General features: G+C 55.3%; 144 protein-coding genes across 144 annotated transcripts in view; 68 read left to right on the plus strand and 76 right to left on the minus strand.

Annotated features, from left to right (window-relative positions):
* Positions 1 to 1,503: 1,503 nt before the first annotated feature.
* KVR01_005511 (uncharacterized protein) lies at positions 1,504 to 3,444 on the minus strand. Its single transcript, XM_044790638.1, has 2 exons — positions 3,207 to 3,444; positions 1,504 to 3,140 (listed from the first exon to the last, which is right to left on the minus strand). Exons 1-2 carry the CDS (start codon positions 3,376 to 3,378, stop codon positions 1,855 to 1,857), a joined length of 1,458 nt encoding a protein of 485 aa, XP_044645956.1. The 5' UTR covers positions 3,379 to 3,444; the 3' UTR covers positions 1,504 to 1,854.
* A 224-nt stretch (positions 3,445 to 3,668) lies between these two features.
* Positions 3,669 to 5,846, minus strand: KVR01_005059 (uncharacterized protein). The gene is made up of 4 exons (XM_044789117.1): positions 5,291 to 5,846; positions 4,711 to 5,239; positions 4,184 to 4,604; positions 3,669 to 4,073 (listed from the first exon to the last, which is right to left on the minus strand). Coding segments are annotated over exons 1-4 (972 nt in total). The 5' UTR covers positions 5,293 to 5,846; the 3' UTR covers positions 3,669 to 4,053.
* A 2,577-nt stretch (positions 5,847 to 8,423) lies between these two features.
* Positions 8,424 to 8,657, minus strand: KVR01_005723 (uncharacterized protein; the record flags this gene model as incomplete). The annotated part of the gene is made up of 1 exon (XM_044790442.1): positions 8,424 to 8,657. The coding sequence occupies one exon, from the start codon at positions 8,655 to 8,657 to the stop codon at positions 8,424 to 8,426; it is 234 nt and encodes a 77-aa protein (XP_044646168.1).
* Positions 8,658 to 9,787: 1,130 nt separating this feature from the next.
* KVR01_004893 (uncharacterized protein) lies at positions 9,788 to 13,062 on the plus strand. The gene is made up of 10 exons (XM_044790581.1): positions 9,788 to 10,188; positions 10,253 to 10,671; positions 10,733 to 11,145; positions 11,219 to 11,318; positions 11,383 to 11,680; positions 11,742 to 11,857; positions 11,928 to 12,098; positions 12,192 to 12,268; positions 12,328 to 12,408; positions 12,463 to 13,062. Exons 1-10 carry the CDS (start codon positions 10,120 to 10,122, stop codon positions 12,675 to 12,677), a joined length of 1,959 nt encoding a protein of 652 aa, XP_044645338.1. The 5' UTR covers positions 9,788 to 10,119; the 3' UTR covers positions 12,678 to 13,062.
* A 3,848-nt stretch (positions 13,063 to 16,910) lies between these two features.
* Positions 16,911 to 19,222, minus strand: KVR01_005491 (uncharacterized protein; the record flags this gene model as incomplete). Its single annotated transcript, XM_044787984.1, has 1 exon — positions 16,911 to 19,222. The coding sequence occupies exon 1, from the start codon at positions 18,993 to 18,995 to the stop codon at positions 16,911 to 16,913; it is 2,085 nt and encodes a 694-aa protein (XP_044645936.1). The 5' UTR covers positions 18,996 to 19,222.
* A 2,479-nt stretch (positions 19,223 to 21,701) lies between these two features.
* On the plus strand, positions 21,702 to 22,220 carry KVR01_004992 (uncharacterized protein; the record flags this gene model as incomplete). The annotated part of the gene is made up of 1 exon (XM_044785212.1): positions 21,702 to 22,220. The coding sequence occupies one exon, from the start codon at positions 21,702 to 21,704 to the stop codon at positions 22,218 to 22,220; it is 519 nt and encodes a 172-aa protein (XP_044645437.1).
* A 511-nt stretch (positions 22,221 to 22,731) lies between these two features.
* KVR01_005675 (uncharacterized protein) lies at positions 22,732 to 26,821 on the minus strand. The gene is made up of 2 exons (XM_044787216.1): positions 24,170 to 26,821; positions 22,732 to 24,098 (listed from the first exon to the last, which is right to left on the minus strand). The coding sequence occupies exons 1-2, from the start codon at positions 26,417 to 26,419 to the stop codon at positions 23,817 to 23,819; spliced, it is 2,532 nt and encodes an 843-aa protein (XP_044646120.1). The 5' UTR covers positions 26,420 to 26,821; the 3' UTR covers positions 22,732 to 23,816.
* KVR01_005513 (uncharacterized protein) lies at positions 22,808 to 23,620 on the plus strand (the record flags this gene model as incomplete). Its single annotated transcript, XM_044789352.1, has 1 exon — positions 22,808 to 23,620. The coding sequence occupies one exon, from the start codon at positions 22,808 to 22,810 to the stop codon at positions 23,618 to 23,620; it is 813 nt and encodes a 270-aa protein (XP_044645958.1).
* Positions 26,822 to 27,343: 522 nt separating the features above from the next.
* KVR01_005489 (protein-arginine N5-methyltransferase) lies at positions 27,344 to 28,770 on the plus strand (the record flags this gene model as incomplete). Its single annotated transcript, XM_044782493.1, has 2 exons — positions 27,344 to 28,655; positions 28,736 to 28,770. 2 exons carry the CDS (start codon positions 27,344 to 27,346, stop codon positions 28,768 to 28,770), a joined length of 1,347 nt encoding a protein of 448 aa, XP_044645934.1.
* Positions 28,771 to 28,907: 137 nt separating this feature from the next.
* Positions 28,908 to 31,404, minus strand: KVR01_005378 (uncharacterized protein; the record flags this gene model as incomplete). Its single annotated transcript, XM_044784070.1, has 6 exons — positions 28,908 to 29,331; positions 29,390 to 29,844; positions 29,899 to 30,309; positions 30,375 to 30,400; positions 30,461 to 30,583; positions 31,359 to 31,404. The coding sequence occupies 6 exons, from the start codon at positions 31,402 to 31,404 to the stop codon at positions 28,908 to 28,910; spliced, it is 1,485 nt and encodes a 494-aa protein (XP_044645823.1).
* Positions 31,405 to 33,056: 1,652 nt separating this feature from the next.
* Positions 33,057 to 34,672, plus strand: KVR01_005636 (dolichyl-diphosphooligosaccharide--protein glycotransferase subunit OST1; the record flags this gene model as incomplete). The annotated part of the gene is made up of 3 exons (XM_044781957.1): positions 33,057 to 33,394; positions 33,470 to 34,324; positions 34,390 to 34,672. The coding sequence occupies 3 exons, from the start codon at positions 33,057 to 33,059 to the stop codon at positions 34,670 to 34,672; spliced, it is 1,476 nt and encodes a 491-aa protein (XP_044646081.1).
* Positions 34,673 to 34,981: 309 nt separating this feature from the next.
* On the minus strand, positions 34,982 to 38,138 carry KVR01_005465 (MCM DNA helicase complex subunit MCM4; the record flags this gene model as incomplete). The annotated part of the gene is made up of 3 exons (XM_044791963.1): positions 34,982 to 35,563; positions 35,618 to 37,734; positions 37,793 to 38,138. 3 exons carry the CDS (start codon positions 38,136 to 38,138, stop codon positions 34,982 to 34,984), a joined length of 3,045 nt encoding a protein of 1,014 aa, XP_044645910.1.
* Positions 38,139 to 38,891: 753 nt separating this feature from the next.
* KVR01_005678 (coatomer subunit zeta) lies at positions 38,892 to 39,754 on the plus strand (the record flags this gene model as incomplete). Its single annotated transcript, XM_044787160.1, has 4 exons — positions 38,892 to 38,945; positions 39,080 to 39,106; positions 39,176 to 39,224; positions 39,282 to 39,754. The coding sequence occupies 4 exons, from the start codon at positions 38,892 to 38,894 to the stop codon at positions 39,752 to 39,754; spliced, it is 603 nt and encodes a 200-aa protein (XP_044646123.1).
* Positions 39,755 to 39,865: 111 nt separating this feature from the next.
* KVR01_005487 (threonylcarbamoyladenylate synthase) lies at positions 39,866 to 41,496 on the minus strand. Its single transcript, XM_044794857.1, has one exon. The coding sequence runs from the start codon at positions 41,404 to 41,406 to the stop codon at positions 39,943 to 39,945; it is 1,464 nt and encodes a 487-aa protein (XP_044645932.1). The 5' UTR covers positions 41,407 to 41,496; the 3' UTR covers positions 39,866 to 39,942.
* A 172-nt stretch (positions 41,497 to 41,668) lies between these two features.
* KVR01_004926 (uncharacterized protein) lies at positions 41,669 to 45,310 on the minus strand. Its single transcript, XM_044793540.1, has 2 exons — positions 45,000 to 45,310; positions 41,669 to 44,796 (listed from the first exon to the last, which is right to left on the minus strand). The coding sequence occupies exon 2, from the start codon at positions 44,539 to 44,541 to the stop codon at positions 41,959 to 41,961; it is 2,583 nt and encodes an 860-aa protein (XP_044645371.1). The 5' UTR covers positions 44,542 to 44,796; positions 45,000 to 45,310; the 3' UTR covers positions 41,669 to 41,958.
* A 2,191-nt stretch (positions 45,311 to 47,501) lies between these two features.
* Positions 47,502 to 48,296, plus strand: KVR01_005548 (uncharacterized protein; the record flags this gene model as incomplete). The annotated part of the gene is made up of 2 exons (XM_044785264.1): positions 47,502 to 47,613; positions 47,668 to 48,296. The coding sequence occupies 2 exons, from the start codon at positions 47,502 to 47,504 to the stop codon at positions 48,294 to 48,296; spliced, it is 741 nt and encodes a 246-aa protein (XP_044645993.1).
* Positions 48,297 to 48,537: 241 nt separating this feature from the next.
* KVR01_004884 (uncharacterized protein) lies at positions 48,538 to 49,132 on the minus strand (the record flags this gene model as incomplete). The annotated part of the gene is made up of 2 exons (XM_044793530.1): positions 48,538 to 48,599; positions 48,706 to 49,132. The coding sequence occupies 2 exons, from the start codon at positions 49,130 to 49,132 to the stop codon at positions 48,538 to 48,540; spliced, it is 489 nt and encodes a 162-aa protein (XP_044645329.1).
* A 1,109-nt stretch (positions 49,133 to 50,241) lies between these two features.
* KVR01_004950 (uncharacterized protein) lies at positions 50,242 to 51,487 on the minus strand (the record flags this gene model as incomplete). The annotated part of the gene is made up of 4 exons (XM_044783048.1): positions 50,242 to 50,565; positions 50,628 to 50,727; positions 50,773 to 51,180; positions 51,408 to 51,487. The coding sequence occupies 4 exons, from the start codon at positions 51,485 to 51,487 to the stop codon at positions 50,242 to 50,244; spliced, it is 912 nt and encodes a 303-aa protein (XP_044645395.1).
* Positions 51,488 to 54,364: 2,877 nt separating this feature from the next.
* KVR01_005438 (uncharacterized protein) lies at positions 54,365 to 55,452 on the plus strand (the record flags this gene model as incomplete). Its single annotated transcript, XM_044788532.1, has 4 exons — positions 54,365 to 54,423; positions 54,486 to 54,603; positions 54,674 to 54,762; positions 54,846 to 55,452. 4 exons carry the CDS (start codon positions 54,365 to 54,367, stop codon positions 55,450 to 55,452), a joined length of 873 nt encoding a protein of 290 aa, XP_044645883.1.
* Positions 55,453 to 56,546: 1,094 nt separating this feature from the next.
* Positions 56,547 to 58,386, minus strand: KVR01_005414 (uncharacterized protein). The gene has a single exon (XM_044790682.1). It carries the CDS (start codon positions 57,417 to 57,419, stop codon positions 57,132 to 57,134), a length of 288 nt encoding a protein of 95 aa, XP_044645859.1. The 5' UTR covers positions 57,420 to 58,386; the 3' UTR covers positions 56,547 to 57,131.
* A 3,984-nt stretch (positions 58,387 to 62,370) lies between these two features.
* On the minus strand, positions 62,371 to 70,185 carry KVR01_005434 (uncharacterized protein). The gene is made up of 4 exons (XM_044785260.1): positions 67,852 to 70,185; positions 63,661 to 67,799; positions 63,511 to 63,600; positions 62,371 to 63,453 (listed from the first exon to the last, which is right to left on the minus strand). The coding sequence occupies exons 1-4, from the start codon at positions 69,535 to 69,537 to the stop codon at positions 62,859 to 62,861; spliced, it is 6,510 nt and encodes a 2,169-aa protein (XP_044645879.1). The 5' UTR covers positions 69,538 to 70,185; the 3' UTR covers positions 62,371 to 62,858.
* Positions 70,186 to 71,288: 1,103 nt separating this feature from the next.
* KVR01_005485 (uncharacterized protein) lies at positions 71,289 to 71,669 on the minus strand (the record flags this gene model as incomplete). Its single annotated transcript, XM_044785453.1, has 1 exon — positions 71,289 to 71,669. The coding sequence occupies one exon, from the start codon at positions 71,667 to 71,669 to the stop codon at positions 71,289 to 71,291; it is 381 nt and encodes a 126-aa protein (XP_044645930.1).
* A 6,080-nt stretch (positions 71,670 to 77,749) lies between these two features.
* KVR01_004989 (uncharacterized protein) lies at positions 77,750 to 79,485 on the plus strand (the record flags this gene model as incomplete). The annotated part of the gene is made up of 1 exon (XM_044793379.1): positions 77,750 to 79,485. Exon 1 carries the CDS (start codon positions 78,025 to 78,027, stop codon positions 79,483 to 79,485), a length of 1,461 nt encoding a protein of 486 aa, XP_044645434.1. The 5' UTR covers positions 77,750 to 78,024.
* On the minus strand, positions 78,558 to 80,853 carry KVR01_004977 (uncharacterized protein). The gene is made up of 2 exons (XM_044791344.1): positions 80,062 to 80,853; positions 78,558 to 79,955 (listed from the first exon to the last, which is right to left on the minus strand). The coding sequence occupies exons 1-2, from the start codon at positions 80,293 to 80,295 to the stop codon at positions 79,737 to 79,739; spliced, it is 453 nt and encodes a 150-aa protein (XP_044645422.1). The 5' UTR covers positions 80,296 to 80,853; the 3' UTR covers positions 78,558 to 79,736.
* Positions 80,854 to 80,957: 104 nt separating this feature from the next.
* On the plus strand, positions 80,958 to 88,101 carry KVR01_005088 (uncharacterized protein). The gene is made up of 5 exons (XM_044782663.1): positions 80,958 to 81,525; positions 81,600 to 81,694; positions 81,745 to 81,865; positions 81,928 to 82,026; positions 82,084 to 88,101. The coding sequence occupies exons 1-5, from the start codon at positions 81,355 to 81,357 to the stop codon at positions 84,010 to 84,012; spliced, it is 2,415 nt and encodes an 804-aa protein (XP_044645533.1). The 5' UTR covers positions 80,958 to 81,354; the 3' UTR covers positions 84,013 to 88,101.
* A 1,307-nt stretch (positions 88,102 to 89,408) lies between these two features.
* KVR01_005680 (uncharacterized protein) lies at positions 89,409 to 91,210 on the plus strand (the record flags this gene model as incomplete). The annotated part of the gene is made up of 2 exons (XM_044787606.1): positions 89,409 to 89,768; positions 89,801 to 91,210. The coding sequence occupies 2 exons, from the start codon at positions 89,409 to 89,411 to the stop codon at positions 91,208 to 91,210; spliced, it is 1,770 nt and encodes a 589-aa protein (XP_044646125.1).
* An 812-nt stretch (positions 91,211 to 92,022) lies between these two features.
* On the plus strand, positions 92,023 to 92,518 carry KVR01_005601 (uncharacterized protein; the record flags this gene model as incomplete). The annotated part of the gene is made up of 2 exons (XM_044791140.1): positions 92,023 to 92,078; positions 92,155 to 92,518. The coding sequence occupies 2 exons, from the start codon at positions 92,023 to 92,025 to the stop codon at positions 92,516 to 92,518; spliced, it is 420 nt and encodes a 139-aa protein (XP_044646046.1).
* Positions 92,519 to 93,076: 558 nt separating this feature from the next.
* On the plus strand, positions 93,077 to 96,492 carry KVR01_005211 (MutS family protein MSH5; the record flags this gene model as incomplete). The annotated part of the gene is made up of 5 exons (XM_044795003.1): positions 93,077 to 93,644; positions 93,697 to 93,926; positions 93,979 to 94,584; positions 94,638 to 95,067; positions 95,125 to 96,492. 5 exons carry the CDS (start codon positions 93,077 to 93,079, stop codon positions 96,240 to 96,242), a joined length of 2,952 nt encoding a protein of 983 aa, XP_044645656.1. The 3' UTR covers positions 96,243 to 96,492.
* A 96-nt stretch (positions 96,493 to 96,588) lies between these two features.
* Positions 96,589 to 98,632, minus strand: KVR01_005024 (uncharacterized protein). The gene is made up of 4 exons (XM_044790976.1): positions 97,610 to 98,632; positions 97,266 to 97,494; positions 97,123 to 97,215; positions 96,589 to 97,039 (listed from the first exon to the last, which is right to left on the minus strand). The coding sequence occupies exons 1-4, from the start codon at positions 98,070 to 98,072 to the stop codon at positions 96,700 to 96,702; spliced, it is 1,125 nt and encodes a 374-aa protein (XP_044645469.1). The 5' UTR covers positions 98,073 to 98,632; the 3' UTR covers positions 96,589 to 96,699.
* Positions 98,633 to 100,258: 1,626 nt separating this feature from the next.
* KVR01_005050 (uncharacterized protein) lies at positions 100,259 to 103,412 on the plus strand (the record flags this gene model as incomplete). Its single annotated transcript, XM_044783628.1, has 8 exons — positions 100,259 to 101,019; positions 101,130 to 101,161; positions 101,285 to 101,361; positions 101,434 to 101,574; positions 101,660 to 102,005; positions 102,073 to 102,175; positions 102,238 to 102,327; positions 102,427 to 102,631. Exons 1-8 carry the CDS (start codon positions 100,742 to 100,744, stop codon positions 102,629 to 102,631), a joined length of 1,272 nt encoding a protein of 423 aa, XP_044645495.1. The 5' UTR covers positions 100,259 to 100,741.
* Positions 103,413 to 104,447: 1,035 nt separating this feature from the next.
* On the plus strand, positions 104,448 to 106,026 carry KVR01_005202 (uncharacterized protein; the record flags this gene model as incomplete). The annotated part of the gene is made up of 1 exon (XM_044791986.1): positions 104,448 to 106,026. One exon carries the CDS (start codon positions 104,448 to 104,450, stop codon positions 105,927 to 105,929), a length of 1,482 nt encoding a protein of 493 aa, XP_044645647.1. The 3' UTR covers positions 105,930 to 106,026.
* Positions 106,027 to 108,471: 2,445 nt separating this feature from the next.
* On the minus strand, positions 108,472 to 109,020 carry KVR01_005056 (uncharacterized protein; the record flags this gene model as incomplete). Its single annotated transcript, XM_044781420.1, has 1 exon — positions 108,472 to 109,020. The coding sequence occupies one exon, from the start codon at positions 109,018 to 109,020 to the stop codon at positions 108,472 to 108,474; it is 549 nt and encodes a 182-aa protein (XP_044645501.1).
* Positions 109,021 to 109,342: 322 nt separating this feature from the next.
* Positions 109,343 to 111,876, minus strand: KVR01_004896 (uncharacterized protein; the record flags this gene model as incomplete). Its single annotated transcript, XM_044784851.1, has 3 exons — positions 109,343 to 110,310; positions 110,802 to 111,167; positions 111,249 to 111,876. The coding sequence occupies 3 exons, from the start codon at positions 111,874 to 111,876 to the stop codon at positions 109,343 to 109,345; spliced, it is 1,962 nt and encodes a 653-aa protein (XP_044645341.1).
* Positions 111,877 to 112,358: 482 nt separating this feature from the next.
* Positions 112,359 to 115,604, minus strand: KVR01_005325 (uncharacterized protein; the record flags this gene model as incomplete). The annotated part of the gene is made up of 3 exons (XM_044789975.1): positions 112,359 to 112,821; positions 112,891 to 115,513; positions 115,598 to 115,604. The coding sequence occupies 3 exons, from the start codon at positions 115,602 to 115,604 to the stop codon at positions 112,359 to 112,361; spliced, it is 3,093 nt and encodes a 1,030-aa protein (XP_044645770.1).
* Positions 115,605 to 116,277: 673 nt separating this feature from the next.
* Positions 116,278 to 117,654, minus strand: KVR01_004938 (uncharacterized protein; the record flags this gene model as incomplete). Its single annotated transcript, XM_044793424.1, has 3 exons — positions 116,278 to 116,874; positions 116,939 to 117,299; positions 117,365 to 117,654. 3 exons carry the CDS (start codon positions 117,652 to 117,654, stop codon positions 116,278 to 116,280), a joined length of 1,248 nt encoding a protein of 415 aa, XP_044645383.1.
* A 2,227-nt stretch (positions 117,655 to 119,881) lies between these two features.
* Positions 119,882 to 123,641, minus strand: KVR01_005410 (protein phosphatase 2A regulatory subunit CDC55). Its single transcript, XM_044785637.1, has 6 exons — positions 122,487 to 123,641; positions 122,293 to 122,333; positions 122,127 to 122,224; positions 121,406 to 122,054; positions 120,761 to 121,341; positions 119,882 to 120,703 (listed from the first exon to the last, which is right to left on the minus strand). Exons 1-6 carry the CDS (start codon positions 122,528 to 122,530, stop codon positions 120,680 to 120,682), a joined length of 1,437 nt encoding a protein of 478 aa, XP_044645855.1. The 5' UTR covers positions 122,531 to 123,641; the 3' UTR covers positions 119,882 to 120,679.
* A 233-nt stretch (positions 123,642 to 123,874) lies between these two features.
* KVR01_005642 (uncharacterized protein) lies at positions 123,875 to 130,313 on the minus strand. Its single transcript, XM_044781705.1, has 7 exons — positions 129,774 to 130,313; positions 129,371 to 129,717; positions 129,180 to 129,314; positions 128,768 to 129,129; positions 128,682 to 128,705; positions 128,146 to 128,610; positions 123,875 to 128,034 (listed from the first exon to the last, which is right to left on the minus strand). The coding sequence occupies exons 1-7, from the start codon at positions 130,118 to 130,120 to the stop codon at positions 127,789 to 127,791; spliced, it is 1,926 nt and encodes a 641-aa protein (XP_044646087.1). The 5' UTR covers positions 130,121 to 130,313; the 3' UTR covers positions 123,875 to 127,788.
* On the plus strand, positions 124,299 to 125,336 carry KVR01_005622 (uncharacterized protein; the record flags this gene model as incomplete). The annotated part of the gene is made up of 1 exon (XM_044786314.1): positions 124,299 to 125,336. The coding sequence occupies one exon, from the start codon at positions 124,299 to 124,301 to the stop codon at positions 125,334 to 125,336; it is 1,038 nt and encodes a 345-aa protein (XP_044646067.1).
* On the plus strand, positions 126,429 to 127,205 carry KVR01_005106 (uncharacterized protein; the record flags this gene model as incomplete). The annotated part of the gene is made up of 1 exon (XM_044785777.1): positions 126,429 to 127,205. One exon carries the CDS (start codon positions 126,429 to 126,431, stop codon positions 127,203 to 127,205), a length of 777 nt encoding a protein of 258 aa, XP_044645551.1.
* A 1,341-nt stretch (positions 130,314 to 131,654) lies between the features above and the next one.
* KVR01_005166 (cytoskeletal protein-binding protein SLA1) lies at positions 131,655 to 136,107 on the plus strand. The gene is made up of 4 exons (XM_044787610.1): positions 131,655 to 132,539; positions 132,613 to 134,098; positions 134,150 to 135,949; positions 136,032 to 136,107. Exons 1-4 carry the CDS (start codon positions 132,342 to 132,344, stop codon positions 136,055 to 136,057), a joined length of 3,510 nt encoding a protein of 1,169 aa, XP_044645611.1. The 5' UTR covers positions 131,655 to 132,341; the 3' UTR covers positions 136,058 to 136,107.
* A 3,299-nt stretch (positions 136,108 to 139,406) lies between these two features.
* KVR01_005386 (uncharacterized protein) lies at positions 139,407 to 142,320 on the minus strand. The gene is made up of 2 exons (XM_044792740.1): positions 141,411 to 142,320; positions 139,407 to 141,351 (listed from the first exon to the last, which is right to left on the minus strand). Exons 1-2 carry the CDS (start codon positions 141,888 to 141,890, stop codon positions 140,782 to 140,784), a joined length of 1,050 nt encoding a protein of 349 aa, XP_044645831.1. The 5' UTR covers positions 141,891 to 142,320; the 3' UTR covers positions 139,407 to 140,781.
* Positions 139,635 to 140,350, plus strand: KVR01_005396 (uncharacterized protein; the record flags this gene model as incomplete). The annotated part of the gene is made up of 4 exons (XM_044793246.1): positions 139,635 to 139,859; positions 139,938 to 140,078; positions 140,153 to 140,249; positions 140,304 to 140,350. The coding sequence occupies 4 exons, from the start codon at positions 139,635 to 139,637 to the stop codon at positions 140,348 to 140,350; spliced, it is 510 nt and encodes a 169-aa protein (XP_044645841.1).
* Positions 142,321 to 142,661: 341 nt separating the features above from the next.
* KVR01_005405 (uncharacterized protein) lies at positions 142,662 to 144,813 on the plus strand. Its single transcript, XM_044783590.1, has one exon. The coding sequence runs from the start codon at positions 143,125 to 143,127 to the stop codon at positions 144,436 to 144,438; it is 1,314 nt and encodes a 437-aa protein (XP_044645850.1). The 5' UTR covers positions 142,662 to 143,124; the 3' UTR covers positions 144,439 to 144,813.
* A 14-nt stretch (positions 144,814 to 144,827) lies between these two features.
* On the plus strand, positions 144,828 to 146,262 carry KVR01_005067 (uncharacterized protein). Its single transcript, XM_044794430.1, has 2 exons — positions 144,828 to 145,093; positions 145,163 to 146,262. Exons 1-2 carry the CDS (start codon positions 145,054 to 145,056, stop codon positions 146,128 to 146,130), a joined length of 1,008 nt encoding a protein of 335 aa, XP_044645512.1. The 5' UTR covers positions 144,828 to 145,053; the 3' UTR covers positions 146,131 to 146,262.
* Positions 146,263 to 146,306: 44 nt separating this feature from the next.
* On the minus strand, positions 146,307 to 148,494 carry KVR01_004934 (uncharacterized protein). The gene is made up of 3 exons (XM_044791206.1): positions 148,300 to 148,494; positions 147,075 to 148,242; positions 146,307 to 147,009 (listed from the first exon to the last, which is right to left on the minus strand). The coding sequence occupies exons 1-3, from the start codon at positions 148,311 to 148,313 to the stop codon at positions 146,491 to 146,493; spliced, it is 1,701 nt and encodes a 566-aa protein (XP_044645379.1). The 5' UTR covers positions 148,314 to 148,494; the 3' UTR covers positions 146,307 to 146,490.
* A 446-nt stretch (positions 148,495 to 148,940) lies between these two features.
* On the plus strand, positions 148,941 to 151,143 carry KVR01_005606 (uncharacterized protein; the record flags this gene model as incomplete). Its single annotated transcript, XM_044784047.1, has 4 exons — positions 148,941 to 150,021; positions 150,087 to 150,156; positions 150,218 to 150,704; positions 150,760 to 151,143. 4 exons carry the CDS (start codon positions 148,941 to 148,943, stop codon positions 151,141 to 151,143), a joined length of 2,022 nt encoding a protein of 673 aa, XP_044646051.1.
* An 824-nt stretch (positions 151,144 to 151,967) lies between these two features.
* On the minus strand, positions 151,968 to 152,382 carry KVR01_005497 (uncharacterized protein; the record flags this gene model as incomplete). The annotated part of the gene is made up of 3 exons (XM_044793000.1): positions 151,968 to 152,071; positions 152,151 to 152,278; positions 152,375 to 152,382. The coding sequence occupies 3 exons, from the start codon at positions 152,380 to 152,382 to the stop codon at positions 151,968 to 151,970; spliced, it is 240 nt and encodes a 79-aa protein (XP_044645942.1).
* Positions 152,383 to 152,747: 365 nt separating this feature from the next.
* Positions 152,748 to 156,428, plus strand: KVR01_004860 (RNA-processing protein PTA1). The gene is made up of 6 exons (XM_044781217.1): positions 152,748 to 153,734; positions 153,906 to 154,068; positions 154,131 to 154,261; positions 154,329 to 154,532; positions 154,584 to 155,809; positions 155,871 to 156,428. Exons 1-6 carry the CDS (start codon positions 153,394 to 153,396, stop codon positions 155,990 to 155,992), a joined length of 2,187 nt encoding a protein of 728 aa, XP_044645305.1. The 5' UTR covers positions 152,748 to 153,393; the 3' UTR covers positions 155,993 to 156,428.
* Positions 156,429 to 157,006: 578 nt separating this feature from the next.
* On the minus strand, positions 157,007 to 162,220 carry KVR01_005157 (uncharacterized protein). Its single transcript, XM_044782733.1, has 4 exons — positions 162,002 to 162,220; positions 161,816 to 161,927; positions 157,702 to 161,727; positions 157,007 to 157,612 (listed from the first exon to the last, which is right to left on the minus strand). The coding sequence occupies exons 1-4, from the start codon at positions 162,064 to 162,066 to the stop codon at positions 157,412 to 157,414; spliced, it is 4,404 nt and encodes a 1,467-aa protein (XP_044645602.1). The 5' UTR covers positions 162,067 to 162,220; the 3' UTR covers positions 157,007 to 157,411.
* A 393-nt stretch (positions 162,221 to 162,613) lies between these two features.
* Positions 162,614 to 164,430, plus strand: KVR01_004922 (uncharacterized protein). Its single transcript, XM_044794078.1, has 3 exons — positions 162,614 to 162,959; positions 163,022 to 163,833; positions 163,898 to 164,430. The coding sequence occupies exons 1-2, from the start codon at positions 162,803 to 162,805 to the stop codon at positions 163,597 to 163,599; spliced, it is 735 nt and encodes a 244-aa protein (XP_044645367.1). The 5' UTR covers positions 162,614 to 162,802; the 3' UTR covers positions 163,600 to 163,833; positions 163,898 to 164,430.
* A 3,824-nt stretch (positions 164,431 to 168,254) lies between these two features.
* Positions 168,255 to 169,906, plus strand: KVR01_005007 (uncharacterized protein). Its single transcript, XM_044787569.1, has 5 exons — positions 168,255 to 168,363; positions 168,737 to 168,781; positions 169,140 to 169,203; positions 169,281 to 169,498; positions 169,568 to 169,906. Exons 3-5 carry the CDS (start codon positions 169,146 to 169,148, stop codon positions 169,589 to 169,591), a joined length of 300 nt encoding a protein of 99 aa, XP_044645452.1. The 5' UTR covers positions 168,255 to 168,363; positions 168,737 to 168,781; positions 169,140 to 169,145; the 3' UTR covers positions 169,592 to 169,906.
* A 378-nt stretch (positions 169,907 to 170,284) lies between these two features.
* Positions 170,285 to 174,310, plus strand: KVR01_005443 (uncharacterized protein). Its single transcript, XM_044793443.1, has 6 exons — positions 170,285 to 171,905; positions 171,984 to 172,910; positions 172,981 to 173,092; positions 173,161 to 173,288; positions 173,367 to 173,528; positions 173,619 to 174,310. The coding sequence occupies exons 1-6, from the start codon at positions 171,806 to 171,808 to the stop codon at positions 173,684 to 173,686; spliced, it is 1,497 nt and encodes a 498-aa protein (XP_044645888.1). The 5' UTR covers positions 170,285 to 171,805; the 3' UTR covers positions 173,687 to 174,310.
* KVR01_004986 (uncharacterized protein) lies at positions 174,288 to 176,590 on the minus strand. The gene is made up of 4 exons (XM_044790573.1): positions 176,327 to 176,590; positions 176,080 to 176,177; positions 175,803 to 176,006; positions 174,288 to 175,728 (listed from the first exon to the last, which is right to left on the minus strand). The coding sequence occupies exons 1-4, from the start codon at positions 176,377 to 176,379 to the stop codon at positions 174,422 to 174,424; spliced, it is 1,662 nt and encodes a 553-aa protein (XP_044645431.1). The 5' UTR covers positions 176,380 to 176,590; the 3' UTR covers positions 174,288 to 174,421.
* A 243-nt stretch (positions 176,591 to 176,833) lies between these two features.
* On the minus strand, positions 176,834 to 178,427 carry KVR01_005185 (uncharacterized protein). The gene is made up of 2 exons (XM_044784874.1): positions 177,991 to 178,427; positions 176,834 to 177,911 (listed from the first exon to the last, which is right to left on the minus strand). Exons 1-2 carry the CDS (start codon positions 178,291 to 178,293, stop codon positions 177,390 to 177,392), a joined length of 825 nt encoding a protein of 274 aa, XP_044645630.1. The 5' UTR covers positions 178,294 to 178,427; the 3' UTR covers positions 176,834 to 177,389.
* Positions 178,428 to 178,463: 36 nt separating this feature from the next.
* Positions 178,464 to 180,746, plus strand: KVR01_005359 (uncharacterized protein). The gene has a single exon (XM_044788004.1). It carries the CDS (start codon positions 178,885 to 178,887, stop codon positions 180,589 to 180,591), a length of 1,707 nt encoding a protein of 568 aa, XP_044645804.1. The 5' UTR covers positions 178,464 to 178,884; the 3' UTR covers positions 180,592 to 180,746.
* A 2,109-nt stretch (positions 180,747 to 182,855) lies between these two features.
* On the minus strand, positions 182,856 to 184,238 carry KVR01_004959 (uncharacterized protein). Its single transcript, XM_044784331.1, has 3 exons — positions 183,969 to 184,238; positions 183,600 to 183,892; positions 182,856 to 183,501 (listed from the first exon to the last, which is right to left on the minus strand). The coding sequence occupies exons 1-3, from the start codon at positions 184,147 to 184,149 to the stop codon at positions 182,962 to 182,964; spliced, it is 1,014 nt and encodes a 337-aa protein (XP_044645404.1). The 5' UTR covers positions 184,150 to 184,238; the 3' UTR covers positions 182,856 to 182,961.
* Positions 184,239 to 184,635: 397 nt separating this feature from the next.
* Positions 184,636 to 186,315, minus strand: KVR01_004974 (uncharacterized protein; the record flags this gene model as incomplete). The annotated part of the gene is made up of 2 exons (XM_044791649.1): positions 186,191 to 186,315; positions 184,636 to 186,130 (listed from the first exon to the last, which is right to left on the minus strand). The coding sequence occupies exons 1-2, from the start codon at positions 186,223 to 186,225 to the stop codon at positions 184,636 to 184,638; spliced, it is 1,530 nt and encodes a 509-aa protein (XP_044645419.1). The 5' UTR covers positions 186,226 to 186,315.
* Positions 186,316 to 186,696: 381 nt separating this feature from the next.
* On the minus strand, positions 186,697 to 187,394 carry KVR01_005174 (uncharacterized protein; the record flags this gene model as incomplete). Its single annotated transcript, XM_044792937.1, has 3 exons — positions 186,697 to 186,852; positions 186,978 to 187,223; positions 187,347 to 187,394. The coding sequence occupies 3 exons, from the start codon at positions 187,392 to 187,394 to the stop codon at positions 186,697 to 186,699; spliced, it is 450 nt and encodes a 149-aa protein (XP_044645619.1).
* A 1,015-nt stretch (positions 187,395 to 188,409) lies between these two features.
* Positions 188,410 to 189,548, minus strand: KVR01_005089 (uncharacterized protein). The gene is made up of 3 exons (XM_044791341.1): positions 189,319 to 189,548; positions 189,158 to 189,230; positions 188,410 to 189,053 (listed from the first exon to the last, which is right to left on the minus strand). Exons 1-3 carry the CDS (start codon positions 189,398 to 189,400, stop codon positions 188,843 to 188,845), a joined length of 366 nt encoding a protein of 121 aa, XP_044645534.1. The 5' UTR covers positions 189,401 to 189,548; the 3' UTR covers positions 188,410 to 188,842.
* Positions 189,549 to 189,755: 207 nt separating this feature from the next.
* KVR01_004968 (uncharacterized protein) lies at positions 189,756 to 191,204 on the plus strand. The gene is made up of 2 exons (XM_044788839.1): positions 189,756 to 190,259; positions 190,347 to 191,204. The coding sequence occupies exons 1-2, from the start codon at positions 189,902 to 189,904 to the stop codon at positions 190,970 to 190,972; spliced, it is 984 nt and encodes a 327-aa protein (XP_044645413.1). The 5' UTR covers positions 189,756 to 189,901; the 3' UTR covers positions 190,973 to 191,204.
* Positions 191,205 to 193,536: 2,332 nt separating this feature from the next.
* On the minus strand, positions 193,537 to 194,801 carry KVR01_004970 (uncharacterized protein). Its single transcript, XM_044791786.1, has 3 exons — positions 194,432 to 194,801; positions 193,869 to 194,361; positions 193,537 to 193,802 (listed from the first exon to the last, which is right to left on the minus strand). The coding sequence occupies exons 1-3, from the start codon at positions 194,682 to 194,684 to the stop codon at positions 193,565 to 193,567; spliced, it is 984 nt and encodes a 327-aa protein (XP_044645415.1). The 5' UTR covers positions 194,685 to 194,801; the 3' UTR covers positions 193,537 to 193,564.
* A 1,685-nt stretch (positions 194,802 to 196,486) lies between these two features.
* Positions 196,487 to 200,936, plus strand: KVR01_004928 (uncharacterized protein). Its single transcript, XM_044792635.1, has one exon. The coding sequence runs from the start codon at positions 196,793 to 196,795 to the stop codon at positions 200,132 to 200,134; it is 3,342 nt and encodes a 1,113-aa protein (XP_044645373.1). The 5' UTR covers positions 196,487 to 196,792; the 3' UTR covers positions 200,135 to 200,936.
* Positions 200,937 to 201,248: 312 nt separating this feature from the next.
* KVR01_005039 (uncharacterized protein) lies at positions 201,249 to 203,308 on the minus strand. The gene is made up of 2 exons (XM_044791165.1): positions 202,539 to 203,308; positions 201,249 to 202,390 (listed from the first exon to the last, which is right to left on the minus strand). Exons 1-2 carry the CDS (start codon positions 203,012 to 203,014, stop codon positions 201,409 to 201,411), a joined length of 1,458 nt encoding a protein of 485 aa, XP_044645484.1. The 5' UTR covers positions 203,015 to 203,308; the 3' UTR covers positions 201,249 to 201,408.
* Positions 203,309 to 204,017: 709 nt separating this feature from the next.
* On the minus strand, positions 204,018 to 206,121 carry KVR01_005384 (uncharacterized protein). Its single transcript, XM_044790157.1, has 2 exons — positions 204,470 to 206,121; positions 204,018 to 204,410 (listed from the first exon to the last, which is right to left on the minus strand). Exons 1-2 carry the CDS (start codon positions 205,160 to 205,162, stop codon positions 204,342 to 204,344), a joined length of 762 nt encoding a protein of 253 aa, XP_044645829.1. The 5' UTR covers positions 205,163 to 206,121; the 3' UTR covers positions 204,018 to 204,341.
* Positions 206,122 to 208,709: 2,588 nt separating this feature from the next.
* On the plus strand, positions 208,710 to 211,175 carry KVR01_005300 (uncharacterized protein; the record flags this gene model as incomplete). The annotated part of the gene is made up of 3 exons (XM_044783731.1): positions 208,710 to 208,905; positions 208,983 to 210,998; positions 211,051 to 211,175. The coding sequence occupies 3 exons, from the start codon at positions 208,710 to 208,712 to the stop codon at positions 211,173 to 211,175; spliced, it is 2,337 nt and encodes a 778-aa protein (XP_044645745.1).
* A 733-nt stretch (positions 211,176 to 211,908) lies between these two features.
* On the plus strand, positions 211,909 to 213,227 carry KVR01_004920 (uncharacterized protein; the record flags this gene model as incomplete). Its single annotated transcript, XM_044787623.1, has 2 exons — positions 211,909 to 212,212; positions 212,278 to 213,227. 2 exons carry the CDS (start codon positions 211,909 to 211,911, stop codon positions 213,225 to 213,227), a joined length of 1,254 nt encoding a protein of 417 aa, XP_044645365.1.
* Positions 213,228 to 213,496: 269 nt separating this feature from the next.
* Positions 213,497 to 219,095, plus strand: KVR01_005718 (uncharacterized protein). The gene is made up of 2 exons (XM_044792459.1): positions 213,497 to 215,027; positions 215,092 to 219,095. The coding sequence occupies exons 1-2, from the start codon at positions 214,143 to 214,145 to the stop codon at positions 219,019 to 219,021; spliced, it is 4,815 nt and encodes a 1,604-aa protein (XP_044646163.1). The 5' UTR covers positions 213,497 to 214,142; the 3' UTR covers positions 219,022 to 219,095.
* Positions 219,096 to 219,109: 14 nt separating this feature from the next.
* On the minus strand, positions 219,110 to 222,835 carry KVR01_005060 (dynamin-related GTPase DNM1). Its single transcript, XM_044787645.1, has 4 exons — positions 222,367 to 222,835; positions 221,915 to 222,307; positions 220,243 to 221,856; positions 219,110 to 220,140 (listed from the first exon to the last, which is right to left on the minus strand). The coding sequence occupies exons 1-4, from the start codon at positions 222,463 to 222,465 to the stop codon at positions 219,829 to 219,831; spliced, it is 2,418 nt and encodes an 805-aa protein (XP_044645505.1). The 5' UTR covers positions 222,466 to 222,835; the 3' UTR covers positions 219,110 to 219,828.
* A 523-nt stretch (positions 222,836 to 223,358) lies between these two features.
* KVR01_005177 (uncharacterized protein) lies at positions 223,359 to 223,906 on the plus strand (the record flags this gene model as incomplete). Its single annotated transcript, XM_044793885.1, has 4 exons — positions 223,359 to 223,408; positions 223,481 to 223,515; positions 223,600 to 223,714; positions 223,795 to 223,906. 4 exons carry the CDS (start codon positions 223,359 to 223,361, stop codon positions 223,904 to 223,906), a joined length of 312 nt encoding a protein of 103 aa, XP_044645622.1.
* Positions 223,907 to 225,803: 1,897 nt separating this feature from the next.
* KVR01_005314 (uncharacterized protein) lies at positions 225,804 to 230,753 on the minus strand. The gene is made up of 6 exons (XM_044793590.1): positions 230,377 to 230,753; positions 230,264 to 230,318; positions 230,107 to 230,206; positions 229,467 to 230,051; positions 229,023 to 229,406; positions 225,804 to 228,945 (listed from the first exon to the last, which is right to left on the minus strand). Exons 1-6 carry the CDS (start codon positions 230,577 to 230,579, stop codon positions 228,761 to 228,763), a joined length of 1,512 nt encoding a protein of 503 aa, XP_044645759.1. The 5' UTR covers positions 230,580 to 230,753; the 3' UTR covers positions 225,804 to 228,760.
* Positions 226,118 to 228,652, plus strand: KVR01_005375 (uncharacterized protein; the record flags this gene model as incomplete). Its single annotated transcript, XM_044783055.1, has 4 exons — positions 226,118 to 226,129; positions 226,295 to 227,174; positions 227,367 to 228,492; positions 228,526 to 228,652. The coding sequence occupies 4 exons, from the start codon at positions 226,118 to 226,120 to the stop codon at positions 228,650 to 228,652; spliced, it is 2,145 nt and encodes a 714-aa protein (XP_044645820.1).
* Positions 230,754 to 232,424: 1,671 nt separating the features above from the next.
* KVR01_004912 (uncharacterized protein) lies at positions 232,425 to 236,310 on the plus strand. Its single transcript, XM_044794007.1, has 2 exons — positions 232,425 to 233,236; positions 233,322 to 236,310. The coding sequence occupies exons 1-2, from the start codon at positions 233,140 to 233,142 to the stop codon at positions 235,877 to 235,879; spliced, it is 2,655 nt and encodes an 884-aa protein (XP_044645357.1). The 5' UTR covers positions 232,425 to 233,139; the 3' UTR covers positions 235,880 to 236,310.
* Positions 236,311 to 237,227: 917 nt separating this feature from the next.
* Positions 237,228 to 237,967, minus strand: KVR01_005556 (uncharacterized protein; the record flags this gene model as incomplete). Its single annotated transcript, XM_044787871.1, has 3 exons — positions 237,687 to 237,967; positions 237,449 to 237,643; positions 237,228 to 237,296 (listed from the first exon to the last, which is right to left on the minus strand). Exons 1-3 carry the CDS (start codon positions 237,846 to 237,848, stop codon positions 237,228 to 237,230), a joined length of 426 nt encoding a protein of 141 aa, XP_044646001.1. The 5' UTR covers positions 237,849 to 237,967.
* A 7,485-nt stretch (positions 237,968 to 245,452) lies between these two features.
* On the plus strand, positions 245,453 to 248,986 carry KVR01_005269 (uncharacterized protein). The gene is made up of 5 exons (XM_044787390.1): positions 245,453 to 245,712; positions 245,833 to 245,887; positions 245,970 to 247,988; positions 248,051 to 248,342; positions 248,401 to 248,986. Exons 1-5 carry the CDS (start codon positions 245,710 to 245,712, stop codon positions 248,852 to 248,854), a joined length of 2,823 nt encoding a protein of 940 aa, XP_044645714.1. The 5' UTR covers positions 245,453 to 245,709; the 3' UTR covers positions 248,855 to 248,986.
* Positions 248,987 to 249,442: 456 nt separating this feature from the next.
* KVR01_005117 (uncharacterized protein) lies at positions 249,443 to 251,790 on the minus strand. Its single transcript, XM_044783221.1, has 6 exons — positions 251,488 to 251,790; positions 251,385 to 251,425; positions 251,242 to 251,332; positions 251,093 to 251,175; positions 250,907 to 251,036; positions 249,443 to 250,847 (listed from the first exon to the last, which is right to left on the minus strand). Exons 1-6 carry the CDS (start codon positions 251,675 to 251,677, stop codon positions 249,547 to 249,549), a joined length of 1,836 nt encoding a protein of 611 aa, XP_044645562.1. The 5' UTR covers positions 251,678 to 251,790; the 3' UTR covers positions 249,443 to 249,546.
* Positions 251,791 to 251,957: 167 nt separating this feature from the next.
* KVR01_005195 (RNA-binding ribosome biosynthesis protein MAK21) lies at positions 251,958 to 255,327 on the plus strand (the record flags this gene model as incomplete). Its single annotated transcript, XM_044794056.1, has 2 exons — positions 251,958 to 252,782; positions 252,844 to 255,327. The coding sequence occupies exons 1-2, from the start codon at positions 252,105 to 252,107 to the stop codon at positions 255,325 to 255,327; spliced, it is 3,162 nt and encodes a 1,053-aa protein (XP_044645640.1). The 5' UTR covers positions 251,958 to 252,104.
* A 169-nt stretch (positions 255,328 to 255,496) lies between these two features.
* Positions 255,497 to 256,113, minus strand: KVR01_004942 (uncharacterized protein; the record flags this gene model as incomplete). The annotated part of the gene is made up of 3 exons (XM_044786592.1): positions 255,497 to 255,784; positions 255,862 to 256,014; positions 256,111 to 256,113. The coding sequence occupies 3 exons, from the start codon at positions 256,111 to 256,113 to the stop codon at positions 255,497 to 255,499; spliced, it is 444 nt and encodes a 147-aa protein (XP_044645387.1).
* Positions 256,114 to 256,675: 562 nt separating this feature from the next.
* On the plus strand, positions 256,676 to 258,267 carry KVR01_005343 (uncharacterized protein). The gene is made up of 3 exons (XM_044790910.1): positions 256,676 to 256,996; positions 257,103 to 257,821; positions 257,900 to 258,267. The coding sequence occupies exons 1-3, from the start codon at positions 256,888 to 256,890 to the stop codon at positions 257,927 to 257,929; spliced, it is 858 nt and encodes a 285-aa protein (XP_044645788.1). The 5' UTR covers positions 256,676 to 256,887; the 3' UTR covers positions 257,930 to 258,267.
* A 1,495-nt stretch (positions 258,268 to 259,762) lies between these two features.
* On the plus strand, positions 259,763 to 262,798 carry KVR01_005148 (uncharacterized protein). The gene is made up of 2 exons (XM_044787083.1): positions 259,763 to 259,865; positions 259,930 to 262,798. The coding sequence occupies exon 2, from the start codon at positions 260,430 to 260,432 to the stop codon at positions 261,543 to 261,545; it is 1,116 nt and encodes a 371-aa protein (XP_044645593.1). The 5' UTR covers positions 259,763 to 259,865; positions 259,930 to 260,429; the 3' UTR covers positions 261,546 to 262,798.
* Positions 261,845 to 262,672, minus strand: KVR01_005265 (uncharacterized protein; the record flags this gene model as incomplete). The annotated part of the gene is made up of 1 exon (XM_044794638.1): positions 261,845 to 262,672. The coding sequence occupies one exon, from the start codon at positions 262,670 to 262,672 to the stop codon at positions 261,845 to 261,847; it is 828 nt and encodes a 275-aa protein (XP_044645710.1).
* A 1,654-nt stretch (positions 262,799 to 264,452) lies between the features above and the next one.
* On the plus strand, positions 264,453 to 265,170 carry KVR01_005128 (adenylyl-sulfate kinase; the record flags this gene model as incomplete). The annotated part of the gene is made up of 2 exons (XM_044789503.1): positions 264,453 to 264,460; positions 264,552 to 265,170. The coding sequence occupies 2 exons, from the start codon at positions 264,453 to 264,455 to the stop codon at positions 265,168 to 265,170; spliced, it is 627 nt and encodes a 208-aa protein (XP_044645573.1).
* Positions 265,171 to 265,357: 187 nt separating this feature from the next.
* Positions 265,358 to 266,773, minus strand: KVR01_005293 (H(+)-transporting V1 sector ATPase subunit C; the record flags this gene model as incomplete). The annotated part of the gene is made up of 5 exons (XM_044785347.1): positions 265,358 to 265,564; positions 265,624 to 266,116; positions 266,169 to 266,260; positions 266,320 to 266,414; positions 266,473 to 266,773. 5 exons carry the CDS (start codon positions 266,771 to 266,773, stop codon positions 265,358 to 265,360), a joined length of 1,188 nt encoding a protein of 395 aa, XP_044645738.1.
* Positions 266,774 to 268,208: 1,435 nt separating this feature from the next.
* KVR01_004964 (uncharacterized protein) lies at positions 268,209 to 271,767 on the plus strand (the record flags this gene model as incomplete). Its single annotated transcript, XM_044792413.1, has 2 exons — positions 268,209 to 268,224; positions 268,307 to 271,767. 2 exons carry the CDS (start codon positions 268,209 to 268,211, stop codon positions 271,765 to 271,767), a joined length of 3,477 nt encoding a protein of 1,158 aa, XP_044645409.1.
* Positions 271,768 to 272,923: 1,156 nt separating this feature from the next.
* On the minus strand, positions 272,924 to 274,623 carry KVR01_005499 (uncharacterized protein; the record flags this gene model as incomplete). The annotated part of the gene is made up of 2 exons (XM_044792873.1): positions 272,924 to 274,187; positions 274,247 to 274,623. 2 exons carry the CDS (start codon positions 274,621 to 274,623, stop codon positions 272,924 to 272,926), a joined length of 1,641 nt encoding a protein of 546 aa, XP_044645944.1.
* A 6,638-nt stretch (positions 274,624 to 281,261) lies between these two features.
* On the plus strand, positions 281,262 to 285,202 carry KVR01_005284 (uncharacterized protein). The gene is made up of 2 exons (XM_044787331.1): positions 281,262 to 283,274; positions 283,375 to 285,202. The coding sequence occupies exons 1-2, from the start codon at positions 282,446 to 282,448 to the stop codon at positions 283,623 to 283,625; spliced, it is 1,080 nt and encodes a 359-aa protein (XP_044645729.1). The 5' UTR covers positions 281,262 to 282,445; the 3' UTR covers positions 283,626 to 285,202.
* KVR01_005228 (uncharacterized protein) lies at positions 284,263 to 285,101 on the minus strand (the record flags this gene model as incomplete). Its single annotated transcript, XM_044790063.1, has 2 exons — positions 284,263 to 284,767; positions 284,845 to 285,101. 2 exons carry the CDS (start codon positions 285,099 to 285,101, stop codon positions 284,263 to 284,265), a joined length of 762 nt encoding a protein of 253 aa, XP_044645673.1.
* A 139-nt stretch (positions 285,203 to 285,341) lies between the features above and the next one.
* Positions 285,342 to 286,682, plus strand: KVR01_005508 (uncharacterized protein). Its single transcript, XM_044792444.1, has 5 exons — positions 285,342 to 285,459; positions 285,523 to 285,681; positions 285,760 to 285,869; positions 285,925 to 286,042; positions 286,104 to 286,682. The coding sequence occupies exons 1-5, from the start codon at positions 285,432 to 285,434 to the stop codon at positions 286,148 to 286,150; spliced, it is 462 nt and encodes a 153-aa protein (XP_044645953.1). The 5' UTR covers positions 285,342 to 285,431; the 3' UTR covers positions 286,151 to 286,682.
* Positions 286,390 to 288,375, minus strand: KVR01_005130 (uncharacterized protein; the record flags this gene model as incomplete). Its single annotated transcript, XM_044785061.1, has 3 exons — positions 287,945 to 288,375; positions 286,949 to 287,886; positions 286,390 to 286,906 (listed from the first exon to the last, which is right to left on the minus strand). The coding sequence occupies exons 1-3, from the start codon at positions 288,080 to 288,082 to the stop codon at positions 286,390 to 286,392; spliced, it is 1,593 nt and encodes a 530-aa protein (XP_044645575.1). The 5' UTR covers positions 288,083 to 288,375.
* A 416-nt stretch (positions 288,376 to 288,791) lies between these two features.
* On the plus strand, positions 288,792 to 291,327 carry KVR01_005023 (origin recognition complex subunit 1). Its single transcript, XM_044794678.1, has 3 exons — positions 288,792 to 289,301; positions 289,374 to 289,825; positions 289,877 to 291,327. Exons 1-3 carry the CDS (start codon positions 288,897 to 288,899, stop codon positions 291,273 to 291,275), a joined length of 2,256 nt encoding a protein of 751 aa, XP_044645468.1. The 5' UTR covers positions 288,792 to 288,896; the 3' UTR covers positions 291,276 to 291,327.
* Positions 291,328 to 291,467: 140 nt separating this feature from the next.
* Positions 291,468 to 293,435, minus strand: KVR01_005200 (uncharacterized protein). Its single transcript, XM_044787835.1, has 2 exons — positions 291,904 to 293,435; positions 291,468 to 291,838 (listed from the first exon to the last, which is right to left on the minus strand). The coding sequence occupies exons 1-2, from the start codon at positions 293,143 to 293,145 to the stop codon at positions 291,614 to 291,616; spliced, it is 1,467 nt and encodes a 488-aa protein (XP_044645645.1). The 5' UTR covers positions 293,146 to 293,435; the 3' UTR covers positions 291,468 to 291,613.
* A 560-nt stretch (positions 293,436 to 293,995) lies between these two features.
* Positions 293,996 to 295,109, plus strand: KVR01_004848 (uncharacterized protein; the record flags this gene model as incomplete). Its single annotated transcript, XM_044783461.1, has 6 exons — positions 293,996 to 294,047; positions 294,114 to 294,139; positions 294,217 to 294,345; positions 294,420 to 294,522; positions 294,591 to 294,709; positions 294,831 to 295,109. The coding sequence occupies 6 exons, from the start codon at positions 293,996 to 293,998 to the stop codon at positions 295,107 to 295,109; spliced, it is 708 nt and encodes a 235-aa protein (XP_044645293.1).
* A 200-nt stretch (positions 295,110 to 295,309) lies between these two features.
* On the minus strand, positions 295,310 to 297,946 carry KVR01_005722 (uncharacterized protein; the record flags this gene model as incomplete). The annotated part of the gene is made up of 3 exons (XM_044784791.1): positions 295,310 to 296,248; positions 296,304 to 297,706; positions 297,781 to 297,946. 3 exons carry the CDS (start codon positions 297,944 to 297,946, stop codon positions 295,310 to 295,312), a joined length of 2,508 nt encoding a protein of 835 aa, XP_044646167.1.
* Positions 297,947 to 303,093: 5,147 nt separating this feature from the next.
* Positions 303,094 to 303,632, plus strand: KVR01_005037 (uncharacterized protein; the record flags this gene model as incomplete). The annotated part of the gene is made up of 3 exons (XM_044787078.1): positions 303,094 to 303,123; positions 303,184 to 303,350; positions 303,458 to 303,632. 3 exons carry the CDS (start codon positions 303,094 to 303,096, stop codon positions 303,630 to 303,632), a joined length of 372 nt encoding a protein of 123 aa, XP_044645482.1.
* A 1,834-nt stretch (positions 303,633 to 305,466) lies between these two features.
* On the plus strand, positions 305,467 to 307,309 carry KVR01_005035 (uncharacterized protein; the record flags this gene model as incomplete). The annotated part of the gene is made up of 3 exons (XM_044791408.1): positions 305,467 to 306,319; positions 306,435 to 306,916; positions 307,064 to 307,309. The coding sequence occupies 3 exons, from the start codon at positions 305,467 to 305,469 to the stop codon at positions 307,307 to 307,309; spliced, it is 1,581 nt and encodes a 526-aa protein (XP_044645480.1).
* Positions 307,310 to 307,881: 572 nt separating this feature from the next.
* On the minus strand, positions 307,882 to 309,822 carry KVR01_005406 (uncharacterized protein; the record flags this gene model as incomplete). Its single annotated transcript, XM_044793955.1, has 5 exons — positions 307,882 to 308,351; positions 308,414 to 308,917; positions 308,998 to 309,308; positions 309,375 to 309,433; positions 309,811 to 309,822. 5 exons carry the CDS (start codon positions 309,820 to 309,822, stop codon positions 307,882 to 307,884), a joined length of 1,356 nt encoding a protein of 451 aa, XP_044645851.1.
* A 477-nt stretch (positions 309,823 to 310,299) lies between these two features.
* KVR01_005671 (uncharacterized protein) lies at positions 310,300 to 312,424 on the minus strand. The gene is made up of 4 exons (XM_044784494.1): positions 311,976 to 312,424; positions 311,841 to 311,917; positions 311,703 to 311,780; positions 310,300 to 311,645 (listed from the first exon to the last, which is right to left on the minus strand). The coding sequence occupies exons 1-4, from the start codon at positions 312,076 to 312,078 to the stop codon at positions 311,325 to 311,327; spliced, it is 579 nt and encodes a 192-aa protein (XP_044646116.1). The 5' UTR covers positions 312,079 to 312,424; the 3' UTR covers positions 310,300 to 311,324.
* Positions 312,425 to 313,820: 1,396 nt separating this feature from the next.
* Positions 313,821 to 315,041, minus strand: KVR01_004952 (uncharacterized protein; the record flags this gene model as incomplete). Its single annotated transcript, XM_044789027.1, has 1 exon — positions 313,821 to 315,041. The coding sequence occupies exon 1, from the start codon at positions 315,015 to 315,017 to the stop codon at positions 313,821 to 313,823; it is 1,197 nt and encodes a 398-aa protein (XP_044645397.1). The 5' UTR covers positions 315,018 to 315,041.
* Positions 315,042 to 317,115: 2,074 nt separating this feature from the next.
* Positions 317,116 to 318,600, minus strand: KVR01_005701 (uncharacterized protein; the record flags this gene model as incomplete). Its single annotated transcript, XM_044794166.1, has 1 exon — positions 317,116 to 318,600. One exon carries the CDS (start codon positions 318,598 to 318,600, stop codon positions 317,116 to 317,118), a length of 1,485 nt encoding a protein of 494 aa, XP_044646146.1.
* A 456-nt stretch (positions 318,601 to 319,056) lies between these two features.
* On the minus strand, positions 319,057 to 319,877 carry KVR01_005028 (uncharacterized protein; the record flags this gene model as incomplete). The annotated part of the gene is made up of 2 exons (XM_044794772.1): positions 319,558 to 319,877; positions 319,057 to 319,470 (listed from the first exon to the last, which is right to left on the minus strand). The coding sequence occupies exons 1-2, from the start codon at positions 319,726 to 319,728 to the stop codon at positions 319,057 to 319,059; spliced, it is 585 nt and encodes a 194-aa protein (XP_044645473.1). The 5' UTR covers positions 319,729 to 319,877.
* A 786-nt stretch (positions 319,878 to 320,663) lies between these two features.
* On the minus strand, positions 320,664 to 323,904 carry KVR01_005006 (uncharacterized protein). Its single transcript, XM_044782951.1, has 2 exons — positions 322,927 to 323,904; positions 320,664 to 322,666 (listed from the first exon to the last, which is right to left on the minus strand). The coding sequence occupies exons 1-2, from the start codon at positions 323,006 to 323,008 to the stop codon at positions 321,288 to 321,290; spliced, it is 1,461 nt and encodes a 486-aa protein (XP_044645451.1). The 5' UTR covers positions 323,009 to 323,904; the 3' UTR covers positions 320,664 to 321,287.
* A 452-nt stretch (positions 323,905 to 324,356) lies between these two features.
* On the plus strand, positions 324,357 to 325,519 carry KVR01_005143 (uncharacterized protein). Its single transcript, XM_044782750.1, has 2 exons — positions 324,357 to 324,767; positions 324,825 to 325,519. The coding sequence occupies exons 1-2, from the start codon at positions 324,690 to 324,692 to the stop codon at positions 325,209 to 325,211; spliced, it is 465 nt and encodes a 154-aa protein (XP_044645588.1). The 5' UTR covers positions 324,357 to 324,689; the 3' UTR covers positions 325,212 to 325,519.
* A 1,318-nt stretch (positions 325,520 to 326,837) lies between these two features.
* On the plus strand, positions 326,838 to 330,131 carry KVR01_005553 (dolichyl-phosphate-mannose-protein mannosyltransferase). The gene is made up of 4 exons (XM_044786136.1): positions 326,838 to 327,084; positions 327,259 to 327,534; positions 327,608 to 329,243; positions 329,297 to 330,131. The coding sequence occupies exons 2-4, from the start codon at positions 327,283 to 327,285 to the stop codon at positions 329,716 to 329,718; spliced, it is 2,310 nt and encodes a 769-aa protein (XP_044645998.1). The 5' UTR covers positions 326,838 to 327,084; positions 327,259 to 327,282; the 3' UTR covers positions 329,719 to 330,131.
* A 273-nt stretch (positions 330,132 to 330,404) lies between these two features.
* Positions 330,405 to 331,451, minus strand: KVR01_004880 (uncharacterized protein; the record flags this gene model as incomplete). Its single annotated transcript, XM_044793166.1, has 1 exon — positions 330,405 to 331,451. One exon carries the CDS (start codon positions 331,449 to 331,451, stop codon positions 330,405 to 330,407), a length of 1,047 nt encoding a protein of 348 aa, XP_044645325.1.
* A 4,292-nt stretch (positions 331,452 to 335,743) lies between these two features.
* KVR01_005242 (uncharacterized protein) lies at positions 335,744 to 340,946 on the plus strand. Its single transcript, XM_044784541.1, has 5 exons — positions 335,744 to 336,338; positions 336,634 to 337,412; positions 337,476 to 337,702; positions 337,757 to 340,262; positions 340,739 to 340,946. Exons 2-4 carry the CDS (start codon positions 336,711 to 336,713, stop codon positions 339,045 to 339,047), a joined length of 2,220 nt encoding a protein of 739 aa, XP_044645687.1. The 5' UTR covers positions 335,744 to 336,338; positions 336,634 to 336,710; the 3' UTR covers positions 339,048 to 340,262; positions 340,739 to 340,946.
* An 823-nt stretch (positions 340,947 to 341,769) lies between these two features.
* On the minus strand, positions 341,770 to 346,281 carry KVR01_005285 (uncharacterized protein). The gene has a single exon (XM_044794348.1). The coding sequence runs from the start codon at positions 344,933 to 344,935 to the stop codon at positions 342,638 to 342,640; it is 2,298 nt and encodes a 765-aa protein (XP_044645730.1). The 5' UTR covers positions 344,936 to 346,281; the 3' UTR covers positions 341,770 to 342,637.
* Positions 346,282 to 349,374: 3,093 nt separating this feature from the next.
* Positions 349,375 to 352,888, minus strand: KVR01_005563 (uncharacterized protein). Its single transcript, XM_044789093.1, has 2 exons — positions 351,821 to 352,888; positions 349,375 to 351,640 (listed from the first exon to the last, which is right to left on the minus strand). The coding sequence occupies exons 1-2, from the start codon at positions 352,307 to 352,309 to the stop codon at positions 350,141 to 350,143; spliced, it is 1,989 nt and encodes a 662-aa protein (XP_044646008.1). The 5' UTR covers positions 352,310 to 352,888; the 3' UTR covers positions 349,375 to 350,140.
* Positions 352,889 to 353,141: 253 nt separating this feature from the next.
* On the plus strand, positions 353,142 to 356,601 carry KVR01_005709 (uncharacterized protein; the record flags this gene model as incomplete). The annotated part of the gene is made up of 1 exon (XM_044788640.1): positions 353,142 to 356,601. The coding sequence occupies exon 1, from the start codon at positions 353,293 to 353,295 to the stop codon at positions 356,599 to 356,601; it is 3,309 nt and encodes a 1,102-aa protein (XP_044646154.1). The 5' UTR covers positions 353,142 to 353,292.
* A 2,456-nt stretch (positions 356,602 to 359,057) lies between these two features.
* KVR01_005664 (phosphate-sensing transcription factor PHO4) lies at positions 359,058 to 362,492 on the plus strand. Its single transcript, XM_044783741.1, has 2 exons — positions 359,058 to 360,469; positions 360,524 to 362,492. Exons 1-2 carry the CDS (start codon positions 359,888 to 359,890, stop codon positions 362,090 to 362,092), a joined length of 2,151 nt encoding a protein of 716 aa, XP_044646109.1. The 5' UTR covers positions 359,058 to 359,887; the 3' UTR covers positions 362,093 to 362,492.
* A 1,136-nt stretch (positions 362,493 to 363,628) lies between these two features.
* Positions 363,629 to 364,641, plus strand: KVR01_005047 (uncharacterized protein; the record flags this gene model as incomplete). The annotated part of the gene is made up of 3 exons (XM_044792701.1): positions 363,629 to 363,697; positions 363,742 to 363,913; positions 364,145 to 364,641. 3 exons carry the CDS (start codon positions 363,629 to 363,631, stop codon positions 364,639 to 364,641), a joined length of 738 nt encoding a protein of 245 aa, XP_044645492.1.
* A 1,101-nt stretch (positions 364,642 to 365,742) lies between these two features.
* Positions 365,743 to 368,112, plus strand: KVR01_005304 (uncharacterized protein; the record flags this gene model as incomplete). Its single annotated transcript, XM_044791409.1, has 2 exons — positions 365,743 to 367,289; positions 367,491 to 368,112. The coding sequence occupies 2 exons, from the start codon at positions 365,743 to 365,745 to the stop codon at positions 368,110 to 368,112; spliced, it is 2,169 nt and encodes a 722-aa protein (XP_044645749.1).
* Positions 368,113 to 369,195: 1,083 nt separating this feature from the next.
* KVR01_005627 (uncharacterized protein) lies at positions 369,196 to 371,346 on the minus strand (the record flags this gene model as incomplete). Its single annotated transcript, XM_044785273.1, has 5 exons — positions 369,196 to 369,413; positions 369,521 to 369,739; positions 369,833 to 370,618; positions 370,682 to 371,013; positions 371,249 to 371,346. 5 exons carry the CDS (start codon positions 371,344 to 371,346, stop codon positions 369,196 to 369,198), a joined length of 1,653 nt encoding a protein of 550 aa, XP_044646072.1.
* Positions 371,347 to 372,663: 1,317 nt separating this feature from the next.
* KVR01_005706 (uncharacterized protein) lies at positions 372,664 to 375,126 on the minus strand (the record flags this gene model as incomplete). Its single annotated transcript, XM_044790497.1, has 1 exon — positions 372,664 to 375,126. The coding sequence occupies one exon, from the start codon at positions 375,124 to 375,126 to the stop codon at positions 372,664 to 372,666; it is 2,463 nt and encodes an 820-aa protein (XP_044646151.1).
* A 2,066-nt stretch (positions 375,127 to 377,192) lies between these two features.
* KVR01_004869 (ATP phosphoribosyltransferase) lies at positions 377,193 to 379,139 on the plus strand. The gene is made up of 4 exons (XM_044788802.1): positions 377,193 to 377,618; positions 377,728 to 377,762; positions 377,846 to 378,415; positions 378,505 to 379,139. Exons 1-4 carry the CDS (start codon positions 377,602 to 377,604, stop codon positions 378,879 to 378,881), a joined length of 999 nt encoding a protein of 332 aa, XP_044645314.1. The 5' UTR covers positions 377,193 to 377,601; the 3' UTR covers positions 378,882 to 379,139.
* Positions 379,116 to 380,511, minus strand: KVR01_005176 (phosphomannomutase SEC53). Its single transcript, XM_044782771.1, has 2 exons — positions 379,664 to 380,511; positions 379,116 to 379,564 (listed from the first exon to the last, which is right to left on the minus strand). The coding sequence occupies exons 1-2, from the start codon at positions 380,209 to 380,211 to the stop codon at positions 379,309 to 379,311; spliced, it is 804 nt and encodes a 267-aa protein (XP_044645621.1). The 5' UTR covers positions 380,212 to 380,511; the 3' UTR covers positions 379,116 to 379,308.
* Positions 380,512 to 381,066: 555 nt separating this feature from the next.
* On the minus strand, positions 381,067 to 387,504 carry KVR01_005260 (uncharacterized protein). The gene is made up of 7 exons (XM_044792054.1): positions 387,037 to 387,504; positions 385,806 to 386,765; positions 385,719 to 385,751; positions 384,841 to 385,667; positions 384,502 to 384,768; positions 382,948 to 384,441; positions 381,067 to 382,883 (listed from the first exon to the last, which is right to left on the minus strand). The coding sequence occupies exons 2-7, from the start codon at positions 386,638 to 386,640 to the stop codon at positions 382,428 to 382,430; spliced, it is 3,912 nt and encodes a 1,303-aa protein (XP_044645705.1). The 5' UTR covers positions 386,641 to 386,765; positions 387,037 to 387,504; the 3' UTR covers positions 381,067 to 382,427.
* A 6,947-nt stretch (positions 387,505 to 394,451) lies between these two features.
* Positions 394,452 to 395,162, minus strand: KVR01_005149 (uncharacterized protein; the record flags this gene model as incomplete). The annotated part of the gene is made up of 2 exons (XM_044790543.1): positions 394,452 to 394,784; positions 394,839 to 395,162. 2 exons carry the CDS (start codon positions 395,160 to 395,162, stop codon positions 394,452 to 394,454), a joined length of 657 nt encoding a protein of 218 aa, XP_044645594.1.
* A 1,016-nt stretch (positions 395,163 to 396,178) lies between these two features.
* On the minus strand, positions 396,179 to 397,401 carry KVR01_005213 (uncharacterized protein; the record flags this gene model as incomplete). Its single annotated transcript, XM_044791811.1, has 3 exons — positions 396,179 to 396,219; positions 396,284 to 397,111; positions 397,179 to 397,401. The coding sequence occupies 3 exons, from the start codon at positions 397,399 to 397,401 to the stop codon at positions 396,179 to 396,181; spliced, it is 1,092 nt and encodes a 363-aa protein (XP_044645658.1).
* A 294-nt stretch (positions 397,402 to 397,695) lies between these two features.
* Positions 397,696 to 399,624, plus strand: KVR01_004876 (uncharacterized protein). Its single transcript, XM_044784690.1, has 2 exons — positions 397,696 to 398,144; positions 398,209 to 399,624. The coding sequence occupies exons 1-2, from the start codon at positions 397,848 to 397,850 to the stop codon at positions 398,521 to 398,523; spliced, it is 612 nt and encodes a 203-aa protein (XP_044645321.1). The 5' UTR covers positions 397,696 to 397,847; the 3' UTR covers positions 398,524 to 399,624.
* KVR01_005214 (uncharacterized protein) lies at positions 398,122 to 399,624 on the minus strand. The gene is made up of 3 exons (XM_044790852.1): positions 399,126 to 399,624; positions 398,851 to 399,072; positions 398,122 to 398,762 (listed from the first exon to the last, which is right to left on the minus strand). Exons 1-3 carry the CDS (start codon positions 399,465 to 399,467, stop codon positions 398,598 to 398,600), a joined length of 729 nt encoding a protein of 242 aa, XP_044645659.1. The 5' UTR covers positions 399,468 to 399,624; the 3' UTR covers positions 398,122 to 398,597.
* A 103-nt stretch (positions 399,625 to 399,727) lies between these two features.
* KVR01_005208 (uncharacterized protein) lies at positions 399,728 to 403,036 on the plus strand. Its single transcript, XM_044781539.1, has 2 exons — positions 399,728 to 400,922; positions 401,004 to 403,036. Exons 1-2 carry the CDS (start codon positions 400,181 to 400,183, stop codon positions 402,557 to 402,559), a joined length of 2,298 nt encoding a protein of 765 aa, XP_044645653.1. The 5' UTR covers positions 399,728 to 400,180; the 3' UTR covers positions 402,560 to 403,036.
* An 864-nt stretch (positions 403,037 to 403,900) lies between these two features.
* Positions 403,901 to 407,341, plus strand: KVR01_005055 (uncharacterized protein). Its single transcript, XM_044783059.1, has 4 exons — positions 403,901 to 405,039; positions 405,303 to 405,510; positions 405,568 to 405,777; positions 405,841 to 407,341. Exons 1-4 carry the CDS (start codon positions 404,619 to 404,621, stop codon positions 406,901 to 406,903), a joined length of 1,902 nt encoding a protein of 633 aa, XP_044645500.1. The 5' UTR covers positions 403,901 to 404,618; the 3' UTR covers positions 406,904 to 407,341.
* Positions 407,342 to 407,673: 332 nt separating this feature from the next.
* KVR01_004874 (uncharacterized protein) lies at positions 407,674 to 410,184 on the minus strand. The gene is made up of 2 exons (XM_044782012.1): positions 409,452 to 410,184; positions 407,674 to 409,357 (listed from the first exon to the last, which is right to left on the minus strand). The coding sequence occupies exons 1-2, from the start codon at positions 409,758 to 409,760 to the stop codon at positions 408,146 to 408,148; spliced, it is 1,521 nt and encodes a 506-aa protein (XP_044645319.1). The 5' UTR covers positions 409,761 to 410,184; the 3' UTR covers positions 407,674 to 408,145.
* Positions 410,185 to 411,249: 1,065 nt separating this feature from the next.
* Positions 411,250 to 419,429, minus strand: KVR01_005448 (uncharacterized protein). Its single transcript, XM_044783887.1, has 4 exons — positions 418,477 to 419,429; positions 415,538 to 418,319; positions 414,798 to 415,486; positions 411,250 to 414,718 (listed from the first exon to the last, which is right to left on the minus strand). The coding sequence occupies exons 2-4, from the start codon at positions 418,066 to 418,068 to the stop codon at positions 414,195 to 414,197; spliced, it is 3,744 nt and encodes a 1,247-aa protein (XP_044645893.1). The 5' UTR covers positions 418,069 to 418,319; positions 418,477 to 419,429; the 3' UTR covers positions 411,250 to 414,194.
* KVR01_005454 (uncharacterized protein) lies at positions 412,628 to 413,233 on the plus strand (the record flags this gene model as incomplete). Its single annotated transcript, XM_044783799.1, has 1 exon — positions 412,628 to 413,233. The coding sequence occupies one exon, from the start codon at positions 412,628 to 412,630 to the stop codon at positions 413,231 to 413,233; it is 606 nt and encodes a 201-aa protein (XP_044645899.1).
* Positions 419,430 to 419,553: 124 nt separating the features above from the next.
* Positions 419,554 to 423,600, plus strand: KVR01_005101 (uncharacterized protein). The gene is made up of 4 exons (XM_044790242.1): positions 419,554 to 420,242; positions 420,301 to 421,851; positions 421,935 to 422,825; positions 422,892 to 423,600. The coding sequence occupies exons 2-4, from the start codon at positions 421,653 to 421,655 to the stop codon at positions 423,476 to 423,478; spliced, it is 1,677 nt and encodes a 558-aa protein (XP_044645546.1). The 5' UTR covers positions 419,554 to 420,242; positions 420,301 to 421,652; the 3' UTR covers positions 423,479 to 423,600.
* Positions 423,601 to 423,628: 28 nt separating this feature from the next.
* KVR01_005032 (histone deacetylase HOS2) lies at positions 423,629 to 425,843 on the minus strand. The gene has a single exon (XM_044782774.1). It carries the CDS (start codon positions 425,467 to 425,469, stop codon positions 423,970 to 423,972), a length of 1,500 nt encoding a protein of 499 aa, XP_044645477.1. The 5' UTR covers positions 425,470 to 425,843; the 3' UTR covers positions 423,629 to 423,969.
* Positions 425,844 to 426,373: 530 nt separating this feature from the next.
* KVR01_005575 (uncharacterized protein) lies at positions 426,374 to 428,555 on the plus strand. The gene is made up of 2 exons (XM_044784880.1): positions 426,374 to 426,658; positions 426,986 to 428,555. Exon 2 carries the CDS (start codon positions 427,020 to 427,022, stop codon positions 428,337 to 428,339), a length of 1,320 nt encoding a protein of 439 aa, XP_044646020.1. The 5' UTR covers positions 426,374 to 426,658; positions 426,986 to 427,019; the 3' UTR covers positions 428,340 to 428,555.
* Positions 428,556 to 428,713: 158 nt separating this feature from the next.
* Positions 428,714 to 431,611, minus strand: KVR01_005390 (UTP glucose-1-phosphate uridylyltransferase). The gene is made up of 4 exons (XM_044788142.1): positions 431,441 to 431,611; positions 430,737 to 431,026; positions 430,357 to 430,452; positions 428,714 to 430,298 (listed from the first exon to the last, which is right to left on the minus strand). Exons 2-4 carry the CDS (start codon positions 430,851 to 430,853, stop codon positions 428,931 to 428,933), a joined length of 1,581 nt encoding a protein of 526 aa, XP_044645835.1. The 5' UTR covers positions 430,854 to 431,026; positions 431,441 to 431,611; the 3' UTR covers positions 428,714 to 428,930.
* Positions 431,612 to 436,749: 5,138 nt separating this feature from the next.
* On the minus strand, positions 436,750 to 439,605 carry KVR01_005431 (uncharacterized protein). The gene is made up of 2 exons (XM_044792933.1): positions 438,617 to 439,605; positions 436,750 to 438,534 (listed from the first exon to the last, which is right to left on the minus strand). Exons 1-2 carry the CDS (start codon positions 439,301 to 439,303, stop codon positions 438,307 to 438,309), a joined length of 915 nt encoding a protein of 304 aa, XP_044645876.1. The 5' UTR covers positions 439,304 to 439,605; the 3' UTR covers positions 436,750 to 438,306.
* Positions 437,482 to 438,244, plus strand: KVR01_005417 (uncharacterized protein; the record flags this gene model as incomplete). Its single annotated transcript, XM_044791597.1, has 2 exons — positions 437,482 to 438,000; positions 438,056 to 438,244. The coding sequence occupies 2 exons, from the start codon at positions 437,482 to 437,484 to the stop codon at positions 438,242 to 438,244; spliced, it is 708 nt and encodes a 235-aa protein (XP_044645862.1).
* A 9-nt stretch (positions 439,606 to 439,614) lies between the features above and the next one.
* On the plus strand, positions 439,615 to 442,941 carry KVR01_005078 (uncharacterized protein). The gene is made up of 5 exons (XM_044790630.1): positions 439,615 to 441,146; positions 441,208 to 441,816; positions 441,884 to 442,321; positions 442,379 to 442,437; positions 442,504 to 442,941. The coding sequence occupies exons 1-5, from the start codon at positions 440,999 to 441,001 to the stop codon at positions 442,696 to 442,698; spliced, it is 1,449 nt and encodes a 482-aa protein (XP_044645523.1). The 5' UTR covers positions 439,615 to 440,998; the 3' UTR covers positions 442,699 to 442,941.
* Positions 442,942 to 443,591: 650 nt separating this feature from the next.
* KVR01_005604 (uncharacterized protein) lies at positions 443,592 to 447,579 on the minus strand. The gene is made up of 2 exons (XM_044786283.1): positions 444,129 to 447,579; positions 443,592 to 444,067 (listed from the first exon to the last, which is right to left on the minus strand). Exons 1-2 carry the CDS (start codon positions 446,882 to 446,884, stop codon positions 443,737 to 443,739), a joined length of 3,087 nt encoding a protein of 1,028 aa, XP_044646049.1. The 5' UTR covers positions 446,885 to 447,579; the 3' UTR covers positions 443,592 to 443,736.
* A 682-nt stretch (positions 447,580 to 448,261) lies between these two features.
* On the plus strand, positions 448,262 to 451,104 carry KVR01_005020 (condensin subunit BRN1; the record flags this gene model as incomplete). The annotated part of the gene is made up of 4 exons (XM_044793219.1): positions 448,262 to 448,365; positions 448,435 to 449,083; positions 449,153 to 450,775; positions 450,835 to 451,104. The coding sequence occupies 4 exons, from the start codon at positions 448,262 to 448,264 to the stop codon at positions 451,102 to 451,104; spliced, it is 2,646 nt and encodes an 881-aa protein (XP_044645465.1).
* A 7,445-nt stretch (positions 451,105 to 458,549) lies between these two features.
* On the plus strand, positions 458,550 to 463,360 carry KVR01_005099 (uncharacterized protein). The gene is made up of 7 exons (XM_044792165.1): positions 458,550 to 459,264; positions 459,436 to 460,041; positions 460,114 to 460,147; positions 460,218 to 460,415; positions 460,588 to 460,642; positions 460,844 to 461,077; positions 461,151 to 463,360. The coding sequence occupies exons 2-7, from the start codon at positions 459,923 to 459,925 to the stop codon at positions 462,278 to 462,280; spliced, it is 1,770 nt and encodes a 589-aa protein (XP_044645544.1). The 5' UTR covers positions 458,550 to 459,264; positions 459,436 to 459,922; the 3' UTR covers positions 462,281 to 463,360.
* Positions 463,361 to 463,876: 516 nt separating this feature from the next.
* On the plus strand, positions 463,877 to 482,012 carry KVR01_004865 (uncharacterized protein). The gene is made up of 3 exons (XM_044786875.1): positions 463,877 to 478,433; positions 478,635 to 480,085; positions 480,179 to 482,012. The coding sequence occupies exons 1-3, from the start codon at positions 464,078 to 464,080 to the stop codon at positions 481,682 to 481,684; spliced, it is 17,313 nt and encodes a 5,770-aa protein (XP_044645310.1). The 5' UTR covers positions 463,877 to 464,077; the 3' UTR covers positions 481,685 to 482,012.
* Positions 482,013 to 482,073: 61 nt separating this feature from the next.
* Positions 482,074 to 485,340, minus strand: KVR01_005376 (uncharacterized protein; the record flags this gene model as incomplete). The annotated part of the gene is made up of 4 exons (XM_044783953.1): positions 482,074 to 482,253; positions 482,340 to 483,812; positions 483,875 to 484,425; positions 484,506 to 485,340. The coding sequence occupies 4 exons, from the start codon at positions 485,338 to 485,340 to the stop codon at positions 482,074 to 482,076; spliced, it is 3,039 nt and encodes a 1,012-aa protein (XP_044645821.1).
* A 1,894-nt stretch (positions 485,341 to 487,234) lies between these two features.
* On the minus strand, positions 487,235 to 488,344 carry KVR01_005537 (uncharacterized protein; the record flags this gene model as incomplete). Its single annotated transcript, XM_044791271.1, has 1 exon — positions 487,235 to 488,344. The coding sequence occupies one exon, from the start codon at positions 488,342 to 488,344 to the stop codon at positions 487,235 to 487,237; it is 1,110 nt and encodes a 369-aa protein (XP_044645982.1).
* Positions 488,345 to 489,099: 755 nt separating this feature from the next.
* KVR01_005552 (uncharacterized protein) lies at positions 489,100 to 489,649 on the minus strand (the record flags this gene model as incomplete). The annotated part of the gene is made up of 2 exons (XM_044792905.1): positions 489,100 to 489,105; positions 489,179 to 489,649. The coding sequence occupies 2 exons, from the start codon at positions 489,647 to 489,649 to the stop codon at positions 489,100 to 489,102; spliced, it is 477 nt and encodes a 158-aa protein (XP_044645997.1).
* A 390-nt stretch (positions 489,650 to 490,039) lies between these two features.
* KVR01_005317 (uroporphyrinogen decarboxylase HEM12) lies at positions 490,040 to 491,602 on the plus strand (the record flags this gene model as incomplete). The annotated part of the gene is made up of 4 exons (XM_044783275.1): positions 490,040 to 490,106; positions 490,407 to 490,448; positions 490,532 to 491,067; positions 491,129 to 491,602. 4 exons carry the CDS (start codon positions 490,040 to 490,042, stop codon positions 491,600 to 491,602), a joined length of 1,119 nt encoding a protein of 372 aa, XP_044645762.1.
* Positions 491,603 to 491,767: 165 nt separating this feature from the next.
* Positions 491,768 to 492,972, minus strand: KVR01_005034 (uncharacterized protein; the record flags this gene model as incomplete). The annotated part of the gene is made up of 4 exons (XM_044792968.1): positions 491,768 to 491,798; positions 491,863 to 491,947; positions 492,007 to 492,088; positions 492,163 to 492,972. 4 exons carry the CDS (start codon positions 492,970 to 492,972, stop codon positions 491,768 to 491,770), a joined length of 1,008 nt encoding a protein of 335 aa, XP_044645479.1.
* Positions 492,973 to 493,063: 91 nt separating this feature from the next.
* KVR01_005713 (uncharacterized protein) lies at positions 493,064 to 494,892 on the minus strand. Its single transcript, XM_044783934.1, has 5 exons — positions 494,214 to 494,892; positions 493,978 to 494,079; positions 493,859 to 493,923; positions 493,733 to 493,778; positions 493,064 to 493,601 (listed from the first exon to the last, which is right to left on the minus strand). Exons 1-5 carry the CDS (start codon positions 494,250 to 494,252, stop codon positions 493,440 to 493,442), a joined length of 414 nt encoding a protein of 137 aa, XP_044646158.1. The 5' UTR covers positions 494,253 to 494,892; the 3' UTR covers positions 493,064 to 493,439.
* A 1,389-nt stretch (positions 494,893 to 496,281) lies between these two features.
* Positions 496,282 to 500,017, minus strand: KVR01_005590 (uncharacterized protein). Its single transcript, XM_044784147.1, has 7 exons — positions 498,465 to 500,017; positions 498,282 to 498,336; positions 498,141 to 498,220; positions 497,815 to 498,080; positions 497,437 to 497,728; positions 496,751 to 497,365; positions 496,282 to 496,680 (listed from the first exon to the last, which is right to left on the minus strand). The coding sequence occupies exons 1-6, from the start codon at positions 498,932 to 498,934 to the stop codon at positions 497,113 to 497,115; spliced, it is 1,416 nt and encodes a 471-aa protein (XP_044646035.1). The 5' UTR covers positions 498,935 to 500,017; the 3' UTR covers positions 496,282 to 496,680; positions 496,751 to 497,112.
* Positions 500,018 to 505,586: 5,569 nt separating this feature from the next.
* On the minus strand, positions 505,587 to 510,206 carry KVR01_005427 (telomerase reverse transcriptase). The gene is made up of 7 exons (XM_044794461.1): positions 509,136 to 510,206; positions 508,740 to 509,040; positions 508,502 to 508,687; positions 508,074 to 508,441; positions 507,657 to 508,010; positions 507,131 to 507,592; positions 505,587 to 507,076 (listed from the first exon to the last, which is right to left on the minus strand). The coding sequence occupies exons 1-7, from the start codon at positions 509,661 to 509,663 to the stop codon at positions 505,724 to 505,726; spliced, it is 3,552 nt and encodes a 1,183-aa protein (XP_044645872.1). The 5' UTR covers positions 509,664 to 510,206; the 3' UTR covers positions 505,587 to 505,723.
* Positions 510,207 to 512,183: 1,977 nt separating this feature from the next.
* KVR01_005536 (uncharacterized protein) overlaps positions 512,184 to 518,672 on the plus strand; it is a 9,853-nt gene continuing 3,364 nt past the window's right edge. The window contains exons 1-3 of the mRNA XM_044790587.1: positions 512,184 to 517,311; positions 517,364 to 518,449; positions 518,505 to 518,672. The exon at positions 518,505 to 518,672 is cut by the window's right edge and continues 3,364 nt beyond it. Coding sequence (XP_044645981.1) covers positions 512,506 to 517,311; positions 517,364 to 518,449; positions 518,505 to 518,621 — 6,009 coding nt within the window. The 5' untranslated portion in view covers positions 512,184 to 512,505 and the 3' untranslated portion in view covers positions 518,622 to 518,672. The remainder of the gene's footprint in view (positions 517,312 to 517,363; positions 518,450 to 518,504) is intronic.

Genomic DNA, 518,672 nt, shown 5'->3' on the forward strand with positions numbered 1-518,672 from the left:
ATTTTAAAAACTTTATTATAATTAATTATAATATAAGTATTATTATTTATAAAGAAAGTTTTAAATATTTTAAAACTTTTTTATAATAGTAATATTAACTTATTTCTTTTAAAAAATACTATTAAATATTTTAATAAGTATCCTTTTAATAAATAAAAATAATACTTTATTATTAAAAGTTATTAATAATTAATTAATATTAATAAACTTATTTATATATAAGAAGTAATTAAGTTAAGTAGTATATATTTATATTAATTAAAAGTTTATTTAATTAAATATAAAAGCATTTAATTAAATTAGTTAAACTTATTAATTAAACTTAATTTATATATAAATATAAACTTATTAATTTTTAACTTTATTTATAATAATTAATCTATTATAACTTATTATTTTCATAATATTAATTATATAAATAAATTATATTATAAAAGTTTAATTTAAAATTATTTTTTATATATTTTATAATAAAACTTTTATTAAATAAATATTATAATTTTATTTAAATATATAATAATTAATTTTAAAAATAAAAATAAATTTATAATATATTACTTTTAAAACTTTTATAATAAAATAATAAATTTTTTAAAATAAAATTTAAAAATAATTTATAAAAAAATAAAAAAAATATAATAAAGTTATTTTCTTTTAATTTTATATTTTTATTATTAATAAATATTAATTTTTTAATAATATAAAATATAATAAAAATAAAAAAGATTTAAAATTCCTTTATAAAAAGATTATAAAGATATATATAAAGTTATTAAAGACTTTATATATAAGCTTTAAGGGGAAGAAATATATAGTTATATAGTGTAAAGGAAAAATATAGTGTGGCCGAAGCCTGATTCCATTAATGCAGGCGAGAAATCCGACACCTTGCCCACACGCACAATAGCCAGCGATCCTTTGACCTTGATGCCCCCGCCGGTATCGTCGACACCCGAGGAGAACTGATCTGGAGCGTCTGCAGCGACTCGCACAGTATCGAAGAGGTAGGAGTCGCCAGTGAGCGGAAACCGTATGACCCCATCCAAGGATGTCCAAGCCCATGAATAGCAAACACTAATGGGCGAGTAGCGAGGTTCACATCCAAATAATCGTTTATCGTGGTATTCGCCCGCCCATTTGTCAACTTTCGTGACATTGATAGGGTTTGGTCTGTTGCAGTCCACCAGTTCAAGGCGTAGGTCGTATTACGTATAGACTCGGAATTGTTGCTTTTTGCTTCTCTTTTCATAGAAGATCAGCTTTCGACCATTATTGCATTCCCCTTTCCACTTCCATTCCGGCATGGCAGTGAAATCCAAAAAAAAAAAAAAAAAAAAGAATTGTGCCCATACCACCAGGCGTAATTATTTCTTTTCCTTTTTGGAACAGAACAGCATAAGTTTGAGACCATCACCAAAACCACAAAGCAGGTAGAAATCAGACCTGATGGTAACGCAGACTCATGTTACGCCTTTGCAACCAGTTGTGATGAGTAGGTGCGCGTAAGTGAGTTCAGATAATGTTAGTTTTAAATTTCGGGGCGTGTAGGGTGCAGCGAAATGGTACGTCCGTGTCTTCTACTTCTCAGTTGTTGTGTGTGTGTCAAGGCACCTACTAATATTGTTGTGACGTGCAACATATGACCACTTTGAAAGTTTGGATATCGATATGAAAATGGTGTGCCGTGTGGAATTATGTCGGAAACTTGCGGTCCGTCCGCACATGTAGCACATACCACCATATTATAGAGATTGAGACTGTCATGATGCGTGTCATGATGCGTAGTAGTAATAGTTTTGTAATTGACTTCTGCCTCGGAAGTAAGATGCCTCAAAAGGCAGGGCAGGATCGCCGTTAGAGCTTCAAACCGTGACCAGCAGCCTGGTTCATGAAGAAGTCCTTCAGAGGTCTCATAGCGTTGACAGCGCTTAGACCCCAGGAACGGAGAGGAACAAGAGGTCCGCTCCCGACAGAATACAGCTTGTGAAGCTTGTCGCAGACACCTAATACTACATGGTTGGCGGCGTACCTTTCGGCATTGTACGTTTCCAGGGACATCTGGGTCCCTATGTCTTGCCCGTGGCTGACGGCGTACTCGATGGTCCTGGCCAGGCTCTGGATATCCCCTTGTCCCTGGTTGAGGCCCTGACCAGCCAGTGGGTGGATGGTGTGGGCTGCGTCTCCGACAAGTGCGACCCGCTCGCCGATGTAAGTGTCTGCGTGACGCAGCTTGAGAGGGAACGATGCCACTGTTCCTTCTTGAACATCGACTACGGGCTGAGGGATGGACTTTGGCTGGACAGAAGTGTGCTGCAAGCGCCACGAGACCTCTTCCGCCTGCCCAGAAGCTTGGCTGTGCAGGTAGTCCAGGTCGACAGGGCTCAGGCGGAAGGCGGCGTTGACCGTGGCAACAAAGTCCGCCGCGGACATGCTCTTGAGCCTTGAAGCTCGGTCCGGAGTCGTCGACCATACGAGTGTCGAGTAGTTCCCAGGCATTGGCAGCATGGCCACAGGCCCTGTAGGGAGGAACCGTTGGTACGCGATCTTGGTGCCCTCGCCGCCCCAGCCCTCACCCTCAAGCTGCAGTGTCGCAACAACGCCGTGTCTTCCGTAGTCCCAGCCCCGAGCTTGAATATCGGCGAACGATCGGACAGGGCTATTGGCACCATCGGCACCAACCAACAGCCTCGCCCAGAGCCGCTGACCGTTGGCCAGCTGGATGACGGGCCATTCGGACAGGTTCAGCCCGTCCTTGTCCTCGCCGAACGCGATGCCCTCCACCCTGGCATTGTCGTACACAGACACGCCACCCAGCTCGTCAAGACGACTGAGGAGACCGGACGTTATGTTCAGGTTCTCGATCATGTAGGCGATGGTCTGCCCCTGGCCTCCGGCCCAGTCGAACTCGATGCGCGCGTCCGAGACGCCATCCCATACCTGCATCTCGTGGTACGGCTGTATTCTTTCCTGCTTGAAGTGCCTCCATGCCCCAATGCCCTCGAAGAAGTCGGCGGACGTCGGTGTCAAGGAGCTGCACCGGTTCGAGAAGCGATCCGGCGGGAGCTTCCACTGGCGGGTTTTTGAGAGGTCCTGCGCCTCGACGAGGGCCACTCGGAGGCCGGATGTGACGGGATTCGCGCCTATGGCGGTAAGGTCAGCAAGAGGGGCTCCAAAGGGTTGATCCTGCACCGCAGCCTTGTCCTTACGCAGAGCAGTGAGCAGACTCAGGCCTGCAGGGCCACCTCCCACGCACACTACATCGTAGATGTCCGGCTGCCCGGCAGTGCTGGCGTAGGAACGCCTGAGAGACCTGCCGACCTGCCATGAGCAGCGTCGACAGACGTAGCCGGAAGAAGCCCGTCGAAAAAGCGCGTCCATGTCGTTTGGGGAAAGGCAGGGTGGTGGCCTGCGAATTACACGATACAGATTCAATCTGCCATTGATCTGACGATGATGGAATTGATTTAAGCTCATGCAAGGGTCAAGCTACCCTTGTACTGCCCCTGGCCAAAGCTTGGCCCGTGCGCCCAATTTGCGTCTGTTCGAGACTCGTCTCACAACATGGACCCATATTTACCCTCACATCGAACATAGTACACTACATTAGTAGGTGGAACAAATACAAATTCATCGAACAACTCTTCAATTAGATATTGGTTTGGCCTTGATCTGTGTCATAGTAACTTGATTCGCAACGAGCATCCTATAAACATGGTGTTATGATCTTTCCATGACTGCACTTAGTGAGTTCTGTTTCTCGATTCGGCTTGCTGTGGTCCGACAGAAAATGAATATCCCAACCGACCTCGAGCCCAAAAACGTTTACCCATCGCTGACCATATTCCCAACCAAGACAATCAAAGCACAGGGCAAACTCGTACAAAACAATCAGACCGTTGCTAAAATAATACTCACCAAGATATCCCATTCTTCCCGCGCTCCTTAGGCAAAATGTTATCTGCGCATGCCAAACCAGGCCACTGCTATCTCTGGTGGTGCCTCTAGCCACCCACGAAACTGACAGGGCTGCCAGCCATCACTATGGTGCTCCCATCAAGCTGCCGATGCGGTGACTGTGCTTCGATCTCAGCGCCTGACCATCCTCGGCGGTGCCCGTGGACACCTTCGGTGATTTTGCTCCAACTCCCACGGCGTACTCCTCTCTGCGCGGATGCGGGCTCACCTTGAGGCTGGGCGGTCGAAGTGGTGTCTGCCACCTCACCACCCGCGGTTCCAGAAACGTTCTGTGCAATTCCACCGTGCGTGGCCTCCCTGGGACTCAGCTCCCCACCACTCGAGAACGTCGGGCTGCTGAGCTCGGTGGGCGCCTTTTGCTCGTGGGACGTTCGTTGCTGGGAGGAGCCTAGCTGTTGGTCTTCGGGCTCTGGCTGCCAATCTCGGAGGTCATCTTCAGCGTCGTTCAGGATCTGGCGTGCCTGGGCGCTGTGGGTGTAGGGCTGGCGTTCGTCGCCTGGCACTACAGCGTGGTCATCCAGGAGCTGGAGCAGGCGGCGGCCGTGGCGGGCGAGGATGATCTGCTTCTCGGCACGCTCGATCGTGGCGAGGAATTCGGCGTCGTAGGATTCCTTGAGCTTCTGACGGGTCTAAGACAGCCGGAGGTTGCGGGCATTAGCTCATTGGCACTCCACGACGGAGGCCACCACCACGGTTTGCGATAGGAACCGACGCGAAACAAGGCGCACCACTTACGATATTCGTCAGCTGAGCCTCAGCAACCAGATTCTCCGCCTCGGCCCTGACAAGCTCCTGCTCAAGAACAACAAGCTTGGTGCTTTCGGGCTCCTTGGACTTGATCTTGGCAATCTCATCAGCGACCTTGCGCTTCCCGTCGCGGCTGGGCTGGACGCTCTTCTCGGTGTTGCGGATCTGCTTCATGAGACCCCTCGCGTCGTCGAGGGCATGTGCATAATTGTCCTCCTGCTCGCCGATCTCGCTGAGGATGACGCCGACCTTGTCGCTGACGTCGCTGATGGCCTCGTCGCCCATCTGCTCGCCCCACTCGGACAGCTGGGTTGCGATGTTGACGCGCTCGCGGCCGGCGGACTCGTGTGCGGACACGACGTTGTTGGAGGTCTTGATGAGTTTGTACAGCTTGCGTGAGAGTTCCGGCTGGATCGAGCCCCGCAGGGAGGACAGCGAGAGGCCGACGCGGTGGGACCCTCCGGACGAGCCGGTGCCGCCGGTGGTCTTGCCGGAGCGGATGGAGAGATTGCGGTGCCTGTTGTTGTTCAGTACACGGGTGGCCTACACAATTTCTGAAAAGCCTCACATTTTGCCTGTTGATCGGGTGTTCTGGCCGGATTAGGGAGGGACTGTTGTTGGACCACTCTGAGCTGGCAGTACGTCCTGTTACTGATGAGGGTCTCAAAGAGGAAGCGAAGGAGTCACGATGTGATCACGTCGTGTTGGAAGGGCAAAGGGCAGGTGGGGTTCAGAGTGCCTTAAGCTAGGGCTAGCAAGATGTCGAACCACAGACTCGGGACAGTGACGAAAGATGGCAGGCACATGTTGAAGGTAGACCTGTCAAATTTCTCGAGGCACCGATGGCATTGATGTGCAAAAGCGGGAAGCGGCAAGCGGCCATGCAGCCGTCATCACTGACATTGCTGTCTTAGATCAGCCCCTCCCTCCCCGACTCCCCTTCAACGTGTCTCTCGACGATAGCGGCATCGTTCCACGATGGTCTGGTCGACGTTGACCGAATCGAGCAAAGTCCAGAGAAAGCGTCCACAGAGGCGTCAAGCCACTGACGTCACGCAGGGAACCCTACAGCTGTCAGGAGGGGTCCCCCTGTTCCCGCCTCCCCTGCCGCTCGCTCGCTCCTGCCGCTCCTGCCCTCCTTTATCATTGTCCCAATCCAATGTCCTGGGGAATATGGCCGGTAGAATTTAGAAGAATTCTACCATTTGACTGATTACTATCCAACTGTGCGAGGACCAGACAGCAACGGGATCCTAAGGCCCGAGGAAGCAACAAGATCCTTGTGTCATCCAACTTCTGGCTCCAGATGTCACTCGGGCCCGGTCTTGCAGTGTGGAAAAACAACGAGGAAGATAGCATGATCTTTTTCTTCAAAATAAAACGCCCATCGTATTTTAAACACTGTATTAAAATTGTACGCTTTTTGGGCGCTGGGCCTTGAGCGTTCACTACTGTATGAAGGCGCCGTGTATGTTCTTGCACGATTGCGGAATAGAAGCGAAACCAGTCAAACTAAAACGCATCCCCCCAGTCCCCCCCCCCCAAAAAAAAAGAAGAAAAGAAAAGACCAGGTTGCCTAGGTATTCTGCTGACCGTTTTCATCAAACTCCGTCAGGTGCCAAGAAAAACCTGAAAGGTATGAAATCCAAGGTTGTCGCGGGGAGGTGACAAGATTGTGTGACCTCAGATGAGGGTTGGAGCCCCGGGGCCCTCGCGTCCCTTTTACTCCTGGGCTCCCCAGGGCCACGCAATGCAATGAATGTATCCGTGCTTGAGCCTTGTCCCAAGCGCGACTGCATCCTGAACATTGTAGTCCGAGCAAAAAAGAGACGTGCAAAATTGCCAGTGGAGAATTGTGTCGCTGTTTGGCTTTGTCCCGCAACTGTGAGGCGATGAGACCATACAGCCGCCATGGTTCTTGAGGCTGCGCCATAGCTCGTGACACACGGAACTGATCTCATTGGCATCTTTGAACCCGGGGAGTCGTACGTCCCAGCCGGTCCTGAGCATTAAACCCTGCCTTGTGCAATATGGACCGTTGGCTCTGTCGATCGGGTCGCCCTGGGTGACATTGGCCGGTGCGTCGCGGGCTTCCATGGCCGATCGGTCCCCAGTGGCCATGGCCATGGCCATGGAGCAGCCGAGAGGATACAGGGAGGTGATGAGGGCGAGCGGTCGCATGACGGGCGGTGTTCAGGAGCTCTCAGACAAGTAGATGATTCAATGTGGCCTCGGAGCATAGGAGTGTTGATGGAATGGGCGATAAATGACTCCAAGTGCCCATCTCGTGAAAGTGAAAGCATACAGGGACCATGAGCCGTTTAGTACGTATTCTACTAACTTATAAGCTATACGTTTGATGTGACCAACGCCGAGGGTGCAAGCATATATAACACTGAATGATTCATTACTTGCGCTTTGATGATAGTCCGGTATTCACTTGAGCGGCGGAATCTGTCAATATCAGGACGGACCGGCCAAAAGCTTCGTCCGTTCGCATGGCTATAACTAGGCCACCAAGAACAGTTTTCCTCTCTAGCTCCTATTGCCTGGTGACTCGACTTCAGGTCCCAGATATCTTGAAAAGCATGAGAACTAGCTTGATCCAAAGGCGGCGGGAAGAAGGCACAGAGGTTGAAAGGATAAGAGTTGTGTACGTATGCCCGCCGGTAAAGGAGTATGGATTGATAATTTGTGCGTGTCGCGGGAGAAAATCCCCTCCCCTTTAAATACCCTGCCGTTGGTCTATCGTACCTTCCAGTCCACAGCCCACAAGGCCCTCAATGTGGGCCGGGAATTGGCGAGTAATGTCAACTTCTGCCTCTATTAGCTCGAACAACACACGTACGAATAGTTCTTGAGCCCTGCGTTTCCTAGAGAAGTCACTCCTAGCCTTCTCTAGCTGATATACGACTGCTTGCCCGGTTTGTAGCTGTGGACTTGAAGAGCAAGGCTGCCACGATCGTGGTCGATTCTTCGTTTATCTCTCTCTGGTTTCACTTCTATTCCGTATACGTCCGAGGACATAGTGACTTGATATGGTGGGAGACGCTTAAGGCCTAGAGTTTGAAAAAAAGTAAAATATCAACAATAGTAGTGAAAATACGATAGGTGAACGCGTGGCCTTAGCCTTGCGACGCACAGACAAGGCTAAGGGGCACCGTCTTGACCTAGGCACCTATACATCATTGATGACGGTCGTGGACAGGTGCATCTCAGTCATTGCGGGGTGGGTTGATCGCGAAAAGTCTCTGTGCCATCCGTCGAATTACTTCGCCTTGAAGTACTGAATAATATTGTTCTAACAATTGGTGATTATACACTTATAAACTCGATTAAGAAATTTCGCGATACGCCATGCCTTCTTTTATGACCAAGTCGCCGTCGAAATCATCATCGAATAACTTCACTCATAGCCCATGTAGTCTTGAAAGGTCTCGTACAAAGCTGCTGCCGCTGCCCTGATGCATGGGCCCCTCCCATGACTGAGACCACTTCCAGTCGGAGTAAATGTGAGGCCATGCTTTCTCTGTGCACCGCCAACATCCCGAGGTCCAGACGGAATCATCCAGGATGTGCACCGAGGTAAACCACGTGGGCATTATCATCAGTGGCCGTATTGCTCGTTTCGATGATGCTGCACCATGCTCAAAGGCAGAGGTGTTTTATAGCATCAAGTTTGTTGTCGTTTGGTCCGGGTCTCATATGTATCGCCGGGACGTGCGCTTTTCGTACACAACAGGGCCGCTGTGGTGGCTGTGGTAGCTAGCCCGCGGGCTGTGGCCGTAATGCGAGTGTCGCGAGGTGTGGCTGTGGTAACTTGCTCTTGCCGGGTGGTGGTGGTGACTATGGTGGTGGTGATATCTTGTCGCTGGTACTACCTCTTCTCGGTAGTAGTAGTCCCTTTTCTTCTGTGGCGTAATACCGAAACACATTTTGAATGGGCTTGATTGAGTATGAATTTGTGGTTGGGTGATTAAGCGAGACCTCGAGGGGAATGAATGGGTTCGCAAAGTAGCACGAGGAGAAGGAGGGTGTAATATGGCAGAACGGGACAGCGTGGGTCTTGTGAGTATGACAGGCGAGGATGTGGATCATATTTATGAACAAGAGATACCTCATCGAATACTCGAAGAGGCAGCACTTGAGCAGCGGCCGCTGGCCGCTGGCTATGCCGGGCGACGCAAGGCCAAGACAAGGACGATCCGGCCGAATGCACCACAAAACCAGGTTTAATCCATGCGAACGCCTACGATGCACACCACCGGAACAGCCTCTTCCCCGTGTGATTGGCGGCCCCTGCTGACCGAACAGCCACTCGGCACATACCTAGACCCATATCCACACACACACACACAATACGTTGTACGTTGTCGGGAGGAACGCGGCCTGGACCCTGGATCCTTCAGCTATGACGACGAATGTGAGGCTCTCAGGATGGACAGGAATAGCCGGTTGAACAGTAGGCCTGAGGGCCTGTTACATGATTCGATGGGCCCCAAGTGCTCACGAGATGAGGCAGAAACGGCACTTTTGCCCCCCTCGTGTGAGTGAAGAATGATTGATGCCGGCCGGACTTGCGACATGCGACGCTGCAGGGCAATCGGGGCATCCGACGACCAAACTCTAAACGAGCCTCCCTGCCTCCGTCCGCATGTCTCTGGTCGGACCCAGATGTAGTCAGGTAGCCAGCCCGGTAGTCAGATAGTGGGCGCGTGCAGGCTTGTTTTTGACGTCGTAGCAGCTTCTTGAATGACACCCTTGAGCAGGGCGGGTGGGTCGCCGCCCGTCCATTTTTAGTGTCGACAGACTCGACACGAGGTGTGTGTGGCGACGTCACCCTGCAGAAACCAAGCACGACTAACAAGAGGCTGCTTGCGAGGCGGCCTGGCGGGCCTGGCGGGCCTGGCGGGCCTGGCGGGCCTGGCGGTCCTGAAGGAGGACCTATTCCGACGTTGACGTGATCTGAAAGACGATGGATGTATTTGACAGGTGACAGCTGAGATAAGGTTCGCGAAAAGAGATGCTTTAGCAGCCGGTAGTTGGAATTTGGGGTACGGAGGACGTGGATGCCTCTTTGGGGACTCCTCAAGCTTCGAGGCTGCTGATGTACAGCAACTCAACTGAACCAAATAGTTAGGCAGGCATGCAATGCATGGTAGGGGACGGATCTCGGTTCCAAATCGGGGCGATGTGGGCCTGAGACCCAGGTCGCGTGGCTGTCCCAGCTGGCTCTTCCTCAGGCGCTGTTGGCGGAGCTTTGGCCGACCCAGACCCTGAAAACGCATGTTGCTACTTGCGTGCCCAAGTGTACGATCTGTACATACCCTTCCTTATTAGGAACGGCGGCCAGGCGGGGATCACACCAAACCACGATCCGAGCCGCGCATATCGAAGATGGCGTTGAAGCACCTCATTACCTGCATTGTGGCAGGTATTGACTACCTTGTGCATCCTCAAATCCTTGTATGTATGATCTTCAGCCTTACTTCCGCCGTACCCAGTCCACAACACCGCTAATAGACGGCAGGGCAGCGTCGAGGAGAGCGTGAGGGCTGACCAGGTCATCCCCGTCGTCGTCCTGAGCGAGGACCAGGTCAACGCCGGCCCCGAGGAGCTTGGCAGGACCCTGCAGTTCCTCGTTGACAACGATGATGTCTGCACAGATGAATTCACAGGCATCATAGTCGTCAAGCCCTCCTCCGCCTCCGCCTCGGAGCTGCGTGGGTCTTGTCCTGGTACATCCGATGCGACTGCCTCGATAGGTTGCCCTTTCACTGTCTATCACATGGCAGATGGCATTGGCACATCCGAAGAAAAGAACTTGTTACCGTCTGGGCCCTATTTCTTGAGCGGGCAGAATCTACACCAGGCATGGCGGCTTTATCCTGACCACCTCGATGCCTTCACTTTCGGCCTACTGCCAGATGACCCTTTCGACCCACAAAGGTATCATCCTTGCAACTGCCCCGTGTGGATTACAAACCTGGCATCTGACAACCCTTATTAGCTTTCAAGCCGTGGCACCGCTATCTTCAGACGGCGTCTCCAAAACAATCCCGTCCCCCAGCCGCTTCTACCACAGTCCTAGCTCGAGCAAACCGCTAGCAGGAAAGCGAGTTGCGCTCACAGACACCTTCGACGTTCAAGGGGCAAAGACCACCCTCTCCAGCCGCGCGTGGACACAGCTGTACCCAGCAGCCGAGAACTCCGCGGCTTACGTCAAGAAGCTGCTCGACCTAGGCGCCGTCGTCGTGGGCAAGACGAAGACGGCCCAGTTCTCCACCGGCCTTCAGTGGGTCGATCACCATTCTCCCGTGAACCCTAGGGGTGATCGGTACCACGAGGCTTCTGGTAGCTCTGCGGGAGCGGCCGCATCCCTCGCGGGTTATCTGTGGCTTGACTTTACTGTCGGGGGAGATTGTGAGTGCCATTGGCCCCCAATGGTATTCATTGTACTAGCTGTGCCATGCTGATATTCCTCCTCCTTGAATAGCCGATGGAGGCGTCCGGGATCCAGCTGCAGACCATGGGCTGCATGCTCTCCGGTCATCCCACGACTCAGCGTCATTGGAGGGTGTCAAGATCAGTTCAGAGTGAGTGTGGCCTAGCCTCCAGAGTAAATCAACCAAGTAGACAACTGAACAGCTATGGGACCAGGAGATACGATACTGTTGGGCTTTTCAGCCGTCGCCTGGAGGACCTGGTCTCTGCAGCGAAACACAGCCTTCAAGTCTCTGACAGAAGTGTCGAGATGCCTCGTCGCATTTTCTACCCAACCGACTACTTTCCTCTCGCTGATGACAAACATCAGAAGTTGATAGAACAGTTTGTCCAGAACTTGGAGTCTCATCTGGATGCCCAAAGGGTCGAGGTGAACATAGCCCAACTATGGCAGGACCATCCCCCTTCTCCATCTCCAACAGCAAGATTGCCCTTGCAGCAATACCTGAGCAAGGCAAGTGTCATGGATACGTATGCAACGCCCTTCGGCAAATACCGCGCTGACTTTTCCACAGGCACCTTTCTGGTCATTATGCCATGACTATTACCATAGGTATGACGAGTTTAGGGCTGATTATAATGATGCTATTGGCCGTGAGCCATTCGTTGAGACATCTCCCCGGTACCGATGGTATGTCTGCCTTGCCATTTCCTTGAGGATGGCCATTCGGGTAGACTGTCGCGCTTACTTTGTCTGATAGGAAAATTGGAGAAAGTGTGACAAACGATGACTATGAAGAGTATCTCACTCGGCTCGACACGTTCAGGGCATGGTTCGATAAGACCATAATGTCCCTAAGCAGCGAGTCCGATGATATCATGGTACTGCCAGCTATCATTGCTGCGCAGAAATACCGAGATGAGTCGCCGAGGTACGTTGGATTCCACGCGACATCGACTGACTGGAGGGTCATTGGGTTATTCGTGGCCGAGAGTCTCATTCCGACGTTCTAATTACTGTCCAGTGAGCCCGAGCCATTAGAGGGCATTGATACCAGACTCCTTTCACCGATCCTTGGAACCCCACAGATAGTTGTGCCGTGTAAGTGCTGTGAGAAGTGTGATCTGACTGAATTCTGTAACTGAAAATGTCTTGCACAGTCGCACAGCTTCCTTATAAGTCCCGTGTGACCGAATCGCTGGAATACAGGCCCGTGAGCGCCTCGTTGATGGGTGCCAGAGGTACGTCCGACACTAGGCAGGAGAAAGCCTCTACTATGCTGATCGTGAATATAGGGAGCGATCTGGCTCTTCTGCGTTTGGTAGAGGAAGCCACGCAGGCCTCCGGGTGGCGGACAAATGTCGACACTGGAAGACGTGCTTTTCCCGTTGGCAAGAATATACGGCACGTGCGGGATCTTGGAGATGATGGCCTCGGAGGCGAACTGTACATTCAATCGAATGGTGCTGGCGTTGAGAGCGGCTCGACTTCGGTCCCAGACGAATTGTAGATCAAGAAACTACCAACAGCGGTCTATGATATGGTGTGGTCACGCATCACCTAGGGCCCTGTTCCCTATCACAATACAGGGATCTCTCAGGGGCACGTGTAAATTTGTTCATAACGAGCTTGATATCATCAACAACCTGATCGCGGTGAAATGATCTCGGCATAATCGGTCCTTCTTTAGCTCTCGTGCGCTTGACTCAACGTTTTGACAGCCGGAGACCGCCTCACGGCGAGGACAGTCGATACCCGGCCAGTCTTGGGATACCTAGGCACTTGTGCTGACGGGCTTTCCCACCGCTACATTTGGTCTGAATTAGCCTTGTCTGTGCGGCTGTCATGGGGCCATTGCAAGCCTGATTTTATTTTTGGGGAAAGCGAGACAAATCCGGATGTTTGAAATTTGCTGTTACCAGCGTTTTAGAGGCGTAACGCTATGCCTTGAGTGTTTACTATTATTGTATGAAGGGTGCCCCTGTAGATGTGTTGGAGTATGTGCACATGGGGGGGGGGAAGACGACTGTCCATGTTGCGGACCAAACAATCCCTTTGATTTTTTTAAGCCATAACACGGGCACAGCAGCGACCGTGTTAGCATTCTGAGGCAGCTTCAAACAATTTATCTTACGAGATATGTAAGGCCAGACTGCCCAGCTACTAATAAGCTGCTATCATGTACCAACACGATTACATGTCCCATCAATCATACTACATCAGTCGAGCCACCAAGACGCTTTGGGCGGGTCGGTGCTGGCGAAAGATATGTAGTCAGCGCGCTGGTAGAGAACCGGTCTGCAGCGGACGAATCTGGCTCAGAGCCCGTATCCCAGGTGGCCATGGTCCTCCTCGTTTCCTGGGCGGATCTCTGGAACGCTGGCGCAGGTGCTGCCGGTACGAACAGGTCCGAGTCGGCCGCAGCGGTTTGCCCAATGGATTGGGCTGATGGTGGGCGCCAGGGGTGGGTGGTTCGCCACGACGTGGAATTGATAGGCGCCAGGTCTGCTTCCTGTCCATTAACATTAGGATCAAAACTGGCTCTTCTCGCCTGGGCCATGCCCGCGGCGCCTTGGACCAAGGATCCCTGGACACCGGGTGTCTGTGGTTGTGAGCCAGCGGTCGCTCTTGTACGGGCAGTTCCCCGCCGCCAGCAGAGATATAGGCCTCCGAGAACTAGGGCGAACGCAGAGAGTGCCGCAACTGTTTAAATATTTAGTGTTGGTTCTGATCGGGCTAATTTCGCTAGGGACCGTACTTGCTATGCCGGCTTTCGCACCTGCGGAGAGCTCTGAGCTGGATATGGCCGGGCTGCTCCCTTGTGTATTTGAAGTTGATGGCGGTGTCGGAACGACTGTCGTCGGTAGTGCCGAGCTGGTAAATGAGGATTCTGCCGGTGATGAGGATGAAGGTGGAACCGAATCCGTAGAAGGAATCGTGAGACTTGTGGGAGTAAAACCTCCTGTCTGCGTAGTGATGGTCGAGATTGTTGATATTTCCGTGGTTGTGAGAATGGAAGTGAATGTCGATGAAGGAATTATGACTGTTGTGGGAGTCTCGATGGAGATTATAGTTGTGGTAAACGAAGGAGGCGGTCCCGGTGAACTCGAGTGATCCGATGGCTTTTTCCTGCCGCCATTGTCCTTGTCGCCATCTGAATACATCCGAGTAAATCACACCAGACCAGACCTCATCTCATATCATCTTAGGGGCACCTACTATTGTTGTTATTATTATTATTGTCTCCGTTGTTGTTATTGTTGTCGCCGTTTCCTCTGTTTCTGCCGCCACCTTGTTCTTCGGCCCTATTGTCACCTCTTCTTCCACCATTGATCCTGTTGCGATCACCACCATTGCCATTCGTGATGCCCTTATCTCTGCGTCGTTCGAGTGGGGATGAGCGATGACGCGTAGTTTCTGAGGCTGCTTGATACCGACAGCTAGCTCGTGGGTCTAGATTTCGTGTTGTCCAATTGCGTAACCAGCCCATCATGTCTGTCGGCCGGTGATAAAGGAGCAGACTGTCCTAGGCCACCTGGGCTGGGCAGAGATGGGACAAGGTAACGCGCTGAGCCATGACACGACGTGAAGTGGTAATCACGGAGAGGGCGAGAAGACAACCATTCTGCTACGCACTCGGACCCCCACTGTCAGCATATGGGCTGGAGCAGCTCAACGGCTCAAAGAGAATCGAGCTGCTTACCTTATTCGGTATACTCTCCCGAACGAGGAAGAACCAAAGCAGGATCGAAGCCAGGGGTCATGAGTCGAGGTCAAGAGCAGCACATGCAACAAGTCTGCATCTGATAATACCCACCATCTCAACTCACGGCCGTTCGATCTCGAGGCTGCATAATGGAACTGCCTGCCTGTTGTCGATTTACCCACACAGGTGTGGGTAGCCGGCCCGCGGATGCCAATCCAAAGTGTCCAAATCCACTTACACCTGGGGGTAATGACCGGGATGTGGCTTATCACGCGCATGTCAGAGAAGGATGAAACCGTGGCGTCTCATGTTCCACAAACCGCCACGGCAGATGGGGCAACCCCAAGAACTGCTGGTAAAAGCTCACCGGCTTGGCAGCAGGGTCGGAGACTCGCCCTCGTCACAAAAATATCATCTGAACTTCTACGGCCCGGCTGATAGGCCACACCGCAAGTGTCTTGGCTACCGAGCCCGTCTGGTGACCGATATGGCAGGTGCTAATCAAGCTCAAGGGGTCGAAACAGCTCCTAGTCACACAATGACAATAGCGTACACAGCGAGCGGATATGCGCACATAAGATTTGCTCCACAGCCTGACACTTTGGCGATTGAACAGTCGTGCGACCACTTCGTGACACTTGCTAATGGATACGCCCTTTCATATAGTCGTTCTCGTCACTCTCACGGCAGTTCGGAGACAGTGAACGAGTCGCATCATTACTGTGTTAGAAGCCTTACCTGTGATTTGGATGCTTCAGCGCTTCTTCCAGTGATGCAATTCTCTTTCTTTCGGGAGGGGTGGAGATCGGGGGCGAATCGTTCAGAGCAGTATCTCCAGTTCTACGCCATTCAATGTTAGACACGTTAAACGGCAGCCTCGGACTGGCTTGGTCCCAATTTTGACGGTTCTAGCACAGAATAGTCCGACAATTTCTGCTAAAAGGCTAGGGGAACCGGAAGAAAAGTACTCATTACCTAGGTAGTTATTTTTCCACGCCATCGACTCGATCTGACCATTTGAAAGACAATAATGATTCAATCTGTCGTGTATTAGGTGTGAAGGTACATTTTGAAATACACCCTCTGATTATAAGCCTCTGAGAAGACACGACAGTCAAGCTCCGTGCGACCTCTCTGGTGCCGTCTTCAGTGATGAGCTTCCTGAAAGTCGACAATCTGAGCATATTCGCCCGCTGCCTGTGACCAGTTCAGACCTTTTCAGAAGGTGTGGAACATACTTTTCATAAGAGATCATAAGCTGCTTCCCACACGACTACTCAGGCTAGGGGAGGGATCTTGAGGCGACACTTTGCTCATAGAAAGTAGCAACGATTGGAACCTATGGGCTCCATGCTTGACGTTGATGTTGTAATGATTAGCATCGCTCCGCCTCTCACTCTGAGCTTTATTACTCGAAGTTTCTTAACATATCGCTCCACATATCTTCAGAAGGCTTGAGGACGAACCATCTAGTCAGACAACCCGTCGTCCTTGCATATCATAGCTTATATTAGTACCTAGGTATGCGGCCTAGTTAGAAACCTTTGTGGGCGGTAGGGTATGAAGAAAGGCGCAGCAAAAGAATTATCTAAGTATACCTAGTCCTCACGGCCTCGTGAAATAACTATGATCACGAGCAACAAACATGCCTTGAATTTTATAGCCAACATGGCATTTGCTCTTGATGAGATTTGTTTTCTGCATGGTTCCTATAGAACCTGTGACCCAAGTAGTAAGTATTAGATGTTATCGCTGTCAAATCCGAAGATTCTTTCTGATGGAGAAAAGATGTACATAGGTCATACTGTGTCTCTGCAGGTTTGTACGACAGTGAGTCAGTCGCCTTCGAAGGATTTAATTAGCAATACTCTTAAGTGTAACTCATTCTATTATTTGAGCAAGTCCATGGATCTGAATTGTCTCTCGGAGCTTCGACGGCACGAATTCGCACTTGCATCATAATCCCATGAATTTGAAGTTTCTTGTTCAAGGGATGATGGTGTTGAGTATGGAAGAGGATAATTGTACCTTTGGTGTCTAAGCTAACCAGATAGTTTCCTGAAAGAACCGTATGCCTCCATCATTCAACGCCTCACCGTCCATAATACCATGGACATAACAGTCGCCAATTAGGCTCAAGCAGTCTTGCTTACCGACGCCTGGAATGTCAATAGCTTTATGTTTATCGATTCTGCGGGTAACAAAGGGTGTGTGCCCCCCAGCCATGATTTGCACCAAGTCTCCTTCAGCCATTGCAGCAGGTCCTAGACCCAAGTAACCTTTCTCTGTTGTGAAGAGCCTACGGCCCTTGATTGCCGATGTAATGGCGAAATCGACCGCGACGTAGGCCATTGCGTCCTGCTCCTCTATCATTTCAGGGCAGTTTGTGTGTGGGATCATGTTTTCATTCATCCACAGTCGCATGGATTTAGCTACGTAGTCTGGTGGACAGCGCGTATAACGATGATGCTGAGTCCACGACCACGACTTAGTCTCCTCTCTGCGCATCGCTCGGACTGTGTCGACGCAAAGGGTGCGCCAGTATGCTGCCATCCGGGTCTCTCCAGTCGGATAGAGAGTAGTTAGTGGAATACTTCCATTCGAGGTGATGAAAGCCCGCCATTCAGCCAACACGGTCAGCATTTTTCCCACCCCGTTTCCACGCACCCAACAAGGTGATACCTCCGCCACTTTGTCGAAGCAACCACCTTTTAGTCCCAGAAACCCGTTCCCGACAAATTGCGAGCTCTCTCCGATGTCTGAAGATGCATTATACAACTCCATACGCTCCAACCGCTCACCCTCGAATGGCGACAGTGGCTTGAAGCACCAGTCAGGCACCCACGTGGGAAGGTCCATGTGCGCTGCCGTCTTCTCCACACTGCCGGAAAGGATGAGCAGCGACTTGTCGACTGAAAAGATCTGTTCTACCGTGGCACGGTAAAGCTCTTGCGTCTCGGATCGGTAGTCCAACAATTTGGCTTCCGTGCCCCGCCCGTCATTCACCAGCGTCAGTAGACCAAAGATCTTGTCCTTGGCATCCGTAACATCACGCGAGCGAAACCTCCAGAGGAGCTGCCGCAATGATATACTGGCGTCTTTTGGCGTGAGCTGGTCGCCTGCCTCTCGAACTCTCACTACTGACCTTCGCCATTGCAGCCGTAGGTCATCCAGTTCCACGACAGAACGCGAGAACGCCTCGAGGGCCTTTGTGTGTTCGTAGTTGAGTGCGGTATACAGATCGGTACAGCAAACGCGACGGTGTTCCTCGAAGTTGCGCGCAGCGTGAGCGAACATGTCCCATGGCGCTACGAAGCGGCCGTAGTAAACCGTAGCCCGCGGCGGCACCACAACCTCCTGAATCACCCACTCGCGCTGCCACCACGGTCTTTTCATGAGCTCAGATATTGCCGCAGCAACTCGCTGGAAAGCATCAGCATTCGAAAGGATTGTGATCTCGCTGCTGTTGACATGTTTGTTTTGGGCGAGCAGACTCATGAAACAATATGCCCACAGGGTGCTGTCGATATGGATGCCGTGCCGGAGTGCGAAAGGAAGCCGATAATATAGTTTCATTTGGCCATTTGAATCTGAGATTCTCTCTGTGTCTTCTTTGTCGACGGTGAAAGCTGTAGGCAAGACCGTAAAGTCTGTGTTCCAAAAGCATGGGGCCACGGCGTCGGACTCTGTGGGTTCTTCGCCATTTATGCCGCCAAGCCAAATCAACACACCTTGACAAGTAGCATATATGTCCCTCATGAGTCCCACTTGCTTATTGCGCTCTGAGATAGCGCTCTGATCAATGCATATCGCATCCGCCCATAATACCCTAGCTACCCTCTGACTCCGGAGGTGTCTTAAAGCTGAGTAAAGGTTTATTCCTACACGAAACTCATGACCGTCGAGTCTGATGGCCTTCAAGCCGGCTTCCTCTTGACTACCCCAGACGTATGAGATTGCTTCATAAGCAGGGGCTGGTTTTGAATCCAGGTCGACGACCTCGAGCTTGCAGCGGATCTCGTCTCGCCACTCTGCAGGTTCAAGGTGGAGGACCCTTGTCTCTCGCTGGTGGACCAGCGGCCGACTGAGATATACACTTTGCCGTTCGCCATGCTCGTTCATTTTTCACGCTTGGTGAATGCCGACGGTTGGCTGCTATTCAAGAATGGAAACCGATATCAATGAAGCCCCCAGTGGTGATTTTGAGCTGCTCTTCGTCGATAAGTGGGAAGGAAAGCAATTCAAATACTGCTCCGATTCACAATGTATGTAGTGCTGCACACCAAGTAGGCAAATGTGGTGGACGACCGGCTGTGATTGCAGCCTAAGACTTTCCCCTCCTGATCAAAATCTGCAACGGTTGACAGCGCACTCTGAGTGGAACTTACCGGCTGAGCCCTGCAGGCGACACTCCCCTAGATAAGAGAACGGAGATTCATATACCCAAAATCGGAAGGCGCGTACACTCCGCTGACTAAGAAAGTATTCTATGTGGTTTCGCTTCTATTCCGTATACGTCCGAGGACATACATGGCGCCTTTATACGGTGGTAAGCACTCAAGACCTAAGAAAGTATTCTATATAATACTTCTCTCGAAAGGGCCGGCTAGGGCGAAGGGGGTGAGCCCTAGAGCGTGAAATATAGCGGAGGGCTGCAAGTAGGGCCGGTAGGTACGACCTAAGTTCCTAGAGGACTAACCCACCCTATTATAGCCCTTAAAATCATGAAGAACACTTATTTATTGAAGTTATAAGGACTTTAAGGCTCTGTCCTCTGATTGGCCGAATAGCTGGGAGGGTACGCGCCTTCCGACTTTAGGTATGTGAATTTCCAATCTCCTAGATAATCCCTCAAGGCAAGCTCACTTCTTGTGTCACCCCAGCAAGCTACCCCGAAGCTCATCTAAAAAGGGAATATTAACTCCAAGAACTGGTAGAGTTGGATGAATTCACAAAAGCCCGGCTTTAACTACTGTTCAGCTGTCATACTGGGTCTTCCTTTTCATTTATCTACATGCTAGTGCTGCTCAGCTTTCTAAGGACATTCACTAAAACTTTCATAACAAACCCAATTTAACTTGGACTTGAAACGTCTTAGAAATATCTCCTTAACTAGAAAAAGTATTTCACCAATCCAACAACACACTTTGATAAATCTGGTCTCCTAGTCTATCTGGTTGAACGCCAGGTTCTTACCATGAAAAAGGAATATTTGCGTTTTGCGGGGTCTGCTAGCTTACAGTTGATGCTATTTAAGCGTATCAACCAGTACAATACTAGGTCTATCACTCCTCTGGAATTATTGTTTCGCGCTTAGTTGCTAGTGAAGCCTCGGACTGGCCTTGCCTGGGAATGTGGCAGTTCAAGGCTGAAGGGCTGAAGCCATAGCTTCAAGGAAAGGAGGATGATCCATGTCAGGGAATGTTCTGGCCCAACCGCCAAGAAAGGGAAGGCCTGTGCCGGCGTACAACCCTCGTACTAACGTCAACTTGTGGCACCTTGGGGTTCTGATACCTCTGTATTTAGGACGCCCTCAGACGGAACGTGCGCATAAAAGAAATGATGATAAGTCGCAAGTCTTCCGATGCCAAACGCCTTATAAACCAGGGCTCTCACCCTTTTATAATTGGTACAATTATCTCTACCTAAAGGTTTTGGAGTACTGCTCGGTCATTGCCAGCGAGACCTTGTGGATTCCAGCAAGGATAAGATCGGAAAGATCCTACTCGGTATCACTCGTTTCTTGACAACAAATACGCTGACAGAATGCCTCTAAATGCTATCACCACCGAATTCGGGCACTCCCTACCACCTGAGGGGCCCCACACAATCACTTTCCACATCCCCGGGTGGAACACCGCGATGAGGTTTCGTGATGGCGACCCCGCCGTCTTCGGACAAATGAAGTCCATGTATCCTCGGTTCTCCCCCTTTGGACCAATCCGCCAGCTCGCCGCGACCGTTGCCCACAGACTGGCCCTGCCTGAGCTGACTGCAGTCCTACTATACACGGACCCGGCGGCGTTTTTCGTCCACAAAGAGCACTCGCAGTTGCCGCAGAGGAAAGGAAACCGGCTTTCAGAAGGGGATTTGTCCTTCAGGATAGTAGAGATCCATGGGGTTAGGTTGTACTGTACCATCTGTCCAGTGGCAAAAACCAAGGGAATCATTGGAGTGTGGCAGAATACGGGGACAGGCATACTTACTCGCCCAGCCCAGGAATTGCTGAAGTTTGTGGACACAGAGTTCAAGGAGGTGTATTGGCAGGGTGACCTTGAAAATATCCCACCCCCAACCTACTACCCGGAATCCGAAGCACACGGGAAGTTGCGAAACCGAATCTGCGAGCTGCTACACAGAGCTCCTCTGGACCCCGAGAAAGTGGAAATCCAACCGGACGACATCTACTTGTACCAGACCGGCATGGCCGCCATCTATAGGCTCAACGAAGCTCTCGTAAAACGGTGCGCCGGAACCATTCTCGTCCTCGGGTCTGTGTTTCATTCCACCTGGCATCTATTCGACGAGACCCCAGGCGGCATGAAGCACTTTGGTGAGGCCAGAAACGATGCGTGGGATGATATCGAAAGATATCTGGAGACGCTCTACAAAGATGGCAAGACCGTGAGCTACGCGTTTGTCGAGTTCCCGAGCAACCCTCTCCTGGTAAGCACCAAGCTCGAGCGCCTGCGCCAGATAGCCGACAAGTATCACTTCCCTGTCGTGGTTGACGACACGGTTGGATCATTCTGCAACATCGACATCGTCCCCGTGACAGACTTCCTCACGACATCTTGCACAAAGTCGTTCAGCGGATATGCAGACGTAATGGCTGGAAGCGTCGTGTTGAACCCCCTGTCCCGCTTCTATTCAGACGTCAAACAAATCGTGGCCAGCACGTTCCACAACGAACTCTTCGCCGCGGACGCGGAGGCTCTCCTCGCGAACAGTAACAACTACCTTTCCCGCTCCACGATCTTGAACCGCAATGCTGCGGCGCTGGCAGACTATCTCACCAACCAGGCGGCAGAGACGGACTCTCCCATCAGGCAGATATTATACCCGACCACGAGCGACACGCGGGAAAACTACGAGGCGTTCATGCGCAAGGCCACGCCAGAGTTCACGCCGGGCTATGGGTGCCTCCTCGCTGTGGAATTCAGAGATCTCACGGCGGCGCAGGCCTTTTATGATAACCTCCAGCTGCACTGCGGCCCGCACCTGGGCGCCCATCTGACCTTGGCCTTACCGTTCAATGCCCTTGCCAATGGAAAGACTCCGGAGGAGGCTGAGTACCACGCCAGTGTAAGTCACGACGAGGAATCGCTTTCCACCTGGGCGATTTAGGAACTCAAAGAAATCTGTGTCCTGCACGTAATGATGATTTGCCATTGAGTCGATTCACTGACACAGTTCCCAGTACGGTGCAAGGCCTGAGCAAATCCGCTTTAGCGTAGGGTTGGAGGATCAGGAAGACATTATAGCAGCAGTCGAAGAGGCGCTGGTTAAAGCAAAGGAGTTACGGAAGGGTAGCAATGCCATTGGTAGTGTGGATGGAGACATAAAGATGTAATTACATATGTACTTAAGTAGGCACAAATTGTAAACAGCCACGAAGCACACTTGAAAAGCAAAGCCCACACAGCAACTCAATTCCGAGATCCACGACCTTTTTGCCAGTAATGAGACGCCCAGCAGGCCAGCTGAAGGTACTGTAGCATTCAGGCTAACACAGCACCATCCGGCCCTCTTCTTCCCCACATTGCGTCACCGTGATTGGCGGCGTCTAGGTGCCCCGACTATCCCGTTCCGGTACTTATATCAACCTCACCCACTCAACCTTATAATACTCACTGCACGACAAAAGGGCAACAAACCTGTCAAGTAAACAATCGACCACCTCGGACCTGTAGTCCCAGCAACAGCTAGACAAAATGCCCTCAAAAAAGTCCAAGATAGTAATAGCCTTCGACCTCTACGGCACGATCCTCTCCACCGACTCCATCACAAAGGACCTGGCGACCCACCTCAACACCAACAAGTCCAAGGCCCAGGCCGTGGCGGCCAAGTGGCGCCAGTACCAGCTCGAGTACACGTGGCGCGTCACCGCCATGGGCACCTACAAGCCCTTCGACAAGATCACGCGGGCCGCGCTGCGCCACGCGGCCGCCGAGGTCCTGGACGGGGTCGACGTCCCGGACGAGGCGGCGGAGCGCCTCATGGCCGCCTACGACGCGCTGGCCGTGTTCCCGGACGTGCCCGCCGGGCTGAGGGCCATCCAGAAGCACCAGAAGCACCAGCAGGGCGGCCGGCCGGCCGTCGAGGCCGTCGTGTTCAGCAACGGCACCGAGAGGATGCTGAGCACCTCGGTGTGGTCGTCGCCGGACCTGAGGCCGTTTGTGAGCGGGGGCGGCGGCGACGGGCTGTTCAGGAAGCTCGTCTCCGTCGACGAGGTGCGCACGTACAAGCCCACGGCCCAGGCGTACAGCCACCTGCAGGCGGAGGCGGACGAGGACAACGATGCCGTGGTGTGGCTTGTTAGTGCGAACCCGTTCGACGTCGCCGGGGCGCGGAGCGTCGGGCTGAGGAGCGCGTGGGTCGACCGGGCTGGCACCGGGTGGGTCGACCGGCTCGGGGAGGCCATCTTCGGGGTCGGGGATGACGTGCGGAAGCGGCGGGCGAGGCCCACTGTCATCGCAAAGGGTGTGGATCAGGCGGTCGAGGAGATATTGAAGATTGGTATATGATGAGGGCGAGTGCACTCGGGTTTTTGTTTGGACATACTATTTACTTTACCTGACCTTATAATAGATAAGACTGCTGGCAACAACACTATTTTCCGCCCAGTCCAGTTAAAAAGCACCCATCAGGAGACCCCGATCCAGGAAAATGCAGTATTGCGACAAGAATAAACACGTGAGCCACGCCAGATAAATGCAGAGTTTACCACCAATGCCGCTCATATCCCTCAAAGGCGAAATTCGCAATGACAGCCAGCACCAGTGCCGAGCACAAAAGAGTAGGTCCCCACCAGTCGTAAAACTTGGCCGCCTTACGGGCACGAATCGAACGGCTGCGGTAGATGTACGTCGCAACCGAGTACAGTAGAGCCGCGATGGCCACAAGGGTGAACATCCCCGAGACAATAAACGAGATCTTACTCGGCTTGTCGCCGAAGTTGAGAAGAGTCGTGGCGATGGTGCCAATGTAGATGGAGAACTCGAGCTGTGAACGGTCAGCATGTACATCTTGACTAAAAAGAGTCAGGGCGAGGTAATGTGAATGTCTGGACATACCCAGTTGAGGAAGGTCCTCTCAGCCGCAAAGTACACCTTGGGCTCCACCCTCACAGGGACGTAGATCTTCTTGCCGGGCGGTGCCACGAACTTCTTGTTCTGCACCTGGGTTGTCCCGTACAGCGCGATCGTCCTTTCATGCACCGGGATCTCACTCCCAGACCTTAAGCTGTTCACAACGCCACCTAGCTTGGACAGACCACGACCAGCAGCCTTGGCCTTGCTCTGAACCAGCGTGGAGGCGTATGTAAGGCCACCAACTCTTCTCGCTTCTTCCAGCCTCTCTTGCTCCTCCTCCTCCTCGTCCGATTCGTAGAGCTCATAAGCGTCGTCATTCGCGGGTAGAAGTCGCGTCTGATCTTCTATATCCGTAGAGCCATCGGCTTGTGCCTGGCGCAACCTGTGTGCTACCGCAGCCCCGTGCGCGCCCGTCTCTGATGATGCCCCGTTGGTTGTGCCACCATTGTTAACATTTTCCTGGCCGCGCGGCGCGCTTCTCGCCTCCTCGTCGTCCGAGTCGAAGTCGTCGTCTTCGTCCTCCGAAGTGCCCGTAGTACCGGAGTGACCAACCCGCTGGATACCGAAATTGTGTGTAGCGGGCTTGCGGATATCGACATCCATCTGGGGCGTCCAGAACGGGAGCAACTTGATCCGATCGGGGAACAAGGTAGCACAACCGTGAATGAACTTGGAGAACTTGGGTACAGCCTCCACAAGGTGACTGGCCACAAGTTGGCGCACCCATTCCGGAGCCTGCTGACCAGCCTGTGTCTGAAGCTTAACCTCCAGCACCGCATAAGGAAACCGGCAGATGTCTTCGGGTGGCAGCTGGGAGAAGGGGTAGTCCACGCCAATATCCATCCGGCGCCAGTTGTCGCCACTCCTCTTCCGACCATTCAAGTTATCTTCGCGGATCAATGTTAGGTCCGAGTCAAGTGAGATACGGACTCTGGCGTCAGCCGGCAGTTGAAAGGCAGTTCGGTGGTAGAAACTCCGGCATACCGGCACATAGCCTTTCTTCAGAACCTCCCATTGCACCTCCTGCGCCAGCTTCTCGTCCTCGTCGTAGGCAGATTGCGGCTTCTTGCCCGACTTGCGTTGCTTCTCCATCACAGCGGCCGGGAGCATCTCGCCCTTCATGTACGGGTTGACCTGCTTCTCGCGCACCTCGAAACGAGCCTTGACAGACTTTTCGCCGGTCCAATCCTCGCGGTGAGTCTTCCTCTCGACGTATATCTTATCGGTGCTCATGCCGCCGTACCACCGCAGACGGATGGCCTCGGCTCCTTCTGTCTTCTTCAGACGGCCCTCGTACAGCTCCCAGGTATCAGGGTTGTCGTAGTAGATGGAGGTGATGGCGGAATCGTCCGGGTGGAATTCCTTGTTGGCGTTGAAGACGAGCACCGGCAAGTGCTTGAGGATAATGAGCTTCACCTCGGTAACATTGTCCGGGTGTACCCAGTACTTTGTCGTGTTACGAACAAAATTTGCCTGGCTTCCACCCGCGGCGCTGTCACCCTTGATGGGGTTACCTCTGGTGCGGACAATGTCGTAGAGCTTGGACAGATCGACCAACAGCTCGTCGTGGTTGTCCTTGTAAAAGGGCTTCGCCTTCATGCGGGCCTCGAACACGGGCCGAATGTGCCAGCCGGTGATCTTGTCGTGCTTCTTCATAATCTTGTAGAACCCGGTGTAATTCAACTGGATGAACTTGGCCAAGTCATTAACATCGGCGATAATGTCGCTCAGATCCTCTTCAAGCACCATGAACTCCTCCTCGGACGGGCCGTCCTCGCCGGCGCGGCGCTCGTTCAGCCTCGAGACAATGTCGTTGACATCGCGCTCGCTGGCCTGGATGCGACGCTGGATCTCGATGGTCTTGAGCTGTTGCTTCTGGTATACCTTCTGCAGCTCGCCCTCGAGCCGGTATACGAAGCGACTCTCGTCATCCTCGGTCCACTGGCGCTTGGCCTTTCCCTTGCCCTTCCTGGCCCCCTTCGCGGCGTCGCCCTGGGCATCTTGTTCGACCACAGGGCCGCTGGACTTCTTAAGGTCGGCCTTGAGCCCCTCGTAGTCGATATAGTACCACTGATACTCCTTTATGGCGCTGGAGCGCAGCTGCTCCCCGAACTTCATGACGACGACGCCGGGCGGGATGCGACTATAGGGCCTGGAATAGGTCGAGGTCGAGTGGAGGCGTCTGGACTGCCAGGTGGTTCTGCTTGTCTTCAGGTCGCGGATAATCAGCATGGGCGCATGGTGGTACGGCAGAAGATTATAGGTTATACGAGGTCGTCCGCAATTGAGATCTATCGCACAGCAATGGTGGCTGGATTCGAAAGAGAGCCGTGGGGTACAGGGAAAGAGAAATGGTGTGAATAGAGTTGGGCTGACGGGTTGAATGCGTGATGACAATCCAATGGCATTCCTTACCTCGAGGAAAAGCGAAAAAACGAAAGACAGGCCAGGCGATCGGCTGGAGGAATTCGGGGAAAGGCAAACCCAGTCCAGTAAAAGCAATGTCCCTCACGTTATAAGAACCTCGGAACTTGCATGGCACCAGCTCGATCGGCCCCAAAAACTTGTCGGCAGCAGTGTTAGTGGGAATTCCTGGCTGGCGTAGAGCTTAAGAGGACATGGCGCGAGATTGACGGTTGGATGATTTGAGGCTCCTGCGGGCTCCAGCCCAGATGGACGCAGCAACCAGCAACCAGCAACCAGCAACTGGAGGCCCGCCCCATGTGACGCTGGCTTGGCTGGGTCGGAGGTGGCCCCCACTTTGGTCGGGCACGTTGTGGCCGGTGTTGTTGCAATTGGCCAATGGTTACAAGCTCCCCTGTCCCTGGGTACTGTTCCCTGTCAGCCTGTGCACTAGCAGACTAGTACACTAGTACTGTGCAGCGCGGGTTTCCACATCGACTCCAGCAGAGCGCGGGTGGCCCAGCCGAGTAGGGCGAAAAAGTTGGAGGGGCAGCTCCGCAGATCTCTTCTGCTGTGGTACAGTCTGAGTCTCTTTGCGGCTGCTGGTTGTATTTGTGCTCGCGTGCTTGTGTTTGTGAGACACCGACAAAAACCAGTTTTCGACAGCTGCTAGGCTGAGCCGTTCTCAGGCCATTCTCATCTCAACGAGCATCGTTTCTGCCGTCCGTATCACTCAACCGCCCCATCGCGACCATGGCCTCCTCCACAGAGCCCTTCGACGAGTCCATCTCCGCCCGCATAACCCCCGAGTCCCCAATCGAAACCTCCGAGATCCTCCTGCGCGCCTGGCAGCACGACACCCCGGCCATCAAGAAGCTGCTCGACGCCCCGGGCAAGGCCTCCGTCCAGGACCCAAAGACGGGCGAGACGCCCCTGCACGCGGCCATCCGGTCCTGCGGGCCCGCGTCCGACCCCGAGGCCAGCAAGGAGGCCGTCGAGAAGGCCAAGGAGACGGTGCAGGAGCTCATGCTCTGGGGCGGCATATGGAACGACGTCGACGACCACAACGAGACGCCCGGCTGCGTCGCGCTGCGCCTGGGCCAGACCGAGCTGTACGAGCTGTGCGTCCAGGCCGGCGTGCGCGCCGAGCTCCTGTTCGGCCTGCTCGATGGCTATGAGGAGCTGAGCTCTGGGTCCGAGGCCGACGACGAGGATATGGCGGATGCAGAGGCAGAGGCAGAGGGGGAAGAGGGCGACGAGCCAGCCCACGTCGAGGTCGAGTACGACGGCCCCACCGGCCCGCCCGAGGACGGTGACGACGCGCCCGAGCTGGTCGAGGCCGCGGAGCCCAAGAAGTTCGATCCACCCAGGCCCGACGCCGAGACGGACGTCAAGAGCGAGAAGTACCTGCGCTCCAAGCTGACCTACTCGGACGGGAAGCTGGTGGACGACGACGGCAACGGCGTGATGATGGCCTGGGAGACGGACATCATGCGCCGCAGCGTCGACGCCCTCCTGCCCGGGAAGGCCCCCGGGAAGAGGATCCTGAATGTTGGGTTCGGAATGGGCATCATTGACAGCATGTTCGCCGAGACGAAACCCGCGCGGCACCACATCATCGAGGCGCACGAGGAGGTCCTCGAGCATACCTCGTCGCCCGGGTCGAGCTTCGGCGCCGGGTGGGAGGCGAGCGGCCCGGAGGAGGGCGCCTACAAGATCCACAGGGGCCGCTGGCAGGACATCGTGCCCATTCTGCTGGAGCACGGCGAGGTGTACGATGCGGTCTACTTCGACACCTTCGGCGAGGACTACAGCCAGCTCCGCAAGTTCTTCACCGAGTATATCCCTGGCCTGCTGGACCAGGATGGTATCTTTGGCTTCTTCAACGGCCTCGGCGCGGATAGGCGGGTCTGTTACGACGTCTACACCAAAGTCGTAGAGATGCACATGGCCGACGCCGGCATGGATGTTGAGTGGAATGAGATTGACGTAGACTTGAAGGGATTGGAGGAGGCCGGCAAGGGCGAGTGGGAGGGTGTCAAGAGGAGGTATTGGACACTGGACAGTAAGTTTCAACAGTTACGCTTGCCAAGAACTTTTTTTTGTTTTGATTCGGCCGGCATCTCTAACACAGCTCTATCTCAGAATATCGACTGCCTGTCTGCACCTTTTTGGGCTGAAGCACTCCTGGCTCAACTCGCACGCTGAAACTGCCTTTAACCCAACAACTTGCGCCCTCCTAGGTCCTTTCGACTGATACGCAGAAATGCACCAGCAACGGCAGGGAAAGAGAAGGCCTCATGAAACGCAGATCCGTCTAGGTGAAGTTCTCAGGGTGCAGGATACCAGCAAGGTTGCCCTGGTTGACCCGCTTCAGGGTCAGCGCAGCAATGAGGGCGGCACCGACACCGGAACCATCTTCGGCAGCGAGGATCTCGATGGGGTCCTCCTCGTTCTTGTTGGCCTTGGCGGGCCAGTCGAGGATCTCACGGAGGGCCTGGGCGCCACGGGCCTTGAAGTGAGGGTACTTGTTGAAGACGGAGCCGTCAGCGCCAACATGGCAGGACTGGTAGCCCTTCTTCTTGCAGATGGCGGCGACACCACATGCGGACAGGCGGGCAGCACGTGTTCCAATGAGCTCAGCCGTCCTGCGGACAAGCTCAAGCTCGGGGCCGTTGGGCTTGATGTCCAGCTTGTCAAGGAAGAGGTCAAAGGTCTCCTGGAGGTTCTCGTACGGGTCACTGGGGATAGCTGTCAGCATATGGGATAAATAGTGGAGACCAAAGGGCCGATACGTACTCCTCAATGGTAGAAAGGAAAGACGAGTCCAAGCTGTAAGCCCTGCGGAGCTTTGCGATGTCCTGGCCGGCAAAGATGTGGGTCTCGTGGTTGTCGTGCAGATCAACAAGGATCAGACGGAAGATCTCGCCCAGGTAGAGACCGGCAATCATCTTCTCGAAGGCCTGCTGGCCGGGACGAGGAGAGTCCTTGTCGACAATGATGTCGTACTTGGTCCGAGGCAGGACCTTGTGCTCGTTGTCGAAGGCGCCCCACTCGCAGTTGATGGCCATGGGGGCATCGGCAGGCAGGTTCATGTGGGCCAGCTTGGGAATGGAGCCACAGTTCTCCATGTAGGCGGCATTGCAGCCAGTACCGAAGATACAGCCAATCTTCATCTTGGTATCAGTGTAGGCAGAAGCAATCAGTGTACCAGTGGTGTCGTTGATCAAGGCCGACAGCTTGATAGGCACTCCCTTTCTCGACGCGTTAGTATGCGCAGCCTGGCAATATGAGGGAATCGGACTCACCCGGTCAGCCAGGGCCTTCTCGAACATGGGAACGACATTCTTGCCCTCGACGCCAGCAATGTCGAAACCCTTTGTCCAGCGCTGGAGGATACCCTCGTCGATGTAGTTCTGGGTGGCAGGGTAGGAGAATGTGAAACCCAGAGGAAGCTGCTTCTCGAGCTTGACGCCGCCGTGGTGGGTCTCGATGAACTGCTGCAGGCAGTCTGCAATGTACTCCCACAGCTCCTCAGAGGTACCAGTCTTGAGCTCCTCGGGCATGCGGTACTTGGACTGGATGATGTCGAACTCGGACTTCTGGTCGGTCAGGGTGATCTCACAAACACGCAGGTTGGTGCCACCCATGTCCAGAGCGAGGTAGGTGCCTGTCTCGTAGCCATCGGGGAAGGCCATGACCCAGGTGGGGTTCATGGGCTGTCTGTCTGTTAGTTTCGAAAATGGTGGGCTCATGAGTACAAGTAGGGTCAGTGTAAGCTCACAATGCTGCCGCCCTCGACACTCAGACCTGTTCCGAACGAGTTAGCAGAGGATCCTGTACGTAATCTCAGTCTTTGTATTAGCTTACCCTTCTCGAGTTCATTCACGAAGTGGTCCGTAATAGCCTTCAGCTTGTCGGTAGGGACTGTCAGCTGCTCCTCCAGAGCCTTGATCTCAGCCAGGAGGCTCTTGGGGACATCCATCATGGAGCCTGTAGTGTTGGGCGAATCACAACTGAAGTCAGCTCCCATGCTAGCCAGTAATATGCAGAAAGTCGCGAGAGATCTTAAAATGTGCCAACAGCGAACGAACTTGTAGAAGAGTGTCTGTGGTGGTGGAAGAAGTGGCCTGCCTTGGTCCTGGGTGACAGGGCCTTGTCGTGGATGGGAAGAGGTGGCATATGGCTCTCTAGCGCCATTTTGCCGGTGATTCTGGCCTGAAAATGAACAATGTGAAATGTTTGGGTCGAGTGAATAGTTCGGACGAGTTCCTAGGAATCAAACGAGGGAAGAATGGACGAATTGGTGAACCGGTGCAAACGATCTTATCGAGCGTGGGGTTGCTTGATATAGGACATGAGGTAGGACGGATGGGCATGGGTGAAGAAGGCCAAAAGCTGTTCTAGGAGAGCAATGTGGGCTTCTCTTCTCATCATTCCAGACATGATAAGGCTCACCAGCAACCCCAAGAGTGTCTCTCTCTGAGACCACCGGTCAGAGAGCCGAATCACAGCTCCGTCTGGGCTACGTGCTCCTTCCCACTTGGGAGCAGGGCATCCCGCCCGATGACCTTCTCCCTGCTCTTTGGGTGCTGCCGGGGCTTTGCGGCCGTCATTGGTCTCCATATCCATCACCAAACGCCCCAAAGAGCCTCACGAGCACAATCGATCATTTTCATGTTCCACCACGCATATGCTCCTCATTTGCGATTGATATTGACTGCAGACCCGGACAGGGCGGGCAAGGAAAGCACGAGGTGTGACGTACCGGTTCCCTTGCGGGATGGCGGCTTCTTGGGACCCAGTCCGACCATCTTGACTCCTTCTGTCTTATAATGATATCTTTTAAAGAAAAGAAAACCGTGAGGCTGTATGTAGTCTGGGTGGAAATGTGAAGAGATGTGTTGATATCCAAAAAGGGACCAAGAGCCGAGGGGTATATGGTCTGAGGCTTATTTATGGCGGCGAGAAGACGAGGTTGGGTGCAGGCCGAGTCGATTGGAGCTCAGTCAGGTTCAAGTAGTCTGGGGCCTGGGCAGGGAGGGCGGTCAGAGTGGATCCCCGAGCTCTTGGTGAAGTAACCCTGACTTGGGGGCTCAGATTCTGATGGGAGATGTCACAAAATATGGACCTTTCTGAGATGCAGAAAGATTGTCACCCGAGGACCCAATTACGTATATAAGTATGCTTGCAGATGCATGTGAGTTCACGTGTCAAGGAAGAGTGCATCTATGCCGAATCTCTCCTTTCCATGTCTTCATTCCTCTCCTCTCGAAAGCCACCCACGGCATGTCCGAATGATGGATATCCGAAGGTTTCCTCTGGTTCCTGCGGTACACAGGCCCCCAGGGTGAGCTTGGCCCGCTCTACCCCGACTGGCCCATTGGGCTCTCCATTGGTGCCAAACCCGGCGAGGCGTTGGACGAGGACTCAGCTTCGACAAGCTTCCAATCCATAGCCCTGCTGCAGCCGGCAGTAAGCTCAGACCACCTGCCGACTGGGTGCCTTGCCTACACTAGGTGCCTGTACCTAGTAGGCTGGTAGGTTCCCGTGGAAAAGGCGTTGTCACTACCGGAGCCTCCCGGGGACTGGTCTTGCCTGCCAGTGCATGGCCAGCAGATGAAGCGAAAACAACACCTTGCTTGCCTATTGTCGCTGGATTTACGGCTTCTTTTATAATTGCCGGAGAAATGGAAGAGCTTATAATGCAACATAGTTTATATTCTCAACCAAATCCTCAGGAATTCCAGCCTGTCAAGCTGAGACCGGCCCAGGTTGTTGGGACTCGCAGGACTCACAGTAGCATGCATGAGTGCGAGGGTGTCTTGGAGCCGGAGAGGTAGTAGGAGGCGACAAACATTGACGAAAGATGCCCTGGGTGGTGTGACCCTGCTCAGGTCCTCGCAGCGAATGGACTTATGGTGGTCTGGCAATCTGGATTGTTGAGTTTTTGAGACCCCGCCATGCCATGCCATGCCATCTCAATTGCTCGCTGAATTGGGTCAGTAATCCCCCCTCCCCCACCTTGTCTCTTTTCGGCTCGGCTCTCACTCCTTGGCACGACAAGAGGGAGGGATTGCAGTCTACGGAGTCAAGCTATGTCATCCCACTTGGAATCGCCTGGCCAGCCACTGCCTGCCGGGCACCAGCTTATCATTCTTATCATCACGTGTGGGCAGCGTTAGCTCCCGGCTTGGCGTCCGTCGCAACGGGCCAGGAGCTGCTGCGACCAGCCTGCCAGCAGAGCAACGTAATCTTTTGGGGGAGCTCCAACGGCGAGCTGTCCTTTGGTTTCCCGTCGCAGAGCCCAGGGTCGATACTCCGAACAAGGTGGTCAACCAAAAGGTGGTGAAGGAGATAAACACGCCGTTATCAATGACCAATTGATACCACTGCTTTCAAGTTCCTTTCCTTCTTTTTTCTACGGGCTGCTCCACCTCATGAGCACTCAATCTGCGTTTCTAAGATGAAGTTCTCAGCACTGCTGCCAGCGCTGGCCTCGTGCCTGTCGCTGGTGTCTGCCGCATCCACCACAACTTCAAAGGTCAACCTGCCCGCCACCTTCAAGCCTCCACAGGTCTTCAAGAATGCCAATCTCGTCCACATTCTCCAGCTGGAGAAGAACTACGCCAAGGAGTTGATCAACGTCAAGGTCGAGAACACGGCCAAGGAGCCCCAGGACGAGTACTTCCTGCCGTTCACACCAGACCAGATGTCAAGGGTCGGAGGATTCGAGGTGAAGGATAAGAAGAACACCGAAGCTGGCCCTTTCACGGTTGAGGCTGTGGACTTTGACCCGGAAAGGTGAGACAATGCTGGAATCCACCATGCCCCCAAAACCGTTCTCAAGCAGCTGACTTGTTTCGTCCGCCCGCACAGCACCGTCCAGTACTACCGCATCAAGTTCCCCGAGCCCCTGAAGGCCGGCGGCGAGCAGACCCTCTCCATATCATACTACTACACCTCCGCATACCGGCCCCTCCCGGCCTCCATCGCCCAAGACGAGAAGCAATTCCTGCTGTACAAGTCGTCCGCCTATGCGCCTTCCGCCTACACAACGTCCAAGCAAAAGACAGAGATTAAGCTTCCCTCGTCCAACGTGCCCGACTACACCAAGCTCCCAGGCAGCGGCGGCGGCGCGTCCGAGTTCCCCGAGAAGCAGGGCTCGAAGCTGACCTACGGGCCCTTCGAGAACATCCCCGCCGGCGCCGAGCTCCCCATCGAGGTCCGCTTCGAGTTCTCCAAGCCCGTCACCCACGTCTCGGACCTGGAGCGCGACGTCGAGGTCAGCCACTGGGGCGGCAACGTCGCCTTCGAGGAGCGCTACACCCTCTTCCACCGCGGCGCCAACCTGTCCTCGCTCTTCAACCGCGTCAAGTGGCAGCAGGCGCAGCACTTCAACCCAAACACCTGGGCCCTGAGCGAGCTCGCCTTCCCGCTCGCCGCGGGCAGCCTCGACCCTTACTACTACGACGTCATCGGCAACGTGTCCACCTCCAGGTTCCGCAGCAACAAGCGCGAGTCCCTGCTCACCACCAAGCCCCGCTACCCCATCTTTGGCGGCTGGAAGTACCCCTTCACCATCGGCTGGAACGCGGATGCCAAGAACTACCTGCGCAAGACCGCCGAGGGTGGCTTCGTGCTCAACGTGCCCTTCCTCGAGGGCCCCAAGCAGGCCGAGGGCGTCGAGTACGAGAACGTGGTCGTCCGCGTCATCCTGCCCGAGGGGGCTGAGTAAGTCCACATGTCCTTCCCTCTGCTGTGCTTGCTATAGCCCAGATTCTAACCCTGCTCCACAGGAACGTCAAGTACTACACCACCGTCCCACCCTCCTCCATCAACAGCGCCGACGTCGAGATCCACAAGACCTTCCTGGACACCATCGGGCGCACGGCACTGATCATCAAGGCTCGCAACCTGGTGGACGACTTCCGCGGCCGCGAGCTGATTGTCTCCTACGACCTCCCCTTCCTGGTCAGCATCCGCAAGCCCCTGGTGGTCTTTGGCAGCATGGTGGCCACATTCGTCGCGGCGTACGTCATCGGAGGCGTGGAGTTGAAGTTCTCGAGCAAGTCTGTGTAGGGCCGGCGCACCGTAGACGTAGGCGTAGGGGGGCGGAAATAGAACGCGCTATTCCCTAAGACCTCGTCGAGGATGAACAGTAACACGGGGCAGATAAAGCTAGCAGGTCATATTCAAAATGAAGCGTGGAGACTCAACAGGACAGCACGAGTCTCACGAATAAAATGTATTTTAAGGCATCGTCTCATTGATCGCGTTCCCGGTCGCAAGATTACAGCGGTATATGAAAAATGACCAACCAGAACATCCAAAACGCCAATTGTTGAAGAAAGCACCAACACATCTAGACAAGCCGGCCACAAACCATGCTTAAACAACAGCGGTGACCCTCCTGATGCTCTTCCTGGCGCCCTCACCTGATACAGTAATGGACCCATCCATCTCCAACGCGCGCACGCACTCGGCAAAATCACTCGGCTCAACAGGCACGCCCGTGTTCTCGCTCAGTTTCCTGGCGACCTCGGCATACTTGACGGTCTGGCCGCCGGCCGTCAGCTCGTCGAGCAGCTGCAGCACCGCGTTCTTCATGTCCTCCTTCCTCTGGCGGTCGGCAGAGCTCGTTCCCTCGGTCAGGAGGGACATGTCGATGCGGCCCTGGCTGTCGGTGGCCGCTGTCTTGAGGGCAGACTTGATCAGCCGGTTGGCCTCCTGGACATCCTCGCGAGTGACCTCGGTGGACAGGCGCATCTTGGCGTGGGCCTCCGCAAGTCGGATCATGGACTCGAGCTGACGGGTGGTCGCGGTGATGCGCTTCTCGGCGGCGCGCACGTCCTGTCCAAGCTTGCGCATCTCGATGTACGCGTCAACCAGCTCTTTCGCTGCAGGCCGAGTGATGGTGGGCTGGATGTTGGCGCGGGCGTACGAGATATAGGATGTGAGGAATTCCACGGGCTAACAAGGTCAGTTCGATGTAGGCTCAGGGATTCGCGGGACATTAGAACTCACCAGAATATCATTCTTGGACTGAGCAGAGTGAGGTGTATCTTCGAGATACATGGACATCAAATGCTTGGCCAGTCGCCTATCGTTCTTCTCATCCACCCGATCGAGAATCAGGTACACAAGATCGAAACGAGACAGAAGCGTTGGGGGAAGGTCGATGTTTTGCGGAACGGGCAAGTCGGGGTTGTATCGACTGCCGATCGGATTGGCTGATGCCAGAATACTCGTGCGAGCATTCAGAGTGGTGATAATACCAGCCTTGGCAACAGACACAGTCTGCTGCTCCATGACTTCGTGCAACACGGAGCGAGTGGACTCGGACATCTTGTCAAACTCGTCAATGCAGCAGACACCACCATCTGACAAGACAAGGGCGCCCGACTCGAGCACTAGTGATCGTGTCTCGGGATCGCGTGTGATGTATGCTGTAAGACCGACGGCAGAAGATCCCTTGCCGCTGGTGTACACGCCGCGAGGTGCAATGCGGTGCACGTACGACAGGATCTGAGATTTGGAGGTGGATGGGTCACCGCAAAGCAGGACATTGATGTCACCACGGTACTTAGGGCTGCCACCCTTCTCGAAGCTCTTGTTGGTACCGCCAAAGAGTTGCAACAGAATACCCTTCTTGACATCGTCCATTTCATAGACTGAGGGCGCGAGGGAACGCGACAGAAGCTCGTAGATGTCATCACGAGCGGCGGTCTCCTTGATCTTCTCTTCCTCTTCTGGCGTCACCTTGCGCGATTCATCCATTCCGGAAGGATTGTCGGTCTGGAGCTCGTCCTCGTCGTCCAGCTCAAGGGTAGTCGTGTCGGCCCCCATGCGCTTGCGATCGACCTTTTGCACGTGCAAGACATCGACGTATGTCTTGTGAACGCTCTTGATGGCCCTCTGGCGTGGGTTCACACGAACGGGGCTGACACGGAAGATACCAGTGATTTGCACCCTGTCACCAGCTTTGCAGAAGTCCACCAGATCGTCGTACACGCAGACAGAAACCGAATGCGGGGTCTGACCGGCTGGCACAGCGTCTGGAGTCTCTTGCAATTTGATCACTTGCTTGTCTGCAAAGTTGCAGCGGTTATGAACAATTTGCATAGAGTTCTTGGAGCCGCAGCGTTGTCGGGGGCACTCTGTGGGCTCTCGGATCTTGCCTCGGTCGAGAGTGACAAGCAGGCCATGGTTGCAGACACTGCACTTGAAGAATGCGTCCTTCATGTCTGGAATCACGGGGGTGGTCCTGATGACGAGACCCTTTATTTGGATCATCCTGTCCATGTCCGAGGGGTTCAGATCTCGGAGGTTGGTGGTCTTGTCCATTCCGTAGGGGCGCACCATGTAAATAGTCTCAGCGACCTGATCCTCGAGAGTTGCCTCTCTCTGTGCCGCGGGACGAGGTGTTGGTGCGTCCTCAGGACGGTCCGAGCTGGGAATAGCAGGCTCGGAGCTCTGCGACGCCTGTGGTGCGGAAGTGGTCTGGCTGCGCTGTCTGGCCATCTCAATGCGCGCAAGCTCAATCATCATGTCATGAACAGACTGATCCATGATGGGAACCAATTCCTGCGGGTAGGCCTGGAGTTGGTACCACAGCTTCTCGGTCTCGGGGTAGGCCTTCAGATCGTGAACATCCAAGTACAACTTGCTTGTACCAAGGGCCAGCATCGTCTCCAGGGCCTCCCAGTAGCATCTTGTTTGGTTTTCCGGGGCATTGACGACGTCATCCGGCTGGTTCTCCTTGATGAGGCGGTACTTGATCTTGTAATTCCTCAAAAAGTTCTTGAAGGCGTTGAATGTGTCGTCGATGGCAATGGTAGTACCCCATACCAAGCTCTGGCTTTGTCCACCTAGGGCATCAGCATCTGATGTGCCCGGGTTGTTGTTGGAAAATGTGGCAGCGTCGGAAACTGGCGCGTCCTGTACAACCCTGCCGTCGGAGCCAAGAACAATGCGGCGCGGGGCCACGGGCGTCCTGTTGGAATACTCTGAGTGAATATCACCTCGTCGTGATCGAGGAGCCCTTCTGGAAGAGTCGACGAAGAGACCGCTGCTCTCGCTTCGCAGATCGGTCTGGGGGTGGCCAGGACTTGAGCTGGGGTCATAGCGGACGGGCGAAGAGTCTGCAACTATATTAGTACCGACAAGTTCCTAGTTCTGTCGATTCAGGGGCAGTCCTACCGCCGATACGCATGCCGCTTGCTCGTGGTGTGCGTTCGCCATCGTTGATAGTCTGGGATTCGGTCTGCTGGCGCAATGGGGAGCTTGGGGCGGGACCATTGTCAGTAGTCTGGGTGTTGCTCATCTGCCGCAAAGGCGAGGAGGGTGCAGCAGCATTGCCGCTGCCATTGGCGGGAGAGGACTCGAAGAACATGGGGCTCGATGCGAGCTGCGATGCGCGCGTCCGACGAGGAGTCTCTGCCTCGGCAGCAGGCGCGGCAGGAGTGCCAGCCTGGGAGCTCCGCGTGTTGCGGGCAGGAGTCCCCGCCTGCGAGCTGCGAGTTGATCGCCTTGCTGGAGACGACATGGTGGTGGTGATGTAGTATTGTTGATGATGTAGGCTGGATAAACAAGGGATCACCAGTGCAACGGAGGAGGGGGAGAATTGGGGGTTTGTATTAAGAGTGGTGGAGGTGGAGGGGGAGCGTGTCTCAGCAACAAGAAATCTAAAGGGCAAGAGAGTCCATTTTTGGTACAAATCTTTGGGCGGCGCGTCGGACGCGAGTTCCCAGCGCCAGACGCGACTTCCTCGCGTCGCCCATTAAACAACTGACAGGGATCTAAATAGGCACTTTCAGACCCGTCGACTTGGCCCCTGCGCCCCAGGGGCTCGTGCTTCGGGCGAGAATAATAAGAAGTACTGTGTAAAAGCCATCCGGCGGATGCATTAACGATGGGACAACCTTGAGAGTTTCCAATGATTTCACCCTGGACATGTGATAATCATTTCTCATCGAAGCAATCGGACAGAGTTTGCCGTCAACTCAACAAGATTTCTGCCCCCGCAACGACTGTGAAGCTCCTGGTGCTGCAGCGCTCTACCTACGCACGTAGTAGGAGGCCCCGCGTTACAGGCATCTCTTTATCGGCCGTTATCAGCTGTCAAGCCACAAATTTCAGGCACTGCACAGCCACAAGGAGCCGGCCGGTCAATCGGTCTTGACACGGAGCATTGAACTCGAACACGGGGGAGCTGTCTACGCTCTGTTCCGTAGCCTCACTTGCGACTCGCCTCATTGCCATCTTGTCAACACCGTGCCCAGCGTCGCAAACAGTCAACATGGCTCCTGGAATGTCGCTCTACTCAGTCAATGCCATCCTCATCCTGTCGGTTGTAAGTGGACACCTGTTCCATCCAGTGCAGCGCATACCTCGACGATCCCATCGCTCGGAGCTTCCTGCGCCCGCAACAAGCAGCTCAGCGTGTCACTGGTTGCTCTCCCGCTGACCGAAGCTGTCATGTCTTAGGAGGACGGCTCCAGACTATACGCCAAGGTAAGCATGTTCCTCTGATCGCACACAAACAGTTGTCGCCGAATCTCGAAGCTCACTTTTATATCCTAGTATTACGACTCACCGCACCAAGCCGCGCCTGCACCAGGGCAGACTGCCCGTATGCTCTCTCCAGACGCCTTCCTGGTGACACAGCCCGATTGCTGACCTCTCGAAGCCTCCAAGAACCCATACCCCGACGTCAAGTCCCAGAAAGCATTCGAGAAGGCCCTCCTGGACAAGACAGCGAAGCAGACCGGCGACATCCTGCTGTTCGACGGCCGGATCGTCCTGTACAAGTCGGAAAGCGACGTCATGCTCTACCTGGTCGGCAGCGTCGACGAGAACGAGGTCCTGCTGTACAACGCCATCCTCGCCCTGCGCGACTCCCTCCACCTCCTGTTCAAGGCCTCGGTCGACAAGCGCACCATCATCGAGAGCTACGACCTCGTCTCCCTGGCCGTGGACGAGATCGTCGACGACGGCATCATCCTCGAGACCGACCCCACCATCATCGTCCAGAGGGTCAGCAAGGCGCCCACGCAGGACGTCGACCTCCGCCGCATCGACCCCTTCAGCGAGCAGGGCGTCAACAACCTGGCGCAATTAGGAAAGGCCAAGCTGACGGACTGGCTGAGGCAAGGGCTGTGATGCGGCGGTGGACGAGCAGTGTTTTAGGGGCGTCTAAACTTTTTAGAGGAGTCAAGGGGTCACTTTGCTTTTTGGGAATCTCCAAAGGACCATGCAAAACGTCTGAGAATAATGACATTATTATCTCTTTGGTGATTGGGCGCAAGTCTATATGCCGGGCGCGCTTCTGTCTATATCGCCATCGCCCTCTATGCTCTAATCTCCGAGGCCGCCTTGCGCAGGCGGTTCATGACGGCTGCCGCGATGTCGTCCTTGTCCTCGATGCCCTCGATGAAGATGACGTCCGCCCCTTTCCTGTCCAGCTCCCTCAGCGCCGAGAACAGGCCCTGGGCGACTGTCCTGCTGTCGGGCCCAAGCCCGATGTCCAAGACCCGCGACGCGTCAACGACAGACGTGTGTATCTCGTAGCTCAGGTCGGCGTCCCCATCCGTGTCTCCCTCCTCTGCGCCGACCTCACGCCCCGGTAGCCTCTCCCACCGATGCGTGCGGACAACGCCAACCACATCCCTGCGCCCCTCCACCCCCTCCAACTCCCGCAGCACCTCCTCGCTCCGCGTCCCCGTCCGGGCCTCGAACAGGACCACCCTCGCCCGGGGGCTGTAATGCTTGTACTTCATCCCCGGCGCGCGGGGGCCCGCGCCGTCCTCCCCGACCTCGCTGGCGTCCTTGTACGCCTTGACGACGCCCCCCCACCCCTCCACGCGCCTCAGCTCCTCCATGCTCACGCCGCCGGGCCGCAGCACCACGGGCGGGTCGCACATTCCGTCGACGACGGTGCTCTCGACGCCGACGCCGCAGACCCCGCCGTCGAGCACCAGCTCCAGCCGGCCGTCCAGGTCGTCCACGACGTGCCGCGCCGCGGTGGGGCTGGGCTTGGTGCTCGCGTTGGCCGAGGGCCCCGCGAGGGGCGCCCCCGCCAGCGCGATCAGGCTGCGCGCCAGCGCCGAGGCCGGCATCCGGGCCCCGAAGGTCGGCAGCCCCGCCGTCACCTCGGGCGCGAGGGCCGAGCCCGCCGGGTTGGGGAGGAGGACCGTGAGGGGGCCCGGCCAGAACCGGCGCAGGAGGGGCCTGTAGATCTGCGGGATCGGGTCCTCGTCTTCCTGGCCCTGGCCCGAGTGGCCATTAGTAGTAGCTGTGGCAGTGGTGCTTGTGCCGTTTGTGTTGCCGCCGTTGGCGGGCCGCAGCAGGCGGCGGAGCATGTCGAGGTCGCAGACGTGCACGATGAGCGGGTTGTCCGAGGGCCGGCCCTTGGCGGCGTAGATGCCCTTGACGGCAGCGCTGCGCGTTGCATCTGCGCCGAGGCCGTAGACTGTTTCTGTGGGGAATGCGACGGGGATATCGCTCTGCTGGAGGAGGGTTGCTGCCTCGCGCAGGGGCGCGATGGTGTCGTGCACGGATGGGTCTGACGAGACCTCCCAGGTGTCGATGCTGTCTGGTGATGTGAACTGCCCGGGGTCTCTGCCCCGGGGTACATGCAGTATCCTTGTCTTCATTGTTGTGGGTTTTGAGGCGGTGGTGGTGTAAAAGGTTCTCGGTTTTGGTGGTGAGGATGAGGCCGATGAGGCGGGCTGGAATACCAGCCGTGGCGTTGTGCAAGATACTGCCCGAAATCGAGTTGGCAGTTGAGGCCGACTTACTCTTAAATATATCATCAATAAGAAACACTTTGAAGTGAAATGGGATACTACGGTGAATGGGAAATGCAGTTGGCGCAAGCTGATAATCGCTGTTCTACATCCCGGACGAATTTTCACTTGAGTCATCTAAGTCTTCAATTTTTGAGGTGCGAAGCTAGGTACATAAGTGAGGTGGCAAGCTCCGGGTCGGCCCAAACCACCACCAGAACAGCGTCGCAACAACAGCAGATCTCGTGCATTCGAATTTCAGATGGACAAGAACGAGTCGATGGATGCATTCAAAGTCATTAGTCTCATATATATATATAAAAAAAAATAATCCAATTGCAGCCATTGCAGCAAGGCAGCGCTCATCCATCCGACAGCTCATGAAACCAACCAGCCAATCCCAACATCACTGAACATCCTTCATAACGTTCTCGCTTGCCTCCCTGAAATTCCATCAAGTATCCATGCATGCTCTGTTTCCTAAATTCCAAATCCGCATTGCCCATAAAAGTCAAATAAAGTCATACACATCACATCACACTAAAATAATCATACAGAACCTTTCCCTTGGAGACAGCCTTACTGTCCATTTTGAGTCTCTTGTCCCCGCCCAGATTTCCTGGTCGGAAGATTCCCCACGAACTCCCCCGTGAAGCTGAGGTGGCTGGTCATGCCCTCGAGCAATTTCAGGAACTCATCCCTCATGAGCTCACCTCCCTCGCCCATCATCACCCTCTCCGAAGGCGGTGCCGGCAATGGTGGCAGCAGGCTGCCATCACTCGCACTCGCCATGCCGTCTCTCTGGTAGGCAGAGTTTAACGACGACATGGACGGTGTCCTGACTGTGGACCCCGTCATGGTGTAGTCGGAATCCCCGCTGGGGCCTCGGCCGTGCTGGTAGCTGGCCTGAGAGCGGGTCGCCGTCGAGGATCCCGTCATCATGTAGTCCTCGCTGCCGTTGTATTCGTCCCCGGAGTAGAGATGTGCGTCGTCGATGAAAGCGCCCGTGTGCCGCCTCTGCCGTTCGTCTACTTCCGGAATTCCGCCCATCATATTGATGCTTCTCGTCTGTCGGTGGCCCGCTAGCCCCGCAAAATCCGACTCGTCCGAGATGTAGATGGATGGCTCGCGGTTTGTGGAGGGCAGAGGATAATATGACGCATGCTTCTCCAAGTCAAAGGCGCCACCTATCTCGGACCCGACGTCCGAGTTGGCAGTTGATGGGCGTATTATGTCTGCCGGTGCGATAGGATCCGGGAGACTCTCATCCAGGTCTATTAGACTGCTGACCGACGCGCGGTTCTCCATCTGCGAGGCTGCCCTGGGAACCAGGAGGCTCTCGTTGTAGCTTGGCGAGGAGCCTAATGGCTCCGTGGGGTGGTGCAACAATGGTGGCCGACTGCCAGGGTCAGGAAACTTCCACTCGCTGGCCGAGGCAGGTTGGTAATCAGCAGGCGCCGGGAATTTCCAGTCGCTTGCTGAGTCCGGGTTGCTATTCCGATCCTCGTTCAAGGGGAAATGAGACATGTCCGCGCTCGCGGATGCTGGGGGTACCATGGCTGGGAATTTCCAGTCTTGCGTCTTCCGGTTGCTTGCAGCGAGCACTATTTCCGGGTCGCTGTTCGGGGCTCTGCTATAATCCTCTCCGAAATCGTACTCGTTTGATCGTCGCATACTCGCCCTCACCGTGTTCATATCGGCAAACCTCGAGAGGTCGCTGCCGTGAAGTGAGGCGTCGAGGTCGATCAGTGATTCCCTCAATGTCGCGTTGTGCGAGCTATCTCTTAGCGGCAGATCTGACGTGAAGTCTGCGGTAGGAGGTGATGGGGGCTTCCCGTAGTACTTTCGAGCATTCTCGTTATAGCTCGTTATGGTGTTAGGATCGAATATCTTCTCTAGCGGTGCCCTCATCACAGGAAGATTTGGCGGCGGCCTTCGCCTTTTCGACCTGTACGGCTGTGGCGTGGCCTCCATCAGGTCCACATTAGACCCATAGACGTCATAAACAGCCTGGGCATCCGTGCTGTTCATGACGCGTTGGTCAAAGGCGAGTGTTGTGCTGAAATTCCATTCGTCATTAGACATGGCTGTTGATGATAGGTCTGGTCCTGACGGTCCTTGGGCTCCGCCAAAGGCGAACAATGATTTCCGACTCCCGCCTTGGGACTCCCAGACTCTGAAAGCCCTGACCAGCATTGCCAGGGATGAGGTAGGGTGTGAGGAGCTAGTATTGTGCAGATATGGATGACGCTGCACATCGTTGATGGTAGGTCTTTGCGCGGGGTCTTCCACCAGGCAGAATGAGACGAGATCCTTGAGCTTTTCTGAGTATTTGTTTCCTTCGAGTCTCGGCGTGTTCTGCTTCAGATAGCCGCCAAGCTGCGTGATATCTATACCAGCCATGACGTTGGGTGGCAGGCCTGAGGCGATTTCGAAGACCATCGAACCAAAAGCCCAAATGTCCACCTCGACACCGTATGAGGCCGAAGGGTCGAAAAGTTCCGGTGCCATCCAGTGTGGTGTTCCTATGAAGGTAGACCGCTTGTCGAACTTTGTCTCGATCACGCCCGAAACGCCAAAATCGCAGAGTTGGACACCACCTGCCTCAGTGATGAGCACATTGGCACACTTGATGTCTCTGTGTATGATACCGGCTTTGTGAACCCAGTGAACGGCTTCGGCGACTTCTCTTAGGATCGGGATGATCCACTTCTCTTGGAGACCTCCAGGAGCTGTCGGCTTCATCAAGGTGGCCACACTCCCTCCGGCGCAGTATTCGGTGACCATCCACATGGACTGGCCGACGGGCAGGGCGTCCAACACATGATTAATGTTCTTGGCTCCGCCCTCGTTGAGCAGTTTGAGTGCATTGATCTCCTTCAGGAACTCAGAGTAGGTGTCGGCGAGTTTCGGGTTGAGGGTGTCGGACTCCTCGATGTCAATGATCTTGACTGCGACCAACTGGCTCGTTTTGAGGTCTGTGGCCTTGTACACCCGGCCGAAGCTACCTTTGCCAATCAGCTCTCTGAGCAGGTACGGGGGCACTTCTTGTTCCGCTTTGTTGCACTCGTCCTCAACCACAACCTGCATCTTCTTTGCATCCTCGATCGCCTTCTTCTTGGTCACCGAGAAGTCGGCACCATAGGTAGATAGATGAGCCATGACGAAGGTGCTGAAAGTCCAGAGCCTGCCCGGCTAGGTTAGAGGCCTCAAACAGGATGTCGGCAGAAGTCCAGAGGGCCAGAGAACGGTTTATTATGCCTGAGGGGGGTGGCTTCAGGGGAGACAGAGAACTAGAGACAGGAGCAAACTCCGAGTGGCGTGGCTTCTCGGAGCCGCACAATCCACCGCGACTAGGGAGGAGCTGATGTCTCAGATTGTCAAGCAGTGACGACCATAACAATAGTGGTTGGGTGGCTTGTCGGCGTCAGCTTTCAGGAATGAAGGGGGGGAGATTACAGATAAGCATTCATGAACAGCATGACGATGGTATGCAAAACTCGTGTCCACGGAAGGGCTGGCCCCAGGCATGAAGGTAGGTGGGGGACAAGAGAGATTCGGCCCTGGTGTAAACATGACAGGGTCTAGTGTAACGGACATACACATTATACAACACTTACAAGAAGATGAATTGTGGGAAGATCACTGCACTCTCGACATGTCTGCAGCCGCATGTGCACTTGCTGGATGGTTCGCTGAAGCACCGACCCAGGTGTTTCATGAGCTGGCCAGTTTGCGCCCGGGATCCGGCTCGGGCATTTGGACAGCCGCCGAAGAGACGTCCTCGCAGGCCAAGGTCGAGATTTCAATGTTCGGATCTGCCGGTATAGAGTTTGTGGGGTATATTGTCTGTCATACGTGCTTGTCCATTGATGTGGGCTTGATGTACTCGAAGGTTTGAGTGGAGCGGGATTGTGGATGGAGGATGACGGATCCTCAGGGGTTGTCACTGATGTTGCAGTCTCAGCCCTGCCCAGAGGTGGGTGGCGCGGCTCCACGGCCACGCTACTGTCCTATCTCTGGCTCCGGATCCGAGAGCAAAACCACGCTAACAGATTGCCGAAGAGCACGGACCAAGTCCCTCAACTTTCTTCTCTGGTTCCAAAGTTTTGCAGCAACCTTCAACTTCACCTCGGAGCAAACTGGATGTCATGGACCTTGAGGTCACCGAGGCACCAATTTCGAATCGTACGAGAGTTCAAGATGTCAGGATATGTGCTGATAAAAACAAAGGACTGTTTGCTACCAGGAAAATCCCAATCCGAGACGGTCAACCTTCAACCGATATCTTGTATTATATTATCCTATCTCACTAACGCTCGCTGGATTCAACTATGCTCAACTGCCTGATGCCTCTATCTCAGCCTCATTACCAAATTAGCAATCCTCCGAGGGTTCTGGCGACTGAGCGGAGCAGTGGGACCGTTGCCTGATCTAGACCGATTTTTCCAGTTCAACTGGCATGACCCACCCACGTGCATCAAACAGCAAGCAAAGCGGATGCACGTCCTCAAGTATCCATTTAGGTCATCTATCACCTGAGTTCCAGCAGTGGGCAAGGTGTTCCGGTCAAAACAACATCTGGAGAGGGGTGTACAGGCGACCTTGTCCATGGGGCCGACGTTGCTTTCGCAGTCACTCCAGCGCCCTCAAGTGCTCACACCTAGGGCCGAATTCACCGTGAGCTAAGTCCGTAGAAATTTGAGGCGGTCAAGACGTAATCGATTAGATTGTATCTATGCCGTGGCAAATGCGGCAGACTGTGAGGTCGATGGCACGCTACAGACATCAGACAGGCCTCCCACAATCCCCGCATTCTGACCACAATAGACACCTCTGTAATGTGAGAATTATGATCTCTTAAAATTACGGAGATCATTTCCAGACAACGCAAGAATCAGCTGAGCGTGCCGTGGTCTAGTTTCTTGAGACAATGGCTTCAGTAAACTGTCTTGGTCTTGCCCTGCCTACAGTGAAAATGGTCCTTGTTCGGTTCGCGTCGAGTTTGGGCAGAAGGGCCGGGAACAAATACATCACGATAATCCGTAGACCCTCTTATTTGACCATTGGAATCTGAAGATACTTCAAAATGGGTTGAAAGCAACAAGGTTACCAAAAGTCTGTATCGATGAAGTTGGGGTTTCACTGAGCGCGTGATCCGAAGCTTTCACCATGACGTCGCAGCGCATGATGGGGGGATTAGGGCCTGATCTGGCAATTGGTTGCCGAACATAATGCAGGGCCAATACTTCTCATGTTGATTGCCTAGTACCAATAACGCAACCCGTAAAAGACAAAAGGAAGCAGCCAGTGTATTTGCATGAAGCGGCTTCTACAAAAACAAGACATCTTCCATTTCAGGTCATCTTCAATGGGTATTTCGTGTCAGGAGTCTCCGAACCGTTCCCACCATGCTCCAGTCTGTGTTCGCCACTTCGATCTCAACACGGGCAGTTTATTGCACCGTCGGAACGTTTCGAAGCCCGACATCGTGTCCACAAAGCCTTAACTTGGCGTGGAGTTGACCAAATGCAGAACCTGAGATTCTGGCCGTCACCTGGGCATTGAGCTATAGGTGAAACAAGAAATATGGGATCTGCTCCGGCCAAGAGAGAACAAACGGTCGAGGCGCCAGAAACGAAGCCCCTAGTGTGGGGAAAGCAAATGATCAGGACTGGGAGGTTGCTGAATAATGACATCGTAGGAGTGGGTGGTTTGTGTTGATCTCATTATAATTCCTCGTCCTTGACTGGCTGTTCAAGGGATGGAGCCACAAATCTCGGGTGAACCCAGATTGACTCGAGGACTAAAAGGCAAAGAATGTTTCTAGCGCCAGGGGGCCTGCGGGACAGTGGAGCCAAGACCTCGGGACTCCGGGGTACTACTGAGAGAAGAAGAAACACGACACAGCGTAGATCCATCTGGGCTCTGGTTTGGCAGGCCAAGCAGACCTCGAACGCCTGAAAATAGCCAGGGGATGTCAGTCCGTCGATCCCGTGGTTGGGGGATAGAGTATAAGTAATGAAAGTAGCCCGACTCAAAAATCAGTTGTTTTAAGTCTTGTTCGCCAGCCAAGAATCCGCAAACAGACCCTTGTTCGACTCAGCGGTCCGACAGACAAAATGCGCTGCTCAATACTGTCCCTCAACTTCCTGGCCCTGGCCGTTTCCGCCTACCCGTATCCACCGGCCTTGATAGACCAACATGAGTATCGGGCACCAAGCGCTAACGACAGTGAGTTGGGCCGTTGATACACAGCATTGTACAACTCAACTAAACAGCACGCAGGCCGGTCTCCTTGCCCCATGATGAATACTCTGGCAAACCACGGCTACGTGGCCCGCAACGGCAGGAACATCTCCCTCGCCGACATGCAGGCCGGCTTCGAGGCAGCCATCAACCTGGAACCGAGCTTCTCCATCGGCCCCTTTGGCGTCGCCGTGACCGCCTCGACCACCGGCCGCAATGACACGTTTAACCTGCACGACCTGTTGAAGCACAACCTGATCGAGCACGATCTGAGCTTGAGCCGCAAAGATGCCTTCTTAGGCGACGCGCTGAACTTTGACGAGGAAGTTTGGGCAGGCACTTCTGCCGTCTGGAGGAACACCAACGCCACTACCGTCTCGATCGAGGCTGCGGCCAAGGGCAGACTTGCAAGGATGGCGATAGACAAGGTTGAGAACCCCGCGTATAACCTTACGGCGGCTGGCGAGGCTGCTGGCCTTGGCGAGACCGGGTTGTTTCTGGTTGTCATGGGTGACAAGGTCGAGGGTAACGCGAGGGTGGACTGGGTCGACATCTTCTTCCGCGAGTCTAGGCTTCCGTTCGCCGAGGGGTGGACGAGATCAACAGAGGTGATCACCTCGGAGCATGTCGCCAACATGAAGGCGAAGATTGTCGAGTTCTCTAGCTAAGAAAGGCAAAACGGACATACCCATAGAATGTATATAGAAAAGTCTACAGCCCGTGCTTTATGAGATACACGATCAGTCGGTCGGCATGAATTGTGCAATGTGATAGGTTTTCATATTTGTATGCCCGGTATCCATTCTATAACGACTCCGTGCCCAGTCACTTCTATGCGGTCAACGACAACCTGGGCAGGGCCGCCCGTATTCTGGTAGAAATCGAAGTGTCCCAACCTTGAATGTAGCATCATGCGGCAGCTTTCGCGTCGTTCTGGAGTCGCTCCAACATCTTGGCGTGGATTTTACCCCCTGTCGAGACATCAGTCAGTTCTGGGGGGAAACGTGTGTCTGGAAAATGCAAGCTCGACTTCTCTCGGTAAAACGTAATAGACTATGAATTGCAAGAGACACTCACATCCAGCCTCACAACGGCCCTTGACCAGCGACATCAATGGCTTTGTGCAACTGATTTCTGCAGCCTGGACCAAGTCCAGCTTGCCACCCTCGGCCTCCTTGATCTCCCAGAGGGTATCAATACGCACTCCAAGAGGACTCTTGACGCGTGAGAACACGCCGTTTTCGATGTTCGTGAACTCATATGTAGAGACGACAGTAGAGCCCCAAATGCCCTTGGGTATGTTCTCAACCTGGTCTGTCACCTCATAAGACCTTGTGGGGCCATGTGCGTTTACACCTGCAGGGATTTGTGGCTCGGTCACTTCGCCCTTGGCCTCATACTTGTTCAGGTGAGGGTCGCACGAGAGGAAGAACTCGTTGTCCTGCAGCATCACGACGCCTAGCTGTCTACTGACGCCGTCCGGCAGCTGAGAATGCGGCTCCATTGTGCTGGTGGCGTTGAGGACTGCAGCGAGGGTTAGGACTTGTAGATATTCCAGACATCTTGTAGCAGGGTGCGCCCCGGCGGCTAAGGGGGAAGGCGATCACACGCGTGAAATAAAGAGCTTACATGACATTCTGTTGATCAAATTGGACAAATTTGTACGCAATCTCACAAAGCTGCCAATATTGGAAGAAAACCAGTCCACAAGTGTGGTACTTGCTTTTCAACAGAGCAAACTCCACGTTAAGTATCTCATTCCCTTCCAGCAGCATGAAATGCCATTTCCCTCTGACATCTTCTGTTTCATCTGCAACCGCTGAACCCATCTCCGCCATTCACATGTGCTCCGTCATCCCGCCAATGATGGCTGTTCCAACAATTTGTATAACCGGACGGATACGATTCCGCCACGGCCGCTTACACATTTTCGCCTCATCACGGACGCATGGGTGCTGCAATAATAGCATTTTGTGGTGCCAATGTATTAGTGTGATTTGCTCAGGGGAATTGGCGGACAAGGCAAAATTTCACCCGTTTTCAGACTCGCACGCGGACTACCCGCCTCATTCATATGTTGAATGAAGACACCAAATTCGCTTACAGTGACCACCACAATGTGTGGCATTTGCAAATTCCATGTTGACATAGAAACACTTAATTGCAAATTTGCTGTCCAACTCACAACTTGAAGCATTATATTTCAGGCTGGTACTACCTCTGTAAACATAAAAACCAGTTGTGTTTCTATTCCGTGTACGTCCAAAGACATAAATAGCGTCACCATTAAGCGTAGCGAGGGGGCTTTTTATGCGAAGCGTAAAAACACCGACGAGCGGAGCTCTCTCTACTACTGTAAATGATGTCCATCATTTCTATCCACGCTCAATTATGTGGGTAAAAAAGATATATCAAAAAGCCCGTGGGACAGGTGTTCTCACTCGTCTCAGTTACTAAGTACAATCACCAACTTGAACGTCGCAGTCTCAAACTCCATTTTGCGCCACTAAGTTATAAACCACTCGCCCAAGCCGTGCGACGTCTTGCGCATTCTAAGAAAAGGAAGGGAGAAAAAAAGGGGGGCACGCTTTACTCTACACTATGCACGATCTTCTAAGCCCAGAACCTCAGTAGGCCCGTCTTAACGACAAAAGGAATAGCGTAGAGTGCCGGGAGCCATCCTAGCGTGTACATATGGAAAGTCATGCGGTCGGCTTTGGCAGTCCTGTAGAGCATCAGGCGGGCGGCGACAAAACCTCCACTGACAAGTGGCCACAGGAACTCGAGGACTCTGGCCTCCCAGTAGATAGGTAGCGCAATCGAGAAAAGGAGGATGACCACGGCTGTCACGACACGAGACCAGCTGTCGCCCAGAACGAGCGGGACTGTTCGCCTGCCGCGGATCTTGTCACCCTCCTGATCCCTGAAGTCCTGGATCTGGACGGTACCTAGGTAAGGAGTGTGTTGAGGCCAAGGAGTGCGCACCACTCGTAGCCCACGTGGCTCATAGATGTGGACTTTATGGCGGCCACCCGCGTGGTACCGAGCTGACCTGTCGTGTAGAAGAGGGCGTTGATAATGTTCTTGCCCCACCACGAGCTGGCACCAACGTAGTCGTAGACTCAGGTCTCCGCCATGAAGCACAGCGCCTCCGGGAACCCGCCGAGCAGCAGGCTGGCGGTCAGCAGCATGCACGTGGCGACTACATACCACTTCTGAGCGGCCTCGATGGTGAGCCTGCCCGACGGGATCGCACGCCAGGGTTTGTTGAGCTTGTCCTCCTCGATGGATCCGGGGTCCTTCTGGTTGCTCAGGTCGAAATGGAAGACATACAGCCAGATGTAAGTCAGCGCCCTAGGAAATGCCGTGACGACGTCGTACCAGCTCGGCGCGGTGGTGGTGACTCCCCCAGATGCCAGGCTCAGCATGGAGAAGAGCGCGACGGGTAGCACATAGGCCTTGATGTTGCTTTCCGTGATGAGGTTGGCGAGGGAGATGGTGCCCTGAATCTTGGACAAGATCGTGGGTTCAATGCCTTGGTGGCCATTTTGTCTGTGAACTTTGGCGGATCAAATGGGAAAGGTGTTATTGGTCCAAAGGTGAACGGTATTACACAGGATTGTCAGAAGTCGGAGCGAGCACAAACGAAACAAAATTCGAACCGAGCCGTCTTTAAAGCTTGAAAAGTCGAATGATACATCGAAGGTTGGACTGAAAGCTCCCTAAAGGCTCAAACCCCCAAGTACGGGATAACTTCCAAAATCGAGTTGTTTTCCTACAGCAATAGGAACCTCTGTATCGCATAAGGAGCGGCATTGATTTTGGCGGGATCCACTCGAGGGCGGGTGCTTTCCTGCATTGTAAGTCGCGAATGTCGGGCATTCTCCCAGAGCTGTACGAGGGACCGCCGTGGAAGGCTGCTCCCGGCCGGCGACTAGTATCCTGATCTTGCGATGGCATGCATGGTGACCCGTATTGTCCCAAAGATCCAACCGAAGATGTTGTCAACGTATCGGTGTGATCGGCTGGTACCAACAGCTCAGCCCACACTTCCCTCTAGAGCTTTGCGCTCAGGGGAAGCCCTGCAGAGCAACGGAGATAGCCCCTTGTTGCCCGAAGAAACGGACAAGTCATCCTAGGAGCAAGAGCACACATTTAAAGTACAAAACATTTACAAAACGTGACATTGTAGGGGGGTCCCGGTCGAGTTTCTCTTCTCCAACTCACCCATTGACCCGTGAGCACCGCTGCAAAACTATCGAGGGAGATCTTGTTTCCGGAGCTTCCTCAAGGAGTCCTGCGTCTTGCCCGCGGCGACAGAACTTGCAATTCGGTTTCGATATGCCTTGAGTTGGTCATTGTGAATTCTCGATGGTGTTTCACGGAGTGCAAGTATTATCATTGCTTGTAAACCAAGGCCCTTGAGAAGGTCACGAATTCTTTCTAAGTGAGACCAACAGTGAAAAGAGACCTTCATCAATAGGGCAGTTTTGCGTAGGTCAAAACATCGATAGAGTGTGATTTCACTGGCAACTTGAAGGTTCGGAAACCCAGGGAAGCCGGAACGGTGATGGCAGCTTCCGCTACAAGAACTATTTTTGCCACGTGAGACAAACCTTACCCATCTCCCGAACGATAGCACCAGCTTCCAAGTTTGAGCTTGGACCGTTCGCTGTTGATGTCCCAATATCACCACCCCAAATCTCGGTATGCAGGGGGGCCGATTATTATTATGGGATTGTTGCGCTCCACCCAGTCAATCCATCTGTCGGCAGCGGCAAGGCAGCGGCATGGCAGCGTCTGAGGTCGCCTCAGATGACGCCTTTTGTGTCGGTCCCTCGAATTCCTTGTCAAACATATATGCAATGGCATGACCGACTGTAGGTAGTGCAGGGGATTCGGTGGTTTCACTGATTGCCACCAGGAGTAAGGTTTACTCGGAGACCTTGTTCAGGCCGGCACTCAGCCCCTAAATTATAGAGAAAGTTTTGAATTTTATAAATATGAAAGTGGCTAATGCACAGAAAGGAAAATCTTCCGTCTGCAGGTACCGAATGCAAAGGAGAGTCACGCTTTCATCATTTGTGCCGGTCCTATGTAACGCAAAGTCGTGTCTCTTTCCATCATCACTCAAAACAAAGCAGTGGCACAGACAGCTATTTTTGACTGCTCTGAACTTTACGGCAAGCTTGTCATACAGGACCTTCAGTACTGTTGTGTCGTGCATTTCAAACGCGCATATCAAGAGGTAGTCGGGATAATATTGCTGTATTCAGCTTGAAATGATCGGTGCTTAGCAAGGCTTTGCTCAATTGACAATTGCCTCGTTGAATACTGTATGTGAAATCTGGGATCCAGCCTTTTTTCAAGTTCAAAATAGTCCTATCAGTTTGCTGTCTCGCACTGCATCTATGGACGTTGGCGTGAGGGCGAGGGATGTAGTCAAGCCAATTCCAGTCTAGTCCACATTGGGACTCTCACTGTCTTGTGACAAGCGAACATTGGAAGTGATTCCCCCCTGGCTCAATTAGGGGTTTCGTTTCTATTCCCCATACATGTAAAACATATATGGCGCCTTCATACAGTGGTGAACGCTCAAGACCTAGTGTTTAAGAAGAGACAATGCCACATATGCAATACCAATGCAGAGAGAATACAATACATCTGAGGAACCCAGACTCGTCTTGACTTGCGTATCTAGGTACTTGGGTAATCAAGAGCACACTGAGTGCAAACACCGCCTTGTGAAACACACTGTAAATCAAGACAAAGCCCTGCGGAGACGGCTGATCTCAGAACATCTCTTCAAAATCCATTTGTGCTGATCCTCACCGACAATGTTGGCTTGTTGCAATAATTTAAAGAAATTCCAGAGTAAAAATGTGAACGAGGACATGGGGAGCACCGCCTGTACAGAATCCTGACGTGCTGGAGCGAAAGCAATTACGTATCATGGAGACAATGTAATTTGAACTCTTTACTCAGAGAGACCACTCAGGTATACATACCTACCTAGGTACTTGGGAACTAAGCACGTAGTTCTGGAACAGGCCTCGGCCATTCCTCACAAGTGCAACAAGACAAACTGCCAGTGGTGACAGGTTTTTCCGACTACCCTCATCGCATGCTCACATGAAGTGCAAGTGAACCTTGAAACAAAGCCACCGCCCGCAGATGGTCATGCTGATAACATGTCGGATTCAATTGCTATCTTGTCTAGATGGGCTCTTTGTTCCAAGCTTCTGACAACGTTGAAGCAACTCTAAAACTCTACGGCATATTATGAAATCAAGCCACCGCACAAGCAAAGCAGCGCAGACATCTACAGATAAGAGCAAGCAAATGTGTGTCACGTTTCGCTAAATGGCTGGGATACGTAGAATCAAATACCGTGTGTGGGCCAGACAATGGACTATAGCCCATTGTTCGCTGCCCAGGTGAGCCTGCCATTGTCTCCTTCCCCCTGTGTCGGTAGCTGCAGGAGCAACGAGCTCTAAATGCCCCCCAATTGTGTTTTGACGTCTAAAATGATTCACTCCCGCCAGATCCATAGCTCCTTCCCGACCCTGTCTGACTGATTTCAAGACCATCGCCCTCGTCTTCACCTCTGTGACTACTCTTTCCAACTGCCTCACCTGTACAACATTTTTCTCGAACAACAGCACCAGGCAACGTTGAATTCGCATCTTCATCTTCTTCGGATAGACTCCTCGCCATCAATAATTGCGTCGACAACATGGCCGCCAGAAACACTGGTCTCCCAATCCACACCCGCCATTTCCGCCCTAGAGAGGAGTAGGTCCAGCAGCAAGCACTGCACCGACACCCGTGTAGCTACGCTGACTGGCGACTTGCAGGCGCACCATCATTTTCAAGGTCGCCGGAGGCGACTTCTACCACGTACCCGTGTCCCAGGTTGGGAAGATCTGCCCTGAGCTCGAGGCCATTACCAATCGCGCCGTTGAGAATGGAAAAGTGAGCGGGCCTTAAGCCCTCCCAGAGCTATCTGCAGGAGCCTCTAAATTGACCCTCGCCAATTCCACAGGTAAGGGACCATGTCTTCGACGTGCCCCGAGAGCTAGAGGGCCACTGGAAGAACTGGTGGCTCATCAACGACTACATTGTCCGAGGCAAGTACAACCCAGCGCGAGAATCTTGAAAGACGGAGAGCAAGTGACAACATTCCACCACACGTCAGAGACACAGTCGCTAACAAGGACACCCACAACGCACGCAGGCCGCGAGCTCTATACCTTCGAGCCGCTCTCCTCCTTCCTGACCGACGCCAACGTGTACATCCTCGCGACGCGCTGCAACTACCCCGCCGCCGCCGACGCAGCAGTAGCCGCGACGGAGGACCGCGCCGCCGACATCATCGACTGCTTCACCGACGCCGGGTGCACCTTTGACCATCACGTCGCGCTGTTCGATCTCCTGTCGCTCGTCGCGGCCACCCGCCTCGCGTGTGGTGGCTGGGGCACCGCTGCTGCTCAACAACAAGACTCTGACTCTGCCACTTCAAGTGCCACTTCAAGTGCCACTTCAAGTGCCACCTCGGAATCAACAGAGGGAGGCGGGGAGGAAGATGGCCGGGCGGGTCTCCGCGCCATGGTCTCGGCCGCGTGCGCCACGCTGGCCCCGCTGCTCGCCGAGCTACCCACGCTCCGGACTGAGGTGTTCGAGGACGCTGAGTTTGCGGCGCTGTGGGAGGGCGTCGGCCGTGATGGGCTGGCGCCAGACTGGCTCACGCCTATGGTGAGGGACAGAATACGGAGGGTCGTTGAGGGTCGTGATATTGTGGCGGTATATCCTGAATCCGGGTGAGGCCCAGGCGTGCTGTCTGGGGACAAAGAAAACCCAAATAAGCTCGAGGCAACTCTTGCGCCAGCTTCAACAAGTTTGAGATGTGGGAAGGGACAGTAAATCAAGACTAGGCGAACAGGTCATATCAAACAGCGCTTTCTACACTTGAGCGGTTGAATACGACGAGTTTAAATGAGGGCTTGGGGAGAATGCTCATTTCCCATTTAAGCTGCGCCATCCTCCGCATGCTGTGCTCACCCAGGTGCATCCAGCGTATACCACGTGAGAAAACCGGGGGTGTGGTATCACCAAGCCCCGGACAACTTCTGGCGTGAAAACACCTCGTTCCGGGCGACGTAGACTGGTGTTGGACACGTGATGTTCAACAGACAAGCAAGATGCCGCAGAGAATGAGATTCAACATGGGAAGAAGAACTCTCAAAAGGCGGCAACCTTGTTGACGGAGAAGATTCGTACTTATCCCCCACTGCCCAAAACCAAGGTCTACGTGTTCGTTCACACGGCAACTACGCCGCTCACCTACTTGTTGATACCGACTTGGCCACAACTACGGAGTACCTTTTGGGGGCTAGAACGGCAGTTCACGCTCCAGATTGTAGACTTCAGAGCTCATGGGAATTAGCAGACAGGAGAACCCCCCCCCCTTTCCCCCGGACGAGAACGCAGGACCGAAAGCCCGACGGCGACGGGGAAGCGGTTGCAGTTGGATGAGGATACCCTCACTCTCTCAGACGTGTCGTGCTGTCAGCAACGAAATTGAAACACCCCATCCAAACCCTTCTCCCTCAGAACCGGGGAAACTATTGGGGGAGGGTGGGCCAAAACTCCCGTGGAGAAGGGGGAGGGGGGTTGTGTGGGTGGGAAGCTCCGCGCGGGTTGCGGGAATCACTTCTGGATTTGGGGCATTGAAACACCCTCAGAAATGGTGGCGATGACGGGGCAATAGATCTTCGGTAATCCGCCCAAAACCCCCTAGCAAGGTGGTGATAGGTAGCTCTGTGCCGGGTGATAAGCATGCGAACACAACAAAATGTACACAAGCACGGAGAGGTCAAACATCACGCGGCACGCATACGCCGAATAAGAATCGTGGGTGGAGGGAGCAGCCCAAAGACCGCTGTATGTCTGAATTTCCTTATGACTCCTTTGCAGTAATAGCCATGACCCGTCGTCTACCGTCAACGTGGTCTCATTCAAGCCATATTGGATGTCATAGACAAGTCCTCCTCCCCTCCCCGTGAACGACTGAAATAATAAGAACTGAACACCTTCTTTGCGCCATTTTGGAAGATTGCCTCCTCCTGTTGTCCCAAAGCGACATAAATCAAAGCTGCCACCCGCCAGTGGAATGAAATCGGGACTGTCACAAGTGACACCCCGGATCTCATCGGGGGGAAGCTAGTACACTACCGTGCTCCCCCCAAAGGCAGCCCCTGAAGTTTTTGGTAAAGAGGTAACTTCAAGGTATCCCCTGCCGTCGACCATGGGTCGATTTGAATGTGGAAAAAAGTTCCATCCCTCTTCATCGTTTGGTATCATATATGATCGTACTTGTGAAACCGCGTCAAGGGTTGGGTGATTGAAGAGAATTTGCTGAAGAGGTGATAAGAATCGAAAGCCCAAGACGCACTCAACCAGGAGCTGTTTGGATGGATTGTGGCCAGTGGGTGGACAACCGACTACAGCGAGGCGAAGCGCTCCTCCATGCTGCCGAAGAAGACGACGGGCCTTGGCTCGAGGATCTTGAGCTCGGAGCCGAAGGCCTTGTGCTCCTCCTCCAGGTCCACGATTGAGGGCTGGCGGAAGATCATGCTGTTGATGGACGAAGCAGCGGACGCCGAGGAAGTGTTTGAGGCGTAAGAGTTCCGGCTGGAGCTGGTCGATGTCCTGCGGTAGGAGAAGCGCGCCCGCGAACCCGCGGAAGGGGTGAAGCGGGTGGCGACTGGCTGGAAACCGAAAGAGTCCATTTTGGTGGTTGGTAGAGCAAGAGCGGTGAGTGCAGGTGGTTGATGCTGGTCAAGTGTGGAGCTTTCCGTGTATTTAGTTGAAGCTGTGCAGATGGGATGGTTGCGGTGCGACAACGGGTTCGACTCTTTTGAAAAGGAGTTGAAGGATTATTAAGAGAGGTGAGTGACGCAAGAAGGCTCAGCCTGAGGGTATATATGTGTTTAATGCCACGTCGGTGGAAGCGAGAGTCTTGGGTGAAGCTAGATTTTGTCTAGCGGAAGCGAGTGAACGATCTGGTCCGTGTGTAGATCAAAAGAAGTGGGCTTTGGTGGGTTCCAGAGCCAGGGGGCGCGGAGAGATAGAGAGTCGTCGTCAACGGACACACACACTAAACTGCGCACGACGGGATGGGGCTGGGAGCTTGGAGCTGCTGGAGGTAGATTGAACGGAAACCGAATCGACGTCCAGGGTCAGAGATGCCAGGCTTGAGGCTTTAAGTATTATATGAAGCCAGGAGTGAGGGAAGGGCGCGGAAGGGAGGGGTGGGCTGTCCAACAGCAGACAAGGGCGGCAGGGGTCGATGTGGGTGCGACGAGCGACTTGCGACCTGACAAGGAGGGCCGGGTTAGCCAGGTTAGCCAGGGGAAAGTCGATGGTCCTCAAACCGAGGGAAAGTGGAACTTGTCGGGTCCCTGGGCTAGACCCGAAATAGCAGCCAGGAACCACGGACGACCCGGACAGGCGATAGGAGATGCCGCAGAAGCTGCAGCCACGGGGTATCTCTTGCTGGCGGGCCTGGGGCCATCCGGGGATGGCTTGTTCCACAGTCGCCTGGCAACCTGTTGCAAGTTGCAACCTGCTGCGTACAATAGCAGGCAGGAGGCAAGCAGGGCTGGCAGGCTGGGCCAGAGGTCGTCTGCCTGGTGCATTCAGAGACACTTGGACACGCCTGACACGGTAGGTTGAGGCAGGTCCGGCCCTCAGTATAACCCGCCCGCCCGCCCGCAGCCCGCCCTGAAGTTGACCGCGCGCGGGAGTGACGGCGGTGGTACTGCACTAATAATTGCATTGGCAGTGCAATAGTATTGGCGTGGTGGGCTTTTTTGGTGGCCCGCTTCTGGTCAGGGGGCCATGGTGTGTGATGACACAGGGAGGAGACGAGTTGATGGGGTGCATGCGAGGCGAGGCGAAGCGAAGCAAGCGAAGCAATGGCCGCACGCCCGCGCGACGAACCCGTTCGACGTCGACTAGTGCGTTGCCATGTTGGGCCGATAGATCAATGCGGATGATGCCACCACCCTCACCACAGTGACCACACGCAGACACGCTGCATCGAGAGCGGCCTGTTCTGCCCTGTCTGCCTGTCTCACTGCGTTAGGAAGGGAACCACCCGAGACCAGGGCTTCGACGGCTAATGTGTCGCAGCCATCCAGCCATCCCAAGCCACGCATGCCATACCTGCAGCACCTTTATTATCGATCTGCAAGCACCGCAGGTACGGCATTGTCGCCACAGCATTGTGTGCACGGTAATAGACACAGGCGCAGACAGTTCTGAGATTCAGGCGCCAGATAAATGTGTGGCAGCCGAAACAGGCCCGGGACAGGCTTGCCGGGCTGATTGACTGACTGACTTGCTGACTGACTGACTGAGTGAATTGTTTACGGTTACATAACCGCATACGAAGATGCACCATGCACCCATCCCATGCGTTTCGATGTGTGGTCGACAGGTGGATGCAAAATTGTGGACCAGAGAGCGCGCTCGACAGGCAAGGGCCGCTGGGCCGGTCGTCCTGTTTGAGCGGCAGTGAAACAAGCTCTCGTCTGGCCCGGGTTCGAGATGCCTGCTGTGGTGAGTTTCTGATCTCCTCGTATCTGGCAGTCTGGCACCCGCCGTTTCTGCGGGCGCCCGCATTATTCTGGGGTATCTTTGGGTATCTTTGTCTTCGTCTCGTCTCGTGTCGTTCGTCCAGTTTGTCGACCACATCTTGCCCCTTCCCGGCATGCGGTTGTCTCAACTACCGGCGATGGTGATGAATGAGCAGGTAAGATGGCCGGGTGTGGTATCAGTCAGTGTCAAGCCGTGTTGGAGGCCCGAGAGGTTGACTGGAGCTTTGGCAGTCTGGCAGCTGTCTGGACGGTTATCTGGGTGGCTGTGTGGGTGACGAGAGAGGCCTGGGACAGGTCCCGCCAGAGTGCAGGTGCATGATCGCCAGCCAGCCCAGGCCCTGGTTGTGATGCTCCGTACTGTCTACCTGCATCCTACGTGAGAAACCGGTGCGGGCAAGTGTACCCGCAACTTTGAGCTGCGGGCCCCGCGATCAGGAACCGTGGTAGAAATTGGCAAGCATGGCGGCCGCCACCCCTCCTTGGCCTCTGTTTCACCTTGACTGCAGGTCCAGTGCAGGACCGCAACCTGCAGGAGAGCTGCAGGGAAGGCGCGACTCCCATTCGCGGTCTGCCGCACTAGAAGCCTTCTGGAACTATTTGACACCCCCAGAACTCCGATGCTCCCTGCTCCCTCGTCCATGCGGACCATGCCTCCTGGCCTCATGATGCCCTCAGACATCCCCGGCCCATCACCATCGGTCCAAAGTTTCTGTTCTTCGGCACATCGCGATTGTCCGTCGAGGCACACTTCAACCACATATCAGCAGCCGTACGGGGTAGTTATCGCCATATTCGCTTCGCTCCTTCAACAGCGCTCCAGCCTCGTAGCACTAGCCCTGCCAAATCGGCTGCGGATCGCGCCATCAGCGGCCACCCGGTCGTAAAATGCCCGGATATTGATTGTTGGTCTGACGAGCCTGAATCAACTCGCCTCGGGCTGGTATCATGTGGCTGCCACCACATTAACACAACCTCATAACACAACCCCGCCGTACTCAACCCGGCTGCCTCGCCGCCTTCGTCTCCCCAATGCGGCCCCATGGCTGGCAGATCTGTCCCGTCGCACCTCACGTATTAGCCGTGCCCTTCTCGAACGCGGTTGGCTCCTCGTCTGCCCAAGCATCCAAGAGTCTGGACGTTATCTGCTCGATCTTCACCAGGGTAATGGGTTGGCATCCTCGACCCCGGTGTAATTCTGTTTTAGACCGAGCAGGATAAAAAAAACGCACTCAGCCATCATGGAGTTGGTTAGCCTTTGTCTCAAACGAGCAACGGCTCCGAGTTACTTCAGATGGTTTAGTACCCTCTTGCCGCGATTTGCTCACCATTCCCCTTCCTAAGCCTTCCTCTTGTCCGCCGCCAACAGGATACGAGATCATCGATCCTCGATCCTCAACCGACGGCCCGCCTCGGTATGTTCATGCAGGACATCAAACAAGTATCGCCGGCCAAGACAGCGACGCAAGGCCGACTCGGGCTTGCAATTATTTTGGAATCTCGCTCTTCCAGAGCGGCGACGGTCCGTGGCAGCTGAAGATGCCCAGAGCCAGCAGATGCCCAGAGCCAGCATTCGTTCGGCGATCCCCATTGCCTGGTGGAAAAGCTTATCCCCTGACCCATCACCGTCCCTTGATGGTGAATGAAACTTTGACAGATTAGAGATCGCCTCTGTCCCCTCCCAGGAGTCCAGGACGAACAGGCGGAAACCCCGGAAGCCTGACTCCCTCGAAGCTTGGGGGTTTTCGGGCTTTTTTCACCCTCTCTCTGTCCCTCGATACTCTGCCTGTGGGACTGCCTTTCTGCAGGGCCGTCCGCAAAAGCATACCTGAAATAGTAGCAGCCAGCCACAACGGAATGCACGAACGTACGTGCGCACGACAAGCTAATAAGAAGTCTAAACTGCAGGCCCACGGACGCACACGCAACCCCAGTCTCGAACGACCGATCCCAACACTACTGCGCTGCTACCGCGGCGCACCAGGTGCTCGGAACAAGGTGACAGCTGGGGTTGACGCGCAGATGAGACTTGTTTGTGGGACTTGGCACTGTGCAGGCTTGCTTCGAGAGGGAGAAGGGGCGAGTCCGCCACAGACGCAATGCAACCCCAAGCTCTGATCACCTCCCAGCTGATCGCGGGGGATAGCCAAGGCTGACATACACTCAGACGCTATCTTGGGTATCTATCGATCAGATTGATATACCACCCCCGTGTTAGCCACTAATTTCCGACTACAGTACTACTACAGCACGCACGACAGTTCTCCTGCGGGCGTCGAATCAGCCGGGAACTGCGCATGAACTACATGCCCCGCCCCGCCCCGCCACCCCTCGATTCCACGGGCTCAGCTCGGCATTGTATAAGAGATAGACGATGATGCCAGCCCGCAATTGGCCTACGCGTACATGCGTGCGTATGTAAAGGGGGCAACTAGAAGCCTCAAACCAATCGGTCTGCTTGGACACCCACTTCCAAGGTTCAATGTTGCCAGCTTGAGTCGGCCGGCCCATTCGTCCCACCGACGAACCGTATGGGATAGATTGAACAAGGCTGAAAGCGGCCCCATTCTCCTCCCCGCCCAGTCGGGCCTTGTTAATGAACAAATGTTTCGCCGCTGGATACTGGGGTTTAGATACGTACACATTCAAACGCTTCTAGAAATAGAAAAACGTTGGAATCCTGGAACCCGCAATGGCAGTTTTCGCCCGAGTCAAGGTGGCGAGGATTTTTTTAAGAAATGGTGCTTTATATGCCGCAGCGTGTACGCATATGGGAAGGGGCGGTTTTCTTGTTATAGCAGCAAAAACATACCAAGGGACCGGCGAAACAAAGCCGACTCCATCCGATCATGTTTGCCAAGGTTTGTTTGACATGACAAGGCGGGAAACTCAAAATAAAAAAAATAAAAACAATAAAAAATAAATCGCGCTTGCGCATGAGAGTCTGACTGACCGGTAGCAGCTGGCACACAACTGGCTTACGCCGTCGGTACCAAGAAGGGGCCACCGACGAGTGCGGCCTGGGTGAGGTAAGTGGATGAGTTTTCACAGAGAGAGGATGCCTGGGAAGGGAGAAATGAATCACAACCATGGAGCCTGATGCCCCCACCCATGTCATTTGTTTATCACTGAATGTCTCGAGGAACCTGTTCAAGACCTGAACACACCCCCGACCACGGTGTCTAGGCAGATATCTACAACCTTTCCGAACCCAAACAACTTCACCACCCCACCCATTCGTGGTAATATGGACAACCAGTATGCTCGCTTCGCTTCGCACAGATTAGGCAGGACAGTAATAAAAAAGATGATGGAAACGCCGCCAGAATAGAGGGAGAACTTCTTCCTCCCACTTCCAGATAGCCGCCGTGAACGCCGGTGTAGTTAGTCCCTGCAATTCCCTTTCTCGCAATGCAATGAATGGCGTATAGCGGTTGGTAGCCAGCAGCCGGCCTCGTCTCCTTTATCCCATGTCCCAGATGTGCATCCCCTCCATTTGTCTTCCCGATCGTTAATCCCATTAGTCCCTCTCCCAAGTGAGATTGGATAGATGAATCTTGCCATCCTTGATTACCACCCCGGCTTCCTCTTCATCGTGGCGCTCCGCCGGATGCTCGCCATCCAGATGGAGTCGTCGAGGATCTGGCTCATCTGGATCGGGCTGACGGCGCTGTTGCTCCTGCTGTTGCGCCTGCTGTTGGCCGCGGAGCTGTTGCCCGACCCGGGCTGCAGCTCGAAGCTGAAGGCCGAGTGCGTCGACTGATGCGCGTCGCTCCTGGCCGAGCTGGCCTCGCCCGCCCGCGGCATGCTCAGCGGGTGCGCGCCGCCCCCGCTGTCGAAGCTGGTCTGCAGCGTGAGGTCCGCGCTCGTGCCGGACCACGTCTTCTGGTTGGCCGTGAGCCCGCCCGCGCCGCCGCTGTTCCTGGCCTCGTTGGGGCTCAGGAACCCGCCGTCCGTGCCTGGCGAGCGCAGGCCCGCCGAGCCGGGGGTCGATGGGCTCTGTTGCCCGTATGGGTTCTGCAGCCGTGCTGACGCGGACGTCTTCCTCCTTTCGCGCTCTTCTTCGTCGTCCACTAGAATGTCCGGCAGGTCGAGCTGAGGTATTGCCGTCATACGCGCGGACCTCTTGCGATCCATGTGCCGCTTGAACTGTCGTGCATAGTACCTATCGATGATTTGTCAGCGCCTATGTCCAGCCGCAGTCGCAGCTATAATGACTTACATGGTGTCGAAGAAGCCGACGACCACACGACGGCGAACCTCCTCCTCGACACGTTGCAGGCGTGCCCGACGACGCAAGAATTCCTCAAGCCTGTTGCGCAGTTGTTAGTCAGCCAGATTCCGGCAGTTTTATTCCACATGTGTCACTCACCGAAGACTCTTGCTGTCGTTGATAATGTTGTAGTGAGCCAAGATCATGAGCACTGTAGTGAACGAGATCCCCCTGTCCGGATCCGCCGAGACCATGACTTCTTCATAGAAGATGTTGTACCTCCTGCGCCTCTCCCGCACCGCTTGGATGTCAATTTGGTTCAGCCGTTCGTTCAGCTTCTTGAGATTGGCACCGCCGTAGACGCTTGATGATGAGATGGACTGGTGGCGGGCAGATGGCACTTCGTTTCCAACATCATGAAGAATCGACCCCACGGAATCGTCATGTGAGTAGATACGCATCTCAAACACACCAGACAGCTCTCCCAGCAGGCGTGGGAAGGCTTCCTTGCTGATGTATCCAGTGCCACGGGGGTCGACTGATCTCCAGGCCTCCTTGAAGCGGCGGATCTCGTCGCGGTCGACGGCAGACAACCCGCTTGAGCGCTGGTACACGTACGAGAAACTCTCGTAAATGAGCGACACGAACAAGTTGACGAAGATATACATGCTGAGGATGTTCCACAATATGAATAACACCCGGGCCCATGCAGCGCTTCCGCAGTCACTAGAATAGAAGTTGTCGCTCTCCACGCACAGAGGCGGCTCGATGCAGGCGTAATCTTCCATGATCTCGTTCCAACCCTCACCGACAGACATACGGAACAGCAGGATGAGTGCGTTGGGCACCGTGCGGAAGTTGATTTGAGTAGTCTCCTCGCCACCGAATCGCGTCAAGCTGAACGTCTGCGTAAGGGCGATGGCAAAGACGAGGAAGAAGACCAGCCATGTTGCCAACAGATTGCCGATAGTCGTCAGACTAGCCGCCGCCGTCTTGAAGAGCTGGTCCAGGGCGTCATTGCGGGGAATGAGCAGGAACACGATGGCAACGAGGAAGAACTTGTGCAACTGGACGAAAGTGTCTTGCGAGGGGAAGATGAGGAAGAGTATCGTAGTCAGGAACGCGCCGATCACAACGACGAGCGAGTACATGTCCCATGAACTCTTCCTGAATCGTGGCCAGCCCAGACCAAACATGCGAATTGCAGTGTTCGCCATGTAGATCAGTGTGAACAAGAAGAATATTGCGTCTCTCGTATTGGTCCACCACCTGGGCTCCTCATAGAACTCGAGGAGCAGAAGCAGCAGATGGAGGCCCAGCACGGCCGTGATGCTGACGTACCACTTGCCCTTCTTCTCGATTGCGCGCTTGTGACACCACTTCTTCCAGCTCTGCCCAGAGTCATCATAAGACGTCTTGGAAGGCGAAATTTGGCGGAGACGTTTGCGCAATTCGAGCCACGACCGTTGCTCTGTCGTCAGATATGCCACACCAGTCTGCTCCGTGTAGTTTCGCATGAAGACGGAGATGAACAGCGTAAGCACGAAGACTGTGCCCAAGAGATTGTAGATGATGAAGAAGACGGCATTGCCTTGGGCGACTCCATCCTGCGGCTGCCTGCCGACCCCTGTGACCGCCTGCGCCGCAAACGAGACATCAATCCAGCCTTCTTGACTGACAACCTGGAACAGAATGAACAGGGAGGAGCCAAAGTCGTCGAAGCTGAAGAATGGGTTGGCGGCCACTCGGGGAGCCAGCACTTCCCAGTTGTATGGAGTACTGTTGAATTCACCAAAGCAGTCATAGAGGAACTCGCCCGCGCTGTCGTCATTACAGGTGACCATCTTGCCCATGAACAAGTTGGTCCCGTAGATGGCGAATGGGATAATCAGCGAAAGCGACACGAAGGCCGCGCTGGCAATCTTCCACCAACCGATGACAATCAACGAGTGAAATGTGTCACGGGCGCTGTCACTGACGTTGAGCAGCCGGAGAGCCCTGAGGGCTTTGAAGGCGCCCACAGCGCGGGACACGGCTCCAGCATTTGTGAAGAGCGTGATAACGTTAATCCAAAGAGTGATCAAGACCACAGCATCAATGATACCCCAGGAGCTGCGGAAGTACGCATTCGGGGTCCAGAAGAACCCATCTGCGATGACCTTGATGAGAGCTTCTGCGGTGAACAGAGTGGCGAAAGCCATGTCGGTCCAGACGAACCAGTTCTCCACGCTGAATTCATGGGTCTCGAAGTATTCCTTCTGGTAAAGTGGCGTTGTAACACAGGCCAAGATCACCATGGCGACAATAGCGGCATAGATGAAGGCCGAAAACGAGTACCACGCAATCTTGTGGGGCTCTACGCCATCAAAACGCTCATTCCCCCGACCAGGACCAACGATTCGTTGGCAAAGGCGGCGGATAGGGTTTCGGGGGGTGAATATGAACAAGGAATTGTTGTAAGTGGGGTGTCGGGCCAGGTACGCGCGCTGGGCCTTGCGTCGCTCCGCAGAGGCAGAAACAGCTTGACGAGCCATTTGCCGCGGGTCCTGGGTCTCATTACGAGATTCGAAGGTGCGATTCGAGTAGAAAGGATTTGGGTCTTTGCTGCTGAACGACGTGACCACTTTGCCCCACACCATGGACATGAATCCAGGCTTCACATTACCAGCCTTTGCAGTAGCGTCGTCTGGAGGTGATTGGCTGCCACTGCCAGGTGTCTCCTGCACGGTCTCGACTGCATCGTCCAGGAAGTCTTTGACAACAGCCTCTTTGAGCAGCATTTCCATGGTAGCCGGGCCGTAATCCAGAGGGTCCTTCTTCTTCCTAGTCTTGCCGAGGGAGAAGATGGTCGAAAGGGCGAGATTGCTCGAACTGCCACCCAGCTCTTTCCGCTGCAAGAATGCGCGGACTTGTTCAAGCCGCTTGACATCCTCGCCGACATCGAAATTTTCTTGGATGACAGCAATGAACATATTTATGAGAATCATGAACGCCAAAATAAACCACCCAACAAGAAACATGGCACCAATCCACGCGGTATGCCATTGCACTGTGTAGCCGGTGACTGTGTACAGAACAGTCGTCCAATTCTCACTGGATAAGATTTGGAACATGGCCTGGAATGAATTCCAGATTGTCGAGAAGTTCATTTTGATGCCCTCCCCGCCTTCGTCCTCCAAAGGTATTTCTCCGCGGAATAGCTGCGAGGCGAAAATTGCCATAAGGAGCGTCATCAGGTAGACAAACAGCATCAGGTTGCTGATACCAGTGGAATCACCTAACACTAGGACGATCAAGTCTCGAGTCATTGGCACCGCAAGGACAACACGGTAGACCCTCATGATCTGAAAAAAAGTCAACCAGGCGTAAACCGTTTCGTGCGATTGGATCGGAGGCAGAAGGATGACGGATGTGATAACGGCGAGTCCTAGATCCACAAGGTTCCGAGTATGGTGACGGAACCCTCTAAAGTCCGCGACTATTCGTAGGATTATTTCGATGTCGAGTAGAAGCGTAATCACAATTTCCACATTGTCGATGAAGGCCTTGCGGTCATTTGACATCTCGGCGCTCTTACATGCTTGTGCAAGCAAGTCGAAAGCGATACAAAGAACCCAGAACAGCCTCGACTTGTTGTATATCCGTTGTATGGAAGATAGCCGTTTGGGTGGCTCCTCCGTAGGACCGTCCACAAATTTGTCCTCGCTGTCGGTGAAAGCACTGGCCCTGCTCTCCTCACGGATGACCTGAAATGATGATGTAATGACAGCGATCAGCAAGTTGACCAGCCATAACAGCATGATCATAATTCCAGCGCCGAAGAAGAGTGCTGCTGGTGTGTAATCCGAATCGATCGTGTAGTACATGAGGTCGGAGAAGGTATTCGCACTCATGACAACGAATACCATCTCGAGTGAGTGTAGAATGTCGTCAAAGTGCATGGTGTCATTGTACGGATTGCCCTGCTGGAGACAGAGCGACCCCCTGGGACAAATATAGCCCTTAGCGTTAGCTGTCCCGGGGCTGAGGTTGTTCAAGTTGTCTGGCGGCTCAGCAATAACCCATGGCAAGTCTTTGCCAGTGGTTTGGTTCTTGTAGCCACCACAGAATTGGAAGTCATTGACAAACGCCGCAGAGATGTTTAACGGGTCTTCCGGATCGATCCAGACACACTGCCGTCTAAGACTTCCCTGGAAACTTTGCACACCAATAATGGCAAAGACCAACCAGAAGAAACCGATCAGGAACGAGACTCGCATCAGTAGAGGTGCCGCTCTTTTCAGACTTCGCAGAATAACCTGTTCTCATATATGAGTATTTCAAAATTCACCATGGCCGGGCACAACTTACCGCGTTACCCTTGGTCAGGGCCAGCAGCCTCACGATCCGGAGACAGCTTAGCATTCTGAACACGTAGAGATGGTGGCGATTCTCGGCGCCTGTGATTCCGATCACAAAGGATATCCAGAATGAGACAACAGCAACGAAATCGAGTCGGTTGAAACCATGCCTCAAGAAAGCTCGCCGGGCCAACTGAAACCTCTGCTGCTCTTCTATGGTCTGAGGGAGTTGATGGCCGCCAAAAAATGTGACAGAACGCTGGAAAGTTGACGGGCCGAAGTCTTGTGGTGGCTTCTTTACCGACTTTTGCCTCTGGGGTTGAAAGACATTCCGATACCTGTCGACGACAGCCGCCTTGACGCCGCGTTTGCGGTCGATGGTGCTATATTCGGAGGCGTTGAGAATGAAACCAGAGACGATTATCCTGGCGATGATCTCTATTGTAAATATGACAAACAGGCAGAAAATGGCCCAGTCGATCGAGGTGCTACCCCATCTGTCTGGCCTGCCTTCGCCGTCGTCGAAAACATTTGGTGCAGCCTCGACACAGAGGAGGATCATTTGGAGCACGATCAATATGAGAAGCAGAGGCTCTGTCCACGGCTGTACCAGGATATCGCAAAGGCGCTTTCGTAGAGGATTCTCAGGACCGAAGATGCCCAGCGTCTTTCCTTTCAGAGGGTTGGCCATGCGGCCGTGTATCGAGGGGGCCGGGGACAGGGGGCCGGGGTCTGAGGGAAAGACGTATTCGGCCTGTCCCTTCTTCTCTATGGGGCTCTGACTTCCATAGAGCTGCGACTTGTACGCGGTATCGATCTCGGGCACCTGGGGCATAGACTTGCGCGGTCCATCTCGGCTCGGCGAACGGGACCGGCGCCTCTGGTTCTCAAGAACCTCGTCACCACTGATGTTCACGACACGCTGGGACATGGCCCGCATGATGGAGCCAGCCTTGAGCAATGCGCCTTGTGTCGATGGCGAGCGGGACCGCCGGTTCCCGTCGGGAGTCAAGTTCTTGCCAAAGCTCTTGTGCTTCTGGGAGCCAATCCCAGACTCCAAGTCGAAGCCCAGCCTGTCCTCATTTCGCACCTGGCTCGGGCCAGTATCTAGATCGCGCACCGTCTGGAAGCTATCCCTTGGCTGTGCGTCGCCGGCAACGCTGAGACCATCGATCGGCTGAGCAGTCTGCGTAAGAGGCACCCTGTCCGACTCTGGGGCGTTGTGATCTTCGAAGTACGACGGTGCCTCGTAGGCCGCGTTCGGAGTAGAGCCGATCTCTGAGAGAGGACGTGGCGACAGCTGCTCGGTATTAGAGAAATCGGGTGGGAGGGCATACGCAAATGCGGTGGGATCCAGGGGCGACTCGGGCCCCAGGTGCCTCGAGGGCTGTTGTGTTTGTAGTGACAATCCCTGGGGTGGCTGCTGCTGCTGCTGCTGATATGGGTTGTCCCAGTACGTGGTTATGCTGGGCAGGTTCGCGGCCATCTGGGCGGTAGTTGGCGATAACCTCTCGTATCGCTGCGGTTGTGATTGTGACTGCGCCTGTGCCCCGAACGGCTGGGCGCCTCCAGCGCCGGAAGTGGACCTGCCTCTCCCATATTCGCCGGGCGGGCCACCAAGGCCGTCCAAGGGTATTGAGGAAGGCGGGGGCGCCCTATTCCCTTGCCGCGGAGGGGATCTCGAAGGGTCTGCCATGGTGGGCCGGGGTATGCGGCGACGGAGAGGATTCGAGTGAGAAGGCGAGGGTGATGAGGTGACTGGTCAATCGCTGCAGTGAGTGGGCAGCAACTTGATCAATCACACAAGGGCTCGAGATGCGCGCTGAGCGCTCTCGGTTCGCAGGAGGCGGCGATCAGGGCGCGAACATGGCCTGGCCGGGAGGGCTGGTTGCAGAGGCAGAGGCAGAGGCAGAGGCAGAGAGCAAACAGATACGCAGGCGATGTCGAGCTGCTCAATTCTAGCTGGGTGTGTTGGTGGTGGGTGGTGGGCTGGTGGGCTGGCGTGTTGGGTTCGCGTGTGGTCTTCCAGCTGAACCTTGGCGTGGGAGAGTCGAGGAATGCGCACAAGGTATGTAGGGTACTCGGATGGACTGGTCAGGATTGGATGGAATGGGGTAATTGATTGAAGTGGTCGATTGATTGATTGCTGACACAGCGAGAGAAGGGCGGGCGGCTGGTGGCGTGTAGTGCAGTCAGACTGCTCGGCGGGGAAGAAGACGACCTTTGGTTGGGGTGGGGGTCAATCTGTTCGGTTGTTTTCTTTGTGTGTCGGCGGTATCGTATCGTATCGTGATGTCTGGTTTGTGCAGTCGAGTTCAGCAGGAATCCCGAGCGAGCCTCGTCCCCCTTCCGCTTCACATGTTCAAAAGCCGTGGGTCCCTTGGGTCCCTTTGGTCACTGCAAGCATGCGGGCACAGGCGTTCCCAGGTCCCCCCAGCAGCCCCAGGTGGTTCCCAATCGCATCTCGCATCCCCTGCATGGAGGTGGGTCAGAGCGTGCCTTGTCTGGCTGCTTCTGCCACTGCCTGCTCGTGTCTCAGTGTGTCAGTGTGTGTCAGATGCTAGCGCAGAAACCAACCCTGTGGGTTCCCTCAGCTTCAGCTGAAGCCTTCAGCTACCTGCCCGTTCCCGTGAAACTGACTACTACCTAGGTACCTAGGTACTCCGTACTTGCCTACACTATGTATCCGCCCCTCTGGGCCGCCACGGGCGAATCAGAGCTTGCCTGGGTCTGCATACTAACCACTTCAGTATCTGCTTGATAGCTTACAAGGCATGGTATATACACGCACTCGCAGACTGTCACTGTGTACACACACAGCAGGTATAGACCGCGGAGAGGAAAGGGCACACACGAGAGAAAAAGGGACCTGTCAACTGAGCCCCAGCGGCGCCCACTTCCAAGGCGATCCGGCTGGACCGGCTGTGCTCATCAAACTGTCCACGCCAAAAACCCCCCGATGTCTCCATTGTCCCACAAGCCTGGCCCCATCTGCCCAGCACTCACGCTTACGATACGACATGTCCATTGCGTGCCAAGCAGCCCAACGGCCGAAGCCGTGCTGCAGTTTGAGGTTAGCCAAAAGCAGCGTAGCACCTTATTCTGGACTGAGCTGAGGTGAACGACGACAACCTGCCAGCTGGCCAGCCTAGGAAATAAGTAACCCACAAAAAGACAGCCCGTGGCTGCGAGATGAAAGTTGCCACTTTTATAAATATCATAATATCATAATGTGTGCGCACTGTGTATTTGTCCGCAGACACAATTGCCAAGAAACCATGTAGATACTTCCAAGATAAATAACTCCTAGGCAATCCCACAAAACCCTGGGCCACCCTTACTCCCAGTCTACACACTGTAGCTCTTATCCACCGACCGCTCCACTCCTCGCGCTGACCAGGTCGCCGACGCTCGCGATGCCGAGCGGGCACTCAGGCAGTCCGCCCATCATGGCAAACACAGCCACAGCCGCGCCGGACTCCCGCCCGATCCAGTGACCCAGTTCCTCAGCTCCACCGCCATCAGCGAGTCCACCCCGTTCGCGGAAACCGGCTTCCCGGGCTCCACGTCCTCCTCGGGCGGGATGGGTGGACATTGCCCGCTGCCCTCTCGCCTGGCGTCGTCTCCCGCCTGGTCTGCCGTCTCTGCCGAGGACTGGCCACTTCCTGCTGCCGCTTGCGATCCGCCGCCCCCGGAGATGAACGAGAAGCCCGCGAAGAAAAGGGGCTGGTAAGGGGTTCTCCGGGTCGCAGGCCAGAGCCAGCACAGCGAGCTGCCTTGTGCCGTCGATCGGACTGATGTCGTTGAGCGAATGCCCGCATTGCGCATCCAACCAATATCCAGCGAGATGGCGCGCCGGCGGGCCAGCCACACCGGCGAGTGGCTCGAGGAGGGTGAAGAAGTCCAGATCCTTGCCGAAAGGACGGTGCAAGTCCCGTGAGGTCTACACCTTGACCCCCATGGCAAGCTCCCACTGCGCAAACGTCATGTTCGGCGTGATCGCCTCTTGGAGCACCGTAGCTCCGTTGATGCAGCCCTTTGTGGGCGGCATGGTCATGGAGCATTCCTCCAAAGGCTGGACAGGCTGGTTGCGTCGGACACATCGCACTTGAGCGCGACGACGGCGACACCGCGGACCTGTAGCTGCGTGGCCACGTCCGTGGCGGCTTTGGGCGAGGCACCTGAGCGAGAAGGAACGATCAAGTGCTTTGCTCCTCGATCTGCCATACAGCACTTGGGTTCAGGGTCGCTCGGCCCAGACCACCGGAGCCTCCAACGATCAGATATGGCGCGTTCTCGTCGAACGTTCAAGATCAACGTTCCTGGATGAATTACTAAATCGGGATGTGTCAGCATATGAGCTTGGATGTGATGAGGCTTATAGTCGTGGCAGATTTGAACTCGCCGGGCCGACGTCGTCAGGCTTGGGAGCCACAATAACGCGGCCCAAGCTATTGCCGCTCTGTAATTGCTTCAACGCCTCCTCGATCTCAGACGCGTCGAACACTCGCACAGGTCGTAGCTGCTTGGTTTGTCCTCTTCCATCAATTGCGTGGTCTTCTTCAAGAGCCTAGTGGCAGCCCCGGGCTCAGCTTCGTGGCATCAACGGCGCAGAAAGTGCCATTCCTAGCCAACAACGCGATCGGCCAGTACCAATAGCTGCACAGCCTCGATGTCCATGATCACCATTTCCGCCCCCGGGTGAACCACAGTGTCACTGATCACATACTTAAGTAGTGGCATGCAGAAGGTATTGACAATTATCAATACTCAAAAAGTATCCTCCACCGGAGCCCCAACTCGTTCCAATCTGAAACACAAACGCCCACAGCTTCTGCTTTCATTGTGCCGCGCAGTCTGTAGTCACAGGATATCGGGATTCGCCAAATTCGTATAGGAGCGGTCGGAAGGGTTCTCAGGGGAGTCGACCAGGAACGCTAGCTTTCCATCCGTAGGCGAGACCGAAACCCAATGACCATAGCAATATAATGAACCATGCTCGGAGTAGTTTGAATGGGTGGTCACAACCTGTGCAGACTTCTCAGTGATGGACGTGTCATCGGGGTCGCTGGCTTGGTCTTCGCAGTCTGGCTTCCGGCGTCTGCAGCGTGCCCATCTGTGATAAATGATCATCAGCGATGGCCAGCATCGACAGTCAATGGTAAGAAACCCCACTCTTAAGATTCTGCGCAAAGATACCGATCTTGTCGGCTTGGGCCTTCACTGCGTCGATGGATGCCTCGGGACCGAACAGGATATAGTGCAGAAGGCTGTTGATACAATCCACGCAGACATGTGTCGCCTTAGTAGTTTCTAAAAAAAGAATTGTTGGAACTCAGCTTTCTGCGATTTTCATGGATATAATCGCTCTGAAACAGGCGGCGTTGGCGCTGCTCAGCTTCAATGTTATCAACAAACTGCCGTCGATAATGTGATACTTTGCAGGCCGAGACCGAGACTAGCACCCCAGTAGCATACCTGTCATCCAGAAAGTCCTTACAGATGTTCAAGTTCAAGTCAAAGTATACCAAATAATCAATGGGCTTACGAAGCAGCAATTTCTCCGGACGAGTGGCCTGTCACAGCTTTTGGGGCTTACTCCGAAGCTCTACAAGAGCTCAACCAGGGCTATATGTACCGCCGTAGACAATGATCGTGCCCATTCAGGTTTTTTAATGTTCTCAAAACTGATTAACCCATCCAGAACAAATGCGAAGATGTCAGTCGTGGCAACCTTGAGGAACGGGAGCAAGAAAGAATAGCAGACCCGGAGGACAAGAACATACTATTCCCTGACCAGCTCCGCTCCTTTGCATACTCAAGACTCAAATGAACGTACAATTGGGTAGGAAACATCTCCTTGACCCGCAAATTTTCGTGTGCACGAAGTAGCCTGGAGTCTCGAGAATTGCGAAAATCCGCCCATGCAGCCCCCAATAGCAACCCTGTGAGAGGTATCGTTAAATCTAGAATATCAGGATTCAAACCAGTAGAACTACAAACATATGCAAGAACCACCGGGACTAGATTGAATATCGAGATGTGGAGAGCGAAAGCCAGCGCCGGGGTTCGTGATCAAAGGGGTGGCTGTCCGGCTGCTTGCATGCAAGGGAAGAGTGGACTTGCGTATCACTGCCGACTTATCAAGAACAAGGTGCTCCGGTCAGAGAAGAGGAAATGCTCTTGACGGCGACAGTTGTGTCACTTTTGTGCGAGACCCCTGATGATAGCACCCCTCCTGACGGGGCTTGATCACATTATGAGCACTGTCGTGGCCCTCACTCCCGCCCCCCCCTCCGGCCCTCGGCCTCAACCTGAACCTTCAAAACCTCGCGGCCACGAAGGTACAAAATGCGATCTGTGTGATCCTGCCTGGAGCGAACTCATGGGACTCGTAGGCAAAGCACCCTGGAAATCCCCGGAATTTGCCCTTGCACGGCCAGGCATTTCTGACTCCACCGTGCCCTAGACTGGACTGCCAGGGGTATTATGAACGTTGTGGCCCATCGAGATGTCACCTTCAACTCATCATTTGTCAGAAACACGTTGGTTGACGTCAGCTGCTGCTGTTTATCCTAGACCCGGCAGGATACTGGCCAGCTTTGCCTCAATGTCGTGAGACCAATCGGCTCGGCTCGTGCAACATGATCGTTCCCTTCACAAGCTGGCCACATGCTTCTTTGGACACCACCAGCACATGTCCATGGGAACATCAGCCGAGATATCCCCCACAAAGTCAAAAGCGCCGGGGTGTAACATGGTAACAGTCGCAGCCGTGGCATGTACTGCGGTCCCATTTGCCGGTAGTCTGCACGACTGCGACTGATCACGAAGGATTGCAGGTTGTCCGACAGTAGAACCGAGGAGGCAGATTCGATCCTTGCCGTAGAGAGTCGGACCAGGCGACCAGACAAGCAGACTGGCAGTCTACAATGCTCGATCACTCAGGAGAGTTGTGGGTAGAGCTGTGGGTATTTGCATCACCAGGAATGGAGATGAGAGGTGGTTTATCAAGCAGTTGGGATCGTCGGGAGGAGCGGGTACATCTGACCACAATCCCGGGCCGCACCGCCCCACATCAAGCCCTGTGGGGCTGATAGGGCCTCGGAAGCGTAGGGGTTGCGCCTGAGCTCGGCTGCTGAGTGGCCGGACAGGCTGTGGTGTATGTGATAATAATTATTTAAATAATACTAAATAAAATTAAACTAATACAATTACTATTATTTTAATTTTAAGAATTTTAATAAAAATAAATTAAAATATTCTTTTATAAAAGTAAATTAAATAATTATATATACTTATTTTATAAAGTATATTTCCTAATAACTTTAACATACTTACTATTATTTTAATAAAATAGAGGAACTTAAAGAATATAAATAATACACCCGTTAGCTCCTACGGGATATGCGCAACATGGTTGACTCGGCAATCAATTGCAAGCGGTGACAATGGCCGGGCCATGTTCCAATCAAGAGAGATAGCGCCCTATGCTTGCAGTCGCCTCGGTGCTTTTACGGCCTGCTATCGCACGTTTTTACGCCAGCCCGATTGCTATAGCTCGGAGCACTATGCTACCTTGCCCCCCCCCCCCTTCTACTATATGTGTTTCTGTTTAAAAAGAAGGCTAAATGTCGAGAAGTTCCCCTGAAATACATGTAAGTAAACTATAAATAAACCTACTCCGGTGCAATGCCGATGAGTATGCCATTCGGCGATGGATTGTGGGTCCGCTCCTGTTGAGATTAAATTCATGCACTTTATCTAATGCTTAAACTTCCAAGGTTCAGTACCCCGTGACTCAAGGCGCTCTACACAGCCCTATGGAACCTACTAGTGCTACGTATCATCCCTGCGACTATTACCGCATCGCTGCTACGTTTCTACTCGTACGATCTATCAAATGAGCTTTAAGAAGGTTTCATCGTATGTTCAAGCCCTGATTTAAAGTGGACAAGATCCTCCGGCTCTAGTGCATGTTCTCTCTTCTGCTTCCTTTTTCGGAACTATAGCCGTGGTACGCGTGTTCGTACGAAGTTGTGCCGTGCGGAGACATTTGAGGTAAATATCATCCTGGGTCTCCAGGCTGGGTAATTGAAAGTCCGGAAAGGGGCATTCCCCAAGTATATAACGATTGGCTGGCACACTATATCCAGCCTGTTCAAGTTAGAGCCCATCCAGACAAGCTTCTGTCAGTCATCTTCAAAATGCAATTCAACATTAACACCATCCTCTTTGCCATGACCCTCGCCAGCGGCGCCCAGGCCTTTTCCTGCTGGGTTAGCGAGTTTGCCTGCACCAACGCCTGCACCGACTGCGTTCCCAACACTGGCCAGGGTGGTGCCGAGCTTCCCCCCGACCAGTTCCCCTACTGCTCCGAGTGCAACGGCGCTTAAGTGGCTGCTTTTCAATGATGACCGGAACTCCATCTCTCGGTACGTGTTGTCAGCTTGGGAATTCAGGGGGATTGTTACTCACATCTGCCAACAGCACGCAAGTCCTCGGCCTTGACTTCCCCGCCCGAAAGTGTGCCTCTCTGAGGTGGACCAGTTGGCTTCTCTGCAGGGTCACATAACAAGGACGTCGTGGAAACTTTGGAATGTGGTCAGACCACGATTGCAGGGTTATAGTCCCGAACTTCATCATTATATATTAGACTACGATCTATATAAAGTACTGTACGACAGTGGAATATATTGTCTATTTTGTGCTTTACTTTCACTTTCGAGATACAAACCTCCACATAGGGTACATATTAAATATTGCTGACTTCATGACTATGCTTTGTCGTATGGACGGGGACTGATCATGGCTGGTTTGCGTACCTACGTGAGCCACAGCTAGAGTGCCTACCTAAGTACTTGGCAGCCACGGGATCTGTGTGATGATTCCGTGAGGCCGCGAGCCCACCCTTCAGGATAGGCCCACGGCAGTCGTGAACAATGTACTCTGTAAGGCTAGTGCGGAGTGGCGCAGAGCAAAATGGGTCTTTTCTAGGCGTATAAAAGTGTAGTTGAGGCACGAGGGCTCCCTTAGGACGTTGTCGCACTTTTCGTAGGCCCCCACTTCTACCCGTGGACGCCACCAGATGTGCCCAGCCGGATATGGCGCCAAGGGCTCGGATCTGTTGGACAATCCTTCCGAACACAAACCCGGGGTTGTGCATCTGACCATAAGTTTTGACAGCTTGGCAAGGATTTCATAGGTCCGGAGTAACTATCCACAAGCCTGTATTCACCACACCATCTCCTATTAGATTTACTCTTATTTACAGCCTTGTACTATAGAGGAGCTCCTCGCGAGGCTAGATACTCTCTATACCTAGATATAACTTTTAAGACTATTAAGCTATAGATATATTTTTTAATCTATTTTAAAATTAAATATATAAAAGTTATAATTCTAATAATAAGTTAAAAGCTTTAATTAAACTAATTATTATAATAATTTCTCTCTTTATTTAAATTTAATATTCTTTTCTTATACTATTTATCTTAAAAAAGTTTTAATACTATTATATAAACTTATATTATTAGTATAAGCTCTCTAGGATCTCCTTAAGTATCTTTATCCTATTTACCCACAGTAGGGCAAAGAACGCAATAGCAGTGGACCTCACCCAAGTTCGGAGGTTGGCACTCTCCTGACGTTACGAGATATGCACTGCCTCTTGTTCACTAAGATCTTGCAGCCTGGCATCTTTAGTAATTAATGTGGATCTTTAGCAATTTATGTGGTCCGGACTCCTCGACCGGGGTCCGGTACCATACATCTTGGACTGGGCTACGAAGTACTGCATCAATATGGCTGATCTCCTTCCCTTAGCAGCCATGTATCAGGCGATCAAGACAACGGTCTCCGGTACTGTCTCCATCTTAAATACCTCGCTCTCCACACAGGACGCGATGGATAATCCAATATTTTCCACTCGATGATGTTCTCGAGGAATGCTCTCGAGGGGTCGAGGCAAGGGGTGGAGCCTTGTCTTGCGGGTCCTGGTGGTGGTTGACATCTGGACCCAGCCAGCTCCGGTCCAGTTCCTGTTCTAGTGGTGACCATATCTGCGCGGTACACCAGGACTGTTCTCTTTCGTGCTGGTCCAGACGAGTACGGAAATACTACTGCGCCTTCTCTTGACTCGAAATACGACACCGTGAATCCCCTGCCCAAACTACCATCTGCCATGCCTAAGCAAGAAGTGTTTCACCTCCACCCATACGGGTGGGAGAACGATCCCGAGGAGGAGAGGTTCAAGGTCAGCACCCTGGACTACCTCACGGTCTGCACGTACAACAACTATGCCCTCTTCTTCAAGCTTGAAGATGCAGACAAGCCAAGGGCTGTCGAGATTCTAAAGGCTGGTCTGGAGCGAACAATTGCCCAGGCCAGACACTATGCCGGCATCATCGAGAAGGACCCTGACATTGGCCACTCGTTTGTCAAAAAGAAGGATAGCACAGTCCGTCTCTTTGTGCAGTATCTTGATGATCCCAGACATAGGTATCCCACTTTCCAGGACTTTGAGGAGTCCAACTTCTCGGCCGTCACCATGGGTGACCTCAAGCTGTGGAGTGTTGAGCCCATGACCTACGGCGAGAAGCCCGAGGCTCACCCCAACAACAGGCCAGTTGCCTCGGCCTTCAAAGCAAACTTGATACCAGGAGGCATGGTCTTGCACATCCACCATCACCACTACTCGAATGATGTAATGGGATGGGCGGGTTTTGTTCACCAGCTTGCCGAGAACTGCTATGCCGTCGCGAACAAGACCTCCTTCCCGCCATGGGACCACAAGAACCTGGACCTCTCCTGGTTCTGCAGGCCGGACCCGCCAGAGGCGTCCAAGGTGGACGGTCCTCCTTTGCAGAGCCGACACCCAGCCCACACCACCGGCCAGTCTCTCCTCTTCCACCTGCCCAAGAGCAAGGGCGCCGAGCTGAAGAAGCTAGCCACCCCCGAGGACGGCACCTGGATCTCGACCTACGATGCCTTCTCCGCATTCATCTGGCGCACCCTGAGCCGCGTCCGCGCCCCGGTCTTCAACACCGACCTCTCCTCAAAGCTGTTCTGGGCCGAGGCCATCGATATGCGGCGGCGCATGGAGGTGCCCTTCCGCATCCAGCACAATGTCATGTTCGCCGCCCTGTCCTCCACCGCGCCGGTCGAGCAGCCCACCGCCGGCGAGGTCATCTCGGAGTGGCCGCTGTGGAAGGTGGCGCGGTACGTGCGGCAGCTGACCGACAGCGTGACCGCTGACAGCCTCTCGCAGACCCTCGACGTGGTGGCCACCGTGCGCGACAAGACAACCCTCAACACCCAGATCGACGCGAAACCCCCGCTCTCCATCCTCCAAACGGACCACCGCGACGCAAGGATCACAGAGACAAACTGGGGCTTCGCCCGGCCCACCACCTACCGCCATGTCATCGACAACGTCGGCGTCGGCGTCATCGTCATCTATCCGCCCCGCGACCCTTCGGCCGAGTCCGACGAGGGACCCGAGTTCGCCATCTTCTACGAGAAAAGGTTGGCCCAAGACCTCATCGATGACCCGGAGTGGAACAAGTACTTTGAGTACCGCGGCGTTGATGCTGAGGACGCTTCGGCCGCCGATCAGGTCAAGTGCGACCCGGTCGTGGTATAATTGTACTTAATTACACATCGCTAGTGTCACTAGCGATGCCCAGAAAAGATGAATAAAGGACAATAAAAAAAGATGAAGTCCTGGTAATACAGTTAGAGAGTTTGCATTATGTGCTTGTGAATGATATATCCCAGTGTTGCAAGGACGACGTGCCGCCTCTCACGTCGTTATTGTCCATCTGCGCAGCAGTTGATCGACACCTGGGAAAAGTCCGGGATTCGGTTGTGTTGCTCCTTGCTCCTGCTGCAAGCTCAGTCGCGAACGACCCAATATATCCTCCTGAACCATAAATCTGCAAGAAACCAGTCGTCGCCATGGCGCTTCCAGGTCTCATGGTAATGGCCTCCACCTGTCCCGTGGCCCTTAGGATCCGTTGATCCCTTTGGGCCGACGTGGTAGATGACAGTAAAAATCGCCTTGACCTCGTTAGGGCCGGTTTGTTCAATCTCACCTGGTCCAACTGAATGGATCTGCCATAGGGTCAGCAATCCATGTACAAAAGGATGGCGGTCTTCTTGATAGGATTCGCAGGGACTGGCGACTACCACCGAGCCGACCCGATGAGAAACCACTTACAACCTGCTGTGTCTCGAGTGCCTTGGTGAATGAGGTGCAGAAGGTCTCCAGATCCTCCCAGGAATAAACGATGCCGTTCTCGTTGAGCACCTCGCCGTCCGGGCCGGCAAACTTGAAGGTTGCGTTGGGGAGTGCGATCTTCTCAAACAGATGGAATTGGTTTGTATCAGCGAAGCGGCAGTACTGCGTCTTCTTAGTACGGATGACCTCCGCGACTTCCGGAGAGACCGTCATGTTTCAAGAGGCAGTCGATGTACGCTGCTGAGATCGTGAAGAATGAAATGTAAATAGTCAACGTCAAGCACGGGAACGCAGGCACGGTGCAGCAGCTAGGATAACAGGAGGCCAGAAGGACTCCAACCAGGTGTGAACCATTTCTCAGATTTGCCTTGAGGAACCCAGAATATTTATATTCGAATGTGTACTGCATGAGCTGCCCAAGTGGGGGGCCACGACATCTCCGACACGAGGGCCATTTGTGGGATTAATGTCTGGATGAATTGTCGAGATCCAGTCATTTGATGGGAGTAAGTGGATAAATTCTGCAATGGGGGACATATCAACCGCAGGTGATGGGTCGACTGTTGGAGCGGGGAAGGGGAGGGGCTGAGATGGCATTTGCCGTTGCCGGTTGTGAACTCATCACCTCACGATCGAACCAGTGGCATACTAACAGCACACGGGCAGGGACTGGGTGGGGGTGCCTTTGAACTCCCGGGGCCCTGCATTGCATGTCAAGCTTTATGCAAGCTCTTAGGTACCTGGGTACCTTAGTAGCCAACGAATGGTCAGATCGCGGTATGGGGAAGGGTACAAGCTGTTGTGCCACCTGCTAAGAGCTATCAACACCCAAGGTCGCGTCCCAGTCTCGTGTTTGACAGCTCTGAACACATCAGGCGCTTGCGCATAACGCGTTTGGGGCTAGGGACCAGGGATCGGAGACACGGAAACGCCTAACCCTGAGGCTCTCGCACCGCGCCCGGCTGACAGGGGCTAACGAGGGACCACTCAAGGCCCGGCCAGAAAAGTGGCAGCGGTCGCGTCTTCTGGACCGCGTGCACTGTTCATTTGCATCATCGTCGCCCATCCAGACAACCTCCCTGCCGCACGTTTCTCGGGCTGCCCGAGCTCACTTCCGTTTCCAAGCCAGCGTCACCCACCAACCGCGATACGACCGACAACTGTGATGACAGTTACTGGCGGCATTTCGATCTTGTTGCCCCTCATCCCTTGTCAGCCATAAGCGCGTTTGTTGTCGCCTGCACCGCCCTCACCAGCAACGTTTTGCCCACAATGAGCTCGAGAAAGCGCAACCTGCGCGAGGCAAACATCGCGTCTCCGCACGAGACCCAGGAGGAATCCTTGATACACCAGCTCAGAAACTCGTTCTACTTCGCAAACCTGTACCAATGGATCTGCATATTCGGCAAGGTGGTCAAGATCGACGACAATCTCGACATCGAGGTGCGCGCCTCTTGTGGCCTCCAGATCCTAGCTATGCTGCCCCGGCTGTGTGATGCTGATTACCAGGGCCACAGGATCTCGAGACCGAATGTCTGAAGCCCGGCTCGATGGCCCTGCAAGATATTGGCCTCTCCATGCTGAAGCACCTCTCGTCGCACCGCGGGCTGACGTATGTTAACCGATCGCATCGGCTCCCTAGCCTGCGCTAACCTCGGCCAGACACGAGCTCTTTGACGAATATACACGACGACAATTCGCTGCAAAAATGCCAAACAAGAAGAACCCTTTCGGAGAAGGAGAGGTCACCAAAAAATTTGCAGACTTCGATCTATTCAAGAAAGTCCGTCTTAGTCCCACCACTCTCCGGCCTTCGGCGCAAACTGACCTAGGCAATACATGCAGCTTCGCACGCTATGGCAAATGACACAGCTCATTATGATGAAACCCGAGACTATTCGACCCAACATGGACGAGCAACGAGTCGATGACCAGACTGGCTGGGTTGGTCCCTTACCATTGTCAGCTATCGAATTTGCGCTGGAGCTGACGTGATCGCAGAGAATCGAGCCGTACGGATGGGACCGCAAAGATCGCGAATACTACGTGTTGGACGACAACCGAATGTACCGTCTCACGGCCGCTGCCCCCCCTGCGGCTCCTCCCAAGAAAAACTCCCAGAAGGCCAGAGCAGCAGCCCGCGCCGCCAAGCGCAGACGTCTTGTGGCTTCTGCAGATGACACAAGCAACAACGGCGACGACGACACGGCCAGCGTTTCCGAAATCAACGAACAGAATGATCACGTCGACGAAGATCCCATGGGCGGGGCTACGTGGGAGTGCATCGCCATCACCCTTGACGAGGTTCGCAGATGTATCGAGCCGTTCAAAAAGACGAAGGACCCCAATGAGAGGATCTTGCGGGAGCAGATCGAGGGACACCTCGTGCCCATACTTGAGAAGCAAGAAGAGTCTCGGAAGCGCAAGATGATACAGCGAGAAAAGGAGCTCCTGAGCCTGCAGAAGATGGCTCACGCGAAGAGATCAAGTCGCCTGGCCGGCAAGGCCGAGCAGCGCAGACATGAAGAGGTTGAGCGCGAAGAGCGCGAGAAGCGCCAGGCGGAGGAGGCGGCTGCCCGCAAGGCTGAAGAGGAGAGGATCAAGATGGAGAAGGAGCGTGGCCATCGGATGATGTCCAGAGAGCAGCGGGTTCGTGACCGCGAGGCCCGACGCATCCAGCACGAGGAAGAGCTGGCTCAGCTCTCAGAGGGAAGCAAGGGTCCTGAAGCCGGACGCCTGTCTGAGCGTCGCCTGAAGGCGGAAATCGAGAAAAATAAGCAGGCACTCAAGGAGTTGGAAGAGGAGGAGGAGGAGTGGACCTTCGACTGCGTCTGTGGCCTGCATGGGCAGGTCGATGATGGCGAGCACTCGGTTGCCTGCGAGCGATGCAATGTCTGGCTGCATAGTAAGTGTCTCGGCATTGCTGAGGAGGAAGCAGAGCGAGACGATTTCCACTTCATCTGCAGCCACTGCCAGCAAACCGAGCGAGAGAGGAAGGAGAAGCAACAACAGCAGAAGCACCCGCAAAAGATCAAGGTCAAGACTAAGGAGCCGTCCTCGACTACCTCAACGCCCGGCGCCAAACTCATTTCTACGACGCCAATTCCGCTGCCGCAGATACCGGGCATGAACTCGAACCCTCACACCGACGTCAGGTCGAAGCAATCTCCACACACCGGTGGAGCACAGCTGAATGGGGTGTCGCTGCCTTCCGCCAGCGCTTCTACCATCGCGAAACCTCCAGAGCCATCTCCACAGAAGCACTCTTCGCCTCCAGCCGACAGCGCTACTGCCGCACAGACGTCTTCAACTGCGCTTCCTCAGCCGCCGTGGGCGTTGCCTGCGCGGAAGTTGTCGCTCAACGGGGTGGCGCACAACCCCTTTTCCTCACCACACCCAAGTCTACTGCCTCCAGACCAGTCACCCAACAAGTCTCGTGCTTATGGCAGCATTTTCAACTCATCCAGCCCAGCGGCCCAGAAAGAGCTAGACACGGACCTATCACTTGGCGATCGCCCGGTCCTACATCCGACCGCAAACGGTGCCGTGCCTAGTTCCGGGACGCCTTCCAAGGGAACAAAGGAGCTCTTAACTGCTTCCCCACAAAAGCCGTCACAGACTCCACTGAGCTCCGCGAGCAACTCAAAAGTCCTGGATCAGGTGTTGTCCTCACCAACATCAATGACAACGCCACGGCTGAGCCCCAGTCGCCCAGAGGACAGTGATCCCCTTCCGCCCTCCCGCGGCGGACTGTCTCCTACAAAGAACTCCCCATCCCTGTCGGCCGTCAAGTCCAGCCCGGCAAATGCTCGGCTGCCACCCGTCGAATCGCTGTCACCCTCGCCCCAGCAGGTGGATTTGACGCCTCCTGTCAAGCATGATGGTGAGCGTTCTCGCCCCGTGTCGCAGCATGGCACGGGGGCTTCGTGATTCTTGGTGGCTGTTGTGTGCCACACGCTAGCTTCGAAGCTCTGCCGCGTATTTACCCAGGAATTCAAACGAGAGATTAGCAAGCCTGTTACCAGCTGGGTCGATGAATTGGCACAGATGAAGGGGCCACTTGCCTGCCTCGTTCCCTCTAGATGGGATTACATGTAGCAAGTGACCAGTGAGAATTGGATAGCTCGGTGCGCCTGGAGATGAGATGGCGCTCGTGAAAAGCCTGGAATTGGTGGTCCCTGGCGCAGAGCAGGAGCATATCGGGGCCGAGATTTCGGACAAGTCATGATTGGTTCAGGAAAGATACCAGTATAGAGGTCATGAACACATCACGAGCTTAGATTTAGACGGTAGTCCAGCATCTCATAAACAAATCAAGCAAGCATGATATTCATCCGGATGACGGTGCCAAGTTTAGCAATCTCAGCTCTCCATGCTCAGCAACCGAAGATCTACTACTTGTATTTTCTTCTCTGTGCGCCCCCAAAAGCGCCTCGCAGGTTTTGCCCACCTCGGAATGCGCTCGTGACCGTGTACGGCTGCACGTATGAAGTGTCGTCGACACGCGTGCGCGCGATGAGAGCAAGGACGGAGCAGAACAACAAGCTCCCATCGCAAAAGCTTCGTGATGAGACTTGCACAATATCGGCAACAATGCCAAGGCGCCGCCTCAAAGCTCGGCCGTAGTCCATCCCAGCCTGGACATCAGCTTACTAGTCAACCGCTCGATTCGGCGGTCCTCAGCCATCGCAAACCCCCAAGCCACCACACCGAGCCCCGGGCCGGGATCTAGACGGCAATCTCCATATAGTGATCGGTGGCGGCCAGCCACACCGCACGAGAGAGGGCTAGGTTGGTCACCCGGCGCCATGGGAAACAGCCTCGTCGATCCACCACGACCTGGCCTCAACCGTTCGTTCCCCTCTCACCAACCTCACGCTTACAAATCAAACGACTCCAAGATATCGAGGATCTCGGCTCAGGCGCTTCCCGGACTTGGTTCCTCTGTCTGCCCGTTCCGCCTCAAATCACACAATCCCCTATACATTGGTGAGGCGGACATTGAACGAATGACGCAAAGGCACGTGGGAGACCCTGCTCGTCCACCATCAATCACCCTGCGACACATCTCATCCCTCTCATCTCAGATACACACAACACAGGAACAAAGAGGTGACAGATGAAACTCGTCCCGTCAGGTGACAGCTCTCACCGACTACTTTCGGGCTGTCATCATTCTCCTGCTGCTCGCTGTCACCGACTGTCATAATAAAAAAAAAGGAAAAAAGAAAAGAGAGGCGCCGCCGCACACGGCGTCTAGAATCAACTGGCATCAGCGCCCGAGAGCGCCACCTTTCCTGTCATCGATCGTGAAAGTGAAAAAAAAAAAAGATGGCAATCTGCAAATCAGATAGATAACCCCTGTGGGAGGGTCCCACCATCTCAAAAGTTTCCGTCTCTCCTCCCGCCCAGGGTTCCCATGTGATGCGATTCTGATCTGATGACCAGATGAACCCTGTTCTTTTGTAGTGTCAAGCTCAAGCCTGTCCATCCCGGGCGGCAAGCAAGCAAGCAATGTCAGGTTTTATTTTCGGGCCTGACGTTGCGAACGGGCCTGATCGCCTGGTTGGTAACTTGATGAAGAGATAGCTAGATACGAGTTATATGCCCCAGAAGGGACATTGCATGACATCGCGAGTCGACTCAACAAGGACAGACAGTCTCGCGGTCTGACTCGGGTGCGAGGCCCGATCAACGACGGCCAGCTGGGGCACGGGGGGTGGGGGACCATAGGAAGGAGACTAAATACAAGGCTCACGGGCCGTGGCCGACAGCTGACGAAAAGAGGTTGGCGGGGGTGGGCAGAGGAGGGAAAGTGCTCCCACCCCATGAGCAAGTGCTTGGACCCGTAGGTCAGGCAGAGGACGCCAGGCCCGACTCATCCAGAGAGAGGCCATTCCAGACCCACACGCTATGTGACTCGTCGGAGAGCATCTCACTAGCCGTATGGACACACGCCCCGCGTGGTACGAACCGTTGGTCAGAGCGCATAGGAAGGAGGCTGGAGACTGAGCTGAGACAGCTGGGAACGCGGACATGTGCGGCGAACGCCTGGGGAAGAGACACAGGCACGAGCGGACAGGGGATGGGAGTATGGAAGCAAGAAGAGAGACACTTTTGGCCCACGTTTTGTTGGTTAGAGCGTGATGGTCATGGTGATGCGTTTGTGGTGGGTTGGATGCCCCGGGGGTTGGTCTCGAGGTGTGTGTGGAACCACATCGGGTTGGTTGTGAGACAACAAGATAGCTAGACAAGCGGTTGAGGCGGCTATGTCTTGTCCAGCCGACGGGGACAGAGGGTACGTATACGGCAAGCAACGGGAGACGAAGAAACGGACATATTGGTGCGGCGTGGTCGAGAAATGATCATAGATTTCTTTGGCAACAGAGATAGCCCCAGAGCCATCTCGCGGCCCATCTCGAGAATCTTTGATCGTCTGCTCGTTAGGGGCCTTTGATATTGGCTAGTGACGGCGGTGATGGAGGAGGTTGTGCGAGAGCCTTTGACGCTCGACTCGCTTGACACGATCGACGTTGTTCTGTGACCCAGAGCGCATCCTTTGAAGGCCTCTTTATCCTGAGATGAAAGCAAAGCACGCATGTATAAAGGTGCAGGGCAATCAACTGTGAGGCCCGTCTGGGGCATCGCGAGAAACGTAGGACCACCACCACACCGGCATTTCTGCGACTAGCAGCAGCAGCGGTGCATTCCAAGCACAGCCAGAGGAGAGGGAGAGACCCGCACATCGCCTGCAGGGGACTTGGGCCAATCCGTTCTCCTGCCTAGCCCAAGCTTGGACTGAAGCAAAGATGGCGATGGACTCAGCCAACGCCATGATGAGCAACTTACCTCGCCTTACCTGCCCTACCGTCCGCATCGGCGGCTCCCGGGCGAGTGCGAGCAACCCCGTCCAGCCTGCCCGAGCATGATGAATCAATCAGGTCAGTCTCCTCCCACTTTCCTCCCCGCCACTAGACTCCTGCTCCTCCTCCGTCCTGTGCGACTGCTGTTCAAACAGACCGGCGCTAATGCAGCCACCCGTTAAGGCGTGCAGGGATGCAGCTGTCTGGTCCAGCACAACAGTGGCCATCTGCAGGTCCAGGCCGCAGCTTGCAGCTGAACGAACACCGCTCCATGAGGGGACGCATCTGCGAAACAGCTTCCCAAACCACCATAGCACAGCAGCCTGTGCGGCCTAGCCTGACACTTGACAGCCTTGTGCCGCTCGACTGTTCGGGACGGCAGAGAGATTGAGCTGCCAAGAGGGCGATAAGGCGGATGTCGCGGCGGAACGGTGGATCGGATGGGAGGAAAGCGACGGCGCACCCCCGGACCGCATTTAGGATTACCAGGCCGTTGCAACTAGCTCACTGCCCCCTGATCTCAAAGGAATGCGGGAGAGGCTCGCCTGTGCGGCCAATCACGGCCCAGGGACGCTTCCGGCAACCAACCAGTGCCACACGGTGGCTCATTCCAACAGACAACAGCGAGCATGAGGCAAGCTGCGGGTGTCTCAGGTACCATCTTGCAGCCAGGCACGCTGTTCAGGTACCGCTATGCCTGGCTCCTCTCGTCTCCAGCGGCGGATGCCCGGCTCTGTTGGTGCTGACGCGAGTTGAACCTGACCTGGAATGGAAAGGATAGAATGGCAACGAGCCTGCTCAGGTGGTTACACCCGTGCCCCAAGGACCAACTCGAGTCTTTCCCACCCCCCTAATCCCCTCCATCACCTGGTCTAGGCGACGGGGAATCGGATCAGTTGATCCAATAACCGAAGCTTGCCTCGGGGGGGTCTCACGGCTGGGCGCGCGAACAGGTGGAGCGAGCAGCAGTGTTGCCCATGCCCATGCCCATGCCCATGCCCACGCCCGCGCCCAAGCACATGCTCATGCTCATGCCCATGCCCATGCCCGAACTTGCAGCCCAAGTACAAACTGGAACCAGTTGACCGTGTGTTGTTTGCAGGCGACCCAACGCCCTTCACTCCAGACCAGTTGGGCCGTCCAGGTGCTACACGCCGAGTTGGTCCCCCCAGCCGACGAGGCGAGTGGCGCGGCTCGTTGGAGGCGCCCCTGGCCTAGACTGCTGAGGAGGAAAGCTCTTTGCCAATTGCATCGTGACAGGACGGAATCTCGTCCGCACATGTGAGCTCCAGTGATGGGGATTTCCCAGCTGTCAGCCCGCAGACGGTCAAAAGTACAAAGTCTGCCGCTGAGGGCCGTCGACCCCAGCTCTTTTGGCGTGGTGTGCGCGCCCTGGGTGCCCGTTAGCAGGATGTGTCCGTGGGCAAAGAGCTAGAGCCCGGCCGAATGCGGTAATCGGCAGCACCGCTACCAGCACATGGCCTTCCAAACGTCCCGCCCACCGGAGGCGATTCAAACCGAGTGAATATACATACACAGGTTCCCTCATAATCTTGCCAAACCCCCCTCTTTCCCAATTGGAAAGTTCCTTTCTTCCAAAAGGATTGCCCAACAAAGGCAACACGGAGTGCCCTTTGCCTCTTGCCAGAACACCCTGGCTGTGTCCCATGTCCGGATTTCGCAAAGGACGAACAAAGAACCAAAAATAACCCGCCAGCCTTGCGGGACATAGCCAAGGCAGCACACGTCTACTAGGACAGGCTTGTAGGAGGGAGCATCCGCTGTCCTTGCGGAGCGAATCTTGTTCTGCCGACCTCATCGTCAGACCAAGGGCGGTATACCCCTGCCACCCGGCTCGTTGCAACAGGTTCGTACCAAACATTTGAAGCCGCATGCTGCTGCTGTCACCGCATCTGCTGCTTCTGCCTTCCATGCTGCCAGTCGTCGGCAAGAGACAAACCAACTCCTGACCATTTCTCAGCCGCACACAGGACACAGAAGAGGATCCACTAGGATAGCGTAGCAAATACACCCTGCTGCAGCACTTGCCACAAAACCCAGGAATCAGACAAGTCAGTCAGTAGAGAGCTTCCAGAAGGCCTGGCGTCTCGGACTGTTTAAGAATTTGCCCCCCCCTGCCACCAAGCCCTACCCAGTGCCTTCGGGTCTGAGCACTCTCCAGGCCCGTCAGCCTGAACTTGGACCGAGCTTTCAACAGGTTTATCAACCAAGGCTCGCGTCGTCTCAATCCTTCCAGGGAGGTGAGAGGAGAGGGGGTCCAGAAGGCAAGCGTGCAAGCAGGCCACTGTCAACCAGCCTTGGACACCGGTCCGAACCCCTTTCCCCTACCTTGCAGTGTCCCAAATCCCCGGTCTCGCAGCCTAAGGCTCTCAGGCCTGCCAGGCCATTCATTCCTCTTAAGAAGAACTGGGATCAGCCTCAGCCACTGCAGCTGCCGCCAATATGATCCAATCTGAGAAATCACCCGACGCGATGGGGACCATGCCCCTCTCCCCCAATTCGGTGGATGACCAACTTCCACACGGATTCTGTGAATTGGTACAACACAACAACTCCGAAGAAGTTCCACGAGAGCAAGATTCAGCAGAACCCGCAAGCGTCCCCGACTCCTCTTATCCACCGTCGAGGCTCTCAACCCCAGGGCCACAAGCGGGGATGAGTCCCCACCTTGAACAACTCGGTGTGCATCAATACGCTCCTCAGGGGACGTACAATCCGCAGTTCTTCCAGCACACGTATGGACATGACGCAAGTGCATATCCATCGCTGCCCGAGGAGTCGGTAAGCAAAAGGAGCGGGCGCGTCGCATGCGCGCAGTGATTAACAGGAGTCAGGTACAACCGGGATACACAACCCCAGCATCCTCTCCATCACAAAGGTCGGACGTGATAAGCCTGCGAAATGGAGCCGTACCCAGATCGTCCAGCATGCGCCCGATCGCGTCCAAAAGTCGTTCAGATAGACCGCCGACCAAGAAGGCGCGCGCTAAGGCGGCCAGGAAGACACCCAAGATCACCACGCCGCTCAGCGAGTCAACGAAACACCTGAGTGTGCCCATGATCGATATCGAGGCGTATGTGAACCGGTCGGAAGCCGAACGAAAGCACGAGGTCGAAACAAGCAAGACTCCAGGCAAGATCAAGCGTCCCATGAATGCTTTCATGTTGTACCGAAAAGCATACCAGGGCCGGACCAAAGAACACTGCACACAGAACAACCATCAACTGGTATCGCAGGTCTGCGGTGACAGCTGGCCACTGGAGCCCGAACAGATACGGAATCAGTTCACCGAGTGGGCCAGGATCGAGCGCGAGAATCACGCGAAGACGTGGCCGGAGTACAAATTTGCGCCGAAGAAGCCAAAGGACCTGAAGCGTAAGATGGAGGAAGAGGAGGGAGAGGACGAGCTGCCTCTCGAGGATTATGACCACGAGACAGGTCGGGTGATCAAGAGGCCGCGTTCGAATCGGACAACGCCTGTCCCGGAGGCGGACCACGTGTACGGACAACAGGTTCCGTACTACACGCAGTACTCGCCGCAACAGCCTGGGATGATGGTGACGGGGCGCGGACAGATGCAAATGTCGGCGTATGAGTGGAGCAACCCAAACAAGCCCATGCCGGCGCCATACAACCACATATCCATGCAGCAACCGACACATTACTTGGCGTCGCAGGCCATGCCGTCCCGACACTCCCAACTGAGGGGCTTCGGGGTGGAGGATGTCGCGTTCCACAAGGCAGCTGCACCAGGAAATCCATACCACTCGCCACAGCAGGCCATGATGGATCAGTACGGGACGGGTTCGCAGCCACAACAGCCAATGGAGCAGAAGGGGCACGCCGACCAGTTGTTCAGCAATGTCCAGTACAGCCAATTCGAAAACCCATTCGACCAGGAGCAGTTCAACCTGCTGTATCAGAACGCGGGCGACGGCGGGTTCGACCAGAACAACCCGCTTCTCCTGCAGCCAAACTCGATAGAAAGCTTCATGGAGAGCCAGGGTGGCCCGGTGACGAGCGAGGGGTTCGGCATGGGGCCCACACCTGCAAACTACGACGGGCAGCTGGAGGGACAGTTGCGTGACCTGTTGACATCGACGAGCACCGATGACTGGCACATCCAGCCAGTGTCTGAGGCGCAGTCTGACAGTCAGTTTGACGTGAACTGGGCGGGGTCTCTGGACCCTTCGCTGTCCGAGCCATACAATGCGCAGTCGGAGCCATACAGCGCGCAGGACTGAGGGTCCATTACAGTGGACATATTTGGCTTTCTGAACGTGGCTTGTAAATTGATGCCCAACCTGCACATTCGATGCTTGGGGCGTTGTTGGATTGATGGGGGTTGGAAGGAAGCCATGGCTGCCTTCGTGTGGACACTAGGGAAGGAAGAGGGAGGTTTCAGTCAGGGGTTCAGGCAAGGCAGGGTGTTGGCGGCTTACATGCGTGCAAATTGATATCTTGCTAACTTAAATGGGTCCAAGACTGAAATGAGAACCTGATAACATGATACGTGATGCAAAAATGCAAAGGGTCCTTCGTGGTCGCCGCCCTGATGAGCCGGTTGCCAGTCGCCCTCGGGGTGGTGGCTCTTATCGCAAGTGCAATCAATCAATGAGCGTGGGTGGACTCGAACACAATGCGATTGTCTTGTGAGTGCAGACACGGCCCTTGCAATGAGTAACGCGTCAAGCCATTGCAGCGAGTGTGGTGAAACGATGTCTGAAATGAATTGCGTAGCGCAACGTGTTTGAGTACCTATGTGATATAGATCTGAATACAGGCTGAGTCGAGAGGGAGTGATGAGTGTGAGTGGAAGAGAAGATTGGCCGGATCACTGGTGGCTGCGAGGTCAACGTGATAGTCGACCTGTGGTCTCTGCCTCCTCGGTAATTGCATACCCGCTGAGCCCAGCCCAAGTCTTACACAGTACGGATGCTGTGCTTGGCCCAAGCTCCTACCTACCACCTAGCTCGCCTACCGACAACACACTGGGCCTGCCACGTCCCCAAGCACAACCGCAAAGAGTCGACCGGCGAATCGTGCAATTGCCACAATGACCTGGATTTCAAAGGCCATCACAACCTTTGGTCTGGTGCTCGTAGCACATGCGTAAGTTGCCCACAGGTGCCACGCCAGGCACACCCAAAAGAGAAGTCCGTCCCTGGCTGACGCAACCTGCGAATAGCTGCTACTCGGCCCAGGAGCACTCGGCGCTGCAATCCCTCCGGGCCACCAGCGCCGCCCTATCGTCCACGCCCGCGTCCACATCACTACCCATCGATATATCCATCGAGACCATAGTCGGGCTGTTCGTCACGGTGCTGGGGCTTGTCGCTGGCACGCCGACCCTGAGGCCGATCCAGTGGCGCGTGTGGGCGGGCAAGGTCGAGCGCGAGGGCGAGCAAGGGTTCCTGAGGAGCAACGGCGAGGTGGAGAAGGACTTTGTCGGGAATCCCTTCCGTGTGCTGGAGACGAGGCCCGGCTTCGTCGACATCCGCACGCAGAGGAAGGAGTTTGCCGAGTGGGTGCGAGCTGGCGGCAAACAATAGACGGGCGGGCTTCAGTTGGCTTAACCTGCATGGGCTCACCGTACGCACGAATGACTGGTTGGGCTGTGAGCATGGGTGGAAAGACTAGGACACACAAACGTGCACCTGTTGTGGTGGCAGCGGATAGCTCGCGTCAGAGCCCAAGGGAGCAAGCATCGTGGGCTATTGAAGACGTGCCCCTCTGCCTAGGCCACCACAAGGTCAGCGGGTGCAGAGCAAGATAGGATGTGGCCTTGACGGATTTGCAAATCTGCACCACAATCTGGGCGTATTTGGGCTACTCGACCTCGGGAGTGAGGACTGACTGCCCTTTGGAGGCTCCCCGAGAATCTCGAGAATGCCTGTGCCGAGCCGGAGGGAAGGGGCGACATGTACGATAACAGACCAGCACAGGAAGTCTAGCACGTACCTACCTACCATGGTAACCTAGGTCGGCACCTACCCACCAAACTTGGAAGTAGACACCGCCTGACCCAGGGAATTCGCAGAGAGTTCTGATCTCGGTTCACCATCTGCAACCCGTGCACCGTCCAGTCGTTTCGGGTCTCAGATGCAAATATGTCACAATCCACACAGAGGCGACCGACTCCGGCCGTGCGGACACCCTCTGTCCCGTCCTCGACGTCCTCCATGCGGCATGCCATGCCTAGCAGCACTCCAACCCGCCGCACCAGCTCACCTCGATTCATCCAGCCCCGTTCCACCCCTCCAATCTTCTCCTCGCCGTCGTTGCCCCCTCACCCGCGGCCAAGACTAGACCGACTGTCTCTCCCTCCCCGGTTGTCGGCAACGCCCTCCACAATACCGGCCGATGGTCATGGCAGAGACGACGTTTCTCGTCCCAGCGACTTCCCCGATAGCGATGAATCAGACACCGTGAACGAGGTCATCATGGCCATCGATATGAAGGACAACGGCACCGTGGGCTGTGCCTACTATGTTGCCATCGACGAGGCGCTCTTCCTCCAAGAAGATATCCCACTGGCCGGCATCGACCTGGTCGAGACCCTTCTCATCCATGCCGAGCCAACGACTGTCCTTATATCCATCCGCAGCCCAGACAACCTGGTTTGGTTCATAGAATCTGGAGCTCAAGACTTTCAGGGGAATCGCAACCAAGAAGAAGGCTAGAAGCTTCCACTCAAGCCTGTCCAATATCATGCTGATAACTTGATCAGGTGGATTCCATGGTGCCTATATACTGCGCACCTTAGGTTCAATCGAATTCAACTATGAAAATGCCAAAGGCCATCTACTCAATCTGGACCTGTCTTCTCTACATCGCCGGACCATGCATTTCAACACCGTAGCCGGCGGCGAAGCTGACGGCGGAATTGACATGGACGATGACAGGCACGCTAGGCTGATGCAGTTGGCCACCTGGATCAATCTGGACAGTCGTTTCTCTGTAAGTGGCATTCTTCATTTCGACCGCTTCCCGTTTCGCTCACTGGAAAAAGGTCGGCTGTGCAGGAGCAGTTCTCGGCGACATACAGCGCAGAAAAGCTGCCGAATACTTGTCCAACGACCCAGATGCCAATTCCGCATTCCGGATCCGCTCCATTGAGATGTTTACCCTCAGAGACTCCCTCTTTGTCAACGCTGACACTTTGGCGTCTCTCCAAATTCTGGGCTCTGAAAACCATCCAAACTCCATGAATCAAGGGCCTGATAGGTCCAAATCAGAGGCAAAAGAGAGTTTGTCTCTATACGGTCTATTCCATGTGCTGGCACACACGGCACAAGGCAAGACACAGCTACGGCAGATGTTTTTGCGGCCGAGCACTGACCTGGAGCTGATTCAGGAGCGTCAGAAAAGCATCTCGGTTCTGCTTCGCCCTGAGAATGGGGCCAATGTTGACGGAATAGGAAAACTACTGCGCAAGATCAAAAATATCAAGCACAACCTTATGCAGTTGAAGAAAGGAATCAGTCTCCCATCCGGACGTGCTTCGGTTGAAAGAGGCACGTGGGCATCATTGCAGGCTTTCTGTGCCTTTACTACTGAGCTTCGAGAGGCAGTGCAGAAGCTCCAAGGTGCAGAAAGTCTCTCTATCACGACGAGGGCAGGTTTTTCGTAGCCTTGAGTTGCGTTTATTGGCTGACCTCAGGGGTTCAGGTCGTTCATGGAATTCGTCAGAGTGATCTTATCTCGGTTGGAGAGCTTATAGCCGGGACTGTCGACTTCCAGCAGTCCGAGGAGGCTCGGAGAACCTGTGTCATCCAGGGAATGAATGCAGAGCTGGACGAGCTCAAGCGCAATTACGACGGCCTTGAATATCTATTGGATGAAATCGCCGGACGCCTGATCAAAGAGATTCCGGAATGGGCTCGACAGTACGTCAAGAACTGTATATTCTACCCTCAGATCGGCTTCTTGACAGTTGTGAGCCTCAACCTGGACACCGGACGCGGAGACTACGAGGGAGAGGGCCTCAATGATGACGACTGGGAGCGTATGTTCGTAAGCGAGGGGAACATCTACTACAAGAATCGATGCATGAGAGAGCTTGATGGGCAGTATGGGGACCTGTACTGCATGATTGTTGGTAAGTCCCACTTGGCCAACGACCATGGTGAGCATTATTCTGACCAACCATTGGTAGACAAGGAGATCGAGATCATTCATGAGCTCAGCGTCAGTGTTCTTGATCACGAGGAAGCTCTGCTAGAAGCATGCGACCTTTGCGGAGAGCTTGACAGTCTTCTCGCCCTAGCACTCGGCGCCGACAAATACAAACTGACAGCGCCACAATTGACCTCGACCAATATGATCCAGATCCAAGGCGGGAGACATCCGCTTCAGGAGCTTGTGGTCCCTTCGTTCATACCCAACGATACGCTCCTCCTTGGAGGCTCTGGTGGCGGCACTGCGGATGAGACGATCGTCTCTGATGCCATGGGCGAGGTACCAAGTATCCTGGTTATGACAGGGCCAAACCATTCTGGAAAAAGCATCTACCTCAAGCAGGTCGCCTTGATTGTCTACCTCGCACACATTGGAAGCTATGTGCCCGCCGAACAGGCGTGTATTGGCCTGACAGACCGGATACTAACCCGTATTGCCACGAGGGAGAGCGTATCGCGAAATGAGAGCGCTTTCGCCATCGATCTAAAACAAGCTGCTTTCTCCATAAACTTCGCAACACGGCGAAGCCTGATACTAATTGACGAGTTCGGCAAGGGCACCAATGTCATGGACGGTGCTGGGCTTGTGACTGCACTTCTTGAACATTTCCTCGGCCTTGGCGAGAATGCGCCGAGGGTCCTCGCAGCGACGCATTTCCACGAGATCTTTGAGAACAAGCTTCTTCCGAACACACCGAGGCTTTCTTTCGCACACATGGACGTCCGCGTCGATCTCGAAGCCGACAGTGTAGATGATCAAGTCACCTTCCTCTTCCGACTCGTGCCCCGTCGGAGTGCATCGAGCTTCGGCAGCAGATGTGCAGCCCTGAATGGGGTAGAGGCTGCCGTGGTCGAAAGGTCAGAGGCGCTGGTCCTCCTCCTGGCGCGCGGGGAGGACTTGCGGGCCGCGTGTGCAAGGCTGTCTGATCGCGAGACAGTGACACTGGAGGAGGCGGAATCTGTTGCCCGGGAATTCCTCAAGATGGACCTCGATGATGGAGAGGGAGGTTCCGCAAGGGACAGGCTGCGGGATCTGGTGAGTGGCTCGAGCTCGACTGAGCTCGAAGACGTTTCGCTTCTTGGGGACGGAGAATGAGCCTTGGAATGTCGGCTTACATAGCCAATCTGGTCGCATGTTTTGGCGTTTCACAAGTGTTTGTGGGCTTTCTCGTCAATTGAGTTTTGACATGATATCTATATATGTATGAGATCGAGGAAGTCGGTGAGAGCTCGTCACAAATTCCTATGTGTCTCATACATCAAGTAGCTTTAGCCAGCCAGCCTTGCCGACAGTGTCTGTTCATAGAATGTCGAGGTTTGAAATTCAAAGTGACTTTCTCCCTTTGTGCAACTGGCGAGCAAGGATATCTCCTTAATCCCTGCGCCTCTTTTCCAAGTGCTCTCCACTGCATTGCCAGCATTCATGAGCAGGAAATGAATTTGCAAAAGTCATCACAAAGACTATAAACTAAGTCAAGGAAAAAAGTCGCTCCGCTTAGTATTCAAATATTCCTGTCGCCAGGGGCTCCAGATGATAAGTAAAGGTAAAGGTTTTATACTTTTCCGGCACAGTCTTCCGGATCATGGATCGAGATAGAAACAGGCGTCGTCTTTTGGCTTGCCTCCTGATCCGACAGTATCATCTCCTCCGACTCGTTTTCAAAATGCCGTCGTCCCCCGCTCGCAGCAGCCGTACTCTTGAGCCGGCTGTTGTACATTTCGATGTCGTTGCCCTTGTTCTTCGTGGCGTGAGCCACACTATCAATGTTCCCGATGTATTTGTTGTTTGTCCTGGGGCTGAGGATTGATGACCCTCCGAGGATGGCCCTAAATAGGGGCTTGAGGCTGGGGATGGAGGCTGCTATTATGGCTGTGCATATCTCGACTGTCGTCCTGTTTGGAGGATCGAGGTCAATAAAGACAAACTGGGGGAAGTGAAAAGGAGGGGCGTCGCGGCAATGATATCTCTGACTCACCATATAGTAATATCTGTACTGTCCCAGAGGAAATCCCCATGGGAGCCGTAGCTGGATAGGTAGGTCATCTTGACCACAGCTGCTACTGACGCACTTTACTTTGTTCAGCTTCGCATCCTCCCACGCGCGAGAACGAGACTTACAAAATACCCAGGGCAAGCACAGCGCTGACAGCAAGTTTAACTTTCCAGTTAAGCTGAACCGACCACAAGATGGGGACCGGCAGCAGTGCAAAGACCAGATCGGTTAGGAGTGAGACGCCTGAATTAAAAAAGGCCGCGAACTTGAGGTCCCGCGCCGGGATACACTTTCCGCCCACCACCGAGTGGTCCCAGGTGAATTCGAGAGGCGTGCACTGAAAGAAGACGGTCACTTTGCTCGTCAGCACGGGGAGATTCACAATTAACACAACCAACCAGATGGCAGGCACCACAGCCGCGCACCATTGATCCAAGCAAGCAAGCAAGCAAGAAAGAAAGAAACTCACAGAAGTTCCCAGCAGCAGACAGCACAGTGAAGACAATAACGCCGCGGATGAACCACACGAAGCGGGCGCTGGGCTTGAGCCTCAGCAGGAACAGGCCCACGCTGACCTTGGCGAGGCACAGGCTGGCGAGGCACAGCGGCTGGGTGACAAAGTTGAGGTGCAGGCCGGCGACGACGTCCGAGGGCGGGTCGATGTACTGGACGTGGCGCCCGGCGCCGCGGCGCACCTCGGGCACGATGACGCACATCTCGGCGAGCATGACGGCGGCCGACGCGGCGATCAGGCTGTCGTCCCAGCCGATCTGCCTCGTTATGGTGGCGCGGACCCAGACGCGCAGGGACACGGCCGCCACGGCGAGGCCGACCATCGTGCCGCAGACGGCGAGGATCTGGGGCCCGCGGTTTATGTCTGGGGGTGCTGCTGTTGCTGTTGCTGTCGTTGTCGTGGCGGCTGGGTCTGCCATCGTGCGGGCTGTGTTGCCTACCCTGTGGGAGGGACGTTATGGTATGTACGTGGGCGGATATAGAGTAGGGTTGCCTGTACGGTATGATACGGGGTCTGTCTGGTAGGCGGGTGAGGGTGAATGCGGAACTCTGAAAAGTTGGGAGACCCCAGGTGGGATTCCTGACCTCGGAATTGCGAGAGGGAGATCACGTCTTTATTTTCTCGACACCTCATATACTTGAATCCTCAGCACACAAAGAACAGAAACAATACAGCCAGCTCTCTCAGCTGGCCCCCAGAGGGCTTGGTCTGCGGGCGTCGAAGCACTCCCCGGTCCGCAAGGAGATTGTGCGTGCACACACGGGGCGTGGTTGGTCCCAAGAGCCCGGTCGAAACCAAGCCTGGCAGCTGGCTCTCTCCCCCATCACGGATACTGTGAGGCCCGACGCGCAGGAAGCTCTGGCCGTGACATTGCGCAAGTGGAAATGCTGCCCGAGGAGGTCAAAGCAGGTCCCCCGTGCGGCGCTGACACGGGATGGCTCATCTCGCCAACCCGGGGGCGTGGGAGGCGTGGGAGACTGGCCGGTGTGTTTTGGTAAGCTACTGGGGGATCTAGGTAGATCCAGGACTAGGCCTTAGGCGACCCTGCAGTCTGGTAAAGCCATGGGGGATTGTGGCGGCGTGGCTTGACACTTCCGAGGTCAGAACTCTATAGCTGAACCCCATCATCCTGTCCTAAGCTTGACTGGCGTATGGTTGCAGGGGCGCGCCAATAGGAATCCTAAAAGATCGCCTGCGCTTACCATTATAGACGACCGCATAGCCATATCTGCATAAGCCTGTTTTCATGTGATTTCGATGTAGGCAACAGCCACTTGCACCGGCCGACTAGGTGACGTTGCGTTGGGCGTTGCGGCCTGCATTTAAGCATTTACCCGGTAAGAGGAATGAAGATTGGGCGGACGCTGATCCCCATGATGGGGTTCGCTAGGTCGCGGGCCAGTATCCGGGGGCTGCCTTCCTTCCTTCCTCTTGCCTATAAGTATCTGAAGCTTGACCCATGTGTTGTTGTGGTGATGCCCTGTCGCATGCATCGTGTAGTATGCTGAAGCGTGACTGAGTCCAGAGAGCCCAGAGATCTTGGGCTCAGTAAGGGGTCAGTTATGTACTCAAGGGATTGTATTGATGCAATGAGAGCTGGTAGTTGGCAAGTTGGCACAGGGCGCTGTTCGTCAAGGATACCAGCAGGAAGCAGCACATTACCCAGGTTCCTGTTGGCTCTGTACCTGAGACGGCATCTTCCGTCAATTGGCAGGGCCCACGGTTTTGTTCTGACAGCCAACAGTTCCCCATGGTCAGGCCCTGTAACCTCGTAATATCCCGGGATAGCATGCATAGGCCGCTGGGCCGTCGAGGCCGGGCAGGATCTAGCGGAGAGCCGGGAAGACGCCGCTGATCTGGGTGGCCCCCGGCCGAGACGTATTCGCTTATAACGGCAAAAGGCCTTGGCCAGGGTGGCGAAGAGCTCTGGTCCCTGGAGCTTGCAAGCCACATGATGTAACGGTGCTCGGAGATCCTAGGCGGGCCGCGTTAATAAGCGTGCAGATCGACACCATGGGAGCCCAAGAACCTGGACTCTCGGCATCGAAAGAGTATTTGTCTTGATGGTAACCTTATATCTTGGCTGGTGTCCTCGGCTGTGCTTCCGTTGAACTAGAAATGAGATGGAACGGTACAATGTTGAGTGTCAGTGCGTGTGGGGAAGATAATGGTGACAGGGAGGAAGCGAGGCGTACGGGGAAAGAGCAAGGCCAGCTCCAACCCACGTACTTGAAATGCAGCCCACCGCCTTGGTGCTGCCCTTGCAGGCCTGGCAGGAGGCAGGGAGGCTTGAAGGGGGCCTACACAGTAGCAGCTGCCTAGCATCGGACGGCTTGAGATCGATCTGCAGGACGAAACCAGAACAGCAAAGGCCTGGCTTGCTTCGTAGTTGTTGTTCCTGAAGGGGGGGGGGGGCAAGGGGGGCCGAATCAAGTGTACAAGGGTCTTGCTGGGGCCCCATGCTACCGGACCCTGCCGCGATTGGCCGAAGCGCCTGATAGAATTTCCCGACGGAACGGCACGCCCTGGTCCCTGTCCCTGCCCTGCCTGCAGAGAGCCAGAATGCTACTGTGCTGGGCAGTCTGGCGAACCAGCAACCTTGTTCTCAACTCAACCACCACTAAAACCCCAAGGACCCCCAGGAGCCTGCATCTCGCCAGTAGCACCTATTCCTGCAGTCTCAATCCCTCCCTCCACTTCCTCTCCCTCCCCTCTCCTTGGCGTGAGACCGGACTGCTGACGGAGGGGCGTACGTGCTGGGAAAGGTCAATGAATGATGCAGGACACTTGTCTTGGATGGCCACATCTGGGGCTTGTGTGTGAGCGGGTGTGTGGCGACGTGAGGGCCATCTACCCGCGAGAAGCGATGAGACTCTCTTAAGATGATATCCTCGTGGCCAGGCTGTACCTAGACTAATTCTCGTCGTCTTCTCCCCACAACACAACACACCAAACGTGGGTGTAAATGACTGTGTGATTCCTTCCAGATTCCCACCCACTCGAGTCACCAGCCCCCCTCGAGTGTGGCTTGCGCACCCTGTCTCAACACAGAGTGAGGCTTGCTTATCTGCTTGCTTGCTGCCCAACATGAAGCCCACTGCGCCCGTGCCATACGTTTCAGCGCTGCTCCTGACGTGCGTCGCGCCGATCCTATGCCTCCCGAGCAGCAGCAGCATCAGCATCAGCAGCAGGTCCCAGCGCCCGCAGCACGGCGACCGCGACAGGGAGCACGTCACCCGGCTCATCAGCTCCATCACGGCCGACTTTGCGAGCAAATTGGATGCCTCCGCGGGCGCGCCCTGCGACGAAGGTGGTCCCATCGCGCCCACCTGCACGCCGGATACTATCGTCTACCGCAGGGAATAGTGAGTTTCTCTGGGGCATGTCTGTGCTCGGGCTTTCAGCTTGGGGGCTGAGGGTGGTATGAATGGATAGTTGGGTAGATGGAGGAGCTGATTGATATATCTCTTCCCAGCGGCTCGCTCTCCAAGGCTGAGAGGCTAGACTGTATGCATATACTCCTGCTTCCTTCTGTTACATGTTGCAACCACACCGTTCATGCGCCTTTGAGGGCTTTATCGACCCCTTTTTCTGTTATGTGACAAGCTACTAACGATGGCCGCATCACAGACGTCAATGCAGTCAAGTGTCTCCAGCGCCTACCGGCTCGCACGCCGGCCAGCGTGGCTCCTGGCGCGAGGTCAAGAGTATGTCCAACACTGATCTGTCTGTCTATCTGCCCGCCCATGAGCAGCGTGCTGACACCTGATATCCGCTAGTTCGACGACTTTGTTGCCGTCCACATCAGCCAGACGCTGACGCTACACTTCACCGGCAACTTTATGCCATGGCATCGCTGGTTTGTCCATGTCTACGAGACTGCTCTCCGGGAGGAGTGCGGCTACCGCGGTTACCAACCTGTTAGTCTTTCCCTCCGTGCCCTCTTCCCCGTCTTCATCGATCGCATGAAGAGGTGTCTGTCTGTGTAATACTCACATGACCTAGTACTGGGACTGGCCAAAATACATGCACGCGCCCCAGGACTCGCCCATCTTCAACGGTGACCCATACAGTCTGGGCGGCAACGGGCAGTATGTTCCGCACAACGGCTCCGTCATAACGCCGCCCGAAGGTGTATCTGGAGGTAACATCCAGCTGCCGGCTGGCCTGGGCGGTGGCTACGTCGTGACGGGGCCGTTCGCCAACATGACCATCAACCTGGGCCCCTTCGGCGGGACCTTTGGGACTGAACCGGGCCCTGACGGGGGCTTGGGTTATAACCCGCGCGGCCTCAAGAGGGATGTTGGGCCGGGGGTAAATGAGAGGTATTGCAATTATACCACCGTGCTTGGTAAGTTGTTGGGACATTTCTTTCTTTCGTAGTATTTGTACCTCCTCCATACTGACCCCATGTCCAGACCTGCTAGAAAAGCCGACCATCAACGATTACCGTTTACTCTCCGAGGGTGTGCCGTATACAGTCGAGATCGGCCCACACGGTGGAGGACACTATGTGATCAAGTAAGCGAGCCTGTGTAAAGAGCCACCGGACCGTGCAGATCGGGATGCTGACACAGCCACAGTGGTGACCCTGGTGGTGACCTATTCACCTCGCCAGGCGACCCAGCCTTCTGGGTGCACCACGGGCAGATGGACCGCTTATGGGCACTGTGGTACGTGTATCCACCCTATTCCGAACCTTTTCTGCCCGAGATCCTTCCCGAAAGGAAGAAGGGGGAGATAGAGGACAAAAACTCACCAGGCCCAAATAGGCAAACACGCGACCCCTCGACCAGATACACTCAGCTGGACAACGGGACTTATGGCCACATCACGTGGGCCAACGAACCCGCCTCGCGCCTCACCGAGCTTGACGACATCATCGACATGGGCTATGCGGGGCCGTCGGTCAGGATACGAGATGTGATGTCGACCACGTCTGGTCCGTTTTGCTATTTTTACGCAGAGTCACGGTAAAGGTGCAGGGCTTGAGCCGCCCGAGGTCGGCACGAAGGCGATCAGGAAGTGGGAGGGGCGTCGAGGAGCACTGATGACTGTATTGCTGTATTGCTGTCACCGTGAGTTCTAAGGTTGTCGTGGTAGGCACGGTCCTGAAACCACCATTGGGCGGCAGGATCGGCTTGGAATATGCAGACAACCTCTAATGTCACCATCGTATCGGTTGGTGCCAGTATTCTGGTGCGACCAGCTGACATGGATGTTCTCGCCGAGATGCAGAGAGCTGTGCCGCCGGGTGTGAAAAAAGCCCGCGTGTTCTCAAGGTGGCCGTCGAAACGAGGCAGGATCGGTCTCATGTACTTCTGCACCGTTGGGTCGGCGGGACTGTAGAAAATTGGACGGTGGATAAAATCGTATGAGAGGCGAGACAGCCGGGTCCTCGGACGCCCGTAGCCGCCGTGCCAGTGCATCTCGGGTGGTTGTCATTGTCATCAAGATTTCCCTTCGCAGCAGCCAAGGCCATGGTTCCTGAGATCCTAGGAGAAGGCGGCCAGATATGGTAACTGGAGCTGTAGATGGTCGCGTGGTGGGCCCACTAGCCCACTTTCGCTGTCGCAAGAAATAGGCCGTGTCCAGATGTGCCCTCCCTTGTCCTGCAGCATGTCATGTCAAGTTGACGATCTTGGGAAGGGACCTTGCGGCGGGTTCGGTTGAGATCCGACCATGTCGTCCCATGTTGCAACTTGCAGTAGTGCTTGGTCCTCGGGCGCACAAGCGCCTCAATCAAGATGCGGCTCTCGTGGTCTCTCCAAATCTTGTTGAAGGATTCTGTGGGCGTGGGGGAGGATCCGTCCAAGACCCCTTGAATTCCGACCTTTCCCACGAGCAGCCTGCCCAAGAAAAGCCCAGGCTCTGTGGCCCACTGGCCCACTTGCCTATTGAATATTATGGAATGTGGGCGCGCGTGCGGGCGCGCGTGTGGGTCCCGACCAGTAAGAAACCCTTGTCGATGTTTGTTTCAAACACCGATTGTCAAAGACACGATGTTTCCCACCCGCATCCTGGCTGGCAGACTGGCTTGAAAAGGGTTATCGGGGAGCCCAGAATGGCTCTTCGGAGAATTTTCCAAACGCTGCCGAGCACCAGGGCGCCGCTCAAAGTGGCAACCAATGTCCGCACGCGCAGGAGCCGTCGCGATAATCAAAAAGTCATCACCTGCATGGGACACATGACGGCAACATGACAGAAACATGGCAGCAGCGCACGGCCTTGGCCCCCAAACCAGACCCCCTTTCCGCGCAGGGAGTCAAGACAGGAGCAGGAGCAGGAGGAGCACGGGGTACGGAGCACGGGGTAGGAGGCAGGAGGTCGACGACGGTGCAAGGAGGAGGATGGAAAGTTCGAGGATGAGGTAGTAGGCTTCACCCGAGCGGGTGGACCCCCCTACCCGGCCAAAGAAAGCATGGCAAGCATGGCAAGCATGGCAAGCAAGGGTTTCGCAAATCCGAAGACCGGTACCGTTCCCATGGTTGTTCAAAACTCGGGACGAATCTGAGATCTCCCGTCCGCACAACCTCAAGCGAGTTGTGACGCCAAGCATCTTCATTCTTTCCCTTTCCCTTTCCCTCCTCCCGTGCCTGTTGATCGCAGCGCCTCAGCAGTGCTTCGCTACGGCTGCTGGCCAGCGCTTCTCTCTCTCCTTCGTTTACGTGACGAGATCTCTGTCGCTCTTTGACGCCATCCTTCCAGCCAGTCCTTCGTTTTCAGCTGGGAGAGTAAAGGAAAAAACAAAAGTCTAAAAACAAAAAACAAAAAAAATCAAAGGTCGAGCAAGATGCTCCCTATCACGCTGCGCAACGCGCTTCTGTCCCTCGCAGTCGTCCTCCCGACCCATGTCCTCGCAGACGGCGATGTCAGCTCTTCTGCCGTCACGTTCCAGTTCTCAGCTTGCGTGAGCACATGTCTGGGGAGTTCAGGCTACAGCATAGACGGAGAAGACAACCAGAAGGAAATGTGCAAGGCCTCCCGGGATGGCCTGCTGGAGGCCATCATCGCCTGTGCAGTATCAAATTGTGTGGGGGAGCTCGTGTCCGTCGAGGCAACTCTTCTGCAGCCCATGCAGGCCGGTTGCAAGGAGCTCGAGAAGCCAGTCTCGGACGACGAGATCGAGGCCGCCGTGGGTGCCGCCCTCGACATCCAGGCCACGCTCGCCATCAGCACGAGTGCGAGTGCGAGTGCCACATCGACCTCTTCGACCTCTTCGACCCAGCTGGCGGCCATGACGCCGACTGGCGGAGGCTTCCGGCCATTCGGAGTCGAGACCGAGACTTCGACAACAGCGGAAGTACCCGCGATCCCCATGCCCACCGAGCAAACCCTGACGGCGATCGACTCGGCAGCAGAGACGACCATGCTGATCCCGACGGGCCCCCTCACGGTGGTCGGGACGACCACTTCTGAGGCCGTCGTCCCGGCCGAGACGCCCTCGGCAACCCCGGAGCCGGTGATTGCTTCCGAAGCACAGCCACCGCCGGAGCCAGTCACTTCCGCTGAGGAGCCAAGCCAAACTTCCTCCGAGGCGGCGGCGATAGTCCCCGTGGCCCAGGCCACCCAGCCGTCAGCCGAGCAGGCGGTCCCAGAGGCCACGACTGTGTCAGAGCCTCCACCATCTCCAACCCCAGACACTCCCCCAGCGCCGCAGCCAACACCAACACATGGCGGACACCAAGCAAGCCAGGTCCAGCCTGAGCCCATCCCGGCGACGACACTAGCCACCACAATGACCATGCCCACCAGCACCAACAACGCCGCCGACACGCAGCCCCAGCACACGCCAGCGGCCCACGAGCAGCCCCCCAACGACAACAACAACAACAGCCCAGTCGCCGGCGCCGGCACGACTACCACCAGCACCGAAGCCTCCAAGACCGAGGGTTCTGCCCCGTCCAAGGCAACCCACACGGCCGACGCCAGCAAGGACTCAGACTCAGACTCAGACTCAGACTCAGACGACGACACCCTAGCGACCGCGACGGGCAGCGCGACGCCCGACATCAGCGGCGAGCTGGTGCTGGCGACGGGCACGCCGACCGCCACCCCAGCATCGTGGTCCGGCTTCGCCACCTCCGTGACGGCCGTGACGGCGACCCCGTCGGCGTCCGGGACCCAGGCGGCCGACTCGGGCGAGGACCGCGGGCTGGGCGGGGGCAGTCCCTTCAGCGTCGTGACGTCCTCTATGGCGCCGGGCACCACGAGGTGTCTGTTGGCCCCTCTGGGTGTTGTGTTTGGTGTTTTCGTGTCCCTGATGATGTTGTGAGCGTCTTGTGTGTGTACTTTTTTTTTTTTTTGGCTGTTGTGACGAGAGTGATACCTACCTACCTATCCTGTGCTGTGTGTTCTGATGTGTCGAGTGCGGACTGACTATTATGATGGAATGTAAAAAACTGGGAAAATCGTGTGATATCTTTTCGATTCTACTGTACGATTTCTTTTTTAGAGTGTATTATAACCTCGTTGTAATGTATATATTACTCACACGACGAATATGTTTGCTCGGTATCTGTGACCCTTGCAAGTGACTGTCAGATTCGTTCCCAAGCAGGCTTTAGAACTGAAGCGTCTAAGAGCATCAGCATGAAACTGCAGGAGTACATGGTCCCAGATCTTGTTTACTCGATGCAGTCCAAGATCCCATTAGGATATCGAAACATGCGAACACGAATAGATTACACCAGAGGACCACTCGGTGTCTCCTGGAGGGTACCTAGATTGCATCTAGCGAAACGCTCTGAAGATGTTTGGAAACTCATGTCTGAACACAGTTCGGTGAAGCACATTGCATGCTTCAACTAAGTGATTCGCATCATAAAATTGCTGGTATCTTATAATTCATGACACTCCTCGGTACTCCATGCAGAAACAGCATCCTCACATGAAAAGCACAAACGTAACCCCCAGCCCAGCAACAGTCACCAGCCCGCCACTGCCAGCAGCCCAGGCAGGTGTCCTCACGGCAACCCCGCCGTTAGAGACCACCGCCGTGGCCGAAGCCGAGGCAGAAGAAGCCGCACCGCTCCCGCCGCCACGGCCACCACCAGAGGGCGATCCCGTCCTGCTCGGCCGGGAGTTGCTGCCCGTGGCCGTGGCCGTGTGCTGCCGGCCGCCAGCACCACCCGTCGTCCTCGGGGCCGTGCCGTTACCGTTACCACCACCACCCCGAACCGCGCCGCCGCTAGGGCCGGCCGCGAGACTGCCCGCTGATCGAGAACCACCACTGCCGCCGGCCCCCTTTCCCGACCGCCCCTCGCCGCTCCCCGCCTGCCCTGGGCTCGACGACCCCGACCCCGAGCCTGAGCCCTGGCCGCCCGGCAGGAAGCCGCCCGGCGTCTGGGACGGCTGCGCACCCCCCGCTGGCGAGGATGCTTTCTGAGGGCTGTTTGGTGATCCCGGACCTTGTTCTGGTTGAGGGTCCTGTGGCTGTTTTCAGGGAGGGTGTTTGTTAGTTCTCTGTCTTGTTTCTTTGGCTTCTAATATGGGGGTGTGTCGGGGTGGTGTATAGGCACATATATAGACTCTAGTAAAGGGGGGCACGGACTCACTTGTGCTGATGCTATTGTGGTGAGGGGGAGGATGATGAATGTGGACAACTTCATTGTGGATGAATGGTGTGTAAGTTATGGAGAAGGTATGTAGATGCAAACTCGAACTCAATGTTGTTGATTGTGACCACTTTTGATCCGAGAATGCACTAGGGTATTACTGAAGAAGAGGAGAGGCCTTGGAGACGTAAAGCTTGATTTGAGAAGTGCTTGGCCAAGGTGAACAAGATAGACAAGACGGTGAAGTTCTCATGATTCTTATACATCGTCCATCCAGAGGCATCAACAAGGACTCCTCCTCACGCCTCAGAAGGCTCCCCCCCCCCACCTGCCGCGAGGCCCTCACCAATGTGGAAGAAACGCTTTGTGAACCGCGTATACAGTACACCAGCCGTGACATGTTTTGGGTAGACATTCGTACGCCCGTTTCAGACATGAATGAAACAACCTGCCAATGAACTCGATGAGAACCCCAGACGGCGGCCTGCGACAGGTGCACGCAAGAGACGCAAAGACGCAAGCTTCGTCAATCTGCGCCCAGCCGCATATCGGACGGTCCAGTCTGACGTGTCCTGGCAGAACCGCGGGCCGAGAGAACGACTCGTCTGGCCTGGGAGGGCCCAGGGCCCCTGTTCCTGCGAATACTGTAAGGCTGAGCTGATCGCGGCTGGACGATCAATGCTTGATGTGGCCCTATAAAAGGCTGGGCTATAGCAGAATATTGCCCCTCTCGGAGGCCCAGACATGTCAACCCATGCCGTGCATGAACGAACCGGCTTGACCCTGGCGGAGATCATTAGCCCGCCACAGGTTTCAGACGATGGAACGCGTACGCACTGATGCAAATACCTGAATACACAGTTTGGTGTGCTGATCCAGGCCAAAGAAAAATGGCGCAGTACTTTGCGTAATGGTAGTATGGCAACTGGCTGCAGAAGAGGGAATCTACTGTTGTCAATTCATGATTGACGAGCAAAGCTCGGGTGTCTGCTACACGACCACAGCATTCATAACCCTACTACCCAACCTCTTACAGAAAAGAAATTATCGGACAATATCTTGTAGAAAAGCTTCTTATAGAACGACCTCTTGTAGGGGGGTTTCCTATTAGAGGATGTCCTATCAGAGGTTGTCTTATAGGACGGCCTCTTATTGGATAGTGTCCTAATCCCCTATAAGAAGCTGTACATGATGACTTCCAAGGTTAAGCCACATCCCACCGAACACATGAACTCCACCGCAGTACGAACTCAGCATCTCTTAAGACTGTTTGGCCTCCCCCGCCCTTGACTCCATCACACATCGACCAGCGCGGGCGTCGGTGAGCGCGACGACGCATTTCTGGAACGGCCCCAGCTCCAGCTCCACCAGGCATCCCAGGTTGAACATGAAGCCGATCCAGGAGGCGACCCTGAAGACGTCCATGATGCTCGCTGCAGCAGGGAGGAAACAGAGGGTGTAGGCGAAGACGAACGCAGCGCCGCATCCCGCGTGGGAGACCAGTGGGTGAGTCGGCTTCTCTTTGCGGTAGTCGAAAATTTGGACCACGAGAGCCATCTGCACAATAGCATCGGCGGCGAAGAGGATGCTGGTGAGGATGTAGATGATAATATCGTCGTCTTCCGTCTTCTTTTGGGTAACGACCACGACCGCGTAGAGGCTGCGCCAGAACATCTTGATGCAGACTTGGGTGAGGAACAAGGAGTAGCGAAGGGCATCGTCCTCTCTGCTTGTGTCCGCAGGTGCCTTAACACCGCCAGGTTGAGTCAGACCACTTCTGGCGGCATTTCCCTCGGTGTTTCCTGCCATCTCTGTTGCTCGGGGATTTTGAGTTTGTTCGGTTGGACGGGCCTGTGATGGTAGAGACGTTGGAGGTTGATGATTCTTGGACGTGGTACATAGCACGGAGTAAGGGCAGGCATTTATCAAGGGCCTTTAGACTTTGTGGGAAAGCTGGCGTCGTCAATGAAGGCGCGGCTTCTCCACCAAGAATAACCAAGTTCCATTTAGGGTGTCTGCATGGAGACGGTGGGTGGGCGAAGCCCGCTATCATCTCGCGGCCCAAGTGCTTATGCCTAGGCTTGCGGCGGTCTGAGATGGTCCATAGGGCAAGAGCACTCAGGGTAGGTACCTAGGTAAGAACAAAGGTCTTGACTTCCTCCTGACGAGCCTCCGCCACAGCCTGACCCTCCATGATGCCAAGCACGAACGCCTCGCCCACGAACTCGCACCTTATCCTTGCGGACCCGGCCTTCCCAGCTGCGCCATCACTGCCTCCCTCGGGCGCCCCAGGGGGCTCTCTCAGCACGAACGGCACAGTCCCTCCCTGCAGCACCGTGATCTTGTCGCCCACTCGGGTCTTGAAGGGCGCAACCCCAATATATCCTCTCTTGGTGATCACAAAGGATCGGCCGTGACACCGAGAGATACAGCAATCGGTGAAGGGCTTGACAAAGGTCCTGCGGATCTCCACCTCGTCGTCCACCCCCGCGCTGCTGTTCCCCATGGCATAAGCAGCATCGACATCCGCGCGGCCGAGCCACGCATCGAAATACCGCCTGTGTCCCAACGAGGTCACCTTGCGGTCGTCCCAGTCGCGGTCCCACATCAGCGCCATCCAGAAGGCGTCATACCGGTCCGCGGTGGCGCCGTATGGGAACCCGTCCCGCCGCCACTTGTCCTGCACGGCCTGCTCCCACACCAGCACGTTGTCCCTCGTCTGCGAGTTGCGCGCCCTGATGTTCTCCATCCTCTCGGCGAGCACGTGCCCCGTGTAATGCCCCATGAACGGGTTGGGCCCGACGTACTCGACGGCGTCCAAGTCGAGGCCGCGGAGGTGGAGCTCCGCCCATGACGCGGTCGGGAAGATGCCGTTCATGGGCAGCTTGGTCGGCCCCCAGCACGACAAGCCGCTCGCGAAATAAGCGTCGTTACGGGTCGCTCTGATGGGCGTGTAGCCGCGCTGTGGCCAGTCCGGCTCTGATGAGTAGTCCGGGCACCACGACGGCAGGCCATGCTTGGGGTTCTTGTTGTCATTGTCGAATTGCAGCCACATGAGGTCCTGGTACTGGATGATGAAGCGTGCCGTGGCGCGCGTGTCTGCGGCTCCGTCAGTCTAGTGGACGTTTCGAGCCTCTCGCAACCAAGGCCATGTTCAGTGATTCACTTGAGCCCATGACGACCGCAACCCCCCCCCCCCCCACACACACACACACCCGGCCGCCAGGTAGCGACATAAACAAGCAAGTTGAACACAAATCATCCGGTGAGGTGGCCCATTTGGGTAGGCGTCAGGTTTCGACTTGTGCCGATGGTCCCAAGTTCAAGCCGAGCCGGCAACCAGTAAAATATCAGCGACGGTCCGCAAAAGACAGAGGTATTTTCTGACTCTTCGGAGGGTCTTTTTGCCCCTCTGATCTCTTTTGCTTCCCAGCCGCGCAAGTATTTATTTGTTCATACCTGACTGACTGATCTTTTGCCCCACGTCCTTGATTCCCTCCCTCTCTGATATGCGCACCATGACCTCCCACACACAAACGGATGCGAAAGTCTCCGGCCAGGCAACTCATTACAAAAGGAAAGGGACTTACAAACAGAAGCAACGCTTTGCGAGTAATCAGGTGCAAGGAACTGCATGTCCGCAGGCGTCGCCAGCCCCAGGAGACCGTAGATCTTGTCCCGCGCATCTGTAGCCTGGAACACATCACACAAGCTTACATATTCAGCCAGCGGCGTGACGCCCGCCCCGGCCGTCAGTTTCGACTCGGGGTAGTCCGTGAGGATGTGCCGGAAGGTATTCGCCTGGATGAGGAAGCGAGTCCTGCCCTCCGCATTGTCGAGCTCACGCTTCTCGGGGCGGACCCAGCCCCGCCGGATGTCGTCGAGCTGGACGAACGCTTCGATGGGGAGCGCTGCGCTGCCGCATCTCATGACTGGTTTGGATGACAGCATCGCCTCTGTTGGAAGAATAAATGGTGTCAACACATGAGCTCCTCACAGGATTATATCGAGCTGACGAGAGAAGCAGGGCGACGTACCCTGAACGACCCAGATCCGAGACCACCACTCCCTTTCCATCAGTGCATTGATCGCCTGGATCTGCGCCTCCGAAAGGGCATCATCATCAGGGAGCACATACGTCCCTGCCGCATACAGCTCCCCAATCGTTCTCATGGCCAAGTCGCTATCGCCCTCCTCCGGGCCGAGCCACACACACGTCTCCTCAGCCTTGCTGTACACGTCTTTCATCAGCATGATCTGGGTGGACTTCTCGGCCGTGTCCGTCTGGTTGATACACAGCGCGTCGACCCAGAGCGTGAAGGTGGACCTCTGCTGCTGCTGCTGCTGCTTATCATTACCATCTCCACCGCCACCAGAAGCAGCAGCATCGGAGCACAGCTGTTGCAGCACCGCCTGGAGGTTCCTCGTTATGGGCAGCCGTTTGGCATGCTCGGGCCCGCGCAGCGTTATGCCCGCGCCGCTGGGGTACTCTGTGCCCCACGTGTACGAGAGTGCTGTGTATTTCGGGTCATCGTCGAGTGAGACCGTCTCCAGCACCGCGCTGAGGTTGGCTGGGTCCGGCTCGACGCGGAGGAGGCGGATCTGCCTGAGAGACGGGTCGAGCGGGCTGAACGGCGAGCCTGCTGGGGTTGATGCTTCTGCCATTTTGTTGGTCAGAATAGTTTGGTCAGATTGTACGTGCTACTTACGCTGGTGTTGAAGTGAAGACAAAAGTTGTCCTGGGGTGGGGGAGACGGTACGTCTCTTATATACTGCTGAGGAGTAACCAATTGGTGGATTTGGTTATTATGGTCTTTTAGCTAGGTGGTCTATGGCGAGGGACTTAGCAGTATTGCCTAATCGTTGCAGCGAGGGCTATTCACGATGTTCGACGTTCCGGCACGATAGAGGCTTCAGCCGCACTCCACAAGCGCCACGCGCACGAGGGCACCCGAATAGGGCCAAGCCTCCGGGGCTGCATGTCAATAGTGTCCATTGCGATGAGTTGCACGCTGCTCAATGGTCCGCATACGCAGGGAACCAAATCCACCGGGTATTCTATTCAGTCTTCTTGTCACCCAAGGCACTAATGATACAGTTGTTAATGCCCACCGATAGCACTATTCGAGGAATCAGCAAAAGCCCCTTCAATCCTCCGAGTTCTCAACGGCTTCTTCCTCAACCTCGTCCATGCCGCCGGAAGCTCCCTTCTTCGCCGTGCCGTCGGCCTCGTGTCCTGACCCCTGCCGGAGGCTGTTGGTCCTCTGCCTCCTGCTGATCATGCCCGGGTAGATGCGCGGCTCGCTGCCCGACAGGGATGCGTCCATCATGGGGTCGATGGGCCACGACGCCGCGGACTGGACGGCACCAGGCCCCGGCGGCGCGGGCGCGGACGTCGGCTGCTGCTGCATGGAGCCTGTGGTGGGGGAGGACGTCGGCGCCACCCTCATTGCGTGCGCGTGCGCGTGCGTTGGCGCCTGCCCTTCCGGGTTGAGGCTGGTCTTCATGATCGTGGCCGGCGACTTGGGTACAGCTGAGGCCGCACCGCTGGGTGCAGCCGTGGCTGACTCGGCCGGGGTCTCTGCCGCGTACGAGGTGTACATCTCGACCCTACGAGTTGTTCCTGGTCAGCCTTGGGGTCATCGCGGACCGCGTCATGTTGAGTGAGAATAAACTTACATCTGTTGTTCCTCGAGCAGGGTGCGGTATCGGAACTCCTCTCTCCTGTCAGGGACGTTGGTCTTGACCATGGTGTTGCCCCTGAACCCGGGCCTCAGGAAGTTGGGGCCGAGCCAGTGCTGCTTGATCGAGTGCTCGAAACCGCTCTGCTTCACCGAGTTCTTGGCGAGCTCGCACATGTCGATGGCGCTGAGCTTGTAGATCTGCGCCGCCACGGCGTATTCCTCCATCAGCGGCTCCTTGGTGTAGGCGAACTGCAGGGGATCGTCCGTGGACAGCGACACGTTCAGGCCGCGCTTGAAGTACTGGTGGAATGGGTTCCGCTCCAGGGCCAGGAACAGCGCGTTGTTGCTGAGCGGAGACATGGCCACGCCAATCTGCTCGAGGTAGAAGATGTACTGTAGCAGAGGCACCTTGCGCAGCAGCAGGCCGTGGCTGATGCTATGGGCGCATTGGGCAGCCACTGCCAGATGCTCCACGTCACCGGCCTCGCCGCAGTGCGGCCGGATGACGAACGTGTTGAAGCCGCGCTGCTTTCTCCAGAAGTTGAGAGAAGTGATATTGGCAAAAATATAATAAATCCAGTAGCTGTAGGGCGGGTTCTGCTTCGTGTCCCAGACCCGGGGCACGGGGTATTTCCTGAACAGGCGTCGCTCGACCTTGCTCTCGTCGTCGACACTGTCGATGCCGACCACCCTCTGCAGGAAGACATGAAGCTTAGGGTGGCTCTGGGGGTCTTTGGTGACCTCGAAGAGCGGCTCGAATATGTTCTTGACGATCTGCTCAAATGTCTCCATGGTACCGCTCGCCTTGTACACGTCATACAGGCGGGGAATCTGGATGAGCCAGCGGACGTTGTGAGAGTAGAGCTTGTTGTCGACAACCCATGCGGCTAGCTTGTCCCACTCATCCATCGACCGCCCATAAATCGAAATACGCCACTCCACAACCTGGTACTTACTCGACTCCAGATCCGCGATGACCTCCTTGGTAATTTCTGCAAGGTAGCGGCCCTTGATCAGGTTGTCCGTCTTCAAAAATATGGTACGCAGGCGGGATTCTCCGATGGGGTTGTATTTCAGATTGAACTTGTCAAATCGATGGAACGAGTCGGTATGGGCGTGCATGTCTAGAGTATCGATACTGAGATCGTATGCCGTCAAGTTGATACTCTCAAAGACCTCTCGCAGGGTGAGGTATTTGCCGTCACGGTGCAGCACCACCTCATCTGGTGACTTCTTCATCTTGCTCTTGATGAAGCGGAGGAGATGTTTCTGGTTCATGCAGGCCGAGTGGTGCACGTGAGTGTCGACCTTTCGGACGTTGTAAAAATCACGGTGAGGCACCTTTTTGGTGTCGGCAGTCTCTTGATACTCGTTCAGGAGGGCATACAGGTTGTATTTGCCCTCCAGGTACTGCAGCCGGCGGAAGGCAAAGCTCTTTGACGGCCCATCAGACGACACTGACAAGATCACATCCAGGTCGATATAATATTCCTTGATAGTTGGAACATTGATGGCCGGCGTGTTGGCTGCTTGAGCTGCCTCATTCTCGAAGACCTGGTACACTCCGTTGGGATCGAGACCAAATGTCATCTCGCTTGGGCCGGGCAGAGGCTCTAGGTCAGCCATGTCGAAGTCCGAACCGATGTCCTCGCCGAGCTTGCGTCTCTTCTTAGGAGTGTGGGCTGCTGCTGGATCGGCCGGCAAAGTCGTACTATTCGTCATGCTATTTGGTCCATTGCTTCCGTGAGCGGCCCTGTCCTGGTCGCCCACCCAGACTGGCTGGGGCGGAGGCGGGTAGATTTGCCAGTTCGGATCGTCCTTAGGGTTGTCTGTCGGGCCCTGGAGGGAGAGGCGGATGTACTTGTGACGGATGTCGAGGATCTTCTGGACGTTTTTCAGGATAGCGCTTAGTTCGGCTGTGACTGAGGCATCAGCGCCGACATAGGAGGCACTACCAATCCCGTGAGGAGCCCCCGTGCTCATTTCCAACTGAGCCTGGTACACCGCATCCTGGGCACTGACACCCAGTGCACTGGGAACCCTGTGGAACTCCTGGTAGCCCTCGGGATGGCTGCGGTTACTGGGCATGGAGAAGTGGGTGGTGTCTTTCTTAGAGCCACTACCAAACACACTCTCACCGCCAACAGGCGAGCCATTCTGAGGCCACGCAGCGGCCGGCAGGTCATACGAAGAGCCGAGGGCCCGCTCGAGTGCCGCTCCCGCTCCGCCGTGGGAGATGACCGGGCTGCCATGGAGGCTGCCTTCATACACCGAGGAACCCCATGGCGGGCCGGCACCCTTCTGTTGGTCGAGCTGGCTGCGCTGGTAGAAGAGTTTTGCGTCGTGCTGTGTCATCTGGCGCTCTGCCACCGGGTCGTAGAAGGCCGTCTTCTTGGGCATGTCTCGAGGGAGCAGGCCGTCTTCGTCTTCTGCCTCTTCTCCGTCCGGGGTGCTCTTGGAAGTTGCGTGTCCGGGGTTGCCCTCGTCTGAGTCTGGGCTGGCGCTCTGGAATGTAGCAGTGTCATCCTCTCCGTCAGAATCTTGGGCGAGAGGCATGGCGGTGGAGTTGAGCTTAGGAGACGTCGAGGCCGAGGTGGGGTCCTCGATAAAAGAGTGGTCTGAGACACGGATGCGTGTAATTGATCAGTCATTGGCATACATGGCAAGGTGGTCGGTCTGACGAGCCGCTGGGCGAGACATACCGGCCATCTTCTCTCCCTCTGCGACTTTCTGTCGGCGCTTGAAAACGTAGAAAGAGAGGGACGGCCAGCACAGTTTGGGCTAGCCGCACGTGGGTGACTCGATGGGGTTATAAATGGTCGAGGGTAGCAGTGCCGCGCCTCTGCGTCGCGGAGTCCCCCGCTGGAATTTTGGAGGGAAGCCTCGAGCCTGTCGGTAGTACCCAGCTGCATCCCAGTCAGAAGCACCTGAGTGCAGGGGTCTGGCCGTATGACGCACCGCGCCTACGCGCGGGTATCGGCCGAACCAATCGCACCCCGAGTCACTTCAGGGGCCGCCTGGCCATTCCCACTGTGTGCCCCCACAGGATCTGCCACGGCCTGCAGGCGCGTTTGGGCATCTCTTGGAGTTTAAATGTCCATGTGCCAGCCACTGCATAATTTAGTGCTAGGCCCTTGTGACAAGAACGGGGACGGCACTAATTGGCAGAATTGGCAGACACCTAGTGTGGAATATGCTGGTGATCAGCTGGACAGGGTGACTTGTTTGCACTCGTGAGGACGAGACTTAGTAGTCGAGGAACCCAAAGATATGTGTATTTCCATATTGGGCCTGGATACGAGAGGCCGAGGTTTCTCTCAAGCGCTAGCTATATTAGCCCAGCTCCCAAGACTCTCGCCGCGGCACCATCTTGGGAGACACGTCAACCAATCTTGGTCGTCCTGGGCTTCGGGGCCACCTTCTTGCCCGAGTCGAGCGAGTACAGCCCCCCAGCAAAGAACACGATGCAAGCACCAAGCAGCGTGCCCGTGGCCAGCTGGTTCCCAAAGAGCCAGATGCTGAGCAGAAGGCTGACCAGCTTGCGGATGTTCAGGACGATCGTCACGGTTAGTGCAGTGGACGCGGCCGCGAGGAGGTTGACGCCGCGGATGCAGGCATACTGCGTCAGGACGTTCATAGCCAGGTAGAATACTTGACTTGGGATATAAATCCTGTCGATGCCGCGTTGCACGTGCTCCGGTATCTTGTCAACGCCAAAGATATCCGCAATCGGAAGGGGCAGCGGCGGGCTGTTTGCCAGCTTCTTGTACTGCCTCCACATGGACGGCATGAACGGGAGAAAGAGCGGCAAGGAGAGTAGGTGCGAGTAGAACAGGTTCTCTTTCCACTGCGGACCGTACTTCCGGTATGTGTCCTCGGTATACAGACCCATGATGGCGGAGGCGACCTGGGCGGCGAAGAGGATGGCGAGGCCGGTGTTGAAGCTCTGTGAGCTTCCTGCTTTCTCTTCCGTGCTTCCCTGTGGCCAACGTGTCAGCTCGGCTGTAAAATGCGGCCCCGTCGTGCTGCACCACTTCTCCTACCTTAGTCTGCGCGTCTGACCAGGCGGCGGTTATGACGCCGACCGTGAGAAGCATGACAGCTATGACCTGTATGCGAGAATATCTCTTGCCCCAAAGGCTTCCCGCGATCATGGTCGTTATGCTTCCTCCGGACCTGAGGATGATGTGGACGGGAACGGAGATATCGTAGCTGAAGGCATGGTTGTTCAACGTATTGATGCTGAAGAAGAGCACGATGTTGATCAGCCAGCGCCGTATTGGCACCTTGTTCGGTCGTAGGAAGAACGGAGGCCGAGTCTCGTCGAACTGAGAGATGTAACCGGTGACGGCGACGAAGAGGAACTGGACAAAGGTCAAGAGAGTGCCACTGGCGGGCTCAACCCTAGGCAAGAGAACAAGACTCAGGTCAGCAACCCGGTTCTAGCGGGCGGCGCGGCAAGAACTGACTTGACGATAGCCTCCAGGGCAAAGACGTTGGAACAGCAACCCCCAAAGATCAGGAGCAGCATGGCACCGACGGTGAGCCATTGGGGAATGGTCTCGATGAAGATGCGGCCCAGCATGCCCATGATCTTGGAGGACATTGGACGCTGGTCGTCAATGCCATGGATTTGGGCCTTCTCCAGCGAGGGAGCGGCGTTGATCACTCGGGGGCTCATGGGCGCGGAGGCAGCCGCATGATGCTGGGCTTTCTGGAGGGAGGTTTGTCGTCGTCGAGGTGGGCGGGAGGTCGTCATTTACACGGTTGCGAGGGTGGCACACCTTTTTTTCTCTCCGCGACGGGCCGGGAAGAAAAAGAGAAACGCGAAACGTGTCCTGTCAAAACTCTTCCAAGGGGGCGTTGCCCAGAAGCATCAGAGTCACTCAGAGCTGTCGCGGCTGAGAGGCATGCGCTGATCAATGCAAGTAAGGAGCACGCTTGGGAGCTGTAAGGCCGGTGCCTGTTGTGGCGTCGGTCGATCAGTGTACCGTGTGTATACGTGGCGCGATGCGAGCAGCAAGGGAGTCGGTCAGTCTGGGTTGTGGCCGCGAAGGATAAGTAGAGTAGTACCCTTGGCCCTGAAAGACAGTTATACAAGAAAGTTAGTAAAGAGATTAGGCCCCAGACAATAGTACAAGCACGAGGCGTGGGCTCCCACCGAAAGTCTCCGACTGGATCTGGCCTGATTTGAGCGCAGTGAAGCTAGCTCTGGCTGAGTTCCGAGAGATCCAGAGGTCCTGGGGACTTTCGCGATTTGATCTTGAGGCTCACCCCCCCCCCCCCCATGTCGTCAATGCATGTTCTGGCCTCTTCCAGGGCCAAGAAAATCGTAATGCCGCTAATCGCCCAGGGGCCCAGGGGTCTTCCCGCCTTGCCGCTTCCCACCTGCCCGCCCACCTGCCCGTCTTCCGGCCAGCCAGCCAGCCCGCCTTGTGCCCCGCAGCCACACCCACACCAGAGGGGACCAAACGGGTGTTCCTGCCGAAACCAACAGCCTAAGGGACAACCCTTAATATTAGCAAGGTTCGGCCGTCCCTGGGCTAGAAGGACGCGGGTACCTGCAAATGCATCTCCCCCAAGATGGGACGAAGCGATGAAACGGGCAGGCAGACTATTATCGACACACACATTGTGGTCCTGCCTGCCTGTATCGTGCAAGCTCTGGGGGCTGGCGACTATCAAGACACACGTTCTCTTATTCTCTCCAGTATTACATATCTGACCGAGTGCCGGGCCTGGAGTCATATGGGAACAACGAGGACCAGGCACCTCCATTCGTGTTTCTCACGCACCTCGTCTGATTTGTTGGCCATTGGCCACTCAATATGGTGTCACCTACTCTAGGAACTCGATCTCTTCGGAGACGGGCAGTATTGTATACTTAGACCACGTACCGCAGCCAAGAACATGAGACAACTTGACGGGTAGGAACGCCTTCGGAATACCTCTTTGAATTTGAGGGGTCCTCCGTCTCTTTCCATCTCGCTGAATCACATGGATCCATGTTATTCCGTCCCTCTCAGAGCTTCTCCCAAGCACAGCGCTGTTCTAGACGGCAAGACGGAGCGCACTGCCTCAAGCCCACATTGGGGATTCAAGTCTGGGGCCCATTTCCGTGGTATACTGCGGGGCCAAGCTTTGAAACCCAGATTGCCTAGCATTCCAGCGACAAGGGAGGTGCATTTTGTGTCAGGCGGCCCACAGACTTCCTACTCGTCCAGCTGGTACGCACTGTAATGTGCCCAGCAGGTGGTGGTGGTGGGCAGCGGGGCTCGGGCCGGGCCGAGGGGAAGAACTCCTCTGCTGCAAGAACTCCCAGACACCCCAGGCCCAGACCGGGGCGGGGGCACGCACACACACACACACACACAACATTCTCTTCCCCTTCTAGAACGTCAATTTAACTCCACACTACCCGCGTACCTTGGAGAGCCTGGTCCCGCGTAGCCGACAGACAACGCCTGCGTGGTACTTGTTGGACCCTGGATGGACCAACCGTCTTGCTCTTGGTCTGTACGCGTAACGCAGAGGATAAGACACCCCGCAGACGTCATTTGTGTATATCGAGAACATATAGATAGGCATTCAGCCACTGCCCAGCGTACAGCTTTACATACACGGTTCGTGTTGTTCCGCGGGATAGGACTCCATGCCCTTCCTTGCCCCTTGCCAGTACCGTCAATCGTTTGAAAACCATCCTCTGATTCTTGAGGAAACATTACCTGCCCGACTGTGTCCAGGTGCCACGAGAGCACTGGAAGCTCCCGCAGCTCGGCACTACACCTTGTGAAGCAAGCCTCTCTGCGACCTCGTGCTAGATGATTTTGGGTAAGCACACAAATATTGCTCATAGCAATAATGTTGAAGACACTCCGGCCTTGACAGATCGCCGAGTGGTCATCTGATGATGGTTTCAAATCTGTCTCTCAAACCAATACTGCGCCCCCCCCCGCCTCTCCAGTAGGCTCAGTGCCTTGCCTGCCACTGGCCTTGCTCATCAAAAATGAAGACGTTGTACTCAGACTCCATCTTGATATCAGCAGAGGTAAAATCTTCTACAAAAACCACTGGCATCATCCTCTCACCACCGCTATGCATATTTTCAATGCCCCTAAAGCTTACATCACTGTATTCTGTTGACATCCCTCCCTAGGCACTCCAGCTATTGGTACCGCATGCCTAGGGTCGAGTTGCCCATTTGAGCTTTGCATGATTGCTTCCATTGGCTTTATTATCTCTTCTCCTAGAACGAGGAGGACACAAGTCCCTTTAAATGCTACTGAACAAAACCACATTCTGCACAGAAAGCACGGCTTTGATCACAAGAGAAAATTGTCCTTCTCAATCTAATCATGTCTCTTATCTGTCTGGGCTGAGGGTGGTCTCTATGCCAAACAACTTGTTTGCCTTCCCTCCACTCTAATGCATTTATCTCGACATCCTCACCCACCACCACCACACTTGTCCCATGGTGTCCCGCCGGCTCGCCTCCAAAGCGCCCTCCCAAGCTCAACGACCAGAGGTGTCCCCACCTCTGCCGAGTCCTCCACAGTTGGTGGTGTCTGACACGAACCCGACCGGGACGGCCCAAGCCACCGCCAAGCTCGAGTCCTCCTGCCGCAAGACTCATGAATGCTTGCGGCCCAAGTGCGTCGTGAAGTCGGGACGCCAAAATGCGAGGATATCCCTGTAAGAGCCCCAAAGAGCAGGAAACAACCAGGGTGGATGCCAGGCCCACACGACAGCTGCCCTTGACGACGATGATTATGTGTGGTAACCGTCTAAAGGGCCGAGAACACGAACAGCTGCGTTGACATGTCAGTGAAGGGCTCGCCCACGTCAAACACGGGGGTCAGGCTTACATTGTTGGTGGCCGCAATGGCGATGCTGTCCTCAAATGGATGCCAGCTCATGTGCAAGATCTTCTTGTTGAAGTCGATCTGGTCCGCGTCCGTCTCCTTGCGCATCCTCTGTCCTGCTCCAGCGGGGCTGCCAGCTCGGGACCCGTTCTTCTTACCGCCATTAGCGGTAGGGCTCGTAGACGAGTTGATCGGCGTTGGCACGCCTACTTTCTTAGCCTTGAATGCCGACTTGTCTGCTTGTAATACGACCTCGACTTCCTTCTCCGGGTCGGACGGGTAGATCATGAAGTTGTTGTTGTAGCTTCCAGTCATGACGTTCTTGGAGTCGCCCGAGAACACAACCTCGAACTTGTCGAAGATGCTATCGTTCTCGTAGGTATCGCACAGCCTAGGTCGGAGGTGCTCGTGGATGGGGATCGTCTTGACCGGCTGCCTCTCCATGTTGACGTCCCAGATCTTGACCGTCAGGTAGTCTCTTGACAGGATGTACCGGCCATCGTATGAAAACCTAACGTCTGAGATCGAGGAGATGATTTCCGAGAAGAACGACCTGGCGGAAGGATCCTCCTCTTGCTCGAACACTGCGCAGCGTATGTTAGTCAATCTGCTGCACCGTCCCGAGACCCACGGAGAGCGGAGACTTACGTTTGGCGTGTTGGTCGCAGAGGGCACTCTCGCGCATATCTGCCAGCTTGATCGTGCCCTTGGAACTAGCGTACATGAACCAGTTGCAGCTCATCGGGTGGAATTCGGCGGCTGTGATGACCTCGGTGAGCTCTTCCATATTCGCAGGCTTGATATCCACAATGTTGAAGCTTTGGTCTTGGATGTTGAGGTTCCAGAGGTTTATGCGGAGATCGTCACTGCTGATAAATGTCTCGCCATCGCTGTTGACCGATATGCTGTTGATGTGGTAGGCGTGCGCGTTGGCATAAGTCTTGCGCGGCACGGCAGCCACTACTGTGTCGTGGTGAGTGAGGCGAGGCAGCTTGAGGTCGGACGCATTCTTGATGACACTTGGCAGGGCCCGGGGGCCGCCACCGCCGCCGGCGATGTTCCCGGGGGTGGCCTCGTTGGACAAGTTGTTCTCGGCCACCACCTTAAGGGACTTCTCGAAAACCTTCCACAGCTTGATCGTCTTGTCATTCGTAGAGAGGAGGTAGTGGGAGGCATTTTGTCGTCGACACCACTTGATCTTGTTGATCTTCTCTTCGATTTCGAGGGACTTGAGGTAATCGAACTCCGGCTCATGGGATTGGAACTCGGTGTGGAATTTGTACTCGCAAGTTTTTTTCTGATCGGCAAGTCAGGCACGTCCCGCAGCCGCACTTTGACTGTGCCCAGGCACCAGGGCCGGGCTACTCACTGTTTCGTTGCGCTCGAACAGGACGACTCGTCCACCCTTATCACCGGTTGCCAGGTAGTTACCTGTATGGTCGAACTCAACGGTAGATATGATGTCGGCTGGCTTGAGGTCAGCATGGTCACCATGGGAGGCAGCGAAGGGTTTGTTCGCCGAGGAGTGCCCATACCCTCCGTAATATCCTCAACATCCCCCTTGTCTCCGAAGCACCTGGCGGGCAAGCTACGTCAGCAACGTGGTTATCTCACCATCCGCGGGTCAAGCGGTGGGTGGCGAGGGCGGCCAGCAGCCGGACCCGGGACTGGGCACAGGGCAGGATGCTGCCAGCAGAGCGGGGCGGCGGCGGTGCGGATCAGAACATACTGGGTGAACTTCCATGTCGGCGAGCCTGGTTCAGCATCTACCATCGTTGCGAGTCGAGGAGGTGTAGGCGAAGGTCGGCCTTCACGCTACGACGGGAGGATGGCAGAGGGTGGCCACGATACGTGTGGGCGGGGTCAGGTTCGTGGTATAGATTAGGTGGATGGGAGGGTCGTCTGTGTGGATACTGGATGCAATTGTTGAGCCGATATGGTGGTCGAGATGGAGGGCAAGGATGGGGCCGATGCTAGGTGTAGAGCTAAGGTAGGTGAGTATGGAAGTGCAGAAAGAGCCTCAAGGTCGGTCAGGGCAGGGCAGGCAGGGCAGGGCAGCGACTGTGGAGGAAGCAGACAAGCTCCTGCTGGGCTTGGCTGACAAGGTGTCCAAGGGCCCCGGCGGAGGCAGAGAGGGCAGCGAGAGCTACTGTTAGGGTTGCGGTAAGACGCAAGGTGGGTGCGTCCGTGGTGCTGCTGTTGTTTGCTGGCGGTGGTGCTGGTCGTGGTGCTGCTGCTGCTACACGCGACACAACGGTCTCTTGTTGCGTGTTGCTTGTTGCGGCGGTCACAAAGAAGGGGAGCGGCGACTGGGGGTGCAGGCAGAGAAAGTGGGCAAGGCAGTCGGGCGGGCAGAGCCTGAGGCGAGGGCAAGGTTGAGGAAGAGGCGAGGCGAGGCGAGGCAAAGGAAATGTGACACCCACCATAGACAAGAGACGGGCCCAGGGCGACTGCAAGATGCGACAACCAACCTTGGAAGCAATCAGGATGGTTTGGTGACGATGATGCGGGGTATCTGAGAAGGGATTGTGATGAAAAGGAGGCGAAGATGTCACCGAGGAAGGGCTTTGAAGCGGACGGTGGCGCTTTTGCTCTAAGCTGCTTTGCTGTACCGTGCTGCTTGCTCTGTGTGGTGTGGTGTGCTGGGCCTTGGGTCCTGTGGGGGGATGGATGGTGGGCTGGGTGGGTGGTTGCTGGCAGTGGGCAATAGGCAATGGTGTTGGCCCCCTTCGAGGTGGGCCTTTTTCCCTAGGCCGGGTTTTTCAGACAACAGCGGTGGGTGACTACTACCCCTCCTCCCTCTTCCCCAGGACCTGACCTTGTCGGGCCTCAGCTGTCTCGGTGGCCCTGGACACACCTGGGCAGTTCATGGGCGATCACCCAGGTGGTCCAAGTCAGCCCCCAAAGATTTCCGAGGTTCAACCCGTGTCCAGTACAACAGTAACTGCATGTAATGCACCCACCGCACTTTTCTCCTACGTGACATGCATGGATTTCTGTCCGGTGCTGAGACCAGAGCGCCGGGTCAAGATCCAGCCTAGCAAGCACAAGCAGCGACAGTGCAGTGAGGACAGAACAGTCTAGATTGACTGCCTCGCCCTCAGCCATTCAACCGAGGATATAGATGCCTCCAGAGCCCGGCTATGCGGACAATACGGGTGCCTAGGCAGACAAAGGACGCCTGTCCCACATTCCCTGCCTCTGCAAGCCAGAGATGCATGGCAATGATATGCATATTTGACCCTGGCCTGGAACCAAACCTTACATGCTTGCATTCATCTTGTGTGTTGCTGCCAGTCAGCCAGCCAGCCCACTTCGACAGCTCGCACATGTCACTTGCTCGTGAAGCACCCTTGTCACCCAACCAATATAACCTACTTCCCCCAACCTCAACTCTTTGCTCTCTTGTCAGGTGACATCCAGAAACTGGGAAAGTTGTCAACCACTTTGACTCATTTCAGTCTGCTCAATTTGTTACCATCATATCAAGTCAACTCGAGAAGTAGCTCTGCTCTCAAAACTGATTCCTGGTCTCGTGTGCATGATGGAGGCTGGGGCTGGAGCTGGAGCTGGTGGGAAGCATGGAGCCGGTGACCCTGGCACGGAACCAGGCAGAGGGAAAGAGAAGGGGAAAGACGCGGTCAGGAGCGAAACGGGCCAGGATCAGGAGTCAGAGACCTCAAGGTCTCCCGAGGCGGATTCGATTGTGTCCCGTGTTGGCAGGTCGGCCGTGAGTCTGTCACAAAGCGTACTGCATGGCAAACCAAAAGCGAGTGATGTTGCAGGACTCTCGTCGTCAGGCAAAGCTGGGCCATCGTCAAGCAGCAAGTCTTCGGCCCTAGGTGAGACATCCTTCCCTTCATCGACAGCGGGCACGTCTGGGAATACCGGTGGGTTTCGGTCGGCCGATGCAGATGCTCACGCCGCGGCTGGAGAGGCTGCCTTCTCCGACTTCTTGGATGGCACACCTGCATTCGTCGCGACGCAACCGGTAGGTCTGGATGAGGCATGGCAGCGAGCCGGTGGTCGTGCTGCAGAAGCTGCAGAAATGCCCGGGACGCATGGTGCGCCCATTCTCGCGGGTGCGCATTCGGTTGCCGCGCAGCAGGCTCAAGACGGCGTGGAAGTGGTGCGGTTGCTCTCACAGGTCACAGAGGAGGCCCCAGACTTGGAGCAAGGTCCCACGATTTCCGATGAGGAGATGAGGAACCTGAGGCAGGCCCTCTTCGAGGAGGGAGGCTCGGGCCAGATGTCGGCTACCGACTGGAACAACATGCTCAACTTTGTGCCAGACTTCTTGCTGGGCGGGACTGCTGGCTCTGGTCCAGGGGCAACTGAGAACAGCCACATGAACCTTGGTGTGACAGAGCCGGCAGAGGCAGGTCAGATATGGCTGGAGCAGTGGAACAGGGTCCTGACGGGCTACACAGACGAGGTCTGGGGCGACCTGGGCTCGTTGGTGGACGAGGCCCGCACAGAGGTGGCGCAGATCAAAGATTCCAAAGACCAGCAGGCGACGAGCGCACCAGCAGTACGGCAGCTGCGAACCATCCTCACCCGCGTGCGAGCCCGTTTATAGAATGCGAAACGGAAACGGCCTAGGGCCCACGAGGCGGCACGGGGTGGCTGCTGGAGGGTGCAGGCACGCCAGGCGGTCAGCAGATCCAGGCACGAGGGCACACCTTCTGGCCGTGTCTTCCAGGCGCGCCAGGACGTGTCGTCCATCTTCACATGCTCGTCCTCTGCCGTGTGGACCACTGCCCGTCACGGGAGTCCAGGCATCCTGACATCCCACGACCAGACGGACCGTGTCCAGCGTGTCTGCCAATCTGCGTGTCAAACCCTACCCCACGCCAGTCACATTGAGGGCTCCACCCCAGGCAGCCCCAGGGCGGGTAGCGATTGATGCCAATTGACAAATGCGGGGTTGGGCCAGAGCTGTCAGGTTGCTCTGCCGACTGCGATGACATCACAACAATACCTCGACCTAGTGTGCAAGGGTCTTGCTCCCGGCCGAGAGAAGCCCAACCAACACCAACACTTATCCGAGGCTCTGGGTGGGTGTCCAAGTACCTCGAAGCAGGCTCGATGGCGTGTGAGAGCAGGGAGCTCTGGGGGGCTGGTTTTCAGTGAAGCACGTTCAGCTCGAGGAGCTCAAAATCTAAAGGCCGCTCCGTGGGCGGGGTGCATCGCTTACCCCAGCCCGCCAGCCCTGCCAGCCCTTGGCTGTAAGTCGTGAGGAAGGTACGGAGTATCGCTGCACACCCAGCCACCTCATTCGACATCGACCAGCCAGCCATCTTTGGGGTTGCTCGCCTCACATCTCACTCACCTCGACATTTCTCGTGTCCATCTGAACCTTTACTCTGCCTCTGGTCCTTCCACATCGACCAATACTAACTCGCCAATCGAGTCATCTGCATCATTATCGGCATTGATTTCATCTCAGCCAAGCTGAAAGACAAAACTGGTGATACCAATAAGCACCAGATAAGCACCAGGCCTCGGGACTCACCTTTTAAGCTCCTCAACTCGTCCGTGTGCCACACACGGCCTAATTAGTCTGCACTGCGAACCGCCGATCACCTCGTCTTTTCGAACGTCCGATCTCTCGACAACTCAGACCCGATTTTCGACTTGGGTCTGTCCCCAGGGGACCCCTCAGATCACGATGAGACGAAGACAGATCCTCTCATTACCCCTCTTCACCACCTCCCTCCTCCTCTTCCTGCCCGCAGTCGCCGCCGAGCCGCAGCCCTTCCTCCCAGCCGAGACAGCCACACCCACGGTGGGAGGCCGGCTCCGAGCCGCACACCCGGTCCACGAGCTCCTCGCCCGCCAGACGGACACGGACGGCTGCATCGCGGGGACGAGCAGCTGCGCGGACCAAGGGTCCGCCTTCGCCGGGATCTGCTGCGCCGACGGGCAGCGGTGCGCCCTCGACGCCGACAACTCCCCGGCGTGCTGCCCCGCCGGCGCCGTGTGCACGGGGACCGCGCCCTCGAGCTTCCGGCCCCCGACCACCACCGCCGTTAGCTACGTGCCCAACGCCTACTTCAGCTTCCCCTACATCGCGACGAGCTTCTCCAACGCGGGCGCCTGCTCCCGCGCCGTCTCGCAGTGCAGCGCCAACTACGAGGCCTGCACGGCGGACCTCGAGGGCGGCGGCGGCGGCGGCGCCGTCACGATCGTCGTGCCGGCCGGGAACGGCGGCACCACCACCATCGGTGCCAACGCGGGGGCCACCTTGCCCACGGCCAGCGCCACGAGCGTCTGCTCCAGCCTGAGTAGTGTTGCCTGCCACTCGATCCAGGGCTCCTACTGCGAGGCTGGCTCGACGGCCGGGTTCACCGTGGGCAGTGCCAACGCGGCGCCGACGCATATGCCTTGTATGGGCGTCGTGGCTGGAGTTGCGGCCGGTGTTGGGTTTGGCATCATGGGCATGTGAGGCGTGGTTCTGTCTTTTATTGGCCAGATGAGATAATGATGGCGGCCCGGGGAGGGGGTTTGCATGGGGACCCGGCACGATATGAGATAGATGACATTGATGGGCCCTGAATCTCACGAGTTACGAGATTTTCTTTTTTTTTCTACGGATGTCTTCTTTCTACTAATGTTTACTTATCCGCAAGTCTGTTCTCAGCAGAAGCAGACTCGTCACAGCGGCATGGATTCAAGTTGTACATGATGGGAGCGAAGGGCTGTTGATATTCCGTGAACGTGAACATAGATATCTGTCCATGTTAGAAATTTAAACTCCGTTGAATGGCCGGCTGCGTACACTGGAATGGTCTCGACTAGAAGTTTGCATCAAAATATCATATATTCCTTGGCTTGAAACCTCAAGTGCTGGGTATTAATTTCGACAAAGCACATCAAACCTCCCAACGCCCTTGCATGTATGCTCCTAGAATTACAACAGTAACGCCACAGCCCTTCGGATCAATCCCTTCCAGCTACAAGCTTCCCTTCCAGTCCAACCACGTGCATGCTCACGGCGGATGTTGGACGCCACCCACAATTGACCAAAACTAGTCGTCATCTAATCGTTTCTCGTCGCTATCCTCGTCTCCCGTTCGCCGTTTGTTCTTCGTCGTGACCCCGCTGGCCACCGTCTTCATCGTCCTCCACGTGCCCTTCTGCATGTTGTTCAGCTTCTCGTCCAGCACGTCAGAGACTATCATCAGCAGCCGGCTGAAGAAGAACAGGCTCATGAAAGACAGCGTGGCAATCACCGCGAAGCTAATCCAGTACGTCCTTCCAGTCCAAGTCTCGCTCTATATTTGGAGAAAAGAGTCAGCCTTTATATGTAAAACGTGTACATAGATGTCTTTCTCCCAAAGTGACGCTGAAGTGATCAAGATGGGAGTTTTTTTGGGGGGACTTACCAGCTCGGGGATCTCTACCGAGAAGTAGGACGTCATGAACGATATGGGGAGGAAGAAGACAGAGAGCTTGGCAAGCAGGGAGGCCGAGCGGTTGAGCTTGGCCGTCGCTTGCGAGTCCTTGAGCGCGAGGAGGTTGAAGTACGTGTTGGACAGCGACGACTTCTCCTCCAGGTACTCGTCAATCGTGTCCATCATGAGAAGCTTGAGGCGGTCGTTGAGCCGTGCGAATCGATCATACGCTTTCTGTGACAGCTTGACACCCCTTGCCGGCGTCCCGTTTAAGTTGGCCGTTGAGTTGTTCACCGGGTCCCTGTCCTCGCTTCCTGTGTCGGTGCCTAGGTCCATGATCCCCTTGAAGAGCTTTTCGTAGCTCTCGAACAGGTGCTTCAGTTGACGCAGGTCTTTGCTTCTCGCGTAGAGGATCTTGATGATGTATGAAGAGTCCCTGTCCTTGTTGTGTCGATCCTACCAGGTGTCAGTGGATATTCTCGCCCGGTGACATGGTCAGCCAATTGGACTGTATTGGAACCACTCACGGTTATTTGAAGTACTTCGTCGGTCTGCAGGAAGTTCAATCAGCATACACACGGAACGATGATTAGTTTAGTAACAGTCTCCTTACCAGCCTGCTTAAGGTCGAGCTAGAATCCTTGAGAATTGAAATGCCGGCAGAGTAGTCTTCAAAAAGGTAAAAGAATAGGTTGGCTGAACCATCGACGTCGGCCTCTGACTCCTTCACGGTGGTCCTGGCATGGGGGACAGCACCGCGCTCGGCCCTGGGCTTCAGATCGGACCGAACACCCTTTTGGGAAGAAATCTTGCGCAAATACTTGAGGATTCCTATCGAGGACAGCTGGGACAGAAGAGCCCTTGTGTTTTTGCGCATACTCTGCAATTCCTCCATGCGCAGCTTTGATTGGTCGACCTTGATACTCTTTGGTATCTCGAGGTATACCGGGCTTTCTTGGATTGATATGACAGTGTCTGAATCCATCAGTAATACGTTGGCAAGGCAGTGCAATGTGAGGACTCACGGTCGCTTGTGAGGATGTACCAAGCCCAGTGCTTCGGAGGCACTAATTCAGCAGATGCTTCATAGACGTTAACCAGTTCTGGTGACAGGAGTTGCTTGGGTCTCTCATGCAACCAGTTGGCTCCTATGCAAATGACTTGGGCACGGTTAGTTTGGGAGACCCTTTGTCTTTTCTGAGCGCAAACCACCTACATTCTGTGCCATGGTCGACGGTCGTGTAATTGTAGGTGCCCTGCAAGAGCTTGAACATGTCCAGATCCTCGTCATTGAGCCTCGGGGTGCTAGAGGTATTTTGCTGTGCTGCCGTTGGGTCGTCTCTGACACCCTGCTCCGGGTCAGACGTCCGCAATGCCGTGGTTCTCGCCCGGAGGCGCCGCCAATGATCCTGCTTGACAGGTCCAGCAGGGGACGATCTTTCTGCCAATTGCTGTCTCGCATCGTCCCATGTCAGGATTGAGTAGGTCAAGCGGGTTGAGAACTTGTAGCGCCCGGCAAGCCGCCGGATGACATCAACATTCTTATTGACGGACCAAAGATTACTGAGGGTCACCGATTAGCCACACAGCCTACAGCCAGGAAGAGCGGTTGCACGTACATCCAAGTCACGGGCAGTTCCTTGTCCCCCTTCCCCGGTGCTGTCTGGTGGATGAGGGCGTCGATATCTTGGTCTGTGAGATTAGTGGCGATCCTGGACTTTTTCTCGCCAAAGCGAACGACGAAGTTGGAGGTGAAGCGGCTTGTAGCCTTTTCCATGTACTCCTCATAAGTGTCCGGGTCGTCGAAGTCGTGAAACTGCTCATGGTAGTTGTTGAAGACCTCATTGACAGGAATTGGCTCCTTCTGAGAGGCGTGAGCGGCAGCCGTTGGCGTATCTGGAGCGTCCATGGCGGGAATGTCCTTGAAGGCAACCGCGTGAACTGTTGTCGGAGGCGACTTCTCCATGATGGCGGGCGGCAGTCCAGATAAAAAGAGGTGGATGGACGTTGAAGGAATGCGCAGCTTACAGGAACGCGCCGGTACGCTATTGTGCCGCACAGCTGCAGGTGGCTTTCTTACCTGCGCTCGACTGCTCCGTACAGGGTCGCGGCCACACAGCCAAGGTGCCTACCGAGGTGGGTGACAGTGTGAGTCTGTGACCGGTCCCCAAGACCAGGGTGAGCTGCACGAGGATCGCGCAGCTGAGGCTGTCAGTCGCCAAGTAACACAGGCATGTTTGCCGCGCCTAGGGGCGGCCTTTCTAAGGTTCGTTAAGCGCCGTGAGTGAACATGCGGCCTCTATTGTACGTAAGTCCCACCGACAGCAATACCAGACAAGGTAGTCTGCTTGTGCATTGTATTGTATCGATGTACTACTGCAAATGTGCTTGTCAACCGAGCGGAGCCCAGGTCTGCGGGACGGGTCCTCCCCCTTAGCGGGAAACATGGGGCACGAGGCTGGCAGCTACCGGGATCAACGATGGCGGGTGAGAGGGCGGTAGGAGCTGTGTGGGAGCTGCTAGTACCTAGGTACTCCGTACTCGAGTATGCTTCAGGGACTGACGCAACTAGCTCCAGGTGGCATGCCGCTGCCATGAAAGTGGAACAGGTTCCCAGAAAGCCGGGTCGCACCACGAGAGGATGCCACTGCAAGAGTCAACATTCATCTCAGTTGTTAAGAGTACCCAAAGAGATGAGTGACGTCTTTTCTGGGGCATATTCCAGTCGACGCCTCCATCCTGAAAGCTTGGCCGGGCGGCTGGCCATAGTGCGCTTGCGCTCTAAGTATAGAAGCGCCGTAGTACTCCGCAAGGGCCGTGGCTCATCCAGGCCAACTGGTGCGGACGCCTGCACAGTGCACACAGCATCAGCATCGGCAAGGAGAAGGAAAAAGCACCCAAGATAGCAAAAGCCCGCATCCTACAGGCTTTGCTCTGCAGTGTCACCCTTCCTTCACGCTGTCTGGGCCACTGTAGGGAACAAGCTCCCAGCATGCATGTGATACGCTCGGCAGGGATGCCGCCCTGGGATGAACATGTCGCACGCAGGTTGGCAGGGTGCACAACTCTGACCAAGAGTCAGAATATCCATTGACTCTCATTATAAGCGTGCCACGGCGAGATCTGGGGAGGATGGATGTGAGATGATCCAGAAACAATGAAACAATCCGTGCAGGACAGTCAGAACAAATTGTTGTTTCCCGTCGAATGCACGCATGGGCTGGTTCATGTGTTGCTGGGGCGGCTTGGAGATTGCAACACTGCCTAATTGTTGATGAACAATCAGAAGCAGTCTTCGCACGTGGTGATAATATACCAATGCAAGGCAACATGACAACAGCACAGTACAGTACGAAGGGGAGGGAAGGGGGGTGGCGTCGTTCGAGGGTTGGTAACCCTCCTGCCCTCCCGCCTGCCCAGTTAGTCGAAATGAGCAATTGGAGAACCTTGGAACCTGGGAACCTTGGGAGAATGCTGGCAGACAGGCCAGGCCAGATGCATTGGCGTTGACCTCATCTCCTCGCCTGCATGCGCACAACTGCCTACCTAGACTACCTAAGCTTTCCTCCAACTCACTTGCATGTGTGCCTTTTTCCTATCGGCCTGAAGCTTTCAATTTCCTGCCGTCTTGCCGTCTTGCCGTCTTTTTCTCCCCTGGTGGCTCGCCAATCTGACATCGGGGCGTTAGTGCCCGACTTCCAAGGTTGACCTGCCTCTTGCTCCATCTTAATCAGCGGCCTTGCCGTTCCCTATCCGCCTCCTTTTGAAACACTCGAGCTGCCATCTCGGATGCCGTGCATGACGCCGCATGACGACCGACTCCCCGCCGCATCGCAGTCTATGAATGCGCCTTTTGCTCCTCGCATCAGTGCCTCAACCAGCCGATCTGCTCTTGCCATCCCGTTCCCTCCCAGCCGATCGACCAGAGGCCCACAGTGTGACGGTCCATCCGGCCGACAAGCTCCAACGGCCAGCTCAGCCCAGCCACTCGGAACTGCAACCAGAGCCACCCCGGCTCGTCCTGCCGACACCGATACCTGAGATCCACAGCGCATTTCGGTCTGCCTCACATAGGGGCATCGCTTGACCTCGTCCTTATTTACTTTTTTCCAGCATAGCCTTTGATTGCTCCTCTTGCAGCCGACAACTGTACAAGGGGTCTCTTCGGGTCCGGCCTTCTTGCTATCATGGGCTTCCTCGGCGTCTACAGAGCCTTATACGATTACGCTCCTCAGTCTGAGGGCGAGCTGCAGATCACCGAAGGTGACTTGCTATATCTTCTCGAACAAAGCTCCGAGGATGACTGGTGGAAGGTCAAGAAGAAGGCCAGCGTGGAGGATGAGGACGAGCCCGACGGCCTGGTCCCGAGCAATTATGTAGAGCAGGTGAGTGTGCTCTTCCATCCTACCCTGGGGTCCATCCAAGTCTTGCCGAGGTTGCTGATGGTCGGTGATCCAGGCACAACCCATCGACAGCGCGCGTGCCCTCTACGAGTATACGAGACAGACCGACGAGGAGCTATCCTTCACCGAGGATGCCGTGCTCGAGGTTTTCGACACGTCAGACCCCGATTGGATCCTGGTTGGCTTCAATGGTGACTATGGCTTCGTACCCGCCAATTACATAGACATGACCGGCGGCGCCGGGAACGACCAGCCTTCGCCCGTTCCAGAGCCAGAGCCTGCGGCAGTACCTGCTCCTCCTAGCTTGCCCTCGAGGCCTGCCGCCCCTCCGGCGCCGTACGCCGAAGACGAGCCCAGCCCGCCTCTCCCAGCGAGAAATATCCCTCCAGAGCCAAGCAGTCCCGCCGCTCCAAACCCGGCCGCAGCCCTCGCCAACGTCATGGGCGCCAGGGCATCGGCGCCTCCGTCCGTCCCTCGCGAGACCCCCCCTCCTCCCGCACTCAACATCCCGCCGGCTCCCAGACACGAAGAACAGTACGAGGAGGAGATATCACCACCTCTGCCGGCGCGGACTCGAACTTCCACGATCCAGTCTACCATGTCCAATGACCGCACGGATAGCTTGTCACCACCTGTGAGGCAGTCTACGTACCGTGACCCATTCCCGCAGTACGAACAACAGCCAAGGCGACAGACCTCCGTCGGGGGCCGCGAGTATGAACCGAGGCCTCAGGACCTGTCGCCCGGTGGATTCCACATGTACAATATTAATGAGATGATATCTATCATGGGCAAGAAGAAGAAGATGCCGACGACCCTGGGTATTAACCTTAAGACGGGTATTATCCTGATCGCTCCAGAGCATGCACAAGACGGCCCGTCGCTCGAGTGGACTGGAGACAAAATGACGCATTATTCTCGGGAAGGCAAGCATGTATTCATTGAACTTGTGAAGCCCAGCAAAAGTGTGGATTTCCACGCCGGCGCGAAGGATACGGCCGAAGAGATTGTTGCTGCGCTGGGTGAACTGGCTGGAGCAATCCGTGCAGAGGGCCTTCGAGAGGTTATTATGGCTGGCACCGGCAGGGAGCAAAGGAAGGGCAAAATGCTTTACGATTTCATGGCCCAGGGCGAAGACGAAGTCACGGTAGCCGACGGCGATGAGGTCATTATCCTCGACGACATGAAGAGCGAAGACTGGTGGCAGGTCCGAAGAGTCAAGAACGGCAAGGAGGGTGTTGTACCGAGCAGTTACGTGGAGATTACAGGCACAGCGCCGGCCCAACCGGCTTCTATGACGGGCGTCAACGCGGGACGGTCTACGGTCGCCCAGAACCGGTTGGAGGAGGAGCGCTTGACCAAGGAGGCCGTCAAGGCAGCTCGTAAAGAGGAAGAGAAACGTGCATCAGAGGTAGGGCCTGGAATGCGTTTGCCAGAACGAGGCAGCAGCTTGTCAGCAAGAGGACAGAATGGTAACGCCTCATCACAGCGGAAGCGCGAGAACGGCCACAGTGGAAGCTCCTCGCGGTCCGGCAAGTCTAGTAAGTATCCAGGTTGCGTTTGCTGGGAATCGACTGACCGGCCTCAAACAGAACCCGATCCGTCCAAAGTGCGAACATGGACAGACAGGTCCAAGTCCTTCAGCGTCGAGGCACAGTTCCTCGGCATGAAGGACGGCAAGCTGAACCTCCACAAAGTCAACGGTGTCAAGATTGCGGTCCCCATAGTGAAGATGTCGATCGAGGATCTTGAGTATGTAGAGCGGGTAACCGGTATTTCACTCGACGAAGACAAGCCTCTGTCAGAGGTCAAGAGAGCCAGATCCCAGCGGCAAAGCGCTCCAGCCGTCGGCGCCAGTATCGAGCAGCCCAAGAAGCCCGAGTACGATTGGTTCCAGTTCTTCCTCGACTGTGAGATCCAGCCTGGGCTTTGCGAAAGGTACACGCAAGCATTTTCAAGGGATAATATGGACCAATCTGTTCTTCCAGACGTCGATGCTTCTGTTCTCCGAACGCTGGGTCTGCGAGAAGGCGACATCATAAAGGTAATGCGATATCTGGATAACAAGTTTGGACGCAAGAAGAAGGGTGATGACGCTCAGGGTGAGGGCGGCCTGTTCTCTGGGCCGGGAGGTGCTCTCAAGAACAACACTGGCAGAGCCCGTCCCGAAGCGAACAGGTCGGCCAGCGATGTTGTCGACGGCAAGGCTCTTGGTGGGAGCGAAGCCTCATCTCCTGCAGTGCTTACACCTGCTACGACCACGTCTGCGGTATCAACAGGAAAGGCGGGCGGCTTTGACGACGATGCCTGGGACGTCAAGCCAGCGAAGTCGCAACCTGCGGCACCAACAGCACCTGAGGCAACACAACCGGCCCCGGCGCCAGCCCCGGCGCCCGCCCAACCTGAGCCCATCAGGCCGGCTCTGACACCGGGAATGCAGGAGCTCTCACTCTTGACGGAGCCCTTACAGCCTACGAAGACAGCCACCCCTGTTCAGACCTCGCCCATGATCACACAACCACCACCCCAAGCTCCCGCCCCTGCGCAGGCCCCGCAGCCTACCGGAGCCACGCCGGGCTTCTTCGCCGGGCTGCCCAATGGTCAGCAGCAACCGGCCACCCCTCTGTCACAGCAATTGTCGCTCGCGAGACAGAGGCCAACTCCACCGACAGGTGTTCAGGGCCAGGCTGGGATACTCCCGCCCCCTGCGCGGCCGATCTCTGCACCTCAGTCGGCACAGCCCAGCCAGTTCAACCTTCCTCCGATGGCACCACAGGTGACTGGCCAGGTCGCTCCCCCGGGACAAAGCTTGCAGGAGATCAACCAGCAACGTATGCAGCAACAGTATATGCAGCAGATGCAGGCCCAGATGACTGGCTTCCCTCAGCAGCAGCAGCCCGGCATGTATCCTATGCAGACGGGCATGCAACCGCAGCAGACAGGCTTTGGCCAGCCTCAGTTCATGCAACAGCCCATGATGACCGGGCAACAGATGGGCCAGAGCCCCTTCGTCGACCCAAGAGCGGCACAACAGTTCGGAGGCATGCAAGCCCAGCCCACTGGCTTCCCAGGGCAATTTGGCCAGCCTGGCCAGCAGCAATTTGGAGTTAACCCAACGGGCGGCATCAACTCATACCTGCCCCCAGCGCTTGAGCCTCAGAGGACAGGGATGCAGCCCATGCAGCCCATGCAGCCGCAGCCAACAGGAATGAGCTTCACACAAGGCTTTGGAAACCACGGCATGCAACAGAATGGTCCGACAGTGCAGCCTCCCGCCCCGCTGATGCCACAACAGACAGGACCGGCACCACCAGTTCGCTTCGGTGTTGATCCTGCAGCCAAGAAGATGATGCCACAGCCAACGGGTCGTCGTGCGAACCTCTCTGCTGCTAGTAAGTGCTCACCGCCGCACCCCCTTTTCAAACTTATTGCAAGCCTCGGGTCGTGATAACGAGAAGCTAACAATTTGATAAGCACCCGACAACCCATTCGGTTTCTAGAATATCACCGCGTACATACGTAAACATTTAATACATAAGCAATTGCTGGACATAGTTTGAAGTGTGCATGCGCGAGTGAAGCATCGCATTACTTTACGGCTTACAGTTCTTGTCCTCACACCGTCCAGGTGCTTGGTCTTCCCTTGGTCATGTGGTTGCGGTGTGACAAACAAAGCTGCTTTCCTGTGCCTGAGTGTGGTGACAAATATCACATGCATTATTGCCGTCTCACTGCCACGCCTTCTAAATGTAAGGCAACTATGCCGTATGCCTTCCACCAGAGGCCGCTCTGAAGAGGCTCTCCCCAAGGACCCCGGAAGGCTGTCTTGTAGGAGGCTGCCCTATAGTAGGGTTTCCTGTCGGAGGTTGGGGCGGATAGATGCTTGGCGAAACCCCGGGAGCCCATATTCCTTTTAGTGTTTGCATACCAGAACGGTTACTTAGTTGGGTTTTCAAAGTGGGCCAACAAGCGTGTACATGTGCCACAAGTATTACAGAAGTGGGAAGAGTCAACCCACTCTTGTTCCCAAGTTGAAGCAAGTAAGTTTTGGAGTTCCTTCCGGGACTGCAGGGACTTGTCCGAGATAGCTGATGGGTATTTGGTACAGTGTAAATGTAAAGGAGGGGATTTTGAGGATCATAATACACTTTTTTGCAGGCTGTATACCATTTACTTGGGACTTATGGAGCGAAGGCCCTCCCCGCCTGCAGATTGAGTTGATGGGTCACTTACACTTGAAGTGGGCCTCTCTGTGCCTCTGCGGTCCCATATGTGTTGATGCCGCTTTTGAATCCATTGTTTTCTTCCTGGTATCTGGTAGTCTTTGCAAATTGTCAAGATCTTTCGGATCTCATAACAAGCCAAGCAGCTGCAGCAATGATGTTTACACATAATGTTCGCCCTCAAACTCAAGGAGGCAGCCCCGGTCCCTTACCCCCCCCCCCTTCAAGGGCTCCACCTCAACCAGATGTAGATGTCGATACCCCAGTCACAAGCGTCAGGAACAGCCCCCTGGTAGCCCGATTGAAGCTGTCGCCGTTTCGGAACTCGAACATCACTGCCCTTCGATCGACAACGCTTAGCCAAAACTGACAGGACCGAATGCTGATGACACGCGAGTCGGGAAGATTATCGATTGTCGCTCTCCTCTGTTTGCCGTGCCCCTCCTCCACCCGTCAAGAGGCGGGCTGAGTGAGAGCAAGCAAGCACCAGTGCTGCAAGCCTTTGTCCCCAAGTGCCGCGGCGGAGATCTTGTTTCGGGAATCCGTCGATCATCCTACCCAAACGTGAGCATCGGTATTTCCCATGAGACAGACTGAACCCTTATTCTGTCTGTGAGTAGCGAATCAAAAAAGAAAGATCTGCATCTCCCAGCTATTGTAGTGTATCTCGGAGGCCTGCCATGGCATGCAGCTGCCATGTGGGAAGAGTCAGTTGAATGTTGAACACGGCTGCGCGCCCAGCCAGGCAGGCGGGCTGCAAAAAAAACCGTATATAGCCAATTTTTCTCCTTACACACCACCTATTACCATTAAAATAAACAAACTTTAACTATATTTTATTTAATAATTATATAATATGTAGTAGTATTTTCTTTAATAAATTAATTTATAATTAATTACTTTATTTAATAATATTATTTTCTTAATATTTTAATTATTATAAGTAATAAGATTAACTAAATTTATTATAATACTTTAAAATATATTAAAATATATAAAGTTTATAAATTCCTTTAAAAATTTAAACTCTTTAACTATTAAAAGAGTTAAATTATTAAGTATAAATCTTTAAATACTTTAATATTAATTTTAAATAAAGTTAATAAATTATTAAATATTATTTTAATAATAATAATCTTAAATTTATTCCCTTTAACTTTAAAGTTATTAAAAGTAATTTTAATATTTAAATACTTATTAATAACCCTTACTTTTAAAAGTATTAAAAATATTTATATAAACTTATTAATATTAATATTATTAAAGTTAAGAAATACTTTAAATATTTAATTAAAAGAATTTAAAGATTATATAAAAATTATTTATTAATTAATTTTAAAAGTATAACTAATATTAATATAAATTTTAAAATCTATTTAACTATATTTTTTATTAATTTAATAACTTTAAATAATATACTTAAATAAAAATAATTAAATTTAATAATAACTTTTAATTAAAGAAGTTTATTATTATTATATTATATAAAAATCTACTTTAATTAATAATAGAACTTTAAATAATATCTTTATATATATTATATAAATAAATAATACTTTAACTTTTATATTAAGTAATAAAGATTTATTTTATAAATTATATTATAAAGAGACTTTATATTTAGTTAAAGATTTATTACTTTAATAAAACTTAAATATTTAAAACTTAAATAATTATAACTTTAAAACTTTTATTATTTAAGTAAATTCTATACTTAAAAGTAGAAATAGTAAAGGAAAAGTATTTTATTAAACTTTTACTATAAAGTAAAAATATTTATATTATAATTATTATTAATTAAAAATATTAAGTAATATATTTTATAAAATAGTAATTAATAATAATAGAAGAATAAATATTATTATATATAAATCTATATATAAATAAATTATAAATTATACTTAAAATTATTATAAAAGAGTATAGATTTAAAGATATTATTTTATAAGAAAATAATAATAATAATTATATTATAATTAAAACTTTTAAATAAAAAAGTTAAAAAGTATTATAGTTATTATTAATATTTATAACTATTTAAAAATTAATTTAATTAAAGATATTAATATAGTTAATAAAGTTAAATAATATATATATAAATATCTTTATTATATATTAAAGAACCTTTAAAAGTTAATATAAAAAGTTTTATTACTATATATAAAGAAGTAATTTAAAGTATTTATAAAAATATACTCTGAGAATAATTAGATTTAAAGTTAATATATAGTTAATAAATTAATTAATAAATATTTTTTTAATATAATTACTATATAAACTGTTAATTTATAGTGGTGGTTAGGTTTAGCGAGATATTCGGCTTAGCCTGGCTGTGTCGGTTTTTTTTTGCAGCTACCCTGTCGGGCTGTTCGTCTAAGTGGTCCTGTCAGTCCCACACAGTCCCGCATGCCGATCATCCTCCCCTTCTGGCGCATCACCGGGGATGGTGTCCTGGGTACTGTTGGTTAGAAACTGTCCCGATGCACCAAGGCTGCGGAACCAGCCAGGGTGACCCACCGGATCGGACAGTGAGATGGAGACTACGGGATGGGGGGCAGATATGCGGGTGTTTGGATGGTCGTATGTTGCGACGAGGGGAAGAGGTCGATACGTATGTACGCATGTACTTCATTCTCACGCGTATATATATCTGTGTAAACGTCCACCATCTAGAATTGACATGTTGTTTGTTCTTCATTCACACTTTCTTCCATCACCCTTACATATCCCTTATTCGAAAGCCAGATCTTTCTAATTCATTCATTCCGAGTCTGAGACTTGTGCCTCTACATCCTTAAATCAAACACACGCTCTCTATTTATCTATCTCTTTATATCTCAACACAATAAACAAGATGTATGCCAACATTGTCCTCATCGCTGCCCTCGCCGCCGCCGCCGTGGCAGCACCCGTCAACGTGCAGGAGCGCCAGCTCGATGCCGTCGGCAACCTTGCCGATGGCCTCACTGGCGGCCTTACCGGCGGCCTTCTCGGAGGCGGTGCCACAGGGACGGACGGTGCCGCCGGTGCCTCGGCATCTGGCTCAGCGGGCGGTTCGGCAGGTCTTTTGGACCCCGTGGTAAGTCCTTTCGCCGCTCTCTTGACATGACCCAATTCAGACCTTGGTCATCTGTGCTGATATCTGATCTCTTGAAAGACTGGCCTCGTCGGAGGGCTCACAGGCGGGCTCACAGGCGGCCAAAAGAGTCAGCTTGGTGGCCTTCTCGGCGGTGCCACGGGCACAGACAGTGCCTCTGGTGCTTCGTCCTCTGGAGGCGCAGGTCTCCTGGACCCTGTGGTACGTGTTGTCCCTACAGTCCTGCCGTCGTGAACGATGGGGGGTTTGAATGTTGTGCTGATATTGGGCCTTAGACTGGTCTTGTTGGCGGTGCCGCCAATGCTGCTGGTGGCGTGGTGGACGGAGTCGGTAACACCGTTGGCAACACAGTTGGGGGTGTCGTTGATGGCGGTGAGTAAACAATCCTCGTCCACTCAAGGGATCTTGCACTGACTTCCATCGCAGCTGAGGGTGTAGTCGGGAACACTGTCGGGGGCATCCTCAAGGAATAGGAGCGGTTTTGGCCTCGTTGGGTGTCGGTTTATGAACTTTCGCCTTTAATGACAATTTCACATTGGATAATGGTGCTTCGAGTAGTTGTCACTATCATCTGTCACTCCAATTCGCCTCGCTATGTTTCGCTGTTGGTGTCACACTAGTGTACCCAAAATCCTTCCTTCTTTGTATATACAAAGACCCTTAATAAGTCTGCAGTGCCGGCAGACTGATGCCAATGCCGTTCGAGTGAGACTGTGCAATGAATCGCAGTTGTTGGGGAAATGCATACAATAGAGTGAACGGTCGTATTAAGTCTGGTTTGGATTGGCAAGGTCGTGACTCGAGAGTAAACCAGCGTTGGCAATGCCGAAGAGATTCGCTGCGATCGGCGCTTGTATTCAGGTGACCATTCCAATCAGCAAGATAGACATGGGGGCAAGTGTATCTACTGCATCGCCCCGAGATCATCCTCGATTTCTGGCACGGGAATATTGTGGCGTCTCCTAACCTCGTCGGCCTTGTCCACAATCGAAGAAGCCCTAGCCACACCGTCGACAGGCTTTCCCTCTTGCTTCGACTCTTCCGCGGGGGTGTCGAATCGCTTGCGAATGGCCTTGATCATCTTCCCGAACCAGATGAAATTCAGGGTTGTGAGAGCAAGGTTGCTGACCAGGTAGATGGCAACCAGCCAATATGGGAGAGGGCCAGCTTCCTTCGCGTACATCATAATATCCTCGGTGCCCGGCAACGTCTCATCGGCTGGTGTGACCGACATGAATTCGGTGTTGGGCGCGGTGAACAGGGCGCGGTACATGTCATACCATACGACAAAAGATTGCCCGACACCCCAGATAAGGCGGGCAGAAAAGAAGGTAACAAGGAGTATGATGCCGTTGTATAGCTGCGCCTTGCTTCCCGTCATGCCCATCTTGTCGAAGAACCAGTGAATGTTGAGGAACGGGGTCGAGAGCTCGTAGAGAATGAAGACGTTGGCGTAGTAGTTTAGAAAGGGTCTCTTCAGGGGCGGTCAGCACACGGCATGGACCCCAGCACAAAGGGTAGGCCATCACTTACATATCCGAACGAGTAGACAAGTAGGGCGCTGGTGGCATGAACAAGGACACCGATACCGAAGACATCGACGAAACAGATGGTTATGATGAAGTCCCAGACGAAATACCCCGCCACGAGGGATTGTATCATGCCGCTGGCACCGGTATAGCCCCATATGCGCTGCTGCCAGTCGAAGGTCTTGCGCTCCTCATCGGCGAACATACACCATAGGGCGAGGATGTTGATGAGGGTGCTCTGGAACAGAGAGACGACATGTGAGTCCCAGCTCGCCCTCTTCCCGCGGTGGGTCGGGTACTGCTTCGGTGCGTACTTCATGGAAAGCCATGGCGATATGACGAGGTGGACGAAGGTGTACATGATGGCAGCGAAAACCACCTCGTGTATATGCTGGGGAAGCACAACGAGGTTAAACCTCTCAGCGAATGGGCGGACCCATTCGCTCAGGGCCGGAATGGGCGCTATTGGGAAGGGATCCTTCATGGCTACTGTGCCGCCGCCGAGGCTTTTTCGAGCTCGAGGATTGGAATGTGAGTATGGGCGATGGTTTGCAGCGGCGGTGAGAGACGGAGACGGAGACGTCCACGGCGCGCACACACGGCGCAGGGCGGAGGTTATAAGGGACCTGAAGCCAAGTGTCACATTCGGGGACTCCGTAAAGCCTCGGAAGCAGTCGTGAGTCTGGGCAGGCACACGACCAAGTCACCCAGGTCGGAAACGATGTGCGTCCAGAGGCTGAGAATCCGTTGGGAATTGCACGCGACTGTGGATGTCAGGGTTGCAGCGGCTTGAGGCCCGTACTGTGCTGTCGTTCTGGGGTGATCAGGAGGCCCAAGAGATGCAGGACGAGTCTCTAAAATCCAAGACAGACGGTATCGGGTCACGCAAGCATGCTGACGTCGTGTGCCACCTCGAAATGGGCTGAAGACGGCGGTCCGCCGGAAAGTTGTCCGTCAAAGAGCTGCATCTTATCAAAGGGTCGACTTGACAGGGACCCTGAATTTGTTGGGATTCTTGGCTCATGTAGCAGGTACCTTGGTGTCCCTGAAAGATACTTTAGTAGATGCGGAGCTGCGGGCAAGATGCAGGGTACTTTTCGGGAGCTCTCATGTCTGCAATTCTTAATGGTAGATGGAGTCTGCACAGACACTACGTATATACAGTATCAGAAGAGCGGCCAGGCAAGTCATGCAAGAACGTGCTGTTCTACTCCGTATGCCAGATATGTTCAGCATGAGGTTATACATTTATCTAATTGTCATATGGGACCTTTTAAGTTGTATGAATCCCACGTACAGGAAGCAGACCGCACTGGTAGACAGGTAGGCCGAGGCCTAGGACGGCATACTGTGATACGCTTGGATGCTTAACATCCCTGCAGACTGTGGTAGTCTAGCGTCCACCTCTCAGCCTTGTGCTGCGGGTGCTGCACGCCAGCTGCCAAGTACCTTGTGCCTGAGTTGCAGCCGAGCTTGAGGTCACGCTGGCCCAATTTACCCAGGCTTGCTTGCAGACCAAGTGTCACCTCCTGCCAGCCGCCGCCTGACGCCATCACAAGGCCGAGGCAAGGCAAGGCAAGGCTAGGCAAATCCAACATCCCGGGGAGCCTCGCTCGGTTTGAGTACCTCAATTCGCACCAGCCCAGCACCCGCTCACTCAGCTGGTGACATCTGGCCGGGCTGCCGCCCACGAGACCAAGCAAGCACGCGGTGACAGGATGGCGGACCTGCTATACGATCTGCTGGCGTCGCAGCCAGGAGCCGACCTGGCAAGGACTCCTGCTGACACCAGCACTCTGGAGTACCTCGACCACCTGGCGTCTCAACCGCTCTCTTCGCTAGACAGCAGCGAGCCCCAGTCCTTGTCCCAATCATCACACCTGTTACTCCGTTCGTTGCAAGGGCTCTCAAAGAAGTCATACCAGCCCATCATCGACTCTGCATCTCATCATGCCTCTCTACAGACCGCACTGCCTGCCCTGGCAGCGAGTACGGCAGAATTGCGACATGCAATTCCCAGGCTGGACAACGAGGCCGTCAAGTTCTCCAGCACCTACAACAAAGCCAGCGAGAATGATGTCTTGGCCAGGAGAAAGCGAGCCCTGCTCCTGTCAAGGAATGTCGAGCGTCTCGTTGATGTGCTGGAACTGCCAACCCTCCTGAACTCGGCCATCTCCGCTTCTCCTCCCAATTACTCGTCGGCGTTGGACCTCAATGGCCACATACGCAGGCTGCACTCTCTTTATCCGGATTCGCCCCTGATCGCATCGATATCGGCACAGGCGGACGAGGCGATGAGGACTATGGCAGCCAACCTCGTGCTCTCCCTCAAGGCCCCGGGGCTGAAACTCGCCGCCTCACTACGGACCATCAGCTGGCTGAGACGAGTCTTACCGGATCTCGAGTCCGCTGGCTCTCAGGAGAAGGGGCACGGCTCACAGGACAGGGCGCTGGGTGCTCTCTTCCTGGTGTGCCGGCTGGCGACGCTCATGCACATGCTTAATGCCTTGGATCCCCTAAAGGAGCTGGCCGACCAGGAGAAATCCAGGCAAAAGTCCATCGGAAGTGGAAACGCATGGTCGGGAGGACAGCAGACGGAGAGGTTTCTGAAGCGGTACGTCGAGATTTTTAGGGAACAGAGTTTCGCTATAGTCTCGATGTACAGGAGTATCTTTCCGCCTTCGGCAGAAGCCTCGCCCGCAGCAGGGACACCACAAAGTGATCCCTTGGAGCCGCTCCCTTCAACACTATCGACGTTTCCCTTATATCTCGTCGACATGCTTCTTGAGACGCTACGGCTCTATCTACCAACCGTCAGGGACCAAGCGTCTAGGGACAGCTTGTTGACCCAAGTACTGTACTGCGCGGGTAGTCTCGGACGCTTGGGAGGTGACTTCGGGCTGTTCCTGGCCGACATGGATCTTGGCAGCGAGGCAGAGGAAGAATGGGTCGAGGTGGTGAGACGACATCGGCTTCTGGCGGGGCGTTTGGAGTCGATAGTCGGAGATCAGAAGGAAAAGGTATCCAGATAATAGAGCAAGTTGAGAGCAGCAGGAGAAGGAATGAGACATGACCACTACAACGAGAATTGTGTGAGACGCTCACCCCGAGTAGTGAGCAGATAGAGCAATGCTAGATACCCTGACGTCGACCAACTCGCTGCTAATGGGGACGTGTCAACCGCCTTCATGTGTCAAAAATAGCCCATATTTTACGATCCATTCAAAAAGCTCACAGCAGGACCCAAGGTCTACCTGTTTAACGCATCGGGTGCCTCCTGGGTGTTCTCGGGAGTGCCCTGCATGAGAGGACCCGGTGCTCTGCGGCCTGCCGAACCGGCGCCGGGTCAGCCGGCGAAATTCAATGCGCCGGCCAAAAAGTGGACAAACTAAAATCGTCTCCGTCATTCTCCCTGAACTTACTTTCCGCCCACTCGGCTCATGACACACGAATCTGCATATTCTGCATATTCTGCACTTGTTCCTCTTCACACAACATGGCCCGCCTTGCGACCTGAGCAAACGTCTGTCGACCGATCTTCGAAGCAAGCCTGAACCCAGGAAGCGATGCTCGAGCTCGCGCAGGTCCACGGGAACGAACCTAGACAGCCACCACCTCCCCGTGCCACTCGAGAATAGGCCCGCGAAATGAGCAGCGATGGCGCCCCCAAGGCCAAGTCCAAGTCGAGTAAGCTCTGACGAGCCTCCAATGCTATTGCTAGGCAGACGGTGTCCGCTGATCACCCACGCTCTCAAGTCTTCCACTTCGTAGCTGGCCTCGGCTCAGGGCTCCTCTCGGCCGTCCTGCTGCAGCCCATCGACCTCCTCAAGACCCGCGTCCAGCAGTCTGGGCATCACTCTCTGACTGCCGCATTCCGCGAGATCCGGGCCCAGCCGCGCTTCCTGCCGGCACTATGGAGGGGCGCGACACCTTCTGCCCTGCGCACCGGCTTCGGTAGCGCCCTCTACTTCACCAGCCTCAACGCGATCCGGAACAATGTATCGCGCGTGCCCTTCCTCGCAGCCGACGGCCAAGGGAGGCACCACTCTTCCTCGCTGGTCAAGCTGTCCAACACGGGCAACCTGCTGGCCGGCGCGGTGGCACGCACCTTCGCCGGCATGGTGCTGATGCCGCTCACGGTGATCAAGGTGCGGTATGAGTCCAATCTATACTCGTACGGGTCCATCGCCTCAGCGGGGCGCGACATATTCCGGACCGAGGGGCTGCGTGGGTTCTTCTCTGGCTTTGGTGCGACGGCAATGCGCGATGCGCCCTACGCCGGCCTGTACGTGCTGTTCTACGAGCAGAGCAAGAAGCGCCTGAGCTCCTTGACAGGTGGTGGTGGTGGCGACGGCGCCGATACTCAGAACCCCGCCAGCACCAGCAGGGCCAAGATCCATGTCCCCGCGATGGGAGTCTCCACCGCCGCGACCATCAACTTCGGCTCTGGCGTCATCGCCGGCGCCGCCTGCTCAGCCATCTCCAACCCATTCGACGCCGTCAAGACACGCATCCAGCTGCAGCCCGGGGTATACCGCAACACATTCCACGCGGCGCGCATGATGGTGACCCACGAGGGTCTTCGCAGCCTGGCCGACGGGCTGGCACTGCGTATGAGTCGCAAGGCCATGAGCTCGGCGCTGGCGTGGACTGTGTACGAGGAGCTCATACGGCGAGTCGAGGTCACGCTGAACCCCAAGAAAAGGAAGGAGAGTGTATTGTAATGTGGATTATGGTAAGGATCAGTTGTATGCTATGTGACTGGTTGGCAGTGTTCATCTATTCATGTTTGGGCGTTTCTGGTCGGGGAAAAATAGGGACAAGATACCACGCCATTCAATGAAATGTTTAAAAGACGTTACCTGCTCGCAATTCCCTTCATGGTTCGGGTATGGTGTCTCGGTTGTGGTTGTTCGTCTATTACCGAAACTGCGATCACACTTATGTAATGTGTATGCACGGTTCTTGGAATTGCCGTACGTTCTGAGTAGCCGGGAAGCCTTCCAAGCTTCCAGGCTTCCAGGCTGCCAGCTACCAACAAATATGGAGTCACCCCGAGGATGCACCAGCAATTACTGCCCCCTTCACCTCGACGACTTCTTCTTCGGCTTGGCACCGCCCTTCTTCTTCCCAATCTTCTGCTTCAGATCCTTTGGTTTGGCGTCGCGGGAGCTTGCGCGCCGTCCCTCAAACACGAAGTCCTCCGGCTTCTTGAACCCAGCGGCGCCAACGCCCGCGCCCGCGCCCGCGCCCGCCCCATCTTTCGTATCCTTGCCAAACATCTTCGCCCGTCTGATCGCCCGATCACGCGGCTTCCCACCTGTCTTCGATTTGCGAGCCTGTGCAGCGGCGGAACGACCAAGTAGCTTGCTCGCCCGGCCGGCCATGCTCTGCTCCTCTGCGGTCAGCTTTGGCACATACTTCGTGCCCTTGTTGCCCTTTCCGCTTGCTGCAAGTGCGGCGCCTCTATCTGCGTTCTTCTTCTCCATGGCCCTGGCTGTCTTGTGAGGCGCCTTGCAACGGCTCACACGCAGCTCTCGTGGCAGCATGGGCGGGAACTTCTTGCCGTTCAGGAGGAGAGCGGACTCCACCGAGTTCCCGTCCTGTGTTGCGCCCAAGTCAGCGACTTTGCACCTCAGTCACTGTCCATAGCTAGGGTTGCACTTACATAGAATTGCACATAGGCGATTCCCTTTCCGACTCTCGTCTTGTCGTCCCTGATAACACGCACACTCTCAACTTTTCCAGCGTGCTCGCCAAATTTTCGCCAGAGACCTTCCTCGACGTCCATGGGCACCTTGGTCCGCTTGCGCTTTTCGGTTTGCTCCTTGCCCTCTTCATCCACTTTGACGTTGAGCACTGTCTCATCATCCACGAAACCAAGGTTTCCCACGAAGACACAGCGCCGGTGATCAACAGGAGCAGGATGCGCAACACTGTCCACTCGCAGGTGCCTGTCTAGCACAACCGTGCCGTTGAGCTTTTTGCAGGCTGCGCGGGCAACCTCTGCGCTGCTGTACACTACGTATGCATTGACAGACTGCGTGGTGGCTTCCATGAGGCTCTTGGTAGCAAAAGCCGCACGCTTCGGCATCGATCCTGTCGAAAATGGGAGGGATCGGAACCGGAGCGACTCCAGCTTCTGAGGCGGCGAGGTGGTTTTGTCGAGGAACGAAGACAGGTGCCCCGTGAGGATTTTCTTCGCCTTCTTGGAGCTAGCTGCCTCGATGGAGACATTCGAGAGGAAAACAGTTCGTGCAGCCTTCTCGATCTCATCAACCTCCTTTTTCTGAGTAAGAGATTCGTGTACGGGTATGTCGCTGTCCGACTCGTCCTCGGCGTCTTTGGTCTTGGAAGCTCCAGGCTCGGCTTCAGACTTCCTCTTCTTGCTGGCAGGCGGCTCATCGTCGCCGAGCTTGTCGAAGTATTTGCTTTCCAAGTCATGGAATTCGTCGTGCTTCCGCTTCTTTTTTTGCTTGCGCTCGTGTGCCTGCGCCTCGGCGAGGATTTGGGCCGCGATTTCACGCTCATCGTCATCGCTTGCCCCCGGCGCAGAAGCATCGCTCAATTCGTTGCCATCTGTACCTTCCGCCGCGGCCTGATCCTCGTCGCTGGCATCAGACAGACCCGCACCGTCCTCGTCGCCACTTGAGAGCTCTGAAAGCTCTTCATCGTCTTCCTCCTCGTTCTCAATTTCTGCCTCGTGTCTGGCTTTTGAGGCAGCTAACTCGGAATATCGCGACTTCGGCGGGGCCTGCACCGGCCCTGAGCTCGTTGAGAAAAGGGCGTCGAGAGCAGGGTCGATCTTCTTGGAAGAAGCCGACAGCACGGCGTTCCTGTTCCAATTAGAAATATTCTCAGGAATGTTGGGCTACCTGATTCCAGTAACTTACTTGTTCTTCCCCATGGCTACGATGAACGAGTGAGAGGGTCGCGCAGCGTGTTCGACTGCACTTGGTTTGCTGAACCGGGATCGCCTTCCAATTTTCCTGCTCCGGCCAAAAGCAGCAAAAATGGGAGATCGAGAAGTTCTCTATCTTTCTTATCGCAGCTATCGATTGGCCGCTAGTGCGTCCCGCGGCAGGCAGCCCGCGCCCACGCCTGTGCGCTCTCTCCTCTCTGTCTCTCAGTCAGGTTGGAGGGAAACTAACTGGGCGCGAGTAGCCAGCGCTCAGCAGAGAGAGCACTGCAGTTCCCTGCCGCCGCCGTTCTTGATTTCCTCCTCCCCTCGACCATGCACCACCCACCACCCCTCTCCCACACCACCAGGTTGGCTCAAAACACTCGACACGACCAGATGTGATCCGACATAGCTTCATGAAACCGAGACGGGTCACGAATCATTCATACATCGTCTGTACTGCCCTCTCTCCTCTGCTCACCGTCATCGTCCGTCCCCGAGCCGTCGACCTGGTCCCTCGTCACCTCGGTTCTCCGCGAGTGCGCCGACACCACCTTGCACACAACACACCCTTCTACAAAGAAAAAACCCTCGTTTCGAGCTTCCCGAGGAGGCGTCATTTCTTCAACAGCCATGGCAACAGGCGGTACGGCGCCGCCCATAACAATGGCCAATCACCCACACTCGCTCCTCGACCAGGACAGCACCGTGTCCAGCCCTCTCAGTGAGGTCGAAGACAAGGATGCGGAGCCAGATGACATGGATATCGACATGAATAGCAATCATTCCGACGGTGACGAGGCTCCAAATACCGAAAATGGTCCCGCGCACAACCCCGCCGTCCAGCCACCACACGACTCCTCCGACTCCAACCTCTCAGAAATCGAAACGAACGACTCCGAGGCCGAGACAGAGCGTCTCTACGACACTCCGCGCAAGAATAACACACACCTGGCCGATCCAATTCCAAATGCGAAAATTGACAAAAGGCGATCGCCTGAGAAACCTGCCCGCACATTTCAAAGGAACTCAAGCAAGTTGCAGGCCAAGACACAGGGTGACGAGTCCGGAGGTGACGACAACGACGCTCTCTCGGACGACCGCCATGATGCCGACGACGAAGATAAGGGCTCCACTGTCGACAGCGAAGTGGATTCTGAAAAAGAGGAGGCAGTAACACGGGCAAAGGGCTCGCAAAACCAGCGTACCAGGTCGCAAGAGTCTCACATCATTGCAAGCTCTACGCTTGCTGGCAGTGGCAGTGACAATTCCTTGGCAGACTCGAAGAAACGCAAAAGATCGCCTGTGGCATCACGGGCCGACTCCAATCAGCCACTTCGGAAAAGGACTGCCTCAATTCCAGAGCCAGGCGATGAATCGTCTTCCCTCTCAAAGATCGAGTCAGAAGACGTTGCTTTAAGCAACATCACGGGCAACAAAAGTGCTGAGCATACTGCCGACGAGGACGATGATGAGACGGCTGCTAAGAACGCAGGAGACATCGCAGACTCTGTGGAGAGGCCGACGAATGAGATTACAAAGCCAAAGAAGTCTAAGCGCAGCACGAAGAAGCGAAAAGCCTCGTCTGAGACAGCCGAGGAGACACACGAGGGAGAAGAGCCCACCGCAACACCGATCCAGACTGTCGAGGATGAGCAGGCCGAAGCGGGAATTGACGAGGAGGCCGAAGCCGTGCATAAAAACGAGGAAGAACGTAAGGATCAGTGTTTATTTACCCGTCTTTTAACTTGCTTCTTGTGACTGACCAGTCGGCTGCAGTGGAGAAGAAACGCAGTGCATTTGACCAGCTTTCCTCAATTGAGAAGAACTTTGCTGTACTAAGGGATCGGTAAGTTGAACAGGGAAAGGATTAAGGCCAATGGAAGGCGACACTGACACGATCATGGCAGACTGTACGAAGAACGCCTCGCGCAGCTCAACGAAGAAGAAGCGATGCTGACAAGCGACAACCCGACGCACCCCGAATATCTGGCTATGATGCATTGTATCGATAGCCGCCGAGATGACAGGGTGAGAGTCGTTGATCTCGAGTACAAATTTAACATGGAAGCTCTGGACCGTTGGGCTGTGGCTCGACGGGCACAAATTCTCTCTCAATTCTACCAAAGCGCACGCGAATTGAGGGAATTTTACGTAGATGAGCTCGGCAGACAATGGTACGAGATTCAACACGAGCGCCGGCGAAACGCCAATCCTATACCAGACTATGGTTTCCGATTTCCCAAGACGAAGGCGGAACAGAAGAGGCACGCGATCGCGCAAGGAAAGGAAACGTCAATACTAGCTGGCATCGCCCAGCACCACGGATTCCCAGCGGCGCCAGATATGCGGGGTGCATCGTCGACAGAGGTCGAAGATGACTTTGAAGCAATGGCTGTAGGTGTCACGAAACCCTGAATTCGTCTGACCGGCGAGCTGACTGTGATGACAGCGAGCGCGACAAGGGGCGCATCCGAGCGCGTCGCAGCGCCTGCAGCCGGCTTTGCATGATTATGCTGCCGCGGCTCAGTTTGGACAACAACTTGGGCCTGCGGGCCAAGAGTACATCGAAAGCCACCCGTGGGCGAATCCAAAACACCCTTCTCATGGCGCGACCTCCAGGCGTCAGTCACACGGTGCTGCATATGCCGGTCCTCCCGCCTTGATGGGCCACGGGAGGGCGTCGCATCAACCTTCGGGTGGAATGTGGTTCGCCAATGGCCAGATGAACGGCGATACCAACCACCGACATCTCACTGCCACAGCCGATCCTGAGCCAACGCACCCCAGAAGAATAGTCGAGACGGTCAAATCCAAGCGCGAGGCGGTCGCATGACAAGAGGCTGGGGAGATGGGCGAGCCGATCGCGGTAGCCCATCTCATCCGCGTCTAATTACATCTTACTTGGACTCGTCGGGCCTCTTGAATCGCCCGTCAGGGCTCTGCAGGAGACGGTCGTATGGGACAATCCCAGCGACAGACCTGCGAATGGCAGTGGCGAAACCGTCTCACGATTATGGCTTACGCAGAGAAGCCCTCTCAATTTGCTCTAGGAAACAAGTGTGTGCTCTGGCTCACCTTGCCTCGAGTTTGGAGTGGACTAGCGCTTGGGGTGGCGAAGGCGTCGTTGCTTTTTTTCTCTCGGATTTCACGATACCCGTGGCTCAAAGGCTCCCTGTTGCTTCATCTTGGAACAGGCGTACTACTGTCTTGTGTCGCATGTGACATTGGCATGTCGGCTTGCTTTCACAACTCCAGGATTTGCCGGGCAGGCCCGTTCGGACACGACCTGACGGGCGGTCTTGGACTTTTGTCGAGGAGAAGTTTTGCATTTTTGTTCTATCATCGACCCGCTTCGGGCAGATCTTGGGGATCGGCGTTGGGGGCACTATCGGAATATAGGCCGGCACCGGGACGAGCTCCCATGTTGTTTTGGGACCCTGTAGATACGTTTTGGTACTTTGTACGTGCGCCTAGTCAACGACACACTGCTAGACGCATCAAGCATCAAACATTCCAGCGAACACACAGAATTAATCCATCTGACCGTCCGTTGTTCCCACCTTCATTTTCTCAGCAAGTGACTCGAGCTGCTTCGCAAGTACCGCCTGTGGGGCTCTTGCACGATGGGGCGTCTAGGATGATGGGCGCTGCTCGGCCTCATTTCTTTGGTTTGTTGGTCTCCTGTGCCTGGTGTATTGGGACTTCGGGAACCTTGACATCCTCGAACTCATCCTGGCCTACTGCCGTGATCGTGTACCAGTCTGGTTCGGTGGTGGAGGAAGCATTAGCCTTTCCGGCACAATTGAAGAATAGGAATTGGGTCCTGGTCGTCGGACGTACAGATTCCCGCAGCGACTCCGGTAATCGCAAGGCCGGTCACGGCATTCTTGACCAGGTATGGGCGGCGCGCGCGGAGGAGGGCGGCGGACTGGGCGTTCTTCCGGGTATAGTAGCTCGAGTGGTCGATGCTGCGGCCGGCCGGCGATGGTCAGTCAGTCTCCTTGTGGAGCTGGAGAAGGGAGACGCATGACTTTGTTGGGGTCGCAAAGAGACAAACTACCTACCCTGCCATGGTGACGAGTGTGAGCTTCTGAAAAGCAATACGTAGAGACTCTGCAGGCGAGGAACGAGAGCTGGGAACATGCGACGACACTCGAAATAGTAGGCCACGGAGAATCAGATGTTCGTCTCCCGTACGAAAATATGGGGTTACATAAGCCTTCTCCAGCACCGGCCGGTGATCTCATGCAGGCAGGCAGGGTGGGTAATAACCAGCAGCACGGCCCAATTACGTAGCTCTCTCCAAACGCGCCGTGCTCCACGACCCGCGCGACCTGGCGACCTGGGCGCTTGGGGCCGCATTAGGGAAGCACCCCGGTAGCTACCCTTCTGATTTTCTGCGGCCGCTGGCCAAGGTACCTTCCCCCCCAGGTGCCAGGCAAGCCAGGCTAACTAACCTACCCAGACCCGACCTGGACTACATACATGGCATTTCATCAAACTGCGAGCTCACATGCAGCCTCACTCCACTCATCCACCCAATCCACCACCACATTCAACCTCGAGGACCTGGGCCACGTCTTGATGGGTTCCCGGTGCAGACTGCCGCGAGAACAAGCTCAAACTCTCTCGCCTTGCCCCGGCCTTTGAGGCCATCCCTCCTCAACCCAGCAACGGCGCAACCATCCCTTTGAAACCCGTCAAAAATAATGCGCCGCCGCTATCCTGGCCAATATCAGCATCGCACCGTACCGCACCGCATTGCATCGCGACACTGTCGACAGCTACTTGCGCAGAGAAACAACTGACCACGCCCCGGCCCTTGTCCTACTCACTCCCACTCACGCGTACCCCTCGCAAACTTGAATGGAATCACACTGACTGGCTCTCTTCTCGCCTGTCCACGCGACCACCTCTTGCATCTCTGGCTGGACAGCTGGGAGGCTTCTTGGGACTTCCCCCTTTCACTTCGTAGAGTAGAGGCGCTTTGAGGCCCGCCGACTTTTGTCTGCCTTCCCTTTGACGCACACATCTCAGAAGAGAAGCAGGCCATCGTTGCCTCCCCCAGCTGCAGCTGCCCATCATGGCCGCCGACACTGTGCAGTCCGTGGGCGAGCAGCTCAAGCAATTGAATGACGCCCGCAAGGCCATACTCGTCGACCCGACCTACTACAAGTCGATCATGAACGGCATCCTGCCACTTGCCGCCCCAAACTCCACGCTCGAGCTGCGCCGCTGGGCTGTTGACTTCATCGCCGAGGCATTCGCGACTCCGACCCTCCCTAATAAGGACAAGGAGGTCATGAGCTTCCAGGTATTGCCGGTGCTGAGGAGTCTTCTGGAAAGCCCCAAGGAGGATACATACGTGCTCAGGAGCGTCATTGCTGCCTCGGCCAGCATCTTCCCACATGTCTTGAGATGGATGTATGTTGGAGTGTTTCCCTTCTTGCAAGGCCGCCCAAAGACGCGCGGTCGCCAATGCTTGTGACGGTGCTGATGACCATGTCCTCCTGCTGCCTGTCCAGCCAGACTGTCTAGGAGCAGGCGCCTCCCCCAGTACTCGCTCGCTTTTGCTGACCTATTGCCCCTTTGCAGAATACACAACCCATACGAGCGATCCCCGTGGGACGATATGATCTCGATCAAGCAGAGAATACTACGGATCTGGGACGACGCCGCCTCGTCCGTCAAGCTGAGCTGCATCAAATTCGCACAGCGTGTAGTGCTCGCTCAGACGACAGCGACCAGCATGGAAAAGGTGCGAGCGAGCCTATTAAATTACAATGTCGTCTTGTTGGAATGGATATTGATCTTGAACAGCGCTTGAATGGCCTTGAGATCTCCTTGGGGATGATCCCGCCTGGCCACGCATTTCTCGACCCCAGACAGCTCGAGGCAGAGGCGACAGGTCTCCTTGACAGGATGCTGAACGTTCTTCAGGACAACAGCAGGTATGTTTATGGGCAATGGTGACAATGACCCGTGTGGCCCATACTGATCCAAATCGCCGTCCTATAGTGATGCACTGATAGTAGATGGCACGCTGAACTGTCTGCCTATCCTTGTTCGCACGCGGCCGTCCACTTCCAATCGTATTCTCAATGCTGTCATGAGCTTTAACCCGCTCAAACTGGCCAACTCACCACTGACCCCAAAGACCCGAGTGCTGGCCAAGTCAATGGAGAAGACGACGCGCATGCTGCTGATCCACCTCTTGAAGCGGTACGTACCCCCATCAAACTAGCAATACAGCGCCACTCTGACTGGTCTTAGGGATCCACACGGCCCGAATGCTCCTCGAATACAGCAACATGTCGAGAGGCTTATGCGCTCTCGAGCAGAGATCATTGACGACAACGGACGGAAACGAGCTCTCGCTGAACAGCAAGCCGCATATGCAGGTGGCGATGCGAAGCGGCAAAAGATTGCCCCTCAACATGTGGTCCCGCAGGTCAACCCGAATGCCCCCGGGCCAAATAGTCTTGCAGCCATCTACACTCTCACAGACAACGTGGGCCTACAAGGCTTCGATGCCACACACGTACCAGCGCACATGACGAACAGAGTCGTTGTATCAACCCTCGCCAGGGTTGATCTTCAAGCCCTTCAAGGGGCTATCCAAGCTGTGCGTGCTCGTCTGGCAATCAAGGAAGCTGCTCGCCAGCCCGCCCTTAACCCAGAGACGGCGCCACTTGATGTAGAAGAGGATGATGATGACTACGAGCCTGATTTCACCATGGCAGAAGACGAGGAGCAGATCAAGAACAAGCTCGACGGCAAGCCCCGCGAGGAAGAGCAACCCCAGATCGATGCTGCGTCTTTGACATTAGGTACCTACAAGCTACCAGCGCCGCCACCGCTCAACCCCGGCAGCGCATCAGCAGCTGGTCAGATGGTCGTAGCGCGCGTCTTTGACGCACTACGGGTCCTGGAGGAGCCTGCCACAAGGAAGATACGCGGAGGTATAAACCGGCTGGCCGCGAGCTCGTACGACAAGGAGTCGATATTGACGTTCATTACGCGACTGGGAACGCGTGCCATGGCTGGCATAGAGGATGTCGAGGTCAAGGACGAGAACAGCTCCGCCCTTGTTGGCCCGTCACAACCGAGCAGCGACGTGATTCGCGAGCGCCTTTACTCATATGTCCTGGAGGACTTCCGCCGGCGCATCGACATTGGCGTCTCGTGGCTGAACGAGGAGTGGTACTGCGACCGCATACAGAAGAAGCAGAATAGCGACGCACCCATGCATTACCCCAAGTGGGCCGCGAGACTGGTCGGAGGCTTCTTTCCCTACCTGAACCCGCAGGATAAGGTGCTCACACGTTTCCTCGGCGAGATGCCGGAGCTCAATCCCGCCATCCTCGGCAAGGTAAAGACCCTCTGCGGTGACCCGTCCATGGTGGAGCTTGCTCTCAAAAGTCTTGTCTACCTGGTAATGATGAAGCCGCCGGTGAGGGACCTGGCCTTGGACACTGTCCAGGACATCTGGGTCGAGTGTAAGTTGAACCCGATAGCCCCCCTACCTTGGCGATACGAGATTGCTGACGGCGCAAACAGACGAGGATGCCAGGCCGATGGCAGCCAAATACCTCTCAAAATGGCGTCCTGGCTTCGTCGAGTCTCGGAGTGCCGGTGGCGGCGGTGACGACGCGCCATACGTGCCCTCAGTAACCGCTTGAGCATCGCTGGCGAATTCATGTTCAGGAGCTCGTTACCGAGCACTGTTATTAGAGACAAGGATTACAGGAACATCCCCAGGCCGGAACTACGGTAGCATTAGCACGGAGTATTGCAGGGAGGGAAAAATTCAGTACCATTGAGCAAGGACGTGTGTCCGGATGGCACCGCTGTCTCTTTTGTGTCCTAAACGGCATATGACATGTGGGAAGGGTTGAGAGCCGGCACAATCTTAGGATCAAGCGCTACACCGTCTGTCTGTCTTGTCGCATTGGAGCGGGATACAGGGTGGATGGCAGAGGACTATATGACATGGTTCAGAATAAGCGTAGTTGACTGCTCTTCCGTCCTGATGATTAGGCGGAGGGCCACAAGTCATGATCTTCCAAAGTAGTGGCGGGCACTGCCATCTGTACAGATTATACCCCTGTCTTCAACTTATCTCCTACCCGGTGCCTCGATTGTGTTGGGGGTATATTGTTGTTCAATTATTCCCAAGGTATTGATTTGGACGTGACAATGGGGTGATGCTTTCCTTTTCCTGTGTTCCCATATGAGCCAGTGGCCAGTTAGTTAGTTGACTGTGCTTGTACCCGCTTCACTGCCAGGGACAAATCATGTAAACCAACCAGTCCGGCGTGTTTCTAGATAGAGAACAACAAAGATTCTATAGCTGGATAGGTGGTGTGCGCACTTCACCGTGGAGACCGACCATTAAGACTACAAGTCCGCAAGTTCACTGATAGGATGAAGACAAACTATTCATAAAATAAAAAAAAAAAAAAAAAAAAAAAACACCCGTGTGAGTCGAGAAATGCACGGGCAAGGAGAAACTTTGGGTTCGTACCCCTAAAGTTTCTCATATGAGTGAGTACAAGCGCGAAATCCTACATTTTCAAGGCCTTGCCTCCACGATGGCTACTTGAGAGAAGGAGAAGCTGGTCCGAGTGACTAGCAATAGCAGGACCCAGAGTTGATCATATTATCATATCACGATGCTGAGATGATCTTCCCGATAGTGCCCCACTGGAAGATCAATGATTGATTATAAGACTCATCTTTGCTTCCCGCTCCGCCTACTCACTTGGTTCCGCCCCGAGTCCGCTCATGGGCAAATCATGTACAGTACACAATACCGATTATCATCGATGGATGCCTTCCCTTGTTTCCCATACTAAGACCGGCCAGTAGGTCATCCTGAATTTCAAAACGCTAATGGGAGGTAAATATACTTAGATATAAATGGCGTAGGTCTGTTCTCATGATGCCGGACACCACCAATGCAATGCACCGACTTTCTATGCCACGCATGCAAAACCAGTCCCCAACGGTCCATCCAACAACAATTATACGAACCAATGCCCGAGACGCCGTGATATAATCCGTGAGCCTCTGCTCGTCATCACGTCGTGGCACACGGATTATTTCCCTTTCCGCCCGCTCTCATAGCTCAGGTCCAGGCTCCAGAGCGAGTCCCATATAACGCTCTTCCTCTTGGTCTTATTAGGAGGTGGGCTGCTGCCCGAAGCTTCTGCTGAGCCGCCATTCGGCTGCTGCTGCTGCGTCAACGGTCTCTGTTGCTGGCGTGCTTGCGCCAGGGTAGGAAGCCGGAGTCGGCGGCCCTGCTAGGAGAAAAGAGAGGGTTTTCATCAGCCAAAATGGTTGGCCTTACTTAGGGCCCGAGCAGGTCATCAATCTTATTGTTGCGCACCTCGGTGCCCGCGGCTGCGCTGTCTAGCAGCGGCCGCTGCCCCTGTTGATCCGCTTCCGCAGCGGTAGCACCTTCAACCTGAGCTTGTTCCTGTGCCTGGTCTTCGCCCCCGCCATTAGTCTGCTCTGTGGTGGTTTGTGCTTGCTGGCCGCTGCCCTCAGCAGGAGGGTCGGGCGAGTCTGCCGGTGCGGCCCGTATGGAATTGGCTTCGCTCGCGAGCCCACTAGCCTTCCCGCCCGCGCCAATGCCGAAGGGAAGGGCCTTCTTAGAACTCGTGCTGGAGCGGCGACTCTCGAGGCTCTTAGAAAGAGTCTTGCTCACCCCGTCGATCCCAGTTGGGCCGCGGCCCCCCAGCCCGAGGCCCTTGCCAGATGCTGACCGGACCTGCGCCCGCTCTGCCACCGCGTCGACCTTATTAGCAGCGACCGTGCTCTTCCCAAGCCCCGGGGTTGAGGGTGCACCGGGCTTGTCCTCGTGGGCATCTATGAGATACCATCGCAGACCATCCGAAAGATCGAAGGGGTTATCATTCTCATCGTCAACAGAGTCTGTCTCGGCGGCGCCATTGCCCGAGGCCTGGTTACTCAGACTCTTGGATAGGTCCACGACTCGTTCTTGGATGCGACTAATGCGGGCGAGCAGCCACTCTCTGTTGCGCAGCCTATGCGCTTCTTGCTCGCGGAGGAAATAATGTGGGAACCCAATGTTGAAAGCCGCCCAAGCTCCGGTCATCTGATTTCGAGTCGGCAGAAACAAGGCCAGGTCGCCATCCTTGAAATTTTTGAAGGCGATCTTGTCATGCGCGTCCTTTTGATGGGCGTGGGCTTTGTCGCGGTAAGATCGAGCATCGCGCTGTAGCTTCCGAGCCATGTGCTCAATGTCCTTGACCCGCTTGTAGATGGTCTCTACAAACGCATCCATGTCGAAGCCGCCAAGCTCCGACATGAAGGCCTGATATTTCTCCGCCTCGGTGTCCGCGTCTGAGTTGTTCATCCAGTACAGCAACTCGAGATCACTGCTATCTGGGGTCTGCGCGAGGGTCCCTGACCGGCGGAGAGAGGCGCCAGGATCCACAGAATCATTGAGATTCTGTACAGACCGCTCTGCGCGGGGAATCTTTTGGATAACCATGTTGCCGTCCTGTCGCTTGACCGAGAAACCAAGTCTTTCCAACAGACGCTTGAGACGATCATTTTGAGTGTAGAGCTTCTGGGTGAGGTCTTTGGCATGCTCTGTTCGCGCCACGAATCGGTCGCTGAGCACAGCCAGTTTGCGCTGCGACTCGTCAAGCTTGCTTTTGAACAGGTGAAGCTCCTCCTCAAGGCTTCCGACATGGGATTGTTTCGACGCAAGATCTTCCGTCATTGTTGTGATCTTTCTCTCGTCCTCTTCGAGCCTCTTTCGTAGGCTCTCCGAGCCGGTCTCCCCGTCTGCGATCTTGACTCGGAGGACGTTGAGCTGGTTGCGCGTTTCGTCGAGCTCGCCTTCAACTGCCGCTACACGAGCTTTCTCTTCGCCAAGCTCCTCTCGCAGTTGCATTGTTGAGCCTTCCTCTTTAGCTAAAGACTCCTTGGCTGTCAATATCTCGGCGCGAAGATCCTTGACGGTGACCTCGGCTGAGTGCAGTTCTGAATGTACCAGGGTAAGGTTGGCCTCTACATCTTGAGCCTTAGTGAGAACATCAGAGCACTTATTAGCCAGACTTTCGACGAGTTCTTCTGGGTCCTCTGGAATGGGTCCTCCGGGATCGAGTTGTCGATGCAAGTCCTGCAACACTCGTAGTTGAGATTCTGCAGCCTTTCTGGCGGCCTCCAGTTGCTGACTGTGGTCCTTGTTCTCGTCTTGCACCGCTTGGTTCCGTTTCTCCAGTTCCTCGACCTGTTCCCGCTGAAGTTTGGACTCTTTCCTGAGAAAGTCGACTTGTCCCTGGTACTTCAGCTCTTCGTCGCGTCTCTCCTTGGTCAGCTGCGCTATCTCATCCTCCAGGGCTTGGACCGTGCCATCGTAACCCGCTTTCTCATGTTCTCGGGATTCGCCGGCCTGCTCCATCTCGTCTTCGGTGTCCTCAAGTCGCGCTTTGAGGTTCTTGATCTCGTCTTCGAGGGATTTGCGCTCTTCGACAGACTCCCTCTTCAAAGCCTCCATGTTCTCCAGGAGATCCTTCTTGGTAGCATTGGCTTCTTCTATTTGGTCCTTGAAGGTCTCGTGCTGGTTTGTGCGAGCATTCAGGTCCTTCTCGAAAGCAGCAGATTTCTGCTTCTCAGCACTCAGCTCGCTTTCAAGCTGCTGGATGCGCTGCATAAGACCCTCTGGAAAGTCCGATGATGAGCGCCTTCGGTCCTCGGCTGCTCTCTGCACGGAGGCGCTTGAGCCGCTTCGCTCGGGAAGTTGCTGGCTTGGGGATTGAAACATGTTTCCAAACGTTGGCCTGGAAGCCTGGCTCTGCCTGTGAAGTAAGTCCTCTAAGCGTCGCACACGGCTCTCCGCGGTCTTGAGTTTGTTTTCGACACGCTGCTTTTCTTCCTGTAGCGATCGGAGAACATCCTCGTCGCCCCGAATCAGCAGACCACTCCTGCCCAAGGACGCTTCGTGGATGCTCCCGTTCTTGAAGGCTTTCAACCTTTTCGATTGCTGCTTTGTCGGATTGTTCAGGTCCACAATCAGTTTGCCAATGTCATCGAGTAGATCCTGTTCGGCCTTCTGCTTCTGGAGAGCCTCGTAGAAGGCTGTCAATTCCTGCTTGTTCATGGTTGGCCACTCTTCCTCCTGCCCTAATAGGTTGACCTCCAGGCCAGCAATATTGCCTTCGCCAGAAGTCGTTTGTGGGCCGTAAAGATTTTCGACAGTCTTGAGCCACTTTTTCCGGCGTTTGATCTCCTCGTCCTGGAACAGAGACATTTCATTTGCCAGAGTAGACGCATCCACCTTGACCTTCTCGTACCAGTCGCCTCGCTTCAAGGCTTCCGCGGTGAAGGACGCGTACATGAAGGGAACTTGCTGGATAAGTCTCAAGTAGTCGAAAGTAGCCAGCTCTTCCTCCGAACTGAGTACGTTAATCTGGGACTTGACGGTGGTCGTGAGAGACGTTATGTCGGTGATACTACGCATGAAGTCTACGGACTCCAAGGCAAGGTTATTCCGCTGTTGGGCTGCGTACCGAAGCATCTCATCCATCTCAAGGGCTCTAGCGCGGATACTTGGTAACAACCGCTCCGTGTGAGTCGCGGCAAGCTTTGAAGCCTGCAGGAGATCTCGTGGGGTGTTTGTGAGCTCCATGGTCGTCTCATGGTCGGCATCCACCTTCTTGGCCACAGCCGCAATATCCTCAAGTAGCTGTGCGGCCTCGCCATCGTGAGACATGGCAGAGCGTTCTATGAGTCGCTCGAAATCCCGAGTGACGTCCTGGCAGTTTTTGACCATGCGTGCGGCCGTCTTTTCCAAGTCGCTGAGGCGCTGGTTGAATTTCCGCAGGGCCTGTGGCGCCCGTTGCCCCGTCATCCTCGTGGTATCCAAGTCCAGGAGATCCTCCAAGGTAGGCTGCCGGACAGCGCCGTTTTTGGAGCTGAAGTTTCGGCCTGTCATGAATGAAGCCATGCCGGGATTTATGGGTATACTGCGGGCCAGACTCAGATATGACTGCCAGTTCTTGACAAGTGTGTTGTACTCGGACTTGGCCGGGTCGGCCCACTTCCTGAGCTCCTGATACTTAGGCTCTACCGTCTTGACAACGGACTCGAGGTTTGCGACGGCAGCATCAAGGCAGCGCATCATGACATCCATCTCGCCGTACCGGTCTCTTGCGGCCTGCGCCATCGAGGCACAGTCGTCCATCGCCCTCGCAGCCCATGCCCGGCGCGACCTGAACAGCTCTTGCCATGATTGTAGTGACTTGGTGTCGTTGATCCGGTTTGGAGGCTCGGGTAAGCTGTAAGGCTTTGGAAGCCCGATCTCGACGCTGACAGAGGACGGACTGCCCGGGGCTGCAGGTTGAGATATTCGGATATCGTAAATATAGATTTCTGGTGTCTGCTCCCTCGGCGATGTCCGTTAATCAGTGACCACAACTCAGAGTCCGGAGCTGTTGCACCAGCTTCCGGGGGGCGGGGAACCCTACCTCGGACGACAGGTCCTGTTGTTTCAGCGGTTTCCCTTGGGGCGTGAGTGCGATGAGGTACTGCGCGGGAATGGAGCTGTTTTTGGACACGGCAGTTTTGAAGTCATCGATCCTGCGTAGAAACCGTGGTCAGCTGGGCGAGACAAAGCAGTGCAACGGCGGCGGCGGGCGAGGGGTCGAACGAACGTTGCGAGATTGGAGGTATCGAGTTGCAGCTGCTGCCCCGAGCTTGAGAAGTAGAGGGTCGCCATCGTCCATGGTAAAGACTGAGCGCATCGCCAGAAAGACAGAAGTATGCAGATATGTCGCCGCCCGGAATCAGGGGGAGGAAAGGTTATGGTCGGTCATTAGGTGCGAGGTAACAAGGTGGAATTAGGTCGATAGACGGACTGCTGTAGAAGAAAGCGGTTGCCGCGCGTGACCTGGGGCGGCTAGTTGTGACTTAGCAGGCAACCCGCCCTTGTTGTGCACGCGCTGCGGCAGGCGCACTGCAGCACAGAATAAAGAGTCAGATGTGCTCGCCCGTCATGGCAGGCTGGCAGGATGACCTCACACCGGAACCACCACTCAGACTCCGTGTGCTTGGCCCTTATCGTCATGTCACTTTAGGTTGTCACGAGTCAGTCTAGAAAGCAGCCCATATTTTCCTCTTAACCAAGAGGGGTGAGGCCTTGTAATGAGAGATAGCAGAATATCCACCATACGAACTATACATTGCTGTAGATACTAGATACTCCGTACAGTCGCGTGTTAGTGACAGAAAAGCACAGTAGCAGCCCAGCTCCAACTCTCCCAACCCGCACTCACCACTCCCCATGTCGGAGCCACCACATTCCACACCAAGGTCCAACGCTCGCTCTTGTGTATATCTGATCATCATCAGAAAGTTTCACATCCAGTCACTGCAGCCACATTGACGCGTCTCCCGTGGCACACGCGTCGCATCGTCCTCGCTCCCGTAGGACATCGACGTCACGCCCGCCCACAATGACGGACCTCCAGATGCAGGATGTAGCTGACGAGGTGGACATCAGCAACGGCCCCTCGTTCTCTGACGAGGAGAAGGAGATCCTGGGACTCTACGACCAAGTACAGAAATTGGAGCTGGAGCTTGCTCTGGCGAAGGCCAGGACGCGCCTCGCTGGTGAGTTCTCGACAGACCTGCCAACGCTGCCGAGTGAGCTAGCCCTGACGGAACGACAGAAGAGGCCGAGAAGGGAGGGGCCGACGACGACGATCGGGAAGAGGACGACCCGAATGAGGTCGAGGAGGCCAGGAACCAGCTCCTCGAGGCAATGTCGCTGTACACCCTCCGCAACGGCGTGGTCAATAATGTCCTGATCACCAACCCGCTGCTCAAGGGAATCCACGGCAGCACGGCCGCGTCCCCCATAGAGCAGGACATCCTCCCCTGGGTCCAAGCCCGCGACAGCGCCTCCCGCGACGTGGCGAAGCAGTCCGCAGCCGCGAAGCAGGTCCTCGCCCAGCTGACCGATGCCGAGAGCGAGGCCCTGCGCGCGGCGCGCCGTAACCGCGAGCTGGCGGCCGAGGTGCTTCGCCTCGCGAGGGAGGCCGACCGTGGCAGGGCCGGAGGTGCTGCGGGACCTGGCGGCGGCGGCGACCCGGCCGCTGAGGCGCAGATTGCCGAGCTGGAGGGGAGGCTCGCGGCCAGCCGGCGCAAATGGAGGGTCATGAAGGGCACGGCCAGCGGCATCGTGGCCGGGAGCGGGGTGAACTGGGCGGCTGACCCGGTGCTGAGGGATGTGGTGCTGGACCCGGAGTAGCAGCGTCTCCGGCGTTGCTGATACGCCTAATGACTGTCGTGCCAGACTTGATTCTGGCTGAGGCATAGCTGGCTCTCATTGCGGCTCTCTACTATGCTGGTCCAGCAGCATTCAACGAGGGACAGGTCACTACTGAAGCTGCAAGGAACAAAATCCGGCGACTTCAACAAAATTTTCACCTACTCGGAGGCCTACTCATGCCTTGAAGAAGGTTGGTCCACGCCGGATGCCAAAGTAAGTCTGCTTCCGCAATGACCGACCAGTGGACATACTCAGTATGTTGACTCGTGTTTGCCAGGTACAGAACGCGTCAGAAAAACTCGAGGAACATGCACAAGTCCATCCTCAGGGCAACCGGTGCATGAAGCTATAACAAACCAAGGTCACTACCGACAACAGTGAAATAATCATGATCGCGTGCTGGCAGCTAGTCATGAGAGTCGCGACTGGAGAAGCCTACTGCCTATAGCACGCGAAGGAAAAGTAGCCCGAGGACACCGGACAACACCCGGACAACCCAACCAGTATGACTTGTGGGCCGTTGTGCGTAAATCACACCAAGTCTTGTAGTCGGACGCCGTGAGAGAACCAGGTCGCGGTAGCAACAACGGGTCCGTTGCCGTCGCGACGCCGGTATCAGATCAGCAGTGCACACCCGCCTCCCCGCGAGCTTGACCACCTGGGCAGCAAGATGCGAGACCGAGGCGGGGTCGATTTGAGATTTTACCCCGGATTCCGAGCTGTCGGATCCTCCAGAAAAAGAGAAGACCCTTATTATGAGATTGGCGAGTTGACCAACAATAGATGATGCCTGCAAAAGAGACCCTTGGCATGTTTGTTACAGTGAGATGTTGTTATCACGTCTTGTAACGGGTCTCGTCTTAGCTCGTGCCAAGACCAGCTGATTCAGCTTCACGTTGGAGCTTGATGGGGGCGAGGCTTTGCAAGCAAGCTCTCCCTCTCGCCTGGCCTCGGCTCGGGAAGAGAAGCTTCTAGGGTTAGTCAGTCCCACGGGTCGCGAGCACAGTGCCCGTGCCGAGTGGAGTGGTGAGCACAGATTGGTCTCATCATTCAGTCATTCCATTCCGTCACGCCGGCTGTGCTGTGGAACTGAAGGTGGGTGGAGGCGAGAGACAGTGCAGCCCGCTCCGTCTCTGTGTGCACACTGCGCATACAAGCAGACACGCTCATCATCTCACACACACGAGTACTGTGTACTGGCCTGGCCCCTAGGGTGACATGTTCTGGAAAGACGCGTCCTACAGTAATGATTTTCTACATTTGTACCTTTCGTGCCCACTACGCTGCCGACAGTTGTAGTTGGTTTGAATTAGTCAGAATATGATCATAGATCATAGAATGGGCGGGGCCCTGCTCCCAATGTCATAAACATATAGACAGACACATTAAGTGAGTGGGTGAGACTGGGTGATAAATGTGGTGATGGAAATGCGCGTCTTGCTCGACCACAACAATGGGGTTTCGCCCACTTCGTCTTATGTGGTATCACTCGATTGAGGATGCAAGGAGGACTGTGATGGAGCACAGAGGGAGACAGGTGTGGTGGAAGCTCGCAGCGGTGCAGGAGTCGCTGCTGGTCCTGGTAGTCGCACAGCAAAGACTGGGCACTGTCCACGGTGCTGTTTGGCGGGATTTGGTGATGATGCCGCTTGCGGGTGAGAATTGTTGTAGCACGGAGGAAGAAGGCGGGTGCTGGGTGGAGAGCTGGTTTTGAGGCAGCGCTAAGGGGGCGCTGGGGGCTGGCTGATTCGAATCCCACGGGCTGGCCTCCCCAAGGAGCCTTGCCCTGCTCACCCATCTCGCTCCGGTGTGCGTGTGCGTCTTCCTGCGCTTGCTCGCTCGCTCGCTCTCCAATTTCTGGTTGCAGGCGACGGGGTTGGGCAAGAGTACGTTGGGTGGGTGTACCTTGGAAGAGTCAGGTAGTGTGACCTCTGCAGCGCATGGGCGCGGCCAATGTACCGGTACGTGGGGAAAAGCGCATGAAAATACATGCCGGTGTCGCATGAAGAGGCGAGGACCCTGCCCAGGTGCCTGGGTGCGCAGAGAAAGGAGGAGCTTGGGCTCGCCCGCCCGCCCAGCCAGCCAGCCAGCCAACCAGCCAGCCAGCCCAGCCAACCACGCACACCCCTCCCTCCACACGCCTGGTCCAGGTCGGCCCAGCTCCCCAAACCTTGGGTGGCCCGCAGACAGGAGGAGCAGGGAGAGCTGTGTGGGCTGGGCAGTGGGCGTCAATGTACCACGATATGGCCCGGTGGGTGGACTGCTTTTTGCTTCCCACTCCCACACCCATCAAAGCAACAGGCTGGATGAAACGCACCTTGTCTCCCTGAGCCTGCCCCGATCTGCCCAATAAAGCGTGGCAGGGCATCTCGAGCATCAGCCAACCCCAGCCGGAAAGGGGGGCAAGAAAGGGCAGGGCGGGCAGGACGGGCAGGACGGGATGGGCAGTTGACTGACTGCAAAAACAGTTGCCCGCACGGCTCGCTGGCTCGCGGGCTGGCTGAGCTGCGTGGAGCCGGCGAGCAACGGCACTACTAGCCCACCCCTGCCATTTGAATCGCGAGCCAGCCAGCCTGCCTGCCTGCCTACCAGCCAGCCTGCTTATCCGGTAATTCGTGTTGTGCTAGCGGTTTGCAGCACCTTGAGACGTCGTCACTCGTGTGTGCTTCGGAAGCAGCACTACTTCTGGCCAGAAACAGCCACGCAGCTGCCATGGGCACGTCTACCAGCAGCCCCAGCAGGAAGCCTGGCAGCATCACTGCGATCTCCGAGCAACGGTGCCCACTGCTTCGAGCAAATCAACAACAATTTCAAAAATAACTAGATACTCATGTCAGCCGTCGGTGGGAGCAAGCAGCAGTGCAGTGTATGTACGCCATACTCGGCTTAGCGTGAGAGCGCGTTGTGTGTTGTGTGTTGTGGGTGTGTGCGAGAGTGAAGGGGTCAGGGCAGGGGGGCAGGGGGTGGGCACTTAGATAGCGCCGGGGGCGAGGGAGATAGTGAACGCTAACATAGGATAGCGAGATACCTCTCTGCCTTGGCCACAGTCTCAGACCCAGACTTGTGACGGTGAGAAGTAGCACCAGTTACGCCCCTTCAGCTGATGGAAGTCCAGGGAAAAAACATACAATGCGCACGGCGCTCTTTCCCGCAAGGCTGCTGTTTTTTCACCCATCGCAGCTGGCCAGATTTGGTGCGGTGAGATCAGGTGGAGTTGAGGGCCGTCCAAGGTGAGAGACAGCAGGGACGGGAGGCTGGATGTCATCCGGCCGCGCATACCAAGCGGGAAGCATCAGGCTGTCTGGCTGTGTGGCAAGTACCGTGTACTATGGGTACGCACCATACGGTGCTTGCTCGTCAATACTCCATGGCCGTGCCTCCAACAATTCTGAGCCGGGGAGCACAAGGATGCTACCCATTCTGTCAGTTGCCATTGGCAGCGCCAAACCCAGACATGCTTTTGTTAGGGGCTTCCTGGAGCTTCCCTTGCCCTTTTCTGGCCCGAGTCCGGCGGCCGGGGCACTGCTGCTCTCCTGGTCGTTGCTGTTCCCCGTGACTTGGTACTTGTTCGAACCTGGCGCCCCTCACTGCATCTGGTCACCAAAACATGAACATTATGGTCCAACCCGTAGATCGTTCGAGTGATGTGTTACCTCTGCGAGCTGTGTGTTTTGCTTTGTTTTGTACCCCCATGGGCTTTTTGGGTAGTAAGCACAGCAGGGGGCAGATGGAGGGGTGCAGCTGCTTGTGGTATGGGGTATGGATGTATGGATGGATGGATGGGTGCGAATATGGATTTGGAGATCAGCTCAACACGGCGCGCTCTCTCGCTCACACGCGCACACATTATAATCAAAGCACACAGCCAGCACCCAAAAGGGGATGGAACAAGGTGGGATGGTAACAGGTAGTCAAGGTAACAGGGTGCAAGGGAAAGTACCCAGGTGTGCAGCAGGCAAGCAAGGTATGGGCAGGTTGGAAGGAAGGTGCAAGCAAGCAAGCAAGCAGGCAAGGTGGAAGGGACGGACGGGCGCAGTGTGGCAGTCCAGGTGTGTGCAATGTGCATGCACCCTTCTCCCAGGCACTAGGCCTGTTCGACTTGCCCTCGACCAGCTTGATGCGCAGACGGGCTGAGATGGATGCGACCGACTGACTGCACTGGCTGGCTGGCTGGCTGGGACTGAATGTGGGAAGGAACGGGATGACTGCGCGACCAGGCACCGTGACTGACTGGCTGGACTGACTGGCTGGACTGGCTGGCTTGCCTTGACTGACCTGACCAGACCTCGTTGAGAGGGCGAGGCGAGAGGAGGCCGACTGACTGACTGACTGGGGGGATGGGGTAAGGAAAGGACCAGTTGACCAGGAAGGACGGCTGGGCTGGGCTGGGCTGGGCCCTGCCTACCTAACCATAACGGCGCTGTGCTGCACCGCACCGTACTGTACCGTACCTAGCTGGGGGGGGGAGGGTGGCAGACAGACGGACTTGTAGGGTAGGTACCTCTGGCCCTGGTTACTTTGGAGGTCCCCGCATAATTCGCGCCTGAGACTTGGAGGGACGGGGAGTAGGAGTGGGAGGGACTGCGACGGACTGCGAGCAGATCAGCAACGGGTAGTAAAAGGGTCGCCCACACACTGCCCCCATACCATTTTCCCTGCTCTCTCTCTCGTCTCTTTGCACTCACTCACCTCACAGCCAAACCACTTCTCTACGAGAGCGTCACCAAACACCCGCAATCCACAGTGAGTACCTTGCTCGCCGCCCATCCCATCACCAAAACAAAAGTCACTACACTCGCCTTTGCGTGCACCTTTTCCCACCGCTCTCCACGCATCATTTTGGCCTCAAAATCACTGCAGAACCCTTTTCCCCTCTTGTCTGGAGCTCACTTTGGCCCTTTGGAGTGGTGCATCGTGAAGCCTGGCTGGACTCGTCGGTCGCCGTTCTGCTTCACCATCCCTCACCCATCATCCACGCTGCAGCTCGCACCGCGTACTGCCCACCACATAAACCACCGCCACCCTGCCCTGCTCCTTATTACTAGATCAACGCACCCAACGCAACCGCAGAGCTGCCCATACACGAGCAAAACTAACAGTCTTGCGCGACCCGCAGTCAATCAACAACACCTTTTCTTACCCAAACCAAAACACTTCACAAGTATGTATCACGCTCTCCAGCACCAGTCTCCCATTTTCAATCGCGTTTTGGCCCGCGGGTGCTGCTTCAATTGCGTTTGCGACCGCCCGACACGTCTCTTGGCAACGAGGTCCCCGCCGACGCGATCAGTCGCGTCGGCCGACAGCTCATCCCGAGCTCCCCTGGAGCTCCGTCGAGCTCTGCCATCTGCCCGACCGCGACGCTCTCACAGCACCAGTCCCGGAAGCGCCACCACAACAATACCCTCAAGCCCTCAACCGCACCACCAGCCAGCCCCCCTGAGCACTTTTTTTTTTCGCGCCACGTCCCATTTTAAAATTGACGCGTTTGATTGTTCCTAAGCTGACAGCTCTCCCAGTTCATCATGCCTAAGGCTGCATCTAAGCGAGGAGCTGGTACCCGCACCAAGCGGGCGAAGAAGGGTGAGTCGGCCCCGGTCCCAGAGACGCGTTTTCCAAAGCGCGGGATGGATCGAAGTGAATCTAACCAAGTACGACAGACCCCAACGCGCCCAAGCGTGGTCTCTCCGCCTACATGTTCTTCGCCAACGAGCAGCGTGAGAACGTCCGCGAGGAGAACCCTGGTATCACCTTTGGACAGGTCGGCAAGCTTCTGGGAGAGCGCTGGAAGGCTCTTAACGAGAAGCAACGTGCTCCTTACGAGGCTAAGGCCGCCGCCGACAAGAAGAGATACGAGGATGAGAAGCAGGCTTACAACGTAAGTGACTCGTGAACTTCTGACACGGCCACCTCGGGCAGCCAGAAGCTAATCAGGCCCCGCCTGCAGGCTGAGGAGGAGGAGGAGGAGTAAAGCAGCACGATCAATCATGCTGTGACTTCACCGACACATTGAGCACCTCATACCCCGGGATGTCGCCCAGCCATCACTCGGTGGCAGTGGCCGTCCGCGCTCTTTTCATTTTCTATCTCTCTGGATGGGTTCGGTGTTCGGCTTGGCAGGGAAGGCGACCATTTGCTTTGATGACGGCACTGGAAGGCATGCATCATGTTTGATGACGATGCCCATGTATGATTAGTTAGGCCCTCTGATGGGCTTGAGTCGAGTCGCTTCTGGGAAGAGTCTAGTCGAACACACGACGTAAATGAGAAAGCAGTCTGCGCTCCGATCTTAAAATGACTTTGGCGGTCCAGTATTGGTTGTATCTACCTGGCCACCACAACATGGTGGACACTCCCTTGGCGGGTCGTGTCCCTAACCCCCGGCCCTGTGATCGACAAGATCTAGACGGGGTTGGTGATCTGACATGGCGTTTCTCAGGGTCCATCCGACAGCACCGCTCTGCAACCTGCCCAAACACCACAGTACAGCCATATCAGTCCTTGGCTCCGATCAGCCAGGCAATGTACCCCGTACCCCGTAGGGATCAACTCACGAGAGTCTCCACTCTCAATCTGCGGTAGCGACGAGGGGTTTTCTATGCCGTTGCACCCACCGGGGAAGAACCCATGTTATTATCAACAAATCCGACCTGTACCGATAGCCACTGCCGACGGGAATTGCTCGTGCAGCGTGACAAGTCATGTCCTGCCACCGGACCCGGCCAGTCTCTGTAAGTCACCAAGCCATTGTGACGAGGGCCGCTTTGCAGGAGGAGGCTATCACCGCCATGGCGCATTCCATCTCCTATTTCTCACCTACCGACATCCCGCGAATCCCAAACTCTTAATTCTCGTTGAGAAACGTCGCACAAGACAGCGACCACGGTAGGAAATACTATGGCCGAAAGCCAATCCCGAAGCACAGGGCCACTCGGCTCGTTCCAGACCTCCCTTCTCGTCAGCGTCGAAACGGGTGGGTGACCGGGGGCGTTTCCTTCCTCTCCCAGACCTGCGGGCCAATGCGACCCGGCCCTTGTTGAGCGGCGGCGCAAGCGATTCGCCCGCCGAAGCACTCGCCCGCATTGGGAGAGCTGCAGGATAGAGTTCGTCCGTCTCGCTCGGGTGCGCGTGAACCCTCTTACCTCTGCTCTCAGGCCAGGGTCTCGACCGTGCTCCCCCATCACGGGACGCACGCACACTTGCCTCGTGTGTGTTGGCTCACCCTCGGGGCTGCCAGACGGATTGTTGTATCTGTGTCTGTGTACTTGTGCTGTATAAGTCAGTTGACTTGCCAAGGCTAGCTTCCCCGTCGTCGCCAATGTTCATCTCACGATACACGACAGTCAAGCTGTGGCGCTTGTCCAGATAATTTTCTCTTGGCTTGTTGGTTCCAAATCGGTGATGTAATCATTGGCCGATGTGAGGCCATTCGCGGAAGACCTGGCGGCAAGTATAACGCACACACGGCCACACGCGCGCCGTCAGCCAGCCAACCACCACACATGCCGCTGCCGCTGCCGGTCTTGGGAAAGCAGCTCACGCAACAATGAGCGCCGCCTGCAGATAGTATGCCCTCTCGACTGTCGGCCGATTGACACGTCAGAGCACAGCAGAGCCGCACAGCAATGACCTTGGGCGACCTCCCGCATTCCCTTCCCCACAAATATGTACCTCGTGCTGCTGGCTTGCTGCCCCTCCGCCGAATGTGCTTATTCAGTGTCGTTATGACCAGCCTTTATCGTCACATCATCACATCGGGCTCACTGGCATTGCTGCAGCATCTTGCTCACTCATAACACGCCTCTGAATAATCAAACAAGTCTTGTATCAGCCTCATTTTCCCTGCAGTCGGGCAAGAGCCGAGTCTCCCACCCCGTGATTAGCAACCTCGGTCAACACCTCGTCGTCGAAGCGGGAAAGGACCACCTCCCAGAAAAGAAGCATCTAGGGACAAGCCTCGCTTCCAGCAAAGATACAAGGGGCAGGGGGGAATTTCCAAGGATCTTTTTCAGCATCTTTGACTCGAAATCCATCACCATGAAAGCCAGACGGCGTCCTCCTTGCCATTGAGTTGTCATTCTGGAAGCGCCCGATTAGCCCGCCCTCGCCATCCTACATGATATGAGCCCCCACCGCGGCCGTATTCTAGCTCAGTGAAACGACAATACATATTCGACGACCAGCAATGGACTGGGACTTCCTTGTCGGGGCGCCAATGCCCCCTCAGAGCCAACTGCTCCATGGGTGTTTTCTCGAGGCCGACAGGGCAGATCGGGTTGCCCAAGGTATGCCCAAACCAGGAGAAACCATCAAAATGAAGAAGGAAAATAATATCAGGAACAAAGACACTGACAAGATCCCAGGCCTCGATGCTCTCCGCCAGTCCCTGGCTCACTCTTTCCACGGGCCCATGATCCTGCTCGCCGAAGAGATCTGGCAGTCCGGGCGGGTGCTCCGCGAGCTCGCCGACCGCGGCCACGTGCACGCGTCCCGGGCGGCCGCCGTCGCGAACCACCTCAACGTCGTCCTGCCGGGGCTGTCCAAGTCGCTCCGGGACATCGCGGGCCACTACGACGACAAGACGGTGACGCGCGAGCTGCGGTGGCGCAGGATGTACCACGAGATGAAGAAGGAGGCCGACGGCATGGAGCTCCTGCACCGGTTCCAGCTGTACAACCGCTTCCTGTCGCTGCTGGTGGGCATGCTGGTCCGGGGCGGCGGCGACAAGGCTGCGCCGGGGGTACCGGCGGTGGCGCCGCAGGACCGCGTCCAGGCCGACGTCCTCCGCGCCAAAATCATGGCCCTGCGCGACAGGCAGGGCCTCCCCGCGCCGACGCAGTCGCCCGTCGCCGAGCAGCACATGGCCGTGGTCCCGCTGTCGGCGCGCGAGAGGCCGCACTGGGCCGAGCGCGTCTTTGCACACCCGCCCAGCTCGCACACCGACATGCACGAGCCGCAGCGCTCCCAGGCCCGGGGGCCCTTCATACCTGCCGCCGCCGCCGTAGGTGGGGCTGGGCCCGGTGCTCCCCGGCTGCCCGACGCCGCGAGGATACTGCTCCGGAGGTCCTTCGACGGGGACAGCCTGGGCCTGCTGCTCATCATCAACTCGGCCGACGGCGGGCCGTATTTCGTGCTGCGGGTGTACGCCGGCGGCCAGCAGCTGTTCTCGTACCGCGGCATACACGAGATATGTGTGGAGCAGGCCGGGAGCACGCTCAGGCTCAAGAGGTGGAGCCATTCTATCCAGGGGCCTAAGCTGTGGGCTGTTCTGAGCTTCGTCACCTGGGAAGGTAGGATCATGCCATGGGTGCGATGAAGCAAAGAGGGATAAGTGCTGACCTGGTCTTGTGTCTTTTCCAGAACTGGTCCTGTTCCACTGCACCTTCATCGCCCTGAAAGCTCGAAACAACCTGACCGTCAGCATGGATCCAAGGGAATACAGATTCCCCAATGAGACGCGGCTGTTCCAAGCGTATGTGCTCAAGCCCTCTCCCACATGGCTGTTTCGTATATCAGTCGTCCCAGCTGACAGACGCGCAGACAAATCATCGACGACGACTACCAGCATTCCTTGGTGGTCTACAAAGACGACCGGACGCGAGGGATGCGTCTCCACGCCGCGGTATGGGACGGCGAGTTGAGGGCTTGCCCTGTGTGGACTGCTTTCGGTATGGCTGTTGAATCCCACGCCGTCGTCGTGACCCGGTCGTCGGGAAATATACCTACTGACCACCTCAATCTTCCAGTGACCCACCAGTCCACCTCTAGCCGCTGGCTCACCCGAAAGTCCAAGCACTGCGTCTGGATCAACGAGATCAAGCTGTACGTCTTCTGCGACAAGTACAAGGAGGCCAACATGCGGCGCAACAAGGTCGGCGCGTTCGAGATTCGTTTCGTCAGCGACGAAGGTACGTCTTAGGCGCGCCCCATATCCTCACGTCCTCTCCCATCTCTGTTCCCCAGGGCTCGCCCGCTAAAGCAAAGAGCACAAATTACAGCCGCCGGGCGCTTCAAGGAGGTCTTCTACCCGGCGGCCGCCTCTGAGCCTCCGGGCGACGGCGAGTGAACCACCGAAACCCCTCGCCTAAACAAATCCCCTCTAGCACAATACCTCTTGGGCCGGGGGCTGCTCTTCCCCCGTCCACTGTGCATATTCCCCAAAACCAGGGTGGTCAACCGAAGCCACCCCCTGACGATGATCTGCTTACGATGATGTATGATGCATGATGAACGACTGAGCCAGCGTTTGTGATTCACTCTGTTTACGGTGATTTTCATGATTACGATTATGATTTTGTTCCGAGCGAGGCGCTAGGGACTTACAAAAGAGAAGAGTCCAGAATTTCCAACTCGAAGGGCGAGTCACAGATTGCATGATACCCTACTCAATTGTTTTGGATCTGTCTCGCCTCAATTGCTCTATTTGCAGCCGAACAATGAGGCTTTGTCTTCCGTCTCTAGCTCTTGGAGATACGAGTCCGCATGAGGTGACGTTGTGTGGGACTTGAAAATCCCAAAGGATCATTAAGGTTTTGTAAGGATCCATATTTCGGGGGAGGGGCTGAAAATGTATGAGGTCTCTTTCTACAACCAAACACTTTTAGTTGTCGTTTTCAAATTCACGCGAGATGGCTTGCAAGTGAACAGTGTCATGCCTAACCAATTATGCCTTTGAAACTAATTGTATTTTGTGGTCTCTTACTACTTTGAAAAGGCTGTACTAATGCATCGTCTCGTTATCCTTCGATTTGGGATATTTTGATGTCTGGAGCCATGATGGTGATCCCTGTTTTCCAACCTCTTACGTCTTGACGTCAGGCTCGTCACGGCCAACGTACTCCTTGAACTTCAGCAGCTCTGTGGCCATCTGGATCTCTGGCTTCAGGAAGTCCTGGGCATCCTGGTCATATGTCGAAGGGTCAGAGCTGTGCTGCTCGATGTACAGACGGATGGTAGCACCGGCAGAGCCTGTGCCAGACAGGCGGACGATAATGCGGCTTCCCGAGGAGAATGTGGCGTACAGGCCCTGGTTGGAGGACACGGAGCCGTCAAGATCGGTGTAGGAGAAGTTGCCGGCGCCGGTGACGGTGCGGTCGCCAATCTTGCTGCCAATGAAGCTCTTGTCGTTGACGAGGCTGCTCAGCGTGCCAACGACCTTGTTGGCACCATCTGAGTCGACGTTCTCGTAGTCGTACCGCGTGAAGAAGGTGCGGCCGTAAATGTTCCAGAAGTCCTTCTGGATCTGCTTGATGCTGGGCGTGACGCCTGGGTTGGCAACACCAAGACCGGCAATGATGTTCAACCAGGCGACAACGGCCCAGAGACCATCCTTCTCACGGACGTGGTTGGAACCGGTGCCGAAGGACTCCTCGCCACAGATCGACAGCTTGTCGGCGTCGAAGAGGGCGCAGAAGAACTTCCAGCCGGTTGGCACCTCGTAGCAGTTCAGACCCTGCTTCTTGGCAACAAGGTCGACCGCACCAGATGTGGGCATGGATCGGGCCAGGCCAAAGACACCCTGCTTCTTGAAGTAAGGGATGAGCTGTGCGTGGTGGGCAATGATGGCCAAGCTGTCACCGGGGGAGACGAAGGCGCCGGTGCCGTAGATCATGTTACGGTCACCATCACCGTCAGAGGCCGCGCCGAAGGGGATCTTGTTCTTCTCAACCTCCTCGACAAGGCTGTGTGCGTAGGTGAGGTTAGGGTCTGGGTGACCGCCGTTGAAGTCAGGCGAGGGCACGCAGTTCTGGGTGGAGCCGGTGAGGCCAAGCTCCTCCTCGAAGATGGCCTTGCCGTAAGGTCCCGTGACACCGTGGAGGGCGTCGAAGAGGACCTTGAAGTCAGGGTGCTCGGTGAAGAACTTCTTGATCAGGGGGAAATCGAAGATGTCCTTCAGCATCTCAACGTAGTCGGCGGTGCTGTCGATGATCTCGACCTCCAGAGAGCCATAGGTCTTGGTGCCGATGGTGGAAATGTCGACATCAGGGATATCGGCAATCTTGTAGGAGGAAAGGGTCTTGGAGACCTCGTAGATCTTGTTGGTCACGGACTCGGGAGCTGGGCCACCGTTGGCCAGGTTGTACTTGATGCCGAAGTCGTTCGTGGGGCCTAGCGAAGGTCGAGGTCAGCGGGCCCGTAGATGAAAGATGCAAATGCTGTAGGATATATGGGGAGCTACTTACCACCAGGGTTGTGGCTGGCAGTCAGGAGGATACCGCCAGTGGCCTTCCTCTTGCGGATGACATGGCTGGCGGCGGGTGTGGACAGAATGCCGTTCTGGCCAACGAGCAGCTTCTTGACACCGTATGCGGCACCGATCTTTGCGATCAACTGGACGACCTCAGGGTTCCAGTACCGGCCATCACCACCAACGACCAAGAAGGAGCCTATTTTGTGTGTCAGCCGTTGCCGGACGTTGGTAGTTCTACTGCCAAGGGGGTGGGGGGAGATCAGGCTTACCCTCTACACCTTCTGGGATAGACAGGAGGATGCTGGTGACAAAGGATTCACTGTAGTGTGGCTGTTGGAAGACAGTAGTCCTCTTTCGAAGACCAGATCTTTGCGAACATCAGCAACGTGTCTGGCATGCGGTGGAAAGGCCAGCTTGGAGTGGAATGGCGTGGGCCAAGCGCAAGCGCAAGAGCAAGAGCACAGCAAGGGCGACACGCAGTGGTGCGGGGTGAAGCTGTTGACAATCCCAACTTACGTTCCGGGCTTCTGGTCCGTGAAGGACGCGAACTGAACCTCCTTGATGCTCATACTGGCAGGATTGAATCTAGGTATTTGGTCTGTTGGGTAAGGAACAGAATGGGCAATCAATGGGCGATCGACGAGAAGGAAGTGGGACAGCAGTGGGAGGGCGTTGGGCGATAAATAGGAGAGGCGGTATGCCAGTATGCTTGTTCACTTCAGGAGCTTACGGTCTGGCCGATGAGCTCCCCCCCAATGGAAGGTGGGGTCTGCGCCGGGACGTCATTGCCACACACTTAAAGTGCCCAATTAGACAGGTCGAGGGGCGGACGTGGCGTGGGGCAGAATGGCATTCGGGGGGGTATTGGACAGGGGGGTTAAGCTCCCTGTTCCCTCATCACTGCACCGTTTTGCTGGCTTCATGTCATACTGTAAGGAGTGAGTGTTAAGATGTTTAGGCACTTCACGCATAAGCCTCCATTTACACAGTATATGGGCCATGTGTCTCTATGCATTTATGTCTCTTCAGTCGGCCAAGTAATCTAACAAATCAGCGTGCTGTGCGTGGTTGAGCAGCTCGCCCAAAACGCACGGATGCACGACCCGCGTTGAACTGTATGTAACAAGCATGCACCGCACACCGTGGGAATTGCCGGATGCTCGCACATGCGACTTCGTATTTCAGAGATTAACTCGGCGGGAGTAACCCATCTAAACATTGAATTCACCATCCCAAACGTTGGGATGCTGTGAGAGACTTCCAACATGAGTCTTTTGTTGGTGGCGCCTGGGATATTTCGCGATTGTGTTGCAGTCGGCCTAGTGGTCGCTCCATTTCTCGTCGCGTTGGAGAAACAGGCCTGTCGGCCGCTACGACTCTGGTTGTATCCGGCCATTTGGACCCTGTTGATCCTTCCTCTCAGTCAGAGTCCTGGCCGCCATGCCGCCCTAGTCCCCCACCATGATAGATATTCAGGTACGATAAGAGACAAAGAAATCCTTTATCCTTTATCAGCCCTTGCTGAGAAGGGCCCTTTTCGGCCTTGAAGGTAGGTTGGTCACTGATCTCGGCGTGCAGCTTACGCCTTCCTCTCAAAGATGGCCTCCTTGTAGAACCTGGCCTCCTCGATGCTCTCCAGAATATCGTCCTTGGCCTTGTGCAGCACCTTCTTTTTTGGTGCATTCTCCGTCACACGCGGCAACCATCTCCTCGACGCCTCCTTCAGGCTGCTGATGTCGAGGATCCGGTAGTGCAGGTGGTCCAAAATCTTGCGGTACGGCCCCCGGTTCAGAAATGCGCGGTCCATGTGGACGCTGTTGCCAGCGAGGATGGCGGTGCGTGGTTCGGGGACATGCTGCTTGACGTAGGCCAGCAGCCCGTCGGCGGCCTGCTCTGGGGTGACGGTGGAGGCGATGACGGCCGCTGTGAGTCCCGTCTGGGCGTGAGTCCGCGTGCACCAGTCGTCCATGCGAGCCATGCGCTCCGTGGACTGGTGGACGACTGTGCCCCAGCCCTCGTTCTCGGCCAGTTCCAGGTTGCCGTTGGTGATCAAGCAATATATCTCGATGATCTCGTCGTTGTCATAGTCCAGACCGGTCATCTGCAGGCTTGGTCAGTTTCTGATGCTGCCAAGAACGTGGCAATACGAGCCATTGCACGGCAGACGGTGTTGTCTCTACCTCGCAGTCAATCCAGACCAATGGCGCAGAGTTCTGCTGCGCCATCCTCCTCCTCAAAGCGCTTCTCTGCCTCCAAGAGGGCACCGCGCTATGCTGACCAGACAGGTAACGGGCCTCTCCAGGCTGGCGGTGGGGCGTATGCTTGCTCGGAAGCGGCTGAGGACCAAGCAATGTTGTATGAGCCGACACCCTGCACCATGGACGATGTGCTCTGGCAACTGAGCTGGCAGCTGAGCTCCTTGGGCAGGCTTTGAGAATGTGCTGGCCGGCGACGGTGACTGGAGTGACCGTGGTGAAGGCCATGAATCCTCAGTACAGGTCCCTCACATGCAAGGCTGAAGAATGAGAGGCGAATCAGGAAGCTTGTATTCCTGCTTAAAACATGGGATGGGACCGGAACCTAAAACCGATCCGTCTTGTACCGCTCGTGTCGGAAAGCCCATCTTACGCCCAGGCCTGGCCCCAGGACTACGGATTGGAAAAGCGGGCCGGGAGGATAAAACACCTGCCGACCGACCAGCTAATCAGCTACCTACTTAAGTAGGTAGTCTAGGCCTTGTTGCAGTTATCTGTCCCGGCTGCGTGGGTGACCGTTGGGACGCGATCGACTAACTAACCACGCGGACACAGACGGGCTGCTACCACCCTCTGGGGATAGGTCGGTGGCACTTCCTTCCTCTCAGATACGAAGAATGTCTTCCTCTCACTTCTCTCACGTCCCTTATATACCTACCTAGCTGAACTACTGTCTCTTTCGGTTTTTCTTTTTTTTTTTCCCTCCTTGGCGAAGCCTCACATATAGAACAGAGTGAGAAGCCTCACTCGCCTCTTCGCCCCCTCCACACTCCCTCCGCCCTTCCCTTCGTATCCATTCGTTCCAAGACTCTCTCCACCATGGGCAAGCAGGAGGACTCACCGCCCATGCGGCCAGTGCTCCCCGAGCCCGGCCCCGTCGTCGTGACCGACAAGGAAGTCACCATCCAGCCCCCAGCCCCCCCGCCTCCCTCCGTCTCCCCACCGCGGCTGTTGGTCGTCGGCGGCGGGTCCCGGGGCTCCGTCTACGCCCACTTCACCAAGCTCGCCACCAACGGCGTAGTCGCCGCCGTCGCCGAGCCCCACGCCTTCAAGCGCGCCCAGTTCGGCCAGAAGTACATCTGGGGCAACCATCGTGCCCCGGCTGAGGGCGAGGAATTCGAGTCATGGACCGACTTCATCACCTACGAGAAGGAGCGGAGGCGGCGCGCGGCTGCGGGCGAGGCTGGCGTGCCCCCGGGCGTCGATGGTGTTTATGTCTGCGTCCTGGACGAGATGCACAGGGAGGTCGTCATCGCCCTGGCTGAGCTGCGCGGCTTGCATATAATGTGTGAGAAGCCGCTGGCCACGAGGTTGGACGACTGTGTCGAGATGTACCGGGCCCTGAGGGACAACGTCGACGAGGCCGGCGAGCGCCGCGTCTTCTCCATTGGCCACGTGCTCCGCTACAGCCCCCACAACATGGTGCTTCGGAAGCTGCTGCTCGAGGACAGGGTCATCGGCGACGTGCTCTCGGTCGTCCATACCGAGCCCATTGGCTGGTGGCACTTCACGCACAGCTATGTGAGGGGCAATTGGAGGAGAGAAGACACCTCGGCCCCCAGTCTGCTCACCAAGAGTTGCCACGACATCGATGTGCTGCTCTGGCTGCTGTGCTCACCAGTCAAGTACGAGGATGGCGGCGAGAAGGCGCTGCCACACCTGCCGTCGACGGTAACAAGCAGTGGAAGGCTGCAGTACTTTCGGAAGAATCGCAAGCCAGTAGGCGCTGGCGATGCGACAAACTGTCTCAAGTGCCCAGTGGAGGAGACCTGCAAGTACTCCGCCAAGCGCATCTACACGGGCGACAAACCCTTCATGGGCCTGGACACGGGAAACACCGCCTGGCCAGTCAACGTTGTACTGCCCGAGATAGAGGATCTGGGGGCTAGCGATAAGGTGCGCGGGGCGCTAATGGCGAGATTGGCTGAAGATTACGGCCCGGATATGCAGGACTCGGAGATTGCGAAGCGCAATTGGTTCGGGAGGTGCGTCTACGAGAGCGACAACGACGTTGCCGACGAACAGGTCGTGACCATCACCTGGGACGACGACCCTGCCTCGCCGCAGGACGGCGCCAGCCCAATGGCTGACCAGCTGGGAGGCCGGGGTTCCAAGCAGGCAACATTTCACATGGTAGCCCAGACAAAGCGCCAGTGTGAACGTTTCACTAGGATCTACGGCACCCACGGAGAGATATATGCGGACTCGTACACCATCACGGTCGAAGACTTCAACACGGGCAAGACCACAACTCACACCCCGCGCATGGAGAGCCTGGGTCACGGGGGCGGCGACCTAGGTCTGACGAGGAAGTTTGTGGAGGCCATTGACCTGGCCAAGAACCACAGAGACGAGGGATGGACCTGTGAGAAGGCCCAGCAGGAGGTCATCAGGTGTACCCTGGATGAGGTTATCAGAAGCCATGCGATGGTCTTCTGTGCTGAGGAGGCCAAGACAGGGAGGAAGGTCGTAGACTGGGCCAAGTGGTGGGCCGAAGAGGTCGAAGGCAAACTCGGGGGGAAGTAATATAGATACTGGCGGGCGGCATTGGTCTGTTGAATTATGCTACGAATGATGACACTTAGCACACACAGCCTTAGGCGCAGGTGGAATTGGCACACAAACTCACCTAGGTAGTAACCTAGTCTACCCGATACTCGTAGTAACGGATTTTCCAGCAATCTTTTGGTCCCAGTCAAAATTCGTGTGCAACACTTCTGCGCTCCCAGCGCAGCTTTAAACCCGGCGTTTCACTCCGCACTCTGACACTTGGGCCTACATTCGCGCTTGCGCATATGTGAGGAACCGTATCAATTCAAACAAAATCATGAATCTCGAGTCGTATTCGTTTCTTATCAGCTTTGTCTCGGATGAAGCATCTCGCATATGTTTCAATAAACTCAAACCACGTGAAAGAATGAATGACTACCTAGTACTCATAAAGTATAAAACGCGTCAAAGCAGCCCGTCACATCCCGAAACATAGCCGCCGTCATCAGTGCCGAGTTTCCATAGACATTGATCTCAAAAAAAGCGATTTGTTTCCTCGAAGGTCTCGACTCACCCTGCCTAAACATCCAAGAGAAAAGCAATTGCATGTGAACCCCGACCTTCCTTTTTATCCATGACATATTGATGCCGATGGGCTTGCAATAGGAGTCGGAAACCTCCGTCCGCAGACGGCCTTGTAGGAGCCCAAACCCGAGGGCTCGTCAAAGCAGTTATCAGGGAGCTGGGGCAGAATGGTCTCGTTCAACGAGCAATGCGCATCCCTGTACACGTACACTTATGTTCCCCAACATGGTCAGCACCGCAGGCGGACTAAGCAGTAATAGGTATCCCATCGCCCAGGAGAAAAAGGAACTTACCAACGCAGCCGTGTATTATTTTCGTGGTGACGGCTGACTGTATATTGGTTGGGAAGGGAGGAGTAAACACGTAGCAGCTGCTCTCTTCGGTCTGCACCAAGGTGAAGTTCTTCTGCGAGTTTTGGGAACAGCCAGGCAGTCCATATGCGGCAAAGTTGGCGATGGGAGGGTCGTTGTTAGGCCAGTCGTTAGTTCCGGCCCTGGTGCAAACGGTGAGGGCTCCGGCGAGGAACAGCTTGTAGAACTTCATGATGTCGATAGTCCGGATGGGCAAGTATGGTATAATTCCTTGCGTAGAGATCAATGCGTCTCTCCTCGGGTCCTGCGTAGACTTAAGAACAAGTTCCGAAGGTGGTATTCTAGAAATGGTTCGGTCTCAGCTCAAGTGGTCAATTCACTTCAAGCTATTTATATTTTTATCCACACATCATGAGCAGGCATGGACAAGCTTGATTTCGCGCCAGACTTATGGGTGTGATACACTCCTCTAACTGACATACAGTGGAAGGCCAATCTTGAATCGACGACGCTTTACGTATGTGACCGAGTTTTCGGTTTCAAGGTGACAATCTGCGATCTGGAAAGTTCTCGGCTCCCTCTCGCTCAAGCGCTTTGTCACGTTGAACGGGTAGATAGGAAACACATCGTGGAGCACTTGCAGATCACCGGCAACTTGCATATACACGAAAGCCAGATCCACGGGTTCTCTTTGCTCCCAAGTCAGATCAGCTTACTTACAGCTACACATTAATCACCTCAGAGCTGGGCTGTGAGGCCTCCACCATCCTTACTGGCAGCTCATCTCAGTGCTGTGCTTCCCACACTACTTCCGCGTCCGTCTCTCAGGGTTGCAAATGCTATGACATATCAGCTCCCACCAAGCTGAGTGTCACTCGTTGACCATCACCGTACGCTGAGTCTCTGTGGGCGGATCCAGTGGCGTTGTTTATGGGTGTGCAAGCGTCGCACAATAATGCACTCAAGCAACCGTGCCTACGCGTAAAAGTAGTACGGTCCTCCTGCTCACGTTCAAGCCATGATACCGAAGGATATCACCTGAACAGGGTCAGCCTCATTCGCGAACCGGCATGATCTTGTGTGGATTGATCGATCCGGAGCCTCCAGTCTGTCGTCATCCTGGGGCTCTGTTCCGGGGTGTTTTAGTCGGCCAGTGAATTGCCGAGGATGTTTCCAAACATGTTGATAACATCCCGGGGCCCATTCCGTCTCCGCCGCATCGTCTACGGAAACAGATTGCGAGGGAATCGCCACTGGAGGAAGCGAGCGTACCAGGAATGACTTCACAGCACCATCAGTATAGCCAAATCGTGACAGCGATGAATGTAAGATCGATGCCCAGCTGACCCGAAACATGGGGGTCCGAATCGGGGGGGCCCAAATCTGGCCAGCGACGGTGTCCAATTCAGCCAGAATTTGTGTGTATTGAGCTACCTCTACGTGCGCACACACACACAAGGCCGACGTGTGAAACTAGCACCATAATCTACAGAGGTACAATGGCATCCACCTAGGCAGCGACGACCTCGACGGTCCTCCTGACGGGTTCGACCTTGTCCCGCCCGACGTGCGTCCTGATCTCGATCTGGAAGCTGCCCACCTTCTCGACCTTGTCGACGCCCTCGGCGAGCCCAACGATGCTGATCTCCTCGGGCTGGACGTGGATCCGCGAGGCCTCCGGGTCCAGCAGCATCTTGTCCTTGATGTAGGACGCCACGTCGCGCACCGACACGGACCCGTAGATCTCCTTGGCCCTCTCAGCCTCCTCCTCGGCGCGGATGCGCTCCCTCTCTGCCTCGGCCTCCTCGGCCCTGCGCTCCGCCTCGGCCTCCTCGGGCGTCTTCTCTGGCTGGGGTCCCTTCTGGGCCTCGAGCATCTTGGCCCGGCGCCTCTCGAGGGGCGTGAGGACCTTGGGCTGCTCTGGCTCTTTGCTCTGTGGTTGGGTGGTGGTGTTGCCGGGGCTGGTGTTTGACGGGAGGTGTTTCAGGTGCCGTTCGATGATGATGGGGTCGGGGATCATGGTGGTGAGGAGTTCGAGGGCGCGGTTGGGCTGTAGATAGAAAGTCGTTTAGCTAGATGCCACCCAGGGGCGAAAGCCAAACACCCTTCGCGGGTGACCATGGTCCCGGGGGGGGGGGGGACACTCACAGCAACATGCTCAATCTCCACAGCTGGCGCAGGGCTAGGTGACTCGAGTGCAGGTTGTCCAGCCGCAGAGCCGAGGGGAATTGCGCCGCGAGGGAGGCCGGCGACCGCCTCGACGGCGTCGTCGATGAGCTCCTCCTCAAACTCGAGCTGCATTCCGAACATGGGATCGCGCTGGCCGACGTCGTCCTTGGTCAGACCAAGCTGCTTCATGCGGGTGTCTGTCATGAACTCGGCCTTCTTGGTCGGGTACCAGAGGTTGCGCATGATGCCTCGTTGTATGCGGAAGATGGAGCCTGTGGGAGATGGGCATTCAGTACAGGCTGTGCCGGGGCCGGGCTGCGAATGCGCATGGTGCTGCTGCTCACTGACCTTGCTTGCCATAGCCCTTCATGTCGACCAGCAGTCGCACGATGATGCCGGTGTTCTTGTTTGGCTTGTTGCTCTTCTTCCGCATCTGCCTGAAGAAGGGGGTGACAGATGCGTTGCCCACCTGTGTTATCCTCCTGAGGCACACCAGGCATGGTGCCCGGTTTAATAATGGCGACGCCATGGCAGAGGGGTTGTCGAGACGCGGGTGTGTCTCTGCCCAGCAATCAATCCAATTAGCGATCCGCCAGAGTGGTCGCCCGTAAGTCGCGCGATGAATATTTTGGAGTCGAGCTCCCGACAGCTCGAATTGGGCGAATCGGCACCTTTGCCGAGACTCCACTCCAGAACCTTAATCCCTGAGCCGCAGTCTAACGTCTTTCAGATCCCAATTGATGACAGTACCCGTGCGAAAATGAACAACAACCACAAGCTAATCCTGCCTTGTGATCTCGTAACTGCCACGGGCTGTGGATGAAGGGTGACAAACCAATGGTCCAATGTGGATGGGGTATACGAAGGATGCGCAACGTACCATAACATCATTTACTTACTCCTTGTTGCCAGCCCCATTACTTATTAGAAATTATTAAGATATTATCTACCAGATATGGTAATCCTCTCGAGCTGTCGTATGCATGGCGAGATGCCAGCACTTACTAGAATGATGTCAAGATACTGACTTCTTGTTCTCGACTATGCCAAAGCTGCCATTGACCTGGAACGTCTCCAGCCACCTGGTCAAATCCTCGACTACACCATCGATCATCGCATCTTCAATGACACCGCCTTGCCAGTTCAGAGTCATGGTGGCTTCGCCCCTTTCCACCCCAGTGACATTGATCGCAAACCCAGGGCCAGCGAGGAAGGCGGGCTGGGTGAAGAATGACCTCCGAATATCCCAGACCGCCAGGCTGCTATGGCCGGCGGATTCGGGACTGATGAGCCCGATGTTGGAAACCTCCCACGTGGCGCCGCGCCGTTTCCCGATCTTGCCCTCCCACCACTTCTGCCAGTCCGTCACATAGTCCATCAGGCCGCAGACGTCGTCATTTGGCAGTGAGGCGAGCTTCTTCTTCATCTCGACTCGCCACGTCGCCGCCAGGGGCCACATCAGGCCTTCCTCCAGGCCCTGGTCTTGCTCGCTGAGTCTGCGCCGCAGGTCTGCGACAGTCTCTGCGTCCCATACTTTGCTGGAGCTGGTGGTGAGAACCGAGAGTACCCTTGTGATATCTTCTATCTCGCTACCAGGTGGTAGTTCCGCCCAAGGTATCAAAGAAATCGGTGTGTCGCTGGAAAATGCAGCCGCAGCTTGAGCGGGGACTCGCTTGGCGACAGAAATCAGAACGAGTACGTGGATTATTGCGGTGAATGTGGCGCCATGAGACCTGCATGCTGTGACGAGCTTCGGAACGACCTCTTTATCGATGGGAATGAGACGCAGGTTGAGCTTGTGTGGCTCGAGTGTGATGGCCTTCCCAGTCCATGGCTCAACCGGCGGCGTCGGTTTGAGCCAAGAAGGTGCGAATTCTTGCCAAAGAGTTTTGAGGAAGAATACCCAGCCTATCCGGAACTTTACGAGCTCCTGCTGGGGCGGGGCGAGGACGGGGGCCCTGTCAAAGCTGAGGACGTGGTTCTTCAACTCGGCCGGCGGACCAGAGCCGCTGTCGGTGGGGCAGTAGTTGAGCTCCCGCAGCAATTCGGTGTGGAATACCATGGTGCTCTTCCCGTCCGAGAGGGCGTGGTGTGTCACAAAGACCATGTCGAGCCTCAGCTGACCCCAATCCTTGGTGCAATTCTGGACGACGAGGAGCCTCCACGGCGGGCGGGTCGCGACGTCCTGCCACAGCTGCTCGAGCCTGGTCTTGGTCACGTCCAGGACGCGCGCGTCAAATTGCGCCTGGCTGCCCTCCTTGACGGTTTCCCACTCGATGAAATCCCTCAGGTCCATGGATGGCACGCTGACGAAGCTGGCCTGGTTGGTGTGCTCCTTGGTGATGCCGACCCTCAGCCCGGCCATGCGGACGATCATGCGGGCCAACGCGACTTCCACAAGGGACTGTGCCGAGTCATAACTTAGGTGGGAGTCGGAGACCACATATCGGCAACAGTTTGCAATTGCTGTGTAAATGCCGATCGCGTGCCTCGAGGTGGACCAATGCTCACTTGGAGTGGTTAGTCGTGGATCACCACCAGTTGACAGGAGCGACGAGGGTTTCACCTACATCGTACCACATTGCCTAACCACCTTCGACTGCATTTTTTTTTTTTTTTTGGTGTTGAGCTTTGATCAGAGGTCACTTAAATTAACACCACCAGAGTCGAAATAAACATACAGCGCGTCTTAAAATTTCCGTGTACCGAGTGCATGTTGGTGATTGGACTTGGCGACTCGGAGCAGCTGAGGGATGCAAACTAACCCGGAACAGGCAACCCTGTGCTTAGATGCGTCCACCAACCTTCCGCTTGGACCCACGTTTTTGTTCCTGGAAACTGGCAAATCGATTCCTAGAATGGAAGCATATCGATCCAGGCGGCCGGGACACCGTTTGCTTTGCTCCTCGGTTCGCATTTCTTGGGCTGTGGTTCAATATCTAGGCTGATGCTAGCGAAATCATCACATTTGCTCGGGTGCGAGTTTCTCTAGAAACACAAGCATTCGATACAATAGGACTTGTTACCATAATGAAACTTGGAACTATGTGGGAGTTGTCAAGCAGGGGTCTCATATCTAAGACCTGTCGTCGGGAACTTGCTGTAGATAGGGATGGTATTCGATCTTATTGATTGCTGGAATCTCGCTGGGGGTCTCGAGGATTGTCTCGATGTGGTTGCGTTGCATGTTAGAGACGCCAATGGCCCTGGCCTTTCCGGAGGCCTTCATCGTCTAAAGGCCCTTCCAGGCGTTCTGGAGATAATGGGCAGTCGGAATGACATACTGGTTGTGCAATAGTGCCTTGAAATATCGGAATAAGATTTCATCTCGGCAGGGCGCCGGTGGTGGGAAACGACTAACAGGTCTATGTAATCGAGCTCCAGATTCTTCAGGCTCTTGCCCATGGCGGCAGGAACGTCGGCCCACCCGTCTTGGACTTTGGTGGTTTTGAACAGGCTCTCCCGCGGCAATCCGCTCGCCTTGATGGCGGCCGCGAGCTCCCGCTCCGTCCCATACGAGTTCGCACAGTCTGGGTGCACATAGTGTTTCACGAGAGCTGTGGTCAAGATGTTGACCAAGGCCGGGTTGAAGGGATTCTCGGGCTAGTCTTTGTACCATGCGGTGCCAGTGACGAAACCAATCCGAACAAGGAGCGAAAGTGGTTAATGCGGGCTCAATTGTTTGCATGCTGGCATGGCCGAGCGGAGCAAAGGGTATTTACTGACCGGAGGAATGGCGACGCCGCCCTTTAGGGGAAGAGTTGGTAGCTCCATCGTGCTGTTGGAAGGGAACAAAGAGGTCTGAAGACAGGATATATGAGCGAGATTGGACCGAACCAAGGTCGGGATAGACAGATGGGCAGGAACGACTGGCAACACAGTGGAAAGAGTCCGCAGCCAACGGCGCGCTGTTAGAGAGAAGGGAAACTCTGAGAGGTTCCACAGCTTTGCAGCTTGTATCTGGACACAGTCCTGAGGTCTGGCAGATTGCTTTCGAGAGCTTGGATGTGGATGGCCAACCTGAGGCAGACGCTACGAAGCTATTCAGTCTCTTCTGCTTTGTGGTCCCGGAGGCCATCCCAGAACTTTTCCAGCCGGAAGACTTGGAACTCCCGGATGACTGGGGCTTTCTTGGTGATGAAGATAGGTCGGTCCACATGCGCAGGCTTCTGGATCTCAGATGATCAGATACTGACCTGCGGTGCCTTGGTAGATTTGAGCATGCGCAGTTAAAGCTGCGTGACATGTCTTTGATCAAGGTGAACGCTGACACTGAACTCATGTCTATTCACCGCTTGATTCAACAAGCTTATTTTGATCGGATTTCCCACGAGGTGCGATGCTCAGCTTTCGAGATAATGTTTCATCTTCTGCGCAAAGCGTATCCCGCCCGTGATGGAAAGACGCACCTCTTTTGCCGGTGGACTAGGTGTCAACAACTGGAACAACATGTTGAGGCCATACACAGGCGCTACAAGTCTCTGAAGGAGGATGGGATGGAAGAGGCAGGGTGCCAATACAGGCAGCTGATTAGAGACAATGCTTGGTGAGTTGCTTTACCCATTCGCAGGACGGTGGGCGTGTGGCGGCGTCGCTTACAAAAGACCTGCGCAGGTTTTTGCTTGAGATACAGCGATTTACAGACCCAGAGGAGCTTTTGTTGGATCTCATTCCGGAGATCGAGAAAGATTCGATCGAATACGCAGACAACACCCAAGACCTCATGGGCATTTACGAGAGAACGGGGCGCAGCAACAAGGCCGTCACATGCGCCAAGACAGAGCTGGACGTTTTTATGAAGCATGATAGTCCTGAAGAGAATGGCCTCGCAAATGTGTACAGCGATGTTGGCTATACTCTATGCTCCGCCTTCAAAGCCGCAGAAGCCCTTCCCTACTTGGACAAAGCGATCTCGATCGCTAAAAGCTTCCCGGACCATGTTCGTGACAGGAAATTCAATATGGACCGATTCTTACGAAACCACGCACGGATTCAGCAACAGCTTGGGAAATTCTCGGGGGCTCTGAATGACTTGGACAAGGCTGAGGCATATCACCATCTCCTGATCATGTCATCTGGTTTCGTTCCGTTCTCTCTGTTTGTGTCATTTCGTGTTGGTGGGCCCGGATTCCATGCTCGCTTTCGCACATTTATTTCACAGCCGTAACTTTTCCTGCACCTTTTCCCCTGTTTCCCTGCAACGATTTCTCTCAAACTCCCTTCTAATTAGTCGCACCTGGGATCTCCTCTATTTTTCCCTTGCTGCCATTGCCGTAATGATATTGCGTCCAGCGATAGCCCTGAGTCACCTGGGCCCCTGCATTGAGGGTGTGGCAGGCGAAGAGGAGATAATTCTTAGGGGTAACGGCCAGAGAGTAACGCATAAAAGTAAAAGCGTAGACTGTAAGGGCGCCTGTCATAGTACCGGATATCCTAAGTATACGAGCAACGGTATTAATCTCACATGTACGTATATTTTCATAAGAGGCTTTTGCTGCTGTGTTCGTTCTGGTCATTGCTGTGAGGTCTCATCTTACATGTCGGGACTTTTGTAGGTATCAAGAATGGCCGCAATAGGAATCCCAAAGTTGGATGCTGGGCCCCAGAAGTCTGCGTCTTGTAAGCGCAGCCCGACACCGGAGGTCAACTTTTCCCACCAAGGGATAGTAAACCGATAATAATTGGATTGTCAACATACGGGTAGAGCAGAAATAATCGGTCACCTTGTTCGACCTTATCTTCTGATTCAAGGCTCTGATGAATGCAAATGCTCTCGACATGGCTGGGATTTCGGTGTATCGTGCTAGTGACTTTCAACCTGCTTTTCGAGGCGTCGAAGCTGAATGAATGAATGAATGCGAGAGAACGAGATCGTGTTGGGAGTCGAGATCTTGGCGGGATGTCCCACTTTAAATAATTATGACTGGGTCGAAGCGGTACGGCGGGATGTACTTGACAATTATGTTCTCCATGGATATGATATGTGATATTTTTACTGTACTTGATCCCCGTTCCAACTGATTGGATTGCGACTAGTGCTGACCAAACGGAGATAATGAGTTCTCTTTGTACCCCGAGACTGGATGGACTGTCCTGACCAATTGGGCTGGATTTACCGGAAGAGAGTGGAACACAGTCTCCTGGTGTCACCTGTCCGGAGGATCATTCCGCAGCCTGCACAGAATTTTCGAAGCGAGCAGGCAGTTTTTCGCAAAGACCTAACTGATACAGCGAATCTGGACTCGCTCAGGAAGTTTGTTTAATTGACTGACGACAGAAAAATGACGAAGTTAACGGTTGTCCGGCAGAGCAATGCTGCTTTCGCAGCCGATCGCCCCCAGTCCTCGGGGCTAGTTTGTGTCTTCACTGGTGCCACCAGTGGGATTGGTGCTAGCACCCTCGAGGTCATAGCATCGATGCTCCATGATTCCACCATTTACGTATTGGGAAGATCTGCTGCGAAGTTCGCAGGCCAAAGAGAAAGAATTGCGGCTTTGAGTCCGTCTTGTCGACTAGAATTCATCGAGTGCGATGTATCGCTTCTTTCCCACGTCGACACCGCATGTAAGCAGATTTCGCCTGAGAAGATCGACCTTCTCTACATGAGCCAAGGACTTGTCCCACTGAATGGAGCCGAATGTAAGTTTTTCTTTTCCCCGGTGTGGATGTCCTTGCCAGCTTGCCTGCTTCGAAGTATCTGAAACTGACCCTGTTATCTTCGGTAAGACACCTCGGAAGGCCTAGAAATCTGCTTCGCACTCTCCTACTACTCTCGCATCCGGCTTCTCACGAACCTGCTCCCGCTATTGAGGAAATCGCCTCGGCCTCGCGTCTTAAGCGTGCTCAATGGGGGTAAGGAGAAGGCCATTCTCGAGGAAGACCTCGGCCTCGAGAACGAGGGGAACTGGTCGACGACGGCAGTCGTCAACCACACGACCACCAGCATGAGTCTCGCCCTGGACTATTTGGCAGAGGACCCGGGGAACAAGAACCTGACCCTCATGCACGCATTTCCCGGCCTGGTGCGCACTGATATCTTTGCGAAGCTGAGAGCGCCCCCGTCCTCGAGCATCTTTTGGCGCATCGGGCTAGCCTTGATCCGAAATGTGGTAGGGTTCTTGATGATGGTTCAAGGTATCAGTCCCCACGAAAGTGGTGAGCGCCACGCATACCACTTGACTAGTCAAGCCTGGACCCGCGGAACGGGCATGCACTTGATCAATGAATCGAGCGAAGAGGTACCAGGAAACGCGACCTTGCAGGGGTATAGGGAGGGAGGACTGGCCAAGAAGATATGGGAACACACGATGCGAGTGTTCGAGAAGGCTCTCGGCCGAAATTTGTCTTCGTAGGAGTCTGAAGAAGCTGGTATGTGGTTTCGCTTCTATTCTGTATACGTCCGAGGAGGACATACATGGCGCCTTCATACGGTGGTAAGAGCTCAAGACCCAGCGCTTGAAAAGGACACGATATCAATAACTATGGTTATAATACGATAGGTCAAATTGAGTTTATATCTCATTAAAACTCGTACAATAAATGTTGACCACTTCCCCACACTCCCGGTATGTAGTCCAGAAGCGTGAGAACGATGCGTGCCGATAGGCGCGACTGAGAAAGACTGTCCAGTGTTGAGTGATACCTGACCTCCTGCAGCTTCAATCGCGGGAGGCGAACGTCCATTTCCTTTGGATCGTCCACAGACCACTCGAGCGTCAAATTTGTCCGCTTCACATCCCTGAAAATTGCCTGACAATTGATCATGATGGGCCTTACAGCATCGAACGCGATCTCTCCCGATGGAAAGTGAGCCGAGACGCGTCTCAACAAATCCTCTCCATCGTCCTGAGAGAGGTACATGGACAGGCCCTCGAAGATGACGAATGTCGGTCTGTCAACCGGCACGTCTTTGAGCCAAGTATCATCGGTCACGGGCGCCTCGATCAGTTTGTAGTCGCCCTCTGGCGTGGGCAGCAGCTTTCGGCGCAGTTCTAAAGTTCTGCCAGTGCAACATCCGGAAGTTCGAAGTCGATCCAGCACACTTTGGGCCCCCAATTCAGTCGTAGATATCAGCTGTCCAGCCCGCATGCCAGGGACACCATGGTCGCGCGCTCCTGGGCGTGTTTGTCAAGGAATGCCGTGGTCCAAGCATCAAGGGACCGCGTGCGAAGAGCGACGAAAGGGGTCAGCAGACTGTCAGGATTAACTGGTGGTCAGTCTTGCCTCAAGGCTTCTAAAAAAAAAAAAAGAAACTGGCTCTAAATTTCGGTTTCCTGCTTTTGAGAAATTCCTAATACAACGGGATCCCTTCTCCAGAAGAACATACTGGCCGTATGTGCTTGGAGAGAGACTAGAGCGCATTATATATTAATATTTGTTTCCGAGTGGGAAAATAAGATCAATATAACCATCGGGCAGGTGTATTGATTTGTGAATACTATTTTCTCATTCTAAAAACCTAAAGATCGTGACCGTGCTCCATAAATTGCCTTGGTAGGTCCAGTCGAATGGATGATATGCGTATTGCGAAATGACCATGTCGGGCTACCCTAGGGTATGCGCCTTCGCTGTGCCACATTCTATGTCGCATGCTCGAGAAGTGATCATCAAAAATTATTGTTTTCTATCTAATTCATACTTGTCTATATTCTACCAGATTGGTGCGACGCGGTTTGCGGCAAATTACATTCTAGGGTCATTTACACATTAAACGTTGAAATCGTCACGGCCTCCCGAACTCAACTAACCATAACACAAACACCAAGCTCCAGGACCCCAAACCCAAACCCAAACACATTACCATCACAAGACTCTTCAAGCTCCTCAAACACAAATTCCATATTTTCTCCTCATGGTATTCGCCTGACCGCGGTTCGGTAGGTATGGTCCCTGCCTAGGTGCTTGAATAGTGGTGTCTGTGCCAATGCGTAGTTAGCACAGCGTTATGGCTATGGACCTCCACGCCCATGACTTTCTTTTGAAGACCTACACGCCGCCTGCGTCATCTTAGACAAGAAATCCCACAACAGCTGCATTTTGCTGTCGTGACCTTGTTCCTGTCACGGTAATACCCACACTCCCGAGGTCATCAAGGAAATCATATACGCCAGCGGTCCAAAATCGGGCATACCGTCGCACCCGCGCTGCTCTTGGAAGACAATCCTGCACAGCCCACACACGTCTCCAGTATACTATCATCAAAAAGGAGCTGATGATTCTCTTCCCATCCCTCTCAGGGCCGGCCGTTCCTGCTCATTTATGTGCTTGTATCGTTTGCTGAGAGCTTGGAGGCACTCGAGATGCTGCGTCTGCCATTCAAGTTGTCTCCACAGTCGCGAAGGCATCCCCCAACTGGGTTACGCTGCGAGCATTGGCCCCAGCCATGTCAACCCTTCTCTAGCTTGGGAAAATATCTTCTCTATCTGTGGCAGTTGTTGCCTCAATTCCTCGGCGGCCCCCTGATTTAAGCACAGAGAGTCCGTCCGGATGAGGAGCAGGGCTGAAGTGCCCTGTGCAGGCTCCAGACATCCACCAGGATCAAGGTGTCGCCGCCGAATCTCGCGAAGAAACTGCCACAAGTGTGCAAAGGACGAAGGCATTTGTCTTGCATGAAAGGTCTCTGAGATAGATTTGCTTCGTCAATCTCGGGTTCTGGGTCTTGAGCGTTTACCACTGTATGAAGGCGCCGCATAATACGTGTTATACTATGTATGGGGATTAGAAACGAGACCACCTTTCACTCCTGTGTTTGTTTCATTTGTGGCACTGGTCTAGGGCAGAAGACTTTGCAAACTGGAGAATCTGCCTTCATTTGGCGATGTCTTTACTCCGAAATATGTGGAGAGGATCCTGCGGGCATGTGTGCAGGAAGGCCATAATATGTACAAGTAAACTCGCGCCCCCCCCCCCACCATCACCGTGACGCCTCATAAGCCTGGCTGGGTTCAGGCACGGGCCATGCGAGACCGGGATGACCAGCCCATCACGGAACGCTTGCTCATCTGGCTAACAGACTCGGCGTAGTCGCTAGTTCCGTTGTCGGGGTCGGCATCGCTGGGAGAGCAGGTAGGGTTGGTCCCGGCAGAGCCGAGCGCGCCGTCGACGGCATAGTAGTGGTACTTGTAGTCGGCAGCGGTGGCGTCGACCATGTTCTTAGCGGCGTCCTCAGTCCAGCCCATGATGCTGCACATGGTTTTTAGCACTTGTCGAATGATTACGCGGCTCCAATGAGGGAGGGAGGAAACTCACAAGTCACCGTGGCTAGACCAGGCATTGCCGCTGGCCAGCTTGATGGGCGCGGTGCCGCTCCACCCGTCGGGCAGGACCTTGCGCAGGTCGTAGCGGATGGAGAAACGCAGCTGGGGCATGGACTTGGAGCCCTCGGGGCACCAGTTGTCGGTGCCGTAGTCGCGGCTCTTGTAGGCCGTCTCGAGCGTGTCCTCGTTGACACACTGGGGGAAGTACAGCAGCGTCTGCAGGTGGGTGCTGCAGGTGGAGCTGGGGAACCCGTTTTCGTCGGCCGAGATACCGTCGTCGCCCTCGCACATCCACTCGACCTTGGCGTCCGCGGGGGAGTCGCCGGCGGTGGTGGCTGAGGCCGAACCCGCGACCATTCTTAGGTCCTGTGGGATGGGGATCTCGGCAGGACTCTCGCCCAGGTTGTAGTAGGCTGAGAAACGCATGACGGGGACGTAGTCGTACGTCTTGCCGTTGTCGTTGGTATACAATAGGGAAGGGACCCCTTGAGATGAGCCAGATCAGTATGAAAACGAGCCAGAAGCAACTGTAACATGACTGAATTGGGATCTTACAGTAGACGGAGAAGTCGTTGGGGTTGTCAGTGGTTGTGCACCCCTTCTGCAGCTCGGCGCTGGTCTTGGTTGAGGCAGTTACGGCATCAGAGCCAAAGAATGAGTGCATGTGTGATTTGCCATATTCGCCGGGGAACACGATAGGATCGACGTTCTTGTACATGAAAGGCGAGGCAACGTTGGCCTGGGTGTACGCATATGCGGCTGGCGCAATAGTGCTGCCCACGAGGGCGGCGCGGAGAAGAGAAGGCATCCTGTGCGATCAACGAAGGTATAAAAATTGAAGAGAGAATGAGAGAACGCCTGCAGGTCGGAAAGACACAGACAGACAGACGGAGAGAAAGATAAATATTAAAAACCACGAGCGAACTACTGAACAGAAGCTTGAAATATCTTGTTACTATCTGGGGGCAAGGCTTCACTTATATTGACGTTCGATGCCCGTCCGTCGCGCTCGCCCTGTCCCCTGCCAGCCCATCCTTCGGGGCAAGATTCGCTTCGACATCATTTGTGGTAACCGATCCAGGGATTGCATAGAAATTCAATCTCTATTCTCTTGGCAAGGTTCCGACCTGTCCCACTTTACTTCCTGATCCTGCTTAGAAGGGAGAAAGAGCCGCTTGCTCCTCGCGGGAGAAAAGCGGAGCTAGCCAGACTGCACAGAGCTTGAGGGAAGAAATACGGGATTTTTTTGGGCACCTGCCGGGGTTGTACCGAGGTGTGAACGTGGAATCTGTAGGTTGTAGCATTGCTAACAATCGTTTCGAAACATAGGGGGGTGGAGCGCGGCTACATCTTGCCAGGGGAGGCGGCATGCTTGACGGCTCGCTTCGGACGATCCTTCGAGTCCGAAGATCCTCATCGACCGTAAGGGTCCGAGTCCCGACCTGCTTCTCATCTCGGACGGGGAATTCTTATACACTAAGGCACCACGGAACTTTGTCATTTCCCCGAAAACCCAGATACAGGCAGGCATATGCGCGACTTCGCTTGTCTTGTTGATGATCGCCGCATATCTGCATTTTCGATGCTGAATTTCAGGACTGCTCACATTTGAACACCTTGAATCAATCCTGTGAGTGTCCAACAGCCTCCAGGTGACAACCCGGGAGCGGCTGCAGCATCTGAAACGGAGGGGGCCATCAGCCGCTAGCAAGTCCTCTCATTTTGATAACACACTGGGGACTCTGTTTGGCAAAAAGAGAACAAGCGCCAACACAACGCAGGGCCCCCTGGCGCTCAAGTCCGTAAAGAGAATGGGCAGCAAAAAGGTGGGCCCCAGAGGAAACACCAAACGGAAGCGAGGGGATCGCGGCAACAGCCCCGGAGAAGAATGGGACGAACCCAGACACGTTGTCTAGCACTATTGATTCCTCGCGCGGGCTACACAACCGAGAGGTGGGCGGCTCCTCCGGCTTCGAGGGGGAAATGACGTCCCCATCTTCCCAAAGGGGGGACGTCACATTGGCAACAGACCAGTCCATTGGCTGTGAACTCCGTCAACTCAATTGTCCTTGACCATAGGAGAAGGCTTAGACCGGTGCACAAGTAGTTGTGTCCGTAGAGCTGCGATATCTAACGAGCCATGATGCGAGCAGAAACGGAATGATGGAGCGACAGAGTCGAGATGTTCAGAATTGATGCTGAGTTTCAAGCCAGACATGTGGCCTGCAGTCAGCCAGCAGTAGCAAGGAATGAGGCATTCAGAGAGCTCCCGTCCCTTGCTCTTATGGGCGACAATATGGGGGATCCAAGAGGCAGAGAAGATGGGATGAGGTCTGAACCAGCCCTAAATGGATATCGCATTGTATTATAGTCTAAGTCGACGTTGCTTCCAAGATTGAGGCTGAAAAGAATGGGCTAAAATGGCCCCATCATGCTGCGTTCCAGTTAGGTACCTAGGTACCTGACAGACCTCAACTGAACATGGCCCGTGCGTCCCGGCCGACCCCGCCAAGTAGTGGGTCTGTAAAGATGGCATGAACCCTGCCCAACCGCGCAGCAGTCGGGCGCGAGTTGAATGTGAGAGATGCAGCCTTCTGGTATAGGATTGGAGACATCCCAAGAAGCGCTAAATCGGCAGCCCAACAACGCTCCTTCATGTTTGCATACACTCTCAGCTGACCTGAGGCCCGCCTCTCATCCTATCATACGACAGCCGCCGGCCTTTTCCGATTCCGAATCTTCGAATTGACCATAGCCGTATCATCTGCGACGCAACGCACGTCCGAATCGCGACCTAGTATGACGCGACGCGACAACCACCACGACAATCACCACCACCATCACATCGCAGAAGTCACGGCTGCCCGCGCTCCCGCTTGATCGAGTCGCAACACAAATCACCTGTCCCGTTCTGGGATGAATGGTGGGGGAGACAAGGCAGGCAAGGCGCCCATTCCAGGTGCTCGCGCCAACGGAAGAATATTCTTGCCATCGTTTGCTCTCAACGCCCCTGCCGACGCGACAAGCAACACCAACGGCGTGGCAGACAACGAGAAAACACAAGCAGCCATGGCCAGTGGCGCGCATTCGCGCAAACACAGCCAAGGCTCGCTCCCCGATGCCCCCGACTCCTCGCGCATCCCCCGACCGTCCTCTCGCGCGAGTCCTCAAACGCGTCGACCCTTCACCATCACTGAAGCCACCGACTGGGCCAAGTCCCGATTAGCTCAAGGCTCACCCAGCCCGGCACCCCGGCCCGCGCGCCCAGGCTCTGTCAACTCGGACCACAGGCCTTTACCAAGCTTGTTTACTCAGAGGCCGATAGATTTGGGCCGTCTCGGCACCAGGCGACCTCCACCACGCCGCGATGGGACCTCCGTCTCCAAGGACACTTTCGGGTCTTCGTCGCACAAGGGAGACGTGTCGGACGATGAGCTCGACCGCAAGCTTAAGCAGTATGAAGAGGACGAGAAAATCATCCAATCTATGAAGGAAGACAAGAAAGGCCTGTTCAACAAGCCCAAATTTGGACTGAATGGCACTGGGACCTACACCAAGCCAAGTAATGCCACAAGCAACGGCGGTTCTGGTGACGGTGGCCCGGGCGGCAAGGACCCTCGCCAGTCATGGGTTTTCGCTGAGACAGGGCATGCCAGACCCGATTGGATTAAGCAATTCAAATCGGAAGAGCAGGCCTTGGATTTCGCCCCGGGCAGGCAGTCAAGGATACAAGGATTCTCGAGCTTTGGAAACCGCGTGCCGGGCTCCAAGAGGATATCGACAAGTCAGAGTCGACCAGAGAGCAAAGAACCGGCCTCGGCGATTCCACGCCCAGCCACAGTGGCGCCGATCCAGTCCCCAAACAAGAGTTACGCCTGGCAAGTTGATGAAGACTTCACAGCTGGGGACTTGCAGGTTTCAAATAGCCCCCCTGTGAGCTATGGCCGTACCAACACCAGGTTGGACGAGATCCGGAGGCTAGAGATTGATGCCGAGCTCGATTATCCCATTGAGAACCATCGCTTCGTGCCCCAGCGCACGAATACAAAACTCGACGAGATTTTGCAACGAGAGAAAGATGCGGAGCGCAAGTACCCCGTTCCCAGGATCGAAGAGCCAAGCGCGGAACCGGCTGGTGAGCTGTTTACGGGCGTCGAAACGAAGAAAGCAACTACAACACCAAGTTTGGCAGAGGCTGGAGGAGGATCCCAACGTTCGCCAGGAAATGATGACCCTCCCAAAGAGCCTCTTCCGTCAACACGACTGAACGGGATCATGGAGCGAGGAATCTTCCGGGCGCCTTCCCCCAAGCCTGAACTGAGGGACGACTTCGGGCGACCACACCAGACCACCTCGCATGTGAGCCACGATTCCAAGACGCAACCCCAAAAGCACGACTACAATGGTATGGACGGCGAGAAGGTCCCGAACACGCCCGTCACAATATACAGGAACAGGTCCCCGACTCAGCCCATTGATGAGCATAACGGCCCTAATCCAAGCACAACCTCCACCACTGTAGAACATGCCACAGCTGTGCCTCGAGCCAAAGAAGACTCTCATGATCTTCTTCGAAGATTATCTAGGGTTTCGAGCAATAGCCCCATTGCCAGTCCTGAAAACGCAGGGACGCACAAGGCCAAGGAAGAGGACAGAGCTGCGTTGTCGAATACGGGTAGAGCAGAAACAGCCGGAGGAGGACTCCATATCACGGAAAAGGCGGATCAGAAATTCCCAACATCGCTAGGAACGGGCAAATCGAATGCTCTAAGCAAGCCCACAATTGGATTTGCAGGTCTCTCTCGGACGCCATCTACTAAGAGTATGTCGTCAACGCAGAGCCGAGCATCAGCAGATCCAACTGCACGAATCGAGGGCGAGATGAAACTCTTCGCGCTCATGGACAACATGTCGGAACGCGGTTCAGTCCGGGCCCCGTCACCTCGACCGGATATCGAATCCGAACCTGAGGATGACGCGGGCAAGGCAGACGAGACACCTCGTGCCCCCAAGTTCGATCCTCTATCCATGCCTACTCCGCAGGTAACGGGCGCTTACGTCGAGACCCCAGTGACTGTCAAGACCGGACCAGTCCAGATCAAAGAGGAGCCGACCGCATCGACTCGAGAGCCAGAGAAGAAAGCCATTTCACAGGCTCGAGAGATAAGCACCTCGCCACGCTCAACGAAATCAGATGGACCGCGATCACACGGGCGATCTACCTCGTTTTCGAAATCACGGCGGTCAAGGTCCACTCCGCGCAAGCGCTTCCCGTTAAGGAATTCAGTCAAGCCGCCCACTGTGGAGGAAGACCTGAAGCAGATCCACTTGAGCAACAACATAGACGAATCTACGACAGATGACTTTGATGACTTCGTGCTTGCTTCCATAAAATCTGAGGAGGCTGGAAACGGAGTCTCCGACTCCGAGGATGCGGATGCCATGCCGCAGGAAAAGGACTTGAAGAGGATGGAACACATGGGCAAGGCTTTGAGCACTGGTCTTGCTTCCATCCGGCAGGCCAAGAAGGGCATCGGGCGTCTCGAAGATCGGGTTGCACAGTCCGAGCAAGCTCCCCGTCCTACCAAAAACGACACCACGGGTCACGAGGCTCATGTTTCGAGTTGCCTTGAATGCGCTGCCGGTCAACATAGCAGTGGCTTGTCAGCTCATGTGGCTCTGCCAGTTCCTTCATTGTGGCGCACACAGCCTAAATTCAAAATCACTTGGCTGGGGAAGCTGTTGCTCCTGCTGACCTTCTGGTACGTCGTGGAGAATAACTTTTACGATCACTGGGGAAGGCAGTATGTGTGCTACCGTGGTTCGCCGTGCAGGTCGTCCCCCGACAATCCCGATTACGGCTACGTGGTGCCTGTGAAGCTCGACGAGTGGCTCACTGGTGGCATGGTCCGCCCGCACGCAGCCTACTGGCTGCAGGAAGCCTGGGACCTATACGCGGATGTTGAGGACTGGTGGACGGGAACAGACCTCCGCGATGTCAGATACGGGGCCATCTCGGACCCATTCAAGAGAGAGCAGTACTTCCGACGCATTCAAAAGAAGGGCCTGCAAGAGCCGTGGACACCAAAACCAGCATACCGGGCCCTATTCGAGGCTTATGGGCGGGAGGCACTGGCGGAGAAAGAGGCTGAGGACCGTGGCGAGCCACGGCCCCCGGTGGACGAGAGGATGGGCAAGGACGATGTACTGCCCAAGACCTCGGAGGACCAGGAGCCGCCACGAATAATCTGGTTCTGATGCGAAGTCTGATTTTTCGCACGGCCAGTCGAGTCGATTTCAAGAGCCCGTTCACCAAGATTCTACCGCTCTGGAACACAACATATTTGGACGAAACCATCCAGGAACGGATACTCAATCCAGTGTCACATCACTTGTACAAAAACCGCAGACTCGTTGCTTTTGATATTTACGCCATGAAGGGAATGGGACTCATGTTATGGCGTTGTCTGGCTTCCATCATGCGTGGAGTTGGCGGTCTAGCCCTGGAATCTTATTCATTCACTCCGAAGATGGTACATAATTTTTCTTGCCGGCCATACACCGGATGGAAAGGAACGGGAGGCGGGAGGAAATGCGCTGGCATGCGCGCCGGAGAGAGAGGGCTTCATGTCCTTAGTGTATCACATCACACAAGACGCTCGCCGATTAGGGAACAACATCAGCAAGTACTCCATGTCATTTCGATCTTTCGGACGATTTGACTTCCTTTATTGCTTAGCTGTCTAGAGCAGCGAAGCGATATACAGGATATGTCTCAGGGGCGGGCTTGATGGATGTTCATGGGGGGAGTACATCAGCCCCCGAGCCCTTCTGTTGTTTCGCTGTCTGGGTCAGCGAGACTCGGCGAGTGGTTTTCAGTGGGCCAAGTGGTGGGCTATCGCTCCGTGTCGAAGCTGCTCTAGCTGTGACAATGAGAAGACTTTGGGCTATGAATATGGCTTGGGGTCGTTGTTGCTCAATAGCTGGAGCTCGCTTGACCGGTCACTGTATTTAGTATCCTAGATATGATTGTATAAAAGGAATAAGATGGCATACATAGCCTGACAGATGCTCTTCTATTATCTTGATAAATGGTCCTAAAAATAAAATACTATTAAATATATAATTTAATAGTTAAATAACTATTATTATAGTCTTAATTAGATACTTATTTTAAAAAATAATATTATTATGAGAAAACTAACTCTATTTTCTCATTTATTTATTTAAGGGAGATAAAAAATGAGGGCAGGAGGGTAGGAGGGAGGAGGAGGGAGGCGGAGGGAGGAGGAGGGAGGCGGAGGGAGGAGGAGGGAGGCGGAGGGAGGAGGAGGGGTGAGGTAGGTAGAATTATATCAGGGAGTCGGTGTAATGGCCAAAAACGTAATGTGACAATCATTCAGCTATAAATGCTGTAGTTGACCCAGCCCGCCAAGTCCAATGCTTCAGCCCAAAACTCCATGCTTCGCGTTGATAAAGCGGCAGAAGAAATAGCACGATCCCGAACGCCAAACATCACCTCCCATCACGCATCACGTCTTCTTGTCTTTCGCCGCGCCGGCAGTGCCCCCACTTTCCTTGCGCCCTGCCTCCTCAGCAGCACTGCGATCCATGTGGTCCCTAGCACGGGCGCGCTGCCGCTCCCACGCGACGATCCCCACATCGGGCCAGTTGATCTGTAGCCAGTCTGTGACCCTGTCGACATCCAGCACGTCCTTGCTGTCGCGCAGCTTGGGAGGTGCAACACCGTCGAAAGAATCGTCGTCGTCGACGATGATCTTCTGCAGCGCCGAGATCAGCACGCTGCGCCACTGCCTCTCGATCGCGACCAGCCTGGCGCCCTTGTCGCCGTCGCGATCACTGGGCTCTGGGAGGTAGGACTTGAGGTCTTTGGGGAGAAACGTCGCCTCCTTGATGATCGTGTTCTTGACCTTGATACGCTTCTCCTCCTTCTTCCAGTCGGTCAGCCTGGCGTCGTACTCGGCCTCCTTGCCAGGGAAGGTCTTAAATGCCTCCTTGCGGACTTCCTCGCGGACTTCCTCGCGGACGGTCTTCCAGGTGCGTTCCTCCGGATTGGGGACCAAGAAACGGCCTTTTGCGCGGCAGGCGGGTTTGAACTCGTCGACCCAGCGGGCAAAGACCGGGCGCTGTTCCTTCTGTGTTCCTTCCTTTTTCTTGTCCGAGGGCGGCTTTTTCTCCTTGTCGGACCCATCCTTGGCGTTGTCCTCAACGTCCTCGTCGCTAGGCCACAACATGAACCATCTGCAACTCGCAGCGCATTCGAACAGGTCGTTTAGAGAGCGGAACTCCTTATTCCAACCGCCGTTTGGCCATTTGAGCCCGAGGAAGGCGCTCGCTTGCTCCGGGTCGCTGGTCAGGAGCACACGGGCTTTCTTCCTGTTCTGCTCCTCAAATTCAGGAATGCGGATGTGCAGGCCAACTTCGTCAGCAGTGAGACCGAAGGGGCGGATGGTCTGGCCGATCATGTTCCAAAGGTCCCCATGGTTGTGCTTGCTGCGTCAATGTCAGCACATTGATTTTCACTTGCTGGCGATGCAGTGAAGGAGATAGGGTATGTTGGATGCTGCACCGATGAAAGGCAAGGAACACGTCACGACGAAGCCGTCAATTGACGCCTTGGCATAGGATGTTCAGCACTTACTATAGACGCCACTCCATCTCACTCTGGGTATCGCACAAGCGAACATCAACCTGGACATAGCGAGGAGTTGGTTCCGCCCCGAGCTCTCTCTTTTGCCCGGCCGGGTTCGAGGCAAACTGGAGAGGCCAATCGATAGCAAAGCTCATGCTGTCAAAGATGCGCTTCTTGCCCGGGCCGGTTGTATAAAACTGCATGCTGCGCTTAGCACCCAGGGACTTCGCAACCCGGTCCCAATCAGGATTTGTAAAATCGGCAGCTGTGGGAGGAAAGGGGACGCTCTTTCCCTCGAGGCACACAAGGATGTCCACATCGCCAAAAGTCTCTTTCTCCGGGGTCTCGATGGGGCTTGCGACGCGGGAGAACTTCAGCTCCTCGAGAGCAAGTTGGGCCTGTCGCTTGACGACGTCGTAGACGGTTGGGGGCATGCGAGGGATGTTGAGAGCGTCATCGCCCTTGGAGAAAACTTTACCACCCATGAGCGCCGAGTGCGTCGAGACAACAGATGCTTTCAGCCAAACGAATTTGGGATCCTGGTAATGGCCGTTGGGCAAGCAAATGATGAGGCTTTGCGAAGGTGCGACGATGGAAGAGCAGGAGTTGGGGTTTTCGGTGTGAGAAGTTGCGAAAATCGCGCTGAGAACAGAGCTAATTGATTGGTGGGAGTAAGCAATGTGAAGAAAGATGCTGAAAAGATGCTAAAGGGGAGGCAATCAGGGTGTTTAAATAATGGAAAAGGAAAATAATTACAAGACAGATGGTTGGACCTGTTTGTAAGTGGCCTTGTTAGGTTGGATTATGACTCTTTCGGTGGGGTTACAGCATGTGATAGCTAAATAAGTACTACTAGTATATACATTTATACTACTATAGAGTCCAGTATAAAGAAACCACATGCAGCTAGATACTAGATTGATAAATAAGTTTTTTTTTAAAGAATTATTATATTCCTAAAGTAAAAGATTACTTTATATTAATTATAAGTTTTAATTTTATTTTAAACTACTTATTTAAATAATATAAATATTATTTTAAATAATAATAGTATATAAATTAAATAAAAAATAAGAAAAAAAGAATAGAAAAAAGAGGATAGGAAAAAGAGGATAGGAAAAAGAGGATAGGAAAAAGAGGATAGGAAAAAGAGGATAGGAAAAAGAGGATAGGAAAAAGAGGATAGGAAAAGGAGGATAGGAAAAGGAGGAAGGCAAAAAAGCGGAAGGATCCTAAGTTAGAATCACACCCAGAGAGTTAGTTAATTACTTAAAAAGTGATGTGGTACTAACTTAGCAATGACATGCCGTAAAAGGAAGTAGCTTATCGGCCGTTTGTCACCTTGAACGTAATGCTAAAATGGTACAATTTGACAGTAGACATCAGCCCAAGCATATATCTGATGTGATCAGAAAGGTCTGCATGGTGGTTCAAGTGCAAACATAAGCATAGCCAACGCATTCAGTAAAGTACAAGCAAGAGAGTCAATCATCCTTGAACTTGGTTGTATTATGGGTCTCCTATGGTGTTTTCTCTTCCGATCCTATTTGTCTCACTTGCCTCGTCGCCGGATCTTCGGCTAGGTTTGAGTGCAGTAGTAGGAGTAAGACTGACTTGGCCCTTGCCAGCTTAGACCGAGCGTCCACACCCAATGCCCATATGTGGTGAGGTATGGTAGCTGCATTTCGGTCTCATATCACGCAACGTGGATTGGGTGTGAGCCTCGGCGGACATCCGATCTGTCTCGCGGCATGCATGTGCCTCATGTGATGTTCTTGGCATGTGGTGTAGATTCACGTCGCCGTCCGCCGCTCACTCGCCGTTGGCCTTGACACTGTATGGCTTGAGGTAGTCTGGGTTGTTCTCGATCTCCTCCTTGACCTAAGTAGAACAGTAAGCATGGAGTCCTGGTTTGCAAAAGACCTGGAGCGCAAACTTACGATATCCAAACCGCCCACCAGCTCCCCATCGATCCATAGTTGCGGGTACGTGGGCCAGTCTGCGAACTCCTTCAAGCCCTGCCGTACCTCGTCATCGGCCAGGATGTTAAAGAAGCCGTACTTGACCGAGTTCTCCCGCAGCAGCGCCACCATCTGCCTGGAGAAGCCGCACTGCGGCCCGCTGGGGGTGCCCTTCATGAACAGCATGACGGACGCCGCCTTGACCAGCTCCTCTAGCCGCTTGTTGAGCTCCTCCTTCGCCTTCGCCGGGTCCGTCTCCGCAGGCTCGTCAACCGTGGCCGTGGCCGTGGCGCCGGCCGAAGCCCCGTTGGTGCCGGTGGCCGCGGCGCCGGGCTTGCCGGCGTGCGCCTCGATGGCGTTGCGCACCTTGACGGCGCTGCTGCCGCTGACGGTCTCGAGGACCTTTGCATCCTTGGAGAGGACGAGGAAGGGGACAGCGGTGACGTCGTACTTCTCGCTGATGTCGGAGAGCTCCTCTGCGTTCAGGGAGACCCACGAGGTCGAGCCGTCGGCGGGGTATTCGGAGGCGAGGGTGCTGAGGACGGTGGCCATCTGGGCGCATGGCGCGGCCCACGGGGCGTGGAAGGAAACGATGAGCAGTGTGGTCGGTGGCAGGGACGCCAGGTGGGCGTCCCACTCGGAGTAGCTGGTGATCTCCTTGATCGTGGCCATGTTGGCGGTCTGGTCGTGGGCTTGGGCGAGCGAACCCGGAGTGGAAAGTCTGGGTTTGGCTGGTTGGCAGATTGAGAAGAGCTCGTAGGTAGGGTGCGACTAGTGCGAAGGGAAGAGGAAGGTTCCTGGAGGAACACGAGATATTACGCTTTCGTCGAGTTGGGCTGCTGCGTCAGTAGAGTTAGTCACTGGCGGTTGTCGAACGAAGCAGCTCCGATTCAGGTCGAGATGCCGCTGCAGTGTTTGCCCCGCCATCTTGGGTCAAGAGAGACTGATAAGCTCTGATTGGCCACATGGTTCTTGCGTCATGGCCTTATTGCTGTTGTAGACTAAATTGTTACGGCGCCGAGTGCTTGGGTAGCATCCAGTCTGGGGGTACATATGTTATGGATGAGTGGTCTACCGCCTACATGCCCAGGAATGGGAATCGTTGTAGTGAAGCAATTTTCTTGCGGCAGCATTTCGAGTGCACAATACACCATCCTCTGGACCCCGGATGGATGAGGGCGAGGGCGAGGGCGAGGTTGCTTGCTATGCGCTGGGGCGGGAACTCCCGCTGCTGTCTCTTGCGAGCTGCTGGTTCTTGAGCCGTTCTAGAAGGGCAGGGGTGATATGCACGATGGACCGATCTGCATCAGACCCTGGGGACAGGACGGTCGTACTGCAATCTTGTCATGTGTGGTGGCATGAGTCGACTTGGATCAGGGGCAGGACGGCAGGAAGGCTGGCAAGCTGGATGGGACAGCAACTGTTTTTTTGCGACTTCGTGCCCCTTGCGGTTGAGTGTCTCTCTGCTGCACCGGGGCAAAATCATGATGCTCCAAAAAGGATCTTCGCCAAGTACAAGAGGGGCCCGCAATGCACTCGCTTCTGCGCCGAGCCTGCGAGACCGACGGGTTGTGGTGGCTGTGTCGAGGAAAAAGAATGGGCACAGGCCAATGAAGGCTCGAGCAGCCGGCCAACCTGTGCCGGTCTGGGAGCGACGCGCAGCTCGACGAAGCACGAGTGTCTCGAGTGTCTCGAGTGTCAGAGTGCCCTGAGTGCCAGAGTGCCAGAGTGCCTGGCTTGCCTGGACGAGCACTGCCACCCCAGACCACCTGCACACCAACCAAATCTCTCTGCCCTCGACTCTCTGACTCCGTATTGTTTGCCTGTTTGCCTCTGAACTAGTACGCAGCTAAGTACCTAGCAAGGCCGACGTCGGCCAGCTTCACCCGCCCATGAGCCTCTCACACGCCTGCTGGCCTGCCGGCGTGTTTCCCGTGGCACCCTAATTCCAGACAGATTGCGCAACAGGGAGTGGCTATGCAGTAGCATTCTGCCGCAGCCATCACGCCCTGCACGCCAGCACGCCTGCACGCCTGCACGCTCGCGTCCAGTGGCAGGCTGGCAGGGCGGCTGATGCACATGCCTGGCTAGCACTGTACCGCGGCGAATGGACGGCGAGCAGAGCCACACCCGATGCGTGGTATGGGGGCACGGTGGTACTTACCCAGGTACTTGACCCACAAGCCAAGTGAGGTGCAGTGGTCAGGACGCCGTCTTAGCCGACCCAACCTATCGCCCAGTCGCCCAGCCAGTCGCCCCATTCACTGTCGGCCAGCTGTTTATCGACCTGCAGCACTCAGTATCAAGGCCCGGCCAGTAGTAGTAATAATAAGTACTCGGTAGTCCCTCAGTCCCTGGACTCATCAACCCAGTCCTGGGATGCTTACCCGCGCCCCACCTCATGTGCAGAGGTTCCCAGACATCATTTGACCTTGTGCCTTGCCAACGCTGATCCCGGTTCCTGGGGCAGTCGCAGAACTTAAAGCCTACCGACGCACCTCTCGTCGCCTCTTCCCTCCTCCCCTTCTCCTTGTCTGGCCTGGCTATTGAAGTTTCATTTCTCGGCACCTCCATTCAGCCCTACCACTGCATTTCTCCCTGCCAAGTCGAGACGAGCCCACTTCCAGGCTTTTTTCCTTCTCGACATCACCGCCCAACTGCTCGATTTTCGCCATACACTCTGCAGACCAGTCTACGACTCATCTCGCAATCTCGAGAAACCACCACAATGTCCGCCAACGATTACTATCAGGGCCCGCCTCAGCAGGGCTATGGCCCTCCCCAGCCGGGCTACGGTCCCCAGTACCCGCAACAGGTAAACAGACCCACAATGCTTTCATTCTGGCCTCACCGCGTCGAGCTGCCACCCCCTTGTTCAAGACGCTGACCGTCTCGCGAACAGGCCTACGGTCCCCCACAAGGCTACCAGCAGCCGCCTCCTATGCAGCAGCCGCAATACCAACAGCCACAACAGCAGCAGGACAGTGGCGGCGGTGGATGTCTGAAGGGCTTCTTCGCGGCGCTGTGCTGTTGCTGCTTGTGCGAATCGTGTTGTGATTGCGCCGAACTGTGTTGCTGATCGAGCTGACGGACGGATTGAGCGCATGCCTTTCACCATGGCGCTGCTGCGATGATGGGGTCCAAGACCAGGGGAAAATCATGGCGGATTGTTCGTCATGACTCCCGGAGTTTGGAAGCGTTGGGGATTCACTGCAGGGCGGAAGAGCAGTACATTCGACGTGACACACGCAATACACACAACACATACCACGCAACACAACGATTGACGGATATCATATGGGGCGATTGATTGTGGTCTGCTCTAGAGGCCAGGGTGCATTGTACAAATAATAATGAGTCTCGCTAGTTACTAGGGCGACTTGGGGAATCTGGACTTTTAAAGGGTCATTGACGCCCACTTCAAATTCAACTGCTTCTGCGCAGTCCACATCCTATACCACGCATTTGTTACCTGATTCATGTTTGTGACATGTCTTGTATAGCCGGTGTTGATGAGACCGCGATACAAACGCGGTGTCTGGAAAGCCAAAGCAGTCCGCTACATCGTATGCAAGGTGCTGTGTAGGACGGAGGGCAGTGCTTCTTCTGATCCTCAGCCATGTCGGGCGGGTTCGTGTGTAATTTCCAGAGGCAAACTTTCGTGATGATCAGGAGCTTAATCCTCCTGCAATTGAGAGGCGCGCATATCAAATTGCCCATCGCCATCTGCGTGATTGGGCATTTCCAAGTAGATCCGGATCTGTTCTGTCCGGGTACTGTGCTCGCCTGTGGTGGCTGGCCTTGGGTTTGGGGAAGCAGCCAGACTCACAGTGCGACATGACTGACGGTAACACAGCTGTGGTTGGCACTCGCACCAATGTCACACTGTATAGGCTATGACCTCAGCTGCAGCCCAACGGTGCCTTCCCCTTTCCCCGGTGGGCCCGCCCCTCAGCCATGTCAGTCAGTCCGTCAGTGAGTGAGTGAGTGACCACCCAGGCAGCTCCTGCCAGCCTGCCATGCCAGCCTGCTTGCCTGCGGACTAACTACCTCATCGTCTCTCTCGGTTGCTCAGCCCCTTCGGCATTGCGCATCTTTAATTACGACTCGGTCTGCGAACCAAGCAGTAACCCTTCCCTTGCACTCTACCATCATACAGGCAGACCTCAGCTTTTACCACCCCTCCTCCTGATGCCCTACGCTGCTTAGAACCGACGTCATGGCATCGCTCAACCTGTCCATCAACGGCCCCTCCATCAAGAGTAGCTACCAGGGGGTCGTCAACGGCCAGCTACCCAAGTCAGACTCCCCGACCTACGCCCAATGGGCCTTGTTCACGGTCCAGGCTCCCCTACTCAACGCCTTCCAAGATGGCGGCGCCAAGGAGAGCATTCTCAAGGTCGAAACCAAAGGGGGTGAGCTTCATCCCATCTCCCCTCCCCGAGACCCCCGTGCGCCCTCATCCTGCTGACAGGCACCTGCGCTCCTCAAGAGGGTGAGCTTGCCGACCTGATCGAAGACTTCAGCGAGGGCCGGATCCAATTCGCATTCGTAAAGGTCAAAGATCCCAACACCGCCCTGCCAAAGAATGTCCTCATTGCTTGGTGCGGGGGCGGCGTCCCCGAACGAACGAAAGGCTACTTCACCAGCCACACAGCCGCCGTCGCCAAAATCCTCCATGGCTACCACGTCCAGATTACCGCTCGTTCAGACAGCGATCTCGAACCCGCCGCCATTATACAGAAGGTCTCGGATGCTTCTGGCGCCAAGTACACCGCAGGTGGCTCCGCACCCATGCCCTCGGCGGCGCCCCCTCCGGTCGCCAAGAAGCCCGTCTTCACCCCCACAACGAGCACCGGAGGCTCCGTGAACCCCCTCGTGGCCGCACGCAACCGAAGAGATGACAATGTCGACGAGGATGGCTGGGGCGCCGATGCGCCACCAGTGACGAGGACAAAGCTGGAAAAGGTGGACTCAGCCTACAAGCCTACCAAGGTGAACATAGCAGACCTAGTTAAGAACCAGGAACCGGCCAGGTTCAATGGCTCTAGCCGACAAGACGACGCGCCTAGTGATGTCGTCAAGGGTGGATACCAGCCCGTTGGAAAGGTTGACATCGCTGCACTCCGAGCGCAAGCCAAAAACCAAGAAGATCTCCGGCCGACTCCCGTCAAGGGCTCGTACGAGCCCGTGGGCAAGGTCGACATTGCCGCCATCAGGTCCCGCGCACAGAAACCCGCCGAGTCGGCTGAAGAAGAGGCACCCCGCCCCTCAGTCTCGGAACGAACATCAGCCTTCAGCCAGCCAGCGCAGTCTGAACGCCTCACCACTCTACCAAAGCCCAAGGTTGCCAAGAAGTTTGGAGGAGCGAGCGCTTTCACCGGCACAAAAGCTCCCACTCCTGGTGGGCTGGGTTTCGGCGCACCTGCTGTCCCTGCGGCCGCTCCTGTCGGTGCTGCTAGTCGCACCTTCGCAGACCAGGGAGGCAAGACTCCAGCCCAGCTGTGGGCGGAGAAGAAGGCCCGAGAGAGAGGCGCTTCGGGCTCGGGCGCGGACCTGCCACCTCCAGCCACGTCCCCTGTGACTGCTCAGAAGAGCGGAGGCGAGTGGAAGAGTGGGTACAGTGGCAAAACCTGGGGTGCTGTCCAGACCGGAGCGTACGGCCGAGGCATCCCCGGACAGAAGACAGGTGACACTGTGGGATCGAACGAGCCGGAGCAACCCGCTTCTCCGTCTGGTGGTGTTTCTGCCCTCAAGGATCGATTCAAGGGAGCAGCACCTATGGGCGCTGCTGCGCCCGCAATCCCTCGGGCCGCTACGGGTGCCAGTGACAGCGCCCCGCCGCCGCCGCCCCCAGAGGCGAGCCGACCTTCGGGAGGATTCGCGTTGCCAGGCCTGCCCTCGCGACCTGCGGCGGATGAAGAGGAGGCTGAAGAGGAGCCGGAGCGGGAGACGTCGCCGATCCGAGTCGCTGCCCCCGTCCCACGTGTTCCTGAGCCGGAGATCGAACCAGCACCTCAGCAACTTCCATCGCGCCCTATACCTGTTCCCGAGGAAGTACCCCAAGAGCGGGATCTACCCGAGGAGCAGCCCGCTCACGACCTGGCCCGTGGGGCGGCAACTGCTGTCGCGGAAGAGGCCTTTGGTCACGATCAAGTACAAGAGACCCAAGCCGGCTCTTCCGGTGGCAAGCGCGCCATCATCGAGTACGACTACGAAAAGGCCGAGGAGAACGAACTCGAGCTCAGGGAAGGAGAATATGTGACAAACATCGATATGGTCGATGATGACTGGTGGATGGGTACGAACTCGAGGGGCGAGAGCGGCTTGTTCCCAAGCAACTACGTCACATTGGTCGAAGACGATGATGCCACGGCTGGAGCTGGGCAGGCTGCCGCGCCTCCCCCGCCCCCCGCTGCTGCTGCCGCTCCGGCCGAGCCCCAACCCGCAGCGGGCGGAGGTGCCGTCGCAACGGCCCTCTTTGATTACGAAGCAGCTGAGGACAATGGTATGTACAGACGCGAAAGCACTCTTGTGACTGGCCCTAACGGTTTTTACAGAATTGAGCTTTGCGGAAGGTGACAAGATCACAAACCTGGAGTTCCCAGACGACGACTGGTGGTTCGGTCACCTCGGGGCCAAGTCCGGGCTCTTCCCAGCCAACTATGTCGAGCTTGATGCTTAAAGTCTCGAGTAGTGGGTGCGTTTTGTGGTGGGGCGGTGATAGCAATCCAACTAGCCTAGAGAACAGAGAAGAATGAAGCGAAGAATGTGTCCAAACCCAGATTCCACCAAAAGCAAGCGGGTGAATGACTGCATTTGCCCGATCGAACGCTGGGTGCCACTTGGAAATCGTTGGTTTTGTCAAGTGGTGCTCAATAGTTGTTAGAATATGTATATTGATGTGTTAGTAAAATCTGGCCTGGCTTTCCGCGTCACCTCAATTAATAACAGGTTGTGTGATGTGATTGGCAAGAAAGTGGGCAACGCAACAACAGTCTCGAGAGCTGTTCGACTGGCCGAACGGGGACCGAGCGCCTTTCCCACGTCACTTGAGAAATGATTCAGAGACCAAATAATGCCTTTGTCTGTGACCATGGTGCAATGAGTTTCTGGCGGCTAAACCTGCGTGGGTAAATGCAATGGGGTCTCGGCCAGTCAGCCGAGGCCTGCTGTGACTTATACGGGTTCAGTCAGCGTCTGTCTCCCTTGCTCTTGAGTGGATTCCAGCTTGTCCGAGGACATCTGGAGTCGCTGTGGCGGGAGCGGAGAAATAGCGTGGACACGAGGGCACTTGCCGAGGCAGCTGACATCAGTCGAACTCAATCCTTCGCTTCGGTCCTATAGATCACCGCTGGGCAAACTTAGTACTTTTCAATGATTCCATCATCAACATATACTGCGAAGGGAAACACACAATGGCGGGATCGGACGACAGCGGCGAGGACCGCCCCCCCTTTGGAGACTACCAGTTGGAGCTTTACAGGAATGGTGTTCTGTTAGGAGAGCCCCCGGTGGTCACGACGAATCCAAACAGGCTCGAGGCTCAGGCTCGGAAGGCCATGGAGCCAGGCCCCTTCAACTATATCTACGGCGGGGCCGGGGAACAGGCGACGATGGAGGCAAACCGGTTGGCGTTCCGGCAGTGGAAGATCATCCCCCGCGTGCTGAGGCCAACCATACCTAGGGATCTCAGCGTGGAGCTGTTTGGCAAGAAATACCGTGGGTCCTCGGCCGCCGCCCCTCCCCGAATCTACAGGGACCCTGGATGCTGACAAGAAGGCTAGCCAGCCCCGTGGTGATGGCCCCGATCGGCGTCCAGGGAGCATACCACCAAGACCGCGAGCTGGGGGTGGCCGAGGCATGCGCAGAGCTAGGCGTGCCCTTCACGCTGAGCACGGCGAGCAACACCACCATCGAGGAGCTCGCGGACGCAGCGCGGGCGCGCGAGCCGCAGCCAGACCGGTGGTTCCAGCTGTACTGGCCGCAGGACGACCAGATCACGGCGTCGCTGCTGCGGCGGGCGCGGGCGGGCGGCTACTCGGTGCTGGTGGTGACGCTCGACACGTTCACGATGGCGTGGCGGCCGCTGGACCTGGACGCGGGGTTCCTGCCGTTCGTGCAGGGCAGCGGGGTCGAGGTGGGGCTGAGCGACCCGGCGTTCCGGCGCAAGTTCGCGGCGGCGCACGACGGCGAGACGCCCGAGGACAACCCGCTGCTGGCGGCGCAGGCGTGGACCGGCGAGGCGTTCTCGGGGCACGCGCACGCGTGGGAGGACCTGGCGCTGCTGCGGCGGCACTGGGACGGGCCGATCGTGCTCAAGGGGATCCTGAGCGCCGAGGACGCGCGCACGGCGGCGCGGCACGGGGTGGACGGGATCGTGGTGTCGAACCACGGCGGGCGGCAGCTGGACGGGGCGGTGCCGGCGCTCGAGGTGCTGCCCGAGATCGTCGACGCGGTCGGCGGGGAGGTCACGGTGCTGTTCGACTCGGGCATCCGCACCGGCGCCGACGTCGTCAAGGCGCTCTGCCTGGGCGCCAGGGCGGTGCTGGTGGGCCGGCCGGTCATGTACGGGCTGGGCATCGCGGGCAAGGAGGGCGCCAGGCATGTGCTCGCCGGGCTGCTGGCCGAGCTGGACCAGACGCTGGGCCTGTGCTGCGTGAGGAGCGTGGCAGAGCTCAACAGGGGCATGCTGAGGAGGCTGGCCTATGGCGGCGACGTGAAGTCGTCTCTGTGAGTAGTCTACAGATACTGTTGATAGATGAGGCACGTACCTCCGTACCTCCGTACCTCTGTACCGTGCACGAGTCCGTCCCGTCTTTAGCCCCTCTGCGGGCACGCCAGATGCCCCACCATACCTTGCCGCGGTTCGTCACTCCGAGGCGGGAAGTGCGGGCAGGTACGTACCCAGGTGCCCAGCCCGTAGCCCGGCAGGTGGTCTAAGGGACTGTAGTCGACACTACATTATTATTGACGCGTTTCCCTTTTCCCACATGCATCATCGTCACAGCCTCTCGTGGACAGCCTTCCCCTTCCTCCGCCGTGCATCACCGCCAGGCATTGATTGACCCGACCAAGTACAGTGCCCCCACGTGTCGGTTTTGGTCTGGGGCTTCGTTCTTGTCAACCGAAGCCTTTGTCCAAGGTCCTCTTGGAGCTGGCTGTTCCAACAGTTTTAACATCCACTCCACCCTGCGTCACCGACCCGAACCAGACCAGAGCCTGATCCTGATTTTGGACACAATCAGTTCTCCCCTCCTACCATCATCCAAGAACTTGGGCAGGTTTCGCTTTTGCAAACATGCGTCTTCATCGTCCTTGACCCTCTGCACCACATCATCGATCCCTTTGGTCCCCCGAGGCCGTCTTGTGCAAGACCTGGTCCAACATCTGCTTTCCGAGCGGGCAGCTTGATTGACCGTCTTGCGAAGCCTCCCACTGCGACAACGGCCTGGACCGTTGTCGCGTCTTGCCCTGCTTCATCCCTCGTCCAATATCCCCAGTCCATACCGTTCAGTGCTTGACAAGTGTTGCTGGGCTGTTTCTCCTTCCTGCCGTCTGATGAGCTGCTTCCCGGCAGCTCGTCTGGCCCAACCCTCTCCCTTTTCTGTTTCGTTTGGAGCACAGGTGCGGCCATTGTGATCCCGACGCAATGGCTGAAGGCAGTCGGTATCCCGCGGCAGTCGACGTCGCCGCTGCTGATCCCGACGCTTCCGCGACTGACTTCCTCCCGCTGGATGATAGCGACAGCAGCAACTCCCAGCCGTCGCCGATGCAGGGCCCGGACGGCAATGGCAATGGCAATGGCCATGACTCCCCGTCCGATGTGTCCATGGAGGCCCAGTCCGAAGATGAAGACGACGCGATCATCCCAACACCTCATACACATACGGTCCTCACTGATGCCGCTGTCTCCACGACCTCCCAACCCGTGCTCGATAGCCAGCCGGCCGGGAGTGTGTCCAAGAAACGCAAGTCCCCAGAGGATACCTCGCAGCCCGAAACTAGCCCCAACACCTTGGATTCGGTTAAAAAGTTGAGGTTGGAGCAGTCTGAGGAAGATTCACAAGGTGACCAACGCTCTGGCTCCGTGGCTGATAGGTCCGCTCTGCCCGCCGAGATCTGGCATCGCATCTTCACTTTCTGTCCTCCTAGAATTCTAGGAAGACTACTCTGTGTCAACCGCCTGTTCAACGTGTATCTTGATTCTTCGTCCAAGATACGCTGCGATCGGCCCAAGTCACCTCCCCGCAGCGCTGTCTCTCCTTTGCAGCCTACTGCGATATGGCAGGCCTCAAGACGCCGTTTCTGGCCCAGCATGCCCAGTCCTCTGCAAGACAAGACTGAGGTCGCCATGTGGCAGTTGTCTGTCCCTACCACATGCCAACATTGCCGTAAGCAAGGTACAGTGCACCAAAAGGACTTGAAGGACTTGCCCGATCCATGGCAGTCCGGCCCGGGAAACGACGGCGTTGCCATCGTTTGGGCATTCGCAACTCGATCCTGTGGCGCTTGTCTCCTGAAAGAGTCAATCAAGGTTTGTGGATATATGCATTGGTCGACCATATGCAACGCCTCCTCTCTAACTAACGTGGCCATAGGAGATCGATATCCTGCTGTCATCGTCTTTTCCCAGCACCCTGGCCGCAGCTCTACCCTTCGTATTCGTCACGCAGGAGCTGAATGTCATCCCGCCAGCCACGGTCGAACGGGCTCAAACACCACCGAGCACCTCGCTAACTAAAATCTTTTGGTCTGAGCATGTTGAGGCTTTGAAGCAAGAATTCCTCAGTGTGAAAGCTCTGGGCGCTGCTACCGTAGAGGAATGGTTGAAAGGTCTAGAAGGCCGTGGCCACGAACGCCGCAGCGACGCCCTTAGGTGGGAGAACTGGGCTGGCTCTGGTGGATTGACCCAGATGAGAAATATCTTATATCCGGGCTACCGACCTTGGGCGCCTGTCACTCTGCGCGCAGCTGCCGGCCCCAAGACGACAGCAGGCCATGGATCCATGGTTCAGATCCCCGGGCTAAACTCCGCTGGCAGTCACAGCCGCACAGCGACCCCCTCGATAAGCTCAAGTCAACGGAACGGCATCACCCCAGATCCCTTCCGTCGCTCCTCAACTGGGACTGCCTCGTCGTTTCCGCCAGGCCGCCCTGAGAGGACAAAGGAGGAAGTTGCCGAGCTCAAGGCTGCTCGGAAAGCCGAGATAGAGCGACGAGCGCTCGCGCTTGATCCGCCTTTGGAGCCGAGCGTCCTGGCTCACATACCTTCCTTTCAAGCTGCTCTCCAGATCATCACACCGTTGGATGAGCAAGCGTGGGAGCTGCTCAAGTCGCGCCTTCTAGCTCAGAGAGCTGAGGCCGAGCAGAGGGAGAAGGAAAATTCTGCTCAGGCGCTGCGGCAACAGGAAATTGATGACAAGCGTAACCTCGCCGCCGCCGCCAACAAGGAAGCTCGAGAAGCCGTGGACGCTGACTGGGACGAAGTCCAGGCACCAGTGCGAGCGCGCATCGCCGGCTTTGCTGATGAGATTATCCGTGATGGCTGGGAGAACGGTGACAAGGTCGACAAGCCCAGCTGTTCCAAGTTCGCGGTGGAGGTTTTGACCTACATTCGCAAGCGCTTCTATGCGGAAGTCGCCAAGGACGCAGCAGCAGCTCGAGCATCCGGGGCCACGCCTGTTATCGACCCACCGCAAGGCCCGTTTACTCAGAAGTTGACGCTGGAGAACATGAAGTGGATTTTCGACATGAAGATCAAACCACACACTGAACGACATCGGAAGGAAATCTTCCTCTGCAACGGTTGTGAGGTCACCGTGAGGTACTATGGCTTCGAAGGCGTCATCCAGCACTATGCTGCCAAGCACACGACATCTTTGAGCATCGGAAACGTAGTCGTGCATTGGAGAGCGGAGTGGCCAGAGCAACCACCATTCACCTCAGAGCCAAGGACTGCGAAGAATAACTTTTATCAAGGCCAGCAACACCCCGCCCACAATGCGTACCATCACGGTCTACCAGCAGCTCCTTCTCAGCCATTCCAAACCCACCCGAAACCTCCAGCACCGGTCTATGGAACAGCTCCGCCCTACAGTGAAGGCTATGGACAGAGCTCGCACACCTCTTATCCAGCCCAGGGCTATGGGACACAACCCTACCCTGCCCCAGATGTATACCAGCCTCAACCTTATCCTCCTGCTCCAGGGAACCCGCCAGGCTTTTCGGGTCCTCCTCCTGCGCCCCCAGGCCCGCCAGGGCTCCAAGCACCGCCTGCACCCTACAATTACAATTTTGGGGCGTACCAGGCCAATGGACAGATTAACTATCAAGCAGTCCAAACGTCGACATTTTCTCCACAGCATCGGGCCCAGCTAGAGGACATGGCGCGCATGGCCCGGGAACTCTGGAATGCAACTTCCAATATGAAGGATACCCTGTCGATTGTCAGGGTCCAAGTCGTGATCCATCATCTTGCAAAGCGCTTCCACGCAAGATTTGGTCTTCCATTGCCTCTGGCGACTTTCATCGAAGGCTTGTCCGACCACAAGGATATGAGACCGGTTCGTAACGTCAACGGTTTGGTATGCAGGGTCTGCCATCAGGGCGTAGGTGGCTATGTCGCCTCTGAGCAAGAACGCAGGTCATATTCCCTGCCACAGCTGACGGCCCATTTCCAAAGCAAGCATGTGGAACCTTTTGTGCAAATGGGCCAATATGGCCACCCACCTGAGTGGACGGTCGACATGGTGTTGTTGCCAGAACCCACAGCGGTTACCAACCTACGCTCGGCTGTGAGCATGGATAGCCAGAAGTTCCACCTGGTGAACGAGGCGGTTCCACATCTCTTGGGACCAGTCAACATGCCGGATCCCGTACCAAACGTGGCGCAAGCCTACCCGAGCCAGACTGAACATCGTCAAGGTTACCAGAACGCGCCTCCGAGTGATCATGCCGCATACTACGGACATGCTCAGGCAAGCGGCTCCTCAGAAAACGGCGGCGCAGGCTTGTATCAGCATGCGCCAGCGCCTACTACACAGTATCCCCACCAGCCACCTGGTACTTATGACCATGGCGTGTCTTCTCTAGTCGGAGTCAACTCGCTTGGTCCTAATGGTCCAGCCCTCCCAGAACCCCCGGCTCCCGTCGCACAACCTGTGCCTGTACCTGTGCCTGTGCATGCGGCTGCAGCTGTACACACGGCGCTGGGTCGAGAAAATGAGCGGCGTTCATCTCAAGGCTTCCGCCAACGCGAGCAGAATGCTCGTCAAAATAAGAAGAAGAATAGGAAGGGTGCCCAAGGTAATGATGGAGATCTATTGAAACGGAATGAGGAGGAGGAAAAAATGGCCGAAGAAGAAGCGGAGCGTGAAGGGGATGCTATTCGAGCAATGTGGGCAGCTGATAGGGCCCAAACTGCCAGGCGAAGTGCCATTCCAGAGGGCGACAAGGTCGAGAAGCCGGCGACAGAGAACACACCCTCCCGCCGTAACACACCCGGCAATGCCTCAGCTCACAATCCTCCCCAGGCCAAAGGATCCCAGCGCAACGCTCACGGTGGCAGCGCTCAACGGCCCAAACATGGCTCGAAACCAGGCACGCCTCAGCAGCGCCAGCGAGTCTATTCTAGACCTCGAGACTCACCGAGCACAGACGCAGCATCTCCCCGTGCTGGCTCAGTTGCGCCTAACCCAAGGGACGCAGCCTATCGTGGCCATCAGCATCGGCTCTCCAACGTCATATATATGGATGGTAACCGCGATGAGCCGGAGGACTATGGACAGTACAAGGAACCGCCCGTCCGGGATGTTCAACCTCGCAGATCCCGTTCCCCGGTCTACACGAACTACCGCCCACCTCCAGCACAGCAATATCGCCAGAGGAGCCCAGCTCGTCCAGAGCACGAATACCAACACATGCCTCCAGCGCCTCCCAGGGACGATCCTCGCTATGACAGACCTCCGCCACGTGATGATTACGACTATCGCGGATATCCCGAGGGGCCAATTCCAAGGCAACCTCCCCAAGAATATGTCGAAATCGAGGTTATCGAATACCGAAGACCGGACGGGACCACGTGGATCGAGGAGCGCCCTCTGCGCCGCATCCCCAACCCCGAAGCTGAAAGGTATTATCGCGACGTGCCACCACCTGCAGCACCCTATGATCGTGGGGACCCTTATGCCCCCGGGCCCCCACGGCGTGAACAGCTCCCACCTCCGCCTGCACAGATGCTCGGGGACCCGTACCGCCCACCATACGAGAGGGGATATTCTCGCGCGCCTGAGGGTCCTCCTCCGCCCCAGCCTGCCGCCGCAGACAGCTATGACCCCCGGCATCCTTCTGACGCGGCCCCAAGGCACTTCCAGCCCCCATCTCGGGTCCCGCCCCAAGGCCCCCCGCCGCCGCCGCGGAATGATGCGGCTTTCTACGAAGAGGAGTATGACCCCCGCTATCCAGCTGGGGTGCCTCCGCCCGCGAGTGCTCCAATCCCCACTGGTTCGAGACTGGCCAGGTATCAATAATGTCGATGGCGCTATGTAAGGTGGCGGGTCTGCGTCCTGCGTTGACCCCCCGGGAGAAGTGTATGTGAAACTTGGCGGGAATATAGTGTAGCTAAAAACAAAATGAATTCATCAAGTCTGACCTAAAGCCCTGAATAGTTATATGCCTCTTTATATGCATTAGTACACTACGTAGTAGGTAAATCAACATGTCCGAAGCCAAACTAGGTTTGACCTTACAATCATCTCAGAAGTTAGGGTCAGCTGGCTCAGACACGGGTAACATCAGTCTCACGGTATTGTCTTAAGAGACGAGTCAACTGGACAGAGGTGTGCTGCGATCTCATAATTGCTTCAAAGCACGTCTTGTTGCTCGAACGCGTGAATCTTGAAAAGACAAAAAAGTCGTCCCAGTCCCGTGTCTGCCTGCCTGCCTGCCTGTTCTATATACAGACGACCTCCCCCCCTCCTGTGTAGGCGGTGTTTTCCTCTGCGCGAACAGATGCTGTGTGGTGTGGTGTGGTGTGGTTTGTGTAGTGTGGAGTTGGTTGTTGTTATGTGGTCCCGCCCAGTTCATGAATGGGCGGGCGGGTGAAGATTGGATGGATGGGTTATGAGTGTGATGGGAGTAGAGTACATAGAAGTACAATTGACACCAGTTTCCGTCTTTCCATGACCTGACCTGCCTTCATCTATCATCATCTGTTCGTCTCTTCGTTCCGTTTCGCCTCGAGGGTGCGTGCGGGCAGCTCTCATCCCTTGGCTGCCCCCTGGGCCCTCCTTCTTTTTTCTTCTCTTCTTTCTGCGCTGCCCTTGTCACTCTGGCCTCTACACCACCTCGCCGATGATCTTGGCCGCCTCCCTATAGGTCTGCAGCAGCTTCTCGCACTTCTCGCGCTCCTTCTTGACGCCGTCGTCCTCGTACAGGAGCTCCTCGAACATCGACTCCTTGTACAGCTCGCTGACGAGGCGGTTCTGGACCTCGTCGCGGCAGTGGTTGACCAGCAGGTGCATGATGGCCTTGGGGACCTGGTCGGCGATCGACTCACGGACTATGTTGAAGTACGACGAGATCAGGGCCCGGATGAGCTCCGTCTCCATCTGCTCGCGCTCCGTCATGGCAGGCTCGCCGGTAGCACCCTGTTGAGCTTGGTTAGCACCATGACATGGCGTGATGCCCGGGGTGAAGGGGTTCCAATTCGACCATACATCATTCGCGCTGGGATCGCTGGGAGGACTCACAAAGTCTGCACCACGGGGCACGGATGAGCCAAAGACGAAGTCATCATCGTGGGAGACGGGTGCGGCGGTTTGAATGGGAGAGCGTAGCACGGGCTCCTGGTGCCTGAAGCTCTGGCTGATGGACGGCTCTGAGCCCTGGCTTACGTGCCGTCCAATGTTTGCGTTGGGCGCCGGTGGCGGGAATGCTGGTGGCATGCCATCCTTTCCAAAGAAGTAGTTCAGGAAAGAATCCTTCGCACCGCCAGCAGCTTGAGAGTTTTGCATCATGGGAGAAGCGGAGCGCGCTCCGTTCAGCGCGGCCGTGAGACCGCCGGCGCCGTTTTCCCTCACTGCAGGTGACATGCTGCGCGCACCCTTGCCCTGAGCCTTGCGGATAGACGCATGCTCCGCCTTTTCGGTGCCGGCATGATCATCTTCCTCGGCCTCCTCCGTGCCATTCGCCCCAAGCTCTTTCGCGCGTCTTCTTTCCCTTCGCTCGCGCTCCTCCTGAATGAGGCGCTTGCGTTCTCTCTCCTGCTTGGCACTGACTACGTTGCTCATGGCGTTGGCAGCACCAAGGAAATTTGGGTGGTTTGTGTTGATGTAAGCGCGCTGTATCGAGATCAGGGACTCGACGTAGCCGGACGCAGGTCCCAACCGTTCTCGCAGAAGGTCCGATACAACTTCAATGAGCTTGGCTTGTAACCTCGGGAAACGCGACAGTTCAATGTTCCCACACGTATGGCAAATCTTGATAAGCTCCTCATAGACAAGCTCAACGCAACGTTGGCTTGGAACCTCCAATAGCTTGATCTGTGGCTTCACGAGAAGATCAAATGCCATCTCAGGAACAAACAAGCTCGGCCGAGGACCAGTCGAGTTCCTGATTGCTGTGCGGATGTCGGACGCAGAAAGGTTGGAGGTCGGGTCGATCGTGTCTAACGAGCTACCAAACACGGAGTTGAAAATGTAGTATATCCTGGCGCCTCCGCACAGCTCCTTGGTGGAAATCTCTGTCGAGGTACCGTCAATCGATGACATAAATGAGGCGGCAAAGCGTGTCATGAGTTGCAGAATCAGAGAACCCCGGTGCTCCCTGCCGCTGAACTGGTTGTTACCGTAGCTCGCGAGTTCTTGCTGGGTCTGCCCCATTAGTGTGTTCAGCCGAGCCTTGATATCAGGCAGGCGATCCCTGATGTGTCCCATCAAAGTAGTGTTCAAGGTCCTGGCCAGGAATCGTGTGCCGCACTTCATGGCGATATTCCTGTAGGCTGGGTGCAGCTTGAAGAAGCTCTCCTCGTCCTTCAGGGCCTCTTCCATCGGCTTGTTACCCTGAATATCCTGCTGCGATCGGTTGACGACACCGATCCACCCCAGCTTCAAGGGGTAGACCCGTCCGGACAGGATGTCCAGGGCATTGGTGCCATGGTCCATGAGATCCACCTTGGTCAGAACACCAATAGTCCTCCGACCCAGGGGGTCGACATGGCGGGCAAGCTTGAGAGCCTCCGAGTTTACAATATCGACGTTGGCTGGAGAGACGGCAAGGATGATACTATTTGGCTTTGCGATGAACTCGGAGATGAGGTTGCGAGTCTGCTTTTCGATGTCGGGGGGCTGATCACCAATAGGAACCTACGCAGAGGCAATTAGCTTAGCACCGAATCCGTTTAGTACGCGCAAGCACACCTACTTTTGTGAGACCTGGGAGATCGACCAGGGTGAGGTTTAGAACGTGTGGAGAATAGATCTTTAGATTGATGGGCTGGCGGGTGATGCCCTTGTTGTTGCCGGCGACGCGGGCTGTCTCATTCTCGATCTCGCGCTTGACGTCGCCAAAGTCAGTGTAGCGCCTGTTGGGGATATGGTTGAACTCGGCCCATTCGCCAGGGCGCGCAACATTTGCATTGTACTGGGAAGGGTGCGCAGGGTTTTGCGAGATGTCGGCGGAGTCGTCAGGGACGTTGATGAGCTGGAGGATTAACGGCCGACGTGTGACGATGCCGCTGCCGCGGGGCAGAAAGTCGCGGCCAACAATGTTCTCGAGGACAGACGACTTTCCGGCAGACTGAGAGCCAACAACGACCTGCAGGATGGTGGTTAGCCTTTTGGGTGGGTAAAGATATTGCTGCAGGTCAGGCGTACAATCTGGGGCAGGTCGAGGGAGTCGTTTCCGATTGTGTTGAAGACCAGGTCCTGGAGCTTGTTGACCGTGGACAAGAGGTCGTCTCCGAGTGCAGCCATTGTAGCTCGTTTGTTGTTGAGCAGGGAGAGCAGTAGGGGCGCGGAGCTTGGACGAGTCAATCACCAGGACTCGGAGGAGCAGTGACAAGGCGTCGAGGTGAGTCCGACAGGCAGGGAGAGGGCTCGATAGCGCGGTGCCGGGGCAAAATCTGCGACCAAAGCGCCCGACTCCTTGAGGCAACAAGAGCCGCTTTCGAAACAGACGAGGACAGCTCTGGGGACAGCAGGATGGACAGGGCACGCTGGACAGGAAACAGGAGGTGGTGAAGCAGCCACCGGGATCAGAAATGCATGCTGTTGTTTTCCCTTTTTCGCCGCGGTTGCGAGTACAGATTGCTGGACAAATTTTGGAGCGTGGTGGAGGGGAGCCGGGTTGAATACAATGTGTCTGTCTGCCCGTCGCGTCTCCGTCATTTTCCAACTTCATGCACGGCATTGCCCCCTGCCTCTGCTTCCGCCAGCACAGCACCGGTCCCCACCTGCATGGGCAGTTGGCCTGTTAGCTTGGCTGCCTCAGGCAATCGAGCACCTGTCGTGTGCCGCCCAGGTACCTGGCAGACCGTTCACGTACCCTGCAAGCCCCAGTACCCGGCGTGTGGTGCGCGTCCCAACGGGTACCCCAGGCGGGCCAGGCTTACTATGTATTAGTCGACTAGACCACATAGTAGCTTCCCGCCACAGCTTCCGTCTGCGATCCATGCCCCATCACATGCCTCGCCGCACAAGCACCTGCTGTGCATACAGCCAGTAAGCAAGTCGCACCCAGGTCAGCAAGGCACAGATGCGGACGAACTGTTGTCGGTGATCTCAGCGATAAGACGGCCCTGGTTCAGCCCGGATCGGATATACGACGTTTGCTCGCCTCTGGCTTCGTCAGAGAAGGATCTTTCATCATGAGTGGTTACGGCCCTGGCGGAGGCCAGATGTACACCAAGCCTGTACCGTACGACTTTCTTTCTTTCCTTCTTTCCCAGGGGCACCTCTCCTTCTCAAGCCGATGCTAACGGCATGGCAGACCACAGAGAGGCAGCTTCCCACTTGACCACGATGGTATGTAGTGTGCACATGCCCGCCCTTACTGCATGCTGCAATATCAGCCCAGCTGACCCGAGTTTGATCTGATTCGCCCACCAGGCGAGTGCAAACATGTCATGAAAAGTTATCTGGCATGCATCAAGAAGGTCAAGGGCGTCAATGAGAACCAGTGTCGGGAGCTTGCGAAGGCATATCTCTCATGTCGCATGGACCGGTAAGTACCAACGTGCATCCCTCCCAAAGGGCTCAGACCTGGCCAAGCAATCCTGCGTCTAACATGCCATGTCATCATAGTGATCTGATGGCGAAGGACGATTTCAAGAATCTTGGCTTCCAAAATGCTGCCGAGGATGCTGCCTCAAGCAAGGCAGCCGGTGGAAGCGACACTCAAGCTAAGCCGGCGTAGCACGACGGCTGCCCTGGGAGACCACGAGCTTCGGGAGCCTCTTTGCACGTGTGTCCGAGGCGCACTCCAGCTTGGTGATCTCATGCAGACTTAAATCACCATCCTCTGCGCATTACAACTGTGCCGTGGCTGGTACTAGCGGCTCTCCTGCCATTCTACGGCGTTGGTCTCGGGCGCGCAGCTGGCGAGGCTACTATGCAGGCACCACAATTATGATAAGAATGTGCAAGGAAAGTACCTACCTAGGTAGTGACGCACAAGAGCACAGGAACTGCCTTCGGCCTGACGCTCTTTCCTTCGTTAGGGTCACCCTTGTCAACAATAAAGGTCGTCTACGAGCCGCTCGGCTTCGCTGAGACTTAAGCACCACCAAACATACTTCTGTCTCACCATCATTCACACCAACAGTGTCTCCCCGTTCTAATATTGTCTTCTGAACCTCTGGCCTTCGGGTTCATGGTCTTCTCGGGTCGTTGTGAAGAACCAGTTTCTAGCGCACTGGCAATGGCTCCTTCCATCCTCGCCAATCTGCAACACTATGCAGCATCTTGGAGCCTCCTGAAAGTTGGCGAAGCCATCCTAGTTGGGAGTCTATGGGCTTACGCCGTTGTCATGGTCTAGGCGTTCGTCTGGCTGGCCATACACCCCAACCAAATAGGAGGGATGTACGAACCTCCACGCCAATACATACCGCTTTTATTTTGGATTTTCTCATTCCCACCTTACTTCGTCTTTGACCTCTTGAGGCAGAGACATCATGGCCGGATGGACCTTGACCAGAGAGAGCATGCACCAAAGAACCGTGGGCGGAGGAACCTTGGGCGGAGGGACCGTGAACGGAGGGCGCTAGATCTGTGGGCACCTGAACATCAGGAGCCAGGGCATCAGGAGCCAGGGCATCAGGAACCGGAACAAGAGGGCTTTCAATGGGGCCATCTTGTTGATCCCTTTCTGGCTCCCTGGCAAATGATGATTCGCCGTCGCCGACACAACAATGAGCGCGAGCAGGAGGAACCAGAACAAGACGAGCCTGGACAGGTGCAGCTTGAAGCGCCGGAGTTTGTACCGAGGGATCCTGACCTTGATTGGTGGAACAGGATCATTCGCTATTTTGAGGACAATAGGGAGATCCCCATGATGCAACACCAATTGATTCCGGGGCCCGCAGACGGCGAGGCCGCCCCTGCCGCCTAAGTGTCAACCGTTGAATTACAAACACCAAGGTTCACAGGGAGGTGTCGGATATGGAGGCACTCACTGTCGAACAAAAGCGTCGCCTTTGTGAGGATATTGTTATGAATTGGTCTGGTTGAGCACCGGGCACTTGCGGGGAACATTTGGAATGAGCCACAGGCTCCAGGTGCCTACACCACCAGCGTCAAGCAGCGATTGCAGGTATTTTAGCAATAAGTACGAGCATCAACCTCATCACACGCAATGGGTCGATCATATCCCCGGATCTTAGATTCTAGGTGATCTCAATTTCTCTGTGGTGCCATGCATAGTCTTGTACATGGCCACAGAAACACCACCACATGCACACCTTCAAAACGCTTGTCTGAATGAAGCCCCTACATTAATTGTCATTTACCTAGTCCATTATCCTCATACCACAGGGGCTTTCCAGTTGAAATTTTACACGGAGTCACTCTAGAATCATTATTCTACAAGATGCACTAAAAGGAGGTTGAATGTTGGAGGGGGGGGGGTTGCTCATTTGATCTATGGTATCAGATACCTAGATAGGTGTTCGTGCTGTCGCCGCGCACCCGAGGAAAGCCTACGGGTAGGCTTGCTCTTTCCCATGGACCATGACGGGTAATTTGGGCAGAAATCAATGACACAACTCTCACATCAAACCCATATTCTATGAGTTCCAAGATTCCTATCATTACCCGCAAAATCAGAGGGTGTAGTCTGGCTGCTTTCCTTTCAAGTCGGCTATATGCTCCACTTGCAAATGCATCTTCCTGATTTAGCGCCCACCAGCCACATCACCTGTAGGATTGATTTGCAAATGAAGCCAGCTGGCCGGCTTTTCGAACTGCAGTCAACAGCGACATCGCAAGTTCTCAGGGCAATACCCTACTCTACATAAGTACGAGCATTGATTTCAGTAACCTTGTCCTCTGACATAAACCTGCAGGCAAGCCCTCAACCACTGTATTCAATGAGGTCGTCCGTGTCGGCGATCTTGTTCCCTCACACAGGATGCAGTCCGCCGTAAGGTCAAGCCTGCGTTCAGCAAGCAGATCGAGGTATCATATGCATCATGGCCACGGCCTCACAACCACACGCCGACTCTTTGGCTCCTCAAGCTGCCGCCAAAACTACGCCGCCACGCTGGGAAATCTCCGCATTGGCTCCAAGACACGCGTTATCTTCCAGGGCTTCACAGGCCGCCAGGCCACCGCCAATGCTCAGGAATCCATCGCATGGGGCACCAACATCGTGGGTGGCGTGACGCCGGGCAAGGAGAGCGAGCACCTCGGGCTTCCCGTCCTGCCGTCGGTCCGGAGGGCCATGGAGGAGCTCAGGCCCGACGCCACGGGGATCTACGTCCCCGCGTCCATGGCGACGCCGGCCATCGAGGAGGCCATCGAGGCCGAGGTCCCCCTCATCGTGGCCGTGGCGGAACATATTCCACTGCACGACATGCTGAGGATCCACAGCATGCTCAAGACACAGAGCAAGTCGAGGCTGGTGGGGCCCAACTCGCCGGGCATCATCTCGAGCGCCAAGGGGGAGAGATGCAGGATCGGGTTCCAGCCGCTGCCTTGCTTCAGCGATGGCTGTGTTGGAATAGCTGCCAAGTCGGGGACGCTGTCCTACGAGGCTGTGGCCTCCACGACGAGGGCGGGTCTGGGCCAGAGTCTCTGCATTGGCGTGGGAGGGGATATTCTGCCAGGGACGGACCTTGTGGAGGCCCTGCAGGTGCTGGAGCACGATCCTAACACCAAGGGCATCGCGCTCATCGGGGAGATCGGCGGAGACGGTGAGATCCTCGCTGCGCAGTGGATTACAGACTATCACGCCAGGACGCCGGTGGCCCAGAGAAAGCCCATTGTGGCTCTCGTCGCGGGACAGCTGGCGCCTCTGGACCGAGTGATGGGCCACGCTGGCGCGTTTTGGTCGCCCGGTGAGCCGTCACCCAAGCACAAGGTCGCAGCTCTTGAAGGAGCTGGAGTGACGATTGTGAATCATCCTGCAAAGATCGGGGTGGCGCTGAGGAGGCTCATGGAGGGTGAGGGTGTGCAACCCCCCGCGGGTGAGATCGAGGACGGGGCTGTTTTCAAGTCCGCGGATGATTTTACCATGGCAGTATCAGGAGGCTCTCCTCCGCAGCAGAGGCGTGGTCTACATACTTCCGCCCGGAGGCCCTCCGGGAACTCCATGCCCAGCAGGTCACGCCTCAAGACGTCGTCACAGCAGACTCGGGGCCTCCATCTCGACACCAAAGCCAGCCATCAGCTCCTCAAGGAAGCCCGACTCGGCGTAGACCTTCATTTCCACCACCAGCCCACCCGCTACCTTGGCCTCGGCATCGACCGAGCCACCCGGTCACAGTGTCTGATGACAGGAATCCATATATACCCAAAGAGCAAATACCAGCCGTCCCGCTATGACAAGATCATGCTGCCTCCCAGCGCGGCGGACGTCCTGGCCCTGGATGGCACCGAGCTGTGGGACGAGATCGTGGCAACGCTGATGGCCAAGTTGAAGCTGAACGAACCAGGCCAGCCCGTGTCGGTTGCCACCCGCCTGGGCAATCTGCTGCGGGACCTGGCCCGCGTCTTCCGGGACAAGGAGGCGAAGCGCGTGGGGTTGCAGTTCGGCGTGCGCAACGTGCGAGGCCGAGAACCAAAGACCGTGTTCCCGGTCTACGACCTGCGCATCGAGCTGGACGACGCCGCGGCCCGCAGCGCGGGGAGGCTCGCGGACGTGCACTACAAGTACTCGGCGAAGGAGGCGCGGGACCCGGGCGCGAGGGAGGCCGAGGCGGAGGGGATCGTGTACCACCGGCTCTCCCCGGGGGAGAGGGCGCACAATATCGGCACGCTGGTCAACGGGGCCGGGCTCGCGATGAACACGGTGGACGCGCTGGCGGACCACGGCGGCCTGGCGGCCAACTTCCTCGACACGGGCGGCAAGGCGACGAGTGAGACGGTGAAGCGGTCGTTCGAGATCATCTTGAAGGACGACAGGGTCAAGGTCGTGTTCGTCAACATCTTTGGAGGCCTGACTCTGGGCGACATGATCGCGCGGGGAATCGTGCTCGCGTACAAGGAGGTCGACATCAGGGTACCCGTCGTCGTCCGGATCCGCGGCACCAACGAGGAGGAGGGCCAGAGGATCATTGCGGAGAGTGGGCTGCCGCTGTACGCGTTCGACGACTTCGAGGAGGCCGCGGAGAAGGCTGTTGAGCTCGCGAGCGGGATGTCTGCTGCGGAGAGGAGGGTGCGCCGGGCGGTTAAGGAGAGCGAGAAGAAGACCGCTGAGCTCAAGAAGTCTATCCAGCTCGCTGCGGAGGTGATGCTGAGGGAAAGGGGGCCCGATGGTGCCGAGGAGGCTGCAGCGCCAGCCGAGTAGACCGCTGACATTACAAGTGGCAGGACCAGTGAGTCTACGGACGATGCTCCTGCACAAAGTGATGTGGCACAGGAGCATACTGGCAGGCCGCAGGACTCTGCAAAGCCTGGGGTCGCTGATACAGTACGGACCCCGGGTGGTGATCATGTTGCCTGAACCATATCGCTATGCTTTCACTGCGCTATGTAGAGATCACGTATGCATGACATAGAATATGTACATTTAATCATATGACAGCGGTAATACTTGCCCCCTCACGATTATTCACACTTTGGTGAGAGAAAAACAAGCTTTCACGGCGAACGCCATTGAAACTGACCTGTGGCCAGCAGGCGAGACCTGAGTTGCCGCCCCGACGGCATCCCGGCTCCGGCCATCTCTCTCTCTCTCCTCCTTGTCCAGCTTGGAGATCTCCATGCAGTGAAGCTTCCATATCCGCAGTGCCCAGACTACATTTGACAATGTCAGCACACGGCTTTTCTAAGGCGGTACAAAGCAGCATGAGTGGGGAAACAGTGCGACTTACGAGCAGCAAATGCCGTGACGAACATCGCCCCAGTGTACACCTGTACATGCAGGTACCCGTCTTTGCCAGGCTCCACGAGGCTGAGGCCAATGACCTCTGCGAACGTCGCAGGTAGTACCAACACGAGCCAGGTGATGGACATGACAGAGGGGAGCAGCTGCAGCCCCACCACTTCCACCGCCACGGGGGCTATGCACGGCCAAATACAGCCCGCGAATGCGCCAAACAAGGCGTAGACGATGGCACCAGCAAAGAACTTGCCCGCAAAAATCCAGAGAAAGAAGGCTGCCACCCCGGCGGTCAGGGTGCTCAGGGCTGCAATGTTGATCCGGCCAACCCTATCGCTGAATAAACCGATTACAGGTCTTCCCAAGCCCTGAGACACTGTTGAATGTATTGGTTAGGATAATTGTACGTGATGAGATGGGGATTGGACCAACTCACAGTTGAAAATAGCCGCTATAATAGAGCCTTGGTTTGCCGTGAACCCAACTGCTGAGGCGTATGATGCCAGCGAGAAGACGACAACGATGTAGCCCAGGATCGAGAAGAATCCCCAGGCCAAGTACAGATACAGCTCGAACTTCTTGAAGAGGTCCTTGTGAAACGCCTGGTGGATCGCACCGACCTCCTTGTTCCTGTCCCGCGCCAGGAAGCTACAGACGCCGTTGACCACAAAAGCTAGGATGGCTAGGATCCTGAAGGCCCATGAAAGGCCGAGGTTCTCAATCATCGCATGCGCGGCCAACGAGTATGTCAAGCCGCCAAAGCCAGATCCAGCAGTACCTATCGAGTTCGCGAGAGAGCGCTTCTCGTGGAACCACTGCGGGATCAGGCCGACCGAGGCGGTGAAGAGGAACCCCATTCCGGCGCCAAAAGCAATTCCCTGGCTAAGAACAAGGTGCCAGATTTCGTGGGTGAAGGATGCGCCGATGAACGCAGCTGTCTCTAGGACCACGCCTATCTGGAGACAAGTACGAGTGCCATACTTGCGTATGCAGATGGTCGCCAGCGGTGCGAGGAGTAAAGCTGAGGGGGCATAGAATTAGCGATGACACGATGAGAGCTTCACATGGATACTTACCTATCGAAATAGACAAGCCACCGACGAAGGCAAATGCAATTTTGCTTGATCCCGGAAAGGCGTTAGAGTTCAGGTAGTAGGCTAAGAACACCGCATATGCCTAGCAAGAAGGTTAGAGCAATGGATCTGAGAATCATTCACAACTGCTGCAACTTACAGAGTTCATACCCCAGGTATGGAAGTTGATCAGAAAAACAACCATAACGACGACCCTGAACTGTGGGTCAGTATATTGGCGACCAGATACGTCTCGATGTGCATGCGTCTTACCAGCCATATCCACCTTCCTTGAACTCTGTTGGAGTCTGCTCATGGTCGCTGGACCCTGAGTCGACCGCAGCATTGTCCTGATTGCGCTTCTCGTCCATGTCCACGGCCTGATCCTGACGAGTATTCGTTTCCAAGATGCCATGCTCGTCAACAATGGTCTCCTTAGACGTTGCGGGTGAGCCCGCATTCGAGAGGGCTGCCATGGCACGCCAGCGACTAGCTGCGTCTGCCGTGGGACTGAAACTACGTCAGGACCCGAGTCCACGTGAATAGCCTCAACCAAGCAGACGATTCACCTGCCCGCGCGAGACAACAAGACAACACAGCACCGAGTTGAGAGAGGCCCGGGCATTACGACGGCTACGGTTGGTTTCGCATGAGGATTCTGCGATGGCGATTGCCGAGATGGCAAAACGGGCACCCAGGCAAAGAATTCCATGACTAAGTGGAACATCCTGACCGACATCGCCAGAACTACAGTACACACAAAAGACCCGGCCCGGCCGGTCGGAAATACGGCGGGAAAAAGAATCGGTGGCGGTAAAGCGCAGGTACAGGGAGAGGCCGAAGAGACGGAAGGGCGTAGTCCCAAAGACGGATAGTCCCTAGCCCCTTTCGACATAGGTAGACTTGGTAGAGAACAACGCCGAGGCTATAGCCGGGGACACAGGCAGACTGGCAGACAGGCTTGACAGGCAGACAGGGTGCCGCGTGACTCTCGGGGGCAACAGGCGTGGTTGTTGTTGTTGATCGCAGACTGAGTCATCCTTTCGAGCTTGTCCAACTTTAGAAAGCGCCTTCGACTCCCCCGGTTGGCTGCCTCGGGATGCGGAGATGCATGGCGGTTGATCGATTTCACAGTCGTCTCATAACCTAGCGGACCCATCTGCAGTACCCTGCTTGTTTGGTATGAGAAGCGTTGCCAGGTGGTTGGGTGACTTGAGCTGCTCGAGCGATGCCAGCCGTTGTCGAGGCCCGAGAACCGGGGTCTGCTGCGGCAAGGTCGGCGCCGATCCGCTGGGACCTGACTTGTGACGAGTCCCCTACATGATAATAGAGGTGGCCGGTCTGCCGGTCTGCTGGTCTGCTGTTGCAAAGAGGCTTCTGGAAACACCGGGGCTGGCTGGCTGGCTGGGCCAGAATCTGCAAAGCCAACACGGCTGCTGGCCAGGTCATCATGCTGTATTCTACGGAGTACAACAGAGTACACACACAGTACTGTGCAGCACTTCTCTCGGTTTAGGGGACGGCCCCACGATGCATTCTGGCCCAGCGAGGCTACCCCTAAATGCTGCTCCATGCACTCCTTTTCCGTGACAGTGCATCTGGCTGACACGAATGCCCGTGCGAAAGCCCAGCCAAGAGTATGACGGCGTGGTGTGCTTTGTTTCGAAGACGGGGGTGGGGCATCTGGCCAAGTACCGCCGTGAAGAGCTGTGCAATCTCCTCCTGAGCTGAGGGCATAGCATCAGCGAATGTTTGTTGGCGTTGCTCTACCCCATCCAAGAGGATGCACCACGGCGTTTTCCGGATGCTCCATCATAAGGCGGCTGCGAGGCATCGAGAGAGGCTCTTGACCAGTTGTCCAGCTGTCCAGTCGTCGTCGTCGTTGTCGTCGTCGCCGCAGCCACCGCTGGTGATATGTCTTGGATAGTCGCCCGTTGTCTCGGTGTCAGAGCTCGGGGGGTGCGACTGGGAGCTCAAGCTCAAGCTCCCGTGGAACCTTCCAGGGTTGTAGCGTGCGGGTGCATCACACGGGCTACCTGGTGGGTACGTGCGGAGTGGCTGGTGCAGGGAGGAGGACAAGGTCACACGCTGGTACAGTATGTTCTGCAGGTGTGCAGCTCAGGGCGCAGTAGCGCGCTGACTACATTGAGGCGGCGAGCAGTTTGGCAGGCCAGTGCTGCGGCAACCAGCGTGGCAGGTCGAGTAAACAAGACTCACCATGGCCGCCCAACAAATCCATCTGGGAAATACGGACAGCAAAGAACAGCACAGCTCGCATATAAGGTGACAACTGAAAGCAGGGCAGTGGGTATGATGGGTATGATTCACACACTTCATCGTTCATGCATGGCTGCCAGACAGCCAGAGCCCTCTCTCTGCTTCTGCCCAGCAACCCAGCGTTAGTGGTTGCGTCTGCTTAAACTTCTGCTCTGCTAGCCCGTAATAATAAACACTCGTTATCGCCCGCTACAACCATCAGTACTTATTACTTCATGCGCCTCTCTCCTTGTCCATCTCCGAGCCCAAGGCCACTCCCTCCTCCCCTCATTTACCAGACAAGACCATCTACATAATCTGATCATCGTCATCTTCTCCATCACCAGTCGCAAAAGTGCTCCTGCATCCTGCCCTGCCTTACAATCTCCGTCTCCTGTATCCGACCGTCGCGGCTTACTGCTGGATTCGGTACTGTGATCCTGACCAGCCCCCGGCGCCCGCAGCCCCAAACTCAACCCAACACACGACTCACGGAGCTTCAATTCCCACTGTGACGAGCAATCTCCACTTCTTGTCGCCCACCCAGCTAGCTGCCTGCTCCCCCGGCCTCAGCTCACCGGCTCACCGGACGGACCACCTCCCAAACGAGCAGCCTGTGCAATTTTATAAACGGGTCTTCACCTCTCGGCCCCCAGGGCCATCTTGGCTCTTCCTTCCTCTGCAACCGTTCTCATTGCATTTGCAACGGGACACAGATTTCTCATCCCAACTCACCACCTTCCGGTCTATTCGGCCTGATTGTGCAAGATCTCTGGAGTCATGTTCGACCGTGGCAGACCCAAGGAATCGGGGCCGTCTTCTCCCGACAAGAAGCCGGCCTCCTCCCAGGGCAGCCACATGAACAATGAGCAGTTCGGTTTGTCTCACCTCCCGCACTGCATCTCCACCGCTCTCCCTGTCGTCCCCGCGCCTTGCTAACCAGTAGTCTTCAACTCTTGCAGCTGCGTACCTCAGAGATCTTCGCAACAATCGTGTCCAGAGGCCTGGTGGTGCAAGGCCTCAACCCCCAGGATCGAGCCGGGCAGACTCTTTTCGCCAGTCGATTGACGGCCGCCCTTCACTGGGTGCAGCTGCTCGTTCATCATTCGGCTCGACTGCTCGGTCTTCCACTGGAACGCCACCCCCGCTGTCTGAGCCATCGCCAGCTCTTTCTCAGTCCTACTCGCCTCCAAAGGTGGACCACCGGGACTTCTCTTCCAGGCCCAGCCTTGCTCCCAGCGTGGGATCCAGATACTCGACCACGAGTGGACAAGGCCGGGACTACTACCCCGACAAGCCAGTAGCTCCGCTGAGGCCTGGACAGGTCGTCCCCAGTTCCACCTACATCGAGAGGGGCCAGAGATGGATGGAGAAAGAAGAGGCTGTTTCGCTCAGGCAGGCTATGGAAGACAAGGCTGCTAGGGACAGCCCTCCGCCAACCTCACCTACCTCGGACGACGGCCGGCTCTACGAGGCTGCCTTGGATGAGGCATCTGAGCTCGTGTGGCAGCACCAGCACGGTGTCAAGCCACCAGAGCCGGGGACCCCATACAGATACAAACCACACATGCGCAGGCAGAGCTATGCACACGCTCGTACTGCCAGTGCTGGCATGTACGGCGACGAGATCGAACCGAGCGGCCTCGCACGAGACCACTCCACACGATCCATGTCAGGTAGTTCTAGCTCCAGCGACGGCTTTGGCTCGTCCCGCAGTCGTCTGTCCTATGCATCTATGAGCGGTCCCCGGAAAAGCCCCAGCCCCCCTGCGCAGTCACGGTCTGCATCGCCACCTAAAGTGTCTAAGCCGTACACGGGCTTGTCTAGCACCTCACGCGGTTCCCTCGCTCAACGGAGGCGCAGCAGCACCAAGCGCAGTGGCAGTGGCGGCAGGCCTTTCTCGGGCGACCAGATCTGGGAAGAGCCTGAGGGTGCTTCAAGCAAGAGGACATCATCGCCGACCAAGGATGAGCCTGCCGCTGTTGATGCCCTACGGACGAAGCCCAAGGGCCCGCTCAACCGCGTCTCGTTCGCCCCCGAGAGACCATCATCCTCTGACTCCCAGGCACAGCCCGCGCCCAAGCTGCACAAGTTCGAGATCCACCGCAACCCACCGTCACAGTCTCGAGACCCGCAGTACACTTCGAACTCGCCGGCTCAGAGCCCCGTTCGCGAAGATGTGCCAAAGAAGCATGGTGTGGAGCTCAGAAGTGAAGAGATTCGCCAGGCAACCTCTATGAGGCTGAAGGATCGCAGTCCCAAACTCCCCACCCCAACTGCTGTGAGCGACCGTCTGGGACGACCCATCGTAAGCTTTGACAAAAACTGGAAGGCTCCGGACGAGGCAACTGATGAGAAGCCAGACACCACAAAAGGTCGTCCGCTCGGGGCCTTCCAGGCCCGACAAGACCACCGCCGCCTCCCAGAAACCCCGCCGATCCCTTCTATCGCTGTTGCGGAGACTCGCGAGCCGCCGGCGTTCCCGAAGCCACGCGGTCGCCCCTTACCCTCTATCCAGGTAGACGGTTCCGGGGCGAAGCCAAGCCAACCGATCCCCAGCATCGCCGTAAACGATGCCAAGCCATCAATCCCAACCATCGCTGTCAGCGACGGAAGCCCGGCAGTCCCGTCTATCGTGCTTCCTGGCGATGACAATGGTGACGACAACAGCCCCAGCGTTCCTATCATCGTGACCCCTGACGACCCCACAAACCAGCCCACCAGCAAACCCACCAGCCGCCCACTCCCGACCCCACAAAAGAACGCCCCACGAATCCGCCACGGTGGAAGGCCGCAAACGCACTGGTCTCCATCTCCTGGGAGCCAGGCTGGCCATCGGGCCACAGCCCGCTGTCATGAGTGCAATTACCCCATCGAGGGGCGTTTCGTTGCCCTCGCGGGTACCAGTGAGCGGTTCCACCCACAATGCTTCACTTGCTACTCCTGTGGCACCTCGCTGGAGGCGCTTGAAATCAGCCCCGAGCCTGATGCTAGCCGTGCTGCCCGATTGGATCGCATCCGCCGTCGAGCTGCAGGGGAGGCCCTAGAGGAGAAGCCTGGAGAGACAATGGCCGAGGACGGTGATGAGCGTCTTAGGTTCTATTGTCATCTCGATTGGCACGAGCTCTTCGCTCCCCGATGCAAGCACTGCACAACCCCAATCCTTGGCGAACACATCGTTGCACTCGGAGAGCATTGGCACTACGGGCACTTCTTCTGTGCCGAGTGTGGCGACCCCTTCGAACAAGGGATGACGCATATCGAGAAGGACGGCTACGCATGGTGCATCAACTGTCAGACAAAGCGCACGGAGCGACGAGCTCCCAAATGCAGGAAATGCAGCAAGGCTGTCATCGGGCAGTACATTCGGGCTTTGGGCGGGGAGTGGCATGACGAATGTTTCCGGTGTGCCACATGCCAGAACGGCTTCGACGATGGGCAAATCTTCCCCAAGGACATCGGGAACGACATGATGCTGGTGCTCTGCACAAGGTGCCGTCAGAGGGAGCTCAAGGGCTAGGAGCCTGGACGTCCATTCATCTGATGACGGTGGCAAGGGTCGTTTGCACGATTTAGTGTGATCGAGGGTGGTGACAAGGTAAGTGGGATCTACCTGCCAGCTCTTCTTCGCAGGAGGATGGTACGGTAGAACCATGCTTACGAAGGTTTATGCGCGATGTGCCCTGCGGGCTTTGATTGCATTGCTTTTGGATCAGTTTGGAGTTCGGTCTGCTTTTGATCTTCCAGGGGAAACGAAACCAGAATGCGTGCTTGCTTGCTTGCTTGCTTGCTTTCGGTTTAATTCGACGGGCTCTGGCCTGCCTCATGTTGTCCGGACACACTGTACAAATATTTGGGCTTCGAGCATCGGTTTGCGTGCATACTGCATTTGATCTGGCTAGAGCGAGCCAGCTGGAGACTTAATTCGAAACAACACATTGCTTTTCCCACATTAGATGCTCCCCGTGCTTCCGTGACTGGTATGCAATACGTGACCTTGTCGCCTTCGTAGCTACAATTACTTGCGTCTGGGAAAGCAGCAGTGGTCTTCTTCAGTCCTGATCTTGACCCAGCCACGGGCAGAATTCTCCGGGTTTACACCTGTAAAATTTAGCAACTGCAAGGTAGGTAGACAGTGAGACTGGTAGCCAAGCGATTATACTAAGTCCTGCTATTCCTGGTGAAATGAATCCCAGAGGTTGTACGACTCCTCCACGTCCCCTCGTGACGGCTTGTGAGGACTGTTACGCCGTATCACCAGCATACATGGAGGATTTGGTTAGGCGCTGCTCGGTGTCCTCACGCGGCAAGTCAGAAACCCGAGTGCTGAGGCTGCAGCCTTGTTTACGTCAGTGTGAAGGGCACCAAAGCCGGTCGTCCGCATGGGCTGGGAGGACGGTTGGAGCCTAATCTGTCAGCATAGTCAGTGTAAAACCGCCCAACGGGTGTGGGCATCGTGGTCGTTTTCAAGAGCACATGGTAGGTAGTTGAAAAGCAAAGCGCAAGACTGTATCATTAGTTGGAATGGGCATATTTCATTCGTTGGAAAGTTCATGATCGCCCATAGACATCTCCTCTTGGCCGCCTCTGAAGATTAGACAGGCCATGTCGCCGATTCGGCGCGCATAGAGAGAATCATAACCAGATGGTGTATTGCTGCCCCCCCTCCTTAAAAAAAGAAAAACATGATTATCCCTTTTCCCTGTCAAACTCCTTGAATGAGAAAAGTTCCTCTGCGGAATATTGAGAGAATCAGACCAAGCGCAAAAGAGGGGGGCGCCAGAAAATTCAAAGCTGGGTAGGTAGGTGGCGTCCGAAACCGAAAAGCAGTGATCCCCCAAACCCGTGGCATCCAACCCAACGAGGCCCTAGAGCAGTCCGCTGCCGCCAACCTGCTCCTGGTGAACTTCAAGGGTGTCGCCGTCTTGCATCTCGAGCTGGAATCAATGTTAGCCAAGGAGCGTGGTTGCGACAACGCGATGACGCGGCGACGCGCAGACTGCGCGATGCGTCTTCTCGCGAGGCTTCACGCGGCGGCGGCTGCAGCAGCAGCACCGAGCTGAGCAAGGGAGGAGAGGGAAAAGCTTACCGTGTCAGGCGTGTCGTTTGGCTGCACTCGTTGGCCCTCGAAAAGGAAGCGCACGGAGTTGACAGTCTTGCCTTGGCGCTCGCAAAAGGCGCCCATCAGCTTCTCCAATTTGGTAGACTTCTTTATCTTGAAGAAGACCTCGTTGTTGTTGTCGGTGACCTTGATATTAAGGTGCTCGGTCTGGGCGGGCGCCTCCTGGCGCTCCGCTGGCGACCCGTTCTCGTGTTGCTCGCTCGACATTGTCACGGGCCTGGAGGCGGTTGAAGATGGAATCGCAACCGTAAAAGAGGAGGAGAAAGGTGAGGATAGGGACCAAGAAACCGAGAAAGAGACTGAAGATAGAATTAGCATCCCATGGGACGACGTCCATGTCGTGCTCAGACGCAATAGCAGTCCTCATTTTGTTGTTCTCTGGAACTGGGTGGTTTCTGGTGATGGTGATGATGTTTGATGCGAATGGGAGGAAGGCTGCGCCATGTTTTGAAATGAACTTACCAGGCAGTGGCTTTGGGCAGGGCTAATCTGCACACTTCGGGGTCGGGGTTGCTGTCGTCGACTGAAGCTGGGGGGGGGGTGCAGAGTGGTCACGATGATCCGAGTGGTGTCGTGGTTCGAGGAGAGCGACTATGATAAAAGGCTGTGGAAGAGCCGCGTTGGGGGAATGGTGGGGCTCTTTCGTCTGAGGGGCGGTCCAGCTTGCACGCACGGGCCACTTTCTGGACACCCAGCTTGACCAGCACCTTCTCCGCTGCTGTGCTTTGGCAAAGTACCAGTGGCTCTTTTGAACTGATTGTTTGACCTCGGGCAAAGAAATTGGCCCTTAAAGGCCACTGTAAATGATTGAATTAGGCAGCAGTATTCAGATGAGCATGGTACATCGATTGGACCGTGGGAAGCTGGGAGATGTGAATCAACCCGGAGAAAGACGGGGTTAATGTGCAGAACGCCCGGATCTTGACAAATCAGTCACTGCCGTAGTATACCCGTCTCTGCATCGTTGGAGTGCAAGTCGCTGGCGGCTGTGTTGGGCGGGCTGGGAGCCCGTGGTTTCCAGTCACGTTCAAATTGACATCATCCAGAACGAAGCGGCGACCAGGGCTCGTAATCTGGGGGTGCTAGGCGGCGGGAGCTACTGTGGACACTGGGACAGAATAAAACACGGGCCAAATTCAGTCCCAACTCACCCAACCCATTCTCATCAGCAGGGTTTTCATTGCCGACCGAGTTCATCCGACCCAAAGATCAAAAAGTGACCATGGTGAGGAAGCACCGTGCATACGGAATCTTGGTCTACCGCGATTTGATCTGACTGACGATGCTGTCGTCCGCAGGGGCTGGAAGAAGATTTGCAGGCGAAGCCTCCGTGCCATCCACGAGCAGTCTGTCATCTCCGAGCACCCGTACCGTTATTGTTGGTGGACGGAGCGGCTGACATTTATTCTAGTGTGCAATTCAAGGTGAGGGCATAGGCCATCTCCACTCCGACACAGCGTCCAGCTAAGACTCGTGGCAGACTGCCTCAAGCGGAACACGTACAAGGAGGACAGGTGCCAAGGAGTTATCGACGCCCTCTACGACTGCTGCCAGGCCTTCTATGATCGCAACGGGGAGGGCGCCAGCGCCGCCAGCTGCCCCAAGCCAGACCTGCTGAAGCTGAAGCTCAAGATGAGGAAAAAGAAAGAGTCCAACTCCCAATGAACTCTCAGGCCGTTAGGCGGCTGGCTGTCCGTCGGGAGCCGTGGGAGCCGCCCTACTTGGGAGTCCTGGATGAGGTGGTGTATCACTGATCGATCAAACGTATGCCCAAATCGAATTTTGAATTCGGGCAACTTGGAACGATAGCGAAATTAATCTTGGCAACCATTAGCGCGCAAAGGGGCCCGTAGACCCAGGACATCATTGATGATTGACGTCCTCGTGACTCTAAATAGGGTTGCCAAATTCGGTTGAAGAAGAAAAAACTCAGGAAAGTGAGTTCGCAAAGATGGTGAGGCTGGTTTTGTATCCCGATCAGACCGGCAGCCGGCCAGGATTTTCCCGGGCCCCACGCGGTGGAAGGCCCGTGCCCCGCCGGCTTATCTTATCCGGGGACCGAGGTCTCCATCGATTCCTCGTCGTGGTCACCCAGCACTCAGAGCTCCCAAACGACACCATCTTCATCCTTCAACTTCTCCCCTTTACTTCTTCCCTTAACTACAGTATTTTATAGCTCAATAAGTACCAACTCTATTTTTTTACTATACTTACCCTTAATTTTTATAACTTAGGATTTATACCTTAGTTTATAACTATAAGTTAAAGTAATTAACTCTAACTTTAAATTAATCTCTCTACTCTCCCTCCCTCTCTTCCTCCCCCCTCCCCCTCTCTCTATTTTCTTTCTTTTTTTTTATTTATTTATTTTATTTATTTTATTTATTTTATTTATTTTATTTATTTTATTTATTTTATTTATTTTATTTATTTTATTTATTTTATTTATTTTATTTATTTTATTTATTTTATTTATTTTATTTATTTTATTTATTTTATTTATTTTATTTATTTTATTTATTTTATTTATTTTATTTATTTTATTTATTTTATTTATTTTATTTATTTTATTTATTTTATTTATTTTATTTATTTTATTTATTTTATTTATTTTATTTTATTTTATTTATTTTATTTATTTTATTTATTTTATTTATTTTATTTATTTTATTTATTTATTTATTTATTTTATTTATTTTATTTATTTTATTTATTTTATTTATTTTATTTATTTTATTTATTTTATTTATTTTATTTATTTTATAATTATATATTTATATTAAAATTAATTTTAATTTTATAATTATTTATTATTAAAAATAATTAAGTTTAATTAAATTAATTTATTTAAATATAAATATATAATTAAAATAATATTTTTAAAATAATTTTTATATTTTATAATATTTATAAAATAAAATATTTAAATAATTTAAAATAATATATAATTAAAATTAAATTAAAGTTTTTAAAATAATAATAAAATAAAATTTAATATATTTTATATTTTTAATTTATTTAATTTATTAATTTTAAAATATTATTTTATTATTATAATATATTTAAATATTTTTAATATTTTTAATTAAATTTAAATTATTTTTAATTATTATTATTAAAATTTAAATATTATAAACTTTTATTAAATATAAATAAATTTAATTATATATATAAATAATTATTAATTTTATTAATTTAATTTATTATAATTTAATTTAATATTAAAATTATAAAATAATAAATTATAATAAATTAATTATTATAAATAATAATAAATTTATATTTATATATAAATTAAATTTAATTAATAAAATTTAATTAATTTAATTAAATATTTTATTATTTAATTAAATAAATTTTTAATTATTAATAATTTATTTTATTTAATAATTATTAATTAATTTTTAATAATAAAATAAATTATTTAAATTATTTAAATATTAAATTATTTTATAAAAATAAATTAATAAAATTATTTTATTATTATAATTTTTAATAAAAGTTTTATTATTATTATTATTATAATTTAAATAAAAATATATTATTTAAATTATTTAAATATAAATTTAATAATTAAATAAAATCTTTTATAAAATAAATTTTATAATTATTTTATTTTATTATAATATATTAAAAAATTATTTAATTATTTAATTAATTAAATAAATAATTTTTATTTATTTTTTAATTTTTTTATAATTATTAATATAAATTATTTTAATAATATAATTATTATAATTTTAAATTTCTTTTAAAAATAAATTATTTATAATTATTATAAATATATATTATTAATATATTTATTTATATTATTTTAATAAAAAATTATTTAAATTAAAATAAAAATAAAAATAAATTAAAAATATTTATAAAAATATATTATTATTAATTTTATTTTTAATTTATATTATTTTAAAAAACTTTTAATATTTTTATAAAGTTTTAAATATTAAAATAATTAATTTAAATAAATTAAATTAAAATTTTTAAAATTTTTATAATAATTTTTATTTAAATATTTTATTTAAATATTTTTTTAAATAAAATAAATATTTTAATTATTTATATATTTATTAAAAAATTATTAAAAAAGTTTATAAAAAATTATTAAAAATATTATTAAAAATATTATTAAAAAATTATTAAAAAATTATTAAAAAATTATTAAAATAATTTATTAATTAATTTATTAATTAAATATTAATAATTAATATTATTTAATAAATAAATAATTAATTAATAATTTAAATTTAATTTAATTTATTAAAATAATTTAAATTTAAATAATTTAAATAATAAATAAAATATTAATTTAAAATATTTTAAATATTTAAATTAAATAAATTATAATTATATTTTTAATAATAATTTTAAATAATTTAATAATTTAATTTAAAATTTATTTTATTAATAAAATAAAATTTTTAATTAATTAAAAATTTTAAAAATAAAAATTATTAATATAAAAATAATAAATTTATATTTATATATAAATTATATTTAATTAATAAAATTTAATTAATTTAATTAAATATTTTATTTTAATTAAATAAATTTTTAATTATTATTAATTTATTTTATTTAATAATTATTTTATAAATAAATAAATAAATAAATAAATAAATAAATAAATAAATAAATAAATAAATAAATAAATAAATAAATAAATAAATAAATAAATAAATAAATAAATAAATAAATAAATAAATAAATAAATAAATAAATAAATAAATAAATAAATAAATAAATAAATAAATAATAAATAAAAGTTTTAATTAATAAATTATAATTAAATTAAAAATTTATATATATTAACTTTTTAAAAATTATTTAATTTTTTTATTAATAATTTAATTAATATAAATTAAATTATATTATATAAATATAAAGTAAATATAAATTAATTATAAGTAATTACTTTATAAAATTTTATTTAAATATTTATAAAATATTTTTTTAATATTTAAAAAGATTTAAAATTATTTATAAAATTTATATTAAAAGGTTTTTTAATTACTTTTATTTATTAAATTTTTAAAAAATATTTTTAATATACTTTTTTAATTAAAACTATAAATAATATTCTTTAAAATTTTATATATAATTTTAATAAAATAAAAGTATTTTTATTTTATAATTTAAATAAACTTTAAACTTTTAATATATATTCTTTATTAAAAATATTATATATAAATTAAAGTTAAAAACTTTATAAGTTTTATAAACTATTTATTTAATTATAATCTTTTTATTTATATAATAAATTTTTAAATATTAAATTATTATTTATTAATTAAAACTTTTTTATAAATAATATTAAATTAAATTAAAAATTTAATAATTAATTAAATATTTTATAAATTTAAATAAATTAAATAAAATTTAATAAATATAAAAACTTTATTTAAAATTTTTAATAAAATTATTATTTTATTTTTATTAAAATATTAAATAAAGTTATATTTAAATTTTTAATTTTTAAATTATTTTATTATTAACTTTCTTTTTTATATTTTATAAATTTAATAATTTTTATTATTCTTTTAAATATTAAAAATAATATTTATATTAATATAAAAATATAAAGTTAATAATAAATATAAAAATATATATTTAATAATATTAATTAAAATAATATTATAATTAATAATAATAACTTTTAAATTTATAACTTTATACTTTATTAATAATAATTTAACTTATTTTAAAAATTATTAAAATCTATTTTTTATTTTATTAATAATACTTTAAAATAAAATAAATTTTTTTATATATATTATAATTATATTTTAAAATATAATATTTTTTATTATTAATTATATAAATATAATTAAAAATAAATTATTATAAAAATATTACTTTTAAATCTATATAATTTATTACCTTTTATATTAAAAATATTAATAATATTTCTTTTTTATTTTAAACTTAATAATATTAATAATTTTACTTTTAAAGTTAATTTAATATTATTTATATTAATATATAAATACCTTACTTTTTTTTATTTTATTAATTAAAACTTTATTATATTAAGTTTTAATATAATTATAAAATATTTTTATTAAAATATAAATTTAAGTTTTTAACTTTATTATAAAAAATTATAAATAATTTAAAAAAATTTATATTAATTTATAATTAATTTTATTTAACTTTATTCTACTTTAAATACTATTTAAAACTTATAATAAATATATTTCCTTTTAAATTATAAACTTTTATTTATTTATTATAATTTTAATTATATAAATAATTTTTATTAAAATAATTAATTTTAATTATAATAATATTATAAATAATTAAAGTTAAAAATTATTATATATTATAATTATAAAATAAAACTCTTTAATTTATTTTAAAATTATAAATAACTATTAATTAATTAATTAATTTTATAACTTTATTTAATTTAACTTTAAACTTTATAAATATTATATTTATTATTAAAAGTTTTAAAATATAAAAAATTAAAAATATTAAAAATAATAATTAATAATAATAATATTATAATTCTAATTATAATAATTAATTTATTATTATAACTTAAACTTAAAGTAATTTAATACTTATATTATTAATTATAATATTTAAAAATAATATTTAAATAAATATAATAAAAATTTAATCTTTAATTAATAATTTTTATTATTTAAATAATTAATTTAATTTATAATTAAATAATAATTAATAAATATTATTAAATAAAAAGATTTTATTAAGTATATTAAATAGGATATAAAAATACTACTTAAATAATATAATAAGGTGGAATAAAGCTCTCTAATTAGTTAGAAACTATTTAGTTAAAAATAAATATATACCTTTTAATTTTTAATATATAAATTTCTATTCTTCTCTTTAAAGGTATAATAGATTATAAATAATTATATATAAATTTTATACTTTCTTTTTTATAAGTTTATATTTTATATATAATACTAAAATAATATTTTACTTTTCTAATATTATTATATTATAAGATAATTGATGAAGAAGAGAGGAAAAAGTCTGCCGGAGGCGCGCTCCAAGCCAGCCTTTTTATGAGCAGCCGTGGCCTGGCTTGGTGGAGCACCGGTTGCACGGGCGTCCCTGGCAGCCCGTTGATATGATTGGCTGGGTCGTCCCGCACTAAGCTAGGAGGGCAGCCCGACTGGAAATGCACGAATCTGCCCTTGAAAAACCGCCAGGACTGCAGTGTGACTGGGAGATTGGAACATTATGTCCTTCCTCATCACTGCGATTCACTTGCAAGACGAGACCTGTCTGGGCGCAAGCTCAAGTTCCATTTGCTAAACTAAACCAAGTCAAGGTCTTCTTGCTGCTGCCCTCACGTATTCAATGTTGGCTCGGACCAATCCATTGATTGGTTCTAGATGTTTGTGCCGCTGTCATGAAAGTCGCCAGGGAATTCATCTAGCAAGCCTGGGGTAATACTCCATGAGCAACAATTCCTACATATGAAAGATCCATACGTTGAAAGGCGGGGCGCCACTTGTTTATGAGAGTCAGGCTTCTTGCAGGCCCAGTTTGATCAAATCACTGCAAAGGATGTGGTGCGTCTGGTAAGGCTGGGAGCGTGCAGCAGCTGCCGAGTACGATGGGACGTTCGCCATAGTCACTGTTGCCTCGGCGATTTGCTGTGGAGTGAGTGGTCTGTCCCGTCCAGCATTGGTCGCTTATTACACAGTACAGGAGGTGACAGGGTAAGGCTATCGATCATATTGGATCCTGTCTTATAAACGGGATGCGGGTAGCTCTCAAGAGCGAGTTGTCGGCTAGAGAAAATGCAGCGAACGAGATGCTTTAGAGGAGGCGTTTATAGTACTTCAATTCATCCTACGCAGGCAGTCCCGTCGTGAGGACGTCCTGGGAGTATGCATGCCACTTCTGTTGGTAGACCATTAATACAGAAGGGTCAGGAGCAAGGGAGGGAGACTTGCGCTAAAAACTTCAGTACCTGGGTACAAAGCTGACTGACCCTTGTCTCTGATCCGCGACTTCCCTTCGCGTTGTTGGCTGCTGTATTCAGGCGCATTCCCAGATTCGCCCACGTCAACTCCGTTTCCCTGTCCCACAGACATCGTGGATGGAGCTTGGATAGGGGCACACATGCAGTCGCGGCCGCTCCATTCACCTCACAGCGCCCAAAACAAACGCGCTCAGCTTTCTGCGGGCCCATTCGACCCAACGCCAATCAGATCAGCGCCCTGCTAGGACCCTCCACCATGGTACGTACTACCGCGTGCAGTGCACAAGCTGCAAGCTTATCAAAAGCTTGGAGGCCCAGGAGCAGTGGAACCTGCCTCCCGATTAAGTTTTGGTGGCTCACACACACACCTGCTTGCTAGGACTTCCTCTCTCCCAAGCGTCGTAGTCTGATTTACGGGTACGACAGCGACGAAGGTTTGTTCGACCAACACAGGCATGACGGCGCGCCCATGCCCGCTTGTCCCTGGGCCTTGACTGACGACGCGCAAAATGTTAGATGAGGATATGGCTCGCCTCGAAGACACGTACCGGCAGAGCCGCATCCAAGCTGGACCCGAGGTAGAGGAGTTTGGAAGATGGCTGGACGAGTGCGGCCTGACCCACGCGACACCCGACCAGAAACGCGAGCGCATACTCAAACTTGTCGCCCGCTACAATGACTACACACAAGAAAAGGCGTCTGTGCTGGCTGAGCGACGGCGGCTGGAAAAGCTGGCCAGAAGCCGGGGATGGGACCCCAACCAGTCCAGCGACGACGCCAACGACTTGGAAATGGACGAGGCAGATGGCCCCGAACGCGTCGACGACGTCGACGAGGCCGCCAAATGGTCGTCAGAGGCACATACCTGGGGGCTCTTGTCCCGCCTACTACCACTGCGACACCCAGACCCTACGGCCAAGCCACCCAGATCGAACCCCGCTCCGCAATCACGCAAGGAATACTGGGACGAGTTCATCCTGTCGGACTCGGTGGCTCAGGAACGTAAGGCTGTTCTGGAGTGGCTGCAGTCCACCGCAAGCACCGGCCCGGATATCGACGAGCTTGTCCACGAGTTCCAGCAAAAGGCAGACAGGGGGGACCTCGTGGCGCATGGCTGGCTACACACCCGGGAGGCAATAAAGCTGCACAAGAGTGTCAACGTTATTCCCCACGTTCTCGAACCCGGCTCAACTATGTCCGACTTTTCCTACGTCACCCAGCTGGATCCGGATGCCACGACGAGACAGGGCCGGAAGCTGGAGCCACACGATGGATATTTCGAGAGGGCAATCTGGGTCGGCTGCTACCATCTCCTGCGGAGGGGAGCTACCTTGGATGAGATCCGCGACTGGTGCTTGGAGAGGACAGAGGTGTGGCGGGCGGCAACAATTTCCGCACTGCCATTAGCAACACTGGGTGACGAGGACTTGCCGGATTTCAACCTGCCCTCTTTCATCCTGTGGAGGCGCATGTGCTACGCTCTGGTGAAATCTGGCGGCACAGACGACTGGGAGCGAGCGACCTATGGCATACTCTCTGGCGACATCGAGAGCGTGCTTGCTGTGTGCAAGACTTGGGATGACTACGTTTTTGCACACTACAACGCGCTTCTCCGGACGCAATTCGATTCATACCTGATCAAGGAGTGTCGCTCAGGTCTCGCATCCTCACAGTTCTTGCCCTCCTTTGATGCTGTACAATACCTCGGCGAAGGTCCAAACATTGCCAGAAAGTTGATCAGCCAACTCGAGTCAGAAGATTCCCATTTCAAGCAGATCAACAAAGAGGCCAACACAGCTGCCAAAGCACTGCAAGGAGCCATCATCGCCAACACGCTTGATTCCTACATATACCAACAGGGTCTTGCATTGTCCGCCGAAGCCAACCAGGAAGGAAAGTCGTACCTGATCCCAGATTACGGGTATGGCTCCTCAGAAGGCAACATCCTGAAATACAACAAGATGTCAGAACACGACGGACTGCGAGTCATCACACACGTCGTTATTATGATCAACGCCCTAGAGTCTATCGCTCAGAGAGGCAAGGACTTCCTACCAGGCCGCCGTATCGTCGGGGAGCATGCCATCGCGGCATACGTCAGCTTCCTGCGCCTCGCACAGCTCGAGCTTTTGATTCCCCTCTATTGTGCTCAACTTTCTGAAAGCCGGCAATACGAGACCTTGAGTCTGAACATCATCCACGTGAGGGATCGAGAGGAACAGCTGGCGCTGCTCAACCAAATCCGAAGGGTTGGCATGGATATCAAGACGTTCCTTCGGGAACAGCCACAACACTTCCTCAAACAGCTTGAGGATTCCCAGGATGGCCCTGCCAGGAGCGAGTTCCGGATTCTTAAGCATAGCGCGCCACAACTTCTCGACGGCCGTGGCATCGTACCGGACTTCATAGGTGATGACGGGCGAAACGAGGTAGTGCATGAGAATTTGATCCGATCCATGGAGTGGCTGTTTGCTGGCGAGGGTAACCTCCTCGAGGCCTGCGAGTTCGGTGTTAAGATTTACAAGTATTTCTTGAGTGAGTTCGCAACCCGTTCTTTCTTCCTTCCCTGCCAGACGCGGCACTAACAGTCATCTTAGAGCACAAACACTTGGGAGCCGCTCGCGACTTTTACGAGAGAGTGAGAGTAGAGGATCTTGTCCAGGTTTTGGCGAACCGAGATATCGCCGGCTCGGTGGAGGACTTCGTCCAAGATCTCCTGACTAATGAGCATGCGCTCCTGGGAGAAGTCCAAGAAGACGAAGTCGAAGATCTCGGCGTAACTCAGACAAGGCTGGCTTTGGCCATCAAGAATATGTGGGAGCTTCAGAGTTTTGTTATGGCCCTCGATGGTATCGAGACGGTGGGAACCTTGGCACAGCTTGCTCAGGAGTAAGTCATCTTGACCCCCCGGGCTTTGTCATATTAAAAGAGTACTAATCAAACCTAGGCCTGAGACGAGCAACCCGCCCAACAGGGAGTACTTCGAAAATCTCGGAACGGCCATTCGCACGGCAAAGACCGGCATGAAGCCAATCCTCAAGGGCTGGCTGGTGGAAACAAACACCAAGGACGAAGATTTCACACAGTTGCGGGAGACATATCTTCCAGAGACTATTATCGCGTTTGTGGCCGCTCTGCAGTACACCGGCGGTACCCTCACCCGTGACAACATGCTCGAGGCGATGGAGCTGGCAGCAACCATCGCGGGCAATGACTCAGATATCGCCGCCCTGTTGGTGAAGACGGGACGCATGAAGGAACTTGTCGAAGCGTTCGCGTCGTGCAGCAAGGCGCTGGCGATTCAATCTGCCGACCACAAGAAGGGAACACACACGAGCGCCAAGAAGATGCGCGAGATGGGATGGTCGAGGGAGCTGTGGACGGTGAAGCCTCCCTCTTGAGGATGTGATAGCATTGCATGGCGAGACAAAAAAGGATCGGCCTGAGGCGGCGCAAATGTACACTTATTGATTTGGCGTTGAGCCACAGGATAGGGATGAAGCAAAAGAATTCATAATGATGATACCTAGAAAGACTGGGGAAGGCGTTGCCTATGAAGTCCCATTAACTCTTCCACTCAATGATGCTGGGCTTTTGAGCAAGAACGTTTCCACGTCAAGAGGCTGTAGCGAAAGATTCTCCTAGATTTATGACTTATAGTGGGCGTCGCATTAGCTGGCCCTTCAAGCTCAAGCGATGTGTGATCACAAATCTCAAGAAACAATAGAGCCATCAAATGTCATGTGCTGGTGAATCCTCTGTTATTGACCAGAGGCAAATCAGAGCAAATCGGTCAAGTGACTGGATAATGTTGAGCCTCAACCAACGCGGCATCAGAAATCTGACCGGTGTTCACTCTCTGCAAATCAAATTCATCAATTTGTGCCGTATACTCGACGATGCTGCTTTGCGCCTGGAAGTTTCACAGCGGCTTCAAGCAAGCTTCCAGTATTTGAAACCCTACAACAGTCACAAAACTCGTCAGCGACCTGGTAGGAGTGAGTATATTGAGTTTGGTTCGCCTATGCTGTTATATGGCTTTACGTGGATATTTTATAAGCTGGGGTTGTCCATCAACCCCCAAATGAACCATCTAGAGCTCACGCAGGAGCCCTTCCACATGAGACCTCAGGCTCTCGAGCGGCACCAAGTCTTTATGACCGAGCCTCCTACACTGCACTTCTACCCGCCCAGACGCCTTCCATTCCCTACCGAGTACCACGATCACAGGATACCCAACGAGGTCGGCATCCTTCAGTTTCCACCCCAAGCTGGCATCCTGGCGGTCATCGATGATGGCATCGACATCATGCTCCCGTCCGCCGGCTACCAGCTGGTCGTACACGTCCGCCGCGTCGCCCGCAAGCTTCGTGTCCTTGGTATGGAAGATGACCACGACCTGGTACGGCGCGATGACGCGCGGCCAATTGAGGCCCCTCTCGTCGGCGAGGTGGTCCGCCACCGCTCCGATGATGCGCGATATCCCGATGCCGTGGCAGCCCATCTGAATATGCACCATGGTGGTTTCGTCTCCGCCGGCCTGCTGGCTGCCGCTGTTCTCGGGCAGCAGCCGGGCGGGCACGCTGACGCTCGCGCCGAGAGGCTCCGAGTACCGCGTCCCGAGGTGGAAGGTGTGGCCCAGCTCAATAGCCTTCTGCACCTTGAGCTTGCCGTCGTCGCAATGGGGGCACGCGTCGCCTTCTTTGATGCGAAAGGGGTTGGGGATGCTTTGTTCGTGGTTGACTACTGGGACGCGCTTCAGGTCGGCAGGGTCGTTCTCGTCGAGAGTCGGTTGTGACCTCATTTCCTTGGGCAGCCTGTCGTCGAATAGGTTGACGACGCGGACCTGGGAGTCCTGGCCGGCCGTGAACTCCTTGATCGCGGCAGCCCAGAATGGCTCGGGATCCTCGACCCCAGAATCGAGGTCGGGGAAAGCCTGCTTCACGGCGTGGGTGCTGATGTCCTCCGCGGAAAACTGGTCAGAGTTGAACCAGACCCGCACGAGGGTCTTGCGGTCCTTGGAAACCCCATGCCATGCTTTCGGGTGGCAGGCACCGTCCACGAAGACGGCGGCGGCCGGACGGCTCTCAGCCAGCTCCTCGTTGGCAACGTAGCCGCAGCTGTGGCAGCTCATAACATGATCCTCGCCGAGCGCGGTGGCGATATGATATTCATGGCTCAAGCTGCCGCCCATGTCGCCAGAGCTCGCCTGGGCCACGAGCACGGGGAGCTTCATCTCTTGTATGAATATCTGCGAATAAGCCTTCCGTACTTCCTCGTAGGTCTCCAGTGCCGCTTCGTTGGAGTAGTCAAATGTGTACAAGTCCTTCATGTAGAACTCGCGGCCTCGAAGAAGGCCTTGACGAGGGCGCAGCTCATCTCGGTACTTCTGCGCTGGTGTATGGTTAGGCATGCAAATATGTAGACAAGAATTGTCAAGGCCCAGGTCTCACTTATTTGGTACAGCCTCAAGGGCAGGTGTTTGTATGACTTTGCAGAGCGGGCCACCAGGGCTGTGATCTCTTCTTCGTGGGTAGGTGCCAGCAGATACTTCCCTTCTTTTCGATCGCTGAACCGGAAAAGCTGGAGCCTTGTTAGAGGATATCAAATAGACAGGACCATATTTTGGAGCAGCATGCCTCAGAGCCGATCTTGCTTAGGCGGCCACTCTGCTCCCACAGGGCCTCGGATGATATTGTTGATAGCTGGACTCGTGATGCTCCTGAATAAACTCTGTCAGAGTCCTGTCAAGCGAAACAGTGCGTTTTGCGAGCCCCTGTGCACATACCTAGGCCGCGCATGTAGCGATCAACGAGACTGACAACCTTGTCATGTACTCTAAGCCCAAGAGGTAGAAGGTGGAAAATGCCGGAATGAGACTATCGCATCGTGAGCCACCGCCCTATACGCACATACGAGGTGGGCTGCAACCTGTCGCAGAAATCCAGCACGGATTAATTTTGAATGCGAATCTGAGTGGTGTTACTATTTTCATGGCCCATGAAGCTGGCAGTGACAGTGGCCCAAGGCATACCTTCGTTCTCACTTGCGGCTATGCCTCCCGATGGGGCCCACTCATTCGACAACCGCACTCTTCCATCAACATGAAGTCTCTGAAGGTGGACCAATGGGGCTCTGCTTTGCGATCGCCATCTCTGCCATGTCAAGCCGTTTCTCTGCGTCAGTGTCGGTCGCGCCGTGACCAGCCTCACGCCATGCGGCATCGTCGGAAAAGAAGCACCTTCAAATCAACACTGCCCCTCAATTGGTCATCAAAACATTCACTTCTATTCATCCATGTAATGAAAGAGGGACTGAGGAAAGTACTGGTGGAGACATCCTTTGAAGAGTTCAAGATGTCAACCTGAACATGAGTTGTTTCTATCTCAGGGTCCAGGACTCTTATCAAGCTACCCCTGTCCAAAGCGGCAGGTGCCCCACAATAAAGTTGGACGGGCTTGCGGCGGGCCAGAAATTTCCCAAAACTTCGCATCGCCAGACCGACAGAGGGCTACGATCACTGTGCAGCGACACCGTTTCTGTACATGCTCACGTCTTCCTGTTGGTCCTTTGGAGAACGGTACAATTCCACACACACAAACTCGTGGCTACCAACTCCATTCCAAAGGAACATTTCAGACCGACACGACAATGGGGAAGAAGAGAACCAAGGCTCAGAACGGGGCGAAGCCTGCGTTTGACGAAGCGGCCCTGTCCAAGTTGACAGCCAAGATCGAAACAGACCTGGCCAACCCCAAGCCCAAACCGAAGCCCAAGGATCAGCAGAAGGACGAGCGCCCTACAAAGAGAAAGCGCAACGAGAACGACGCCAAAGATGCGACCCCAAACAAGAGGCAAGCCCAAGAATCCAAGAGCAGGCCTGCCAAGCCATCAAAGAAGAGCGCAAAGGAGGGGAAGACACCCAAAGACAAGAAGGCCGAGCTACTAGAGGAGATTTTGGCTCTTGGTGGGGACGAGGATGATTTGGACATTATTGCTGGCGTCGATTCCGATGTCGAGGAAGGCCAGCAGTCAAAGCCAAAGGAGGCTCCCGCAGAGATGGACAAGGCGCTGAAGAAGGAACTGGCGAAATTCGCCGCCGGTCTTGGCTTCGAGAAGGTCCGGGACGAAGACGCCGCCACCGACGACGAGGAAGAACAAGTCGAAAAGGAGTCAGAAGTAGACGAGGAGGAGGAAGGAGATGCGGAAGGAGATGACTGGGAAGACGAAGATGAGCCAGAACAACAAGAAGAAGAAGAAGAAGAAGAAGAAGAAGAGACAAAAGCACCGGCTGTTGAGAAGCAAAGTCGCTCCGCAGCTGGTAAGTTGGTCAGTATGCGCCATCCTGGACAGACGAAGCAGCCAAGCACCCGCGACTAACTCGTAGCAGATATTCGAGCCAAGGCCTGATTGGCACGCTATCGGCCAGGACAAACTTCCAGCTCCTTCAGAAGATGATATCCGGAATTTCTCGTCAACGATCAACAGCCTGCACGAATACGCCAAGACCCTGATGGAGACTGATGCGGCTGCGTACAACACTTCCGTGGCGGCATCGTCAACTCGGAAGTTCATGCACACCATCATGACTTCGGGTACCATGTCGGATAAGGTGTCTGCCCTGACTCTGGCAGTTCAGGAGTCCCCAGTACATAACATCAAGGCGTTGGAGAACTTGATGAATCTAGCAGGGAAGAAGAGCCGTGATCAGGCCATCGCCGCCCTCGGCGCTTTGGTCGATCTCCTCGGAAACGGTGTGGTCTTGCCCAACGACCGGCGCCTGCGCCTATTCCGTTTGCAGCCAGGACTCCTTGGAACTTTGCAGAAACACTCTGTTACGGCTTGGAAACCCGAGAAGCCGCTGCCTGGGAAGATCACCAAGGAGCATCTGATCATGTGGGCATACGAAGACTGGTTGAAAGACACCTATTTCAAAATCATCCAGCTTCTGGAACTCTGGTCTGCGGACGAGATTGAGTACACCAGGCAAAGGTCGCTTGACTACATATACGGGCTTTTGAAAGAGAAGCCCGAGCAAGAGGCCAATCTGATGCGCTTGCTGGTAAATAAGCTTGGAGATCGGGAGCGCAAGATCGCTTCCAGGGCATCATATCTCCTATTACAACTCCTTCTGATCCATCCAGGAATGAAGCCTATTGTCATCAGTACCATCGAGCAGGAAGCCCTCCTTCGTCCAGGTCAGACTATCCGGACAAAGTACTACGCCATCATCACCCTCAACCAGACAATCCTGAGCAACAAGGAGCCGCAGATTGCGGATACACTGGTCAGGATATACTTCGATCTTTTCGTGGCCCTGCTCAAGATGGGAGCTCTGGGCCAATCTGGTTCTCCTGACACGAAGAAAGACCAAAAAGCGACCGGTCCCAACAAAGAACCGGTCTCCAAGAAGGGCCAGGCCAAGACGGCTCCTGTCAAAGTCGCCGATGTGCCAGACACGGAGACTGCAGAAAAGCTGGTCTCTGCCATACTGACGGGTGTCAATCGTGCCGTGCCCTTCTGCACTGCGGATGAGGAGACATTAGAAAAGCATCTCGATACTCTGTTCCGCATCACACACTCTGCCAACTTCAACACCAGCATTCAAGCGCTCAAGCTGGTACAGCAGCTCTCAATCACCAAGCAAATCGCCACGGATCGGTTCTATAGGACCCTATATGAATCCCTATTGGACCCCCGGCTTATTCACTCATCCAAGCAGGCGGATTACCTCAACCTTCTCTATCGGTCACTGAACAACGACATTGATGTCCGCCGTGTCAAGGCCTTCGTCAAGCGAATGCTGCAAATCTGCTATCTTCACCAACCTTCGTTTGTCTGCGGAATATTGTTCCTCGTAGCACAACTGGAGGACAAGTTCCCAGATCTCAAGACACTCCTGAATGAACCAGAAGCGGACGCCGATGAGGAGGAAGTGTATAGGGATGCCCCTGAAGAGGGGCAGGACGGAGACGTCCCGACTGCCGATACGACCCAGAGGAAGACGCCCGTGTACGATGGACGCAAAAGAGACCCGCAGTACAGCAATGCCGACAAGAGCTGCCTGTGGGAGGTTGTGCCCTACTTCACGCATTTTCACCCATCTGTATCCGTCTTCGCGGCGAACCTCCTCGTGCGGCAGAAAACCCTGCCCAAGCCAGAACTTGCCAACCACACGCTCATGCACTTCCTGGACAAGTTCGTCTACAAGAACCCTAAGGCCGCGGACAGCAAGCGTGGTGGCTCGATCATGCAGCCGGTGCTCGCAGCAGGCAGCTCGGCGCATGTTGTCGTGCCCGGCAAGTCGAGCGCCAAGCAGCAGCCCACTGTGAACTCGGCTGCGTTCTGGAACATGAAGCAGCAGGACGTTGCGGCGGAGGATGTCTTCTTCCACACGTACTTCTCTCAGATCGGCAAGGCTGGGCAGGCGGAGAAGGGCAAGAAGTCCAAGAAGGCCGCCGCAGGTGGGGAGGATGAGGAGGAGGCTGACGAGGAGGAGATCTGGGATGCTCTCATCAACTCGCGGCCCGAGGTTGGTGGGGAGGATGAGGACGATGTCGACCTGGACATGGGCAGCGACGATGAGGATGACCTCGGCTCGTTGCTTGAGGACATGTCGGACGACGATGATGAGGACGAGGAAATGGATTCGGGCGGTGAGGGTGTAGAGTTTGGCGAGGGCGATATGCCAGGGGAGGAAGACGGCTGGGTCAACGGTGCCGATCTTGTCGAGGAGAGCGACGAAGAGCCTGCCGGAAAGAAGGGCAAGGATAGCAAGGGCAGGATGAGGAAGCGCGAGCTGAAGAAGCTGCCCATGTTCGCCACGGCCGACGACTACGCGGCGCTCCTGGGGCAGGAGGATGACGAGGAGTAGTGGGACGGTCATGGTGCGGATATCAATGTCACGATTTGACTGCATCAAAAGCATTGCTTGGCCCATAAGGGTATCAATTCATATTCACATTCATAAACACTCAGGCGTGTTTGACTTGACTATTCATTCAGCGCAATAGGAGGGCGAGACCAGCACACCTGGGTTGGGTTTACTCATTGAACCACTCAAGGGGATCATCCTTGGTGAAGATGGCGCGGTACTTCTTGCCGCCATTCTCCGTGTCCTCAGCCTCCTCGGTATGGAAGCTGTGAAACTTGGCCTCCTCATCCTTGCCCGTGTCGAAGCAGCGGAAGAAGATGTAGCAGGGGCCGTCCGCTGGCAGCTCAGGGATCCTCACGCGGCCGAAGAGGTGATAGCCATAGGCCGACATGCCGACGCGGACCTCCTCGAAGTTCTCGAGGGTGAAGCTCGTGAGTTCGTGGTCACTCAGATGGGCCTAGACGCGGGGGGTGGTGAGCAATGGCCAGGGGTATGTCGCATGATGAGGTGGGGTGGAGGCGGGGATATACTTACGACGGCCTGGAAGTACTCCTTCTCGTGCTTGTCGTGCTCATGGCGGAGGTGGACAAGCTCCTTCTTGAGGGTGTGCTCCAGCTCCTTGAAGGACTTGATGGACTCGTCCTTGGGAGCGTGAGGGGGGGAGAGGTCGACGGTCTCAGCGGTGGCCTATGTGTGTGTGTGTGTGTGAATTAGCTTTTTGCACTTGTCCGTGGTGTCTGGGAGCCCAGCCAGGGTTCAGCTTGTGACATGTGAGATGCATACCATTTTGAATTCAGGATTGCGATGCCAAGTTTTGTATGAGGATTGGCTCTGAAGCTTGCTTGTTTTGGTATTATGGTGAGGATTCTTGGTTTGTGGATATGGACCGAGAACTATAGTGACAGCGACGTTGAATATAAAGAGAGCTCACACCGCTGTGAGGGCTGAGCTCCCCTGGCCAAGAGGCACTGGAGCTCCGCTGGATGCGAAACGATCGTGGTCGAGCCAATGCGCAAGCTTGGGAGGGCGCAGGGGAGGGGCGTTGCACCCCGCAGCGAAGCCAGCCAAAGGGGTCCAGATTGGCGGTTGGAATTGGAACATGCAAGTAAGTACCAGTGCCACCACTATGTTCTGTGTGTGTACTAGTACGTGCTTGGGTGCATACGTCACTTGTCAAGCACAGGCGCAACGGCTGTTCGCATGTGGCCTCCTTGCCTGCACGACAAAAATAGAGCAGCCAGAACTGCCAGACTGCCAGACTCGGCTTGCCAGACTGCCAGATAGAGCCTGACAGGCCAAGGGTTCCCTAGGCACTAGAAGAACTAGACGCCGACTCGCCTCCGGTACCTCGGCATGTCCCAGGAATTTTCCCTACCCGCCCGCCCTGCCCGCCTGGTGGCAGTCGATAATACACAGTACAATACCCGTCAAATTGACGCGATTCGAATCCGTCTTGGACCCAACAAGCTGGGCCCCTTGTCTATCCGCAGAGATAGATGCCTCGGTTTCAGTGAACTCGCCACCCCTGTCCCCCAATAAAGAGGCGCGCATCCAGCCCCAATGTCTCGCTCTCTGCAGTCCGTGACTCCTTTCGCGCGCCAGATATCACGACGCCCTCACTTTAGATCAGCACCACGCCTTGCCATACGCTCAATTGTAACAGCACATGGTATGTCGCACTGGTCTCGCCGTCAGGATGAGTAAGACTCATCCTGAGGCGGCATGACCTGCGCTCTCGAAGTGGTTATCGCATGCTGACAGCCTCATCCTCCAAGAATCCGCCCCGCCACCAAGACCGTCCAGACTCCGCCGCGCGTTCAAATACTCCCTCTGGGCCCTCGGCTTCACCATCATCGGAACCGCAATGGCCGTGTCTCCCGCCTACCAGACCGTCTCGGGCTACATGACCCCCGTGTCCGACGAGGAAACGCTGCAGATGTGGACGCCCGAGGACCCCGAGACCCAGGCCCTCGAGGACCAGCTCAACGCCAACCCCTACGTGCGCTCCCTGCGCGAGAACCCGGCCTTCAACGAGCACAGGCCGCACCTCAAGATCCCCCCCGCCTGGAGGGTGCACAACCTGACCGGCGGCACGCTCATGGGGCCCGGCAAGGTCCCCATGCCGCCGCTGGCCTTCTTTGATACTGCCGGCGACAAGAAGGAGTACATCCAGATTAGCTATGTGGGCGCGGACCTCTGCGGCCACCCGGGGATCGTGCACGGCGGCTACCTGGCCACCGTCCTCGACGAGGGCGTCGCGAGGCCTGCCTTCGAGGTCCTGCCGCACCGCGTCGGCATGACGGCCAACCTGAACGTCAACTACAGGGCGCCCTGCAAGGCGAACCAGTTTATCGTCCTGAAGGCGCACGTCACCAAGTCGGAGGGCCGCAAGGCCTGGGTCGAGGGTAGGATCGAGACACTGCCGCTGGGCGACGAGGAGCCCGTCGAGCTGGCGAATGCCACGGCGCTCTATATCGAGCCCAAGCAGGCTGCGGTAGGTTTACCCTAGCGACTGACACCAGGTTACGTTATGCAGAGCTGGTCCGCTGACATGTTTGATCCCTTTCCTCAGGCCCTGCGCGCCGCCGCACCCGTCGCATAAGGGGCCTTTAATAAAGTTTGTGGCTTAGGAGTATTGACAGGGCAAACGGCATAGATTTGGCATTTTAAACATTGGGGCTAGACTATTATGACACCTCTTGATTGTGTGAGCGACCTTGGGGCGAAGTATTGATACCGTGTAGATGATAGATACTTCACACTGGCACCCGCTTTGGGAAATACTACCGCGCTGATCCGAGACCGTTAATGGCATAAATTGTGGTCAAACATTTTAAACAGAAAGAAAGACAAGCGGCAATTTGCGACAGACCTTTTATCACCCTAACAAGCCTGGGAACTTGAAGTTATACATCTTAGAATTTAACCAAGTCCTACACGTAACCAAGTCTTTCACAGTGTCACTTGACTCGAATACAGACACCCTACATATGTAGCTGTGCAACTAGTAAAAAGGATAACCACTAAGGTACCGACGCAAAGTGAATTAGTCCTTTTCCAGTGCCTAGGTGATGAATACTCTTATTCGGTAACTCTATCAAGTGTTATTTGCTGAATCTAAAGAGATGTGTGTAATAAATTCAAGCCGTAGCTATATCACTCATACCCTAATCAACATCAGTGTCAAGTTTGGCGAAGTTCATGCATAGTGAATATACCCAATCCCTGGCAACTATTATCATCTAGTTTCGCTTCTATTCCATATATATCCGAAGACAGACATGGAACTATTGTTATGTTAGTGTATCGCAGACCTTAAAGACCTCGGGACATTATTCAAGGTTACCACTGCAATATCTACTTAAGTCGGGGCTCGAGAATTTACATAGTATTGCTCAAGTTACTAGACAGAGGATGAGCGCAATCAACACGTCGCTGCTAGCTCATAGCATGGAGACACGTGCGTATGGGTACCTAGGTATTGGGCTATTTCGATGTACATATTGAATATTGATAAACATTGTCGTGGGTAGTCACAAGCCTTCCAATAATCCCTGTAACGCAATGTTGGGTATATAATCGATCGTTAAGTTGGCTAATCATCAACGCTCGTGTGGATACAATATATTGTATCGTGTGACTACCCAGGAGCATTGCGAAGATCACCCGGTTCCCATGCTTAAGAGATCCGATAATTGGCCATTCGTCAGTATACACTGGGAAATACCATAAAAAAAAAAAAGTACGGATAAGAACGAGTGGCCTTGGCAAATACACTGGCGATAAAAAAACGGGGGGAGAAAACCAATAAGCTGAAGGGGCTGGAAAAGGGAAAGGGAGCTGGGGTAGGAGGGTGCTAGGCAAAGGCTTTTGAGAGAAACTTCACACCTTCGCACGAATAGTTGTGGAAGGATTCTGGGGGCTGCAAGTGCTGGCAGGGCTGTGGGACCAGTGATATCTCATCGGAATTTCAGTTTTCGATCTAGATGGCCGGATCTGCAAGATTGTGACCGACCAGATGCCGCACTGCTGCAGGCTGCAGTGGAAGACACTCGAGCGTCTAAATTAGGAAGTAGGCCTTTCATCATCCCTGACTCGGCTCTCTCCCTATGGAGTTGTTACATAGCTAATATAATTCTATGATATTGAGAGTAAGTACGCTTTTAGCATACTCTTCATGTTCAGTCATACCTAGGCAAAATGACTCTCATTTATCCTGTCTGAGCTTGGTGTCCATTTGTCCACACAGTTGAAATTTCCATCTTCCTTGCTTTGACCTTACTGTGTGCACAGCAACGATAGAAAAGAGTTCCAGATGAGTCCGAGGCTGACCTGTTGGGGCCCACTGCCGACAGGGCTGCAGCTGAACCAATGGAATCTCTCGTGCATGCGCCCAGGCTTCCTCCTCTGCTCCTCATTTCAGGCTCATGCTGTTGGCTGGTCGCACTCGAGGTCTTCCAGTCTCGCTCGACCGCCGCCCACGCCTGCCACGCTGCTGCGCCATGTGTAACTGAGTACTTAAGTAAGTAAGTACCTAGGTAAGTAGTAGCCTTGTGATCTGGAGCTACAGCAGCCAGGACTGCCAGGGCTAACCTTACCCAGGCAAGGGAACTGCCCGAACTACCCGCTAACTTAAGATGTTTCGGCACTTTAACGGGTTGAATCAAGCTCATATGCACGCCCCCACGGGCCAAAAGGTACCAACATAGATCTGATCGGCCGGGCGTCTACGGCGAGGCATGATGACTCGCCGGTAGGGTGAAATGCCCCACGCGCTCGGCGGGCTTTATTAATTTTGTTTCTGAGTGAGCCTCCTTCTCGCATATGTACATAGCTTCGGTTCCGTTCACACCCCTCTCCTCTCCTTTCCTTTCCTTTCCTTTCCTTTCCTTTCCTTTCCTTTCCTATCCTATCCTCATCATACTCCCTGCGTTTTCCTTTGTTTTTCTCGCGGGCGTGGAGCGTCGGCCATAAACCAGCCACAAGTCGACTCGAGTCTCGGGGCTGGCCATCACCAAGCAGACTGCTTTGTCTGCCCAGGCCTGACTGACAAACTGAGTGGGTCCGCCCTCTGCTCGACCACCCAACGACCCCTTCTCCTGATGGAGAAGAACCACAGCGTCACTGGCATGTCCTGGCTCCGGGCTTGCCGCATCCCGTCGCTGAGGAACATTGCCATCATAAGCGTTGTCCTTCTGCTGCTCTACCACTTCCGCACGTGGAGCTTGAGCTACGAGGCCAGCCCGACGCCCGTGCTGTCCGAAGAGCCACCAGTGACAACATCCCCCGAGTCACAACCTCCGCCCTCGCCGCCGCCGCCCACGGACAAGGCGGAACAGCCTCCGCCCCCACCCCCGCCCCCGCCCCCGTCTCCGTCTCCAACCCCTGAGCCCACTGGGATCCCCAAAAAGATATGGTACAAGCTCGGGCCCAAGGGGCTCAGCGACGATGCCCGTGGCTGGACAAACACATGTATCTCGCAGAACCCCGAGTATCACCCAGAATTCTTCACCGATCAGTCTGCAGATGCCTTTGTCCTGGAGAGATACAAGGACCGTCCTGATATCGTGGATACATATTTCGCCCTGACCGTACCCATCCTGAAGGTCGATCTGTTCCGCTATCTCCTTCTCTATTCCGAGGGCGGCATCTGGTTCGACCTAGATGCAACCTGCGAGGGCATCCCGATCGACAAATGGGTCCCCGACGGTGTTGACCCCGCCCTGGTTGTCGGCTGGGAATTCGACGGCGGCTACCACTTTGAGTTCGACAGGCAGTTCACGACCTGGACAATCCTCGCCAAGAAGGGCGTGCGCAAGCTGCTGACCGTGGCAGAGGATGTCGTCAAGGGAGTGGCCGAGTTGGCGGCCGCGAACAATGTCACCATCTCGGGGCTGAACATGGAGATGGTGGGCGATGTCGTGGAGTTCACCGGCCCAAAGAGATTCGCCAAGAGCGTCATGAAGAGTATAGTGGACGAGGAAAGTGCCAAAGAGGCCGGGTGGGGAGGATGGGAGCCGTACCACGAGATCCTGGAACCGAAGCTCGCTGGTGATGTCCTGATCCTTCCGGGCTACGCGCTGGCTGCATCATATAACGAGTACGAACCGGAGGACCAAGACAGAGTCGGCCCTTCATTGGTGGTCCATCACTACGCCGGGACCTGGAAGAATGAGCACGGCGGAGAGACGGCAGAAGGCGAGGGGAAATCCTCATGAGAAACGTCTATAGAAATGCGATGGGCGATCCTAGATAATAATGGCATGCACCAACTTTTCCTTCTCTTGGTAGCCGCTCCCTAGGATGCTAAAATGTGATGATCTATTCAGCTATCACAGGTTGCTTGTGTGAATGCTCACTTGCCACTCCCATGTGTAGCCAATCCAGATATCAGGTCATGTAAGAACATGAATGAAGCTATGTCACTAGATACAAATACATTTTGCCCCTTCAGCCGATCATAAACATTTTTTGACTGTTGCTTGAACTTGCGGACGTTACCCTCTGGCCACGCTGATCAAAAATCCAAGAATGGGAAAGGAAGGAAAATAGGAAACCAGGTATTCTTCCAAGGCCGCCCCTCGCCAAGCTTTCCCACCCAGTAAGTACTTATACCCAATTTACGGGTATCGACCTCCAAAGGAATGACAGTGTCCCATACAAGCAGCTCAAGGTCGATCTCGTCAGGAACCCGACTGACTGCACCCGGCTCCCCGTTCGCAGTCTCCTTGGTGTCCGCTGTCAGTTTCTTTTGAAACTCCCCACACTCACGTACGACGATCCAAGCGACTGCCTGTACAAGAATCGAGTCGATGGCTTCTTGCGCAGAAACCGCCGGCGAGGAGCTACCTTTAGGGGGCCTCAGCTCGGCTTCGACCGCAGCCCAGACCTTCCACCTCTGCGGCTTTGAAATGTCAATGGCGTACCGCATGTTGTGGAAGCCAACCTTGTCGGCGCTGCACTGGCAGTCTTCAGGACGTTGCTGACCACGCTGTGGACTCCTGGAGACGTGTGTGTTGCTTCTGAGTTTCAGGGCGCCCCCGGGGCTCTTGAACTCCAGCCCGTCTGGCCCGCCGTTGTTGGCGGCAAAGCGGCGTGCCACGTCGAAGAAGACGTGCTGCTTCTGTTCTGGGCCTTTGATGGAGAGTGCCTGGTCTAGTACGGCCTTCAGGTCTCGGTCGACGCGCCTCCGCCCGAGGAAAGGCACCGCGTTGAACAGAGAGAGGGGGCGGAGCTGCTGAGGCTGGCGTGCGGCGGGGGCCAATCTCTGGCCCAGGAGTAGTCGTGGATGAGCCAGTGTTCTCATCGATGGCTGGACTGTCGCACGGGCAAGCGTCCGGATCATGGTTGGTCTATACATTTTGAGTATGATGGTTTGCGACTGAAGTGTTGGAATAATTGTTCTGAGCTCTCTCGCTCGATACCAACAGGTCCCAACGACATGCTCCGTGACCAGGTGGCAGCAATTTTTTCCTTCTCCCTTTTCATGTTGGTCTCTATTGGAGCCGTGAGTGGCTGGGATGCTGCATGCTGCATCACATCACACAGGGGATTGCAGTGTCCAGAAAGAGCAACTGCCCCATCCCCCCTTGCTTTGCACGGTTGGCAATTTGTTGGACAGAGCGACACATTCAACTCACAAAAGTAGGCATTGATTTGGAGAGAATATGTGAATATGTATGCTGGCCAGACCTGACCCGGAGGCTGACTTCCAAGGCTGCCGAACCAGGTAATTCTGAAAATACATCAACATTTGTTGTAAGTACGATTCGGACAATCCACACTGTTGTACAAAGAGTTGGTCTTGAGGCTTCTTGGTAAAATATCCGTCTTCGGACGCGTTATCATCGAAATGTTCGTGTGACAAATGTGAGTCCACGTTCACCAGCACACGCAGGAGTTGATGAATTCAATTTTGTCCCAAGACCAAACTAAAATCTTTATGTCAGTGTCCCCTAAAAAGTCTTAATCGCCTAAAACAAGCCAGGAATGGAATGAGTTATCTAAGTGCTGGTTGCTTAAAGAGGAATAAATGGCTTAAGGAGCGGGAGAGGTCGAGGGCGAATATGTCTTCGCACATTTTATAGAGCAAGTTTTCCCAAAGACTCATGGACGGAAACTTCTAACTAGCGTATCTGTCTTGGCTTGTTTCTCTTTCCTCATATTTATCAACAAACAGATGCGGAAGGATTGTTGTGGAAAAAGCAGCAAATCTCATTTAACGAATCTACCGTAACGCACTTAGGAACGATTTTGGCCAATTTTGTTTATACTTGCTTTACGTCTTTGACTTGTGATGATTGTGTTTGGACCACCAAGACTCTTCTCACAATTAATTGGGCTCCACCAAGCATTGCTGCCCCCAAGAGCCCAAGGATGCAATAGGTCCGAGTTTCCAAATCATTGCATGCAACGGGAATGAGGAAATACGCATCGGCTGTGGTATTTGTATGCGGCTGCCAGACTGACACGGTCCGAGCTGGCTGACTCTGCTTACACGTGAGCCACTACATGACCTGGCGCGGCGGATGCAGCTGGCCCACGCAGCAGTGGCACATCCGTGGGGGAAACCTCGATTGAGAAATGCAAGGGAGGCACAATATAATCACGTATACCCACCCTCCTATGGAATGGCAGGCCAGTGAGGAGGGTTTGTTCCCACTTGTCGGGACTCGGCGACCCTCCCAAAAGGGGCCCCGCTTCCAACTCTGTCGTCATGAGCGGATACGCTCGCAATGGGCCTTCGAATGGGGGTCTCAGGTAGACTGGACTAATGGATGGGCATCAAGGAGGGCAAGAAATGCAACTGTGGTCAGAAGTACTCGAGACAATCAAACCTGAAGCCAAAGGGACTGTCTTGAATGTAGTGTAGGTACTCACCTACCATTGGCTCCAAAGCAGTCCACTACTCCGCTGTCGGCTCCCGTCGTGTTGCAAGTAGGTCATAAAATAAAATTGACGGGTTTGGCGCAAGCACGTCAAGTCAGGTAGGTAGTCAGCCCTCGGTCATACTAGACGCTCTTCTCCCATTGTACATATTTTTCCCTCTCCCTGGCTTCTGCAGCTCTTCGAGGTCTGACCAACTTGCCCAGATCTTCAGATTGTCCAGCTCCCGTCATCCCAACATGGCTACGTGAGTCAATATTGACCATCCCTCCCCTCTCCCACCACTTACCTGGGTACCCCGCGGTTGCCCCAACTAACCCTTCTCCCACCCGCGACAGCAACATCACCTGGCACCCCTCCCTCTCGCGCAAGGAGCGCGAGAGCTTCCGCAAGCAGAAGGGCTTCACTATCTGGTTCACGGGCCTGTCGGCGTCGGGCAAGTCGACTGTCGCCACGGCTCTGGAGCAGCACCTGCTGCACCTGGGCCTGGCCGCCTACCGCCTGGACGGCGACAACGTGCGCTTCGGCCTGAACAAGGACCTGGGCTTCAGCGAGAAGGACCGCAACGAGAACATCCGCCGCATCGCAGAGGTCGCCAAGCTCTTCGCCGACAGCTCCACCGTCGCCCTGACCTCCTTCATCAGCCCCTACCGGGCCGACCGCCAGGTCGCGCGTGAGCTGCACGCCGCCAGCGGCGCCCAGGGCGACGAGCCCCTCGCCTTCATCGAGGTCTACGTCGACATCCCCATCGAGGTCGCCGAGCAGCGCGACCCCAAGGGCCTCTACAAGAAGGCCCGCGCCGGCGAGATCAAGGACTTCACCGGCATCTCTGCCCCCTACGAGGCCCCCCTTGAGCCCGAGATCACCATCCGCACCCACGAGAACAGCGTCGAGGAGTGCGTCGCGCAGATCACAAAGTACCTGCAGGAGAAGGGTCTGATCGGTGCTTCGGCTTAGGGTGTATGAGGCATGTGCGCAAAATTGAAAGTAGAAGCACCGCCTCCTGGTTGGTCATGCTATAGAAATTACAGCCTTGTCATGTCAAGTGTCGACGGTCGTAAACCTGACTCTTGTGTTGAGTGCCAGAAAAGTTACATGCTGCTCATGCATACAGACAGCTCCGAGAATGCGCCGTCGTGTCTGTCTAGGGAAATTCAAACTCATAGTACACATATGCCGTATATTCGTTGCCCTCGCCAACGCCCAGGCCAGCTGCTGCCATCTCCGAGCTCAGGGCGGCGTCATCCTTGACGACCTTGCCCTTCTTGTCTCTGCCAAAGGCATTTCCGCCCAGGTACGAGTATGACGAGTCCAGAGAGGTCTTGACCTTCTTTGCCAACTTGGGGGTTGTCTGCCCTGGAGTTAGTGAACCAGTCATGCCGTGCCGTTCCTGAACAGATAGATACTCACCTTGATCAAGGCGCTGACATATTCCAATGGCAGACCGTAGCGCAGGACCGTCTCGACAAACACGCGGAGCGTCAGGACATGAGCCCACACCATGACGGCCTCGCTCCAGCCCGTCCGCCCCAGCCTGAGGGCCTCCCCCCACACCTTCTTCTCCTCCCGCGCCACACGGTCCAGCTCCTTCTGCTCCTCCTCCTTGCCGCCCTCGACGTACTTGTACTGCCGGGGTGTCCACTTTGACTCACGGCACTTCTGGAGGAACTCGTTGCTGTGCTTCTTGAAGGTCGTCACCGCGTACAGGACGAACTCTTCGTCCTTGGCCAGCTCAACGGCTGATCTCGGGACGACCATGGGCGCGATTGACTCGTAGCTCTTGAGGAAGTCTTTTCGGTTGTTCGCTGGGACGACAATGAGGTGCGTTTCGAGGTACTCGGAGTCTGTGATTAATTGTTCGGGATTCACAATGGGCGTGAGCGACTTGGTGGTCAGGTTTCCGCTGCTCATCGTCAGTGCTGCCCTCGTCCTCGGGCTTTGTGGCTGTAACTCACGTCTGTCTTCGGTGCAGAGCCGCGAGGTTTGTCTTGACCGAGTTGTACTGGTTGAACTTGCCCTTGACGTCGTTGTCGACGTTGACGAGCTCCTGTGAGGGTTCGTGAGCAGGTTTGACGGCATGAGCATAGCAGCAACAAGGTATAATACCTTTTGCAGGTTCTCGATCAGCTCACCGAGCGGCCGATCCGCTCGGTACCTGACCTTGTTCCAGCTGAACGTCCGCAAGTACTGGTCCGTAGGCTCTGTGAGGGGATTAGCCACAGATGCTCCCAGCATGGCGCCCGGTCACTCTGTCCTTACTGTCGTTGACCATCTTGTTTTGTGAGATCTTCTCCTCGTCCCCATCAAGGATCGTCTTCAGAGAGTCAGACACCCTCTGGACAACGCCCTCGCAGCCGGCGTGGAGCTTGGCGAGCTCGTCTGCCTGCTGCACCAGCGCATCGAGGGTGCCGATCTTGAAAGCAGGTATGGGGAAGCCTGTCACGGTGCCATTATCGCTGCCGACGGTCGCGCTCAGGGCCTGGATGGCCTCGTCCTTGTCGCCGGTGTCGAATGTCCTCAGCGGCAGGGACAGAGCAATGTAGCTATTCGGTGACGGCATCGTGCCCGGTCTACCGCACGCGGCGGCCTGGAGGATAGTCGGGGTGACGTTTGAAACAGCCGAGTGTGCTGCCGGAAGTGGTCTGGTGCGAAGCAAGCTGTTGGTTCACCGAACTGCGTCACCGAGTTGCTGGAGAGTGCACTGATTAGCCGAAGTCGCCCTCCCACTTGACTCGTCTTCCGGGAGCCAGATCGCCAGCCACAGGAGCTCCCTCTGCTGTGAGTGCAGCTGTTATGATGGGCTGGGCCGCTGCGTGGAATACTGGAGTGCGGGTCGTGAGGACATACACAATGGGATTGGCTCGAAGACCAAGCCGGCGAGGTTGGTGATCCTGGGCGGACAATAGGCAGAGCTTATTAGGATCTGGGTAATAAGCGAGTGGTAGTCCAAGGCCGTGCAGCAGCTGAGGGTGCGAGTGACGCCTGTCGGCCAGTGGGGTAGGTTCAGCCAGCTTGCTGCTTGCCAGCCCAGGTAGCTAGGCCTCTGGGCGACGCCAGATGGCCAAGCCAGGAGCCCCCGGTCAGCCAGCAGCCCGCCCGAGGAACTGATCCTCGACGATCAATCTGAGGGTCACCTCGTGCTGTAAGCCGCCGTCGACGCTACAACAGCTAGACCACGCCCCTCAGCGGTGAGTCCCATCTTCGACCACGGGCACGCCTGAGACGGGCCACGGAGATCCAGTCTCTTCGCCGTGACGAGCCTGAGCCTGAGCCTAAGCTCGACAGTCTGCAGTCTGCAGTCCACAGCCGACAGCCCACCGCCCACAGTCCTTCGGGGCTCGATCACGGGCTACGGAAATCGGATTACGGATACGGAGTACGGGTTCCAGGTCCCATCCCACGTCGACCGTGAGATCAGCAGCCACCCTCGCGAGCGCCCGACGCCCAGGTTGCAGCAGCAGCTGTCCTGGCAAGCCTGGCAAGACAGAACCTGCGCGCGACTGGGTAACGTCGCGCCAACTGGCGGTCGCTTTCCAACAATTGATTCATTGGTTCACGGCCGCACTCGCTCTTTGCCGTAGGCCGCCTAGATCAAATCAAGCCCCCGGGTTCCACCTGTGTGAGCACTGCTGTTTGTGTGGGAGACGGTCGACTGGCGACGCCCACCAGAAATTCGACCCAACGCGTCTGTCTCTTCCAGCAAGACCTCGCCCGTCCTGCATCGGTTTTGACGCCCCCCGCCCAGGCTCGCCGGGCACCAGACAGCCCTTTGGACTCGGTCGGAGACACCGTAATCTGCGCATGGGCCCGTCAAATTGGACAACTCATTCGGGATGCCATTGAATCGTCCATGTTGACGCACCCGCCGACGTCGTGCCGCCGGCCGCTTGATCCTTGTCCACACCGCGACCGCAACATCCCCCCTTGGTAGACAATCCCCTTTGGCGGAGTGGGAATACAAGAGAGTTCTGTGGACGCCAGGCCCAGTTGCAAGAATGGCCCCAGGCACAGGTGTGTTATGCCACCGCATCAATGCCTGCGGTTTTCCTCTTTTATCACTGTGCGAGCTGATCGTGACCATGTCCTTCCACAGCTCCCAAGGCCGCAAGGGCTCATGCCCTCAGCGCCGCCAACGTCACGTCAAAGGCCACCTCTGCCCAGGCAGCTTACAACCTGGCCAGGGTTGGTGCTGGGGGGCAGCCTGTGCTCTCGAACCCGAATGCTCACACAACAGCCCAGCTCGTGCCCACCGAAGACCCCACCCCGAGCGAACCACCAGAGGCCAACGGCTCCCCCGAGTTGCAGTATACGAGCATGTCACAGTCTGACTATGCCGACCCCAAGGAGCTTGCGGGGCAGCCCTATAAGGATGGGCGGATAAGAAACCCAGTCCCCAGCAAGCTCAAGGGGAAGACGAGCAACTCCTCAGGCAGTTTTGGTGTGATGCACATGGACATCAAGGGCAAGGACCTCGCAACGGACAGGGACGCCGCTGCGAAACGGACGAGCGAGAACACGGCCCTAGCGGCCAAGATGGCTTATCAGAGCGGATACCAACCGCACCGGAAATCGAATTGGATGAGGATACCCGAGGAGACGCCCGAGCCCGGTGTCCCTTTCACGGGGACTACTCCATACGATCACGCCCTGTACGGTCTGAAACAACCAGCCTCGAATCCTCCAAGAGAGACGACTGTGACGCCGGTGGCACCCGCGACCTCAGCAGCACCAACCGCACCAATGGTACCAGTAGCGCAAGAAGGGGGAGGAACGGCGACGTACGAGATTCAGCCCTTGACTCCTGGCGAGACGAAGGAACAGCAGGCGCGGTTACTCACACTGCTTCGCACCCTGCAACCTGTCGCCGTCGTCGACCAGCTCTGCAAGGCGTTGGCATATTTTGGCGGCGTCCCTGAAGCCCCACCGCCACAGGACGGAAAGTTCCCTGAGAGCGCTGAGGCCAATGGCTCGGGTGCCGTCTTCGTTGGATGGGTTGCAGAGATCTTTCCCGACCTTGATGCCCAAGGAAGACGCAAGACCAGGGCGCCACGAGTTGTCGAGCATCCTGTCGCTCCCGTCACTCCTGCCGCTGCTGCCACAGCCACCCCACCCGTACAGACAGTCGAAAAGCGAGGGCGTGGCAGACCCAAAGGTAGCAAGGCCAGCAAATTCAGGAGTGACAAGGGTGTGAAGAAAGGTCCTAAGAAGTCATCAGCTGGCGAGGGCGTGGAAACCAACGGCGGCGAGAACGACGACAGCTGGGTAGATGCAGATGACACTGCTATCGGGGACCAAGAGGTTGTCCTAACGGGCGAACAGGCGCGGCAGAACCCACCAGCGCCTCAAACGATCCCCGCCGAAGCAGAAGTGACTTCAAGCGCCAGGAAAAGGGGCAGGCCAAAGGGCTCAAAAGGCAAGCCCAAGGACGGAAACCCTGTGACAGAGAATGGCTCGAGCAACAATCTACAGCCACTTTCTGCGTTATTCAGTCTGGGGAAGAAGGCGAGCCGGCCAAAGGGCTCGAAGCCTCGGCCCAAAGAGGGTGCAGGCAACCCTTCTGCTTCAACGGCCGCGGCTGGGACCACACAGATGTTGGCTACGAATGCCCAGAACGCTGCAGTTCCGGAACCACAACAACAGGGAGAGCCTGAATTTGCGCTGGCTGCTCTGCAAGCCTTCAACGAGTCGCATGCAGTTGATGCAGGACAGCAGCAGCCAGGCTCATTCCAGGCAGTGAACAATTCTGCGCCATCTGTGCCTGCTGCGCCCGGGGTGCAACCGAAGGCCAAGAAGGCCAATGCTTCTAAGAGCGGCGAAAAGGCCCAGCCAGCCAAGAAGCGCAAGAGGAATGCGAAGGACAGCGACGCTACTCACAACCAGGCATTGCCGGGCAGTGTCCAAGCCACGAGCGATGAGGCACCACCTAGCAATGCAGCCCCGATTTCTGTCAACGGAAATGGGGTTCATGAGAGTGCCATTGCTGAGCCAACATTGACGGCCCCGCCAGCTCCAAAACGACAGCGGAAGTCGAAGGCGAAGTCGTTAGCCAACGCTGCAGCAAAAGCCGCGCCCGTTGCCGACCAGAATGCAGCAGCATCGAGTACGCCACAGGTATCTCACACTCCTGTGCCTCCTGTGCAGGCAGCTCAACCGCCTGCCGACGCTCAGGGATACACCAGCCCGACTATAGAAGAACTCACGGCCCAGCTCGATGAACATGAGGAGCAAAACTTTCGCGCCCCGGAGATCACTACCATGCGAGCTCCTACAAGGCAAGCCCACTCATCACAATCTGACCAAGCCCAAGCCCTAGCCCAGCCTCAAGCCCAGCCTCAACTGCCCCAACGGCCCACTCAGCAGGCTCAACCGCAGCAAGTTCAGCAACCAAAGGCTGTTAATTCCGGCCAAGCGATGGGCGATCAGCAACAGAGGCAAGCTGCCATGGCGCGTCAGAGGCAACAATACCATCAGCAGCAACAACAGCAGGCACAGCAGCAGGCACAGCAACAATCCGGGGCACGGACGGCTTCACCTAGTGTCAACAACATCCCTACAGCCTCGCCACATCTGAGTGTCCAGTCTGTTTCTCCCAATCTCAACCCAGCCCACTCGGTATCCCCAAGCCTACATCAGCAGCGCGTCTCTAACTCCCAGACGCCAACGTCCGTGGCCTCACAAGTCCAGAGCCAGCAAGCACGGAACTCGCAAGCCTACTACACACAACAAAATCCTTCGACGCAGTCGCAGTATGGTCAGCAGCAAGCCCAGCAGTATGCGACAGCACAGCCCAAACAGCAGTACAACTTGCAGCAATCCCAACAGCAGAGTTACTCGACACAGTCACCGTCGCAGCAGCCGCAAAGCTTCAGTGCCCAACAGACACAACCACAGTACGCGCAGCAGAAGCAGCAATCTTATGCGGCGCAGCAACCCCAGCAACAGTACGGCCAGGAGTCACAGCAGTACTCGACCCAGCAACGTGTTCAGCAGCCGCAATACACCGCCACCTCGACTGCGACACCGTCTCAGACGATGGCTTCGCAGTCACCACAGTACGGTGCTTCTGCCACACCAGCATATAACTCCAACGATGGCGCGTTCCGGGCTAGCTCCTCGACGGGCTTGAGTTTTGCAACCTCCGCATATGGGACGAGCCAGTCGTCGAATACGCCGAGATCCAATAACCTGTACCAGTCACCCGCCACAAACACCTACAGCAGCCCGAACCAGCAGACCTCATCCTACGCCACAAGCCGCCGACCTCAGTCGACAAGCGCCTCACAGCAGACTCCCGTGCAGAACGTGCAGAGCCTGCCGCAAAATATCGGTGGCTTCTCTGATTTTGGCGGCCTTGGGTTTGACATGGCGGGCCTGGACAACTCTGCGGCTAGCCACAACAGCCTGGGCCTCAACCCTGCGCCTTACAACATGAGTGCCGCAAACGTGTCGGGGAGGTCCTCGGCTGGCGCGACCAACTTCTCGTCCATGAACAGCTTCGACTCGACCATCCGCAACGACGCCTATTCTGGCTACGGGCTGCCGGGTCGGAGATAGTCCGAACACAGAGTTATTCGTTTGACCCAACACTTTACAGGGAGCCACGTCGATTTCAGCCTCTGACAGTTGGGCAGCCATTTCCGAGCCCTTCCTACAATCTGGTCCCCTTTGCGCTTCGAAGTGACATTGAGCGGGCGTCGCTTCCAATGATGTATATCGTATCTGTACTCTCATGCTCTCAACAGGGTTCATCTGCCAGCGATTTATGACACGGCCTCGGGCCAAAACATTGGCCCCATTGTTTTTCTATTCAGCAGCATGTCCTGGTTCAGTTGATACCTCTTTTTAACAAAAAGAAAAACCCATTTTCTACAAGCGTGGCTTGCTACTGGCTAGGGATATGGCGCGGAGTTGATGAGGCCCTTCTTTCTTTTCTTTTTTTTGGTTTTCTATACTGAACATGAGCGCTTATGACCACGATACTTTTCTTTTTCGGGTAGTAGCGGGTTTCTTGCATGAATGAGGCCCTCGGCTTAGCTAGGGATCAAAAAGACGGTGTTTTGATGACTTGGGCGGACGTGGGAGGCCGAATGGGTCAAGCTTTTTGTATTCTTGGGTGGGCCTCGTGTCTCGTACGCTTCTCATACAGAAGCGATGATCTGAAAGTGTAGGAAGCCCCTCGCCCCTCGGTTGACCATTGATCGACTTGCTACTGTTATGCTCCGGGCATCCTGTCCAGCTTGTGATTCGGGTGGGATTTGCAACCGCTTGTGTAGTCACCGGGTCTCGGCTAAAGTCAGTAAACAAGTGTGGATGGAGTATCAAGGTCACTGGCTCAAGCCGTGTGGGAAGTTTGAGCGGGTTATCAAGTAGAAACTTGTTGATGATTGATGGTATGATGATATATGTAGTAGAAGATTTCGACAAGACTGACTAGCCCGTTCCTCGCGCCGTTTGCGCTTGTGTGTGCGTATGTGTGTGTGTTGCACACCCCCCAAAGTATTGTTTGCAGAAGAACGCCTCTGAATGCTTGGCCCCCGCAGATGACATAGGAAAGATGTCCGTCAGATGATGACAAAAAAATCGCTAGATGAGCAAAACAAAACCCGCTCCCTTCGTCGGCTCAAAAATGGTATTTCCTCCACCTCTATTCCTCAAGCAAAGAAAACTTTGTGAATCTTCCTCCTCTTGACTGCTCTCTGTTTTGTTCGGTTCATTCGAGAGTGTCTTCCTCAATGGCCTCCTTGGGCGGCTGAATATTCTCATACCACCAGAAGTCCTCGCCCTCGCCGCCGTCTTCCTTGATCAGGTCCAGCATCACCTGGGCGTTGCGCTTGATGTCCACAGATCTCTCGACGATCTTACGGTCCAGAATCATGGCCTCGGCGGTCGACAGCCACAGTTTCTGTAGCACGGGTAGGTCTGGAAGGAGCAGCCTGTACTGATCCTGCTCGAGCCAGTCCATCGGCATCCCTGCCGCAAGACTTGTGTGGAAGACAAGGCTCGGCTGCGTCGCCGTCGATCTCCTTGTCCCCGCGTGGTCCAGCGATCCGCGGTTGGGCAGTTCCGGAACGTCGTCGGCCTGCGACCTCGCGGCATCTCGTACCTGCCAGGTGGACTTCCTCCGTCCCAAGCCCATTATCCCGCGCCTTGATTTCGTCTCTTTGCTGACCTCGGGGCTCCTCGGTGGCTCTTTGGCGTCCTGGATGGCGCTGTACCACGTGTCCACAGCTCCTCTCCGCGTGTTGTAGCCGCGGACTTCCCATAGCCTCAACACCTGCCTCAGGCCGCCCAGACATAGCACCGCCGTGTGAACTTCGTCGGCTGGTTTCTCCCTAAGATAACCCCTTACTGTCCGTTCCACACGACCGACGTACGATGGCGGCCGCAAGCGCCTACAAAAGGAAGCCACGACAAGCGGGAAGACCTGGTGGACTTGTAATAGTGTCCGATCGTCGTACATATTCATGATTTGGACTTCGATCGGGTTAAGGGTGTAGGGAGTCCGTTCGACACCGTGGCCGTGTTCCTGGACGTATTGTAGGTGTAGTTTGCGGTAATTCTCAAAGAAGTGGAAGATGGTAAAAAGTAATGGTATGAGTCGTCGGTACATCCTTTCTCTTTGAGACGCGAAGGATGCTATTTGGTCCTTGGTTGTCTTCAAGAAGATTTCCTTGGTGCACCAGTCGCACATTAGCCCCGATAATTTAGCCGCAACATGTAGCCGATGCCACAAGCCGCACAGATAGTGGAGGTTGTAGTCAGAGGGACCCGAGATGGGGTAGAGTCGCTTTGCATAGGCAGGTATCTCATGCTCGAGCTGGCGCCGGACGATGGGATACTCATTCAGAGTGACCATGCTGTGCCATGACTTTGATGCCCTGCGCAGATTGAGGATATCTGACAAGGGGAGATAGGAGATGATTTGAATCTGCAACTCGGTCGGCAGATTCAGGAAGAGGTGTTCGAAGGGTAGACTGGGTTCAAGGTCAGTAAATTGCTAGCTCCTGGAGTCTTGAGATCAACAAGTCCATACCTCCTAGGCCGGGTGGCAGCGCCATCTGCTACAGAGCTTGGTGAAACCTCGGTCACTATCGACTGGCGTCTGAACGTTGGGGCCGGCACTTCGGGCGCAGAGGCGGCTGGCTTCGAAGATCGTAATCGTCCAAACCCAAATAGACTCCGCCTCTCCTTCTCTCTTTCCTTCTCCTGTTTGATATGGTCCACATGCCTTGCCTGCGGGTCGTAACCTTGCTCGGCTCCTCGGATTGGGAGAATGAACCTGGACGAGGACGTTTCGACGACGGTGCCGTCACTATAGTGCTGTTGGGCTGGCTGGTGGTCCTTGGGAAGCTGGTTTATCTTCTCGAAGTAGCGCTTGGACGCGAATTCGGTGATGTGTGGAGGATCCATGGCTGGCAGTGGTGAGCGAGCGATCCGCGTGTCGCGCCCCTGTCGCCTCTCAGGAACCGCGGTGGTTGCCTATGTCCGAACAAAGCTGTCGACTCGAAGTGTTGGCACATCAATCATGGCTGAAACATGGGTATCGACGGTGATTGAAAACGAGTGACTCGTCGGATGTGCACAAGCGCGGGTCGCCTGGCAGGTCAGATTGAGTTGCTTCGAGTTATCGAGGTGCCGGCGGGAGCGGTGATCAGAAGGCGAGATGGGTGCCCAGTAGATGAGGGGAGACTAGGTGTCGACCCAGCAAAAGACTGACACAAGTGTGTGTCGTGCACTGCGATTGACGGGCGGCGGGGACACCCAAGTCGCGGAGTCGGAGACGTCGAGGTATTTCGGCGGCTTATCTTGGACAAGAAAGCGCCAGAAACTGCGGAGGTAGGCTGACGGAGGTTGACCGAAGAGAGCGATAACGGCAGATGGTCGAAGACGGATGTCACCAGTGGTGTTCTGGGTCGAGATGAACTTGTGTTGGCTGAGCGATCCCAATGGGCGACGATACAGGGCGATTTGGCCGGGGGTTTGTGCTTGAGATGCAGCGACGTTTTCGTTGCGGGGGCGCGGTTGCCAATTGGGGGGGCGTCAACGGGCCCTTGTAGAGAAACGGGGTCGAAAAGCCCCGAGACGCAGCCGGAGGGCGATGGATGGATACGAGAGTAATTTGCTGGCGATTTGTCGGGGGGCCGAGACGAAGTTGTTTCTGTTGCTAGGTTCTGATGGGAAGTCTCGAGAGCGGAGAGGGAGAGAGCGACGGGGCTCGGCTTGGCTACACAGGGAAGGGCAGCTGCCGGCAATAAGACTGCGGCCCGACGCAGTTAGTAGGAGATGGGATGTGTCGGCCGGTCCCAGGGCAGCACAGCGCAGTCACAGCGCAGTCACAGCAGCAGCACCACACCACAGTACAGCACAGACAGCAGCACCACAGGGCGAGACAAGGCAGAGAGAGAGAGAGAGAGAGAGACTGTTGGACGGCGTGGTGGAATGAACCAAATCAAGCAATAGTACCAGCAACGTCTGGGTGACACACGGTTTGGACTGGCAGGTGGAATACAGTAAATCGTGATCGGGGCTGGGGACGCTGCAGAGAGCTCGTCACAGGGAGAAAGACTGGAGAATGGGGTGGAGAGTCTTGTGCAGGGCACACGCACAGGGCGCCAAGAGCAACAGCAAAACGGCTGGCGAGGCAAGAGGGAATGGGTCGAAGTCGATATGGATCCGGATGGACCACGGCGTTTTGGCTCGGCGAAATAGTGGAGGGCCATCGGGCCAGAGTCCACTGATTCGAGCGGCACCCCAGAACCTTCGCAGCGTTGGACCGCCCGTGTCAGTGGTGCAAGGTGGTGGTAGCCGTGTACGGGTCGTGATGCGGGGAAGAGTTGCATTGCCCAGGTACCCCTCTACGGCGGCCCTTTGTCGACCCCCCCATGTCCCCCCATGTCCCCCCGGGACTGGGGCTTCTCTGCTGCTTCTGTCGCCAATTCGGGCCTATCTATCTGCTTGTGGTGAGATGAGCGGCCACCAGAAGGCCACGGCCCGCCAAGTTACCATGCTCAGAGTACGGCCGAGATCTGCTCCGACGGATCTTCCTCGCCTGCGACAGGGCTGCATTGGCCGCCGGCTACATGGTAACAACGTTGATAGCAACCATCGACTCTGATCTTGCATGACATTAGAGACTCTGCCACTGCAGTAGTCAACATTCTTGTCATGACATGGTCTTCAGAGAGAAAGACTCGAAGCTGCAGCATCGACCGCATTACTGCAGGCCGCATGAAGCAACAAGAAAAATGAGAGAGAGAAAACGGAGGAGTTGCAGCTGAGGCTCATTTAGCCGGGGCCAATGAGACAGAAACGCCCAGAACCGGTTGAAAGCCAGGGTGTCTCGCTACCCCCGTGGAGCAAAGATGCGAGCAAAATGGCGAGCTCACCCCCAAGTCCCCTTCTCACGATGCTTCTTCGGCCCAGGCGTCACAAGCGTTACGTTACGCCTTTTGCGCAGATTCTTCTCTTCTGACAACCTCCTGCGCTGCTGGGCCGTCTTGTGCATTCGGCCCAGAGAGGGTCAGACGTTACGGTACCACCGCCGTGGTGGGCCCGTCCAGTGATTCTGCAGCACCTGTGCCTTAGTTCCGTCATGTCTCTGATGATGTCTCTGCTGTGGTCTGGGGTGCAGTCTCCCTGTTTGTCTACTCTGGGCTACCAAAGCCATCAGCACTTTAGAAGCGCCTTATAGTTCTTGCTCTAAGCAAGACTTGTCCGAGTTAAATCATCCCAGATGCTGATGATGTGTGCTTGTACAGACTAATGGTCCATCATATTCCGATGATGCCGCTCCCCGCCAACTAGTGGACGGCTATGGTTCAGCCAAAAGACCCAGGAATCAACACATCCTCTCCTTAGCTCAGCTGGCAGAGCGGTAGACTGTAAACGTATGCAAGATTATCTATAGGTCCTCGGTTCAAATCCGAGAGGGGAGACGTCTTCTTTTGCTCTTTTTTGCGATATCAGGTTGGCAGATGGCCAATCAAGAGAGCCCGGGAAGTTGAGGTACCCACAGTTGCTCAGACGTCAAGTAGATCGATCCACTAGGTGGTCAGACCAGCGAACCACAAAATTGTCTTGGACAAAGCCCTAGTAGAATACCGCCGTTCGCGCATCCCTTTTGTGACAGTCTACGCTTGCTATTGTGTTCACTATATTTGCCTGTCTGCCAGTCTGTCTGTGTGACACATTGTCAGCAGTTTACTTTAATGGCTGTTGCATCTCAGACTGCATCTCGCTGCCTCCGCAATGATCCCGGGAATGCGTTGGATGGTGCCATGCAGGCTGGCAGGGTGGTATCGCGCCGGACGGTGGAGATTCTGATGTGATATCACTGTCAACCACTGGGCGGCTTGATTCGCCTGACCAGAGAGACGACCATGCTGTCGTTGCATCGAATTGGGATGGAAACGTCTCCCCTTCTCGTGATAATTTTACACGACCCAAGCATTCGGTGAGCAAGACGAGAGCTTGTCTTGAAGCTGATCTTGCTAGCTGATCTTGCTCGGCTCTGCCAGATGATTGACAGGTTATCTTTGACTAATCAGTACTGATGAGTGAAGTGGAAGAGGGGGGAGCCTAAAGGTGTGTGATGCAACCAGCCCTGAACCATCTTCGGCAGTTGCTTGTTCACATGGGCATGGGGATGGCAGCTCGACACGATCCAGAACCCGGTCCTTTTCTCGAAAAATCCCAGATGGGCCAGACGGGCCAGACGAGTCGTTGTCGTTGCCACCACCAGTACGCGACGACCGGACGGACTAATTACCCATCCAGCCAAGCCATCCACGCCTGATGAGACCCTCGCGAAGCTTGTCTCAAAGCTTCACATATACATACAATTCTGGACACTGACCGGGCGTTCATCTCGTAATGTTGCTTGCTACGTTGCCAACATGCTCATCAGAGATGCACAAGCCCTGAGAAGAAACAAGCCGCAGAGCAATCTGGGGCCGGGGCTATCGGGAAGCCAGAGTCAGTGTCCCGGGCACTCAGGTCCCAAGAGGACCCGCGCCCCGGCCCTTCTCCGGCGTCTTTCGTGCATCTGAGATGCGCCACTGCTGATTGGCCACGCCTATCGGCACCCTTCCCCTGGCGGGTGGTCCACCGATTGTCTTCACTTGACCGTTTGACCGTTCGGTAGGAAGGACGTCAGAGGGGGGAATGGACATGATCGAACCCTTCCGTGCCGTGAGCCGCCAACGACCGGCGCGGTGGCCTGTTCGAAGCGAACATACTGTACAGTCTGGCAGTGTGGTCCTCCTCCCTCGCGACAGGCGATGCCGAGCAGGAAGGCGAGCGGGACACACAGCGATGCGAGTGGAGGGAGATGTATCACCAACGCCGGCCGAGGATTCGCGGGCGCCCATCTCCATCTGTCTGTAACGTCTGACATGACAGCTCAGAACCGGAGGCTCGATCGAGGTCTGCGCGTCGCATGCCAGCGTAGATCTGAGCCGGCAGCAGCGCCTCCAGGCGACTCGCACGGCACGTTACACCCTGCACGCCATGCTTCGCAGTGCTGACTCGGGCTGCGGTGTGCCGAAAGGACGGGCCGGCTGGCCATGGCTGCTGCTGCAGTGATGTGTGCAGGACGCACTCTGTACGGTACTCCGTACAGGAGGCATTGGATGTGGTCGGTCGCTGTTCACGCGAGCCGTGAGACACTCGTGGCCCGGCTGGGGCAGGCAAACAAGGCACCCTGCCGCGTCGGAGAGGCAGAGAGGCTTGGCCTCGCGACGGAGACAGGATACAGGTGATTGTCGACGACTGTCTCATGAGGCATGCAGCCGTCGTCAGTCCACATCCACCTCCGGATGGAGTCACGCGCAAGGAAGACGGATACGAGATGGCATATGCGTCTGAGGTCAGCAGCACCTGTGAGGTGAAGTCACAGTCAGGGCACTTTGGGCGGGTGGAAACTGGGGAACTGGACCCTGTTCGCTGGGACCGATGGTCCTGGCGGGCCCAGCGGGCCTGGGGGCCTGGGGAGCTGGGGAAACAGGGAATTCTTGTGGGGAAAGGTAAAGGTTCAGGCTGGGAAAGGTCTTCCTTGCACCCTTCCCTTCCCTTCCCTTCCCTTTCCTTCCCGGGAGTGGGGGGCGGGACGCTGCGAAGCCTGGCAACCTGGGTGGCCGGGGATCAACGGCGCTTGGCCTCCGTCTTCGCTCCTGCCTCGGCTACCTTTGGGGCCGGGAAGGCGGCATACAGCTTACCATCCGACCTGCCTTGGACGGGGCTGAAGATGCTCTCAAACAGCGACTGGAAAACATGGTGGTACCATTATTATTCACGGTGTTTTCAGTTCCCGGCTGTCGTCTCATACAGCGCGCGCCCGTGACTCCCTCGGCCAAATTCATTCTCAACGATTGTGCTTGTGAGAAGTAGAGTTACAGCTGACACAATCAGTGGACGGAAAATTGTGGGTTTGGTGGGGTTTTTTTTTCACCTGTGATCAGCATCTCTTTTTTTTCTTCTTTTTTTTCAACCTCCTCATCATTTGAGCGCTGACTACTGTATGAAGAGCGCATATACGCCCTCGGATATAAGTGGGTCAAGAAACCACCTAACAGATGGAATGGTCCGGGATGGGATATCATCTCCCAACTATCACTCACATTATTTCATGATCTCGCACCAGAACCTCTGTGGGAAGCTGTGATGTTGCCCTTATGTAGAGAGGTCTCCCTCAGTAGGCTCTCCCCTTTGGATATTGACAGTCATTTTCCCTTAGAGACCTTCCCAGAGGATGTTGCCCTCTAGGAGGCCAGCCTACAAGACATTGTGTTGTAGGAGCTAAAGACGGCGTGTATGCGTGGCGGACACCCGAGCAGAGCTTTCAAACAAATCTTAGATCGGCATTACCTGCTGCTCTACGGAGCTGCCGTGCTCAGCTGCGCGAGGCCAGAGGGAGCTCGCGATCTCGCACCAAAAACCCTGGCGTGCTGCCTCATCTCCCGAGGCCGTCTATGCGACCAACTCCTGCATTGGTTTCATGATGGGGCACTATACTCCGTACATGAGGTGGTCTCGCTGATGTATACTGCACCGGGCAGCGGCTATCGAGTGCACCCGGCAGAAGCTCCCAGATCCCAGGATTCCCACGTGTAACATGGACTGCACCCTGCATGCTACTGTGTACGGTGTAACGGCCTGCCTGCCTGCTCGAGGACGACCTCCTACGGCATAGTTTCATATAGCTTTTATTGAATAATGCGTGGGTTGAAAGGATTCCAAAGCAGACTGCCCTGGCCGCCTGACTGCTTGACTGCTTGTATCACAGCATTCTGTCGGTCGCGTCGGTTCCCTGCTGCGTGCCTGGAGCCCCTGCGTTGACCCTTGAGAGCCTTCGTGCTTCCATTGGGCGGCGGTACGACTGCAGCCAGCTCCAGACCAACGACACCTTATTTCAAGAGGTATGTATGTAGTGTATGTATACCTTACCTGTCGTTTTTCCCATCTCCATCTCGTCTGAGGTCACCCTGAGACACCCATGAGCGACGCACTAGAGCATGCGGGTCGGGTCGGATCTGACCCGTTCCTGCAAGGAGTGGGAGGACAGACTGCTGGCAAGCACCTTGGTGCTTGGCTGGCCTCGCTGACTTGCAGCCTCTGGTGTTGCCTCGTGGAGAGAAGGGAGAAGTTAAGAAGAAGAAGAAATAGGAAATAAGAACCATTCTCGAAGGCGGGAGAGCTATCACGGCGTGTGGGTGCGGGCAACCAACGCCTGTGGTGTGAAGGCGGCACAGTCCCCGGCACGGTACGAATGTGGCAGTCTGTGCTCCCTGGTCACTGTGCTGTTCCTGTCCGGCCTCGTGGGATGGGCTGCTATTTTTAGGTCCTCACCCCCCCTTCCCATCTTGCCATCCACAGTAGCGTGCCCAGTCCCGAGCTCTCGGATGGGGAGGAACGCCACACGCTGATTGCCGCGCTCTGATTCGACCAGTGGTGCGATTCGCTGCCCACCTGCTTTTCAAAGGGCTTTGAAGGTCTGCTCTCCCAGTCTCTGCGGGTTTGGTGAGCTGTCCAGCCAGCCCAGCCTGTCCCTCCCGGAGTATCTCGCATGGCCAACAAGGAGACAGGAAATCTTTGCTACACTAGCTGCGCTCGCCCCTCCCACGCCGTTCTCGAGTCATCAGAGGCGACCCGAGGCCGCCGTCGACCCGGGCATTGATTGCTTCTTCCTGCATGCTGTCTCAGATGCTGACAGCTGCACGCACGCACGCCGCACGATGCAGGCTGGCAGCAGACGTCGACTGTTGTCGCTGCCCGAGGCTGCCGGGCATCCTTGCGACGATATAGCTCGCAACCCTTGGTATCCCAGGCCAGGCTGTCGGTACAGCGGTGGTCCCGTCCTTACCGAGGCTCCGATATAGGGTCTCTCCACCCGGCTGCGAGTCTGCGACGAGGGCGAGGGCGCGCGGACGTCGTCTCGACGTGCCATGGCGGTACACAGTACTTGTGCGCCTGCACTGGCGCTGCATAGGATGCCGTGTGTGCTATGCCGTGAAGTCCTGATCCTCCAGCTCCTGGCGTTGTCCACTTTATATTAAAATTGACATGCGAACCACCTGCCCGGGGCCTGCCCGGCCCTGCATTTACCCCTTCCCCTATTTGATCCCGCCTCCCGCCTCCCGCCACTTCAATAAGCCAGGTGCTCTGGCAATCTGGTACTGTCTGGCCGTGTGTACCGAGTACTGGATACCAAGACTTGCAACACTCTGCCCCAGGCGCATCATCCTTATGCATATGTCGCCGAGCTACCAGTGAGGTGGCGGCGCTGCGCTTGTTGGTCCCAAGCCGACCCAAGTCGAGCCCCAGAGCCCCGCCCTCAGTCATCCACCTCCCGGATCCCAGCCCCAGCGCGCATCACTTTAAGTATTACGTCTGCTTCCCTCTCCCGGGAGCCTGCATCCTGCGCTCGTGTGGTTGCCGTTGAGTGTGCCTGCGTGCCTGCGTGAGAGCCTGCCAACCTGCCTCAACAAACCCACCCTCCCCTCGCAACACACAATTATACATCCGGCCTACCTGCCACCCTCCTCCTCCGACCGACAACACCACCACCACCCCCTGTTGCCAGCCGCGCGCCTATACCTGCCTGCAAGCGCCCCGAGGTGACCCCACGCACACAGGCCCTCGATAATAGAAAAAAAAAGGGGGGATCTCAAATAAATAAATTAAATCAAAAAAAGAAAGAAAGAAAAAGAGAAGAAAAAGAAGAGGGAGACAGACCATGGCGAGCCCGGAGCAGCCAACCGTCGCTCCGCCCGCCGACATTGGCGCGGTCAACGTGGTCGAGACGCCGACGTCACCCTCGTCGGCGTTCACGCTGTCTCGGTTCGAGTTCGAGGCGGGCACCAAGGGCAACGAGGGGACCAAGATCCTCATGGTGGAGTGGGATGCGCGCGCCGCCATCGACGCCGCGGCAGGGCCGGGCGGGGCGGACCGGGACGGCGAGCTGGCCCAGGACGGGTGCGACGACGACGACTGGGATGTGACGTGGGAGGGCAAGGGCCCCGACGGGGGCAGCAAGGAGGACTTCACGGTGCTGCCCATCCGCGACACGGACGCCCCCGAGGGCACGCGCCGCGTCTACTTCCTGCTGCCGCCGGGCGCGCCCATCCCCACGCTCGTGACCATCGCCAGGCGCACGGGGCTGACGGGGCTGACGAGGCTGACGGAGCTGCGCACCAAGCCGCTGCCCGCCATCTTCCCCGACGGCCTGGTCAGCGAGAGCGAGGGCAAGGGCACCCGCGGCGTGCTGCACACCATCTGGGCCAAGCGGAGGCTGCGCGAGCTCGACGCCGAGGTCGCCGCCGAGATGAGGGACAACAGCGAGAGCGTCGGCCTCGAGATGGTCCTGCAGGAGCGCCAGTGGATCGTCGACCACTTTGGCCTCGAGATCGACACCTCCAGCGAGGGCGCCATCGCCCCCGTGCCCCAGAACCCGGACAGCTCCAGCCCCGTGAGCCCCAGGAGCCCCGTCGGCGGCAGGCTGGGCGAGAGGCTCAGGGGCCTGAAGCTGGCGACGTCGCCCGCCGAGCTTGCCGCGGCCAAGGAGGGTAAGCCGTGTTTTTGCTTTTTTTTTTGGTCTCCCCATTTGGTCTCCCCATCTCCGAGCCGGGCCGTGAGAGAAATATATTAACAACAACCCCCACACAGCAAGCCACAACGAGGCAAAGAACTCGGCAGCAGCTGAGCGCAAGATCACCGCCTTCACCCCGGCTTCAGGAGGCGCAGGCCTGGCACGGCCGGCCGGCCCAGGAGGCATCGCGTCGCTGGGCGCCGTCATTGAGGGCGGCGCACCAGCCCCAGAGAGGAGCGTCGACACAGAAGAGGACCTGTTCGCGCTGCCCATGAGCCCACGGAGCCCTGAGGAGGCCAAGAGCCCCTTCAGCATGCTGAAATGTTAGCGGGTTGCGCCTTTACTATATCATAGTCCTCCTCTACTTCTTCTTCTGCTCTTCTCACCTCACTACTCTACGCGTCACCACCCCTGAAAAAGTATAATCCCATACTTTCGTCAAGGGCCTTGATACTTCCGCGGACATACATTTTTACTTTTTTTTTATACGACGACTCAGACTTCAGCCGATAGCATCTTTGGTTCGGACGCCCATCATACCTTGTTCGATTCCTTTCAGCCGGCATTTGAAAACTGGTTGTCCTGAGCGTGCAAGGCTCGTTCTATAGTATAGCATCTAGATACCTATTCCCCCGGGAAACCCCAATTTCTTCTTGGCCTACTCCTTGGCCCCTTTCTCAGTTCACGCCCGGCATTCTTGTATTCACTCGCCATGTGACATGAATGGATGAAGCCTATGCTTTCCTGTACACGATGTGTCCATCTACCTACCTTGGAGGCGGGCCGGGCGAGTGGTGTGTAATGCACCGGGCAAGACTGCTTCAGTGCGATACACTTCATGAGCCTGTCGTGCAGGAGGGCATCAGAGCAGCGCGGCGGTAGTCCATGACTGTAGAGCATCCCGGCCCGAGCCGGACAAGCATCCAATCTGTAAGAGCCTCTCGGCTCACAGGGCCGGGCACTGCTCATCTCCAACCGCCCACGCGCCCCTCGTCCCACCTCTCCTTCCTCTCCTGGCGGAGGTAATGCAGCTTCTTGGCCTCCCTGTACCGCCGGACCCAGTCGAGCGTCTCCCTCTCGGTGGCCGCGGCCCCGTCGTCGCCCTCGCCCTCGAGGAAGCTCTCCTCCAGCGCCGCGCACACCTGCCCCTGCTCCGCGACGCCCGCGCCCAGCCGCTGGTACAGGCTCGCCGGCGCGAACGGGCTCAGCGCGTGGTCCATCTCGCTCTGCTTGGCGCGCCACGCCCGCTCCGACGCGTGCGTGCTGAGGAGCAGCGCCTGCGCCGACCCGCGCGCGTGCGCGAGCCGCGACTCGAGCTCGAGGAGGTGCGTTGCGAGGTCGATGTTGGCCGAGAGGCTCGACGAGAGGGCCTCGGAGCTGGTTGTCAGGGAGGGGTGGGCTGTCGAGGGGCCGTGGGTCAGGCCTGAGAGGAGGGCGGGGGTGGAGAGGATCTCGGCGAGGTCTTGTTTCCTAAGCCACGGGGGAGATGGTCAGAATGCCGCCCGTCCTGGTTTCAACTGGGGAGAGATACGGTTGGGGCAACGGACGACTTGTCTTCAAGGAAATGGGGCAGCCATTGGTCGCCAGGGTCTTGTATTGCTTGCGGCCGAGTGACCTGTGCTTGTTGCGACGCCGGTATTCCTGCGGGTTCTGGGAGGTCGGAATGTTGCTGCTGATCTGGAAGTGGTGATGGCCCGGGTGGTTGTGTATTAATGGGCGTGCTCATGCGGGAGACATCGTGGCTGCCCGGCTTGGGTGGAGGAGCGGGCGGTGTGTTGGAGTAAATGGCCTCAAACCTGTCCATCTTCGGTCCGTTGCCAACCTCTGTGACTGTCTGTACTCGTTTATCGCGTCTCTGGCCCCGAGCCGTGGTCCGAGACGTCTGGAGGCCTGAGAAATGGTAACGGATAAGGGGAGGCTGACTGCTCCAGCGGGAGTTGCATGACGTGGGGTTATCTTATCGGGCAGCTGGAGGTGCCCACACATGGTCCTGGGCAGCTGTGCCACAGCAGCACCCCGGCCACTTGGCTAGTTGCCGCCTGTACTTGCTTGCTCCAGGGGTCAGTCACCACAGCATGAGCAGAACTTGATAATCCACTGTTGAACAACATCACACCAGAAGTGATTGCTCAACATGTCGGGAGGAGCGCAGCAACAAGGAGGTGAGTTCAGACTGCCATGGACTCATAAATCAAATCTTTTCACCCTGCTGACAGTCGCCACAGTGAGCCTCGACCAGCTGAGCGCCCAACAGCTCACGGCCGTCAAGAAGCAGCTGGACGAGGAGGTCGAGCACCTTACCACATCGTTTGCACAACTCCAGGCTGCACAGATCAAGTTCAAGGACTGCTTGCGTTGTGTGAAGACCCAGGGCAGCACCCAAGGTGAGAAGCCCAAGGCTCGAGGAGTGTCAACATTTGTCCGCTTAACGTAAATTATGCTGAACATTATCTGTCGCACAGACAAGAAAGAGATTCTGGTGCCCCTGACGAACTCTTTGTACGTCAAGGGCAGTATCTCAACCCCTGACCGAGTACTGGTGGATATAGGCACAGGGTTCTATGTAGAAAAGGTTGGTTTCAATGTTACAGGACAGATTGACCGACATCTCTTCTAATGCCTTGTAGGATGTGAAGAGTGCTTCCGAGTTTTACGAGGGCAAGATCAAGGATCTCTCTGGCAACATCACAGACTTGGAGTCCATCATTCAGAACAAATCAAGTTCATTGAGGGCTGTCGAGGAAGGTAAAGTTCCAAAGCCATTACCTGCATGTCCTCGAAACTTTTCTGACCTTGTTGCCCTTAGTCCTCAAGCAAAAGATTCTTGCACAACCACAGCAGCCTTCGTCATAAGGCTCACAACCACAGGTCGTGGACCAAGGCAACAACTAAAGTCTTGTAGTGCCCCTATCATTTTGGGCTGCCTGAATCCCCACACCCTAACCTTATTCTTTTCTTCCCCAGGGAAGACGCAAGAGCTTCATCAGAGCAGTGAGCTGTAGATGGAGCCGTTAGTACCAGTGAAAAAAGAAATGTGAAGCTGAGTAGACTCACCCTATGCTTTGGTCGAGTTTTCAGGGCCTGGAACTGGCTCAGACCAGTCCTTGTCCTGATTCATTGGCCAAATCTGTGAAATCATGTAGGCGCTGGATTTGCTGCAAGAAGTGTTCGATTCCGGTGTTGTATTCTTCACTGTCAAACAGTTCAGGGAATCCATTGACGAAATCTGCCTGTCGTTCTTTTCCCGGCTTGTTCATGCCTCGCATCTTGTGGTCCCAGTCGTGTCCATAGATCGAAACTCCGCACGATTTGATCGGATGAGGGACCGCGGCAGTATTCAGAGCCTTCCAAGGGTAGACAGGTTTGGATGTCTCGAGTAAAGCACCACCCCACTCATGATAGACTGCCACCTCAAGGTAGTAGGGCGTTTCTGCAGTCTGAAAGGTCCAGAAGACCTTGCAGGCAACGTTGTCAATGCTTGCGGCACGAAGTAGGTAGTTGTTCATCTCCGTAACCAAGAAATCGTCGTTGATTCCCGTCTCCTTTGAGACTGGAGGCTTGAACCTCAGGCCGTAGTGGATGAATTCTAGCACCTCCGCAGGGATTTGGCTCTTTGGGATTTCAGCTTCGACCGACAAGTGCCAGTCAAACATCCTGTTGGGGCAGGCAACTGCAACCTCTGCAACCTTGTCTCGCTTGAATGAGAATGCTCGCACACTACCGACGTGAGGGTGGGAGTGATACTTTGGGTCATATGTGATGTCGACCTCGATCTTGAGGTCTTTCGCAAACAGCACCAAGGTGAAGTTGGGCTTCATGTCTCGAATGGAGACCTCCGAAGCGTCAGCCACGTAGAATTGGGCGGCGGCTGGGTTGTTGGGGTCTTCGGTCTTGTAGATGGTCTCGAGCATGCGGGCAGCCCAGGACTGGTCGCCGAGCTTGTGGTGAACATAAATGAAGCCTCTTTCGGCTCCCATGTCGAGAAACTTCTTGAGGGCATCGTCGGACTCGTACTTGTCCGTCTTTTTCTGCCGCTTCTTGACCGTGAAAATCCCCATGTGCGCTCTCACCCTCAATTCGCCAGCAGCAGGCCGAAGACGCTTGCCAGTCTCATGAACGGCCACTCGGAATTGATTCACGATGTTGCCGATGTCAGAACCGGAAGCGATTTCGAGGACTTGCCCACCCAAGCCGTCGAGGGCATTGCTTCCATCCTCACTGTCAGAGAAGCAGATAAGATCCTCTTCAATCGTCTTCAGGGCCACAGGCCGATACAAGGGGTTGTCTTGGCCGATTGGTTTGATATGGACCGCATCCTGGGTTGCTGTACTGGGGCGGTGGGTCAGGATGATCATTCGGTTTTGAACCTCTTGGTTAATCCCGACTAGGAAAAGTCGCAGCGCGTCCTTAGCCAAGTTCAGGCTTTGAATATTGTCACCAGAGAGTGTGACAAAGGGGTCTCCACGGTTAATCTTGACCCAGACATTGTGTTTGGACCTGATCTCTGCAAGAATCTTGGTTGTAGTAAGGTCGGTCTCGTCAATGAAGCTTTCAGCCACGCCGTTGTGAGGCAAAGCCAATCGGCATTCCTATACTTTGTCAGCCAAGCTTGTCTGTTACACGTCTAGGCACACATGGATGGCTTACTTTCGCGGTGTTCGGGGCAACACCCAGAAACTTTGTCTTCTGGACCTTCTTGACCTTGGTTCCCCGATTTGCGAACAAGCCGTAACGAGGATCACCACGGTTCGTCAACCGTGGATCCATTGATGGATGTGCCAACATCCTGGACGATTTTGACCCGTGGGAAGATGGGTTTGGATAGCTGGTGATGGTGACTAAACAAAACAGGTAAAGTGACTGGAAAGTGAGAATGCCGTTTAAGAGACACTGAGAGGTTCAATCGGTGCTTGTAAAGCGTTGATTGCAAGTTGGACGAAGGGTGACGTTGGTGATCTTGTGTGGCAAGGCTCCTGCGAATCCGCTCAGGTGAAGAAGAGCAGAGGGAGAAGGAAGAGGCCTCGTGGGGTTTTGTATCCGAAAACCCAGACATTAATTAGCTTGGCCGTAGGTCCTGCTGTTTATCCAGGAGCATTCGGACGATTGCCCAAACAGAAAGCACAATACAGTAGCCTCCATTTGGAAAGCGCGCAGCCATTGTCTTTTATGCAAGTCCCCATTGTGCATTTTGTTTGCCTCAGCAGGACTGCAATGCCCCACAATTTACCTATTGTCTCAATAGATTTGCAAATTGTCAGAGTATTTGAGCTGCTTGAATAGAGATTCTTTCCCTCCTTCGACAGTAACTTCCAGCGAGGAGGAGTCGAGCAACTTCGAGGCTGGCCTCTTGATATTGTGTTAGCAAGATAACCCCGCTTGTTGCATAATTCGGGGCGACGTCATAAGCCGCGTGTAAGTTGCCCTTGCATGACAGGGATTCGCGTGCTGCCGCGTCTGGGGTCCAGGGACCACTTTACGCGCCTTCCCGAGAAGCGAACAAGCGCACGGCAGGTTTTCGAGGACGGCGGCCTGCATCCAAACTGACCGCCTCGCTGTGTGAAGTCTCCCAAGGCGATAGCGACACAGCGAAGAAATAACCATGCCCTCAGTAACCTCATCAAGGCCGTCGAGGAGGAGCAGGCAGGCAGTGTTGCCGGGCATCGCCAGGGAAGACTCGGACGATGAGTTAGGCGTTGACGACCACCCTTGGGAATGGATCCATGCCGACATTCGGGAAGCCTCGCCGGCCGGCACACCATCACGGAAGAGGAAGCGGGCCATGTTGGATGACGAGCCGAGGATCGTCGGCGCAAGGATGGGCTCATTTGTGTGTCGAGTGGGTGACATTGTGCTTCTCAAGGCAGAGACAACCGGAGAGGCCTGGGTTGCCATCATTCGTGACTTCCTCGAGGATGAGGATGGTGAGATGGCTGCCGATTTCCTGTGGTTTTCATCCGAAAAGGAAATCCGGAATAAGCACAAGAAAAGGACAGACTTTCTGTGGGTGAGTTAATCTTGGAGACTGCCAAGAAGAAGAAGACTCTGGTAACCGATGGGGGGCTGACGCTTCTCGCAGAACGAGCTGTACATTACCCCAAACTCAGACCTGAACCCACTGGCAGCTATCAATGGGAGGGCAAAGGTCATGTCGGCGGAAGCTTTTCAGAAACTCTACCCCAGTGGGAAGGTGCCAAGGAGCGCAAAAGACCATGGCAAGATCTTTGTTTGCCGGCGAGGTTGTAATACGAGGACCGCCACATATACTGATGAGTTTGTGTGGGAAGACGTCTATCAGGGCGCTGACGATATCCACGCCCTGGAGGAGTTGGTCGAAGGCGGGACAAAGGCGACGAAACAACGCAGGCCAGCAAGGCAACGAACTCCGGATGACCTTTATGATGGTAATGGTGATGGCGACGAGGAAGGAAGGGGTGAAAAACGAACGCCACGGAAGCCGTCCAGCCACCTTGGCACACCGAAGAAACCACGGTCTGCGAGCAAACCAGTGACTCCGTCATCTCATCGAAAGTAAGTAACCTACATGTTCGCCAGAGTGCACGGAAGCTGATAGTACAAAAGGGTGGTGCTGAAGAAACACCTCGAGTTCACTCCTTTGGCAACCCGCGTCCTTTCACCGAGTCACCACCAAGCCTCTCCATTCCAGTTGGCCCGAGCCAACCTTCACGTTGCTTCTGTTCCGACCAGCCTTCCTTGCCGAGAGGCCGAGTTCAGCCTAGTTTACTCTCACCTCGAGGCTGCCATCGCCGATGGCATGGGCACCTGCATTTACATATCTGGGACGCCTGGAACGGGAAAGACCGCGACAGTGAGGGAGGTGGTTTCCCGGCTGGATGAGTCAGTGAGGTCGGACGAGCTCGACGACTTCATCTTTGTCGAGATCAACGGCATGAAGATCACAGATCCACATCAGGCATACTCACTCCTGTGGGAGGCGCTTAAGGGGCAACGAGTAAGCCCGGCGCAGGCTCTGGATCTTTTAGAAAGGGAGTTTAGCCACCCGAGCCCTCGTCGGGTGCCATGTGTTGTGTTGATGGATGAGCTGGACCAGCTGGTCACCAAAAACCAGGGAGTCATGTACAACTTCTTCAACTGGCCTGGCTTGAGACATAGCCGACTTATCGTGCTGGCTGTGGCGAACACCATGGACCTGCCGGAGAGGACACTGAGCAACAAGATCAGCAGTCGCTTGGGGCTTACTCGAATAACCTTCCCTGGATACAACCACGAGCAACTCATGAAAATTGTGCAGTCGAGACTCGAAGGCGTCCCTGGAAACATCGTCGAGCCAGACGCCATTCAGTTCGCAAGCCGCAAAGTCGCAGCAGTCAGCGGAGATGCCAGACGGGCGCTTGATATTTGCAGGAGGGCGGTGGAATTGGCGGAGGTCGAGGCAAAGTCAGTCGACCCAACGTCGGCGCCCTCGACGCCGAGCAAGAGGCAGAGAGAGAAGGAAGCCAAAGGCGAAACCCCGAGCAAGAAGAAGAATCTCGGTAGGGTCACCATCGATACCGTGCGGAGGGCTATCAACGAGGCCACGAGCAGCCCCTTGCAACAATACCTGCGCACCCTACCTTTCGCTTCAAGACTGTTGTTGTCGGCGCTCTTGGCAAGGACACAGAGGACGGGCCTCGCAGAGAGCACGTATGGGGACGTGCTCGAGGAGATGCAGCGCTCGCTGAAGCTCGCCGCCGACAGCCGGCAGCTGGAGCTACTGGAGAAGAAAGCACGCCCGGCCGGTGGCAATGCGTGGGACAACAAGACACGCCGTGACGTGAAGGGGGTCCGACTCGCCGGCCTTGGGGCCGCCGCTGTTGATCTCACGGGTGCTGGTATCATCAATCTGGAGGCACAGAAGGCTGAGCGGCCGAGCAAGATCCGCCTCGCGGTTGGGGACGAGGAGGTCCGGCTCGCGTTCCGAGATGACCCTGAAATTAAGGCGATGAGCCTCATCATATAGGCTATGTGCCGTCAGACTTGATAGGCAGACAACGATGACCAAAATTCATCCACACCGGGGCCAATTTGCCCAAGACCAGACATGGTGAACATCTAACAATGGTTGTCTAGACTCCCACAACTATGAACCTCTCACAAGGCCAATTTCTTACACATAATCTCATTCCTAAGCCGATTCACAGTAACGGGTCACGTCGAATTGAGTAAAACGATATTGCCTTCTTTACACAGGGCTTCTCGTGCCACAGATTTATATTACGTCCCCATGCCTATCTGAGTGCCCCAATCAATGGAGGGGCCATCCATCTACGGCGTTGAAACACCACCTCAGCTCGGCTTTCAGAACCGCCGCCTGTGCATGGTGGGTTTCCAATCGATAGGGTGAGTCTCTGGTGTCGCATCGTCGTCCGGACGCCATATCTTGATTGTCTTGTCCGCCTCACCGCAAATGAGCCGCAGCCCTGAGTGGTCGAACGTGGAGCAGAACACACCATTCTCGGCGTCGAGCGAGCCTGGTTGTGCGATGGTGTCCATGGCTTGATAACGGTACCCGGATTTCCAGTCCTGATGTTGACTTGTGTTAGTTGGGTTCAGCCACAAAAATGCGTACTGGGTGACACTGCACTTACCCAGAAACTCATGGAGCCATTGTCGCCTCCGGAGAACAGGACGTTATCGTTGTTCACAGAGAGCGTGTTGATGATGGCATTGTGGCCCTCGAAGTTCTGCATGAAAGCTCCCTCGGGGCACTTCCACTGCTTGATGCTGGAAGTGCTACCGGTGGCAAACGTGAACTCGGACGGATGCGACGCCAGTGCTCGGATGCCTTTCTTGTGGTGAGTCAGGACGCCCATGGTCTTGCCCGCGGCGAGATCCCACATCCTGCATTGGCTGTCGAGAGAACCCGTTATGACCTGAGGGTCGGCCTCCTGGCAGACCACGCTGCTGACTGTGGCGGTGTGGCCGCTGAGGACGTGGATATTGCTCCTGGTCCGCATATCCCACACTCTTGCGACGCCGTCTCTTCCGCCCGTGACCAACACGTCCAGAGTGGGGTGTAGTGCCAGAGTGTAGACACCAGAGAGATGGCCGTGGTAGTGTCGAATGACCTTGTTCGTCTCCAGATCCCAGCACTTGACCATCTTGTCCTCGCCGCAAGAGAACAAGTAAGGATGCCTTGGCGACACTGCCAGGCCCCGAACTGTGCTGATGTGCCCCGTCAATGTCAGCCGCAGCTGCCCAGACGCCAGATCCCACACCTTGATCGTCCTGTCGCCGCTGCCTGTCACGAACCACTTGTTGTCGGGCTCGACGGCGACGCTACGCACCCACCCCAGATGGCCCGAGATGACCTTGTGCAGCTTCCATGGCTTGTGCCACTCTGGTTTTGGTTGCGAGTTCACCGCTTCCGACAAGCGCATCAGGCTCGTCGTCTGCGAACCACCCTGGCCTCTGTCACCGGCACCGCCTGCCCCAGGCGCACCCGGCGTCCGGCGCACGAGCGCGTTGGACTGCGGCCCAGCCCCCGGCTTCCCATTTGGCGCCTTTGCCGGGATCCCCTCTATCAGCTTCCTCGTGTTCTCCTCGGCTGGAGTTGGCGCTGCCTCCCCTGCTGGCTTCTTCGCTCTCTTTCTTGCGCCGGCGGCGGCAGCCTGTTTTGCAGCCAGCGGTGCGGGCAGTTCTAGGACATCGTTATACTCGGCGTGCAGGCGTATCGAGATGGCGTCCTTGTCAGCCTCTGGCTCGGGGTCGGCTGAGGGGTCGAGGCGTATCCGCTTGCGACCTGTTGAATCTGCATAGGCGAGCCTCGTGGCCTTCGCGTTCTTCAAGATGAGGGACTCCAGGCCTGTCGTCGAGACGTCGGCTGCCATCGCCGCTGTGAAGTTGTTACGGACAGGTCTTCGATGTCAGTGTGGGGAGGGGTTTCGATTCTGCTGAGTGGAGCCGTGTGTGCGCAGGATCGTTGTAATGGAGGAGGCAGTCTTGTAGTGTGGTTGATGTAGAGGAGGCGTTGATTTGGGCGAGCTTGGAGACGCGGTCCCAAAAAATCGGGAGCTTAGCAAGGTACCGCCGCTGATGGTGGTCTTTGCGCAGTGAGACGGGAGCTTGGGATTAAAGCGGGGCTGCCTGAATTGGGGTCTGCAAGGAGGGCGAGGCGTAATTAATGTCAGCAAACTGGAATGAATATGTGAATTAAGCCCTGGGAGTCGAAGAGAGGCTTGTAGATGAAGTTTCTGCAGTTTTTTCCTTTGTTGGTAATATGTCTTTTCTGCTCATGGGAAGCCCCAGAGCAGGGGCTATCTATCTAGCAAGATACAATCATGTACGGAGTACGGCAGCCCAGTAGAAGGCCAGCCAGAGGGATACGTCTGTCGGGGCTAAGCTTTTATGACACTTTACATATATATTTTGAGTCTCCATTCCTGGAACATGGACAACGACAGGTCTCATGCCGTCTCAGATACCTGCAAAGCCTCAAGGTTGAGGGCAAAAGCGTGCTCGGAAGGAGTGGGTGGGTCTGGTTTTAGTGTCCGGGAGTTTGCAGGCAAACCCTGGTCCTCCACTCACTTACAGGCAACACTTACAAACGCAGCTCACTCTGAAGCAGCAACTGCTCACAGAAGACATTCTCCACCATCCCAAGAGACTACAATCCTGAACTCCCGAGGGCCTCCCATAATTATCTCATAAATCCGGGCCGAAGGCATTAGACCAAAGAAGATGGATGCCGAATCCAAATTCGCCATCCATGCTGCTTGCAGAGAGGGCAAGCGTGAGTCTCATTTCCATCAGCACCCATGCAGCTGGTACGGGTTGCATGCTCACTAACACCCCGCAGTCTCAACCGTCCAGTCCCTCTTGAACGTGAGTCTGTTTGGAAGCGAGTGAATGTCTATGAGAGAAGGAACCCAAAGCTGAACAAGTGTGTCTTCGCCCCCCAGGCCGAGCCAACACTCGCCAAACGCAAGGACGATGACGGCCGGCTGCCGGTCCACTGGGCAGCCTCCGCAAACCAACTAGACATCACCCAGTTGCTGGCGGAGCAGAAGGGTTTCGATGTCGACGTCCAGGTACGACAGTGGAGCTGGGAGAGTCCTGTGGTCTTGGAGGGCTCACATGCTAAAGCAAACCACGTCGCATTCAGGATGAGATAGGCTGGACGCCGCTCATGATCGCGGCCAGCGTAAAGGACAGCGAGAGGCTCGTCGAGTTCCTGCTGAGCAAGGGCGCAGACCCGAACGAGAAGAGTGAATGGAGCCCTCCCCCGTCTTCATTCCCACATGTATGATTCTTCCCGGCTGATCCCTCGCCACAGACAACACCGGTCAGACAGTCGTACACTTCGTAGCCTCCAAGAACAATATCGACATCGCCCGCAGGCTCTTTGAAAACCAACCGCCGGCATCAGCACGGATTCGGGACAAGAGAGGCCAGGTAATTCTACTTTGACCTTTGCAATTTGTTCAGGCAGACCCTTATTTCGGGAGACTATCTATGTCGTCGCTGGAGCAATAAGATAGATCTATCTATAAGGCCACGACTGACAGCGACACAGTACGCCCTCCACCGCGCCGCAGCGATAGGCTCAGTGCCCATGATAAACCTCCTCATAAAGAACAAGAGCCCGCTGAACGCTACCGACAGCGACGGGCAAACAGCCCTCCACCACGCCGTCGCCGAGGGCCACGGGGACGCCGCGGTGGCCCTCCTCAAGGCGGGAGCCGAGACGGACAAGCGGGACCTGGAAGGACACCTAGCGCTGGACCTGGCGCCCGACAAGGAGGTGCGGAAGTACATTGAGCGGATGGCAGAGAATGAAGGCATCGAGCTGTGAGATACGCGTTGGGGGCCGACGCTGCAAGAACCCTCGCAGGCCGATGAACTGGCTAGTGGAGGCCAGATAAAATCGTGAATATCATGACAAAAAATTGGGATTCTAAGCCCCGCTAGAACTTGATCTGTCTTGTTGCACATGTCTACACGACCAGACACTCTGGTTCCCTCATCTAAAACCCTGGCCGTGCGCCCCGTGCCTCACTTGATCGTCCTCTCGACCAGGTCCCTATACATGGCCTTGACGTCCTCCACGTCGGCCTTGAGCTCCTCCACCGCCTCGCTCTTCTCGCCCAGCAGCTCCAGCGTCGTCTCGTAGCGCTCGTTGACCTCGGCCACCTCGGCCCGCAGCCGCGTCACCTCCTCGGCCGCCTTCCTTCCGTTCTCCGTCTCCCTCATGAGCGCCACGATCTCGGCGCGCGCCTCGTCCCGCTGGCTCGAGATGCGCGTCAGCTCCTCCTTGGCCGCCACCTTCTCTGTCTCCAGCCGCCGGATCGCCGCGCTGAGCTTCTCCACTAGCTGCACCGACGGCCCCGCCGCCACCGTCGACACGGACACCATGTCCTGGATGATCTGCTTCGGCGACGAGGACAGCTCCGCGCTGTCAGATGTATCTTGCCTCTCTAGTGGGTGTATTGACGGTGCCGCTGGTAATGCTTCTATTGTGGGACTGAGTATTGGGGGTAGCGTGTTGGAATTAGTGGTGTGGAGTGATGGCCTGCTTGAGGGCTGCACCGATGTCCTTCGTGAAGTATAACGTTCCACGGGGTCCCCGTTGCTGGATGGCGCAGACTGCTTCCGGAACTTATTCGATAGTGATCCAAATCCGAGGAGTTCGGTGCTGTAGCTTCTCGCTGGCATAGAGATAGCAGGCGACTCTGGTCTGCTTCCGCCTTTGAATGGCGGAGCTGGCGGATCGTCCAACCACTGGCCTTGCCTCTCCTGCTCCTTCGCAGCCTTCGTCTCTGTCTTTTGCTGTTCTAGCTCTGCTTTTACGCCGGCCAACGCAGTCTCGGCCTGTTCGGCCCTGCTCTTCAGGGCTTCCACCTGCGACTCGAAGCTTTTCACGGATTCCAGTATCGTAGGGAGCTGCGTCTTGGTATCCTCGAGTTCTTCCTCGTGGCGCTTGGCGCGCAAGGCCTATCAAGCAGTCAGCAACCATAAAACTCGCCCGACAAGTCCCGGCAGTACCCACAGCTTCACGGGCTTTCTTCCTCATTTCCGACTCTCGGTGCTGCGCCTCGTCCCTCTCTTTCTCCAGGTTGGATATACGGGCAAGTAGCGTGCTTTCGATCCCTTGCCAGTTCTCAGTTGCGATGGCGTACTGCGTCTGTAGCGTCTCGACTTGTCGCAGAAGCTTGGCCTGAGAGTCACCCATGGCTCCTGAGGAGACTTCTTCGGCCATAACCCTCATAGATTCCATCTTGCTCTCCATGACCTGTATCTCGGCCTTCAGTTCAACTTCGACGGCACGAGCGCGCTCCGCGGCTCGTTCGGCCTTCTCCTGGAGTTCGTTCTCTCGCGCTTTGCTGCGATCGATCATCAGGTCCTTCTCCACCTTGAAATCAGAGACTTGTTCTTCCAGGTCTCGGACCCTCTTTCTCTCCTTGGCCAGTGCCTCTTCGTTGACCTTCTTGGAAAGAGCCTCCTTATCCTCGGCCGACTTTTGGAGTTGTGCTTTCAGATCCGCGATAGTCCTGTCCTTATTGGACCCTTCAGATTTGAGGGCGTCGATCTCCTTCTGAGACTGGCCGATCCGCTTGTGAAGCTCCTCTTGGTACTTCTCTAAGTCGTCTGCGCGCCTGGACTTCCTCCGCATGGCCTCCAATTCCTGCTCAACCTTGCCTTTTGAGGTCTTGACATTGCTGATTTCCTTCTCGTTCTCGCCTATCTTTGATCGCAGGCTCTTGATGATGGCGCGAAGCTTCTGTTCCGTGCTAGCCAGGTTTTTGCCCTCTTCCATCAGTCCAGCTATTTGTTGGTCCTTCTCGGCCAGCTTCTTCTCCAAGCCTCCGGCGGGCGCCTCTTTGGCCGCCTTTCTTGCCGAGTCAGTGGCTTCTCGGGCCAGGTACTGGAGTTTCGACTGCAGCGCGTCAATTTGCTCAACGTAGTTATGAGTTTCCTCCTGCTGCTGCGCCGCCAACTCCTCCAGGGCTTTTTCCAGCTGCTTGATGCGATCCTCCTGTAATTCCGTGACCGCACCGGAGGGCGGCTGGGCCGCACTGGAGCCGTCTGTCGGTTCAGCAGCGATCCCGTTGCTGGATTCTGTGTTGGGTACATCTTCAGATACCCGGGGCGCACTCGAGGTATCTGCCACGGCATGGTTCTCTACCTCGACTGACTTCCGCACATTGTCTTGCGAGGCTCGTGGCGACGAGGCTGGCTTGGGGCTCTCCTGCGCAGACGACACAGGCGCGGCGCTGTCCGTGGAGCTCCGATTCGGCACATCCAAGCTCTGCCGGGGGCTCGCTGTTGGGGTGGGCTTCGCGGATGACCCATCTCCTTTGGCTGCAGCCTGTTTTGCGGCGACCGCCCTTGCTAGTCTTTCCTGCAGCCTGTCGTTTGGTTTGCTCCTTGTGGAGTCGGATCTCGAGGGTGCTGTGCCACAGACAAGTCAGCTTGCGTTACGTGACAGCTGGCTGGATCGTTCAAGTTATGATGTCAAAGCATACCGGTGCTTGATTTTGACTGCTGGGAGGGCGTCGGGCTCGGGGCGGGCTTGGGCTGGTCTTCCTCAGCCAGGATTGTGTCGAGGCGGGCTTCGACGCCGGCGACGGCCTGCGAAAGAAGTGAGCCCCATCTCGACTTTGCTCCTCCTCCGCCTCCTTGAGCTGCCATGACTCCTCAGTAAGGAAAGCCAGAGAGTGACGTGGCCATCCAGTGGGTGGCAGGAAACGTGTCAGCTACAGGTTAGGGCGCTGTGCGTTGGAGGTTGGCATGCTGAGTGGGATGCCTGGCCCTGACGAGGGAGAAATTGGGAGCGCCGGGGATCGAATCGGTCGCGCGCGGTGTCTCGAAGCTTGTCTGGGCTTTACTGCAGGTGCGAAAGCGCAAGCGAAACGCTGTTGTTCTTGTGAATCATTACATGAGACCACAAATCTTGTTGGAGAGGAGCAAACACAAAGGTAAGGGGAGGAAGTTTATTATTGACTTGGAGTGTGACTTTGGACTATACTGGGGTGATGGCGACACGCACGCCAACGAGCACTACCGAGTACCCAGGTGCCTACCTAGGTATCCTTGTTGGTTAGAGCTCCAGTTGGCCGCACCCCGCCTCGCAGCGGTCATTCCAAGGATGCCTAACCCAGCCAATACGTGCCTGCGCTCTTGGTACGCGTGTAATCGCCCCTTCCAGTGCAACAACCGGTGGCAGAGGTAACAGGAATAGCTTGAAACCACACCGGGATCACTTAGACCGAGGGACGACCTTTCCAACAATGCACCTCGTCTCACAACGCTGTTGTACGATTACGTGTGTGAGACGTACGGTAACTGTAGTACAAAAATTGAAAACACAGGCCAAGGCTTGCTTTTGATTCCATCCCTACGTGATCGGCTGCCTGAGAAACAATCAGGCCCGAGCTCGGTTCCAGAACCTGACTTCTGCACGACATGTCATATACTAAGTACACAATGTAAATGGACACGCCGCCCATATTTTCGATAGCACCATCCGGCCTTGTTTGATGGCTGTTGCCAAGCCTTTTACGAGATGCACGTCAGGATCCGAGGGAGGATCAGGATCCGGGCCAGCTTGTGTCTACATATATGCATACCTAGATACCTAGATACCTAGATAATAAGTACCTGGTCACTCAACCCGTCTATCTCGTTGAGAATTCGGTCTAGGGAAGGGAGGGGAGCCAGCCACAGGCGATAGAACGGAGCTGCCCAGCTCCATGAAACCTTGACCTTGCCCAGCAGGCCGGAGCGCGGGGACAGCAGCAACGGGAACACCACAGGTTGCCACAGAGTGGGAGGGTGCGTCGCTGCAACCAAGGGAGGTCCCGCAACAGGGGAGCAGGTGGGGGTCCCCGCCGATGGGAGGGCTGGCAATTTATTCTGCAGGCCTTTGGCCTACGAGAGCCAAAAGTCCATACCTTGGTACTCGAGTAGGTCGCCTAGAGTGGCCAAAGTTCGGCCACGGCTGCCGGGACTGAAACTGACGGTAATGGTTGCTTTTGGCTATGCAATGCTATCTAGGGTCTTGCAAGTCTCAAGACTGAACTACACGAGATGCGCTCGAATCTCTATTTCTAGGTATGACTGCGTGGCTGACCATTTGCGCTCCCAGATACTACAAGACCTTCTTATGGGACCCGTTGACGCCATTGGCCTTGGTAGGAATGGACCGCGGGACGACCTTCGGGACCGAGGTGAAGGGAGATGGCCATTGCAGCATGAACTCGCGTTCACTACCATCGAGACATCGGGTCAGCCATACCCTCCAGATGATGAAATAGTAGGCCCCGAGTCCGGTGAAGATGTGCCACCAACCGTGACCCTCGAAGATGACGGCCCACGGCAGTAGGATGGAGTTCCGCAGGCTCCGGAGGTGCCCGCAGTAGATGTTGTCCATGTTCCAGATGAAGAAGCCAATCAGAAACAATGCAATGCCGGTGGCAGCCATCGCCCACATCTGCTTCATGATCTGGTCGGCGTGCGCTGGGGCCTCGCTCCTTTCCTTCAGAGCCGGGCGGAGGTGCGCTTCCATGACATACATGCCGCGGAAGACGACGGCGCATGTCAGCGAGGCGTAGGCGACCTGGTGGAATACCGGGTTCTGAGATAGGTGGTAGTACACAGTGATGAAGGCCGCGAGGGCAGCCAGCCCGACCCCGATCAGCAATGAAAGGCCTCTGGGCCTCGAATACGAGAATGTCGCGAAAGCCATGATGCAGGTGGTGTATATCATGGGCAGCTCATCTGCGAGCTGCATCGAGTCTGGAGAGCGCAGTCAGCAAAAGGCTCAAGGGGGCAAAGCCCGGGGTATGGCCAGACTGCGGAAGACACACATTTGAGGGTGGCATGGAACAGCATCGAACCGAGACCAACGATGATGTACCCCAGATAGGAGATGATGAAGACCCGGTCATGGCCGTAGCGCAGACAGTCGCGGATGCCCATAATCCCAAGATGTATGAAGATCACGTTGGTCACGGTGTTCACAAATTCAGCGCAGTAAGGCGTGATGTTGTCTACCGGCAGTGTCAATATACAGTCAGGGAACACCAACCATGAAGGAAACGAGCAACGTGGTAGCGGTCCGCTCATACGTACAGTCCTACGATCGACGGTCAGCATGTCGGGTATCCTTGGCAGCTGGTGATGATCCCGGGGCATCTTACTTCTTCGCACCAATTCAAGGTCGAGGTCTGAGGGCTCCAGAGGCCATCCCGGGACTCCCGGTAAGGCCATTGGAGGTTCAGAGGCATACTGGCGACGTTGGACCCAATGACCCGGTCCGCATAAAGCACCGTCGTCCGGGAAGCAGGCTAACAATGCCGGGGCGTGCTGGACTCCGGGTGGAGGGTGGTTGGGGGCCCTTGGAGGAGCGAGTTGTCGTTGAACAGTCGAGGCCCGATCAGACAGGAGGACCCCGGGCAGCGAATGCTTGTGTGCAACAATGTTATGAGTGGGCAAAAGCCAAAAGAATGAACACGATGCGTCTTGTTTTTATACAAAAGGGGAAATGACAACTCCACGAGGCTGACGATCAAAAAGACGACTCGGCCGACGTCATGCAGAAGTTGACACGAGGGTTATTTGATGCTCGCCAATGACGGGCGGTAGCAACATGAGGAACGCGTGGTTTGTTATAGCCGAGGAGCGAGAGTGGGATGTGTGGGTTTCGGGGGCGTGGGTGTGGAGGCGTTCCCACGACTCACGAGTGGGAAGTTGGTCAGGCTACCTGTCTGGACTCTGGAGCTTGCCAGCTGCCAAGTCAGGCAAGTACAGCTTCCCGCACGGGGCTGGATATCCGGCACCTGCGCCTTGCTGAGCCTCCGCTTGCATTCGCATCTGCATCTGCATCTGCATCTGCATCTGCATCTGCATCTGCATCCGCTGGCCAGCTTATTATGCAAGTACCGAGACAGGCTTGAAGATTAGACGGTTGCGTTCTCGGATACTACGGTAGATCCCCCGTTGGCGAGACCCCGGGCATGGACAGTCGATCTGTCTCGCCTCCGCACACCATCTCAAAGGCACTTGATCAGACAGTATAGTATTGATCGGCCCTGGAGAGTATCCTGCAAGCCAATACAGGGCTCCCATGTAGATGTGGTCTATATCTTGGACGCCAATTCAGTAACCTCTGCAGGCTCCACGGACTTCTGACAACCACATGAGCCACTCCAGATCCGTGGCCCGCCCATGACCAGCTCTGAAGAGGGCTGTCTTGCTCCTTGTCAAACATCCCTCGAGGCCGTCAACAGTGTTCGCTGACCAGAGTGCGGGAGCGGGCGTCCTTAATGCCCTTGGCCTCTATGTTAGCCAGCTGATACATCCAGGGACGACGAGGCCCAATGGCAGCAGGTGGAAGTCGTATGACACAACCTTGGCCGCAATGGAGGCCGGGCGCGCGCACATATTTAGGCCTTTGAGCGGATGATGTCGGTCAACTTCCCCTTGCCCTCGTCGCCCCACTGCCACTCCAGAATTATTTGGCTCATGTCCGTTGGTCTCGCAGGACGTACACACGCAATGCCCGTAGAATCACAAGTGCAAAAAGCCCAATAAATCCGGCCGGAGGCTCTCGGGACACCGGCACTTGGCATGTGCATGCTTGGCCTGCCTCGATCTTCGGCCCGCATGGTGGGGCACAAGGGACCCGGCCAGTCGGTGCGAACGAGAGCGAGCTTCTGCAGGAATTCTTTGATTGATGCCAAGTAAGATCTGACCACGTCCCATGTTACAATTCCGTGTCCCTGTGGGACTTCCAAGGGGACGCTCCGAGCCGTGCTTACCACGGGGATGCCGAGTGTCGCCAGTGCTCATGGTGCTGGTGACGGTTCACAGGATGGGAATAAGCTCTACAGACTCGATTACTTGTACACGTCTAATAGGACTTAGCATTCCTATCTTTTGAAGGTCACTTACCGATTTTGGCCAGGTAAAAAAAAAATAGTCTTGCGGATGGAATAAGATCCCAAGAGTTCACTTGGCCTCATTTAGTCTAGGCAGGAATACAACCGACATATTCTCAATGGTAAAAGTGTGATCAACTCACGGGTCCTTCATTCCTATATTTACTTTGGTTTCCCAATCTCCCACCTTACCAACTGTTGATTGCGGATGCAAATCAAGTAGCGAACACCCTCATCAAGGCCTTTAAGTTGGTTGACAGGGTGTCGAGCGTTAGTTTGCAACTTGACTAGTTTCTCGTTGGGAGGACATATAAATTGACATTCAGTTTTGGGAGTCTCTTTGTCCAATAATTTTATATTAGACGAACCTAGGCCCATAACACACCGAAATACCCGAGACACTTTACGCTTGTGGCATTTTGGTTGAGAAGGACGTAGAGCGCCGGTTCGAAGTACATGTGTCGCAGGTACACCTGCAATTTGGGACTGAGTGAGGGTAAGGGTTCATTGAGCTCTGGCCATATTTCCGTGTCATCATGTTCGCGTCTGTGACTTGAAATGCAAATAAAGTGTTTTTAAGTTTGGACAGATGTTATCAATTTTGTAATACTCGGTGCTTCTATTTCTTCCTTACACATTGCTTCTAGAGAAGTGGTGTCTTGTCGCTATTTGGCGAGGTGAGCCGCGTTCCATTGTGAACGGCCAACGTTGCTGCCAGTGGCTCGAATTTTACTGGGTGGCACCTGGACAGGATCGCCCCCTTTCGACCTTCCAACATCAATAAGCCAGATTTGCCATCGACGTCAACGGCCACGAAACTCGAACCAACCCGCTTCCACCAAAGCTTCACCTGAGGTATCGATTCGGTTGCCTGAACGCCCCCTGAGCACAGCCAGAATGTCGATATCAAACGAGGCGCTGCAGAAGGTGAGTATGCCCGTCAGCCAGACTTGCTCACGCACTGATTGCTAACATGTGTCAACACAGCTGTTGCGGGAGATCGAGGCCAACCACGTCAAGTCACAGCAGGATATCAGCCTTGCACGATCCCAGTTGGCATCCAAGCAGCGTGAGAAGCGACTCGCGCAGCTCACCAGCACCGAGATCGCGTCGCTCAACCCTGGCACCCCTCTGTATGAGGGAGTCGGCAAGATGTGAGTGGCTTTTCCTGGCATCTAGGCGCTTGTGTCCTGTGTCATCTCGACGGAAAGATGAGTGCATCAAACTTCGTGAACGGGGTCATTGACGGAAACTGGATCAGGTTCGTGTTGATACCAGCTCCTGAGCTGAAGAACAAGCTGGAGTCGCAGACGAAGCAGGTCGACAGCGACATTGATGGCCTCACAAAGAGGCTGCACTACTTGGAGACAACGGCAAAGAACAGTCAGGAGCACATTGAGGCGATGCTCAGGCGAGGCGCTGCGAGCGCCTCATGAGGAGGCTATCACCGCGAGGCCTCGGAACTGAGATTTCAGGCAGGTCTTGGACATCTGCACTGCGCCCTCACGACTTTTGGAACTATTGACCGCGATTTGCTGAAGATGTAGCCAAGGCTCGCCGCCGCTACTGGACCTCCATCTCAGCGTCCGGTACTGCTGATGCAGGTCGGCGCCACAGCACGGCCCAGACAAACCTCATTCAGTAAACACTTGATTCTGAGCTAGGGCCTGTACAATCAGGTTCAGAGACTGCGTCGCCGATCTAGAGGACCATAGCAAATACCAACCTTCGCAGACTCAGGAATGCAGCACACACACAAAACTCGAGAGTGCCACGTAGTCAATGAAGCCTCTGCCCAGCGAAGGAAACTTCAATCCAACCTCTACAGCCCGTTTCAACTGCCGCTCGAGGCGACCCAGCCAACACAGGCGGCCAGGCCATTACCCTAGCAGCGCATCACGCTAGGTCTAGATGCTACGGGGAGATGCGACAGTCGGCTTAATAAATGTCCATTATCAGATAAAATACCATCCATCACATGACCCACCGCAACCACCGAGGCGCCAGAGCTGTTGCTTAGCTTCTCCAGCGAACTGGGATGTCTCGACTTGTTTCTGTGGAAGTCCTCGCCGAATCTCGGCGTCGGGCCGCTTCCCAGCCTGAGCGCAAGGAGAACCCCGCTTCCTGGAATAGGCTCGGCTGGGGCCCTGGGGCCCAGTGATCGTCCGAACGGGATGTCTGAGCGTCTGAACGTCTGAGTGTTTCCATCCCTACCACAGCCCTACTAGATAGACTAACAATCCATGGCACATTATTAGTACGTGCCGCCAGATCAAGGGTCCTGGGAGGCACAACAGCCAGCCTGCCGCTGTATTCTCAGCACGGCACACCAGGCGTGCCGAGTTCCAGAACATGGCGAGGCTCCCGACTAGCCGGCTTATTTCTGAGGTGCTCTTCTTATTGTGGCCTTGCTTGGTGAGCCGATCAGCGCTGCATGTGGCAGGTCTGACCTCGGAGGGTGCTATTTTGGGGCCACACTAGGATGAGTAGGATCCTCTCAGCTGGATCTCAGCCCTTCACCTTCATTTCCTCGGGCTAACGACTGGGCTCCTCCCGCTGGCATTTCACAACGTGTGATCAGCTTGGCACCCCCATGTCCAACGCCCGCCGAGGCTACTGTACACTTGCCAATCTAGTACCATGCAGCTGTTGGCGAGGTAAGCCGGCACCAGCCAACCATTTGCGGCCAAATCGGACGCAATGCGGTACTCTCCACCACGCCCTACCTTGTCTCCTTCAGCCTCCAGCCAATGCCCGGCATCGCAAGTCCTGTGTCTATGCGGCACAGCAACTCCTCAAACCACGCGCTTTCTTGGGCCGCTTTGGACTCGACGCTCCAGTCCCCCGTCTTCTTACCCTACCCGTCTCCTCCACAAGCTTATGGGAGCACAAGCGCCGCGCTATTCAGCTTTTCCCGCTGGGCCTGCTGCCAAATGGGTACTCCCTAGCTCCCAGGTCGGCTCGACACAATAAATGCTTACGGCCCCCGCCTCGTCTGCGGCGCGGTTCACTCCTCCCCTTTCTCATATGTTCTACAGTTGACGTGTATTTGCCTCTGGGTCTTATTTGTCAGCGCGAGGTTCTTTCGCAGCTTCTTTTACACTATACCACTATACCACTATACTATATTCACACCGTTTCCTAGACCACAGTGAAGGCCAGGACCCCTCTTGAACTGGCCTACACCACACTACACACGCGCACGCGCTTGCGATACAGCCTATCTGTTGCTCCAGATCGAGGCCGCAGAATTGGCCTGAACCACTCAAGATGAGCTACTACTCAGAGGAGGATTATGATTACCGCCGGTCCTATGACCGTCGGGGGCGCTCCCCCTCGCCGTCACCCGTACACTATGTCCACACGCGCCCAGAACGACCTCGCAGCCGGGGCTATCACCACGGTGTGGATTTCCTCAACCCAGGCGTGACGGAGCACACCATGGCCATCACCAGGGTCCGCGAGCGCTCCCGGGAACGGCGAAGCCCCCCAACGGCCCTCAGCCCGCCCGCGGCGGCGGTTGCGCCGGTGATTATCAAGCAGTACAACTCCAACGATCGCCACTCGTCGGACGACGAGAGCAGCCTCAGCAGCCACCATCATAGGGGCCGGGGCCGCTCGCACTCGCACGTCTCGATCAGGAGCTCTCACTCGCGGTCACGCGCCGGTTCGGACGCCTACATGACGGTCGAGAGGTACGAGCTGGAGCGCAAGCTGGAGGAGCAACGCAGGCAGCTCGAGGCGCTGCGCATGTCGGCCTCGTCGTCGGCCGCGCACACCGAGTCCGAGCGGTACGAGCTGGCGCGGCTGAAGCGGGAGCTGGATGAGCTGCGCATCAGGGAGGACCGCGACGCGCAGCGCGCCGAGGACGCCGAGAGGTGGGAGATGCGCAAGTCCAAACTCGAGCTGGAGGACCTCCGGGCGCGCGAGGCCCGTGAGGCCCGCGAGAAGGCGGACAGGGAGCGCCGGTCGGCTGACTACGAGTCGTACGAGCTGCAGCGCTCCAAAAAGGAGCTGCAGGACCTCAAGGCGCAGCAGCAGAGGGAAAAGGAGGCTATGGAGAAGATGAGGGAGGCGAGGACCCATGCTGAGCTGAGGGTGGCGAAAGAAGAGCTGGACAAGAGTAAGTCTCCTCGCATAAGAAAAACCCCCCAAAGACCCGCATGATGACGGCCGATGCCGAGATGCAGTCATCCGCCACACGACAGGTTTTCGTGTATGCTGACATGATGCGCCAGTCAAATTTGCCGAGGAGCAAGAGGCCGACGAGAAGAGGATCCGCAAGGAGATCGAGGCCAAGATGCTCGCGGAGAAGCTCAAGGCCGAGGAGGACAAGAAGCAGAGGGAGAAGGACGAGGCCGCCGCGGTGGAGCGGTGGAAGGCCAGGGAGGCCGAGAAGGCCGCCAAGGCGAAGCGCGAGAAGGAGGAGGCAGAGAAGGAGTTCGTCCACCGCCTGACGGACCAGCTGCGCGCGTCGGGCGTGCCCGAGAACCAGATCAAGGCCATCGTCGAGAAGAAGCGCATCGACCAGGGCTTCCCCGCCCACCCGAGGCCGTTCCCGGGCCCGCCGCCGCCGCCGCCCGTGATGCCGATGCCGATGCCGCATCAACAAATGTCGCAGCAGATGACGACCACCAAGACGACGTACACGAGGATGGCAAGGCGGCACCTGAGCCTGGAGTGCCTGAAGGTCAGGGGCATTGATTTTGAGCTCGACGCGGTAAGTCACGGCTTCAGTCACCTCCCCTCCCCCAACCACCACCACCACCACCACCTACACGATCAATCCTTCACACACCGCCCCCTTTCAGCCAAACCTGCGTATACGGACAATCAATCAAGCTGACAAGCCCCACCCAAATAACAGAACCCAGACTACGTGCTCATCAAGCGTTGGGTGCCGCCAGAGGAGCAGAAGGAGCTCTGGTCGCTGACCAAGGTGATCCGCGACGGGCGCGAGAAGGTGACGACGACGCTCGCCATCGAGGACCGCAGCCACCACCACCACCGCCACAAGTCGGGCGACAACCTGGTCGTCGTCAAGAAGACCAAGCGGGAGCGCTCCAGGTCCCCGAGCGTCTCCACGCTCATGTACCTGGCTGGCGCTAGATAATTCACCTACCGGGGGTTCACCTACCGGGGGGGAGGGCGGGCGTTGACTTGACGCCTCGCACTGGGGCCGATAAAACAGCAGGGGATCATGGGAGCATCATCTCCTGATAGGATACCAGCACACTTGACAGCATACCTATCCGCTCTATTTACTTCTTGCAGGAGTGCTGCTAAAGCTTCTCAGCAGCGCAGCTAGATCTTGGGGTTTGTTTGATTTTGCATTGGCATGTTTTACAACACTCACGTTAGCGGAAAACGCTTTGATGATGATGGATGAGGCAAGGAAAACATTTCGTAACGTAACTTCATTTCACTCCAATTCGGCGTAATACCACACCAAGAATTCTGCTCTTCCTAGAGGTCACCACAGTGTCTGTCAATGGTATTCAGAAAGAATCAAAATCGAGTTCCCGCGTCATGCAGATTAAAAAGTCTCCCCAAGCTTTGCCTTCACTTTCCTCCCGAGCTTGCTTTTCTTTTGCCTGCCAACTACAATAAAGGTGGTATCCCGTAGGTTTCCTCTAAACACGTGAACTCCGCTGCAAATCCTGTCCAATGGACAGCAAGCACCGCCTAGTATTCAACATCCTCATCAGGCTCGAACGAGTCGGCAGCGACCTCCTCGTAGTCCTTCTCCAGGGCAGCCAGGTCCTCGCGGGCCTCGCTGAACTCGCCTTCCTCCATACCCTCGCCGACGTACCAGTGGACAAAGGCACGCTTGCTGTACATGAGGTCGAACTTGTGGTCCAGGCGAGACCAAGCCTCGGCAATGGCCGTGGTGTTGGACAACATGGACACGGACCGGTCGACCGAGGCCAGGCCACCCTCGGCGGCGGGGACCGCCATGGGCTTCTGGTAGTTGATGCCGATCTTGAAACCAGTGGGGCACCACTCGACGAGGTTGAACGAAGACTTGGCCTTCAGGGCAGCAACAGCGGCGTTGCAGTCGCGAGGGACGACATCTCCGCGGTAGAGCAGTGCGACGGCCATGTACTTTCCATTCCGGGGGTCGCAGACCACCATCTGGTTGTTGGGCTCGAAGCCTAGGAGATAGTGTCAGCCAGATACATTCAGCGCCTCGGGGGGTTGATGCAGGGAGACGTACACTGGAAGGTGAGGTCTGAGGTCTTGAAGCTCTCGTGGGAGCTCTTGCTGGCCGAAATGACAGGGGCGTAGCTAATCAGAGGGTAGTGGATACGAGGGTAAGGGACCAGGTTGGTCTGGAACTCGTTCAGGTCGACATTAAGCGCACCGTCGAAACGCAGGGAAGAGGTGATGGAGCTGACGACCTGGGCAATCAGGCGGTTGAGGTGCTCGTAGCTGGGGCGAGAAATGTCCAGGCTGCGACGGCAGATGTCGTAGACAGCCTCGTTGTCGACGAGGAAAGTGCAGTCGGAGTTCTCGATCGTGCTGTGGGTCGACAGAACGGCGTTGTAGGGTTCGACGACGGCGGTAGAGACGCGAGGAGCAGGGTAGACGGCAAACTCCAGCTTGCACTTCTTGCCATACTCGGTGGAGAGGCGCTCAAGGAGGAGGGCACCGAAACCAGAGCCGGTACCACCACCGAAGGAGTGGAAGACCAGGAAACCTTGCAGAGAGCTGCAGTTGTCTGTTGATGCTCTTGTAAGCCACCGCCTGTGCGAGCGGGCGCGGCACCCTGTCCGTTGGGCGCAGCAGCAGACTACTCACCAGCAACACGTCGAATGCGGTCAATGACATTGTCGACCATCTCCTTGCCGATGGTGTAGTGGCCACGGGCATAGTTGTTGGCAGCATCTTCCTTGCCGCTGATCAGGAGCTCGGGGTGGTAGAGGTGACGGTAGCTTCCGGTGCGGATCTCATCGATGGGAGAGGGGTCGAGGTCGACAAAGATGGAACGGGGCACGTATTTTCCGTTGCTGGTCTCGGAGAAGAAAGTCTCGTAGGAGCCACCATTGGGGCCGTCCTTGAGGTTGGGGTCGGGACGACCATCAGGGCCAAGGCCGTGCTCGAGGAGGTAGCTGGAATGAAAGGTTAGCTAGCCCCAACAAGGCGGTGCACACACAGATCGGCGGTGTGGTCCTTACAGCTCCCAAGCACTGTTGCCCAGCTGGGTACCAGCCTGGCCGAGGTGGAGGTGAAGAACCTGCGGATGGAGGGTCAGTCTCGTACATCACGACAGGTCTCTGGCGCACTCCCGCGGCCGGGTTGCGCTCATGTCGAGCTGGCCGACGGGGCGAGCACAGCTGTGGTGGTGCGGGATGGGGCGGGTAAGGGGCACATCCAGCCTGCCGTCAACGGTGAGACAGGTCGCGGTTGGACCGTGTCATTGCCCAAGGCGTGGATTCAGGACATAGCGAGATGAGCAAAGTTGGTGACGGACGACGGACGACGGGCGCCGGTGGTAGTTGCGCTGCGCTCCCGTTGCGTTGCGACAGAGCTTCACCGAGGCTCGCTCCACGTGTGGAAATAGGGGTTCAATCGAACTCAATCGGGACTGGCTCCAGCCCCAGGTCAACTCACCTCTCCGTGCATGTTTGCTGTCTGGGGTGATTCTGGTGCGACTGAGGTTTCTGCGCGACTCGCGGGGGAGCAAGCTGGGCAAGATGATTCCTGGCCTTGGTTTGCGAGGTTCAATGAAGCAGAGTCCCGGGCAGAGCTGGGAGGTTGTGGGCGGGAGGTTGAGATGGCAGCCAGCAGGGGGGCGGGCGGGTGTGCGTGGGACGATTGGTCGAGCAGGGTCCACTGGTGTTTTCCCAAGGGGAAAGAAAGGAGGGGCAACCGCAGCCCGCAGCTGTGCAGAGTGCAGAGCTGCGGTCGCCGGTGGGTGGGCAGGTGGGGCGCGTCCCCAACCGTGTCTTGTTGATTGCAAACAGAGTGTCCTGCCCGCCACACGGCCGAGCACCAACCCGACCGATCTCCCAATTGGGAACACCTCCCCCAAGACAGACGGCCTTTGGGCCTCTCACCGCCCGCCCTGCATCCCGCCCCGGCGGCGCTGCCAGTTTCAGACATGGCGATTACACCTGTTATTGGAGGACTATTCTGTACGCATTGATCCCCACGTTAGAGGCACAATGTTAGCGCCCATCATCTTCATACTGTTCACATGTATATACATGTGTGAACACCACGATCCGTCTTCCTGTCCAGGTATATGCCACACGTCTGCCAACATCTTCTCGGTCCTTCAATGCTTCCTGGCCATCAAGACTGCTGGCAGGGCAATAGGGCGCTTCGAGTACCAACGCCAACACACCACAGACTTCATTGCCGCGGTACCTGGCCAGGCCGTACCAAGATCTGACTGCAAGACCTGTCCTCGCACCGGAGCTCCCAGGCGCTGCTGGCCGGACGTCGGGAGAACCTCCAAACAGTCAAGGGAGCGGTCCCTTGGTTTACTTGGCTGTGTCGTACCAGGATCGGGCTGGGAATGCCCACCGTCGTTCGCGCGAGGGTCTGGCGCTACTCACGAGTACCGTTGGCCGGATCTCTCATGGAAACCGTACCGAGAGTTGCGCCCTTGCTATATGTCGATGCGATTCCTACCGCCTGCCTCGTACCGCCCACCTGAGCAGTGCCATGAAGCATGATTAAACGTAAGCTTGTTCTGTGATTCCAGATCTGGAAGTGTCAACAGAGCTCTGAAGCAGAGGACAATCACAGAGCAGAAGTGGGACAATGGATTCGGCCTCAGATAATCCCATGCTGGGGCGATTGTTTTTCTTCCTAGCAGTGTGCACCCTTAACCCTCCTCGCAAATAGCAAAACGTCAACTTGCACAAACCCCTCTCGTCCCCACCTGCTAAGCCGCCCTCTGCACGACCAAATCACCTGTTGGGCAAGTCCATCGTTGAAAAAAGCAGTTATCCGTCGTCTCCTCGTGATATTAGAGCCACCGAGGTATGAAGGTGGCTAGTCGTAGTAAAGATGCATGGCTGGCTGAAAATCGGTACAAAGAAGCAGAGACAGGAGGTGCCCAGCGCAACGCGGTTGCGGCCTGCCACAGGCGGACAGCGTCCATGACTACCAGTCTCTTACAGCAGGTAGGCGAGGATGCCCATACCGGCGGCGAGGGCACCGGTACCCAGGTTCTGAATGTTGGCGGCGGCGGCGGCAGCAGATGGCGAGCTGGAAGCGCCGGCAGAGGACTCTGCAGTGGGGCTAGCAGTGCTGCTAGAGGTAGGCGAAGCTGTCGCTGAAGACTCCGAGCCGCCGGTAGAGGAGGGCGCGGCGGAGTAGTCGGCCGGGTCAAGCGTACCACACTGGTCCTGGATGCTCGTGGTGCAGTTCTTCTGGCCGTTGGCGTTGCCAACATTGGCATTGTTGCAGTCGGTGAACGCCTGCTGGCAGACGAACTGTATCACCGAATGTCAGCAGCTGGCTGGACGAGTGGGGCGAGACGGAGAGCTTACAGTATCGATAGTCTGAGTGTAGTACTGAAGACCGGGGGCGCTGCCGTTCTGGCAAGTGCAGGAGTACTCGAGTGTGGCCTTTCATCTTCACGTTAGTGCTGTTGCTTCACAGCGAGCATAGCCTGGTTATTGACTCACCACTTCGCAATCATTATCCACAGAGCTCTGGTCGCAGAGGGTGGTGCAGGTTTCCGTCTGGGCTCTGCACCATTGGCCTGTTTTCAAGGTCAGTCGATGTCAACGAGAGAAAGAATGGAGCAGGGGCACGCTTACCTCTGAGGCTGATGTCGACCTCGTTGGGGTCGATGTGGAAGGAGGAGTTCTGGGCGGAGACCAAGAGCGCGGAGAGCGCGGAGAGGACGATGAAAGAACGCATCGTGAGACCGCCGGTGGTGTTTGTTGGGCTGGTGAAGGCGAAGACACTGGCGGATGGCTCGGTAAGTGTACTGAGTGTGGCTGGACCGGGTCAATTGACTGTTGCTGGTATGGATGCGGACCGATCTGCTGTGCGGATGAAAGGGTTGGGCAGACGACAAAAGTGAAGGTTCTCGCGACGGGGATCGACGGGGAAAACAGAGGGGAGGCAGGTGTTTTAAGAGGGCAGGTGTGTGTTGGTGAGGTAGTTGCTCTTTCTAGCGGCTTTTATCGCCCAGGGGGGGGCTGTCGTACCACACCTCTCGAAGCAACTTTGAAATTCGGAGGAGGCAGGCGGCCGAGAGCAGGGCAGGGGGCCGGGGGTTGCAGTCACGATAGACAGGGGTGGCTGGCAGCTAGTCGACGAGTCTTGCAGCAGAAGGGGCAGGGATGGTGCGTCTCTGGTGGAGCAAAATCCGGACTCTCGGTCTAGCCCGGTTCTCAGGGCGAGTCTGGAGAGCAGAATTGAGCTCCATCATTGGCTGTCAGAGGTACCGCCCTGGCTGCTTGGGTACCCTAGGTACCAGTGACTACTGCAAAGTGCATCGGGCAGCTTGCGGGACTCGCTCCTGCTCGGCGCGTGGTTTTTCAGTGGAGCTGTCGTCGCTGCCAGGTGGATTATCCTGAGTTTCCTTTCCTTCCCCTTGCTCCCTCGCTCGAACCTCCCCCCTCTTCCCTGCCGTTTCAGCAAATCGCGGTTGCATGATGGCCACCAGGACGTGCCTGACAGTTTGATGCCTTGTGTCCGCCTCTCTGTCTGTTTGTCTTTCTTTCTACTAGTACTGCGTGTTTTGGGAGCGTCAGATGAGCAAGTGAACATGCCCCCGGGCGACAGGTCTCAACCATCCGCTCAGCTGTCGGTGGGAATTGGTGACAATCTCTATGTATATCCCAGGCGTGGCCGATGACTGGAATGGAACTCTGCAATTGTTTCACATAGAACCCTAGCTCAGGCTACCTATCTTTTCCACCACTGGCTATGCCGTACAATGCTTTGTTTTCTTGCGGTGGGGCCAAGTGCCATTGCCCTTGTCACGACCAATTTCATTACGGCTGCTCTTGTTATTATTTTTAATATTACTCTAGCTGTCGACGTGCCGGCTCTCACCAGGCGTAGCGCCGATGACTCCGTCAGATTGGTCTGGATGGAGTCGCAATCACCGAGGGGGGCCATCGCATGTGGCTCCTCAGTCTTGTCTGGGTTGAAAAGGGCAAAGGGCGGCGGCACCTAGTCTGAACATGGGCTCGACATGGAACAGGGGAGGAGACATGATCCAATTTAGGGAACATAAGAATGAGACCGGCAATTCACATACCTAAGTTCAGAAACCACACACCTATTTCTAACTAATTAATATCTTATCTAGTAATAAAGTTATATTTTATCTTATTATATTAATTTAATAATATTTTAATACTTTTAATATATAATAAATATAAAAGAATATAATTTAATTTTTAATTTAAATAATAAGTTAAGTAATAAGTTTAAATTTAAAATTAAAACTTTTATTATAATTATCTATAAATATAATTTAATAATTAATTAACTATATAATTATAAATATTTATAATTTAATAATATTTTATAATTTATATTATATTTAAAAGATTATAAATTTTATAAATAAATTAAAATATTATTTATTTATTTTTTAATTAATCTAACTATATAACTCTTCAAGTCTAAGGTTGTTAATGCTCTTAAAAAAATTCCGAACATGTTTGTTCCGAGTCTAATTTTTCTTTCTCTTTCTTCTGCTTTCTCAGCACCCTTTTTTGCTCGATTGTGGCAGCTGATGTCGCTTTGAGAGATTCTAAAAGTTCGGGAGCGGTTCGCGAAGCAGTGACCTGGGGATCAAACTCGGAAATCGCGATCCAGAATTGCCCATTGCCTGCCGAAGACCCGTTTGTCTGTTCGATGAATTGATCCAGCTCGTCGAGACTAGGAAGACAAACATAGCCTTCGTGCTTTGCTCTATGAATCCCGCTGGCCGATGGGCCGTATCTCGAGAAGGAATCAGCAATCTTCCGCATGTTAAAAGCCGACCCCCCGTTGAGTCTAATCCGTGCTCTAAATGGATAAGATTCTTTTGGTGTTGGCCGGCCTGAGAACTGATTCTGGGCCTTCTGGTGTCGACGTGCCACTCTGCCGGTGCCTCCCCACTTGCGCACCGGTCGCCGGTCGATCTCCAGTGTGACATCCGGCGAGAGGGCGAGCAAGTTGACGAGCAGGGCGATAATGCGGAGGGCATCGGTTCCAGCGCTGTGTGCCATATGTTTTGGTAGAATGGCTCGATTATCACCCTCAAATCCGAATGCGATGAGCGATTCGCGCATACTTGGACTGCAGTTGGTGCGCGTTGAGACATCCTTGATAATCTCCTGAAGGTCGACCCAAGATGAGATATGCTCTGTGATACCCAGATACGTGCTCGACATGACACGAAATTCGAAAGCCAGGTCGAAACCAATCAGAGTGAGGGAAGCCTGCGGACCCAGCGCATCGCGGAATGACTGGAATAGACGCTGCAGAGTCTCATGGACGGCGTCAGGCTCGACGATATGGGTTGGTCCAAAGATGAAGGATTCGCGCTTCCTTCCCCGGCCTTGTTCCCTGCCAGCAACCCGGATCTTACTCACTTGTATTGGGTATCGGGTCTGAAGCGAGTACAGGCTCCTAGGAGGGCCCTGCAGCGCCTCAATGTCGACAGGCGGGATGAATGCGATACCGATCTCGACAACATCAGTAAGGCTGTCGCCCCATGGCTCGGCGTCGATGGCAACAAACCCCGAGACCCCGGCTTGTTGTTTTAGCGAGCAGAGGTTGGGGATGTTGCTACGCCACAGGTTGTGCCAGCGGCTGACTTTGAGGAACGGACAGCCATCAGAATACTTCATTTCCGCCGTGCTGAGGGATGTGTATATAAGGGATGGGCGGTTATGGTTTCGTTTCTAATCCCCATACATATAAAATGTATAGGGTGCCTTGATATAGTCGTAAATGCTTATAATGTAGCTTCTTAAAAATAAAAATAAAAATGCTAATAACAGTATAGCGACAATACGTGGGCACGTGGCCTCGGCCTCGTGCCGCACAGATAAGGCTAGGAGGCATCGCTCCTAACGGCGCCACTGACTAGATCCGTCGACTGTATATAAGATTGATAGTGGATCATAGAAAGCTGCGGCGGGTCTTGTAGAAGAAAAAGATTAGTGCAATGAAGAAGCTAGTTACTATAAGATTAAATAAGTGCCTAGAGGAAAGAAACTATAGTTACTTTATATATTATTATAAATTATATAACTTTAATTATACTATATTTTTCTTTTATATAATAAAAATATTATATATATATTTAAATATATATAAAATAAAAGTATAATTATATAAATTATATTATAATTATTAATATTTTTAATTATTATAAAATATATATTAATTTATATTTATATTTTTAATTATTAAAAAATTTAATATAAGTATATATTAATATAAAGTAACTTTTAAAAAGTTTAATAAAAGAGTTCTACTTTATTTTTAACTATAATAAATTAAAAGGTATGCTTAGTTAAGAAGTGGTTAGGAGGAAGTAGTAAAGCTGCAATCTATTAGAGCTATACTCCGTACAAAATTAGGCCCTTCTCTTATCGCTGCTGGCGTCTCAGTTTGTTTCCCGTTTCCAACAGACCACCACTCATCACCCACCCTCACCCACTGCGCACTGCACAGCACTCTGCCTGACGTCTCGAGCCATGTTTGGCTCGGCCGTTACTCAGTCGCTTCGTCTGTCGCGTGACAAGTGTGTGTGCAAACTCATGCTGTGACCATCTCTTTTATGCATGCGCAGCATGATTATGCAGCACGCCGTGAGGACTATCTGAGTCTGAGTCTGAGTCTGAATGTCTCTTTCTACCACGGGCTCCCTGACGACAGACGGGCCATTGACGAGCAATGTATCGCTACTCCACCGTGTCTCTGCTGTACCTGCGTTGCGGTGGGTGTCGTCCGGGACAACGCGCTAATAGAGTTAAGTTAGCCTCTGTGGGTACCTGCCCCCCACAGATACCATGTTTGTACCCGGTACCTGCACCGCACACACCGAGGCCGCGTGGAAAGGTCACCCACCCCTGCCACCTTCTGGCACACCTCTGGCCGACCCGGCAACCTGCCGAGCCCAGCGAAACTGGCTGGCTGGCGGGCGGGCAGGGCAGGCTGGGCGTGTCCTGCACACTAGTCCAGATCGTTCACACGCGCCAAATGGCCCGGCGATCCGCGATCTACGGAGTACTGTACAATCTGCCAATCCAGGCTCCATGCCCCCTCTTCGGGACGCAGCCTAGCTCGTGTTGTTGCAAACCATCGACACCGAGACAACCTCGCCCGGCGCAGCAACCGGCCTGCACTGACGGCGCCGCCCATCCTTGCGGCATCGCCGCCGGTAGTACTCCGTATGGATGATTAGCAAGCCCGCGCCCTCTGTCTCGTATCAGGTGAGCGCACAGTCGACGTCACCGTCCAAACATGGGTGTCTCCGATATACTGCCATTTGCTCGCCTGACCGGCGGCGCAGCACTTCGGATAAACAAGACCAGTACTACTGTAAAGAAAGACCCGGCCAAAATACGCGGCCCGCCTCCAGCTCGCTACCGAGTGAACCATAGGCTGGCTTGTGCCGGCTGATCGCCCCCTCGCTCGAGCTGCTGCGTTGGGCCGTTGGCTCCTCTCGGCCGTTATCCGACTGCTCGGAGATGGAGCGGGTGGTGAGCTCAAGCTCAACTCGAGACGACTCCCTGCGACATTGCGTTCCCACACTGGCACCCATGTCGGTGATCCGTTTCCCAGGGTGAACCATAATATATTCCTTGATATGTCTGTATAAAAGGCTAGGTTGGATGATGAGCCCGACGCTCACGTAGTCAGCGCAGGCTGTGTGTACTTGAGCATAGAGGGAGGACGACTTGAGCATATCCCCTTGCCCGCCCCACCAAGAGCGCGTCAAGCAGCCACATGCGTCTCCACAATGTCAGCCTCTAAGATGCTCTTGGTCCCGACGCCATTTGCCACGCCCTCTTTCTCCCTCTCCTGATTCCACCGCCAGATCTGGTCGCAGACACCCTCTAGAGTGGTGCACAACCCCTTGTACCCGATGCCCCCGTCCTCGACCGACTTTCTCGCCTCCTTATCAACAACCATGATAAAGGCCGCCGGCGTGAACACCGACGGCTGCAGATCCCTCGCCGGCCCCGCGGGCTCGCGCAGGCCCAGCCTCGCGAGGAGCGGCACCGTCGCGAGCAGCAGCGACCAGCCCTCGACCAGGTGCGCAATGAGGTAGAGCGGCAGTGGCGGCACCCTCGTGACCTCCATCGGCGTGACGGCGAGCTTCTTGGCGGCGCGGAAGAAGTCCTCCCACTGTATCGCCGGCCCCGTGTCCGTGACGACGTACGGCCTCCCCGCGCACCTGGGCATCCCCGCCGCCGCGCCGCCGCCGCCGCCCGCCCGGGGCTCCAGGGCCGCCTCGAAGGCCAGGTGCGCGAGCGCCACGTTCCACCCGGCCACCAGGTTCTGGATGGTCTGGGGTGTGAAGGTGACGACCTTCTGCTGCCTCAGCATGCTCCCACAGATGACGTCCGTCGGCAGCCCGTAGATGCCGTTGCCCGGCCGGATGCACCCGGTCCGGAACGCGGCCGAGTTCGCCGAGCACACGTCCCGCTCCGCGATGGCCTTGGAGTAGGCGTAGTTGGAGAAGAACTCCCCGTGCGGCCTGAGCGGCCGGTCAAAGTCGCGCTCGTCGCAGACCTGGAAGTAGCCCTGCGGCGGCGTCGACCGCCACGGCGGGATGGGGAAGAAGCGCGCGGGCCGGATAGTTACCGAGGCGGACGAGGTGGCGACGAATATGTCGGCGCCCGCTGCTTTGGCGCCCGTGAGCATGATGCGCGTGCCGTCGATGTTGACGCGGCTCGTGCGCTCCCAGACGAGCAGCGACCGCTCGCCCGGGCGGATCGCGGCCACGGTGTGGAACACCGTCAGGGGGAGATGCGCGACGTCGCTGGGCCAGGGCTTGGCGAACGCCGCCTCGACCGACGCCGGGTCGGTGATGTCTGTCTTGACGTAGTCGACGGCGGCGGCCTCGCCATGGGCCATGTCAGACCTGGAGGGCCTGGCAAAGTCCAAAATGCGTACGGACGAGGGTGGCTGGCCCCGCGAGAGGAGGCTGAGCACAATGTCGCCGCCGACCAGGCCCGAGCCGCCGCACACCACGTACCTCCTGTCCATCTTCGGCGGCAGGGCTCTTGCGAAGTCGATGGGCTGACGGCTCATCCTGTCGTACGTCTCCTGGATCTCGGTTTCTGTCCACGGCTTGCTGTACCACGCCCATGCCTCTTCTGGTATTTTCTCCATGACCCCGTTCAACCTATAAAGGTAGAAAGATAGCAGGGCGGACACGGCGGTCGCCACGGCCACGGCCACAATAAAGCCCATGATCGCAGTACTGGAGGGTCAAGATAGTGTCTTTAGACAGACCAGCGCTAGACTGCGGGAGGGCGGGCAGCAAGGGTGAGCTTCTTATGGGCTGACTCGATTGTAGGCCCGGGCACGAAGGGACATATATCTAAGTTTGGAGAAGCGGAATGTGAGTTCGCAAGGTTCGTTTCCGAAGTACAGACAATTTCAATAATTGGAGAGGGGATCGATCGTCAATGCGGAGGTTTCAGGCATCCCCTGACAGAATACGCTCCAAGTCTGATCCAGCAACAGCCACCCCCGAAAGGAGGGCTACCTTTGATTCTGTTGATGTTGATAGTCTCAACCTCTGTTACTTTCAGACTGGATAAGTTTCCACTCAACTAGCAGAAGAGCCCAGCCCTATCGCAAACCTAATCATATCCTCTTGCCAAACTGCATTGTCCCCCCCACCCTTTTTTTTTTTTGCGATGCTCAATAGCCGTATTCTTTCTTTTGCGGTGCCTGGCACCTGCCTGTCGTCGTGCCTGAGCCGCGTCCCTTTGGCTGTTGGATGTCGCCAGTCTTGACGGTGCCGTGTCCTTTTAGATGCCGGTTGTTCCCGTTCTTGACGGGGCTGTGTCCCTTTGGATACCGCAAGTTGGCATGCTCAGACTGGAAAGGCTCGCTCGGGTCTTCAGAGATGATCGCTTTGCACCGAAGCGTCCCGACGAGGTCGTTCTCAACGACCGGCATCAGGCTGCCACCCTGCTCGATCACGCCCTTCTCTTTCAGCTCGTCCTCCAACTCGCACTGAAAATCAAAGTACTCGTTCATGATGTGGCCCTTGTCATCCTCCAGGCACTGGATGTGAAACCAGTTGCACTCCTCGTCCCACACGAAGCGTGCCTGCTCCTGTGCCATGTTAGCAAAACAAAGGTCACCTCGTGTAGTATCGATCTGGCGTTTTGGCCTTGTGGAAGGAGTAGAGTATACCAGCTCAAGACTCTCAAGGTGCTCGATGACGCGTTTGATGGTCTCTGGCAGTAAAGACCAGAGACTTGACAGGTAGAACTCGACAATATGCTGGTTGGACGATGTGTGGCTGGAAGACGTGGGGTTGGAAGTATGGGTGGATGACTCCTGGTCAGAGGATGTCGAAGCCATACTGTCCACTTGGTTTGAGCCGACAAAGACGGACGAGGTGTGATATTGGTTGATGTTGGTTTAAGAGCGATTACTGGAGACAGTGTGGGGATGGACGATGATGTGGTAGGGAGGAAGGAGCCAGCTCTCACTTAAGTGGGTAGTAGACGAAGATGGACAATTGGGGCAGGTGTAGGTGGCTGGGACAGTCGAGTTGACTCGCTTGATAGAGCTCAATACCGTCTGGACGTTTGCCGATGATTAGCTTACATTTTATGCGATTTCCATCGAAGAAGAAAGTCTGTTTCGACTGGACCAAAGACAATAGCAGAACAATGGGTAGTTGCAGATGGTGGTCGAGGCAACAATACTACTGCCAGCGTACCTAGGTCGCTCACCCCTGCCACATTTGTCTCTTTCCATGCATGCAACCGACACTTGCCAACTGTGATCTGGAATGGGCTTCCTGATACTAGGAGCAGAAAAGAGTCTTATTCATTGTCAACGAGGCACGTGTGTCACGGTGTCTATGTATCTAGGTACCCAGTTATCCTCCAAGCTCCCGTGGGACAACCTCATGCGGGATAGGCCCCCAGCTTACTTAGGGAGAGCTCTGGGGACATGGTCTACAGAACAACTTCTTGCAAGTAAGGTGGATGTAGGCCACAGAGGCTCTGATATGGTGTCATGCATTTTCTTTATGAACCCTTGGGAAGTTATGGTAGTGTTATGGTAATAGTGTGTGTGATTCGCCAGTGGTGCTTCGTGGTGTGAAAGTTGAGACGAACAATAAATAGTATGCAAGGAATGTGGAAGGTTTTGACATTCGAGCATATACAAGCATAATAGGCCAGGTGGTCGAATGGAGACGCAGCTGGAGAGACATAGATAGACCGCATTAAATGCATGGCAAGCAGCCAGTTGCTAGTCTCTCAACGGCCAGGAATTCAAAGATCGCTCGAGCAGATTTGGCCACCAGCTATGTACTTCTGATATGGTATAATTCTTCGTCAATTGTGATAGCCTCCTACGCCATCCTCTATAGTTTGCGTATCAAGTTTGACGAAGACTCGTGCCCAGTTAAGAGACAAGTGTAGAAACTATATGTATAAGAGGCTAAAAAGTCATCGTAACACATGGAAAGATGACCCTTCGTTGTGCAGTTTGGTCTTCAATAATTGGCACTCGTCTTTTTATATTGGGCAAAGCTCAACCAAGAGGGAACAACCTCCGACTCCCTATAACACCGTGATATGATGCGCCGCTGCGGACTGATGCCTTGGGGGAAATGATGGGGAGAATCGAAGAAATCAGGTCTACATGCAGTGCATATCTGCCTCTTTGCATGGCCGGCGAATTAAGGAGAGTTTCTTTAGTAAGTGTGCGGACCAAAAAGGCGATCTTCCTTTTTGTCCTTGTCGTAGAAGAGGGACAGTTCCCGGTATCAAGCGTTCGAAATAATGGGTATCTCCGTCTCCAAATTGCAGAGAAAGCAGGCAGGAAAGTCGTGAAGTAAAGTATTGAGATTGGGTCAACTCCCTACGAGAGGAGTGAAGGCCGTGGTCTGGACGTGACCTAGCTCATTTGGCCCACTTGACGTTTTCCTTGATGTTCAGCGCCCATCTCAGCTTGTCAAGTGTTTCCTTGGCCTCCCGCAGCATGCGTTCCTGGTCCGCTTCTGTCTTGGATGCGTTCGTCTTGATGTTCTGGAGCAGGGCCTCCTGCTCCTTCTTGTAGGCTTCGAATTGTCGCGTGAGGGCATCCTTCTGCTGTAACAAGTCTTTGATGTTTCCGTCTTGCTGGTCGCACAGTTCTCTCAGGGTGGTGATCTTCTCGTCGTCCTTCTTCCTCTCGGCTACCAGGCTCGCGACCTCCTTGCCCATCTTGGACGTGGCACGCTTGACCTCCTCGCCTTGATCCCTCCAGTGGCTGCTGATGGCGTTGTACCGGCCCTCCATCAGCGCCGCTTGAGTCGTGGCGTCCTCGACCTTTCTGGTCGTCTCGTCTCGCATCTTCTCCATTTCGTCTTTCCAGGTCCGTTCCCTACTCTGGGCATCGCTTGTCCGTTTCTTCTCGAGTTCTATAACACCCTGCAGGCCCTCGACCTGACGTTCTTTCCTGGCTAGCAGGGTCTTGGTGACGTTGGCTTCCAGCAGGCGACTCTCGTAATCTGCGACCATCCTCTCCATCTTGTCCTGGAGGAGCTTGGCCTCCCGCCTCGACTCCTCCGAGTTGAGCTTCTCGATTCGCAGATCTCGCTTCAGCGCCTCGTTCTCTGATATAAGCTTGTTCATGACTCGGCCGGTCTTTCCGAGTGCAGCCTTGCCGACCGCCGAGTCGAAACTGGGATCGTCCTGTCCATCTGGATTCGCCTTGGCCGCTGACCGCTCGGGGCCCCCAATGCTGCTCTCCCTCTGGGGTATCTCGACAGACCTTGGGGAGGGGGCGCGCCGGCTGCCATCGTGACTGGCATTCGCCAGATACTGTTGCGATATCTTGGGCCTCAGACGGCCCGCCGGTATCCTGTCCGAGGTGCCATTCGGCTCGTGTTGTCTCCTCTCCATTGTAGGCGACATTGCACTGGCGTTGCTGTTTGGGGAGCTCGAGAGCACAGAGTTTGAGCGACCGTTGGAAAGCGAAGGTGAGGCCTCTAGGGAGGAGTCGGCTGGGGGTGTAGGGCCGTCGTCGAAGCTGGTAACGTGACGGATCGATGCCATCCTCCGGGGCGTGCCGTTGGGGCCTTCAGGGGCAGCCAGGGCCGAGGACGGACGGCGTTGGGAAGGGGAGCTAGGTGGGGGCCTTAACTCCTGGGTTGCCAGGCTATCTATGGTGGTGGCGCCCTTGGAGTCGTTGGTGAGGTTGGAGGTAGAGCTAAAGCTTGGTCTGGGCGATTTGGGCGGCTCATCGATGGACAGCCTGGAAATGCTCGAGTCTGATGTCCCGGGTCGGCTAGAAGCGTCTTTGTCGCGGCGTGTCAGCTTGCTTGCTTTGGCTTTGGGGGAGAACATGAGCTTCCGCATCTTAGGCAAGGTTTTCCAACACGACTCTTGTCGTGGCCGGCCCTGGTCCCTGAAAGTGTGGTGTTTGAAAGACGGAAACAGACGTGCAGTAAACAAATCAGGGGCAATGTGCCGAGCCAAATGACAGACGGTGGAGCCTCGCTCGCTTTGGCCTGCGTGGCTGCATTTAGGTGTGGATGTTTCAGAAGCACTGACGTACCCTTGTTGTCCCGGTGGATCGCAAAGACAGGATTCCTCGAGGAATGGGGCCTCCTCGATGTGTTGAAAAAGAAATGGGGCATTTCTGTCTGGCAGAAGATGCCCGGTCTACGATCGGAAGCGAGGGGAGCCCACGGCAACCGCTCAGATGTGCGGGTGTGCGGGTGTGTCGTCGTATTGTGCGACTCTCAAGGTTTCCCTTTACTGGAGTCTAACACGATGCACGGGTCGAGGGTTTCCCCTGCCGCTATGCCGAGTAAGGGTCCTGGCGGCTAGCGGCGATGCAGAGGACGGCCCTGTGCTCAGATACACCAGAGGCAGATCAAGGACGACGTGAAAGAGACGTGGGTGCTCCCGATGATGCTTTCAGCAAAGTAATGCAGTCAAAGAAGTAGCGCAACGGGTATAGATACGGAGTACGAAGTACGGGACAGCTGAAGTGGCGGGCGAAATGCAGGGTTCAGTCAAAGAAATTAATACTCGTCGGATTGGAAATATCGACAGCGGTGTTTGTCGCTGGCGCGCTATCCTCAGTAGTTCTGACTGGCAAAGGCTGGAGGGGTGCCAGGCGTCATAGAATGAATATGTTTATTGACTGTCCTGGTTGAGGCCCATGAGGAGACCCTGATGATTGACGTGTCTAAGGCTGATGGTACGTACGGGAGACGCGACTGCCGCACGACTGGCGCCTTTCCACAGCAACCAGGAATCCAGGGAGGGGCTATCCTTGCAGCTCTCATTTCCCCTTCCAGAATGCCATTTGGGCAGCCCACTCGCTAAATGCCTGATCCCAAAATGCCATCTGCTCTACCACTGCAGCAGTCGTGTGCTCATTGCAACAACGGCAGACACGCCTGATGACAGATACCAGGTAGCTAGAGTCTGATATGATTTTCAGGGGATTCGTTCTGGCCCGTCGGCTATCTTTGGGCTGGAAGGCTGAGTGCCCCGATGGATCGCATGACAGAATGGATTAGGCCCGCCCTTTTAATATGAGATCGTGTATTTGCTGACCCATATATGACTTACACAGCCCTGTTAATCTCTTTGACACGGACTTGTGTGCACGCAGCCTACCAAGCATCGTTGGATTTTCCCAGTCTCATGAAACCTTTTGTCCGTCCTGGGGTTGCCGTTTTGAGGGTGGCTGCTGTACGGTGGTGCCCAGTAGACCAGGTGAACAGGGCAGACCACAACAAGGCAATAGTCTACCAAATTAAGTGTTATTTCACGCCCTGTATGAATGGCTTAGACTTATCTGTTCCAATATTTGGAAAGATATTGCGTGGGATTTGCAATGTGGCTAGAGTCAAGGGAGACGACAGAGCATCTGTGCAGGCATCTGGTCTCTCATCATAGACTAGTCGTCTTGGTGGTCTCGGGCTTCACGGCCGAGAGCCTTCAGCTGGCCGGCAGGTTCGGCAACCATCTCGGCCATTGGCTCTGAATGCATTTGAAGTATTGTTTACTGAGTGTTCCCACACAAACATGCACGCACACACACACATATATATGTGCCAAAGACTGTAACGGATGCGAGACTGATGCGCTGGCAGCCGGGTGCCTCAACGTCAGTACGGTACTGTGTCGTCAGCGCCAGGCGATGTGACGGACGGAAATCCAGTTGCATCTCAGGCAAGCTTGAAGCATACAAAGGGCTGGGGCACCCTCTTGCCAATTGCCAAAAGACCTCAATATTCTCCGGTCACATCCACCCCCTTGAATTCCATTATCGGTCTCGCAAGGCACGACTGGGTTTCGACAATGTCGTCATCTCGCGTTCAGGCTGGCACAAGCCCCAGGGAAGGTGGTCCATCCACGAAATGGACCACCATCTACCAGGTGAGAACAGTATTCCCGGCTCAGCGGGCTTGAAGAAAAGCTGACAAAATATCCAAGCTCGTCATGACACCCATCATCTTCGTATCCTTCCTAGTCTCGCTGGCCTGGGTTGATTTCCGCTACTCCATCATGCGCTCTCACAGCCACTCCGAGGAGCCCAGCCAGCTGCCCCGGTGGCTCCACCGCATTGCGTACCGGCAGGCGCCGTACAAGTACGTCAAGGTTAACGCGACAGATGCGAAGGCCGCGGCAGGCGACAGCGAGGGGACGAGATGGTACTATCACAGCAAGCAGCGGAAGCTCATGAAGATGGAGGCCGACGACGCTTTTCAGATCCGCGGGACCGTCCTCGTGGTTCTGGGCTTGCTCGCCGTGGCGGCCACATGGGCTGCTTCGTGGGCAGGATGGTGGCTCTGGGTCATGATGCGGGCGAGGCTCGACTGAAGTCAAGCACGAGGACTGGATTTTCTTTGCAGGTTGAGGGTATTGTTTCGCAGGTCTTGATGCCAAGTAGCCTTTGTTTTAAAATCTTCATTGCTCTTTACGGATCCCAGCCACGACTGGCCCACGGTGGATGTTTACTGCTGGCAGTCGGGCCCGCGCAAGTCACATGATCCTGTCTCGAGAGACCGTCAGGCTCAACTCGGGAGGTTGAACTTCGGAGAGTGTTGCAGCTATCGAATCTGCGGTGGGCTGAAGACATACACACAGCTTTGTGGGGCCACGTATGGGAGGCTGCAAGGTTCAGATTATTTGTCTTCAACCTAAGTAGGCATCTATGCTACATGGGACATATCTTGGCTCGCATGTTTTCGACCCGATAGTTGTCCGGAACAACTTCTTCTTCAAGGAAGTGCAATGGCCTCAAGCTCGACGTCTGCACCCTTAGGAAGGGTCTTGACAGCAACGCAGCTACGAGCAGGCTTGTGGGTGAACCACTTGGCGTACTCCTCGTTCATGGCCTAAGAGGGAATGTGAGGTCAGTTTGTTGGCCAAGTCACCGCCGGGGGGGGATGTTCGGGTTGTTCGGGGTTCCACGCACAGCAAAGTCATTCATGTCAGCGAGGAAGATGTTGACCTTGACAACCTTGTTGATGTCAGAGCCAGCAGCCACGAGGACAGCCTTGAGGTTGCGGATGCAAGTGGCGGTCTTCTCCTGGATGGTACCCCCAAGCAGGTTACCCTCGACATCAAAGTGAATCTGGCCCGAGCAGTAGATAGCCGTGGGGGTCTTGATGGCCTGGGACTAGAATAGGCAGGTGGTGTTAGTGAAGACGACCCTTCCCCTCCCTCCAAGTACTCAACGTACGTAAGGCCCAACAGCTGTTCCAGGAGTCAGTGAGCGCCAATTGAGAGGAACGCGAGGCGGGTTCACTCACGCTGGGGGGCATCCTTGGTGTAGACGACGTCCATGGTTGAGACTCGGCGGGTTGAGTGGCTGGAGTGGCTGAAGAATGGGGCGGCTCGAGGAGCTACTGTCAACGATCTCACAAAGGGGGATGAGAGTGGGATCCTGGTGAGTCGGCGCACTGGAAGCATTGGAGGAGAGGGGTTTGAGTCAAAATGTCTACAATTGATGCCGGGTCATGCGGTGTTTTGTCACTGGGAGGCACGCATCTCCCTCCGTCTTCGGACAGGAGGCCCAAACTGATAGCCCCAGCTGCACCGACCAAGCTTGCGGGTTGGCGCCTCGTACCCCCGGTGAGAATAGACGCTCTACTACTTACTTCAGTATCTTGGAACCCCCATTAGACTCGGAATAAGGCCTTTCTTCTTCTTTTCTCTTTACTAGTGAGATTTTCAGCTCCCAGATATCAGCCTGGGGTTGAAGATAGTCCACACAGTCATGCAGGTACGTGTGAATAAGTGTCGACCCTGAAATGAACCCCAAATTGTACTTGTGTGCAATGTGCATCCCTGGGCGCGGCATAGAGTGATGTACCTGGGTACTCCGTAGCTCCCTCTCCTCCCCCTTAGATAATCGGTGGAGCTTTGGCCCAGCACTTGTTTCAGGCGCTAGAGGGAGCTGACGACGGGCCAGATTGATGCCAAGCTGTCGTCTTCTCCTAAAATTAACAAGGTTGCGCTGCACTCAATTGACTTGGGACGCCTTCGAGCACTTCTCGCCAGATGAACTTCCTCCCCAGGGCAGGCTGTCTATAAACACCTTTACCTTCCTTGTTCCTCTCATGGTTCCTTGAGAGCTTCACTTCTACACGCTCATTAGTGGCACCACCTTACTGCCCCCCCTGTCGACCTGGTCAGCCCAGATACTGTAAGCCTCGCCCGCATATCCCTTGCTGTCTGCCTGCCTGCTGTTAGTCGGCCCCCTTGACGAGCCATTGGTTGGTCTGGGTGAGTGGTGTCTGGCCACCTTCCAGATCCTGCCAGCTGTTGTTGAGCTCCCCTGCGAACCTCAACCTTCTTTCTCAAGCGTCTTTGTACACGGGGATCCTCAAGTCCAAGAACTGACATTTTGTTTGTCCTCCAGACCCGCCAAACCCACAGGCCCATCATGGTCTCAAGCTCGGCCTCCAAGGAGGGCTTGCGCCAGAGAAATGTGGCCAGCTCCAAGAAGAACGGAGCAGCCTCAACAGGCGACGAAGTCGAAATTGACAAGCTTGTCAAGGCCAACACCCCTACCAACAACTCCGACCTGCAATACAAGATTGCCCTTGCAATCATCACCGCTCTCGCCTTCGTGACAAGGTTCTGGGGCATCAGCCACCCCAGCGAGGTCGTCTTTGACGAAGTCCACTTTGGAAAGGTATGATCATTTCAGCCTCAACCTGTCGTTGCGCTGCTGCAGAGTACTCTCACTGACGGTGTTTTGCCTGCAGTTTGCCTCGTATTACCTTGAGCGAACCTACTTCTTCGATGTGCACCCGCCTTTCGGAAAGCTTCTCTTCGCATTTATGGGATGGCTGGTTGGTTACGATGGGCACTTCCACTTCGAGAACATCGGCGACTCCTACGTTGCGAACAAAGTGCCATTCGTGGCGTTCCGTTCCCTGCCGGCCATCCTCGGTGCGCTGACAGTCTCCGTCACCTACATGATCATGTGGGAGTCGGGCTACAGCCTGCCTGCTTGCGTGGTCGCCGCTGGTCTTGTCCTCCTTGACAATGCCCACATCGGCCAGACGCGCTTGATCCTACTGGACGCTACGCTTGTCCTGGCAATGGCCTGCAGCCTGCTGGCATACATCAAGTTCTACAAGCTTCGACATGAGGCATTCTCCCGGAAGTGGTGGAAGTGGCTCATTCTCACAGGATTCGCCCTATCCTGCGATATTTCAACAAAATATGTTGGCCTCTTCGCATTTGTCACCATTGGTTCCGCTGTGGCCATTGATCTGTGGGATTTGTTGGATGTGAAGCGCCCCGGCGGAGCCCTGAGCATGCCCAACTTTGCAAAGCACTTCGCGGCACGAGCGTTTGGCCTCATTGTCATGCCCTTCATTTTCTACCTCTTCTGGTTCCAAGTTCACTTCGCCGTCCTCAACCGCTCTGGACCAGGCGACGACTTCATGACTCCCGAGTTCCAGGAGACACTGAGCGACAACGTCATGTTGTCAAACGCGGTCACCGTCAACTACTACGACTCGATCACCATCAAGCACAAGGAGACCAAGACATACCTGCACAGTCATGAGGACCACTACCCTCTGCGATACGACGACGGTAGGGTTTCCAGCCAAGGTCAGCAGGTCACAGGATACCCTTACAATGACACAAACAACTACTGGCAGATCCTCCCGGTGGAAGACGACCAGAAGTTGGGCCGTGCCGTTAAGAACCACGACCTTGTGCGACTCCGCCACATTGTCACCGATACTATTCTCCTGTCTCACGATGTTGCATCGCCGTACTTCCCTACCAACCAGGAGTTTACAACCGTCTCCCTGACGGATGCGTACGGCGATAGGTCACAGGATACCCTGTTCGAGATCCGCGTCGAAGGCGGAAAGAAGAACCAGGAGTTCAAGAGCATTTCGAGCCACTTCAAGTTCATCCACAACCCTAGTAAAGTTGCCATGTGGACCCACACGACGCCCCTACCGGAATGGGGTCACAAGCAGCAGGAGATCAACGGAAACAAGCAGATTGCGCCAAGTTCCAATGTTTGGCTGGTTGAGGATATCCCATCCCTGCCTCTCGATGACAAGCGGAGGGAGAAGCCTGAGCGCAAGGTGAAGACGTTGCCATTTTTGAGGAAGTGGTTCGAGCTGCAGCGCTCAATGTTCTGGCACAACAACCAGTTGACCAGCAGCCACCCGTATGCCTCGCAGCCCTACCAATGGCCATTCCTGCTGCGTGGTGTTAGTTTCTGGACCCAGAGCGACACCCGTCAGCAAATCTACTTCCTAGGCAACCCTGTGGGCTGGTGGATTGCAAGCAGCTTGCTCGCGGTCTACGCGGGCATCGTTGCTGCGGACCAATTCTCTCTCAGGCGTGGTGTTGATGCCCTGGATCACAGTGAGTTGTAGCCCCACATGAGCGTGTTGATCTTCTTGGCTGACCTGTGACAGGAACCCGATCTCGTCTCTACAACTCGACTGGTTTCTTCTTTTTGGCGTGGGCAACCCACTACTTCCCCTTCTACGTGATGGGTCGCCAACTGTTCCTGCACCATTATCTTCCAGCTCATTTGGCTTCCACGCTGGTCACGGGCGCCTTGCTCGAGTTCGTATTTAACGCGGATACCACCGAGGAGGTCGCCGAATCTGGCAAGAATGGCAAGAAGACTGGGCCAAGGAGGCATATCTCGGCTCGTGAGCGATTCGCTGGCCAGAGCATGCTCAGCGCATGGATTGCGTGTGTCGTCATTCTAGCGCTGGCAGCGTTCGGCTGGTACTTCTTCCTGCCTCTCACGTACGGCTACCCTGGCCTCAGTGTCGACCAGGTCCTGAGGCGGAAGTGGCTCGGTTACGATCTTCACTTTGCTAAATAGGCATTGAAAGATGGACATGATCTCAACCTCGGACGCGCTGGGAAGGTACTCAGAAAATGGGCGTCTTTGTAAAGATTTAAGCTGATGATTGGCCTTTGTGGTTCTCACAATCGGCACAGGACAAATGGAATTTCGAGGTTCCCGGCTGCAAGCGGCAACGCAGATTCAGGCGAACCTCTCTGCTTCAGTAAGACACCACGGGGTTGCTATGGTGCAATATAAGATACAGTATTTAGGATGCCGACGGTGCAGGGACAATCCATTGTAACCACATACCGCATAATCCTATGCTTAGTATTATGAACGTCACGCATTATCACGACAACCGTAAGCACGTGCAAAGATATACAAACTTGACTAACTTGCTGTGGGTGTGGCTTGGACGTGTTGGGTCTGCTCGCGGTGAGTCCACCAAGGAGATTCTGCACAACTGGTGCCCTCTGGGCAGAGCAAAGGCCTCTTCTGTCAACAACCCTTCTCACCTTAGATATTGAGAGTTACAAATCCAGGTCTCACACAACTAGGATTGCACACAGCAGGTGGACCCGACTATGAGGAAGAGCCTAGTATGGGGATAAGCGATCAGACATTACGAAGGAAGCGCTAGAAGCTGGTCAACAGAAATGGATTTCATGGCTAATCTACTGTCATTACTCACCAGCAAGGCATTTAGCCACCAGGCATACTTACTCACTAAATCGCATGGGCGAAGAAGAGACAAGTCGAGGAGGGTTGGGGGGCAATGGCACAGAGGGTGGACCAGACGGCGGACCCGCCAAACGACGAAATGACTGGGGCCGTTTTGTCTTTGGAGCCTCTGCGGCTGCTTTGGAACAGCCATTTTGAGCTTGAGTGGACCACCTTTGCTCGTCGGCAGCCTCTTCAGCCTTGAGCTTCGGGACCGCACTCATGGTCTCGACGCTTCCCGCCTCGTGCTTGCGGCTAAGGGTAACCAGCTGGGGCGTTCCCGGCCGCGTGGCGACCGCCGTAACCTCACAGACCGATTGCTCATCCACATCCTCTCCCCATAGGTGGGATTTGAAGGGAAAATCCACACTTTCCTCGTCTGACTCCTGGGCGGTCAGCTGTTCTTCGAGGCTTGGTGTGATACTTGCCCTTTGAGACTTTGGCAACGGCACGTTGGCTGTCTTTTCCGGCAAACTCTCGACCTTCTCGGGAGCAGGTGGATGAGTCGGGGGATGTTCAGAGGGCCTATGATAGACACTGCAGCCTTCAAAATCGCAGTAGACAAGTTTCCACTCCCAATGACCGCGGCAGGTCGTGGCAGTTGGGGTCTCGTCTATCTGTACAGATTGTCTGCTGCGCTGGCCATAGAGACCAAGAATGCCTTCCTGGAAGTCCACACCTATGAGCGACGCGTTAGAGAAGAAGAGCGAGCCGAACGTCCACGGCCTTGCCGCTCGTGATCGACGCTCGGCATGGGCTTGTTCCTTGGCCAGGCGACTGACGCCGTCCTCGGTATGGCCAACGAGCAGGTTGCTTGTGGCCACCGCCCCGTTGGAGTTGAGGTACGGCAGGCGAGCAGACGTAGCACCGGCACGATCGATGAGTTTGGTCAGGTCAGGGGCCGCGCTACTGTCGCCAGCAATAAGCCGCGAGCTCTCGACTTGACCGTGAGGGCTGGGGGTCCAGGATATTGGGCTCCTCGAGGTGGCCTTGGCCTCAAGGCGATCCTTGCCTCGTCTCTTGCCAGTACAAAAAGAAAAATACATGTCTTGCGGTCTTGGGTATGTTGTCAAGACTGTTGGTAACCCGTGAGTGGCGAGGCGAGGTGCGGTGTTGTTTCAAGCGGATAGATAGACCAAAGAAAACTATCGAGATTCCAGAAGTCAAGTAAATGGCAACGCCCGGGGTTTTCAATATCTCGAACTGAAAGACAAACTACAGGCCAGGGTTGAATTTCTTTGTGAATGATGAGGAGGACAAAAGGAGTGAGCCGCTCTCACGACAATACTCTTCTTCAACGAGTAGCTTGTGCCGTCGTCCTGCTGTCCGCGCGCCGTCCCATTTCCATTGAGCGCAGGAATATAGACTGCCTCCAACAAAGAACCCCTGCTCAATCTTTGCAACCAGCAAAACGTTACAAGGGGATCATATACAATGGCAAAGTCTCTCACAAAGTCCTTGTCTTCAATGGCAGTAAACAGACTAGATCCGACAGTGTACAAATATATGGCTATTTCCCCGTTGCATTTTCTGTATCGCACCCCATATAACCCAATCCGAGCAACCAGAAAGGTAAGAGAAGCAAGGCAAGTCAAGTCAAGTCAAGTCAAACCAAGTCAAATTGACCATCATGTGTACCGAAAAATCGTGGTACGGGGGTTGTGGGCACATTCACACCAGAGGTGTGATGTGTCAGAACAAGAAGAGCAGCTTTTTCTGTTTTTGGAGCAAGTCGAAGCCTTGCCGCGAGTTTCTACACCATTTCCCGAGAAACTTCTGTTATCAGTGTGTCGACTCGGGTCGTGACATGTTTCTGGCACAGCCGCCTGTGAGTAGCCAGGACCGCGGCAAAAGGGACTCGTATGTGGACGTGTCCGCCAACCGCGGGGTGGCCGAGCTCCCAAGCTACGCTTTCAACGACAACAGCACTTTCATTGTCCGAGACCCGCCAGCACCATCCCGCCCCCAGCAGCCGTCACGCTCGATGTCACATCAACCGGATCATCGGCTCGAGAGGTCCAACGCCCGCAGCTCTCGCCTCCAGGCAGAGAGGGCCAGCGCTCGTGACCGTCGCCCTCAGGGACCTCAGAGGGGCGAGAGCGCCCCCGTGTCCGTCAGCACGCGGCGCGGTGACTTGTTCGTTCCAACGTGGACCTCTCCTCCGGCCCATCTTAGGAACCCGACCATCGCACCTCCGGTCATGATGCAGCGCGGCCGATCGCTCACCACAAGGCACCGCGGTAATACTAACGACTCTATGGACTCTTTGGTCTCAGCTGTCTCCGCCGGTCCATTTGACGCTCGGTCTGTTTCACCGGACGACCTCGGCCGTAGAGCAAGTCAATTCAGACCGAGGAGATAGACGCCGTGATCCACTATCGCGCCGTTGTCCAACGTGTTCTTGAAAACACGCGAGCATAGGAAGATGCCATAGGTGAGTCTTTGGGCGCATAGGCTGACTACTTAGATTCGCATCTCGAGTGACGCAGCACGAAAGTTTTCACTTCTCTATTTTTATTTTTTATTCTTCTTCTTTCCCCTTTCCACCAAAAGGTGAGGGTATCGGAATTCTCTTTTTGGGCTGCGAAAAGCTTAGCCATAGGTAATGACAAAAGAAAAACAGTATCATACTGAACCCAATACCATGAAATCGTGACAAGCCTTGACAAACGTTAGGAAATTTCTTCTCGAGTCAGTCATGTAGAGCAAAACATGCATACGAAGATTACCACAGAACTCGAAACCCCGCGGCGTGTAGCCCTACAGCACATGATGCGATCTCCTCATCCTTAATTGGGCTGCCTGGCCAAGCAGGTCTGACAAGCCACCCGAGCCAGATGGCGGTTGGTTGTTTGGTCCACCTGAGACTGCACTTTTTTGCAGTCACACTGCAGCAACCTGGGGAACCGATACTGGAACCTAAAGGGGCGCCCACCTGAGACGGAGGGCCAGTCGGATCGACTCGAAATACTGGTACCTGATCAACGACACGCACCTCGGCGACCCGGCCGGCGGGCCAAGGCTGCCGCGTCGGGTCTGCTAGTGATGCAAGCCATGACGAGTTGAATACGTGCAGCCGTGCCCGCCCGCCGCAAAAATGTCGCAGCCTGTGGCCAGGCGACTTCAGATGGGCAACGTCGACATCTTGGCCCGTGGAATACACGTAACGCGAGACTCGTCGTCTTCATAGGCTGCCCGATTCTCTCGCACGTGAGTGGCCAGGCCGGGGGGTGTATCCAGTTTTAGGGTGGGGTGGGCGTGGTCTAGTCCACGACAGGTTGCAAGATACCTCGTAGGGCTGATAAGCAACGAACGGCTGCGTGGTGGTCTGTCTGCACTGGATTAGGATGGGATGGACGGGATAGATGGATGATGGATGGATGGATGGCCCGAGTTGCTCTGGTGCGTGCAGTGGGAGATTGCGGAGAAGTTGGCCTCCTGCGGGCCTTGGCGAGCTGGTTGGAATGCAGATGACGAGGCCCTGGTGCGAGTCGGGTAAGCTTGCTCCCTAAACAAAATGCTCACTCACCCCTTCTCCGGCTTCCCAAACTGGTGGGTGTGTGAAGCAGCCCTACCGGTGGAGCATGCAAGGCCCAGTCAGAAAACATTGATCATGACGCCCCGTCCGGACTGCAAAACAAGCAACCGGCTGGGACAAGCAAGAACGAGCGACTTGATACGAGTGCATGTCATGCGCCTCATACAACAAACACCTCAACTCATGACAGCCATGACCAAGCACGGTGAGTGAGGCCCAGGAGGATCCTGCGGGCGGGCTTCTGGGTTCTGCAGGGTTGTATCGGAGGGTTGGCAGGTGGCTCCAACTCCGTATTCCGGACAAATTGACTTGCGACCTGCCCTGCCTGCCCGCCTGCCCGCCTGCCCTTTGTCCTTCTGGGTCTTGGTGGGCGTGCTGAGCCGCAGGAGTGCAGTGGGCTAGGTGCGAAGAGTTTGACCAACACGCAGCGGCAGTTGTGCTGGCCGCTGCCATTGGGCGAGCATGACCAGAGCAGCACTGGCGGTAGACCTACCCTGGGGCAGGGCAGGCCACAGAAGTGGTCTGGCTGAGCACTCAGCAATAGGGGGCCGTGGCTGTCGGCCGGCCTTGCCCGTGTCACATTGATCACACTGATCAATTAACGCAACCGCAGTCCCCGTCCAGTCAGGTCCTACGAGACTCTGCAGCTGAGAGCCAAGCCAGGGAGGGAGACTGTCAGGACTGTCAGGAGTGTCTGGAAGATCGCAGGCTTGGCCCAGACCGACTGGCGACTGACAAGAAGTCCTGGAAGTGAGGGCAGGCCTGCAGTCGGATTCGCGAAGTAGATGAAATGTGGAAATGTGGAACTGTGGAAATGTACAAAAGGACCAACCTAAAGTGGACCCTCCAATACCCCAGCACTCCGGCACCCTGGCACAACAATCCCCAATGCTGCCCCAGACAAGATCGTTGATAGGTGACCCACGGGACGGCTGAGAGCAAGGGTCCCGTTTGATTGCGCACGGGCCTTTTCGCGCTCCCGCACGCCGGGTTGCTCATCAATGAGGAAGGTACCTCGTGCATGTATCCTGCAGTCAGCTCTGGCGTGTTGCATGCAAATCAGTCGAGTGGCTACCACTGCCACCCGAAATGATGCCATCCTGCCATCGCAAATGAGTGAATTGTGAGCGACCCTGGATCCCGGGAGGGGGGGTGTGCAACAAGACAAGATCATCGAGAAATGGAAATAATAAAAAGGGTTGTATTTTTCAACACGTAGCCGCCCTACACAGTAAATGTACACTATGGACCTGCATGGCTGATCAGGATCGTGATGGCTGGATGGGTGCTCAAGGTTTTTGGTTGTGGTCTAATGCAATGGTACCTAGGCAAGGTCAACCGTGTGCAAAACAAAATGACTCGAGATGGAGGGTTGGAATGCGAGAGTGCGCAAAGACAATGGGTTGGGGGGGGGGAGGCAAAAGCAGAGCAAAAGCAGAGCAAGAACAGAGCAAGAGCAGGAAAAGGGACGGCCGCGGGACAGAGACAAGAGACAACGTGTCAGTGTCTCCACAGCAGAGCCTCAAACTCGCTGACATGATGAGCTCAGTGTGACCAGGTGCGAGCCGTGCTGTGCTGACCGAAGAGTCGGGGAGCGGACCAACAGTCTCTCTGTCGCAGCGCGCTAGATCCTGACGGGGGCACTGCAAGCCGCGGCTGCCGCTCGTGATTGGGCAGGGTGGCTGGCCCCCAGCTCCGGATCCCTGCGAGGCGGAGTCTAAGGCATTCCAGGACTCATCCCATCGCAGGCCCACCGACCAGGGAGCTAGGCCCCATTGAGCCGGGTCAAGTCGCTGTTGCCTAAACTCGTGGTCCGTACGGTCCGCGTCGTCCCAGCAGCTCTCCAACGTCCAACCCCGTCCTGCCCGCCCGCTCCACCCGCGCTTCTTTCCTCCTCTTCAACCTCATTTCATCACGTCGCCTGCCCTTGTGATTTGCCAACCCTCTAAAAACCTTCTTTCGTCCTCCTGCTGCTGACCTCGACGACGTGTCCTGAGGCCACCGTGAAACCGAAAGCCCTGATTACCCATTATCCAACCTGCCCGAGGAGAGAGGAGAGCGGGAGAGAGACCACATAGACCCCCCTTACGGCCGAACCCCAGACAACTCCCGCCAACTCCCGCCGTCTCACACTAGAGCCTCGTTGGCCACCCGCCGCGTCGTCCTTCTGGCTGTCCATCTCTGCGCCCTTCTCCTCGTTTCCGGACGGCCTCAGTCTGTCCTTTATCTGGCCTCTTTCCCCGCCACCTTGCCCTTCCTTGCCCTTCCGAAGTGGCCTGGGTTAGCTCGCGGCATCTCACCTCGAGAGAGACGTCCGGACTCCAGACCTCGATTCACATCTGACACAAGAGGCCGTCAGCTTGGCCTCACCAGCCGCAGCCGTGTCCACACCAGCGTAAGGACTCCATTCTTCCTCTGTCCTCTGTCCTCGGTCCTCGCTGTCCTTGCGTGGGCATCCATCCAGTCCCCCCCGTTGTCCTCGTCCCCACGTCCCAAGCCCACTGAGTCGGCCGATCTTTGGCCTCAACCGTGTGTCGTCACAGACGAGACGAGATCGGGGCCACACAGCTGCACCCACCTACCTCCGCTCGTACTATCGACGCACCCGTGTGACTCACCCCCCACCGAACCATATCCCGCGCTCAGCCTTACATGCAAGACACTCGCTGACCCTGGCCGGCCTGCCACAGTCGACACAGTGTTCCGTCCATTGCCAGACGCCAGAACCATTAAGTCCTTAGCCAACCCCACACCCAGCCGGCTCAACATGTCCAACCCTCGTAGGACTCCGGCGACTCACCCGGACGGGGCCCTGTCCCTTAAGACCAACATGCCCCTCCGGAAAGGCCTCACCTTCCACTCTCCTACATCTCCTGGCTCAGACGTTTCCGCCTTCAGACCCCCGTCTCTGCCCCGTCGATCACAGACCAGCCTGGACGACGTGATCGATGCTCACAAGCGACGCATGCGTATCACCCTCGACTCCATCGACCAGACCTTGTCGGCCTCCAAGGACGAGTCCAAGACCCTTGTCGACAAGTCCTTCCCCTTCCCAGACGGCCTCCGCAAGCACTCGGTCGCCATGTTGGACGAGCCTGATAAGGAGCGTCGTGTGCTGCGCCCGCGGTCGACCCTTCGCCGCCCCGCGAGACATCACGATTCAGACAGCGGTCTCGGCACCTCTGTCGCGACATCCAAAGACAAAGCTACCGCCGACTCTGGCAAGAAGGGCAAGGCCTCATCCGTCAAGCCATCCACCATCACCCGGTCCGCGGCTGCGACCACCACCCTTCCTGGCCTGAGCAACCGGGCCACAAACAAAATCTGCGAGCATGTTCTGAAACCGCTACTTGCAAAGCCCGAACTCAAGACCTTCCACCCACTTGTCATTGATTGTCCCAGGAGGATCAAGGAGAAGGAAATTCTTTGTCTTCGAGACCTCGAGAAGACACTTCTTCTCATAGCACCTGTAAGTGAGATCCAAAGAGATCTTGGTATTCGTGGAGATACTTATCGGGCCCTGTTTTCAAAGGAGAGCAACAAATCCGCCGATCTGTGGCTTGACTTCTGCCTTACCACGGTCCACTGCATCCAAGCGACCGTCGAGTACCTCACCGACAGAGAACAAACTCGGCCTCGTGACCCTCCTTACGGAAGCGGATACTTCATCGACCTTGTGGAACAACTTCAAATCTACGCCAAACAAATCGCTGACGCCAAGGATAAGAAACCCTCCGGAGACAGCATGGACGTCAATGCGTACGCTCACCTTCCCATGACCCTTGGGCAGATTGTTGCTAACCGGACCGCCAGCTCCGATGAGATCAAACTGCATGGTGGCATCCACGTCAACGGCCGACCAGTACAGCTTGTACGTGTAAACAAGGACGGCAAGGCCATCTCACTGGCCACTGGTGAGCCTGTCGAGATGGACGACGACAACGATGGGCCTGTCAAGGTCAAGCGGTCTGCTTCTGAGGAGGCCGCCGATGAGGATGAGATCATGCGCTCCATGGCCAGGCGGAAGAAGAATGCCAGCCCAGAGGAGCTCGCGCCCAAGAAGTGTCGCGAGCCGGGCTGCACCAGGGAATTCAAGCGACCTTGTGACTTGACCAAGCACGAGAAGACTCACTCTCGCCCTTGGAAGTGCCCAATTGAGACCTGCAAGTACCACGACTATGGCTGGCCCACAGAGAAGGAGATGGATCGTCACTGTAACGACAAACACTCGATTGACCCACCGATGTACAAGTGCTTGTTCCCTCCTTGTCCCTACAAGTCCAAGCGGGAGTCCAACTGCAAGCAGCACATGGAGAAAGCCCATGGCTGGCAGTACGTGAGGACCAAGACAAACGGCGGCGGCAAGAAGACAGCAAGCAAGGCTGGCAGCGTCACCCACAGGACGCCCCAGATCCAGGGGCTGCCCACGCCCATCAGCAACCCCAGTGTTGGAATGGCAACGCCTCCCGAGGAGAGACTGCAATACCACCAGCCCAACAGCATTGACTTCCCTTCTTACGTCCCAGACGCGGAACCCTTTAACTTCAACACGTTGCCGCAGGAGATCCATTTGGACATGGACACGATGGACACGATGGACTACTCTGACTATTCGCCGGTCGACAACCCAACTCCCATCACAGACCCTGGCTTGGATAGCTCATCCATCACCTTCCAGGACCCGGCCACGACGGACTACCAGTGGGATGATATCTATAGCGCCAATCAGGCCCAAGTGCCGGCTCCGACATTTAACAAGGAGCTTGCCATGCAGTTCGCCGCTTTCTCAGAGGCGGAGCTCTGCAAGACGCAACTTGCGCCTCACATTTCCCCCATCGGGCAGGGCAACGCGATGCTGTACACTCCTCACTCTCTGGCAGATGTTGACGAGAGCTTCGATGACATGCCCGTGGGCATGAACGGCGGGGCAGACTTCCTCCTGTTCCCACCCACCACTGAGGCTAAGCCCATGACCTACAATGAACCCCCACTGTTCAACAACGAGATGCCTTCTGTGGCGGCCGGCTACTCGCAGCCAAACTCGCAGGAATTCTGGGACGTCGATTGGTCGGCCAACCAATATGGCGGATACTCTCAACACTAAAATTGTACCGGAACATCACAGCTCATACTGGCAGCCATTGGGCAAGCGGCAACCGTGTTTTACGATTTTAACGACAACGAGCGTTCAGAAGCTATGACAGCGACTGATGGCGACACCAGATTGGCAGCTGCGCCTTCACGAATGGGTTGGCTTGTGCAATTCTTGTAAACATACACTTCATCTGGGGAACGGGTTTTGTGGTTCTATTTGCTCTAGCGTCTCCTGCCTTATTTAGTCTTCATCTGTCGACGTCGGAAGCTTCGAAACAATTTTTGGGATGGGATCGGAGGGAAAACAAACCAACAACAAACAAAACAAAAAGACAAAAAAAAAAAAAGAATGCCGCAGATCCACATCTTACGAGGCCGGATTTGCTATACATACCAGGTTCTTGGGTAATTGATGGGAGCGGGTTGAGAACCAAGCGCGTGGTCGCATTCGATAGAACCTCGTCACAAACCAGACAAGACTATTCCACGTCACACATCATGATGATCATGTATTTCCCCTTTTCTGTGATGCAGATGCAGTGCTGCGCCTGTTCATTCTTGCAATGGGCCTTGGTTCTGTAGAGACAGACGTACATGACGCCAACGCCAACGAATGCAGCGTGACGGAGTTGAGAGAGGCAGTGCTTTGCTCACTGTCTGGGGTGGGTGGGACTTGCAGAAGGGCGGACGGGCAGTGCTGCCGCAAGCTGAGCAAGCCAGGGCAGGGGGTGCCTAGGGACCTAGCTGGCTGGCTGGCTGCGCATCGCGCTGTTTCTAGACCCGCTTTTTGAGGCTCAAAACCGACCAATTGCCCAATGGCTGCCACACCGAGCCCACACGTGATCACCCGCCGTCCTTTTGAAAGCTTTTCTCCAATGTTTTCCCTCCCACTCCCAACCAGTCCAAACCTCCTCCACCCCAAGCAACCATGCTGCGCAGCATCCTCGTGTCTGGTCTGATGCAGGCACAGCCATGTTTCAATCTGCCACCTAGTTGATGCGCGATCCAACGTCGCGCATCGCGCGCGCTGTCGTGCGATCGATGGGTACACGCCCCTCCTTTGCCTTTGCCCGCCTAGACTTGAGGCTCTGCTAGATTTTGACGCTGGAACGCGGTGTGATGTGTTGAGATCATGGACCGTCGCCAACCGACCGTCTGTCTCTCCCTCTCCCCCTGCCCCTCCTCCATCGGCGCCCTCTTGTCCAGGCGGGAGCAGCCAGCCCAGGTAAGCTCGACCTCTTCGCTCTCCTCCTCCACCGCGCGTTGTGGTCACCCGAACTCTTCCCCTTCACACATCTCCTCACCACCAACCAACTTGTTTTTATGATGAGTTTCAAATCCATTCTTAATGGTATTTGAGAACCCTCTACATCTTAATTAGGAAGAGCCGTCTGAGACTGTCCCCGGGTTGTTTGGCGAAAGCTGGGCAGCCCCTCGGCTTGCCTCCGCAGCATGTCGTCCCGCGAACCCTACCCTTCCTGTTGAGTTGGAACGCCCGCATCGTCATATGCTGTGCGGGGATCCGGGGCGGCGTGGTGTGGCGGAGGGGTGGGGACGGTAGTGCTTTAAAATCTGGGTTTCTGATAAAAAATTATTGGTTGTCTGCTCTTTGTTCTCTTGGCTGAGCTCAACTCGGGGGCTCATCTGTGCCGCAACGCTGCCTTTGAGAACTTGATCAAGCTAACATCTCTGCGGATATAGGTAAGCTGTGACACCAGTGGTCGAAGCTGCGCTTGTTCGATGGTCCAAGCCGTCTCTACCCCATGGGGTCAGATGTGGCTTTTCGCACGTCTGGCCTCATCTATGGTCTGGCTGGACTTCATCTGTCCAGTCAGTGCCTTACTTGAGGCGGGCGTTCCTTTAACTAGGCACCTAGATAGATATAACCAATCTCACATAGTTCTCTAAATCCTCTAGACTTGTTTCTTGTGGCTGTGCTTTGGAACCTACACTTAGGCTCAGTCTTGTCCCATCCTGGACCAAAATCCCAACTCAACTAATCGCGGCTACTCACAGGCCTCAACAACGCATGGCCCAGACTCTTATCTAGTTTGAAGTTGCTCCTGGGAAGTGGCAAGTAGGCATTCAAGATAGCGACGGCTTTGATAGTCACGGCGGGTGTGACACCTCATGATCAGACTCGTCTTCTCGAGCCAAAGACGCGCACGACGTTTGTTATACCCGAAACTTCTCGAGAATATGGGTGGTGCCAGCAAGCAGCACAGCAAAGTAACGCCCTAGATAATTTCGAGGATGTAGTGATGTTTGGGTTGCCGAGTGAAGCACACACGCCTCGCACAGCCTACGAGGGCATCCAGTTCCCCAGCCCAGCCAGTCCTGTTGCCCCCCACCCCCTCCTTCCCGTCGCAGTTTGGAGATGCCAGTAGCAGTGTTCTTGCGAGTCCATAGAGAGAATCAATCCGCTGAAGATGGGATTGGCTCTGGGGGGTCTCAACGGTGGGCGGGTATCGTTGTGCCATGTTCTCGAATTGGAGCCATCGGTAAGCTCTGGCTGTGGTGCAAACATGGAATACAACCAGTCCGCCCACAAGGTGAGACAACATAGAAGCGCCCTTGGGGTTATTGAACCTCAGAGCAGGAGATTTAGAGCGCAAAAGCAGTGTCGTCGAGGAGCCGGCCAAACTAATAAATGTTCCCAATGCGTTCGCTGGGTTGAGCACAGTGTTCAAAGAGCCCGAGAACATACATACTCGGACCGGACGCAAGTAGGATTGTGGTATGATTTTTGAATGTATTCACGTTCACGGACTACTCTAGCTTTTGTCGGTATCATACGCCAGGATACACAGATAGTCAGGTAGATCCACATGCACCCGAGTTTTGCACCCCAAATCGTCCCCTTGTTTCCCCCTCAACCGCCTCGCGCCCACGACGGCGATACCCCCTCTGACGTCGCGAGATGTCTAGCTCGAGGCGTGCTCATGCATATTATCTGACCACCGAGAATATTTCAACTTTCAGGAAACGGATAAGAAAAGGAAAAGTGCAACAACGCTTCCGAGATGATGTAGCTGTGCCGCCAGTCCGATCATTTGTATGCTGAGGACGTGGTTGCGTGGATATCATAGAGCATGAGCGAGTGTATGTATAGTTCGACTGGCCTAACCTGGGCCAACAACAGAGACATGACGTAAAAAAGATCGAGCCGTTCTAAATATGTGCAATGCGAATTGAAAGTTGTGATAGTACAAACACGCTTGACGCTGATCCGATGATGCGGTGATGCGGTGATGAACGAGATTCGGGGATGCCGACGTGTCTGCGGTGAGACTGATGCTGTGGCTGAAGGCGGCCTTGAAACCGACCAGGGCGCAAGTCGTCTTGGATTTTTAGCCATGGGCATTGGCGAGTAGCAGCGACACCGTGTGGCTCGGCTGGCATCGCACACTCTTTGTCGCCATCAGTTTCACCGCTGCCACCATCCCCTTTCTATAATGACAGAAAGCTCTATAGTATGCTTCCGCCTGATGAGGAATACGCGAAACCGCAGGTAACTCGAAGGGTTTATTCAAAGTGGGTGGGGTATGAGTGATTAATAAACCGTCAGTGTCGCAGTTGTTGGAGAGCGTGCAACGGGAATTAGTTGCGTTGTTGTTGTTGTTGTTGTTGTTGCTGCTGCTGCTGGCCAATGTTCAGCCAGCTCATGTCCGAAGTGTCTGCCCTGTCCAGTTGCGGTTGCTGGCTTATGCCACTGGGAACGTGTCGTGGCATCGGTGGCCGATGTTCGCTGGGAGTAGGAGGCATAGGAAAGGCATTGCTGTACATGCTGCTGGTGGCACGACCACCGGACCATGGTTTGGAGGCCGCGGTGGGGTCCCAACCGTCCTGTACACTTGCAGGTATGCCACTTGAATAGCCCGAGAACGAGTCCCGGCTGTCCCGGTCGCTGTATTCGGCACTCATATGCTGCTTGACGGCGGCGGGATAGTTGCTAACGGTCGGTGATCCAGAGTTGACCCGGTTGAAACGAGGCCTTCCATCGTCCACGTTTAGTGGCGGAACCGTTGCGCTGTCCTTTGTCATGCGGTAACGGGGGTCGATGCCAGGGCCGGTGTTAGAGTATTCCGAGGTTTCCGAGGCTACTGTGTTCCGATTCGTCTGTTGTCCGGTTCCGTAGCCCAGGATATTGAGAGCAGCACTGTCACCAGACCAGTAGCGGTTCCAACCGGAGCTTCGTCGTAGCCCATCCTGTTGATCGGCTGGTACCCGCAGACCTGGACGGGGCTCAGCTGTGTCGGCAGCGAAGGACACGCCCTTTTCGTCTCTCAGATCTGGCGCAAGGGCCGGGGCGGGACGCATAGGCGCCGTCTGACCCGTACCGCCCATCGTCTTCATCTGTTTGTTGCTGGAACCAGGCCTGGGTCCTCCTTCCATTGAACTCTTAGGTCCCTTGCCCATCAAGATTGCCATTGAAGAGAACGAGGCTGTCGAGGCCTTTGGCTGATGCGAGCGCATGAACGTCGGGTTTGTAGGAGAGCGAGGGTAGCTCTCCGTAACAACAGCCATGCCCTCCTTCTCCGGCCTCTCTGAAGCACCACTGGATCGTCTGGCGTGGCCGGCTTGGATAAAGTCTTGCGTTCTCTTCCGCTTTCGAATCTGGCAGTAGAGCAGAATAAGTAGAACCAGAGCACCACCAATTGAACCTAGAACAACACCGAGGATACCGTTGGTGCCCAGTCCGGATGACGAGCTCGAAGTCGTAGACGAATGGGTCGGGGTGGTCCCAGCTACCGCGGAGGTCTCCGGGGTTGCCGTAGGAGTCAGCGTGGCGAACAGGGTGCCGCTGGCTGTTGTGGAAGTAGCAGTGGCAGAGCTTGAAGACGAGGACGAGGAAGACACGGACAGGACCTTCTGAGTGTCGTCTTCCAAAAGCGCCGTGGCGTTTACCCAGCTGTTGGTCTTGGCGTTGAAGATACACAGGACGTCGTCTTCATTGCCACCCGAAAGCACAACCTGCCCATCATCTGACTCCGCTGCGGCAAAATTGCTGCGGACCGCGGTTGATGCATACGTGGAATTATAAGTTGGCCAGTTCTCTTGCGTCAGTGCGGATGTCTGCCGTCTGATTCCGTCCTGACCCGACCGCCTGCGTTCATCCGATCGTGTTGTGATAGCCGAGGCCTTCGTAACCGGGGCTCCGTGCTCATCGATCAAAACAGTGCGATTGGCGACATTAGGTGACACTGACATGTCAAAAGTAATAAGGTTCTTGGAACCATCGTCGCCGTCAACCAGAACGGCCTGCCACTGCTCAGTGCCTGTTTTCAGTGGCGATGCCAGAGTGGCTCCCGAGTTGGACCATCCAGCACCGACTGTGAAGAGCATGACCTGCGTGTTTGTAGCGCTGCCACCAACCATGGCGGCCTGTTGGTCTGACCATCCAAGCAAAATAGGCTTGGACGTCGGGGGGGCGCCTTCGTTCTGGTAAGCAAGCACAGAGTAAGGCTCGCTGGCGCTGATGCTGAAAGTCTGGGTCGAGGGGTTCGTGTCGCCGAGCTGACTGCCTGCGTAGACAACGATGGAATCGGAGCCCTCGAGATAGACGGCGCCATGGTCAGTTCTGTTCTGAGTGACAGGGACTACAGGAGCGATCGAGTCCCAGGTGCCGGTCTCGTAAGTATATCTTTGAAGGCCTGGGTAGTCCGCCGAGCCTCCAGTCCCGCCCACGACGTAAAATGCCGATTTCGAACTGACACAGGCAGCTCCGGAGACGCCTTCTCCCTGCTTCAAGGTCTTCCACTGGGACCCTTTCTCCAGGCTCAAGGATTGGAAAGCATCTGCTGAGTAAGTATACAGTGTGTTATTATATACGGCAGAGCATATGTTGTTAAGTGCAACCTTTGGCTTAGGCTGCCCCATGGGCTGGGACGACGACATGGTGAAATCTGGTAGACCGCAATCGAGAGGATCTTGCTTCAAGACGTAGGATTGGGCGACGTCTACACCAAAGGAAAGCCTCAAAGCGGATCAAGTAATCAACGCAATCGCATGACGACTTGAGCGAGCGGTAGGGTCGATCGAATTGAGTCGAATGGTCGACGAGGAGTTCGCGGGATCGATCGATTCGGTACGACGAAGTCGGCGTGGGACAGCAAAGTGTCGCGAAAAGGGGGGGGATCAATCCAGGCAGGTGGCGAAGAATTGCACAGCCATGCACAGCCGGTGGACAGGCGCAGACCGCAGACTGCAGGTCAGGTCAATGGAAGGAAGCCTGTGGAGGCCTTGGTCAAGTGATGCGATGGTTGGTCGATCAGAAATGGCCGGCTGTGGCCCCCGAATCGTAGCGAGAGTCAGTCGAGAAGTGAAGATTGACAAGATCAGGGCTGGGCGTGAAGCGGTCGGTGGAAGGATACACGGAATTGAGGACCAGTCCCCAGTTCGGAAAGGATAAGATGTGCTGGTAGAATGGAGATTTGGATTGTCGCCAGGGCCGGAGGAGAGCGATGAAGAGGCAGAGAGCGTGTGTGCGAGAGTTTGCCGGTAGGTCAAGGAGAGTGGGAGAAGGGAGGACAAGCACGACGGACGGTCTGGACACGGGAGAGGGTGTTGCAGGGCAAGGATAGGATCGGGGGCTTCTGCCTTTCTGGGATAATGGGCAAAGGAGTCGGCCGGTTGCTGCTCCACTTTTGCTGACCTCTGATGCACCGTTGTGGTTTGTTGCTGGACGGCAGGAGGCAGGAGGCAGGATGGCCCCTTGGACAATAGCTAGACTGGATTGGATGTCAGGATATTCGAATTCGAGTACGACGGGTACCGTGGCAAGGCACAAATCGGTACGGCGCGGGGAGGGGGCGGGCGAGGACAGAAGAGCGACGAGGAGGAGGAGGAGGAGGCACACGTACGGAGCAGATACAGGCACAGATTCAGGCACAGGCTCTGGCTCAGCCGGATGATGGGGCTCGCAGGTTGCCGATCACGACAGTGGAGACGCCTGTTCATGCAGCAGAAATGACAATGTCTAGGCGGCAAATAGTGTGGTTTTCCCGAGGGGGTAGTGTCAAATGTGCAGGCGACGTAGGAGAGTCGAGTCAGTATTTGCGTGTTGTGGTCACGAAGACTTCGGGCTCAATTTCATGGAGGGAGAGGCACAGAAGGACAGGAGAGGACGAGACTGTGTGCGATAGTGTCACGACGACCATGGCCGCAAAGACAAGACGACCTGAGGCGGCGAGAGCAGCGAACGGTGGGCAGGAAGAAGAGGGCGGCGGCGGAGTGCAGGAGCCCAGAGAGGTATCGATGCTCGCAGAGGAGGGAGTTTACGGTAGCAGTGTGGACCAAAGCGGAAAGGCGACCGGGCGGATCCACAGCGTGGGGCAGGGAGACCCCAGTCTTGCATCCTGCGTCCTCCCTGCTGGGGTCGAGTCCACTGCCAATCAAAGCTGCAGACGGGCCCGTCAGACCAGCGTGGACCGGCCAGGTACCTCTGACACCATGGCGAGTCTTAATGAAACGAGGTATCCGCCCGGTACTTTACCGGCTGCACCCAACTGCAGCAGCCGTATTGTGCCTGTGTGCCTCGCACCCCCTTGCAGCACACAAGTGAAGCCACCCCTGGGTAAATCAGATATTTTTGATTCCTGGCCCCTGCTGCAGCACAAGGGCAAAAGGGGGCGGGGGGTTGGAGAGACCTTGGATGAATGAGATGGAAACAATCCGCTGCCAGACCCAAGCACGAAGCAGCACAACAACAAGTGTATACACAGTATCTACACGCCGCTGCACAGACGACGCCAATGGGTTCGTGGCCCTCGCGGTGGCGGCCTCTCGAGGCACATCACGAGACCACGAGATGGATGGCTCGTCCCATCCCATGATTCCCATCCGGCTCACTGACTGCAAACTGCCATCCTTTCTTACTGCGCAACCTAATAATAAGCCTGCCTGCGCCGCCACGTTGCAGGCACATTAAAATCAAAGAGGGGCAAGGAGGAACACGTACATCCTCCCCCTCTCGAGCTGGGCCGGCTTAAGATGAGAAAGTTCTGCGCCATGTTCCAGATCCCCGCGCGGACAGAAGCCGCCAGACATGTTGGAAACAGGCGGGCACGGCACAGCCAGCGGGCACGGCTCTGGGCCTTTTGTCGACAGCCGCGAAGGATGCGGACGGGTTGCCGACGCTGATGCAGAGGCGAGATGATGGCCGTGGCAGAATTCTGGGCCAGGATCGCTGCCGTACTGTGTGTTGCCGTGGCCCCATTGTGCCGCAGAGTGAGCCCACGACGCATCATCATGCTGCCCCCGGAGCCGCGGGCAAATCACCCTCGGGACTGGGCTTGGTGCACTTGATGCATGTGTTGACGGACTCGTCGGCCCTGACTCTGTCGGACGGGCTGACGGGGGGGGGACGGCGGAGCACATGGGAGCAAGCATGGAAGCGTCTCCCGATGCTCCTCACCACGGCCCAACCTCTCAGCCCTCTTTGCATAGGACGGGCCTGACGGGTTGGACGGGCTGGACGGGCTTGACGGGCTTGTCTTCGATGCACGCGGCCTACTCGATTGGGAAACCTGATGGGTCCTGGTTGGGCACTAGTGTTTCGAAACGCCCCTGGGCTAACGCAAGCAATATGGGGGCAGGATCCAGTAAAATCAGGTACGGAGTCTGGGAGTCCAGTCTTGACAGTCTAGCACTGCGAGCAACGATCCGGCCCGTGCAGACATCCTGACCCCGGCCAGTAACGTCCCTCAGAGAGAGCGAGCCAAGACGACTCCATTAGGGCATCTTGGACCGCAGGGACCGTTGCACCCACCACGAGGCCTTCCACTACTGACATTCGGCACACGCTCTGACGTTTGCATGCAAATGACGAAGCCATTCAGGACGACATGCCCGCCCAGGGCCCGTCACAGCGACTGGAGGACAGAGGCCAGCCGAGATCCGGACTGGCGGTGTCCCCCGCTGCGTTTGGTCCTGACAGAGCCTCAAATATATTGAGTGCTCAAGGCCCCTGCAGGAACCTCGGACATTGTGGCTCGCTTTGGATTACCAGATGCTTGGGACCTCTATTTGTTACCTTGTGGTGATATGCCGTCGTCTCGGCGGCTCAAAGGGCCAATGCTAAGGACGAGGGGTCCTCCAGCGACCATCAATCTTGGTATTGTACACAATATACCGAAAGGGCCCTTGGGCGTGGCTCCATGACTACCGAAAAGCCGAAAAGCCTTGGGGATCTCATGCGCAACTTTACTACCCAGGTAGAGCTTTCAGTCTGTCGACGCCAACGTGGCTGCCAGCCCCTCAGCGACAGAGTCAGACTCGTCAAGCGCTGAGCTTCTTCGCCCAGCCTGATAGTTTGGACCTAGGCTTGCACACAGCAGATCATCAGCTGCAGCCACACCTAGTCCAGCCTGCTGCCCGCCGCCTCTTCCCTCGCCCTTCCATGCCATCTATTTCAATCCATCCGAGTGAACCGCCCAGGCCCCGCCCATGCCCAGATCAAGCTACCAAGCTCTCTCTCTCTCTCTCTCTCTCTCTCTCTCTCTGCCTTTGGTACCCCAGCATGCAGGCCCGGGCACGACAAGCTCGCACGACTCGTCCCGCACGTGGGCATTTTCTGGGGCGGACTGGACTGGCAACTGGGCTGACTGGGCAGCATTGAATGACACTCTGCTGAAGCGCCCAGCTTTTTGTCGAAGAACGAACCCCGGACCCACCCCCTCATGCGCAACCACACACAGAGGCTGGCAGGACAGTTTTCTGCTGCCCGGGACTTGCAGCAGGCGTGCTATTCGAGGAACCAGTTGCAGCGATCAGCTCACACTCCTGCCCAATCCGGGCCCTGGGGGTGGCATCGCAGCAGCGAGGTGGGCTGTGTGCAATAGGTGGCAGGGTGGCAAGCAGCATTCGCATGGGGGGGGGGGCATGGGGGCAATTGGGGTCGAGTGAGTACGTCGTAGGCACCACCAATCCAGTCCCTTTCTCCCACCATCGTAATGCTCCGAGCTATTCGGCCGGGCGGCTGGGCGGGCCACATGGCCTCATGCAGAATTGCCCAGCGAGTGATCGCCCGCCAACCGCCTTGCCCCGGCACCATCCTTCTAAAACCCTCCGCCGGGCTGGTGGGCTAGTCCAACTATGCGGTAGAACAAAACACAGTCTCAGAGTAAGAAACAAGTTCCGATAGAGCAAAAGAAACCACCAACGTGCTGTCTGCGTGGGCCCGGCCCGCGCGATAGTCCCGCCCCCCGTTCCTGCAAGATGAACGCATGCATGTCAGCGGCCGCGTCCCGAGATCTTGTCTTCCACCGTCCAGTCAATCAAGCCAGCCAGCCAGCCAGCCAGCCAGGCGGGAGGGCGTTAAGCGCCCATGAAGCCTGCCCGTGCTGCGAACACGGCATACTGTGACAGACCTTGTCTCTGTCTGTCTCTCTCTCTCTCTCAAATCCCCGCTGCCGCCGCTGCACGAGAATGGGCCATGTGCCTGTTGTGCGCTCGTGAGACCCCCACGGTGCAACGCGCGCGGCTTGTGATATTGCGGCGCCCACACGCTCGCCGACGCTATTGGGTCAATTGCCTCACTCGTCATCAACTTGCATACACCTTCATTTCACTTGCGAACTGGAGAAAACAATTGTGTGGTTTGGAGGCTTGCCTCATTTAGTGTTCCATTATTTTGTCTCGTGAAACCACCGCTGCTGCGGAGACCTGGGTCTGGGTCCATCTCTCGTCAATCTATCGACCACATGTCTCCATGATACCGATCTTCTTTCGTAGCCCTCCAGGGTCACCTGATCAATGCTGCTTAGTCCCTTTCAATTCAACGCAGCGCTTGGAGCGGTGCTCAAAAATTAAGCCAGTAACGCCTTCCAGCCTTCGCTGATGCTACTCCGTACAGCCAACATTCATGCCGTTTCTTCCGAGGCCTAACATCAAACTGCTCTTAGCTCATCCCCTCCCATCCCAATATCCACAGTGCCTCTGCAAATCCTGCTATGCTCGAAGTGGGACCTTGGTGGTTATCGATTGGAGTCTTGTGTGAACACCCATCGCCCGTGCGGGTAAAGGGTTTGCCTGAGGAAACTGAGAGCATCCACCATCTACGAGAGCGGCTCAAGAGATAAAGGCGTTTGCTGGGAGAACCGACTACCGATATGTTAGTCGCTGCCTTGGAAAGTATTGTGGATCCAAGGTGATTGTACTTACCCTCTTCTCCTCAAAGACAAGCAGCGCTTGGTCAAAGTTCCACTCGGCCGTCTCGAGACACATCTTCGAGAACTCAGGAACCATGTTTGTGCGTTTTGACAGCTCAACCACCATCAGCTGCTGTTGTTCCTCGGGAGACGGACCCTGTGCAGCCACGTTGACTAACGGAACAGCGTTCCAGGGTGTTATCGACAGCATGTCGCTGTTTACACGGATCGGGTTGCGGCCAGGCAGTCCAGGACCAATCACAAAAGTGCGCGAGAAGCTGCGTTTGCCCGTCTTCCCACTCGCCGCCTCGAGCTCCTCGAATTCCCCGTGCATGGTGATGATCATTCCATCTTCGCCTTCGGCCTTGTGATTGACGGGATCATGCAGACCTTTCATGGGATGACAGTCGATGATGTACTTCTCCAGGTTCGTTGCTAGATCGGGGTGATTCGTCGCTGGTAGCTTCTTCCAGATCTCTTGGATGTGAAGACCTTTCATGTAGCGTTGGAATCGACCCGTCTCTGTCGTGATCCGTTGATGGTTGCGGGAAAAAGTGAGGTAGGGCGCCCAAGGCAGAACAGGAACATTGGTGTCACGTGGTCCCCCTGTGTCTACAGACAACGTGAAAGTGCTGTGCTCGTCATAGTACGTCGATAGGAGGGCGTCGCGGTTTGTGTCGTACAGTGGGAAAAATTCCCGAATGAAATTCTCACCGAGCCCGGCAACGTCGCGAAAGTCGGTGCCTCGTTGCGGAATAAGACTCGCTTTGGCCTTTTCTTCCTGCGCGGCGACTTGCTCAGCGGTCCTGACCACATTGTTGTTCAAGTTCTGCAGCTTTGGGAACCACTCCATCACCTCCTTGGTGTAATTCGGCTCGACCTGGATGATGGGGTTGTTTTCCAGGACCAAGGTCTGAAGACGCTTGAAGCGACCGCGCCACCGGTTCAGTTGTTTCATGGATGTGAAGTTGTTGCTGCTGAGGTCGAGGTGCAGGAGATCAGGAAAGGTTTCGGCAAGATCAAAGACTGGGCCAACGTAGTCGAGGCTGTTGCTGGCGAGAGACACGCTTTCGATCGCTTGGCGCTTCGCTTCCGGAGTCTTGAAGAGGTCCTGGCAGATGACCATGAGCACCTTGAATGTCTTTTCGGCGGTATCCTTTGCCTGGAACAGTCCCATATCGGTGAGGACCGGGTCTTGACCGAGAGCTGACAGGTTGAGGAGTTTCATGTTCACATCATATCGGCGCTCCAAGACAGTGGTCAAGATCATCTTGTCCTGTTGCGCCTTGCTCGACAGTGTCGCGGCATCTGTTTGATCCGTCCGTGGCCAACCCTCCTCACTCTTAGTGATGGTCAATGGAGCTCCAGCGAACGTGAAATTGTTGACCTTTGTGATTTCCTCGGCGTCTTGATTGCTGGCCAGTATGTAGACCGAGTCACCCTTGGCAAGCGACTACTGGATGTTAGCAAGGTATGAAACCTTGGTGATGGCTAGGGATCACGGGAGAAGCAGGAGCGGCGATAGGCGGATGCGATTGTCTGCTCGTTCTGCGACGGTCAAGGCAGAATGACGAGGATGGATCCTAGGCGACGCTTCTTGTCCCCGTACCCCAGTTGGGATACCTTGACATACCTTCTTAATCGTGACTGGACGGCCAGCTCCCTTCAATTGTGTTGCCTTTCTCTCCAGGAACTGCAAGAGACTCTTCATTCCTCCATCGGGGTTGGCGACAGCCTTGCTCGACTTCAAGCCCACCACGATAAGTGTTGTGTTGTTCGCTGCCAGCTTGGCTGCGTTGGGTGCCTTCTTGAGGCTTGTTGGATCCGCGTCGAGGTGTTTGGCAAGGTTCTGCTGCAGTCTCGTATTTGATTTGGGCGCTCCGGACGACCTGTTGTTGCCGCGACGCGTCGACGAGCTCGAGGACTTGCTAATTCCGCCGCCAGACTTACTGGGCTTGCTGCCGGAATCCATGTCGACGTCTCCATCGCGATCACCTCGTGGACCAGACCCTCGACCGCGGCGCGCAATTCCACCTCGGGACGTGCGATTTGGGGCAGTCGACGACCGGGTCTGTCGGGTAGAGCTGGCGTTTCCGCCTCGAGGGCCTGTTGGTGGTGACATGATGACGGCGGTGATGGGCAAATTTGGTCGTGCGAAGCGCAAGAAATGTAAGGGGTCGGTCGCGCGAGGTACCTCGTCAGGTTCGTGTTGGTCGGGGAGTGCTGTGGGCAGTGATGGTGCCCGAAACCGAAAGGAGAGGGCTGCGTGAGGTTGGTCAAAGAAAGACGGCTGGAGGCGAGGACCGTCGTGGTCCCTGGGCCTTTAAGGAACCCAGCAGAGGGGCAGGGTGCAGAAAGCTGTGGGAGGGGCCCTAATGAATGGAGATTGAACGAGAGACAATGAGCTCAATCACTTGAGTCTGGCAAATAGGAAGCTTCCCCTAATGTCGGTGAAGTGAGCAGCAGAGGGGTTGGTTTAAGTCAAAATAGAGCTGAGGCTGGTTGGGATGAAGGAGGAAGGAGGAAAACTGATCGTTTTCGGCAGGCTACAAGTGACGGTGATGGACCCACTCCCACACCTGCCTCTGACGATCAGGCTGCCCCAGCTGGGCTCTTGAGCAGGGAGGCGCGATGAGTCAGCAGTGACGCCCGGTGCCTTGCAAGCGGCACCGATGTAAGGTACGGTACGGAGTGCTCTGATACTTTCTCCAGTTCTAGCGGGGTTGTCAGCGCCTTTCGGAACCAGCCAGTCCCAGCTGGAAGCTACCCTGCTGTGAGCCAGGTACAAAATGTACACTAGCTACCGCCTAGGTAGTGGCCGTGACTTGGTGTGAGAGTCGTGCTTGCCGTGGCTCCGATTATTGGTAACCCAGCCAGCAGGGGTTCGCGTCGCGTATCTGGACCTGCAGCATATAGTTTAATCGACTTGTTCCGGTGTTCGCAATGGGTTCAAGTCGCGGTGAGCGACATTTACGGAACCACTATCGCAGCAGTCACTGTCTGTATCTGAAATCGAGCAGGCTGGGATAAATACTTAAGCTGACTGTCCACTCAACCACTGATCCGTTTCTTGGATGACTTTCGCCGGCGGCGGGAGTACGAGCCATGATGGACTCCGACGACTTCGATGACTTTGACGACGACATCGCCGACGAGGACCTGGTCAATGTCCTCACTCAGGCTTCCGAGAATGCATCTGGGAGCCATTCGGGCACGGGTGGCAGGAATAGTGCGAACAAGGCCCCTTCTAGGACACCACGCAGCAACTCGAATGCAGTCATCGATCTGGACGGGCTAGACGAATTCCCATCCGACGCGATCGACAGCTCGCCCGTACAGTCTAGAACAGCTGGGCCGTATCACTCTTCTTTCCGCTCAACCAGGCCGACACAGGGTCAGAAAGCCAACGCGTCCCAGACTTACCGCCAGACCAACCTCTGGGGAGATGCGGTCAGAGAAACTGAGGCTCCGCAGTCTCAGGTCCCGTCGAGAAGAGTCTACCGGGTCGACATGCCTCCAGAAGCCCCGACTCACCATGCTCTGGATCATGAGGCCCTCAAGACCTGGGTCTATCCCACTAACCTGGGTCCGACTCGGGATTACCAATTCAGCATTGTCAAAAATGGCTTATTCAACAATACCCTCGTGGCTCTTCCCACAGGCCTGGGCAAAACTTTCATCGCGGCCACCATCATGCTCAACTACTTTCGCTGGACAAAGAATTCCAAGATCATTTTCGTGGCGCCAACCAAGCCCCTCGCTTCTCAACAGGTGGAAGCTTGCATGAACGTGGCCGGAATTCCCCGATCACAAGCAACGCTCTTGACCGGCGAGATCTCGCCAGCTCTACGTGAGGGCGAGTGGGAGAAGAGGAGGCTATTCTTCATGACACCACAAACCCTTCAGAACGATCTGTCCAAGGGATATGCTGATCCAAAAGCAGTGGTGCTCCTGGTCATTGACGAGGCACACCGCGCAACTGGTGACTACGCCTACGTTAAGGTTGTGGAATTCATTCGACGATTCAACCCCAGTTTCAGGATCCTCGCTTTGACAGCCACACCAGGCTCAACAGTCGAAGGCGTGCAGGCAGTCATTGACAGCCTGGGAATTTCGACTGTTGAGATTCGGATGGAAGAGTCGATCGATATTCGTCAGTATGTCCATTCTCGCGAAGTGGACCAGGTCATCCTAGAGCCGTCGGATGAAATGCTCCAAGTGCAAGATCTCTTCTCTAAAGCACTGAGGCCGCTGTGCAACAAACTCGCTCAGGCCAACAAGTGGGTAGCGCGAGATCCGATGTCGATGACAGTGATGGGACTACGAGAATCGGCCAGGCAGTGGAGCCTCGGAGCAGGAAAGCACGCAAACCCAGGCACTAAATTCATGATGATAGCCATCTTTACAATTATGCAGAGTCTGGCACATGCCATCAAGTTGCTGAACTTCCATGGAATCGCGCCATTCTACCACAAAATGATGGACTTCAGGTCAGAGACTGAAGAGAAGGGGGCAAAAGGTTCCAAATACAAACGGCAGATCCTCGAGGACGCCAATTTCCAGGAGATGATGGATACAATCGACAAGTGGCAGAGGTTGGATGGTTTTGTTGGCCACCCAAAACTGTCATACCTGTGCCAAAATCTTCTGAATCACTTCATGGATGCAGGCCGAGAGTCGAACACCAGGGCGATTGTTTTCAGTGAATACAGAGACAGCGCTGAAGAAATCGTTCGCACTTTGAACAAGCACAAGCCCATGATCAAAGCCACCATATTCGTCGGTCAAGCAGATTCGAAGCGAAGCGAGGGAATGAAACAAAAGCAACAGATAGAAACGATCGAAAAGTTCAGGACTGGAGAATTCAACGTCCTCGTCGCCACCTCGATTGGGGAGGAGGGCCTGGACATCGGCCAGGTCGACCTGATTGTTTGCTACGATGCTTCGGCGTCACCAATCCGTATGCTGCAACGTATGGGGCGGACTGGCAGGAAACGTGCCGGAAACATTACGCTGCTTCTGATGAAAGGTAGAGAGGAGGAACAATTCAGAAAAGCAAAGGACAACTATGAAAAGATGCAGAAATTCATCTGCGAAGGCACTCGGTTCAACTTTCGAGACGATCTCTCTTCGAGGATCATCCCACGGGACATCAAGCCACAAGTCGACATGCGCATGGTTGAAATTCCGATTGAAAACACCCAGAACCAGACACTGCCGGAGCCAAAACGGGCCTCCGCACCAAGGAAAAAGGCCACACAGAAAAAGTTCAATATGCCGGATGGAGTCATCACGGGGTTTGTGAAAGCTTCCAACTTTGGAAGCAACGCGTCTAAAACGAAACCTCGGCCATGGAAGCCTAGCGAGCTTGACACGCTGGCAGAAGTGCCTTCCCTCGAGGCAGTACTTCTAGATCCTGTCCAAACGGATGAGTTAGACGATACTTACCGTAACATGCCATCCAAACATGCATCGCAAGAGGATATCGCGGGACCTGATCTGACCGCACATCCTAGAGCACAGCGCAAACTTGGGCCCAATATCAGGCTTCAGCACGGAAGACATACGAGACGGTGTGTGAGCCTATTCAGAAGACTAGCCAATTCGCAGTCGCCTGTGGACTTGTACCACCAGCCTTATGGAGAAACCGATCAGTCACGTTACATCGAGCTCCCTATTCCTGACTTCGCAGATGATACCGATGGCGAGGCGGGGGGCCCTGCAGCACCCGAACCAACGTCGCAGAAGAGGGCCTTGCCTCCTATGGATTCAAGGAAGCCGACGGGTCCAAAGCGGAGGAAGTATGACTCCAAAGTCAATGGTGCACCGCGCCAGCAATCCAAGAGTGCCACACTAGTTGATTGTGACGCAGGAGATGATTTTGACAGCGATCCCTTCGCCGAGGAAGACGATGAAAACGACAGATGTCAACCGCTGCCTAAGAGACTAGCATCGAGGTCCAAACCAAAGGCTCGAGCGGGCAAGCCCTCAGCAAGTACTGATCTTGTCGAGGATTACGGAGACGACTGCACCAGGACCAGCCAATTACACGAAATGGATGACTCAGACGACGGTGCTGACCTGCTGGACTTTATCGTTGGCGACGATGATCCGATTTCAAGTGTGCGAGGCGGATCGACATCGCCGACCTCCACGCCACCGCGTCTCCCATCGCAGATGTCAGGGCCAAGGGGGAGGAAGGATGCTTCGTGTGAGGTTTTGCCAACATCGCAAAGCCAGGGTAGCGAGGACTTGCCGAGTATGAGTCAGATGGGTGGGCCGAAGAGGAGCAAGCGGGAGACCAGAGGACCGCTGCTGTCTGATTCCGATGAAGAAGACGACATTTGGACAAAACCAGCTGCGCACAAGAGAAGGCGGCGGACTGTCCAGGCCAGCGAGACAGAGAGTGAGTAGCAAGTTAGTAGCTTCATCAGTCTACCTTTTGCTGTAGATAACAACCGTTCGTTGCCTGGCATCTCACCGTGGCTCTCATCATCTAGGAGTGGCTGGGAGGCCTTGTTCGATGCGACGGCTGTTGAGTTGTTATTTAGGGCTCAATACAATGTCAAGGTCTCAAAAGTTCTGATCACATGCTTCAATAGAAAAGGATGACGCATAGTAGTTTATATTGCTGTAGAATGTGAGGGTGTATTTATAATCTAGTGCGCTTGTCATCTGAAAGCTATCAACTGCACGGGCGTCAATCTAGTTCGAGTCATTTGCAAAGCTCTTGTGCGGCATGAGGCTGAGGCTACGTGCCCATAGATGTCCACGGGTGTTGTATTCTCTCTGTACTGTAATTAACAATATATTCTTAAGAAAGAGAAGATTCACACCTAAAGAAACGGAGAGTATGTCCGTACAAGTGCACGCCTAATAGCCCCGGGAGTTCTAGCTAATTAGAGCCCTTAACTCAACTCCAATCAACCACCTACTATAGTACCCAGGTAATGTTGAATGTAGAGCTCTAATTGGCTTAGCGACGACGTAAACAAAGTATCCGTGTACCCTCCATTGCTACCTGCGCGAATCTCCAATCTCACAGTTGTGAAGTCCTTGCTGGCTCAACCCAATCTTGACAGGCATCTGGGCTACATCGGGCTGAAATGATGTGCATGTCGCGGCAGGGCCGCCTCTCTCACCGCAAGGCCAGCCCGCCACGAAAGTTTGGGGCCGGCGGCACGCTTACGACATGGACTGGTTGAGAACGTTCATGCTCCCTAGACTACTTAAGTACATAGACGAAAAGTCGGTAGATGGCACGGCTAGAATGGACATTGGCTACCGGCACTGTCTCGTCTGGCTCGGGTGGCAGTCGGGCGTGTGTGCGGCACACGAGTGGTTTGCGGCTCCAAGTCTGTGCGCCTGACCGGGTGGCAGGGAGGTTTTCGTGAGTCCTTATTAGCGGATAATCATAATCGTGGTACACTAGATGAGTCGCAAATCTTTCTAGCCTGTCCGATCTGTTGCATGGATTGACATTACCCTTGGCCCCTGGACCGGGAGCAACTGCATGCCCGGAACAGATGTCATACAGCCTACACACCCTACGAATAGGGGTTTCAGAAGAGCAGGACAGATGTGAGAAGCGTCCCTTGGGAGAATGTCATTATGGCTGGCCTGCCATTGTGGGTGGGTGCGTCAGGTGAGGCTCTTGTGATGTAAGCTTAGGATTTACGTGTGATCTCCATGTGCAGGCCCAGAAAGCTTCGATGCCCCCCACAGACGGCGGTCACTCGTGGGGGTTTTGTCATGTCAAGGCATGCCGGCTGAAAGTCTCGGTCTGCTAACCGAGCCACTGTGGTCGGGCTGGGCCAGGTGTGAATTTCGGGGCCGGGCCTGCGCACCTGGTGCACCATGACGAGCATATATTCTACCCGTACGGAGCACCTGGTAGTGAACCAGCCCCCCCCCCACGCGCTCCGAGGTGCAGACTGACGCCTCGCTCCTGAGCTTGGCGCTGATGTGCACTGCAGTCCTGGTTTGGAGGGGCAGGCAGGAGGAATACTGACTCAACAAGGGCAGCAAGCAATGGCCCTCTCGATGATGGGCCTGGATGCCGTGTACAGTGATCTTGCTGCTCTCCCAGGGGAAAAACGATGCTTGAATTCTGACCAGGAAGCATTCCCAGCTGCTGGGTCGGCAGCCAAAACTTCAGCACCGACTGGCTTCACCCTTGGTGCGAGATGCCCGCGCGAGATGAAGACCCGACTCGGAAGGACCTCGGGAGTCGGGGCATCCCATGCAAGGTTTAGCTTTGGGTATGGCGCGGCGGCCGTTCGAGTGTCGTCCTAGTCATGGATGGTCCTGGCGCCAGAGGAATTGTCCAGGCCCAAAAAGCTCAAAGTTTTGTGCGGATAAAAGCGACAAATTTCAACTCGAGGAGGAATCAAAAACCAGGTCAATGCTGCCATGCCATGGCACCTGGGTGCCGTGATATTACCAACAACATGTACGGAGTACACTAGCAAAGCTTACACACAAGTAGCCAGCCACTTCCTGGAAGTGCAGGCTGGGAAGAGACACAAGCAAAGCGGTGGCCAATCATAGTCCAAAAGCGGGATGGACTTGGTCGCGGCTGGTTGGGGTTGGCAACAAGCCTCAGGGTGGAGGCCCGCACTCGACCACCCTGCCACGCTGCTGGCTGCCACGCTGGAGCAGCTCGTGACGGCCAGGAATCGGGATACCTACCTAGAGCAACTAGAGGCACTCGAGTCCAGGCCGGTTTACATGGCGCAGCACGGGAATACCACATCTGGGCAGCACCTGTCACCCTGTCTGCCCGTACAGCCCCCACTCTGGAGCGAGAAAAGACCCTTGACATGCACCTCCCTGCTCCTGACCCGCCAGCCCGCCAGCCCGCCAGCCCACTGATGGATGCAACACACCTTCCGCTCTTGCCCTCACTTGTCCCCCGCCGTCTTCTTCCGACGATCCTCCCGCCGGCAGCTTTTTTGCTCTCTCACACTCACCGTTTTCTCCTCGCCCTCATCCTGTGTCCTGTGTCCTGCGTCGTGCGCCCACAGCCAGCCCGCCAGCCCGCCAGCCCGCCAGCTGGCCAACCTCTGCGCGCAACACAGGCTTCCCCATCATCCTAGAGCTGGCGGTGACACTTCAGCGTTGCGAGGCCCTGCTCCGCGTCGGGTCGAATCGATAAGACTTACTTACACCCACGCCCGCTCACTGGCCCAATGGGATAGCCTTTCAGTTACGCAACCTTGAGACTGCACCGCCAATCAGACCCTCGGTCCGCTCAGCAACATCGGGAAATCTCAGCACAATCCCAATTCCCCCACGCCCAGGGCATTGCGATAGTCGACACAAATCACAAATTCACAGGCTGCCTTTCGCCTGGAGGCGTTGCTCGTGGCGACGCACGGCGTGCTGGTTGACCGCGCCGACATCATCCTGCCGTCTGCCCGCTGCTGCCTCGCTCACCCCCTCTCGCCTCGCCCTCAATCCTGTTCGTCGCAGCTGCAGCGCAAGCCTGGCGCCCCTCCTGCGCCGCCCCGGCTTTTCTCCACCAGCGACGACAGCCAAGCCCAGGCCCCGACGGCAGGGGCTCTCCGCACGCCGTCGCCGCAATCGTCTGTAGGATATTTTTCCCTCCGACTGTCCTTTCTACACAGGACCCTCCCGAGGTCTGCCGTCACTCGCGCTCCCATTGCCAAAGCGCCGGGACCTGCCTGACGCTGTGATCATGATGGAGTCCGCAGGATGGAATGACCAGGGTCACTCCATGCACCCCAGCGCCGAAGATGACTTCCAGCAGTTCTTCAATGTGAATAGCATGGACAGTCTGTCGGAGGGCCTACAGTTTGACTTTGGCGATTTTCAGCATCCAGCCGGGGGAGGCATGATGCAAGTCGCACACCGCGAGACACTTGACACACCCATGAGTGGAACAGATGGCTCCGTTCTCATGTCGACAGCCATGCACAACCCGATGCATCCAATAACGACTGCCCCTTCGAATCCCGCCTTGCCGGCGAGCATGATGTCCACGGCCGCGTCTGTGAACGCCATCTCGGAAATCGATGCGCAGATTCAGTTCTTGCAACAACAGAAACTGCAGCAGCAACAGAGGCAGTTGGAGGAGCAGCAGGCCGCCTTTTTTGCCCAACAGCAGAGCCGCATGGTCCCTCCGACCCCACGAAGCCTCGAGATACAGGCTGGCAATCACCAGTTCTACACAGCTCAGCCGGACCGGGCCGCTCAGCAACATCAACAACAAGACATGTTTGAGCGTTTCCAGAGGATGAAGGAGCAGCAGCAGCAAGACGTCTGTACTACCTCATGAACTCCTTTTTGCTGTGCTCTGCTGACTAGTCTTTAGATGTCATTTACTCCTTTGGTATCTCCGGCCGTCACACCTCTTGAGAGCCAGTTTCCCATGGACCAAGCATTCACCGTACCCAACGCGTATTTCAGTCCCCTCACGTCGCCAGCACTGCATGCTCAGTCTGACCCAATGGCCATGTTCGAGCGTGGCCTATCCACGGCTACCACCACCAGCTCTCCCGAGGGTATGGACTTGGAGGCCAGTGCGCCTCCATCATCTGGACCAGTATCCACCGATTTGGCGAAGAAGGGAAGGAAGAGCACTGCTGCAAAGACACGAGCCAGAGCGAGCGTTGGGAAATCGCCCATCACGAAACCGCAACGGAAGAAGACCGGCGCGACACCACTCATGAACGCCCAAACCCTGAGCGAGCTCACTGAGCATGCCGATCAGCCCGCAGAGCCGCAGGCCCGGCCCTCGAAGAAAACGCGACAGACGGAGCCAAGTGGATTCGCCTCAAACTCATCCACCACAGGAATCACGGATTCGGAGAATGATTCCGTTTCTCCAGAGGCACTATCGGAGATGCCTCCTCCCCCTCTGCCAAAGACGAGATCAGCGAAACCCTCGCCGGCTATACAGCCACAAAACAATGCGACCCCGACTTTGGCCCCGACCACGGCGGCTCCTCAGCCGTCCGGGAAACCCTCACCTGCCACGCCGGCTTCTCTGATGAGGTTACCGTCGCCGGCCAATGCGAACAAATCAAACAACCCGGCCGGCTCAGATCATATGGCCGCGGAGAATATCGAGAACTTCGAGCTGCCAGAGTCGGTCAGCTCGAACTCGTTCAAGAAGCCGGCCCTGGCGCCTCTGACAACGCAGTCACCACAAATCCGCTCGCCGGCAGCTGAGACGCCAGGAACGGCCTCGTCTTTCCAGCCCTTGCCCTCCCCAGTGTTTGCAAAGCCTGGCGCAGCAGCCTCGGCAAGCCAAAGCCCTCAGCTCACACCAGGATCTTCAGCAACGACCCCGAACCCGAGGAAAACACCGCAGCTTGCACCACGGAGCGGCAAAAAGAGGGCTAGCATCAGTTCGTCGCACGTGTCGCCGGCGCTGCGGCCAAAGATCTCGCCCAGCATCAAGCCTCTGCTGCCTGGGGGGCTGAGGGCAGAGGACTCGGCCTCGCAGCTTCTCGCATCCAAGTCCAACTACCAGAACATCCTGGAGGGCAACATGGTGCCAGGAGTGTCGTACCCGAGCGAGTTGTCCACTAATCTGACCTCGAAGCGGACGTCACACAAGATTGCTGAGCAGGGCAGGCGGAACCGGATCAACTCGGCCCTGCAGGAAATAGCGACGTTGTTGCCGAATGGGGTCCTACCTGAAGGCAAGGACAGCGGAGCAGAGAGCGGCGACAAGAAAGACAAGGACTCGAAGGACTCCAAAAACGGCGGGGGGCCGAACAGCAAGGCGAGCACCGTCGAGCTTGCCATCGACTACATCAAACAGCTGAAGAAGGACCTCGAGGCAAAGGACAAGGAGATCGAAGCGGAAAGGAAGCGGGCCGAGCTGGCGGAGACAAAGCTAAAGGAGAAGGAAGGCGCGGTGTCGTCGTCTTGATAAGACGACTCAAGTTTTGATGTTTTGGCGTTTCGAAGGGTGCATAGAGCCCGCGGTAATTCAAGGGCTGGGCGGCAACTTGCGTGCGGCCTGTTGCTACTGCTGGGAGGCCCTGGTTCTCAGGTAATGTCCACAAAACACACGAAGAGGAGCGATAGGGAATGACTCTCATGGGAGAGTCAGTCTGGAGGTATAGGTCTAGCATTTACACCCGGGCGTGCTGGGGTTTGGGAGGCTGATTAGGCCTGCGCTCTAAAGCGAAGAGCGGAACGATTGCAAGTTCGGAACACTCTATATACCACGTAATAGTCTCGTCTTGTGATTGGTATATCGAGTCGGCAATGGCCATGTCCAATAACAACTAGATGAGATAATACGATAAGCAATAATCATGTATACATCTGAATACGCGTATTATACATTGGACACCATAGAAGCGAGTTCGTGGCCAGTGTACCACCGCCATCTATATGGTTACTCTCTCAGAAGTGTATTCTCCTGTAAAACTTTATCCTCGAGGGGATGGTCCTACATGAGGAAGGTCTTCTAGCATGCAAGGCATGGCGCACAAGATGGGAGGGACCCCGGCTCGGAGCCGAGCACCGAGCTCCGTTCCCGCCGACGGGGCACGGGGCATGGGGTATGGGGCTGGGCCTGGCTGGCCACAGCAGCTGTGGCGCATAACCCCACCTGCTGGGTGTAGGACTCGAGGAGAGACAAGAGAGAGAGACACACACACATGTGCCATATGACTCCTCGGTTGCGGCCGCGCGTACTACGGGGCCGCGTGGCGAGAGTGCCAGCAGCGCGGGCGGGCTTGGTCTTCCCTCTTTCCTGCACATTCTAGAATGTCCCAAACACTGCTTTGATTCTACCATTCTTGAGGGCGTTACGTATGCCTGGTCGCCTGTGATTGGGGAGGCTAGGGCGGGATGGGCTGTCACACACCCCTGGGCTGCCTGGGCTGCCTGTGGCGCGGCCACCTGGTTCGACCGTCTCACTATTATTCGCCCCCCAAACCTTTCCGTGTAAGTGAGTCTTGCATAGTGCAAGTGTTCCCCTTCCCTGCCACGGACTGTGACTGGTGGCGGGCCAGGCATGCCGTCGGGATGCGTATCTGTGTTACGCATTCAGTCTTGCCTTGAGCCGACTTCACATGCCTATGGGTTTGTATATATAATGGTGACGGATCTCTGGTCTTGCCTGTCCTTTGGTCTCCTCGTCATCATCACCATTCATCATCATTATCATCATTCATCCTGTCATTCGATCAATACAACCAACTTCCTGGATTCGGATACATCACCTCTCAACATAACAAGGGAAAGAACAGCAATATGGCTTGGCCAGGAAACTTCAACTGGAACATGCAAGATAATACCGGCGCCGGCATCGACCGCGCCCCCGGCGGCCCCTCCGGCCAGCCTCCCTTCACCAGCCCCGAGTTCTGGCAGCGCTGGGTGCAGTCGCGAGGCTGGGAGGACTGGAACCAAGACGCCTGGGGCCCTGGTGGCCACGGCCACGGCCACGGCCGTCATGGTCACGGCCACGGCGGACTTGGACGCAGGGGCAGAGGACATGGGCCCCGCGGTGGACGACACGACCGTCGCGGCTCTGACGCCCACACCCCTGAGGGTTCCGACAACGAGGCCTTCCCTCCCGAGTACATCACGGACGACGAGGTCGCGGCAGCCGTAGCAGAGGGCGAGAAGGCCAAGGAGCAGAAGGACAGCCCCGATACCATGGCGAGAGAGACGCCCGCTGCGGATGACCCGCCCGAGGAGGCCCCCGAAGATGCGCATGGCCGGCGGCACAGAGGAGGTTGTGGACACCGAGGCCGTCGGGGCCGTGGGGGCTTCGGGGGCTTCGGTCATCACGATCACCACCGCCGCGGCTCCCGCCACCGCGGACCGCCTCCACACCCATTCTTCGGCGGCTTCTTTGGTGGCCCACACGGGCCAGCACCTCCTTTCCCCCCCTTCCTCCAGGGGCTCTTCGGGCCTGGCCCCCACGGTCCTGGTCCCCACGGCCCCAACGCCCGCGATGGACAAGGTGGATCAGGCGCGCCGCTCGACTTGGGCCCCTGGGCAGCCGCATTTGCCGGCCACCCCTTCGCGCAGCGCATGCGTGAGTTCCTCGAGAGGGCCAACAACAACAATAATAACAACGACGACGACGGCTCATTTACGCCGCCGGTGGACCTCTTCGAGCAGCCCGACAGGTGGGTGCTGCACCTGGCGCTGCCCGGGGCCAAGAAGGAGGACGTGGGCGTCAACTGGGACGCGGACCGGTCGGTGCTCTCGGTCAGCGGCGTGGTTCACCGTCCCGGCGACGAGGACTTCATCAGCGGCATGGTGAGCGGCGAGAGGAGCGTCGGGCTCTTCTCGCGCGAGGTCGGCCTCCCACCTGCTGGTCAGGACAAGGGCGACAGCAAGGAGGAGGTCAATGCCGAGGGCATCGTTGCCAAGATGGAGGACGGCGTGCTTGTGGTCACCGTGCCCAAGGTGGAGCGAGGGTGGACTGAGGTGCGCAAGGTTGATATTGCCTAGGCGGCGGCGCCGTTTGTTTGCAGCCAGGGGAGGGACAGGCCACCAAGGCCGAGCACATGTATTTTACGGAACACACAGCGACGAATCATGACACTTTCACCATTCTCGATTTCTTTCACGGCAGGTATGTAAGGCATTATTGGACGGAGTGACACACGCGGTATCATGAGCAGTAATTCTCAGAAAAGGAGGGGAAAAGAAGAAAAAAAAGGGAATAAAAGAACAAAAGGTTGCCTTCTAGGCACCAACAACATAATTGCACCTCCCATTGTAGTCAAGTGACCAAGCCTGCCAGTTTGACAGGTTATGGATAATCATCGCAAAACTGCCACCTGTGGGAAATGAATATTAACTCTCCTGAGAAGCTGGTCCAATAGGAGGCTTCAGAGGCAGAGAGGCAGCATGTGATCGATTACATATTATCTAGGTAGTAAGAAATGAGAGAGACCTATGTCGACATGAGGCAGCCTGAGCGGCGGGAGCAAAAGTCGCCACTCCGCCCGGGGCTCGGGAGAGGGTGTGGCTTGACAGGTATGACTGCCAAGAGATCCAGCAGTCCTGGTCGCCACCCGGCCAACGACACGGAGCCTCGGGAAGCACCACTAATTACCACATGAGGACAGGCTTTATTTACCACTCCACCCAGCTCCACCTGCATTTTCTTCCTCTTACATCGCACACAACTTACTACTACGGACGGGCATAACCAGTCTGCCAGCCTGCCAGCCTGCCAGCCTGCCAGCCCAGCAGAGACAAGCATCTACATCCTGGCGCTGCAACCCTTCTTGAAGGCCTCGCTTTCTGCCTCGCTCCGCCGTCAACAAAGAAAGGGCTTGCTGGTTTCATCCTTATCACCAACCCAAAGCCGCCAGTCCGCGCTACGTGGTCCTTCCGCCCTATCGCACGGTCGCACCTGGCCCGCCCATGCCGTCATCCGCATCAAGCCTAGGCCACGCTTCAGCTGACAGATAGCACTCATCAGCCTGTCTACCCGCCCATCTTTTATCTGCTTCTGTCTGCACACGCACACGCACACGCATCTGTCCTAACCCACCCACCCCCCTCGACGTTTTCGGCACAACCGCCACACACGCCGCAGCCATGTCCGACACCGAGGTCGACTACCTGCAGCCCGACTTTGAGCCCTCCTCGGTCACCATCCCGCGCCTGCGCTCCATCCTCGTCAGCCAGAATGTCCCCTACCCCGCCACCGCGAAGAAGGCCCAGCTCGTCGAGATATTCAATGACACCGTCGCCCCACGCGCCAGGAAGCTGCTGGCCCAGCGCCAGAAGGCCAAGAGGTCCAGCATGGGCATCACCAACATAGACGGCTCGCAGGGCTACTCTGTTGCGAACCAGGACATGCCTCCGCCCCAGAGCGCCCGTCGGAGGGCCGCTTCTCCCCGAAAGGCCACCAGGAGCTTCAACCAGTCCTCCGAGGAGCCCGACCATGTCCCTGCCCAGCCTTCTTTGAGCCCGCGAAAACGCCAGGCGCGGTCAACCAGCAGGCAGCTGGCCCAGTCAGACACCGACACCGACAGCCACTACGAGGGCAGGCGCTCCACGCGCAAGACCTCCCGACAGCCGGAGCTGACGCCACAGCCAGAGGTCAAGAGGGAGTATTCTGACGACGACACGACCGTCTATGAGAGACAGTCTGCCGAGCCAGGAAACGTCTTCACCAGCGACAACCCCTTCCAGAGCGGTAGCTCTCCCGCCCCCATGGCCACGCCGTCAAACCGAAGGAGGACCGCCGGCCTGGACTCTACTGCGAAGAAGCCAGCCCCATCCTCCAGCAGGAGACGGACAGAGGGTCCCCGGGAAGAGATGATGCCCGAGCCCGTGGCTTACTCGAACTCGGTTGCCGCCCCCGTGAGGGCCATCTCGCGCCCAAAGACACCCGTGACGCCTCAGCCTGTGTTCGAGGAGGTCGAGGCTGGCGAGGAGTTCACACCCGACGAGCAACTCGAACTCGCGTCGGAGGATGCCATCAGGGCGCGGAATGCCATTGTGCCTGCTCCCCGGCCCAAGAGATCAACCAGTCTCACAACCCCCTTCTGGCTTCTATTCAGCGTCATGGTCGTGGCCTATGGGGCCTGGTACCGGCAGGAGAAGATCGCCGTTGGCTACTGTGGAGCTGGCAGACCTGCGCGCGAGGTCATCCCTAGGCAGCTGGAGTACAATGACTTCAAGTTCGACGTGCCGGAATGGACGTTCCAGTTTGCCGAGCCCGAATGCGAGCCTTGTCCGCCTCATGCCTACTGCTACGCCGACAACTCGGTGCGATGCGATGAGGGCTTCATCCTGAAGCCTCACCCCTTATCTGTCAACGGTCTCATTCCACTCCCACCTACTTGTGAGGCCGACAGCGAGAAGCTCCGTCGTGTCAAGGCTGTTGCGGACAAGGCTGTGGAGGAACTCCGAGAACGCAAGGCCAAGTTTGAGTGCGGCGAACTCGTCGACGAGAAAGGCCAGCAGCCCGAGAACCCCATGGTCGCAGCTGAGGAGCTGAAGGAGACGGTCAGCGAGAAGCGGAGCAAGAAGCTCAGCAAGAAGGAATTCGACGACTTGTGGGCTGCCGCGCTTGGAGAGATCGAGCAAAGGGAGGAGATCGTCGTGGAGAAGAAGGAGGAAGAGCCAGCAGCACCGTAAGTTCAATCCTTCTGCGCTCCCCATTTCCCGCCAGGCGCTGTCCCAGGCTTCGTCCCATGGACCTAGCAGGAGATTGGCTCCAAGATCAGATCACCCACCCTTTCCGTCCCCCTTCCATGTTTGCGGAAGTCCAAAAACAAATTGAAGATGCATCATTCTGACCAATCCCCCACTAACCAGACCTGTCTTCGATCCAGAACTTCTTCCAGTTCCGGAGCCGTTTCAAACACCTACCTGGCGTCCACCTCTCTCGCTCGCCTTCCGCTCGGGTGCGCAGCCCGCCGCTCCGTCCGCCTCGGACTGGAACGACATCGAGGAAGCATTGTTTCAGTAGTGTCCTGCATCCTGTTGGCGATCTGGGCCCGTTCCAAGTGGACAACGAGCCGCCGTATCAAGGCCATGGTCCCTTCTCTGGTCGACTTGGTACTGGACAGGCTGTCCGAACAGAAGGAGTTGGCGTATGGCGACGAAGACGGCGAGAATGACACGTTCCTGTTCCTTTCGAACATGCGAGATGATGCTTTGCGATCCTTGCACTCAGTCTCACAGCGCGAGCGGATCTGGAAGCAAGTCAAGGCGGTGATCGAGCAGAACTCCAATGTGCGAACCGGCCAGCGGGAGAGCGTCAACGGGGAGTTCGGCCTCGCGTGGGAGTGGATCGGTCCCGCGGCGGCTGTCGAGGCCGGTGGCCGGAAGAAGAGGATCGGACGGAGGTCCCAGAGCCCTTTGGATACAATTCAAGGAGATGGGACCCCATTTGTCGATAGATCTGCTGTCCATAACAAATGGGACGAGCCGGGCTCGAGACCGATATATTGAGGGAAGGCGTTGAGGACTGCAATTTGATGCGAATTAAGTCTCTTTTGTAATTAATTCCGGGATGGGCCTTTCTTTTCCTTGCAACATTGAGGTTCGGCTTGTGCTTTGCCCCTTTCTGGCATACCTATTTCGTGGTGTTCTGACGTTTTCTTCTTCTTCTTTCAGTTGATCGCTCTATTGAAAGAATGACTGTCGGTCAATCAGGAGGATGTTTCGTTTTGGCGTTGCTTGCACATACCCATGATAATTTCTTCTTGTACAGACACACAAGACAACCAGATTGATATTCCCAGTTTACGTACACTGCTGGGGCTTTGGATTGCAGTAATGACTCCCTGGCGTCGATGACGGCTGAACGGAGGCGGTTGGATCTTGTGGAGACTCAGCAAGTGGACGGGCAAGTAAGAGGCTATTCCTCTGGTTTTCTGGGCGTAGATAGATTATGCAGAAATTCCATCAGATGACATTAACAAGACTACTTTAACCCCATTACTGCGAAACGAAAGAAGAATATTACGGAGCCACCCTCGGCTCCAGTGAACCACCAAGACCACTGGATCATCCTGCCAAAGAGCTGTCTGGTTGAACTGACATGATCAGGACACACTTCTACATGCTGCCCTCCAGCATCTTGTATAATAAACTCTGTAACCACCGGGTCTAGGTTTTAGAAACACTTCGAGCCCAAAAATGGCAAGGCTCTCAAGTTGAGCCAGCCTCAAGATAACAAATGCCCGCCTGACATATAAATACCCCCATGTTAACCTGAAAAACAGACAATCGCAATGAGAGAACAAATGGGATCAATAAGAAACCCTTTCCAGTGACCACCGTACGCCTTGCTTTCCTATCTGACTCTATGCCCGACCCGGATAATCGCCCCTTCGCCCTGCGCATCTATTCTCGACTAGCGGCCTCACCAGGGTATCTAGTCCTTTCTCACAGAGGCTTTGCAAAAAAGAATCCGCGTCCTAGTAGCAAAAAAAAGCAAGAAAGGGCTAGTCTTGCTATCTATTTTCGAACCGTACACACTTTCGCTCACCAGTCAACGCCTATAAATGTAGATGAAGGGCACTGCGTAACTCAGGGCGTGTGCTTTAGCTTCCTCGTGGCCACGAAGGACGCGCACGCGGCGATGGCCCCGATGAAGAGGCAGACCGAGATGGCGTTGGGCCCGGAGGTGGGGTGATGCTCGCTGGGGTGGGCGTCGGCCGCCAGCTCGGGGCTCTTGCCCGGCTCGAGGATGCTGAAGACGACGGTGCTGATGAAGGATCCTATGAACTGCGGGATTGTTTGGTAGACTGTTGGGGCCCTTGTCAACAACACTTATCCCCATCCAAAGCTCAACGGGACAACAGATATTGCGAGCACGGCGAGATTACTCATGCCCACAAAAGACATGACTTACTGTTCAGGATGCCAAAGTAGATGCCAGACAGCTCTCCTGTGCTCCCGCTGCTGCCTTCGGCGCCCTCTTCGTGGGGGCCATGTTCGAGATTGATCGTCGAGAGCTGGACAGCGTCGGGGTCGGAGAGGCGCCGGTATGAGGTGTTCATGTCGGCGGTGCTTAGCTTGTTGACTTCCATGCCCATCGTCGCTGTTGGTGCCCAGGACACTATACTCCATGCTGCAATCGAGAAAGTGTTAGTAAAAGACCGCTATCTTCCAAGACGAACAAGAGAATCAGGGCAGGCCAAATGGAGAGAGGGGGGTTTCCTACGTATTCCACAGAAGACAACAAGAGCGGAGGCGAACCGGAAGCTCTTCGCGAAGGGAGCTAGAAACATGGCACACGCGAACATGACGTGTCCCACCTGCCAGACGGTGAGCAGGTCCGGCTTCATCTTGCTGAAGCCCTCCACCAGATGCGCAATGCTCTCGGGCGGGCGCGCGGTGAATTTCTCGTCCTCGGGGGCGCGCACGACCAGCGGCAGGAGCCAGGCGCCGGCGAAGGTCATGAAGGAGTAGATGGTGAGGGTGTAGCTGCCAATCCTGCCCATGTCACCAAGGGCGTCGGATGGTGCGGCCGTGCTGCCCGCTGCGGTTGCGGACGCGGGGGCGTCGTAGCGGAAGTAGGTCTCGCCGACCCAGGTGCTCCCGTAGAAGTGGAAGGGGAACCAGCCGATCCAGGCCCAGAACATGGACCAGCAGATGATCTGGATCCGTGGCGGGAGGTCAATCAGGGTCGACCAGATCTGGCGGATGACCTTGAAGCGGCCCTCGGACGAGCTGCTGGGGTCCTGCCGCACGGAGACGAGCACCCTCTCCGTCACTGCCCAGCAGGTCACCCCCGCGGTGAAGAGCATGCTCATCGAGGCGATCAGGGTGAGCTGCTTGAATTGTGTGTCGCCGAGGCGTGGGCCAAAGGTCCCGGGCAGGTCAATGGCTCCGACCGCATATCCCACGATATGTCCGAAGGAGCCCATCCTCCCTCCCCAAGCAGCACCAGTCTGTTGCTTGGAGATGGGAAGAGTGTCTACCAGAAGACTTCTTGAGCACGACATGACTAGCAGGATGCTGTGGTCAGCTGGAGTGTGGGGGCAGGATACTACTGTGGTGCGAGACTTACCTGCGTTGATGGCAAAGTCTGTTACATACAGAGCCAGCACGGCCAAGAAGACGGTAAACTTCCTTTTGAAGTCACTCTCGATGGGAAGCAGCCATGCAACGATCTCCCTTGTCCACCCCAGTACCAAAAGTGATGCGGAGACGATGATCGTTGCGACGAAGATGTACGGCCTCCTCCGTCCCCATCTTGACTTGTTGGAATCCGCCAGAACGCCGACAATTGGTTGCGTGATGATGCCGCTTAGTGGCCCTGCAATCCACACCACCGATGTTTGGCTCTTTGTCAGCCCGAGGTTCAGAAGATATGGCGTGCAATATGTCATCTCGACTCCCCTTGGCTCGCAGTTAGCAAGATGATTCTGTGGCATCCGATGTAGCTTGATAGAGGGTGGGGGGACCCAGAAGCTTCCACTGTCACTCCTCAGACGGGGTCATTGTCCTTCGGGGTCCTTCGGGGTGCCGTTTGGTCGGCATGAGGGCACCTCTCAAGGACGACAGTCGTCGCTAGTTCTCCAGGGAGTACGTCGATGTACGCAAGACGGGCGAAATAACCATTGAAAAGCCATACCATGTAAATGTGATGCCGAAATGGATAGCACATAATAACATCATGCGAATGGACTCAGTCCTGCCCTTGACGCTGGGCTGCCCCGTGAAGGAGGACATCTTGTCCCGGCTGATTGCTGGCCCACCCCGCCCCTCCAGCAATTCTGGTCCTTCTCCGTATCGATTCGATCTGACTGCAATGTCCGGCGGGTGTTCGTCTCGATGCTCGTGGAGTGCCTCTCGCTGGTTGGGTTCCTCCAGGTATCTGCGATGCTCGGCTAGGGAGTGGTCGTGGGAGCTGTCACAAGTTGCTGGAGAGCTCTTGGTCAGCGTTTTATTCCTTGCGCCGTCCTCTCTCGTGGTATTTCTGTCGTTTGCCTGCTTTTGTTTGGGCATCTTGGGCTTCGAGCAGTAGGGAAACAGCTATGGTGTGCAAAGGGGGGGGGCGCAGCAGTCCGTTCGGCCACGCAGGCGCTCACTTACTTCCTGGGCTTCTGTGTCAGATCGGGTCTGGGTAGTTAAGCTTTTCGTTGGGAGATCTAGCTCCTCACGAATGAGACAGTGAGGGCAGGGAGAGTCAATGCCATACCACTGCGGATTGAACGGAGGGAGTGCAGGTAAGAGAGAAGGTTGTTGAAATGAGACATGTGTTAAGTGTCGGGCAGGGATGAGGGAGGGAGATAAGATCATCTTACAGAGGGGTGACGTACCAAGGTACATTCTTAGCGGCCAGGGGACCCTGAGCCTGTGCCTGTTCCTGTCACTATTATTAGGCGCCTTAGTGCGTGCGGCCCGCGTCAGATCGCTGTGATATAGCGGGGTTGGTCCAGATCCTCGGGACAACGGTGGCGATAATACTACCATGTATAACGGCTTTCCTTTTGCGCACGAATACCGATGTCGCTCTAAGAAAACGCAAGGTTCATTCTCTATGAGTGTGCTGGTGTGTCCTACACATGGTATAACAGATCAAAAAAGTCTCAGTGAAAGTCTCAGCTTGAGCTGACCATGCTCCATCTACCGTGCTCGCACGAATATGCTGTGGATGCAACGTGGGTGTTGAGGATTCTTCCCACCAGTTAGCGGCCCTCAATTCAGGCCCCTCTTACCAAGCTCATGTCCCATTCCGACACCCAAATGGTCAAGATTCAGCCCACTGTGTAGGCTCTAGCATCAGCCTTTGGCCGAGTCGCCAGGCCTTCCCTTCCGTATTTTGACTGCGACAGCATCGAAATAGAGACCGACTCATGATTCTGAGACGATGCAGTCCCCATAAAGAGCCCTAGAGACCTCCCGTCGCAGTGGATGTCTTCTGATTTCGTCTTTCTTTCTCTCGTTCTTTCCTTTTTGTCTTTTCAACAAATTCGTTCCTTTGTCTTTTTGTGTTGCAGAATTCGACTTGAGGCCCAGCACATACGTGCCCGGGGCCAAGTAAAATCATGCCTCTCCTGTGCACTTGTTTGCCCACTTGTCTGAAATACTGGCATCGTCCTCCATCACCGCCGCCATCACGTCGCGTCGCCAAGCGGCGACAATATGCAGAGCCTGGTGGATAGATTCGTTGCTGGCAGAGAGGCCCTCGAGGAGAGTCGTGCAGAGGCTGTGTTCCTCTATGGCATGCTGCAGAGTCAACTTGTCAAAGCCCTCCGCGGTCTCTTCGTCAGACTCAACCTTTGGTATGCGTGCACCGAGCACAATCTGGTCGCCAATGTTGAGCTTGCGGCGCAGGCTGTCCCGTATGTGTATGCTCTTGTCAAGTCTGGTCTTAGCATCCGCTCTTCCCTGATCATCCTTCTCCTGGAGGCTGTGGAAGATATTGTGGCCCTCGTGGACCACCTCAATGATCTTCCTTGCGTTGTTAGCGCGGCACTCGATTCGATCGACGGGGTTCATGGCTGCTGTGCCCAAATACTCGATGTCTGATGAAACACGCCTGCCCCGAGGCACAGATACTCCATCTGACATCTGTCCCTGGCGGATGAGCTTGTTGATTACATCATCCCTGTAGTGTGAAATACGCAGTTGCAATGCCGCGTCGTCCGGAAAGAAAGCCCCCAGGAGCAGGTGCCTCCAGAAGGTCCAGTCGATCACTTCGGGGAGCGGACGGCCACCAACTGCATACATCGCTCCCATGCATATTGCTATACCGCTGTCCTGTTCACAGAAGAGCTCAGGGCAGACACAGTATTGCATTTCCCAAAGGGTCGGATTAAGATCCTGGTCGGGAAGAACATGAGCCAGCAGTGGTGCGAGCTTCATGGCTGGGGCGTACGCGGCTGCTGAATCCTCTTCTGGTGGCCCGCAAGGATCGTAATATCGCATAACGCCCGTGCCTAGCTTTCCTCGAGTGTTGAGCTCTACAACCACCAGTAACCGCTGTCCGGCATCAAGTTTCAGCGGGACAAGTAGAGAGCCTCTCCTCCCGGCTTCTCCGGTAAGTTGCTTTCGTGTGCTAGCATCTTTGTGACTCAAGCCATCAACCACAACATAGTCTGGGTGGCCGGTGGATTCTAGTTGGTGGAGGATGGCGAGCACTGTCTCATCATCCCACTCCCATCCGCTACCCAAAAGAGAACTCCTTGTATGTGTAGTTTTCGGGCGCTTTCTTCCTTCTTCGGAGGTGACAGTCTGCTCATTTTCCTGTATCTGCAAAGGTCGCTTCGATCTGGCTTGGCTCATGGGCGAAGCACAGTAGACGGTGGACCCTGCTCTGGCCTGTCGCAGCTCGCCGTTGGATCCAGTGGCCCCCGACTTCGAAGAAGGTGTGGCTTTGACCACAAGGCTCACATTATTCTCATCATCGTCGACTGAAGCCTCTCCGATTTCAGTGGCAACGATCCCAAAGTCGATTTTTCCCGGCCTACCCTTACGTGGCGGGTTTCGACGGCTGCCAATGTCTCTGGGTGGGTCCGAACTGGTCGTCGAAGAGACCGAGGGAAGGAAGTTTTGCTGTCCTTCAGATTCAGAACGAAGGGATTTCGGTCCTGTTCCTGTATCCCGTGGCCCAGCAAGGTTGGGTTGACTATCAGGTATATTAAACTCGATCGATGGCTTAATAGTCTCGCCGCCTGCAGGCGCAATATCTTCGGACACGCCATTCCCGATTTCCTGGGTACTGGCAGTGCCTCCTGGTTTCTTTTTCTTCGCCTGGGTGACTCCTTGTTTTCGAACGCTTCTATTTTGGTCGGTGTCAACGTGGCTGGCGTCTTGGCCCTTGACCTGCAAGCTGCCAGTTTCGCAGCCCGTCTTTCGCGGAGGTAGGTCGAACTCAGGGTTTGCCGAGGCCATAGCGGTCAAATCAGGACTGGTGAATACCCGGATTGCGTTCAGAGTGGCGATTGATGTAGTGTCCAGCGAAATCTTGGTTCGTCTGGCATGAGCCCGTAAGACCCTCATGTATGCAGGCTTGAAGTTCGAGGTTCCGGTGACTGGGTCTCTGTTAAACACGCGAAGTCGTTTCCTGACCTTTCCAAGGAGTGACTCGGAGAACATGGACGCGCCAAAGAAGAGGAGCATATTCCACACTGTCGTGTTTGCTTTCGTAGCTGTGCTCCTGAGAAGAGTGATGTGGTTGCACTGGGCCAGCTCTTTGCGGAACACCAGACAGAGAACTCGCTCGATTGCGCTTTCTCTCAGGTTGTCTGCAGCCCAAAGTCCAAAAGGCTCTTCAATGTGTTGCGCTGAGTGGGCGGAGACCTTCGCGTTGAATTTGTTCCTATAGTCGTGGAGCAAGGTCTCCCAAGCCTGCTGTATGGAACGGTCGTCGGATGCCACATTGTCCACTACGTCTTTAAAGGTAGCAAGGGACTTCTTCCATTCTTCATCGCTCATCTTTGGCTTCTTGGGTGGCCGATGTCCTCGAGAGCTGTGGCCTGGCCGGCGGCCGCTGGACGAACTCATGACTGATGAAGTAGCCAGTGGTAAGAGGCTAAGACTCTTCGGGTCGATTAATATGAATGATTGAGATTAAATTTTGCACTGGAAGATCGCAATCCGATTTCCTGTGTGCGACCACTTCCTTCTGTTGAAGAATGTGGAAGACTTCCGAATCGACGAGAGAGCTTCATATGAGCAAACAATGGTAACGGAAACTGCAGTTGCGACCACCGAGTGATAGCGATTATCTTCTCGAGAACACCTTGACGTATGCTGAGAGATGTGTTCCGTGAGCAAGCTGGTCTGACACACAACACACAACTTCCTCCCGGCGTGATGTGGATAAGACGTGTAGCTTCAAATGATATGCAATAGCATAGCGCCTTCAGTGTGTTGTGATTGGGTTCGACGGTCGACGTAGTCGTAACAACGATGAACCAAAATGTGGTTAGCCAGACAAGCAGCTGAGTTGTGCGGATATCAGCAGGATGTGGGCGAGGGGTGAATGGCGCTCAAGGCACATGTCCTGCCAGATCCAGTGGTTTCCTGTTGTAGAAGGCTGGTCTGAGTTTTGAGTGTTTGCATGGAGAGGGGCCGACTAAAGCCAAGGGCTGATGTCTGCGGTAGATAAGACGATGATCGATGACGAGGAGAAGGTACCTTGTTGGATGACAAACGCGGCTCCCGTTCGGCTTCTAAGATCGTGGAAACTTTCCGCTCACTGGGAGCTTCGAAGTCTTGGAAGACGTCGAGTATGACCCTGAAGACCAGGAGGAGGAGGACCAGGAGCAGTAGGACCAGGAGCAGTAGGACCAGGAGCAGTAGGGCCAGGACCAGGAGGACCAGGAGGACCAGGAGCAGGGGGCCCACGGGGGGCAGGAGTAGAGGCAAATCCAGAGAAAGCGGAATTGGAAGACCTAGAAAGGTGAGTCGGAAGGAGAAGAATTATTTTTCGATTAGGGGCGGACGAAAACGGTGCCCAAGCCTGCCAGGGAATTGTTGTCCTGGTACGTACTATGCTTTCTTGAGGACGTACTTGGCCCCACGTTCGATTCTATGTTGGCCAGGGCGTGTCTGCTCAACATGTAGCCATTGGCATTGAATAAATGAGTACGTCATACTTCTCTTGTTTGACGGAACTGAGTGACCGGCAGTGTGATCTGAGTGTTTGACACCCGATCGGACGACGATGTGTTGATGTGGACCCAAGAAGGAACAGACACAACAACCTCTGACAGCAATCCAAAGGAGTATGATGTTGCTTCAACAAGTCAATTCTGGGATTTCGACATTTTGTTCACCGTAAGACTCGACTGGACTAGAGAAGCACTCATTGATATTTGAGGCCGGAAACAATACCACTACGCAGGCCACATTGTGGCCAGGAACCTGATCGCAGCTGCCTCGTAAGTCCCCCAAGCAGGCCAGTATTAGGAGTTTCAAGTTGAATCATGGATATGAGACTGAAAATGTGAGTGACATAAGAACAATGATTTATAAGACAAAATATAAGTATTTAATATAGGAAAGGTATAGTTAAAAGTATTTTAATAAAGTAGAAATTATTTATATTAATATTATAATTATAATAATATATTTATTAGTATTATAAAATTTACTATAGTTTTAAATTTTAATGAAAAATATTATAATAGTTAAAAGTAAGTAATTTAGGTAGTAAATAAATTAAGCAACCTATTTTACCACATAACAGAGAAATAGTCTGATAACTCCGTTTTATGGAGACACAAGCTTCACTTCACTACGGCTAGCAACTCATGCTTGTGTGTGCCGACCGAGAGACCATTATAGCAAATCTGCGGATCGATTGGTTACCTAGGCATTGAGAGCTTTGCAATACAGCCACACCTTCTCAAAGACCATACTACATCCAAAGGCACCCACACCTACCAGCCCCAGTAGTTGTGTACATACTGCAGGTCATGCTAATAAATGTGCCGGTATCCCTGATCAATGCTGCAGGCGCCAGACCGTAACGGGCTCTAGTGCTGCAAATCATTTCGCTCGCCTATCTGCAGTGCCCCGCCAGTCCAAGTTTGACAATTGACCTGCTAAGAGGGAGGGCCGTTGAGAAGCTCCGGTACAGGAACGTGCATCCATCCTATCTATCACCGTACCGAGAAAACTTTCGTGACACCATTTGGGAGCAACGACGAGACCACCGTCGCTTTTTACAGTCCCCAAATAGATAATTCCCGATAGCACATCTAATGTTCACTTAAGGTACGTCCAATTGGGTTGTGAGACTGCAGAATCACACGGCTGCCATCTTGGGTGACGCCCTGGCCATCCGCGTTTCTGCCCCTCTATTGACTTTGTGGATGCCATTCCCGAGCTTGACTCATCCCACCTGCGCCCAACCAGTCCTCTGCTGCCATACACAGGACTCACAACTGACCGCTTGGTAGCTGCCGGCGATCAACCAGACACCCACGACTTTCAATTCTTTGCCTGACTGGAGCTGGAACATCCTCAGCCATGGATCTGGTCAACCAGTATGCTCCAAACCCCCGTCCAAACCTGGCCCTGCGGGGCGCCCACCGCCCACCCAGTGTGCATGGGAAGAGGCTGTGACGACAGCTGACAATGGTCGAATTCGCGAAGCCTAGAAGGCCGGCTGCTCTTCGCCGTTCCCAAGAGTACGTTTACGATCCGACAGCCCAACCCCTGAACCCGCGAGGCCCCAGGGCGCCCACCCGCTGACACAATATCCCACGCGCAGAGGGCCGGCTGCAACAGGCCACGCTTAACCTGCTCGAGGGCGCCGACATCCAGTTCCGCCGGGAGAACCGACTCGACATCGCCCTCGTCAAGAACCTACCCATCGCGCTCATCTTCCTCCCCGCGGCCGACATCCCCACCTTCATCGGCGAGGGCCAGGTCGACCTGGGCATCACGGGCTACGACCAGGTGCAGGAGTACGAGGCCGGGTACAGGAGCTCGGCGCGGGCCCGGCGCATGTCCGGGGACCTGACGCCCGCCGACGGCAAGCCCCGCGGCTGCGAGACGGTCCTGGACCTCGGCTTCGGGGCCTGCAAGCTGCAGGTCCAGGTCCCCGTCAAGGGCAGCTACGCCCACGGCCGCGACCTGATCGGCAAGAACATCGGCACCAGCTTCGTCCACCTCGCCCAGGAGTACTTTGCCCGCCTCGAGCTCGAGCAGGACGGCGAGCAAGCCAACGGCGACTCGTGGGAGCCCCCGCGGAAGCTCAAGACCAAGATCATCGAGCTGAGCGGCAGCGTGGAGGCGGCGTGCGCCCTGGGCGTCGCGGACGGCATTGTGGATCTCGTTGGTCAGTACCCGCTTTCTGTTGACAAACAATTCCCCTCCCACGTTTGTTCCGTTCTACCAAGCAGTGCCCTTGCTAACCAATCTGTACAGAATCCGGCGAGACGATGAGGGCTGCAGGGCTCCAGGCAATAGACACGGTGGTCGAGTCCTCCTCGATCCTGATCAAGTCAAAAGCCCCCTCACAACCAGAGCTGGTCGAGCTGATCGCCTCGCGCATCCGCGGCGTCATCACCGCCCAGAGGTATGTGCTCTGCCAGTACAACATACCCCGTAGCCAGCTCAGCCAGGCTACCGCCGTCACGCCCGGCAAGCGTGCCCCCACGATAACGCAGCTCGAGGAGGAGGGTTGGGTGGCCGTCAGCGCCATGGTAGAGAAGAAGAAGATCGCCCCCACGATGGACGAGCTCGCTAAGGTCGGCGCTACGGACATTCTGGTTATCGACATTCACAACTCTCGATCCAACTGAACATGGCCTTGAAAGCCGCAGGGAGAAGGGGTTCGAGCTCGGTTCAGTCTTGTATATAGGCTTGAAGCTTCTGGATCGACAAGCCTGTACAGTGTGCATGCAAACCTGCGCCTAACATACTCTTCTATGCGTGCCAAAAAAGGTTGGGCAGAAGGTCCAAAATGTGGAGCAAATCCGAGTTACCTTACCCTTTACTTCCCACTGGCACCGCGCTCTTCATCATGGAATATGTGATTCTCGAAATGTGGCGTGGAAATATAATTGCAGTGGGTATGATTGCCAAAGGGCAAGTAGACAATGGCATGGTTGTCTATTTGGTATCACAGTAAGCCGATTTACCACTACAAGCCAGACGGGGCTTGACGCGCCAGCCCGGCAGTATCCCCGCCAGACACAACTCAGCACCGACGTGGGGTCCAAGGCCCTGCTACTCCAGATCGAAGAGCTTCTTCAGCTCCTCCATCGTCTGCTCGGGACCGTTCACCGAGTGCCCGACCGTCCTGGGGTCCTCGTAAATCTCGTAGTCGTTGCCGCCCTTGAAGGTCTTGTCGCCGAAGAAGTGGACCGTTGTGTATGGTATGCCTCCCGTCTTCTTGGCCTCGTTCTCGAGGTGTTGCAGGCAGTAGGTCTTGTCCCAGCCGGTGGGGAAGACGTCGAAGGAGATCTGGCCGCCGATGGAGAAGCTGCATGCAAGGGAGTTTCGTGTCAGTCGAGGGGCAAATGACTGAACATTGGGACGAGAGGGTTGGGGGTAAACAGAAAGGGCAAGCAGAGAGACTCACGTCAGGCCAAGGTGGCCGAAGCGCTCGCGCAGCTTCTCGACAAACTTCTCGCGCACGTGGTGCTCCTTGTCGTACTTCTCGTAGTCGTTGCGCTCCTGGACGCTGGCGTTACGGCCGATGGGGCTGATGTTGACCATGCCGTTGCGGAACTCGACAAAGGTGCCGCGCTTGACGGGGATGTCGAGGTCGGCGACGTAGTGCAGGCAGAAGCTGACGAGCTCCTTGTACTGGGCCTCGCCCAGCCAGCGGATGAAGCTGTTGGAGGGCAGCTGCTCGCCGTTCTTGAAGGCGGTCAGGCCGTTCTCGGCGAAGCAGAAGTCGAACAGGGTGGTGACAGCGACGTCCGGGGTGCCCAGCTGCTCCTGCTGCTTGACCAGGTCGCTGCCGCCCACGAAGCCGATGGCGCACTTCTGGCGCAGGCGAGCGAGCAGGTTCAGCATCTCGGCCGAGACGCCGCGGCGTGCGGGCGTGAGGGTGCCATCGACGTCGAAGAGGCAGATGGTGTTCTTGAGGGGCCGGTCCTCGAGCGGGGGGTATGCGACAACCATGGCGGTGGAGGGATGTTGGCTGCGGGGCTGGCTGGGGATCGTGTAAGGAGTGGAAGCGTCGGGGTTGGCGACGTGAAGAGGCGGGAGGGCGGTTGCGTGTTACGTGTACGTGTACGGGGAGAAAGATGATCTGCAACTGTGACTAGGGCAGCTGCGTAGTACAGATGTATTCCTCAATTGTTCTCCTCGTATCTCGTATCGAGTACAGGACAAGAGAGTGACCTCTTCTACGGACGCAACACTTATACGGTATTTGCCAATTGTGTTTGTTGGACCATCTGCTCCTGAAGCCGATGCGGGAGGGATCATTTTAATCAGTTGATGGGAGCAAGAAGTGAGGTGTACACGCACGTACCTGATAATCATCGCGCTCATGCAAGCTCCCTGCAATGGACGCGACTGCAAGTGCTAGCATCCTGGGGCCGACCCCTCACCCTACCTTCCCCCTTGGGGGTGGCAGCTGGGTGGCAGGGTGCGCAGGCAGGCTGGCAGGCAGGTCGCCGCGCACGGATCCGGCTGCTCAGCTGCTCCACCAGCTACACAGAAAGAGCTGAGACAGGGGTCTGTCTGCTCAGCGACGACAAGTTCAGGGTCCATGGATGAAGCTTGGAGGCACTTTGGGGGCCCATCCAGAAGAGAGTTCATCCCACGCTCGGGGAACAAGCTCTTGCTGCACCATGCGGATCCCACGGTGCGTCACATACGCACACACACATGTATGTATGTATGGATGGTCCGAGGGGGGCCAAGATGAGGAACCAGTGCGATCTGGCCGGCAGGAAGGACGAACCATTTTCTGTCGGATCGTGATGCAAAATCCCGAGCCCCCAGACCCCCCCGCAAACTATGGAAGAACGCAAAAGCAGCCCCCACCACCACAACCACATCGTCATCATAACACATCAACACATACCCACCACGTTGAACTCACGCACCCGCCCATAAGGTTTCTGCCCGCCCCAATCGGCCCCACCGGTGACTCCCTTCCCTTCCAACAGCTACTGTAGGTGACCTGCACAACAACCAAAACACCTGGTACTATATTCCGACGCGGCAGCCCCTTCCCCGGGCCGGGCCAACCAGCTGTTGAGGGCCGAGTCAGTCGCCGGCGCAAAACGAACCACCAACGCACACATGCGCTCACCGATACAATGTGTGTAGCACAGATATAGCCTCCGGCTGCAGAGACCCGGAGTATTTTTTTTTTTTTTTGTGTTTTGTTCTAAAACGGCTTAACACTGTATGTAGCCTGATCATGTCGTGTCGTGATCTCCGAGTGACGCATCATCTCGATCCGGCACGGGCGCACAAACACAAGACTTGCGCGCCGCGAGGTTGAGACATCCCGAGGGCAACAGTCATTCCCCGTCAATGGTTTTACCCTCACAGGCCCGTCTGTGTCACTCGGCGCGACGTCTGCACAGAAAAATAAGAACCGGAGGAGGGAAAGGAAGGCGTGGCCAGTTGTCCCCTAACGTTGCTTGTTGGATGAGATATGTGGTCAGATGAGATATAGCGAAAAGATTATATGTCGTCTCACCAGGTAGACATACTACTAATAAATATATGAACCAGAGTTGCCTGGTAGGAACGCTCGCTGTCCAACACCACCAGTCTTGCCATGATTGCTGTCCCCTACAACCTGACCACCATATGCACCCCACCCTCACTGCCCGTCTGTTTCCTCTCTTGCACATGAGGCTCCACTGTCCCATATTCGCGTCCGGAGCTCAGGTGGCGCCAAGAGACGATGTTGGTTGCTGTCAAAAGAAAATGCTCACTTGCGAACGGCGCGGTCCCGCAGATTTCCAAAGGGAAAAAAAGCGTGTTCAAAAAATGTTGTACCCAAATCAACTAACGCCGCCAAATGCCTTGCAACCCAGTGCCAAACAATGAACCCCGTTATAAACTGACATGTTACGTGAAGAAACTTGAACTCGTAAGGAGCCCCCGTGGTATCATAGCCGTAGCGACCTGGCCCTGCTGCTTGCTGCTGGCAAAAGAAATGATGTGTTTTGCTTTGCTTTGCTGCATCTGATCTGATTGACGAAGATCCGGCAAAATCGCGATTGTTCTCACTCCCCTCCCCCACTCGCGCTCTCTCCCCCCTCCTTGCTGGTGTACAGGACGGTGTGGTCAAGGTTTAACGAACAAGTGCTTCTACTGGCTGTTGGCTCGGAAGATGAGCTGTAGCAGGCCAAAAAAAGTAAAGTTAGCTAACGCTTGCGCTTTTGCCCGGCGGGAGGAGCGGAGAGGCTGTTACGTGCTCTTGCCAATGGGTCCTCCTGGTCAGCTGACACCAAAGCAGGGCTGTCCATCCGGCCTTTGACGATGTCCGAGCCGTGTGATTGCAGGCCCGGCCTCTGCGGCCGTAGGTAGTTTCCCGATGGGTCGATGGGGATCCGGGCACCCGCGGCCTTGGCATCGGCCTGTCGTGTTATATCCCGGTCACGGTTTCCAGCCAGGGCACCGCCAAGCGTCGCGCACTTGAGAATGGTCTGTATGAGGTGGTTTTGTTGCAGAGGCTTGGACAGGTACTCGTCCATCTGCGCCTGGATGCATCGTTCCCTATCGCCCATCATGGCATGGGCTGTGAGGGCGATGATGGGCGTCCGTTGGGAACCCAGGCTGCGCTCATATTCTCGGATCTTGCCAGTGGCCTCGAAGCCGCCCTGTAGATGCCAAGGTTAGTAATTGTTTTCACACTAGTCAAACTCAGAGTACAGGGAATCTTACCATTACTGGCATTTGCACGTCCATGAGAATAACGTCGAACTTCTTCTTCTGCACAGCATGGACCGCCTCCTCACCATTGCCCACGACTGTGACAACATGGTGGTACTTTTCTAGAATCTTGACAGCGAGCTTTTGGTTGACTGCGTTGTCTTCAGCCAGGAGGATTTCGAAAGACCTCGTGTTGTCGGCCAGCGAAGGCGCGGCTCTGTTCTCCAGTGCGGGGATCATGCCGTTGCCGAGATCAATCAGTTTGCATGGCGTCGTCATGTACGATGTAATTCCCAAGTCAAGGCACGACTTCAGATTGACATGTACGACAGGCGCTAGCAGGACGATGGGGAGGTATTTGAAGTCGTCAATGGCCCTTAGCCTCCTTGCAGTATCCAGGTCATCCACGATGATGACGTCGTAGGGCGTGGTGCCCTTCTCGCGTTGCTTCACCAGAAGGGGATTCTTCTCCGACTCCACGATCGAGGGCATTAGGCCTAGGCCTCGGAGCATATCCCTTATGCCCGTTCCATGACCAGTGTTGCCCTTGTCGATGAAGAGGACCTCATGTCCCTTGTAGGGATTCAGCGACTTTGCAATGTATGAGACGTCGTCGACGGCTGATCGGACAACGCAGGTGAAGAAGAAGGCACTGCCGTGTCCTAATTCACTCTCCACTCGTATGTCACCTCCCATCAGGTTGACCAGTCTCTTCGAAATGGACAGCCCGAGACCCGTGCCGCCAAATTTCCGAGTCATTGACCCGTCAGCTTGCTGGAAGGTGTCGAAGATGAGGTCGAGCTTGTCAGACGGTATACCGATACCCGTGTCACTGACCACGAACTCAATTGCGTACTCGTCCCTCTTGACTGTCAGATTCGACTTCTGAATCTGCAGGCTGACTTTGCCGTTCTCGGTGAACTTGATGGCGTTTCCGACCAGGTTGAGGATAATCTGCCTCAGCCTGAACGAGTCGCCAACAACATGATCAGGGACGGAGCTGTCGACCTGGTATGTGAGTTCAAGATTCTTCTCGTTCGCCTTGACTGCTAACGTTTTCAGAGCATTGAAGACTGTGCCCCGTAACGTATAAGGAATCTCTTCAATGACCATGCGTCGGGCTTCAATCTTGGACAGGTCAAGGATGTCGTCGATGATGATGAGCAAGCTATTAGCCAGGCTGTTGACTATGTTCAGCATCTCTCGCTGGTATTGCGTCAGGTCGGTATCGAGGGTCAATTGTGTCATTCCGATGATACCGTTCATCGGGGTCCGGATCTCGTGCGACATGTTTGCCAGGAATTCGGATTTCGTCTTGTTGGCCAACTCGGCAGCCTCTCGAGCCTGCGTGTTTCTCTGGATACTGTCCCTGAGATTGAACACCATTTGGTTGATCTTCCGCTTCAGCTCATCCATCTCGCCGGATGCCTCAACCTCTACTATCTTGGTAAAGTTTCCGTCGGTGGCAGCATTGGTTATGTCCCCAAAGGCGCGCACTTGGGCCGTCTAAAGGACTTGATTAGTACACGAAGTGCCTTGGCGCATCAGTGGCCTCGCAAAACTTACCAAGTTATTGGCCATTGTGTTAACATCTGTCGTGATCTCCTTCCATCTGCCCTTGAGCCCCGCAACGTCTGCCTGGCCTCCAAGGATACCGTCGATGCCGACATCCCTGGCCACTCGCTGTACTTCATTACAGAAGCTGTTGAGTCGGTCAACCATGTCATTGATGGTGTCCTTGAGGATGAGTATCTCGCCCCTAGCCTCGACGTCGATTTTACGGCTCATGTCACCGTTCGCGATAGCTTGTGTAACACTGGAGATGCCCCTCACCTGTAACGAGACTCAGCAAGGGCTCGAATGACGCGTTTGAAAAGGGGATCATGAGTGTTGGTGCTTGCTTACCTGAGTGGTCAAGTTCAAAGCCATGACGTTGACGTTCTCAGTGAGATCTTTCCACTTGCCCTCGACATTTTCAACCTGGGCCTGGCCACCGAGTGTTCCGTCCGTTCCGACTTCTCGCGCGACCTTCGACACTTCGAACGCAAATGTAGACAGACGGTCCACCATGGTGTTGATAGTGTTTTTGAGATCCAATATTTCACCCTGGGCTTCGACGCTGATTCGTTTGCTCAGATCACCCCGCGCGACAGCAGTTGTAACCGTTGCTATTTCCCTGACCTGTGTCGTGAGGTTCATGGCCATGCCGTTGACATTTTGTGTGAGGTCCTTCCAGGTTCCTTCCACGTCGTGCACGGTGGCTTGGCCGCCCAAACGTCCCTCGGTCCCGACCTCCTTTGCGATTTTCGTGACTTCCCGGGCGAATTGTTGCAATTGTTCCACCATGGAATTGATCGTGTTCTTCAGCTCGAAGATTTCTCCCTTGCACTGAGCCTCGATTTTCTGCGTGAGATCTCCCTTTGCGATTGCAGTTGTAACCTTGATGATGTCGCGTACTTGTGTCGTGAGATTGTCGGCCATGGCATTGACATTGACGGTCAAGTCATTCCACATGCCTTTCACACCATTCACATCGGCTTGTCCTCCTAGTTTGCCTTCTGTTCCGACGTCCTTGGCCACTCTCGTGACCTCGGAAGCAAAAGTCCGAAGCTGGTCAACCATGGTGTTGATGGTCTGTTGCAATTGGAAGATTTCGCCTCTGGCAGGCCGCTCAATCTTCTTGGTAAGGTCTCCATGGGCTACACTAGTCGTTACAGTCGCAATTTCTCTCACTATATATAATCAGCACCCGTTCATGCTTCGCGTACAAGCGCCCGGCTTACCTTGATCGGTCAAATTTTGGGCCATTATGTTCACTAGGAATTATCAAGTCAGTAGATGAACAAGTAAGGTGATTGTCCTTCACATACCATTATCGGTCAATTCTTTCCAGGTACCAGCGACGCCTTCGATCTGAGCCTGGCCGCCCAGAATACCTTCCGTGCCGACCTCACGAGCCACACGGGACACTTCCGAGGAGAAGTCTCCGAGCTGGTCCATCATTGTGTTTATCGTCCGTTTGAATGTGGTGATTTCGGGGTCCATTTCTACGGTGTTGAGGCGCACTCGCTTGGAGAGATCACCACGAGCCACAGCGGTCAGGATGTCGCCGATCTCGCGAAGGGCTTTTTGGAAGGCCTCGTTGGCCTTCTGGTGTTTCCATAGCTCTCGTTCGAGGGTCGCAACGCGTTCTTGTTCTATTATCGCGAGGGCCCTCTCTTGCAGCTGCTCCTGTTGTATGAGCTGGGCCTTCACGCCGGCGAGCTCTTGTCGCTGGCTGTCTAGAAGCTTTGACTGGTCGTCGACGTGCTCACGCAGGCCCTCGAGCGCCTCGTCTGTCAGGGGGACAGCCTTCTCGATGATGTTTCCGTTCCGCCCTATGCTTCCGGGTCTCGACTTGGAAGCGTCACGACCGATGCCTGAGGGTGACGATGCTGCATCGTCACCAAACACCGAATCAGCGGTTTCATTAGGCGTGTCGGGGAAGTTGGCGATACCGGTGGAGTGAGCTCTCGTCTCGAGTTGGTGGACCCGTGACACGAGGGCGGCGAGCTCCCGCTCCAGCTGGTGCTTCTCGAATGTGTCTGCACCGGGGAGCTCGACGGGCTTCCCTGCAACCCGATTTGTGGAGGAAGGCGCGTGAGAGTCTGTCGCCAGGCTCTTCACGATGGCGGCGGCGGCCGCCAAGGCCGAGTTGTCGGCCATGGGAGACTGGAGATGCCGAGGATTCAGGGTCGGGGCGTAGGGGTAGGGGACTAAGGAGCGAAAAGAATCCAGGATCAAGGGCGTTTGAGTGCTAGGCTGTGGCTGGCGACTTCATGGGCGGTTTTCTGAATTGGGCCGTGGTGTTAATGAGCGAAGACGAGCAAGTGGGAAGTAGGCAGATGGGTTGATTCTGATCGGAAGAGGTGAGGAACAGAATCAGCGGCAGCGACAGCGGCTACGAGGAAGCCCACATGCGCTGTGGAGCCGGGGGTGTGGGCGAAGGCGCCGAGGGGTGGGATGGAGGAGGAGGAGGAGGAGGTGAGAAGCCCAACCTTGGGGTAAGGATGGGAGGGAGCAAAAGTTGGGATGGGAGGGGGGGGGAAAGGAGGTTCTCACGCAGGTAGGTGCTGCAGGGCGGTCGACGAGGTCAAGGCCAGGAAAGCAGTCGAGGTTGAGGAGAGACAGACTGGCGTGGTGGAATTACCTGTCGGCTCTTCTGCGCGAGTCGAAGACGGACAGAAAAAAGGTGGTGCCAGAGGAGAGGCTAGAGACGAGAGCCAGTAGAGGCGCAGTTCCAGTCCCAGTTACGGTTCCCAGTCCCAGTTCCTGGTCTGGTCTGGTCTCTGTGGATGGATGGCAGGTCGGTAGGACTTGACTTGACTGGACGGACTGGGCAAAGGGCTGGGGACTCGGTACGGCGGGCAGGTGGTAGGGTAGGTAGGTATGGTCCGGCACGGGCAGAAGGCGGAGAAAGGATGGATGTCAAGGGGACAGGGGCGAGGGTGGTTCGTCTTGGGACACGCTGCCCGCTTGCAAGCCCTGCAGCCTTTGATAGGTTTAGGCCGGTGTCGAGTGTTGACCAAGACCAGACCGCAACGTTTTCCCTCCCTGGAATACGACGGCTGGACCAGACTACATACAGCACAGAATGCGCGGTATGAACTGCACCGCATGGCTAGTTCCCCTGCTAGGGCCCTCCTGCCTCCTCGTGTGCGAGGCGACAGGTAAGGGATGTGACAGTGTTCCTGTAAGCCCTATATTCATTCTCCCAATTCCCCTTTCCTCTCGGTCTTGGCCAGGTAGGAAGGTACCCGAGATATTCTGGCGGCCCAGCAGACAGGCTGGGTATACCCCAACCAGCTTGACGGTGTTGTCGGCTCGGGGGCCGCACTGGGTAGGCAACAAAAATCAAGTGGGTGGTGGCAACCGTGACAGCTGGGGCCCGAGGAGACGGATACCCAGGTACCTACCTGAACCAAGGCAGGCAGGTAACTCCCGAGGTCCCTAGGTCCCTGGTAAGGTTCCCGTTCCTGCCTGCCAGAGTAGCACGAGTAGATAGGTGCCGGTTTTCCCTCTTTTGCCGCTGGCCTTGGCCTGTCCATGCTCTCCATGCTCCACATGGCCATTCCGTATTTTCAACGGTCTCTCCGCACGCCCGCCCTGGCCCGGACTGCCCAACCGACCGAATTGTTGTGTATTTCGTGACAGCAAGAAATGCACCGGTGCTCCTCCTTGAAGTTGCCCTTGCTGCCTTCTTGCCGTCCGTGACCCTCTGATCAGCCCTCCAGCCCTCGCTCCAGCCTGGCACCCAGGGCATCTGGCAGCCCTGGTTCATTGCATTTTGACGGCACATCGCATCGATGTAACCTTGCGCATGGACTCGGCGGCGTCAGACAGGGCGGAAGGAGCGCCAACGGCACGTCTAGCCACGTTGGAGACGGGTCTCCTGAGGCTTCTGCAACCACGGATTCCCAAGAACCTGGGTTCTGGAATCTGGAATCTGGGTTCTCGAACCTCGACCCTCGACCCTCAAGTCTGGAACCTGGAATCTGGAATCTGGAGGTTGGGAGCGTCCCCTGTGGCAAATGCCCCCGGGATAGCAGCTGTCACGGTAGCAGATTTCCGTCAAGGAGAGCGGCGGCTCTGCTGGCTGTCTGGCAGTACTACGCAGTATGGGCCTCAGGACCTCCATTTCACCTCCGTCAGCTCTGGCTGGCACGCTGCATGGCACACCATAGTCTAGGTACTCCGTAGCCAAGTAGCGACAGGGCTCTCTGTTATGGTCTTTGCAAATGCAGGCTGTAGAGGCAGAGAGGGTGGGAAAGACTGGAAAGCTCAACCATTGGGGCCGAGGTCACACGTGCCGCTCAGTCCGTACTCGGTACGACGATAGAACTACAGCTGCATGGAGCGTGGGCGGATGTGCCAACACCTGTTTTGCATCCTCAGTCTAGCGATAAGGCTCCACGCGTGCGTGAGCCCAGCAGTATGCACCAGTGCAGCCAGCCATGCACGCTAGCCATGTTGGCCGTCCCGCGCACACCACCCCCTAGTCGATGCAGAGTTGCCACTGCAGACTACGGTGGTACAGTACTAATAAGTATCGGTACAGCACGGTCAGGCGCTACCAAAGACCCAATGCTCCAGTACTGTGTACACCTGAAGTCTCCAGCCCGGATATGTGTGCTTTGCAGCGAGTGTCCTACCAACAGCACTCACCACCACCATAGTATGTGCTGCAAGTAGAAATTGAGCCCTTTTGCAGGGCATAATATCATGTGCACAATATGCATCCGAGACTGCACAAAAAGGACGGTGCACAACGGCTTGCAGCCACCCACGTCTACCCAAGGCTCTTTGAGCCCACGGACAGTACAGATAAATTACCCAGGCAAGCAGGGACTCCGCGCACCAGGTGGCACGAGACCAGAAGCAGGCGGCTTGACCCGGGCGGATTGGTTGACCCATCACGACTCCTCAACCGCGTCGTCGGCGGCGTTCCTTGTCGTGGCGCGAGCAGAGAGGAAAGAGTGCCAGGCTGCCAGGATGCCAGGATGCCTAGGAGGGTTCGGGACTTGGGAGGGGTGGCACAACACGGACCATTATCATTTTGTCATTTGCCCATGCTTAGCGCGGCTCAGGGTAAACAGCCACACGCCTCGTCAATTTCCAATTGGCCTTTTGCGTGATGGATCGATCTCTCGCGTCTTGTGCACATGCCCACTGTGGGCTGACTGCCATGCCTGCCTGCTTGCCAACCACGGCACACGGTAGCATAGTAGATGCTGGCAAGGCAAGCAAATGTGCACCAAGCACTCGTCCTGGATATCTGCAGGAGCTTTCAACAGCCTGCACCCTGCACCCTGCAGCCAGTCGCTCACTCGTCACGCCTCACCATCCAGCCATTCTTACCATAACCAAGGCTTAACCATCACCCATGCCATGCCATACATTTTGAAGTATCCGCAGATGGCTTGTAGATGGCCTCTCGAGGTGTGCTGCCGCCCCAGCAGGCTGCCTACCTTCCAAGGTTGGTGTACTCTTTGGGTCAGGCATCTACGAGCCCCCCCAATCTATCCATCTCTGATGCCTTCCTGTCGCGTCATGCCCAATGCAGCATTGACCGTCATGACTACCTTGGCCCATTCTATACTAATTTACTTAACACCACCATACTTGGACGTCTTATCTTCCTGGCAGTATTATAATATACACCGCCATCGCCGTGGCCCACAGCCCATGGCGTTAAATGTCATCCATCCATCCATCCATCCTTCCTAGCTGTCCCCTATACGCCATCCCAATCTCGTTGTTCTGTGCACTGGGGGCACCAGGCGCACCAGGGTGACAGCTCATCTCATCAGATCAAAGCAAAAAATACGTCGCCCGCATGATCTTGGCCCCTCTCCTCGTGGGACCTCAGCCGCCAAGGTTGCTGGCGCGCCAACAGCACGACGCGGGATAATAGATAGCTCGCTGCCTTGGTATCTTTTGTAGTACTCGTAACGTTAAAGTGCATGGGGACACGAGGCCGGCGGATGCTATCAAGGACCCTCGGCCATCTCAGTCTTGCAGTCCTGCAGTCAGGCTGGACCCCTATTTCCATAAGGCCTAGGGGCAACCCTACTTCTAGCTGACACAGTGGTCCCCAGCGCGATGGGACGTACGATGTCATTCACCCGGAGCGCAGCCCGAATCCGGGGTCCAACTCTGCCTGTCGATCCTCACTGCCCAACGAGCAGACGAGCCAACGAGCCAACGAGCACAGCCTGCAGTCCATCGTCTCAACTCGACGCCATGCCGAGAAGCCCTTCCCCTATTCGGGCAGTTCTAACTGGGGACTTCCCAAGATGGTACTCCGTACTCCGGACTATACCGCAGTACTAGGAGTCTCCTCTAGGCAGCAGGCAGCATTGAAATACTGCAGCCAGATACTGCCATTGGATATGCATGGGCGGTGCTCGGGTGTGGACACCCAAGCCCTTGGGCGGGTTACCCGTAGCACCCTGTACCAGCGCCAAGTCCTGTCTACACCAATCAATGTGCCTGTACTGTGGTACACAGTACTCCGTACAATGCACAAGCAACAAGGGAGCCACTGAAAAAGATCGAAAGTTGCGATCCCACCTGGCCAGCAGCACAGTGGGATGCGGTGGCAAGGTGGCCAATCAGGCCCTGCCCTCCCACGGACCCGCAAGTCATCCCCATTCTCTGCGGATGCCCTCGTGGCCTTTGACGTCTCTTGGCTTGCTTAGCTAACTGTCGACCGTGTCCATGTTGAACTCTTTGCCCGGCTTGAGCGGCTCGCAGGACGCCGGCTGGACTGTGCCACAGATGAGGCAGATCTCTGCTCCGGGTGCTCCCAAATATCACTTCTCACAGTGGATACTTGGACCGTCTCGCACATGCACGCACATTCGGCTGTCATGACGAAACTGTCCAACTGTCGGGCGTGCCTCCAGCTCGCCGGGCCGGCTTACAAGAGTGATACAGGCACATCACAAAGGTCGCACGGCACGACAAAGACCAGTTCGGTGCATCGCGAGACAATCTCACCCTCCCAGCCCTCCTCGTTTCGGTAATATCATCGAAACAATGCCAAATTCTACCGTTGCGGCGATCCTCGTTCTATCCCGCGCAGACTGCTTATCTCAAATCTAACACAGAGCGCCCACTTACACCCGCGTCCCAGACCCGTGATTGTAGGGAGGGATCGGCTGGCCGTCAGGGAAGATCCCATCAGCTATCCCGCACGTCAAAGGGCACGATGCGACCGAGACGTCGTAATGACTGTGGGCTCCAAGCGAAAGCCTATTGGTCCTACGGCCCAGTCGGCCAGTGCTGCTGCATGGTGCACCGCGGCTGCGCGGGCATGTCCAGCATTCCGCTCCACTGGATCTCTGTCGCTGCATTTTGGGATCAACCCGACGTTGCTCAGCATTGCCGCTCGGCGCTACACGCGACCAGCCGATCCTCATCAAAGGATTTGTTTCAGATCAGAAGTCAACTTAGTCACGTCCGACCGATCCTCCGCAGCCATCGCAAAGAGGGAAGTGACCGACCGGCACAGAGACATCTCATCTCACCTCGGCAATCTTCCTCAATTTGAAGATCAGGAGTTGGCTGCCTCTGGTTCCTACGGCTCCGAATAGCTGCTTTCCATCTCGACACCTTTCTTTCCTATGATGAGCCGCCTGGAGTACCAATGGGCCTCTGCCCAACCTCGGAAATATCCCGTGGCCTTCCCGCATCCGCCCGCACGCCCACCAAACAACACCCCGGCGCCAGCCGTATAGTGATCTTCTCAGCGGAACCAAGCCAGGCCTATTGTTTGCGTGCCATGTTTTACTGCCATGCTTATTATTATTATGCACGATATTCGGGACGCCCCTGCCTTTGTCCAGACGCTATCTCGTTTTCCCCTTGAGGCCAGTCAGAGTGCTGACACGCTGTCGCGGGACCGTTGATGATGGACGGACGCATGAACGCTACACTGGGCGACGGGATCTGTTGGGGGCGGCAGCCCAATGTCCCCGGAACTCCCCTCAGTCACGTCAAATCCGCTCCGCTGTTGCCAAGAGGGGAGGGGAGGGGGGTCGGACATGGCATGCTTCACATTTCTCAAGACCCCGTCCCCTCATGATCATCAAAGTCAATTTTGAGAGCTCAGACTGGCTTGGGTCAGGGCTGGGATATGACATTATGTCAGGAAAGAAGCTCGTGGATACCAGTGCGTGGGCGGAGAATGACCCTGAAGGTTTATTAGACTTTGCGGGCTCCAGTAAGTGTGTTGCAACTGAAGTCTATATCCTCAAAGCTAAGCCGATATCAGCTTCCGGCCAACGCGAGGGGAAGCATGTCGGAAGGAAGCACAGGCGACTTGGTTGCCGGGATGGAGCCAGCCGACGGTATGGCCTGACTTTCTCGACAAGTGTCTGATAGTCTCGCGCTTGTTGTGTGAACTCGGGCTTATTGCACGCTGCTACGCTGAGCCTCTGACCTCGCTCGCTCCGAATCCCACCTTGCGAACAGCCAAGACGGGGCCATTCATCTGGCCCTCTTCTGTTTCTGTCGATATGGAAACACCACACACTGGCAGAGACTACGATCATGAGTCTCGATGATACATGACACCGATCGCTGTGCGATTTTGGCATCGCCAAATTTGCCCAACCCCCACTTCATCGTGATCTTGGCTACAAAATATCCGAACCTTGGCATTCTCCAAGCCCGCGCAATCTGCGACGGCTCACTGAAGTACAGAGAGAGACGGGGACGACGTGGGTGTTGAAAACGATCAAAAGCGTGTCAGGCGCTGGTTCGTCAAGCGGATGACCCGTCGATTGGGCTTCTCGGCGGAGTCATCACGATTTTTTCGCTTTTTTCATGCGGCTTGTCACGCCGGGCCAGGGGCTGCCTCCCTCGTTGGACGGCCGGCCACGGGACCCCGGAGGTCCAGCGCGCGCTGTCGGCGAGGTGAGCTTGGCGTCCGGGAAGTAATGGGACGCGCAAAGCGCAGTGCCTGGTTCGCGCTGATGAGCTGGCCGAAGGTGCTGGATCATTCACTTGAGTGGTCATTTACTATCCCGTAGACCAGGGACACGTCGTCGTCGTGCCAGGTCCGCGAGTCGTAGCGGTTGCCAGATTAGCTGCACATCGGTTGCCCGACTGCCGTGCGCTGCATGACTTTGACGCTAAGGAGATTGTAAGCTTCCGCGTTTGCTGGCATCTTCGTCATCTTGCTGGCAGCGGACGGCTTGGCCCGTTGTCGGCGCCTTAGTTGACTCTTGACGAACTGCTGCTGCGTCAGGCACTGGCTTCCGGCATGGCGCTGGCGCGAGCTAGCTTAAGTTGCCCGCGGTCGGTTAGAGGCGTTGGTCCAGAAGGGAGATTGTCATCTCCTGCGAATTTTACACTACGACGCCGCGCTAGACGAGGCTTGTACGCGCGCTCCAGATGAGCTTGCCGCGACTGGGTTGGCGTTGCTCGACCCGTTGCTCATCTTATAGTTCTCATGACGTGGAAAGCGGAAGCCAATGTTATACGAACTTCGGCCTGAATCCCAACGGGCGCATTAAGTTTGGTCAACGGGCGGATGATGCTGCGACTTGAAAGTACTGAGCGCCACGGCGTCGACAGGCTCGGCGTAAACTGAGAGCACGAGGCTCAAGTTCCAGGCCTACGTGTATGGTCATTGTTGCTCAAACCACCAAGACCGATTCGGAAGTCTTGTCACAGAAGCGGCTTGAGGTTTAGTCACGCTGGCAGGAAGTAGCCCCGCGACCCGCTTAGTCCATTCCTGCATGCCATGAATTATGACTGTGAAAAGTAAAAGGCCCAAAGCACAGGACTGTAAAAACATCACTAACTTCCCAGAGCAACTCGTCCTGAACACGCCTGGCCCCCATTCCCACAGACCGTCACTCGACCATTTGCGTCCAAGGCCACGCGTCTGAACCGCCCCAGAGCCAGACAGCGTGTGCTCTTCCTTCCACAGGTCCTCCACCTCCGCGCAACCGCCTTGCTCGAAATCACTCCTCCACCCCGCCCCAACCGATGACCTCAACCCTCCCAGCTCCGCGCGAGTCCCCGAGCTCCGCGCAAAAGTCCCGCCCCGCCCGGCACGCCGCGTAGAACCCCTTCCCCGGGTCCCCTTCCCACTCGGACGCATCGTAGAGGACCACGGCCTCCGCACACCCGACCAAGAGGCCCATCCTGCGCAACGCGGCGGCCTCGGCACCCAGGACGTCCCCGCGGTCCCGGCATGCCCGGCGCCAGAGGAGCTCGCAGATGTGTGACGTGTTCTGGAGCAGCGAGTTCGTGGGAGCGGGTATGGGGCAGGCAGGCTGCATGTGCTGGTCGCCCTGTCGATGACCACTCCTCGCCCCGTCTTCGTCCCGTTCACGCAGGCGGCTTACTAGCTCCAGCCCGCTGTTTTCGCTGAGCGCCCGCCTTTTCCGCCGCGGGGATGGGTACGGCGAGTCGCGTGCGCATGCACGGTCACGTAGGCGCCTGGTCGGTCCCGCGTGCCCCGACTGGATCAGGATCTCGTTCCCCTGGCGGAGCTCCCAGTTCACGCTGAGCGACTCGAGATGTCTCTGAGTGGCGGCGAGGCAGATGTTGTGGATCTCGACGATGGCCTCCTCCAGTGGCCGGGGAGACACGCCGCCGGCATGGGCCTTAGGAGACGCCGTAGAGGATGATGCCGTTGTGGAGCTGTCGTTGGGGTATACGGTAGACATGTCGTCTCCTCCGTGGCCCGAACTAGAAGCGGGTTGGCCTTCCTCGTCAGACGCGGGAACATGTCTCGCGTAATTGAGGCGTTGAGGCTGCAGGCCAGCATTGCTTGGCGGACTGTATGATGGGACGCGAATGGTGTTGGATCCATGCATAGGGTGTTGGACAAGGACTGGAAGAGGCGCGGCTATGGCTCCTCGTGACGAGAACATCATGCTAACGGGCCTCTCAGCAGGAGAGGGTCTCAGATCATTCCCGGGGTCCGAGAAATATAGCGGTGGCGGTGCCATGTGCGCAGGGGGGGCAGAGAGCTGTCGGGCTCGTCTTGGGGTTTGAGCATCCTGATAAGCATGCAGGAGACTATTGACATGGTGTTGGGATGAGCCATTACTCGTCATGATCATATGATTATTTTCGCATGGGATTTGTTCCAGCCGTTGTGTGGGTAAATGCCGTAGCTGATGATCCTGATATGGGACTGTAGTCCGAGGTGACACCCGCTCATCTGATAAATATCCAGTGGAGATGTTCCTGGAATGTTGGTGTGAGGCCGGTGCTGAGAAGCCTTGAAAGTAGGTAAATGAAGGGACGTGTTGGAAGGCATGCTGCTGCTCAACAGCTGGATGGGGGAACGAGTCAAATGCCTCGGGGCACTCTGACTGGCGGTTGGCATAGAAGCGGGCGCTGGGTGAATGTGGTCGATCCGTAACGGCATCCATGTCTTCGTTGGCCAAGGAGACGGACCTAGAGACACGAGTCTTCCTCAGACGGGTTGTTTAATAATTGTGCCTGGGCTTATTTTAGCGATGCAAAAGCCAATATAAATACACTGAAACCGCTCTGCAGTCAGAACAGCAATGACCAGTCATATTGCACACTTAAAAGGCAGGAGGAGTGCATGCGCCACTCTGGAGTCAGGGCTGAAACCACATGAGGCTCAGGCAATTTCTGATTAAAGAACGAGTACAAAGATGCTGAATGATTTATCGACTCTTGATTGTGATGTCCCTTGTGGGCTAATCTAGGTATGCCAGATGACGACCCTTCCGTCAACTCCGGTCGCTGGATATGAATGTTAGCACTCAAACATGCCATAAAAGGAGCTTTGGCTGGCGGGTGGACTCACAGCTGAACTTGGTGACAGAGCCCCCAGAAGACTCATACGGGCGGATCATTGTTATGGTGTTCTGATGGACCGTGGAGAGTTTCGTGTCATCCTTTACCTTGCCCTTCAGATCCATCTGCTTGAACATGTTCAAAGCAGACTCTTCCCGGTCATCGCCCATGCCTGGCCTGCCCTTGGATTCCAGGGAGCCAGCCAGTCGCCAGCCCGTCTCGCCACCCTGGAAGCGGAATGCCTCGCAGTCGTAACCAGCAGCGATGATCTCGGACTCGCTGGACCAGAGCAAGCTCTGGAAGGGAAGCAGCTGGGTCGTGACGCTGAGGACTGCCTTGGGGGGCTGGTCAGGAGCACTGGGGTAGACAACAGTGATGCTGCTGTCGTGAGCAGCGAAGGCCAGGGCGTCGCCGCTAGGAGAGAACGCCACAGAGTGCACCCAGCCAGCGGAGTTGTTCAGGAACTCTCCGCAGACGGTGTTGAACGGAAGCCTCTCACCCCAAGCGCTGGGTTCGGGGCGCTGGTCCACTGACTTGATGAAACTGGAGAAGACTCGGGCGTGGGCATCGGTGGAGCCAGCGGCGAGCAGCACGGAGTTGGGGTGCCATGCTACCGAGGTGATGGTGCTCCGGATGGGCTTCTTGAGATGCTTGGAAACCCACCAGTCGTTCTCTTCCTCGAAGTAGCAGATGGCGATCACACGGTCACCGGAGCCGACGGCGAACTTGGTCTCGGAGGGGGACCAACGGACGAAGGTAGCAGCCCGGTTGATTCGCAGCAGGACAAGCGTTGGCTTGTAGCCCTGAGGCGATGGTTCCCAGACGAGTGCGTTCCGGTCTGCATCCCAAGTCAGCACGATTCGCTCGGCACATACACCACTCGTCCTCGTTTGATTGAGACCCACCCTGGGAGCACGACACAATACGGCCGGAGTTTGGCGCAATGTCGAGACTGGTGACAGTCTTGTCATGCCCCTTCAGCTCGTCCTGCAGCCTGAAGGCATTGCCAGCCTTGCCATACAGCTCGACGGTCGAATCTCGTGCGATGGCCAGGGTCGACCGGTCGGCGGAGAAGGAGTGGTCGGCGATGGGGTTGTGGAAGAGGTGGTGGACCTCCGGTGCAGCCATCTTGATGTTGGTAGTTCAGACTACGTGATAGGAGTAGCTCTCTACTATCACGGCGATTCGATGCGTTGTTTACGTTGGTAGCATGGGACCTTGAGAGGTGTTGTGTTGTCAGGGGAGGCAGGACAGGGGAAGGCCGAAGTGGGAGGAAGCTCCCCTGAGAGTGAAGTGGGTGGTGGGGGTAGAGCACGTCACTCCCCAAGCGATGCATAACCCCGATAGTGAGATATACCTAGGTACGGACCAAGCTGCCAGGGATGCTGCAGCAATTAGGCTGGTCAGCTCCAAAAAAATGCTGGAGAAGCTTAACGCGACACGCCAACAACCAGACCGATTCCGCCCTTCGATGTCCGCCCGACCTGGAATTCTTCTATCATTAGAGTAGCACCTGCTCATCCTCCCACTCATTTCTTGTCGGCCGCATACTCCAGTCCACACGAGTCGCAACCATGGCTCCGGCAGTCGCGAAAGCAGCACCGCCGGGCTCAGGCATTCCGCCCAAGCCCCAGTCGATCCCTCCTAACCAGACGCTCTACGTGCGCGGCGTTCCGTCGGCCAAGATCCAGAAGGAGGACCTACGGACAGCTCTCTACCTGCTCTTCTCAACATACGGGCCCGTCCTTGATGTGGTCGCGCTCAAGACCCATAGCATGAGGGGCCAGGCGCATATTGTCTACCGCGACATACAAACTGCGACACAGGCCATGAGGGCACTGGATGGGTTCAATTTCCTGGGACACGAGATGGTTCGTTTCCTTCTCGCTATCTATGATCTAGTAGTCCGGGGTATGATGCTAAAGTGTCCAATAGAAAGTGTCGTACGCCAAGTCCAAGTCCAACGTGGTTGCGAAACTCGACGGGACTTTCAAGATCCCAACATCTGCCAACCAACAGGCCGAGATGACCGACCTGCAGCAGAGTATATTCAACGCACCACCTCCGGGCTCAGCGGCCGCTGCACCACCCGGCCCATCAGGTCTGCCAATAAAACCACCCGCCGCGGCCGGTCAGCCAACAGCCAGCGCGGACGACGCAGAGAACAGGGGACAGAAACGGCCGCGGGAGGACGAGGACGAGGACGAGGACAGCGACGTGGCGATGGAGGAGGACAGCGACGATGACTGATAGCGTATTGCGTGGTCGATTGGGAACGTCTCGTGGCAGGGTTGAAAGTCAGAACGCTCTGGGTCGACGGTGACTCAGTCCATGGCCATTTCCTTCGGCACCCACAGGCCAACGCAGCCCCCGACGAGGCCTAGCCACACCATGAGGTAATTCTCCTTGGAACAGTCGAAGATCGACACCTGATCGCCGAGGAGACATGGATGTACGAAGAAGCTGGGGACACCCGTGAGAGGGTGGTACTGTTTGTTGGTGTGTTAGTATTATGGACACCTGGATACCGCAAAAGGACCAATAGTTGACTTATTGGCAGCAAAAGCAAACACATACATCCGCTGATATGCCGCCAATTCCGCCTAGCTTTCGAAGCCCGTCCTTGTACTGGTCTGGAACCAGACGGCGGAAGACGGTGTCGATGTTGAAGGCCGGTTCGTCTGATGGTAGGCCATGCAGACTGAACCAGAGGCAAGGCACTTGATACGTCGGATGAAGATGAATCTCATAAGTGACATATCCAAAGTCTGGTGGCTTTCGCACCGGGTGTATTGCTGCCTGATTTTATATAAGCATCAGACTTGTAATCGGAACAACAACTTTAGCCATACTGAATCTGCCTGCTCTGCCTCGGCCATCTCGTGATCCTCCGTGCTTGTCATGTCCTTGTCTCCGTCGCCGAACGAGAAATTGTCTAGGCATGATGACAGGTCGCCATCATCCAGCTCGCCATCAAGAGGCCGGATGATCTGCACGTAAGTGGCGTACTCGGCCGAGGTGGAGAAAGACACATCGAGTGCCCTACAGACCCTCAGCTTCCACCTGCGCCTCACAGGCCCCAGAGTCGCTTGGGTGTAACGCCGATCGATGTGATGGCAGACCTCTGCGAACTCATCGGCGTCTAGGTTCGGGTAGTTCCTGAAGTCGGCGCCGATCTTGTGCGGCGCAGCCATCGCTGGCTACAAGGCCGTCTGGACTTTGACAGCGCGGGGGTGAATTGCGGCTCCAAAGTCAATCGGCGAGAAGGTGGCCCACATGAGATGAAAGCATATTTGTGGTGGATTGAGTGACACTGGGTTAGTGGGTTTGGTGACGCTTTGTCTGCTTGTCTGACCCCTGGAGGCCGGCCCCGAAGCCGAGCTGCAAGGGCACGCCAAGACTCGAGGCCCTGCGGCTCTCGGGGGCAGGGTGGCCAGCTGTCCAACTAGCTGCCGTGCTCAGGTATGCCCAGGTCTGCCCGCTGCGGTGAAGCGTGCTGGAACTCCAAATGCGGAATTCGAGCCGGCATTCCCGGTGCTGATCTGTTCTCTTTTGCTCCCTTGGGGCCACTGTCAACACTAATAAGGCTAATAGGCTGCATACAAAGTACTGTGGTGGGCAGTCAGCAAGCAATAGGCCTCCTGCTGCCTTTCTCTCCCTTACACGCAGCTGGCGACTTCAGGACTCGACTGTCTTGAGCCCTGACGGGAGAGCTGCCCACTGTGCCAGCCAGCCAGCCAGCCCACCCCTGCATTGGATGCCCCAAAGTTTCAAGTCAAGCTCTTGCCTTGCCTCGCACCCACGTCCATCCGCGTCTCTGCTTTGACTTCATGTCCAAGGATAGTAGCCGGGCCCCCCTGGACTGCTATGTGGACAGATTGAGTCCCCGCGGTACGGATCCCTCCAGATGAACAACAACCTCCGCGACCCCTTCAACCTCCGAAGGAACCTCATCAACAACCGCGTCCCCACTGCCGCAGCTGCCCTGACCCAGCTGAGCCTCCTGCGCGCCACCGCCACCGAGGTTGCCACCCAGGTTACCGAGAAGGTTCAAGAGACCGCGGCTGAGGCCATCGAGCGTGGCAGGCAGGCCGTCGAGGACCTCAACACCAACCTGCGCGAGCGGGAACTGCGCGAACAGCAGGCCGCCGGCAAGAAAGACGAGGACATGTCGTTCGCGGTGCCGAAAAATGTCCCCTCCTTCAACAACCCCCAGCGAGCATTAGAGGACCGAGTGTGGGGATCGACCGGTGTGACCGCGAGGACGGCTGGGAACCGTGGTGGGGCGGTTGGGGGGCTTGTAGGGGACGGCCTCGGAAAAGTAGAGAACCTCTTCAATCCGAACAGAAACTCGCTTCCCCTGTACAAGGACAAGCCCTACGGATACCCTGCCAGCCACCGGAAGAGGCCCTTCTACCGGCGCAAGACCTGCATGGCGATAGCACTGTTCCTGGTGGTCCTGGTGGCCTACTGGTTTGGCATCTTCGGCGACGACCCATACGAGAGGCTGCCATCGCTGAAGACGACAGACTGGCTGAAGGCAGATGAGAAGGCGGCGGCCAGGGGTAGAGTCGACTGGCTGGAGCGAAGACAGAGGGTGGTCGAAGCCTTCGAGCTGAGTTGGGATGATTACAAACGTTATGGCTGGGGTACGTACCGAGCCACCACCCGGCCCAGGGTTGATATTGAACCGAGTGAGCATTGTCCTGACTGACATGGATCAAAACCAGGCTGGGACGAGTACCACCCAATATCGAAAAGCGGGAAATACATGGCCAAGAAGGGCCTGGGCTGGATCATCGTCGATGCGCTCGATACCATGATCCTCATGAACCTGACCAGTCGTGTTACTGATGCGAGGGAGTGGATATCGACGAAGCTTACCTACGACCAGGACCAAGATGTAAACACTTTTGAGACCACCATCCGAATGATGGGTGGCCTGCTATCAGCACACTACCTGTCAACCCAATACCCTGAGCTGGCGGCAATAAAAGACGACGACGAAGGGCAGGCAGGAGAGGACCTGTACCTTGAGAAGGCAAAGGACCTGGCGGACCGCCTGATACCAGCCTTTGATTCCCAATCCGGAGTCCCGTACGCGAGTGTGAACCTGGGCAAGTACGAGGGTCTGCCATCCCACGACGACGGGGGTGCATCATCCACGGCGGAGGCCGCCACCTTGCAGCTGGAATTCAAGTACCTGGCCAAGTTGACAGGGGAAAAGATGTTCTGGGACAAGGCCGAGAAGGTCATGCAGGTTCTCGACGACAATGGCCCCAAGGATGGTCTCGTTCCGATCTATGTATACGCTGACACGGGCAAGTTCCGCGGCAATAACATTCGCCTGGGCAGCCGCGGAGATTCGTACTACGAGTATCTGATCAAGCAGTATCTGCAGACCAACAAGGGGGAGCCCATCTATCTGGACATGTGGGAGCAAGCGATGCGGGGTGTGCGGAAGAACCTGGTCACTTACACCGAGCACTCGCAGTTCACCATCATCGGCGAGAAAGTCAACGGCGTCGACGGTGAGCTCAGCCCGAAGATGGACCACCTCGTATGTTTCATGCCTGGGACCATCGCCCTGGGCGCGACGGACGGCCTGACGGAGGCGGAGGCCAGGAAGCTGCCGACGTGGAACGCCCAGAAGGAGAAGGATATGCAGCTCGCGCGGGAGCTGATGCAGACGTGCTGGGGCACGTACAAGTACATGGCAACTGGTCTGGCGGCGGAGATTACATTCTTCAAGATCCCATCGCCAGCCCCGGCAGAAGGATCCGCGCACAAGGCGCCGGCGGAGTTTGACCCAGACCCCGAGGCGGAGTGGCGCAAGGACTTTGTGGTCAAGAGCCAGGACACGCACAACCTGCAGCGGCCCGAGACGGTTGAGTCGCTCTTTTACATGTGGCGGATCACGGGCGACCAGCGGTACCGCGACTGGGGCTGGGAGATGTTCAAGAGCTTCATGGCGCACACGGCGGTGCCCGAGGGCGGCGGGTTCACGTCGCTGTCCAACGCCAACATGGTGCCGCCCGCGACGCGCGACAACATGGAGAGCTTCTGGCTGGCCGAGACGCTCAAGTACTTCTACCTGCTCTTCTCGCCCAACGACCTGCTCCCGCTCGACAAGATCGTCATCAACACCGAGGCGCACCCGCTGCCTAGGTTCGACATGGGCCAGCTGTTCTCAACGGGCTGGAAGCGGAAGCCTAGGGACGAGGACGGGCACATCTTGGAGACGACGAGTGAGGAGGCCAAGGCCGAGGAGGTCAAGAAGGACTGAGTTGTTGTTTGTCCCACCGTACTAGTTTATAATGCATCACCCTACCAGGACTCGAAAACATTGGGCGGCGTTTATACCAAAAGGAATATCAGCGGCATATGAAGATTGTCGTTTGCTCAGAAAGCTTGGAGAATTTTGAGCGACCAGTTCTTGTCGATATCTATTGTGCGATAGCAATGGAAAGCACATGTATCAGAGTCAAGGTGCAAAGGGATGCCCGCAGATGCTGACCGAGTATTTCCTGCCGCGTGTGATACAAGCCGGTGTGCATGTCTAACAAACGGCGCTCCTGTGTTGGGATGTACGCAAGAAGGCTGGATGAATGTACAGCAAAGACTACGCACGAGTTCCGCTACAGATGCTGTGGCCCTTATAGCAGGAGCAAGCTCATAGTCTTGTTCAGACAGTGGCTGGCAAGATGGCCCGCTAGAGGTGTAGATATTTTGTCAAGGGTGTTACTGGGCACTTCGCCAGCAGGGCTTTATATACTACCCATGATTTCCAACGACACGGTGCCGCCAATCTTGGTCTTCAACATTGCGAAGACATGAGCGCATGTCCACCGGATATCCGTGGAGTGAGCTGCGCGCGTAAGGCTGCGATTGTGCTCTAGTTCGAGTCATCAGGATGCGCGATTGGTGCTGATTTTGATTTGTCCCCTTATTATTGGCTAAAGGGTGTTTGCATATGCTTTGGTGTCGTGCCACTGTTGAACCTTGGGGTGGCAGGGCAAAACTCTTTGCTCAGAGAGAGGGTTGCGGAAGGAAGTATGTACTCCCCCTATCAAACATTTGTGTCGACAGGCCAGGACCAATAGCCACCTGGGCATATACCATGTCCGCATTACACTTGCAAACGACCGAGACACGCAGCAAGGCATCCGCAACATGTGCGACCTCAGCTCGTCTCCAGTCCAAGACAGCAAAGAAGGGCTTGCCCCCATTGGAGTGTTGTGATGCACAGTATCGATGGAGAGGAATATGAGTGGGTACGAATCTGGCTGTGGTGGATACAGTGCCTCAATAAGGTTTGCAGGACGGAGCCCGAGGTTGGAGTTGGTGCTCATCGGATGGTAATCTGATCTGCAATGCAGCAAGAACGGCGGGCTGGCAGGATGGATGGACCCTGCCTCGACCCGACTGTTCCAGCGCCTCGGGCCATGCTAGGCGGCCTGGGGAAGGAGCCACCCACACCACAACCCAAGTCAGCCTACCACATGCTAGCTGGGCGTTGCTCAAGATAAGAGTAGGGCCGCGCTGGGGTTGACCGACCACTTGCGCCTCAGCTTGGCCGGTCAGGGAAGGCCGTGGCAGCGCCATCACGCCTGCATGCCTGCAAGCCTGCACGCCCACCCCCGAGTGAGTGGGCAGGGCAGCTGGGCAGGTGGGCTGTTCCGACAACCTAGCCGTGCCGATCTACTCTCGTCCATTCTACACACTACTCCGTACCACGCTTCTCCTTGTCCATCTTCCTCTTCCCTGTCTCCTCAAATTTTGACCCTTTCTACTGTATTCTCTCGGCGTTTTTGTCTCCTTCTTGCACAGAGCCCAGCCTGCTGCCCCATCTCAGATCTGTGACCCCTCTAGATTAACTCCAACTCAACATCAGCTCTGCCAGACGCGGATCGCGGATCGCGGAGCCGCGGAACCCCGTGCCATAGGATACTTTACGAGCGCGCTTTCCCGACTCGACATCCTATCTGGATTTTTGATTGACGACTGGGAAAAGAACGGCACCCGGCGGTACCAGGTACTCAACCGGGTCATGCTTGCGATCCTTAGAACATTGCGATAATGCTTTCACGGCCGAGGCGCATGCTCCCACCGCGGTGACGTCCCTCTTGCCCTCTGGGCGACCGAGCAGCCTTCTCTATCCGGGGGACATTGAAAACGAGGCGAGGGAGACTGGTTGAAAGTTGGGGTAGGGACGGCAGGACGACGACGAACTCAGCTGGGACTGTCTCGACAGCGAGCCTTACGCGGCACGCAATCCACACTGCCACCATCCGAGGTGTGACAGACCCCGAACCCGACCGACCGCGCCGCCGAGGAAGCAAGCCATGGCCGGGAACGGGAACCAAGCAGAACGCGATATCGAGCTAAACATCCTGAACTTCAAGGAGGACTACAGCCTCGCCAACGGCGAGTCGTACCTGACCCGGGAGCCCACATACGAGATGCCCCGCCGGCTGTCGAGGGCCGGCCCGGACAGGTGGCGCCGATGGGTAGACTCGTTCCGCCGGGATCCTCATAGCAGGATGACCCCCAAGCACGCATTTACCGCCAACACGGCCTGGCCGGGCATCGGACACGGTCCCGCTGTCTCTGGGCCAGACGATGACGACGACGATGACGATGGGCACCACGCCGGCCGCAACTACTATGACGTTCGCGCGGCTAATTACCGCACCGCGCACTCGCTGCTCGCGAGGGAGCTCAAGGGGAGGCACCTGCAGATGATTGCAATTGGTGGTTCCATTGGTGAGTGGCGCCTGCGCATGCCCGTCTTCTGAAATACTTCTGTCCAAGTGCCAGTGGCATACCAGTGCGACCGTTGCGCATTCTCCCCCTGAATTGACTTTGCGGTCGAGTCTCGACTACAACGTCGCGCACGGCCTCGACAGTCAAGATACCCAGGTGCTAGCCTGGTCTCAATCGCGCCACCTACACCATCTATACATGTTCGCGTTCAGCAATCTGTTGCTGTTTTGAATCGCTTGAGCCTAGCTGACAGCTCAATGCAGGAACTGGACTGTTCATATCCTCGGGGTCTGCTCTAAATACTGGCGGGCCTGCATCAGTCCTGCTCGCCTATATGATTGTCGGTTTGATGCTTTACTGCGTTATGCAGGCTCTCGGCGAGCTTGCGGTAGTCTTCCCCATCGCCGGGTCATTTTCTGCCTACTCAACCAGATTCCTCGACCCAGCATGGGGTTTCGCCATGGGATGGAAGTAGGTCAAGGCCCTGTTAGGAAATCAGATGGCGTGGTGCTAATCGTGTCACAACAGCTATGCCCTTCAATGGTTAATAGTGTTGCCATTGGAAATAATAGCGGCATCCATCACGATATCATATTGGAATGCCGGCATTAACAAGGCCGTATTCGTCACAGTCTTCCTTGCCGTCATCGTAGCCATCAACTTGTGTGGCGTCAAAGGCTACGGTGAAGCCGAGTTCGTCTTCGCCATTATCAAAGTGTCGGCCGTAATAGGCTTCATGTGAGTACACTTGGCTTAGCACCCTTGATCTTCAGTCTTTCGACTTGTGCTGATGATAAAAAGATTGCTTGGGATTGTCATCAACATTGGGGGCACACAGGACAGTGGTTACATAGGTGGTACCTACTGGCAGCATCCTGGCTCCTTCAACAACGGCTTCAAAGGTCTCTGCAGCGTCTTCGTGACCGCGGCCTTTGCCTTCGCCGGCACTGAAATGGTCGGCCTCGCAGCAGCCGAGACGGCCAACCCGCGCAAGTCCCTGCCCACGGCCATCAAGCAGGTATTTTGGCGCATCAGCCTCTTCTATATTCTGGCCCTCACACTCGTCGGGTTGCTGGTCCCCTACGACGACGAAAGACTCCTGGGCGCCAAATCGGTGGCCGATACGAGTGCTAGTCCCTTTGTGATCGCCATCCAGGACGCGGGAATCCAGGTTCTCCCTAGCATTATGAACGTTGTCATCCTCGTCGCCGTGATGAGCGTCGGCAACTCCTCGGTCTTTGGGTCGAGCCGCACGTTGGCCGCGCTCGCCGACCAGGGCCAGGCGCCGGCGTGGCTGTCGTACATCGACCGGCGCGGGCGGCCACTGATGGCCATCTTGTGCGCGTCCCTGTTCGGCTTCCTCGCATACCTGGCGGACATCCCGGAGCAGGGCGAGGTGCTGGACTGGCTGCTCGCCATCTCGGCGCTGTCGTCCATCTTCACGTGGGCGTCCATCTGCCTGGCGCACATCCGCTTCCGCATGGCATGGAGCGCCCACGGCCGCTCGCTCGACGAGCTCGCCTTCCGCGCCCAGGCGGGCATCGGCGGCTCCTGGCTAGGTCTCATCCTCAACATCCTCATCCTCGCCGCACAGTTCTGGACCGGCGCCTGGCCCGTTAACTACGGCGAGTACAGCGTCAAGGCCAACGTGCAGACATTCTTCCTCAACTACACCGCCGCCCCCGTCGTCATAATAATGTACGTCGGCTACAAGCTATGGTTCCGCACGCGCATCGTGCGCAACAGCGAGATGGACATCGACACCGGCCGGCGCGACTTCAACCTCTCGGTACTCCTGGCGCAGGAGATGGAGGAGAAGCGGAGCTGGCCCAAGTGGAAGAAATGGTATAAATTCTTCTGCTGACCTGGGAGGCAGCGGTCCCCGGAGGCTTAGTCTATACAAGATAATTTACTCGTGATACCACTACTACTGTGTAAACAGTTTCCTGTTAGCCTTCGAGCGCACACTGGCGCTCTAGATTCCACCTATCGCATGGGCATGTTTTGCTGGGCTGTGGCTGTGGCTGTGGCTGTGGCTGTGGCTGTGGCTGACTTATTCTGATATCCCGGTGGATCGGCACCCACGGACGGGCACAGGATCATGGGAATACTATCGCAAACATGGGGCGTTCATAAGGACAGGGCTTAGATCAGAGGACCATCATCCGAATCGGGAAACAGTGCACGGTCAGGGGTGATTGCGGATCTGATCAACTCATGGGATGGGTGCATTTATGATGTCTGCGCTCAGCAGCCGCGGGGGCCTATGTTTAGATATTGAATACCCAGCGTGTTTCAAACGTTTCATCCGGCGGCCATATAGCGCTTCTTCTCACGCAGCACTCAGCCCCGTCTGTCATATTCTGCTTGCTGGCTTCCGGACTTGGGCGAGCATGGCTGTGTGAAAAATTAGAGAGGTTAAGACCGGCCTCTGTTTTAACGTGAGGTGATTTGGTGCAGAGCGGCTGGACTTGTTTCGAGTGGATTTACTTGTGCGACCCTGGCTTCGAGCACTAGTTACGCCCCCGAGGGTGTTGGCGTATCTATTTTCCTTTGTACGTCACTGGGATTGCTATGGCCGTTGTATGCCATGAGACAGGTAAGGAGGCACATTCCACAAAGATCACTTGAAAAGCCGCGTGTATGCGCACCGCTATGTCGGGATGCTACAGACTCTGATAAACCATATACTATGGACAGAAGCCTCCAGAATCCTTGCTGGACCAATTCCTTTTTAAAGCTTCGTATACCAAAAGTTCTGGCTCCAGATGGGATTTTTGCTCCGAAGGACTGGTATCTATCCGTTTCCATTCCAATGTACTGCACCTTCGTTTCTGTAGCTCCGAACACACGCAACAGCCTGCTCCGATCGCCGTGTGGGTACGGAAAGACCAGTCAGTGCGGTTGCGGTGGAAAGAACGACAATTATTTTTGGGATTTCCTGGCAAGGCTGAGTGCATAGACATATACTCGTCAAAGGCCGTTTCCAACATATCATCTCCCTCTCCAGCCCGGGTATCATTCACATTGTCTTGGCGGTCATATCGACCCGTCAAGGGTTCCTCTTGCTGCCGCGTGGGCTGTGGTCAGCTTGCGGGTACGGCCTCTAGTGATCCCAGAAGCTGTTCGCCGCCTTCTGAGCGGCGCCCTTTCTGCCCGGGACCGCGGCGGGCTTCTCCTCCTCGTCGGAGTCGTCTCCAAGCGACCATCCCCTGCCTCCCTTGCGATTGCCCATGCCGTCTCCTCCGAGCCTGATACGGTGGTCGGCACTATTCTCCTTCAGAACTGGCTTGTTTGGTGCGGTGGCCTGGGTCGGGGACTCGTCCTTCATTTCGAAGTGGGGGGCAAAAGTCTTGGAACGGTCCTTGAGGTTGGTGATGTTGCCCAGCGCGCGCGGGTCTGGGGATTGAACGGGCTCCGAGTCATCGTCGGTGGTCAGATGGTTGTTGTACAGGCCCAGTCCGCTGTTGTGCATCGTACCGCGGGGGCGAGGCGCGGGACGAGGCTTTGTTGGCGGGAACCCATCGTCCTCCATCTCAAAGTGCTTCTCTGCGTCGCGTCGCGGCTTGCCAGCAGCCTTGGCCGGTGACTCCTCAATGTTGTCCTTGTCAGTGCCGGTGCCCCAATGCCTGATTTCCTGGGTGCGAAGCGTCTTCTTGACAGGCTTGAACTTCTGGGGCGTAACAAAGTCTTCAAAATCCCACTGGCTTCGGTGCTTGCCCTTGATAGAGTCGATGGGAACGCCAGCCTTGGGCGCATCCTGAGGGTCAGACCCATCAGCAAAGTCAAAATGGTTGTACTTCTTGGGGTGCGGCCTCATAAAACGCTCTGGAGACTTTCCATCCTCGGGGCTGTCCGGCTCGGGAGGGGCGTCCTCGGGCTTGTCGAACAGGCGCGATGGCTGGAAGTTCTTGCCGGCGCCAATCTTGGGTGCGACAACCTTGCTTGGGGACCTCTCGCGCTCGGGCGATTCGTAGGGGTTGGGCTCGTCCCCGAGGATCTCCTCAAAGGTACGCTGGCGCGGTCGTGTGCCACCATAAGGCGACACGACGGCGGGAAGAGGCTCGTCCTTGGGACGGGCGTCGCGCAAGGTACCCGAGGAGTTGGTCCGAGCGCGGGTCGCAGCATCCGATGTAGCGAGGTCGGCCGGCTTCCCAGATGTTTTTGCGATCAGCTTGATCTGTTCCTGGGCGTCGCGGATGGGCCAGTTGCGACCAGTCTTGCCGATGACGTCCAGCTGCTTGAGGAGAGCTCCCTGATCCCAGCTCTGCTGGATAGTGGTGATCAAGCCATCGCTATCGAACTTGACGAAGTGGGACTAGAGGGGAGCCAAGGAGGACAGGGTCAGTCGACGGGAGCTGGGTTGGGGAGGGACCAGTGGTGATTCAAATATCACGGGTGGAGGAGCTTACGACAGGCAGGTAGACAGTGCGGTCGGAGAGGAACTGGTCATCCAGACCAGGCAGGTAAGGACCACCTTCGTCCTGGAACTCGAGGGTCAGCTCGGCCTGGACGGCCAGGGCGTTCTGGCCCTCGACGACGTTGATGAGGTCCTCCTTGTTCTTCTTGATCTGGTTGCGGGTGGAGTTGAGGTGCTTGATGATGTCTGTGGGGCCGTAGAAGCTGGTGAGGGTGGTAACGTAGTGCAGGGACGCGTTCTGGGCCAGCGCCGAAGAGTTTGGCGCGGCTAGAAATTGCCTGTACACGGCTTGCAACGCCATGTCGATCTGGGGACGGGCTTGAGCTTGGGGCGGGGGTTGGGCGAGGCGAGGCGAGGCAGGATGACGCGGTTTCGTCGACACGACGAGCCCGAGGTTGCGGCGCGGTTCGGGCAAAGTGGTTGCAGTATCAGATCTGGTGACGTGACAGTGCTCGCATGCGCGGTCGCATTTGCGTTGGCGGTGTCGCAAATACAGATCTTTTCGGGGGGGGGGGGGAGTTGGGATGGGAGGAAGGGGAGAGAGAGGACAGACACTTTGACACTGTTACAGCGACAAACACTAGACACAAACACAAACAACCGTGACCGAACGGGCAGGACAGGACGGGATCAATGCGATCTGTGGTGCCCCCAAGTTTTGAGCAGGGGTCGTTGCGGGCGGGAATGGCTGCTCGCACCAGACCTTCCTGGGAAGGCAGGCAGAGACATCAGGGGGCCCGCAGAATGCAATGGTTGCCGTGCCAGACTGGCCTGCAGGCGGGCAGGTGTTTACTATCTATCTCTTGCCGGTTGGGGAAACCCACCAGTAGCAGTCAGCCACCAGCGGGCAACAGCAAGCAACCTGGAACGCCCGTTGGTGATATCGGCATTCCACTATAACTCTATGAGACTCGATACGACATTATTGGTGTGGACCGAAATATATCAGCAACGGATTACACAGTATTCAACCAACGGTCATCGTCTGTTCAACAAGAGACAGACGGCCTCACGTAAATGAACAGCCCACCCCACTTTTCCAGGAACAGCAAGGGCGGGCTGCCATCTGGTGGTGCATGGCATGAGGATCACAATCTCAGCAAGCAGCCACGCAAAAGCTTGTCGGTCTTGACAGTCTGGCTGCGTCATTGCCCAGGTGGTGTCTTGCGAGGGCAGGAGATCTTGCGAGGGCAGGAGGGCAGGAGGGGTTAGCGACGAGAATAAGGAAGCACTCTAGTTCCAACCAGCACGGTCCCACCCTCGCCGTCTCCAAACCGCCAAGCAGGCCGCGTTGTCCGATGTTTCTGAATGGCCTCGCACTGATGACAAGTTGATGGCTGGAAAATAGTTGTGCCTCGAAACAATGCGGTGGTGCGCCGGTGAGCCCACCTCCGCCGTCTGTCTGGCTCCAAGCTGGGTTGGCTGGGCTGGCTGGCAGTAAACTGTTGATTGCACTTGTTTTCAGTCCAGTCCTGCCCCACGAACCATATTTAGCCTTGTTTCAGGTGCCCACTGCGAAAAGGTACAGTCCCGCCGTCTGGCTTCCCAATCCGGAAACCACTCCTCAGCCTGCTCCCCCTACCAAATTTCCGTTGGTCACGATTGCACGCAACGCTCCCTCCGCACCCTAGGGTACTCCGTACCTATACCAGGTTGACAGCAGGCGTAGCAGGCGGCCAGCCTGCCCGCCAGCCCGCCCACCAGCCCGCCCACACCTTGCATGCGCGCTACTGCGGTTGGCGGGAAGTAATTCAGCCTCACCGGGAAAACTGACGACGGTAGGCCTGGGGAAGCAATCAAAAAAACGAGATCAGTTAGATTTCCTCCGAACCTTGTGCCAGAGTTTTCCTTATGCCCCGCCAGATCTGGCGGTAGTCTGTGCAGTGCTGCAGCGTGCACAAACACAACATCCACTGCAGGTTCATTCATGTCCATCACGAGACGAATCGAAACGGTGTTTACTCACGTGCAGGCAGAAAGGTAGGTAGGTTTCTTGCACACGCACACACCTACGCACGCATTGTACGCGTTCCCACTGGCGGGCCCCAGATCGTTTGGTTTCTCTCCTCTCCCCTCCCCCCCTGCTGGAGATCAGATCGCCGTGGTCCCCTCTTCTTTTTTGCTCGACCTCTCCTATTTTGAGCCCAAAGGGGCAGCTACGGGCAGGACGGGACAGGGACAGGCACGCCTCGAGCGACTCGGGCGAGCATCAGCACTCGACCAGACGGGCGGAAATGACACTTCATGCGCCGTCGCAGCACAAGAAACAAAACACTCGTCCGGTTGGCCCAGCCTGGGCGATCGTTTAACCCACGACGGCTCCTGCTAGGGCGTCTGGTTTCAGGTCGCTACACACGCGCAGGCGCTGCACAGCCAGCCAGCCGCCAGCCCGACTGTTGCTATGTACGGAACATGCCTGACATGGCAAGCCTTTGCCCTATGGGGTACTGCCCGTGACTGACTCCCTCGCATGCCTCGCCGTCCACCGCGCGTCCACCGCAGTCTCCGCACTCGCCGACGCCCCGTCACCGCTCCATATTACCTGCTCATCCCATCCAGCCATCCTGGCCCTTCTTGCCCATCCCGAGGCTCCTGCTGGGGCCCAGGGCCAAGGGCCTTGTTCCCTGCTGGGCCCATCATCCCATCCACAGTCAACCCCGATTGGGAATGCTGTGCTGCCTCGCTGCCTCGTCGCCCTCTCTCTCGCTTCGCTTCCCTCCCCCAATCCTGGCCCCCATCCAAGAGCCTGGTCCAAACAGCCTTGTGGGTCCTGCCACAGACAGATGAACTGTTGGATGACAGCTTTTATGCCGTAGCGGCTGTTGAAGATCTGCCCAGATGGATAAATACCATCGCCCATCTTACGTTGTCACATGAGGCTCTGAGCTTACAGAGCCGCATCCTCTCATATATCAGCCCACGCTCAAACACACAAGACCCCCAGCTGTGTTTCTCGTGTCTTAGCATCTGAGCACAACAGTCGATCTGTTTGCTTGTCATTCCTTTCTATATCCTGCCTCCGCCGCACTATCCTTTAACCCTGCTTGAAATCTGTTCTGTTCTTCCTCAAGGCACATCCAGAGCCAGAGAATAATCTAAACACATCTATCGATTTTATTTCCAACAGCAGAATCCAAAAGAAAACGACGAGGAAAAAACAACGAAAAAATGCATATCCAGATCGCCTACCAGCCCCAGCCCGATGAGTGTCGCTCCAGGCAGGCACCTACCGTCTCGAGGAAGACGCCGGCACGTTCTACCATAGACGCAGCACACCGTCAACAACTCCTCCAACAACTCCAACGCCAACATCAACAAGCAAAGCAGCAAAAGCAAGAGGAGGAGGAGGAGGAGAAGAGGCAACGGCAACAGCAACAGCAACAACAACAAACAAGCTCTGCCATCAAGCCTCTCAAGCCCCAGTTCCACTCGCGCAAGTGCCACCACACATACAACGCAACACGCCACCTCCCACAGGCAGTCTGGATCCGCTCGGCACGCCTCAGCAAGGACGAAAACGACAAGCCAACCGTCGTCTACGAGGTCGTCCTCTGCCACGAGCACAACCGGGCCTGCATCGTCAACCGCACCTGGGAGGACTTCGAGAAGCTCAAGTCCGGCCTGGGAAGCTGGCGCAACGCCCCCGCCTACTCCTCGCCGCGTGACGTCGACGGCCTGCAGCAGTTCCTGTGCGAGGCCATCAGCAAGAAGGGCCGTGAGATCGCCATGGAGTTCTTTCTCCGCCGGAGGATGGATGATTGTGGGGGTTCCTAAAGGGATCGACAAAGCATTTGGGCTCCGACGTGGCCTGTCTTTACACCAGTTCCGTTTCATCTTTAGCTCGCAAGGGCCGGAACCACTACACTTTTATTGGATACCCCTACATTCCATTCCATCTTCCTTTCTTTTTCATCTCCTTTCCCAGTCTTTGATAACTGCGGAAGCGAATGAATCTCTGAGGGCCATTTGGCGGTTTCTCCCCACCCTTTTTTTTTTTTTACTCCTTGTCGGCAAGAGCGCCGGCAAGGGGATGATGCATGTATCACGAATAGCAAGGCGCACACTTGAGGGCGGCGATGTACATAAAGCGCTTGGAATTACATTGCTTGGTTGTCTCGGCAGATGCTGGCACGATTTATTGGGGGCTGGCGGACTGTACATAACATTAATCCGATCTCATGCTCCATAACCGATCTTGATCATGCAGGAAACGTGCTTGCCCTGCTTGGATGAAATATCCCTGTCTCAACGTGTTTTGTCTCTGCCAAATCAATCGTAGACGATCTTGGAAACCTAAAAAATGCTAAAAATGCTCCCGCTAGGGGAGCCCCCCAGGCGGGTGATGCAGATCGGGGCTGCTTGTATCTTGGCTTTTGGGGTAAACCGTTAACGACAAATTGGTATTGAAACTTGTGTCACCTCACGTCAAGAAAATGTATTTATGCTGCTAGCCAAATGCAGAAACATCATCAGGGACAGGTCGTCTACCGCCTGGCTGTCTGGGGGAATATGTGTCAAACCAAATACGCAGCAGAATGTAAATAGAATCGTAAAAAAAGAAGAAAAAGACCTTGTCTGTCAAACGGCCAGCCCCCATGTCCAAACTCCATATGTCCTTCTGTAATAACTTCGTCGCCACGAGCAGGCCAATTGGGCACTGGCCATCGAGCAAGCAATAAATCCGTCACCTGGCAGTGCGGAGGGAGGGGAGGAGGGAGAGAGGGGGCGCGCTCGCTCAGTGTCCAAACTCCAGGTGCGGCACGATGACGGGGCCGTACTTGGTCGGCATGGTGAACTGCCCGTCGCCCTGCACGACAAAGTCGACAGCAAGACTGAGCTTGCTGAGGCCCGCCGACGACCCGCCCGCGCTGCCGCCGCTGCCGCTGCCGGCGATGCTGTGCGCGTAGTTGCTGGCCGCCCCGCCGGGCACCCCGCCGGCCCCGCCGTTGAGCGTGTCCGGGTCGTACACCACGCAGGCGGCGTAGTTTCGGCGGCCGATGAGCTTCTTCAGCTCGCGGGCCGCGCCCGACGCGTCCGTGTGGAAGATCTCCATCATGTCCTCCTTGGTGTCGGACACCTCGTGCGTCGACTTGTGCCCGTTGGCCGGCACGTAGAGCAGCTTGTTGTTGTGCAGCATCTTGAGGATGTAGCTGCTCGACGGCGACGCCACGATGGGCGACGTGATGATCTGGTACATGGTCTTGTGGTCTGACGGGTGCGACGGGTCGTGCACCAGGCCTGCCCCGGCCGAGTTGACGTCTGGGGAATGGGTGTGAGCACAACAAAATGAGAGCCTGGAGTGGTTGGGCGAGGATCGCAAGAGCAGATTTGAACTTACCTCCGGAGAAGAATGTCATCCGAATGCCCTTCTGCTGGGAGATGCCTTGTAGTGTCCTTATGAAGTATGTTCTCTCGAGGTCCTTGGATTCATGTGTCCACAGGTCCCGGAGCTCATCGGCGAGCTCAAAGTCACCAAATTGGTTCAAAACATTACCCATCAGTCCAGTCTTGCCGACCGCCTTCTTCACCTGTGTAAATCCCTGGGAAACTACCTCTTTGCCACCAATAATGCCCGCAACAGACGAGGTTGCTTTGCCGAGAAGGTTGTATGTGGAGTTGACAGCCTTCTTACCCGTGGCGAACGTGTTTGCCAGCGTCTCAACCGTGTCAAGTCGTGGGTAAACGACCGGGACAGAGAGCATCCAAATACAATGCTGTACAGAGGGGGGTAGCATGGCGACCTTGGGGAATATCCCCTGGTACGTTGGCCCAGCCATGACGCGATTCTGGTTCCTCTCCGACCGCAGATCCGGTCCTACTACGACGACGGATGGGCCGAGATACTTGACAAAATGCCAGCCCGTACCCGTGATAGTGAAGAGATCTAGATCGTGGTTGACGTTGCGGAGAATCTCGATGGTAGTGTGGTGCTGGAAGAGCAAGTACATCTCAATAGCTATCCGTCCGATGTTCTTGAAAATGGCTGACTGTTGCATATATGCAGGATACGAACCGAAGCCATCGAAACTGCATCATGTTAGAGAGCGTCTGCCTTCGGGCTGTGGGAGTTTTACTTACATGTCGTGATCATCAATCTGCAGGATGTGAGGAATTTGCGCAAACGCCTCGCGAAGGAAAGGCTGGTCGAAGTGGCTTGTATAGTAGTGGAAATACGCATGGGAAACGTCTTCCTCATGCCGCGCCGTCCACTGCGCATTCTTGCGGTTTTCCCTGCCTTGCATGGAGAGCCACTGCTTCAGCAGAGGGACCTCCTTCCACAGCCGATCTCCGTAGATCTGATCTCCAAGTCCGAGCTGGACATGGAAGCCGCCACATTCGACGTTTTTCTGCAGTACGTCTTTCCACATGAGACCCGCTCCACCTAGTTTTGCCCGCTCATTTTGTGACGTGCTCACAGCGAAATCATTGCCCGAGTGCGCGATGAACCGCCAGCCATTCTCGTGTCGGCCAGCAACGATGAACTCATATCTTGTACATCCCAGGTGTGATGTGATCGCATAAGTCCATCGCTCAGAGCCGCTCTCACCCATTGGTATGTCGATTTCGTACTTATAGAACGTCCAACGTTGGTGGGTATATATTGACTGAGGTATTAGTTGCCGTGGATTCGGAGACAGATCCACACTCAAATGCAAATGGATTGTGGGAGGTTGCGGAGCATCTGTGACGAGCATAATGCTGCCAAGCCATTGCCCTTTTTCGACGTCCATGTTGGTATATCGAAGATATGGCCCAAAGTAAACACCGTTGGTGGGCGCAATCTTGTACATGTCGACACCTGCGCTGGGCGGGGGACCTGAGAAGCCTGCTGCTGACGGTGTAGCTGTTGCGACACTCATGATGCTCTCCGCATACCCTGGGGTGGATGGTGGGTAAAGCCCAGGGGAGGCCAGGGACTGCTTGCCACCTAAGAAAGGAGATGCCAGCGGGTTACCGTATGTTGAACCCACAGGGGAGAGAGGCGCCACGTCTTGTGACATTGGGGTTGGGCCTTTGGGGAACTCCCATTGTGTCGCCTGCGTTGCAAGATGGATGTAGTAGTACTGGCCCGAGTTTTGATCCAAATGTGCGATCCACCCCTCTGGTAGCGGAGGGGGAGACTGGGCCTGGGTGAGCACGGAAGGCGTGTGCTGTAAGGCTGGATGGCCATTCTGCCCGCTTGCCGGTCTTGGGTCATTGGCGAAAGCAGGGTGATTCGCATTGTGTGGCGCTGTCACGGGAGAAGCCAGACCGGCGGCGGCGACAGACGAGGTGGAAATCTGCGGCCTCTTGGGGTCATTTGAGCCAGCAGAAGCACTCTGCGCGGTAGGGGCAGCGGAAGCTGCTGATTGCTGGGGAGCTGCCGTGGCAGAGCTCGCACTGCTTTGTCTCCCTGCCGTAGGTCGCTGCTTCTCTGCTGGGTAGCCCGATCCACCATGACTCACACTGGTGTACGCAGGGGGCGGTGTTGAGGCTTGCATGCGTTGAAAGTCCTGCTCCAACACGCTCACTTGGAGGGCCGGTCCATCGCCGCCTGAGGCACTCGGGCGAGCTTGAGCAGGATGGGCAGCTTGCGGCGGACTGCCCACCGGCGCAGATCCTTGGTATACGGTGGGAGCATCGTGGGTGTTTTGGTGGTCGGTAGGAGTCCAGGGACGCGTGGGCTGGGGCTGCTGGGGCTGCTGGCCCCCATATTGAGCCAGGCGCTGCGAGGCAGCAGCACTCTGCGCCTGCTGCGCTTGCAGGGCGTTCAGAGTCGCTGTGCCAGATATACCAGCAGCTGCATACCGAGCTTCGATACCACCGCCTGGTATGTTCCCTGGCTCGACGATTGGAGTCTCAGGTGGGGGAGGCGAGCCCCTGCTGGCCTTGGTTGTAGAGTTTGAGGCGGTGGACGGGAATCGGTTCATCCCATCAGATGTTATGCCCAGGTGGTTGGAGTCCTGGCGCTGGGCATATGCATTCGCATTTGCGGTATGAGAGCTCGAACCCGAGCCGGAGGAGGTGGTGCTCTCGGGAGGTGGGTAGTACGGCTTGTTCTGCCACGTTGAAGATATCTTCTGCTGGCTCTTTATAGGTTTTGCGAAGAGCTCATCCTTATCGCCACCTGGACTTGTAGGGCTCGTTATGGGCTTGGGGGCAGTGCCTCTCCTCTCAGCGAGCCCGGGACGGCCGTCGCTGACAGGGCTGAGGTTGAGCCGAGGCGATATATCGTTGTAGCTCCCAGGTGCGGGGCTTGGGGTACCTCCTGAGCCGTACACCCGGCCTGACGCAGCTGAGGACTTGCGACTGTCTGCGGTGTACGTCGGACGACTAGGCTGGGAGGTGAATCGGTCGTCGTCCTCTTCGGGATAGGGCAAGGGCGCAGCAGAGCTGGATGCGCCGGGTGGCAAGGGGAACATTGGCTTCGAGGAGGACGATGAGCCCGCAGAAGAGGTCGGAACAGGGTAGGGGTACTTGAAGCGGTCGGTCTGCTTGTCTGCGGCCGGCTTGGGGCTCTGAGGTTTGAAGATTCTCAGGGGTTCGATGGTAGGGCTATCGCCGTCGTCCCGTGCAGGGCGGCTCATAAAGAGCTCCTCCTCCGGGATGCCACGACCGCGGTCAGACATGTTGGGCTGTGGGCTGAGGGTGGATTCCACTTGGCAGCAGAGTCAGGAGCTTGCGCAAGCACACAGCTATGGAGCGCGTCACCAGGGTATGGCGCGCCGTAAAGAGGGATTTGTCGCGCCCGTGTCGGAAGCCTGCCTGGGTGAGTTCTGCGTATCTCTATACGCCGTCGTCACTGGTCGACGATAGGGCTGGTTGGTGGGGGCGTAGTGGGCTACTGAGGCCGCATAACAGGCCGACCCTCGGAGAAAAACTGGGCTTCTGGTCAGTCTGTGAGAGACGGGCACTCGAGTCGTTGAGTGAGGAGAGAACAAAGTTTCAGACACGCAAGGAGATGTTCAATAAGCAGGCAGGCGTGGGAGGCAAAATGTCAGAGGTGAAACGCCATGATCAAGTACCGGAAGTCGTACAGAACCAGTCAGACTATCGAGGCCAGTGCCCGCGCATGCAGGCGAGTCCAGGAACAGGGAAAGGTGAGGTACTGTAAATATGGGGCTATGCTAGGCGGCGGGAGGAAGCAGCAGCAATGCAGGACCGGCAGGGACAGGCACGACGAGAGCTGCTTGGATGCTGGCTTGCGGCGGCGGCGGCATCTGGCTCACCTTGACAGGCTCGTTCAGCGAGGGCGAGGGTCGTGGACTCGCGGAGACCAGCCGGGTGGAGTGGAGTGGAGGGGCCACTGCCCCATGCCCTCCTCTCCCCATCCCCTCTTTGGGTCTCTGGGAGCTGCCTCGATTGGGCCCCGCCAAGGAACATCGCTGGCCTGCTTGGTGATTGGTGCCGTAGGCCGGGCGCTTAGAAGAGATGGTGTAGCAAATAACAGCCGGCGGAGCACCTCAGGTGTCATTTCTTGCAAGCGCCCACACAACCTTGTCGTCTCTGAGCCTCCTGAGCCGCAGTGCCGAGAGACTATGCCGCTGGGTCGCCCAGTGTCTGCCCCAGTGCCTATCTCGTCGAAATAACCCATCCCATCGAGTTCTGGATTATACATGCGAGTTTTGCTCACGGGTGTGCTTCGCCGGAAGCTGGCTGGGATATGCTGAGGGGCACGAATCAATATTTAGCCGCCCGCCTCCCTTGGTGTGTATCCCTGTTGGGGCCCAATGCCTGGCATTGATTGCTCCACCTCACCTTTAAATCTGGCCGCAAGAGAGCCAGACGGGAGGAGCTTGGGCCACGCTCAACTGAAGAATCTCGGCTTCCCGAGAGCTTTACCCCTGTGCACGTCGTCAGGCCTTTTTCTGGACGTTCGCCGTAGCGGGTGATTGGCAGTAGCCTCCCAGCTGCCAGCTGCCAGCCCCACGCTCGATGGCTCATGGCATAATGCACAGTCGGATTTGCCCAAAGACGGGCTGGGCTGTTCGTGGAGTCCCCCTTGTCCATGACATTGGGCCAGATTACGTAGGGCCACTCGCGCATACAGTCGCAAGCAAAGTGGCTCAGGACGGCGGCCGGGGCCTGCATGCTCGGCCCACCATGCAATGCAGCCGCTTTCCATCACCGGGTGCTTTGCAGCCCGCGTGGCTTGGGCCGGGACAGCAGGCGGCCCGATTCCAGGTGCGGGCAGAAGTCGGCTGAGTTTGGAACGGTCTCAAAGTGTTGCAGCTCGCACACTTCAACAGCTTCCACCACGAAGGGCCGGCAAGTTTGTTGAGACGGGTAGTTGTCAAGCTTGTGCTGTTGTGATTCCCACATCCGATGAAACTCAAGCAGGGAAACAGTCTCGTTCGAGGGACGTGGAAGAACCCAACATTGAGTCTGGCAGGCCCGTCGTTGGCCATTGGCGAACCGCCTCGGGCACAGTATCTTCAACCAGGAATGGCTTTGCCCGTGCGAAAGCGTGCCTGTCTTTTGCGCAGACAGGGGCTTCTGTTCGACTTATGTTCGCTGACGTGTATGTCGGCTTCTAGGATCCGGGCTGATGGAGTGTAAGAGTGGTCTCCCACACTCCCCAGGTTCGTTACCCCAGGGTGGACTTGACTTTTAGTCGAGCCACAGTTGTACGAGCAGCATCCTCGTGAGCATCGACCGACGTCTCAACCAGTCGGAGGAGAGGCAGGCCTTGGCGGTGGCACCCAAGACTGAGCCACCTGGGCAGCAAGGACCTTAACAGGCCGAGTGTTGGTCGCCCGACCACGCCAGCTGGTAAAAGCTAGAATGTGCAGGCCATTTGTGTGTATGTAATTGTGATGCTCTCCATTGTTAGTGCATGGCCTGACTATTGTACTTGCAAGTATCCAAATTTCGTGTGGGCTGCGGAACGGTCCGGTTGATCATCAAATGGGACGGCAGGGTAAGAATGGGTCTCCACAGCTAGGATCCTCTGGGTGACCACAGCGCGGCAGAACAATCCAAACACATGCCTTCCGTGTATTGGATGCATAGGTGTTGAATGCGTAGGTGTTGATCCCACAGGGTCAGAGACGCGGAGTGGCCTGCTCAAGTGCCGCAGGATTGTTGGCGTCGGATCTGCTGGTCTGGTACACCCGCAGGATACCTGTGGGGGTCTGTCTCTGCGAGCGACGACCCCGCGGCCGCGGTGACACGGCGGCGCTGAGTTCTGCATATATACGGTACACAGACACAGACGCGGTCAGTTCTTAAAGAGAAAGAAGTTTGAGGAGGCATGAGAGCGATATACACTCGCACAACCCTCAAGCTTGCGTCAAGTGCACAATGGGGTGACAGGAAGCCTCGAAGGCCAGATAAATCTTGCTTGCTGTTGCAAATCTTTCTCGGCCGCGGAGGTCGCCGCCGTGCCGGCCGAATCCTTGCGTTGAAGCGAAGAGGCCGCTGATCGGGATGGGCGAGAGCGGCCACTAGACCTAGTCAAAAACTTCAAATGCCCCGCGGACGAAGGAATCGCAATCTAGCAAACGTTGCATCTGCATCGAGCAGAATTTTTCTTTCTCCTGTCGTGGGGGCGGGGTCGCTGATATCCAGGCACTGCATGTTCAGTTGGTTCCGTCGTCGGATGAGGAGCTTCTCTGCACTGCTGGGCGTGGCAAGTACACAGCAGCAGGTGACAGGTGAGATTCTTGACTGGGGCCTGCGTCGGGGGGCCACGGCCATTGAGCATCGTCCAAGACCAATTTACATGCCCTGGGCAAATCCCACAGCTCATAGCTCATTGAAAACAAAATAGGCATGCTTTCTTCAAAGTCTCGATCTGTTATCATCAAGCAGGATCTCATTGTCTTGGTTCAGCGTCGGACCTTTTATTAGGGAGTACAGATTTGGAGAAGGAGGCGGACGTCTGTGTCGTTCATGCTGGCTACCCCGAATTGAGCAGTCATGGGGCCCCATTGTCCAATCATGAGGGGTAGAACTTGGCTCAGAACCCCACCCATTACGTGACTTGTGCATAGGAAAACGGACATTGTCATGGAGAACCGATCACCTGCACCATTTTCTCGACAGCCGTAAATGACCCGAGGAAATCCACCTACTACAGTACGCGTGTATATCTTTCTTTCTCCTCCTCCCTATTTCTAATTCCTTGGACCAGTCGGTTCTCTGCTTTGCTACATCCTCATACCCCCCTCCCCCCCTCCTCCACGCAGCTTCAGGGCAGGCTGCATCCAAAATGTCCCTGAATCGAGTATCCTCACTCGAGTCCTTCTCGCATCTATCAGTCGAAGGCCATCGCAGATCCCCTTCGCCCAGCAGCCGCGATAGACGCCTCAGTTTTAATCCCCTGCCCGAGTCCTGGGACCCCCCGGCGAGCAAGCCTGGGTACCTCGAGTCCGTGGGTGCATTTGAAGTCCCGAAATGGAAGAGAGTCTGTAAGTCATAATGCACCCCTTCACCCTTCCCCAATTCCACGCAGGGACCACCACCACTAACGTCGCATGTCTCACGCACACAGTGCAGGTGTTTGCGGCTGTCATTTACTGCCTCTTTGCAGCAGGTATCGTTTTTGGATATGCAGCCCTCAAGCCGGTCCTCAAACAAGAGGGGGCCTACCAGGATGTGTGCGGTGCCGGCGACTCGAGTGCCAGCCCCGATGACATCGACACATGTGTCGAGATCCGACTGAACCTCATGTTCACCGTTGCCGCCGTCTCCACCAATGTTGCTGCTCTTCCAGTAGGCACGATCCTCGACCATTTCGGCCCCCGTGTGTGCGGCCTCTCTGGGGCCTGCTTCCTAACCGTTGGGTCCCTTTTGATGGCATTCGAGGCTAGCCTGCCTTTTGATGGCCTCCTTGTCGGTTATCTGTTCCTCGCTCTCGGCGGGCCCTTCACGTATATATCGTCCTTCCAGCTTTCAAACGCCTTCCCGAAGCATTCTGGGCTTATACTTGCCCTCTTAACCGGTGCCTTTGATGCTTCCAGCGCACTGTTCTTGATCTACCGCATCATATTTGAGAAAACAGGTGGTTCTTTTGGCCACCACAAGTTCTTCCTCGCATACCTTGTCGTGCCAGCCATCATTGCTGTGCTGCAGCTCCTTCTGCTACCAAGACACTCATACAAGACAATTGGTGAGATGATCGAGCAGGTCGATCAACCAATGCCCGAGGTGGTGGAAGACCAGGTGGATGAGCACACTGCACTCCTGCAACAGGAAAGAATAGAGCACAGAGATGCCATGGCGGCGGACTTTGAAGACCTGATCGGGTCCAAGAGGGTTGACGAGCAACAGCAAAGGGAGGAGAAGAAGAACGACATCTCCGGCGTATGGGGCGTAATGCACGCTTACACCGCCTGGCAGCAGATCAGATCTCCTTGGTTCATCCTGATATGTGCTTTTACAGGTATGCATGGAACCCAACCCTCGCACAACAGACATATGAGACCGTCTTTGCTGATCATCCTCAAAGTCATCCAAATGACAAGGATCAACTATTTCGTTGCCACCATCCGGCCACAATACGAGGCCCTCCTGGGCTCGCACGATCGGGCCGTTCAAGTCAACAACTTTTTCGACCTGGCGCTGCCAATCGGCGGTATCCTTTCCATCCCCTTCATCGGCCTACTCCTCGATCACTTCTCCACCGTCACGGTCCTTTTCTGGCTGGTGGCTGTGACGACTGCCATCGGTGTCTTCGGTGTCATTCCCGAGATGTGGGCTGCGTACGCCAACATCATCCTCTTTGTCCTCTACAGGCCATTCTATTACACCGCAGTCTCAGACTACAGCGCAAAGGTCTTCGGGTTCAAGACATTTGGGACCGTTTATGGCACAATCATCTGCCTGTCGGGCTTGTTCAACTTCTCACAGTCTGGTCTAGACTATCTGCTCCATCAGACATTTGAGGGTGACCCCGTACCTGTCAATCTCATCCTCTTGTCATTAGGGTTAGTTATAGGGGTTAGTATGGTCTTGTACGTCGGCTATCGATCTAGGGGCTTGAAAAGGAAAATGGTTGAGATGGAGGCAGAAAGAGCGGTCGGGATGTATAATTGAAATGCGGAGGTTACTGCGACTGCATGTTCGGAAAATCGATTGACTATTGAATCTCTTCTGATCGCACTAGCGCTGAAGGAGAATACAAGCAGCACAAATAATTCAACCTTTTTTTTCATGAACAATAGTGTCTGTTGTCAATAAGCTTTGCGTGGTTCCACGGGTAAACTCACGTAGGATATATTTCTAAGTGATAGCCCCATCACATATTGACTAGCCTCCCTAGGAGAGTATCCACGTAGATCCCAGAATAGGGCTCCGCTATAACGTGTTGTCATACTCGAGGGTATGGTGCTTTTACTGGTTATACTCTGTACAAGCCATGACTCATCCAATGTCTAAACGACGCTGTTTTTACATACCGTCAAACAAACAGCGGGATCTCCAGCATGAGGCAGTGAGTCTGTTAGTGACTATCTATATAGGTCTCGGATGTAATAGAGCCCCAAACTGCTTTTCTCCAGAGTAGTTGCAGATAAATACCCACCCATTCAATATTCCATCATGGTCCCCACGCCTTCCTCGCGTAACCTCCTTAATTCGTTGTCCTTCTCCTCCATCTCCTCCTTGATCCTCGCCTCCACATCGTCCCGGATGCCGCCCAGGTCGGGCGGTATCGTGCTCATCTGCACGCTGGGGGCGGCGTTGACGAAGCGCAGCTGCTCGCTGATGTGCATCTTGATCTCCTCCAGGCGCTTGGGGGAATTCTTATTCGGCTTAGGAACTTCGAGGATCTGCTCGAGCGTGGGGAACAGCGTGTCCTGGCGGAAGTGCTCCCGCCAGGGGGCGTGCATCGGGAGCGTGGGGTCGATCTTGCTCGCGGCGTCGATGGCGATGCTGGTCTCGTGGGTCCAGGCGCGCGCCACGTTGCGCGGGGTGTAACCACCGCCTCCGAACAGGATCATGGGGATGTTCTGCTGCTTGCAGAACTCGACACACTGGCCGTGGCCTTGCACTTGCAGGTTGAACTTGCCGAGTCGGTCGCCGGCGAGTGAGTCGGCGCCACACTGCAAAGCGATGGCTGATGGACGGAACTTGGCAATGACCTCGCCGATAACCTGCCTGAAGAGAGCGCCGTATTGCTCGTCGGTGACGCCATCTTGAAGGGGCACGTTGAGGGCGTGGTGCGCGCCGGGGTTGTGCTCGCTTTGCGGCCCGTTGTCGGTGAGGGCACCAGTCCCCGGGAAGAAGTTGGTAGGGTCATACTTGTGGAAGGACACAGTCATGACCCTGTCGGTGGACAAGAATGCCTCCTCGACACCATCACCGTGGTGCACATCAATGTCGATGTACAGGACGCGGGGAAAGCAGCGCAGGAGCTGCAATATCGCAATGACAATATCGTTGATGTAGCAGAAGCCCGACGCCTCGGTCTTCTTGGCGTGGTGGAGGCCGCCACCCCATGCGATTGCGATGTCCGACTGGCCGGAGCATATTTTCCGGGCGGCGTCCAGCGAGCTGCCGGCAGACATGGAGCAGTAGTCATACAGACCCTCGAACAGAGGGCAATCCGACCCGCCCAGGTTGAACTTGAGCTCTGTGCCGGGGTTCTCGATGTCCTTTGGTATGGGCTCGGGAGCAACAGTGGCCAGGAAGTCCAGGTAGTCGGAGGAGTGAAAAGAGTTGAGCTCCTCGTAGGTGGCGGTCCTGGAGACGTAGTTGTCCATGGCAAAGTTCATGCCATAGGACATGATGAGGCTCTTGGCCAGGGTCAGGCGCCACGGTTTCATGGGATGTGTCTGGCCGAAGTGGTGCTTCTCCATCTCGGGGTTCACGTGGAACGAGACCGTGTGGCCCTTTGGGCGGGTAATGTTGTACTTCTCGGCAGCGCGCTTGCACTTGGCGAAGAAGAGGGCATTCTCGGCATCGGTCGCAGAGCCCAGTGGAACATATTCCTGTACTATGCGCTCGTCCAGGTCGTCGGTCTTCTTATGTGGCAAGTAGTTTGTCCGCGGGGGACGCCAGACGTATGGATTCCCATCCATCGTCATGATGCCTCCTCAAATAGAATGTGCAGATAACCAAAAATTGATGACGACTTGGGCCAGTACTGCAGGTGGTTGATTTCTCGGCCGTGGGGCCACCTGGTCCTGGCTGTTCAGCGCAGAGCGAGGGTGAGGCGAGGGTAGCGCGAGGGGCCGAGAAAGTTGCAGGTTGTCCAGCGAGGATGGAAACAGCGGCCCAAGATACGAAACCAGGTGGTGGAAGGGTCAATATCGTCGTCAGGTTCGTCGAGAGCACTTGCATTCAGGCGTACAACACTTGACAGCTCCGGGATTTGTGAAGGAGACAAGTTTGAAGCTGGCCATGAACGGGACTGAGGCTTGAATGTGGATCTTGAATCGCGGGCGGCTGGGGGGCGTCCGCAGGCACATGGGTCCCCTATCGAGCTAGCCAGACGGCCAAGCACCAGGGGCCACAGTGCCTGGCTTTGCACCTGCAGGAAGTACCCGAGACTTGGAAACGGGACGTTCTTTAGCCAGCCAAGGCTGTACCTCGATACCTCGATGGTTTTGCCTCAGGAAGCCCGCCGTCTGGGAGGCTGATGATGAAGGTGAAGAAACGAGCCTGCTACAGCCAGCTAGCCTGCCTGCCCTGCCTGCCTGCCTGCCTGGTTTGCTTGTCCAACTCCTCCCAGCTCCCAGAGGCTCGGCTGACACAGCAGACACAAGACAGGCAGGCGTGCAGGCCGCCTTCCCATCATTTCCGTGCCGGATCATATCTATCTACAGTGTGTCGCATGCTTCATCAACCACCCTCTTCTCCACACCCGTGCCTGACGCAGCACCTACCTCTGGGAACTGGGCCTCACCTCCACCCTTTTCAACGACTATATCGCCGTCCCGTCGGGCCCCCCTTCAACCAGCGAACAGCCAGCCAGCCAGCCAGCCAGCCAGCCAGCCAGCCAGCCAGCCAGCCGGAGCCTAGCCCCTCCTTGTCTCCCATCGCAGTGCAGCGCAGCACTCGGTCGTCGGCAAGCAGCAGCAGATGCTCGGAACCGGCCAAGGGGTGCACGTGCAAGGGGGCCATCCAGACCTCTGACTGACATTCTCCATAAAAATTTCACCATCCACCAGATCCAACGCCATCACCACTTATTTTCCTCTTTTGTTATATCGCAGGCCGCCTTCCGCCCTTTCCTCCCATCTCCTCCCGACCTGGTCGTCAAACCCACCCGAGGTGAGCTGGACCTTCCGTCCCAGTCTCCAGCCATCTAATATGTTGCCCCTCCACCGAGACTAGCCTTCTGTCATCCTTCACTTTATCCCCCTTCCGTCCCTTCCCATCTGCTCTACTTCGCCTGGCCTGCTGTTGTTCGAGTCATCCTCGTCTCTCTCTTACCTCTCTGTCTGCCCACAACCCCGCCCCCGTCGCCCCGTGTCCTTCTGTCACGTCTCCGCCTTGAAAGCCCCACCGCGGCGCAATGTCATGAGCACACCACACACACACGCGCATAGGATTAAACCCATTGACTACAAACACGACTACGGTTAACATCATGCCTAGAGACGACCTCTCAATCGACTTCGTCAAGGGCAACATGCCTGCGCCCGAAGCCCTCGACCCCGCCCTCATCCTCGACGAGTGGACAAACCGCGTACAGAACTTACCCGAGGAGATCAAGTTCATCCACGACGAGATCACCGCCAAGGATCTCGAGTTGGCAAAGTGCCTCCGAATCATTGACGACAAGGACTCCAAGATACAGAAATGGATCAAGGCCAATGGAGCTGCTGAGCCCAATCCTAAGGAGGAGAAGGACTACAGGCCTGCCATCCGTGAGGCTTACAAGAAGGCGGAGGAGCTCCAGAGCGAGAAGGAGAAATTGACACAGCGTCTCCAAATAACAATGGATAGGCACCTCAAGTGGCTGGACAAGCAGATCAAGATTCTCTACGATCGCAACGAGCCCGGCTTCACCGAGCCCGACACTCTACCTTCCACCCTTCGACCAAGCGCCGCCAACAACTCCGCACCCTCTGTGCGCGCCGTGACTTCGTCAACGAACCCAGTCACAGCAGCCCTCAGCACACTGGCGAACCCAGCCAGTACTACCGGACCCAAGACCAGCAACTCCTCGGTTCGGAGTGCTCAGGCTTCGCAGCACGTATCCTCCTCCGCACCGACATCCCCCGCAGCTACCATGATTATGAAGCGCGCCGCACGAGAAGGGTCGGCCGGCCCAACAACCTCCCTTCACAAGGCCCCCCGTATCAATACCAGCCTGGGCAGCCTGCCTAATCCGTCAAGCGGCCTGGCGCGGCACTCGTCCCTCGGGCCAGGCACACCGAAGGGCCACACACCAACCGGCGTGCAAAGGGCAGGTAGCGCCGGACCACGGACCATGCTTAAGGGCGCTGTGGTCCCGGGCCGCAAGGGCACGCCATCAGGGGGGGTTGGCCGCAGCAGCAAGAAGGGTACGCCAGCCGGCGGGCCCAAGTCCGGCCTGCAGCGCGTGAGGAAAACCGCAAAGAACTCGCCCTCTTCTACCGCCGACAGCGAACTCTCCGACGCCGACAGCGGCGCCAGTGGCGAAGAGTCGGACGCACGCACGGGGGGTCGCGGGACGCCGGCGCGCACCGAGGGCGTCTCGAGCGGCCGGGCGGAAGGCACGGGCCATGCGCCACGGACGAAGCGGGAGGACGAGGACATCTACATGGATGACGACGAAGGCAGCGACGACCGTAAGTACTGTCTCTGCCAGAAGGTCAGCTTTGGGGACATGATCGCCTGCGACAACGACGACTGTCCGTACGAGTGGTTCCACTGGTCCTGCGTGGGGCTCAAGAGCGAGCCGCAGCAGGGCGGGACGTGGTTCTGTCCCGTGTGTTCGGAGGCCATGAAGAAGAAAGGAAAGTGAGATAGAGGTTGTGTGTGGCCGTCTGGAGCCGGCATTAGGGGTCGGCTCTCGCTTAGCTACGTACGACCTGTCGTAGTATCTTGCGTCGACAGAATGGTTGGTTTTTGGTCAAGTTATGACAAAACCAGCATGTGGCAGTTAAGATGCCGTTTTAGATACCCATAAGTTCTCGAGAAAATCGAACATAGTTAAAAAAAAGTTTTGAATTATTTCCTGAATTCAGGGCTTTTGGTTTGCCTCTGTAACCGTCATCTTCAGACATTACACAAAGTGCAGCAATCCAACCAGGCTTTGGTCTTGATCCTTGACTTCTTGAAAGTCATGTCTTTGCCATTTTAGTTCACAGTGGTAGCGATGGGCACATGAAGCTATTTAACTTTCTTGAATTAGGAGCTCTTTTGTACTACTGTTTAAAAAAGGATAATGCTGCGCAGCAGAGAAACTCCATCTCGCACTATGAATCCCTGTTTTATTCCACCGGCGAAGCAAAATAGTCCAGCCAGGAAGAAGGAAGGCCCAAATGCAATTAGGCATCACAAATGCGAACGACAGGACACAGGCAGCCTGACACAAAGCAGAACAGAGAGCAGCTTAATGCTCGAGCAGGCGCAAGCTACCCTGGACGACGACGTTCTCCAGGATGGATCCTGGGGGGATGTCGATAGTGCTGCCCTCAGTGGCAACAATAATAACGGTGCCCTTGAGCGTAACGCCACGACCCAGGTTGACGGCACCGGTGATAGTCAGGTGGTCCAGCTCGATGATCCTGGGGATGGAGGGAATGTGCTTCTGGAAGTCGGAGACCTTCTTGAAGTCGGAGCCCAGCTTGATCAGGGGCGCGTCGCCGAAGCGGCTGGCGCTCATTTGCAGCTGGCCGTGCTTAACGGCGTACAGGTCGGACTTGACCAGCATCAGGTCGGAGCAAGTCTTGACGGGCAGGAAACGGCGGCGGGGCACGTTGACACCGTGGGCGTTGCCAAAGTGGCGGATAGCGGCGCCGACGGCAGTCTCGAGCTGGACGATGCTGATGTCGCTCTCGCCCTTCTTGTCGCCGGGGATGGACTTGCCGTTGGGGATGATTTCCATCTCGAGCTCGTTGTTCTCGACAACGCGCTTGATGGCCTTGATGTTCATCCAGATGTTGTTGGTGTTGAAGTACTTGAACTTCTTGATGGACTTGAACTCGTTGACGTGCTCCTTGGGGACCTGGGCGATCTCCAGCAGGCGCACAGAGCCCTCGTAGTCAATGATGGTACCACCCTTGACGTCAGCCTTGGTCTTGTTGGTCAACTCCATGATGTACTCGGACTTGCTCTCGAACATGTGCTGCAGGATGCGCAGGTCGACGACAGCGCCCAGGTTGTCGACGTTGGACAGGAAGATGACCTCGATTCCGCGCTCAATAAGCTTGTCGAGGATTCCGGAGTTGTACAGGGACTCGAAGACGTCACCGTGTCCGGGAGGGTACCACTCGTTAATAGGAGAGTCAAAGCTCTTGGGCACGGGCAGCAGGGAGTCCTTGTGGATTCTGGGGTATCGGGACTGGTTGAATGTGAGGATGTCGACATTGTGACCCTCATACTTCTTGATAATGGCGGCGGTGTCGTCGTTGGTGTTGAACGAGTTCATCAGGATGAAAGGCACGTTGGTGCCGTATGTGCGGTTCAGGTACTCGACCTGACGGACCGAGAGGTCCAGGAAGGACATGCCGTCACGGACCTCAATGACGGACTTGGGACCAACACAACCCATAGAGGTACCCAGACCACCGTTCAGCTTGAGGACAGCAAGCTTGTTGAGGAACTCGACTGAGTCGGTGTTAGCCAGAGCCTCGTAGTCGACCACCTGGCCCTCGGCGGGGGGCGCAATGCGGTCCCAGTCGACAGCGTTGCCCTTGGCCTTGTCGTTGAGGTAACGGCGGAACAGGGAGAAGAAGTTGTCCATCTCGGTCTCGAACAGCTGTAAAACGGGTTAGTTTTCAAAAAACTTGGTCCCCTGGGGTATCATGCCTGCTCACCTTCTTCTCCTCGGGGTCCTTGACGGTCTCGCTGAGGCCGGTCAGCGCATTGCGCATCTGTGCCGCAGCAATGTTGGTGGAGGTGTTCTCGAAAGCCTGTTTGATTCCGTTAGTCTCATTCTTTTACCAGCGCGGAACTGGATGCAGAGAAGCCCAGCCACAGCCTCGTTTTGGGGAAAGTGTATGGGTTTAGCTAGATATGGTGGAGCGCCCTTGGCGCGGGACGATGATGGGGGCATTTAGCTGAAAGAGCGGTGGGGCTTGGCGAATGCCTGCATCTGAATGGTGCGAGAGAGACTTCAAAATGAAGAAGAAAGGCTGTTTCATGGGCACTGTGGATTGGAAGAGGAGGAGTGCTAAGATCTGCATAAAGTACTAACCATGTGGGATCGAGTCTTGCCATGGTGCTTGCCGGCAAACTCAGTCTCGTCGCCGTTGCCAGTGGCATTGCCTGGCTTGAGGTGAGAGGGCAGAGCACTCTTGATTGCTGAGGCCATCTTGATTGGTTTCTGCTGAGGAAGTGGTTCTGATCTGGGGGAAGGAAGGGCGGGCTGTCTCGAAATCACCAGATGTTGGTGGAAGGATCGAGGCGGTTGTTTTTGGGAGGGAGCGACGTGTTGATATCGAAAGTTAAATGGCGGGGAAGCTCCGAAGATGACCCTCGAAGTCTCTGTGACAGAAGAAATGATTAGCGTGGGTTGACGTAATTTGGAGATTGCCCCCTTTGCAGTGCCTACTGCTGTAGGCGCTGCTCATGCTGTGCTTCTGCCGCCTGCCATTGCTTGTCACTGCCCTCCACGTTGCCGCCATGTTGCCGCTAGACATTGTAGCTCACAGGCAGCCAATCTTAAGATTGGCTTGCCCGCCGCGGCCGGAAAGGTGGACACTCCCAATGTAAGGGGGCGCCCGCCATATTCCGTCTGGATCATGGGGCAGATAAGCTCGGAGCAGTGTCTCTGAAGCAAGAACTGTCTGTGAGGCTAGGGCACAGGCTGGCAGCAGTGGCAGGACGGACAGCTTGTGAGGTAGCAAGCATGGCATGACGGTGAGGCGTTGTTTGGGGCCGTGGTGTGGTTGGACTTACATGTCTACACTCGGGGGAGTCTGGGTATCTCGACTGACAGTTCTAAGGAGGACTTGCAGGCCAAGGACAAGGAGGAAAAGAAGAGGACAACAACAGGCCGGCAGAGGTGGACGACGTGGACAAGGACAACTTTAAAGATGAATTCCCAGTGGGTCCCTCTGGTGCTCTGGTCCAGGGGTCGGGCAAAGAAAGGAGGCAGCTCTGCTGAGATTCAATTATACATAATAGTACATGCTCTAGTACCTGTGTATGGACAAGCTGGGCAAGCCACACTGTCGTCCCTCCCGGTCCTTTGTTGGTGCTGTGGTGGGGAAGCGGTCAAGTACTGTTAGTGCACAATGTATCCTGTGGCGGACACGACCCAATGGACCATGGGCCGTGATGGAGGGGGGCAGGCAGGGGGGTAGGTGTTCTCGTCCTCCCTGCCTCTCACCCAGGCTCCTTTTCTCGCTGCTTGTAAACAAGCTTTGGGGGACTTCAATGGAGGGGATGCCTGTCAAATTCCCATCCAGCAGGCCGATCATTGACCAGAACAACTACCCCGGGTCCTGGCCTTGCAAGACTTCCCATCCTCTGGCAGACCAAGCTGCTGTTCCGTTCAACTCTTATCGGCTCTTTCCCCCCCACGAAAAACCACGACGTGACATTGGAGATGGTTGAGGGGGCGAAAACGGCGAAGCTTTTAGCGTTGCTGTCATTAAGTCTTCCCAACACTGGCACTTGGCTGCAACCACACACTCCCAGAAGCTATCCCAATTTTTCGCTCATTTTGCCTTCCCTCCAAGGCGGGCTTACCGATGGGGAGGGGGGGTTAGCCGTCCACACTTAAAGTAGCCCTGGCAGCAGGGTCGGGTGGCTTCGTCCAGATGGGCGAGAATCTTACGGGACGATGATCGTCGCCAGGCTGCAAGAGGTCAATCCTGTGGCCATGGCCAGACGACTCTATCGATCCTCTGCGGAGGTGATCCATCTGGCCCATCGTCGGACTTTTGAGTATTGACAAGGCAGATCCCAAAGATCCCAAATGGCATGAGACGACGCTGGCGGAGCTTTGCTCTCGTCCGAGATGTTTCGAACAAGAATCAACGACAAAGACATGCGTGCGCTGCACACGGGAGGCGAGTACATCTTTCACTAACGCTTCGCTGATCAACACCTGGCAGCTTGAAGCGTCGCCCGATTGGGACCCCCCATGCTGTCCAACGGGAGCTAAAAACAACCTTGGAGCATGTCGAGGGGGCCACGATGCCCGACAAGGGCGCCCGGTGGGTGGGCTGGGTGGGACAGGGAAATTTAGGCGACTCATTCGTCTTGTTGGAGTGCAGCGGACAAGCAGAGCAGCAGGGTCTCGTACACGGTAATCATCACAAAAGTCAAGCCCCCTCTGTTGTCACAGTGACGATACCGCCAGGCTCACAGGTTCACAGGCTCCCAGGTTCCCAGGAAATGAGCATCCATTGTAAATAGGCAGCCTGTCCTGGCTGTCCCGGTAACAGCCACTCTCGCACGCAGCCCGGGCATCGTTAAATTTGGGACGCTGCAAATGGGGCTATGACGGGTGCTCGGTCGGGTTAGGCGCCACTTGTGCGCAGGGCCCCTGGGCCCCCAGACCCCTCGGGAAGCTCCAACCAAGCAGGCGGATCCGAACCCAATCGGCTGCAGCTGCAACGACCAGAGGGTGGCGTTTGACAACAACAGAGCTCCGGCACGCAAATCCGGTCTTGCTCTGCCAGCCAGGACTCGGTATGCATGCACATCAACAGGTTCTCGTGTTGTTTCGGAGGCGGGCGCGGGCGCGGGCGGCCCGTGGTCGAGCATCGCGATCCACCACGCATTGTTGCATGTATCCATGTGTATGTACTGTAGGTACTACTGCTACTCAGTACAGAGTACTGTGTGTGGCATATGGTCGTGGCAGTGGTCAACTCATGCCCCTGGCCCCTAAAAAGCCCCACGTGGGGAGCCCATGCTTCGCTAGGCCATGCCCACCGGGCCACCACGAAGGGGCGGCCGACCTGCCGACACATCCACGTCCAACTCCCGGACGCAACCAGCGGTGGGCCCCCTTCTAGTCCCCTTCGGCCGGGCAGTTGAGGGTACCATTCCGAGCTGCTTCGCCAACGGTCAATAGCTTCTAGAATGTCTCCATGGACTGGGCCCGCCCCGACAGGGGCCCATCCGTTCTCGTATGAATTAGATTGACCATGCCCAGGAGACAGGAGGGGGTGTGTCACTCCCTCAACGCTACCGTCGGATAACCGTCTCTGACATGACATTGCTAATGCGCCACATTGTGAAGCTGGTAGAAGCTATTCGCTGCGAGGCAAGCTACGGTGGGGTCCAAGTGAGAGCTGGACACGTAGCTTCACAGCTGAGAAGGTGATGCATTGCACTAAGATATGTGAGCACAGACGAAGTCAGCCGCAGTAAGATGGTATGAGATAGGACTAGGAGACCTATTACATGAGGTGAGACAGACCGGATGGAATAATAAACAAGGCGACGAGGAGAGCCTCAGGATGCGTGTGGTGTGGAGCTTCGGCCGCTTTGGGGCTGTAAGTAAGCCACTGACAAGAGCTGTAAGAGCTCAAAAAGCCCGTAATGCAACTGCAATACGCATGGCCACACTGAGATTTGACTATTCCATATCACAAGAGAGATCATTAGCGCTTGTCTACCAGCCTGCCTGCCATCGTTCTGTTCTGCCAAGTGACCAGGGACCTAGGTGGGAAGCCGGGCTGGATTCACCACCCGTGATCACAGTCCTGCAACAAACACGTCGCACATGCAACTTAGAAGATATGCGTCAAGAGGGTATTGAGGTGTCCGGATTGGATCCCAGAGTGGGTGGTCGTGCGGTCCTCACCCCACATTGCCCTGCTGCACATGTGCTCTGTATGGCTTGGATCACCCTTCTGAGTGTTGCCACTTGGGGGAGACCCTGCATCGAAAGATTATGACAGCATACAACTGAAGCGAAGATGTTCAGGCACTGAAGGAGCCCTATTGGGGTTGGCATATACATATGCGCCTATCATGGATAATTTCATTCTGGGTCAACTCGGCATTCACACAGAAAAGGACATTCTGGTTGTTAGCTTGATAACTAGCTCGGGACGCATGAAAGACTGTCCCAAGGACACGATCGATTTTGGCAAGAGACCCCCAGAATATGATGACTTCGAATACTTTCACTGCCCAGGTGGATGTGAAAACTCAAATCCATGAACCCCTCAGAGAGAAGCCGCATCAACGAGAGATATTTGTGGACTTCTACCCCATCAGCCGCTGGATGGGGACCCATGTGAGGATGGCCTCAGTCTCGAGCTCATTCAGACCGATTCAGGCGGGAAGCCCTTTTACATCATCGAGCTCACAGTGTGAGTGTCCCAGGTAGACTCCATGTTGTGGGCTATTTCACTTTCAGAGCTAGTATTCTTTGATGGATCAATCAATACAAGCATTTGGAGCAGGTGACCGACAACTACGGTGTGATTCACAGGTGTAAAGAAGCATCATGACGTTCGTAAGATCAAAAGCGTTCCCGAAGCGATTTTGAATCATTACTAGGTGAATAATCATCACTGGTGTCAGTCATTGCTTGCTGCTTCACATTTCCGGATGCCGTTGCCGTCCTGTAACTACTACTGTCCCTCCCCCAAAGACTGAGAACCGAGACGTGAAATTCCCAACGCTTGGTGTTTTAAGGCCCATGCCTGTCACCAGCGCAGATTTCTTGCACGACTCCATCCATGTCTTTGGGCACAGACCCTACCCAGAAGTGACGCGACCGACTTGTCCCCGAATAAGGGGCACACGGTGTAATCACACAACATTCTGCATGCCACAGGGTAGGAAAGGACGCGTTCTCAGGTTGGTTGCTAGCTGTCTGCGGGAGGAGCTAGGCTGCTGGGCTCCGAAGGAGCCGGAGGTGTGAGAAGAGGGCTCATACTGTGGATACGAGGTGGTCGGAGGAAGAAAACAATAACAATGGAGAGAGACAGGTCTCGAGAAAGTCTTGACCTGGCAAGGCTCAGGGCATTCTGACCCAACTAAAGACGTGTCAGCCTTATTTAATTATGATAATTAAGAACTGAATGTATCAACAATTCTGCATTCTTGAAGCTTTCCTATGTCACAGTACAGGATGGCTTACATGTGAATAAAACAAAAGTGCATGCTGGTACACAAAACATGACGGATATCTTCCTTGACATAGATAACCAAATCACCCACACAATTACAAAACCTTACAAGGTGTTACACCAGAGTCCTTGTGGATTTGCTATGCATGGTCTGTTACTCTGTATAAAGCTGGCCCCTAGAAATATCCACAAGTCTCAAGTGCTCACTGAAAAGAATATTTCTCAAGAGATTGGAGATTATCCTGTCAGAGATGTATTATATGTCTATTACATGTAAGACTATGGGAGGTTTCCCATAGGAGGTTGTCATACAAGGGCGTTGGAAACAGTAATGCCGGGCCGCCCGCATAGAGGACACCCGAGCAGAGTTTGAAACCTTGGAATCATGGATTGCCTAGATACCTTGGTACTTAAATAGTCCTGATCTGCCACATTGAAGATTTGAACACACAAAAACAGTTTTTGAACGGAACCAGTGGTCCTGACTCTATCGCATTATTGATGCAATAGTTTATTCACTTGTATTGCAACTCTTCCAGGCTTCACGTGCCATGAATAGCAGAAGCAATTGCCCAATACGGCTCACAACACCTACATTTGCTGGGAGAGCCACTTCCGATGCTAAACGCTGTTCAAGCAACAGGGCGTCTAGCTGAGCGTTGCAATTCCTCCTCTGTGCAGCGGTAGCCTAGGTAGGGATAGAAAACCCCATGCATGTTCAGCATGTTCACAGTGGTGAAGACGTGGAAGAGATGGACAGAGAAGTGAAACACTGGTGTGTTTACGTAAAGTGTGTGGAGATTTAATAATATAGGATGAGATGAGATTGATGGGGTAAATGAAGTGATATCGTGGGAATGAGATGAGATCTATTAGACCAGGTACTTAAGTAGGTACTTGAGTACCTGTGTAGGACAGACAAGGTGGAATAAATGAGTTTGATTGTAGTACACCAGAAACAGCAAGCAATCAGAGGCCAAGCTCTCGTTCCGCCAAGACCCAGCCCAGTGCGAGACTTCCCGCAAGCCCCCTCTAGAGCCTCCCAAAACTGCTTGGCCGCCGCCGTTGAGTGGTACTGACCTCTGTCTGCTGCAGTGTGTCCACCCCCACGGTACCTGGGCACAAAGCACTACTGCAGGCCATTTTACAGGGGGGCAGGTTGGCGCAGTTGTCTCTCAACACCATCCAAAACCGCACATGCACGATACGGTGATGTTTCGTGAAACTTCATATCCTGTGCTGATAGCTACCTGATAGCAGGCCAACCAGCCAGCCAGCCCATCGGGTTTCTCGCCCCTCCACCCACCCACCAGCTGCCGGGTCTCCCCAGGCAACCGGGCAGGTATCGTTGGGTGATCGGCAAGCCAATAATGCAAACCGCTTTGCTGTCCACGTCCCATGCGTAATCTCTGGGCCGCTCGTCTCGTTGTCCTTCCACACCGATGCTCCTCCACCACGTGGGGAACCATTCTCTTTCGAACCTAATCCTCCCTTTTCCCTTCCCCTTCGTCCTATGCTAGGTGAATGAACAATCAGTTACCTATCTCCCGCAGCCCAGGTTGGCAAGTGCCTCTTTCCACGTCCGGGCGAGTTTCGCGGGGGCCGACGCCCCCTTTTGACATGACCGCTTTGTTTTGGGTAACGAGGCTGCTCCGTGGCAGCACTCCGCACAATCACCTCGAGTGATATTCCGCATTCACTGACTTGATCACCCTGCCCATTTACTGTTGTCGGAGCACGTTGGTTCAGGGCAAACAATAAGGGGCAGTCGGGCCAAGACACAACTTGCTTATCTCTACAGGTTGAGAATTATCTCCTTCCATTACTATCCCTACCTGCGGAGACCGCTTTGTTTGAGAATTTCTTCAAGAGACAGCCCCCATCTCATATCCCACAATGGGTAGCTACTCACACCCTGAACAGCTGCCTTACTGGCAAGTCAACATCGCACCAGAGGACCGCGAGGATGAATGTCCAGAATTCCTGCGTGGTGCCAGCAACAAGGATGTCCGCATCATCGGAACACCCGACGATGAGTATCGCGTGCAAACCTGGCCACAGGTGGTGGATATCATTCGTACGGGAAGGCTTGCTGATTTCCAAAGATGGCCATCTGACCTGCGAAAATATCGCAAGTACACCTGGCAGCTGAAGCGCGACCACGGAAGTGTCATGAACTTCATGTTGAGAAAGAGGCTGCGCTGGAGCGAGCCAGTCACGCCCCTGGGAAGCAAGCTATTCGAATGCCAGGATGACTTCAAAATTCTGATGAACGACTGGCCCTATGGACTCGATAAACGTATCGTTCATCTGGTGGTCTGGACCAAGTTTGACTTGCCTGACGACCACAAAACTGAGGCCGAGATAGAGGCCTTCGTGGACAAGACTTTCTCGCCCGGTGTGTGCCAAAACAAGGTCAGTGATGCTGTGCCTCTGGCGGGAGAAGAGCACGAGCTGACATAGACCATAGCGCATATGGTTCAAGAACCCGCCGAGCCTCAAGTCGATCCATGCCGTGGAGCACTTTCATGTCATGCTGTTCAACCCCGATCCGGACTTTGTGCAGCGAGTCACTAAAGGTGACATCCCTCGCTGTCAGAGAGGCATGCCGACGAGCGATGAGGGAGATGAATATGATTCGCCCGGTCGGGTGGGGTGATGCGATTTTGGCCTGCTTAGAATCATGGGCTGGCCCCATCAGGCTTTTGGTACACTTCCAGTCTAGCGGTGTGACCTGGTGCCGTTCATGACCGCTGCTGAAGCTCGGACTTCAACGACCGGGCAATCGGCAAAGGGAACGGCGGTGGGCTTCTCCATGCTGACCTTCACCTGCCAGCCCTCCTCGCCGGTGAAGAGCTCGTCAGGCTTGGGCTTGAAGTCTCTCACGATGGTGCTTGTCAGGTGGGCACCAAGAGCCTCTAGCGTCTCAAAAGAAGACTTCTCCAGTGACTAGAAGACGGTCAACATGAGGAGTAATTTCCATAGAGGGCACACAGTCGAAGACTTGGACAGAAAGAGGAGGGTACAGTACCTGGACTACAATCTTCTCCAGCTCGCAGTAGATGTCTGGATAATAATCAAGCTTGTCGACTTCCACGTCGACGACCACAAACTGCTTGGCCTGCCTCTCGTTGTTGTTGACCCCCACCAGAGTAGGCACCCTGATCCTGTGAAGCTTGAGGCAGAGACCGTACATGGACAGGGCGGAGGGCCCAACGGAGAAGGGAGCATAGACGTTGGAGGCAGTCAAGCTGACGGCCTCACCCAAGAGCGAGGCCTTGGGCAAGGAGACGGTCAATGAGATGAACCTGAGGCGGGAGCGGTCCAGAAGGGGGGCAGCCTCCGGCTCGGCATCTGTCCCGTCGATATTACGGCCGGTGAGGACGATCCAGATCATCTCGAGCAGGACGCGCAGGTCGATGTTGGGGGCGCCCTCGAGGGAGGCGTGGTCGTTGGAGCGGTCGGCGCAGGCCAGGATCAGCTTGCTCAGCTCGCCGTAGTGGACCGTGTCGCCGCTGGTGACATTGTCGGCGGCCACGGCGGCGCCAAAGGGGCGGGTGAAGTGCAGCTCGGCGGACACGAGCAGAGGCTGCTGCAGTTTGGCGCGGCCCCAGGCGTCCTGCGGCCCCACGACGGTGGTCTGGAGGTTGCGCACGCGCACAACGGCCAGTGGCTCACCGGCGGCGTGGCGGACCGTCCAAGAGGAGCGGAGGCTCATGATGTGGATGAGGGAGGGCGAAGTGGGTTGAGGTTGAGGTGGGCGATGTGGCGCTCCGCGAGCGAGAACCAATCCGGGGCAAGGCGCTTACGAACGCGGGAGCCTTGAACCTGGAACAGCCTCGGTCAACCGCGACGGACAATACATACAATCCTGCCAATATGGGCGGAAAGACTATGTTTCTTCCAAGACGGCTGAATGTCGATCTCAGAGGAGGCTGGTGACCCGTGAGTGTGCTGGTGCTGGCCAGGGATGGCAGGATGGATCGATGATCCTTGAGATGCTCCTGGCTCAGGGTTCAGGGGTGAGTGGGGACCTGCCTGGTGTATGTAGGGTGCGCATTGGCCAAATCGCTTGTCTCCTGCTCAGGAACCTCTCAGGCTGTCAGGCTGTCAGGGACGCTTTTTCCACGCGCAGGTAATTTTCCCGGAGGCGAGGATCATTTCCCATTTCATATTTCCCCAGGGTTTGCTCAACGATACAAACTCGTGGATTTCCACGGTCATCCAGCAGCCTCGCAAATGATCACCTCCGGCTCGCATTGCCCGGTGTGCCGTGCCACCTCGGGCTAATAAGGAGTCCTATTTGCTTCACCGTGCCACCGACAAGATGCATACCTGCGTCTCGAGACATGTACGCGGCCGCTGCCAAGCGGGGCAGCAAACCAGCCAGCACAGGCACACTGTGGTGAAATGCTGCATCCTTGGCAGACACAAACATTCAGTCTCGAACGGTCTTGAGCCTCTTCATCTATCACGCTGGGCACAGTGCTTAGCAGCAGATCACCAAGAGGCCCAGAAGCTGATCTCGTTGCAAAAATCTTCACTCATGGGCAGCCGCTGGGCAGCTCGGCAGGCAGCTCGGCACAGGTCTTGGTGACTACAAGCTCATCAATATCAAGGCTTGTCTCAGAGACATTGTGGCGTGTTGCATGGCGCCGGCAGACCCCAGATTTTATCGACTGGGGATTTGCGGGACGACAGGCCCATCCCATGCACGAGACCACCGACATGCGAGTGTTTCCTCTTTAGCCTGGCCTTGGCGGACGGCTACTGACGTTTCAAGTGGGCACTGCGCGGTAATGGGCACTCGACCTATTCGGGCAATGTTTATATGGCGGATGACTTCTCGGTCCTATGCCTCCGAGCCGCTTAATCTATCTCGCCTTGGACTCCCAGGCCCTACTCATATGATCGGCAATGCATGCGCCCTCGAGGGACTCTCCCTCCAATCGCAATCGTCCCAGCTCCTCCATCCGGCCAAACCCACGCAGAGTCTCATTCCACTGCCATATGGATCGTTTACCACTGCAATTTGCGCCAGGCTGTCCCTCATGGGATGTCACCCACTAGCCGCCTACCTGGGCCTTAATACTTCCCAGCCGGTGGGGGCCTCGCTGCTGCTACCGCGTCTTCGGCGTCATCGTGGGCAAGTCGCGGGCCACGGGAGACCATGCATCCTCGCGCCGGCCAACGGCTGTGGCTGCGCTTTCTCCACATCCTCGACGACCTCCTCGACGGGGTAGCTTTCCGTTACTTGCGGGGATCGACAGCTGACAGAGTTGGCTGGGCAGTTTAACCTTCGGAACAGAAGGGCCATGAGCCGGTTCAACCTCGAGGGAAAGGGGTCGACGGGGGTGTGGTCGCCAGCTGCTCACAGCTATATAAGAAGGGCATCATAGCTTTGAGTTTGGATATGTTGGTTGTTGGCACATCACCAGTCCACTCCCTGAGCTTCTTCTCTTGTTCAATTCTCTGTGTGCTTCGCTTCCACCGTCGTTACATCACGATGTATCGATCAGCTGCGGCTCTCTCCTTTGCCTCGGTCGTCCTCGGCCAGCAAGGTAAGCCACCCACAAATAACCACCGAATTGGCCCTCTGAGACATATACTGATTTCCAACAGCTGGCACCAACACGCCTGAGGTTCACCCTTCTCTGCCCATCTCAACCTGTACTGAGTCTGGCTGCACCACGGAGGACACCACTGCCGTACTTGACGCCAACTGGCGATGGGCTCACAGCCTCGAGGGCTACACCAACTGCTACACAGGCAACAAATGGGACGCAACCCTGTGCCCTGATGGAGCGACATGTGCAAAGAACTGCGCGATTGATGGTGCTGACTACGAGGCCACCTATGGGATCACCACCCCGGAGTCCGGTGCCCTTAAGCTGTCTTTCGTCAAGACGAACAGCAACGGCAAGAACGTCGGTTCCCGTATGTACCTGCTCGAGTCTGAGACCGAGTACAAGATGTTCAACCTGCTGAACAAGGAGTTCACCTTCGACGTTGACGTGTCAAACCTGCCTTGCGGGCTCAACGGTGCTGTCTACTTCGCTCAGATGTCCGCCGATGGTGGTCTGTCTGCGTACGAGACCAACAAGGCCGGCGCCAAGTACGGAACAGGCTACTGTGATGCCCAGTGCCCCCAGGATGTCAAGTTCATCAACGGCGAGGCCAATAGCCAGGGATGGAACGGAACCGATGAGAACTCGGGCACAGGCCAATACGGTAAGCAGATATGACCCTGCCCCCTCAACCCCCCCGGACTCTCCTGATGGCTGACCCGAATACACAGGTTCGTGCTGCCCCGAGATGGATATCTGGGAGGCCAACCTCGTCTCAACTGCATATACCCCCCACCCGTGCTCTGTCGACGGGCAAACGAGGTGCGAGAGCGAGGTGGACTGCGGCGCAGGTGACAACCGGTATGCCGGTGTGTGTGACAAGGATGGTTGCGACTTCAACTCTTTCCGTATGGGCGACGAGACCTTCTACGGCACGGGCCTGACCGTCGATACGTCTAAGCCAATCACCGTCGTTACTCAATTCATCACTGATGACGGCACCGACGCCGGCACCCTGGCCGATATCAAGCGATTCTACGTCCAGGACGGCAAGACCATTCCCAACTCGATGTCGAGCATTGCCGGAGTCGACCCAACTAACTCGATCACGGACGGATTCTGCAAAGCTCAGAAGACCGCCTTCGGAGACAACAACTACTTCGCCGAAAGTACGTACAAATCTCCCCTTTAAAGATCTGATGTAGGTCGCTAACACATACTTTTAGAGGGAGGTCTGGCCAAGATGGGTGAGGCTCTTAAGAGCATGGTCCTCGTTCTTTCTATCGTGAGTAACCCCCAAAATCCAGAGTTCTTTCTACTAGTCTCTACAAATGCTAATATAATAACGCAGTGGGACGATCACGCGGTCTCGATGAACTGGCTTGACAGCAGCTACCCCCCTGACAAGAGCGGCCCTGGTGTTGCTCGTGGAACTTGTGACCCAGCCGCCGGCCTGCCCGAGACCGTCGAGGCAGCCCACCCGGACGCCAGCGTTGTGTACAGCAACATCAAGTTCGGCACCCTGAACTCCACCTTCACGGCTTAGAGAGGTTTCAGACTCAATCATGTGAGTGAGCGGAGAAGATGATAGACTCAGCTTCATAGAGATCCGGGTACGGGCGCGCGGAGAAACTTAGAGATATACACGTGGACAAGAGGCTTCTTCTAGAGGAAGGTGATAGACTTGATGTCTCTGCTGCATCTGGACACACTTTTCCTTCTTGTATATAGTTGGACCCTTTTCATTATTCCTGACTGAATATAAAAATGCACATATGCTTTTCTCGAATGACGAGTTCTGCCAGGTGTCCCTGTGGTGGTGATAGTATGTGTAAAGAGGTAACGCCCCGGACTGTCTTGCCCAAAGACAGGACTTATTGCATGAAAGCAATGATGGCGGGCGAAGAAACATTCACCAACCACAATGTGGCTCTTGAGCTCAACAGCCCAGTTGGTGACGTAGGTCATCCGCCAAGCCTTCCTCACGGTCTCCAAGAGACAGCACCTACCTATCTACACACCGTGGGCGAATTCAACGATTGGACACCCTTCTTACAAGTGCTCAAAAAGATACGGTAATAGGTCGGCTAATTGTAAGCCCAAAGCCAACCGTAAGCAAGTCGCTAACTATAAGCGGTTCCAAACTATGAAAAGGCTTCTAATTAGTTAGAACTTCATCAACATATAGGCCTTCATACCTTCCTTCTCTTTAACCACCTAGATATAAAAAATAATATACTAGTAGGAATAAAATATTACTTTTAAAGAAGAAGTTTAAAAGAAGTTTAATATTAAAAAGATATTTATAGAAACTTTATATTAAAATAATTATAATAATATTTTAATTAGTAACCTTTATAATAATAATATTTAAAGTAGTAATACTAACTTTAACTTTAATTATACTCTTTATTTACTTAACTTAAATAGCTTGTAGAGCTGCCTAGATAGTTGTATTTTCGGATATTAGTTATTGTTAAGGCACAGTCTATGGTAGAGCCCAAACCATCACTCAACCCCTTTAATACAACAGAATGAATAAAATACTTATAAATATATCTACTTGTGCTCTTGTTGAACCCCTTCAAGCCACTGCACCCCATATCCCCGTAGCCTCTACAATGACATTGATAATTGTGCTCACAGTCCACAGTGTAATCAAGATGATACCAATCTTCCTGGTCATCATCCACTTATTTGTTGGGACCAAGATGAGGAGCATGACCAGTGTCACCAGTACCGTGAGGGCGGATATGAACAAGGTGCCCGTGACCTCTATATGGTACGATTTATAGTGCAGGGGCTCATCCGGATGTTTCTTGTGATGGTGTTTTGCGCCCTGTATGCTCATGTACGTTCCTCCAAGTCCGATGCCAAGGAGAATATTTAGCATGGGGCCGCCGAAGCAGGCAGATCTGGAGTTTGTCAGCAAATTAAAACATGCAAGATGCAGCCGGCGACGTGAGAGGGACATACAAAGCCATGACAGGATAGCCTAAACGCGCGACAGTGATGTCGGCAACCAGGTCACCGACCGAGTTACCCACGGCGAAGACAGTCAAGCCGAGGATGGCCTCGGACATACCGAGGATGACGCCAGCCGCTTTGAGGACTCCGACGACTTCTTCAGCGATCGTTGAAATCCACGCTATCGAGATGATGAAGCCCAGGAAGCAGAAGAGGAAATGATAGCGTGGCTTCTTGTCCGGGGTAGTGGAAAGAAGTAACACAGCAAGAAGTATGAGCGAAAAGAGGAGGGAATATAGTACCATCTTCACCAAGGTCTTCATCGGTGAATTCATGTACTTAGCCCAGATTATGAACATCGTGAACAGTGGGCCTGTGAATAGCTGAAGCGCAAGGAGCCACCTGTTCCAACCGCCAGGCTCATCATCAAGTGTTGTGGGCTCTGAACCCGGGCCGTCTACCGCAATTGGTGGCACGGTTTGCGCGCTTGACGACGGAGGTCGGAGGCCTGGGAATTCCTGTAGATGTGCTAATTCGGGAGTAACACCAGCACTCAAGGCGTATCTTGAAGCACTTGATGATCGAGACCTCGTGGACCGTGCGCGTCTGCGGTACTCTTGCCACTCAGTTTCTGGCTGTATCGCTGCTTGGTTCTCGACAGAGATAGCAGGAGGATTAAGACCCAGACCACTGGGGGTCTGGGCCGACGAGACACCGGCCTCCGCGGGCAGATCGTCGCAGTGATCTTCGGTCTCAACCACTGGGAGCGTAGCCACCAGAAAGAAGACTGTCGGTGTCGAGAAGACGCTGAACAACTTATCCCAGATGCTCTTCTCTCGCCAACCCTGCAGAGTCGGCAACATGGTTCGCCAGAGAACATGCGGGGGTGGCAACACGTTGTAAGGCCACCATCTAACAGGCCTTGGCGATTCAGGAAGATCAAGGCCCGGGATATGGTCATCTTCCAGTGTCGGATGTGGCAGCAACATCGAATGTGGCCGCCCACGCTGGGGAGAACGTCGGCCATCCTGCACGGGCGAGTCGTGATAGCCTGGAAAAGGCGATAAGGAGGGCGAAGATGCTTGACTTGGCCCCAGCTTTGGGCTGGGTATCTGTAAAGAAAGCGCCGGGGTGGATGCCTTCGTCCTCGTGGGTTCTGACTGCTCTGGACCCAGCTCCGGAGACTGCGCGGGTAGCCGCTGGTGAATGTCGGGCGGAGCAAGGCGGCCATCTCTCGTGGTCGTGACTGCAGGGCTGGGCGTTCTTTCCCTTCCGCCATCCCCAGGCGCACGAGGATCCATTGGGACGAGCAGGCTGCCTTCGCGCGTACGTGTAGTTGACATCGATGGACTTCTGGTTGTCGGCCCTTGCGTTGCATGTCCAGGCTGTTGTAGTGTCTCCTCCGACGCCGAGGTGGTTTTGACTAGCGGTGGTGACAGTATATTTTCATTCTGGAAATTACGAGGCGCATCCCCCGAAGACAAGGCTCTGTCCCTTGTCAGTGACGGCTGTGCTGTGGGTGCTGGGTGGTCCTGTGCTCCAAATTGTAGCAAATCCTCTGTGTTCCTTCGAACCAAAATTCCGGCAGAGTTATAGTCAGAATAGCCTCTATTCAGTGGAGCCATGCGCATTTTGCGAGACCTCTGTAAGGAGGACAATATGGACCGGAACTCAAGTGCGCCCACCAAGCTCGGCCTGATAGGCGTGATTGTGGTGTGGCTTCTTCTGCCGCGGGGCCGGTTGACACGCATGCTGCTCGTCATCTCGGAAGCAATGTGCCGCTTCTGCTCGTCGTCGTCGTCATCCTGCGACGACCCGTCCGCGTCGATCCGGGGGCCATTCTCTAAAGCGCTGATGTCTGGTGGGCGGGTGGAGCCCCGGCGTGAACCCACTGTTCCGTCGTCCTCGTCCTCGTCTGGATCATCATGATAGGGCTCGATTTCGTCCCCAACATGGATAGAGGCACCCGAATAGTGGTTGTGGGCAACCACCTGCTTAGCGCGCCGCTTCTGCCTTGATGAGGTGACCAGGTGCCACCCAAACACAAAGCAGACGTAGAAGCCGTAAAAGCCGATCATGAAGGCGCACTCCCACAGATGCATCTTACCATCGGTGAGGAACACCATGGTGAAGCTCACAGCGAGGATAAAGAAGATAATGTCGCGCACGAATGTCTTTCTGCTGACCTTGAACTCGCGGACCAGGGCCATGGAGCCAGCAACAACGGCGGTGATAAAACCAGCGGCGCCAATCAACTCGCCTATGGCCATGCTACCACTGTTAGAGTTCATGGCAGCAAAGGTGCTGAAGACGTCGGGAGACCCATTCCCGAAGGCCAGAAAGGTGACACCAGCCAGGCTCTCGGGCAGGCCGAGGACACTGGCGATGGTGCTGAGGTTGATGCTGAAGAAGTCGCTGGCGGCAATGCCGATGGTGGAGAAGAGTAGGCCGAGCCAGAGAGCCAAAAGAGAAAAGGCAATGGGTTTCACCTTGCCAAGGCTACAATAGTAGAAAGTGAGATAGGAGACCAGGCCAGGCTCGTCGTCGAGGCAATGCGCGCGCACGAAGGCACACTGGTCCTGGGCCTGGTGAACATCGTCGCAGACATCCTCGGCATCCCTTGCAAACAGGCTAGCTGGTGCGGCCGGATCTGGAGTCCAGTCTTTTATGAAGAGGGAGTAGGTGGCCAGCAGGGTCATGAGGAAGACAGTGGCGCATAACGGCCTCGGATTGAGCCGTAGCCGTCCATTCTTTGGTTTCGCCATACTGTTGCCGTCTGACAGGGCGAGCACATGGTGGACCTGGCTGTGAAAGCCGGAATCAGGCCGCCTTGAGCATCCACAGGCGCGCACGCGAGCTCTGGCGATGTTAGGAGGTGGTGGACGTTTCGGATGTAAGCGTCGTTGGAGTAGCGAGGCAAAAAGCTGAGTGGCCTAGGTAGAAGACGAGAGCCCGGCGGCCAGCGAGGTAATCTAACAAATGAACGGATGAACGAGATGGATTCTAGGGGCGATAAATGCAACGGAGCAAGGACGGAGGCCAACCAGTCGGTTGCAGGTGGTTCTGGCGATGCCTAGGGCAGGGAAATGATTGGGCTTGAGTGGTGGTGTCGGTGATGGCGCGGCAGTCCCAAACAGGTAGGTTCCTGGGCCGGCCGAATGCAGTATGTAGCTGTGACTGACGTATGCAGGTGGGATGGGGGTCGGTTTGGGTGGCGGAAGGTCAGCCGCGACGGGATGCAGGTTTGCGGACACACAGTATTAATAACAGCAAGAGGAAGTAGAAGGGGCCGGGGCAAATGGGCGACTATATCTGATTCTGGACAGGACCACAGGACCACAGCACCCAGGGGGTTCAAACGCCATGCTTTCCTCCCAAAGCTTACCGTCTCGGAGTCTCGAGAAGGCCTCTCTTATCTCGCGGGGGAGCGGTGGGCTGTGCTCTCACAGCACCGGCATCAGAATTGGCATCGGCATGGGGAAGCGTGGGACTCGCTAGTAGCAGCACTGCTTGAGACTAAAATATCGATCCGAGCAGGCATTCTGGGCTGGCGGGCAGGCGGGATGACCATCCATCCATCCAACCCCAGAGCCCAGCACTGCGGTACGGGCTGGACAGCACGAAATCCATGACCATGCCATGCAACGGCTGCAAGTGGAGCGTGGTATCGAGCGACTTCCACGCGTGGGTCCGGATTGAAGGGGGACTGTGCAGCTGAGGGCTCCAACCCGCCACCGTCCCAGCGTCCCCGTTTCGAGTTGCACCGTCCAAAGGTGAGGCCTGGCGGGTTTTGGCGGGCCTGGCGGGTCAGGCGGGCAGGGCGGGCAAGGCGGGCTCGCTCTGGGCTGAGGGGAAGCTGCAGCCGAATGGGGCCCCGTCACCATACCCGCGAGCTCGGTTAACATATACGGAGTACACCACTGGCAACGTGCACGGTCCAGGTACTTGGGTACAAAGGCCATGCCCCTCTCTCCTTGCCTTAGGTAAGCCTGGCCTCCGCGGGCCAGACGCGTTTCTCCGACAACAAATCGCTGCAGCTGTTTGAATTCAGACTGCGACCGCCCGGCGGCTCTGGTTGACATCGATCCGACCCCCATCACGTCGACCACCACAGTCGCTACACCCGCGACAACCCCGCGACCATGCCTCGACCTGCTCAGAACCCCCGTGGGAGCAGCGTGAGCCGTGCTGGAAGCAGGGTCACCTCTGGTTCCATGCAGAATTCCCCCTTCAAATCACCCGTCAAGTAAGTCCGCCCATGGTAAACAAACCAGCCGCCGCGCCTCAGGCTCACCGCCAAACCCTTGTAACATAGGATCCCCCTCAACGACGATGCCGAGGAGAAGGCGCGCCGGGCCCACTCGCGCCAGGCACTCCAGGAGGCCCAAGTCAACAAACTGAAGGCCGCTGCCACCACCCCGCTGCGCAAGGCAAGTGTCAACTTGAATGACCTCGAGAACGAGACGCCCGGCTCGCCTCCCCAACGACAAAAGACACCACGCGCCAGGCAGCGGGGCACTCCAGGCGCCAGCGCCAGTGCCGGTGCGGCTGCCGGTGTAGATGACGACGATGTCGTGGTCTCCGGCTCGGCGGTGACGCCTATGAAGCGTTTACCAATATTGGCCAACTTTGAGGAATGGATGAAGATGGCCACCGACAACAAGATCAACGCCACAAACTCGTGGAACTTCGCATTGATTGACTACTTCCACGACATGTCACTGCTGAAGGAGGGCGACGGCGTCAACTTCCAAAAGGCCAGTTGCACATTAGACGGCTGCGTCAAGATTTACACCAGCAGAGTCGACAGCGTTGCTACCGAGACCGGTAAGCTTCTCAGTGGCCTGGCCGACAGTAGGGACAGCAAGAAGAAGAAGGACGATGGCGAGGACGGCGAGGGCGATGAGACCGACGAAGAGGAACTGGATGAAGATGGCAATGTCCGCAAGAAGCCGAAGCGCAAGGTCAGTCGACAAAATCTTCCACATACGACCAGCATCAATCGGGCATGTGCATGACTGACCTCTAAGCAGACTCAGCGATCGTCTGAGGCAACACTGGCGCCATCATTTGCTTCTTTGCAGCTCAAGAAGTTCGAACTGGAGTTTGCAGTCGATCCCTTGTTCAAAAAGGCCTCGGCGGACTTCGACGAAGGTGGAGCAAAGGGCCTGCTGCTAAATCATCTGATGATTGACTCCAAGGGCCGAATCGTCTTCGACAGCAGTGATGACTCGGCGGACTCTTCTGAGACCAAGAAGAAGCGAAAGAGACAGGGTGAGGACGAAGAAGATATCGACGATGACGAAGACGAAGACGACGAGGACGAGGAGGAGTCGGCGGATGCCACCATGAAGACAGTCGAACAACAGGAGGAAGACGAAGATATCGAGATCGATCTGGCCCCTCTTGCGGCACGATTCTTCCCTGATATATCCCGCCTGGATCAGATGGATGTCTGTCCTTCGCTCAAGACGTTCGAGATTGGAGACCCATCCGGGTCGCTGGATATTCCCTTCTTGAAAGCTCCTGATGACTGGCGTGAAGAGCAGGAGAGGGGCGCTGACGAGGCTGGGTATGGCAACAAGACCGGCATGGACCTCGATGACAACGGCCTCGGATTTGACGATGACGAAGGCCTTGGTAATTTTTCCATGGGAGGAGATGTCGCCTTTGGCGAAGGGGGTGAGGCCTGGGCGAAGGAAGCCGCGCTGGAACCGCAAATGCGTGTCTTTGATGCCGGGCTTGGCGACGACGGTGGGGAAGAGGGCGATGGAGATGACATGATGGACAATGACGGGAATGACGACTTCAATGTCTCCTTGATGCATCCGCAGAAACCAGACAGGATGCACGAAGACATTCTGGCATACTTCGACCAAGCACTGCAGAAGAACTGGGCAAGTGCTGAGCACTGGCGAATAAGGAAGATCAAGGATGTCAACAAGCCTGTGCAAACGAAGCAGCGCAAAGAGAAGGAGCCGTTTGAGATCGACTTTATGTCTCCTCTCGATGCTTCTCTTGCCGACACTCTCTACACACAAGCGTCATCCAACGCCACAATATCATTACCAAAGAAGGACTGGAAGTCCAAGACCAGGAACCTCCTCCCTGACGACAAGCATTTCAACTCGAAACAACTCCTCAGCCTCTTCCTCAAGCCCAAAGCCCGTATGGGTCGCCGGCGGAACTTTGGCCGGCGGCATGGGGGATTCGGCAACGCGGACGCCAATGCGAACGTGCCTGAAGGCGAGATGGACGAGGCATTCTGGGCGCGACAGAAAGCGCCTATGCAGAGCATCGAGGACGGTGATCAAGATATGGGGCTTCCACAAGGCGACTACGACGCGAATTTCTTCCAGGACGACGGACTGCCCTTTGCCGGCGGCCTCGATGACGACGATGATATTGACGAGTTTGCCGACGCGCGTGAGCAATTCTCGCCCGAGAGGGCCATGGAGACCATCGGTGCTACGGGCGCTTTCAATGGTCTCACGGTTACTAACCCTGCGGACCTGGCGTTTGGTACTATGCTGGTGACCCAGAACAGGCGGGTGCGGCCCGAGTACGTCAACTACGCACGGGTGGCAAAGAAGGTGGATGTGAGGAGGCTAAAGGAGGAGCTTTGGAAGGGAATGGACATGGAGAAGCTTGACTCGGTAAGTGCCCCATCACGCCGTAAAATTGACTTCAGCACAGTTATTAACACATCGCTCAGGTACCTCCGCCGTCTGCACCAGAGGAGGGCAGCGTGGAGCCTCCGCCACCCTCGGCTGAGAACCCTACGCTAAAGTTCACCGAGGTCATGAACGGCCTGCAAAAGGTCTATTCCAAGCCAGTGATGGATGATATCTCGACCAGTTTCTGTTTTATCTGCCTCTTGCACCTGGCCAACGAGAAGGGCCTGGTCATCGAGAAGACTGATGAGCTGACGGAGCTGGAGATCCGGAAAGACTGGACCGCGCAGGTTGTTGAGGGCGATATCTGACGAGGTTGCTTTGCTTTTTCTGTCAAGGGAAATTCAAAATCAGCGGATGGGGCGAGGCGTCCCCCTCCCAGGCCAGTGTGTATTGGTGGACGGGGACTTTACGTGTACGAGGGCACAAGAATAACTACAGGACGCGCATACACCGCATGAAAAGGAGTGGTGTATAGGATCCGGGATGGCCAGCGTTCGTTCTTTTTCTGGGAAGTCGGTTGTTCCCTTTGTATAATGATCAGGCCACGGGCTGCCAAGGGCTGGCTCTCTGCTGTACTTGGATGTTTGGATGGGCTCAACAAAGGCGGTATGGGAATGGCGGGCTGCCAACCACCGACAAGGATATAGTGCAGCTTTTTTCTTCTAACGAGCCGATTGATCACGGATGCGGCCCCTGACCGACCGACCACTCTTGTGCACGTACCCTTCGGCCCGAACAAGAAGCAGTGAACCGTGATAAGTCTGTTGTCTCGCGTGTCGTTACCGGTCAGGGATGACATTGAGACCCCCACGGGGCGCTGTGTGTTCGGGCGCATGCGCATACACAAAAGCATTGCGCACCATCCCGTGTTCCGCGCCGTGAACCAATTGCCTCGGGGGACTATTTGCTCCGTTGGCAAATGGGCGCACCGCCATCAGATGAGACTCTGTCGAATCAGCAGCAAGACCTAGGCGATGATCCAGTCGCTCTATTAGGCCCCCTTCGGCGTCCCTTGCTTTTCTTTCTCCCTGGGTGTCCCGCACAGGGCGGCTGCCTACTTCGCCTACTTTGTGATGTAGCCGCAGAAGACCTCCGCGTACCATACTGCCAGACTTGTCCTGCTGTATTACCCCTACCCTGCTTCCTCCCCGGAAATACAACATTGAATCAGCAGACCGTTGCTGACCGAAATGAACTGAGGCATGAAGTGGTTGCCGGATCCGTTTCCAACAGGGCCCAGCCATTATTGAGACTTGACCCCTCTCCCCTCCTCGAAGCTCATCGAGGTTCCGCGTTGATCTGATACTGGCCTTACCCTGAGGGGCCTGAGGGGATGGCCGAATGCTGCCCACTCTGGCTCCTGCGTGAGCCCATACCTTTCCCAAATTATATCGGATCGACCGTACCTGACCTCATATCGTCCTCACATTGGGAGATGGGTGGAGCAAACCCTCGACACGGTTCTTTTCCCAAATTTGCCTGACATCAACGCGTATAGATATATACGCAAGTGCTAAGTATTGACGTCACGGTGCTGCAATTTTGACAAATGGAAGTTCACCCAGGTGGACTTCTTGAGGGCGGGGGGCGATGCTCTTGTCACTTCTCATGTTGATATTCAGAGACAGAGTCACTGAGTTTCTTTACTCGAGTCTATCGCCACCAACCACGCCAGGCCTGGCACGCACAAGCTCACTTGTTCGACGCGTGCTGGCTACCACCACCCCCAGCTGATCCACTTGTACCGGTACCGTTGGCGCTTCCCGCCGGTGGCAACTCACCGGCCACGCGCTCGAAGGACGCAAGGAGCTCATCAATCTTGCCCTCCAAGGCTGTCAGGTTGTTCTCGAGCGCTGTTGCCGCATTCTCGCCGCTGTGTAGTCCCAGATTGTCTGTTAGCGAAGGACTAGTTTACAAGAATGCCGTGTAGTAAGTAGTATGATCGTCATCTCTGCTTCTTGCCCAGGGGTTTCTGGCATACCGATGCAATCTACTCAACAAGGGAGCCAGGGGGTAGAGGACGATAGGAGGAAAGGTTCCGCGCTGTCACAGCGTAGCGCAGCTAGGACTTTTTCGCAGGTTCGACTGTGATGAGGTGGCACGGGGCGAAATCCGCGTGAGACGGCATGTTCCAGACCCAGCGCGATGCGGTGGCGGCGACGGCGGCGACCCAAGTGATCGAGACTCTTGTGGATGGCAAAGACAAAGCGGGGACTTATGGACACAGCGTCGGACATCAAATCAATGCACATCTCAGGGGACAGATGCTAATGCGCTGGCAAAAGCCATCGGACCAAAGATGCAATTGTGGCCGAGGATGGGAAACCGGAGAATGCCACCTGGAATTCCAACGCCAAGGTACCATCGGGACTGACAAGAGACTGGTCTAGATTTCAAGCTGGTGCGTGCACTTGCTACGAGGGCATATCTGACGGCGCTTGTCCTGGGCTGGCAGTGTTCTGGATGGATGGATGGATGGATGGGTGGATGACTGACTGACTGACTGACACTGACTGGATTGCAATACGGATTTGCCTGCCACTTGGCGCATCCAGGGCCGGTAGAGGCCAGCCAGCAAGAGGTTCTAGATTCTCCAGATTGATAATTGATAAAGAATGAAGCAGCTGCTAGCGCGCCACCAAGTCGGGACAGTTCCGGCCAGGCCAGGCCAGGCCAGGCACCTGGCAGCCCATGTGACTTTGACGGCGCGTTGATCTTGCAGACTTGCAGAACGCGGATCAAACCCAACCAAGGGGAGGTTGGGAGGGAGGACAAGCTGAAAGTTAAAGTAAAACAACATGAACAACAACAATGATAAACAATCAAAAGGGTTCCTCACCGGGCGAGATCCTTGAAGGCCTAGACTGGCTGTTAGCAAGGGGTCTATACAAGAATGCACACTGGCATAGATAGCAGCACATGATATGTGCGGGGGGCGGGGCCACGGTATGTGATGGGCATCAGGCGACTCGAGAGCCGTCCAGGCGCGACTCTCTGTGCAGTACTCCGTACTCGGCAACTCGGTACTGTGATTCACCTCGTGCGGATGCAGGGTCGGACATGGGTGCAGGATGCAAGCAGAACTCAGGGTCTTGGGACAGGTCGGAAGGGGCCCATGAACTGGGGGTCTGAGTCGTCAGAGTCCCCCAACTTTGGGAGATGCGAACGAACACGTGGTTTGGGAAAAATAGCCGAGTGCGACGGGGTCGACTGTGCTGCTTTTTGCCTGGTGCGGTGCGTGGCGGGCTTTGCATACCTGGGCCAGTTCCTGCTCTGTCCTCGGTGGGCTTGTTGCTCCAGCTCCCTGCGCATCCTGGGCCTGACGGTCCGCTGGTGAGCCTGAGGATGGGCCGGGGGACGGGCTCGAGCCGGCTTCTTGTGAGGGCATCTTGGGTTGCTGACGGCCCAACGGACTGACGGCCAACGACCAGGTCGGTTGCGGGGGTCCAGGCCACAGTTAACGGCGGGTTGATATTGACACGAGGGATACAGCCTCGAACTCAATGCCTTGGACAGAGTTGTCTGAGATCTTGGAAGTGCCAGCCGATCTGGTTTGTTGTCACAGCGTAGACACCGGGCAGGAATCTGAAGGGTGCTGCGACCATCTGACAAGAGACACAGGACACCGCAGGGCGCGCACTATTTGGACCCTGTTTGCCTGTTTGGCCAGGATCAGCCAAACCTTGTTGCCGCCCATCGGCCCAGAACCTGTCAGATACAGCGGGCTGCGGCACAGCAGTGGGCTGCCCAAGTACCTCTGTCCCTGGGGCTGCCAGGGGCCTCCCTGGGTATACCCAGGTAGCTTCATCAGTGTGCGAGGCCACTTGAGGGAAAAGCTCTGCAGGGCCCGCCCGGCCTGGGCCAGCCCCATCGCCGGCAGCAGCCATGATTGGACGCCCGGCCAGGGCCCCGACAACACCAGAGCCGACGGTCCACAAATTCCCACGCTGCAACCTCGCCATGCGCATCGAATTTGGGGGAGGCATCGGATCGGCATGGGCCTGTTGTGCCTGTGAGGTGAGAGTGTGATGCTGACCACCACAGCCACCACCACCCGGGGCGGGCAGGTATGTAGGTACGTAGGTACCACAGTATCTGCGTACCGAGCAGCCGGCAGCAGGTGGGAGATGACACTGTGGGGGTGTAGGTATTCTCCAGCTTAGCACTGCTTTTGCCGTTGCTTCTTTGATCGTCTCTTGTCTCGCCCCATCTCTGCATGCACAGGTTAGAAGCTGCACAGGCGCGTCGTTCGGCAGGAGCGAGCGACACAGCCAAAAAAAGCACTTGTTTTGCATACAAGGCGTTGCAGCCGGCACTGCGTTAGCTCCTAGCCGAACTAGTTGACGTCGGCCCCAACAACGGTGTATCTGTACAAGCATGAGCTTGTACGCATGCAGTTAGGCACATCTACCTCGCCCTGGGTACTGAGTTCCTGCCCGGCAATATGCAGTCTGATTTTATAGAAAACAAAGAATGAACCATACTTCCTGTACCGCACCTCAACGTACATACAACCCTGGAATACACGGATACACGGCAAGTATTCGCTCATGTCTTGTACAGTGAGTCTTGCATGGAAGGATGCAAAACATGTGGTGGCTCCTTCCAACCTTCCAGGGGATCCATTTCGTATCAGGTAAGCAGATCTATGCACAATGGGCAATACTGCTGCTTTAGGAAGTGTTGTGTGTGAGCCCCCCCCCTTTAATTATTCTTGCCTTCTTCCATCCTCTTTCCTTCTCTTTCCTCGGCCTGCCCGTCGTGCCTTCGACTGCATGCACAAATGCATCGATGTATTCGCAGATCATGACGCAAGGCTGACATCGGCAAGGCGTAAAGCTGCACACCTCCCAACACGTCTGCTATCAAAACCCCGTCCGTTCTATATGGCATTTGTTAATCTGGTTCGACAATCCGATGGTCCACAGTCCATGGTCCATGGCCGGACGTCTAGGTCGATAAGCACTGGCCGCCACTGCAGTGAGTGGTCTAGACCATCAGCCTGCTAGCCCCTAGTGGATGGGTAAGTGTACTTCTCGCATCCCGTCACATCGAGATCTCAACAGTGGCATGTTTGACCCAAATTGCAACTGCACTCTCTCAACCCACTCCGTACTCCTCGACCTGTCGCAACCTCAGCCGACCCGGCGACCGACGGATGTTTAGGTGAAGATTTGCAGTGTACAGATGCACCAAGGCTTCTGATTACTGATCAAATCCCTGTGCTGTCGCAGAGACGTGCGTGCCCGGCAGGTGCAGGTCTTTGCTTTTGCCCAAAGGATTCCTTTTCATCTGCACCGAGCCTTGGGCCCTGCCTTACCACCCTACGTACGGTTGCATCTTTTTGCATGGCGCATGCATGTCCACCTGCAAGCCTATTATGTGCCTACGGCCTACGGCCTATGGCCTATGGCCTACGGGACAACCGCGGCAGACATGAACCGCGTCTCCTGATGTGGGGGATGAACAAGGGATGGGATGGGATGGGATGGGAAGGGATGGACACCAGTGCTCAGTGCGACGCGAGTCGGCAGCCACCTGTCTCTGCCCGGCTCTCGCAATTCCGCGTTTCCGCTCTCCGTCGCGTAAGTCAGATTTGGAAACATTGCAGAAGACGATATCTGTGTCCAAATACGCGTATTGAGCCCTGCCCGTGGGATGATCCCCAAGTCTCGGGGGGGGGGGGGTTATGTCTCTGCACTCAAGTGCTCCGCCCTGACCCGGGAGAGCCGTGGCTAGGTGGCCATGGAAACATGTTGAACCTCAGTGCTGTACTGCCACCTCCAAATAGAATTATTATGGGCAGCAACATACATCTGACAACAATGCAGGCAAAGGCCGAAGCTGGGAGAGCCCGTCCACTCTGATGCTGGCGATGAGATGCTCCCGATGGGATGCTCCCTTTTCTGCCCACCTGCCTGCCTACCTATTCCGTGCCAGTTCCGGGGCAGCGCCTCTGTCCCGGCGTCAAACAATGCCTACTACTAGTACTATAACGTCGACAGGAGCGCGCTGCATTATACGGCCAGCCCATGAGTATGCACAGAGTTAGTGCCGTCTTGCAATGCCGGCTGCATCTATCCAGACTAGGACAGGGATATCCAGTTCCACGATCGCCTCGATAGATTCGATGCTCACCCGCGAGGTGCTGGGGTTCAAAGAGGCCCTTGCAATCGCCAAATCTTACACTCATCGAAGACCCTCATCGCGAGTAATACACTTGGTCAAGCTATACTGTACATTCGCCGGGCGCCGGGCGCCTCTACACAGTGTACTCCATACCTCGGGTGCGCTCTCGCATGCCTAGCTACCGTGACATCGAGCTGCGAAACAACCCCCACCTCCTGGGGCTCCGGCTAAGTCAGCCTCGGTGGCCTTCCTCCATCACCAGACGAAGGCCACAAGGTTCGGAGAACAAGTTTATTGCATCATCTGTTGTATGAGCGCAGACCACCACCATCGATCGCAGTCCCCAGGCTCCGGCGTCATTGGCAAAAATAGCCATGGGTGATTGGTCTAGGGACAATGAATTCGCATCCTGACCACCCCTCCACCCGTGAATTCTGCATTGCCATTCCCATAGCACTCGTACGTTTTCTCTATGCCGTTGCGGGCGGATCGAGATCTGGCCTGGACACGCCATGCTCTTAGCCTCTCTCTCCCGGACCTGAGGTCTCGTCCATGTACTGGAGACATCGCCCAACCTTCAAGCACCAGACAGCGCTGGGCGGGCCGTGATGCTGCTGTCTTCTTTGCGCCTGGCCTAGGAAATACGTCCCTGTTCAACTTGCTCACAATTTCCATGGCTTTACTGTGTGTTCTTCCAGCACGGCCCCATGCCCCCTCCCCGGCGCCCGGCTGCCCGGCCATACAGTAGAGGCCCGCCGACTTGTCCAGGCCAGGCTTGTTGTGCAAGGTTTGAAACCAATTGGCGTCCTGTCTTTTTTTTTTTCTTTGCAAGCCTTGCGAGCCTCCTATTACTGTGCGGGATCACTGCCGTTCACTGCTCGACGGGCTGTCCCTGCATGAGGGGCACCATGCCCGGCGACGGCCGTGATATACACTATCAGGAGCGCCCACAACATGTGCAGATGGTCGGTAGCGTGCAATCTGGGATGGTCAAGGTCTACAAATTGGCCGAGCACAACGGTGGTGATGACGACGGCTATGATTCGTGTAGTCCATCCGGCCAGATCCACCTGCAGCAAAGGAAGCGCGAGCCACAAAGGTGTGGTGCGTGCAGCAATGGGTGTGTTATAGGTGTTACTGGCGCTGTGCAGCACGAGCCTGGCGGCACGGATGTCTCACAGCCGTCTTGCATGACCGGTCGTTGCGACCTGTCGCTATCGAAGGCCCATAGCCAACCAGGAGGGAGGCCAGGGGCCACCTGCTCCGGTTCTAGACGATCTCCCATTATCATTATTATTTCTTCCACTCCCTGTCTTGTACCATCTCTGCCGCCCTTGAAGAAGAAGGAGGAGGAGGAGGAGGAGAAGAGAATGAATGAAGGAGAGGAAGATGAAGGAGAAGAAGGCGACCGAGACGGACAGGCAGGCAGGCAGACGCAGTACCCAAGCAGCAGTCAGGCGACGCCGCAAAGTGCCTGTCGTCCCCGGGTGGTCGAGGTATACTTCTCAAAGTGGTCAAGCGTCATCTGGAGTCGAGGTACCTCTGACATAATGGTACTTGTGCCCCGGTTTTCTGTCTAAGATCGCGATGGGCTGCCCTCGTCCTCCCACAGCCACCTGTTGTTCTTTTTTCGCACAACCAGGCACCCGGGGACTTGGGCCTTGGACATTTTTCTGGTTTACCTTTTGGTCCAGGATCAGGATTGTCCACGCCCACGCCAGAGAGCAAGTAGTGTGCCAAGGCTGGATATTACGACATACTGCCCTCCGCGCGTGGCAGACGCTTCTGACGATTTCGATCCGGCCTGGGTTCATGGTTGTCCTTGCCTGTCCCTGCCTGGCCTGCCCCAGCCCGACCGACCGTTTGCCCAGTCAACCCACTCAAGTGCGGCTATTAGGCCCCTCTCCCGTGTTTTTCAACGTTGTGAGGCGAGGTCTCCATCACCGAGGGTACCTGACTCTCTGGATCCCGTTTTTACTTTGGCAGGTCCTCCGTCACCACGACAGGTGACCCACGACGTGCCTGGCCTTACACCGTCTGTGCAGACTGCCCTGTCCTTTTTACCAACCAAGGCCCGCGCCCCCGGCCTCGCTGCTCGCTCGCTCAACGTGCTACGTCGTTATGGTTCCCAGACTCCTCGACAGTCCGGCCGACGTCCAAGTGTAGCAACCCTCTCGCCCACAGCCCACAGCATCTCGATCCGAGAGCATCCTCTTGTCCCTCGTGCCACTCCCCCCCCCCGGGCTTGAGTAAAAGAAGAACCCAAAAGGTCTCTTTTGGAATTGCTCCCCACAGGCGCAGGCTCTCCGGAACTGATCGACGGAAAAGCCATTTTCGATGTATGTGGCCTAGCAGCAGGCACCTTGCCCATACCCTGGAGCAGCACACTTGAAGCTTTCCCATCTTGTGCCACACCTTCTGTCATCGAGATCCTCGACATCCGGCCCACTCTAATTAGTGTGTCATATGCCGTGAGCCCCCATGTTCAGCCCTTCTAATATTCTCATCAGGAGCGCCATACTTTCCCATACAGCTCTCAACTCTTCAACCTAGCACCGCCGCCCCCAGGCCACCACTCCCCACTGCGGAAGAGCACCGAACACCCGGGACCATACCACCTCAATACTTCGCCTACCACGGAGACAGTACGACGGTTCCCGACGACACGCACGTTCATTCCTGACTCGACCGAACAGCATGCCCGCCCCCCTCGCATAGCATCGCATACGAACAACAGCTGACGCGACTGCCCTGTATACTCGCATTCGAAGCTGACGTTGTGGAGACTTTCGCTCCGGTTTGTTGGGACTGGGAAGCACCCGAGCAGGGCTCTCCCACAACAGGCGCCCGTGCCCGAGTATCGTGACCGTCCTCCGAACCTTGAGCGACAGCTTTTGCTACTCTTGGACCTGCTTCATCGACAGTCAACAGCGCCGGCCTCACGAGGCCTTGACCGCACACACTAATTCTATGCCGAGGCGATAACCCGCCTTCTGCATGTCGCCGAAATTACAAGAGGTGTTTGGGGAGCTGGGCATCTCGCAATACCTCGATGTCTTTCTCGACCAGGGCTTTGATACGTGGGAAACGATCCTCGACATTACCGAATCGGACCTGTGAGTGCAGACTGTGGGAAGAAAAGATACCTGATACGGAGCAACCGATCTGACCTTGGCCGTGGCTGACAGAGACGCACTTGGGGTGAAACTTGGTCATCGACGGGTAAGTTCAGAGAACACCACCCCTTGAAGCTAGTCAGTAGGCCAGGGGCGGCATTGACAGAGAATGATAGAAATTGCAAAGAAGGATTGCCAATGCCAGAGGGGTAGCACCTGACGTGGCATTGGCCTCGCCGACGAGGGCAAGTGCCGAGGACGTCCGCGCCGGCACCGAGGTGCAGAAGCCGGAAGCCCCTGCGCTGCCGTCCACAGACTCCCGAGAAAATGTCAATGGTGTGGTCCAGAAGCGCAAATATCGGCGGCATCCCAAGGTACGTTGAGCAAGTGCACTCTTCGAGGGCCCTTTAGCAGGCGCAGTTGTGACGTTCACTCGCGCACACCTCTGTTGGCCTGACCCCTTCCCGCTTCCTCCCTGGACTTGGACCATTTGTATTGGCCATGACGGTGGACAGAATAATCAACTAATGACGGAGCCTCTCACAGCCGGACGAGAATGCACCAGAGCGCGCACCTTCGGCATACGTTTTATTCTCCAATAGTGAGTGCACTTCTAGACGCACACGCCGAACCCGTATTACGGTCGTTTCATGACCCCTTGCCATACCCATGCGGCACCGCTTGCTCTTGTCTATTTGTTGAACCCACGTCCTTGACAAGCAATGGTTTTTGGTTTTGAGCGGACCTTGCGTTGGTATAAGCAAAGAAAATGGTAGCGACTAACGACATCTCTTGCTGGCAGAGATGAGAGAAGATCTCAAGGGTCAAAATTTAACCTTCACTGAGATTGCCAAACTGGTCGGTGAGAACTGGCAGGCGCTAACTCAGGCCGAAAAGGAGCCCTATGAACGGGATGCCCAAGCGGCCAAGGAGAAGTATAACCGGGATCTGGCCGAATACAAGAAAACGCCAAACTACAAGAAATATCTCCAGTATTTGCAAGAATTCAAAGCCAAACATGCTAATCACCCCCAAGGTGAGTGAGGGTGGTGTCGGTTGACCGCTTCAAACGCTACTCAAATCGAGTCTGACCTGACGGGAATTTATAGATAAAGAGGTATCCAAGAGAGTGAGGCTGTCCGATCCAAACATTGGGGAATCAGCGGCTGTCAATGGCCACTCAGGCCGGGTTGTGAGGGCGGGGAGCATTGGCGATCACAACGGCGAACCGGCAGCAAGACGGCAAAGAATTGGGTCAATTGTTTCTAATGGCGAATCGTATTACGCACCATCCGTCGCCTCGATCTCCCAGCGCACGCCAGGTGAGGAGTCCGTCCTGACCTCACCAGCCGCAAGCTACTTTGACCGCCGCTTCGACCGCCGGCGAGAGCAATCGCCCGGCCTCGCCGGCAGCCCCAGGGACAGCTGCGCCCATCCACCAGCCCCGCCGCGACGCGATCCCGTACACGTGGACGGGCCACGTGCCGACGGTCCCCCCATGTCGCGCAGCCTCCCTCCATTATCCGACGTGTTTGAAGGCCGGCCCATGCTGAACGGCACCAGCCATTCCAGCGAGGCTCCCATGCAAAATATGGCGCTGCTTCCGAGGGGTCTTCAGACCGCTAGCCCAGCAACCACACCGAGCCTAAGCGGCGGCGAATCCAGGCCGCCGTCTTTGAAGAAGGAACAGTCCTCTGCGGGCAGCATGTCGTCAGCAAGCTCGGCATATAGCAGCTTTCCACGGACTCCCGTTGAGGGACCACTGCCGATACACGCCCTCCTGTCAGGCGGGAAACCGTTCCCTCCGTACGACGTTTCCTTTGCAGCAAACTCGGCCATCCATGGCCGGTCAATGTCACCCGATGATAGGCCTGCCATCTACCCATTGGAGCGACCACCCAGCGATCCAACCCCTAGTAACCATGCCCTGCCACACATAAATGGTTTGTTCGAGTCCCTTCCACCAGCGGCCTGTGAATACGGTCAGACTGACCGATTTCTCACAGGCTACACCAAGGGGCATGCTCCTGTCATGAGTCAAAACCACACACCAGTCGGCCGCCCCTCATATTCCCCTGCATACAATGAGGCGCGGTTGGCGCCGGTTGCCACACCAGTGCCCCCGCCAGCACCGGCACAGGGACCACCGCCGCGACTGGTTGGGACGAATGAACCTGGTATGGATGGTATTAGTGCCCTCCTCCAAGCGGACAAACTAGCCGACCGCCGCGCAGCATGAGCAAACGACAAGGGTGTAGTTGAGACTGGGCTGAGGCGAGAAGAGCCTGGATTCACAGAGGTTGAGATACCGCACACCTCATTGGGAAGCCCTTCACATCCGCGGACTCGGATTGCCACATTTTGCGACATGTTGGCCACAGTTCGTCGCAGCGAAGCCCGATTGTGAGAAATCCCGCTCCCTCGCTACGTATGGACTGTGCGCATCGAATTTTTAAACGAATACTTGCCAAAATGGTGAAGCAAACCTGCAAGGAGGCACGCGCAGAATATCAAGGGAAGACCGGGCGGAGGTGTTTGTTGCGCCGGCGTTTATTGGATCCGAGTCCATGGGATCTTGTTTGAAGGCCGCAATAGCGAACGGGGGAAGGAAGCGACTCCAACAATCTGGACATTAGGGACTCTTTTCTTGGACCGAGATGCATCATACCACACACCGGTCCTCCACAGCCAGCGTTCAGCCGGCAGTACGATGCCGAAAGATTGGGAAAGGACGGTGGTGAATGAAGGGAGAACCCGCAGGTGACAGTCTCATTTTCATGTGCGCGCGAGACGAGCTGTGAGTTGGAAACAGCAAAAGTCTGTCCGTCCCACTGTGCGATTATTGTATCCACTGAACACCAGGGTCAGTCGGTGTGGCCGTGGATGGAGCAAGAAGTGAGCGCGCCGTCACCACGGCACACGTATAAGTCAGTACCAGTAGCCTCGCCTATGGGCACTGCTGAGAATCAAGGCTCGTGACGAGCTGGGTTCAACCATATATCCACTGTATTGTGTGTGTACTTGAGTCTAGAAGCGAAGGCACCGTGGGCCTGGCGCAGAGTCAATGCTCGGCAACTCTGTTGATAATCTCGTCTCGTCTTGATAAGGTGTATGTATAAAATAGAGTTGTCGTCGGTACGGGCCGTTCTTGACCAAGGTTTTATCGCAGTCTGTGATTTGATTGAAGATCCGGATCGGCGGTCCAGGCGCATTCTGGGTGCATGGCTTGTACGACCTTGTGCCCCGCGTGTGCCGTCCGCAGTCGGTGCCGCACTCGACAAAGAATGTTTGGGTTCATGGGAGGGAGGGTCGGGTTGTCGGGATAAGCCTAACAAGGCCTGTGAGTGTGCCAGGCATCTTCCTCGTTTTGCCTCGAGCACATGGCAGCGATTGGTCTTGTTTTGGCGGGCAGAAAGATGGGCAGAATAATTGGTCGGCCAGCCAACGAATCCTGGTGGCCGTTTTCCGGGTTAGCGCCGCAGGCCTGCAGGACATGTGCAGAGCAAACCGAGTGAAGTTGCAGCAGCACCAGCTGCCCAGCCCCCCTCATCTCTCGCCCTCTCTCACCCCCCCCTCTCTCTCTGTCTCCAGCCAGCGTCACACCATGTGCAAGTTGGGTTCGCCTCGTGGAGTAGTCTGACTGGAGCCGCCCGCCCAAGCAGCCCAAGCCTGCAGGCCCAAACGAGAAGTGCCCTGACCGCCGTGGCGCCCAAGCTCTTTCTTGTTGCGGCTGATGAGCTCCAGTCCTTCCTTGTCCGCTCCATCCTGCCCCATACTTTGATTCCCAGCCTTCCCCATACTAGGATGGGACCTATACACCAACCCCCCAGTACATAAACAATTGATTGCACTTGCACTTGCACTTGCAGTACACAATTGTTATTATTACTTCAGCACTGCATTTCGACATCCACAACAGACAGAGGTGACACTGGCTGGTGATTTAATGGAGACATGATAGTAAAACCCCGATGATAGCGACAGCATAGAAATCCTCTCCTCCCCCCCTACCCCGCCGAAGCTGTCTGTCGAGACCATGAGCGACCGCCGTCGCCGCTGGAGCCCGGAGAGCTCACGGCGCAGGCGCAAGGCCAAGCGGGACTCGAGAGAGCAGCTCGTCCTAGACGAAGCTTCCTCCATGGCCCCTGACCCCAGGCCCGTGCCCACCGCGACAGAGAGCACATTCGCAAGCTCATATTCCTATGCCTACCCGGGGGCACCTCAGAGCCACGTGCCCTCGTCCTCATTCCAGTACCAACCCGCCCAGGGCCCGGACCAGCAGCCCCTCCCCGGTGCCACGGGAGGGCCCATTACCATGAGGAGCAACGATGACATACGGTCCTCGGCACCGTTGCCCATGCCCGGCCCGTCTCGTGGCTATGACCACGAGCGCGGTCGCCGGCAGACACGGAGAAGTCGCCACGGCTCGCCCTCGAGCTCCGATGCACTGTCGCTGTCCTCGTCCGGCAGCTCATCCTCCTACCTGGACATATCACGATGGTATCCGAGCTACGGGCGGTCGGGGGGCGTCCTCAACGCGTTCTTCAAGACGCCCTCGGAGCGGAGGCAGCGCGCACGACGCCGCCGGAGCCTGAAAAAGAAGAACAGGGGCATATTTGCGTTCGGCAACAACTCGTCGTCCTCCAGCGTCAACTCGGACATGGCGTACGGCATGGGCTTCGTGAGGAAGCCCAAGAGCCGCGCCTTTAGCCCCCGCCGCGAGCGCGCCGCCACCCTGGACAAACTGGAGGGGAGGCCGCCGCAGGTCCAGCGGCGCCAGACCGACGAGGAGATACTCGAGATCGGGCGGAAGCTGGCCAAGGTCGCGAGGGACTCCAACAAGGAGGATCTGCGCGCCATGGGAAAGAGGCCGTCGAGTCAGTTCTCGGCTGCGCAGGACACCTGGGACAGGTACGCGCGCCAGACCGGCGCTGGGTATGCCGCCTCGAGCCGCGGAATTGCACCTTCAAAACACGGCCGACACTCTTCATCCTCGTCCGATGACGAGTGGGAGTCGGCGTCCGAGGGCGAGTACAGCAGTGACGAGAGCAACTCCGGGCTGGCCTATGGCGCTGCGGTGGACCTTGGCAGGCCGTCGCCCCCACCAAAGTCCTCGGTGAGCAGGCACTCCGCGGTGCTATCGGCCCGGCCACCAGAAGATATCAGACCGCCCGGCCGTAAGTCGTCGGCCGTTGACCCTAGGCTGTTCGGCCCGGTCAACTCGCTACGCGGGCTTATCAGCACACCGTGCGGGTATGGTGACAGGAACAGCGTCTATACCATTCCCGGGCCCGCAGAGCAGAGGTATGCAGGTTCTGCGGGCACAGCGGAGAGCGCCTCGATCGAGGCCCGGCCGATGCAGACAGTGTACCCCGTGCAAACGTCGGACCCTTCGAGGATAGACGCCGCGAGAGCCTCAGGCTCGCTCGTGTCGTCACAGCCCGGTTTCTCGGCTCTGTCGCGTGAGCCATCCCACTCGTCACGGCGTCCTGAGCCAATACCAATCCAGGCCCCAAAACCTATTGCTCCGGTCCCGACTAGCATGTACGATGAGCAGCGGATCCGTGACCCAGAACAGACTTCTCCACGGGCATCTCGGATCAGGCCAAGCGAGAACAAGACATTTGCCGAGACAGCCTTGGTGGGTGCAGGTGTTGCGGCGCTCGGCGCAGCAATCATGGCCGGCCGTGACAAGGGCAAGGGCAAGGAGAAAGAGAGGGATTCTGAATCGAGGCATGGGCGCCATGAGAGATACGGTCATGAGGATCATCGTGAGGATGAAACCGTTGTGCAGGACTCACGTCGCGCCAAGGAGCTTGCCCTCGAGAAGGAAATCGCGAGGCTCGAGAGAGCCCTTTCGGAGCGCAACAAGGCTCGAGAGCAGCGGAAACGTGATTCGAAACGGGACAGTGCACCCGAGCTATCTGGTGGCCGGGGAGCCGATGCGGACGCGGAGGGTGATTATGAGAAGAGGCGCCGCGACCGCGACTCAAGATACAGTGAACCCGACTACAGCTACGAACGACCAGAACCAAGCAGAAGGGTTAGTGAGCCTGGCGAGCGGCCAGCCCTTGCTAAGACCGGCCAAACCCGCGGCACTGAACTCCCGGCCGTCCCCTCGTCGAGCGGTGTTGACGTTTTCCAGTTTCAGGTCCCCGACGATGCGTTCAGAGCCAGGGATAGTCCGCTCAGAGCGGCTTCTCCCGTCATTATCGATGTAACACCAGCACCCTCGCCTCCTCTGGAAGAAGAGCACAGAAAGAGCCGGCGTGAATCATTCGAGGATGAGCTGCGTGACGCCAAACACATCTACGAGGAGTCTATGCATTCTACGGCCCCTATCTCGGCTGTCGACATGGCCGCCGCTATCGCAGCCACCGAACGGGCCCGGCATCGCGATGAGCCTGAACGTGGCCGCACGCTGACCAAGACACAAGATCTTGTCCAGGAGAATGCCAACGCCTATTACCACGCCCGCCGGATGGCCGAGAGGGAGGTCAGCTCCCGCAGCCGCAGCAAGTCAGATGAGCGCTCTGTGATTGAGAAGTACGACAAGGAAGTGGAGAATGAGGCCAGCGGCCATGAAATCATTCGCATTGTCACCCCGCCAGAGATGCAGCAGAAGCCGCAGAAGCACAAGTACAGCGAGCCCAACGCCGATTTCAGGTTCGACAATCTGATGAGCCCCAAGGACCTCGATCACTTCAGACCTCATGAGTACCTGGTGCGCGACCCGTCTGCGGAACGCCCACGGCCTCTTCTGAACCTGGTCATTCCGACACCTGTGCCTACACCCACCCCGGAGAGCCAGAAGAAGAAGTCTGAATCGCCAAGATCGATCGAGCCGGTGGCCAAAGAGCCCGCGAAGGAAGAGGTTCCTGATGTTGTCATCTCGCCTAGGGGAGAGGTCGTTGAAGCACCGCAGACCCCGTCATCCAAGCGTGTCTCTTGGGGACCCAGTGAGACCCAGCAGTACGAGGTCGAGAGCCCAGAAAGATCGTTGGAGCGCAGATCCCGCTCCCATGAAAGGGAGAGATCACCAAGCAGGAGCAGCGGTTGGGGCGCCACGGCCGCTGCTGTTGCCGGCATTGCCGCAGCTGCAGCGCTATCGAAGGACGATGAGCCCGAGTCATCGAGCCGTGATCGCCGCGTTAGGGACTCTGTGGGCTCAAAGTCATCAGAAGGCTCGCGCTCCCCGCCCAGCCGCAAGGTCCTGCCCAAGGGCACCGCACCGTCTCGGGTCCTGGACGATGAACCCGAAGACGTCCCGCCTGCGCCCGGCCCAAAGCCTGCCAGCCCGCGCAGCTCACAAATGCCCGGCGCGTTCGCGGATGACCTTGACTTCGCAGCGACGCTGGCTGCTGGGTTGCAAGATACCGGTTTCGACCCCAACATTGTCATTGAGGACGCTGCGTACCGCAGACGCGACTCACCCCCTGGCTCAAATGAGCATACAGGTGTGTATATGCAGCCTTACTCCGAGACCGTGACCGACCTTGGTGTAATTGATCTTGGAGATGGGTCTCGATCAGGACGAGAATCTGGTTATGTCATCGGTGAGCTGGCAGATACGCCCGCCAGTGAGAGGGGATCCGCATTTGAGCCGGCCGAGAGATCTTCCCGTCGACAGTCAAGGTCAGAGGAGACGCGATCCATCGGCAGTGACAATATTGAAGTGATCCAAGACCCAGAAGAGGGGTCTCGAAAGCTCAGTAAGAAGGAGCAGCGGAAGCTCGAGAAGGCCGCCCGCTCTGCGAAGCTCGCTGAGGAAGAAGAGCGGACGTCTCAGCCAGCAGAGGCCGGCGATGATGACTGGGAGGAGGCGTCTACTTCTCGGAAATCCAAGAGATCTTCTAAAAAGTCAAAACGAATGAGTGGTGGCTGGGATGACGCGGATACGCCTGTGAATGATAGGCGTGTCTCTGTCCCAGTGGATGCTTATGACGACCTGGACGACACCAAGCAGGGAAACACCGTTTGGGAAGAACCGCAGAAGACAAGCAAGTCGAAGCGCGACTCCAGGGGTTACGACATCGTGGAGGACTCTACTGATCGGCGGGAGAGGCGCCGGGAAGAGAGAAGAAGATCTGATTTCTACGAGCCGCTCGATAGGGATGTCACCTCTGTGGTATCTGATTCCAGGCACGAGGACCGATCGAATGGTCATCAACTCGACGATGACAGATCTGTGGTTTCCGCTCCAGACGGCAAGAGAGACAGCAAATCCGACAAGAGGAGTAGCAAGGAGGACAAACGCAGCAGCGGTGGCTTCTGGGGCCTATTGAAGGGTTCCAACAGCGTCGACGGCGAAAATCAGTCAAAAAAAGATAACGCCGGCACTCTTGGCGCGGGTGCCGGCGTAGCGGGAGCCGTAGCAGCACTGTCCTCTCTCGTAGCAGACAGCCTCGCTTCGCGCTCTGATGCCGCCGAAGCTCCCCTGGAACAAGAGGAGACCCAGTACACCATAGTTGATGTCGAACATCCCTCGGAGCGGCGTGCAGACAGCCCTAGTAGAGGCATCGATGTCTTCGATTTCCAAGACCCGGAGATCACGCCTCGGGTCATCAAACCTGCCATTGATCCCCAGTATGGCGACCTCCTCCCGCTCCCACCGAGTCCTAGCGAGGAACAGAAACTCGACTTCGAAGTCGGCGAGGACCTACCCTCCCTGCCAGATAGCAGACCTGCTACGCCCCCTGGCCAAGAGAAGCTGCCGCGGCGGGAAAAGCGTGACAGCAGCCAGAAACGACCCGGCTTCCCTACACACTCCCGTCGCAGAAGCGCCTACGACATGCCCCTCAAGTCTCCAAGCCACACAGCGATCCCTATTGCATTCCGCATGGGCCAGCGGTCTTCAATTCCAGTCACACCTAGAGTCGTCAGCAACCCTACCTCGGCACAACAATCGCCTTCGGTGCAGTCCAATGAGACTTTCAGCCCCTCCACACGAAGGTCGCCTCGGCCGCCATCTTGGGATAGACCTACATCATGGGAGAGCACCCGGGAGATCAAACCGCTCTACCTGATCGAGCGGTCGGCTCATGCGGATCAGGACGCTGGTGATCATGTCCGTGATGACGCGGCTGAGAACACACCGTTGCCCCCGAGCAGAGACTCTGAAACGCCTGCGCCTGATTTCGAAGACCGTGGCGATACCAAAACAGAAGACCGTAGTCTTGAATCTGCACCGTTATTCGTCGACACAGCGGCGGCGAGGGCTGCTCCGCTGGGGTCCCAAGAACCTACGCCTAAGGGGCCGAACCAGACCGATTCTGGGCTTCCAGATTCAGCTCGAGAGCTTGACGTGGTTCCAAAGGATGTGAGCGGCCCCAGTCACATTGACTCTGGCTTGCCTCACTCAGCCAAGGACGTCGATACACAATTCATGGCGGAAACGCACCCGAGCTCTCGGCTGGAATCGAGCTACGCCACACCGACCGGGTCCCCAAACATTCAGGCCCAGGCACGGCCTGAATTTCAGCGTGATGAATCTACAGAGTCAGTCTCGGACTTCCAGGACGCTCTGGATAGACCCGCGCTTGTCGAGGACGTCGATAGCGGTCGTTTGGAGGAGATCAGCCGCAGAGTCGAGGAGGAGCAGCGTCCTCACCAAGTGGAGGCTACTTCTGAAGACAAGAAAGACAAGCCAGGCTTCTTCTCGGCCGCCCTGTCGATGTTACCTGTTGCAGGTCTAGCTGGTGCCGGAACTCTACTGGCACGTGGATCACGCGACGACGCAGCAGCAAGCGTGGATGACCACCCCACCAAGAGCACTCAAGAACCTACTTCAAAGTCAATCGATCAGCCGGGCGAGGCCAGCGTTGTTCCCGAAGTCGAGGGAGGGCATGTCGCTGTGACCAGCGATCAAAAACAAACTCCGCCAACTGCAGGTGACGGCAAATCGGGTGAAGACACACCTTTGGACACTCTTGGGGATGCTGACGTCTTGGCGCCCAACGACTCATCTGCAACACACATGCGCCCTGAAGAGCCCATTGCCATCGATGACGCAAACGTCACTTCGTCTCCGCCGTCAACTAAACTATCTGAAAATGAGCCTAGCACAGGCCTGACACAAAGCTCAAAAGACATGGAGACGATTCCAGAGACACCCATTGATACAGTTGAATGGCCCGAGGAGAGTACGTCCAAGAAGAAGAAGGGCAAGAAGGGCAAGAAGAAGAAGAATAGTGTCGGCGCCGCTTCTCTTCCGGTGGCGTCCGCGCCAAGCGTAGTACCTTCTTCAGACGTGCAGCAAGACACTCCCGTCCAGGAGGAATCGATCTCAAAGCTCATTGAAGAGCCTACATCTTTGCCGCATGGCACAGCGGTCTCACCGGACCCCATATTCCAAGCGGGCGCCGCGCCTCATGTTGAGCCTGGCACTGGCCTCAGTTTCGAGGAGAGCCCACCAACGGCCGGCGAGACAGATGTCTCATCCTCGCCTCGCCAAATCATTGAGGAAGGCCAAAATCTGAGGGACGAACCACAGCATTTGCCCAACCCAGATGAGACTTCTACAACCTGGGGCGCTATTTCTCATCCCCAAGGCCAAGATGACGAGCCCCAAGTTGGCAACCACAGTCGCAGATTGTCATGGGACGGGACAAGGTTGCGATCGTCGCGCCGCAGCTCATCAGCGCGTGACCCAGCTGTCCGGGATGGATCACCGGATATCTTCTACAGCGGTGATGAAGCGCCAACATCTATTCACGCCTCTGCCGGGCAGCAGTACGAGAAGACTAGGCCTCTGCCATCGTCCCAAAGGTCGTCCTTGGCCTCTGCACACGGCTCCGAACGGGGTGATGAGCCTCGGTCCGGTGACGCTGTTACCTCTGAGCAACCTGATACCAGTTCTGATGGACATGAAAAAATGCGAGACGTCCAGCAAGGTCTACCAGGACAGAATGTGGGCATCGAAGAACTCATCGAGAGCCCGCCGGGAGTTGTGGGACAACGTGTCTCTAGCCCATTGACTATCATTGGGGAGAGCAGCTCTGCACCTGAGTTCCATGACGAGTCCGAAGGGAAGTCATCTGGCATAGTTGACGAATCTCCCTTTGTACAGCCGCATCCTTTCACGGACCAAGTTCAGCGCATTGGAAGCCCGACTTTTGAAGCCCCACGACGAGGAATTGAAGCCATCGAGAGCCATTCGCAAGAATCCAGCGCAGCAATCATGGAGCTTACCTCGCCAACTTCACCTTCAAGGGCGGAGGAACGAAGCAGAGAAGGGCTTGCACTTGAGCCACTCGACGAGACTCCCGGTGCGACTGTGCCACGCTTACTCCATGACCCGCCAATTACAAGCGATGAAGCTCTTCTTTCCCCGAGTGATTCTGTTTTGCAGCAGAATGTGCCAGACGAGCTCCCGACAGATACAACCGGTGGAAAATCACAGATCTACGAGCCGGAACTCGCTGTACAAGATGACTCGCAACAAAAAATTGAATCCGTGGTCCCTACTACACAGATAGAGCAGACTGAGGAGGTATCTAGCCGCGCCATCGAGGAAGAAGCCAAGGGAGACATTCCCAGCTCGCCCCCGCGCCAATCTCAGGAATCTAGCGAGCTAGAGCACTCTGCTGCCCAAGACCTTCCTAGGTCAGTGCTACAAGAGACAGACCCGATTCTAGCTTCAGGGGAGGAAGACGACAACACTTTCGCCGTGAACACGTCCAAGAAAAAGGAGAAGCGGAAGAGCAGCACGATCATTGGTCAAGCCTTTGTATCTTCTGACCCAGCAACGCTAGAAGCGTTCGATCCCAGCGTGGAGTCAGCCGAATCAACCTTCGAGACTTTCACAGGTCATCGAGATGAGATTGGCTTGAAAGATTCGTCCTCTGCGGTCAAAGAAATGCCCTTGGAGCCCGAACAGCAGTCTATACACGCGGAATCCGCTCTTTTGCAGGAGCCGAGCAAAGAAATGGACCCCGAGGGTGTTGACAGCGGACTGGTCAAGCCAACGATTCCTCTGAGCGTGGACAAAGTCCCTGTCGAGTCCCTCGACATCGCGGGTCCAACCGTCCTTCGAGTCTCGGATGATGTTCCCGAAGAGATCCCAATCTCAGACCTAGAGAAGCCTGGCCTTGAAATACAAGAGAAGCCCGCCGAGCTCCTTGATGCAGACGAGATAGCACGCCGCGAGGCCGAGGCTGATCTCATCCGCGACGAGGAGGCTGAAATGTCCAGGTTGCAATCGAAAAAGAAGCTGAAACCCAAGGAAAAGACACGTCTCAGGCAGTTGAAGGCAAATGCCGACAGACGTGCTGAAGAGGCCACAGCCTTGGAGAAACCAACGCCTCCCCTCGAAGACATATCTGGAGCTCAACCGCTCGACAGTCCGCTTCCAAGAACGGCGGAAGAGGAGACTACTTCCACGGTAGTGGAGGAACCGATTCTCAGCAAGCATGAATCCATCACTGATTCGAGTACGCTCATTACGGAACCGACACAGTCTCAGCCAATTTCTGAGCCTGAAGAAGCTGTTCCAACCAGCTCGGACAGTATCATTCCATCTGAGCAGGTCTCTCAGCAGGATCAAGAAGTTACCAGAATTAGCCCTACATCTGGGGAAGTTCTCCACCAACTGGACGAGTCCATCCAACAGGGAGACCTTGAACCAGCAATGGAAGCGTCGGCGCCCAAGGACGCTGAAGATCTTGCTCGTATTGAGGCTGAAGCCGCACTGGTCCGAGATGAGGCAGCTGAATTGTCCAGACTCGAGAACAAGAAGAAGCCCAACAAGAAGGACAAAGCGCGCATAAAACATTTGAGATCCAACTCCGAACGACGCGCTCAGGAAGCAGAGTCTGCTGCCCAGTCAGAAAATGTGGGTCGAGACACAGCAGACCTGGAAGTGCCTGTTCTTGAAGACCAACCACTGGGTGGTAGCTCGCAGTTGCAGGAGGAAGACAGCACTTACGAGCCCGCAAGTCAACAAACGCGTGAAATCGGTGACCCACAGCCCTCGGGAGACGTGACCCAAGCTCCAGATCAAATCAGCGCCAGCGCCTACCCACATATCGACACCGATTCCAGTCCTTTGGAGAGTGGCTCGGGGACAGCAGACATCGGGCGAAGCCTTGAGGTGCAGCCACAGGGACAAGAATTGGCCCAAAAACAGGCGGTGACCTCGCCAGAAGAGGCAACAGCTGACACTGAGCCATTGTCGTTCGAGGAAAGTCTGCCTGGACTGCTGGAACAGCAGGCCAAACTAGAAAACACCCAGGCAGACGGCGCTCAGGCACCCCAAATTTTGGTCGAAGACACAAGCTCGCCAGACCAGCTTTCTAATGAGAAGAGCGCTGTGGACACACTTCAGGCGGAATCCATATTGGGTAATCAGCCACAAGTCGGAGAATCTGTCTCGGAGTCTCTTGAAGCGCAACCTGCGGGGGGAATTGTTGATATGCCTGGAAGTCACATTGAGAGCACAAGCGAAGCTCGAGATGACAGCCAACTTTCTGGAGTCCAAAAGCACGTCCTCGCGACTGAGATCGATCCTGAGCAAGCCAGTCAAACCACAGCTCAGGAGCCTGTACTTGTGTCAGACATCCCCGAGACTGACCGAGGAACAGACATCAGCGGTTCATTTGGTGAATCTGGGCAGCCTGCCGTCACTGTAACCGAACTGCCCCAAGATTCAGAGTCGGGATGGCCAGTCACGACCAAGAAATCCAAGAAGGACAAGAAAAAGAAGCGCAAAGGCACTCTCTCCGAAGGCAGTGGCCAGAACTCTGGCACGGTGACACCATTCTATGATGCTAGTGAGCAATCACCAGTCGTCGAATCTCGCAATTTGTCTGAGACAGTGCCAGACGACGGAGACGTACCTCAGCCGGGCTCATCCGAGCCAGAAGTCGTCGGAGAGGGCCAGCAGCCTAGGGCCAGCCCCGCCTTGGACGACAACACCGTCAAAGACCTGCAAATGCGGGAGACTGTTACAGACCAGCCGCTCGAAATCAGCGCCTCCAATCAGCAAGAAACGAGCCTAGACGCCAGGGAATTCATCCCAGCACACGCTTTCAGTGATGAGATTGCAGCTAGGGACTTGCCAGAAACGAGTACAGGTGGCCCAACGTTGGAGAGCACTGTCCGACAGCCTCCTCAAGCGGAGCCAGAGCAAGCCGTTTTCGACGAAGAGCCTGAATTCAAAATTGTGCCCAAGAACTCGAAGAAAGACAAGAAAAAGAAGCGCAAGAGCACGATCTCAGATGACGCCTCATTAGCTTCAGGCTCAGCAACCCCAATTGTGGATGAAGCACCGCAGCAGCCTTCCAGCCTCGCGGAGACACCAGTCGATTTGGCGGACGAACAAGCCACCACACAACGCTCCTCCATGCCAATGGGCTTGGCCACAGAGGCAGCTACGATTCTACCCACAACTGAAGAGACTTCGGGCGTAAAGTCGCCGGTGTTGGAGGGAGCACAACCTGTTGAGGAGCAGTTCTTGCCTCGCAACGTCAGCGGTGAGGGACCGTCGATGTCACCCACGCTGCAAGGGACCTCTGCAGGTATTTTATGGCTGGAGCCAGAGCCAGCGTCAGATCAGCTCACGCAGGCCGGACCCGAGCATGACAAGCGCAAGAACTCGCCTTCCGGGTCTCTCACCCGCGCAAGATCACCTTCTGAACCTCGCGTGGTCGATGAGATCGACCTCGGAAGCACCCAACAGCCGAGTTCGCCGCTTGCGCAACCTTCTGAGCCGGAGATCATTGCCTCTCATGACTTCGCTGAGAGCCATCCCATAGCCACTGAGCGAAAGGAAGTGCTCTCTTCGGTACACGTGCCAGAAACGGAGGGAATACGCTCCACTTCTCCGGTTGGCTTCGAATCTGGAAAGCCGCCAGTCGAGCCGGATCAAGCTACCAAGTCCGCTCGAAAGAGTGACGGCTGGGGCTTCCTCGCGGGTGCTATCGCTGGCGCCGGCGCGGCTACCCAGTTCCATGAGGGCCGCGAGAGATCACCCGAGCGTGACGCACCCCTAAGGGAGATCCCAGCTGATCACAGCCCTGTTCAAAGCGCGCCTCGCCATAGCCTCGGTTTTGCGGATATCGTTGAAACTGCCTCTACGTCCGGTCCCAAGGACCGAGAGCAATTCCGAGCCCCAGACATTAGCGAGACCCAAGTCCAGAGCGTACCCTTCACGGTTGGACACAGCAGTCAGTCGGATGATGCTACTCAAGAGCCGAGACTAATCAAGGAAGACACTTTGGATACAAATATCTTGCCCGAGGACGTTAACGAACAAACTCAAGAAAACGAGCCTGCTGGCCCCAGCTCCGATGTACCGGGTATCACTTCTCCCAGTACTCAAATTCCCACGGACAAGGACAACAAATTGGAGGAAGCGCTCCCCTCCGCCCACCTTGCCAAAGACTCTGGCAACTTGGAGGGAATAGCTGCCGGTATTCAAAGCCTGCCACAAAACGAGCTAACTACAACTTCTGAGCCTCCACCTCAATTTGACGACTGGACACAATCCTCTTCTTCCAAGAAAAAGAAGAAGAAAGATAAGAAGAGGAAGAACTCCAGCATGGCATGGTCAGAAGCCGAAAGCGGAGCCCAAACGCCTGTCGCCGAGGCATCAAGCGAGGCCCAGGAAAGCATGATCGATACGAATGTGCGCGCAACGAGCTTGGATACTGTTGAAGTCACTACGCCCCAGGAAAGTTTGGTGCAACAACCAGAGCCAGAGCAAGAGTTCAGGGCAACTGAGAAGTTGGACACTGCCCCTATCCCAGGCAACGAAATTGGCGAAACAGTGTCCTGGGAAGGCGTACCGCAACATACGAATACAGACCTTGCTAGGGACACACCAGCTTCGCCAGGCTTGCACAGCATAGGTGGCGAACGAGGCGTTCCTTCCGTGATAGCAGTGGATCAAGTCCTTGATGACCCTGACGAGAAAATTAGCAGCCCAGTTCTGGACCCCAAAGTTGACGAGAGGAGCGAACAAACAGTACGGTCAACTTCGCCTGATGATGAGATGCTCGTCTCTGCCGGACAGGCGCAAGAATCGTTAGATCGCGAGGCTGAAGAGCACGAGAGCCTGACTCCAAAGATCAGTTCCGCATCGACAGAAGCCTTCGCAACTCCGTTGCAAATGCCGACCGCAGCGCAAGAAGTTGGCACTGGGGCTTCTTCAATCAATGAACAACCCCTAGACCTTGCTGTCGCGAGGTACTCTGGCAATGATGACACTGGATCCGGTACTGATTTCGGCCGGTCACTTGAATCCGAACCTGATATGTCCACTACGGTGCAACAAAACATCGCAGAACCAGAAGCTACATCGGCGGAGAACACAGCAGAGCCCTCGGCTGAAGACTTGTGGGCGCCTGTACCGAGAAAATTGTCCAAAAAGGAAAAGCGCAAAGCCAAGAAAGGCTCTCTGTCAACCAACGCGCTAGAACCCACGACAACGACCCTTGAAGATGACAGTGAGCGGATCTCCAAGGAGCCAGCGACCGATGTACCTGATGCTTCTTCTCAGCAAAAGTCCCCAGTCCTTGGGCAAGCAGGCGACACTATGGCGCAAGATGTGGACAAGATCGACCTGGATCGCTCGCTTGAGCCAATTAGTGAGCCATTTTCTCCGCAAACACGGGATGAACCACCATCCTGGATCCAGGAGACCCCAGCGCAAGAGACACCCGTTCTTTCTCGCAAAATGTCGAAGAAGGAAAAGAGGAAAGCCAAGAAGGCGTCGCCCCTTTCTGCCTGCGAAGACGACATCGCGGAGCCAGAGCCAGTGGAGCCTAGCCAGTCCCAAACTCCAATCACCATGGAGAGTCAAACCCAAGATATACCGACCACTTCCAGTCCCACCTTGGATCCGGATTTAGGGCAAAAGGAGGCGACTCAACTATCCCTTGCTGATGAATCACAGCTGGAGCAAGAGGTCTCTGAAGACAAGAGTGCTTCTGTTGCAAAGGATACCACAGCCGAGGAGGAATGGGCCGCGCCAATATCGCGTAAGAAATCGAAGAAAGACAAGAAGAAGAAGGGCAAACAGCTTTCTTCGGGATCGGTTTCGGGCATTCAGACACCTGCAGTCGTGGAGGAGCCCATCGTGCATGACGTGAAAGCCGTCGAGAGCGGCCAGCCCGTTCCAGAGTACTCTACCAATCCCGTTGGACCTTCGGAAGATCTTGGTGGGACCGAGAACCTCAGTGATATCCGGCCTTCAGAGACGATCACCTCTGTACCTGAAAATGACGCCAGCGAAGACAGGGTGTCTGATCGAGAAATTAACGACACCAGCCCCCCTCAAGGACGCAAAGATCATCGATCTGCGGAACTGTACCTGCCTCTGGAAGGTGCTAATGACCAGACGCTCATTGGATCTAGCAGAGACGCCAGCATACCGTCTCATCACAGCGATCATCGGTCTGCGGAGTTTTATGTCCCTGGAGCTGAGCGTAGCCCTGATGTACAGCAGCCAATCATAATTGAGGATGATTGGGATCTTGCGAGCGACGACCAATCCAAGGATAACAACAAGGCCGGCAGGTCTTGGACCGGCAAGGCACCGACTATCAGCACGCCCAGGATTGGAGTTCATCACACTGACAGAGACCTTGACGAAGAGCCCAGCAAAGAAGCTGAGAATTCAAAATTCCTTAGGTCGCCTGGCGGCCGTGGCAAGGAATTAGAGAAGATGCAACCCAGCCCAGACCTGTGGGACGACGAGGATTATTTCAAGCCAAAGCCTGCTGGTTTCCCAGAGGCTGACCAGGAGCCTTTCACCAAGTTTGACATCCACCCAGCAGTCACTCACGGTCTCAACACCAGCCCAGACAGACGTGGGGAAGAGCGGCCCCTGGTCGGTCTCGGACTGATCCACCGTCACTCTTCGATTTTCAGGGAAGACGATGGCCATGTGCCTAAACTGCTCACGATGACCAGTGACAATATCTCAACGGATTCAGTGGCAGTCCAAGAGACAGAAGAAGCACAATCGGGCGAATCTTCGCAGCTAGGTGGACTGTCAAGGAGTGACACCGTTCCCGCACGCCCTGGCAGCAGCCGATCTTACGACGAGGGACTGAGTCCTGGTGTACCGCAGAAGAACAACAAGCAATGGTTTACATTCGAAACAGGCCCTGCACACGGAGCCAATGTCCCCTTAGCCCGAAGTGTATCTCCTGACAGTCTCAGACCAGTATCGCCAGGCTTGCCAAGATCGCCGCAGTTCCCGCCGCCTAGATCACCACAGCTCTCACCACAACCATCACCTAGGTCACCGCATTTCCCACCACCGTCGCCCAGGCCGCCGAAGTATTCCCCGCGGAATTCCTCGAGTTTCGAAGCCGCCAGAGACCCGTCCAAGAAGGGCAGCGTAGCCGCGCTGGCTCAGAAATTTGGAGGTGCCACGAAAGCCACCGGTAAGACACCATTAGTTTCTGATCATGTCGACAATCACACCGTCCAGGAGGATGACCTTTCCTATGAACCTGCCATGCGGGACGGGGCCAAAGACAATCCCCTCCAAGGCTCCCGCTTGGACGTGGATTCAGGTGACTCCTGGGCCGTCCCTAACACGAACTTTGACGAAGAACAATCAGATCCTGACTTGCAAGATTCAGGGCAGGGAGCAGCAGCGACCTCGCACGGTAGGGAGCCAACTACACCCGGCAGCGACAATGTGAGTGAACCATGCTCACAGCCTGACATAGATGCCGGAAAGTTTACGCCTCAAATCCCAGACCAACAAAGCCGAGAAGCGGAAGTCCCTCTGGAATCTGTGGTCGTAGAGAGCCCAGTCCTCGGCTCCCAGCATTCTGTCGACTTCCCTATGGACGAGGAGCAACCCACGGCCATGTCACCGCGCGCATCACCCGCCACTAGTCAAGAAGGCCTACCCGAAATCAGAGAAGCGACCTTGCACGATTTTGCAGATGAACCTCAAATCCCACCTGTCTATCTAGCCCGGGACTTTGATGAAACTGGAAGTGATGACGGGCAAGTAACTAGGCACTCGATGGTTGACTACAGCCGCTCTTCGCCGGGCGGCCTCCCCTCTGTACAGGAAGAACCCCAGGAGGAAGAAGCCGAGATCAGTGGGCCTATTCTTGCTGCGCAGCCCCGATCAGTGACGCCAGACATCAACCGTGACAGCGGTGTTGTAACAGGCTCACCAGTACCGCCTCGAGTGCAACAGTTCGAGAGCGCTCAGCAGCAACGGGACAGCGGTGTTCATATGCGAGAGGCGACTGAGGCATCACCAAGACTCCTGGGCTCGCGTGCGTTCAGCCCGCAGCCTACACGCTTGTCACACTCGAGCATCGAGGACGAAGGTGCCAGTGCCGAGGAAAAGTCGCCCAAGCGGACGCCTGTAGAAAGCGAGACACATCGCCGCTTTAGGGAGGCAACCCCAGTCCTGGAGGCCCAAGACGCGCCAGTCACTCCTGAGCCGCGAAAGAACAAAGCCAAAGCGCGCAAGTATCCAGACCTCGGGCCGAGCCCAGGGAAGAAGGCAGCAGCCGCGGCGCTCGCAGGAGGCGGCGCCCTTCTTGCAACAGGGGCGACGAGATCTCGGTCGCCGTCCCCGTCGCCATCGCCGTCGCCATCGCCATCGCCAGCAGCCAGCCAGAGAAGCGTTTCCGACAATACAGATGAGCTCCGATCATCTGCACTGCCAAGGCAGCGGCGGGCAGCATCGTCCAACACGGGCATCTCTCGCTCCAGGACGCCTGAGCCGCTCAACATGCGGGCCGAGAGCCCGTCGCTGCTGCGGCACTCTGGCACACCGCCGCTTCGGTCCCGACGGACCAGGAGTGGAGACCTTCGGTCGCTCAGCCAATTAAGCAACAGGTCGCACAGCGATCTTGGCGCCCAAGCTACCAGCTCCCCAGCCTCCGCAGTCTCGGCAGCAAACAAAGCCCCTGCTCACCTGCCCAAAACAAGCACCCCAGCCCCAGCCTCGGGCGACCTGAGGAGAGCGACAACTCCAGCCGCTGTTGCCCAAGGAACCACCAGCAGCGCCCCCACTGCCAATGAAGGCCGTGTCCGCTCCAAGGACATGGCCGATGTCTACGTAAGCCGATCCTTCAATTGAATCCACCCTGGTTTTTTGGTTTTTGTCATTTATTCAACAAGGAACGATCGACTGACCTACATTCCCGTGCAGGACGGCGTCGGCGAGGGCCGCCTGGGCTCACCCCGCTCTCCAACCCGACCACACAGCATGCGTCGCCGCCAGAGCATGCAGGTTCTCGAGCTCGAGTCGCGAGTAGAGCAACTCATTGCCGAGAATCGTGCCCTGCAAGATGCAAGGGCTCAGGCAGAGCTCCACACCAGCCACCGTGCCAGCAGCACCCTCGCTGAGCGCGATACCGAGATCGAGGCCCTAAAACAGTCGCTCGACTTTATGCGCAAGGAGGTGCAGCGCCTGACCGAGGTCAACGAGGGCCTCAACAGCGCTATCCAACAACATGCCGTCCAGCACGACGACAGATACCGCCTTCTCGAAAACCAGCATGCTGAGGCGACCAAGGAGCTGCTCGAGCACCGAGACCGCCACGGCTCCTACTCTCAGACAATAGAGGAGAAGGACGAGGAGATCAAGAGCCTGCGTGAGCAGCTCGAAGCCACAAAGGAGCAGATCCGTGAGATGCAAAAGCAGATCCTGGCCACCAAGCCAGCAGACAGCGATTTCCTGCGCATCAAGGACGTCGACTATTTCGACCACCGCTGTCAGCAACTCTGCTCCCACGTACAGCAATGGGTGCTGCGTTTCTCCAAGTTCTCAGACATGCGCGCCTGTCGTTTGACCACAGAGTTGAATGACGAAAAGATCATTGACCGTCTGGACAATGCAGTCCTCGACGGGTCCAACGTCGACCACTATCTCAACGACAGGGTCAGACGTCGCGACGTCTTCATGTCGGTCACCATGACCATGATTTGGGAGTTTGTCTTTACTCGCTACCTGTTCGGCATGGACCGCGAACAGAGGCAAAAACTTAAGAATCTCGAGAAGCTACTCTTGGAGGTTGGGCCTCCACAGGCAGTGCGCCAGTGGCGTGCTGTGACCTTGACACTCCTTTCCAAGAGGGAGACCTTCAAGGACCAGCGCGACCAAGACACCGAGGCCGTCGTCCAGGCTGTCTTCCAGACACTGTCCATGATCCTCCCCCCTCCGTCAAACCTGGAGGATCAGATCCAGGGCCAACTCCGCAAGGTCATGCGCGAGGCTGTAGACCTCAGCATCGAGATGCGAACCCAGCGCGCAGAGTACATGATGCTGCCTCCGCTGCAGCCCGACTACGACGCCAACGGCGACCTGGCCGAGCCCCACCCCTTCAACTCGGCCCTCATGAACGAGCGCTCGGGCGAAAAGAACGCAACCCCCGATAACGAGGCGCTCGAGGCCCAAGGTGCTGTCGTCCGCGTCGTTCTGTTCCCGCTCGTTGTCAAGAAGGGCGACGATGACGGCGTGGGCGACGATGAGATTGTTGTCTGCCCTGCCCAGGTCATCGTCGCGAGACCCAGGAGTAAGAGCCGGCAATCGTACCGGGCTCCGTCCTCGGACGCCGGCGGCGTGAGCCTGCTGAGGGGAGCGAGCCCCAGCACGGCTCCAAACAGGAGCAACGTGAGCATGACGGATGCTCCAGGTATGGAGGGGGCCATTTGATGAATCTTATGAATGAATGACATGGGATCGGACCGAGATTTCTATGGTGGAGAGGGAAAATAGCAGATGAAAGGTCAGTGGTCGGCAACGGCCGGTATATGACGGGTGGAATTCATGAGGCACGCAACGAATTGCGAGATATCAGGAGTCTGGGGAATGCTTTTTTTAGGGTTGGTTTGGTTTTTAGTCGATTTCTTTTATCACCGTGATCACGGGCATGGCATCTATCCATTTCTCTTGACGACTGTTTACATTCTGGGAAGAGAAAATGGGACAGTCCTGAATACATAATGTAGAAGTATAATAATGACTGAACGAAGATTTCAAACCCCTTTTCGTGGACTCCAAGTGACGGGTGTTTGGGCAAGGCCACCAAAGAATCCAGAGATTCAGTTGTACCCGCCCCTGCTTGTCCTGCCATCATTTTGGATCTGCACTTGACTCTGGGCCTGCTGGGCCCAGCTATTACTATTAATGCCCATCGTGATCGGGTCGCCGAAGCCCGCAAAGCTGCCGGTTTGAGGGTCGAAGGGGAACAGGGCGTTGATAGCCTCCTCCTGGTAAGTTGACTATTTTGGCACCGCCCGTCTCGTTAGTGAATCAATTCATGGACGGTAGTGTGACCAAAAAGAGGAGGAGAGGAGGTAGGACTGACCCATTCATTTTCCAAGTGACCCGTTGCGCCCATGCTCCCGCCACCGGCCACCATCGACGCAACCATTCCGGCCGTGTTCCCCGGTCTTGGGTCGCTGCCAGTTGCTATGGAGCCAGTCTCGCTGCTCGAGTTTTCTGGGCTTTCGGAGTCCAGCAGATGCTGTGTGGGCGCGCTAGAGTGAGTCCAAGGCCCCGCCATGTTGGGATTCGGCCCATTTACATCCTTCTGGTGCTGTGGTTGAGGGGGAGCCGGCGTTGCTGGACCTTGTGATCCAGTCCGCACCGCTGGGAAATTTTGCTGCTGCTGACATCGCATTGATGCTGGTGGAATCGATGAACTATCGCCATTTACTTCGTCTCTCAAAGCGGACAGTGGGACGCTATGGTTGTATGCTGAGCCGAGACCGGGGGCCATTCGTTGCGAATGCTGCTGCGCTGACGGTGCCATCGCCGCCGGCGCGGGTGCGGATCTCGCAGCAGATCTCGCAGCAGAAGTAGAATCAGAAGCGCTGCCACCACCATCAGCACTGGCTTCCCTCACAGGCTGTTGAGATGGACTCGCGGCCGCAGTCCATGTCGGCGCCCTCATCTTCCGCATGCTCATGTACGCCCCCATCTTGGTCATGATCTCCGAGAGCACCTGTTTGCCCTTTTCCTCGTTTGTCAGATGTTGATCTAAGCCAAAGACATAATCAAGACACGCCCATATCCTGTTTGCGTCCCTGTGGGCTGGGTGGTAGAACATCTCCGTCGCCAGGATCAGCGCCGCCTGGTACTGCTGATACGCCCCGTTGTACCATCTCCACAATTGAAAGGCCGGGCTGGTGTCGAGCTGGATGGCGATCTCGATGATGGTGACGGCGCTCGTGATCAAGACGGAGCGCAGGCGCTGCGGCATAGGGCTGGCCGTGTTGGCGTAGTAGGGGTGGAGGACCATGACGTGCAGCCGGTACATGAGCAGGTGCATGACGAGCTTGGCATACCGCTGGATGGGGACGCGCTCGTCGAGGAGGTGGTTGTAGCTGTCAAACATGCGCTTGCGGAAGTTCTCGATCTTGGTGAGGACCTGCGTGAGGGTGATCTTGCGCGCCTCGAGCTTGCGCCTGTCAGCCCATATGATGCGCATCATCTCGTTGACCTCGAAGCGGATCAGCGGGAAAAGCATCGTCGTCCAGTTGCCGGCCACGCACAGCTGCCGCGTCAGACCTGACAGCTGCTCTTCCTCGCAATTGTCCGGCAGCCAGGTGTCATAGTCCTCCCTCCTGATGGCCGGCTTAGGACCCTGGGCCTCGCACGTCCGGATGTCCAAGAAGCACAGCTGGTGCCATATCAGGCGCCGGACGTGTGTCTCCAAGGCGTTGAGGTTGTACGCTCTGCTTCCGTCTCGGTGTAGGCCCATACACTCTGCCATCCGGACTGCCGCGCCGACAAGCACGGAATGAGCTCGTGAGACCTCCTCCCGGCAGAGAGGGATCTTGGGACAGGTCAGCACGAAACTCCCGCGTCGCCAAAAGACCACATGGCAGGACTACTAACCATGTACATCACAAATGCCTGTAAGGTCTCCACCCTCGTGGTCCTGAGGAAGTTGGACTTGCTCAGTGCAACCTCGGTCCCGACCTTCATATTCTCGACCAGGTTGGCCTTGGTCAAGCCGAATTCTCGGTTGATTGCCGTCTCGTCCAGTGCGACGGCGGCACTCAACCACGCGGAAAACACCACAGCCTGAGCTGAGGCTCGCGGTTCATAGCCATCCGCCGCCTCCTCCCAGAAAGTGGCATATTGAACTTCGAATGAAGGTCTATGAACGCACCGGGCAATGGGATGCACACTCTCGAAGTAGTACTGAATTAGGCGGTCACCAGCTGGTTTTGTGGGGAGAAAGGTCAACAGACTCGGTGACTGGACCACTTTGCCAAAGAAGACGCCGCTCGTTGGCGGTATGTACGACGTGCCAGGGCGCAAAAATTCGGGCATAGATTGCTCGCCGCCCGTTGAATCGGAGAAAGTGCCTGGTTGGCCCGGCGGCAAGGGCACATTCGGCGGGAATGAGCCACTATCGGGGTGTTGCACGCCACCGGAAAGACCTGCTCGGATCTGAGGAACTGTCAGCCACTTGTTGTTGGTTACCGACGTGACTCGATACCTGGCGAGCCAGCCGAAGCACTTACCTCCTCCGATATCCTCGGCCTGTTCAGACCACCGATTTTCTCTGTAAGCCGCATCTTGCCCACCTGCACACCCAAGTCCATAACGTCGTCCGTTCCATCGGCGTCGTCCTCGTACGTGAGGTCGAGCGCCACCATGGGGGTGATCTCAAGACCCCGCTCCTCGTCGAACTCGCCCTCTACATCGTCGGCAAGTATTCTTTGCTGGTAAAAGCCACGGGATCCGGATTTTGCCACATCTCTCTCCAGTTGGCGCTCCAGGGAGCCGACCTTCTCCTTGATCTCTGTGAGCCGCAGCTGGCTCGCCTCGTCAAGCTTAGGTCCCAGGTACAGGCAATCGCGGGAGAACTTGAGGCAATTGGTGCACGGGTTTGATTTGTTGCACTTCAGCTTGCGCCGCCGACATTCAAGACATGATGTGATCATTCGCATCCTCCGGCGAATCGGCTTTGGGGGGCCAGCCGTGGCGCCGGTGGCGGTGGCAGAGAAGCCTGGCTGCGCTTGCTGCTGCTGTTGGACCCCAGGCATATGCTGTGATGACTGCTGGCGCAATTGCTCCAAGTCCTGTTGATAAACCTGCATCATGTCTGTTGACTCCAGCTCCATGGTCGTTCCAGTCTCGGGCCTCATGCCCATCAAAGGGGAGCCTCCAGCGCCCCGGCTGCCATCTATTGTCATGGACCCAACCAGAGAGCCGTATCCACCTTCATAAACATGGCTTCGACTGCCACTGGCACCATAATTCGCTACAGCTGGGCCAGGAAGATAAGGCAGCGGTCGTGATGGTGGAGAAGGGTCGCGTTCGTGTCCTGAAGATCGATCGGTACCTTCCATTGAAGCTTCTGACCACCCAGCATAAGTGACGATAAAGGAATTAGACAAGGCTGTGGTATCAGCGGAAGACACAATACACAAAGATTAAGCGAGATCAAATCAGGTAGAGGCTGGTGCCCGACAATGAAGTAGTCTCGCTCGTTCCGCCGTGACGGTATGATGCCACTGGTTGACGCACAGCGGTTAGCATAACCTCGGACCAATATTACCTGTAATCAGATTGTGGCCACCGGTGGGCTCGGGACTTGCCCTGGTTCGAAGATCGAGAAAGTGTGGCTTGCACTTGAGATCGATCTGAATTGCCGGCTATGTGCCTCGTCTATCTTGGTATCCAGCTGGCAGGATCTGTGCCACGTTGACAGCCGCCCGAGAACAAGAAATGCCAGCCAAGCTCACGAGGCAGAGCGAACAAGTCTGGTTCTGAGGCTGGTATGGTTAATACGGCCGACGAAGACGAGTTCATACGGCCGTACTGCTGACCTCGATATTGATAGATATCATACCCTTGCTTGTCTGTATGTGCAGGAGAGCATATGGCTTATTATCAAGACGGTATCTGGCAGTGGGATGGCTGTTGGCTTAGATGTGCTTCGATATCGGTCTTCTGCAGAGTGGCTTTGATGTCCCCTGCTCCTTGATCACTCCGGTTGGCATATCCCGACCTGGGGTTTTGGCACAGCACGCAAGAGCTTCACGATGAGAGGAGGAGGGTGTGTGTAGTAACAAAGCGGAAGGAGATTTTCAATACAAGGGTGTTGAGGACGTGGAAATCAGTTGATGTTTTGCGTCTAAGGTCGTCGGGACAGATTCCTGGGGCTGGATATTCATAGACAGGGCAGGAACAAGTTGGCGCACCGAGAGTCGTCGGCACAACAGGAGATGGAGCCTCTCCAGCTGCGCTCCAAAACTGACGTTCCCTATTCTCTTCCTGCCTTGATACCAACAGGAGCACCTGACTCGGTAAAACAAGATGCTGCGCCGAGTCTCGCGTTGCACAAGATCCAGTCCTTGAGAATGGCTAGGGGTGAACCTCTTTCCAGGAAGTTATGCCATGACCCCGGCCATGCGTGTAGTTCCACCAGGCCAAACAACACAACATTGCTGCCACAGGATCCCTGACGCATTTGGAGCAGCCTGGAACGAGAATTGCGGCCTCCTCTACAGCAGAAAATAACCATTCCACTCAGTGATACAGCTTCGCAGAGACTTGTGTTACTCCAGGGGGTGAACGTGTGGCACTGATCAGCGCGGCGCCCGAGGGCGAGGCAGCGAGGCTGTAGACGTGTGGGAGGACACATCGGTGGCGTCCACCGCAAAGGCACCAGGCCAGAGCCTCGAACCAACGGTCGGTGTCGATCGGAACACAACGGCATCTGACCCCAGCAAATAGACAGTCCGCACCATCTAAGATAAGGTGAAGGGGGCGTCCCGTCCTGCGGCCAACCAGGTCGATGTGGCATTTCGTGCTTGCATCGTCTCTCAGGCGGGAAAGATTTCCTGCAAGGCAGTTGGCCACACATTAGCGAGCCGGGTACAAGCCCATGTGGAGAGGGCGCGAGAGGCCGGGAGGATCTAAGGCCTGCGCTTCCCGTGCGACACAAATGACTCTGTGTGCCCTGCCCTGTCACCTCCCACTCCACATCCCCCCCTCTCAACACCTTGCCCTTGTTTCGATGACCTGAATTGCGCAGCTCCAAGTCAGGTTGTTCGTGGACTAGGGCGTGGTGTTTGTTCACATAGATCCAGTGCAGCCGGTAACATTTCGCCAACTGTGTGAGATTTGAGTGTATGGCCATCTAGAGCGAGGGATACATGTAGCAAACTGGATGAGATCAACCAAGCAGAGACGATCAAAAATGGTGGGCCCGATTGTATTGATTGACATTATTCCCACCTAGAAATTGGCCGCAGGATGATACTCCGGTCGGTGTGACTCTTCACAGAGCATGTCAAAAGCATCGCCGTTGAGAGAAGGCTGAACCGCGGCCTTGCTATTCCGCACCCTACGTCGAGCCTTTGCTTCCTTCTTTCCGACCCTGCGCAACTCGTCCCTCTGCCGGTTCTTGGGGAGATGATACCTCCACAAGGGCCAGGTTCTGCCTTGATGTGGCCCTTCGTAGGACTGTCGATGAAAGCTTGATATAATGTGTCGAGTTACTTCTGGTCCTTCAGGGTGCTTGACCCCAGCGGCCAGCTGTCGTCCGTTCCATTCGCGGCGGCGTTTCAACATCATCCCGACCCTAACGCATGCTTCCTCACCCAGCTGCTTGAGAATGATTCCCAAATACCACCGCATTCTCTGTGTACTGCCGCCCTCGCCTCGCTTTAAGACCTCTGTAATTATTCCTGTTAGGCTTGCCAAATCTCGAGCTGTGAGGAATCCTTGAACGTTGGCCAAGTATTTCGTGAAGGCTGCCGTGTGGCGGAATTTTTGTCTTTGTGTCAGGGAAGGAGCAGTAGCGACGATTTTGATGCTCTCTTTGATCCTCATACGCTGGCGGTGCTTCCGTTCTACAACTTCGTCCGGATCCTGCGCCTGCTTGTCGGCCTCCTGGCAGTCTGCCTCCACTGGTACAGTCGAGCTCAGCAGTTTCTCGACAAGGACGGCGGGGTTGATGAGACTGTATTTGGATCTTGTCATGTGCTGTGTAACAAACTTCTCCCAGAAAGCCGGGCCCCAAGAGTTTGTGTCTTTGCCGGTCTGCTTGACGAGTATATCATGCAGCATGAGCGCAGTACGATGATCCGCTGATGTCCAGGCCAACCTTTTCAGAAACCCGTTGCTGAGGTCCTGGGTTTTCGAGAACGTCAGCAATTGGTGAATGAAGGCCTTCGTGCCAACCCGGCGTTGAACGAAGTTCCATAAGCTCCAAAAAATGGCTGTGCATTTCTCGGGGGTGTGTTTCGCGTTGATCGCAAAAGCCAGAGAAGCCAGGGGTGTTTTGTCGTCTTGGTCCATGAACCGTTTCCAGATTCTACGCGTGCTCCGAAGATCAATCAACATCCCTTTGCTTTCCCAATGAAGGAGTAGCAGGTCGCCAAGCTCGGTGTGTGATAATGCTCCACTCCCACGTTTCTCGCATTGCTCCAGCATGCTCTTTAACCGGGACTCCGGGAGGTTGGGCAATCGGGCAAGTATCTGGAGCCAATTGTAGCCCACTCGGGACCACTTTCCTTGATCTCCGCCCTGGAGTCTTGTTGCAATGACAAACATGGACCGATGAATCCTCGGATGGAGGGTCTGCAGGCCCTTCGCTAGATACCCTATCAAGTGCCTGTCGTCAGAGAGCAAGTAGGCGGCCTTGGATATGAAACGTGATGCTTTGCCATGGCATTTTTCAGCAGTCGCCAAACAGTTTCTGGCCGCTCTGAGGTCTCTCCGTCTTTTGTTTTGCTTAGAGACTCTGCGTCGCATGGCACTTTTCCCTGCCAGTCTTAACCTCGCGTTCTGCATGCATGCGTCTGCTCGTCCAGCCCAGGTGGCAGACAATTGCAAGGCCTTGGCTACCTCGGTCTCAACACCCTCTGGTGCATTGCCATGGATCAATGTATCTTGCCAGATTCTGAAGTAAGCGCTGAGTAGATTCAGAATTGCGCCTCTGGTTTTGAAGCGACACATGGGCGGCATGCTTTCCATGAGCAAGGCAAACAATTTGGCTGATTTGACGTTGGCGTCCTGGCGCGCCAGATGCTTTATGAGAATTGCCCATTGTTGAGGACGGGAGCGCAAAAAGCCGGGATTCACCTTTTCAATGGCGTTTATGCCTACTATAACAGAAGAAAGAAGAGGCTGCAGTGAAGGCCTCGTAATTTGTGGCCATACTTGGTGGGCACGTACAAGTGCGCGTCTGCCCAGGTCGTAAACTTCGAAGATTTGAGGTCCCCGTAGTCGGCCGCCCGAGATCTCTTTCTGGAGGGATTTGGTAAAGTCTCGAAACCTTCTTGTAAAAGCTCGAGCAGTCGAAAACGTGTCGTTGAAGAGGGCCTGCAGCTCGAGGCCTATCTGCGGGGTCGTTTCCGCCAGTGTTTGCAGCATTATCTGCTCTCCAGCTGTCACTGTCTCCCTTGAGTCCAGTATTGCCGGAGCCTCTGGTATGACGGCGGGCTCGGTCTGGGGTTCTGGCTCCGCGAGCATAGGGCCAATGTCATCTTCGGCGTCGACCTCAGCGTCGAGCTCGATCCCCGGGATTTTGGGCCAGAATGATGGAGGTTTCGGTGGCTGCCATTGCCATTTTGTCATGTCCGGGGCATTAGGAAGAGCCCACACGGGTATTGAGCCGGCCGACTGGAACGAGTTGAGCTCGGTCATGCGCCGCCTTCCAAGCCGTTGGCGATGATACAGCGGGCCAGGTGCTGAACTGACTGCGCGTTTCCTGGGCGCGGTGGCGTGTACATATTGCTGAAATGCTCGGCTGAGCACATCATCTGTCATCCAGACCGCCTCAATGGGCGCGTGGTGCTGGGCTCGAGTCGCTCGGCAGCATCGTGCGGTCGGTCTCGGAGGCATGGGTTGGCGTGCGAAAAATACCTGGAAGCATTACGCCCAGGCGGTTAAGTCGCGTCAAGTCCTGCACCTTCATCGAATATGGCTTTGGTGCGGATCAATTGGACCTTTGATAAACGGACCAAGGCTGTGGTTGTGGTTGTGGTTGCGGGTGCGGCGACGGTTGCTTTGCTTCAAAATTGACACTCCCACCAGATGAGCGAGCTTTCCCTGTGGTCAGCTCCAATAGCACCGCATTGGCTGGAAGCACGACGCAAGGCGGGCTGGGAGCTGCCGCGGTAGGGTGGCAGCTGCCCCACCATCGAGACCCCTGCGCCGGAGCTCGGTTCGAGCACTGATGCTGTTTACGTCTTACAACGGAATCCACGGATCGAGTTGGAGATTCTCACTGCGGATTTACCCAAATTCACGGCCTCTTCCACAACCAAAAAAAGCCAACATGGGGCAATTCGAGCCACTGCAGAATGATCTGATCCTCAGGACAGCAAGGGGCAAGTTGTTGCCCTACAAGTCTGATCTTTGACCACTGGCGCGAGCAACAACTGACGTCGTCGGTTCACAGGCGAGAAGGTCGAGCGGCCGCCCGTATGGGTGATGCGCCAAGGTACAAAACCCACGACCCCAAGCATCTATGCTGCCCATGGATGAAGCCCGACCATCTTGGCTGATTCCCATGATTGTGAACAGCCGGCCGGTACCTCCCTGAATACCACGAGGCCAAGGGCAGCCGCGACTTCTTCGAGTGCTGCCGCGACCCCGAGGTCGCCTCGACCCTGACCCTCCAGCCCGTCGAGCGCTTCGCCGGGCTCCTCGACGCCGCCATCATCTTCTCCGATATCCTCGTCATACCCCAGGCCATGGGCATGGTCGTCGAGATGGTGGACAAGAAGGGCCCGCACTTCCCGGACCCGCTGAGGTCGCCCGACGACAAGCAGTACGCCGAGGTGTTGCAGCGCCAGGTCGACGTCACAAAGGAGCTCGACTATGTCTACAAGGCCATCACCCTGACGAGGAAGAAGCTGCAGGGCCGCGTCCCCCTCCTTGGTTTCTGCGGCGCCCCGTGGACGCTGCTCTGCTACATGGTGGAGGGCGGCGGCACCAAGATGTTCAAGGAGAGCAAGACGTGGATCTACAAGTACCCAGAGCAGTCAAAGCTGCTGCTACAGAAGATTGCCGAGTTGTGTGTAGACCATCTCGCCCATCAGGTCGAGGCCGGTGCACAGGTATGTTTGCAACAGCTTTGCAAGGCGCGTGCACATTTGACACGGCTGACCGGCGACTCAGATGGTGCAAGTCTTCGATTCATGGGCCGGGGAGCACTCTCCGGCCACTTTCAAGGAGTTCTCAGAGCCGTACCTGAGGTACATAGCGGAGAACCTGCCCAAGAAGCTGAAGTCCCTGGACCTGGAGCCAGTTCCCATGATCGTCTACCCCAAGGGGGCTTGGTATGCCCTGGACGCAATGTGTGATTCGGATTACGATGTCGTCGGCCTGGACTGGCTTCACGACCCTGCAGATGCCGCCACGGTCCGGGGCGACCGAAAGATTGTGCTCCAGGGCAATGCCGACCCTGGTGTCTTGTATGGCTCTCGTGAGGCCATAACGAAGACGGTGAAGAACATGGTGGATGGCTTTGGCTGGGCAGAGAGGAAGCAGGGCTGGATTGTGAACCTTGGACACGGCATAACGCCATTCGTGAAGCCAGATGATCTCAAGTTCTTCTTCCAGGAAGTTCACCGCCTGACACTTGCTGCGTGAGAATCAGTTCCTCGTGACGGAGGCATTGCCCTGCCGCACATAGGTCTATGAATTACATCTTGAAATAGATGGGGACCAAACCTCGCTCAGATAGCTGGCTATAAATCAACAGCAAAGTGCAGCAAAGTGCAGAAAGGCCCTCAGCCCACGAACCTGAATACCACCCTATGGTATACTGTCGAGATCGACGACAGTCCTTTGTGATGTTCGTCAGTCAAACAGAGAAGACTTTTAGCCCATACGGAATGCCAGACACTCACCAACAATTCTTCCAGCCCTTCTCACCGCCAAGGGCTTTACACACACCCTGGCTCTGAGCATTGTCAACGTGCACATCGGCCGATCCTGAAGACGACATTAACATATCACGCACGTCTGGGAGATAGACTGTCACCATCACTTACCCCAACCATCATCACCAAAGCTGTGTTCTCGCAGTACCTTCGTAGCCACCGCCTTTGCCATCCCCTTTCCGCGGTATGGTTCCTGCAATAGTCAGCATTTCGTAGGAAGAAAAGAAAACGGAAAATGCCTCGCCCACGAGCACTCCACCCTCGTACCTCAACATGCAACGTGGACAAAGTCCCAGCAACCCCAACAAACCCCCAAGCAACCAGCGTCCCCTCGGCATCCCGAACAGCCACGCTCGGCTCGCTCATAAGCGTAGCCTCGATCTTGGGGATATAAGTCCGCGACGCAATAAGCGGGACATCCTCACGCCGCACAACATCCCACCTGAGGCCCTCGTGCGCCCCGGGCGGCCCGCCACCTGCCGCCGCCGACGACGACGGCTGCGCCGGGGGCAGCCTCTCGAGGCGGAACAGCCACGCGTCGTGCGGGTTCCAGTAGCTGCTCGTGAGGCCCCTCCTCGCGCACAGCAGCTCGTACGTCGGCTGGTGCAGCCCGCCGACGAGGAACCCGCCGGGCCCGCGGGCGAGCTTGAAGGGCGCGCCCGGCCGCAGCGCCTCCTCGGCCGCGAGCTTGCCGCGCCGGAGGAGCGAGACGGCGAGGTCCAGCACGCGCTCGACCTCGGAGTCGGGCAGCGCGGACGGGTCTGGGGCGTCCTCGAGGGTTGTGTACAGATACATCTCCGTCTCGGGGCCCTTGGAAAGGTCTAGGTAGCAAGCGGCGAAGTGATGCTTGCTTGGTGGTGGTGGTGGTGGTGGCTGCTGGGCCTGGCCTTCTCCGCTGTCGATGGAGCCATCGCTGTCGGTTGCGATGAGATAGCGGGCGTGCTCGGTGGTTCCCTGCGGAAAGTGGGTGAATTGTATGCGTCGGAGGAGGGGCAGTGATTGCGGCAGGTGGTCTCTGAGTCTGCCGAATTCTGTCTCCGGGACTGGAGTTGTGATTTCGGTAACCACAGGCGCCATCCTAGGGGGTTGCTGCTCAATTCACGTTCAATATACCGTTATCTATCTCACGTTGGTCGGGATGAGGCCAAAATCGTCACTAGAGGTGGGGGGGGGGCCAAAATGATGGTATTTGATTTAGGGGTCAATAGGTCACTGGTGACTCAATCATCGTCCTCTGAATAATTTATACTGCCCGTTTTTGATTACCTGCAGCTGCGGTCCAAATCCATGTAAGGTAGCGCTGCATCAGAAGCCAACATGAGAGAATATCCACTCCGGCAAACATCAGGACCGAGACTGTCATTTATCATCATCGTCCCGCAACGCCAAACCTGTTAACGCGGGTATAAGAGAACCAACTCATCATCCTCTTCATTATAACCTCCTTCTCCAAAGTTTTTTTGTCCCAATCGCCAAGCTCACTTTGGCACACCTACCCCCCTCCAAATTGTCTATTCTGCCATCGCTGCGTCCAGTTCTCTGGCTTAGGACTTGGTCACCTGTTGCTTGTCGTTCTTCTTACCGAGCCCCAGAAAGTTCATGCCCTTCTGCGCCAGACTCTCGGGCTGCTTGTCCTCGATGGCGCTTTCGTTCAAGGCGTTCTTTGCTTGCTCGGCCTCCCCGTCCTTGAAGACGTTGCCGGCACCCTGTGGCACCAAGACATTAATTAGCATTTGTTGCGAAAAGGTCTCGGGCACGGCGTGGAAATCCGGGACCACGCTTTGTCTCCACTACGGCGCTCCAAGCCCCATGGTACATCCTATATCGTTCAACTTACACCACGGCCGGAGTGCTGAGCGCCCTGGCTTTCGCGACGGACGACACTAAAAAGAAGCTTTGGTCAGCACAGAGTCGACCATGTCATGGGGCAGCGCATGGCGGAATGACTTGTGGAATGACTTACGGGTTCACGTCCTGGCGAGCACGGGTTTCCGCCGGGTCGACGTTGGCCGCCATATTACCAGCGCCCTAAATGCACAGAATTTAGCAGGCGCTTGCAGGAAGCAGACCAGGCGCACTTACACCCCTGCCAGTGGTCACCAGGTTTGTCTTCAGGGTAGGGGTCTCAAGGTCGGCGGGCTGGATCTTGGGGCTCTTTGTCGAGTCGACGAAGTTGCCGGCGCCCTGCACAATTGTGAGTCAACAAGTGTTATTCGCATATAGGCCGGACCCAAGAGGGCTGGCCACTATTCCGCCGTGTATTTGCGACCTGGGATAGGAAACACGGGTAGTCCTCAAGCGCTGAGATTTTCACTCACTCCACGTCCGCTAGAAACATTGTGTTGTCCTCCGCTCATTTTGTTGTCGTTGCAAGCAAACAATTCGTTGTCTTTGTTGCGAATGCGGACGAGATGTTGCTGTGGACCCTGGTTCTCGTGGGTGGTCTTTTAAGGGACTTCAGGTTCTCTCTCGAAAGGCAAGCCAGGCAGGCGCGAGATTGACACAACGGGCGGGATTCTGACGTCAAGGCAAGTCGATATGAACAGAGATAAGCGAACAAAGAGAGGGTCGCGAACGGGCCGGGACCAGCTTGTTTTTAAGACAAATGAGTCGTGGAATGCGGCCGTGTGTCTTTGGTGCGAGGGACAATCTCCTGAGGCCAGAGAAAACCAAGTCCGTCGCAAGGCTACGCGGGCTTGGCGAACGATGGACCTGGCTGGCCTGGGTTGGCAAACCTGATCACAAGGGGCGGGCAGAGAGAAATTTGATCGCGCAGGTGTGACCTAGGCCGGTTTTTTTTTTCGACTCTTCTCTTTTTCCGGGAAGGAGGTGGACGGACGAGACGAACTGGGGGAGGCAACCTGGGACAAGGCACCAACGCCCAACCCGCGCTGGCTGGGAAGAATCGTTGGTGCCCTGCCCTTTGTTATATCATGATGATTACTCCCAGGGTAAGCAGGACGGTGCCTCATTAGGGTGGTTTGAGTTTCCCGCCCGAGTGAATGCCATTCTTGTGACCACGAGATGCGACAGTTGGACGCCGACCCCAGGCTTGGCCGGGTTGTCATCAACAAACCAAAACGTAATGGAAATGGCTCTCCGGGGTCCAGCCTGACCCAGCAGTGCGGGCGCTGCCGCCGTCCAGACTCGTCCCAGCTAGGGGCGACACGCTGCCTAGTAGACATGATCAATCAATCTGCCGAACCTGCATCCTTTGGGGCCAGCTAATAAGGAACCGGTTGACATGCTCGCCTGCGGAGATGGTGTCATTGTCTCGAACGTGAGCCTCCGGGACGGTGAGCCACACTTGACTAGCATCCATCGCCTTGACATGACTGGTGACAGAAGTTCCAAGGATTCATACCGGTCCATCACGACAGCCTGTACTACACAAGCGTGCGAGAGCATGCGGGGCCGAGGAATGAGAGGAAGAAGAGTCCATTACAATCACAAGTCTATGTCTCCATACTAGGTCAGATTTACTATGGCTGACCCAACACCACGTGCATGAGTGGCCTTTTCCCCTCCATGTCAGAGCCAAGAAGCGCCTAGGTACCTAGGTACCTAGGTATGCTTGCGAGACAACTCCGGTTGCAAACCCAAACCCATGCGCTCGGGTGCGTTCCCAAGTGACATTCCTCCCAGCTGGCCCCAGTGCAGCCCACCCTTCCCTTTTGCCCCACTGATGTCTCGCAGTTGGGTGGCCCGTCCGTACCCTTCCCACCACATCTTGATCAGTTGCCCCTTCTCTTTTTTTTTTCCTTTTTCCTAGCTTGAGCTTGACCTCAGTGAGCTGTGGCCAACAAGCAACAGCCCCGGCACGGATCCAGGCGCTCGGTTACGCCCCGCCCGTTCGTCCTTTTGACTCCTCGGCATCGTCCTTGGCTCCTCCTGCCCCTCGCGATACAACCACACTGTGGTGTGGTGCAGAGGAGTCACTCCTACGGCATGCAGGTCCGTGGATTTGTGAGAATTGACAAAATATCAACGGGCTGAGACCTAGACAGCATGTTAGACGTGCATATAAAGACTTTCGCGATGCTACTTCACTTCCAATGGATCCAATGTTATTATTAGTTGTGTGGGGGATGCACACATGCGCATATAGTATACAAAATACTGCACAAAAAAAAACCAGAATCATATTTGCAGTCGCGGACTAGTCATGTCGCGCCTCCATTACTTCACCTACCCAGGCTTTGGGGGATTCGTAATGGAGCACACGCATTACAACCAAGCGGTACGGGTAGGCGTGCCTTTTTTCAGTTTTCAGACAGCTTAGGTTGTGTAGTCTGTGTCTAGATGATCGCCTCGAGGGTGTCACTATCCCGCAGAGGCTTCTGGAGTCTGGCATGGTGTGCTGTGTTGGTTCTGGGCCATTTCCGGCAGGTGTGCAAAAGAACTCTCTTATTCCCAAGTATTTCTCTCTATAATACTCCATGGCCTATCCCAAGGACGGAATCGCATCACATGACGTCTATATTAATTGACACTGTGCTAATCGCTGCTTGTGTCTTCTCTTACATTCACGCTGATTCATTCCCTCTTGGAACCGTGGATCAGCCTAAGCCGCTTGGTCTCCTGAGATTGGCTTCATAGAAAACGGCCAAGATGCCGGCATCACTCGTCCCTAAAGCCATCAACTGTGTTTGGAGACTTGTAGCAGCCGCACGTCTCGTCCGTACCGAGACAGAGCATTGTTGAAGATTAGCGTTGAAATTTAGCTGACTGTCTCCAATGACTCCTAGAGCAATGCAAAATGTTTCCCGATTTTCTTCGCCAATCCTATGCCTGGCGTCAGCCAAAATACTACTCAATCCAACCGACGGTTGGCAGGGTGATATGGCAAGTTTACCTTGCACCGAAAACAGGTGCTTACACTCCAAGAGACCAGCACGCATGTACCCAGCATTCGGGTGGTCGAATCCGCCCCGTGCAAGGGTAGATAGAGCCTATCGCCCTGGTGGAATTCGGACAAAGGTTGATGCAAATCGGCGTAGAGCTCTCACATTAATGGTATCCAGTTGGTAAGTTGGTGAGGATCTTTCGAGCGCCCCGAGACCAGATCCTAGAACTGGGACAAGACCGAGAGAGGGTAGACCAAGACAAGTGAGCCGCCCTCTCGGTCTCGGCACAGTATCTAAGGACTGATACAGAACTCTCTTGAGGGGCTAATACCCCTTTCTGGGACGACTAGGTGGGTGATGCGGGCGACGACTACTCGTCGTCGTCGTCGTCATCACCTCCACCCCCTTTGCCACCTTCCTTCCTGATTGGAATCTTGATACCCTGGGTCGCGAAACACTTGCTGAGATCCGTGCTGTCACATACACCTGGAAATTTCTTGGCCGAGTACACCTGGAAGACGTCGCTGAACACTGAAGCCAAGATCGGCGCCCTGCCACTCTTCACAGGGACATCGTCCTTTTGGTTGGCCGTCGGTTTGACGTCGACAAAGGAGAATCGGAGCCTGATATCCTGGTTAGAAAGACGGAAAGAAGAGAAACCTCCAACTTAGACGCCCACACGGCTCTTGCGTACCTGAAGGAGCCCTCGGTCCTGACACTCAAGTCCTGCATGACGAACCAGATTCCAATTCTTTCCTTGGTGTCGTGTAGCCTAAAGGCGCTGCCCGCACAGTTCCCGATCAGGTTCCTGGTAAACATGCCCTGAATGCTCGAGCCAGGCGCTCCTCCAATCGATAATCTTTGGCCGCCACCCATACCAGGCTCGAAGACCTGAGGAGGCCGGTACATGGGTGCAAACTCATTAGAATACCCGTAGCCGGGCTGGCCGAATCCATTAGATGCGGGTGGCTGCTGATAAGATTGCACTGCAGATATGGTCAGCCTGGGCAGACAAGAAATCCAGAAGGCGGTATTTGCAGTCAACAAATACCTCGCCATGCGAGCCACCTACCTGGGTTATACTGGTTAGGAGCATAGGGGTTGACGGGTGTTTGGTGCTGCTGGCTGTACAGAGTCATTTGGCTGGGATGAGGGGCGGGATAAGGGGCGATGTTAGCTGCCGCCCGGTACGGCATGGTCTCAATGTTGTTGAAAGACTCGTGGATCGTGGATGATATCGCAGGAGTGGCGGTCGTACTTCTGACAAGGTTCACCTCCCGCGTGCCTGATTCGTCCCAGAGGTCGACGGTCACAACATATTGCGCGAAGTCGATGGAGCTTGGCCAAACGTTAGCACCGAGGCTTGGTGTGCGCTCCGTTCCTTCTCCCGATACTTACTTGACATCGACCTCTCGGCCGGTTTGGACATCTGTGACGACCAGTCTGAGAGCTGGTGGTGGTGTAAGTGGTCTCCGGTCCTGCCGTCACCGTCAGTCCCGGGTCTGAGGGGCCGCGGGGTAGATCATTGGATTGGGTTACCTTGTCACCGAAGCCACACATGCGGGCGCGGATGGGTTGTTGTTCCACCTCGAGACTGTGTGGGCGCGGCGAACATCAGCCTCAGACATCAGGACGAGAATCAGTTGCACAACATGGCCGAGGCCCTGGGTTGTCGAAATGGAAGCAGGTGAGCCCAGATTATAGCTCGGGATTGAGACTTACGCATATCTGCGGTTTCCAACCACTGTGGAAACGGCCTCTAACCTGGTGGTGCCCACCTCGCCAGCCGTGGGCGGGGGTTGCTGCTGGATAGGTGAGGTGGAGGCGGGGCTCGAGTGGGCGTTCTGTTGCTGCTGGTGCTGGTGCTGGTGCTGGTGAGCAGATGGCGGGGGTGGCTGCTGGTATGGCTGCTGTTGATGCTGGGGAGGCTGTTGCTGGTTTTGCTGTGGCTGTTGCTGCTGGTGGTGAGGCGGCTGGTTTTGGTAGGGCGATGGGTGATGTTGATAAGATTGTTGCGGCTGACTGTAGCCGGGCGCGCCACCGTACGAGGGACTGCCGTTGCTCGGAGGTGCCATTGACGGCAGCGGCTGTGGCCGGTGGTAGCTGCTGCCGTGCTGATGAGAGGGGGCTGGCAGCTGGTGAGCGTAGCTGGGAGGCACCGAGCCGTTGGGCGTTCTTGTGAACGAGGCCATGGTGGATGCCCTCGACCCTCGGCGCAGGAGTTCTGGCGACCAAGGCGGCCGTCGCAGTCGGAGTAATGCACGGAAGGACGAGGCCGGTGGCAAGAGACGATGGCTGGCTAGGAGGGAGGCAAGTGGAGGGCCCAAATGTGTATCGTCTCGTGCGGGAGTGTGAGAGCGTCGTGTTGGGAGCGGGCGAGGTGGGTGGGGGGTTCAGTCAGTGTCTGGGATGTGGTTGACGGCGCGCGTATGAGACGATGATTACACAAGAGTCAAGGTCTTCAAAATCGGGAGCTGTGCCCACGAGACAGCTGCGGGATCAGAGCACCAGTACCAGTGCCGAGGGAGGCACAAGTGCAGTGTAGCGTGTGGACCAGTGCGGTCCGGCGGCGACATAAAAGGAACCGCGCAGGTGGCGGCGCGAGAGCTTGAACAAGGCTTTGGAGTTGGGGCCCAGGGTCGCAGGGTCGCTGACAGATGGGGTGGGTTACTCGGCGCGCTGCATGACGGGATTGTGCGGTACAATCAAATCACTGTTGCGAAATGGCGCGCGGAGACAAAGGCGAAGGCGGAGGTGACACTGTCGGCCACCCTCAGGCTGGTCGGGCTGGTCGGGCTGGTGATATGCAGCAGAGCGTACCGCGAGCACGGCAAGGCAGGCAGAAAGAGGGCCGTGAGTTGTAAGCGTGGACGTGAGAGCGGGTGCGAGTGTGAGGTTGAACGTGCAGCGTGCAGCCACTCAGTGTGTGGGTGGGTGTGGGTGTGGGTGTGCGGGCAGGTCGCAGGTCGCAGGTCGCAGATGCTCAGCCTGGAGGTCAGTCAGACAGACAGACAGACAGACATCGGTTTAGATGGCGTAGGGGAGGGTAGTGGTAATGGGCATTTGACAGGCGCCAGATGCGTAGGGCCAACGAACGGCAGCTACGGAGTACCTAATGAGAGGCAGGCCAGGAGACTGACATGTAGGAGACCAGGAGACTTGATGCCTGGCTCTAAATAAGTCTCTCTCTTCTTGTGTCGCGCACCTCTCTCTGCCCCTGCTCCCCTGTTGTTCTCCCTCCTGCCTCTTTATTATTATTATTGCCCAGCAGCAGAGACTAGAAGATGGGATGAGAAGAGACCAGGGCCGGCCCATCACATGTGCCGTTGGGCAGGCCTGGCACGGTACTGTGTGGTACGTGGATACCTAGGTACCTACCTACGAATATGGTATGCTGGCACAAGACGCTCTGGCGGGAAAGGGGGCTGCTGCTGGTGCTGCCGCCGCTCTGCTGCGAGGCGGATGGTTTTGGGGGCGGCACCGGTGGAGTGGATTGGAGGTACGGAAGTACGGAGTCATCTGTACCTGCCCTGCCACCGTGCTGGGTGCGCACACAGCTACGGTGCCGGGATGCCTACTCCGTACCGTGGGGTAGCACCACCACAGCAGCAGAGCACCACAGCCTGCCTGGCCTGCACAGGTGGTGCTAGGATGGCCCAAGCTACGCTACCTTGTCCGTGAGCGAGACGATCTTGGACGCAACCACGACGGCAGCCGGGGCTAGGCCTGATTTGGGCGTGCTTTCCACGGATGGGCGAAATAAGTAATGGCAGGAACGGCTAGCCCTGGGGAGGTACCACATGTGCCCACTCTGGCGCGGACCGGTACCTCGCCCTGCTCACCCGGCCAGCTCCCAGTTGCCCAGTTGGCCCGTCAGCTCGAGCCTGTGTGCTTGTGCGCACCCACCCGTACCGTCCTTTTGTCGCGCCCGTTCCATCGCGCTGGTGGGGAAGTGGGAGAGTCTCTGGGCGGTACGAGGTTGTTGGAGTCGAGTAATATCACCACCTGGGCTGCCAGATGGATCTGCGAGATGCCAGGGTGCCCAGCCCAGCCCACGACACTACACCTCACGCCCCAGTCCCAGTCGCCGTCCACCGTCCACCGCAGCCGCAACCGCAACCGCAACCGCAACCGCAACCCGTAACCCGTAACCCGTAACCCGTAACCCGTAACCCTCATCTGGCGGCGCGCATCCGGCCCCACCATCAAGGACGACGACACATGCTTGACCCTGGCTCGGCGGGCGGGTGTATAAGAAATGACTGGCATAATTCCGGATTCATTCATTTGCTAAACAGTCCAATACCTGGGCTGCCACCCTGTGAGCAGGAGCCATGTAACCTGCGGGCCTCGGACAAAACTCGCAGCCGTGCCAACACCCTGCTGCCACCGCCTGCTCGCCCTCGACCTGCTCAAGTTGAGGGCCAGCGCGGTGCAGTGTGCAGTGTGCAGTACGCAGTAGGCAGCACGCAGCACGCAGCACGCAGTACTCCGTACATTAGAGCCTCTCTGCAACATCATCCCAGGGGCTGGCAATCAGACGACGGATGTGTTCCAGAAGTCTTCGGCAAACCTCGTCTCGTGAGCGCCGAACTCCGCGGGATGACACCCTGTCAGCCTGTGTCCTAACCTTACCGGCCTGGGCCCAAGCCTGGCAAGTCTGGTAATAAACGTGGACGCGAAACCACCACCACCAAGAGACAACCCCACCACCGCCACCTCTCGATCCAACACGGCAACACCCTGGCTCAATGGCAACCAAAGACAAGCAGCTATCCCTGTCGCGGCATGGACTGCCAGACTGTATGGCCGAGGACGATCTGTGTGCTCTGCCAGTCAACCAGTTGTTTTAACACACACACACACACACACAGAAAACATTCACAGAAAACCATTCCAGGGGGCAGAAGGGGACAGAAGGGGGGCGCGCTCCCAACCAGGACTCGCCTCTCTCTCTTGTCCAAGAGCCCCGGGCCCATCCCACCGGTTACTGCTAGCGAAAGGGGACGACGTCGTATCACGTCGCATACACGTCAAGGCTCCTTTCCCATTCGTCACAAAACACCCCGTCCCGCGTCTGCATCTGCAAGCCACCTCTCTGACATAGTATTCAATCAGCACTCGTCCACGCAGCTAGGCCAGTGCTAATCTTCTTTGCCATGTCTCGTCGCAGCAGACCGGCAGCTGACAGGCTGGCAGCGCAGCAGGGCTACGGCAACCCTGTCCGGGCCAAGGCGCTGACACGATCCGCCATCTCACCTCACCACTAGTACGCTACCAATGCCGTTCCGGAGTCAACGGCCGTGTTAAACGCGTATCACGATGAGTACCAGCCTATTTGCACTTCAATTCCTAGCTCGACAGACGCACTGCTCGGAGGTTTCAGCGACTCATGAAACTCTGGCTCAATGCCCGGTGTTCTGACCAGTCGCACCAAAAATAACTGTAGTTGTTGACATGAACGGAACAAGGATGTCTGAACCACCATGCTTTGATCATTCCCTCGCCCACCACCCGTCAGCGCCTTTTTCGTCTGATATGGGCAAAGGCACTCAGGCGGTAGACCCTTGCATGACACGTCCTTGTTGTTGGCCCATTTGCCGACTTCTACTTCCCCGGCTCGGCCCCGAGAACCGGGGAAGGGTTGGTACAACCAAATACATTCCAATCCCCCTTGTACGGAGGACAGCAGTCAGGACGTTTTCAACGCCGCCCAGACCGGTCGTGAACTGGCATATATGGGCCGGATCCGGCTGCCTAATCTCGAACTCCCCCTTCTCTCTCCGCTTCTCTTCCCTTTTCTCGGTCATCTCATAATACTTCGCATTATAAGAGTAGCTGGTCAGACCGGGATCGACATTGCATCAGTTGCCAGTTATTCCAGCAGGGATAGTTCCTCACTGAAACTCCACCGGGCTCGGCAGTCAGACGGCTGCACCCGCTGTCGTCATCTTCCTTGCCCTGATTTGCTCATAATACACATCATATGGACACTTTTTTCTTCTCTTTTTGCTGTCGTTCCGATAGTTATTCCTACGTGCTCGATGCAGTCTGGATGATCGAATTCTCTCGGTAGACTCGGTAGAGCATACTCTGGACTACCAGTGTGAGGGCAAGCTTTCTTTCATGTCTCGGGATTCCACATCCACAGCGGAATTACCGGGTGTGGTCTGCCGTGACAGGCTTGGTGAATGTATCTCTCTCGTTGGCATCTGGCGGCGACGGAATCAATTTTGACATGCGACCTCAGTCGATGCCATTAATGAAACTAGTCTGCCTTGAGTGCTGGCGTCTCGTGGGATCGCTGTGCATGTGCTTCGTCTCGTCCCAAGTTGGGTGGATCCTCACCGGTCTTAAACCATGGGAATATAGGGGCTTCTGATTTTGTTTTCATGTTCATTCAGCGCACGATCTACCCCCAAAATCGTCTGTGCAACCTCCAAGGCACTAGGTATCACTATGATTCCCGCACGTGATGATTCCCAAAAGCAGCAGCTCATGGTTTGATCTACTGCAGATTCCCGTGACATGTGCTTAGTGTACGTATCTGGGTGAGTTCGCACGAGGTGGGCTGAAATCTGTCTAAAGCCTTTCTTTCCATCCTGACGGATGAGGGACCTCGCCTCTGAGCTCTCGGCTGTCATTGCCCTTGTGCCTGAGGAGACTACAACCAAATTCAGGTATTGGATAGTAGTATGCCGATCATGCGGCTGCCTCTGGGGTCTCATGGGTCGGGGGGGATCATATACATCTGTTGGTTATCATATACATGGTGTAAAGGCTCTCCCAGTTCAGACTCAGGCGATTGGCCGGTCATATTTATCAAGTATATAGGCCTTGGCCTTGACCCCTCCCCCAAAACGTTCGCTCTCATAAAACTCGCGAGGCCATTTACTTAGGTTCGCCCCCACCCTCGTCTTTATGGGACCGGTCTGAGACCTAGAGCATCTTGCCATTTTGAGCCAAAGTTTGGCAGCGGTGCTTGACCTGAAGATGCGCAGAGGGGAGCAGTCAACGAAAAAGGGGTCTGAATTTTGCATGATAGAGTGCTGAGAGAACATAGGTTTTCCTCCGCAGCCGTACACGTCTGGGGATGCCATACTGAAGCCCTGGATTCTTGGGAGCAACTTGCTCTTGTCTGGCCAGTCTCAGCAAGGAATGAGATAGAACCTTCAAATTATCAGATCAAGATGCCGATTTGCTTCTGTTCTTCCACTTTAAGTTGGGAAGATGTGAAGAAGCCCACCCCGACAAAACCACTTACCAGACATTGCCTGGTCGCATATACCTACCTAGGTAACTTGACGATCCCTATACTCAATACGGTTTGCCAAGGACCTGCAACCAACGGTTTGCGCCCCGGTTTGCGTATGTGGGATTTGAATTACCGAACACTACCCTTCCTTTTATGCCCCGGGGACCGCATCAGGACGCATACCCAGGTAGCAAGGCGAGCGAATGGCGGGGCCTGGAGGTATTTGCGAAGAATGACATGCAAGGGCATGCATAACGGACAGCTTGGCATGTAGTACTCCCACAGCTCGGCGGCGGGGTTGGAGTGGATGAGTCCGTTGGTTGTCTGCGGGTGTTCTGGTGATGCCGCCCCATAGCGGCCAGCTTGTCGCCGGGGACGGACAGGTCGCGGTGGGAGCACGCACCGACATGCTGCAATTTTTCGGATCAGCTGATTCCGCATTTGATGACAAATGCGCACAGCTACATCTGATCGGGTTGTTTTCCAAAGATTTGGACCAGAGAGTGGTCGACTGTTTCGATCAAACACAGTATTTGGAAACAATACCCTCAGCACAGTGCTCTTTGGGAGAGGGAGAACCTTATCTACGCCCCCTCCCCGGCTTTTAACAGGCCTCATCTGTTCAGAACTGCTTCTAGGTGGCTTACAGATTTGAACTAGGAATCTATACGTGATTAATGTTGACGAAAACGGGCCACAAAAGCGTCCAGGGTACGGATCGCAAGCGACAGTCGACCAATTTTCCCAAGTAATGATTTTCCCAACTTCAGCAAACCGATACATTCCTTGAATACTTGTGCAATGGCAACACGCGGGTCATCCGCCAGTGTGGTATGAAGCCTCAGTTCGAATTAAGCAGAGACACAAGACACCCATTTCTTGGTCTATTGCCTGAGGTGATTTGCCAGGCGGATGTTACGAGTGAGGTTCTTGCAGGAGGTGGATACCTTCTCAAGGTCTTCTGTGTTCGGGGACACAAACTCGAGGCGTTGGGTGGGTTGCCCTCAAAAGCAGCCCAGTGTGGTGTTCTGCTCGCACATCTTGTCATCGCCCAAGACCATTTGAAGGCATTTCTCACCTCGATCCAATTCGAGTAAACATACTGAATGATTTCGGCTACAGCTTTCAAGCTACTATACTTCTGACGGAGGCTCTTTATGGTCCTGGCTGGGTCCGACCTGTAATTCAACAGGCTCAACTGCTATTGAACCATTATTCAATATTTCAGAGACAGCTAGGAGGGGTGCTACTGGGTACCTCTCGACACTAGCACTTGTAGTAATATATATATTCATACCGTATATCGCTTTACACGCAGCGATTAGTGCAAGTCCCTGGCGAGGGTGGTTGACTGCGTCATTGACGCGGCGGAGCAGAAGGAGGCATGCAGCGCAGAGGGGCGCGACGCAGATACTCATTTCCGTCGCTGCATAAGAATGGCCCGCAACGGCGTTGGGCAGAGATGGAAGGAGTAATATGTTCCCCAGTCACTGGCAATGCTGTCGACTAAAGATGACTGGGAGTGTCTGCGCTCCATCCACATTGCAGTGGGCACTTGCATTTGGACATGCATGCCGTGCATGCTGACATCAAAAAAGACTGTTCGCGTCTGCATCCGGATGGAGCATGCCACGAAACTGCGGGATAGACATTAATCCCAACGGGGGAAGCCCGAGGAATAGCTACTCAACTAGACACGACATGAATTCTCCACATGTGGTGAGATTCACGGCAGCCACTCTACTCCCTGGCGATCACGAGCTTTGTGTTTCGCCGCCAGTTCTGCTGCTTGCTCTTCCAACCACTGCAACACAGCACCAAACCTGGCCTGCTTCCTTCCCAGCACTGAACGGAATGCCCGTAGGCCTGCGGCTCTCACCTGCGTTTTTGAGAGCTTACATTCGTACTGAGGATGCCTTAGCCTCCTCGACGGACTGGTCAGCAACAAGTACGCGACATCGAGAAGTCTGGAGATGGATTCTGTGATGAGTCTTGGGCCGGGTAGCTTTCCTGACGGAAGACAACGCAGGTATGCCCACGCCTTGGCAGCTGACTCTATGAATGCTTCGTAGAGATTGCGTAGGACGGTGAGCATTGTGTTGTGCCGCGTGTCATAGAACATCATGTTTGACTGAATCTTGAATGTGTTGATGAGTTTCCGCCCAAAGTTCTGGCCTGGGTGTCGGCTGAACTCGACAGTGAGTGAGTTTGAAATCGCGGAGTCTCTGAGCGGCGCGGCGGAACTTGATCCTCTATCTTTGGTGATATCAAGAGTGTGACAGTCGATCTGGATACCACAGTAAGGAAAAGCTTGGCGGCCTTCCTGGATCCTGGGCACTGGCAGGCCGTCCAGAGACATATCGAAGTTGACGAGGGTTTTACCGGGACTGACCGAGACGCCGTATTGCGGCATGCCTCGCACCATGACTCTCACGAATTCGGATGCCTTGTTCTTGTCTGTGGTTATTAGGAGGAAATCGTCAATGAGTCGGAGAAGTAGGCAGTCTTCTACTTCCAAAAACGGCAGTTCTTTCTTTTCCAAGTCCGCATAGAAATAGTTGCAGAGCAACGAGGAGATGACAGATCCTTGAGGGATGCCATTTTTCTGGCGGTAGTACTTCTTGCCGATCTTGACAAGATTATCCCGAATGTGCGAGTCTATCAGCGCGAGTAGATCATGAGTGCTGTGCGCCATCCGGTAGACACTGTCAACATATACTGCGTTCTTTTTGCTGTGGATGGTACCACGCGAGATTAGTTGCAAGAATGTCGACTTATCACCACCCGCTCTAGCTGAAATGTGCCATCTTTTCATGACCTTTGACTTGGCCAGGATCCCACTCTCGTTGGGTCGTATTTCAAAATGCTTGACCATGTCGTATTTGCCCTGCGTCGGGACTGATCTAATCAGTGAAATGACAGCAGCTTGGGGTATCGTATCAAAGGCAGCCTGCACATCGAGTTTGGCGAAATACAAAGGCTGGTCGTTGTGTCCTAAACGCTGCTTGAACCTGTCAACGCGCTTGTAGATGTCCCCCACAGAGAACATGGACGAGCCAAGCCGGTTTGCATGAAGGGCCTATTCGGTTTCCTCAGTTTATGAGCAAGCGTAATCATAATGGCATTGACTTACTGTCTCCAGCTTCAGCATGCTATGGGCAGGGCCCATGACAGTATTGATACTCTGGCCCAGAACCTTCTTGCCGTTGGTCATCAGCATCCTCCGTCGCAAATTCGTGATTGGCCGGACCGAGGCTTGCTTCGGGAGCAACCTGACTTGGCTGTATCCCAGTCGCCGAGATTCAAGCTTCTTCAGAGCCTCATCGGACTTGACTTCCTCGAACAACTTGACCTTGAGCTCGGCCATGGCTGGCTCCGCAATAGATCTCCAGATGTCATGCCGATAGAAAAATACGCGATTGCGATGTTTATTCGACTCCGTGACATAGAAGTTGCTCCGGACCAAGGGTATTATTATCGAATCGAAAATGTAGTAGAGGAGTTCGTACAGAATCTCGCTCCGCTTGCGGAAATCAGTCAGGCTACATTTGCGGTTTTTCGGCCCGGGAGGCTCCAACCACTCAATTTGTGTGACCTGGAAAGGATTCAGCTCTGTGATTTGAAATAATGAAGGACTGGTATGTGTTGCTTCCTCCTACCTTTACGCCTTGCATGACCTCATGGAGTGACATTGTTTCAAAACGCCTCAGCTTGACAAACCTGTCAACGTTTTTGAGAAACATGCCTCGGTTGTGAGCCTGGACATCACCATGACCCCAGAACTCGTGGGGAATGATTTTCGATAGGACAGCTTGACAAAATGCCGAGACCTGGGATATGGGGGTTGCAAGGTCCGTCATGGACGAGAATGTCAAGGGGTTCGCGGAGGAAGGTGTCAACCGAGACTTCCTAGGATCCCTCGGAGCCTTCCCCGAAAGCTTGCTCGCCGCGGAAGCGGTCTTAGCGCGACCGCGTTGACGGCTTGCATGGCCATCGGGTGTCTTCCGATGAACCTAAGACTCGTAAGTTTTCAAGTTGTAATAAAGCCTCACTCCTGGCTGAGGCCATATGCGTACCGGGCAGTAGTGTTGTAGCAATTCCACATAAGAACATCGGGCGTGCAAGGTTTGCAGACGCCGCACCAGGTGCTCAGGCGTGCCTCTAAGTCGTCTGGGAACTCGCACATCAAGAGCATTGATGCAACCCTCCCTTTTGCGAAACTTGTTGAGTATTTCTTCCTCTCGCAGGGTGTAGTCCTGAAATTTCTGGGCTGTCTGTGTCGAATCGACATGAGACGTGAATACATTATGCAGCCCGAATTGACGAGGAAACATGTACATCATCATTCGAACCGTATTATCGGCTGCTGGGGGCTCTCTTTCGTCATCTCGCGGAGAGGGGGGACCCCCGCTGGACTTGGACAGAGGAAATCTATTCAAAGCATCTTGAACATGTGAGTTTACAATCTCGCTGACTGTCAGGCTCACGCAGGGACCGAACTCACGGATATGTTTCAACCCAAAGCGGACCTGTCCTCGGGCATTGAGTGTGGCTCTGGCATACAGCATGCGGCTTCTCACGAAATGGATGTCTGTGGGCTTCCGTTCGGATGCTGTTGTGTTGTCAGCCCTCTTTATCGGGGTGGCCACGATCTGAGGCGGAATGGATTCGGATTCGAAGATGGGAGATCCTGCCTCGCGCGTCAGATAGCCATCGTGATATTATAAGAAGGCGTCTCTAACCGCTCAATTGATAGTAATTGTTTTGCCCGACCTCAACGGGAAGAAAAACCGCACACTCTACCAGGATATTGATCATGATTTTCGGACCAGCCTTGCCCAACAGCAGAAGCAGCTGCGGCCATGGTGCCTGTTTCAGAGCCGCAACCCGTTCATTGGGAGCGGTGATGTACACGCCCGGGATTGAGCATGACTGCTGCCTCGGGCCAGCTTGTCTGCAGAAACCGTCGCACAGCAAGTGACGGGGCTTTGCCCTGGGTATGGCCTTTTTGTCGAAGAGTACCCAGATGATGTGCTCGACTAGCTGCAGACTCCCGTCAGCTACTGGCGCACAAGGTATCGCAGCGAGTACCAATGGCCCCTCAGGCTTCTCGAAGGGCAGAAATTGACTGAACCAACCTCAGCCTGAGAACATTCTTGACTAGCAGCAACGCCAGAGAGCGCCGCATGAGAATTGCCGCCCCTTTTTGAGAACTCGGTCAATTTTTGGGAGTGGCCATCCGGGTGTGCCTCTTTGAAGGCTGTGGGATAGCTGTGAGCAGCGACCAAAGTCGTGTCTAGCAGTCTGGCCAGGTCCTTTTCAGAATCCTGTGTTCCTGCTTGTGCGTCTCCAGCTGCAGCTTTGTCGGCCTCGCCTATCGCAACGATCTTCTTGCGTCGGATCTTTGACGTTGCTGGCAGGCTCTCGAGCACGTACTGCCGCAAGGTCAAGGTGACGGGGTAATACTGGGCCAGCAAAGCATGCTTCACGACGGCGGCGGGTTGCAGGTTTCCGGCAGTGCCTTTCAGCTGCTTGACGGGTCGACTGCTCTCAGACAGCCCGGTTTGGGCATCTTGCCCCGAGCCTCTGTTCCTCTTCCTCTTCCTGTTCCTAGGGGCTCTGGAGTTTGGCTCTGGCCCATGCGTTGCGGCTGCTTGTGGATGCATGGTGACTAGAGGCCTGTTGTGGATGCCGACCCGGCCTAGCCTGAGACGCGGTATGGCATTAGTCTTGAAAGTGGCCCTTTGACCATGCCAGGTCCTTGGCCCCGCCCACAGGTGGTGATCCACAAGCTGTTCCGCACGCGCTGTGATGCGCGGCCTAGCAAGGGGAAGAAATGCCAGGGACTGCCGAAATAATCAACTGCCGAAGTTGAATGGGGGCGTATTGATGGGCTTGTGGGCTTATGGGCTTGTGGGCGGGTTGAGTTTTATCGGACGACTCGAACTGGGAATTGTGTTGTGGTGATGCTTAGGGAGTGGAACAGGTGCGTAGCGCGCCGGACGCGTATCGATGCTCCGCCCAAGTACAAGTGTCTCGGCGCCCTGCAAATACGGAGTACGACAACAGGGGCGTCGGAGATTTCGCCCTGTGGCACGTTCGACGCTTGGGCCACAATGGAGCGGTATCCACAGAGGGACCTGTACTACTACTATGTAAGGAGGTGGTGCCTTGCGGGACGTCCTCGCATGTGTTGTTTACAGTAGTTTGTAGTACTAGTACGGAGTGTGTGTGTATATTCTGTCTAGGGCTGTGACGGTGGTCTGGCCGCCTGGCCGCCTGATGATCAGATGGCTGCTGCTGGGATGGCACCAATGGACCCCGGGGGCTGGGACGGGTCCAGTCCAATGTCTCGTCTGCGAGATGGGCAAGTTTTGAGCATTATAACCCTCGACTAGACTGGATGCTACTGCACATTTGCAATCACCTCATGGCCGACATCGAGGCGGGACCCGGGAACTTGCGATGGTAGTCATCCGAGACGGGCTAACGGGCAAAATAAAAAAGTAAAAAAAAGTCAAATGGAGGCGGTAGTCCTGGTAGATACTCATTCTGATACCAGGTTGACCAGGCCACAGGATGGTGGCACAGGTAAGGGTCTGGAATCCCCAGAGTGGTGGATCAACAAGCTCCTCCCATGTCCGGGCCCGCCTCAATCCGCTCCAGGGGTCATTACGGCCGTCATGCGACCGTATCATAGCGACGGCACCCGTGAACAGCAGGCCCCCAGCTCGTAATATAATTGTGTACGGTGGTGATTCATTTGGACCCGACGCGGAACGAGAGCACGCGTGCTCGGAATCACCAAGAAGCTGAGCACAGGCAGGACTCGAGAGCGGTGGTGGTCCAATTTACCAAACCTCGAACTCTGAACTCGAGTCCCTTGAACTCTGGACCCGGCCCGTCAGGCTCCCAGCAGTATTAGCATGGAGGATATAGCAGCCAAGCCAGACTCTAAACACGAGGTTATTCTGTCCTCGAAACGTTGACGACAGACCGAAACAAAAAGCATGGTGTCCATGTTGGTTCATCCCTTGCATCCCCGTGTGCTCAGCCCGTTCCCCGATTGGGAAGCACAACAGGTACTGCACGTCGTTGCACGTCCAGAACCAGTTGTTTGCACGGTCAGAGTAGCCGTCAGCAAGCCAGCCCAGCCCAACCGTTCGTCCCCTTTGCGACTCCCTCCCAAAACGTCGGCATGGTCTGGAAGGTAGACGGTAGCACAAGAGCCTGACTGGGCAGATGGCGTGTGATCTGTATCATCCTCATGGCAGCCCTGCCAGCCAGCCAGCCTGCCAGCCTGCCTGCATTGTCCTCGGTCGGCACCTGCTCAGCCATTTCACCTTCATTCCATGCCGCGCTGCAGATCCACAAGGTCATTTCCTCTGCATTTGTTGACCACGGGCCCTGGGGCCCTGGGCCACACAGGCCACACAGGCCACACAGGCCACACAGGCCACACTGATCCGATCCGATCTGCCTCTGGTCGTGGCGGCCAATCCTTGTAGCACTGCGCGGCGCAGTGAGAGGGGAGTTGGGGAGGGCGTGAGAAGACGTGCAGACGTGGTAAGCTGCAGGTGTTAGATTGGGCGTGCTGCGGCGACCAGGGCGAGCAGGCGACCAAAGAAGCCACGACACCGAGGGACGACGTGCAGTAGCGAGCTGCGCCGCCGGGGGGCTGTTGGCTACTTATCAATCGGGGCTGCACCAATGCCAGACTGACAGAGCAGCAACTGTCGGCTGATGATAAAGTGTGCTGCATTCCTGGTTTCTGGTGTTAGTCCCAGAACTACTCGCGACCTCGCACCCCGGTCCCCACGCTGCATTGTCACCCAACGGCCAAGTCTGGCGTGTAATCGGGGAGCAAGGCAGACAGGGCAGAATCATAAGCGAGCCGGGGTGGAGGGCCACGATAGGACACGATACGCTGCAGCCCTTGTGATAGCAGCTGGCGAGCACAGCACAGGACTGAGTGCCCCCGTATGTCTCCGTACAGAACCGACTGCATGTTCGTCAGTCCGCCAGAGTGGTCAGGATTGTGTGGGATTGAGGACGGGAGGCACCGTTTCCCAGACGCCGGGCGAGCTGGCAGGCTGGCTGGCTGGCAGGCTGGCGGGCCAGTCAACATTGGACGGGCTCCCTTGCGATATCCCGTCCACCCACCACCACCCACCCTCCACCCTCCTCCACCCTCCACCAGCGTGTACCAGGGGGCAGCCTGGTCGCCGTTTGGGCCAACCTAAACCTTCAAACAACCATCACCCACTCACGTTGCACGCCAGCCCGTCAATGCTCCCGAGCCCTGACAGCCCATTTCCCCCGACCTTTCTGCGCTGAGCACTGCATGGTTTCCTGACGTTCCCTGGCCTCCACTCGATCCAGAGTTGCGTCAACACGCACGCCCACAGCCACTGCCCGGCGGCGCCCATCCGTTTCACCCGCCCAGGAGCCCGGCAGAGAGTGGACGAGCCCGAGCTCATTTGCCCCAGAAGGGATGTTCAGGCCAAAATGGACGGAGGCAATCGAGAAGAGGAGGGTCCTCGCCATATGCAAGGCCCTGGCCTGGCGGTAGCTTCTTCTTCCCAGTCGCCCTACCCGCCCTATGCCCACGACAACGGCGACCTCGCAGCCCACCTCGCTCCCTCCCGCCAGCACCACGACCACTTCGACCACCTCGACCACTGCGACCCCCACGACGATCATCACAGCCCGACCGCCGACTCCCATCACGCCCTGCTGCACGAGTCTCCCACCTCCATCTCCGCCACGACTTATGCCGCCCGCAACTTCCACGCTGTAGCTGCAAATGCTGCTTTCCCCGCCCAGGGAGGAGCGTTTGGCAGCCCAGACGATTTCTACCGCAGTTATCGAGGCGTCGACATCGCCAACGACTCACTGTCCCATGACCCAATGGCCTCGGCCGTGCCCAACGCCCGCCCGCCCCCAGCATCACGGTCAAACAGCAATGCCGCCTCCTCCAAGCCCCCGCCTGCACCAGGCACCCGCGTCGGCACCAGGCCCATGTATCGCTCAGCGTCCAACCCTGTCGACGACAGGTTCGCCGCCGCCGACGCGCCCAGGATGCGGTCGGCCACCGGCACCGGCAGCACCCTCCCGGCCTCTACTGCCAGGGCAAGCGTAAAAGACATGAAGAAGAAGTTCGAGCAGAAGGGGCCACAGCCCTCGCCTGACCCACGGCGAGCCGCATCGCGGACTAACACCAATGCCAAGGATGGCGCTGTAAATGGGGCAAATGGGCGTGCCGCGGTTGGAACTGCACAGTCATATTCATCATTACGTACGTCCGGGGCGAACCCATCCAGGTCCAGCTCGTCTCGCGGCACACAGAGGACGAAATTCCTCGCCGAGGACCAAGTCTCGACGAATTCCCAATCCTTTGCGAGCCGCATCAATAGACCAAAGGGCGCCGCCGCGTCCACTGCGCATGGTTCGAGGTCCATGACTCACTCACCACCCACGACGTCGCCGGTTCAACAACCGAACCCTTTCCCCGCTGACTCGGAGGGGCCTCTCCTGTTTGGTGAGATACGACAGGGCGACCTCGACGCGGAAACGCCTGGATACGGCATAGGGAGCCTCCCAGACTCGACGGCGGATGCCCCCATGTGGCAACACCAGCGTACTCAATCAGATGCTGTGGCAGAGCCTGCATCACCGACCGACTGGTACCGTGGGGCCACCTCTCCCCAGAAGAACGGTCTGCCCGACCTGGACAGCCCTGGAAAGTCCCATGGCAGGTCGCAAAGTGACCTGGCGGGGGCCAAACTACCCCCAATCAACACTAATCCACAGTCTCGAAGACATCTAGATCAGTCACCATCACCCCACGCATCGGGCTCCTCTCGCCTGCCTGTCTCGGTCAAAAAGCTGAACTCGAACTCAAACTCTGCAAGTCCTGCTTCCACGCGGTCTAACTCGCCGGCCGGTTCAAGGCGACTGCAACCTAGTGGTAGGACATCACGGCAACAAGGCACGCCAACATCGCGCGCCAAGACCCCAGTTACCCGGTCAAAGACACCGACCGCCAGCACGCCCTCCGCCCGAAAGACAGCAACGCCCACGCCAGGCTCGAACAATGCACGGCTGGCGGCCAACCTATCACCGGCGCCGAAAAATTCTCCTCCCCTCCGAAGTTCCAGGCCCCGTCAGCCAGTGTCTGAGGCTACAACGGCAGCCTCTAGGCTGAAAGCCGTTGGCCGGTCCAAGTCTCCTCACAAGAATGCGGTACGGCCAACGGCCAGGCCCGAATCGAGGCAAGAAACACCATCAAGTCGAAGGAGAAAGCTGTCTTTGGGCGGCCCAGTCGACTTTGCCGAGCGACGAGAGACAATCAAGCTCAAGTACAGCAAGTCAATCCGTGAGACCGAGGCCAAGCAGGCACGAGAAGCCGCCGCGGAGAGGAGGAGGAAGGAGCTGGAAGCTGCTGCGAAGGCCAAAGCGCGCGCGCAAGCTAGAGCTCAGGCACAAGCTGCCGCGGCCGAGGCTGCAGCTGCCTCTGCCCAAGCCAAGGAGAAGGAGCGGGTGAAGCCCACCGAACCTCTAGAGCGCGAAGACCCACAGGCCGCACCACGAACTGCACCAACGAGCGAACCGTCCTTAACGGTCGATGTCAAGACACCACCGAGTCCTGCCCGTGCGAACCCACCTGCCTTGGTGCTCGATTCGCCGACTCTAGGGCTCCCAGGCACTTTTCCGAGCTTTGGCTCACCGCCCCTGGACCACGACGAGGCGCCTCCATCCGCTGTGTCGGAAACAAGTGCAATTACTGAGTTTGATAATGAAGCGCAGACAGAACCACCCGTGCCCGAACAATCAGTGCATGTGCCCGGCCCGCAGGGTTGGTCATGTGTCAGCAGTACTGAGGTTGGGGAGCAGCCTCCCCCGCAGCTAACGCCAGCCTACAAGAGAGCAACGTACCGTGACCCGTTTGAGGACATTGTGGATCATGAGACTGTCTCCATCAAAATATCACTGGATCCTTCGTCGCCTCGCACCTCGATACAGGAACCGGCACCTCTGAACGGGTTCGAAGCTGAACCTCCTATACCTGGCGCATTTGGAGATGACTTCGAAAATGAACCAGAGCCCGGCCCTCAGCAATATCTCGATGACAGAGCAGAAGCAGATCCTGAGCCCGAGCCCCAAGCCCAGCCGCAGCCTGAGCCTGCAGGCGAGCACTTGACTGAGCCAAGCACTGAGCAGCGTGCGCCGGCTGGTCGAGGGGAGGACGAATACGAACCTCAGCCGTACGTTGCACAACCGTACCAGACGACAACTGTGACTATCATCAGTCGCGATGCTGGTTTCGGGCCTCCAACCTACGCTGAGCAAGCCGCACGGAACATGGCCACCCCGCAGGAGCCACGGATGGACTCTCTTGAGGAGTTCTATACCGGGCCACGGCTGAACGATAACATATCCAGTCTCAGGGATTCCACCTTCACAGCTTCCGATGCGGGCACTTCGGAGGGACCCTCGGGGTCTGCTGATGCACATAATACTCCTGATACGTCCAACAGCCTCAACGTTCCTTCCATGACGACGCCAGCCAATAGGTCCAGCCAACAGTCGATATGGACCGATATCTCATACAGTAGTCGAGACTCCATGACCCGGCGTCTTGAGTACCTTGACGAACAGAGACACAGCGGCGCTGATGAATCACGTCCTCAGTCAGTGAGGGATGATGATGCGATATACCATCATCGATACTTCGCGGGCGGCTTCCATCACGACAGAGATGACGACACGTCATCGGACCGACACCGTCACCCACAGCTACCCCATCTTGACACGGGATCAGGAGCATCAGCAAACTATGACACTGAGAATGAGCATGCATCGTACGTTCCAAGATTGCCGGATCACTCTCCACCCCCGCCCCCGGAGGACGCTTCACGGCCCACAAGCGGATATTATGACGGACACAGCGACGCTCACAGACCTGACAGTGCTTTGACAAGGGATGACCACGGGTCCATCACCTTCCCACTGTCTCGAAGGGACAGTGAGGAGTTCCACAATCAATCCTCGACTTCACAGTCGCCGGACGGACGGTCGTTAGCCACAGATGGCATGACACCTGCTCAAACTCCTATAGATGGCGACGGTAAAGCATCTGTGAATGCAGACGACAAAAATGAATCTTCAGGCAAGGGAAAGAACCGCCTACATCAGCGATCCATGGTCATCAAAGAGCTCGTGGACACCGAGGCGGTGTTTGTGAGGGATATGAACGTCATCGAGGAGATCTACAAGGGCACGGCAGAGGCGTGTCCGCAGCTCGACGACAAGACGATCAAGCTGATCTTCCGTAACACGGATGAGATTATAAACTTCCATACGACATTTTTGAGCGAGCTCAAGGACGGCGTCACCAGCGTGTATGTGCCGAAAGGTCGACGGTCTCCTGTCATGAAGGACGACACAACTATGTCAGATGCCACTACCATACGATCGGTCGCTTCGACGGCCCCGTCTGCTGTGCCCTCAACTGCAGCCTCGTCGACGACGGCGGTTTCTCTCTCTGGCGCCACCGCTGTAAATGGGGACACCGAAGACGCCAAGGACCGACAAACTATCATTGGACCGGCCTTCATCCGCAATATAGAGCAGATGAAAGCAGCACACGAGGGGTTTCTCCGGACCAGCGATGTTGCGAACAAGCGTCTGATCGATATCCAACAGGATCCCACCGTCAAGGTTTGGTTGAACGAGTGCAATGAAGTCGCAAAGGACTTGACAGCGGCTTGGAACTTGGATTCTCTCTTGATCAAGCCGATGCAGAGAATCACTAAATATCCGAACCTGATATCCCAATTGCTCCACTATACTCCTGAGGACCATCCCGATCGAGAGGGGCTCCTGAACGCGAGGGCAACCGTTGAGAACGCGATCTTGGAAATCAACAAGACGAAAAAGAACTTCGAGCTTGTTGGACAAATTGTGGGGAGGAAGCGCAAAGAGTCTGATGTGAAAGCCGGGTTTGCCAGGGCCTTTGGCAAGAGAGTCGACAAGCTGCAGACCTCGAGCAACAGGCCACCCGAAGATCCCGACTACCTCAAGTACAACGAAAAGTTTAGCGACGACTACCTGCGCCTCCAGGTTGTCCTGCGAGACGTCGAGTTCTACACGAGGCAGGTCTCCACCTACGTTCAAACATTTTTGGACTATTTGTCGGCCATTGAGCTCGTGACTCGCCTGCAGCCAGGTCCGTATCCAGAACTCGAGAGCAAGTGGGTCCAGTTCAATGTCTCTATGAGAGACATTAAGAAGGTGGCCCTGGATCAGCATGTAGGTAACTCCGTTTGGGCGTGTACCTGTTTAGTCGCTAATCCCGTGGCAGCTGGTACAAATTCGGAAACACGTCATTGAGCCGTTTGAGCTTGTCATTAGAAGCTACCAGAACCCTCTCTTGGCGATGAAGAAGCGGAACAAGAGGAGGCTCGACTACGAGAAATCTGTCCAGCTCAAGAAAAGCGGCAAGAAGCTGGATAAGCAGCTCACGGAACTAGTGGAGCATTACGAGGCTTTGAACGACACCTTGAAGAAAGAACTACCCCAATTGTCTGCGCTCACGGAGAAGGTCGGCAACATCTGTCTCGAAAACATGATCAACATCCAGGCGAAGTGGTGGCAGATATGGGAGGGAAAGATCCGCGCTGTAGCCTCCATTTTTGACCAGCCGGAGATCAGCGAGATAGTGAGCACCTTCAACCGCGACTTCAGAGACATGGAGGAGCAGATCATGGGTCTGGGTATCCTCAACCCGACCGTGAAGACCAGGACGTCACAGTCAACAAATGACGACCACCCAGTGCCCAAGATCAAGTCAAGGCCCTCTGACCTCGGGGGAGCGCCTCGTGGTCGCGGCATGTCAGTCACGAGTGACCAGGCGCCGACTTTACCAGCACCGGATTTCGTCAGGCAACAACACAGTGGGAACCTGGCAAGGTCGCCCTCGGCTGCCGCGGCCAGCTCCAGTTACTTCTACCGCGATTACTACCATGGTCTCAACTCGCGCGGCCCGGCCTCACCCACATCATCTGATTTCTCGAACCCCCCGCGCTCCTTCCCGGCCATGACGCCACGTCCGAGCACTGGACGCAGCTTTGACTCTGCGGGAGTTCCAAGACCAAGCATCGATTCAGCAGCGGCTCCTGTGCATGTGCGGCGCGACTCAAGCTCGACAGGCAATGCGCCAACGTCTGCCTCTGATGGACGTCGGGGATCGGGAATATTCCACTCGGCCATGCCATTGGCGGAGAGCACAGAAGAACTGCAGCGCAACTCATCACGGGCATCCTCCCGCGAGCGCTACATCTCGAAGGGCTACAATGTTCTATGGCTTGCCGCATCGCTTTTTGAATTCAATATCGAGACTACAAAGCACGAGGCTGGTTACCCCTATCTGACATACCAAGCCGGCGAAGTAAGTATCTGTCCCGCCTGGTTCAGCGCACCAAAAGCTAACCGTGGACTACTAGATCTTCGATGTCATTGCCGAGAAGGGCGAGCTGTGGCTAGCCAAGAACCAGGACGACCCCAGTGACCTCGTGGGCTGGATCTGGTCCAAGCATTTTGCAAAATTAGCAGACTCTTGAACTACAGCACTTGATCCACGGCCGCACTTTGCGGCCGGTGAGACAGGGCTT

Source organism: Diaporthe batatas (genome assembly GCF_019321695.1).
Source record: "Diaporthe batatas strain CRI 302-4 chromosome Unknown Contig00005, whole genome shotgun sequence".
NCBI lineage: Eukaryota > Fungi > Ascomycota > Sordariomycetes > Diaporthales > Diaporthaceae > Diaporthe > Diaporthe batatas.

Bases quoted from the DNA above. Each gene is read 5' to 3' on its own strand.
- KVR01_005101 (XM_044790242.1), top strand. From the start codon at position 421,653: ATGTCCCTGAATCGAGTATCCTCACTCGAGTCCTTCTCGCATCTATCA. The intron at 421,852-421,934 runs GTAAGTCATAAT...TCACGCACACAG, and splicing joins CCCGAAATGGAAGAGAGTCT to TGCAGGTGTTTGCGGCTGTC. The intron at 422,826-422,891 runs GTATGCATGGAA...TCATCCTCAAAG, and splicing joins CCTGATATGTGCTTTTACAG to TCATCCAAATGACAAGGATC.
- KVR01_005410 (XM_044785637.1), bottom strand. From the start codon at position 122,530: ATGGTAGATGCTGAACCAGGCTCGCCGACATGGAAGTTCACCCA. The intron at 122,225-122,292 runs GTATGGGCACTC...ACCTCAAGCCAG, and splicing joins TGTTGAGGATATTACGGAGG to CCGACATCATATCTACCGTT. The intron at 121,342-121,405 runs GTAAGTCTCCGC...TACGCTGCGCAG, and splicing joins CTGCGACCAACACGCCAAAC to TGTTCGAGCAAGAGGAGGAT.
- KVR01_005067 (XM_044794430.1), top strand. From the start codon at position 145,054: ATGAGCAGCGATGGCGCCCCCAAGGCCAAGTCCAAGTCGA. The intron at 145,094-145,162 runs GTAAGCTCTGAC...CACGCTCTCAAG, and splicing joins CAAGGCCAAGTCCAAGTCGA to TCTTCCACTTCGTAGCTGGC.
- KVR01_005386 (XM_044792740.1), bottom strand. From the start codon at position 141,890: ATGAAGGATCCCTTCCCAATAGCGCCCATTCCGGCCCTGAGCGAATGG. The intron at 141,352-141,410 runs GTAAGTGATGGC...CCGCCCCTGAAG, and splicing joins TTGTCTACTCGTTCGGATAT to AGACCCTTTCTAAACTACTA.
- KVR01_005359 (XM_044788004.1), top strand. From the start codon at position 178,885: ATGGGCAAGCAGGAGGACTCACCGCCCATGCGGCCAGTGCTCCCCGAG.
- KVR01_005284 (XM_044787331.1), top strand. From the start codon at position 282,446: ATGGCGAGCCCGGAGCAGCCAACCGTCGCTCCGCCCGCCGACATTGGC. The intron at 283,275-283,374 runs GTAAGCCGTGTT...ACCCCCACACAG, and splicing joins GCTTGCCGCGGCCAAGGAGG to CAAGCCACAACGAGGCAAAG.
- KVR01_005242 (XM_044784541.1), top strand. From the start codon at position 336,711: ATGTCCAACCCTCGTAGGACTCCGGCGACTCACCCGGACGGGGCCCTG. The intron at 337,413-337,475 runs GTAAGTGAGATC...CTGTTTTCAAAG, and splicing joins CACTTCTTCTCATAGCACCT to GAGAGCAACAAATCCGCCGA. The intron at 337,703-337,756 runs GTACGCTCACCT...CCGGACCGCCAG, and splicing joins GACAGCATGGACGTCAATGC to CTCCGATGAGATCAAACTGC.
- KVR01_004926 (XM_044793540.1), bottom strand. From the start codon at position 44,541: ATGGCTCATCTATCTACCTATGGTGCCGACTTCTCGGTGACCAAGAAG.
- KVR01_004912 (XM_044794007.1), top strand. From the start codon at position 233,140: ATGTTCGACCGTGGCAGACCCAAGGAATCGGGGCCGTCTTCTCCCGAC. The intron at 233,237-233,321 runs GTTTGTCTCACC...CAACTCTTGCAG, and splicing joins CATGAACAATGAGCAGTTCG to CTGCGTACCTCAGAGATCTT.
- KVR01_005508 (XM_044792444.1), top strand. From the start codon at position 285,432: ATGTCGGGAGGAGCGCAGCAACAAGGAG. The intron at 285,682-285,759 runs GTGAGAAGCCCA...TCTGTCGCACAG, and splicing joins GACCCAGGGCAGCACCCAAG to ACAAGAAAGAGATTCTGGTG. The intron at 285,870-285,924 runs GTTGGTTTCAAT...AATGCCTTGTAG, and splicing joins CAGGGTTCTATGTAGAAAAG to GATGTGAAGAGTGCTTCCGA.
- KVR01_005642 (XM_044781705.1), bottom strand. From the start codon at position 130,120: ATGGAGAAGTCGCCTCCGACAACAGTTCACGCGGTTGCCTTCAAGGAC. The intron at 129,315-129,370 runs GTAGGTGGTTTG...ACCGTGCCCAAG, and splicing joins CGTCGACCATGGCACAGAAT to TCATTTGCATAGGAGCCAAC. The intron at 129,130-129,179 runs GTGAGTCCTCAC...TGATGGATTCAG, and splicing joins GTACATCCTCACAAGCGACC to ACACTGTCATATCAATCCAA.
- KVR01_005431 (XM_044792933.1), bottom strand. From the start codon at position 439,303: ATGAGCCTCCGCTCCTCTTGGACGGTCCGCCACGCCGCCGGTGAGCCA. The intron at 438,535-438,616 runs GTACTGTACCCT...ACCGTCTTCTAG, and splicing joins TGGAGAAGATTGTAGTCCAG to TCACTGGAGAAGTCTTCTTT.
- KVR01_005214 (XM_044790852.1), bottom strand. From the start codon at position 399,467: ATGGCTGCGCCGCACAAGATCGGCGCCGACTTCAGGAACTACCCGAAC. The intron at 399,073-399,125 runs GTATGGCTAAAG...ATATAAAATCAG, and splicing joins AGGCAGAGCAGGCAGATTCA to GCAGCAATACACCCGGTGCG. The intron at 398,763-398,850 runs GTATGTGTTTGC...ACCAACAAACAG, and splicing joins TTGGCGGCATATCAGCGGAT to TACCACCCTCTCACGGGTGT.
- KVR01_005405 (XM_044783590.1), top strand. From the start codon at position 143,125: ATGGCGGACCTGCTATACGATCTGCTGGCGTCGCAGCCAGGAGCCGAC.
- KVR01_005055 (XM_044783059.1), top strand. From the start codon at position 404,619: ATGGCCGGGAACGGGAACCAAGCAGAACGCGATATCGAGCTAAACATC. The intron at 405,511-405,567 runs GTAGGTCAAGGC...GTGTCACAACAG, and splicing joins GGTTTCGCCATGGGATGGAA to CTATGCCCTTCAATGGTTAA. The intron at 405,778-405,840 runs GTGAGTACACTT...GATGATAAAAAG, and splicing joins TCGGCCGTAATAGGCTTCAT to ATTGCTTGGGATTGTCATCA.
- KVR01_005713 (XM_044783934.1), bottom strand. From the start codon at position 494,252: ATGAGCGGAGGACAACACAATGTTTCTAGCGGACGTGGA. The intron at 494,080-494,213 runs GTGAGTGAAAAT...ACAATTGTGCAG, and splicing joins ATGTTTCTAGCGGACGTGGA to GGCGCCGGCAACTTCGTCGA. The intron at 493,924-493,977 runs GTAAGTGCGCCT...CTGTGCATTTAG, and splicing joins TGGTGACCACTGGCAGGGGT to GGCGCTGGTAATATGGCGGC.
- KVR01_005414 (XM_044790682.1), bottom strand. From the start codon at position 57,419: ATGGACTCTTTCGGTTTCCAGCCAGTCGCCACCCGCTTCACCCCTTCC.
- KVR01_005260 (XM_044792054.1), bottom strand. From the start codon at position 386,640: ATGGCCGACAACTCGGCCTTGGCGGCCGCCGCCGCCATCGTGAAGAGC. The intron at 385,752-385,805 runs GTATGTGAAGGA...GATAATTCCTAG, and splicing joins GAAAGAATTGACCGATAATG to TGAACATAATGGCCCAAAAT. The intron at 384,442-384,501 runs GTAAGTTTTGCG...CAAGTCCTTTAG, and splicing joins ACACAATGGCCAATAACTTG to ACGGCCCAAGTGCGCGCCTT.
- KVR01_004986 (XM_044790573.1), bottom strand. From the start codon at position 176,379: ATGAGCATCAAGGAGGTTCAGTTCGCGTCCTTCACGGACCAGAAGCCC. The intron at 176,178-176,326 runs GTAAGTTGGGAT...ATGTTCGCAAAG, and splicing joins ACGGACCAGAAGCCCGGAAC to ATCTGGTCTTCGAAAGAGGA. The intron at 176,007-176,079 runs GTAAGCCTGATC...CACACAAAATAG, and splicing joins TATCCCAGAAGGTGTAGAGG to GCTCCTTCTTGGTCGTTGGT.
- KVR01_004970 (XM_044791786.1), bottom strand. From the start codon at position 194,684: ATGCCTTCTCTTCTCCGCGCCGCCCTCGTGGGCAGCACTATTGCGCCA. The intron at 194,362-194,431 runs GTAAGATCCCAA...GCTCATCTCAAG, and splicing joins CAACGACTTCTCCGTCTACT to GGGTCCCTTCCCTATTGTAT. The intron at 193,803-193,868 runs GTGAGTTTCCTC...AACCATGTGCAG, and splicing joins TGGTCTAGCCACGGTGACTT to CATCATGGGCTGGACTGAGG.
- KVR01_004874 (XM_044782012.1), bottom strand. From the start codon at position 409,760: ATGGCGTTGCAAGCCGTGTACAGGCAATTTCTAGCCGCGCCAAACTCT. The intron at 409,358-409,451 runs GTAAGCTCCTCC...GCTCCCCTCTAG, and splicing joins GCACTGTCTACCTGCCTGTC to TCCCACTTCGTCAAGTTCGA.
- KVR01_005443 (XM_044793443.1), top strand. From the start codon at position 171,806: ATGGACTGGGACTTCCTTGTCGGGGCGCCAATGCCCCCTCAGAGCCAA. The intron at 171,906-171,983 runs GTATGCCCAAAC...ACAAGATCCCAG, and splicing joins GGCAGATCGGGTTGCCCAAG to GCCTCGATGCTCTCCGCCAG. The intron at 172,911-172,980 runs GTAGGATCATGC...TGTCTTTTCCAG, and splicing joins GAGCTTCGTCACCTGGGAAG to AACTGGTCCTGTTCCACTGC.
- KVR01_004959 (XM_044784331.1), bottom strand. From the start codon at position 184,149: ATGGCGTCGCCATTATTAAACCGGGCACCATGCCTGGTGTGCCTCAGG. The intron at 183,893-183,968 runs GTCAGTGAGCAG...CATCTCCCACAG, and splicing joins GAAGGGCTATGGCAAGCAAG to GCTCCATCTTCCGCATACAA. The intron at 183,502-183,599 runs GTGAGTGTCCCC...TTCTATCTACAG, and splicing joins TGGAGATTGAGCATGTTGCT to CCCAACCGCGCCCTCGAACT.
- KVR01_005078 (XM_044790630.1), top strand. From the start codon at position 440,999: ATGTTGGTTGTTGGCACATCACCAGTCCACTCCCTGAGCTTCTTCTCT. The intron at 441,817-441,883 runs GTAAGCAGATAT...CCGAATACACAG, and splicing joins CTCGGGCACAGGCCAATACG to GTTCGTGCTGCCCCGAGATG. The intron at 442,322-442,378 runs GTACGTACAAAT...ACATACTTTTAG, and splicing joins CAACAACTACTTCGCCGAAA to AGGGAGGTCTGGCCAAGATG.
- KVR01_005117 (XM_044783221.1), bottom strand. From the start codon at position 251,677: ATGCCGCATGGCGTGAGGCTGGTCACGGCGCGACCGACACTGACGCAG. The intron at 251,176-251,241 runs GTATGTGCACAG...GAGTTTATTCAG, and splicing joins TCGCTACATGCGCGGCCTAG to GAGCATCACGAGTCCAGCTA. The intron at 250,848-250,906 runs GTGAGACCTGGG...ACCATACACCAG, and splicing joins CTTGAGGCTGTACCAAATAA to CGCAGAAGTACCGAGATGAG.
- KVR01_005343 (XM_044790910.1), top strand. From the start codon at position 256,888: ATGTCTCGCTCTCTGCAGTCCGTGACTCCTTTCGCGCGCCAGATATCA. The intron at 256,997-257,102 runs GTATGTCGCACT...TCATCCTCCAAG, and splicing joins CTCAATTGTAACAGCACATG to AATCCGCCCCGCCACCAAGA. The intron at 257,822-257,899 runs GTAGGTTTACCC...CCCTTTCCTCAG, and splicing joins TCGAGCCCAAGCAGGCTGCG to GCCCTGCGCGCCGCCGCACC.
- KVR01_004934 (XM_044791206.1), bottom strand. The intron at 147,010-147,074 runs GTAAGTGCAACC...GGCGCAACACAG, and splicing joins TCGCCTATGTGCAATTCTAT to GACGGGAACTCGGTGGAGTC.
- KVR01_005269 (XM_044787390.1), top strand. The intron at 245,888-245,969 runs GTTTGTTCGACC...GCAAAATGTTAG, and splicing joins CGGGTACGACAGCGACGAAG to ATGAGGATATGGCTCGCCTC. The intron at 248,343-248,400 runs GTAAGTCATCTT...AATCAAACCTAG, and splicing joins TTGGCACAGCTTGCTCAGGA to GCCTGAGACGAGCAACCCGC.
- KVR01_005007 (XM_044787569.1), top strand. From the start codon at position 169,146: ATGCCTAAGGCTGCATCTAAGCGAGGAGCTGGTACCCGCACCAAGCGG. The intron at 169,204-169,280 runs GTGAGTCGGCCC...CAAGTACGACAG, and splicing joins CACCAAGCGGGCGAAGAAGG to ACCCCAACGCGCCCAAGCGT. The intron at 169,499-169,567 runs GTAAGTGACTCG...CCCCGCCTGCAG, and splicing joins ATGAGAAGCAGGCTTACAAC to GCTGAGGAGGAGGAGGAGGA.
- KVR01_005143 (XM_044782750.1), top strand. From the start codon at position 324,690: ATGTCGTCATCTCGCGTTCAGGCTGGCACAAGCCCCAGGGAAGGTGGT. The intron at 324,768-324,824 runs GTGAGAACAGTA...AAAATATCCAAG, and splicing joins AATGGACCACCATCTACCAG to CTCGTCATGACACCCATCAT.
- KVR01_005511 (XM_044790638.1), bottom strand. From the start codon at position 3,378: ATGGACGCGCTTTTTCGACGGGCTTCTTCCGGCTACGTCTGTCGACGC. The intron at 3,141-3,206 runs GTAAGGACAAGG...TTACCGCCATAG, and splicing joins GAGTCTGCTCACTGCTCTGC to GCGCGAATCCCGTCACATCC.
- KVR01_005157 (XM_044782733.1), bottom strand. From the start codon at position 162,066: ATGGCGACCCTCTACTTCTCAAGCTCGGGGCAGCAGCTGCAACTCGAT. The intron at 161,728-161,815 runs GTAGGGTTCCCC...CCGAGGGAGCAG, and splicing joins AACAGGACCTGTCGTCCGAG to ACACCAGAAATCTATATTTA. The intron at 157,613-157,701 runs GTGCGCAACAAT...TTCTCCTAGCAG, and splicing joins GCGCAGCCGCGGGCACCGAG to GGCCGCCGACTCCGGCTTCC.
- KVR01_005032 (XM_044782774.1), bottom strand. From the start codon at position 425,469: ATGACGATGGATGGGAATCCATACGTCTGGCGTCCCCCGCGGACAAAC.
- KVR01_005390 (XM_044788142.1), bottom strand. From the start codon at position 430,853: ATGGCCTCAGCAATCAAGAGTGCTCTGCCCTCTCACCTCAAGCCAGGC. The intron at 430,453-430,736 runs GTTAGTACTTTA...GGAATCAAACAG, and splicing joins GCAAGACTCGATCCCACATG to GCTTTCGAGAACACCTCCAC. The intron at 430,299-430,356 runs GTGAGCAGGCAT...CCCGTTTTACAG, and splicing joins AGGACCCCGAGGAGAAGAAG to CTGTTCGAGACCGAGATGGA.
- KVR01_005448 (XM_044783887.1), bottom strand. From the start codon at position 418,068: ATGTCTGACCGCGGTCGTGGCATCCCGGAGGAGGAGCTCTTTATGAGC. The intron at 415,487-415,537 runs GTAAGTAAAACT...AACATGATGCAG, and splicing joins CAGATTGATGATCACGACAT to TTTCGATGGCTTCGGTTCGT. The intron at 414,719-414,797 runs GTAAGTTCAAAT...CCCATTCCCCAG, and splicing joins GATGACATTCTTCTCCGGAG to ACGTCAACTCGGCCGGGGCA.
- KVR01_005024 (XM_044790976.1), bottom strand. From the start codon at position 98,072: ATGGCAGACCCAGCCGCCACGACAACGACAGCAACAGCAACAGCAGCA. The intron at 97,495-97,609 runs GTGAGTTTCTTT...TGACGAGCAAAG, and splicing joins GTCTGCTGCTGGGAACTTCT to TGACCGTCTTCTTTCAGTGC. The intron at 97,216-97,265 runs GTAAGTCTCGTT...AACAAAGTAAAG, and splicing joins GTGCTTGCCCTGGGTATTTT to TGCGTCAGTAGCAGCTGTGG.
- KVR01_004876 (XM_044784690.1), top strand. From the start codon at position 397,848: ATGGCTCCGGCAGTCGCGAAAGCAGCACCGCCGGGCTCAGGCATTCCG. The intron at 398,145-398,208 runs GTTCGTTTCCTT...AGTGTCCAATAG, and splicing joins ATTTCCTGGGACACGAGATG to AAAGTGTCGTACGCCAAGTC.
- KVR01_004860 (XM_044781217.1), top strand. From the start codon at position 153,394: ATGGCCGCCGACACTGTGCAGTCCGTGGGCGAGCAGCTCAAGCAATTG. The intron at 154,262-154,328 runs GTATGTTTATGG...GCCGTCCTATAG, and splicing joins GTTCTTCAGGACAACAGCAG to TGATGCACTGATAGTAGATG. The intron at 155,810-155,870 runs GTAAGTTGAACC...CGGCGCAAACAG, and splicing joins CCAGGACATCTGGGTCGAGT to ACGAGGATGCCAGGCCGATG.
- KVR01_005553 (XM_044786136.1), top strand. From the start codon at position 327,283: ATGGTCTCAAGCTCGGCCTCCAAGGAGGGCTTGCGCCAGAGAAATGTG. The intron at 327,535-327,607 runs GTATGATCATTT...TTTTGCCTGCAG, and splicing joins ACGAAGTCCACTTTGGAAAG to TTTGCCTCGTATTACCTTGA. The intron at 329,244-329,296 runs GTGAGTTGTAGC...GACCTGTGACAG, and splicing joins TGTTGATGCCCTGGATCACA to GAACCCGATCTCGTCTCTAC.
- KVR01_005427 (XM_044794461.1), bottom strand. From the start codon at position 509,663: ATGCATCCACAAGCAGCCGCAACGCATGGGCCAGAGCCAAACTCCAGA. The intron at 509,041-509,135 runs GTTGGTTCAGTC...GGGAGTCTGCAG, and splicing joins AAGAATGTTCTCAGGCTGAG to CTAGTCGAGCACATCATCTG. The intron at 508,011-508,073 runs GTACGCATATGG...TACGAGTCTTAG, and splicing joins TGCTACAACACTACTGCCCG to GTTCATCGGAAGACACCCGA.
- KVR01_004869 (XM_044788802.1), top strand. The intron at 377,763-377,845 runs GTACGTTTACGA...TCCCACGCGCAG, and splicing joins GCTCTTCGCCGTTCCCAAGA to AGGGCCGGCTGCAACAGGCC. The intron at 378,416-378,504 runs GTCAGTACCCGC...CAATCTGTACAG, and splicing joins CGGCATTGTGGATCTCGTTG to AATCCGGCGAGACGATGAGG.
- KVR01_004977 (XM_044791344.1), bottom strand. From the start codon at position 80,295: ATGACGGTCTCTCCGGAAGTCGCGGAGGTCATCCGTACTAAGAAGACG. The intron at 79,956-80,061 runs GTAAGTGGTTTC...ACCCTATGGCAG, and splicing joins CACTCGAGACACAGCAGGTT to ATCCATTCAGTTGGACCAGG.
- KVR01_005671 (XM_044784494.1), bottom strand. From the start codon at position 312,078: ATGCGTTCTTTCATCGTCCTCTCCGCGCTCTCCGCGCTCTTGGTCTCC. The intron at 311,781-311,840 runs GTGAGTCAATAA...TGAAGATGAAAG, and splicing joins TGGATAATGATTGCGAAGTG to GCCACACTCGAGTACTCCTG. The intron at 311,646-311,702 runs GTAAGCTCTCCG...TCGGTGATACAG, and splicing joins ACACTCAGACTATCGATACT to TTCGTCTGCCAGCAGGCGTT.
- KVR01_005185 (XM_044784874.1), bottom strand. From the start codon at position 178,293: ATGGCCTTCACCACGGTCACTCCAGTCACCGTCGCCGGCCAGCACATT. The intron at 177,912-177,990 runs GTAGAGACAACA...CCAAGCCTGCAG, and splicing joins TGGTCTGGATTGACTGCGAG to ATGACCGGTCTGGACTATGA.
- KVR01_005664 (XM_044783741.1), top strand. From the start codon at position 359,888: ATGATGGAGTCCGCAGGATGGAATGACCAGGGTCACTCCATGCACCCC. The intron at 360,470-360,523 runs GTCTGTACTACC...ACTAGTCTTTAG, and splicing joins AGGAGCAGCAGCAGCAAGAC to ATGTCATTTACTCCTTTGGT.
- KVR01_004968 (XM_044788839.1), top strand. From the start codon at position 189,902: ATGACGAAGTTAACGGTTGTCCGGCAGAGCAATGCTGCTTTCGCAGCC. The intron at 190,260-190,346 runs GTAAGTTTTTCT...ATCTTCGGTAAG, and splicing joins CCCACTGAATGGAGCCGAAT to ACACCTCGGAAGGCCTAGAA.
- KVR01_005384 (XM_044790157.1), bottom strand. From the start codon at position 205,162: ATGGCCACGATCAAGGAGATCACCAGCTACTCCGAGTGGGACGCCCAC. The intron at 204,411-204,469 runs GTAAGTTTGCGC...TGTTCTACTTAG, and splicing joins TGGTGGGCGGTTTGGATATC to GTCAAGGAGGAGATCGAGAA.
- KVR01_005434 (XM_044785260.1), bottom strand. From the start codon at position 69,537: ATGGCAGACCCTTCGAGATCCCCTCCGCGGCAAGGGAATAGGGCGCCC. The intron at 67,800-67,851 runs GTAAGTTGTGCC...ATATGAGAACAG, and splicing joins CCCTGACCAAGGGTAACGCG to GTTATTCTGCGAAGTCTGAA. The intron at 63,454-63,510 runs GTAAGTCATTAT...AATCATCGATAG, and splicing joins GTCGGCTTCTTCGACACCAT to GTACTATGCACGACAGTTCA.
- KVR01_005604 (XM_044786283.1), bottom strand. From the start codon at position 446,884: ATGGCGAAACCAAAGAATGGACGGCTACGGCTCAATCCGAGGCCGTTA. The intron at 444,068-444,128 runs GTATGTCCCTCT...GACAAACTCCAG, and splicing joins GGCTATCCTGTCATGGCTTT to ATCTGCCTGCTTCGGCGGCC.
- KVR01_005006 (XM_044782951.1), bottom strand. From the start codon at position 323,008: ATGCCCCATTTCTTTTTCAACACATCGAGGAGGCCCCATTCCTCGAGG. The intron at 322,667-322,926 runs GTACGTCAGTGC...GCCGCGACAAAG, and splicing joins GATCCACCGGGACAACAAGG to ACGCTTCTAGCCGACCCGGG.
- KVR01_004922 (XM_044794078.1), top strand. From the start codon at position 162,803: ATGACGGACCTCCAGATGCAGGATGTAGCTGACGAGGTGGACATCAGC. The intron at 162,960-163,021 runs GTGAGTTCTCGA...GAACGACAGAAG, and splicing joins GGCCAGGACGCGCCTCGCTG to AGGCCGAGAAGGGAGGGGCC.
- KVR01_005718 (XM_044792459.1), top strand. From the start codon at position 214,143: ATGGCTGAAGGCAGTCGGTATCCCGCGGCAGTCGACGTCGCCGCTGCT. The intron at 215,028-215,091 runs GTTTGTGGATAT...ACGTGGCCATAG, and splicing joins TCCTGAAAGAGTCAATCAAG to GAGATCGATATCCTGCTGTC.
- KVR01_005166 (XM_044787610.1), top strand. From the start codon at position 132,342: ATGGGCTTCCTCGGCGTCTACAGAGCCTTATACGATTACGCTCCTCAG. The intron at 132,540-132,612 runs GTGAGTGTGCTC...TCGGTGATCCAG, and splicing joins CGAGCAATTATGTAGAGCAG to GCACAACCCATCGACAGCGC. The intron at 135,950-136,031 runs GTAAGTGCTCAC...CAATTTGATAAG, and splicing joins TGCGAACCTCTCTGCTGCTA to CACCCGACAACCCATTCGGT.
- KVR01_005675 (XM_044787216.1), bottom strand. From the start codon at position 26,419: ATGCTGATTATCCGCGACCTGAAGACAAGCAGAACCACCTGGCAGTCC. The intron at 24,099-24,169 runs GTATGTCCAGAC...GACCGTTCACAG, and splicing joins AGAGGACCTTCCTCAACTGG to CTCGAGTTCTCCATCTACAT.
- KVR01_005059 (XM_044789117.1), bottom strand. The intron at 4,605-4,710 runs GTAAGTGGTGCG...CGGCTGTCTTAG, and splicing joins AGGCTCAGCTGACGAATATC to ACCCGTCAGAAGCTCAAGGA. The intron at 4,074-4,183 runs GTGAGCCCGCAT...ATCGAAGCACAG, and splicing joins TTCGACCGCCCAGCCTCAAG to TCACCGCATCGGCAGCTTGA.
- KVR01_004893 (XM_044790581.1), top strand. From the start codon at position 10,120: ATGGCGTTGAAGCACCTCATTACCTGCATTGTGGCAGGTATTGACTAC. The intron at 11,858-11,927 runs GTATGTCTGCCT...TTTGTCTGATAG, and splicing joins ACATCTCCCCGGTACCGATG to GAAAATTGGAGAAAGTGTGA. The intron at 12,409-12,462 runs GTACGTCCGACA...TCGTGAATATAG, and splicing joins CTCGTTGATGGGTGCCAGAG to GGAGCGATCTGGCTCTTCTG.
- KVR01_005176 (XM_044782771.1), bottom strand. From the start codon at position 380,211: ATGGTTGTCGCATACCCCCCGCTCGAGGACCGGCCCCTCAAGAACACC. The intron at 379,565-379,663 runs GTGAGTCTCTCT...CCTTGCATGCAG, and splicing joins TTCGGCCACCTTGGCCTGAC to CTTCTCCATCGGCGGCCAGA.
- KVR01_004928 (XM_044792635.1), top strand. From the start codon at position 196,793: ATGAATGGTGGGGGAGACAAGGCAGGCAAGGCGCCCATTCCAGGTGCT.
- KVR01_005039 (XM_044791165.1), bottom strand. From the start codon at position 203,014: ATGGGTGGTAAAGTTTTCTCCAAGGGCGATGACGCTCTCAACATCCCT. The intron at 202,391-202,538 runs GTAAGTGCTGAA...ACATTGACGCAG, and splicing joins GAGATGGAGTGGCGTCTATA to CAAGCACAACCATGGGGACC.
- KVR01_004865 (XM_044786875.1), top strand. From the start codon at position 464,078: ATGAGCGACCGCCGTCGCCGCTGGAGCCCGGAGAGCTCACGGCGCAGG. The intron at 478,434-478,634 runs GTAAGACACCAT...TGCAAGATTCAG, and splicing joins AGGTGCCACGAAAGCCACCG to GGCAGGGAGCAGCAGCGACC. The intron at 480,086-480,178 runs GTAAGCCGATCC...ATTCCCGTGCAG, and splicing joins AGGACATGGCCGATGTCTAC to GACGGCGTCGGCGAGGGCCG.
- KVR01_005285 (XM_044794348.1), bottom strand. From the start codon at position 344,935: ATGTCGTCGTCCCAGCCCATGGGGCAGCCTAAGCCAAAGGTTGCACTT.
- KVR01_005023 (XM_044794678.1), top strand. From the start codon at position 288,897: ATGCCCTCAGTAACCTCATCAAGGCCGTCGAGGAGGAGCAGGCAGGCA. The intron at 289,302-289,373 runs GTGAGTTAATCT...CGCTTCTCGCAG, and splicing joins AAAGGACAGACTTTCTGTGG to AACGAGCTGTACATTACCCC. The intron at 289,826-289,876 runs GTAAGTAACCTA...ATAGTACAAAAG, and splicing joins ACTCCGTCATCTCATCGAAA to GGTGGTGCTGAAGAAACACC.
- KVR01_005089 (XM_044791341.1), bottom strand. From the start codon at position 189,400: ATGTCGAGAGCATTTGCATTCATCAGAGCCTTGAATCAGAAGATAAGG. The intron at 189,231-189,318 runs GTATGTTGACAA...TACAAGACGCAG, and splicing joins CGATTATTTCTGCTCTACCC to ACTTCTGGGGCCCAGCATCC. The intron at 189,054-189,157 runs GTAAGATGAGAC...TCGTATACTTAG, and splicing joins ACCTACAAAAGTCCCGACAT to GATATCCGGTACTATGACAG.
- KVR01_005314 (XM_044793590.1), bottom strand. From the start codon at position 230,579: ATGGCAGCCCTCTCGAATGCGGGCTCACCCGCAACGTCTAAGGAGACC. The intron at 230,052-230,106 runs GTAAGTATCCAT...ATGCCCCCTCAG, and splicing joins TGGCTTGTCTATTTCGATAG to CTTTACTCCTCGCACCGCTG. The intron at 228,946-229,022 runs GTAAGTCGCACT...TGTCAAATGTAG, and splicing joins CGTCACGGCATTTGCTGCTC to TCTGGGCACTGCGGATATGG.
- KVR01_005088 (XM_044782663.1), top strand. From the start codon at position 81,355: ATGAGCTCGAGAAAGCGCAACCTGCGCGAGGCAAACATCGCGTCTCCG. The intron at 81,526-81,599 runs GTGCGCGCCTCT...CCAGGGCCACAG, and splicing joins ACGACAATCTCGACATCGAG to GATCTCGAGACCGAATGTCT. The intron at 82,027-82,083 runs GTTGGTCCCTTA...ACGTGATCGCAG, and splicing joins TCGATGACCAGACTGGCTGG to AGAATCGAGCCGTACGGATG.
- KVR01_005148 (XM_044787083.1), top strand. From the start codon at position 260,430: ATGGAGAAGAACCACAGCGTCACTGGCATGTCCTGGCTCCGGGCTTGC.
- KVR01_005563 (XM_044789093.1), bottom strand. From the start codon at position 352,309: ATGTCACCACCAACAGGCCCTCGAGGCGGAAACGCCAGCTCTACCCGA. The intron at 351,641-351,820 runs GTATGTCAAGGT...AACATCCAGTAG, and splicing joins GTCCAGTCACGATTAAGAAG to TCGCTTGCCAAGGGTGACTC.
- KVR01_005487 (XM_044794857.1), bottom strand. From the start codon at position 41,406: ATGATATATTTAAGAGTAAGTCGGCCTCAACTGCCAACTCGATTTCGG.
- KVR01_005208 (XM_044781539.1), top strand. From the start codon at position 400,181: ATGAACAACAACCTCCGCGACCCCTTCAACCTCCGAAGGAACCTCATC. The intron at 400,923-401,003 runs GTACGTACCGAG...GATCAAAACCAG, and splicing joins TTACAAACGTTATGGCTGGG to GCTGGGACGAGTACCACCCA.
- KVR01_005060 (XM_044787645.1), bottom strand. From the start codon at position 222,465: ATGGCTGCACTCGGAGACGACCTCTTGTCCACGGTCAACAAGCTCCAG. The intron at 222,308-222,366 runs GTACGCCTGACC...ACCATCCTGCAG, and splicing joins CCCTCGACCTGCCCCAGATT to GTCGTTGTTGGCTCTCAGTC. The intron at 221,857-221,914 runs GTAGGTGTGCTT...GCCTCTGCGTAG, and splicing joins ATCTCCCAGGTCTCACAAAA to GTTCCTATTGGTGATCAGCC.
- KVR01_005575 (XM_044784880.1), top strand. From the start codon at position 427,020: ATGCCTGCGCCCGAAGCCCTCGACCCCGCCCTCATCCTCGACGAGTGG.
- KVR01_005200 (XM_044787835.1), bottom strand. From the start codon at position 293,145: ATGGCAGCCGACGTCTCGACGACAGGCCTGGAGTCCCTCATCTTGAAG. The intron at 291,839-291,903 runs GTAAGTGCAGTG...AGTCAACATCAG, and splicing joins ATGGCTCCATGAGTTTCTGG to GACTGGAAATCCGGGTACCG.
- KVR01_005590 (XM_044784147.1), bottom strand. From the start codon at position 498,934: ATGGCCTCGTTCACAAGAACGCCCAACGGCTCGGTGCCTCCCAGCTAC. The intron at 498,337-498,464 runs GTAAGTCTCAAT...GCGCCCACACAG, and splicing joins GTTGGAAACCGCAGATATGC to TCTCGAGGTGGAACAACAAC. The intron at 498,081-498,140 runs GTAAGTATCGGG...CGTTTGGCCAAG, and splicing joins GGCCGAGAGGTCGATGTCAA to CTCCATCGACTTCGCGCAAT.
- KVR01_005099 (XM_044792165.1), top strand. From the start codon at position 459,923: ATGTCGCCGAAATTACAAGAGGTGTTTGGGGAGCTGGGCATCTCGCAA. The intron at 460,042-460,113 runs GTGAGTGCAGAC...CGTGGCTGACAG, and splicing joins GACATTACCGAATCGGACCT to AGACGCACTTGGGGTGAAAC. The intron at 460,416-460,587 runs GTACGTTGAGCA...AGCCTCTCACAG, and splicing joins AATATCGGCGGCATCCCAAG to CCGGACGAGAATGCACCAGA.